Source organism: Botrytis byssoidea (genome assembly GCF_014898295.1).
Source record: "Botrytis byssoidea strain MUCL 94 chromosome Unknown BBYS_003, whole genome shotgun sequence".
NCBI lineage: Eukaryota > Fungi > Ascomycota > Leotiomycetes > Helotiales > Sclerotiniaceae > Botrytis > Botrytis byssoidea.
In genome coordinates, this window is record NW_024065844.1 from 444520 (window position 1) to 878148 (window position 433629).

Consider the following 433629-nt stretch of genomic DNA (forward strand, 5'->3'; position numbering starts at 1 on the left):
GAGTACTTTAATATTTCTAGTGTAGCATTTCACTTTTTACTTGTAGGATTTCCAAGTGATTCTTGATATCATTTTCGGGTATGGGGATTTTGTTAAGAGGGAGATGGTGTTGGATCTGGGGTTCGATATTGGGGATTCGATATTTGATATCTATCTAAGGTCTGTGTTTATTTGGATTGTGTATTGTTATCTAGATTGTGCTTGATATGTGAGATTCGAAATTTGGAATTGGAGAAATGATATCCCCGTATCAATTCTTCGGGTTACTGAAATGAATGAATGAGATGAGATGAGGTGAGGCTTGGAAAGAAAGTCTCTACTATACTCTCAAGGAAAGTGTATTTTTATATCAAAGAGAAGCATCCATTCTTCTACGGAAGAACATTTCAAGAAAAGAATAGAGTTTAGGGATGTGGTAGATATGTATATTCTTACTTCTTGCGCTGAAGAGAAACCTTCGTGATCTGGATGGTAGAATTTGAGGTTTTGGGTAGGACTCTGGTCTTAGGGGGTTGAGATTTAGCGGTAAGGGTTCATTCCTGTATGGATATCCCAACTATCCCATCTTACATAGGATTAAAGTATTGTATTTCTCAGAGGGAGTAGAGTAGATTGCAGGGCAAGTGAGGTAGGGGCGAATGTAAATTATGAGAAGTAGAATGGATGTCTATCAAGTCCACGTCACCCAACTTGCACTGATCACCATGAATATACAGAGAGATTCAAAATGTCAAGACCACACGGGCAAAAAGCACAAAAGAGAACGTGGAAAACATATTTTCAAAACCCTGGTTCTCTCATAGTTCAATACATACCTATCTACCTATCTACCTATCTACCTATCTACCTCCTCTAAACCTGCAAATATAAAAACCACTAAAAAGAATCCAATACTCTCACTCATCTATCCCTCCTCCTTCCCTTCCCCTCCTTTCCCTTCCCTTCTTCCTTTCCCCTTCCCTTCCCCTACCATCCTACAATTCCTCCCTCGCCTTCGCACCGCGGATAAATTCTCCAGACAAATAAGGAAGGAGGGGTAATCATAAACCGAGATTCTTATTACTTACTAGGTACCTAGGTGATGTTGAAGGATTTAAGCTCGGTCTCGGTAAGAAATAAGCTAAACTAGGATATGGTGAGTTAAGCTGAATATATATAGAGAAGGATTAGTTGGATTGAATGTGATTGGATATGATTAGATTTGAAGGAGATGGGGCTGAAGGATTTTATTGTTTTATTATCTTGTTTTTTTTTTGCTTCCATACGAAAGAGTCACGATCTTGGGTTTGGGTTTGTGAGAGAGTGGATGATAGCGATGTAGGGTTGTGGTTAGTGAGAATGTTTGCTGGAATCTACTTGACTTAACTTGAGTCGCTCGATGGTGGAGTGGATTGAATATGATTGTGAATGTGAATGAATGTTATCTATCTATCTATGTACTTTGAATATGGAGTGAGAATATTTATATATGGAATATGAGAAAGTCTCTCTCTCTCACCATACATCCTAGATTGAAAGAATCCCAATATCAAGACCCTCTCAAGAAAAGTTGTAAGTCATCAAAATACCCCAGTCATAAACCTACAAATACCTACTCAAACCTTAATAACATAACTGCAGCCTACTTTTTATCTCCGCTTCATCAATTGAAGCTAGAAATTATATTCCCGTTTCCATCCTATTTACATTTCAATTCCGAAACGTAAGTCTTTATTCTCATCACTAGGAAGGTGTATGTGATTAGTCCCGATTAACTAGTTGTGTTATGTTATCTTATGGATTGGATTGGATTGGATTGGGCGGGGAAGAGGATCGATGTGACTAGGATGTTGGTTGGTGGCTGGAGCTGAAACATAAATTGTGATGGGTCAGGGTGGTGTAAGCAGGGTAGTGAGGGGGTTTGGGGTATGGATTTTACGCTTGGGATGGTGAGATGATGGGTAGGTGAGGGAATGATAAGGTGGTGTTGTGATATGAGGGAATGAGATGGAAGGGAGATGAAGTGGGAGAGTGCGGTTGTGGTTGGGTTGGGTGAAGGTTTGAAGAAGAGGTGGGTGGTATGGGATTTAGTAACTTGTAAGATAGTAGTGAGAGGGTAGGAAGGATAGTGAAAGTCTAAAAGAACGGCTGAAGGAAGGGATCAGATTGGTGAGCGAGGGGTGAGAGGTGAGGGGTAAGATTCTAGTGAGATACGATGAGATGAGTTGTGATTGCACAGGTGAAAATTGATAAGATAGATGACTGAGTGGGGTCGGTGTTGGTAATATATATAATAGTATCTGATAACCGTTCTTGTGATGAGATGTTATGTCGTTGACATGATTGGCCTGACTGTGTTGTGTGATGATATGTAGATAATGCGAACGAGTAGGAAGAGAGTGAGTAGCAGCCGGTTTGAAACACATACGAAAGAGCTTTTGAACGTTTTTGGCTCTTCACGAATTTGAGTCTGATGATGTGATTTATCTTCTTGATTTAGTGATGCGTTGGGATTAGTGAAACAAGCTGTTGAAGTGAAATAGACGTAGAAAGGTAGGCATTAAGCAAGTGAGACATCTCCGGACATCCAGCAGCATCACTATCGCAAGTTTCCAAGTCCGAACTAGATGAATAAAGAAGAGTGTGAGAATTACCCAATAACGAGATATACGACGGTGAGGTGTGCGTATGTGTGTGCGTGTATATGTGCGTGTATAATCATGCCATCGGCTTATGTTGCATAAACTCGGCGCATGTTCCATTCAACCCTAACAACGTAGATCTCAAACAGCAACGTCGACGCCCAAGATGATGATTGATGATTAGAATGGCTTACCTCTCTCACACAGCTTAAATTAGAAATGAAAAGCTTGAAGATAATAAGGGAAGGATTTCAAAGCTTATGCAGTATATGCATACTCATAAGCTTTAGATTCTAACCCCTCCCATAAATTTTCTGGAAAAAGTAATTCCAGTAAGCGCCGTCCGTTTATAAGTCTTGGAAATACATATATTTCAAATATCCTGGTGTTTGGGATCAATTTGTCGAGATGCCGAGACGGTCTGTGAGGAAACAAGTGAGTTGAATGCTATTTATGGATGTCCGGAAGGATTTGCTTTATAAGACAAGCAAAGAAAAAACATGAAATGCGGCCTGGGACTTGTGGAACCATGGAAAAAGAGCTGTAAAGAAAGTTGGATTATAAGGCTGTATGCACGTGTAATTTGCAAGCTATTGTAGGTTTGAGGATGTACGCAATAATTCTAAGCGGTAAGGGAGCTGATTGAGAGTGAGAGTTTGGGAGGTTACAGTGGCATTCATGTGCTACTATTCCTATAATATTGGTATTCACTGAGAGCATTTTCCGAAAGTAAAATTGAATGGTGAAGATCTTGCGAGACTGAACGTGTGTCAATTGGGGGCGATAAACAGACATGATGATGTGGCTTCTTGGGTTGCTCCTCAAGATAATCAGTGTTATGTAGCTTTTGACTATTGGATGACTAGAGAACGAGTAGTTAGTAACTCAAGGTTGTGAGACTTCCATGCAAACCCCTTTCCCAACTATAAAATGCCGATACTCATGTCAATAATGCTTAGTAACATGTGAGTCGTAGAATTGGGATGATCAGAGTACATGGGCATGGGACGTACATCTGCTGAGTTCATTGAGATATGTACTCCCTGGGAGCTGATCTGGTTTATGAAAAGAATGACAGCGAAGTCGGATATGGTTGTCAGTAGTGCAATCCAGAAAACTTCCCAAAACGATCAGAATTGCATCATAGTTGGTCATTGGGCATTATTAGCACCGTTGAGACGAATAAATGGCAGGTTAGTTCTCATCTGTTGAGGATACAATGAATCAAGAACGGGTCATAAGGTCGCTTCCTAGGATTTTCCCTATTCTCTGAGTCTTTCATGCGGTGATTATATAGGAGTGGAGAAAGCCTTCCAGGTCTATTCTCTAGTTTTCGACACTAATGTTTTGTGGCGAAGATGTATTCGTGAAGCAACATGGGAAGGGTTTGACAGCTGAGTCCTCGGCATTAAGCGTTGCATTTTTTCAAGAACAATCCTTTAGTAACTTGAAGTCATAATCCATGTCATCTGCACTTTTCTGCCTTCAAGGTCGCAAACTACCAGAAGTAGCAGGTAGATTCATTCCGCTTAGGTGAGAGTTAATGGTTTTATATTGATAATTGGGCGCGATACTCCATTGTGAGCTTTACAAGGAGTTGGGGTTGGAGGAAAGTAGTGAGAGCTGTCCACTTGGTCTTTAGATGGAACTCCATCTCATCCCAAGGGTAGAAAAGGACTTTGGATGAATCGCCACATCTTACCGATCACACTGTAGATCTAACAACGGCATTTTATGATGACATCAATATAATTGGCTGAATACCCTGGCTATCCGAAGCTTCTTGAGATAAATGGAGTAGTCTTGAAAATGAGATGGAAATAGATGATGACCAGAGAGTAAAACTTTTCACCCGACCAATGAAATACTCCGACTTTTTAGTCCGGACCCAAGTATTGTATAAGTACTATATCTGAAGTGACAGTATGTATGCATTTAGCAAATATATCGAAGGCTTTGTCTGAAAATGATATAATTTGACAAGGAGTGCGTGCTTTCCTCGACATCATAAATTGATTATCTCCAGTTCCGGTTATTGCATTGTACCGTGCTACTGTAAATAACCTTGAGATGACATGACACAACACTTGACGGCATGATTTCGATTTTCAACCGCATTCTAAAGCTACTTATTCCGGTATTCGGAGCATAGAACTTTGAGACATACAGTAAAAAAATGCCTAGGTATTTTCTACCGTGGACTTGAAATAGTTTCACACATAATCGTGATGTTCATGTAGATGTTGTGAGATATTCCAAATGAATTTCGATTGATACCGTTGAAGTATTAGATGTGCACAGGAGGGAAAAGTACACGATACATGGTATCGAATGGTGTAACCTTCCTAACACCTTAAGTTTCCCCTCCTTGTATCGCATGAAAAAGATTCTTACCGGGCGACCAGGGTAGGACATAGTCCGAAGGGATTCAACCAATGGTTTCAAAGTCCACATGCAGATATACCTGAGGAGTGGTTGCATTGCTGTGCTGACAGCAAGCCCCGGAGGCCCACGGGTAGGAGTAGATAATGTGTAGTTAGGTAAACATGTGAAGAATATATCGGATGAAATTTTTGAAGAAAGAATGAACCGATCTGCTTCAGGGTCTGTTGGAAAAAGGTGGAATCTGAATGGGATCTCAACGCCCAATACAGAAGCACGGGCATTTAATCTGTTTGATCTCCTCATTTGTTCCATCTCACGTCAGAGAATATATCATGACCACGAATCAGATGAGGATAGACTTACAATGAATCTGAAGTTTTAAGTTTAGGACATACACAGCCACTTAGCTAACCATTTCAGTAGCTAGATAGCTTCTAGATTTCGTATCAGCTTCAGCAGTAATATTGTTCAGATACAATACAGAAACTGTGTTGCATGAACCGAAGCACCTAGGGACCATCCGTACGGTGTACACGGCGTAGAGTACGGTGGTTAGATGATGTTTATTTTGTCGGATGGCACATTCTGAGCCCAGCGTTCGTGTCTGTGCTGTGCTGTGCTATGCTGCGATGAGGTGTGGTGTGATGTATGTCCTAACCAGGAGAAGTATGAGAAATTCTCGTCCCTATTTTTCCTTCCTTCTTCCTTCTTCTGCTTCTTCTCCTCTCCGACCTCTTCCAATTGTGAACAAACAAAGCCCTGCTCTCCTCCAAGCATCTATTTTAATGAACCCGCAGACGGGAGGAAGGTCTATTCGCTAGATTGTCCGTGAAAGGAAGAAGGCATAGGAATACCTATAAACACTAAACATTGACTTGACATCCATCTAAATACCTAGCCAGGCACTAGGTACTGTCTGAATGAGAAAGATTCGAGATTTCCATATGTGACAGTCATAACCAACGGATATCTCTTACCACATTGGGAAAGATATTGAGACTAATTTGTTATACGCAGTAAATATAAGGTAAACGGGCTCGGAGAATTACCTTGGTGTGAACGGAGCAGAAAGGTATAATGAAGATTAATTTCCCAATATAGTTTAGCGTTTGCTATAAAAAGCAGGCGTCTGTACTAAATTTAAATTTGGGCGATTTGGATAATGCACGCACACAGCACGCGGCAACCATCAATACCTACGAACCTTGTGTAGGTAATCCCAGCAAAACATGAAACGAGAGCTCGGCCACTAATCATGAGTTTTGACCAATTAAAATTAAATTAATGGTAAGATACATTTTTCTCAAGTTTTTTTCTTTTTTCCATCTCTCATCAATATTCACTTCACTTATCTCATACCTCAGTCTAGCCACTCACACACAATCCATGAATGCATACCTACCTAGGTATATTCTCTGGAAGCGATTCCATTCAGACCTCAGGATTTGGTGACGACATGGTACCACTATGTGACGACGCACATTCTTTTTGGTCTCAATGGCAATTACGAAGATGTACGATGTAGTGTACCAAATAAAAAGATCAATAAAGAGCATTGCCATGGACCCCAGCCACCTCCGATACGTATGTATTTATGTATGTATGTATGTGTATGTGTTTGTATGTATGTAATGTACTATATTGTATTCTACTTACTGTACTGTACAGTATACAGAACAAATGCTTTTCTCCATACTCATCATTTGTGTTGATGATGGATGGATGTGTTGGCAAGCAACAACACAAACTATAACCTAGCAGAAGCACGAGCTGAACACAGCGAGAATAAAATCTCCATTTGATTTGAGATAGGATTGGATATACACACGTCTTATGAACATAAGGTAGAAAACCATACCTACTTCCCCTAAGTACCTTTTTGCCATGCAAATAACCCTTCTGCAGCTGTCATCTATCGTTCCACAACATAGTCACGATGGCAAGACAACTTATTCATAGGTCAGCCTCATGTGCATTCTCCCCTTACAGCTCTTTATACGAAGGTACATTTTTGCTTCCGCGTGGCTGCAGGCATCGAACCAAAACTCCATCATCTATCCAGCCCACTATCATCTAGCCTATCAGCACATTGGCAAAGTTTAGAAACGACTTGCTAAAACACTCGCACATACCACACCCGAATTTGGTGTAATTTCATCTTTTGTTGAACGAAAGAACTACCCCCCTCAACAACAAAAATTCCCGTATCGAAGTATCGAAGTATCCCATCTATTTTGAGTATCCTTTTCATCTGCACAAGCTTGCATCAAATTTGAAAGGTCCTTCATAGCCATCACTCACTGCCATTCAATGTTTATCTTCATTAAACTATAGTAGTAAGAGACGATGCACTCGGACTACCGAACTGCATCTGTCCGTGAGCTCACTGGTCAGACACCCAGTCAAATTGAAACGATTATAAGAATTTCCGAAATCGACCATTAGACTTCATATCAAACATGTCATTCTGGAAGTTAGTGAAGTTTGTTTGGTGGCTCTTCAATCTTGAATCATGCAAATCCAACAAATGTATCTTTTGACTGATTTATGGAAACATTGGCCAAGTCAACTCCGTTATTGCCTCTACTCCATATGTTCCACACTTTGATTTTTCGCATCAGCTTCTCAAAGTAGCTTGTGTGGAGAATTGGGGTCAATCGTGTGTTGTGTCAATTGTGATTCACCATAAGCCGGGTGAAGAAGATCCAAGTGTTCAGATGATGATCCCCATCTAAAGGAAATCTCGAAACATGGCGGACCACACTGCCACACGGCCGCTATGCATGGATCTAAAATTTCCCTACCGAGCACAAGGGCCAAGAATTATATGGGTTCACCCATAAACAGGAAAAACTCGACCAAGAGACCCCTGGACTACTATCGACAAGGCTCCGAAGATGGGACCCAGTTTACCTAGCCTACCCAGTCAGCATGGATCAAGTGTATAACAAGAGTATAGAGTGTGGGGAATCTTAACATCAAACACTGGACAAAGTCCCGTTTTGCTAGTGAACTCAATGCACTCAATGCCACTCATGCAAGTTCACCACTTCTAGCCCTCGGATTGGATCTTCACTCCTCACTGACCTTGCTTCATCTCCAGCATCCAATGTCTTTACAGTAACACTTAGGGTTATGTGTGTCGCCGCCAGTTGCCTCTTCTTCTGTTGTTTCTTCATCATTATCCGGTCGCGCATACCCGGAGTAGCCCTACTTCATTCTTAGTAGTGTCCATCATCTTTCTTGGCTTCGTCCTATCTTTCCTGTCCACTCATTCGCTCGACTTCGGAATCAAATTTTGTTTGTCAATTTATCTCGACGTCAGTATATTCCGAACCTTGATAGCCTCGATAAAGTCTCCTAGAAACAACAAATCAACTTATAGATTAAAGGACAGGGTCAGACACTTGGGAGATTCAAAAGTTGTCAATTTCTCGCCTTGCCTGATATATTGAACCTCCAAACGAGCAGCTAGCTATCGTCCAAGCTGGAAAGCCTCAACGTTTCGACAAGACTTGAAGGCATAGAATTATCTCATTGTTTCCTCCGGACTTTAGGAGATCCCGCAAATCAGTTCCATCAGGTTAGATGTTTGGACGATATCAACGATACACCAAAGCTTCATAATAGGTGTTTCGAACGTGTCCGATGAGGTCAATGCATTGTCGGACGTCGATCAGAGAATTAGTTTAGCCTTGTCAATTCGCAAGAGCAATTTGGATCAGCACCACTGTTTTTACACAGTATCACTCTATCGAAGTCAATCTAAACAAGGGATACTCCCTGTTGATCAAGTCCATTAGTTCAGTTGGAACTCTGAAACAACCTGCATCATTCAATATACTTTATTGCCACATATCCTCCTCGACCTTCTTTTGAATTGAAAGATCAGCAATCAACCTTTATATCAAATCGACAAAGACCAATATTGATTATAAACCTTTTCGCAACTTTGCAAGGCATTGGAGAAAGGATTATTCACTGCCAGAAGGCCTATTGGAAAGGCAAAGAAACAATACCCTGCAGCGTGGAGGATCTATCAATTGAAAGTTCATATAACTCTATTCACTTCAAGATGGACGTAACATCGTTATTGAATTCAAATAGCGCTGCTGCTGAGCAGCAAAAGCGTCAAGGAGAGCGATTCGTATTACCATCAAGAAATCGAACACCATGGGACGCAAATGGCTATTCACTACCCATCAATACATCAAATCACACGATTAATATCGGAGAGCTCGGTACGGGAAATGAGTTGAGTACGGTGAACAACGGCAATCCGAGAATTCACTCTTATGATTCACACGGGACGGGTTCGGAAAGATCGAATCATAAATTCTCTGATAGCCGGAGCAGTTTATCTTCTTTCACATCAACAACCAACTCAACAGCCACCTCTTCTTCGAACCATTCTCGATTATCTTCTTTCAGTACGAACAACAGTCATCCTATTAGTTTTTCACACAAGTACTGCAATTCTGCAGTGGAAAACTCTATAGATTTAAATTCTTCTTACTCTATTACCTCCCAAAATAAAGTCGAATCGCATTCAGCACCAACTTCTCCCCATAACACAAGGAAAATTAGCATCATGGTATCTAGTCCAACAGAGAACCTAGATGCTCTAGCTGCCTTAGCAGAACAAGAATCATCTCGATCATCTCCTAAGAACAATGATGCTATTCTAGGAGCTTCAGACCAGATTGATCCTATTAGAGATTCTGAGAGTCGACCTGGTTCACCAAGTGATGCTATGTTGATCAGACGCCCGGATTTGCCACGTTTAAACACAGATCCAGGTGATAATGGTTTTGAGTCAGATCAGTAAGTTTATCCTTCAAGCAATAATTTTTGGTCTGATCATCATTTCAATCTGATGTTACTTTTACCATCAACTTGTGTACTTGACTAATATGATTTGAGTAGTAGCAATTTATATCGCAGCGCTCCGATCGAGCTGAACAATGGTGCTATGAATCCTACATTGCATAAAAGAAATATCTCTGCTCCAATTTTGCGCCGACCAAGTCGTGTTCCAGCATCTGGTGTTGGTCCAATACCCGAGCTCACTCCACCTAATTCAACCCGTCTTGCAAACTTACCATCACCATTAGATGATGATGAAGATGCAGAAGGTGATCCAGTCACACCACCACCAGCAGATGGAACTGATGCAGACACTCCTCCGGAGTGTATGTACATCACAAACTGTGACACTGGATCGCAACCTCGCAAAGCTATCTCGCATATCTTCGGCCGCAATAAGATGTGCACTAGATTGATTCCACAATCTGTTTGGGTTCATTATTGTCGCAAGCATTACCAACGCTCTCGTTATCGTAATCCTAAAGAGTATGCCAAATTGCAATGCGACTTGGTCCAACAACAGATCCGTCGCGTTTACGATTGGTCTGCACAAAATAAGCGTCGTGGAGAGCCTGGTACTATCAAAGATTGGGGTATTGCTATCAGAAAGCGTGAGCAGAAGCGTTTGGATGAACTCAAGGGTTCTGGTCGAAAAAGACGATTCGATGACGAGGATGAGGGTGATGATGATCAAGGTCCGCGTCCACCAACTGCTGTCCCGGATTGGCTCCTCTCTGTCATTGGGTCCGGTTATACGACCGAAGAAATTCTCGAAATCTTCAACCGCCTCCACCAAGAGGTTCTCGATGATCTTCTGCCATGTTTCCCAGACATCGAAATTTTGCCAAACATTACCGTTGACCAAGACGAGCCCAAGTCGCCAAAGGGATATGCTAAGCGCAAGGTCTCTTCCGCAGGTCATAAGCGTTCCCAATCTCTTGGTGTAAGTGCTATGAAGGCTCAAAATTACGGTACTCCTTCGGGACAAGATCGCAGAATGAGTCAACCAGTCCAATTTCAAAGCCCAAACAATGGAGGAGTCCCAACATACAGCACTACCTTGAAGCGTCGTCGTCCTAATTCAAACGATGCTAACGCTCAAAATTTGCAATTCACACCCGTTCCATCGACTTTTGAACGTCGCCGCTCATTCCAGCCCGCCTTCACTAACACAGGCTTTGATCGCATTGATGAGAATCATCAATCTCCTGCTGTTGACAATGATTTTGAGTTTCCAAGAGGTCGTACACATGCTCGTGCTTCCTCTGTCTATCAATCACCATTGGCTGCACCTGTTGCTCGTCCATTGGGAATTCATCAAAACCAAGTCGAAACTCAAATCCATCATATGGAGAATGGCTTCAGTATGAATGGTGGAAGTATGGGCATGAACATGGGTATGCAAGATATGCAAGGTCGTGTTCGTCCTTCACACCAACGTTCCCAATCTGATATGATGGTTGGCCGAAATGCAATGCAACCAAACATGATGGTTCCAAACCTTATGTCTTCCCAAAACTTTAACAGCAATTTTGAGTTCTCTACTCCTCAATACCAACAATCAGGTTTTGCCCAAATGAATGACCCCCGTCAACATGCTATCCGTCAAAGCACTTATAACATGCAACAACAGCAACAACAAAGCCGTCGTCAATTTGGTCAACAACAATTTGGTCGACATCAACAATACCGTCAAGAATCTCCAGCGGGCAGCAGTGTTACCAATAGCCCTATCGCAGGCCCAACTGGTCAAGGCAGTAACTTCTCTGCTCAGCAACGCTCCCAATCAACTGGCAGACGCGCCCAACAGAATCCTCAAATGCGAAGCAATCAGATGTATGAGGACAATACCCCCAGACGTCGTCAATACGAATAAGGCGATTAAGTCTTATAATCTATTTCACCTTGATTTTTGATTTTGATTCCTTTCGGTTTTGGGACGATTGTTTTCGGACGGGCGCATACAAATTGCTTTATGATACCCATCTACACATTTAAGTTTGCTACTTGCTTTATCTTCTCGGTCTTCTTTAATAATGATTCTTTCTACATCGGATCATCGCATTCATTCAAAAGTTTGCTTCGCCTTGCTTCTGCTTGATTTTGCATCATTTCCTTTGCAATGACAACGAAAACTACAATCTGATACTTACGGTCTTTTCTTCACTACTCTCCTCGAAACTCCAATCAGACGATGAATATCAGCCAACTTCTCAAATCACATTGGTACCACATTGGTTGTCACTCAAAGAAATTTTACAAACTTGCAAATTCGGAGGGGATTGGTTCAGATTACGTCTGATTTTCCGAGGAACATGAACACTTGCTTTATTTCATCTGGATGCACTTCGTCAAGAGTCAACATAAAACGTCTCAAGTGCTTTGATGATAGATTTCTGGTGTTCCTCTCCTATTTTCCTTTGTTTTATTTTTCGGCTCTGGAGTGTAGAGTTCAGACAAAGCTTTTTCTTTCTTTCTGCATGGTTTATGGGAGGGTTAGATTGAGCGCATACATGGAATGAGTGGATGGATTATGGGCATGGGCGTCAAAAATGCATGGTGGAGTATGGATTACTTGATGATCAAGAAATGGGGCATATCAATTAGTTCTCTTTAACTCTTAATTTGCTTTTCATGCATGTTATTTCAGCGGGTGGGATTTGGTTCATGGTTCTTTTTTGAGTGGTGGGAATAGCGGCATAACAGCACTTGTGATGAACAGAGGAGTGATAGCATAGCATAGTACATACGAATAAAACCACCATCAGGTATATGATGCGTAATTAATAGATAGGTAGATAGTGGATTTAAGAATTCTTGATTTAATTTTTGGGCTGTTTGATTTAGTGAGTGATTTACATGAGAGTTTGTGATTATGAGGCGCGGACTAGTAAAATGTTGGATGTTTTGGAATGAATAACAGGGTAATAACATACTGGATATCAAGTTTGTAGACAATCCATGAAACCGATTTCGTAGAGGGGAATTGAGAGGGAATAGAGTTTCTGGGCTCACATCATCGGCTTCATTAGCAGTAGCTCGACTAATGCGGAAGAAAATTCACGGCACATGAAACGGGACGATCGAAGTGGACATTTTCCGCCACAACATTCGGCTTGTAAACTCAAAATCAAAACCAAAAATCGGCGGAAGGCGAAAGGATGTTTTCTAGACTAGATATCGTAAATCGAATAGGTTTATGCAGGTCTAAAACCGCGGAAAGCTTCCTGCGCGGTGCTAAACATGTGTGCGGGGAAATATCTCCGGGGTGAAGGAAAGAATGGTGAACTGGGAGGATCTGATATCAAGACACCAAGGGATTACTATTTCTACTGGTGTACCTCGACGGTATCATAACTTCCCAAGGTCTTTAGATCTAGGAAGTGATGATAAATTTCGCAAATCTGAGGTCTAGATCAATCTTTGGGAATTCGGGAGGATTCATCCGCAATGTGTATATGTTGGGCTATACTTTGCGAATGTCCATCGATTCTTCAATAGTTGCTCTTCACAGCATTAGAGTAATGCATCAATGTAGATCTAAACAAACTTGATCAAGAGACTAAAATGAGGAGACAGGATTAGATGAGAAGATCAGAAGATAGATAGCTACCTAGCTTGATAATTCATTCGATCGGCTGATGTTGTGGGGGCGAAAAGGGGACGAGAATGTAGGAGGGTATGTACATGAACACACATGCATCTGATAACGCTTTGTAACTGGCGACTGGATTCTGATTTAAGGAAGTTTACCGGATGCGGATTGGGGATGGGAGATGAGGACTGTAGTGTATCTTAGTTGTATGCATACCTACGCAATGTGATATCCAATCCTATTCTAGACTCCTCCTTGTGTGCTCAGGATATGTAAGTCAATACTTCGCCCCTTCACATCTTCGCTTCGAAGATCTCTGCGAATCTGCCTCGTATAATTTGCGTAGCAGTACAGAATGTAACTTACAGTATACTTCACATGGTGGAAAGCCTTGAGCGACTTTCTTGCTACATAACACCCCACTAGTTACCAACATAAAACCCGATACTCCGAAGATCGGCGTGTAAAGTTTGCTCGCTGATCTGATATTTGATATTGATGATTTGTATATATTGGCAGCCTTGTGATGGTTCGAGATGCTGAGAGGGGCTTGAGTATGCATACTGCGTGCATATCCATGCAGATGCGGGGTTCGGTAGTAATTGCGACTTGAAGTATACGTCGGTTTGTCGGAGTACTTGGTCGTTGTCTCGATGATATGTGATAAATATATGGATAAATGGTTCAACGTTGTGAAGGAAGGAAGGTGTCTTTGCTGGGTACAAGACAAGCTTGGCCTAGTAAGGAAGCCGTTGAACCCGCTATTATTCTCCGACAATCATTCTCAGATGTTTGAGGTTTTTGCTGCTAGTGAGGAGAACAGTACTACACAAACATCGTTCTACCCTGATTTCATCCTTTTATCCTTGATGTCTATCACTTCTTCCCCTCTCGAACCCCTCACTCTTTCATCCCTTCCATTCTCACCAGCCCCAACCTGGAACCCAGAGCAAGCAAGCCACAGTAGCTTGATAAATTACACGTGTATATCACGTGCATCTGTTAGTACGTTCGGCGGCTAAAAGATTCGGAGCGGGGCCAACCAATCGAAAGAATCTCGTCTAAGATCTGAAAACCCATGTTCATGTTTCAAAATGCGTCGAACAATCCTAGTTGTTAATATATCTGACGGATATTATTTCTCCACATTAGATTAACTTTTTTCTGTAGAAATCCTGGGTATGATGATTTGGATGAATGGAAAGGAAAGGAATGGATTCATTTGGATGATTTGAATTATCAATGGAAATATATGAGGGGGATATATGTTGAGATATATGAATTGGTGAAAGGGACATGGACAGGCGGTCCGCCGGCGTGTGTTCTATGTGTTGGGGAGGAGAAGAATAGGAATTGAAGTTGGTGATTAATGGTTGGATGGGGGTATCGACTATACGTTTTCATGGAATGATGTCTGGAAATTGTTGAGGGTCAGACATGAGAAGGGGGATTCAATAAAGCCGCCTCCAAAGCGAAGCGATGACAGGTACCTATCGCTAATCCTTCATCTACCCCTTCATTCAAATATATACAACACACACTTACTCCGTTTCAAAAGAAACAAACATATCCAACATCCAACATCTAGCATCCAGCATCTGAATTCCGAGTTAGTATTCTAGATTCCCCGTTTCGTTTTTTAAATCATCTATCCAATGCCAAGCACGGATAAACGCATCATAAACATAAGCAATAAACCCACTTCATGACCCGAATCAGATGAACTCAAACCAATTATTTTATATGAGACAATGATCATATCCGGACCGTCCTGCCATAAACATCACCAAAACTTCATCTAATTTCATCAGGGATCTTCCGTTCTATACCCCAATTATACAGTATGCATTGTTCATCTGACTTCATTCGGCGTTTACACCTATTTGGAACTTCCTAGTCAGGAATTGCCTAGGTTTGGGCGGTTAACGATTCCATATTTGATGATGGCACTTTAATTTGGGAAATTGGAGGTACAAACAAAAGTTTCCGAATAACGGGTGCTTAATTCGTTTCGTAGTAACTACCTAGGTAGGCTTCACTCGAATCGCCTTGCGAGGAAAATGTATGATTTTCTATAATATCTTCAGATTTCCTCTCTACAATTTTGATCTTTTCTTTGAACTTTGTCCTGTGTGCTATTCAGTTCGTTTCACTCTTTTAAACATTGCTTTCTATTTTCTACATTCTCTTTCTCAAACACAATTTTTACATATCCAGTGGATATTCAACAAGGTACTTGAAGTATCTATATAACAATCAAACACGATGCATTTTTCAAAGAAGGCTCTGGCAGCCCTTATCGGGTCTGCGACTAGCGCAAACGGTGCGATCTTGTGGGATGGACGATTCGATTCTTCTTCTATGGCGGATTTGCAGGCTTGGTCATGGAGTAACGCTGTTGGTGATTACCAAAATTATATCGTAAGTATATTTTGTGAGGAAGTTGAATAGTGCGGATGATATCTAACAAACAAATAGCATGGTACAGGTAACATTAGCAATTATGTTGCTCTCGACAGCACTTACAAGAATCCTGCCGATTCTGGATCAGCCCTCGGTGCCAAAATCACCCTTGATAGTACTTCATACTGGGAAGGTCAAAACATGCGTCGTACAGAATTGATTCCTCAAACCTCCGCGGCTATTGGAAGTGGAAAGGTTTACTATCATTTCAGTATGAAGCGTGAAGATACCAATGCACCAAGTATCTACAGAGAACATCAAATCTGTTTCTTCGAGAGTCATTTCACTGAGATGAAGAGTGGTTGGATTAGTGGAGAGACTGGATCCAGTGATCCTCTTTTGAGATGGGAAGTCAGTGCGACTAGTCAATGGAGTACTAACTGGACGGCTGGTGTTTGGCACAACATTGCTTACGGAATTGTATGTTGAATTCTTTCTATCTTTCTCATCATTTACTAATATACTCTTCAAGGATTTCTCCGCAGGCTCAGTTGAATTTTACCACTCAACCGGATCTGATCCTCTCACTCTTACCGTTCCAGCCGTTTCCGTCTCCGCCTCTTCCAACGGTGCAGATTGGCATTTGGGAGTTCTCGAACTCCCTGTCACTGGTCAAACTGATGGAACCGAAGATTTCTATTTCTCTGGTGTATACATCGAGAGTGGATCGCTTACCACTAATATTGCTGGACCAGGTGGAGCCGCGAGTTCCAGTTCTTCTTCTGCAAGCACGTCAGTAGATTCTTCTTCTGTTCTTTCTAGTTCAGTCGTTTCTTCTTCGATTCCTTCTTCTAGCTCAGTAGTTTCTTCTGTTGCTTCTAGCTTGGTTTCTCCTTCCATTCCTTCTTCTAGTGCCGCTCAAGTATCTTCATCGGTCATTCAATCTTCACCAACGTCTATTGCCGTCGCGATTCAACAATCCTCAGTTATCTCCTCCCCATCAAGCTCGACCAAAAAATCCTGCACAAAAAAGGTCGCCTCTTCTACTCTCATCTCCAGTGTCGCCGCCCAACAGTCATCCACAAAGAAGGCCTCCGCTACTGGATCTCAAGCTAGTGGATCTATCGTAGAATTCACCTCTACTCAAACTGTCACCTCTGTCGATATCGTTCCTACTACCGTCTATATCACCGCCGGAGGATCTACCTTTTTAACTACTTCTTCCGTTTCCTCTACCTATACTTCTGAATCCGCCATTATTACTTCTTCTGTTATTTCCAATGCAGCTCCATCTACTTTTGTCACTTCCAAGAAGTCTTGCACAAAGAAAGCCTCATCAAGTTTGGCAGGAAATGTAAACATAGCTGCTAGTTCTTTAGCGGTTCTAACTTCTGCGGGTGTTAGCTCGAAGCCACATACCACTGTGACCATGACTATCACTCAAACCACTTCTACTACTATCGCTTCGAGTGCGGGTGCTACTAGCACTGGAGGAAGTAGTTCGGGAGCGATTGCTTCGTATATGCAATGTGGAGGAAAGAATTGGACTGGAACTGGTACTTGCGTTAGTGGAAGTACTTGCAAGGTTCAAAATGATTATTATAGTCAATGTGTTCCAGCTTAAAGTAGATAAATGAAAGAGAGATTTAAGGAGGATGAGGAGAGGAGGAAAGTTCTATTCTGTTGTATATAGTTTGAAATGTCTGTACATGTCTGTGTTTCGAAATGAATAGTCAGGATTATATATCTATCAAGTACATACTACATTAAGTTCTTGCCCGTTCCAATCTGATGGTGATTGTTTTCGAATAGTATATTAAGATGGATCACCAGTGTGTGCACGTGTATGGACTGACGAGACACTTCTCGGCTTTCGAGAGTTTTAACAATTTTATTTGCCAACTGTTCGATATCGGAATCTATCTTTTCATTGTCCAATCTCTCAGATTCTCTAGCAATAGGTAAAATGCGATAACATCACTTTTTTGAACATTTCAAACAAGCTCATGTTATATACGCGGACCAGGCCATCTTACTACGCTCGGCACAAATTCGGTCAGATACCTAGCTAGCAAAGTGCATTATTTCCTCTCCAATCTTGAACTACATCACAACGTCCCAAAACTATCTTCAGCATTCTATACTACATTTTTATTCCAGCTTTTGATGTTTGATTGGATTTTTTGCTTTCGACTGAGCTTCCTTCATATCAACGACAAAAATGTTCCTTCTACCACCGAGTTTCATGGGTATGATTTCTTATTCCAATTTCCACCTTTTGTGGCTTCAAACATCCAACTCACAGGTAGGACGCATTCGAGTCCAGAAATTTTAATGATTAGTTTGCCCCGCAAGCTCTGGTCTTCAAATCGAGTAAAAAGCCGCCGAATTTCAGTTGTATCTATGTGCCAATTTGGAAAATGAAGGTTTACTGGGCCGGCAGTTTGCCTTCTGTTCTTTAACCTTCAAATCAAACTCAACAGGTACGTCGCATTTCAATTGTCTATACGCCAAGTTGGGAATCCAAGCTCTATTATCCATGCTTCCATCCTCGAGCTAATTTCAGACTAGCAGCTTGTCTTTCTTTCTTCGACCTTCAAATCGAATCAAACAAGTCTGTTGAATTTCAGTTGTCTATACACCAAACCGAAAAACGGAGGTCCGCTCTACATGCCTCGATTCTTAAGCCCACTCATCACCAACGGTTAGCTCTCTCTCCAAAATTCGACCGTCGAACCATTTCGAAGAAGTCTGCCGCATTTCAACTACATGTTTACACCAAGTTTGAAAACGAAGGTTTCTTGCACCGGCTCTTGTTAGGCAAAAACAAGCAAGCTTTCCTACCCACAATTACCTTTTTACATCAAATTGGAGAATGAAGGCTCTCTGCAACAACTCTTATTAGGCAGAAACAGGCAAGCTTCCTGCTCTTGATTACACTTTTACACCAAGTTGGTGAATGAAGGTTTACTGTACCTCAGCCACACTCAACCAAGACTTACGAAAGTTTGTGCTATGCAGAGAGCACATGAGCACACCCCAATCCTTACCAACAACAAGTTGCTTATTTCTCTCTCTCGACTCTCGACTCTGGATTCATGGTCTTGGTACTTCAGACAAAACTCCCATAGTATTCAGGTTATGATAATTCTGGCAGCTGGAGTTTGGTCGAGTGAAGCTTGATAGGTTTGATTAGCTTCAAGACCCTCCCATAGTATTCAGGTCATGAGCATTCTGGCAGCTGGAGTATGGTTAATTACTGCTTCAAGATTCACAGTGCAGACTGCTGGAAGCTACAATAATATACATTCGGGTCATCATTCACCAGCTGCATTACATCAATCACGATACACATGCAGTTCAACTTCACCACGATCAGCAATTACTGGGGAACTTCGTCAAATCGACTTCAATGTCCGTCAATTTATTCTCAACTATTGGATAACAAAGTCGAGCCTTTTCGTCCTGGCTGTATGACATTAAAAGACACACTCGACAATCATTACTGGCAACCAATTTGCTACTGGAAGTGTTCTGCACGACCTATGAAAAACGTTCCTGGGTTGAGCCAGTAGATTTTACAATTTTCTCATTTTTTTCTCTCACTTTCAAAAGTGAAATTCTTCACATAATTATACTTTCCTGTTTTGTTGAGAAAAATCGTACAATATTCTGCCTGATTCTCGGCCTTACTTCAGGTAGTCGTTGCTAGCTCGTCGTCGCTAGGTGAATGAAGCTGAATTTTTTTCCCACACAAACAATTCAAAAAGTCGCGATCTTGTTTTGATTTCTTTCAATTACAAACCACATCCACAATCCTTCCAACCACAATTACTTCCAATTCATTAATTCCTCACATTGATTTGGATTCCTTTTACCTTATCTATCGAATTCTACTACGTTAAGTAATTTTTTCCTCAAAGATGGATTACGAAAAGGCAGAGACCGCAGCCTTTAAATGTGTTGTCGATACGCTCAACCTTCGCGTTTCTGAAGATGGGCAATTCGGTCTACCACAAACTAGCTTGTCGAAGGCAATTCAAGACGAGCTTGCAGATGTTGAACATGCCGACAAGCCTTTTGGTGCTTTGTTTAACGTCAATCCTCCTCCTCCAGAGTACGACCAGCAAGGAAATGTCACAAACGCGCCAGTCCCTCACACTCTCTCACCTGCACAATTGGAAGCCAGTACGAAGCGCAGCTACCAACCACTTGACCGAGTCAATGCCTCAATCGGATTCTCTACACACGAGACCGAGAGAAACTTCATCTTTTTGCGTGTTGCCATTCCTTTTGATCAGATCCCAGACACGATTGATCCTAGATCATATACTGCTGATGGTTTCATCGTCAAGCTCAAGTTTTACGCAAACAACATGATTCGTCTCGATTCATATCTTTCCTCGCCTGAAGAAGATGAAAAACCAAACAACATCTTTACCAGCGACGCTGTCAAGCTCTTCAGTATCAACGATGAAGATAAAGAGGTTTTCAATGATGTCAATATTGAGCAAATTCCCAAGATCGTACTCAAGACACCTGGTTATGACCGTGTTGGAAAGAATGGCGAGCCCAAGGCCAAATTTGGTGTCTTTCGTTTGGAACTGAATATTAAGGATATTGCGTCTGCCGTTAGTGAGAACTTGATGCACTCAACCACCTGGCCAGCTGCTCCATGGGCTCCTCGTCGTGTAATCAAATTCCTCCAGTTTATCATGTCACAGCACACGTTCTCTCTTCCAATCTACGTCATGGATTCAAAGGACTGTGATTTGAAGCATTCCTTCATCAAGTGTCTTCGTGGTATGCAAAAAGAGCTACGTGATGGCAATCCTTTCCGCGGATACCTGTCTCAAAATTTCGCCATCAATTTTCACACCCCCACCATTGATTCAGGTGCCTCTATCAAGGATTCGAGATCAAGACCTAACATCGTCACGCAGAAGCAATTGCAATACTGTACAAAGGAGGAGATGATCACCCGCCTTGCTGTCGCTACCAAGCAACAACTTGAAGATCGTCGTGCAAAGATTATTGAGTTTTGTGCGTTAAAGCAAACTATTAGATTGATGAAGATCGTTGATGATTCGACGTATTATGCTTTCTTCATGGCACCACAAGAATTGCGCCTTCAACCTGGTGATATTCTGAAGGTTAATTTCCGTCCCGATAACCCCATTCGGAATGAGGACTGGAATCTAGTTGTGTGTGAGCCGTTTGACTGGTCATACCAAGGAGAATCTGTTGGTGTATTGAAGCGTCCCTTGGTTCCTCTCCCAGAAGGTGCTACAGAAGAGGAAAAGCGAGCCTTTAGACCTCTCGTCAGAACTGCTTTACCTGCTGTTAACGGCACCATGGATTCGCCTGATTCGTGCAGAGCTCTTCTTGAAAGTGATCGTCCGGTGTCTGTCATACTCAATTATTACGAGTCCGAGACGGCAGAAGCTAGAGTGTTCAAGGCTCTTAATCACTTCCTCCACTCCACTTATCCCAACTTTCGTAAGCTTGACTTTCAATCCCCGAACAATTTCAAATCAGAAAGCATGGAAGCATGGTCAAAGGTGCTTTTAATGCATGACAATCGGGTCAGATCTCATGTTAACATCTTGGGCGATGATGCTGGTCTCATCATGGAGAGATTTAATGACAAAGATCAACTTGATGCCATCGAATATCTCAAGAAGACACCTGTCAATTCTGAAGGCAAAGCTGTCGGTATCATTGAAGGCTTCCCAGGAGTTGGAAAGACTGCATTCTTGGCCCATGTCGTTGTATGCATGCTGGCTCAACGACCTCAAGCTCCTATCTGTTGTATTTGCGCTGCAAGCCAACCGACCGACGTTCTCGCCAAGGCTATTGAGCGTGCAATCGAAAATACTCGTCACAGACAGCCAGATCTTTCACCTTTCCTCCGTCAACAGGTCGTCATTCGTGCCTATCCCACAGCAACTGAGACCAATTTTCTAATCGGTTTGGCTGATAGAGCTCCAAATGTTTCAATTGATCAAACTGCAAATGTTGTCTCGACAATTCCCCCTCAGACTGGTACAAAAGAGTTCATGTGCCAATTTCGACAACTCCACGCACTCTTAATTCGTGACGCTAGTCTTGCTACACTCGTCGATCTAGTTATGCTTTTTTCTTCCTTTGAGACGGACCGACTTATCTTGTTCGGTGACACCAAGCAGCTTACTCCCCAAACTCCTTTTCTACAAGGTTCTCAAGGATTAACTCGTGAGAAATCTCAAAATGTTATGTCGTACTTTATGGACAATCATTGGCCTAAGGCGCAACTATACATTCAGCGACGAGGTTGTCCTGAAATCATGGAGGTCGCGTCCGAATTATTCTACCGCAAACGAATTCAAGATGCACTTGTACACCGAAGCAGTTTCCACTCCGTGAGGCGGTTGCCAATGCTCTCAGAGTTATGTTCCCAGAAAATTCCATCTCAAAGCCGTATTTGTATATTAATGCAGTACACGAAGGCGAGATCATGGACCATTCCACCAAGTCCTGGATGAACCTTACCAGTGCTGCCGTCAACATCAACTTGATCGAGTACCTTGTCACCAAATGCGACGTTTCCCCAAGCTCAATGATTGTCATTACTCACTACACCGCCCAACTACGTGTATACACAAACGCAATTTCGAAGCTAGCCAGTGATTATCCTATGTTTGCTTTCTCTGAAGTCGCTGTTCATACTATGGATAGCATCAAAGATGGTTCTGCAGACATTACATTATGTGATTCTGTCCGTACCCAAAATACAGGATTCACCAATAACCCTGGTAGAAACTGCGTTGCACTCACTCGAGCACGTTCTTTTGGGATTGTCACTGCAAATACACAACAGTTGAACTCTGGTGGTAGAAACACTCCAGTAATTTGCAAAGCTTTCGACATCGCTCGAAAGGCCAAGGCTTGCGTCAATATCAGCAAGAGTATGAATGAACGCTACTCTAACCTTCTTCTACATCGTCACGTTCAGGGTTTCGCATGAATGGAACTGTCAAGAGTGCACGTGTTTAGGTCACGCGACCATGGATGGAGCGTAGGAGGACAGTAGCCCTTCATAGCTTAATTTTCTTTTCTTCTCTCTTTGTAATTTACAATAATCGATGAAAGTATTCGATCCTACAGCCTTTTAATGTCTTAACTATGTGATATATCATTCTAATCATTCTAATCATTCTAATCATTCTAATCATTCTAATCATTCTAATCATTCTAATCATTCTAATCATTCTAATCATTCTAATCATTCTAATCATTCTAATCATTCTAATCATTCTAATCATTCTAATCATTCTAATCATTCTAATCATTCTAATCATTCTAATCATTCTAATCATTCAAGATTTAGATAATCTAGATAATCCTACAAAAGTCAACAACCTAGCAGATACAACTATAAAAAATAACGCTTCTCAAAGTCTATCTCGTATGAACTCATAGCCCAATCTTTCATACAAATATGTGGCATTAAAGTTCCTCGAAAGACCTCAATTCTTGTCAATTTTCAAGGAGCTGTATGAAGGAAGGAGCGATGCGGGAGCATCACGTGATACCGGGCACCACTCTAGCGTATTCCCCGGAATTCCCCTTTAGATCTTCATAGAATTCTATCTACTGTTACTTGAACCCTAGTTTTCCGTCCACACTCTCGCATCATGACACCATCATTTATTCAAGAAGATCAGTCGCCCCAAAATGGAAACGACCATTCCTTGATAGTGTTTAGTGAGCCGTTGCCAATGGCGAAAACTATGGTGATCAAAGATATATTCAAGTCTGCGCGTCGATAAATCGGGATGAGATGAGGTAGATTATTATGCGTTTTGTCTACTCAGACTTTATTTCGATAACACTCATGCGAGAAACGTTATATTTAAAGACAGACAGATAAATCTCCCAGAGAAGGAGGTCAGACTTTGGATGTGCATAGTTTCAGCGACACAAAAGGCAAATCGGGACATTGCCGCTGCCCAAAAAACGCAAAACAGGCGACCCATTTGAACCCACCGAAAGCTCTCTACTATCCGACCAATTTTCAATTGATATCTTTGGAAATAACACACGAAATATCTTCAATCAACGCGCTGCTTCCGGACATAAATCTCAGAAGAACTCAATTGACAGCTCTCCACGTTCCTCTTCAGAGACTTCAGTGTCATACTATCCAATTGTCCGGGCTACAGTTCAACGATATAGGGTTTAAATGTCTAACAGCAATTGGAAATTTGAAAATATTTCAATGACCCAATCAAATTCAACATCTCAGATAATTTGAATATTCTGATTAAGTTGGGGATTTGATAATCTTCATTGTTGAACTACAGTCTGGACTATTAGACACCCTAGATCACTTCACTATCTTCAATTTCTAATCTGGCGGGAGACATTGCGAACATCACTTCAGCCTTCAATCAACCACCTCCACCTTTTTTAATCTACCCCGCAAATCTACTTCTTCGACCGGTCTTAATTTGGCATGGTGGAAAGCCACCCAAAATCCAAAGAATCCTCTCGGTTTAACGACACCTTTCCGAAAGAATTTAACCATACAGCTAACGTTAAAATGTTTCAACGACAAGATGAAGTTGGAGAAGCTTGTGACTCAAGGCAAGCGCAATGCAGATTTGGATGCCGAAGAGAAGATGGCTAATTACATACTATTAGACAACAAAGTGGTAGATGCTAGTATCTGGAAGCTTGATTCAAGCCAGGTCACCGAAGTATCGGGCCTTGTGTCCGTATTTTGAGTATATGGCTTCGTCGGCGATGATATACTCGAGAAGAACTGCCGAGTTTTCAATGCCGAAGGTCCATGACGATTTCTTAATGTGATCAAGGTGGTAATTACCATGAATCGAGTTTTTCTGTTGGCCATTGGATATCGGATGACGATGTGTGAGCTTTCCGGCAATCTTTTTGTGCGTTCCAGATCTCGACTCGCGCTCGTCACCATGATAGATATATACTTGGAAGTCAGAACTGAGGCTTTTGATCTCTGTTGCCGCTGCTCGATCAGTTCAGGTAAAACGACAAGCATCTTAGGCTTCGGAGGTGCTGACTTAAATGGTCCTTCGGGTACTTGGTACGGATTATCATCTATCATGCTGCGCGCAGATTGTGATTATCTTGATAAGGCTTGTAGCATCTGCGAGGGGGCACTTTTTGACCTTTGGATTCTCCAATTTTCTAAGTAGCTGTCTCGTACCAGTTAAGTGCCAACTCTGGAGGGAAAACGATGGCTTGTTGGCCGAGAAACGAGGTTGATCTGGATCTGAGTTGAAGCTAAAGTACTTGCAATCATCCTCATAATTGCGCAATTGATAATCTGGGTTGTCTAACAAGGCTTCCAGTGTAGCGGCGGACATGAGAGCCGTAGATGTTGGTGGTTGGAAGTAATATGTGATCGTGAGAGGCTCGACGCAATAATTTCCTTGGCCCCCAATGCCTATTGAGGATTTTGCAGGTTACACGAAGTTCATTGAAGTCTGTTAAAGCAGACGAGAACATGTGGAGCCGTGAAAACTTGACTAAATGGGGTTTGATAGACAGAGGCAATTTCAATCCATTCACCTTGGCAGATGACCATCCGGGCGCCGCATTACGCCTAGAAGCTGTAGAACGATGGATTACTGGCGCTAAGCAGGACAATCGAAACTCAGGTCACTATCTATCAAAGATTTGGAAAGAAGTCATGATCAGACGCACTTACGCTTCACCGAATCCTCTTTAACGAAAAAAAATTCAGAGTACTTTCAATATTTTTGAATCTTCTAAGAGATTGGAGAGATTCAAATCACTCGAAACATTGAGATCCTTCCAATTTCTTCAATCTTCTCTCTCTCTCTCTCTCTCTTTCTCTCTCCTTTGACTCTTTCCATCTTCTAGATTCTAAACTTCAAACTTCAAACTTCAAACTTCAAACTCCAAACTCCAAACTCCAAATTGAACTTTAAACCATAGACTTTTGGATTATCGATAAACGTACTCCCTCCCCATTCCCCTCACCCCTCACTCTCTTCACATGTATATATCTTCTCATGTATCGATTCCAAATACATATCACCATCTCCAAGCTTCCATTCAGATACAAACTTTCATACTGATCTCAAACATTTATCTAAACTCAAATTCTCATTCAAATCCAAATCCAAACCCCCATCAACATCCAGATCCAAGGTCCAAGGTCCTCCATCTACCTATTCACCTATCCACCTATCCACCTATCTCCGGTGAAAAAAAGGAAGGACATAGACAACCCCTCACGCTCTCCTTCCTATCGATACGAAAACAGAGAAGAAAGAGAGAAAGCAAGAAAAAGATAAAACAAACCCAAAATCGTATCACATTTGAGAAAGAGACAAATGACTTATGAAATAAAAAATACAACAAATAGAAATAGCGGCTGAGGGAAAGATCAGATGATATTTCATTGAGTGTAGGGAGAAGAAATATTGTGAGTTAATGTGATTTTTTAGACCATGTTCTCTTCCCTGAATTTTGAGGTATTCTAATAGTCATCAAAGGCCTTAGAGGTACATGAAGTCAAATCAGCTAAAGTTTCGTGTCCTTCAAGTGATATGTAAAGAGAAAAACAACAAGTCCCACAGCATCATCATGTCATAAAACAACTAGATACAAACAAAAAGTCTCAAAATTTTATAAAACCACATATCTTATATTTCTAGTTTTCCTAATCTCTGAAAGTGAATCTTCAACCAACCAATAAACTATATACCACGCCAAATGCTAACATATACAAAATTTGAACTTAAAACTCATCTCTCGGGCCATTGCCAAAATATTGGACAACACCTACAACCATCTATACTCTAAGAGTTGCAGCTTCTTAAGAAGAAGCAACACATTGAGAGTAGTAGTCGTTTTGAACGACACAGGTACCCTCAGAGCAGGTCTTTCCACCAGTGCAGTTACCGTACAAAGGAACGGAACCAGTGGATGAAGCAGCTGAAGAGACAGCGGCGGCGGAACTAGCGGCGCTGGTAGCAACAACAGCAGCGGAAGTAGCGGTAGTAGCTGGGACAGCGATGGAAGTCTTAAGAGTGCTGCTAACCTTGCTGCACTTGGACTTGGAAGAAGCGGCAACTGGGGCAGCGGCAGCAGATGAAGAGGCAACGACAGCGGCAGAAGAAACAACTGGTGCGGCAGACGAGGCAACAGCGGCAGAAGAGGCGACAACTGGGGCGGCAGATGAAGCGACAACAGCAACGGAGGTAGCTGCCTTTGATGGAGTGGAAACAACGGCAGCGACGGCAGAGGAAGCGACGACGACTGGTGCAGCAGATGAGGCTGGGGCGACGGAAGCGGAGCTTGAGGCGGCAACTGGAGAGGAGCTATCGGCTGGGGCCTTGAAGGTAGATCCGATTGGGCCGTACTTGATGCTGGAGAAAGTAACATAAGCAGATCCGGAAGCGGCCTCAACTGTAGCTGGAGCTCCAGAGGTAGTGGCACAAGATCCACGGGAAACACCTGGGGTAGAAGCATCCTTGTCGGTTGGGTAGTCAGAGTCGAGCCAGAGCATGTTTACGTTGTAATCATCCCAGATGGAGAGAACAAGAACCATACCATCAGCCATCTTCTTACCCATAGCAGCCATACCACCATTCTTGGTGAAGTAGTCGGTGTCACCGAAAGCAGTCTTTTGGGCAGCGCAGAAGTCGTCGGTGATAGAGTTACCGGAAACACCAGAGATGTCAGAGCTTGGTTGTTCATAGACAACATCACCTTGAACGTAGAAACGCTTAATCTCAGTGAGGGTACCAGTCTCAGTTCCATCATCAGTGATGAATTGAGTAACAACGGAGAAAGGCTTGGTGGTATCAATGGTCATTCCACTTCCATAGAAGGTGGTGTTACCCATTCTGTATGGGTTGAAGTCACATCCATCTCCATCACAGACACCAGTGTTTGAGACACAGTCATTGCCAGTGCAAGCGGTTTGGGAATCGACAGTGCAGACGTGAGGGGTAAGAGCTTGGGCCATGGAGTTGGCTTCCCAGACATCGAACTCGGAGCAGCAGGATCCGATGTTACCGGTTCCAGAGTTAGCACTGTTGCTATCAGGGACCCATCCCTCAACATTGGCAGTACCATTGACGAACTTCATGTCTTGAGGACATTGAGCATCGCAGTAACCGGTACCGTACTTGGCACCTGCTTTGTTGGTGGAGTATTTGGACATTCCTCCGTCAGCGTCCATAGGAACGAAGTAGAGAGCGCCGTTAAGACCGCAAGGAAGCTTAGAAACATCGACGGTGAAGGTGAACTCGTTACCCAAAAGAGCAAACTCTTTGTAGGTAGTCTCAGAGTCCATGAGGTAGGTACGGGAACCAACGTTGCTTCCAGTGACGAAGCTAAGCTTCAAGGAGTCACCACTGGTGGTGATACCGTATGTTCCCTCGTAATCGGCACCGTCAAGGGCACAGTTGGCGGTACAGGTAGCGGCATCTGGGCAAAGAGTGGCATCCCAAGTGTTACCGGTATAACAGTTGGTGGATCCGGAAGTGGAGTGGAGCCATCTCCAGTTAGCATCAAGAACGATGCTATCGGCTTCATCGGTACAAGTTCCACCAGCGGCACATTTTTGAACGGTCAAGGCGGGGTGAGTTTCGGCGGTTGAAGTTCCAACTTGTTGAGCGCCGGCGCCGAGAAGGAAGGAGAAAGTTGCGAGCACAGCTGCGGAATACATCTTGAAGAAATGTAAAGTGAAAATAAGGAATGTGAGTTGCGAAAGAGCGGCAAGAATAAAAGAATGTAGAAAAGTACAAAGACTGTGGTGATGAAAAAAATAATACATCGAGGTACTTCACTACCTTATATACACTTCTTCATTCTTGAAAAGTAAGTATAGGAGTCGAATGGAAGTGGATCTATTCTACCTTATTCAAAATAAACTTTTGAGAAACTGATCAGGGAATTAGATTGAGCAATAGTTTCTAGCTCATTTTGGCCACTTAGCCAACCGCCGAACGTTCAATCAAGGTAGAAACACTATAGAAGAAATCTACCAAAAGGGATGAAAGGAATGACCACTTTTGATCTGGACAAGCAAAAAATCGTAAGCGAACTAATCGTAATGATTGACGAAGTGGATAGAATGTCAACGGAGATGACAAGGCTCGATATTCATGTTTCCAAAGGAGTCGGTTAACTTTATTTGAGTCCACTAGTGTTGAATTATGGAGCAACATTGTGAATTTGACTCCACCGAACAAGATCCTTAATCAATTTTGGAAATGAACTCTGGTTAACCCCGCAGATTTGTTCAAAGATCGGATAGATTGATGCTTGTCGTTTATGCGATCTGGTTGGAGGGAGGCCAATCGGTGTAGTCGATACGCTTTACGGATTTCTGCGGATATCCGAAAAACGTTAGCTTTTTCCCGTTTCATGTATATGGAATGCTACTGTATCCGAAGTTCCAAGCCTACCTTTGACCGATATCCGATCTTAATGAAACAAATCGCTCGCTTCAATTTTTCCTATTGGTACATAGACGCGCTTACATTTCATCCAATTTCGTTTATGATGGGATTTTTGTATTGAATAGAAAGGTTCGGAGAGGCGTAGGTTGGTGATAAGGAGAAGTTCATCGAATAAATGAAAAGCCAAGAACTATTTTCCAAACAGCGCTTTCATGCAAGTGATAAAGGGGAACATGCAGATCCGTCATCGAAAAGAAACAAAATGAAATAGATTAATTGGATATTTCAGTAACCTCATATCAATGTACCATGCCATCTATGTCGGACGAATATGGACGATATGGTGGATTACATGAATGAATTGAGTTGAAGAAAATAAGAGGCTGTGTTCAGTTGAGAAGTGGATGGTAATGTGGGGTACAGCACTAGGAAGCTAGCTTTGCACTAGTCAAAAACACGTGATGTGTTTCGACAAAGCCACATCTCAATCTCCGAATACCTGCAGCTACCTACCTAGGTACGGGCGTACGAGGGTACCTAGTAGGTAGGTACCTGACCCTTAGAATTTCCGTGGGAAGAGTCTGGCCATGGAAATTCACCTAACTTTTCATCGCACACTTTTCTTTTGATATTAAAAAGTCGTCCAAAAATACCAAAATCAATATTTCATTTCATTAAATCTCCATTCGTACACTCAAAACCAATCAAAACCTTTAAATGACCTTAAATTCACAATCAAACGAAAAGCAAATGAGGTTAGTCCTCGAATCCTTTTCGGAAGCTTACTCTAGGATTACAAGAGGCCCTGGTAATCCTACGCCTAATTGTTTGGTTTATAGTGCTACGACTCAAGTATGATGTAAGAAATTTGAGAGGAAAGAGTTAAAGGGGGCATACACGTGGGTTGGGGTAGGTTTTGTACTCGATGAAACAGAGGGAGGTTTGCATGAATGGTGGTGGAGAGCCGGACTCCGTTGAGCCGATGAGCCGTATCGTATGTCTTACTTGTAATCTAATATGAGGTATATAACATGCGGAAGTCGTAACGATGATGGGACTTCAGGATGTACCACTATTATCATGTTCACGTTCAAGAAGAAAGCAAAAGCACCACAGACTTCAGATTGAGGAAAGGGTTTTATCAAGTTTAACCTAACTTTCTCCGTCTGAGTTCTACTCATATTCGTCTACCACGCAATACCTCCCCTGAGAAGAAGTGCCGCTAAGGTCTTACTCGATTTTTGTTTATTCAAATACTTTTGTTGAAAAGAAATAAGATGCGTAGAACTAGAGATATATCCTTGGTGGTGCTTAACCATGGATGATAACGCATATACTTGAATCGACCACATGCATAAGAGAGAAATTTGTGGTATATGGAGATGTGGATTCTGAAGACCGAAAAGAAAAGATGAAAAGCTTGAAATTGAAAGAGTAATGCTGAATGTTCAGATTCGATGAATGTATTGAGCCGACTCGTAACCAAGGTGACCTCCATCCGCGGGTGATAGTCTGAAACTTGTGTTAGCTTCGTATAAAATTTATGTTCGAGAGCCCACGTACGATTCTTTCCGTATAAAACTTGGGATCATATCGACCTCAACCTCACTTCCAATCATTTAACAAAGGATAACTAGCCAGGTACTTTGCGCGTTGTATGTTCGCATGCGCTTAATATTCAACGCATCGATCCTCACTTCGAAAGCTTTTCGCCTTCTGTTAGATTTACAGAAGATACTTGTAAACATTAAACTAAATCTCCTCTAGTACATGTTGAGGTGTAGAAGCAGTGGCTTTACCATTGACCGCATAGTTTGAAGTGGTATTGCCGTGGATGATAGTAATATGGTATTTATGGAACACAGCTGGTATAGTCAAAGTGATATGTGGCTCTGTATGTTGGTTAACTTGAGCTAGTCCCAGTCTGATAGTGCGAAGTCTGAGAGAAACACACCTTTGGAAGTACCAGTAGACATATCTAAGCTCATGGTAATATTTTTCGACGGAGGAGCTGTTCTGGCTACATTTGGAACGTTTTCACCTAGGAAAGAAATATTAGTATTTCCTCGAACTCGTATACGCTATTCATTGACTAAAGATAAGGTTGAACATACCCCTGGCTCCTGTATGTTGGTCTTGGTATTGCGTCTTGCTGCGAGATGCATCTCCCAGAATTGAGTCCAATTTTTCTTTCTCATCGTCGAAGGTCTCTTTAACGTAAGGCTTGCGAGGCTTTCTCTTTCTCTTTGATGCGATTGGAATTTGCATTTCAGCACGTCTTTTACCTTAAAGATGGATGTTAGTACTAAAATTGATGTGTATTGAAAATTGTTAACTATGGCTAACTATGGTTAAGGATACCTTTGCGCTTGCTAGAATGCAAGCGATTATCTGTAACAAAAAGTTCACTCTCACTTTCTGCAGATTCCCCTGGCGTGTCAGGTATATGGTACTCCTCATCCAAGAAAGTTGGCGAGTTTAGTCTTTCCTGCTTGAATATGGGGACAATGTATTCCCTGGATCTCTCGAACCAGACCCTTCGGTGCGAGCGCAAGAGTCGGAGGAATACATGTCGACGGCGTGTGAAATTGATTCTTTCATAGAAGTGATAAAAATCTTTGACAAGTTGCGGAGAGCTTTTAGAGAGAACGGAAATTTTTAAAATAAGGAAGTTGAGAGACCTCGACTTTCGTTCAAAGCTTAAACAAGTTCTCTGAGATTAAGATGCAAGACGTCAATCTATCAAGATTTGAGAAGTGACGGTAAAAGATAATACGTAATTCTTGACGAATTTTAAAGGTTGAAAGAAATCAAAGATAAAGGCAAAGGAAGTTGAGATGATGTCGTCGCGGGGAAGTCGAAAAGCACGCTAACGAAATTTGTTTACCTTCTTAATGTACCTTATTAACTCTCATGGTTAGGTATATTAGCTACCTAGGTATCAAAGCAGATTTTTTGGCATGAAGACTAAGTACCAACGGTCCAGAAATTACAAGTTGTCGTTCCTTGTGTCTAATACCTGAGATGAAAGAAGTGAGCTGATCCCAAAACGAGAAATATGTATGGGGATTTGACATGTCTTTAATTTAAACCCAATGATTGTTCAGGGCGTTTGAAATATTGGTGGATGCCTTTACAATCAAAAGAAGACCGAACATGAGCACATTTAGAAAGGAAGAAACGGTTGGCACAGTGCTTATATCTTAGAAATTTTTTCTCATTCTATTCGGACTATATAATTAACCAGAGAGTGAGACAAGAGAAATATTTCCATGTTCACCTCCCAAGCTCTGGGACTTCGAAACGGATCTAGAGATCAAGACATAAATCTGCGATTTCTATTATCCCACTTGATACAAGTCAGTCGAAATGATCGAAGAAATAGAAAGATGAATGTAATGGCGATTATTCACGTTTCGTAAGTGTATGAATGATATCAATTGACTCTTGATATAAGACAAGCAACGCTCGAAAATGAAGATTCTCTCTATCTTTGATTTACAATTGTGCATGACGAAGAAAATTCTCGGTATTTGTTCACAACAGCATGAGGCTTCCCCTTGGCGTTGATACTGCTTTCAAGTTGCTTTGAGGAAAACTACAGAATCACTAATTGATGCTCAATACTCTTTTCATGAGCTGAAAAGAGGTTGGTTTATTGATTGGGTTTTCTTCTTGTTATCTACATCATAGCTATTCTCGTGATGCCAAGAAGCTTAGGTTTGGGGAGGCCGAATACTGATCCTTGGTTGTTGGCCCTTAGAGCTGCAAATACCTTGACGATTTCCTTGTCATTTTACCCCGAGGCCCAACCGTTCAAGCAATTATGATCCTTAATTGGGGATCTGAAGGTTGATTTTATATTCAGTGTTCGGTCCGTGAATTCGAATTGATGGGGATGATAGAAGTATCATATGTGTTGACGAGAATAGCCCGACAGAAACCGATTCAAGAAAAGACGGGATCTTTGAAAGTGGTTCAAAAGACCAAGGCTATATAATAAAGGGAGGAGACCCATAGTTGGTCCTTTGTAACTGAAGGGAGCTTAATCTGCCCCAATGGCAGCATACCAAAATGGGCGCATTTCCGTCTAAAAAAATTCATCACTTGCTCTTGATGGCTGAGACGAAAGGACCATCAGCTCTAAAGTCTTTGAATTGTGCCTTAAGATGTGTACTTCGACATTGAACATATATCATTTCGAGCTCACGCGTCTCTGGTAAAAGTAATTGCCACACTTCATATCCTGTTTCATAATTGGCAAAAGACACGAAAACAATGTCTCAACTTTCCTTGCACGCAATCGGCCAGATTCAGCTGACCTACGAGAGTATATTCTTATCATAAACATCTGGATTAGACGACCTACCAATTCGTGAACTGTCTTCAACATAACACACACACCTGCCGTCCATGTGCCTCCAAGTTCACTCTCTAACGGCTCCAAGATGAAGATAGATAAAGTCTTGGTATCATCTGGTAACAGATAAAAATCAAAATAGTAATGTCATTTTGTGTCATCATCGAATCTAGATCTATACATTTAAAAATGCTACGAGATATGTCAATCCAGGGTATTTGGGATGACGGCCCACATCTACATTCCATGTCAAGGGGTACATGACGCAAAGATAAAAGGTTAGCGAAGGACATGCTCATGGAACTATATTGACTTGGAAGCTTCAAAACGAAGGGGTCTCATAGCATCTTAAAGTCAATTTCCTGTAGATGACTTATGGTGGTTGATGTGGGGTGAAGGGTGGTATTAAATGTAGTTTTGGTAAGAGCAGTGGAGAGATAAGTAGAGATTGAAGGTCAGGTCGCCGGAGAAGTTGAAACCATCATTGTAGTTTCTGAAGAAAACGTTGGATGTGGGCTTGTTATTGTGAAATCTTAGCTGGAGTGAAACAGATCAAAGTCAATCCAGTTAGAACATAGGGGATGAGGAAATGCTAATTGCGAACTACAATGTCTAAATACTCAATATAAATTTGTCCATCGTCCGTTTCATCTTATTGATATGCTAGACTAGTCCAGATAACAATAACCCGGATACAGTATCGCGCAGAAGGGTATCTTTGATAGGGGATATGACTGTATCGCTAGTAGATGGACTGAAAAAAGATACATACGAAGTATACACAGAATGAATGTATTGCTCTTATGGACTTCATCTAGTAAATAGATTTAGAACTCAAAAGCTACCTAAGCTAACCAGATACACACAAGACATGACTAAGTAAAGCGATGACGATGATTACTACATACAACCTTGGAAGAATGGAACCTTAACCGGCACTACCGTTTTCGGTTCGGGAGCTAGTTCCATTTTCAAGCGTGCAGCACGTGACTCGAAAATACCCAATGGGGAAATTTCTTTCAACAATGGGAATGGGACGAATCAGAACGCAGGAGAAAGCTTGCAGAGCTTGATGAATACCGCGAAAGTATAGCAGAAACTGTTGAAAATGACAAATAATGAACACGTGCGACTTTCAATGCATAACCAGCTAGAATTGTGGCCTCTTTCACAGAAGGAAACATGACACGATACATACCTAGGTATATTAGATCTCAACACTTTCTTCCAACATACCAATCCTCCTCCATGTTATTTCATGCATACTTTGGAAGTTCGACGGTGAACTGCGAATTCGCGCAGTAGGCGTGTTCATGTTGACAACAACGTCTCGTTGTTGGCCTCGCCCAGAATGTTCTAGAGTACCTAGTAGGCATAAATGTGTTGGTTCAAATGCCCGTCTTCATGCTGGACGTGTACGGTCCCATGCTATTGGAGGAGATTTGAGGATGAATCGCGATTCATATACAAGGAGGTGATGCAGGTCTACCGTATGATCGGTTTGAGGATATAACTTTGCTCCTGGGGATAACAACGATATAATATAAATAGTAAAAATTCAAACAAGATAGATATGGTTGGTGGTGATCGTTTCAAAATGATCCATTCATCAATGATCGATCAATGATTGATCAATCATTTCATTGCCCCAGGTTTTTCTTTGGTGGTGATGTGGATGTGGTTCACCGTTCACCATTGTGGTCGAGTGCTTACTAATGTCATGGATTATCGGTCTTCAATCGAATCTTCCACCGAAGAAATCGAAAAGCGCAACTTAACCTTAACCTATCTTGGATTTCAGCCTCTGATAAACTTTAATGCTTAATTCTACACAAGTAAAGAGCTATCAACCACATCATACCTTCTTCTAATCTCAACACATACAATCCCGGTGTGCAGGTTTCGCCTTTTTACAATTCCCTCTACATCAGAACATAGAAGTAGATCCCAGTCGCTATCGCACATAACTTTCTATTGAGCGCGGGCGCTGCATAATACCCCGTTTTGGACGCCACTGCATGATCTGTCACGAATTCTTTCCCTTGACTACTTTCCTAAGATCGCCCATCAACCCGTCAAACCTAGGCCGATACGTTTAATAGCTCTCCGAAATGGGTTCCCGCCAACGCAGAGATTTGGTTGCAAGACGAAGGCGGGTTGAGGACGAAGGCGATGATGAAGGAGCTCAAGATATTGCTGAACTTGATGACTACTCTTTGTCAGAAGGCTCGATAATTAGTGAGGATGAAGATATTCACGAGGGCGACGAACCTATCGATGGCGGCATTGCAAATAATGAGACGTCTGAATCGAACAAGATGAATGGGAATGGATCTAAGCTGAATGGTGGACAAACAAAAGCTAGCAATGGTACTACTGAAGCTTCAAAGTTCATAAATGGTGCCAATGATATGGAAATGATGGTTAACGGACCCAAAAGCTCTGAGCCGGTACAAACAGTACAATTTGAAGACTTTCGAGAAGACGAGACCAAAGACACCCCTTCACCGGCTATTGTCACATCTACTGCTCAAATGGATCGACAACAAGAACAGCCTCATGAAAGACGGAGGAGAGAACATGAAGAATACAAGAAAAAGAGAGATGCGGATCCAGCGTTTGTGCCAAATAGAGGAGCATTCTTTATGCACGACCATCGTCATGCTGGTCCTGCGGCGAATGGTTTTAGGCCATTTGGCAGGGGCAGAGGTGGTCGGGGTCGGCCCGGTATTGGAGGGCCCTATGCACCTATCAAGTATATCATCATCATCTCTTTCGTGGTTTTGCAATTTTGCTAACTTTATATAGTCACATTTCACAACCTTTGGAACCCACCGACGTTCAATGGGCACACGACATGCACGAAGTAATAACTGAACCCGTACCAATATCTACAAATGGAGCTTCGAATGGATCCCAAAGATCAGCTCCAGCTCCAAAATCCGCACCTCTCAATCGATCACTTTCCACTACGAAGCACATTGGAAATGTACAAATCCGTGTGTTCTTTGGAGATATGGAAAACCCTGTATTATTTCCTGGAATTCCAGTGAAGCAATATACGCGTCTACCTGATCATCGACCACCACTTCGTCGAGATAAACCTGTTCGAATATCCTTACCTGACCATCCACCACGTTACATATTCCCTGCTGTCGATAGATCATTCATATTCATCCCAAGAGCTATGCGACCTAATCAACAAGGGTTTGGTGGACGTGGCAGAGGAAGAGCTGGTCTTGGATCCGTCGGGGGTTATTCGAGACGTACGAGCGTTTTTGGTGGTAGCGTTTACGGAAGTACTTATACTCCAAGCGTTGCCATGAGTCGTCGTTCGTCCCTTGCACGAGAGGTCAATCGAGAAGCTCTTGTCTCACCTAGCGGATCGACAATGTCTAGGCCACAAATATCGATGGATTCATCGAGACCCGTGGTAAAATTACCGCCATCAAGCCAAGCTGCACAACCTCAACAATTTCAGGCACCTGAGCCTGGAGTAGCTAATGGATCTTCACAAGTCTCTTCTCTCGAAAATGTTCCACAACCTCAAACCTATCCTCTCCCCCAGAAGCCAACTCTTCGGGAAAACCGTCCGAATACAATTCCAATGCATCAACCTCGGCCTCAGAAGACTGTCTCTCTGGCCGACATTGAATCACCCGCATCAATGTCATTCAATCCTCCCCAGCAAAGCCAACAACCATTTCATCAACAGGTCCCCATCCAAATTAATGGAAATAGTTATTCGCACGATAACGTTCAACATTCCCGCCAACCATCCTATCCAAGTCAAGCTTCAACTGGTACCCCATTATCACAAATTCCAGAAAGAGCTATTCACGCACCGGCTTTCCAACCTAACCCTTATCAACAGCCAGCCTCCAACTACTACCCACAGACTTACCCCGTTTTGCAGCCCCCACAAGGATATTACTACCCTCAAACCTTTAATGCACCCATGGCTTCTACAGTTGGCACGACTCCTTTTGTACCCGCACAACAGCAGCCTCAACAAACATATAATCAACCTGCACCTCAGCCTGCTGAAGCTTCGACATCGCAAGCACCTCAAAATTTGGTAGCTCAAGAAGTCAATGGAATGGTGTATTATTATGACGCAGCGCAAATTCCAGCCGTTCCAAGTTTCCCAGCCGGCTATCAACAACCTCAACAATATCCTATGCAGCAAGTAGGAGGTGTAGTAGGAATGGGCGGTATGATGACACCAAGCCCGGATGGTTTCTATTACCCGCAGCAACAAGGTGTTGTGTATTACACACAATAATGACTTCTATAACTACTCCCGTCAAAGTCTTCATTCACGATTTGCAAGTCACACCTTTATAGTCTCTCTTAATGCCTTCAGCTATTTTATGCGTATTTTCTGAAGCGTTTGCTTTTTATCGTCTCTTGTGGTTACGAATGCGAAAAAAAAAGATATATCACTGTTCATTCTTCAGAAGCAACGGCTTGACTTCTCATATCATGTTTTTGTATCAGGGATGGCAATTCAATTCTTTTGATCTGGTTGGCATGGTTTTTTTTTGGTTGCAAGTTAGAGCTTCTGCTATGCTTTTCGGGTCTACCCTTTTGCATTTCGATCTTCTTGATCATTCAGTCTCTGATTCAATTTTCTCGTCTTGGTACGGTGTATTTTCTCAATGATAATGGCCCCTGATGTTTCGATTGGAACAATGAACGAATGGATATCTCTTTCGGGTGGACGTACGGTTGTGGGATGGCCTTCTGCATTGGATCGAAACTTATGTTTGCTGTTAGCGAGCGGGTGGAGTCATGGATATCGATAGTGATAGCGGGAGCGGGAGTCGTAAAGTTATGAAGTAGTGGTAGTAGTAGTATTTACATAGCAAGAATTATTGTGTGGGGATGAATATGTTGGCGGATTGAACGTGGAATGGATATGTTTCCATGCCGCCTTATGATACATCAATTGAATTACCCTTCTGATGTTTACAGTCTCATGTGTTGTGTAATGAATGTCTAAGATCATTTGTATGGTGCTCGCTTAGTACTGAATTGACCCTGAGAAAGAATCATCGTTGGGAAGAAGCTCCTGTACAACATGTCTGTGTCAAGATATCTAAAACTGTAGGCTGTCGGTTGTTTAAGGGGTAAATGGATCGGATAATAAATACCAGCCTATTCGCAGGAGAAAAAAGAGGCGGAACTTGACCATTTCTATAATACCTTTACAACTCGATTACTTCTCTTGAATAATAAATGAAATAAAACTTTTCAATATTATTTGAAGAATAAAAAACTAATATATCTTTTAATTTTACTGGATTTATATAAATCATTTGTAATCGATTTTAATCTAATTAATTAAGAAGACTTCAATAAAGATTTGGGTAGTCAAATCCCGCCTGTTTTTTCTCATACGTATAGCCAGACCCCCCTTCGTCAGCTCGCTTCTTCAGTCCACTCGGCAGTTATGTGGAAAGGTGACAATATTCATATATTACAATCACTACGTATCCGAATAAAGGAAAATACTCAATGTGACCGACTGTGTTTCTTGTATATCTATAGAAGACTAGTCGCGAGCTCGAGCGGAAGGGGGGCTAAGAGTCGCTCTTCGTGTCTAGCTGGGTATGACAGACCAAAGACAGTTGAAAAAATGTATTAAAGTTGATGATAGGTTTGCTGGCTAGTGTATTGAGCCATTTGAATGATCTCTGATCAAGAAAACGTAAGAATCATTACTGAATGGATGGCCATCTGGGTATTCAAATCACAGTACATACATGGGCGATAACAACAAGGTTTGCAGTCTTGTTAGATAGCTTCTTCAAGGCTTGCCATGATGGTATTATACCGAATCTCATGGTGGTAAGCTTGAAACATCATCAATTCAAGGGCTCTAGTCATTGGGGCCCTACAAATAGTGCTAAACGTTCATTCATTTGTTATTGTATCTTTATAAAATATGCACAGCGAAAACCGTTAAGATATCACTATAAACAAGGATATCTTAATCCATTCATCTTCCCACCCAGGATTCATAATTTCATTTGTCCAAATACCCATTTAACCTGTACTCTTAACTCCGTCCATTTTCCTATAGCAAAGAAAAAAATCTATTCCATGGCGACGTCCTTGTCTCCTGCCGAATCTTCCAAAAGTCCATCAGAAACTGGATCCCAAGACCTCGCATTTCTTGGCCACATTCTCTTGTACAGACTAACTCCCACGGCATCTTGAGGATTAATCTTACCATCGAATGTCGCCTTGAAGTATCCATGGGTACCCAAGCTCTCCTTGATGAAACCACTTCGTCCTCTCTTAGTCCATAATTGGAGTGCCTTGAACCATTCCACATCTTCACGATTGAAGAACATGTAACGGACAGTAACAAGTCTCTTGTGAATTTTGTAAGGGTGACCAGTCAAAATGATACGCTTGGCAATAATTCGAGAAGTAGATGGCGGTAGTGATGTACCAGTACCAATCAAAAGGAGAGGCGCGGAAGAAGGCGCAGATTCGGAAGGTTTTTGGAAGAACAAAGTTGGAATAGAACCCCATGATAGAGGTCCAATGAAAGAAGCGACGGTTGATTGGCCAGGGTGGAGGAAACGATCGAATTTGTGAACGTCATTGGGGGTATTGCCACCTTGAGAGAAAAGTGGGTTGACAACGAAGCGGCGAGGTCCGCATTGCACAATCATCTCGCTCTTTGATTTGATAGGAGAAGGATAATCAGAGCTGAGGGTGAAATTGATGTTCAAGACAGCCTTCTTGTGTTCGTGGCGGAGAAGAGAGAATGCACTCAGAGGTTGAGAAGCATTATATGTCGATTGCAATGAACTAGGTACGTTACGAAGGTGGATATGAACTCTAGTTCCTGCAGCCACTCCACCGACCAATGCCTCACGAGTGACTTGGCTACGAGATGATTTGTAGTCGGGTACTTGGAGTAGGCGTCTCCAATCTTCTGGTTCATATGCTCTGTCTTCAGCTTCCTCCCAAGGACTAGTGCGCAGACTCTTTAGACCACGGAATTTTGCAAGACGCTCACGTGCTAAAACGTTTGGGTGAAGCTCAATCTCATCTGGAAATTCCCGGTCTTCTGCTGCCTCATCAGTTTTACGCCTTCTGAAAGCAGCTAGTTGCTCTGCCTCCGCTTCATCATCTGGATTGGGATCCAAAAACATCTCTGATTGTGGATATTCTGATGGAGCAGCTTCTGTAGGCTCTCTTGGTGCAAGACCTTCAGCTCCATCTTGAGGAAGAGCAGGTGTGTCCATAGTCATTTCTTCGTCATCAAAATCTTCCATATCAGAGCCTGAATCAGAGAAATGATCTCCGAGAAACCATGCTGATTGATAGTTGGATGTACCTTTAGGAAGTCGTTTTGGTGCAGCAGGCAAATGCGTCTCGTCGTCAGAGAAGTAGTGGTGATCATCAAGAAGTACACCACGTTTCTCTGTTGGGGCGACGGACATGGCGGCATCCTCATCGTCCTCCATCATAATCCCTTCAGGCGCAAGTTCCGCGAGATCATCCTGATCTTCACTAGGTGTTTCAAGAACAGTCTCATCGTTAGAATCATCCGTAGCCATTTCATCGGTTCGTCTCTTTTTAGAGGCCAATGGCGCAGCTGTGATCTTCTCAATCTGGAAATCACCCCAGTCTCCAACCGAGATCAATCTATCCGCTTTCAATCCCTTGCCTCTGACAAAACCAGTCAGTATGACATTCTGCTGCTCGTTTGTTGGCCATTGAACTTCATCAACAAGCATCCAACTTCTTTCTTCCCTCCATCGAATTCCTTTCGGGGCTAATGTGCATAATGATCTCATCAAATTGGCGCATTCTTGCCTTGAGTCTAGGTTATGTACTTTCTCTTGATCGGGGTGGAAGTGCTGAACGTATGATTTGAGTGATGAAAGAATTCCAGGTCTTCGTTTGGGTGGCTCAATCGTGTCAAGTCCTTGTACAACAGTCAAAGTAGTCGACAATCCTTGGCTTTCCACACTTCGGATGATAAGTTCACCCAACTCATCAACTTCCTGTTCCGGTGACAAAATAAAGACTACAAAGTCTGCCACTCTACTGGCATTCATGCAGCTAAACAACTCCTTCTTGGTGACAATATATTGAACCTTCTGCTTGAATCTGTCGATATCGGCACGAACAATTCCTTCTTCGGGCACATCAATCTCAACGTCCAGACTTCCGGTCAAGCCCCGGACTGCAGCAGCAGCATTTGCATCATCGCATAGCGGTACGAGAGCTACGATTCTTGGTGCGCCATCACGTCCTTGGAAAACATTCAAGTCTCTCTGATGTTCCTTATGTTTGGTATTCTGCTTCTGACGGGCTTGATTACGACGATCAAATTTCGACATAAGTTGTTGGTGAGGAGATTTTCGGTGACTTAAATCTTGGATCTTGCCTACGAAGATTAATATTTACTCATTCTACGTACGAAGCGGAGCTGACCTTTTGACAATTCCTTCAATGCACCCTTAGAAGCCTTTCTTGACTTGAAAGCTTTATGGGTTGTTTTCGTTGTACTCCGATGGGAGTGTTGTCCAGTAGGTGCTGGAGCCATATTGCCGTTGCCTCCGGCTTTAAATCTGAAAGGAATAGAAGCCAGATTGGAAAATTCAAAATCCAATTTTTCAAATTTTGACTTAGGAGATGGAATTTATGAGAATTTGGGTCATAACGTGGGGCTTGAGATTTTTTTGTGCGATAAGTCAAAGTTCTTATCTCTTTTATCGCTTATCGTTAAGACTACTTTTTTTGCCAGCGGCCGCTTGTTCCGCCTACAGAATATTTTCTACGAACTCATAGTTCACCAATATTTGCGCTCTCTTGGAATAGGTAATCGAAACACAGTCAATTTTACTTCGACCAAGACTCACTTGTCATATAAACATGGCAGATACAATGGAGTTGACAGATAATTCTCATTCGAATGGAGCGGTACCAATTAAACGAGCTAGAACAGAGCTGGCCACCACAGAATCAGAGTCGCAGTCGCAATTACGCCGTCGCAAGGAAGCCAATAAAGCATATGGAAGAGGAGGAAAGATTCCCATACATTCAATTAAGGATAAAAAGCTTAGGGGGAATCTCAAGAAGCTTGAGGCACGAAACAAAACTGCGATACTTAGAGCAAAAGATGCCGAGATTTTACTTGAGAACGAAGACGGATTCTTAGAACCGGAAAATGAATTGGAACGAACATACAAGGTCCGACAGGATGAAATTAAACAGAGTGTGCCTCTCGAGACTGCAAAGAAAGGCTTCGAGCTTAAGTTGGATCAATTAGGACCATATGTATGCGACTATACAAGAAATGGAAAGGACCTTATATTGGCTGGTAGGAAAGGCCATGTCGCAACAATGGACTGGAGGGAAGGACAACTGGGATGTGAATTACAACTTGGAGAAACTGTCAGAGATGCAAAATGGCTACACAATAACCAGCTATTTGCAGTGGCGCAAAAGAAATACGTTTATATATATGACGGAGCAGGAGTTGAATTGCACTGTTTGAAGAAACATATCGAGGTTACGAATATGGAATTCCTTCCTTACCACTACCTTTTGGCTACTGTTGTATGTAAAAAACACTCCTTTCAACTGCGTATATCTGACCTTTTTAGGGAAATGCTGGACATTTAAAATATCAAGATATCTCAACCGGTCAAATGGTAATGGAAATGCCTACAAAACTGGGATCGCCTACCTCTCTCACTCAAAACCCTCGAAATGCAATCCTTCATATGGGTCACCAAAATGGAACAGTCACTTTATGGTCACCTAATTCTACAACTCCCCTGGTCAAATTATTGGCACATCGTGGTCCAGTACGATCATTAGCCGTAGATAGAGAGGGTAGATATATGGTTTCTACTGGACAAGACATGAAGATGTCCGTCTGGGATGTTCGAATGTTCAAAGAAGTCAATAGTTATTTTACACGACAGCCAGCATCTTCAGTTGCTATTTCTGACCGAGGATTAACAGCTGTCGGATGGGGCACTCAAGTTTCAATTTGGCGGGGTCTTTTCACCAAGAACTCTCTAGAACAGGAGAAAATACAAAGTCCGTACATGGCATGGGGTGGCGAGGGTAAACGAATTGAGCGTGTACGTTGGTGTCCATTTGAGGATGTGTTAGGAACTTCACACGATTCCGGGTTCTCGTCGATATTGGTTCCAGGCGCTGGAGAAGCCAACTTTGATGCTTTGGAGGTTAATCCATTCGAGACCACTAAGCAACGACAAGAGGCCGAGGTGAAGTCGTTGCTCAATAAGCTTCAACCAGAAATGATCTCATTGGACCCCAATTATATTGGTAATCTTGATCTGAGATCTGATGAGCAAAGAAAGGCCGAGAAAGACCTAGACAAGAAGCCAGAAGATCCAATGGCTAAGATAAAGAACAGGGGTAGAGGTAAGAACAGTAGTTTGAGAAAGTACCTGAGAAAGAAGAGTTCCAGAGGTATTATCGATGATCAGAGGGACAGAATTGAGGAATTGAGAAAGAGTCAGATGCAAAGGGAGAAGAACAGACTAAAATCTACCGAGGAGGAACTTGGACCTGCACTCGGTCGCTTCGCGAAGAAAAGTGCTTAGATAATTTTGGTGCATTATTGTTGATATCACACACTATGCAAGGCGCTTTAAGGCATAGTGTAGGGATTGGGAAAAGAACTCTGTGGCGCCTGGTGTTTGAAGGTATTATCGAGGCGTCGCATACTACTTGTAGTAGAGCGTGGTGTGGTTTAGCTGTTAAATAATGAGAATCTATGCGGACCACTACAAGGGATTTCTTTCCATTCAAATGAATATCTACGTTTAAATTGAGGTTCTCATCTTCGTTCAGAGTGCATGCAGCCCTATTTACTTTAGCTGTTCCAAACCCTCCGTGGGCTTTGGGCCACCTCTTTCTTTGCTAACCCTCTCCGCCCCACTACCCTTCCATGCGCTCTCAATCAAACCAATAATATGTTCCATTCCAACTCCTCCTTTCACCTGAGCAAAGACAGTCGGGCCTCCTTCTCTCATCTTTCTTGCATCCCTATCCATAACATCCAAATCTGCACCCACGGCTTCGGCCAAATCTGTCTTGTTCACCACCAAAAGATCGCTCTGAGTGATTCCTGGTCCTCCTTTTCTGGGAATCTTGTCACCTCCACTGACATCAATGACGTAGATGATGTAATCCGCCAATTCTCTTGAGTAATTAGCGGCTAAGTTATCACCTCCCGATTCGATGAGTAATATGTCGGAAGTAAATTCACGGTGCAGATCTTCAAGAGCAGCAAGGTTGGCCGAGATATCCTCACGCACGGCTGCATGGGGACATCCACCGGTTTCGATGGCACGAATACGTGATGCAGGCAGGGCTTTATGCTTGGTAAGGAACTCAGCGTCTTCTCGGGTAAAGATATCATTGGTAACGGCTGCGATTGAGTATTTTTCTCTGAGGGCATTGCAGAGTGCTAACATCAATGCTGTTTTGCCGGAACCTACAGGTCTGAACCGTTGTTAGTAAATAAATCACTCACAATGATTCTTCCAGTGACGACTACTCAAAAATAACAAGGGGATATCCATTGAAGTATTTGACAACAAAATTGTAGATAGGCACGTGACTCATTTACCCCTCTGGGTCATGGAGGGGTTCCATGGACAAAACACTTTCACGAATAGGACTCAGGAACACGTACCCTCCAATACCAACGGTAAAAGCTCTCTCAGACCAATTTCTCCCCTCTATGATTGGCATTTCTCTTCCCATATAACTACCAGGTCCATCGAGAATCTCATGAGTATGTCCATGGTCACCAGCTGGATGATCGTGAGAGTGGGATGGACCTCCTTCGTGAGAGTGAGACATGATGAAGTTATGATACGGAAAATTTATGAGAGAACGGAGTGTTAGAGAGATCACAAGCTGTTTAAAAAGTAACAGGTAATAAACAATCCACTTAGGTATGATATTACGATGTATTCCCAACAAATAAGAGGATTTTGTAATGATCTTCGAAATCAGCCTGTTGTAATCTCCTAGTTGCAAAAAAGTTAAACCTAAATAGTCTCATGCAATGCGCCCCTCTTCATTGGCTTGTGTGATTACTTTTATACATACGTACGATGAATGTACTGAGCAAACGAAATATGGATATCAAGTAGATGCTACAATGAGCAAACGAAACACATGCTTTCGTTTACAATTTTCCCATTTTTGATATGTCTTTTAATACTTGATCTAATCTACAATGAATGGGAATGGGTATATCATAAATAAGTGCCAAATGATCATGAGAGACGGGATGAAAAAATGAATTGCTTCATTTCACGTGATTTCACAATGACTCAACGTCACACGCTCGTGCCGAAAAAAATGCCCCGCCAAGTTAGTGCTACAACAGTGATATAAAACCCCCACCATCCCACATCAATTAATTTCTGTTCCCTTAAGGTGCGTTCCGTCTCCACATCACTTAACACACAGAGTGCGGGAAAGGTTTCTAACAGATCACAGGCATACAATTTCATTTCCAGAAAACGAATATTTACTTGTTGCTCTCATCAATTGATCCGATATTTCGACTTGGACGCGATTGTGAGGAATTCTATCATCAGACTATCAAAATAATCAAATTCACCGAATTTCAAGATGGCGACAGTTGTTCTTGGTGCTCAATGGGTACGTGCTTTCTGCGAAGATCTGCGGACATCAAATATTAACGTGCGAGTGTAGGGTGATGAAGGAAAGGTATGGCACATTGGGTTGGGAGGATTCCATGTCTGGGAATTTAACTGAGGGTGGATTAGGGGAAACTTGTCGATGTCCTCTGCAGTGAGGAATTGAGATTGTGCTGTCGTGCACAGGTAATTCTACCTCTTAAGCCTATGACGAATCCTCGAAAAAACATGTGTCTAATATTCGATGAAATATAGGGCGGAAACAACGCAGGGTAAATTGACGCGATGAAAGAAATTGGGGAATCTTCTAACTTACAATGACAGACATACAATTGTGGCCAATGGAGTGACATAGTGAGTCTCCGTGAGAAGCGATTCTCAAAATTCAAGATAATTTCGGACATTCGACTGATACAATACCAAACAGCGACTTTCACATTTTACCTAGTGGTCTCCTCAACCCCGACTGCCAGAACTTGGTAGGAAGTGGATGCGTAGTCCACATTCCTGGTCTTCTCAAAGAACTTGCCGCCATCGATGGCAAGATACCGGTTCCAGCGGGCAAAAAGCCACCTAGAGAGAGATTATTGATCAGTGACCGATGCCAGTAGGGTTTTCAATTTCCGGTATCACTGAGCATATCTGACAATGAGCTATAGTGTCGTTCTTGATCTCCATCAGAAATTAGATGGACTCGAAGAAGCCGAACTTGGAGGTGGTAAAATAGGTACTACCGGAAAAGGTAATTTACTCTTCGGCTCATGTAGAGACACCCTTTTTAACGAGCTAAAGGTATCGGTCCATGTTACTCAACAAAAATGGCCAGAAGCGGTGTCAGAGTTGCTGATATCTTCCGTGAGAGTTATTTCGAGGAAAAAGTTCGAAGCATGGCGGCTGGCGCCAAGAAGAGATTCGGGGACTTGTTGCAGTATGATGTCGAGGAAGAACTTGCTAGATTCAAGGTAAATTCGGTAATCCTGATCAAATGGTTTTTTTTTTCTGACATTTTCCCAGACCTACAGGGCTGAATTGGCAGATATGGTTATTGACCAACTCCCCCTACTCATCGATGCACAGAAATCCGACGCACCTATGCTGATTGAGGGTGCAAATGCTATCATGTTGGATATTGATGCTGGTACATATCCTTTCGTAACGAGCTCAAACACAGGTCTTGGTGGTATCTTCACCGGTCTCAGCGGTTTGAACCCAAGAAAAGTAAAGAACATCTACGGAGTGGTCAAAGCCTATACTACACGTGTGGGCGGTGGCCCATTCCCAACAGAAGATCTAGGAGAGGTCGGCACAACACTGCAAGAAGTTGGCAGAGAGTTTGGTGTGACGACTGGTCGTCGAAGAAGATGTGGGTGGTTGGATCTAGTGGTTGTCAAATACTCGACGGCTATCAACAGCTACACCGCCATCAATCTCACAAAACTCGACATCCTTGATTCTTTCAAAGAAATCAAGGTCGCCGTCTCATATCGCGATCCCGCAACTGGCGAAACATTGGAGTCATTCCCTGCTGATCTCGAAAGACTGGAGACCCTGGAACCACAGTATGTCACATTACCAGGCTGGAATAAACCTACCACTGGTTGCCGTAGCTACTATGATCTTCCACTTGCGTGTCGCCAATATTGCGAGTTCATTGAGAAAGAAGTTGGCGTTCCAATCAAATTCATTGGAGTTGGTGAGTTTTTCTTCAATTATCTTTTAATCATACCGGATCACTAATATGAAAATTACAGGCCCATCGAGAGATGATATGATCACAAAATAGATTACATGTTTTGTTTTCTACGTTTCACCAGTACCCCTGTATATCCCTGGAGATGAAAAATTAGATCTTGGTAGCAATAGATAGACACTGCAATTTAGCTTCCCTTTCAACATATCCGTTTACTGGACCTCCCCGCGTCATATTCTCCGTGTGAAGACCCCGGCGCTTACTTCCAGCAAAATGCAACGGGAAATGTGTTTCGGCCATTGCTACCCATCTCCCACCCCCTTCAAAAGTATTCATTATTCGGGTAAAATGGAAGCTCGATCGGATTTTCATTTGATCTTCGATTTGTTGCTTGTGGGGAGCAAAACTGCCTTCCTTGGTAACAATAGTCGGATCGGCTCAAACAATGGAGCCCCTATCTTTTTACATTTAGACTGGTCCTGTCGGCCCGCATATACATTCGAATGCAAGCATATCAAGAATAGTTTTTTATTATTGAAGATTATCAAGCATTTCCCGTAGGCCCAGACTGTTTGATATCTTTTTGACGCATTCTGAGTCAATCAACCTATCTGACAGCAATTTTGGTCCCATTCTTACTTTCCACGGTCATAGTAACATGTTTGAGGTATTCAAAAACCTCGTCCCTATTCTCGATTAATTCAATTTGTTGTGCAAGCCTAACCAAAAGATATGACAATTGAATCAGAACCTGGTTCTGGGCAGGGCACATTCTGATGCCCCCTAAAAATGGCTCGTATTGCCATTTCGCTTCCCAGAGCGGCCGGTCTACATCTAACCATCGACCTGGTTTAAACTCATCTGCATCGGCTCCCCATATTGCTGGGTCTCGTTGTAATGTGTACAAATCTAGCCCAACCACAGTACCCTTGGGTATGAATATTGGGGATTGACCATCTTCCCCACCACCTTTTGGTAGGATTGTATCTCTTAAAGATAATTTACCAAGTCTCGAGGCAGCTGGGTGTAAGCGTAGAGACTCGTTAATTATAGCCTTGGTTACTTTCAATGAGCGAAGATATTCGAACGTCAATGCCTGGCTTGAATCGATGCTATCAACCTCCATTTTCAATTTCTTCCATTCCCCAGGGTGACGAGCAAGTTAATATAACATCAGCAAAAGCAATAGCAGCTGTGTCTCGAGCCGGAAAGAATACGTTAATGATATGCATGCGGAGATCATACGGATCATGTGTTATCTTGGTCATTTCTTCCAGGAGAACATATCTTTTGGGTTCCATTTTCTTTTTGGGGTTTCGCTGTTTCTTCAAGGCTGATGATGCACGCTTGTCAACGAATGAGTGGACGTTGGTATATGCTTCTTTCCACCAAGGATCAAAATACGGTGGCCATCGAATAGGTTTGAATATGAGAAGTAATGCAAGACCTAATAGAGCACGGTCGAAGGATTTCATGAATATGTCTTTCTCAATGGGTGTATCTTCAGCGAGACATTCTGTTGATTCTCCGAATAGGAATTCGGTTGATGTGTCAAGAAACTTTGAGAGTGTTAGTCGATTGACTTCATGCTAGACACTTTGCCCTTTGAATTACGAACCAATTTTTTCACAAGAGGGAGCATATCAAAGGTCGAACCATCTTTTGGAACGAAAGTTAAGAACCGCGAAACGTGACGTTCAAAATTCTCTAGATCTGCTATCTCGGCTCTACTAAAGGTCGGTCGAACGAGTGATCCTGAATGTTTCCAGAATTCACCATCTTCTGAAATCGCACAAAGATTAACAACTTGAACAATCACTTCCTTCTATTTTTAGGGGGATTAACAATACCTGTGAAAATCCCACATCCGAGAAAGGGAAGTCCGATGGTTCCTCTCATGGGTCCAACACCCCAATCGTTAAAAGAAGAGGTGCAAATCGCTTGGATATTTTCAGCATGAGAAGTTTGGAGTTCCGTGCCTAATGAAATCATCAAAAATGTTGAGCCATGTTGTTGATGAAGTTCTCTGTATGCTTCGGAACGATGTCCTCCGGCATCTGCTTTTTGGATTTTGATAAATTTGTCGAGGCCTAAGATTGGATCGAGGTTTTTGACCTTGGGGATAGGCTTGCAGCCGTAGGTTTGGGCTGCTTGTAAGGCTCTACGGGTGCGGAAGTATGTGGTTAGAAGGTAATAGGGTAGGGTGGTTGCGAGGAGAATGGAAGTAATGATCGTTAGTAGAGATGCCATTTTGGGGGATTGTGGATTTTGCTACAGAATTGGTAGTTTGGTTGTAATACCATTCATTATAGTGCGAGGACAACGCTATATATACTTTTGTTTCTCTCAACAGCGGGGTTTTGAACGAAAGCAAGGTCTTTTGGTCTGTAAAGATGTGCATGCATGAAGCCAACTGTTGGCTTATGGAAGTTATGAGACCAATAGGAAAGGGTTATGTAGACGCGAGATATTAATCGTATGATTGAATAGCTTTTGGTGTCTTGTTTGGGTATGTTGTACATAATCTTCAGTTGTAGACTTTTATTCTATTTGTGGATGGGATTAATGTTTATTGAAGGGCGAGGTGTCGTTTTGAAAAGTTTAGATGGGGATTGACATCATCAATATTATTGATGGAGTAGTTGTATATTTTACAAAGTCGATATGGAATTCCGCAAGAAGAAGTCAAAATGAAATGAAACTTTCGAAGATGAAGGTTCATGAGCAAGGTAGTGTTAGATTGAATGAAGCATGTTTATACGACAACAATAAAGCATATAGAATGAGTGAATTCAACTGATGACGAGAGAATGCAAGAAAATAAGTGCTGCGGGCGGATTGAGAGAGAATGTTAATGTCGTTGAAGTGATCGAATGAGATAATCTGATGGAATGGGAGAATGGGTAGGACTGCATAGACAGTTGGTCATGATACGTTTTCTAGAATATCCCTCACGTTTCGAAGAGTTGACCTTCTCATGAGAGACGATGAAGCGGTGGGAAATGATTTCATTCAGTCTTTATGGTGGAACTTACTTCTTTTTCTTCCTGTGAAATTTGGCTCTTGAAGAGTATTGAAAAACTGAAGAGTTTTCGGTGTCCTAATCGCCATCAACTTGCATATAATCTAGATCTTAGACCCAACATCACCTAGTTTGGTAGACAATCTAATATTGCCAATAAACAATCAAGTGCAACATGTTTCAATAACCGGGAATTCATACCCCTTGTACTTTTGAGGCGATTTCTCCAACTGTTTGATCGTAATGACCTCAACAGTGAGTGACAACAAGGGAACCCGAGTAGCTAAAAACTCCCAACTTGCTATAGATATCTCGTTGCGAGATGTCCTCATACCGCGGGTTGCAATTGTTAGATGAATCGGATTTCTCTAATCATAATCGTCCCAAGTCCCAAATTTCGATCCTTGAATCTGGTTCATCAAACTGTGGGTTTGGAAGTAATGTAAAGTGTTAAAACCTACATCTTTACTCATTGAGAGTAAGTAATAGAACTTCTTGGTGCGAACTCTGTGTAGATACTCGAGACCTGGCTCTGAATATAGAACCATCATTTGCACGTACCGTTGGATCTCGACAGTCTCCCGGTAATACAGTTTGAGATTTACATCTGTCACTTGATAAGTGCAGTATGACGAACAAGCAAAGAACTTAAGATCTAGAGGACTTGAGAGCACCGTTATCATCTATATTCAAGGGTCCATTTGTCAGTCTACTGTTACTGACTCCCGCGGTATATTCTGTATTTTCCCAGAACTTATTGCATAAATCCTGGTTTACATCGCAGCCGCTATGAAACATGTAACTTCACAAATTCCCTCGGTAAATCTGGACAGACTTCTGTCATATATCACATTGACTAACAACTTTTCATGAAAATCCGAAGAATGGCTGTTCAAGAATAGATACAAAGGAGCAGAGACTCGACATAATGATGTAGCATAGTTCATTTTTGGTTGCCAGTCTACTAGTCTTTGGTGTTCACCCTATTCTCGACTTACTGTTTATGGACCAGGTGATTCTAGTCTCTACTCGGCCGAGGTTTTTCTTCACATACTGTTCCTACTCCAATATCCTTGAAATCCCTTTTTGGAGATATCTCCGGCTTGTCCAAAATTAGTTGATACTTGATATGCGGGGTAAATCTAGACTTGTACTACATGAAAGTACCGGGTGAGATAGTAGAAGCATCGAGCATATCCATGGATGAATTACTATTGGTTTTAATTCTTTAGCCTTTCTTTTCTCCAGCTTTGATCCACATGTGTCTCATTCTCTAGATTTAATATATGTTATTTCACCGTCATAACGTGCCAAAACACCTCACGCTCTCGTTCTCCTTAATCCATTTGTACTCGTACTACAACATATCCCTTGCTTATCATTGTGTTATATGCCACAATATAATACCGCGGCTGCAAAATATTTCCCCTTATCAGCCCCTCTCCTCATAGCAAGCCCATTCAGTTCGCCAGACAATACATGAGCCCAATTGAACGGTTCAGCTCCCCGACTGAAGATAGTTTAATATGAACCAACCTATAAATTAGCCTTATTTCTCCTTCCCCAGACTTTATATGCAGCCAAGGATACCAAGATCTCGCCATTGTAAATGGGTAATTTCCGTGCGCTGTGCTAGTGAGAAGAAACCCGAGGTTACACATTTGTGTTGATAGGTATAACTGATAGGTATATATGGACTTAGCTATCTCATCTCATCTTACTAGTACATTAGCCATTTACAATCTGACATCCATTCACTCTTGCATCTACCAATACCCCGCTCTCATATTTCTACAACAAAAGTTTTCAACTCCCATGTCTTTTCTTCCCAAGTAATCAACACCCACGTAAAAACCGATTCTAAAACACTGGGTTAATCATCATGAGTAAATCATCCATTACCCCTCCATCTGATAGTTTCGAAGCCATGGAATCCAAGAAAGTCGAGCATATCGCGACAAATGACAAAGTGCCCGGCCATAGCAACTACTATGAGAAAGACGGACTTCGAACATATGGCGACGATGAAGATCATGATCATGAACCCGAAGTATGTTTTGTCCCAGAGAAAATGTATACAATTGACTGACAGCGCATAGATGTCGATGCGACGCTTCATGAGTCTAGTCGCGATGGCATTTTTGTGGACCGGATCACAAATTCCTGTGTATATTTTTGGTAAGGACTATGGGTATTCTTCATAATATATGTGAGAACTGAGAATATGGATATAGGTGCCATTCCACCTTACATTTATTCTGATATTGGGGGCGTCGATCGGTGAGTACTTTGAATATCTAGATCCGAATCCACGTATTATCCGTTCACAGGAAAAGAAACCTAACAGTATATAGGTGGATATGGCTTGTCCTTGCAAACCTCCTTGCGCTGGCGGGAGTGTGCCCATTTGTTGGAAGTCTTTCTGATATCCTCGGTCGTCGTTATGTCGCACTTTTGGGTGCTCTTTTCATTGTCGTCGGTATGATAGTTTGTTCGACCGCTCAGACTATGAATATATTCATTGGTAAGTCCTAAAGTTCCTTGAGAAGCGATGTTGCACTTAAGCTAACACCTAGGCTAAGGAGGAATGGCAATTGCGGGTATTGGAGCCGGCATCAATGAGTAAGTCTTTAAATCCGTTTGTTTCTGATATTCAAAGGGCCCTTGGAGAACTCAAACTTACCATGATTAGACTTACTGCTTTAGCAGCCACAGCCGAATTAGCCCCTACCTCGAAACGTGGAAAGTATGTGGCCATTCTCGTCTTCACCATCCTCCCATTCTGTCCATCTGTAATGTGGGCCCAGCTCATAGCTTCGCATGGCGGATGGCGTTGGTGCGGATTGCTATGCGGAGTATGGGCATTCATCGGCTTCGCCCTTACTCTCGTGTTCTATTTCCCTCCTCCTCGAGTCAACTCGATAGGTTTATCCAATCGGGAAATCATACAACAAATTGACTTTGTGGGCGGTTTCTTGAGTGTAGCAGGAATGATTCTATTCATGGCTGGTATGCAATGGGGTGGCTATCAATACGACTGGAATTCGGCGCATGTTCTAGTACCTTTAATCTTGGGGGCCGTCTTGCTGATTATTTTCTGTTGTTGGGAAATTTACGGGACGAAGTATCCCATGTTTCCATCTCGTTTGAAGCAAGCACCAAGAATTCTGGCCTTGACACTTGTCATAACATTTATATCCGGTGCCAATTTTGTACGTACGAGTTTTTATTTCCTTCTAACGCGCATTTCGCGAAAGATACTGACAAGTATTAGTTTAGTATCATCATGTTCTGGCCCACTCAGGCTTTCAACGTATATGGACATGATCCGATTGGCGTAGGAGTCAGAGGCATACCAGTCGGCTTCTCGATTTTAGCAGGAGCTTGTATTGTTTTGTGGTTGCTGAGTGTCCTTAAAGGAAGAAACAAGGAATTGATGATCGTGAGCTCAGTGTTCATGACAGCCGGTATTGTAATTCTCGGAACTGGGTAAACCAGAGGCAAATTCCATTTTCATCTCGCTAATTCATATAATTTAGGATGTGGTGCACTAGCATGCGCAAACAGACATAATCTATCAACACTGTGGGCTCTTCTTATAATCGCTGGATTAGGCATAGGTGGTATCGTCGTGCCAGCTTCGATAATAACGACTATAATATGCCCCGATGACTTGATTGCGACCGTTTCTGCTCTTACCCTCTCGATCCGAGTAATTGGTGGTAGTATAGGCTATTGTATCTACTACAATGTTTTTGTGAGCAAGTTTGTTCCTGCTGCCACTTTGCATATCGGAGGTGTTATGGCTCGACAACTCAATATTACAAACAAGACTCTTATAGGAGAAGCTATTCACTATACATCTGCGTCCCTTCTTCCATTGCTCAAGACAATACCAGGAATTTCAGGGAATGAGACCGCTTATCAGATGGTGGTAATTGCAGGGCAGGAAGCATATGCCGAAAGTTATGTTTATGTGTACTATGCTAGCACAACATTTGGAGCCGTGAGCATTCTTGCGGCTTGTTTCCTTGGTGATATTAATGCATATATGGATGACCACGTAGCGGTGATTATGCATTAAGTCTGAGGTTGGAATTGGCTTTTGGTAGATAGAGTTCAGCCTTTAGAAGCGCATGATCGAAATATACATTTGACCCGTGATAAATACAATACAATCAGATTGCATTCAGAAAAACATGAGTATTCCATAATGATTTTGATTTCAGTCATTACAATTGTAGATATTCCAAGTATGGTTTGAATGAGAACATCACTACTTGACGTCTCGGAGATATATAAAGTATATACTTTCATATAAATGCTGGGGTTTGAGAGGGCCCCAATGAAATAGAAGACACTACGAACATACCGAGGCGTGAATGCGTTCGAATAGAATTTGCGAACCTAGATTTGGAATTGCAAGTTCTGGCTCTTCCCTTGCTCCTCGCCACTTCGCAATAACTTTTCCAAGATTTCCAAGTCAGCAAGGGCTTCTTGAGGAGATTGCCTAGAATTAGGCTTTCCATCCACGATACTCTGAGCCCATGCAGCAACTTCCTGCTTCACACCACTACCCTCTTCTGCAAACTCAACCTCTGTAAAGTTCTTTTCGCTTTCTTCGCCCTTACGCACAATCACTTTACTTCTAATAACAGAAACGCTACCATGCTCACAAGCAACTGTGTATTCAGGACCAGAAAGAGTGGTGCCGAAAGAGACACTGAATGTGCCTGATATTCCTGACTTCGTGAGCCATACCGAATTGATCGTATCAACAGGTGGTAAATGTTCCCGAAGAAGTGTGCTAAATGCCACGACACTTGTTGGCTTTGCTTCTTCGCCCAAAAGTAATCTGCCGGCCGCCGTGAAATGAACACCCCCATCGAGTAGAAAGCCACCTTGATAATCTGGCTTCTTGCGCCACTCAGTCTCTGATGAACCTGTTAGCTCATACCATAGCATTGCTGATATGAAAGATGCATACCAAAGTATTTCATTCCTGGCTTGACATTGCCACAAAATTGCATACGAAAACCCAACACTCTCCCCAACTTCTCGATTTCTTTCCTCGCATGAATAAATGAATCTAAAAATCGAAAATTTTCAGCTACGCCCCATGTAGCTCCACCCTTCACCTTGTCACTATTGTAATATTCTAGCAAGCGTTGTGCCTTCTCCAGGTCTCCTGCAATTGGCTTCTCTGACAATACATGCTTGCCCGCTGCGAGAGCTGCTTCAATATATTCGGGTTGAGCGAGAATTGGGAGGGCGATTATGACGGCGTGAACATCAGTACGAAGAAGGAGATCGTAGTATGTATTTCCAACACCCGAATCATCTGAATAGAGAGGGACGTCGACTTTCAGTGACTGTGCGGATTTGAGAGAACGGGAGTAAATAGCTTTGAGGGATAAATGAGGGGTAGCTTGAATAGCTGGCTAAAGCGCGAGATTAATTAGCTATAACCTTAAGACATTGACTGGACTGAGTAAGCTTATACCAGATGCTCAGTCTGAGCAAAGATGCCTGAACCAATAATAGCAACTCCGATTGACATTTTGTATGTATGTTTTGTGTATATCTTGAAAATAGCAATATTTGGACGCTTTTTGTGTTGAAGGAGATATTTATCATTCACGTCATTGCGGAGGACTTTGTGCCAAGCAAGCAGGGAATGGCAAGTTGATGATAAATCGTCAAGCAGAACATAATTTCAATGGATGACTTCATTCGCATTGCTTTCTGCCTGAATAGTAAAGAGTCAGAACCAGCAACTATCTGGGACGCCATATTGACATAACGGCTCGAGAACGATTAGTACCAGTACCTAGTAGCGAAGATGATTGGAGATGCAACCAAATCTGCCACTCACTAGGTACTTAATGACCAGGGGTTTTTACAGGCTCTCCTGCCCCATAGTTCGATGATCACAACACCAAAAATAACTAACTTTGATGACTTACCTTGCTCCTTGATAACTATTGCTAGAGTCGAACAGATCGATACTCATTTTTATCAATTGGATTATAATTCATTGCGGTTCCGAGAATTGTTTTCCGAGGTGATTTCTTCATACTGCAAACCCTTCATTTCCTACTGCTTCTCATCTCATCTCAAATCATCAATCAAAATCAGTCGATACATAGACAGAGAATCATAGAACTCAAGATTTGTATCTCAACTATCGACCTGGAATGATCTGCGATAGCTATAATATCACATGTACTATTGAAGGTTTAACACCACCAGAATGATACTTTTGAAGGTTATTATAGTCCAAGATACCTATCTAAGTAGATGAATATCAGACTGTGAACCCAATATGGAAGTCGAGTACCTTTGAAGACCCTAACGATCTTCAATATTAACATTGATATTGGCCTAGCATGTCTAGACGCTATCTGTTTCTTCTACCACTTATCAATAAATCCTCCATTAATTCCGTTTACAGTCAACCAAATTTCTCATCCGTCTAACTATTCATCCACTCACAACGATCCAAATATCCATCCAGCCATCCAAATATCATAATTTCCAGTATCATGATCGCCAAAGGAAGGAAAAGAGGGTATTCATTGTAAAATGCAAAGATCAGAACTCCAAACTAAACACCAGGATACACGTCCTCCGTTACACTTCTCTTGCCAGATGAGCTAATACAAGGCAGATTATGCAAGAGTTCCTGCAGATTCCTAATGTTATTAGCTCTTCTGTTAGAACGAAAACCACGGATGAATCTTACCAGAATGCACATTGTCTTAATAGCCACTCATACCGCAATTCCGCAATGCAGTTGCATACAAATTTTGCATAATACGCACGAGCCTATCTCCTCAAGTCTGGGTTTACTCGTTCCTAAATTGTGCTTGGAGATCGCCAATCTTTTGTCTGCGAGTGGCGGCGATGTCTTTAATCTCGCTTATACTTCCATAAATACAGGAAATGAACACTCTTTCGGCGACAAGATCTGGTTCTGAGTGTACAGGACTGTCTTCTTGACCCCAAGAAAAGCGAATGATTTGACCACGAGTGATTTCGAGAGGAATTTCTCCCGCAAGCGCGTTCGCCGTCTCTTTTCTCTTTCCGACGTGTTGTTTCATTCCCTGAGTGACCACCTCTGTCTCTTGAAGAACGAGAGTTGTAGGTCCCAACAAGGTAGTGGCGTATCTACAATGTAAGGCGTGATTTGCGTTGGTACATTCTATCATGCGCCCGTCTCTGTGCCAGCGAGGGATAACGAACTCTTCTGACTTCTGCGTCATTCTAACCACTAACCATAAAGCTTCGGGATTGACTTGACAGTCATTTTTGGAGTCCTGAATGGTAATGGCAAGGAACTTGGCAAGTGTTTTCTTCACAGACCATTGGAAAACGCTGCTATTGTCAGATATGAACTTTGTAGCTTCAGCTACAATGACTTCTGGGGAAGTAATGCCGTAATAATGGTAATGCTCGCCCTCGCAGCGAATATTCTTGATCCTCGGAACTTTGAGAATGGGAACGAGTATTAGGAAATTAGCAGGGCGCGCAACTTGAGTTTCGTTCTGGACATATTCACGATCAGCAAAGGTGAGACTTTAAGGTATCACACCAAACAATTTTTGAACTCTATCAAGAACTTACATCAGACTCTACTTCTTGCTTAGCACTTCCAATGGGCTCAATTAAGAGTGTGCCGACGCTGACTGGAGGAGACGATGGGTCTTGAAACTCTCTCTATATCTTGAGATCAGCAAAGGTGATTTTACCTTATCGGTATTTTGCCAGTGGATCAAATTCCTTTTCTGAGGACTTACCTTGACTTTAATGGTTTCGATCAAGCGCGAAAGAAAGTCAAATTGGAGAGAGGATGGCGCATGTTCTTTCTATATTTATCTTAGTATCAGCAGTAATTATTACCATGCCACCAATGCGCCGGGTAATTGTAGTCCTCTTTGATAAACATACCTCCGTTGGAATAATTTCCTTCTTGTCCGTCGCCTTTGCTTGGGGTATATCTTCGTGTGGAGATATGGCACTGGCAAAATTGATCGCGGTGAGATTCTGAGAAACAACTCCCATTGCAAGAGGTGTGGGTTCTAAGTTGATAGGTAAGGAAGGGCAAGTTGTAGCAGATTCATTTCGATTGAGAAGTCGATTCTTCCTCAAAGAAAAGCAGGACGTGGTAAAGAAAGCCATGGCGATTGTTTTTGTTGGATTTGGTTGGTCTTCTCTCAGTTATTCGTTGAGCAAAGTTGTTTGAACAATAAGAGATATCCCAGATTCAATAAAAATAAATAAACAAGAGTTGAAAAAAGCATGACTTGAAATCAACTGCTTAGTCGACCCGCCGACTAAGCAGGTGAGAAAATTGATGGAACATTTTCAAAACTGTTCATTACCATGGTATGGTATCATTTGGTTATAGATAGTCGGACATGTTGCTGTGAGAGTGGTAGTCATATATTATGGCTCGAGAAGTGAAGACTCAGGTCTAGATGAGAACTATAGTTCTAGAAATCAACTTTTCTATGTACGATTGGGGAGTAAGGTGTACTAAAGTGAGTGGTGTGGTTTTAATGGCACTTTAGTTAACAATATTCTCCACTACTGATTCTATTTTGACATTTCAGTATCTACTATGGTGAATTCTAGGTGAGTACACACGCCTCATTCCCTCTCGCCCACCCCCTCTCAGCTCCTTTTACCTCTGGCTTACCTTCAACTCTACATTTTGGTCTACTTTAGATTCTTTAACTTTTTTTGAGGGAAAGGGGCTTGTTGCAAGACTTGTTTGATGACGAATAGGTAACTTTCAGACGTTCGCTCTTCTCTTCTCCCGATTATCTAACCAGTGAAAGGGGGGCAGGGGATGATTGTGGAGTACAATGCTATGAACGGGAATGATCATGAGAATGGAGGAGTAGAACAGTACCTGATTATCTCTTAACCTACATAGATTTCTTTACATAGTTGATCTTGCTTTTATCTCTGATGATTTTACCGAGAAACTCATGTACCAAAGATATAGAAGCTGGTCCCTAGTAGTTGCTTTCTTTTATCAATAAGAAAACTGAAATATGAACTTTGATTGATGTAGGAATAAAACCAGCCTTGAAGGCGATAAAGGTTAGTAAAATTTACATGAAATTTGGCTATCACATTAATAAGCGAGTTAATATTAAATGGCTTTCGTTGCCTTTCTTTACCAAATTATTAATCGCTACACTTGAAGACTAGTAAGTTGAATTTCCCAAGCTCAACACCATCTTCGTCATCATCTTTTCATTCTCAGGTTTCCTTTATCATAGCACGAGTATTGCTACCAATAGATAGTATTTGCTATGGAATTTTAAGGAAATGAGGGGTTTCAAGAGCGGGGGTGTCCATGAATGTTGGAACGCCAACACAAAATACCATGAGCAGGAGAAAGAAAGTGACAAGAAGAAACGCAGTATAGGGAGAGGTGGAATGACAGCGCATCAAGCCAACTCTTTATCGAACTCAAAGATGTGAGCGAAATGAGTGAAAAGTAGCTTCATATCATTACTCAGGATATACAAACTATATTTACATCTGGGATACGCTGAATTTTTGCATGATGTAGAATGGGACTGACACCAAATAGACTTGTAAGAAGGATTGTAACATTCCAGAATAGTGCATATTTCTGTGACTCCAGTTATTGTATGTGTTGAGGCTCTCTTACCAAAGGAATCATGTAATTGATCATTCATCTATTGAACCAGGCAAAGGGAATTAACTTATTGTAGCTGTCTTTAGGCTTCTACCATCCCATCACTTCCATCATTTTCATAGACTTCATATGAAATACACAACATATCGTTTTCTAAATGATGAAATGACAGAAAGCTCGATTTAAAGCAGAGAGCGGGAAGAAGTGGAAGAAGAGAGGAGCAGCAGAAAGTTGCAGTAGGAATCAACAAATAAGAAAGATTGCGTATAAAGATTGAATAAGTATGGTGGAACCCGCTTGGTCAACTTGATTTCTTTCCAGTGATTATCTGTTTGTGATTCATTCCATCTTTGCTTCTCTCCTTTCTCTTTATAAATGAATGATCAGTAGCAAGAATTAAGAATGAGAGAAGAAGTAAAAAAAGAGAAGATTCTCGGCCTTTGGAGGAGAGACGACCAGTCCTGGCTCATGAATGTCAAACGTACTTTTGTTTACCCGTGGCACTATCTTATAATGAAAATTAAAGAAACTCGAGCTTGAAATGAAGCATAAAAAGTATCAAAACGATATGATTAAGTAAATCCAGATCTGATGTAGATTCTAGTATGCTGTCAGATGACATCCCCAAACGGAAAGATCGTGACTTTCACGAGTCCCTGAATGGAACTTTATCCTTTGAGGCACCGACTAACTTTAGCTCAAGTCCTCGCAACTTTTGGCTTTCACCAAATAATTGTTCAGCGTCAAATTGATTTAAGAATTATATAAGGTTATGACATTTTTGAACCTTCAAATAAAGTATAATTGGGTACCTTGTACCGATCACGCAAACTCAGAGCTTAACCTTATGTAAGCGAGTCAGAACGTGAGGCGAACCCGAGATCTTCTGTGTTCCTTTCCAATTCATCACATGCGAACCGTGCTATATGAGTTCGGTCATCACTGCTTTTGTGAGGGGGTTGTAACCTTAAATGGCTGGCTGACTTATAACTTTATATTGACATTGCGCGTGTCTTAATATAAGGAACAATAATCGCATAACATACAGGACAATTCGAGACGTCGATCTTTGGATGATACCTACATATGCGATGCAACATATAAAAGGATCTGGTTCCTTGAATTACGCGCTAACCCCGCACCGGCAGATGGTACATGTTGCATCCCAGGACATTACCACGGGCAAGTTGCCAAGCCCACGATTGGTCAATTTCAACGCCAACTTCCATCAGGGGATAAATCCCCGATGCCAGACCACTTATCTGGGCAGCCGTCACTACCTTACTTGTTATTCCATTGCAAGGTATCCTCAAGGTGTGTGTGTTTACAGATAAAGTCTGTACAACACACACTGAATGTTTGGTCAAGATGACTCGGCCCGATGATCTCCCAAAGGAGACTACAAACCATCCACGACCTATGTGGGGGATCATATGTGAATATGTGCTACCTTGAACATCCATAGCATCTATGTTATAAAGGTGCTGAATATCTCCAGTTTTGATCTTCATACTTCCCTCAACAAGCAAAGATAATCTCCATAAGATGCGTCTCATACTTTTCTATATCGGGATGTGCTTGTCAGTCACCGTGGCACAGCTTTGTAATGGCTATGCCGAGCTCTGTGATCGTAAATGGTCAGAGATATCCCAAATAGGAACACACGATAGCGCGTTCGTGGGAGATTTACCAGCAGAGAATCAGAATCTCGATGTCACAGCTCAACTGAATGCTGGTGTACGATTTCTTCAAGCCCAGACTCATTATTTTCTCGATACATTGACGTTATGTCATACTTCATGCTTTTTACTAGGTCAGTTCTAAATACAACTTCTTTTCCCCATCTTAGCCTCTTGCTTCCAAACCCTTTAAAAAAGATAAATTTGGAATCCAATTGCCTTCCTGATTTTGTACCGTCTTTCCAAGCAGTTTCTTGAGAAATAACTAATAAGCGCCATTTCAAATTCAGATGCTGGGCCAGCTGTTTATTATCTAGAGGATATCAAGAAATGGCTTGATGCGAATCCTAATGAAGTCGTAACTTTACTACTTACGAATGGAGATTATATTCCTGTCGGAAATTTCAGTTCAGCAATGGAAGTGTCTGGTCTCGCAAAATATGCATATACACCACCGCATCAATTAGCCATAAATGAATGGCCTACACTTCAGGAGCTGATCACGAATGGAGATAGACTTGTCATGTTCCTCGGTGAGTAGTTACCCCTACCCCTTTTCACAATTGAAAATTGATCTAACAATATTGAAGACTACGACGCGGATACGAATGTAGCTCCATATATTCTACCCGAGTTTTCCTATTTTTTCGAAACTGCGTATGATGTAACTACCCCTACATTTCCAACATGTACACTCGATCGTCCACCGGGATCAAATGGAGATGGACTTTTGCCGTTAATAAACCATTACTTGGATATTGATGTCTTCGGTATCCTCGTGCCAAATAGACTGGAAGCTAAAAAGACGGTAAGAACTTTACAAGTTACAACGATGACCAATTATTGACTTGGATGTAGAACGCGGCAACAGGTGTAGGTAGTATTGGAGCCCAAGCCGACCTTTGTACTTCAACTTGGGGCCGAAAACCGCGAGTAATGCTCCTAGATTTTTTCGACGTTGGTAAGAGTTCCCCTGCATCCACATAGAACCCAAATACTAACACAAGCCTAGGAAATGCAATAGAAGCACAAAATACATTGAATGGCTTGTAAGAAGGACTTTTAAATGCATCTTATGTTTATTAAAAGTAGTATAGGAACGAGAGCCAGAATAATGAGTCTCAGTCGTTGAAATACTACCATGCTTCTTGATCATATGACTAAAACGTACAAATATGTTATTAACTCTCTCCATATAGGCCAGCAAAAAATTCTGCCAGTTCGAATCACACACTTCCTTCTAAATATACACTGCTTTTTATTACTATCGGCGCCATTTCTTTTTTATATTAACGGTACTTTTATTTTTGCTGGAGTTTCGAAGATTTCATTGCTGGCCGAGGAATAAATGAAAGGCGTTTGGCTAGAATGAGAAGGGCAATAGACGAAGTGTTGGAGTTAAAGTTCACTTTATTCTCAAGTTGACATGCTATCATTTCTGTTTTGAGTTTATCATTCTAGAATTCTGGCAGCGCGGATTAGACTCAGACTTCAGTTTTGTATGTTTTACGACTATCATTGTTTAGATATTGAGGGGCATAGAAGGATAGAATAGGCGTCAGGATTTAGATGCCGCGATTGATACCATTGTAAATGCTTTAGTCAAATTTAAATATACTCTATTATTGTCATTTCTGGATCAATACGATAGGTTTCCAAGTCCATTCACGTTCCGTCTCCCAGCGTGGAACTTGACACCATAGCGCAAATCTTTATATCCGGTGGAGGAAGGGAAAAGACAGCAATATATGAATTTCAATGAGAAAGAAGAGGAGCTTTGGCGAGAATATCCCCAGATTATTTCTAGAACGCTCTTAAATGCATTGGAGATATCTTTCTGTAATCTAGCTTCCTTTGACGGGCTTTCCAGTCTTTGCTTTATAGCAACTGACTTTAAGACTCTATATATTTGGTCTCACTTATAAGTGGATAACATTTACAAGTACAACTTCTGGCTTCCGCAAAAACAGTAAATAACCTCCAAGAGAGCTCTCTCACCAGAATCTTTACGCGGATTCCAGAACTTCTCGTACATATATGCATACATCTAGTTCAACACAACAAACCCGAGAGATCCTTCTTCACATCTTGTGTGTCTGGTGTGTTTTTCCAACTTGCAGGTATTGAGATATGAGATGTGAAATGTATAGTACGTAGAGGAGGAATATTGTTAGCGAGGAAGTTGAGGGAGAAACATGGTGATTGTTATTCGAGGAGAGATTTCTACTAACAGAATACTGCATGTAATCTTTTTTTAATTAAATTTTTGTAGATGCATCAATACAAGTTCATGAAGAAGATGTTAAGAAAATGAATATTATGCATCAATTCTAGATCACAGCCACATCATCCATATCATGAGGTGCAAAACTTCCGATGAAGAGAAAATCAAACCCCGAATGTGGAATTTGAAGGAATGACAGACGGAAGTTCTGTGATATCAAGTGCAAAGAGTAAGACCTGTGATGGATGAAAATTCATGAACAAAAATTGATCATGCATAATGTTCAGCTACTTATATATGTCAATTACCAGTACCTTGGATATGAAAAGATGAGAGCGCTACTTGAAGAAGGGAGAATGAGTTTTTTTCGTGGCGAAGAGAAGGGAAGAGAAGAGAAGAGAGAGGGAACAATATCTCTTTAATTAGGTATCTCCCATTATTTCTTTCGGTACACCTTCGCAATACTTAAGATTCTCGTGCATGTTAATAGAAAATGTAATGAGGTGAATTTACATTTCAGATTTCAGATTTCATATACCTACCTACCTACCTACCTACCTACCTAAGTACACAAAAATCACATATCAGAAATATCGATATGCAAGCACGCATACAGGAAGCTTCCACAACCCAAAATAATCCCAGCTGATATACAGCAAAATATCTCACACATGGAATTTCCACTCAACCAAGCTACAAATTACTTATTCTACAATTGTGATAAAGATCACTAGCTAGCTCCCATTTCTACGCAAAAATTTCTTCCTCTTCCCTCAATTCTCGGAATATCTTCGGTATCAATAATCTACCCAACACTTACTTACATACATACACTTCCATCACTTACTCACCCTACGAACCTACGAACCTACCAATCTACCACTCCAAGAAACCCTTTATTCCTTACCTATTCCTTTTCCCATATCCCATATCCCATAATCCTTATTCCTCATCCCTCATCCCTCATCCCTCATCCCTTATCCCTTATCCCTCAATCCATATATCCCAATTCCCAATTCCCAATTCCCATTCCACTCCAATCCAATCCATTCCATTCCATCTGCAGGTACCACCACATACCCGAGTCATGACCACATCCACCCACCCACCCCCATCCAAAAACCCGTGTGCTATGTTCTTCAAATCCAATCCACAACCCACGGTCCCAGCGTTCCTGTACTAAAACCACATCTTAGCTCCCATCTAACAAAATAAACTTAAAAACCCGCTCCATCTAGCCCACGCACCAACAAATTAGTCCCCGCCGAGTCCGCTTGGCACATTCTCTATTTACTTTTGGCGAAAGGAACTTTCCACGTCAAAGACTCATGTGGTGAAGTGCCGATGAGAAGGGTCGGTACCCTAGATACCCTAAAGGATCTACATCTGGATTTTCAAGCTTGCGAGATTTTTTGACGTGATACGATTTGAGTTTATTTCACAGTTATGTATTGAATTGAATTGATTTCTTGTGATGGATTTTAATTTGATTCGATTGATATCATTATGTCTTAAGCTAAATATTGCTGAAGTGATTGAACAGCAATAATGCGTTATTCATTAGAAAGTATTTTGATAATGGGTCCAGCAACCAAGCTTTTTTCTTCTCCTCTCTCCCCTCTCCCCTACCAAGCAAAGTTGTGTAAAGAATCGAAAGACATTATTTATCTTGATACATCCATAACCTCCATTCCCCATCTCAATGATCCCGTTTCAGTCTAGTTACATGTAGGATTTTGTCGTATCATATATCATGCGAGCCAGACTGCTTACAAAGCGAAAGCGGCCAAGAAACCAGCCCCAACAATGGCTCCAACAGCATTGACTTTACTTCCTGCAGCTGTAGATACTGTAGCAGGAGTAGAAGAAGTAGAAGAAGCGGCAGAAGAAATAGCAGAGGAAGCGGATGATAGAGCTGAAGATATGCTTGAAGAAGCCGCACTAGTGGCGCTAGCAATAGAGCTACCTGCTGAGGAAATGTTGCTAACGACAGATGAAGAAGCTGAACCGCTGGTAGATGAAGATGATGCTTGAGTCGAAGAGGCGGCGGCTGATGAACCTGATGAACCGGCAGCTGCTTGGAGGACACAGATTTCGGTTGTGATTTTTTGAGTGGCTAGTCAAATTGTTAGGATATGTTACGATTATATGAAAATGTTGAAGACTTACTCAAAGTGTCAGAGGCAGAGCATCCAGCTGCGATACAAGGAGTAGCAGCTTTAGTGATAGCATCTTTAGCATCACCGCATTGGCATGCAAAATCGGTAATACTACATCCAGCACCACTGGAAGCTGTTGACAAGCAGGCAAGGGCACAAGATGGGAGTTGTGCCACTTCACTAGCGATACTCTGGGAGTAGGCCACTGAAGCAAGGAGGGCAGAAATGGCAGCGTATGTGAATTGCATGTTTGCGTTGATGGTTGCTTGAAACAAGAAATGTGTTGAAGAAAAGTGGTATGTAGATAAAGATTGAAGTTTTTTAATGTGTAATGTAACTTTACTGTAGAATCGAAAGAGAAGGGGACCAGCTTCATCTTATAGGTTCAACGAGGGTATGTAATTATCTGCAGATGGTTACTTTTTGGTGTTGTAGTCCGAGCGGAGTTCTGTGCACAAATGGCATCGATGAGCACTTACTCGGGAACCAATAATCTGAGTGATTTTATTGATCTTCCTCGGCCTCAATAGAGAAAGGAGGTCTATCACCATTGATAGGTCGGGTGGCGGAAAGCTATTCCCTGCAGCAAAATTTGCCGTGCCTAAGAGGTACTAAGTAGTAAGTACTCGAGTAATAAATAGTGAATTGTAAATTGTAACGTGCAATCTAGCCTTCAAATGGCATCTGGTAGCGTGATAGATCTTTTTAGACATACATCTGATTCCACGCGATTGATAAGAATTTGACTATTAAACGAACTAGGTCAATAGCAATGCATCCACTACCTATCTACCTAGTAATTGCAAATTTGCATCTCCTTGGGTAGACATAGGTACTTGATCTATTTTTTCCCCAACCTTTTCCTTTTCCTTTACCAATTTCAATTACTTTAATATATCGACAATTGAGTAAATGTGTGCTTTAATCACCGGAAAATACTACCCCAATTATTACCCCGGACGGGCTGGAACCCCAGAAAAAGGAATTAAGGTAAAAGGGAACTAGGTTCTCATATCAGAGATAGCATCATAAATCAGTAGATCATCCGAAAGAAATAAAACAATCCTTGGCCAATAAAGCAAGCATGACCGTTTAACCCTTGCTTCCCGATAAAAACATTATCCATATTGATCGTTGAATTGCGAGTCATCTTGACTTGCCCCAATCAGAAGTTGGCTAAATTGTTTGTTCAACTGCAAATACATTGCACATGAAATATTCTTGCATGCCGAGGTGGACATACATACTTGTCAGCCTTGCTTGAAATCGTTAGAATTTGGATAAATCGCTGCATTAGATTGGTGCGTTGTTGCATTGATGCATGAGAGGAAATGAAAGTAACCACGGGAAAAGAATATACTCGCAAGAGAAAGATATTTCCTTGGAAACAACCCGGGCCAAAGAGATAATCGAGATGATTAATATATTGAAGTCGAAAAACAAATTCTGATGAATTACAAAAAGATTCCGAGGTGCAAATGAACATGTGGAGGTATCGACGTTTGAGAATCCCGATGGACAAAAACTCTAAATGATGAGTGAGACATATACAAATTGTCTTTTTGACGTTTGATTGCGGGGTAATTGAAGCCATATCCACCAAGACCTCCACTAAAGCTTCGTGTCTTCACAGTCATGTACGGAGTAGAAGAGAGAAAGAAGACCTTGCTTTATTTTGACAACGGGCGCACTGATGGAATAGCTTCTTGTCAGGGATCATTGTCGGAGTAAATTCCAATCTCAGCAATGTGGATACTGGAAGGATTTGTATACGAACTATCTCATGCGTGACTTATTTGACTCCAATGATGGAAGGAGCATCCGAAGATTGCACACGGCTACAAACCGAGATACTTCCTCGCCCAGTGATCCATCGTTCCCGGGAACATTTTCTTGGTCTGAAAGATCGTGTTCCCACACCAATTCCCCAGAAAATCATCTTGACCTTAAGCACGACAATTAATGGGTAAGTCAAGAAACAGGTCGCGTCCTTCCATCAATGTTTAAGTACAGACTTTTTCGTGTAAGATTTGAAAAGTAAGTATCTACCTTGAGCGGTCCTTAATCTCGCCTCACTCATCTCGACTACTCCGCTTAGCCTGGCAAAGTTTTCTGCTGTCAACTCCTCTCTTCTTCCTCCGGCATGAAAATCGGATCCCTGAAATAACTTCCAGACAATTTGTAACCATATTGCGTCGACATGCACATCAGGAATTGTTGCCCATGGAGACCAGATGACTGCAGGTCTATTGAATGCATCGTGGGCAATCGATATGAGAAATTGAAGTGACTTATTGCAATCCAGCCAATGTGGTATGTGCGAAAATAGAAGGGAGAAGGCAATGATGGAAAAAGTACGGTCGACAAGGCGACACGAGCGAAGTGACGATGTGGGAAGGTAACCAAGTATATGCTTGAGCAGTTCCGGTGCCATGCTATCCATCTTCAATGGTATGGGTAGAACAGGAAGTCGAACGAATCTGAGTGGAAATTGCGAGGAGCCATTGTATTTTGAATATAGACGTTGAATACAGACACCTTGATGGGAAGCAAATCATGCCAATACTAATAAAGCAATGAACTTAAGCTCAGTGTGCTTTAGATCCAATCATTTTCCTTTGCATCGAAGAGTTGTTTTCCAAGTACCCATCAAGGTTAGGATTGAGGTCGCAGTAAACCTTCAGCTTCTTGTTGTTCTTCTTCCCACCAGTCCTTGAACATTGTCAACCTTTTGGTTCTTTCTATCGCCATTCGTTTGCCTGGAGCTGTCTTCATCATTCCTCCTAGTTTCTCCAGTTTGTCTTCGAAATGCTGAATGGTCTCTCCCATATCCCTTGCACCTTTTGCTCCGCCGAATGTGAATGTTCTTCCAATTCCAATTGCGCCTACAGTAAATCAAAAGTTTAGCTTCATCTTCTTGACATTCAATTTCTAAAATGTAGCCTTACCAATAGCATCGAGCCGGTCAGCATCTTGGACTACAGCCAGCTCTGGGTATTTCTCGACCATGCCCCTCACTGATGCCATATCCTTTATCTCGCTCGAATACGAAACTCCAAGAACGATTCTCTGTACTTTGACGGCCAGCTTTTCTTCAGCCCCAAAACTCAATAGTGTTGATAGCACCAAAGTATTTGGATCCTGTCCAGGTAAGAGATACTTCTTGTCGCCTACATCATGCAAAAGTGCCGCCAAAGTGACAACCTGCAGATCTAATTCTGGGCCGCCTATCCTCTCTGCCTTAAGCTCCTTGTATATTCTATGCGCCAACCCAACAACGCGTCGAATATGGTTGAAGTCGTGAGATCCATCATATGCGCTCATATATTTCTCGACAAAAGCTGTGACTTGTACAATTAGACCAGCATTGTGTGCCATCTTTGGTTTGGGATTATTTGGTTTCGGTGTAATTGTGGAAGGTAGGTGAGACGAGGGAGTATTGATAACTGCGGGGCCTTCTGAGTATTCGCGAAATTCCGAATAACGAGACCTTCGTCGCATACCGAGCTTTTGTCGTAAGCGCCCCAGATTCGATCTTTTTATTTCGAACCCTTCGGAAATCAATGCTTGAGTAATTTGGTCATCATTGAGATTTGAATTATAATGATAAGTTAACCGATCTTGGAGAGCTTGAGGGATGGGTCCACGATTTCTCTTGCGAATATTCCATGCTGCCAAACTTCGAGACACTTTACGTTCAGAGACATCTAGACCCAATTCTCGATTGAGCTTTCTTGTAATGTCGATGATAGGAGTATTTTCTTCGGCGAAGAGTTTGACTATAAGATCTTTATATGGTTCCAAACTCACGCCAGGAGGACGACCAGGTTTTCGAGATGTGGAATTGATTTCTGGGGTATCATTGTGTTGTTCTAGAAGTTCCCCAGGACTTAGAGTTGGAGGCATAATGAAAAGGGTTGATTGAATTTTGACGACAAGGTCTTATGAAAATCAAACCTATTTTGGCGGATGATGTGATGATTCTTTTTCGGTCACCGTATTATATCTATCACAGAATAATCGAAACTCCTTTTACAATGCAATGCACACTCTCGAAACGTCTATACAAAGTACAAGCAAGATGAATATTGACATCGTTGCTCCTTCATATAAAATACAGTATCTTTTCAACGATTTATCTTCAGGTTTTCAAGGCACAAATTGGCATCAAAACAAAAGGTTCCTTGATATGTTCCAAATGTCAATGATTTGCTATCTGCTATCTGCTATTACAAATTACTCAAACTACTAAGTTAACCCTATTATCAACTATGACCAGCTTTTGCTGAATACGATCTCAAACTCAAACTTGCCTCGGGATGAGGGGAGCTACTAGGAGGTACTTCCCCGCCCCCGCTCTATCAAGAGACCGGTAAGTTGGAAGCTTGAGGTGTGAACCATCGTGAACTTGAGATCTTCCTTCATTCACAAAAAGGGTTCAAGACCATAATTACTATTTTAAAATGTCAGATATGCAATCCAAAGTTAACAGCCGACTTACTCAAGTCACCGATTTCTTAACCGGCAATAAGACTGCCACGACTATTCCATTCGACCCCAATTCCACCAAGTTTCCTAATAGAAAGGATGTTCCACGAAGAGAGGATGCACCCGAAGGAGCGTGAGTAGTATGTGCGGTTTTCTAGAAGCTCAACTAACGTCTAAAAGTGCGTGGGTTTGGGGACCTGATGATTATGTACGTAATTCTGACATTATAACTTTCAATATCGTTGAACGATTACATAGATTGGAAGATTAAATCTTCTCACGCCAGCTCGAGTCACTGCCGCATCCAATGAAATTCAAAGCGGGGAGATCGTTCCATTGAACCTCCCTTTGAACGTACCAGAAGTACCAGCTTTCAGTCGAGAACCATTCGAGCATAGCATTAAAGAGCTAGCTCCAGGATTGGCTTATGATGATGTATATTCATTAAATACACAATCAGGTACACAATGGGATGGTTTCAGGCATATTGCACACATGCCCACAGGCAACTTTTATAATGGGACTAAAGAGAAGGATATAATTGGAGCTGAGAAGGATGATAACAAATGTGGAATCCATCATTGGGCTGAGCATGGGATAGCCGGTCGCGGTATATTGATTGACTACTGGACGTACGCAAAGGAGAACGGAATTGTCTATGGTAATCAACCACCATCAAATCTGTATCAATTCGTTGTCTGACTTGAATGTATAGATCCATTTGACTACCACACTATATCCTACGCTGAATTGCAAGCTGCCGGAAAAGCCCAAGGTATCGATATCCGCCCCGCATCTCAAGGTGGAAATATTCAAATAGGAGATCTGCTTTTTATTCGTTCGGGGTTTGTATCTACATACCACAGCAAATCACCAGAAGCACGAAAAGCCGCTGCTCTCAGACCACACGGAATTGGACCTGATGATGGTCAGAGGTGGGCCGGTCTCAAACAAGATGAGGACATGCTTGATTGGTTACATGATTGCTACTTTTCGGCTGTAGCAGGTGATGCGCCTGCTTTTGAGGCTTGGCCATCGCAAGAGCATTATATGTTACATGAATATATACTTGCCATGTGGGGTATGCCTCTAGGAGAAATGTTCGACTTGGAGAAGTTGGCAAAGACGTGTAGAGAGAAAGGAAGGTGGAGCTTTTTCGTTACTAGTGCTCCGAATCATTGTCAAGGAGGTGTGTCCAGTCATGGAAACGCAATTGCTATATTTTGAGATTTGGCGCAAGTGTCACTCATCTGTCCTTCGACATTCCTTGTTTGGGACGTTCAATCACATTGTCATAATTGGTCAATATAGTTTTATTCTTCCAGTAAATATATGTATCCCTTGCCCCTGAGCCGAGCAAAATTATCAAATCACATAGCTATCTCATCTCATCTAGTAGTCCTGATGACCATCGAAAATTCAACCTGCAAAATTGACAAGAAAGATGCCCCAACAGAATGTTATGCGCATACCAAGTATATCTCTAAACTACACTCCATCATCTAAATCCATCAACAGTTTAAATATCCCCCCTCTCCCTTCGACAAACATCCTCGCATCAAAATTCCATCTGCTACTTCCTACTTCCTACCTCCTCAACTCAACTCCTCAACTCCACACCTCCACACCTCCACACCTCCACACCTCCACACCTCCAAATCCCCACACCTCCTCATCTCCTCACCTCGAAACAAATACTCACTAACCATCATCTACACACTTACACCATCTAATCTCTATCTCACAGTGTCACTGCATACTCAGAAATCCCAACCCACATCTCCAAGTATCGATAAACATAACATAAAATATGTATTCGAGATTGCGATACCCATATTCATGAATAAATTTTGCCTCTATATATCCCATTCCATATATCTAGCCTCCCTCCTACTTCCCTTTTCTTTCTTTCTGTTTTTCTTGAGAAGGGTGCTGTTTATTTTATTGGATATAGAGAACGGAGCTTGCCATGTTTGGAATTTGGTGACTTTTCAAGATTCAGGCCTGCGCTGAGAAAATTGATAGCGCTACTTTTTTTTCTCATATCATTTGCAAGGGCCCCGTTCTTCTTCTTCTTCTTCTTCTTCTTCTCCTCTTCTTCACTCAAAGTACTCACGATTTTGATATCGTAGCAGGAAAGAAATAAGACGGTGGTGATATATGAGGAAAACGCAGTGCTTAAATTCATAGCTTGCGAAAAGCCATCGACATCTTTGCTCGTATAATTACTAATCACTACTTATTGCAGGATACGAATACACACAGATTATTCACATGTGAACAAACTGCCCCAGTTAGTTAAAGACATCACTTGCTCCGAGGCAAAATTTGAACACTCGTAAGACTATAATCAGTCAGGGCACCACTACAGAAAACTATCTTCGTATACGAATATATTCTATTCTATCTCTCCATCCATTCATCCAAACCAACACCATCTTAGCATCTCATTCCCAATCTTCCCAACCAAAAAAAAAAGAAAAAAAAAACATTTAATCTTCACTCGACTCCGTCTCATCCTCACTCCTCTCCTTCATTTCCTTATTCCAAGCATTTCCCTTCCCCCTCCCACCCTTCTTCCCCTTAATACCCTTTCCTCTCAGTCCAACCGGAACCTCCTTCTTCACCACTCCATTCTCAAACAAGACCCCAATATCTGCTCGTCTCGCAATAACCTTTTTCCACACATTTTTACTAACAACACCTTCATCATTCCCCTCGCTTAATATTCCCCTGTTTCCGTTTTTGTACCATTTAATCTCGGGGTGGGACTCAAGAGTTGATTTGAGAGAGACATAAATAGATATATCTGCATCATCTTTACTAGTGGATGAAGAGGTTCGAGTTTCGGTACCATCAGAGGAGACAAAGATACTAGAGAATGCTAGATGAGCTTGCCCGCCTGCTTTTTTGATACCCCCAGAAGCGAGAATGAGAGGGTAGTTTGCGTACGAGGTTTCGTAGACGATGAGATCAGGTAAATCTACGGTTGAAGTGGTGAGAAGTTGAAGGGAGATGGAAGAAATATTTGTCGAGGTTGTGGTTGTGGGAGTAGAAGAGGTCTCGAGACGAATGATGTAGTTAGAAGGAGATTCTGACTCGTTTTCGGATGAGGAAATCGATCTTATGGTGAACAGGGATTTTGCAGGAGACTGAATGATATTTCGAAGTTCTAAGAGACTGAGATCAAGGGAATTGAGGTCATCGAGCTATGAAATTGTTAGGCGATTTGATACTTGGAAAATAACGTATTTCTTAGACGAGTAGATTCAGACGTCTAGAAAGGCCTAAATCTTAAGTTATTTGTACTGACGACTTTTGCACAATTAAACCAGCCTTCAGAATCTGCAACAAGTTCTGAGTCCTCTCCCTGTTCCTGGTCTTGTTCTACTGAACGTTTGAGAAGCTTGGTAAGGGCTCGAGTGACAGTAGAGTCGCGTTCGGCAATAATGCTGTAGCCTCTCTGACGAGTCTTCTTATTGTTGGAGATACTTCCTCCATGTCTACTTCTACCGTGTCTCGATTGATTGTTGGAGATGGGAGAGGGAGCCATGATCTCTCTATCAAGAGACATGGCTGAAAGTGGTTGCATGACAGCAGCTGCCATTGTACTGTTCTGAACGAAAGACTGGAAAAAGAGTTGGTACGTGTAAGAATTGTACGCACTAAAAAGAACCGAAAGTTGAGAGAATGGTGATACAGCTTTTTCAGACAAGGAAATAGAGTGAGATATAAGAGATGAAGACTCGCGGTAACACAGCTTACATGTCATCAACCAGAAATATCATTATGATCATGTCGTATTGGTTCGCCAAGCACACAACATTTCAGTCGCGGCACATCGGGCCATGGCATCTAACCTCTACATCACTTGTAACGAGCAATTTACGTTATATGGCGGGGGCGGGACTTGCAATAATTCAAAAAACGATTCAAAGGGCAACCGCGGGGTGGTATCTAGCGGTGTGGACCCAATATATGTAACCTTAAAGTGATTGATCACTCGAAGAAGACACCCACCCCGCAATAGAATGCACACAATACCTCATGCGATCATCTGGGTCCAATTGTTCATAAGGCTTGAAGCGGTGTATATCACTGGCGTGCACGTGATCTAGCGGCTGCAGCGCAACTCGAGACTCTTTTGCAATAGCGGAACGTATTGCCTTTTAGAAAGTTGATCCTAGATGTGATAGTCTCTAGGAAGAATGGGAACCCCGGGATATCGAATCACCCAAATAATCATACACCGAAAACACTTGTTTTCCAACTACTTTGTGATGATCTACATATTCATTCAAAATATGAATGATCTAAATTGTTTGTTGGATTTGAAGCTCACGAGTTCGCTTATCCAAATTTCAATCCGAAATAATGATTGCTAGGGTTGATTTTGAATATCGAAATGAGTTTATATGTTCGGTATCCCGCTAGAAATACTATACAAGGCATGCATTTCAGTCACGCCACGGCACTAGCTCAACGGAGAAAGAAGTAGAACGTTCTGTTGTATAACTTAGTACTACTTATGCCACTTTTGAATGTGAAATCAGAGCGTCTCATCAAGAGACTTCATGTTTGGGAACACTACCTGATTAAACCCGGATAATGACGTATAAAGCGGGATGACCACAAGCAAGTAAAAATGTGAATGGTGCTCTCAGTTGGGTATTGTCTGTATTGTTGAATTACAATAAGTGTCCGATATAGCTGCGTAGTTTTATTCACCAGGTCTCTGTTGCGGTGTGAAGTACAGTAGAAAAATAGACTTACTAGCATGAATCTATTAATAATTGGAGCAGAGTAAATCCTGTTTCATGCCCAAGCTATTCATAGACTGGCAGCTGAACTCCTCGCACTTTCCGATCTATCCCATCATGTTCAAAAAACTCCCTTTTTTGTAAATACTCATACAGGTGCACACGAAATGATCATACTTATGACCAAAGCTCGCCATACGAATTTCGAAACTTGCTGAAATGATTCGTAGTTGGCGCACAACCACTTTCGTCTCTCGCGGCCTCCGCTTTGGACATCCATTCTTGCATTTGTGTTATTCGATTGTTATTCTGTTATGGGTCAGTCCTACTATTCTTAACCAAGTATCAAAGCACCTACCGATGGATGAGTTGAAAACCACTCAGGTGGAGCATTCTTCTCTGCGGCTTGCATCCTCTCCCACACACCTATTGCTGCATGAGGATCGTAACAGCTCTTTGCCATGATCATCAGCCCAATATGATCAGCTTCTGTTTCTTGGTTTCTTGATGCCGGTAAATTCATGCCAAATTCGAGTGCGAGAGCCCCCAATATTTCACCTAGACCTCCAGTATATCCTGTAGCGTCCAAGAATCGAAACAATATACGCAAGGGCATATAAAATACCGCGGTTTTACTCATTGTTTCTCCCGAATGATTGGCGATATTATGGGCAATTTCATGACCAAGAATCTGCAAGATTGATAAGTTAATGATTGTCGATAAAAGAAAGATCAGGAGGAAAATTTACTGTAGCAAGGCCATCATCTGTTTTAGCAATCGGCAATATTCCTGTAAAGACAAACACTTTGCCTCCAGGTATAACAAAGGCATTCATTTCTGTGGAAAGTAAGGTAAGCTAATCAATATCTAAAACAAGTATTCAGTTTCCTATTCACCTTGAGACTCTATCACATTTACTTCCCAGTTTACGTTGTCGATGCCACTCGCAGGTATTAGCCGACTCATAACTCTCTGTACCATCCGGGTCCTCTTATCCCAGTCGGGAAGAATATGGTTGTGATATTGCCGTAATATCTGTTCATACATCATCTGCCCTTCTGCTTCCATATCCTGATGACTGTATATATTGAACCGCCTCCTTCCTGAAACCGGCACATCCTCGATATTGCTGGCATAAACCACTATACCACCACCAGCTAATAGGGCTATGAATGAGTGTAAAGCAGGATGCTTGGTGAAGTTTCTGATATGTTGCTCGGTCAAGAGAGGGCGTGCATTCCGAGCTTCATTTGGATCAAACCTGTAGTATCTCTGCCTGCAGTTTTGGTAGCTTCGTGAATGAGATGGATTGATAGATGGATGTGTCCATCTTGGTAACTTATATTGGGTAACAGACGACGGGTGTAAGAGAGGGGTAGTGTTAGGAGAATGTGCGATCGCGTTGCGACGCGATAAACTTCGCAAGATAGATCTGGACATCATCTCTCGTCTTTTATCCTAAGGCAGCGAGATTGAAGAAATTTTGCGTTTGAATGAGCGATGCGAATGTAGGTATTCCTTGTGAGCATTGATTGAATTAGGTAGTCACCCCAAGCGTCATTTCAACCGATAAGGAAAATGATAGCAATTCTGATGTGATGTAGCGAACATGTGCATATACCTAGGTATTTAGAGAGAGGAGTGTTCAATCACTTCAGGAGCCAAAGAAGCTAATAAAGAGCAGAGCTACCCCACCCTAGAGCTCTTTTTACCTTTACCCTTACCCTTCCACCACTGACGTATCCCCCCGTATCCCCCGTATCCCCCGTATCCCCCTCAGATCTCGAACCACTTTCCTTGGCGGATTGTCCCTTTGAATACCGGTGAATGAATATCCTTTTCACGTTCTGTTGCTATCCATTTCAATATCGCAAGTCTTTGGTAATCTCACAAATAATATAAGCCTCAATTCATATTATTCTCTTTTCAATCGTCTTGATCCAAGGTTCCCAATACACTTTACCAAGAGCTACTTGAGATTCTACTTGATCTCAATCTACATTCAAGATGATGGAAATTAGTGCGACAGCTGCAAAAATCACTCACGGTCTCTTTCAGAATACACATCCCCTCAAAGCAAAATGGAATCGCATCAATGGAGTTCAACTTCCAAGATCATCTCATAGTATCTCGGTCGTCGCAGGTCGAGCGTATATATTCGGAGGTGAAATCGATCCACGCGAACCAGTCGACAATGATATGCATGTCATCATCCTTCCTTCTGGCACAGTCACCAGCGCCGACTATCGAGCTATTGCTGCCAAGCCTACACATAATGGTGGTGAGGTTCCAGAAAAGAGAGTAGGACATACAGCAGGAGTCATCGGGGAACGAATTTTTATCTTTGGTGGAAGAGGTGGCCCAGAGATGAAACCTCTTGAAGAAAATGGCAGAGTTTGGGTCTATGATACTAGGACAGATAAATGGTCTTTCTTGGATCCAGCTCCTGGCACACCATTTCCAGCTGCGCGATCTTACCATTCGAGTGTTGCTATCGAAAAACCTGAGCCATCAAATATGAAGAGTGCAGATTTCGATCAGGCTATCGATGAAACTAAAATTGGCACAATTGCAGAAGGTGCCCAGACAGACGAGGAGCAAGGTGGTCATGGAACATTCTTCATCCACGCAGGATGCCCGGTTTCTGGACGAACAAATGATCTCTGGGCATTTGATGTTCGAAGCCGTACATGGAAAGAATTTCCTTCTGCTCCAGGAAAGCCCAGAGGAGGTACATCACTCGCAGTTTCAAAACAGAGAATCTACCGATATGGCGGTTTCAATGGTGAGGGTGAGGAAGGTGGCTATCTTGATATTTTGGAATTGGCCCTCCAAACTTTCAATGACAAATCCGGTTCAGGAGAACTGGGTATCACTCCGAAAGGAGATTGGGAAACTTTGAACTTTGAGGAGGAGAGTATGAAACATCCCGGTAACAGAAGTGTGGCCGGCATGCATACTATCAATACTGGTAAGTTTTTACTTTATTTAATCAGTTCCTGGCTGTATTGGGACGCAGTCTATTTGTACCATTCATAAAATGAAAGCTAACATTTTTTAGGTATGGGTAGAGAATATTTGATTCTCTTACTTGGTGAGAAAGATCCAAGTAGCGAAGGTCATGCTGGGGCTGGCAGGTTCTGGAGTGACGTTTGGGCATTTCAATGTCCTCCCCAAGGCATGACTGCGGCAAGTTTCAAGGATGCTACCTGGCAAGCACTAGGTCGACAAACTGGTGAAGGTCTTTGGAGTCAAATAGTCGTTTCGGACTCTGAGGGCATCGAAGGTGATGACGTCAGAAAGCTTGTTCCTGGCGAGCGTGGATGGTTTGCAAGTTCGTCAATGAGCGATGTTGACTTTAGAGGTATTCTCTTGTGGGGTGGTCTGAATGGAAAGAATGAACGTGAAGACAATGGATGGATCTTAACAATTGAATGAAAGCACAGCGACGAAATAAATTAGGGCGTTTGGAAACGGAGACAGCTTTACTTAAAATACCATGAATAATGAATAAATAAAATGAAACATGTCTAGAAGAAACGAATTCCACTATTGTTCGAGGTAGCTCACATAAAATGTTGTGATAAAATTGTGGGATATTCGAACACTGACATTTCGATCACACACCGACATACCTTGAAGTGATAGGTAATTGATCAGAAATCAATAGTGAAGATCACTTTATTCATAGACTTCAACAAGATGTTCTATTTTACAAGATTGAATAATTATTGGATTTTTAATCATGATATATCATTTGAGCAATCTCATGCGGGCCATCCCATCTTCCCCTTCACGGAGCTCGCCTCGCCTAGCTAAAAATGATAACGACCCCTCGTTGACACCTCTTCTACTAAACCACAGCTATATAACATCAATACTCCTGAACCACCTGCAGCGCATTCTAGAACTTACCCAAGTCTACAACAGCGTTGCAGGTACCAAAACATGCTATCCCATTTCCCTCCCCACTAACCACCCCCAGACCCAAGATGTCCCACGAAGCCGCCCTCACATCTTCGGCCGCGCAAGCCATTGCTCCCGATCTCTTTCCCCCACGCACTCCTCTCAGCACAGCCCAAATCGAAGCCAGCATAACCGCCTGTCTCACCGTACAGCGACGGGCAGTCACCCAAGGAAAACGACCCTTTGCCGCCGTGCTCCTCGGTCCCGACAACGAAACCGTACTCCTCACGCATCAAAGCATTGATCAAGTAAATCACGCCGAGAGCTCTCTAGCCAAACTCGCATACTCGCATTATACGAAAGAGTATTTGTGGAGATGTACGTTGGTTAGTACGTGGGAACCTTGTGCTATGTGTTCGGGTACGTTTGTATTTTCACATTTTCACTTGCGAGTCTTGCTATTTGAGAGAAAGATTGTAGTAACTTACCTGCATGATGATCTAGCGACGATTTACTGGGCGCATATTGGACGAATCGTGTATGCGGCGACGAACGAACAATTGGCGGGTCTAACGGGCCCCGGCAATCGAGAGAATTTCACGTTGAAATGGCATACGAGAGATATTTTGGAGGGGCAACAAAAGGATATTGAGATTATTGGGCCGGTGGAGAAGATGGATTTGGTGGTTGTGGAGGAGAGTGATAAATATTGGTGTACCACTAGAGCTCGTGCGTGATGATTATGGTAGTTGCTATCTTGTGCTATGATGAGATATATGCTATACTCGTCTCAAAGGGTGTCAGATGGATGTGGTTCAATTTTGCGATAAGTTGATACATGATCCATAGGAATATCAGAGATACGAATTATTACCAGTTCTTCAAAGTGGAGAGATACTTCGCGCGTGTCGTATACGCAGTTAGACTGCTGCGAGATATATATATATTAAATTCCAACTGCTTTAAATGTTGGTAGATATCTCTCTCTAGCCAATGGCATAGCTAGCCTAGGTTCCAACGTGCTGTGCCCTTATACCCATGAATTTTTCAATACCGTTGGACATATAAAGGCAGAGAGAGTTATGGATTTTTCTCAATTTCCAATTTCGTTGCATCACAAATTTCTATCTTTCCTATTTTGAGTGTTCAGCATTAAGCGTTATGGCTCCCCTGGCGCTTACACTGGTGGTTCTTCTACCTGTGAGCTTTGCCATCTGGAATCTTGTTTGCCTGTTCAAGAACTATAGGATTGCCCTGAAGATCGGAATTCCCATTAGGATCCTCATTGCAAGTGGTGATAATCCAGTAGTGAGTTACACATGATTTAATCTATCACTAATGTTACGAGCTTTTACGACTAGATAACATTTTATATATATACACATTTACTCCCACTTCCTTGATATCATGGCCATACTGATACATCGTGATTAGTGGATTCTCGCATCAGGTATCGTGCTTCCTATTATAAAGGCTGCATTCGGCGATTGTGATATCGTTCGATATAGCACACCGGGCTGGGAGTTCAAAGACAAGTACACCATGCACCAAAAGCTTGGTAATGCAGTCATTCATGTCTCAGCTGGTCGTAATTGGTTATATCTCTGCGATTCCGATTCAGTCAATGAAGTTTTCAAACGCAAGGATGACTTTGATAGACCTCCTGATTTGCTTGGTGAGTATGATGTCGTATTTGTATATTGTGCTAAGTGCTAATCGACATAGCGGTTTTGTCTGTTTTCGGACCTAATATCTCGACAGTAGGTGATAATGATATTAGATTCTGATATACTGCCGTAGCTGACTTGGTTTTAGGCTGTAGGTCCAGATTGGCAGCGTCAGCGCAAGATTACAAGTGCTCCTTTCAATGACAAAAACAGCCGGCTAGTTTGGATCGAGGGTTTAAGACAAGCAGATGAGATTTTGCAATTCTGGAAATCTCTAAAGGATCCCATTACACGAACAGATAAGGATGCTCGTACATTCTCACTTCATGTGCTATCGGGAGCCGGATTTGGGAAATCCTACTCATTCAAAAGATCTACTGAACAACCCGAAGCAGGACACACTTTCAATTACCGAGACTCCCTCGCACTTGTGCTAGAGAATTGTCTCCTTATCCTTGTTCTTGGTCCTAAACTTGTCTCTAAGTTATCCTGGCCGCCAAAGTGGAAGCGGATTGGACAAGCAACAGTTGATTTTAAATTTCACATGGCAGAGATGCTGAAGGATGAAAAAGATGCCATTGCGCATGGGAAACCCAAAAGCGCGACGTTCACGAGTTCTTTGCTTAGAGCTTCGAAAGAACAATCTCAATTGAGTTCAAATGGCTCTGCTCCAAGTGGCTTTCAGGGGCTCACCGAAGAGGAAATTTATGGGAATCTCTTCGTTTATAATTTTGCTGGCCATGATACGACGGCCGTTGTGCTGAACTGGACAATTTATCTTCTTGCTGCTCATCCAGAGGTTCAAGATTGGGTCTCGGAGGAAATTAACACTGTTATAACCAACGATATGCCATCGACTTGGGATTTCAAAGAAATATATCCGAGATTGAATAGGTGTCTTGCCATAATGGTCAATAGCCCTCCCCCTAGCCCCCTGCTCACATGATGATACAATGATGCTGACAGAAATGATATGAAATAGCTGGAGACTGTGAGACTTTACAATCCACTCATCGGTATCTGCAAATCTACCTTTGAAATACCACAACCGCTTACGGTCGATGGCCGAACCATCACGATTCCGCCCGACACGCGCATTATTGCGAATTCCAACGCCTTACACTCACATCCGCGATACTGGGGTGATAACAGTCTCGAATGGCAGTATGCTTACCCTTATTTCTTGTACATCCTATTAGTTAAAACTACTGACTCCCTATACTTGCAGTCCTCAACGCTGGATCTTAAACAAAGCCGAAAATATACACTCATCACCCGTAGAACGTGAATATATCCGTACACCACCCAAGGGATCATACCAACCATGGTCTGATTCGATCCGAGCATGTCCTGGTAAGAAGTTCAGCCAAGTAGAATTTGTAGCGGCCATGGTTGCGTTGTTCAAGAGAGACCGCGTGGAGATTGTGCGGGAGGAGGGAGAAACAGAAGAGGAAGCAGAGGAGAGGGTTATGAGTGTGGTGAAGGATAATGTTATTGTTTTGTTATTACAGATGAGGAACCCTGAGAAGGTGGGTGTTAGATGGGTTAGTAGAGTGTAGATGGTTTGTCGATAGGTGGGTACGTAGATGGTTGTTGGCTGTTGGAGCTTGGGTTATGGTGGTCTTCTAGAAATTGAAGCAATATTAGAGAATGAATTCTGATCGGCAGTACAATTTGAATTGTTGTTTTTGATGGTCATGGAGGCGTATCTTGTCAATAAACCATGGCCAACAGCGTGATGAAGTGACCCCGAAGTACTTTTCGATTGAAAGAAGCTGGAAGGTAGTATTGCTTTGCCATGAAAGATATCCGAGGGCGTTTAGATTCACCTTTCTTTCAATATCAAATCTCCATTTCTTGATCCGATCGACTCGATCATACACTATGGGGATTGGGCGTTCCAATGGCAGTGAGTTGGAAGAAGAAGCATTAGATTTAGTAAGCAAAGTGAATCCAGGCCATTTGAATACCTAGAGCACATTGACTTTGAGGCTTAGCGATTCAGATATCCAGTTGTATTCACCCCTTCCTACCAACCTCCTCCTACAAGTACGGTGGTATCATGGGCCAATCCTCGAAAATTATCTCTCCAGCCTTGATATTGAAAAGAACCTACGCCGGCAAATACTGTCATTTTCAGAGGAGGGATTAATTAGAAACGTAAGACTAAGGAAGTGGTCATTCGATAAGCCACTACTGAGCCAATATCCGTAGAAGGTGACTGCTGGGCATGAAAAATAGACCTTTTCGGAGAAATATTAAGAGGAGTTTAGACTCTCATCTCTTGCCGTCATTGTTGCTCTCGCTCACAGCTCTGCGCTACCACTCATAGCACTATTGTTGTCACTGCCATTTATATCATAGCAACCTAATCAGACGGAGCTTGTTGATAGCCACTTGGCGTAATTGAATTTCCGGAAAAATGACTATGGTCTCGTTAGACATAGACCATTTCATAACAAGATTCCTGGTAAAATAACCCACTGCTTAGAACATTATTGTCTTAGTAGAATTCAATCGAGTAAGTATAGAATGCAAAGATTTGGATAGAATTGTTGGGTTAAAGAGGATGATGGCGACAGTATAAAGGATTTTGCAGCATGAAAGCTCAAGCTTGACAGGCTTACTTGGAACTGACCAGGAGCAGATATAGCAAATTGGGCATAGGTAGTCGAGCTGTTGGCAAATCTTTACACTTCTCATCCATACGAATGTAATATTTCCCCAACTAGTAAGATACCAAAAACGAATAGTAGGTATCGAATTATCTGCCAGTCCAACGCAGAGACATGGTCTTTTTATAATGTTGCAGTTTGTCTTGTGTACTTGCTATTTCTCAATGTGTGAAGTAAGAAGAACATGCGAGCTCATTGTCTTATTATGGAGTAGGTGGATGATACTCGAGGTGTGAAAATAGAACAACGGACGAGAAGAGCTTGGAAGGTTGAAGTTACTTGGTAGAGAGGAAAATTCTCATAATCTTCAAATGAATCAAAGAATTCATTATCAAATACAACTTGACAAGCCGATGGAACAAAATAGAACAAGACAACAATTTCAGTCGCAAAAGCATATTTCTGCCAAGCAAATCGTACAGCTTCATGCAACTATCCGCACTTGGCAATCTTTTAGTGAGGTACGCCTTCCAACTACGAGTATTTCAATACGATTGATTTCATGAAACTCCACTCGATATTCTCATGTCAAAATTTTGACACAAAGTCGTGATTTTTCTATTATTGTTCTTGAAATTCGCGGCCTCGCCTGAAGATAGAAGGCATATCAATGCTTGCAGGCTGGTAAACTCCACTTTTGCTTGAGAAATAGATTGGGTTTGAAGTTTGGTTTGAGCTTATCGTACCTGAAAATATGCACAGGGCGGGGAATGTTCTATGCTCGTTGTTGCATTTTGTCTCTTGAGATGATTGATAATTTTTCAATTCATGAACAGATCAGAGAGAATGGTGGAGGCAGGGGAGACAGGCTCGAGCCGGATGCCGTAACTTCCTATCTATGTCTTTTTCTCATTCATCTTGATTCATTTACATGATGAGGGAAATATTCATTACTGATATCATCGGGTCTATCAAACCATAACGGTTGACTGGTGAATAAGTATCTAATCACTAAACTCTAACAGGCAGGTGCATAGAGGACCGAGGCGAATCAGAGAACTAAAGCCGGGAAGCGAGCCCATCTTGACTTTTTGATATCTCCAGTTTATCAAAAACGGGGAAAGATGTACTAGCGTCCAATCCATTCCCCTCGTACCTTTCAACACCATGTCAATTCATATCATATCTTGACGATTATAGGTTGAGATTGGGCTACATAGTGTGTAAGGTACGGTGAAAGGATGGTGAATCTTCTACGTCTTAGTTCAAGAACCATGAATCAGGACTAGGGCAGTCCCTCCACATCGTCATAATCATGGAAATTTACATGAGATGACAGCTCCGATAGCTCTAAGCTCTCATTACTTCTTGGATAGCAGCTTTAGAAATACTTAAAGCTCTCCCAGATCCCTCGTATTGACAACTTTCTTCTTCACCCGCAATATTTCACACGATCCGAGTTTTGTTACTTGAGTGATCAGCCAAGATGCGTTTCTCAACCGTAGTTTCGACTCTTGCCATTGCAGGTGGAATCGCCGACGCCACTCTTCATTCTGGAAGAAGTTTGAGGCATGTTGGAAAAAAGGACAAGCAATCCCACAAAGCTAGGGATACGGCTCCAAGAGGAGAGCAGAAACATGAAAAGAGGGATGCTAGTTTTCCATACTTGACAAATTCCACTGCTAGTAAGTATTACGAATGCAATGTTGTAGGAAAGCCACTAATAACTTTGACAGAATTCAGTGTGAATGGTTCCGCTATCCCAGATGTACCTTTCGATGCTGGAGAATCATATGCTGGTTTGTTACCAATTTCCAAAGCCGCGAATGAGACAAGAGAATTATACTTTTGGTTCTACCCATCGACAAATGAATTGGCTTCCGATGAAATTCTCATTTGGCTTAATGGAGGTGTAAGTCACTTCACCAATGGTATATACATATCCATAACATTTAATTAACTATTATCCCAGCCCGGATGTTCATCGCTCGAAGGATTAATTCAAGAAAACGGACCTTGGATCTGGCAATACGGTACCTACGCTCCTGTTCAGAACCCTTGGACCTGGGTAAATCTCACCAATGTTGTTTGGGTCGAACAACCGGTTGGTACTGGTTTCTCCCAAGGTGTACCTTCTGCTACCAGCGAAGAAGAAGCCGCTGCCCAGTTCCTCGGATTTTGGGAGAATTTCGTCGATACTTTCGCTTTGCAAGGGAGAAAGATCTTCATCACTGGTGAATCGTATGCGGGATACTATGTTCCATACATTGCCGATGCTATGTTCAACAAGAACGATACTTCTACTGTGAGTACTCCCATATCATCAATGGAATATGAATCGAAGCTGATGATGAATAGTATTACAACCTCGAAGCAACCATGATATACGACCCTTCTACTTCTTATGATGCCGTTCAAGAACAGATTCCCGCAGTTCAATTCGTTGATTACTGGGGTGGTCTCTTCCCCTTCAATGATTCCTTCGTTGAACGAATTCACAATGTATCTGATTCTTGCGGCTACACTGATTACCTCGCCAAATACCTTACTTACCCACCACCCGGGCCATTCCCATCCGCTCTCCCTGGCACAGGTGACGACGGAATTTCTACCACTGACGAATGCGACGTCTTTGATTTGATCTACAATGAAGTCTTCAGCGTCAACCCTTGTTGGGATATTTACCAGGTGGCCACCACTTGCCCCCAACTCTGGGACGTCCTTGGATTCCCCGGCTCTAACCCTTATCTCCCTGCCGGCGCCTCAGTCTATTTCAACCGCACCGATGTTCAAAAGGCTATCAACGCTCCTGCGATTGAATGGGAATCATGCTCTAGCATTGACGTCTTCGTCAACGGAACAGATAATTCTCTCCCCTCCGGTCTCTCCGTCCTCCCCTCCGTCATCGAACGTTCCAAACGTACCGTTATCGGCCACGGCGCTTTAGACATGGTCCTCATCGCCAACGGCACCCTTCTCATGATTCAAAACATGACCTGGGGTGGAGCTCAAGGTTTCACAAGCAAACCCTCCGATCCCTTCTACGTTCCATACCACACCGAGCTCTCTGATTCCACCCTTGCTGCTTCGGGAGTCTTGGGTACAACACACACAGAGCGAAACCTCACATTTGTGTATATCGATTTGAGCGGTCACATGGTTCCTCAGTATGCTCCTAGTGCGTCGTATAGAACGCTCGAGTATCTTTTGGGAAGAATCGATAGTTTGTCTAGCACAGCGCCATTTACCACACAGGAGGATGTCGTGCAGAGTACAGCTCCCCTTGGAAATGGTACCGGACCCCCAATTAAGAGACAGTATGTTGGAGGTATGCAATTTTAGATGCGATGGGTAATGGGTGTGGAAGTGGAGAGGGAAAATATAGAGAGATATGATGCATGATTATAATGTGTATGATGAAATGAACATATGAATTGATTCTTTAATATCAGAATGAAAACTCATCTCAGTGATTCGAATCTGTTGTGAAAGGGCTCACCGGGGATTGTGCATATTGACGGAGCTCGCCCATATAGACTGTGAACAAAATAAGCCTTGAATCAAAACTAAACAGTCCAAGTTTTACACACAAAATCAAGGCTGAGTGAAGAGAGAACAAATAAGGTTTAGAGTTTGAAACATCTGAAAGTGCCGTTGAGCTAAACTAGAATTTCGATTTCGAGAGGCGATGTTGGCCCGTGGCGAAAGGGAAGAAGGATATCCATAATGTTCCCAAATTTGTTAAGATGCTTTGATATGCCGTAATGATAGATTTTCTCATCTCACACGTCGATCCGACAATATTACATTCTTTGAAAGATCCCCGTTCACTGGATTGATAATGTATAAGGCTGTCGCACAAAAAGTAGATTTGTACATAAAGTAAGACGAAGCAAAGCTATTCAGATTTTGATATATTTTCATACAATGTGATGAAAATCAATGAGAGTGGACTATCTCAAAAACGCCTAACATTTGTCCCCCAGAACTCCTCGCTCCCGTATGTTTACTTGTGTGCTTTAATACAAAGGCTCGCCGCCTAATGAAAGTGTAGAGTGATCACGATCGTGAAAGAGCGTTTTCTCATCTCTTTTCCCACTGCTGTCCTCTCGCCGTAATCCGGTATATGTTCGCCCTCGTACTATCTTCAAATGTAATCCCAGATCTCATATTTCATCATTCAAAATTTTCGCTCCATGCCCGCAAACATCAATTCCCTATCCCGCCTCATCCCATCCAATACCCCCACTAACCCACCATTTCGCATCCTTTCCAATACAACCATCATTCCCTCCTTACTCTTTCCCAATTGATTTTCTGTCTTCCTACTTGCAATGGCCTCGATGCTTCTTTGCACTCCCTTGGTACTCCAATTCGCCAGCCATCCCTTCTTCTCTTCTTCGCCTTCTTCTCCCTTCCTCATCGCCCTCAATCGATCACCAAGTCGGCTGCGAAACATAACCTGCGTCTTTACACCCGTCATTCCCGAGCCTTGGATAAATTCTTCCTCACGCACTTCCTTATCTGCTGCTCTGTGAAAATCTTGTCTTTCCACTACACTCAAGATACCCGTCCAATCCAGGTTTCTACTCTCCGTCTTCATCCATCCTTCTTTGATATCCACTTCCGAAGTCTCTAGAATATAGGACTCGCTTCTATCGCTTCTCACATTGCCAAGTACGCTTTTTGGTAGGAGCTTGAGGACTGCGGATGGTAGACGAGTGGATTTGCGATGGATGCGCAAGGTGCGCAGACGACCTGTTTCGGGACACACGGTGCGCGATATCACATCGGTGGAGAGTACATGTGTACTATACGGATTTGGATAGCGGAGAAAGTAGGCGAATGTAACAGCAGGGAAGGAGTAATCGTAAGAGTAAGAGGATTCGAAGAATTTGACCATGGTTATGGATTTTATTGGGGATTGATTAGTTGTTTAATTGTGTAATTGTCGAATTGTTCGTGATATACATATAACTGCGATGATGGTACAAGAGGTGTCGGAGAGTGAAGACAGGAGGTAGGGAAAAGAATGAAGTGAGAAATGAAAGTCGAATGAGGAATCGAATGCTAGTGGTATGATTGTTGATCTTGATGATTTGGATTGGAAAGCTTCTGGAAGGGATTTGCTCGCCTGATTCCTTTCCCCGGATTTCGATTTTTTTCGGGTTTAGTGTGATGGGGATGGAGATAAAGATGGGCGAATTATTTGTTGCGAATTGCTGTAGGATGACTTTTGATGAATCACAACATTCAAAAGAGGTGAATAGTAATGAAATGAGAATCGAAATAGAAACATCTGAAGGTTCCATTTACTACCATACTCATCAGATCCAAAAAGACACTAGCAAACCCCGCAGAGCTTCAATGGTTCAAAGCTCAACGACAGCTCGAGGACAGTCAGCTGGATCAAAGCATTCCTAATTGGAGATCTTTCAGCACGTGACCTTTCGATCAAATGCTTCACCGCTTACAAATTGGATGATTGGATGGCAATAATTTCCCCTCCATCAATAATAAAGAACAAATAACCCCTCCTTCAATTCCAAAACACTATTCCTCACTCCCTATTCACCACCATGACAGACGCGGAACCCACTCTCGCTGCCAGTCTGGCAAACGATGCTCCTACCAGTAAACAAACCGTCGATCCATACAATGTTGCTGGAGAAATTGGCGCAGACGGAATCGCAAAAGCTATCAATTATTTGACATTGATCGATGAGTTTGGAACCAAGAAAATTGAGGAGGCGGATTTGAAGAGATTCGAGGAGGTAACTGGTCATAAACCTCATAGGTTTATGAGAAGAGGAATTGTCTTCAGTCATCGTGATTTGCATCTTATGTTGGATCGCCATGAGAAGGGAGAACCATTCTTCATGTATACGGGGCGAGGACCAAGTAGTGATAGTATGCATATTGGACATACTGTTCCTTTTGAATTTACAAAGTAAGTTTGGTTTTAGTTCTCAAAAGATTTCAGCTTCGCGCATTCTCCGAGCATTAGAAGCATGTTATAAAATATGCAATTTTTTCGAATCATACTGATGATTCATTCACAGATGGTTACAAGATGTGTTCGATGTTCCATTGATCATCATGCTTACAGATGACGAGAAATATATCTTCTCGGAGAAACGTACAATTGAGGAAGTTCAAAGTTATACCAATAGCAATGCGAAAGATATCATTGCTGTTGGATTCGACCCCAAGAAGACATTCATCTTTAGCGATTATGATTACATGGGGGGAGCATTTTACAAGAACGTTACCCGAATCTCCAAGCACGTTACATTGAACGTTGCACGAGCTGTCTTTGGCTTCAATGATAGGTAAAATATTATAACCCCAAATACCTGGACTTTACTAACAATTCTAGTTCCTGCATAGGCAAAATCCATTTCGGAGCTGTTCAAGGCGCAACATCCTTCGCTAACTCCTTCCCACACATCTTCGGCACTGATGAATCCAAAACTACTCAAATTCCCTCCCTGATTCCTTGCGCCATTGATCAAGATCCTTATTTCCGTATGACCCGCGATGTAGCCGCTCGTCTCCATTATGCCAAACCCGCACTTATTCACGCTCGTTTCCTCGACGCTCTTCAAGGTCCCGGTTCCAAAATGAGCGCTTCGGTCGACACTTCTGCAATTTTTATGTACGATGAACCCAACAAGATTAAGAATAAAATCAACAGATATGCATTCAGTGGTGGACAAGTTAGCGAGCAAGAACAAAGAGAAAAAGGAGGCGATACAGAAAAAGACGTTTCATATCAATATTTGACATTTTTCTTAGAGGATGACGAGGAATTGGAAAGTATCAAGAAAGCATATAGATCTGGAGAAATGCTTACAGGAGAACTAAAAGCAAGATGTATTCAGGAATTACAAAAATATGTCAAGGCATTCCAAGAGAGAAGAGCAAAAATCACAGATGAGGTTGTGGCGGACTTTTTCGCCAGAAAGGAGTTGGTTTGGGGTGGAAACCCAAATGCTAAGAAGGCTACTTCTGCTGCTGGAGAGGAAGCTACAAGCGGAGAAGGTCTTGAGGGAAGTGGAGATGGTACAGGAAAATTGACGAAGAATCAGGAGAAGAAATTAGCCAAGATGAAAGCAATTGAGGAGAAAAAGAAGGCTGCTAAGGCTGCTGGTGGAGTCTAAATCACAGGATTAGAAGTGGCCGGAGAGTGAGTGCTTAATGTCCTTCAGGGACGTTAGTGGAAGAAGTTCGATGAAAATATGATGAGATACGAATGATATACATGATGCGAGCTATGCGAGCTACACAATTCAATACCCAAATCTAGCTTTCTGGTTTCCATCTTCTATCCTCTGTTCTCTATGTTTGCTTCAGGTTGATCTTCTTTTTAATATGATCAATGCAATGAGATTTGACTTGAAAGAAGAAGAACATGGACCAAAAAGTGTACGACATGCGAAAGGAATATGCGAAGATATCTAACGTCTGTCCCTGTGTCCCGAGACGCACCCTGTGACGAGACAAATCTGTAATTTTGGAATCATAACTTTTTTCAAACCGAATCTGTGGAATGGCTATTAATAAAATATTTTATTTAATTATTTCTTTATAGAAAGATTATTTAACAAACAAGAAAAAGAGTATAATTGATTATACTATCAATTATTTCAATTATATTATTGATTGCTATTTTCATTATTTATCTCTATTTAACTACAACTACTAAAATCTTTTTCTAACTCTAAGTATACTATAAAAACTCCTATCCCGAAAAAATATCATTCCAAATTTTGAAGATATATAGAAAGGAAAAGGATGGATTCCAGGAGTTACTCTGATATAGAAAGATACCTATTGTAGTCTTTTGTTTTGTTGCTTAGTAATATATATTAGCCGAGATTAGCTTACTAAATTTACGTCCAGACTCGCTAAAATTCACCCAGCCACGAGATCCTCGTGTGTAGTCACGTGAATGACGCAAGAGTGGGGCGCTGTCCTCAACGGCGAGTCTTTGCGAAAGGCGCACGTTCTGGCCTCAATTATATTTTGCTCTCATAGATTACAACACGATCCTTCATTCTGCATTTTCTCTTGTGCTTATGGATAACGCTCAATAAAGAGAAGGCTTAGAGCCAATATTACCACACCATTATAACAAGCGTGTGAGGGTGCTGGAAATACAATTTTCAAGATTTTGAAGATTTAATCGTCCGAAATCCAGGTAATATAAACCCATGTTTATTTTGAGATTTACCCGGAATCCTTCAGCCATGTATGCAACCTTGTCGCAACTCGAACCTTAGCCTTACAAATAAAGATGTCTACTATCTGCTTTCTTCATCTGCTTTATTGTAATAACAATGGCAGAGGCTCTCGGAATTGTCTCTAGTGTTATTGCAGTTATTGATTCTTCTGTCAAAGTTGCCTCACAGTGCTCCGAATACTATAAAAATGTATGGAATGCTCAAGTCGATATCAAACGTCTCCAAAGTGAGACTCAAGAATTAAAAGCAATACTTGAGAAAGTTCATTCAATATGCAATACCGGTAGTTCAGATGGTGTAAGACTGCAAGATCCGCAGGGCTTGCGTAAGGGAGTCGAAGACTGCCAGGAGCAACTCCGCCAGCTGGAGGCAAAGCTCGAGCCTCGAGGGAAAAACAAATTAATGAGTCGCTGTGGTATACGCGCCTTGAGATGGCCTTTCAAGAGTAACGAGGTGGATAGTATCATAGAGAAACTCGGATATTGCAAGGACAACATATTTTCCAGTCTCCAAGTCGACCAAGAGTTCGTGGTTTCATTTGTATTTCAAATAGCAGAAGCTGACGATGATACTTATAGGGTGCCAATTCTTAACATCCATCAAAAAATCGTACTTGATAAACTGCAATCTGTCAAAAATGCCGCATTTGAATCCCACGATGAAGAACACAATGCCCGATGCTACCAAGGCACACGAGCGGAACTCCTTCGACGCATATACAGCTGGGCTAGCAATCGAAACAGCGATCGCATATTCTGGCTAAATGGAATGGCTGGCACTGGCAAATCTACAATCGCTCGCACCGTGGCCCGAAACTTTTCAGTCAAGGGAGAGCTCGGTGCCAGTTTCTTCTTTAAGAGGGGTGAAGGCGACCGTGGCCACGCAGGAATGTTTTTTGCAACAATTGTCACTCAGCTCGTCAAAAAACTACCTTCCTTAGCACAACATGTCCGAGATGCGATCGAAGCTGACCCAGGAATCTCTAGGAAGGCTCTGAGGCAACAATTCAACGCACTTGTCTCGCGACCGTTATGGAAGTTACAAATCGATCCTCAGAAGTCTTGCCGCATAGTGATTGTGGTTGATGCTCTTGACGAGTGCGATCAAGAAGAGGACGTTGAAACTATCATTAGCCTTTTCTCACAAGTGCTACACACATCAGCACATGTCCTATTCTTTTTGACAAGCAGGTCAGAGAATCCGATTCGCTTGGGCTTTGAGAATATATACTGTCAATATGCAAGATTGAATCTCTATCAAATTTCAGAGTCAATTCTTAAGGCGGATATTTCTTTATTCCTAGAACACGAACTGGCAGTAATCCGAGAAGATTACAACAAATCAGTCACTCAAAGCCGGCAATTACGCGCGAATTGGCCAGGTCACGAAGTTGTTCAAAATTTAGCCGGAATGGCCTTGCCATTATTTATTTTTGCTACAACTGTCTGCCGGTTCGTCAATGACCGAAAATGCGGCCAACCGAAGGATCAGCTTGCCAAGGTTCTGAAATACCAGGATAGAAACCAAGCGTCTAAACTTGATGCAATGTATCTTCCAGTCCTAGATCATTTACTCGTCGGAGTTACTCTTTCAGAGAGAACAGATCTATTAGAAGACTTTAAGCAAGTCGTTGGATCAATCGTCATTCTTGCTAGCCCTCTTTCCGCTACTTCTCTCGATCGACTCCTTGGAGTTCCTGAAGGTACAGTCGACAGCAGAACAGATCTCCTCCACTCCGTTCTAAGCATCCCCTCTCGTTCTGATCACCCTATACGACTGCTCCATTTGTCGTTCCGGGACTTTCTCACTGATACTGAGAAGCGCGAGACGAATCCCTTTTGGGTTGACGAGAAAGATACCCATAAGAAGTTAGCGACCCGATGTATTGAACTCTTATCGACGGGCGAACATCTCAAAAAAGATATTTGCAATCTTCGGACACTAGAAAAACCACGAGCAGATATTGATAAACAAACGATAGATTTTCACCTACCATCCGAAATTCAATATGCTTGCCAGTATTGGGTATACCACTTGAAGGGAAGCGGAAGTAGTATATACGATGGCGATCAGGTCCACAATTTCCTCAAGTGTCATTTTCTTCACTGGCTTGAATCATTAAGCTTGATTGGTAGGCTACGAGAAAGTATTGGTATGGTAGAGAGCTTGATGGCTATAATAGACGTAGGTCACCCGTACTCTCAACTACAAGTATCTACTAAATATAAGTTTTAAGCCAATAAAAGGCAGCGAAATATCTAAGTTCTTCTACGATGCAAAGCCCTTTATCCTCAACTACTACTCTATAATAGACTCGTCGCCCCTCCAACTCTACTCCTCTGCACTTATCTTCGCCCCAAAAGAAAGCATCATTCGAGATACGTTCCATAATTACACTCCTGATTGGATTCTACAAGAACCAAATACAGATCTGGAATGGAATGCAATTATTCAGACACTCAAAGGGCATAGCAATTGGATTCATTCGATCGCTTTCTCAGCCAACTCGAAGCTACTGGCGTCAGCATCGCGTGATTATACAATCAAGATCTGGGATGCAACTACAGGCATGCTACAGCAAACGCTCGAAGGGCATAGTGGTTCGGTTCGCTCGATTGCTTTCTCAGCTGACTCGAAACTACTAGCGTCGGCATCACGCGATCATACAATCAAGATCTGGGATACAATCACAAATACACTGCAGCAGACGCTTAAGGGGCATAGCGATTGGGTTAACTCGGTCACTTTCTCGGCCAACTCGAAGCTACTGGCGTCGACATCACACGATCACACAATCAAGATCTGGGATGTAGCTACAAGCACACTACAGCAGACGCTCGAAGGGCATAGTGGTTCGGTTCGCTCGGTCACTTTCTCAGCCGACTCGAAACTGCTAGCATCGGCATCGCGTGATCACACAATCAAAATCTGGGATACAGCTACAGGCAAATTGCAACAGACGATCGAAAAGTATAGCAATTGGGTTAACTCAATCGCTTTCTCGACCAACACGAAGTTGCTAGCATCAGCATCGGACGATCACACAATCAAGATCTGGGATATAGCTACAGGCACATTGCAGCACACACTCGAAGACCATATTGGCGCAAGAAATCTATCATTTGATATCACAAACTCAATCTTAATTACAGACATTGGCTGCTTTAGGTTAAATATAAACAGCAACATCCCTTTGCCTTCATCTTCTCGAGCAATAAATAGTAGAAGCCGCTGTCAAGGATTAAGTATCAATGAGTCTTGGGTAATATGGAATGGCCAGAACCTTCTTTGGTTACCACCCGACTTCCGGCCTGAAATCTTTACTATCTCGCACACCGGCTCGAAACTCGCCATTGGATGTCAATCTGGGAGAGTTTTTATTATCGGAATAAATGATCCATATAATGATAATCTTTGATAAATTTAGCTTACTTTCAGAAATATTTATTGTATCCATACCTACATAAACATCATCTTCTCCTTAGTATTCATTTTATAACCGAGCCAGAAGAGAGGCGTGGGGAGAGCTACACTTATATACTATTGTGGATTATACCAGATTCTTCTATACCTTTCTAACTTAGATTGTTCTTGGTTAGTCCAGTTGTGTACTACATATTTCAACTTTGTGAGAAGCGACTTACAGACTGTGGCTAGCTGTAGCGGTAATGCGCTAAAATAATAAGGTTAATCACAACCTTGAAAGTCTTTTCCCTATCTGTAAAGGTTTGCTAAGTGTCAGCCATTCCCAGGGTCTTGGCAAACTACTAGTCCGTGCTTTAAGCTACACACTTAGTCATTTAGTACCTAGCCATATATATCATTTCATCGACATTACTATAGCTACACTAATATCAACCACAATCCTTGATCACTTGATTAAAGGAAGTACTCGTACGGCCTGAAAGTATGCAACTCCGATGCTAAATGTATATACTACAAGATGGTAAATTACAAAAGGACTAATCTAGTTTTCATAGTGCTAGAGTTGTATATTTTCTGATTGTACGAGTATTAGTTTTTAGATTTGTGTGACTAGACAGAAAGTATGCAACTCTGATGTTATAAAAACCAGATTAGTTTTTTATATAGTTTATTATCTTGTGGTATATATATCTAGCATCGGAGTTGTATACTTTCTGGCTATACGAGTAATGATGATATATTATATAGCGTACTATAATCATTACAATATTGAGAACAAGTTTTTAGTATTTTAATAAAACTCAGAAATCCTTATCTAATCATTCTATAAGTTTAAAAGGTGAAAAAGGTTTTATAATATTATTGCAAATCGAAATGTTTTAATACAATATAAAAGAAAACTCTTTACAAATGCAAAAGGATAGTCATAATACAATAATAATTTTTGAAAATAATAAGTCAGAAGTCCTCTGAAAAGGCACAAAATACAATTGTAGATAAAACAAATAGAAATTTTAATGGGGTTATAGATTTAAAGTCATTTAAACTCAAAAGTATCTACGATTTGTCTTGTTACAGTGTACATCTCGGGACACCGGGACAGATGTTCCTTTAAAGGTAGACTAAGGAAATACCTAGGGTTCTAGTCATCCATTCTCTGATCTATTCTTCATCCTATCTCCCTAGATATTCTATATTTGGGTAGGTAGGTAGGTATCTGTCAAATCTATTAATACTTACGTCCATATACCCGTGATCTACGCATATCCCTTACCCCCATACCCCATATTTCATATTCACTTTCTTTCTTTCCCCTTGGTCTCTTTTATAGAGAAAAGGTGAAGGTTGAAAATAGATATTTATCAATGTAGGTAGGTAGGTAAGTATCTCGGATACGGTTCTTAGGGGATATAGCTAGGTTGTGTATGTATGTGTTATGTCTTTCTCCATGGTGATGATGGTAATCATCTTGATATTAGGTAGGTAGTCATATCTTTCCATATGTTCATGAGCATGGTTGGAATTACAGTTATAGTTGTAGTCATGCTCATAGATGTCCCTTTCCTTGTGGGTATAATCACTATCATCATTATCGTCTTATAAATAGTAATAGCATAGCAATAGTAATCGACATGTTTTTCCTCGTAGTCATGATCACATCTAGCCATAATCACCATTATAATCGTAACCCCGATCTTGTCTACTTTTCTCTTCTCTTCTCTAGCAATACTCTCCCGGTATCTTTTCATTTTCTTGTCTTTATCCTTCCTCATACCCATCCTCTCACTATCACTCTACCTCCTACCCCAACTCCCACCTCAAAGAAACAGTACAGTATAATAATATAAAATACCATACCATATCACACAATAAACCCAAACAAAACAAACCCGAACCCAGATGAAGGAATCTGAATCACAACCCATCTATCCACCTGCCTAGCTTGCAGATATCATTCACAATATATACACACTTACATCCATCCATCCATTCATAAAATCTACTCATAACCATATCCACATTTCCGTCCATATATTTATCCACCCTGATATTCATTCATATATCGATTCATACATCGATTCATACATCTATTTCCTTTTCGCGAATACATACACTCACTCATACACTCACTCAGACTCACACACTCACACACCCATACTAACATAACACATGATACTGCACCCAAATCTGTGAACGTATCTCCTCTTCTCCCTAAATGATTCAAACATACACTGATTCATACATTCATTCATAAATTCCCATTCCCAACCCGCATTTTCGATTCACACACACCCCCCCCTCCAAAATATTACTCACCCCAAACTACCATACCTTACTTTGCCATGCCGTACCGTACCGTACCATACCTACCAAACTATCATACATACTCCATACACAATTCTGAATCATCAAGTACGCACTCGCACTAACAGTATTACCGTATTACAGTACAGTACAGTATTCCTACATACATACAAATCACGAGATATTTTAATACTTTTACACATTAACTCTCGATTTACCCGTTTGATTCTTAAGGGTTTGATATTTGATATTTGATATTTATAATTAGTACTTGTTTTCCACTTCTTATTTGTTATTGGTTTTGCGCCCGACTTGACTGTGAATGGGATTTCAATAACGATTTGAATAACGATCTGAACAGCTGGTACAAGGGGAATGTGGATGGAACTTTGATTATTATATTATACATACATGCATACATACTTATCAAAGCCGAGTCACTACTATTTTTCGAATACTATTGTTGCGTCGTGGGAATATACACACGTCTTTCTTTATTTATTATCCGTCTATGCACTGAGTGGCATACCTTACTAGACGACTCACAGCTGGCTTTTCTGTGTTCATCTCTTACCTGCTAGGCGACTCACAACTCGCAAAGGCCGTGCTGATATATTTGCTGGAGGTAAAGTTTACTTGCTCTTCGCATCCTACATACGGTACAGAGCGGGAGAACTTTAACAAGTATGGGTAAAAATATCAACGCAAGGATGGCGCCCAAGTCATGGGTTGTATGTACAAAGCCCGAGGGTAAGGTTATGAACAGCAAGACTTCTGTCAAAGCCGATAAGTAAGAGCTTATTCTTTTCTTTTTTTTTCTCATGTTCCCTTAGATCTTCCTGTTTTTAGAGGGTTGGAGATGATGGATATTTGTATGGTTAAGCTTGAGCTTGTAGACCCAGATTAACAATAACCACTCTCAGACGCGATATCACCCTCCTCGTTCTTCTTCTCCGTCACCGCATCACCCCTCCGGTACCATATATCATTATTACCGAAATTATCCTCAGCATGTCACCGGATACTTACCAGGATATGTGCCGTAAGAACTGCAGATTGGAGAATCTGACAGAGGAACAACAATACCATTGGTTCGCTTGGTGGTGTAAAGAAATGGAGAAGAAAGAAATAATGAAAGGTGGTGGGAGATGGGTAGCTGCTGTTAGTGAGTATTTGCAAAATGAGCTTTGTGATGCAAATTACATGTGCTAATGTTATGACTATAGATTGGGAGAATGAAAGAATTAAAGAGATTTGTGGTTGTCTTCGAGACCAACTGCAAGGTCGAGGTCCTGTGTTCGAACTTCTTGACCAAGAAGGTGTCAACAGATTGAAATTACAAGTTGGTCACAAGAAGCAACTCATAAAGCAGAACAAGATCTTGAAGGAGAAAGAAGATTTCATACGAGCGCAGGAGGATCAGAGCACCTTGCAAGCGGACTGGTATCTCAAGAATGATTGTACGTATAACCCCGATAGGGTCCAAATAATGTGAGTGTGTACTGACCAAAATTTTCAGGGAGATATGGTAGTGTCCCTGACCTTACCATCCTCAACCCCAAGTCTGTGGTCGGGCAAGGATATCCGTTGGATGACTTTCTTAGGCCTTTCGGCGACGACTTACGAAACTGGAATTCGACTTTCGAAACGGCCAGTACAATCTCAGCTCCCTCTACTCATTCTTCTTCCACTAGTCTGACCACTTGGTCTAACTCTTCCACAATTACTTCCTCTACTATGCCGCTTGGGTATACAGATGAAGAGGAGAAAATTCTCAAGACAGTCAACGACTACAAAGCAAGAAAGAAATTCGAGAAAATCGTAGACTTCAAGAAAGCAATGCGAAACAAGCTCGACAAATTGGATATGGCAGAGAGAGAGGGTAGATTGGTCAATGATTGGATGATGACTGACGCCATGGTGGAGGTATGTTAAGGGTACGGAAAAACACTTTGGAGAATAATGATCATTGTGAGGTTTTATCACATGTTCTCGTGATATTACGATAGAAACGCATGTGTATTATGCTTAAAGCATGAGCGGAGGACTTCCAACGCAACTTATAATATTAGAATGAATTTAGAAGTTAGAATGAAGGAATATTTACCTACCTCTACCTAGTAAGATGCACTCTCAACGCGATCGGCGCATGTGAGACATAGTCCAGTGAAGTGGGGTATATTCTTCTCGGTACTGGTCGTATATGCAAAGAGAAAAAAAGCCAAAAAGCCAATGGTATGAACAACAGATGATCTCAGGGTAGATGAAACGAAATTGGTCATGAAATTGGTTCAATCAGGCGTCAAATTTTGTAACCCAAAAGAGACTTTTCCCGCTCGGCTGGTATGCGCTCAGATACTGGTTTCCTTGAAGCGCTGTAGGAGAGAGAAGACCAACCAAATGACCGGGTCAAAGAGAGGGTGGAAGATGTATATATTGTGGCTTATTATCTTTATTCATATTCAATAAAGTCTTGGATGATAGAGGAAAAAGAAGAGGGTCGTATATTATATGTTGTGTGTATTATATATAATATTAAAATATATTCGAATATCGTGCAATCTCCTATATTTTGACTGGATTCATGTTGAATGGCGATTGGGGATGAGAGATGGTTGTGTTGGAGTTGGAAGTGAGTGGGATTCGGATAGATAGAGTAGATGAGCAAGCAAAAGGGATGGGAATAAGCTTATTACCTAGTAGGTAAATGGTAAATGGGTAATAAAATAATACGAAAAAGAATAGTTAAAGGAAAAGATATGAAACATTCAGCCTTATCCATTCTCTGTAACTGATCAAATAAAGTAATATCATTGGTTGGATAAACGAGATCAAGGCTTAATTATTACCTAAGCTTCCCCCCACCTCCCGTTTTGATAGCTAATTGATAGTCAGCTAGTTTGGCGTTTCCCCCCTCTTTGTCTGTTGTTGGGAGGAAAAGATCCATTATTGATTGACCCTTTGACTGAACCCTTTGGAGGGAATAGACGGAGGAGTAGGGAGGTGAAGAAACAAAGACAACTTTTTGCAAGAAGGGTCAGAAGGATCAGAAGGGCAATAAGAAAGGACAGAAAGAACTTCTTGTCTTTCAACTTGTGAGTAGATGAGTAGATGAGGAGATGAGTAGATGAGTAGATGAGAGATGAGAGATGAGAAGAGTATTAGTTTAATCTTATCCCAAGGGGAGAGAAACTCATTGCTTACCTAGTATTACTACCTTTTGATCCCTTTCCATTCAATTTTATTAGTATACCAGCCAGTACATATGAATTAGAAATGGTATATAAATTAATTCAATTGGTCCTCTCATTGTTATCATCTTATAACATTATCGGCATTCATTCGATCATTTAATCATTCATCCATCCACCCATCCATTCCTTCCTTCCTTGTTGGAAAGGTAATAAAAATCCCCCCGTCCACTGCCATCCACTGCCACCCACTGCCATCCATCCTCTCTTCTCCCCACCTTGGACCCCAAATTTTCCGTGCTGTGCCTCTTCCCGCAAGACCCATCATAAACTTGAGAAATCCAAAAGCCAACCTCACTTCCTTGTCGGCGGTTAGGGAGATCATATCATACGAACGAAGCAAAACAAACACTTTCTCAATCCTCCTACTTATATTCATTCTCTGACTTATAATTGATTGTTACACATTCGTTTTCAAAAAGCAAAGCGTCTTATTTCTCCCGCCTCAACCAATTTGGACATATCTCATCAATACCATCAAAAACAGTTACGCGTCTACAGATCCAAATTAGAAACCATGGCAGACCTTCAAGGAAGAAAGGTCTTCAAGGTCTTCAATCAAGACTTTATCGTCGACGAGAGATACACAGTCACCAAGGAGCTTGGTCAAGGAGCTTATGGTATTGTTTGGTACGATGTTACTTTCTTTCCGTCCCTACCTGCATATGCGCATGTCCGTATCAAGAACCTTTAACTAACATTCTTCTTTATGCCAGTGCTGCTACGAATTCTCAAACACAAGAAGGTGTCGCAATTAAGAAAGTTACAAATGTCTTCAGCAAGAAGATTTTGGCAAAGCGTGCGCTACGTGAGATAAAGTTGTTACAACATTTCAGAGGTCATCGTAACGTATGCGACTCCTATCCTCGCGATGATAGTGGTGGGGTAGTTCTAACATGGCATAGATTACTTGCCTCTACGATATGGATATTCCTCGACCAGATAATTTCAATGAAACATATCTCTATGAAGGTAAGATGGGGTCTCAGATTCTGCAACTCGTTGTGCCATGCTAATATCTTTTTCGCAGAGCTCATGGAGTGTGATCTCGCTGCTATCGTACGATCCGGTCAACCCCTCACTGATGCACATTTCCAATCTTTCATCTACCAAATCCTTTGTGGTCTTAAATATATTCATTCTGCCAATGTTCTTCATCGCGATTTGAAGCCCGGTAATTTGCTGGTCAATGCCGACTGCGAGTTGAAGATTTGTGATTTTGGTCTTGCTAGAGGTTTCTCTGTCGACCCTGAAGAGAATGCTGGATACATGACCGAATACGTTGCTACAAGATGGTATCGTGCCCCTGAAATTATGTTGAGCTTCCAGAGCTATACAAAAGCTAGTAAGTTACGCATCCATTGGTTGGAAAAGAAGATCAGGCGCTAACGTAAATTAGTCGATGTATGGTCAGTAGGATGTATTCTCGCAGAATTACTAGGCGGCCGTCCTTTCTTTAAAGGTAGAGATTATGTCGATCAACTCAACCAAATTTTACATATTCTTGGTACACCAAATGAAGAAACTCTATCAAGAATTGGATCGCCACGAGCACAGGAATACGTACGAAACCTCCCATATATGGCGAAGCGACCCTTCACAACTTTATTCCCCAACGCCAACCCCGATGCTCTTGACCTCCTTGATCATATGTTAGCATTTGACCCATCTTCCCGTATCGATGTCGAAACTGCTCTCGAACACCCATACCTTCAAATTTGGCATGATGCCTCTGATGAGCCTGGATGCCCAACAACATTTAACTTCGATTTTGAGGTTGTGGAAGATGTAGGCGAGATTAGAAAGTTGATCTTGGAAGAAGTTCACAGATTTAGACAACATGTCCGTGTTCAACCTGGTCAACAAGGTCAAAGCAATGGTCCTCAAGTACCAATACCACAAGAGCAAGCAAGCTGGCGTGCTGAGGATCCAAGACCACAAGAAGCTTATGGACAAGGACCAAATGATCTTGAACAAGATTTACAAGGTGGTTTGGATGCTATGCGATCGTAGAAGATGTGGTTCTCATAAAGGGTGATTTTTGGGGGAGTGAGGGGTTTAACTTCAAACTTGAATAAAGAAGAAAAGATTGATTGGGTTTGATTTTGAGCGTACGATGCAAGATTCCCGAAAGCAAGCATGAAACAATTTCTTGGCGCAGCAAATTTTATCTCTTTCTCTGTCTCTAAAGACTTAACCTAACTACTGGAAAAATGAAAGGGTCTGGTCTAATAAATTACGGAGAAGGTCCCATAGCTATAGCGGGTATTATCATTCTTTTTGTTGCATCGTGTCACTCTCTTGGCGATTTTCTTTCTGTTCTGTGTCTCCTGTATCTGGTTATGCTGTGAGATGTTAAATCGATTATAGTATTTAGGGTGGAAGAGAATGAGTAGATTAAATTCGATGTTTGATACATTTCCAATATTACTTTCCTCACATTCAAGGTTACACTTTAGATAATCCTAGCAAGTCTAGTATATTGATTGTATCGCTTTTTCGTAGAGCTTGGGCATTCCTATCAAGACTAGGTACCTGATTTTCGTTATAATGACGCATGCATCTTGGATATATGTTGGATTGGGAGTTCTATATTTTTTTTCTCTAAATTGATGTATACAGAGTGTGGTATCTATCTATTATGATGTGTTGTGTGGCGGTCTATGGATGGATGGGGGTCTAAGGCGAAAGCTGGATCTTCCCCCATGTAAAACCTCGTACTCCATTGCTGATCCAACATTCTTCTCCTTCGGTTAGGGAGTCCAGGGTGATGGTGCTTTCTTCGCAAATTCTATTGTGGGTGTTAGATTTTCATGGGGTGATTATCCTTAGAGATGAGGATGTTTTCTGTGGGGGAGGGTATATGGAGAGAGTGTTGGAGAGGAGAGAAGAAGAAAAGAAAACGAACCCTTTCTCCAATGCCCATCGTCTAGTCGTTCCAATTTGACCTCCGCTCTTCTCAGACGGCGTAACCCATTTTCCATCTCGGTAGAAGAAAGGAGTTGTGAGGGAACCTTCCATTATCTCATCCGCTTTAGAAGAAATGAGGAGGACTTCTTGGGGTGATGTGAAGGTGGGGATGTGGGCGCGCGAGCGCGCGGTGTCGTATTGGGACCGCGAGGTGGTTTTGAAGCTAGTGTAGGGGGTGGGGATTGTGGGGGAGGGGTCGGGAATGATGATCCATGGGGAAGAGGTGGTAGGGTCGCTGGGGAGGGTGGTGGTAGGGCCGAGAGTGAGAGCCCCGCCTGTGAGGGGGGAGATGTAGGGAGTGGGGGAAGGAGAGATAGAGGATGGAGGTGGGAGACGGGTGGGGAAGAGATTGGATAGCGGGACTGGGGGGACGGGGTTGCTTTCGATGCTTAGGGTTCCTTTGTGATCGAGGACGATGCGCACGCGAAGCGGGGTTGGAGATTGTATGTCAATGGAGGAGGAGAGGACGGAGAGGAGGTTCTCGAATCCGGAATTTCCGGAGATGGCGAGGATGGCAGGGCGGAAGGAGAAGTGGGTTGCGGCTTGGAGGAGGCGGTCGCGGTGGTAGGGGAGCATGTAGAAGGGGGAGGGGGTGGGTGTGGGGAGTGGCCAGGATTCGATGTTTTGTGGGGATTGGAGGAGGAGGGGATCGTAGCGGAGGGAGGTGAAGAGTTGAAAAGTTGGGCTTGGGTTGGGGTCTGGGGAGGGAGACATGCTGGCTGGTTGGTGGTGGAAGGTGGAGGGTGGAGGGTGGAAGAAGGATCTAAGGGGTTGTTTGTTAGATTCTTTCAATCTTGTGCTTTGCAATTTGTAAGTTTGAAATAAAAAAATATGAGATAAGAAGATTACAGATATTAGGCATCGTGGTAATCTTATATATATAAAGCGTTTGACTCTGACTCATGATCCGCTTCGCAAAGCAGAGATTTGTAGAGGAGACTTCTTCACATGTATATATATCCACCATACATTTACTTGATGTATAATCGCATCATGAAAAACTTGAATAGCTTTCCTATCCAATACTCGACATTTTCCCTAGACTCCCTAGCCGGGGTGGCAGCTATACAACTCGTCGAGCCGGAAACAATAATCTCAGACACAGGATGAAATCTTCCGCGCATTCGACAAAATGTAATTCTGAATCACGTAGTGATGTGTAAAGAAAGTTGACATACTGTGCTGTGTGCTATTTGATTGAAGTTCCTCTTTGGAAATGAATCACTGCGGGTTTCTCGAAGAATTGGAATAGGAATAGGAAACTGCGATTTGGGGGGTTGGTGGATATGATAATGTGTGAGTCACGTGATACACGATATCGTGGGAGTTCTTCGGTTGTGGTTTTAATTTCTTAAAGTGTACCAGTACTTTGATGATTTTGTTAGGCTGTAGACGATAAGAACAAAAACGCAGTCTTTAGGTCGAATTCAGCAGTCATCGTTTTGGATAGAGACGCTTGTTGGTATGATTCATGGTTACTAGCGTCTTGGAATCGAGTATTTGGACGATTTAGGGCTTTGTTTAATTTCTCGTTGATAATGTGTCGATGTGTGGGTTCGAAATACAAGTGTTTTCACAACTTTTTATACGAAATACACCTTGAGAAGTATCTCTATCGAAATTATAGGAGGCTCAGGGGTTGAAAATAGACAACATGATGAATACCTATCGGAAAATGATGTATTTCATTTGGTGAGAGGTCAGACGATTTTCGGGGCTGTCAGTGACGTAATAGGTCTCTTTCTCTTCAAGTGTTGGAATGTGCTCTGTCGTATTGCGTTGGCAATAGATTGCTTCTATGTTGAGTACTATATGGTATCTCATCTATTGCTTCTAGAAAAGCTCTTTGCTTCAGCTCCGCATTCCTGAATCCTTGGAATGTGTTCGTCATTAGTCAGCGTTTTAATGCATTCGTTAAGATGGTAATCGACGGTTGCAGCTCATTTATAATGAATTCATTACATAGCATGATGGTAGCAGAATTTTCTCCAAATCAGATATAGACTGCTGTCCAAATACCTCCCAGCTTGCCTTATGGATCGTGGTTCCTGAAAATCTCCACACACCTCTCCAAGTTTCGACCCCAGCCATTTTATCTACCCCTCAAATTGCCAAATAAACTGAGATACCTAGAGTTACTTGGTATAGTTCAATCAACTAGAATATTTACACTGCGCCTTGGGAGAACACAACCTGCTAAGCATTGGCCAGCTCCGGGTGTGAAGCAAAAGCAATGGGTAAGTAACATCACATTCTCCTATGTATTTTAGGTAGGACCTGATCTTTGTGTTTAGATTCTTCTTCTACCGATTCTCCTTCTGTTATAACCGATAATTCTCTCGCAACCTTGAAGTTGAGATTCGAATCATCGAAGCAATTCTGGAGACTCTTTCGAAGAGGCTTTATCCGATGGCTTATCACATTTGTCCTGATATCTCTTCTTTATGTAACAATTCGAGTCGTTTCAAAGGACCAAGATATGACTGAAGGAGAGAAGCAATTTTTCAACGCCGTCTCGCTCTACCTGGTTCTAATGATTGGAATGAGTCTTACTTTTGGATTTGAGGCCATGGCGATTGATCTAAGATGGTGGATTTTAAGTAGAAAGGAAAGGAGTCTAAGAGACGTGAGTTTCATGACAGCACTTATTCAATGCTCCCTGTTGAGTAGACCACAAGATCGATACAATTCTACACGCTGACAGCCTTACCACTGTCTCTAGCCTCCTTGGACGCAAAGTTTGGTACAAGATTAGACATTTCACTTGGGATTGGGATTTGGGCACTATGATCATGTCGTGTTTACTTTGGGTTCTTCTTAATATCGTAAGTTTATCGTACCAACCATGCTTTATACACAGACTAACAGGGATAGGGTGCTCAAGTGGCCATTGCATCTGTTGGGCTTACATATTCAGTTGATACTGCTGAGAAATTGGCTCATATGTCTCGTGGGAACGTTTCTTATCCTAACATGACACAATTCTTTCCCGTAAAGCTTCCAAATGGTAGAGCTTCAATTAACAACTTGGGCGCACAACAATATACAGCAAACAGGTGAGTTATTTCATGAGATTAATTCATAAGCAATATTAATTGTTAGTTTTGGTATGATGGCTTTAAATTTGTGGTCTACTACGCAAACAATTCCTGAGCCAGCAACAATCTATAAATCTGGGTTGACAGCTGATTTGTTTGGGGTTAATAAACGAAGTTGGGTCTTTGTATTCATGGATACTTCTTCTGATGGCTTAACTTCTGCATATTCGGATCGTACGATCGAGTCTACATCGAGCTGTGAGAGTTATCCTGTGTTGGAAGGAGGAAATGGCAATTTTACAAATTTGAACATAAGTAAGAAAGGAAACTCGGAGGGTTTCAAGGTTAAAGTACCAATCGCTGCTGGACCAGATCAAACAACATTCTTCACAAATCCATTTACAACATGCGGCGAAGGTTGTAGCATTGTTGAAGCACTCGAGGCTTCGGCGAACGAACCTTGGTATTATAAATGCAACATTACGGTTGGCCCTGTTATCAACGCCCAAAATGCAAATCAAGAAGTTTCTCTATCACTCCGTCACATGTCATCAGCTGCAATCGCTTTACAAGGCTATGCGGCTAACCCCGAACTAAATGATACTCAGTATCGAATATATGTTTCTGAGTCTACTTGTGGCTATCCGCGAAATGGATCGGCAGTGGATTTTGGATATCAAATATCGTATTTTGCTATTGGTGCCATAGCTGCTGCTGCGAATTCCAACAATCCTTCAATATATGCTATTGGAGATCGGCCGGTTATAGGAACTCAGCTCAAAATTACTCAACATGCACTTCTCTTGGGACTTTTGATTGGTCTCGTTTCTGTACAAGCGATCTGTTTTATAACAACGGCGTTTGTGGCAAATAAAGTGGTGGTTAAAGATGAGAGTATCTTTTCTACAGCGAGTATACTGCGGCCGGTGATGAATTCTTTGGGAGGTCATGGGAATGTTGCGGAGGGCGAACAGATATGTGATGTTCTTAGTCATTTGAGGTTAAGATATACGGCTGTTCAAGACGAGAAGGATAGGTCTGTGTGGAAAGTGGGACTTAGCAACGCTGAACGACTGAAGAGGTTTCCGGATTTGAAAATGTATGATTGATTTGTAGGTTTGCTTCTCTGGTTGGAAAGAGATAGCTGGATCCTAAGAAGGGTGTGTTGTACTCTGGAACATGACATCTAGAAACACATCACTTATTTTCGGTAGACTTACTACAATATCTTGCAAAAATTTCGTAAAATGAACAATTCCCTTCCGTCATACGTTCTGGAAACTAATAACAGATGCCAGTCAACGCGCAAAATATAAATATAGAGGTCTAAAAGTTGCTAGGTGCCAATGTCTATAAATGATGCAAATTTATATTTTGGTCATGTAAAATGAACTGAGTTATGCGTACATCTACGATATGCCCATAGTACCATAGTAAATCTACCCCTCGCCAAAGGCGGCGGGGATTATATGGATTTTCCAAGCGACGAGTGGTGCGAGTCCACAATGACGAAAGAGCGCCGCTTTAGCCGCCATGCGCTAAGGATGGCCAATGCCGTAGCTTTACTTGATGAATAAACTGGTATCACCAAGATTTTTTGAGCTGGTTGTTGAATCCACCTTCAATTTGAACATCAAGATTGTAACCACCACCTATCAGCTATACCACTCATAATCCTCCCCATTACCCTACTGCATCTTCTTTAATTGCCCATTTTATTGCTTTTAAATGTCTGTACCAAGTACAATGCCTCCGGGCAAACCCATGCCAAATTTTGCGGTATCAACACCACAATCATCAGTCTGGGATCGCATAACCACATGGGCTTCTGAGAACAAGGCAGTTGTATATACAATTGCTGGAGTGGCGGTAGTAGTTTCAGGCGCCGGAGTTGCATACTATTTATTAGACTCAGTAAGTTGTATCTTACCACTGGTTTTGGTAGATACATCATCATTGCAGATGTTAATACATACATTAGAAGGACTCCACATCTACCCAAAGCGTGCCAAAGAAGTCAAAGGAAAAGAGGCGAAGGAAGAAGGAAGAAAAGAAGGAAGCCGATTTAGAAAAGGGAACCACGCCACCTGATACCAAACCCAAAACACCAGTCGAGACTATCGATGAACTTCCTGAGGTTGACGAAAACACTGTGGGAAGTCTATCGGATCAACAACGTAAAGATTATGCCGCCAAGTTGAAGGCAGCTGGTAACACCGCATACGGAGCCAAAGACTATCCTCGAGCCATCGATCTTTATGGGAAAGCCATCCTTTGCAAGCCAGATCCTATCTTCTATTCGAACCGTGCTGCATGCTACAACGCTCTCGGCGAATTCGAGAAGGTTATTGAGGATACTACTGCTGCGATCAATCTCGATAGTGGATATGTAAAGGCCTTGAACCGTAGAGCAAATGCTTATGAACATACCGAGAAATACAGTGAGGCTTTACTCGACTTCACAGCCAGCTGTATTATCGATGGTTTCCGTAACGAGCAAAGCGCACAATCTGTTGAGAGACTGCTCAAAAAAGTAGCCGAGTCGAAGGCAAAGGTCATTCTTGAGGCCAAGGATAAGAAGCTTCCAAGCCCAACATTCGTCACCAACTACCTCCAAAGTTTCCGATCGAAACCCGCGCCTGCAGGATTAGAAGATAGCGTTGAGGTATCAGAGGAAACTGGAAAGGGTCAATTACAACTCGGACTTCGAGCTATGGCAAAGAAGACTAATGAAGGATATGAAGATGCTTCAGCTGCATTTGAAAAGGCCTTGGATTTGGGCGATCTCGATGAACATGAAGCTTTTGCTTACAACATGCGTGGAACGTTCAGATATCTTCGTGGTGTACAAATTGATGCTTTAAGTGATTTGAGCAAGAGTATCGAATTGTCGCCCGACTACACACAAAGTTACATCAAGCGTGCAAGCATGCATTTGGAACTTGGTTAGTATTTATAGTCCATTAATTTATGATTAGCTACTAATCAAAAATCAGGTGACAAGGACGCCGCCGCTGCAGATTTCGACAAAGCTATGGAACAACATGACGATGACCCTGATATTTACTACCACCGTGCCCAACTCAACTTTATCCTTGGGGAACTCTCACAAGCCGCAAAGGACTATCAAAAGTCTATTGATCTTGACCGGGACTTTATCTTCTCGCACATTCAACTTGGTGTTACACAATATAAGATGGGCTCAACCGCATCATCTATGGGAACATTCAGACGCACAATTAAGGCATTCGAAGATGTACCTGATGCATACAACTACTACGGAGAGCTTTTGTTGGATCAACAGAAGTATGATGAAGCTATTTCACAATTCGAAAAGGCCGTCGAGTTGGAGAAGCAAACTAAGCCATTAGGCATGAGTGTTCTTCCACTCATCAACAAAGCTCTTGCTCTTTTCCAATGGAAGCAAGATTTCAGTGAGGCTGAGAAGCTTTGTGAAAAGGCTCTTATCAGTACGTAATTATTCGGTAGCCATTTGTTTCCTATACTAATATAATTCTGAATAGTCGACCCTGAGTGTGATATCGCTGTTGCAACCATGGCACAACTTCTTCTTCAACAAGGCAAGGTGACTGAAGCACTTAAGTACTTTGAGCGAGCAGCAGAATTATCCAGAACAGAAGGAGAAATTGTCAATGCTTTGAGTTATGCTGAAGCTACGAGAACACAATTGGAAGTCCAGGAGAAATATCCAGAATTGGCGAGTAGATTAGCGGGTATGAGTGGACTTGGAGGAGCTGGTATGCGTTAATTTTCAAGCATTGAGAGGTTCTGATGAGTTGAGTGGAATGGCAAAGTGATGATTCTGATATCATGAGTGAATTGCTGGGCAAAGTGGTTGGAACATAATCAGCAAAGGAACACGGAGAATGTTGAGGTTGAATGGATGTGTCGACTCCATGATTTGATCTTGAGTAAAAAGAAAGGCAGAACGAAAGCACAATTCAATGTAAAATTATTATTTCTCAACTCGTGGTGAAAGGTTTGGTCCACTCACTCATGAAATTTGGAGGTCTGGGTGAGATGGGGGAGGGAGTTTGTAATGTAATATGAGGGGATGAGTTATGAGATGTATGATTGTGAATGGGGGTATTCGTGGTTGAAATTAGTGAGTGAATGCGTGTGGGTAAGTATGAGTGTTCATATATTTGGTTTTATGGTGATGTAATTTACTGCAAATATCTAGGTACTCAGGATTAGTCGTCTCGTGGGGTGAAAGGATATGTGTGGGTATTGTTTTTTCTTATTTCTATGTTTTATGGATAGGATAGGTATTGAAGAATTGGTATTTGAGAAGGTGTGGGTGGAATGAGATGGAGTTTATGTGTGAGGGAGAGTGGTGGGAAAGATTTGGGAGAGAAGTAGAAAAGACATGAGAGAGAGGTAGAAGAAAGGTAAGAGAGATAGAAGAAAGGTAGGAGAGAAGTAGGAAAAAGGTGTGAGAGAGATAGAAAAAAGGTGGGAAAGAGATGGGAGAGAGATGGGAGAGTGAAAGAATTGGGAATGTTAGAGATATTGTGGTGTTGTGTGGTTTAGGTTTTGAGGGGAGGGGAGGGGAGGGAGGGGGATGTGGGATTGTGAGATGTATGCTATGTTTTGCTGTATATGAGGAGATAGATAGTAGTTAATGTATCTATCCGTCGACTGGGCTTCAGTCGCTTGAAGCATAGATATAGAAGCTTTGGTTGAGTGTTGTGTGCTAGGTATTTATGTGTGTATATATTGGTTGGGTGGCAGGGAGGGGTTTTTGTTTGAATAGTATTGGAAGTTGGATGTTGGAGGATATGTGGATTGTAGATTGAATGGGTGATGTGGGATTCGATGGAGGTTTTGTTGGATGGACATCTCAATATCTATTTCTCATTTTCATTTTCATTTTCATTTTCACATCTATTTTCACATCTATCTATTTAGGTAGGTCTCACAATCTGTATGTATACCCACACTTCCACTCCTACACGGAAATCCCCCTTTTCATTCTTTAATACCATACTCTCATAAAGGTAATGCCATGCCTCACGAAGCATCAATTCAATTACTCGCTTTTATGTCATCGTCAAGAGGACTAGAATGGATGTGTATACAGAGAATACATTTCCATGGTCAGCTACGAGCTAGCTACACGATCGCCATCCGCTCTGAATGATTAACCGAGGGGTCTCGGTTCTACCTGTCCGGTGCTGTGCTATGCTGTTTTGTCAGACGTGTACGAAAACGTGATCGCGTGGATTGGTGAACTGCTTTGGGATTTGGGCGGGGAAGGGGGGTGGGTGTGTGAAGTGAGTAAACCGGTTTTGGAGTGTTACCATATCGCATTCGTTTATTAGTTAGTTTAGATGGGTTTGTGTATGTATAAATGTAGGTAGGTATGTGAGGAGGCGGGGTGCAGAAGTTCTGGAAAGATGCATGTGTGAGTGTGGGCGTGGGTTTTTGGAGGGCTGTGAGATGTGGTGGAATGTGTTAAGATATAGACAGGTTCGCATGCGTGAGATATGAGAGGAGTGAAGATTGATCCCTTCTTGCGTAAGGTGCATAGCATGAATTAAGCTTATAGAGAGCGAGATACTACTACCTAGGTAGGTAGGTGGAAAGTAGGAAAATCGAGAAAAAGTTTGTGTGTACGAAATAGACAATCTTTTTCTCCTATTCTGTACAGCCAGACTTACCTATCTACGAATAAGTCTCGTATCCTCGAGAGCTTTATTTCCCATTCAAAGATGCTCATGTGATTGTCACGTGATATTACTTTTTTTTTTCTCTTCGGTGGATCCAAATATCGTGTGCACAGCAGCAAGCACCACACAAATGATCTTCTTCATGTTTATATCAATCGGGCGTCAAAGGTTTGAGAGTGACAGGATGCACAGGATGAACAGGATGAAGATAATAGTACAGATCAAACGAGTAGCTGAGTAATTTATTAATTTATTAGTAGCACTTACTGGTACGCATACATGATGCCCTGCCCAGCTACTACTGTTGCCTAGTATTGGATTATCCCCCCAGATTCTTTTTCCTTCTTCGCTTGCTCGCCTCACTTCCTCACGACTCACGAGTCACCACCACGCAATCCAATGCAAGCCTCACTCTCACTTTCATTTAGCACAGGATTCACACTTCTCTTTTTTTCATTTCTTAAAATCATTTGTTTCTTATTCTTCTTATTTATTAAACAAGACTTCACTCATTCATTGGTGGTCGTGTCGTGTCGTGTCGTGTCGCAACTCTTTCTACTCCCCTTCCACTGCCCGCGCCCGGAATCCATTTGTTTTAATGCCCGATTCTCTCACCGAAAACCACTCACACACACACACACTCTCACTCTCTCACTCTCTCACTCACTCACTCACTCCTCAACTCTCCCTCACCATATCACATCACATCACATCACATCTAGCACGCGCACCTCGTAAGCATTTCGATCGCTTGCTTTTCCATTCGTGTCGCATACATATACATATATAATCAAACTTTTGTATTTTGCCTCATTACTCTCTTTGGGAATTTGATTCCGCGAACCATTTTCCTTTCCTCGTCTACATACAATACAGTACTCCGAGTTGTCATTTGAACCATGCATGGTTTATGATTAGGCGTACGGGTCATTTGCCCCGCGTATGCGAAGGTCTTCGACTTCTCTCTCTCATTGCTTGCGGCTCTTCTCACATCAAATAACATTTTGCATACTTCCAAGACTTTGATATATTGGTTATATCTCCTACACCTTTTCCCATATTTTTCGTCGGTTTGTTATATCGGGTTGAGTAGATGCGTGTCAGAGTATTGACTGACGGCTAATAGCAATGTCGATGCATCCAAGCTATCCCCGCAATGGGAGTTATCCACGCCATGTATGATCAATTCTTCCCCCCTTTCAACTTCTTCCATGAGCTATGTTCTGATGGAAACTCGTAGTATTACCCCTCACCTCCTTCCATGCATAATACTTCAGATTCCGGATATGGTTCTACACGAGGAGAGATGGGTCCGCCCTCATTAGATTTTCCACCTCAACCTATTGAGATTGATCTGAGTAATTCGAGGACCCTTCCAAGTCCTTCCCCTTCTTCTTCGGTTGCTTGGGAACCAACATTGTTTCCTTCCCCTCATGGATTTCCTGATTTAAATTCCCCATATGGACCAATTTCTAGGATGCAACAATTGCCAATGGATCGTGCGACAGGCCAGGCTCCATTGCTCCAATGGTATGCCGATAATGATGGACCTTGGTACCCCAAGACAATTTCAGATCCCATCCCAGAGGAAAGAACAAATATCAAGGTTCGTTCAAATAATCGTGCACCCGTTGCTTTTGGAGGGCCGTATCGTCAACAAGATTCCTTGGAAAATGGATCCTTTCATTTCGGTGGCCCACCACAATCAGATTCCGGATATGAAACCAGAAGGAGCCATGGAAATGCTTCAATCTTCAGCTCTGACATTAATGATCGCGATCAAGACTGTCAAAGTTTAGCAGGTCATGTCGCAGACTATCAACCTTTTCAGGGGTTGAATGAAGCATTGCAATCTCGCGAGAATAGGACACCCGAAACATGGCCAACACATCTTCCGGCTTCTATCAACTCGCCAGGTCTGTTCTGTCTGACCTGTCACAAATCCGTAAAAACAAAATCTGAGCTAAAGTCCGTTCCCATAATGATCTGCCATGAAGAATCACTACTAATTTTTCATAGGAAGCATGATTTACGACATAATAAGCCTTTTGTGTGTAAATTTCCAGGTTGTGAAAGAACTGAGGGATTTAGCACAACCAATGATCTAGATCGACATACAAAGAGCAAACACCGCTTAGCTACGACCTCGAAGGCGGAGTCAATCAAAAGATACCGGTGTGTTGTACCCGGGTGTAAGTCCAAGGATAAATCATGGCCACGACTCGACAACTTCCGTAGTCACTTGAAACGAGTCCATTCGAACGTCGTTGGGTTGGAAGAGAATTTTGAGAAGATCATACGACAGTAGGTCTGAGAGGACTTCAATAACATTTGGTAGCACTAATATCTTTTAGGGCTGAATTTCTGGAAGAACCCTCAGGTTTGCCTCAAGATGCCCATCTTTCTGCAGAAGCGTCTACCCACAATATCTCGCACAATAGGGAAGTCAACGAATGTTCACCAAAAGCCCAGGATATCAAATCCGATTGGAAGCCCGTCTATCCAAACTTGATCCAGGATTTAGTCACCCCAACGGAAATTCCAATGGAGAAACCTCTTGTCGCGGATGTGAATCCCAGTGGCACTGCTTTACCTGGACCGAACAATCCTCCCGCGGATCCACATACTAGAGATACAATCCAACCATCGGAATTATTTCGGAATCCATCAGAGGTTGTTAACAAAATCTTTTTGGAAAGTGATATCTCAACCCTAGTGGGTACAAAGAGTACATTGGATCGTAATCTTGATCATGTAAGCCGTCCATCGGTGAGGAGAAATCCATTACCACCTGCAGGTAAGACAAATCGACATAGTAGCGTCTCAGCCACCGATGCAACTATTACCGAAGCAATTAGAACCGCATTAGCAGAGGCAAATCATCCATCCAACGTTGGTGCATTGCCGATGGGACGGAAAGTTTTGCCTAATGGAAAATCTCCCCCCGCTGATTCCTGGGGATCCACAACAGATAAACCTGCATGCTTACTAAATGGGTTTAATAAGTCTACTTCTTCTACAACAGATGATTCCCTGGACCAGGAAAAAGCCGTTGAGGTTTACAAAACCCTTCAAAAGTTAGGTTACATTGTTCAAAAGGATCCAAATCATACACCTCGGATACAAAACCCAGGATCTATTGCTAGCAACAAGAGTGAAAACCAAGTTACTTGTGAGGTTTGTAAAAAGTTTAAAGGAAGACCTTGCGAGTTGAAGTAAGCTCGAAATCTACGTCTTGCATCATTGTCACTGATGATAAATAGGAAACACATGAAACGGCACGAGAGGCCTTACGGCTGTACTTTCTTGGCTTGCAACAAAACCTTTGGAAGTAAAAATGACTGGAAACGACACGAGAACTCGCAACATTTCCACCTAGAGACCTGGCGTTGCGACAATGAGAAGCCCGAAGGTGGAGCATGTGCGAAAGTCTCTTATCGTCGTCAAACATTTCAAGAACATCTAAAGAAAGAGCATGCTATCATTGACCAAGATGATGTTAAGATTAAGGTCGATGCTTGTCGTATTGGCCGTAATTGTCAGGCTCGTTTTTGGTGTGGCTTCTGCAAGGCGCTTATTGACCTTAAGAAAAAGGGTCTTGATGCCTGGACAGAAAGGTTTGACCACATAGATGATCATTTCATGGGACGCCGCGAACTTCAAAAACAAAGTATCCAGGATTGGATTCCAGTTGATAGTGACAAACCCAAGGGCGACGTCACCAGTCCAAATCCTTTAGGTGGATCTTCACCTAAAGATGACCGTCATGAATTTTCGACTGATTCTACAGATGACTTTGGTAGAAGCTCGCCCGAATTTGTCGGTAATAAAGGGTCCTCATTTGCTTTGGTGGGTCAAGAGCCTAGGATATCCAAGAAGAGAGAACGCAACGACGATGAAAATGACAGGCCAGCAAAGCATGCAAAGATTGGGGAGATTGTTTACTGTGTACGCGCTCTCATTTTACTGTGCCATATGCAGTTGCTAACGTATTTATAGTGTCATTGTGCAGATGATCTAGGACGTACTCTTGCTCTTAGTCCCAAGTGTACTTCCTGCAGTCATGATTTTTGCAACGAGTGCAAGAGCGATTCGATTGGTAATTGCGAAGGACAAAAAGTCTGACATGTTCATGGATATTGTTTGAAGTTTCTTAACTGGTCTATCGACCACTTTCATTTGAGAAGGGATAATCGTGTAAAACTATTGGGTCTGCGATGTAATTGGGTAGGAATTCTAAAAATACTGGGAAGGAAGATATCCAGGGATATTTTCCTTTGGCGTTTGCAAATTTAACCTTACGATAGAAAGAAAACCTTTTCCATGGAATTTAAAGGTTAGCGAGGGGCACAGTACTCGTAAATTGATTTTTTTGGACATGGTACACCTATGATGGTGGGAGGTATTGGGTGACCGTGTTGAATAACAACTCCAATGGTTGGAATACGATGTTTTCAGCCGCAGTTATAACCGCTTTCCAATCCGGCCCATGAAGGAGTTATCTCGCTCATCACACCGAATTGATTCTAGGTGGTGTATGGCAAATAGTGCTCATAGGATAACTGAAATACCACAGTTGTAAAAAACTACCTAGGGTCAAGGGCAAAGCCACATCATATGCAACTCTCCCTCCACGTGGCGCACCTTTTCTACGACGTGAATACATGTGAAGCTAGACCCCTTTGGTTCACCGAGTTTTAGAGTGGAAGAGGTGTTTGGACATGTAGGTAGGTGAAGGGCGAAGCAAGCGGAGTCAAAAAGTGAGGCTACATATGTGTATGTGTATCCATTGTCTGTATGTGGAAAGAGGGGGTATTCTTAATTCTTTAGGAGATATTCTTCATGGGCGTTGGAGTTTGCTCACAGGGCACTGTTGGGTTTGGTATTACATGCATTCGGAGATCTTGAAGATTACATTCATATGTGAGCAGACACTACTCGGTGGCATGGGAAGTTGTGGAATCTTTGTAAATACTACTTCTTCGTCGTACTCGATCTTCAATGTGGGTAGCCGAGTATGTGTAGCATTTTAATGTAGATTTGGGTTGAATTGATGCGGTAAATGTGGAATGGGGTGAACGGGGTGAAATGGGCAAGAACCAAACCAAACCCGATTGATCTAACCGACCTAGCGAATTCACGAACGAAAATGCATGTTAAACGCTTCATTACACCAATTAGATCGAGATGCATTTAATTGCGACCGCGATACAGATTCAGTCAGATATGTATGTATTTGAAATGGTCTCTGTTATCATTTGGGGGCTGTTTTTAATATCGGCGATCGGGATGTTGGAGCATTGGATGGTGTGGGTGGGGGCTAGAGTGCTGACACCCTTAGAAGTAGAATGAATGAATGAATGAATGGAAAAGAAATTAGAAAAGGGGAAATGGAAAGGAAAAGTAAAAGGAAAAGAAAGGAATTGGATGTTCTTGGCTGTACAATGCATGCTTTGAAGCAGAAACGAGTGCGAATATTGTGCAACCGCAAATTCTGAGAGTCAAAGGCGAAGCAAAGTGCTATCTGTACCGTACTTCGTTCTAAGCGAAGGGAGCGGAAGAAAACAAAGTTTCCCCAGTAAACCCGATCGTATCGAATGAGAAATTTATTTTGTGCCGAGAGAACTTTCTCAATCGACGGAACGGCTTGTGGATTCTGTTCAAATGGCGGATAAAACAATAATACAAATTCTCGGATTTTGAGGAATTGACGTCGAGGTCTGCCTAGCGGTCGCCTTGTCCGCCTTACACCATGTACAAGGATTAGCTCTTTTCCTCATTGGTCCTGATGTGGAACGCATGTTAGGATGGTAGAAAAAGGAAACGAAAGAGCGACGAAGAGAAATGTATGGAGAGCTCCATCTGCACGATTGACTAGCTCGGTCGGGTCTCCACTCGCATCATGATTAAGAATTTCGACATGGGGAAATGTTTGAGGTGTTATGCGGTGCCCTGTCAGAGCTGCTTCAAGCCATCAAGGAACATGAGGAATGATGAGAGGCGCAGCACAGGGAGAGTCATCGATCTCCAATACTTTTATGGGCTCAGGGGTATGCACGCCAAAGTCGACATGCAGAAACGTTCGAATTATGTGAGGAGATCCTTCACCGGGCCTCCTGTGGGGCCTACCCTTCTTCTCTCACAATGCGGCTCTGTGATAAATTGCAAATGAAATATGTCGGTCCCAAATGGTACACATATAAACTTTTTGTGGAGGATATGTTGGGGCTTGGTCCACACATACATTAGAGATTTGTCGTGCCGTTTCTGAGCTCTTTGCTTTCTTGTATCATCTGAATACATCATATCTATTACATACATCACAACTGCGCCTATCGTTCTCGCTACTTTGCCTCAGACTTTCTCCAAGTCTCAATATCTCCCTATCCGACTATCGACCAGTGGATTTCCATGATCTGACATTCTGACATTCTGAAATTCATGAATTTGTAGTGCATAAATAAAACAAAAGGTCGTGTATACAGAGAAAAAAAGATTTATTGTTTGTTTATTATTTGCAAGAAGATTTGTTGGAAGTCGCAGCAAGTGGAGATACTCGAGTTAGGTTTGTGAGTTCTGTTTGTTCTGTTTGTTGTCTCTCCTGTCCTGTCGTTTTAATTCATGAGTTTATTTGGGCTCCACAAGAAACTCATTTCTACAGTAGGATCAATAAGAAAGCAAACAAATATCAGCTCTATTCCTTCCAAGCTTATTGCTTTGTATCTCTTTCTCTTCTAGAAGTTTAGCTCCGCCCCATCTCTCCAGTCTAGAATCGTGGGGGTCAAAAGAAAAAGCAAAGCCGAAGACGCATCTATAGTGGCTATTCGATTACTTCAACTTATATCGTTTGGACATCATGTCTTACGATAATTTACCTTACTCGACGATGGAACCACCTTTCTTCCAGGAGAATAGATCAAAACCTCAATCTTTCCGTCATGAGGATTTGATGGATATTGAAAGTTCTTGGATCCAGAATATCGATCCACTTCTTCGTCAATCTCAAATGGGCTCTCCGGATTTTGATTACCGTCAAGATTTGCCACAGCAACCTTTACAAAGATTCATCACAGAGCCAGGACGAGCTCTCTTTACTACTGTTCCAGCCATGTCTCACTTTGATAGCTTTCCCAGACCGCCTCATAGAGCATTCGAGCCTGTTAGCGTCTATCCTCAAGCTTCCCGAACAAGAATGATATCTCCTTCTCCTTCCCAAGAACTCTCTTCCAACTGCAGTAGTGCTCGAAGTCCAGCTACCGAAACAGATTGGTATCACGATAGATACTATTCTTCTCAGGGCCAAGATGATTACAGCCTACCCAACACCTCTCATACTACTTCGCAAAACTTCTCTGATGTATGGACGTCACCGCAAATTCTATCCGGACAGCCGACTGGATATCCATGTGTCAATCTCAGTGATGTTCAGGCATTTGCCGATCCTCAAGAAATCAAATTCGAGACCGATGAAACATATGTCGATTATGCAATCCAATCATCAGAGTCTGGGAGTCACAAATTGGCTTCTCATATATCACATTATAGAGATGAGGGATTGGGAGCTTCGATTCGAGATGCTGCATCTCCTCAAGCAATTTCTATTCAAGCTTCGAATAATGACAATACATCTACGATTTCTAATGCTGATATTGATGCAGAAGGCGATGATGTTGATGTTAACAATCATGGGGAAATAGACATGGAAACAGAGATTGTTTCCGAATTACTACCCCAAGATGGAGACATCGAAGAAGAAGACGAACCATCAGACACAGAATATACTCCTCGTCCCTCGACCCGCAATCCACGCAAACGCACCAGCACAACTAAATCCTACTCACCCCCCACCCCCAAACGCAACCGCATATCCAAATCCTCCACAAGTACATCGAAATCCTCTTCCAAACCCTCTTCCGGAAGTCTCTCCTGCACACAATGTGTCTCCACCGGCTTTAAAGACACACCGACTCTCCAACGACACATCGCATCCGCGCACACGCGGGCATTCATCTGCGTGTTCAATTTCGCGGGCTGCGATAGCACGTTTGCTTCAAAAAATGAATGGAAACGTCATGTTTCCTCTCAGCACCTCAATCTGCAAGCGTGGGTGTGCACGCTCGGGTCTTGCGGGAAGGTTCCACTGGGTTCGCATTCGCATTCGGGTGCGGCGATGCGGAAGGGCGGGGAGGGGAATACGAATGCGCGTGCTTATGGGGAAGTTAAAGGCGCGGAGTTTAATCGGAAGGATTTGTTTACGCAGCATTTGAGACGTATGCATGCGCCGTTTGAGGTGAAGAGGAAGGGGAAGCGTAATGGGGAGTGGGAGGAGCGGGTGAGGGTTTTGCAGAGGAGTTGTGAGAGGAGTCGACGCGAGGCGCCGGAGAGGTTGGGATGTCCGGTGAGGGGCTGTGCGGAGCGGAAAGAAGGCTTGGGATTGTGGTTTGAGGGGAGAGGGTGCTGGGATGAGAGGATGGAACATTTAGGGAAACATTTGGAGGGTGGCGGAGGGGAGGGAGGAGTCGTAAGACAGCAGGATGATGCGCTTTTTGTGGAGTGGGCGGTAGAGCAGAGAATTATTGAGAAGGGGGGGAGGGGGGAATGGATTCTTTGTGTGGGGAAGGGTGGCAATGGGTGGGCGAGGAAGAGACTGGTGGGGGGGCTGGATAGGAGTGAGAGGAGAGTGAGGGGGAGATATGTGGGAATTAAGGTAGAGGATGGGATGGAGGATGATATGGATGCTGAGGGAGAGGATGAGTAATGAGTGATGATGGGATTTGAGGGAATGGAACTTATCTCTTCCTTTCTTCCTTCCTTCCTTTCTATTTTTCTTTTTGTTGACATGTAGGATTGTGAAGGATATGAATTTGGTTATTTCCTGCCCCGCAGGCTCACGAAGTATGAAGTTATGAATCATGGTTACGGATGATGGATAATGCGGCGTTACATCACATTCCTCCTATATTTTCTTTTCGGTTTAATTTCATATTTCTCGGGCTGGGGTTAAGAGAATTAGATAGTATTTGTCAATATTTTTCTTGTGTTCTATTGTGTTCTCTTGTGTTCTGTTTTGTTCCAACTTAGTGATAGATAACGATGATGTATCCTCTTTCTTCTTCTTATAAACATGGGATTGGGATGATTTGGGGCTACCTAGGGTTAGTTACCTATGTTAGGTTAGATTAGGTTCGATCAATAATGGATTGCTTGGTGCAGATAACTTGATATCCATTTCTTCTAAGCTGGATACTGCAAGATTTGAGTGAATTGTAGAGGCATGACGTGTTGAAATTGCTACTCTGTGCACAGCCATAAGGGAGTTGAATTGGTATATTGGTATGCGAAATGTACTGCTCTTGCAATGTGAGTATCCATATGAAGGAAGTGTTGGAGGGTCCAGATTGAATCTGTGGCAAAAGGCAAAACTCTTGCTACCTCTTAAAGACAATCCATTTTTCCAGAAGAGGCCTCTTCAAACAAACTCAACCCCTATTAACAATCTCCTGTCTACCGACAATCTTCGCCAATCTCTCTTCACTCTGTGCCTCTCCTTCTTTAAACCCCATCGCACTTGCTAAGCTTCTCGCTTCTTCATATCTTCTCCTTGCTTCCTTGATATCCCCATCCATTTCTGCGAATTCTCCTAGATTATGTGTTGCAACAGCACATCCGAGATCACATTCTTCAGTTCTTTCTGGGGGTGCTATCTTGGCACAAATTTCTAGGGACTTGGTAGCCCATGCGCGAGCATTTTTGATTTGTTGCGAGCGGGATATTATGGGTTGACCTAATTCTGGTGGTGGATTTTGTTGGGCCAGTGAGATGGAGAGATTGTTCACTATGGAAGGTGGTTAATGGGTGGCTTTGGGAAAGTGGAGAGAGAACAAACTTAGAACGGCTGTGTGGCAGGTAGCTGGAGTAGAGAGAGCGATAGCTTGGAGAAATAGGGGTGCGGCAAGGTGGTGTTTATCGGTTGCTTCATAGTGATGTGCAAGAGCTAGAAAGAAATTAGCTTAATCTGAATTGACGTCTTGAATGGAAATATAAACCTTCAAAAGTTCCGCCCATCTCTTCGTCCGATAACCAAACCTCTTCCCCAGGTCTGATTCCCTCTTTCTGTCTCCTCATTTGTTCTTTTAATATAGTCTCCACCGCATACACCAAACTTTCCTCAGCTTTATCTGGTTGTAAGACATATTCCCCGTTGTATAAATCAGCAATTTTGACACTGATCTCTACCATTCTCCTAAGAACTCTCGTCCTCTTGCCAATATTCCTCTCCAAACCTCCCAATTGCTCCATCCATTTTCCACAATCATCTCTCATAATTTCGTAAACACCAATCGCCTTATCATAGGCTTGAATTTTCTCCAACAAAACACAAACGGATATTTTGATTCCGAGATACTCGTCCGAAAATGGATCCATACCCATCTCATCTGCAACTCTTAAAGCCTCTTTGTAATATTTAATAGCGTTCTTAGGTTCGAGAGACATATTGGTGTAGTAAAGGGCCTTTCGCAGTTGCTTTGCGACAGGTTCGGGGAAGGCTTTGAAACCGTCGATTATGTATTTGTTATACCACCAATTGATATATCCTAGACAAAAGACTCCGAATCCTATACTGTATTTGCAAATGCTATATTAGCACTGCACATCAAAGCCGTGAAAGCGGTTGGATATGAGGTGTAGGTTACGCTATTGTAGCTCCGGTCATGCTATATGGATGTGCTTTAAAGAGTATTTTGGCATTCCTCGTGAATGAACCTTTGGAGCGGTTAATCTTAGGTTGTGCTCCTCGTGTGGATTGCCATCTCTGCTGTTGTGTTCGACATGGTACGGAGTTTCTAGTAGCAGGTCTACTGGACCTTGTAGCTTGTACTCGTTGTTGACGAAGACATTGTGATGCGCGATTGGAAGCGCCAGCAGACCCAAGTGAGGTGGCGAACCGTGGTGTGAACATTTTGAAAGCTGAATCTGTAAAAACCGCACAATTGAATATGGGGATCTAGGCACAATTGTCTTTGGCGCAGTTAATGAAGCTTTGGTCGTCCGGGAGCTTCATAAAATTAACTATTTCCTTCCTGCAAGACATTTCACCCTAACCCAAACCCCTGTCTCCCGCAATACGCTAACCAATGAATGACGCTACCCCACATCATGGACGAACGTCAGTTTTCTGTTCCATCGCAATATTTCTCTTCAATCAAGCTTCACTTTTTATAATACGTTGTATTCAAAATGGCTGGTAAATTCGAACCTAAGACTCCTGTTACTCTGAACCCACCAAAGTACGATCCTATTTCGGCAGAAGAACTTGCGAAATGCAATGGTAATTACGACCTCTTTACGATCCCCGGAGATGAAGGGCTAATGTGTTGAAAGGCTCTGATAGCGATAAATGCTATGTTGCAATCAAGGTACATTCTCAACTCTGCATGTTCCACACTGCAATACGCAAAACTCATGAGACCTAGGGTAAAGTCTACGATGTAACAGGAAACAAAGCATATCTTCCCGGCGGCGCTTATAGCGGTATCTCTTCCCAATCCCTCTTATTCAATTTCGCGTGTTTTCCTCACTAATCTCTTCTACACTTTCAGTCTTTGCTGGCCACGATGCTTCCCGCGCTTTAGCCAAAACTTCCACTAAAGCTGACGACGTATCCTCGGAATGGTTCGATCTCGATGATAAAGAGAAGGGTGTACTCGATGACTGGAACACATTTTTCTCGAAACGATACAATGTCGTGGGACTCGTAGAGGGAGCACAGAACTTGGATCCAAATGACAAAATAGAGGGCGCCTCGAGTTGAAAGTTAGCGGACGTATTATCTAAGTTATATAGGTTAGAGTGCGATTCAGATATAAAATTGAATTTAGCGAGTTATGATTTGAGCTTAGCAGGCGAATCAAGTTTTCATTCGGTATTGCAGGAAATACTTGTAGAAGTCACCCTGGTATATCTTATCAGGAGGTAGCCGCTCGAGAGTAAATGTCTAGTTTATCATACAATTTCTAATTTCTGGTGCTCTGAGAGCCATTATCACTTCAACTCAATTGCTTCGCTACCCAAGCATTAGGCTGCATACCTCTTCCAAGCCTATGCTTTCCATAAGTGTCCTTCCCTCTATCCTAAAATAGTCTCTCCAAAAAACATAAAACGAAATCACAACCACCATGCTTTTAAAAGATCAACAAGATTAAAGCACACAAAACCCTTGCCGTTCTCTTATACTGGATAGGGAAATGCCCTATCAAAGGAAAACACCATTCAACACTCCTGGTCGCTATGCTACGAGGAGCCGGTATTCATCACTTTCCGACATTGCTTGTTCGTCAACGAAGAAGCCATTATAGTAGTAAAACTATAGAGAAACACAACCCTAATTGCTTAATTTCAGGAGAGCAATGAATCAATTTCCTGTTATTTGTCTGCCTTCTTTCTCTTTCCCACTGTTTCAAATTTGAGTTTCTTTTATTTTGGTTATATGGACATCGAGTATCAGAAAACATGCCCTGTATTTGGAAAGTGCGTGCGATGCTTCGAGTTGCATAAACGTTTTCTCGGTCGATGTGATCTGTTCAAATGAAACATGACTAGTGCGGGAATGACGAGAGGAGGAGGAGTGCTGATGCCGTAAAAGGATCGTGCTGATAACGAAGCGTAGAATGTATGGGTGTTTATGGGTGCTATTGCTTTCAAGAATATATATCATTTCTCAGGTTTAAAACGAGCAATGCATACCAATGGGAAGAGACGAGTTCGATGTTAGCAAATCAAGATCCACCCCACCTCGTGTCCTGAATTAACCGAGTCAGAGATGTAATGATATCAGAAATTTAACATAGTTTTTATATTCTCTAGATATTTCCCCAAACTCATGGCCAGAGTAAACTATCCAACCAATCCCACTACAGCCTTTGCCCATCCAGATTCCCAACAACCCCATAACTCCTCGGATCAAAAAGCAATGCACAAACATAGGTATCCCGAGTCAGCCACGCCTCAAACGCCTTCCCAATGCATCTCAATACTAGAGAAGATTATGTTGGCACGGTCGAGGATAGATGAAATCAAGGAAGCGAGCGAAGACGAATGCAAACCTTCTCCCCAAATAGCTAAACATATGTAACTCAGTCTGTGAACAATTCGCTGGAAACGTGCCGCCGAAATAAATATTCAAAGACGATTGACTGAAAATAGACGTTCCATTCATGCCATGCAGGTTTTCATGTTTTCACTGCTTAAGGCAATCATTTCTTCAAAACGGCATCGTACATGGTAAACAGAATACCAATGCCAGTTCCAACAAGCGTGCTCTGATATCCCCCATAAAGTGCCGAATTAATTCTAGCCACGTGCTCAAGGTCCACGAGCCCACCAAGAGTTGCGCCTTGGCCGTAAACTACGAATGTTATAAGTCCTTTTACGATGTTGAATGTCAATGGATCAAACGAATAATGTTTGCTTCGCGTGCTTGGTTTGCTCGTAAGATTGTAGAAGTATGCCGCAAACAACGGAAGCAAGAGACTGGTGGATAACCATAGAGCAAAGGGGCCCCAGAAGGACGTGGTCAACAAAAGGAAAAGATCCGGAATTTTGACCGCGTATTCGGAGGTATTCAGATAATGGAGTGGGGGAATTGTGAATGCGTGTTTGTTTTGCAAAAGTTCTGGTTGAAGTTGTAGTGCCTCTGATAGTAGCATGATGAATTCAAGGGCCACGACAGTTGATACAGTTTCACGGGCAGTCTCTACAGCTTCGACTATACCCAAGTCCTTATAGTATTCATTTGCTTTCGCGCGTAAAACTGCCGTGCGTCGATCGATAACGTCTGCGACAACGGCAGGAGATGGTGGGATAGGGACGTTTGATGCAAATGTGATCGCGTTCGCGCGAGGAGTTTGAGTGAGAGCAGTACTAGAGCGTGCAATTGCTCTTTCAGATTCCGAATCATCACTACAAAAGTATTAGTTACTCTTCAACAAAGTAACGCGCTTGGCGCGTCGCAACACGTACGTAGTTTGGTTCCCGACCTCCGAAATTTCTGACGCAAGTCTAGTTCTGCGTCTTAATGATCTCTTTGTGTCCATTTCCTCGTGGGCAGAGGATGGCTCTTTCTTCACAGGCGAAGCACCCGATCTTCTATTATAGTATGGTATGAGGCGCGTCTCGTTAGCTAGTTGCGATTCATTTTCAACCAGGTAGTCTTCGAGCGCAAGCTCAAGTTCTGTCTTCTTGATACCATCGATACTGAGAGAATGGTCAGTGACTTCTGTTGCAAAGCTGGTAAGATATGTGAATGTCGCATACTATTTAAGTCCAATTGAATCCGCAAGCTCCATCAAATCCCCCTTCCGTTGCGCCTTGATCCAGTTTGCTACCCCGGACATGATGTTATATGATGGTTGCTTCGCGAAAGAATGCGATCGTGGTAATTATATTCGACGAGTGTTTGTAGAATGGTGCGGGGATATCTGATGTCTGCTTTTCGGGTTATCGTGCGAAGTTTGGGCAGATATTGTGGGGTGCCGAATGAGGAAGGAATCGCGTAGTATGTCAACAAACAAGCGCTAGAGCTTTCACGTGATTGACTTAAATCACTAGCTCGGAGTCGCAGAGTACTGAAGGTATTCTGGTTTGGATCAGTCTTGGTATGCTACAAAGTAACTCTTTTCCAAATGGGTTGATGACCTTTGAATGTTGAGCAACCCTTCTTTATGAAGCTCTGATCCTGTCGTTGTCATGGGAGATTCAAGGAACTCCTTGTAAGAATACTCGAGTCCTGGGAAGGAATGTGCGCAACACTCGCTGCGAACGGATAGACGCGAACATCGGTTTTAAATTTTTTTTTATCTTTGCAATGAAGTATTTCCATCCCGTGACTTGATACATGAAAAGGACAGATGGAAGCGACCTTTTGACAAAATCTCTATACATGTGTTGGGAGTGAAAGTCTTGGAATAGTTTTTATTGTTATCCTTTCCTATTGCATCAGGCAATGACCATCGGGCAGTCTGGTATCATGAGGCTAAAGCACTAATCTATAATATTTACAAAGCGTTCCTCCCCCTTTTTTACCAGTCGTACGGGAATAAAACCAGGGTGCAGTTTCAGAGTGATGAGTGACGTAGCCCCTCTAATCGTCTCTCTTGCCTTCTTTTGCGCCTTACTATACAATTCCCTCTTCTCGTCTACGGACATCCTCAAAACTTCTTCATCTGTAGCCCACTCATCGACTGCAAGCTCCATTGAGTGATTTTGCAAAACTACAGCAAGTACGCCCATGACCTCAACTTGGGCCAATCTTCGACCTAAGCAAGATCGAGCACCATCGGAGAATGGAATGTAAGAACCTCTAACTGGGCGGAATAATCCTTCGGATGTGGTTTTCCCTGTGAATCCACCAAAATCATCATCCTCAGAGGAATCATTGGCGCTGTCATCTTTCCCTAATTGCTTAATGAGCCATCTCTCTGGTTTAAAGTCATCGAGATCGTTATTCTGCGTGGTGATTTTCGAGGGCTCAGTTGGCCAGTACCTAGGGTTTCGATGGAGACCTATTGTATTAAGGTTGATATGTGCCCCAGCGGGGAGAGCTATTTTCTTTCCATCAATGAAAATTGTTTGATCGTGACCTTGACCAACTGATTTAGGAATATTGACCACGGGAGGCATGAGGCGAAGTTGTTCATTGAGAGTGGCTCCGACCATACCACCCATGAGGACGTTGATATTCTTCTCATAATCCCAAGTCTCAGGAGATTCATCGCCAAAGATTTTTTGCACTTCTTCTTGGACTTGTCGCTGCGATCTAGGGCTGATGGCTAGTTCTACGAGGCAGAAGTGGACCGAGTTCGCGGTCGTCTCATGACCCGCGACCATCATGACGAAGGCATTTCCCAAAATTTCCGAGTCCGAGAGAGCGACTTTGTTAGCTTGCCCTTTTTCGACTCGGTCCGGTGACGGTTTAGTAGACCCCGGCGCACTTGAAGGACCGTATGAACTCTTCACTAGGAAGCCCATAATATCCATACCCTCACTTTCCTTACTCTCCATAGCATCCCGAGCCTTTTGGGCAAACAACTCGTTCATGTACTGACCGAAATTTTCAAAAGATTCTAATGCTTTGTGGGCGGAATCAAAAGGCATTAATCCTAGGGAAAAAATAAGTTCTTGTAAAAAACCAAGTTGTTCTTAGTACTTACTCAGGAGCCATTTAGGAAGAAATAGCACCCAGACTAAAGTCTCTAAAAGAGTACTCAAAGATCTCTCGAAGCTCATCGTGTGACCTTCAGGCGCTTCATTACTGCTGTAAACGGATTCTTGCTCCTTGCTCCTCGCTTTCTCTCCTGGCCACAATAGACGAACCCCGAATCCAATCCTGCTTATAATGTGCAATGTAACTCTCATGGTATCAGTAGGAACTTCTTTCAAAGTTACATTTCCTCTCCCGTCAGGACCCAACCATCTTCTCAACATTCCCTGTGCTTGTGCACAAGATTCTGCAAACACTAGCGCATTGTTCCTTTCAGTAAAACTTGGTGAGGATATCTTTCTATGTCCCCTCCATTCAATTCCTTCGGTCGTTACAACATTCCGACCAAATATCTCGAGAATACGGTACGATTCAAGAGGTTTGGGAAAGGCCTCTCGACGACTTGTGATCTGATGCGTCGCTTCTGCATTTGAGATAAATCCAAGGATTGATCCAGGGGAAACGGTTAAGAATGCATCGCCGTTTTTGGCAAATGGGTGGTAAAGTTTCTCCCAGCACCAATCTGGTGTCATATAACTGAATTTTGTTAGAGTTACCCTCAATACTGTTGGTTATCATCGCTTACTCAATCCAACTTTCTGTCCATGTTGTCGGCAGCTTTCTAATGAAAGGTAACCACACACGATGAGTTATTAACCAAAATGGATTATAAAGGCTAATCGCTAGAATTAATTAGCATGTAAGGTTCCAAAGAGATAATGTAACTCACGCGTTACTACATATGTTAAACCTGAACGTTTAGCAGCTGCAATATTCTTTTGTAATCCTACTATGTTCGAATACACCCAATAAATTGGAAGTGTAGCCAAAACGAGAGTGAACAGTGAAATCATTTCAATGATGTGCAGCACGGTCCAATTTATTAATGTAGAACAAGTACACTGGCCAGTGCAAAAAGCAAATAGTTCTACAGTGTATGTGGTAAGATTACCAAAATTCGGAATTAGCAGCGAGCAAGTGTCGATAACATTGGAAATTGAAAGAGAATATCAATCTATTATGATGTAGAGGGAAGGCAACCTCTCCAATATTGAAAGGGGGCAGGCAGCTGGCCATTACTAGATGCCACTTAAATACAACCTATCTAGTGGATAAGGGCCTAACCTCTCGGACGCTGGCTTTGCCGTTCAAACATATGGAAAGAGAAGCCGCATTCACTGATGTTTCAACCAATTAGCGTTTCTAGAATGTAGGTATGATGTTGACTCTGAATCTTGTTCCGATGCCCAAACAATGCAAAACGTCTCGAGTATGGTTTTATGTGCATAGCAACTACTACCTAGTAACTACAGAGGAGTCTCAAAATGCACCAGAACTACTGCGGGAGGAGTTCATATATTGATAACCTCCCACAACCATTGAATAAAAGATTCCGAGAAATTTCTTCAATATCTAAACTAAAATTCTTATTTGATATTTGCGAGATATCTTAGGATTTCCTTTAGATAAATTTGATATTGGTTGTTGAAAACAGTGGGTTTTGATTGATTTTGGTGAGGAAATTCGGTAAATGTCAAACAAAGCTGACCCTCATCGACTACAAGCCTGAGTACATGCTGTAATTGCTAGGAAATTGTAACGTTGTGAAATGATAATTGGCAAGACGAGCCGGACGTTCGTTCTTTGACAGAGAGTACCTCGAGAGTACCTCGAGAGTACTTGGTATGAGAGAAAGTGATAGACATCCCTTTGCCACAAATGTAAAAAAAAAAGATTAATGACGTCCATGGTATTACCCATTCCGTAATTTACTTCGAGTTCGTTTTCGTATTGCAGACGCACCGCCAATGACAAGAATGCCCGGATTTCGCATGCTCTAAGAAACACGGCACATCTCATTGGACGTTGTTCACGTTTCTTGTAGATCTCTGGCTCCCCGATGAAGCGTGCTTCGGATATTGAGTAACCGACTCTTATTAACCCAAGCTTTGTTGTTTTGAAAAACGTGCTCAAGAACTTAATCGTTAAGACGGGTCAATGACACTTGCTTGAATTATCATGTAAACCATGTTATGTTATTGGCATAGCAGAAAGTTGGCTAACGAAACAGATACCGGTATATCTAGCAAAGTATATCAAAAATAGAATGGAAATCTGAACGACAACTCGTATGGAGATCGATTTGCCCAAGCATTTGCGCATTATTGATTTAGAGTCCTGCAGATAGATAGATATATTGTTGGAGCGGAGTAAGTCTTCACCAAAGAAATCGCAAAGCTTTCATGTTCCAATAACACCCCAATTTCAACGCACGAAATAGACGTATCACAAGGCCAACATGTCACGAGAAGGCCGACAATTGTATCTGGGCGATTGAAGCCGATCATATGTCTGCGTTCTCAATGACTTTGGGCTTTCACGGATGACCGCAAATTATCATTCTCGATCTTTTGGGGGCATTTTATTCAATTGTGACTGTCGCGTCCTTTCAATGTCCAAATAAAATTGGCAATCAAACAATCTTTTCGGCTTCGTGCTTGTGTTTTGGTTTTCGTTTTGGTCTTTTGGTTCACGAGAGCCTAAGTCGACATTTACACAAAAGATGTAGTATTTTGATAAGATCCATGGATAGCCCTTTAATAATTTTGCATTTGATCTCCTCATCTCAGTCATGGCACGTGCTTAGAATTTACACGTGATATGATTCATTCCCAAAGCGGCATGGCCTGGTTCGAAGCGAGCCCACCAAACTTCAGTTTCCCAAAATTCCCAGAAATCTGATCAACGACGATACTAACAACAATCTATCCCAGCGACCACCAGATAAATCGCCAAGATGGTACGTTATATTTCAGTTTACTGTGAATTGTTCGTTTCATTTGAAGTTCGGAGGAGAGGCCGCTTGGGGCTGTTGGAAAGCGAAAAACAAGAATTTCGAGAGAAGATTTTGCGACATTTCGATGGAGAGCGATGAACGATGAATGATGGGCTGGAATACGGCATCGGACGCAAATCAAGCTATCATAAAGTTACAGAGTGGACTATCTATCGCTACTTGTTTCCGCAACACGACCACTTCACGCGCGATTCTCAATATATGCTGAATGATGGTCAATCTTGTCGAGGAGGCGGCGGAATTGGTTGAGGGGGCACTAGCAGAATGATTCTATCAAGCTGGATTAAGGCTGACATATTTTTCTTCTCCGTAGGTCAACGTCCCAAAGACCAGACGCACTTACTGCAAAGGCAAGGATTGCCGCAAGCACACCCAACACAAGGTCACCCAATACAAGGCCGGAAAGGTACAATCATCGCCAGAAGTGTCGAAATCGATTAGTTAACAGGTTGGATTAGGCTTCGTTGTTCGCTCAGGGAAAGCGTCGTTATGACCGAAAGCAATCTGGTTATGGTGGTCAGACAAAACCCGTTTTCCACAAGAAGGCAAAGACCACAAAGAAGGTTGTGTTGAGATTGGAGTGCACATCTTGCAAGACGAAGGCACAGTTGGCATTGAAGCGTTGCAAGCACTTCGAGCTTGGGTACGAAATCCCAATTCTATTTGCATTCAGCAAATTGCGCAGTGGATTGAAGGGTAGAGCTAACAATTCGATAGTGGTGACAAGAAGACCAAGGGTGCTGCATTGGTATTCTAGATTTGTGCATGCTACGACAATCCTGTTTTCATCGTGGACAAATGGATGGGTCGAAGGATTTTGCGAGGAACATACACAAAGCACTCAATGGTTGAGTGATGGGGCGTGGGAGAAAATGATGTGGTTGTACTCCTCGTACCTCATCCAAAGTTACCAAATGAAACATAGCAAAGTCTGCTGATGACATACCATTCTGGAAGTTTCTTGCGTGATATAGTGCTTGAAAATATTTGCAGCCATTTGCGTATGCGTGACTGGGCTTTTGCATGGTGTTGAAGTGGACAATATGAACGCTTGTCATAACAAATTTTGTTTGCCATGGCTCATGCTAATGATGGGTGATTTCATTTGACGCATATAATGCACGCATAGGTTTTCCTAATAGCACTGAAATTTAGTCTTGAGTACAGCCTAGACGCGTTGTTGCGATGCCACCTAGCTCCTAAGACTGGAAACACCGCACCTTGAATCGCCATACAAACGTTAGGCCTTTGCATCAAAAGCAACCTTCAGAAGTCCTAATATATGGGATAACAAAAAGATTTTGCAAAAGTCTATCTAGGCACTTTTCACGCGTAGTTCATAGGAGACTAGGTTGCCTGATGTCACTACTTCGAGCTAGAACTTCTATGATATCATTCTGTACTGGGGTCTTACCCGCAATATTGGTTTCCCAAGAGATTCTCATGATAAATTACATCGGGATTATGTTAAAGTTAGTAATGCTTCTTAGTACATAGTCTAGAGTTTCGTAATGCGTCTGGAAACAGCAGACATTGTGTTATCACTTTGTGTCGGCTTTTTCGCTGATGGGAGCACACCTTGGACTACACCTAAAACCCTTTCCCTAACATCACCGTCTCTCCACCACCATACCACAACTGGCCTCTCCTACAATCTAAACCTTTTTCCTGTCCTACTACCCACTCTCCATCCTCATTTCTGTCTACACCCTCACGTGGCCAATACTCCTCTTTGAGCCATACATTGATTTCCTCGATCAAGTCGATCCAGGCCTGTCGCTTTTCGGGCGTATCGTGATCTTCCTGCGTGAGAAATCGTCCAACTGTGATATGTGAACTGGGGACAACGTAACGGGAGTCAACAGAGATACCCGTAGATCGGGCAATTGTGAATAGAGATTGGCGAAGATGGTGGTAGGTGAACGCATCATCTTGAGCAGTTCTAGGATTGCGAGATGATGGCTCAGCATTTGAGGTAAGCGATTCTCCAGCCGCTGGAAGAAAAGACAATGCAACTGCGGCGGCATCATAGGACAGTGTGGGCTTGATGAGGCGTGCACGATGTTGGAGGGGATAGTCGGTCATGGTTGATATGGTGGATGTACCAAGTTGGTTAAGAATTGAGGTTATTTCTGGAGAGGTCAGGGAATGGGTTATCTCAAGTGCAGTGAGATGGCATTTGAGCTGGGGCATAAGCCAGAGCTCTGATATATACGTTAGTGCTAGGGACAATGTGCGTATCTTGAGACCAGAAGACAAGAGTAGGGCGGATATTCACATACTCGGAGCCAAAGCAAGTAGCTTTTGTTGAATTGTCCCGACCACTACATATGGCAAAGTCAGTGTTTCATGTCAAAGAACGACTTTGGGGGATGAGGAGCCAAAGCTGTATTGGGGAGTACATATACAGGTACGTCAAAGTGCATTTTTTTTTTAAATTCAAGAACATAATTAGGGAACAAGGAATTAAGATTTAGTGAACAGATCAAGCTTACATGCTTTAATGTGTTGGGGAGGACGCGCCCAGAACACTAAGCAATGTCTAGGATCCTCAAAACCAGGCTCAATATTAGGATCCTCTAGCTTTTGCAGAACGGTATCCAGTATCATTTCTTGGAAATCAGGAGCCAGTATCTTTGCCTTCTGTTGAGCATTGCGAGTTTCTCGATGAGTTGCATACTTAGCTTGTATTTCTGCCTGAAAGGGGAATTAGTCTAAAATGTGCGAACAGAATATCGTGCAGTATTTCATGTATGTGTTCAAGATTCGTATGTTACACCTGAATATAATTGTATTGTGCTTGATCTGATGGGAAATTGGATGTGAGTAGAAAAGTAAATACCGGGTCATCGTGGCATGCTTCGATCAAAGCATCGTATGGGTTGGCATACTTCGCAGTGTCAATACCTGACAAATCCTCGAATTTGTTCTTAGAGTCCGCTGAGCCAGCGAGGGCTATAGGAGCCATTTCTATATTGGGCAAGGGTAGAGGTCTTTTGTGCAGGAAAGAAGGATAGTTGATAAGTGTAATTGTGGTTAATTCTCAAGTAACAATTGACTCTTGTAGCTATTCAGGATTAGAACTTCCCTTGAAAAATTCATGAGCATCTATAAGTGGGATACATACGATGCATAATCATGTGTTTGATCTGTCATATACTACTGTCCACTGTCCATGAAGTGAAGTAACTGGGGTAGGAATTAGCTTCGGAAAGATCCGAAATGTCCTCTAGAAGCTCGGGCCCCTATCTTTGCTATTTGAATTTTGTCAACCCTATTAACATATTTACAACCTTTTCAATCAAACAACTCGAAGCCAATGCTCTATGCAACAATTATCACCATTTTTATTGCTCCTGTTATATACTGTATAGCATAAAAAATTTCAAACTCTCTCAACATCAGCAACTTGTCTGAAGAGAATCTTTGTCTTTGGCATCCAAGATAAGACCTGTGGATTGAGAAGACAGAGGAGTGGAAGTTCATCAGTGTTTTGACCAGTTTCCCTTGTTGCTGGGATACCAAGGATTGTCCACTTTGAATACATCTTCCGATGGCTCTCTTTGATTCAATTTCAAGGCATTCTTGCAAAATGGGAATGGGGGGTCTTATGCTCATTCACTTACCGTCGGCCTTTTGGATTTTTCTACCCGACCAGGCCCAGTCTTCCTCAAAGCTGCGAAAAAGATGAAGAGTTCACTCTTTTAGTTATGATACTTAGCAGGCATTTGTTTGAAGCTAATTGCTTCTCTTTACCTTGTTGGTTTCAAAGGTTATTATCTCCTTGGGCACTTGTACTTTTGTCTATACCTAGGTAGTACTTCATGCAATTTGTCTCTGAAGATGAAATAGATTACCTTGAGGTGTTGAACCCTAAATGACAGTATCATTCTGCTGGATGGCCAAGGTCAATCACTTCTGGATAATGAGTATTATTTCCCTCACTTCTGTTGTCACATATATTGTCAGAGGCATACTTTCAAGTGTGGGCACATTTTTTTGAAGTGACTTCATCTTACATTAACGAATATCAAGGACACTCACTCCCCTAAGCTTATTTGAATCATTCTTTCTCCTGCTGCAGCTCTGCAACACATCCAAAATTTCTCCCTAAATGGAAGATTCAACTATATAACTGTATCTACCATTCCTCATCATACATCGGACTCTTCCACGATCTGAGTCAAGAGACTTACATAGGTCTATAAACGTCCTCGTCAGCCACGGAATTTCCTTTTCTGGGGCCTTTTATCTGTGGAATTGATCAATCGCCAGTGTGCCAACCCAAAATTTAATCGAACACACGGCTGCGTCTTGGCCGCTAATTGAGAATGCAAAAACTCAGTGTTACTCGCAATATCTACACCTTCACGTTAGCTGGACGGTGTATGCTCCTTAAGTTGTAAAAGCCACGATACCCGGATGCTAAAGCTTTGGGCTTTGTGCAAGGACTAGAACTATGGCAGCTCCTACCCTCGAACTTAGGACAATCGATCAAGGAACCCCGGCAGTTCATATGAGGATCTTGATATGACGAAAACTACGGTGGAAATAATGGATTGGGAACCTCGAACTCGCTTTTCCCCGCACTACCTTGCAGTTGCGAGCACTAGGTGGTAGGAAATCAAAGCTCGACGGAAACACAAGAAAGAACAGACGCCTTAATTTCAAGTTTGGTATCTTTTCTCTTGGCCAGTGAAGCTTTTTGTCACTCGTCAATATGTTATGAAGCCATGGCACAACTGGCATCGTCCTGTCAAATCCTTGACTGTGTAGATCACAGAAGGAAATACAATCCAAGCACTTCGTCAGGTGTCTCTTTGCATGTCACCGCCAGTGTTACTAGCCAAGTGAAAATCCTCTCTGATAGTCTTACATGATTGTGGCACCGCAGTGTATTCATAGTCATACACCTTTCGAGCTGCCACTCGATGGATATCACTGTTACCAATTTCTATCAATGGGAATTGATTGCATGAACGAACTCATGATTTCGAGACTTGCTGTGGCTTGGCGAACTCTATACTTTGGCATATTTGTTCACACAGTAAAAACAGCAAGGTAATGAATACGAGATAATAAAGACCTGCACTTCGCAATTTCTAGGCAAAAAGAGTAGACTCGGGAAAGAGGAGCTTAGTAGCCTTTTATCATCTAGTCGTTTTCCTTATGAGAATAATGGCTCTTCCAGCTGACATGGACAAGTCAGATCCACAAAATGGCAAACTTGAAAGGAATCAGAAGGATGGGCAAACTCCATGGCTATATTGCCCTTCAGCCTCAACCCAACTGGGGATAAATAAAATAAACTTAGGGCAACTACCTAATGCAGCAAGGTTGTAAGAAAGGAAAGGGTTCATTGGCTCATCTATTCAAAGTAGTCAACATTTCCATGTTCATTTACAAGTTATGTGATGGGTTTAGGCAAAGACAATATGTGAAAGGCATCATGCCACTTGTTTTTCCATGCAGACTCCTTTGAGAGTTTGCCTTAGCTATTTGGTGTTGGACACCCACGCCATTATAGACAATGCGGTTTATTTCTCAAAGAGGGAATGGGCAACCACATCACTGGCAGTACAGTGGTGGGGCTTATCCACAAGTATATTTACCAGGCACACTAAAAGTGAGGAGATTGAGAGGCCCTCACAAGAACTGATACACCTGTATAGCCATAAGATAGGGATGCTGCGAATGTCATCGTTGTAAGACCGTGGTCTGAAGGCATAGCTGCCTCGAAGGCTGATGGTGTAATGCCGAAGATTGGTGAGACCTACCTGCAGATCAGGCTAGAGCCCAGGTCGCTCTTCTCGACCGAGATCTGCTGAATCAAGTTGGGCTGAGGATTGTCCATGGCTTCGGTTATAGTGCTGTAGTGAAGGTAGAAGGCAGGCAGCTTGATAAAACTTTGGAGATGGAATTGGTCGCTCGCAGATGCAGAAATTATCGGTCTAGATCTTCCTTTGCCGTCCGTGTTACTGTTTTTTATATTAGTTGTTGGCTCAGCTTCGATCTGCTTCAATTCTCCGGAAGCTCAGCTCAGGGAATTGTTGAAGGTATGCACTCGCATGCGGTACCTATTTCTCAAGCAATACTTTGCTACTTCGAAGTCTGATTCACCTCAATTTATTGTCTGAATACCAGTGGCTGTCTTCGGATGAAGCTAAGTAAGAGAAACATGAGCAGTATCAAACAATGGGCAACAATATCAACCAATTGATAGGTGGGCAAGAAACTTTAGCTAAAGGCGGTCAATGCAAATCGCTGCTGAGCGGGTGCGATCGGGCACATGGTGCGCTTCAGTTGCTAAAAATTCTTCTTCTCATAATTTCAAACACACAAGCACAAACAAATTCCCACCTTCGATATTTCGCTCACAAAAATCCCCTAGAGCTAAAAAAATTCCGCATAATCATCATTGATTTTTTCGATCCTCAGTCAAGTTACGAGAAACGTCAAAGGTATTTATCCTTTGCTTATGGGTTTGTGCGATTATCCCACATAACGCATCGTACTCCAGTCCTTCATTGTGCAAATATTCTCAGCAGTCACTGACCGAGTCTCATCAACAGTATCACAAAATTATCAAGCTTTAGATCTTACGAAATATCATCACAGAAGGTCTAGTTCCTTCTTTAAACAACTGAAGAACAACAAAGCGTAAGTCATTTTTGTCTTTATACATCTTTCTCATTGTGTCTGATTCCGCTCCCACTCTCCTGCTTCGGCATCAATCAATACCTTTTTATTACATTTTTTTATTTAAAAATCAGGTTTCACCCCCACGTCATAAGGAACAACGTTTTATCATATTGTTTACATTTTCTTTGCTTGTTCGCACTTCCAAAACGTTGCATCAATTTTGAGCCCTGCCTCTTCCTTTTCTTAAGCATCCTCATACAGCACCATCACTACCTTCAGTTGATAGGCTCTAGCAGCTTGTTGTAGAAATATACCTTGTGTATTATTTCCTCGACTTTGAGGAGGGTTCTTTTGAAAACTTCACCATTCACCAGTTCTCATTCAATCCATCCTTATCGGATGTGATATTATCTCTACTTCTTAGGGGAAGCAAACGTTGGCTAACCAGCTTTTCATCAGGCAATTTGCTCAACATGGCGAAGGAGCGCAAAAACGTGGCGAAGAAACGCCAGAAGAAACGTCAGAAGAATTCGCCTTTTCCACCATCTGCTGGAGATGGATCCGATCTTGACGAGGGAGATGGCAATGGTGGTATTGAATCAGACGATCAAGCTCCAAATCTTTCTGATGAAGATAAAAAAGGTACAAAGTCAAAAGGTCCGAAGAAGAGAACCGATGAGGGTAAAAGTTGGAACACTCTCGGCTTCGCGGGGGGGACCGATGAGAACCTTCCTCCGCTTACTACTGCCACGGAATTTTTGGAGGGCTTGCTTGACAAATTGTTGAATGGGGGATTCAAAGACGTTATCAAACACCTCAATGGCCGACCTTTACGCGTCGCCACAGCGTGTTCCGGCACTGAAGCACCCATCTTGTTTCTAAAGTCATTTTCCGAAGGTATTATCTCAAAAGATCTTTCCCAAATAAATTCTAACCATGAAATCTAGGGTTAAGGAAAAGAGGCTACCACTTCGAAATTGAGCATGTCTTTTCATGCGAAATTGATCCGGCTAAACAAGCTTACATTCGTCGAAATTTCCCTGGTGTTCCTATTCTCCGTGATCTCACAGAAGTCTTTGAGTGGGCGAATAACCCTGAAAAGATAGGTTTTATGTAGGTTGAACCTTTCGAATTCTTATTTTCGGCTAACATGTGATAGGACTACCGCTTTTGGTACAACTCATGCGCTTCCAGCGCCGGGTACCGTTGACGTTATCATCGTTGGTACTTCTTGCACCAGTTTTTCCAATTTGAATTCCCAAAAGAGTACGGATGTGGAGGAAGACCAAACTGAATCCTCGCGCACTTTCCGCGCATATGCTTTGCTTATTAAGCATCTAAAGGTAAAGATCGCTATCAGCGAAAATGTCATGAGTGGTCCTTTCCTGGCTATGATTCAAATGCTAGCCAATCACGGTTATGTTGGTGGCTCAGCAAACGTCGATAGCAAACATTATGGTATTCCTCAAACCCGCCAACGCGGTTATCTTGTTGCCCTCGATGAATCCTCTCTGGAGGGACCTGATGAAGTATCAAAGCACCAAGATCCAAACACGTGGAAAATATTCTTTGTTGGTATGAAAAACATGTGCGCGCGCTATGCTAGCAGTCACGTTGAAGAGTGGATGGAGCCGTCTGATTCGAAGGCACTCCGGGCTCAGGTTGAATTCCAGGTTGAATCACGTTCGGTCGCAAAGTGGGATACGTGCTATACGAGGCATTATGATTATCGTTCCGGACAGGGCTTCGGTGCTGGTAAGCCTATTACCGATTGGCGCAGTACGGGTAAATTTGATCATCCCGATCATTGGCCCCGTAATCTCAAAGGCTTTGTAGAGCGTGTTCACGACGTTACTGATATCAGCCATTTGCGGGGAATGTGTCGGGGTTATGATGATCGCTACCTCAGGTAAGCCTAATTCTATCAGATTTCTGTTGCAACGTACTGACATTGTGTCCAGTCGAAACATCGATTTGTCACAGAACGTTTATATTCAGCATGATAACGTGAAGTGCGGTCTCATGCCTTGCTTGACACCAAGCGGTGTCATGTGGAATACTGCACGTGGTAGCAAGCTTAGTGGTGAAGAATATCTTCGCCTCCAAGGAATTGATACTGATAGTCTTGAACTTGGTGGCATCACTCAACAAGACTTGAGAAACCTTGCTGGCAATGCGATGACAGTCACAGTGGTTGGAAGTGTGGTGTCGTTTGCGCTCCTCAAATTCTTCTCAATGCTTCCTCCAGGCAACGGCGTCAAAATCTCAGTCCAGGACACAGTGACAAAGATTTTCCGTGGTGGAGAAGACATGCTCAGCTCATACGAAGATATTACAGTTGTTCGACGGCCTTACAATGTTGGGCAATGTATTGATCTCGTTAAGTCTTCTGCGAAATATTGTTATTGCGAAGCACGGACTGATATTTCACGATCGAAAATTGTCAAATGCAAGAACTGTGGGCATGTTTCATGTACTACCTGTGGGATTAAGCCGCGGCATGCCTATGAGCCTTTGGACCAGTATATTGGCCCTCGGGGTACCAAGGGCGTTACTCCTCGTCATTCGCCTTCGTCCGTCGAGTTCAATATTGCTGAACGTCTGCCAATGATAATTTCGATATCGGGATTGTTCGCCTCGGACTGTCAAGTGTTATCGATCCTCGAAGAGACTGCCACAGGTGACATTGATCATGATCAATGGGCTGCCTTGCGCACGTCTTTTCTAAAATGCCTCCAATCCACAGTCAGGTTTCAGACGCGAGTTCGATCTTTTGCTTGGAATTTTACATGGCTTTCGGAGCACGCCAGGTTGGAACTATCTCTTAGCGACAATAAGATTCAATGGGCTCTGTACGGTCACCCACCTCCTTCCACGCCTGTTAACAGTTCGTTGAGAAAATATCTTGCAAAATTTCCTCTCGCAAGGACGGTCCCTATTTACGCATCTGGTGACAGCTCAAGAAGCATGTTCGATTGCACATGGCAGATATGGCAGCCAAAGATTCGCACCGCCCAGGCGAGTATCAAATATGGTGGTGAACTCATTTTTACTTATGAAAACTCAATTGGCCTTCCTGCTTGGAAAGGGGAACTTATATTCTCAAGGATATCCATTCACATCCCAGATGATCAGCCCACGTTCAAGGAAATCAACGGTGTTTATCAAGCACATCCGGAATGCCAGCAGGCTTTTAATAGCTATCATTCTAAGCAGGGTACAGTCGGAGGAGACGATCACATGCATTTTTTCTACGATCACGAAGGAGGCACAGGGGACTGGAACAAGCATGGATTCGTCTTCACTTACGATCAGACACGCAAAGAATGGGGAGTATACAGACAAATCGTCGCTGCGCTTTGCACCTCATGGGAACAACCCATAGCAAAAGAGATCGAGAAGGGTGTTTATAAATGTGGAAACACCATTTACAAAGATCTTCGCTCGCTAAGAAAAGGAATGAGTGAAACTGTCGAGATTACCACGTTTGGAAGCTGGGCCACAATATCCAAAACCATCAGTCCTATGGCTACCAAGATGTCTGACGGGTCTTCTATGGTTTTCTACGAGAAGCTCAACCCTCTTAATCCAAAGCTTCTTCTCGAGACTAATTGCAAAAACATGCTTAGTGCATTTTCTTGCAAAGCATATACGAATGTGATACCTACTTATTGGGAATTAGATCATTGGATCAATGTCACCAAGCAAAACGGTACCCAGTTTTTCAAGGACTGTTACCATCTGCTAGCTCGTGGCTTAGTTACTATAGGAGTTGATGAGGCCGATCCGCCTTGGATCCCGTGCAACAAACAAGGCGAGTCTTCATGTCGGTGCGACGATTGTGCACCACCCAAGCCAGATATGCTATGGTGTCTGAAGAGAAATGGCCAAAGAATTCAACAAACACCATTCGAGAATCCACCAGCAGCTGCGATCTTTGAGACTTTGATAAAGAATGCGCCACCATCAATGCAGCAATGGGTCAGATTCCTCAAAAAAGATAGCTTCTTTCAATTTGAGTATCAATTCCTGATCAACCCCGCGGCTTTGTGTCATCAAGCGGCCGGGCTTCTTAATCTGTTTCCACGTCCAGGGATTCCTGTGCACCTCTCGTGGCGTTTCCTTCCTGGAGCTTGGGGGAGCAGTAAATTGCCAACGCGGATGTTTTCATATATCAACACAGAAACCTTGAAGATGTCAAAGCAGCCACCTACGTTTGTTCCTGGAAAGAAGCTCCGCAATGAGCAACTCAAAACTCTGGCATGGATGGTAAACCAAGAGAGGCATCCACCCTCTTTCAGGGAGAGAGAAGTCGTTGAAGCTTGTCAAAATAACTTAGCATTCAGACTTGAAGGCCGAGCTTCTCGAATGGTTCAACACCGTGCCGGACTAATTGCTGCAGCTGTTGGATATGGTAAGACGATTCTTACCTTCGCTTTAATGAGCAGGCAGCGTAATGTAGATCGTCTATGGGCCAACGCCCCTAATATCAACGGTCAAGTTCAAGTCAAAGCAACACTGGTTCTGGTGCCAACGCATCTAACTTTACAGTGGAAAGATGAAGCATGCTTGTTCTTTGGTTATGGCGAAAAGGATGATGCAAGAATCATAACGCTCAGAGCATACACAGACGTCAGGGCTCTGACTATTGAAGATGTTCGGAGAGCAGAGCTAGTCATTTGCAGCTCTGGCCTTTTGGATAACGAAGGGTACTTGAAACTCATGGCCAAGAACGCTGGAGTTGTTAATTTGGCCAAAGGCGCGACTGACAGAGCCAAGGAAGCTTGGTATCTTAATGCTCAGAAAGAGAGACAGGAGCTCTTGGCGTATCTCTTGGAAAGGCTCCCAATGGAATTAGATGAAAACGACAATGCAGCTTCCGCCCGAAACGCTCAAATCATAAAAAATTTCAACAAGAAGACTTTTCAGAAATACAAGAAGAATGTTGCGGATGCAGGGGTTAACGAGCCACATGTTCCTTCAATGCGGCGCAAGGGCGCAGAACTTGTTAAATATCTCATGGAGGAAGCCAAGAGAAATTTCAAGGGCAAGGGCAAACCCAGAACCAATGTCTTGATTGATGAGGCAGATGCTGAGAAGACGTTTGAGTTCCACTACTTTGAAGAAGATTGTGTTGATGGTCTTACTGGGGTATGTTTGTCAGATTTCGCCTGGTCTCGATGTGTCATTGATGAAGTGGGCTACATAACCCGCAGGAACATGCAGGTGGCTATATATTCACTGAAAGCTCAATCCCGGTGGGCCTTGTCAGCAACACCCGACATCACTGATTTTAAATCAACTTCAAGAATTGCCCGGTGCCTTGGCATTAATCTTGGTGTCGACGACCAGGAAACAATCCGCAATGATAAGAATTTGACTAGTATGGAAAGGTTTTTGTCCTATGGGCCTGACGCGTCGGCAACCTGGCATTCTCAAAGGCTTCAAGTTGCTCAGGAATTCTGCGATACTTTCATCCGCTACGACGCAAAAAAGGGAAATGGCCAATACAATCGTCTTCACCGGTTCATTATTTTGCCATTTGCCACAGCACAATTGGCATCTTACCTCACTATGAGAGCTGATGTTATTAACATGAGTTACATGATGCCAAGAGCTAAAGCCAACACCATCCGAAGTTCAGTCAAGATGGAAATCTCAAAAGTTTACGGCAAGGATACAGACGGTAGATTGAGATTGACCAAAGCCGCATCATTCTTCCCAGAGCATGCTAAAAAGGATCCAAAATATAAACTTAAGACTATCAAAGACTTGAAAGCAGCTGTGCTCAAAGAAATCAATATTTCGAAAGACTATCTGCGCCGACAGATGGAGTTCCTCGACTATCTGGTGACAGAGGAAATGGTCATCCATGAAGAAGAAGGGGTGACTAGATATATAAACTGGGAAAACCAAGTTTTGAGCGGAAAACGTTACCCCGACCCTGACGCCTTTCTCGACATCCTCCAGGTCATCAAAGGGGTTCGAAGGGCAAAGGCTAGTAAGACCAGAGATGACTTTTACTATGAAGCTCCTGATCCTGCTTATGGTCGCCGTGCCTGGCCTTCTCAAATCGACAAAATTCTACACAACGGTCGAAAGACGCTTGGCCTTATTGCCCATTTTAAAACGGGACTCATCGAATTGCACAAAACTTCTATGGACCTTATACAACTCAGAGCGGAATATCGCTACTATAGATCTGTGGGGCAGATTGACCAAGTTGGTAGTATAACACCTATGGGGGATCTCACTTGTAACTTTTGCAACAAAAGCTCACCTTTGAACGAAGCTGTTATTCAAGGTAACTGTGGCCATATCTTATGCTCGAAATGTAACAAAATCTTATCGGAAGGCAATTGTCCAATCCAACTTTGTGGTGGGCAGTCACTAGATGATCAAAAGTACTTGGCGATATCCTTGTATTCTTCAGCCGGAAAATTTCCCGAGCGCAAAGAACCAGGAACTGAACCTGACGAGCTTTCTCAATTCTGGAACAACCCAAGTATTCGAGCCGACAAGCTGACAGCTATGCGGGCGATCTATTGGAAGCACGATGACGGCAAGAACAAATTCATTGTATTCAGTCCCGTACCAGAGATGTTGAGTAAAGCTCAGGAAATGATGGAAGCTGATGGTGTTCCTTGTATCAACCTGAAGGGCAAAAAGAAGGATGTCGCTGATTATCTTGAAAACTTCAAGAAAAATCAAGGCATGCGTTACAGGAATGATAAGAAACAGTTCAAGCCCGAAACACCTGTACAAATCAAAGCAGCAGAGACTAGAGCTGCAAAAGCAAAGATTGTGAAGGCTGCAAAGCTTGCAGAAGCGGCTAGTGCATCAATTGATATTGACGCTATTCAAGCTGATGCTAATGCTATTCAAGTCGATGCTAATGCTATTCAAGCTGATGCAGAACTACTTGATGTTGATGCTATTCCTGGTGATGCGCCACCAGCTTCTATTGAGCTAAGCATTCGGGTTAATCCAAATTCTCAAATCCCCAAAAAGAGAAAGAGGAAAGCTGTAGCTACAAATGGTAAAGCTATCGAAGTTCAAGCAGAATCTCTTGATATTGCACCATTCGATCATGATGCTACTCAAGTCAAATCTACTCCAGCTGATGTTGAGACGATCATTCAGGCCAGTCCAGCCTCTCAAGGCCCCCAGAAGAGAAAAAGAAATCGTTCTGTCGACGACACTCATATGAATCCGGTTTTCAAAGTTCGCCGTGTTGCCTCGCTAGATCCAGTTAATCAAAATCTAGTTTCTTCGGGTTCCGCGTCTATTTCAGATTCTCAAGGTGCTTCAGTCGATCATGGAGATATGATGAGCGGTACAAATCCCGATCTTGATTTTTTCCGTACTGAGTGGGAAGCTGAGCTTAATATTGCTTCTGAGCCCGGTCCTTCTGCGCCAATTGCAACTCAAAGCCCTCACTCAACTCTTCCTGTGCCGATTGTACCAACACAGCCTCCAATTGCAACACGAACCCCTTGCTCGACTTGTCCTATAATGGCACAGCCTCGACTCACCGCTAAAAATTACATGATGACGACTGGATTAGCTTATGAGGTTGATCAGACTGGCGCTATTATTTACGTAGATCAGGATAATCCTATTCAAGCTCATGAACTAGTTGACGATGACAATGTAGTTTATGATGCTCCTCCGCCCTCGTTCCCTGTCTCAAATCACACTCGATCGGCAAAACAGAAGAAAAAGGCCATAAAGGTATGGATGGCTAAAAACGAGAAAGCCGTTAAGTATCCACCACTTGATTTTTCCGAGCTCGAAGACATCAAGGAAGCCGCTGCTCCAGAAGTCCGTATACGTAATGCTCTTGCAGATGATGTTCCTGTGGATTGGGCTCGCGTTGGCAAGGAGGCGTTCGACCCTGAAGACTTTGCTGAGAATCCTGATCCTACCGCTCGTGTCTTGTTCCTCGATATTGCCGATGAGTCTGCTGCCGGATCCAATTTAACTGTCGCCAAGCATATCATCTTCTTGACTCCTTACTATGCCGAAAAGCAAAAGTACAATTCTTCAATGACTCAGGCAATGGGTCGTGCAATTCGTCATGGCCAAGAACTAGGTGGCACTGTGACTGTTCACCATCTACTTATTCAGGACTCTGTCGAGACTGATATTGCTTTCCAACTTATGGACGATCAATTTCCAGGAAGGGTCAATGCAACGAATTTACTTGCTAGGCACAAATCTAACATTGAGCCTGCCTTTTTCAATAGATAAGCTAGGCTGGTTGGCTTGTGTTATTTGTCTATGGTCTCTCTCTTCGTCTACCATGTTCAGATTACAATTTTACTATGTAATACCAACTGGTGCACGCTATAACATGTGTTTACGAGCGCTGTTTACTCAATCTGTACACCTCGGACCTCAACTCTTGCTCGCTCACTTCCTTTGATCGAGCTGTACGAGAGACGCATGGATTTTAGATTGAATAGATCATTCAAAATGATCTGAGAGATTTTCACTGTGGGGTGGCTACTCCAATTCTCATTTATTATGTTCTTGCAATGGATTGGTGGATTGTTTCACGAGTGATAGTAGTGAGGGGGGTGTTAATGACTTCAGTGTTCTTCAAAGATAGGAGTTTGTTTCTTACTTGTGGTGGATGGTATAAAGTCTATGACTTTCTCTACTGGTTCTCGAATTGGGATTAGTTAGTTTTGTCTTCGACACATGTCGTTGACTAGTTTTAGGATGTCTTATTTCTAGACGATGGGAAAGGGTGTAGTTATTTCATTTGTTTTTAGATATCATGAGACTTCTACCAGTCGCATAGAATGATTCTCACCGGAATAGAATAAGAATCATGGAGTTTTCATACCAAGCAGAATCGACTGATTCTAAAAATGTGAACCTTGTGGTTGAAGTGAAGTGAAGTGAGGTGATTTTGCTTGTAATTTAACATATGATGTTGACTTGAAACGACTGACTAGACTGATCCGACAGCATTATGATACTTTCATCGAAGTTTTTCGGTTGGATTGGAGACCGAAGTAACTCGGTATGTTCCAAACAATGTATTCGCAAGGGAAGAGAATACCAAGGGCAATGAATCTCTCTGCAAAGATAAAAAGAAAAGGATACTCGAATAGCCCAAAAAATGCAAACGGACAGAGGTATACATAATGCTTGCCAATTTATATAATCTTAAAATCATCATTATCTCAAGATGACTTCAAGCTCAGGACGTAGGCCGCATACCTAATTGAACCCTGAGATCCTTTACTACACGATTCTACAGAGTGACTACCTTGTTGAGTTCTATAGCATATTGGAAATCATGAAGATCTCGAGATACTTAGGTGTCGATGCCGGATTTAAATTTGCCTTGAACTATGGAGCCGCCTGGTTCTACCTTCATGAAGTTGGTTCTTGAATATGAACAGTCACTTGAGAAGTGAGTGTCAGAAACGAGGAATGCTTCTTCCATCTCTTACTTTTCAGCTGTTTCTTTGATCTACACCCGAAATAATTTTTTCCATGTTCTAAGGACTGTGTGAAACCTTTCTACTACATATCTTCATACTTCAGAGAAGTTCTATTCACGAGACGTTAATGTAAGAGATTAAGCATCAACGTAATTGAAAACAGATGAGCAGATAAATTACGATACATAAAGCTTGCCAATACGCTCCTACGAATGTAAATGGAATACACAGTTCATCAAAAACAAATACTCCATAGGTACAGCAATCAAACACGATACCATCAATCTTCTCTCAACCCACGACCAATAGTTTCATAGGGTGCCTTTTTCCGTACGTAATCCTGTCCTCCTAACCCTCCCTCCTCCATTTCAAAAGTTCCTCCACTTTATCACTACTGACTTTCATTCCAGTTCACAATCTACGAGTTACCTAACAACAATTATTCAAGATGCAATGCATTTTCTGCGAATATTGTAACTTCAGCGGGCATAAGACCTGCCACCAATGCAAAGCCTATATTCCGGCGGATAGGGTCATCACACGTGTGAGGATCACCGAGCAATCTGATAAGAGCGTGAGAATAGAACATGAGGAGAAAGTGGAACTGTGGGAACCCGCTTCCAAGACGGATGCAGAGAAAGCTAGAGAGAAACCATGCATGGTTGTAGAAATCAAGAGTTTCGGATCTCTTGTTTCGGTAATAATGAACAAGGAGTACGTGCGTGTCCCCGCGGCACATGAGGATACTGGCTGCTCGGCGAGGTATGGACCCGTTAAGAAAGCCGAGTTGTGAAACGTCTCTGGAACGACGATGTGAGACATTATGCAACGCTTGTGAGCTGATGCCGCTTGGTTGCCACATGGGTCGGTGGAAGGTATGGAGATATGAGGCGACTTGGAGGGACGAGGGTGAGATGCGAAATGAGGAATCTGTGGGGCAAGGACGAAGGTTTTGGTTGCGGGATGAGAGTTTTCTTTTGACTATTGATAGATAATCAATATTGAATAGTTGATTATGACTCTGACTACTTTCCCCTCTTCAGTTTTTCTCTCTCTTCTACACCTAGCTTATTGAATTCTGCCAAGATTGTCTCATTTTCAGCAAGCTTTCCCTCTGCTACCTTGGCTCTGTCCTTTGCTGTCTTTATTCTATCCTCAATCGCCTTCTTTTCCGCTTCCATTTTCTCTATGCCCTCTCTTTGGAGTTTTGCACTCCATTTAACGTTGTATAAATCTTCTTCTGCCTTATAATGGGGGAGACTTGGATATTCCCAATGAAAACTTTTGTCGTAAAATTTGGCCGATTCATTAAAAATGTCAGGGGTTACGTCTTGAAAAGCGTGGTAGAAACTGTGCCCGAAAGTTTTCGCTGCTTCTGAGGGCACTGCGTTTCTCTTTGCTGATGCATCTCTTAGCGCTTCCGCCCATCGCCCACTTTCAAGGTTTTCCAGCATCTTCAATTCCCACCATTCTGGAAGATAACCCCCATACTCCCAGTCGATGATTCCGCTCACATGCTTATCTTTCACCATAATATTCTGCATGTTTAAATCCCCATGCGTGAGCACAAAAGGTCCTCCTGGCTTGATAAGAAGGGAATATTGTTCCATTAAACGATCCTTGCGAGATTTATCCTGAATGCTCGGTTCCACTCGAGCCCACCATTCGTCCACATCAGACGTACAAAAATACAAGGACCAATAAGGACCGAAAGTTGAGTCTCTTATCGGCGAACCATCTGGAGCTTGTAGTTTATCTGATGTAAATTTTCGTAGTTGTACAAGATAGTCCGCGACTTCGTCAGCAATGACTAATACCTCTTCCCATACAAGTTGTCCCCCCATCTTCAGCAACGATTCACCTGGAACCCTATCCATGAGAAAGAAATTACTTGTACTATCCGACCAATGCTTCATATTCTTTGCTACAGGAATCGTCGAGTTCTCGTCCAAGAAATGAGTCATTGGATATTCAGGGCCTTGGTAGCGATCACCGAATCTACTATTATCAATAGTCTTTTCTTTCAATATGTACTTGTCACCAATTGCCCATAGACCTCCAAAGAGGCTTTGGGAAACCAATTGAATGGTGCTGATGTAACCGCCGTGCAACGCATGAAAGGCAGTGAATCCGCAATTCTTGCATAGCAAGATATCTGGAGATTTTGGACGTTTCGCTTGATGCTCCTCCGCCTCTTCGTCTGTAGTTCCTCAAAAGGGTGTGTATTGTTTTAGCATTTCCCTGTATGTAGATATTGAGGGGCTTGAATTAAATCAGCGCGCGGGCTTCGATGTGAAGATTTGATAGTGATATGCCTGATTACAACAGTATGGATAGATGATGACACTTGATATAGAGTATTGGGAAAGGGCAATCAGAGAAAGTGGTTCTCAAGGATAAAGAAGTATTATTTTACGGACCTAGGTAACCCCACTATGTAGAATAAAGTTGAATAATGAAAAGTTGTTCTTTCACACAAAGGTAGAAATTTTACTATTGGTGTACACGAGAAACTCTCCTCCCAATTGCTGATGATTTTTGTATAACCCTTGTTGTTCTCGAATGATTTTTCTATTGAATGAAAGGAAAGGGATGGAAAAGAACTTATTGCGTTGGATGGGTAGAACAAAGGAGATGGTAAAGATCTCGAATGGAATGAACATCTACCGAAGACGAATGCATCGTTGTATTGGAAGAATAAAAGAGACCTCGGGATATACCATAGAAGAAAGAAACTCGATTTCAATTCGTCCCAATGCATCCCAATGCATCTGTACATGTGAAGGCAAAATTGTGAGGTTTCGAGTTAGGTTGACAATCTTCAACCTGAGAGAAGAACTCATGGTATCCTATCGATAGTAGTAGTGCAATAATAAGATGGGTCTACAGCCCAGAGTATCATCATTTGCGATAGGATAGGTCAATTACATTCTTCTCTTTGTTGTCGATGGATTCCATGACTATGTATGATCTATTAAGAAAATTGTGTAAGGAAGCTTGGTACGATTTTATCAACATTTGAAGCTTGGGCTGTGTTATGTGCGTTCTTCTCCCGAGTAGCTTGGACAGCTTAGACACTACAATGCTTCCTGTAGCTTCTTTATCGCATTTGTAAGACATAGGTATATACATATACTTTGACCTTACTTGAGACATATTCGGGTAGGCAGTATTGGTGTGAAACTGATGCGATATCATAGCAGTGCGTAGTATCTTTGATGAATGGAAGCTATAGCTTTGGAAGTAGAAGATACCGTATGTAGTATCGAGAAAGTAACTTTACTTTGCACACCCACGGCTCTAAGTATTCTGATGGTAAAAAGGGAAACGGAAAAAATCTATTACAGCACTAGCTATCAAGACTTGAAAGAGATAGTAGCAAATAAATCAAAGTTCTGAATGCTCTTAGATGATATCTTCGAGGAAGTCGTGATATAAGGATGCCGTGGAAAAAAGGGATTGGCTAATAACCTTATCATAAGGAAAGAAAGGACGCGTTCCCTACCTTATATAAAATCTTACCTTCAGAAAGTAACAGCGATGAAGCTTCATTGATCCATCTCGAGTACCACTAGTCTCTTGATACTCCCGTTCATCTATAGATCATATACGATATACGATGTATTGATGATATAGACCTTGTTGATAGTAGAACGGACATGGAAAGTACAAAATTCCGGCTTAGAAATATCCGTCCCTCTCGAGAGCCCCTGACCGATTGCGGGTCTCGGCTGCCGGGAACGGTATACAATCTTACCAATCACCTTGATATACTTCCCATTCCTCATTTTCCCTGAATATTCGCGATTTTTCTGATATCAATGAGAGTGTATGAACTTTCATCGACGCAAGTGTCAAAACGTGAATAGCTCCAAGACAAAGAGGTTACGATTTATCGTTGTCGTTGAAAGTAGAATTACCATACGAAATCAAGGTGGTGGCGAGCTGACTCATCAAAAACACCATCCGCCGGATCTCCGCTTGAAGGTAACATAAACAGATAAGGGAACGACGAGATGGGAGGAAATGGAATTGCGGGAAAACGCCACGGGAATGGGATAAGTGATGAGCGAACTTCATTGCTCGGGCATAGAGAGAGAAGTGATCGGGTTGATGGGGATGAAGATACATTGACAGGCGGGCAAAGTGGGGGAGACGATGCTATCAGCAATGATGAAGAAGAGAACGAGGATAAAGCAAATCAACAGGTTGGGAAGTTGAGAGCTATATTGATCAGTATCAGTGTGTTTGGCTTGGTATTTCTCCAAGGTGAATTGCTCTCCTGTAGCTCTGGGATTTTTTGATAGGAGATGAATAATCTCTCTGTCTCTCTCTCTCGGACTGAACTTAATTTACTAACACAATTATACCCACAGCCTCAAACATGTCCGGAATATCAACCACACAATCCAAAATAGCAGAAGATCTCAATTCATTTGCCGAAGCAAGTTGGTTTACATCCACCTACCTCGTAAGTCGTCCTTCCCATCATCAAACGATCACGCCCTTACATCTAGCCTTCAGATCGCCCTATCGTCCATGTCACCCGTGGCCGCTCGTCTGGCGCAGATTTTCTCTCCGAGAAACTGCATCTTAGCCGCTGCACTTCTCTTTTCAATCGGGGGCATCGCCACCTCACAAGCTCCAGATCTCAAGACCTTCCTCATCGGAAGAGCCATAAGTGGGATCGGTGGTGCGGGTATCATGACGATTAGTTTCATCTTGATCTTAGAACTCACCACCAAAAAGCGAAGAGGTATCTTCATCGGACTTGCAAATTCCGGATTCACCGTAGGTGTATCCCTCGGTGCAGTTGTCTGGGGAGCTTTATTGCCCGCTGTAGGCTGGAGAGCTCTATTCCTGTTCCAGTCACCTCTTGCTATCCTTTCGGGAATTGGAATTTATTTCAGTATCCCAAAGACTTTTACTTCTGGACAGAAGAGTATTGATGGTGCATCGATTACTTCCAAACTTGCCAAGATTGATTATCTCGGATCGCTTTTTCTCGTAAGTACCAAGTCCTCCTCACCTCATTATACCTATGAGCATGGGATTAGAACTCATACTCAACCCTCCAGGTAACAACCATAATTCTCTTCCTCTACGGTCTCTCCTCACCACAAATCGAATGGCTACCCATCCTCTGCTCTCTCCTCACCCTCATCCTATTTCTCTACATCGAGCTCAAAATTGCCACCGACCCCATCATACCCATTTCCGTTTTGAAATCGCGCGGCGCCCTCCTCTCCTGCATTTCTCAGCTGGGAACTATGGCTGCGCGATGGACAATCCTATTCTACACGCCCGTCTACGCAATTTCGATCCGCGGCTGGTCGCCCGCTTCTGCAGGCTCCATCCTCATCCCTACCAATCTGGGGTTTGCCCTGGGCGGAATCGCAGCCGGCGCATTCCATATCAATCGCGCAGGGAGTTTCTGGCTGTAAGTTTCCCATCGTTCCTCTATACAAAAAAGAAACCGAAAAATCAAAATCAAAATTCTAACCTCCCACCGCCAGACCCTCCATCCTCACCCTCCTCCTCTTCTCCACCAGCCTCCTCTTCTTTTCCTTCCTCTCCACCCCCACCATCCCCACCCCTCTCTATCTCCTCCTCGCACTCCTCAACGGCCTCACCATCGGCTCCGCCCTAAACTACACTCTCGCGCACCTTCTCCATCTCACGCCCCCCTCCACCCACTTCATCTCCACCTCTCTCCTCACCACCTTCCGGGGCTTCGCCGGCTCCTTCGGCTCTGCCATCGGCGGCGGTGCATTCATCCGAGTCCTGCAATCCCAATTACGCGAAGGGTTTGCACGCAATGGGGGACTGGAAGGAAGAGAAGAGCTGGTGAGGAAGTTACTAGGCAGTCCGGCTCTCGTGGGTCAATTGGAGGGTGTGGAGCGGGAAGTGGTGGTGCGGGCTTATGGAGAGGGATTCCGGGTTTTGTGGTTGGGAGCCGCGGTGTGTGCGTTTTTGATGGTGGGCGTGCAGGCGGCGACGGGGTGGGATAGTCCTGAGGAGAGAGATATCAAGGGAGAGGATCGATTGGAGGTGGGGAATGGCTTGGGGGTTGGGAATGAGGTATGGGAAGAGGGGATGGAGGAGGGTGTTTAGTGGGTTGTTTATTGACTAGTGCGTTGGCTAGTGCGTTGGCTAGTCTGTTTGTGGAATGAGAGTTGTGTTAGAATGGAGTTTGTATATTGATACATAGGTATGTACTTGGTAGTTTAGACGAGAGATCTGTGTAGACATGATAGATCGAACTACATGCACCGTAGAAGTAAGTATATAGATTGTAATCTTACTACGATAAACAGAATATACAAATAGAATCACTAGATTCTCATCTCAGATCCATCATTCCCGTTCAATGCTCAGATTCGTCGCTACCATTCGCATTATAAGAGATCCTACGCCACGCCACTTCATTCTCAATACGTACCTATAATTTAAAACAGATTTTATAACCGAGAGATAATTGACTTCGAAAAATTACTCTCATACCTTAAAACTCACTTGTTTTACTCTTATGCCCCTTGGATTTTATAATAGGAGGAGGATAGATTCCATAGTAGAAGAATAGGTTCTAGCCTTTTTAGACTAGATTCTACAGGTATATTACTTCTTTTCCTTTGAATGTATATATATATATATACATTAATGAAATAGGGTAGATTCTATATAGAATCTAAGGGGCACGAGAGTAATTAAATCACTTTTGGGGGATATGAGAGTAATTTTCCGTAAAAATAATTATAGAGAGCGCTAGCGAGGCCGTTATTATCTTTAGCCATAAAGAGCCGAGAAAAAGCTCGTCTTTCTAAACATATAAGTCCCTATACTGGCTAGCGCTTTTTCGACCATAACCCTAATTCTATCCCAATTCCCAATTCCCAGTTCTATACCCAAACTTGATCATTATTTCGTATCCGGCTCATTAAATGCAAGAAATACTCTTGCAATCCCATCTGCTCCAACACATTCCTCATCGTTCCAAAGTCCATCCATCAAACCAGATCATCCTCCCTTCCCACCGCTACCTTCCCCTTTTCACTTCTTTTTCCTTTATTATCACCTCCATCATCACCCAATTGCATTTCCACCTTTCCACCCATAGATCTTTTCCCGTCAATTGCATCCCTCCATCCCTTCCCCCACCTAACAGCCGCCCAAGTCGCCGCACTACTAACCACCAAAAATGCAGCACTAATCGTTGAAAACCAACCTACCCCAATTTTCTCCACTGCCGGTAGCACCGTCGCACTCCCAGTTGCCGCAAACAAATACCTAATCATATAGTTTCCCGCAATGACCTCCGCGCCATTCCTCTGCATCACATCCAAACAATACGTATTCAGACTTGGAAAACAGAAAAGTTGCGCCACCCCTTGCAAGAACATCATAATAACGGGAAGCGGAATGCCGCCAAAATCTTTTTCCACGGACCAGCCGTAGAGTAGCATGCAAGCGGGGATGACGATGCCCATAAAAGGGAGAGCGGAACGGAGTCGATCTTCTGGGACGCGGGCCCCGCGAATACGGATGTATTTGTTAGTTATGTGATCAGAATAGCGACCGCCGAAGAAGGTGCCGAGGATGTATCCCATGCCTGGGGCGAGATAGAAAAGACCAGATTGAATGGGGGTGGTGAGATGGAAGCGAGGATTAAGAACATAACGAATCTGTAGAGTTCGATTGTTAGTTTTGTCCTTTACTCCGCTTTCATTGCCCAGAAGAAAGAGTGGTGAGGTAACTTGGTAATCTATCATAAAAGTGTGAGGAATAGAAGAACTTACAGGAGTCAAAAGCGAATACATATTCCACACCAAACTACTACTCGCCAAAGCCACCATAATCAAATTCGGATACTTATAAAGTTTGATGACTCTCCAAGGATTCAACATTCCCCATAGTACTCCTGCTCTCCTCTTCCAACTCATGCCAACCAATTCATCCTTCTTCATTCGATGAATAGTTTCGGGTAGCAAGAAATAAGCTCCAATCACGGCACATGCGGCCAATGCAGTTTGCAGCCAGAAAATTACACGCCAAGATTGGAATGTGACAATTATACCCCCAATAAAGGGCCCGAGTGCGGGCCCGATAAGTGTACCGGAAAGAAACCAACCCATTGCAGTTCCACGTTCCGTTGGACGATAGATATCCCCGATACAAGCTGCGCCGATAGTGAGAAACGAGGTTCCTTGAAAGGCCGTCAGGATACGAAAGATAAAGAATGCAGGAAGATTAGGAGCGAGCGCCGTGCCAATTGAGCAGGCTGTAAAGAGGGAGGATGTTATGAGGGAAATCTAAGGTTGTTTAGTATTCTCAAGAACACATTCGAATAAGTGAACTAGAAGCATACCCATCTCCTCCCATAAACTTGACTCAATGGTCCCCACACCAATGGACTCAATCCCATAAATAACATGTACAACGCATTACTCAAATTGATAATGGTACCGGTACTATGATACGTATTCGCCACCTCTGGCACTGCTGCCAATACCGTAGTACTGCTAATCGGAGCCAAGAAACTGCAAAAGGAAAGCAGAGCCACGATAACAAGTTTTCGATTGGGGGGAATACGGTCGTAGATAGCATCGGGTATGGAGATATTAGAATACGTTTGTTGAATTGGGGCATCTTGAGTATTGGAGATGTGCGAAGCGATTGGGGCTAGATTCGAGGGTCGTTGTTGGGAAGGAATGGAACTACTTGTACTGTGAATAGAATAAGTATCGGATGCTTCATGTGAAATGTTCGATTCGTCTTTTTGGTGAGGAGATAGTTGTCCATGTCGAGTCGTTGACGGATCATGGTGGTTCAGACTTGAAGCCATGATTTGATTTGAATGTTAAAGAGAGATGTATAGGTATAATGTTGAAATATACGTCATCCGTCAGAAAGCAAGCGAAGAATATATTAAAAGAACCCTTGCGGATCATAAAAGGCAAATGAATGATTGAAGCAAAGAACTAACAATTGATCCTATTAATGCTGTTGATCCCAAGAACGGTGATTGATTCAATTGAACTGAAAGTCTTCCAATTCGCAATGAATCCAAAAAGAACGAAAGACTCGGGTTACATGTATATATATATATAAAGAGAGAGAGAGAAAGAGAGAAAAAAGATGGAGACACAGCAACAGAAACAGAAACAGGAAAGAAAAAAGAGTTCAATCCCCTCCCCATGCCATGAGCATGAGTCAAAGACCGGTAACCTACCGTACATACTCGAGTACCTACCTACCTACCACACCTACTTTTGCCCTTTGCCCTTCACTTTCCCATTCCCATTCCCATTCCCAATCCCCTCATTCATGCCACGCGTGAGTGATAAGCAATTGCTATCGCACCCGCCATGGCAGACTCGTGCGGCCAAAAGTATGCAACGCCGACGCTAGATGCACATACCACGAGATGGTATACTACAAGAGGATTAACCTGGTTTTCATAGCGCCGGCATTGCATACTTTTTGGCCGCACGAGTACAATAATTGAATGAGTAAGTATTGTAAAACACACCAAAAAGCGGCCATGCTTTTCCTTATATACAAGGGTTCTAATTAATAAAAATATTATGCTCTTTTAAAATTAATATAGTGAACTTTAGTATATTAAAATATTATAAAGAAATATCTAAATATATTTAATTATATTAAAATCTTATATATATTCTATTTATTGTAATTATTATTTTGTAATATTTTCTTATAGATTTTAATAATTTCTTTAAATAGTTTTCTGAAATTGTCTTCCATGCTTTTTTTATAGCTTTTTTCAATATCTCATAACTCAATTTATTTATAAAATAATAATTCCAAATCTATTTTTTTATTTAATTTTATATATTTTTAATAGGATTGAAATTAGGAGAAAAGAAAGGCCAATTTATCTTTTCAATTTCTTTTTCAAAAAGATTTTGAATAGTAATATTCGTAAAGTGTTTTGGTGTATTATTTTGTATAAATATATGATTTGAATTCAATTTTATTTAATTATAAATAATAAATATTATATATATTTGATAAAATTCAATATTAATAATTCCCTAATCCTTTTTCTAAAATATATTTAATTCTTTATTTGATTTGCCTAAAAAACAATTTCAGAATATTCATTCGGTTTTCTTATACTCTCTTTTTAATATATATATAAAATTGAAAGCTTTATCTTTTTGACACATAATATACATTTTTTTATATAATCCTATAATTATTTATATTTTATTTGATTATAAGATAGTATTCTATTATTCTTTAATCCAATAAATATAATCTAATGTGAATTGGAATTGAATTTATTGATTTCTTTTTGATATAAAAGATTTTTGAAAAGTAATATAATATTTATATTTTATTTTATATAAAGCAGATTGAATAGCAAATTCTTCTATTTCTTTTTAAGTTAATATAATAGTAACTTTTTAATATAATATTTACTTATTTGTTTTTAATTTGTTTATAAATTGAATAAATTAATTGATTTGATTAATAGTCAAAATAAAAGGTTGACCAAAACATTTTTGAGGAGTTACTTATATTTTAATAGTATAATAAATCTGTTTATATATTAGATTTACTCCTTTTTTAAGAAAAAAAGATTGAATCTTTTTAGATTTTATATTAATATAATATAAAATGTATGCTTCAATTTATTAATCTCAAGTTATTTTTTGATATTTAGATGTAAAAAACAATAGTTATATAATAAATGGTAGTGTAGATCTAGTATTTGAGAATATCAATAATGAAATAGATAATAATAGATTAACTTTTTCTATTTTAATAAATTCAAATATTATATTTTTTTTAGTATATTCATTTTGGAGAAAATATAAAAAACAAGTTTTTTTTATAATAATTCTTAAAGATATTTTCTAGAACTAATTCGAAACAGATTTTTAAAAGTAATATCAAAATAGATTAAATCAATTAATTAAATCTATTTATTTTGATATCCCAGCTATATATGGGGTCAATTAGCGTTTTACACGACTTACCCATTCAACCATCGTAGGTGACATATCCCATCCTATCCCAATCCATCCCAATCCAGCCCAACCTATTACCCTTCCAACCGTAGACCATTCTCTCTGTCCGATATTCGGCTTCCCTAGACTGCCTATCCAAACCATTCCCACCTACCGCTCGACCTACTGCTCCATCTCCCCAGTAATCTTTCCAACCTTATCGACATTCCAATTTTTCGCACGCACCCTTCTCCAAAAATAGTTTAGTCATCCATACCACGTGACTCAAAAGGCTCCACCTGCATATTCAAGAAGTACACAAGTGATATGATTGGTTCAATTGATTCAATTGATTTTTTCACTACCATTTGACTCGAGTACTCTCCCCACTAAAAATCCCTAGCCACGGCTAATATTGTAGAAAGTGGATATGCCGTTTTTCCGAATCGACTTTTCCGTGTTATTGCCGGATTGATTATCCTCGCCCGTACTCATTGCACTTTCCATCTTAGGACAATGAGTATCTCTATAAAGATCTAGCCCTACAAGAAGTATTTCTGGTCCACGAAAGTGACATTCTGATGCATGTGTGATACAGAGAAGAGTCACACAGTTTCGGAGTGGTCTAGGTAACTGATATTAAGTATTGTATCATTGGTCTTTTCGTATATATGTCCAATTATATTGTATGTAGGTAGGTAGTGAAAATATACACACACATATACACATATACATACACATACATATCCGAGGAAAATCCATAAAGGATGAATGTTGGTGATTTACCTATCTATCTATATATACAATATACAATTGATTTGCATTCATACTACTTGTCTACTAGGTACCTATCTATCTACCTACCATCCATCCATCCATACACATTACAACTTCCATCACAGGTACCTACCTAGTACACTCAACTCTCACCCGATATTTATATAATATAAGAATGAAACAAAACACAATCTCATCAAAGCTCTCAACAGATAGATAATAATAAAATGCTATCATATAACAACAAGAACGACAACAACAATAATAATGCATGCTACTTGCTCGCTTGCTTGTTTCCCCTTGCTTGCTTTCATTTGCTGGCGTGCTTCTACCAAGATGATATCGATGATAATAATAACAACAACATAATACGCCCAATCAATACGCAGTACAATGCACAAAGCACAAACCCTACGCTCTCTCCAAACAAAAACGACGTCTTTTTAAAACCAAATAGCGCCTCCAACTATTTCAAAATGCATGCAGGTACGTATGTATATATGTATGTATGTATGTACGATACTCACTAGCTAGTTGCTAACAGTATTTAACTTATCCCGCGATGTCCATACACACACACACACAATGTTAACGCAAAAGACCTTTCCTTCCCATTCTCCAGACATTCAAGATCCGCTCGAGCCGCCATGATAAGATAGACAAAGATGGATATCAACATGAGATGCAATCAAGACGCTTGCCCATCGCACCATTCGCAACGCAACGCAGCCATATATATGTAAATGCAACGACATGGTTTAACCGCCCATAAATAGCCAAAGTCAAAGTCAATGCCAATTCAATATGACCTGACCGACTTCCCAAACCAAACAATGAATAAAAATGATTTCAACTATGATATACGATATCAGATGCGGTAGGTGTATTAGAGAAGTGAGTAATAGAGTTAGATGTATATGACGTATATAAATTGCGAGTATGCGAGTATATCATTCTCTTCTCGAAAAAGAACAAGATAGTATACGCATTTCCCCTTCTAGATTCTTCATATTTGACATTACAAATATCAATTCGAAGCATCCGAGAAGTTCGACTTCTCCTGCTTCAACTTTAACGGTTTCTTACGCAAACTCTTCGGAAGCTATACCATGAGAGAAAAATTATTAGCTACACTCCACGAGGTAGAAAATTATCAATGATGTCAACGCAAAGATAATTCCACTCTCAGTGGTAGATTTACCACCTGATTCGAATAGGTGTGTAAAGTTAACACGAGAAGGAATTAGAGAAACTAGTAAAACCTGCTGCGAAAGTGGTAACTTGACGTGCCTGATAGTCTTTCTCAAGTAGACCAGTGTATTTTCCTGCATTGACCAGGATTTTCATATCGGTATAGAGAGCCGACGATCGTGTTGCCACGATCCCAAGGAAGCTAAGAGTTCTCTTAAGAAGGTCACTGAGCCCTTGCTTATCGAGAATCCCGTCGAATAATGGTCGGAGGATATTATCGTTCCATGCTGCTTGGAGAGTAAGCACGTTGCCCCATTGTCTAATTTGCTGTGTTAGTAGATAGCTCATCCAATATGAGTGCATACAAACTTACGCATGTGCAGTCCCCCATGGATTCGTAACGAAAAGTCTACCCTCGCCTAAACCATGAAAAGCCCTGGTGCTATTAACAAGTGCTTGGATACCATTTTTTGCATAAGCCAATGCTTTCTCGTCGATTTCTTCTGCTGAGGTCGCGTATTTATTGATACTCGGTACCTCAATACCATTTCTGAAATCATCTGAGGCGCGCTCTACAGAGTTTGAGGTTGAAACCGCATGTGAATGTTCTAAGATCTTCAAAACGAAATTCCTGTACGTGATGACCTGAGCGCCGTAGTACTTGGCTCTCATCCGCGCTGTGAGAATGTCACTCGCTGGAGGGTCATTCTCTTGCCAGGTACTTGTTCCTCCAGCTTCTTTCCATCGATAAAGAAATTCTTCTGCGGTGGCTATCGACTCGAAATGGTTGGGATCATGGCGGGTATATACAGAAGGAAATTGAGAGTCTTCCGGAAAAGATTAGTAGTTTTCAACTAATTTAAGAAATACTAAACATACCATTATCGGGTTTGTAGAACATGTTGTGCAATTGATTGAGATGCTTGCGTAGGTAAAGTTGGCCTTGATAACTCAACAAAACCATCTGATCGAAACCTTCTTTCACGGCTTCAACGATATTTGGACTTGGCATATTTTCTTCGAACGTAAGGATTCCGGAATGCGGGCAAGGTAATTCTGCTACAATATCGCTATCATGTGATGTTAGAATTCCGATTTACCGTTTAGACGAGATAGACATACCTTTCAAGTTGTAAGCACGTCCAAAATGCGAAAATCAGCGGATTATCCTTTGCCAGCACGGGGAGCCCATCTTGCTTTAACTTTTTGAAGCGATCCAGTTTCCTAATGTCTATGTTAGCCGTATTTCATTCAGAACCTGGCGAAGACTTACGGTCTCAAAATAACTTGTAAAGCTCTACAAGCCTGATGAATGTACGAATGACTTTCTAAAACCCTTGCAAGTTGTCCGTGATAAAGACCAGCTAGAATATTCACATGGACATGCTGTAGACTGTTTCCTCCAAGTTGATTTCCAATAATATCTGTCGCCAGTGCGAAATATGCCAAGCCGGGAATAACATCCACATTCCTAGGTCTGAAGCCACTTCTTGCCAAATATGAATCGCCTTCTATTGAAGTTCTTCGACTGCGGGGATAGAATCGATCAACATTTTCCTGAGGTGATGGTAATTCTGAAGACTGGGTTGGAGAGCTTTGAATAGGGGACGGATGACCGTTTCGTACAACTGGAGAATTGATGTGACCCCAAGGATTTTCAATATCTTTGTCGGAAGGAAGCTCGGGAATTTTCTGCCTTTCTTGACAAATCTTGCCGAGCGCTAATACCACCAGCACTAAAGCTGTACTGATTGACCGACTGGGATGTCCTGGCTTCACGAATGTCCCGTAACCGCCGGCAACTGAGATTTCTGGAGGTTCTCCAACTCCCGGTGATCTCTTTCGCTTGCTCCCTGGGCTCTCAGGCGGTTTCATACTCACAAAACCAGCATGACTGGTATGTTGCGAGGCCAAGTTCTGAACCTGCTTTGGTTTCGCGGAATCTGATGGAATGGATTTGAGGAAGGACTCGACCAGAGCATCCAGCCGCCTCGGTATCAAAATTGGATGCATAATATTCATGTGCTCCTTGTAACTTTTGACCAAGTCCAAAACTACACTTTTTCGGAAATCAGGCATCCCATCCGACATAATACTGCCAATAACTGGTGGAGGATAATCTGGCGCACTAGATGGTGGCGTCATACCACCCAGTTGACCCCATTCTTCACCAGCCGGAGAAGAAACGTCAGAGCTTGTATCGACTGTAGAATCAGCGTGATCCGTCATAGGATCTCGATCATAGCCTTGAGCCAAATCAATTCCTTCTCCTCTTCCGAATAACCTTAGAAGTCCGCGTCGTTCCTCTTGCAGCATTGGGTATTTTTCGTCTTTCACGTTCTTGGGTAAGCCCCCTCCGCCATTGATCATTTGCTTTACAGAAGGGACTAGTAAGAGCCTAGCTGCGCCCGTCGTGTGATTGACTGGTATTAATGGTTGCCCGGGCGGCACAGGGTCGCCTTCCTCCTCCTCTTCGAGCGCACCAGGCGTGGATCCTTCGAGTGGCTGTACTGGACCTACCACTGGCGGATCTATGAGCGTGGCATCATGAAGAATGTTCGAATTCGAGCCATAAGATGGTCCGAATTCACCATCAGGTAATTGAACATCGTCTCTCCCTTCTTCTTTCATGTGCCCCTCGATACTTGATAGAGGCCGGCCAGCTCCAACTCTTTCCTGTAATTCGTCCACTCGCTTGTTCAATGATTCAAGACCTGTCTGCAAGACATTGAATAACTCTGCATTGCGGTGTTCCAATCGTATCAAGGCCTCGATGATGTCCGTGGAAGCTTTATCGATTCTACAGTGGTCAGCAGCGTATCATTCCAAATATATTTCTGAACCTACGGTTTGGGTGGTGGATCTCGATAATGGCATTCGAAATTCTTCTCTTTACAACTACCACAAGCCGGTCGCCCTTCGTCGCATTTCGCCTTCAGATTGCGACAGCTATCGCATGCCTGAGCCGCGCGTTGCGCTTTCCGAGGCTTTGCAGGTTGAGAATAAGGTGTGACTGAATACTGTTCCCGAGGTGGAGGATGGGGATGACCTTGTGGTGGACCATACATTGACATAGCTCCATCGAATGTCGGTGTCGTCATGGGACTTGTAGAGGGGGGCGGGGGTTGAGGCTGATACATGGGAGGAGCGGGGTTATTATTGTACATCTGCGGAGTGTGTTGCGGAGTATGCTGCGGAGGTGGAGGTTGATCGAATCTTGGTGGAAAAGGCCTTCCTCTTTCTTCAGCGTAAGGGAGGTTTACATGATGATCTGTGCCATTGGTTGTCGGTGGTGGCCTGTGTTGAGGAGGTTCTTCTGAAGGGTCCGGCTTCACGATGGGTTCTCGAGGGCCATTGTGCCCATTGTGTCCATTGTATGAAGGTATGGGAGGTGGTGGTGGGTGTTGATTATGTATATTGTGGTAGACATGCGCATGTCCTGAGTTAGGGCGATGAGGGTCTTGATGTTCTTGAAAGTTGGGGTGGGGAGGTCGTCTATCGAGGGGGTGGGCATGAGAATCGGGACGAGAGAATGGACCGCTATTATAGGGAGGTTGTAAGGGAGGAAGGGCCCTGGAAGGGTTGGGCTGATTGGGCTGCTCGATCGGCCAAGCAGGACCGGGTCCCAATCTTGGTCGCTTTGGATCTGGTTGACCATTGTCCATCATTGCGATTCATACAAAAAAGTTAAGTGACCACAACAGCTAAGGCCATGGACTGCGGTCGAGCGCGGCGGCTTCTTACAGGTTCGAGGGAGAACACAGAGGCGTAGAAGAGTTCAGTGGAGAATCATCTGCGCAAGTATGTATTACGGACTGACGTGTAGGTAATCATGTGTGTGATGTAACGAATGCCGCGCAACTGAGTAGTGAAGGTTAGATGGTATGGTAAACCGGTCTGCTTGAACAGGGTTTGAGATGATCAGCCATGTTTCCCTCGGAAAGTAAGGTAAGGTAAGGTAAGGTAGAGGAGTAATAAGCTATCTAAGAGCTACCCGGGTACCAAGCAAGTGGTCCCTTGAATACAGTTTTGCGCTGGAGCAAGGCGCGACAGAAGAAGTGATAACCATGAGAAAATTTAAAACATACATTACCTTGGATATTGATTAAACCCTTTCAAGTAGAGTTCAAGATCTGCTCTGCAATGCAACTTTCTAGGTTACTTTCATTTATTTCAATTCTTTCTTGCTTGCTTGCTGAGAAAGATTTTATGAATAATGATTCTTGAGGGGGGTTTTCCTTTAGGTTGAGAGAAAATTGGATAAAATAAATAATAAACGAATAATAAATGGATAAATAAAAGGATAATTGGCAATAATTGAACAATCGAATAATCGAATAAATAATAAGTGGTTATCTAGGTCCTGGGATCTTTTGGGGGGGGGAAGGGGGGTGCGTTCGTAAATTGTAAACTTTAATAGCTGAGGCGGGAGGGAGCTAGGATTCAGGGAGTCAAGGATTCTTCTTCTTCTTCTTCGTCTTCGTCTTCTTCGTTTTCTTCGTTTTCTTCGTTTCTCGTTTCTCTTCAAAACTTTCCCTCTTTTTTCTTTCTTTCGCGTGCGTGAAGGTGGGATGGTATTATGTATCCAGCTAATGTATCCTTTTTAGATTGAGTTTTGAGTTTGAGGTTTTCGGATCTAAGAGTAACCTGGTACGTACTTACACCTTAGTCAAGAGCGGGAGTGGGCACGGTACGTTGAGTAGTGTACGAGTAGTGTGAGAGTAGTGAGGTACAGTAAAATGGTCGAATCAGATTTCAAGATGATTTTTGGGATTGCGTTTGTGTATGTATGTAGGTAGTAAGTAGATAGTAGGTAGGTAGGTGAGTATGTATGTGTATGTGTGTGTGTATGTACGTATTTCTAGGATCTCTTGGCGCTTTTTCTTTTCTTCTGTTGCTATATGGATTGTTAGAAGGAGAAGAGAGGAACGAAGAGAAGAGAGGAGCAGAGAGAGACAAGAGAAAGAAAGAAAGAGAGTGCGGACAAGAAAGACAGACAGAGAGAGAGAGAGAGAGAGTATTGTAAATCAAAGCATCAACTATCGCATTGCGCAAATAACAATAGAAATATAATGGACATATAGGTGAGCGAGCACAATATAATCCAACACAATACAATAAAATTCAACACAATATATAAATGAACAGAAACAAAATGGATTCGATTTGCAAAGGAGGCAAAACAGATCGAGCGAGCAAGCGAGCAACCAAACAAGCAAGCAAGCAATTATCCCGAACCAGTCATTTAATGACCGAGGCGTGAGTTTTGTGCAGCAATGGTGGATGGATGATGTTCTGCTTTCTTGCTTGCTTGCCTTCTTGCTGTGGATTGTTGTTGCCGTCTTTGAATGGAAATGGATCCTGCTGATATAGTAGAGATGATTATGATAATGCTAGAAAAGTTAAAATGTCCCGTTTGTGAGTCTCTCCCCACCACAATCATACAGATCAAATCAATCAATCAAATTGTTCAAAAGAGCAAGAAAAGAAGAAAATGAAGAAAAAAACAACCTTGAACCCGTCAAAAAGTTCAAAATAACTCCACTCCAAACTTATTGTTGCCCCCCTCTCTCGTCTCCTTTTCAATCTCAAAAATTAGAAAGAAAAAAAACTCTTGGACTCTAACCTAATTTTATGCCAGCTTGCTTTGATTTTTATTTTCCTTGATTACCAGTAGAGAATTCAATCTTTCGACTTTCGGAAACGATAGGAAAACGCTTCGAAAATCAAGATATGCCACCACGGGAAATCAATGAACAATCAAGCAAACTTCACAAACTTTGGGTTAAAAAGTCCAAAGAGCACGATAAGGATAGAGGTGATGGCTTGATAGGTGAAGATTCAGGTAAAAGGTAAAAAGAAGGTTCATGCAAGTAGGTATCCCCAAAGAAAATCGACGTACTAACCCGTGTCTTCGTGACTTTGAATTTATGGAAGGGGACAAATGTATAGTGCCTGTGCCGGTGTTACTTGATACGGCGCATTCGAAAGCCGTTGAAGATGAAGAAGATACGATCGAGTTGCAAGGCTCAGGAGGCTAGTAGTATGTTGGTATGCTGGTATGCTGGTTGTTAGATGTTAGATGTTGGTTGCTGTCGTATACCCTTCCAAGACCTGCGTTGTTTGATTCGTCTCTCCGACGTCTCTCTTCCGCGTCGCAGCGCACTTTTCGCGATTCAAGATTCGAGTGGTGTTCAATGTCGGTGCAGTGTTCACTATTCAGTATTCACGAAAGCTTTCGTGCCCAGTTACCCGGTGCCAACCACCCGAGAATAGGCGATATAATGCTTTTGTGGGTAGCTAAGGGTGTGGTGTGTGGTGAAGTTGGAAATAGTTTAGATTGACCAGGGGAAAGAAAGTGTAATGTAATTAATGTAAGGTGGGATAATGGATAATGGATAGTCTGTTGGTGCAATGCGAGTATGCTTAATGGGTTGAGACTAGGATGAATGTGATACCTGAGCCGGCTGGAGCTTGATTTGGGCAGTGAGGCGTGGTAACTTGTAACTTGTAAGAAGTTAAAGTATGGAAAGGTGTGCGAGGGGCAAGAGGAGTGCCGGCTTACGGTTGATTGATTCTACGAGCGAGGTAGGTAGTATTAGGTAGGCTGGCTAGCTGGATGAAGATATCAATCGATCAATTCATGCTATTGGAAAATGATGTGATGTCGTGATTCGTGAATGCCACTCGATCAATTAATGATTTCAATTTTAATATCAACATCAATATCAAACTTCTTTCTCATTGCTGTAGCTTGCCATCCATCCATCTGCCAATTGCTTGCTCTCACCCGTCCACCTTTGCATCCCACTACTGCTGGTATCAAATAATGCGACCCCTACGTGATGTAAGCTTTGCCCAGCAGGGTAATTATTTATTTTGTTTTGTTGAGTTAAGTCTATACGATGTCAACGACTGACGAAGGGATGGACGAGGAAGTGATAGATAAAAGGGTCTAGTTCCAGCCATTGAATTTGAATGTCATCCCAAGTGGGACAACCTAGTAGACGATCCATTTCCATTTCCGATATGTAAAAAACTCTGCGTACGAGACGAGACGAGCGAGATTAATAAATGAGCGAAAATATAACATGTCACTGTCGATGAGAAATACAAACCTTGTGTATATTGTACCAACGTCAAAGTACTTAACATATCAGCGTACCACTACATCGCATCTCTTTCTCTCTTCAAAATATACACAACACCAAACTTCCACCCGACGCATCAGCAAAGTCTAGGTTTCTCACAGTAAACTGTTCTCACTATCCCAACAACAACAACAACAATAACAGCATCATCATCATCATCATCATCATCATCACCCTGATAATTATGTCCGGATCTGTGTACACCAGCATGTCGCATCCCAGGAATGAGAGCCAGTAAGCAGAGGATGTAGCACGTCGTCTCAACCTGCCCAATGATAAATGTGGAGGGACTGATAGTCTCGTCTGGTCCTATCTGTAGAACAATCACATCCAATGCATTTTAGCGACTTTATCCAGTGCAGAACAAGCACATTCTCCTCATTCGAAGCTTTCTCGCTTTCTACTGAGAAGGATGCGGGGGCGTCAGTCACTTTCATGTGTATTTCCCATAGCCAAGCTGGAGGCTTGTCAGGTTGTCAGCCTCGAATGTCGTATGACCTGCTCCTTACAACACTCTAAAACAGTAACTTTGACTTTGATCATGGCATATTCAATGTTGCCTGCATATGTAGAAGTACAGATTCCACACTCTCAACTACATGCATTATGGAGTATGGAGTACGTACATGCCCAGCATCCAAATCATAACGTGAAGGAAGCTCTTCGCCATTTCATCATTCTCACATTTTCCCAGATTCCCAGAAATGCTCAAGAAATTCCCACCAGCTTATGATGGACAACAGGCCTCCTGGTCATGGTACATACCGATGCCTTGGACATGGGAGGCACCACTCTTCAGCACCCATTCTTCTACGCACGATGGTCCTGCATCAGGATCCTTCGCCTCATCAAATCCATGGAAATTAATCGGCAATATCTCCATGCCCCAGTTTACTCCCTGAGCCCTCTGTCATGAAGATGAGTTGTGGATATCGAACCATCATTTCATTTTCTGGAAGGAAGGAATTTGCAAAAACAAGTCCCTGGTTGCCTGGGTATCCTCATCTCCTTCCCTGGCGGCCCCGTTGCTGACTTGCTTTGGCTCGGACTTCCTGTGTCTTGGTAAAACAAGAAAAAAATGGAGGCCATCAATTCACAAGAGATTTCTTTCTGGAAGGGTCAAAGCGTGCTAACAATGTCACAAACTCAGTAATTGAAATGTAACCAAAATGTCCACATTGATGATCATATCAAAATCAAGAACTCTCATCACGCAATGTTTTTGCCTCCTTCACCTCTTTTGCCTCTCCTGCCTTCTTTTCTAAATACAAATGATTTCATTTGTTTCTCAATCATATGATTACAACATCTACAATTCCCCGTATCATTTCTTGAGCAAACAGTATCAATCATCCGACTCGAAGAGATCCCAGGCTCCCAGGAAGTGATAAATGAGATCAGCATGGAGAACTGCGGGGACTCTAGCAACTGATCCAACGGCTTTCGGGTAGAGCCCTTAAAGTGCTTCTTTTCCTTCCATGCTCTCCCCCAATCACAGTGTCGTTCCTGAAAATACTTCCCGAGAACATGACGATAAGTACTGGTACACAAAAAACAAAAGTACACGTTCGGCGGAACGGGCGCGAGGCACGGAGCGATACGTTTACTTATGATTTCTAGCCTCCTTCTAGCTCTACTTACTCAAGAATCCGAAGGGTTTCCGTTCATAAGTGAATGATTAGCTCGGCTATTGTTCAACTCGAGTCAGTATTGTACAGGAAAAAACAAAATCTACTCGGAGTCTCTAGGACGATTCTAATTTGCGCCATCGAATGTCTCAGACTCCATGTAATAATGGAACAGATTCAAAAGAAAATAATGCGCATCATCGAAAGAGAAAGAAAGAAATGTTTGAAGGAGACGGTAAATATGCCCCAATCATGTTTCGTAAGCTCCTCCAAGGAGTCGGGCATGAGTTTCAAAGCCTGTTGGCCATATGTAATCGCGATGCCGTACCGGCGTCTAGAAGATATCTGGGACTGAGATTCACGAAATGGTTAGTTCTTGTGCTCACTGTAGAGACCGCGATGCGATGATCGTTACACAAAGGTTGGGTTGGGCATATATGTATGGTACATCGTCGGCGATCAGCATTCGAGGGATACGGAAGATTAATGAACAATAATAGAAATCCCTTGCAAGCGAACCAAATCATCGAAACCAGTATCCCGATGCAACGGCTCCATTGAACTGATGCCCGAACACTCCGCGGCAAACAAGGATATGCCAAATAAACTTTTTCCACGAAGCTTCCTGTCGAAATTCCGGCACGATCTAAGCTCGTTCGCCATTCTTACCCGGTAATGTACTAAACCACGACTTACATATTATCTTGCATCGTATCATTTGCATACGAAGTAGTATGACTCTTGTAAGAGATAGATTTAGACTACGGGGACTCAGCGACAATCGTTACGACTGGATGCGGATCATCTGACGTTCCTGGCGTTCAAACGGACTGTGTTATCCGTACGTAAAGATGTAACCTCACCGCTTCTTCCAAGCTACAGGATCGATGGTGCTGATGGGAAATGCGATTGATCATTTAGGAGGCTGAGGTTATAGCTCGAGAGACTTAAGATGGCCGATAGGAAGATGATAAGACGGCTAAACACTAATTGAAAAGGCGGTGCTTGTTCCATGTAATGTGACTTGTGCCCTGAGTTGTTGATGTTGCTATGCATGTTGGTTAGGTGAAATGTGCGACGAGGAAATCATGTTGCTCATGGTTGCAGATGGTGGTAATTTGCTTTCAGAACCGGTACTCGTTTTTCCATGGCAGATGATAAACTTCCGATGTGACCAATGAGGGTCTTCGGAGGTTAATATGCAAAATGCGCAAATCTTCAACTTTTTTCTGACTCGTTACTTGCATTACCATGAAGGGTATGCAATCATTGCAATGCTGTTAGCGAAGTAAACATGATGGCGATTCTGGAAATCAAAAATCTCAAGCTAGACCTGCATCATTTCGTTTGTCTCACAAAAACACCAATATTTGATATATACAATCCTGGCCCTTATAGACGAACTGTTGGTTGATGCTATCGCATATGAGTTATATGATACGACCAGTATCTGTATACAGTGATTGTATACGTCCGAAACATTCCTTCGTGAAAGAGGCAAATTGCAATGTACCGAATACATGAACTGATAGATAAGAAAACGGTGAACTTTCTCTCAACCCCTCCAAAGGCAAGAATACAAAGAGACTATTGGTGAAACGGGAAGTGTTAAGGCCAAGATTAACCAGGTCTACCTTGTACCATTGTACGGACCTTTTTCCACGTGTCAGCGTAGACGACTTGAATATTCGGACCCTTCGCCCAACCAAAAGCCAACCTTCATCTAATTACCTTACCTTGTTCAACTCGGTCGTTCAAATCTTTCACGCCTAGTTTGACAGAGCTCATTGATGGAAGATTGCTTTCTACCGGTAACCGAGTCAAATTTTCAAGGATTAATTACATTCATTCATTTCTCTTGAGCAAGATAGCTAAACGCTATCCTGAGCTATCAGAGTCAGCCCAAATGTCGGTGTAACACAAAGCATGCAAGCTTACTCAGATGTGTCAAATGAGAACGTGAGTGCCAATTTTGAGATTTGACCAAGGTCGCACAAGTTTGTTTCGGTGTACACCATCAGCTTTGAACGTCCCAATAAATCGGAAAGCTACGGCGAGACACCATCCGCATTGGTTGCCGAAGATACCGATGTAGATGTCGTATCCGGCTGGTCCCTTAACCGTGAAGGGGCTAACTCGATTAAATGAAAATCTATCACGCCACCAAACCTTCTTGTTTATCTCGATCCTACTCGTATAGCTCCATACCCGTGAAATTGGGCTGGTAAAAAGCAGTCTGATAACGAGCCCGTTCGCCGTTCTGATATCCTGACTGGTCAAATTTTCTTCTTCCGTCAATCATATTGAACCCTTGAGTGTTGGCTGTAGTCCAAAATAGCTCGTCCAAACCCAGTGTGACAGCAACCCCAAATCGCCCGAGATCGTAGTCTAACGCTCTGTGTCGTGGCTGTCTAATATCTACGTATGCTTGATTTCAACCCGATCCATTGGAATGATCATCATGGACGCGCCTTCTCTTAGCGGGCCTTTTAGCTTCTAGGGGTGAGCTGACAATGCTGCCTGTTCGAGAGCGTCGACCGCGTCCAAGAGTATTGGTATTGAATTCCTCTCCCTCCGTAAAAGTCAGGTCACCCGTTTCTCCTAGGATCTCTCGAGATGCTTCTTCCATCAAAATACCCAGTCCTATCAAAGCCGTTTCGTCCATACTGCGCCAATCTATAGACCCTCCCTCTGCAGTTGCACGAGAATAGAAATCTGAAGCATAGGTATGAAGTGACTTTAACAGATCGGAGTCTGGCAACCCCTTCGGAGACTCTCGCTCATTTGCAAAATAGATGTCCGATTCGGCATACCTGGTTGGCGCATTTTTGCTCCGAAACAACACAGCTTCGGGAGGCACAGCGCTTAAAGAGGACGATGTAGTATCCCGCGTTGAGGAGACAACGACACTCCTAGGAATGAAACCTGCTGCGGAAATCCGACCTGGCCCATATGTCAGTACGTAACTTTATCTCCGATGAATGTCGTGTTTGGAACGTTACCTGCAACAGCGTCGTAAACGGATGGTTTTCTTGTTCGTGAAACCTTGTCCCCTTCTATTGATTTTTCTTCAGTATTTGGATTGATAAAAGTATTCTGTGAAAATGCCTTTGAAGTCATAGTGTCCTTCAATTTCCAAATGTTGATGTCTAGAATGTGAAAAATGAATAAGAATCGTGAGAGCTGAGTCTACCCAGCTAGAGCGCTTGAGAAATTTAGCTCAGTATGACGATGATCAAACGACCCCGCGTAATTTGTACCGTCGCGTCGCAATCCTTTCAGACTTTACTCCTACATAAGCAACACTTCTCAGTGCATCATCATACAGGTAGTAGATATTGACATTGAGGTTTATCATTACCACCTACCTATGTCCTCCAATTGATTCTTTTCGAATACAAGATTCTATCGTACACCAAATGTATGAATCAATTGATCTTTGATCGATCAACGGGCAATCTTGGCCCAAATGCCTTTGCTCGCATTCAAACTACTCAATTAATCCATGCGATTTCACCAGCTCCAAAAGTAAAATTCAATGGTGGTGAAAAGCCTCCAGCGACTATAGCTTCAGGTACGGAAGCTCGAGATTACGAGCCAGCGAAGATATGGGCGCACCAAATAGGAGTAAGCGCCCTGTCAATAGATAGATTTGATGGAAAGATGTAAGAGTGAAATGAATAATGGTATTTATTGAAACTTCTGGACTGACGTGAAGATATATAGTCTTCTTTCTGGTGGTGCAGATGCATCAATCAAAGTTTGGAATCTTGATCAAATCCCCACCGGGGCATCAGAATATACATTCCGACCAACCGGAATGATCCCCAGGTATTTTATACATTTCTATCATTGTGCCTAACAGTTGGGAAGCATCCACTAACTCGGGTCTGCAGGAGTGCTTCCGCGCATCAATATGGCATTACACATCTTAGTTTCTATCCTTTCGATTCTGCTGCGTTTCTCTCTTCGTCGTACGATCATCATCTCAAACTATACTCCACGGAGACTCTCCAATTATCCGCAGACTTCGATCTAGACTCTGTGATCTATTCACATGCCGTATCTCCCATTGCACAACACCTTTTGGTGGCTTGCGCGACTCAACATCCAGCTGTCAGGCTCGTAGATCTTCGGTCTGGCGCAAGTACACAGTCATTAGCTGGACATCACGGAGCTATTCTCTCAGTCGCTTGGCATCCAAATGTTGAGCATATACTAGCTAGTGGGTGTGTAGATGGTACGATTCGTGTCTGGGATGTTCGAAAGAGTTCTGGCGCAGTGGGCTTATTGGATTTGGAAGATGCAATTGGGATGTCAACTATACATGGGATGGCGGGTGGTCGATCAAGAGCTTCTGCCAAAGCTCATACTGGAGCTGTCAATGGTCTTACGTGGACGGATAATGGGAACTATATCATATCTGCAGCACAAGATGAACGGATTCGAGTCTGGGATGCAGCTACGGGTGCAAATACTCTCGCAAGCTTTGGTCCAACGATCAAGAATGGACACCTCTCAAATCTACCTATAGTAGTGTCGCCCACAGCACTAACACCCCCCATGAAAGAGCTTCTATTTTTCCCCAATGAAAAAGAAATTCTTGTTTTTGAACTTCATGAAGGTCGTCTTCTCAAGCGACTGAAAGTTCCTGGTCCCACTGTTGCAGCATTGCGATCTCGAACTGGTGAGCGAAATATCCGGAATCGTATCACGGCAATGGCGTGGAGAGAACCGGTTGATGGTATATATTCTGCTCATTCAGATGGACAGATTAGAGCTTGGATACCTAGGACTGCAGAGGATATTCAAATGGATCGTGAGGAAGAGGAGGAAGGCAAGACTCATGGTGAGGATGAAAGGGGGAAGAGGAAGAGAAATGTTCTCGATGATGTGTTTAGAGATCTGACAAGACAGAAGATAACTTTTGGTTAGGCGATTCATGTATCTTAAAAATGCTTCTTCAATGACTCGTTATCACGCTGGCTTGAAAATGTAATGTTCACCTGAATGCGTACTGTAAGGCTTAGTGGCTTCCTAAACTGGACCCTCAGATTGCACCCTCAAACTACACCTTGTTAGAACTTCTTCAACGTATCTCTATTGTCAATTTTTCTTTGAAGCTGCGAGGCTCACCAGCAAAATTTAGTCTTCGCTTGTTATGCTAAATCTGCTTCCGACCAGAACTCGATGCTCATCTGGGAGGATTTCTAAATCTCATCCTGGAGGTTCGTTATACAAACTTCTTCCAGATGCGTTCCGGAGCTCAAAGAGCATTACACATACTTTTGCCACATCATTTTACTCTTAGAACTATCAGCTTTTGTGTTATGACCTGAACACATACTAAATTAATAACTCTCATCTTTCATCACAAGCTATGAGCTAGCTCACTTTGTTTTACGTTTGTGATTATCTATTTCAAGACTAACATTTACAAGTTATAGAGAAAGGGCTTCAACAGCTCGATTGTTATACTAAATCTGTTCCTGCATATCTGAAAGCCTTTTAAAGTAATTCATATTCGAGAAAACTTCCAGTTTGCCATCCCCTGCCTCTCCTCAGTATATGCATGCTCTTTTGATGTTCACAAGGCCTTGCTTATAATTTACTTCAAGTACTGTCTCTTACGACAAGAAACCGAGTTTCAGAGAAGACTTAATTAGGTCTATTACTCAGTGTGTCATCTGCTTATTTGAATTAGACTAATTTCTTAATATCAATGCCTGGCACGGTTAATGAATGTGATATTGGTTTGGTAGTAGGAGTTGGAAATTTTAGGAAAGTATGCATTTACACATTTACGAATGCTCATTGAAATCTATGATATCAAAGCTCACATCTGGAATTTCTCTTGGGTAATAATGCCTCGTTCCTCTAAAAGCCTATTTTCCCAAATGAATTCCCCCATCAATGATAGAGTTTGTGCCAGTGGCACTTTCGCTCTCGGCTAAACAGTATATCTGTCTAGCAACCTCTTCAGCGGTTGCGAGTCTTCCTAGTGTGCTCTTTTTCTTCACTCCTTCTACTTTTGATTCGGGGAATTGGAGACCCCAGTCCTGTGGTAATATAAGTTAGCTTGGTGCCGTGTGATATGGTTGAGGACGGAGGCAATAAATATTTGACATACAGTGAGCATCAATCCCGGTGAAACAGAGTTTACTCGTATTGTTGACGTGAGGGCCAACGACTTGATGAGATGTATCTGTGCAGCTTTTGTCACAGAATACGCCTGGAAAGGGACTCGTCAGCGCTATTGCCTTACTCATGTTTATCGAATTCTTGAGTTATGAACATACCATGGAGCTCCCACCTGGTTTCACACCCCTGATGTAATCTCATTAGCCCTTATGAATCCAGCACATCCAGATCACGAGAATACAAGTAGACGAACAAGAGATTACTCACGCAATACTAGCTGTTGATATGAAACTTCCATCAGTTTTCTCTAGATATAGCTTCACAGCATGGAAAAGCCACAGATGAGACTTCACATTCATGTTGAAACATCGATCCCAATCTGCTTCAACAAGATTGTCATCTAGATCTTGAAAATTGCGAATCTGAGTCCAGCCATGATTGGAGACAACTGTTCTATCAGATTAGTCCTCTTCATTCCCAAATCCAAAATACTAATCGATCGAGAAATCGAGAAGTTTGAGATATAAACACACCAACATCTAATCGTCCCCACTTCTCCACACTCTCCTTGACCAATTTCTCCACTTCATCTTTCTTTGACATATCGGCCTTTATAGCTGTGACTACATCTTTATCTTCACTATCTGGAAGTTTTCTCCGAGCAAGATCTCCCAGTTCACCAGCAAGATCTTGCGCTTTGTCATGACCGGAGTGGTAATTGATGATTACACGAACGCCGTGTGATGCAAACAGTCGAGCAGTAGCAGCGCCGAGCCCGGCTGAAGAAGCGGTTATCAGGGCTACAGATGCTCGCGTTAAAGGTGCCATTTTTGGGGTGAAATTTGGATGGAGGGGCGAAATCAGGATTGAAGTGAAGTGAGGGAGGGGCGGAAATTACCCCACTGTCATGCATGTGCCCCGCACTTTCCGATTCTGTCATGTTTGTGATACTGTTATCTTGGGAAATTTGACATATTAAGTGGCTTTAGATTGTTAGCTTGAATCTCGAACTATCTGAGACCTGATGTGGATTTCATAATATCATAGAGGTCTGCTCATGTTCTCATAAATCATCCTTTCCTTACTTCTTCTTTGCTTTCGAACTCTTAGTCTCATGTAGAGCTTGTTAAATCTTCTTCCAGAAACTAGTTTGGTACTAATCTATTGGTCTAGACTCGTGCAAAACTACAGTTCTATACCTAGGTACTTGTAATTTGATACCTATATGTCTATATTGCGATTCACTCTATATCACTCTAGAGAACCGCCTTTCATAATTGGAAAAGACAAGGTTTAACCCCAGGCCCACCAATATTTTCAAAGACTTCGAGATTGCAAAGCCATTAGTATACATCAGCACTCTTTTTGCAACTAAGCCAAAGTGCTATTCTACAATATCTAGAACTTATCTTAACGATGCCACCCCTCCGTTCAAGTCCGAAATACTCATTCAGAACGCGGTTTTGAACGTGGAACCTCTTGGCAATAGCATTTGCGTCTCCAAAATTTGTTCTGGTGTTACATGTAAGAGTATCTACAGCAAAGATACTACTGTGGGCTGGTTGGGGGTGTAGCGTTTGCGCTGTAGATGTATCTTGTGGTTTGAAGGAAAATCCGTAGACTTCGAATAACGATGGCGAGGTTATGGATGGTGGGAGGATGAAAATGAAATGGGAATTCTGAATGAAGGTCCGTAGAACAGCACGGGAGAGGAAAAGGAAAACGTACAAGAGGAGTGATGTGTGCGATTCATGACTTCATTATAGTACGTCTGATAAGAGAGCGAAGAGTGAAAAACCTATGAGGTGAGAATGGCTCTCTGAAGCATCTTTACCATTGTACGATACGACTGGAAGATTACTTCTTATTCTGCTTTTGTGAGAACAGGACAGGTTTTATACTGTGAGAAAAAAGGATGGAAGTTGTTAGGAAACATTCACATCGATTTGGAAGATAATCTTGCATGGTTTCATTAGGTATGTTTATTCTTTTCCCATATGTGAAAAGAAAAGAAGATCGTGAGTGACATATACAAGATGATGCAGATAGATCTCGCAAAAGCCAGGCCAGCCCATAATATTTTACCCCAAAACCTGTCATATCTTTGTAGAGAGGAGTGAGCTGATTCTTTTGTAATACAGCTTACAGTCATTATGCATTCCAACGCCGTAATTTTGTGTCTGCTCGAGTAGGATGCTCAAGTAGACATAACCGTAGTCCCATTTTTAATTATACACTTTGTACATCATGATTCCTCCGCTGAATTCCGTTCATTACTCCAATATATATACGGAGTAAACTTCTTCATTACTCTATGCGCCGAGCAATGCTAGGTTTGCGTTCCGCAAAATGTAAAACTTGGTTTACAGTATTCAAGTATTCTTGACAACGCCGACCTTGGCAGCTCTCAAGATTCTTCCATTGAGCTTAAATCCCTTCTGTTGGGTGTGGAAAACTGTACCATCCTCCTTTCCTGCCATAGGAGTCATGAAAGTAGCCTCGTGTTCATTTGGGTTGAATTTCTCGGACTCGACTGAAGGATCGAATCTTTCCAAACCATGCTTCTTCAATGTTGACATGAGGATGTTCTCGGTCATCTTCAATCCTTCGTGTAATGTGATCAAGTCTTGTTGGTGCTCATTGCGTTCTTCGGCAGAAACGGAGAGCTTCTCTGCGGGAACAGTTGTAAGAGCTCGATCAAAGTTGTCAACACTGTCAACAAGATCTTTGGCAAATTTTTGAATGGCAAAGTCCTTGGCAGCTTGCATATCTCGTTTTGTGCGCTCTTGGAGGTTGCGGAATTCGGCGATGGAGCGGAGGAGCTTGTCCTGTAACGTGGGGTTAGTCAAATGCTCTTGAACAGGTAATTGCAATTCCTTTGCCACCAGATGAGGGTCGCAAGCTCATATCCCATAAGTCTTAATGCCGAAGTGTTCAGCATAATGAGTGTAAAGCAGTAGTAAGGAAGCAGATCAATAATATTGAATTGGAAACACAAACCTTTAATTCAAGAATCTCCTTATCCTTTGCCTCCAAAGCCTTCTTCGATGGGTCTTCTACTTCAGCATCCTTCTTCTCTGCTGCTGGCTCATCCTTCTTGGCCTCTGGTTCCGTAGCATAGAATCTCCTTTCTTGGAATTGCCTCGACGCAACTTGCGCGGCCAGCGAAGTATTATTGTGGAATTGAGAACGCAAAGGTTGTCTTGCAGCTGAGCTGCGAAGGGAAGAGCTCAAAGCTCGAGATGATTGACGGAGTAATGTTCTTGAGTTCATTGTGTCGTCGTTGTAAGGTAAAGTATGGAGGCAAATCGAGTAAGTGAGCACCAAATTTTTCGATTGATGGGAGACATCGGGATGGAAATTTTTAGTGTGGTTTTGGGCGGTCTGGGGTGGCAGTAAGCGATCATCATCTGACGACATTTGAGTTGCCTCGCTTCACAAATGGAGAGGAAGTTAGTCAACAACAATCAAATCCATCTCAATTGAAAACAGGCATGAAGGTAAAGCCAAAATACTCAAAGAAATATGGAAACATAGCACATATTCCACGAATGTGTCCAACCATTTGACAGAATTGCAATGTTGCTGGGTAATTAGAGATGCAAAGTATGTGTGTGCATTCCTTTCTTGACCTGCCTGCTGCATCAGAATGGTTGAAATGGAGAGTCATATAGGCGCAGGCATATGGATTTCATATGAGCTACTATGCTATCAAGATATGCCATATAGGGTTATGATTATTCTCCCTTGCTGGAATATCTCTAGGAGGTCTATGCAGTTCTCTCCAGGCAATAAAGTCTTATTTTAACCTTCATAATGCTTTCTACCTAGACCATTCTTGGGTCATCTTCATCCAGATACTTTGTGAAAGTCCTCTTTGAAACACAACCATGATCTGGTCAACTTCTTCAGTTCTTGTTATCACGTGCTCAGAGTTTCAAGGGTTTTGAGGTTAAAGTGATGTCAAAGTAGGGAGGGTCAAACGTAGATGGAAACTCCTGAAACTAGTGAGTATCCGATCAGAAAGGTGATACTAAGACTGCAGTGTTTAGATCTGCGACAAAACGAATTAATCAGAGTCCCTATCTGCAGATGGGTTCCATATGCCACCGTTTATCAGACAACACATGAAAACTTCACGCAGTTTTCACAATCGGATTGTCATCTAATCACTTTTGTGTTTCCCATCAACAGGTGTGAACAGCAATTTTCTTCATAATAAGAGATTGTGATTGTTTTGAAAAGCATATACAAACAGACAGCACCCATTATCTAGATGTCTACCACTACAACTACGTCCAGTATCAACCTTCATTTGATCTGGACCTCCACTTTCACCTTCAAAACTTCTCCTTTAAATTACCGAGAGATTGCTAACACAATAGAAGGCCGTTATCGGTGATAATTGTTTCGGAATTGGAAGTCACCGCCTCATTTTAATTTTAGATCATACTGCCTACTTACCTAGGTAGGTACGAATTTTAAGTACAAATTGAATATCAAGTATCCACCCGATTTCTATTCACTCTCTCGGTTACCCAACCTCCAAATACGATACTTGATTTGGTAAATTTGCAAATCTCTTTTTGGAAGAAAAGTCTTTCAACCCCGACCAATATCAGTTCTCTAGAGAGTGTTTATCATCGAGACATCTCTCTTCTCTACTTAGTACCAATCTTTACTGGTTTTCCTGTGAAGAAAACATAGATGGAGCCAAAAGAAAATAAGTTACCATGTACGTTATCGATAGAGAAGAATTCAGCTGACTTTCCACATGGGAGATCGAGATGCTCGAGGATCTGACTGAGTATCAATCTCGGGACAAGAACCCAATGAAACAATATCAAATCGGCATTGATAATAAGCTAGACTCTCGAGCTCCTTACTATTCCATGTGGAGTGATTCTATGTGGATTGGTTCCTGTGAATTTTTTGACTTTGTACTGACCTTTTGTTCTTTGATAGGTGGTAGTCAGACTAGCACTCCTACAAACACAACCTCTCCCAATTCTCCAAAAGATGATTCTGTTGGTAGATTGACTGTAAGTATCCTCCTGTCCTAATCCCATTTTCTTCTCATCTTCCAGACCTCTATTCTGATTTGAATTCAATTTTGTATTCCCAGACTTCACACCTTGAAATTCTGAGCATTGGCACTATTCCAAACCGCGGCCATTTTATTCGTCCTAAACAACCTATTGCTAACTTCTCTTCAAGCGTCAATCATCCATTCGAACACAGACTGATAAGACTATCCCTCTACGTAAGATGAGCCAGGAATTCGACGCGTTTTCTCAGAAAGTTGGTATAACTTCCTTGGAAGAAGCAAAGCATCACCTTCAAAACCTTGGTCCTGTACCTAAACTCCCCAAGTAAGTCTTGAACTTTCCGCAATCTTATCCCTTCACTCGTTTCAGTCGTCATTTTGTTCCTTTGCCAATCAGTGGAGCATGAATATGTTCGTACTTCAATCTGTTTTACTACGGGCGATTACGAGATTATTTTATGTTTTGTCGTTTGCCACGTCTTCTCCTAAGGATGCATTTTATGTATTCGCAGAGCAGCTTTTCTTCTTCATACGGCATAAATACTTTGTTCTAGACGATGCCCTCCCTTGCTGTGTCCCCAATACTTCTGTCTCTTCGATAACCACTCCTACCGGCGTTCTTATAAGCACTCTCGGTTATCAAGCATAGCTGACCACTTCAATTAGTCCCGCGGAAATTGAAATCCGCAAATTGGTAGAGCAAGAGGAGATTAAGATCATCCAAGAGGAGCACAAGTCCATCAGACGTGATTCTGTCAGCTTTTTGAAGCGTCGCACTTCTGAGCGCAAGACTAACCTCGCTACACCAACCCTGACGATCACAACCGAATGTTTCAGAAACTCTCCAGTGCTTTCTCCAGCAGTCTCTCCAGCACGCTCCCCAACGCCACCCGATTCTGCTGTGACACGCATAGAGTTGGCAGCGCCAATCTTGGGTTCGAGTTCCACTGCGAATTTGGTCGCCTCCTCTGATACTCTTCAACTTGATAAAGAGCAGACCGTTCCAGCCCGGGATACACCTATCATAGCGTATACTGGACCTTTTGGCATTAGCAACCTTGTTCTGACTCCAATTGAGCAAGAAAATACCACCAGCCAAGGTCACGCAGATGAGCATGCTACTAAGAACGTTACGTCATCTTCTAGTAGATTAGCTACACCTGTATTCCCTCCTCGTGTCTCCAGCATGGCCCCACCTCCACCAACTGTCGTCGCTGGCTGGGTAAGTGACGGATATACTTCTAATTACGGAACTCCACCAACTTCAGCTGCGCAGACAATGGGAGCACACCCTTGGCAAGATAAAACTGCTAGCTTTACAGTCACTCCTATCGTCTCCTCTTCTGGCCAATCGGACACTCGTAAGTTTTCCCGTTTGATTAATATCGCAATTTGTCTCTCCAGTTACAATATTTCTCTGCTTTGTTTTCTCTCTTTTCTATTTATACCAGGTCAACCCTAACACAGCTACTCAGTAGAGTGGTTTTCTGGTGTCCTATTTAGTTCCTCTCACAGTTCTTTAGCTGGTAGTCGCGAGGCTACCTCAGATCTTATCTCTAGCAGTGATGGCTCTGAGTTTGAGTTTGGCAAGAGAAGAGCTAATAATGGCCTGTGGCAGAAATGGAGCTTGAACACAAGAAAACCAATCCTGATGCCCTTAATGCTGATGGAGTCGAGAGTTCTGATGGTACTAGCGGTGTGTCTCCGCAACAGTAAAAGGACTCGAGAACGTCGATGGCAGATGACTGGATCAGATCAACTTGCAAGCACGGCCAGGATTTTTCAATTACGACTCTTTCTGCCAAGTTTTGCCTACTTCCTCAGTCGTCCCGTCAGCCTATTTGGTCCTTCATACACATAATATTACCGCCACGACTCCTATTTTACACCTGCGGCATGTCTTTTTCAGCAATATACCCCCGGCGTTGGGCGCATTCGATTTTCAAACTTTGAAACCTCCATCTCGCTCTCAGCTTCCTTCCATGGATGATAGATAGAGTTTGGGTGGATGGATATCTGTTTTCTTTTTATGCGATCTTTGGGTTAAGTTCTGACAGGTGGTCTTACTTTCCTCTAATTTCTACTTTCGATGTATTTCCGGCCAGGATAGACAAGATGAGCAGACTAAGGTGCGTGCGCCTTTTGTGCTTAATCTCGCTTGATTCACAGCATGGGATGGATAGAACAAAATCTGCATCATATCGAACCAAAGATTCATAGAGATTGAAGATTCAAGGAAATGAGAATTTTGATATGTTACTTGAAAGTATGGACGTTTAAACCATTTTACTTTGCGTTTGAGTGAGTGACTGTACTGATAGCCGTTCATCATGACAATATGTTTGAAACCCACTAGAATAATATCTCATCAGGACAGGTAATTTCCCTTCTTCCCCTCAAAGAATAGCCCGTATACCTGCATACCCACCTCTCCTTTCTTTGAGCCCCAATACTCAGACTCCCAGTTCTCTTAACCTCAAACTCACCTAACGTTTCAAACTGTGCATCACGTCAGCTTCTCGCCCCCTACCCCCTACCCGCTATCAACTAACCTTCCATAGGTACCTAACTTTCACAACACCATCTCTTTTTTCATCCTCCACACCCCCTCTCTACTATCTAATTCCTACCTATTCAAAAAATCAAAAATCAAAAATCCACACCCCTAGTGTTAAACATCCTCCAAACCACGGCATTTAGCAAGGAAGCAGCGAGGATTCAAGTCAAATGATCAATACTGTTATGTTATGTTAAAATCTATAGCCAATACAGCACGCATTAAAGCCACTCACCATTTGTTCATGATTAGACTGCAAAATTACGGAACTACTACACAGGTATGTAGAAATGTGCTTTGCTATAGAACACTCATCAATGTTAGATGCTACAAACGATGTTCGAACAAAACCGACAATAACAATGTAAGAATAGAATTTTAGTGTCTACAAAACCATATGAACTTACTACTCTTCCATTCAATATGCGGGAAATCGTAATTCAGAGAATTGCTAGGAGTGCAAGGGTTGTAGTTCACAGCTACTCACTTGGATCATCTGAATTTTTTGTCTCTTTGCCTACCTATACATTTACAATCATTCAGGTCATCAAAAGCACAAGGTTAATAGAACAATATGAATTCTTCTATCTACTATGATGAGTTCCACCGCGCAGGTAGAAAGTAACTTCCCAAGAAGCACTCCTACCGGCCTCATGAGTTCACTACAGACGGAAGCCTAAGCTACGCCATCGGTGAATCATGAAGATGCAATGCGAATGTAATCTCTTTTTGTTTTCCGCTGTATCGTATTCATACCACTCAAGTATCACCCATAGCCATTGAAGACTGACACCCTCTCTAATATGTGTGACCTTTCATGTGGCGAATATGAATCAAAACTCCCGAAATCATTATACCTGCTTCCATCTGAGACATCATAAATTTATCCTGGAAAGCAGTTCTCGTCGTATACTTTTTGCAGACATATGCGCTGTATGAAGATCGCAAATTTACCTCCAGTGTATGAATCTCCTCTCTCCCCCAAATCAAAACGAACGTATGTTTAATCGCGACTGAAATATTGATGTTGTGACGGTGAAGGACCTGTAGCAAGATGAGTAGGCAAGATTTTGTACTATGTCTCACGATGTCATTTAATATAATGCCCAACAACCAACATGCTTTTCAAGATATCCAACGTCTTAGCATCCGACATCTAGACCAATTCCTCCGACTCTGATAGACTCAAAAGGTGTTCAATGAGAGACCACTCCGACTCGAAGTCGAATTTTTCAGATCGTGCGCTCTGCATATCAGCGTTAAAACCGAATTCTAGATCATATTGATGTTGGAATTCATGAAATACAGTTGATCGATCTTCTGTGTGTGGAAAGCAATCAAAGGATTCATCGTCAGAAAGCAGATCCTTGATGAGTCTATACAAGAATTCTTTGACAGCGTAGTCATGGTCGTGATTCAATCTGAAGCAAGATTCAAGGCATCGATCGACCGCTTGCACCATAGGATCGTTAGGACGAAACTTGATCGTACAGATGACTGTGCTGTCCAGGTTCATACGATTGTTGTTACTTGTCAAAGCAGATTTGAATACAAAATAACTACCGGTCTTCTTGGTAGACTCAATTGCATCTCGTTCCGGAAGAGTGGGTAGAGTGTTGTTTTGTCGAGCCCATGCTTTATGAACTTGTGGAAATGGTCCGCTACGACAGTACATTGCGAAAACTTTTTGACGGTAGGCATAGATTGACTTCTTGAATGTAGTTCCGAACGTAAGAGGAGCCGCGAGAGTACCAGTGTAATATATTTGATATGCAGATGGACGACTAATTGTAAATGTCTCGAAGTCATCCACAATCTCTTGGCAGACATTGGCATGAGCAAGGCTTTCTGCTAGAAGACATGCGATCGAACAATATTTGATACCACTATTGGGACCGCAGCCATAGCATAGGACCATTGGACTGTCTATTGTAGCGTAGTGGTGGCCATTGCAATAGGTACAGTCGAAGGGTATTCGAGCTGTGTCTGGTTCCGTATGTGTTCGAGGACCTGAATTAATGATGGCACTGCTTAATAGTTGTTGCCGACTCCAACCATTGGAAAATTCAGATGAGTTTTTTCCTACAGCATCACAACTTGCTATACTTGCTTGTCGAGCAGGTGTTTGACTTCTCAGCGTGGCAGCTTCTGTACGACTCAAGTGTAGGGAGTCCAAATTCATCAGAGATTGGCGGAAGCTCCGAGGTCGCGGCTCATGAATAGTCAATGTAGAGCTAGTAGTTATAGCAGGCTCACGGATAAGCATCGGAGCGGTCTCCGGAGATAGCGAGGTGTCTTCATTGCCAGTACAAGCCTCTGAGACGAATGGTTCTGCAGATTCAGATGCGTTATTGACAATGTTGTTCACAGATGCATTATCAGAGACGGATGAGGTAGCGATCGTAAAAGCATTGTCAACAGCACGAAGATCGTGGACTGGTCTGAGTTTATTAACAGCAGAAACCGTTGATAGTGCTAGTGGCAGCATCCGTGGATATACTTCTGAATTGGAGACTTTAGGGGAGCTATTCACTTTAGATTTCGTGATCATATTCTCAGAAACGGACGCAGGTCTTTCAAGAAGGTTAATAGGATCAGAGTTTTCCTCATCATCGTCAGAGTCAGAGGGACCTGCGGTCATCGTGGCGTTAGTTGAACAACTTCGGAATCTCTTTTCGACTTTCTGATCGGGATCATCAAAATTCCCCAGATAAATTGGTGCATCACGACTCAAAGTACGCCCAGGAGGTGTTTGACAAAGAGGTGACGATCTTTCCGGAAAAATCGTAGTGACATTCTCAACTTTAGGCTCTGTTCCCATTGTACTAATAGATCTATCCTTCATGACACCATGGTCGATAGATATTCTTTCCTTAATTTCATCTATCAAGGTCTGAGTGGGTTCAACGTCTGGAGAAGCCCCAACCTTGGCGAATTTAGAGACATCTTCGGCCGAATCTTCAATAGGGAGACTGACTTCTTCTCTCGAAGATACGGGTGACAATATGACTGTTGACGGTTGAATTGAAACCCTTGATTCACCGTGATCATTGTCAGCTTCAATAATGGCTCCGGTATCAAGGTCTGAACTTGGTAGAAAAGGTTCTTTTGGCAGGATTGTAGACTCTCCTTTGGCTGGAATTTCCGAGTCTACCTGTGGCAAGACCTCTTGTACCGTTATGACAGTAGACTTCTTATTGGTCGCTTCAAAGGTTTGTTGTATGTCATTCTTTAAAGGCGAGACCATTTGTGGAAAATCTTCCAAGCTCTGGACCTCAAACTTCTCGCCCCGCTTTGAAGTAGCGGCTGTAGTCTGATTTGGTATTTTTGTGGGTACCTCTATCTTCTTTCGACCAACTTTACAACTGGGTGAGACTTTGGCAGTAATGGAAGTATCTTTGTAAGCTTTGGAAGAATATGCTGCACGAGTCTGTTGAGTAGCTTGTGGGCCCTTTGGCTTACTAGGCTTGGGTTTCACGATCTCCCAATTCGAGTCATCCTCTAGTACGGGATTCGTAGCATCGTCGAAATGGTAATTTAATGGATCAGATGCAATGGAAGGAGTTGCCTTGCTAATGATCTCAGAAGTTTGACTTCTAGTCTCCGCCACTGCAGACTCAGGATCGCTTTCCTGCTTCATAACTTTCTTTGCATTATTTTTACCCTTTGTCTTCTTCTTCTTTCTTGGCGCTGTCTCTTGCTTTGGCTCTGACATATCTGGAATCAACAGCGGCGAAGTAGAACGAGGTGAAAATGAGCCGACTCCATTATTAGGTGTGCCAGAATTAATGGCTTCAACGACTGTAACTTCCTCGGCAGGCTCATCTAACGTCTGAGCGGTACGTATGTGAGTTACAGACCAGGTTTCCGATCCAATTATCGAGTCCAATCCATGGATGTTGATATTTTGAACAAAATCTTCCAAGACACTTCTAGCCGCAGCTTCTCCTGATTCCTCCTTGGTTCTTTCCAAAGTATTGAGTTTATGAAGGCATTTATGATACCTTGAGGAACGTCGAACATCCGTACCCTGGACTTTGGCGACAGTAAAACTTGACTTTTCCATGCGTTTATCCTTCTCTACACGAATGAGCGCATTTTCAATTTCGTTCATTTGGATAAGTTCGATGAGAAAAAGTTCTACAATCGGTTTGAGTTTGGCGGATTCGATGCTCTCAGCATCACCATACAGGTTGCGGTGAAGATTTTGCCTGGATTCACCCATATCGATTGCTGTGATATGAAATAGCTTGGACGCTGAAGCCTTTTCTGCGGAGGTTGTATTCGGCTCCGGCAAATGAGCGTAGTACTCTGCGGGTTGAACCTCTTTTCCAGAGTAAAAATCATTTACTAAAGCCCGAAACTCATAGCAGTTTGGCTTCATTCCACTTTTTGGAAAAATTGTTTCTGATCATCTTTAGCGAATGCAAGATTCGACCTCGAAGAATTGCTCAGACTTACGATATAAGATGTCCCAAGCCAATGTATCTCTATTTGCTTTGTTGAATCCCCTAAACCAATTACCCGGCTCCGTGCTGATCTCGTATGGAACTATGAAAGGAGCACGTACGCCTAGTCGAACTGCGCGTGAAAAGATTGCTGGATTCCAGCCCTGATAAATTGCTTAGTAAAATATTAGAAACCGCGATTGAAGATTTATGACATACCCAATGAAAGAATTCACGGCTTTCAGACTTAATGATCTCTTCCGCCATTTTTTCCTGCGAAGTAAGCCACGAGAGGAGGCCGTTCGTTCCTGCGACTGGATGTGGTTCAAAATATTGATATCTTTGAAGGATAGGTTCGCGCTGATCGAAATGAATAAGTCTTCCTACAAGATCTCCGACTAAACTTATATTTCGAATGTTGAGTAACTGGAAGAGGCCCGGATTGTTGGCATTTAATATGTGAGCTATGGTTGTTGCTGTTGTGCTGTTATCAATCGCTGGAAGCTCCTGCCGATTTTGACTGAGAATATAAGTTAGTATTAGGTGGCAAGAGCGAGAGTTCTCCAGCTTGAAAGAGAACGAGTTTCAGAGAGAGAAACAGAAGGAGTGAAGGGATTATAATGTTTACTAACTCTTCTACTTGCTCAAAGACCTCTTCAACTGAGCCAGAACGAACAGTTGTGGTTTTTGATGTTATACTTCCGTGTTTTATGGGACTTGCGTGTGTTGAATTACTCAAAATTTCGAGATTTTTTGCGGTTAAAGGACTTGAGGCTTGATTCTTAAGATCTGAAGTGTTGGAATTGATCAATTCAGTGTGTGGTACAAGATTTTCCCAAACATTATCTGTTTTAGAGGACTGAAGATCAGCCTCTTCTGGTGTTGAAGAATTATTGGACTATTTGATTTGTTAGAGAGAGAATGGAAGAATTTTGTTGATAAAATTAAAGCTTTGGTTTAAGGTAGGATGGCAACAGTCTCTGTGGGCATGCCGACTAAGCAAGAGGAATTTCTTCGAAGTCACTCTCATGCATTGACCGGCCGACCAGTATGGCCACAGAGTGTGAGAAAGAAAAACAACTTTCTTACCATCATATTTACATTTATCAGTGATTCGGTCATGGAGACTGAGGATTTTGGTCTTGGAAATCTCATGGTTGTGCATCGAGTTTGAACATATTTGTGAGATGGGGGTAAAAAGTTAGTAAGAAGGTGGAAGAGCAAAGTTATCAATAACTTCGCTTCGAGGTATCTAATAGATCAGCTGTGTTGGAACAATACTCACCAATCCCAAAGAGGTATCGCGTGCTTCAGATACTGCTACTGCTGCACGGTATAAAAGAACAAAGCTTCAACAACCAACAGGAATGAAATTAACACAAAATCTATACAGCATATCTTCCTTCACTGGGCTCATCTCTTTGCTAGAAAACTTTTTATTTCATTGGCTCATTCCCATATTGAATATTCTACTTAACAACTCTTCGCCAAACAAACGAGCAATAGACATCAACCAACAGACAAGTGCGGAATTCATTTATGGTTGCCTTTACCTTTGCCGTTGCCTTGCTTTGTTGCAATTGTACTTGAATGCAATATTGCCACCGTGTTCACTATTAATCTTCTTACACAGTAAACAGTGCTCTTACCTATGTATTTGCTAGATCTAGATAATAACCCCATTTGGAACAAAAGGATGTGCAGCAGCAAATAGGATATATTCATGCTTCCCCATTGTCGACTTGGATGAAACTTATAAGCACAACTACCAACCATCTCTTTCAACCCCCTATGTGATTTCTTTTGTCCAACACTTCCGAAAGGTCTTCCATAGCCATATCTCTATTACGTGGACTCTAGACCTGAGGAACATTGTACTTTGCACCATTTAGGGATATCTGTCTTTTGAAAGTACCAAACCTTTATTGCTTGAAAATGCATTGAATCATATGTGTATGTAGCAAGTACTATTTCAATATTCTCGACCTAAGTACAACCAGTGAAAGTAAACTCATATTTACAACAGGTGGGCAAGAAAACAGCAAACTTTATGGTTTGAAATGGGGCCACAATCATTTTGGCATCAAAAGGCTTCATTATATGAAGTGTTGACCACAATCTTTATTAACATCTCTCCCTCTCTCCCTCTCTCCTTTTAGTACACTCGTAATATAGGCATATAAATTCCAAAACATCAAGCTCACCACCAGGTATCCATACTTGATCATAATTGCCGGTGGGAATGAATCAGAGGCTCTGTATATTGTGCTACATTACGGCAACTGCCAATAAATATAACTCATTATGGATCTTTAGATGAGAAGAATCAAAGGGGAATGAAAAGACTTGCTTGTTAAGTGATGGAAGGCATCTTGTTTGCTAAGAAATGGCTTCTGGCTTCTGATACTTGTTATCCTCACAAGACTCACATGTATAACTTTTACAGCAATCGAATATGAAGCAAGCAGATACTACAATTTCAACCCACATAGAAAGCAGTGACACTTTATTGATGTTACATTGTATACGCGATTCATAAATGAAGGGAAATAGTTACTGCTTTCATGGTCTGATATGATTACCCCTTTATAGAGTTTGCCATTCATGCCAGATCATTCCACCTTTCTCTCCTTTCTCCCTCTTCATGTTCTCCTAACCAAAAGGATCCTGTCCTAATATTTGCATGCTGGGACAAAAGGAGTCTTTCATTGACTATTATGTCGGACTATTAGTGGTGTAAGAACTGACATCAAAGATCACACTCGTAGTTTACGCAGCCATTATATGATTAAGATTAAATCAACTGTAGTGAAATTAAGTGAAGTGAGTGAAGTGAAGAAGAAAAGTGAAGTGACGTCGAACTTTCCTAGATGATCCTGCTTATATAATTAGTCATGTGATCTGAACAGAATCTCAGCACTAGCTTGAGACTAATCTCGGACTAGGCTGAACGCAGATCCTCGATTTTTTTTACCATTAGTATGAGCAAGCGCATTCGATTATTCTGAACTTGCATGACCTTATTTGTTCCTTCAAACTCCCCAAAGGATCAACAATCTAACCATCAATTTTCATAACATTTGTCAAAGACACAAACTACCATTTCCTTTGATCTGCTTGTCGTGCATTTCATTAACACAGAAAATCCCTTTTCACGACACAACCTGATCTTCAAAAAGATCTCTACGTTTCCCTCCTCATTTCTGAGTCTAGGAAATCAAAGAAACAATGGCCGATCAACCCAGCATCACATCCATCCTGGCTGCTTTGGGTAAATTTTCTCTCCCAGCTATCAAAGGGGAAAATTGAAAACTAACTTTTTTTCCAGCAGCGCAGCGTCCCAATGCGACCCCTCCGCAGAATCAGCAGCCTGCATACCAGCCTCCTCAACAACAGCCAAATCCATATGCACAAACCGGCGGCTATTCTTTACCCCAACCTACAAACTCGGGCAGTGTTGATCTTAGCGGTATCAAGCCTGTAAGCTCCGGAACTGTTAGTATTCAAGATGCCATCGCAAAGGCGAAGGTCATTGCTGCTGAAAAGGGTGTTGCTTACGATAGAGCTCCGTCTTATGTGGGACAACCCCCCATGCCTTCCGGTAGACCATACAGCCCAAGATCTAGATCCAGATCGCCACAGCCAACACGTCGCGATGCCTTTCGCGATAATTTCAACCCATATCGCGATGAAAGACGAGGTCCACCAGGAAGAGATTATCGTGAACGTTCATTCTCCCCCGGAGTACGAGGCAGAGGCCCATCCGATGCTTTCCAACCGCCACATGGAGGCGCAGGCGGATATGCTCGTGAACGTTCTCCAATACGCGGCGCAGAAGACAATGTTGAATCGATCTCAATCGAGTCGAATCTTGTAGGATTGATCATTGGTAGACAGGGCGAGAATTTAAGAAGAGTGGAATCAGAAACTGGCTGCAGAGTACAATTTATTACTGGCCCTGATGAAACAGGTCCTTTCAGAACCTGCAAAATCACTGGTCCTCGTGCTCGCAGAGCGGATGCCAAGGCTGAAATTACTCGCATTATCGATGACAGTGGTTTGGGCCCACTTTCAGACCGAGCTCCAAGAGAACAGAATGCAACCCGAGATTCATCGCATCAACCCGCATTGAGAGATGGCGAGGATAGTATGCAAATCATGGTTCCGGATAGAACAGTTGGTCTTATTATCGGCCGTGGTGGAGAGACTATTAGAGATCTTCAAGAGCGAAGCGGCTGCCATGTCAATATTGTTGGAGAGCAGAAGAGCGTCAACGGACTTCGACCAGTCAATCTCATTGGTACTCGAGAGGCCGCCGCCATGGCCAAAGATTTGATTATGGAGATTGTCGAGAGTGATAGTAAGAGTGCACCAAAGGAGCGTGCACCCGCCCCCAGAGAGAACAATCGTGACGCAGGCTATGGTGGTGGTTATGCAAGTGGTGGCGCCAGTGGTGGAGGTCAAGGAGATAAGATCAATGATTCAATCTTCGTACCTTCCGAGGCTGTAGGCATGATTATCGGCAAAGGTGGCGAAACGATCAAAGACATGCAGAACACAACCGGTTGCAAGATCAATGTAACCCAGTCTTCGGGACCAGGTGAGGTTGAACGTGAAATTGGCCTTGTAGGTTCCCAGCAAGCTATAACAGCCGCCAAGCGAGCCATTGAAGATAAGGTTGATGCTGTGGTAAGTGAAATTATCATTTCTCGTCTTTGTAGCAATTTCTAACTTCTAGAAGCAACAGAAAAACAATGGCGGTGGTGGTCATCGTAATAATCGTGGACAACAAAGCCAACAGAACGATTATGGAGACCGTGGCTATTCCCAGCAATCATATGCCCAACCGCAAGGACAACAAGGACAGCAGGCTCCCCCAAGTGGTGCCGACGACCCCTATGCAGCTTGTAAGTTTCATTCTTGGTCAACCTTGAACTTTACTGACGAAATTAGATGGTGGATACGCCAACTATGCACAGCTTTGGTATCAGGCATTGGCCGCGCAAGGTCAAGGTGATACAACCAAGCCGCCAGGAACTTCGTAACTTTACGACAGTGATTACCAGCCGTAGGATGATTCGACATTTGACTTGCATGATTCGTATGACTTGCATGACATACGCTGAGACCATGACGTTCGATTCATTTCCATCGATATAGTATGCCTGCATTGCACATGATGACGATGACCGAGAACCTTCGTACTCTTTCATTACTGGCCTGATATTGGTATACTTTTTTCACTGAGTTGATCACGCAGCCCAGGATACTCTAACTTATGGATACACGATATAGTATGCACTACCTACTACGTTTACGATTTTTGATCATGCTCTATCAAACAAAATTCTGGAGAAGAAAACCCCCCAAAAAATGAGACCGACAAACCAGATCTTATCTATTTGTAGATGATGACCAAACGCGTGCCATCTACTTTGCGCTGTGCAATGCAATTGATCTGACAATCTGCTTCTGCTTGACAACCATAATTTGGGCTTTAAGCACTGGGTATGATCTGCTTGCAATCTTGATATTCATGCATGAACGTCTTTTTCAATGGCTCTTATTTACAATTGTTCTTGATGCTCTGGTCAGCACAACCACTATTATCGATTCAAATATCCACCTTGAACTTCTTGATTCAGATGTGAGGCTCACGCGAACAGTTCGGTTTGGCTGGTGAGCATGGTCTGAGTTGGTCTGGAAATTTTTCGATTTAATGCTGCATGCATGACTTGATAGCAACAGATGATACTGATAACTTGCTTGCTTTGCTGAGTAACTTTGAACTTTTGGCTTTTGCTATTGCTTGCTCGCTTCGCGGATGACTGCGCGACCAATGGTCAATCGGATTTTTCATTTACTTTCTTACTTCCGCTTGATGGATACCACTTATCGGATAGGCATTATTTGGATTGGTGTGTGGGATGGATGGTGGGTAATACATAAAAAAGTCATTAATGGGTAGCAGTGGTGGATGGGGTTTATCAATTGGTAATGTTTGTAAGATAGGTACAATAAAAATCGTTTATATGTTTGAAGAGTTTCTATATATCAGATACTGGGTTGGGTTCTGCGTGTAGGCTGGAAAATGTATCTTGACAAAATATGAGTGTTGATGGATATTTGTCTTCATAATGGAAGGCACTCCATCGCTGGGGATTTGAAGTAGGATCGTTCCAAGATCTGTTCCCACTTTTTAAATATTTGATCACCCCACGCGCCTTCTCTCAATCGATCTTTGGTTTTAAGGATTCTAGTTCTAACAATTTGATCCCAATTTGCTCACATTCTCACATCATACTGACTGACGATATATATGTAAGATCTTATATAAACATGAATAGCATTAACTTCTTTCGCTTCCTAATCTTCTATATACATGAAAATTACATCATAACCAACCGAGTTCGTAAAGACGTCCGATTCCAAAATCATTAAACATAACTCATCAAAAAAGCACCCCTTCGCTCATCATTCCTCCCAAACTTCTACCTTTATCCCACCAGGTTAACTAATCAAACTCCTTCCTGATTTAGAAACTAAAGCTTCCCTCGACTCTCAAATCTCTACTCGAGAATCCGACCTTGACACCGAATTCTCCCTCGGGGATTCTCCACTCCTGTAATTCCACATCCCAGAAACTGATATCTCTGCGCATCAACTCGAAAGTGACGGTTTTATTTTCCCCAGCGTTCAAGCCGATCTTTTCGAATCCGCGCAATTGCTTGACGGGGGTTTCGCTGCCCTCGATTTCGGGAATGGTGATGTAGAGTTGGGGGACCGCGGCGCCAGAGTAGTTTCCTATGTTGGAGACGCTGGCGGTGATGGTGTAGACGGGAGTCCAGAGATCGGGATTTCCGCCGGGAATGGAGGCATTGGCGGCCATGGGGGCGGGAATGGAAGAGAGGGTTTCGTTGGAGATAGGAGTGATGCTCAGGGAGGAGAGATCGAAAGTGGTGTAGCTAAGACCGAATCCAAATTCATAGAGGACGGAAATGTTATGGTAGTCAAAGTATCGGTAATCGATCAAAAGACGTTCGGTGAAATCTGATTGCCAGGCACCTGGTGCGGTTGAGTTCACACTGGTGGTGATGGGGGCGAAGTCATAATCAGAAGCATTGTAGGCAATAGTGTAAGGAAGATGTCCAGAGGGATTGTAAGCACCATATAGAACATCGACTAAACTATTTCCGATTTGGTCACCAGAAAGATGGGTAGCGAGAATAGCGGTAACGTTAGGGTGGTCAGCCCATGGCATGAGGTTCAAACCTGTAGCTTGAGAAATAACGATGGTATTACTGCAGTTTGCGGCAACTTGCTCAACGACGGCATCTCCATCCCAGTCAAATGACAAGGAAGTTCTGTCATTACTTTCGGAGGCGTAAGTCTTGATGAATACTAAGCATACGTCTGGGACTGGGTAGATCACGTCCGAAAAACCTCCGTCGGTGGCCAATTGGGTGTTGTTCAAGATAGTTTGAACCATTAAGCCGTCCTTAAGAGCACGAGCTTTGATAGCCTCAAGAGGAGTAACAAGTTGAGAGAAACGTGCAGATCCAGAACCACCACCAATGGGCAAACATCCATATTCATAGTCTTTGTCATGAGGATAAGGACCGTTTGCCAAATCACCTGCAGCATTTCCGAAAACTCCAATACGCTTAGGAGCTTTAAGAGGGAGAGCATTGTTGGTATTCTTGAGAAGAACGGTTCCAGCAGCACCGAGTTCGCGAACCAACCAGCTGTGATTTCCACGGACATCAACATCAGCGGCACCCATTGAAGAGGTCCAGTTTGATGCATAGATAGATGGCTCGTTGAATTGGTTCAACTGTGGGTAAGCACCAGATGAAGGGTCGATGAGAGGAAAATCTTGATCTTGTCCGAGGAAGAAATATGGAGTCATGACTCGAAGAGCCATGTCGTTGAGGCGTTCAAGGGTGACGGACCCATTGCTTACAGCAGTAGTAAGGTTGGAACCAAAGTAGGTTGGGATTCCAGGGGCCATTGGGTCCCACCATTCAGCTCCAGGCATGGTCATATCCAAACCAGCATTGGCAGAGGCAACACCAGCATGTGTTCCCATCCAATCAGATACAACGAATCCTTGGAAACCAAGCTCAGTCTTGAGCAAGCCGTTTAAGAGTTTGGAGTTTTGACAGGCGTAGGATGAGTTAACTCTGTTGTAAGAGCACATGACGTTGGCAACTCCAGCGCGAATGGCATTGTAAAATGGCCACATGTACAACTCGTGGATAGTTCTATCTTCAACATTTGCAGAGACAGAGAGTTGCTGGGTGTCATTTGGGAACCAGTTTGCATCGAAAATACCTGCAGTGTTTCGCTGGGTCTCTTGCTCATATGCAAGGAAATGTTTGGCGCTTGCTTGAACACCTTGTGATTGAACACCGACAATTGTCTCTTCCATTGCAACACCAGTGAGGTATGGATCTGGGGAGAATCCTTCCCAGTTTCTTCCTGCCATGGCACTTCTACCAAGAGGACCAGCTACAGGTCCCAAGAAGATATGAGCACCTTTACCGCGAAATTCAGCACCAAGGTATTCTCCTCTAGTTTTCATGAGACTTCTATCCCAAGATGCAGCTGTAGTAAGACCAGCAGGGAAGACGGTAACATAATCAGCTTGTCTCAAGGAAGCTGGTCCATCTTGGAGACAGAGTCCCTTGAATCCAACTCGTGGGATTGGTGCAATGTTGCTTATGTCAAAATTAGCAAAGAATAGATTGACCGGAATATGCTCTCATCACTCACCCAACACAAGGTCCATTGGCACCAGTCAGAAGTGATGCCTTCTCCTCTGCTGTGAGATTACCGATGAAAGCATTGGCCTTTACGAGAGCAGCCTCCCATCCTGTGCCTTGCAATTCAGCTGGAAGAGATGTTAGTATTGTCTAAGTTCGAGTAGTTCAAGGGATTTTGAGTGCTTCAGAAGGTAGTCTAATCACGTTCCTAGAACGGGTTGCCATCGTGTGAATGTGAAAGGGAGGACAACGTACGAGAAGGATAGACCGGTGGGGAAGTTTCGAACAAAGAAGAATCCCAAGCCTGGCCATTGACAGTAGCAATGCAGCCAGCGAGGACCGAGATGATATCGAGTAAAGGAGCCATTGTAACTTGTCTACTGGAACTGCTTTCTTCACTTCTCTGGACGATCTCTCCGACTTATATAAACTTCATGATGGTAGATCTTCGGGAACTCATTCTCACCCATAATCGGACTCAATACGAAGCATACTGAAGGAATTAGCTGGGGAAAACAATGACCCGGCATAAACGTCATCTATCACTCCCCAATAGTACCTTCCCACGAAAACGGTTCAAGATGATCGGTCTATGGAGGACTTTGATATCTCCACTTGTGGAGAAAACGAGTTCCCCGTGGCGAAAAATGGCCGAAATAGTACCGCAAAGCAATCCCACCGGACTCAATTTGACAATTTCATCCCACTTTCGCCAACATCTGGAGTACCATCGGGGAAACGAAAATATTTGTGTGGGGAATTTGGGGAACTCGTGATGGTCGCGAAATTTAAGTCGTGGGGAATTGGGGATTTTCCATGTAAAAAAAGCGTACTCGTCCTTCATACAGAGTAAATTATGGGGTTCTCAAGTTCCCAACACGAGGGTTACAAGCAAAAAAGAAAAGGTAAAATGAAGATACGAGGGTATCTGGAAGTTCTAATATTCAAGCCACAAGCATTGCCCTGAAGGCTTGAATATTGTTAGAAATATGTCAAATATTCAAAGATGCTCAAACCACCCATTGGCAACTTGGGTAGTATCCTTGCCTCCCAATTGTTCAATTGAAATAGCAAAAAATCATGCTTCCAAAATTGACAAGGAAACAACTCTTGCGGCAAAGCTCCGAACTCAGGTCACCGCTGCCTGGCTATTGACGCCCACATAAATGGGATGAACAGTGAACACATAATAGGAATACAACTTGCAAGTAGTCCCCAGCTTCTTCCCCAGTCCGGGCGGAGTCACTTGATTCCTCTCCTCCGCTACTCTGAATCTATGATCGCGTGTGCCGTGGTACCAAAGTATCAACGGAGAAGGGTAAGCAATTTTTATTCCGAGAAGTCTGAGCTTATATTTCTCCACTGAAAGCACCGTTGACGTTTCCAACTTCCAAGATTATTCGAGAAGATGTTGTGCACGGAAGGATGACATGACAGCAATCACAAGCATGAAAACACATACAGCAAAACTTCCATAAGGGTAAGGGTAATGTTCGGCAATCTTGTTTGGAGGTATACGACTAATTCCAATCTAACGGTAATTTACTTCCCATCAATCCCGAACAGATTATATCTCTGCAATTTCTAACAATCGCCCAAATCATTAAAGGTTCAATATACTATACTAAAATCCTAAAAATACCATTCATCCAATGAGGATATACATGATTCCAAAACTCAAAATCCTAAGTATGTTCCAATGCACAGGTTTTAGGGATATAGGCCCTTTTTGATATAGAGATCAACAGGGGCATCGTTATAAAGAGGACATACTTATATGGAGAATCCTCACAGAGAGATGTTGTTGTGATAGGATGTTAATTTGAAGAGACATAATCGCGAGTCGCGATCCATAAGATTCGTGTAACTATTGCTCGGCTAGCTACTCAATCTTATGGCATTTTTGAATGACCTAGCAGTAGAATGACAGAATAATCTAACAGTAGATTGGTATCATGTGGTTATGTTGGCCATCCCTCCATGGTGATTTAGCATGTATCGTTCCAAGAATCAAGCATTTACTACACGAGTAAGTTCTTCGAGCATGGTTAACTTATCATGACGAGTGACCACAACGTTCAATAGAAAGTGGTTAGTTTGAGTAGAATACCGCTCCTACGGAGTAGCTGCGGGACGTATAACAAACGTGTGAATTACACACGATAATCCCCATCAGGCTGCAGATCTGCAGTAGGTGCCCGCCAAAGCACCGTGGGGCCGCCGCCAACCACTCCTTGGCTTGGACAAAATCCCACCATTACCGACCCGATTACTTCTTATGGAAACTCCGACATTTAACGTCAGCCATCCGATACATGGTAACAGAGAGTGATATGTAACGGGGCTAACTTCGGAAGAGCTAACTAAACTACACCCTGGACGATATAAAATCGTACACTTCGATATCGACAATACTAGCTTTTCCATATCCTATTTCAAATCGATCATTTCACATCGATCAATCCTCATTTTGAGCTGGAATCTGAATGTACCCTATCAAGCTTACATATTGATGACTACCAAGTAGGTAGCCAATCTCATAGTTTATCTAACTCGTCCTCTATGTTGTTGTACGTTTTGTGTTATTAGCCACTAAATGAGGTGTATAATACCGTGCGGTGTGAGCCAAAAGAATAAATCAGTGATGGTCAGATTTCCTGTACGAACATCTTTTGATAGATATCTATCTAATTTTATCTACTGCATATAAAGTCGTTTGCCCCAATCCACTTTCACCTACCCATTCCATCCTTTTTCCATCCTTTTCCATGATAAAGTCTATGTAGGCGTTGATGACTGATCATTATAAACCCCCAAGAATGAACATGAAAGCCCCAAAATACTAGACGCTGAAAAATCCCTTTATCCAAGTATCCCACCCATATTTTATTGTAGCCTTTATGATATCATGCCAATTATACAACGAGACCCATTCCTTCGCTCTCTTCTTTTTCTGTGGTGCCAGCTAAGGCACCGTATACTCTAATAGGAACAGCAACTTCAAAACTTTCACATTCGAGCCCTTGGACTGCTGCATAGACGACCCCCCTTTCATCATTCGTATATTCTTCCAACAATTCAGGGGATAAATCAATAACCTCATTATCCACAGTGGTCAGTCTAGGGGTAACGAACTCAATGCGAATACGCCAATCAAGTGATACTCCACTAGTGATGAATTCAGGGGTTGCGGTGACGGGGATAGTAGGAGAAAAGACTATGCGGCGAGCAAAAAGTGTAGATTCAGAGTGCGAAACGTGAACCCGACGAGTAACGCGAAATATGCTTGCTTCAGAACGTAGCGCGATGGAGTTGTCGACTTTTTCGGATGTCTCCAAAGCGCAGTGTATTGCATAGCAAGGAATTCCAGCATCGGTAAATTCGATAGCTGCAGTGACGGTTTCGCCTAAGCGATATGCCGGCCTAGCTAGCATGACTACCGCAACTCTCTTTCCACCACGAGCAATTTCAAATCTATTTGCACTTTGTTGAGATTCTGTGGCGATATTGCTGCGAAGGATGGCCATATCAATTGCTTCTTTTGCCGTTGCAGGTTCCTCGCTGATAGATTGGCGTCTAGATCCTATAGTCTCTGTGGGCGATAACAAACCAAAGCTAGAGTTCCTTCGTGGTCTCGTGATTAATTCATCAACGTATGCAAGGAACTCGCCCAAATTCGAGTTGGGTCTTTGCGTTTTGTGTGTACTGACTGAAAGCTTCTTAAGTGAAGAACTCAAGCTTTCATCGGACTGCGTGTTAATAGTTTGAATTCGAGCTTGATCTCGAAGTAGTATATATGGTAACATAAGATCATGACCGAGAAGCTCTCCGTGAGAATTCACGCTGCCCAAGAGTCGAAATGGTATCTCAACCGACTTGACTTGTTGCTCCTTGGCACCTCCCGGTCTTTGTGTGCCGATAACTAATTTATAGGATATCTTTATAGCCTTCCCTCGATGGCTGGGGGGTAGTCCTCTAGGTAATTTGAAAGAGTACTTGTAGCTGCGACTTTCCCCAGGAGCCAATTTCAAGTCCACAAACAAAATAGATTGAGGAGTTGACAGTAAAGGTATGGAACGAGAATTTACCATGCCCCGCATATCTTTCATGCTACTTAACTCGCCGCCTCCTAATAGACCACCTATTGATTCGCCTATGCTCCCCCAACCAAATGTTCGCAAAAGACTACTGTCCCTTTTGTTCGTTTCGACTCCAATCACACCACCACCTTGCCCACCGACTGCACCTTTTCGTTTCACTTCTTCGAATGGCGCTTGACTTATTAAGGATGGATCCAGCATGAAAGAACCATGGATTTGAGCATAGCCCATCATGAGCGTTTCTGGTGCCCTATGACTGCTACTGGAAGCTAAATTTGAAGATCGTTTTATATGGTGCCCACTATAAGGTGGCATCCGATTTGATGGTTGTGGTAAATATTCTGAAGCAAGGGTCTCCGTCGAATTGTTGCTTAGAGTGTAAAATTCCCCGCTACTTCGTGGTGTCCCACCCATGCTTGATGGTGAGAGTATTCTTGCAATAGGTGCAGGTGTTATTTGGTCGGGAATACTTAGGACAGTATCTCTAGATCTGGGCGAGAGCAGCCGGCTATCATGAGATTTGTGACTTGCGTTATCATCTTCAATGCGTGAATTGCGTCGACTTTCTATCGAAGGTGAAGCGGTTGCTGGAAATTTAAAGGCTGGAGCAAGTGGAGTGGAGTCTTTCCTCCTTGCTAGATGTGACCCAAGCCCTGATGTTGTTGGCAGATTGCTTGTACCTGTATTTCGCCGCGGAGAATTCGGTACAGATGAATTCGGTGGGAAAGAGGAGCCCATTAACGGCGAAGGGTGAGGCGGTATACGAGAATTAAGTGGTGCTAGAGGATATTAATGACAATCTATTGCCTTGCGACTCGGGAACATTTACCTGTCATGGGCCCTCCATTAACTCCGTTCCTTCGCGGAATTATTTGCAAGCTTGCAGACCGACCATGACCTCTGGCACCTCTACCAAGCCTTTCATTCAAGCTTCCATGGCTGGCGACTTCATCAATATCACTTTCGCTAGCTCCCATTGATATGATAGACACGGACCGCTTGTGACCTTCCCCTCCTCTTCCGGGCCTCGATGTTCCATGACTCCATTGTTCTGATTGTTTTGAATGTACTGATTCGGGTGGTATTGTCATAGAAAGAGATGATCGATGACCATCTCTGCTTGGGACTCCAGACCGCGGGCTCAGGGCTGAATTTTTGATCTGTGACGGAGGTCTCCTGTGTCTTTCGGGTGATTGTAGCGACCCATTGGGTCCGGGTGGATGTAATGATGATTTTGATGACGCTGGTGATGTCGCGACATTTTTGAAAGTGATTTGACACTCTATATCTTCGCCAGCGAATACAGTTTGGTCTTTCCACTGTATGAAAACGCGAATGTTACTATGAAGGGTTGACATTTCGCTGTATGGGCAATTGACACTCCTCCTCTTCGAAGGAGATCTAATCTACCAGTCATGAATGCAATCGCAATACCTTCGATTCAGATGAATCTACCCGCATAGTGAAACAATGGAAAAACTTTCAATTGAGAACCCTATTCTGACTAGCATTTATGAAGCTTTTTGAGGATTGATAAAGTATGAATTATTATTACTAGGTATTTAAGCTTCTGAACACCGAGAAGCATTGGGTGTTTGTGGTGTTAGGTCAGACTATCGGTTACTGTAGTCTATTCTACGTGAAGGCTAGAAGGAAGCGGAGGGAAAGCGCGGCGGGATTGCGATTGGCGATTGGCGATTAGCGATTGGCGATTGTGTAAGGGTAGCTGAGCCAACCAGAATAAACCTCAGCGTGGTGTAAACAATACCATTATCTACTTTACCTACTCCTCCATCTTGCAACGATAACGCTGCAATACGTTCGAAAATCTCTTTGTTGTTCGGCGCAACTACAACACCTCTCGTAATTACAATATACAACCTTCTCCACTCCAACAGCAAAACAGTGAGTGTTTTGATTGTAAAGGCTGCGTAACTACCCCTTCCATCCCTACTTTGTTATTAATTACCCAGCTAACCTGTGGAATGTAGAGAACGCTCCTCATTTTAAAGCAAGATGACTTCCTTCATCACCACCGTGTTAGTGATCCTTATTTCTTCATAATGATGGATTCTTTTCTCGCATATTGGAGCCCCCGAACGAAGGAATCACCACCGACAATTGGACTTACGGGGTCTGATTCTGCAGCAACAGTTTCAGTGAAACTGGAATCTGTAGAGGAAGTCGATGACCCGTTCTTTATAGAATCACCTGAACCTGTGCATGTGCCATCTTACTCACAAGGAGGAAACAATAGGAATCAACGTACACGAAACCAATTTCGACCACGAAATGCGCAAAAAGGCACAACGAGCTACCAATTGCGACAATATGCCGAAGCAACACTTGGGGGTGGTAGTTTGAGGAAGGTGGTCAAATTGCCAGAAGGTGAAGACGAGAATGAGTGGCTTGCAGTCAATAGTAGGGAATCATATGGTACACAAGTAGAAATGAGCTTACGATATAATAGTGGTGGACTTTTATAACCATATAAATCTACTTTACGGTTCAATTACAGAGTTTTGCTCTCCACAATCGTGCCCTGAAATGAAGGCTACGGATGAGTATGTCATTCACTTGTGAACTTTGGAAATCAATGCTAATATGCCACAGGTTCGAATATCTTTGGCAAGATAATGAGAATTTCAAACGACCAACCAAAATGCCTGCGCCAACTTATATTGAACATTTGATGGCCTGGGTTCAAGCCAGTATTGACAATGAAACCGTCTTCCCAAGCAGAATTGGTATGCACTTTAACATTATCTACCAGCTTCATACTATGAGTTTCTAACCTCAAATAGGTGTCCCCTTTCCAAAAGGCTTCTCAACCATGATCAAACAAGTTTTCAAGAGAATGTACCGCGTCTATGCCCATATCTACTGTCATCATTACCCTGTCATTCGTGAGCTTGGGTTAGAGGCCCATCTCAATACAAGCTTCAAACATTATGTTCTCTTCATTGATGAACACGATCTTGCAAGCGGCAAAGACTTTTGGGGACCTCTAGGTGATCTGGTCGACAGTATGCTTAGGACTGATTAGAAGATTGATTGATGATGAGGTCATGATACATGTATTCATTCTATTGGCGTTTAGGGGCATACCCAGGTAATTCTGGAGTCACAGGACGGGGAAGGACTTCTAGGCCGGTTGGTTGGCGGATTGGACCGAAAAGGTATGGGGAATGGGGGATGAAATTATCATCATAGTGTACTTATAGGTTACCAGCGAGCAATCGTCAAATATTGACTTTCAATGATTTCTGTCAATGAGGAGTTGTATTTGTATGAAGAGATGCGTTCTTTGCTTATTGTGTTGAATTTTGACTCGAGAATGAACGTAGGATGCGAATCGCTTTCGTCGGAGTGTTTCGGGAAGGAACTGGAAACTCTTGCACTTTCTTCTCACTAACCTTTAAATATAAATCAGCAAACTAAGATTCAAGCATCTCTGGAAAGTGGTATTTCACAAGGACCAGTCCAATAATTAAAAAATCCAACCCAAGCAGACTCATCCCACCTACAAGTTTCCACCCAAGCTTCGGGCAAAATCGCTTCAGCAAAGCATCTACCACGTGACTTTCGATCGGCTCGAAAATCCAAACTTCCGGGCACCTCTGCACAATCCTGTCATTGAGCTCTCTTACTACCTACCATCTCCCCTCCACCAACGGACCAATTGAGACGATAAAATCCGCAAATATGCTTTCGAGTCGAACTCTTCTCCGCGCCCAAAAGGCAGCTGGCGCCCCAAGGGTCTTGACCCACGCTGTCCGAAATTATGCGGCTCCTGCTGCGGTGGATAGCAAGCCCCCAGTCGCTTTGTATGGTGTTGATGGTACTTATGCTAGTGCTTTGGTATGTGTGATTTCTTTGTTTGGGGCTTGGAAGAGGAAATGCGGGGATTGGGGAGGAGATTCCTAGGGCGGGGAGGGAGAAAGCGGAGGGGGAGGAAGGAGGGGATTGTTGATCATGAAGGGCAACATTGAAATTGGCAATATCACCCACACCAGAAACGTAGCTAACCAAACGATCCCCTACAGTACACCGCAGCCAGCAAGACCTCGACTCTCGACAGCGTCGCCCGCTCCCTTCAAAACCTCCACAATGTTTTCCAAAGAGACGCCAAGCTCGCAACTATCATGCAAGCACCCACTCTCTCCGTAGCCGACAAATCTCAAATCATCCAGGAGCTTCAAAAACACACTGGTGGTCAAGATAAGGGTGATACTGTTAAGAACTTCTTGGAGACTTTGGCCGAGAACAATAGATTGTCGCTTTTGAAGGGTGTCTGTGAGAAGTTTGGAGAGTTGATGGGCGCTGCTAGAGGTGAAATTGAATTGATTATTACCAGTGCTTCGGTGGGTTTTATTTTCTTTATTTCTTGGGATTGCAGGATAGAGCTTGGGAGTGGGAGTGGTAATGCTGGGGAGGGGTGGTCATGTAGTGAAGTTCTGCGGAGGAATATGTCATATCTGAGGAAGAAACAAAGCTAACATAATATTCGCCAAACAGCAATTAGACTCCAAAACCCTCAACCGTCTCGAATCCGCCGTCGCTAAGTCCCAATACGTCGGTCAAGGCAAGAAGCTCAAGGTTACCAACAAGGTTCGTTACATTAATCCATTCCCCACCTACTTCCCCCTCACACAGCCTAACATACGCTTTCCCCTCCCTATACTACCATCAGCACCAGCGCTATTAAAAAGCTATTACTAACACATCTCAAGGTCAACCCCGACGTTCTCGGTGGTCTCATCGTCGAAATCGGCGACCGAACCATCGATCTCAGCGTCTCCAACCGTCTCGCCAAGATGAACAAGTTACTCACTGATGCTTTGTAAACGCATCGCCATCACAAACCACACACAATGTTTCTCATGATTTTCAAAAGTTTCCCGGAATCATCGGTTTCCGGAATGAATGAGATGTTTTCCTTAGGCTATTTGGTCAACGGCTTGGAGGAACAGAGAGGGAGAGAGTGCAGCGGAATGCGTGGAAAAGGGGTGTAGGGGGAGAGAGTCGACATTCACCTAAATCTAACTTTACCTACCTGTACATGAGTAAGAATAGAAATGGAATGGAGTGTTTTCTCACATGATTTATTAAGAAGATATTGTTTAAAACATATTTTGTAATAGCTGAAACAGTCAATATGACAATATGTGAAGCTATGAAACTTGTTTGTATGCTTACCCGATGTCAACAATTTCTCGTATTCTTCTTGGTATTCTTCAAAGTACTGCACGCCTCAAAATGAAACAAATCAACGATGAACGCATTTGCTCTATTTCATAGCTCGCTTAATTACACGCATGCACCTATCTAAAATTTATCTACCAGAATTTTTTGAACCCAATAAGCTCCGCGCTAGCTCTAGCTCTTTATCTATGTGTTTTTTTGCTTTGAGTCTTGATTGTCTCTTATGCATGCACGCCGGTTTTCTACTTCTCTACTTCCTCTAGACTCTAGCCATCCCATCTTCTATCCATCGTCTCCCTCCCCTTGCCTAGTTCTCATCCAGCTGTGCCTCAAACTCATCTCCCACGTTATCAGCCCACGCACTCTCATGACTTCTCACTCTATGCAACTGTTCGCTAACATAATTGGCCACATGCCTATCAGCCTCCTCCCTCTCTCTCAATCTTTGTTCATCCATGGGCGCCACGCTTCCCTCTCTCTCACGTTGTTCTTCATCATCATCATCATGTTCGTGATCCCCGAAATCTGAACGTGCACCAATGGAACGAGCAGTTGAAGTCCGACGGAGATGATATGGCTTAGGAGATTTTTGAGATTTGTTTGCGCCACCTGCAACGTGGCGGGTGAAGATATCGTCAAAGTAGTGGTTCATTCCTGAAGAAGGCGTACGAGGGGTCTGGGGAAGACGGCAGGAGATTCTGGAGTTCACATTAGTATTTTATTCAAAATTGAGACTTAAAAAATCAGGAAGTACTTACCCAGTATCGTGAATCATCCTGGCAATTAAACCAGTCCAACCGCATTGATGCGTAGCACCCAAACCACGACCACTATCACCATCAAAGAATTCATAGAACCACAAGTTATCCTTCCAGTTGGGATCAAAGTCCAGGATATCATTACCATCGTTAATAGCACGACGTCCGTCATCACCACGAGCCATAAGATGTTGAAGACGATGCTGAATCTCTTCGGAAACATGACCAAGATGCATCATATCTCCCGATCCAGTAGGACACTCGACTTGCAATGAAGGCCCGTAGAACATATAGAAACGTTGTAGGGACTCGACGAGCAGGAAGTTGACACACAGCCAAATTGGACCTCTCCAGTTACTGTTGCCACCGAACATACCACTGTCTGAATCTCCTGGTACATATTGAACCCCGAACTTTTGGCCATTTACGTCCATTGAAACTGGGTTCTTTTCGTGGTATTTTGATAACGATCGAATACCATGCTCACTGAAGAATTCATCTTCATCCAACATGCGTTTCAAGATCTTCTCGAGACGATCCTTGCTCACAAGTGATAACAAGATTCGGTTACCCTTTCCTCTCTTCTGGATACTAGCCATATTACGCTCAGCAACATCGTGTCGGTTCTCGACAAACCAATCAACTCTCTTTTTAAAGTTTGGTAATTTGTTAATGAGCTCTGGCTCCAGGGTGAGAGTGGCGTATAATGGAATTAATCCTACCAGAGACCTGACAGGTAACTGTTGGGTCCATGGCCCACCATAGGAGATAGCATCATAGTAGAAACCATCTTCGTCGTTCCACAAAGATTTCTCTCCCGAGCCAGACTTGTAAGTCATGGCATCACTGATGAGCATGAAATGCTCGAAGAACTTGGACGCGATATCTTCGTAGATTCGGCGATGCTTAGCTAACTCCAATGCAATGTTCAACATGCACAGGCAGTAAAAAGCCATCCATCCAGTACTGTCTGCTTGCTCCAAAGTACCTCCAGTTGGCAGAGGCTCAGAACGATTAAAGAGACCGATGTTATCCAGGCCAAGGAAACCACCTTCAAATACGTTCTTTCCGTCGAAATCCTTGCGATTAACCCACCAGGTGAAATTGAGAAGTAATTTCTGGAACACTCGTTCAAGGAAATCGAGATCTTGACGTCCATACAACTTTCTCTCGATTTTGAATGTTCTGAATGTGGCCCAAGCATGTACAGGTGGGTTGACATCTCCAAAGTTCCATTCGTAGGCGGGAAGTTGCCCATTGGGATGCATGTACCATTCTCTGGTGAAAAGATCCAATTGCTTCTTAGCGAAATCTGGATCAATCATGGCAAGTGGAATACAATGGAACGCGGAATCCCATGCTGCGAAGAAAGGATACTCCCAGGAATCTGGCATAGATAAGATATCATCCAGATACATATGTTTCCAATTTAAGTTCCGAACAGCTTTACGGTCGGGTGGAGGTGGAGGTTGCGCTGGGTCACCATTTGCCCACTGGTCCCAGATGAAGTGATAATGTTGTTTACACCACATCATACCAGCAAAAGCCTGTCTTTGAATGTTTCGAAGATCATCAGCCATTGGTAAAGGACTGATGCGGTAGTAAAACTCGTCAGCTTCATCCTTTCTCTTGTCCATAGTGTTATCGAATTCTTCTTCGTCCAAGTAATCTGTGTACTTTTGGGACATTCTGAATCTGACCACGGCACACTCTCCTGGTGCCACTCCACCACCCTCGTTGAAACTATACCAAGCTGCAGACTTGGTTCCGTGTTCCTTAGGGTTGATTGCCTTCTTTTCTCGGTCTACGATATAACGATGGAATGCGTCCTTGACATATGGTTGGGCATTCTTTCCCTTGTATAAGAGGGCGTTGTTTGTGTCGTTCTCCGTGAAAATTAATTCAGGTTGAACATCGACACCACTGGGTCCAACACCAGGAGAAGGAGACAAGATCATGTATCGTTCGCCTAGCTTGTGATGACGAGCGTGGGCAGCATTCTCGCCAATCTTACTGATTTTTGGCTTCTTGTCCTCGGCCTCATGACCCCAAGCCCAAGTATTTCTAAACCAGAGATGGGGAATAATGTGTAATGGTGCTGGCTCGGGGCCCCGATTCCACGCGGTAACTCTGAAAAGGAGCTCGTCTGGATTCTCCTCATCTTTCGCAGTCTCAATGTAGATATCCCAGTATCGGTCGTCATCGAAAATACCGGTGTCCAGAATTTGATATTCCTTTTCGTCTTTCCCTCTTTTGGCGTTCTCTGCAATCAAATCCTCGTACGGAAACTTCTTTTGGGGGTATTTGTACAAGTATTTCATGTAAGAATGCTACATAGATTTGTCAGTCTTCCTCAATGTAGACAAAGCTGCTGGATACTTGACTAACCGTTGGAGTGTTATCAACATGGAAATGTGCTTCCTTGATACTCTCTCCGTGATTTCCTTGTGGGTTCGACAATCCGAAGAGACGTTCCTTTAAAAAGTCACTGTATTCTGGTCAGTTTCCAAGCACTATATTTACAAATGGCAAATGCTACACTCACTCTTCTTCGTTCCAGAAGGCAAAAGCAACGTTTTGTAAACCGTGGGTGTCCGAGACACCGGCAATACCATCTTCTCCCCATCTGAAAGCTCTGGATCTTGCATGTTCGTGAGGGAAATCTGCCGATTGTTAGGATTGCACAAATTGCTGTTTCAAAGTTTGAGAGTAAACTCACGACTCCACGCATCTCCATCGGCGCTGTAATCCTCTCGCACTATTGATCGATATCAGTATTGATAAGCTCACACATACTTTCCGAGAGAAATACCTGTAGCCCACTGCCTCTCAGCAACGTAAGGACCCCATTTCTTCCAATACTTTGTTCTCTCACGGTCCTCCTTCAAGCGTTTCTCTTCCTCGGACAAATACTCATGGGAATCGATTTGTACCATTGTGAAGTTGTGGTGGGGTAAGAGTTGACAATGCCGATCACAGATATTGATTTCACTCGATTCGCAGATAGCGGAATCTCAAACAACCAACCGTCGATTTCTTGAAGACTGGCTGTTGTTGATTTTGAGTGAAGGAGGTTATTTCTTAGGAAGAGATGTCAAGAAAAGTGAAATAATTAGTGTCGGCGCATATGGCAAAGAGTAAAAGGGACGGGGGGGGGAGGGTTAAGGGAAGCTAAAGACTGGCGTGAAAAGGTGTGTGTGGTGTGCGTGCTGCTACTTGAGATATGCACGCAGATAGGAAAAATCGATCTTTTTCTCTTACACGAGTAAGAAAGTAATAGGGTAAGGTTCAAGCAAGGTTATTGAGCATGCAAGCCATCGACGATTTAAGAGGTTGGTTCGTTGGTTAGTTTCTTTCTTGTTAGTTTATCTGTTCGTTCTAGATGTATTTGTTGGTCTTGGTGCAATCATCAATGGTGGGTGTGAATCTTTCATATCAAAAATATCTACTTGGGTCAACAAGGGTGGAGTGAAGGAAGGGAAGGGAAGGGAAGGGTAGGTAGGCACGGTACAGTAGGTACCTACTAGGTAGTTACGAGTAGCTCGTACTAAAGCTTCGGTGTGCATTGTGTGCATTGTGTGCATTGTGCAAGCGGCTATCTAGAGTGACGTATTGAGTGAAGTTTGACTTTTTTGAGTTTGAGCTTGCTTGGTGGGATGTGGGTGGGATGAAATCCGTTTCCGAGTTGGCGCCACCACGTTCATATCTCCGAGAGTGTAGTGCGTGTGTCTCGAGTGTGTGCACTGTCTGTCTGACTGTGTACGGATTGTGTTCCTGGTGGATTGGCGGTTCGAAGAATATCTCTTAGTAGTAGCAAACTTTATTCTCTTTTAATGAATTTTACGGCAATCAAGACCACAATCTATCTATACCCAGGTACCTACCATTGTACTTTGACGACCCTTACAGATGTAAACGATGTAAATGATGTAAACAATGTAAACAATATAAAAACATAAGATCGGTAGCTACCTCTGTGTACAAAATACATCTGGTGAATCCTCGCTAGGCCAGAGTGTACACGGAACGGACCTCGCCCTCTGAGTCTAAACGATATCAAAAGCCATCCATGATCCATCTCATTCATCTCCACTCATCCAGGTTTTTGAAAATTGGAGAAGTTGGAGGAGTTGGAGGAGTTGGATGTCGGATATTGGATCTTTGGAGATATATGAGAGAAAGTGGAGTGCGCAAGGGTGGGAAAAGATCTTTTTAATCTACCTCGTCCTCCGTACTGCTCCGTGTTACTTTGATACTTGGGGTTAGGAAGTTGGTAGTCTCGTAGTATTTACCCCACTGGATTTGTTGGATGGCAAAGCCTCAACAACAAATAACGACAACAACAGACAACACCCAACGCTAAAGAATGAACAATTCATCGTGAATACGAAATGATTCAAATTTGATTACGTTGGGCTTCATTGCATCTTAATAAGGCAGAGAAATGTTCTTTCCATGCCAGTGCCAGTGCCAGTGCCAGTACCATTTTCCTTTTTTCTTCTCTTAACCCTCCATCTTTCTTGGGATCAAACGAACTCGAAGCATGGACTCAATCAGCTTAGCTAAGCATCTTGGTTGACCCACCAGACCTTGACAAGGAGAGAGGATGGTTGGATGGAACTTTTCATCTCTTCCTCAAATACATTTTTGGTTAGGATCACGTGTACCATAAACAGCATCAATCAACCATCGAGATTTATATCGCTCAATCAAGCTGCTTCCAAGGTTTGCACTGGATGAGATACGATGTTGGTCTCTATACCAAGTCAAACTCCAAGCTCAGATTTCATCGTGGGTCTTTGACGTTAACCATATTTTACACATTCTATCTCGGTCGTTGACATGTCACCATATCTATCAGAAGAGTGTCAATCTCCTTGAGAAAATAAGAAACTCGCACTATGGACAGAAAGGCAAAGAAACAAGATAAAGATTCCTTCATATCATGCCTACTTCTAGTGAAGAGCGATTGCGTGCATTGAAGTGCACGTGAAGTGTTGATTAATCAGCCTCAAAACTTCACATCATTTTCACGTCGCGTCCTCATATACTTGGTACCACCTGCAGAAATCTCGAGACAGGACACCATTATTATCATATAAATATTGCTATACCCGAAAGATCGATATCTTGACTCCGATGTTCGATAGAAAGCAACAGATGAAAGCTTAGGTCATATTGCTACCGCTCAGTAGCGCTGAGGTTGAAATTATCGTATACATGCCAAGGATCTCCAATTATCCGAAAATCACTGCTGCCCTCGTTCAACTATTTACATGCCTCATAAAATCAGACGTCAGCACTTGGTACTTTATGCAAATATTCTTACGCAACGATTGATGAATCCTGACACTGATTTTGACTCTCACAGCTAATCATGACAAGACAGCACTGCGGAGGCGCAATACCATACCAATGGATCATCAAATCAATGAATGCTTATCGGCTTCGGTCAAAATTGACGATCTATCAAACTGTCTCGTAGTCTTTAACTTCTTTCCATCTATAATTGAGGTTCATTCTGGGAGGTCACATTCATCATGCGCTTGCAAGATTTTCCCAGATTCTCTCAGGACTTGTTGCCTTTCTCAAGCCTGTTCACAAGTGGACAAAGCGATAACACTGCCGAGGATCGAATAACGTTCTTTTTTGTTTTCGTAGACTACTTCTGGCTTTGTCCAATTTAGGTCAACCTTTGTCGGCTGCTCAATATCAAAGAGGTAATCTAGATATCAGATATTGAAACTATTTCTCAACAGTGCAAAGACAAAGAAGCCATGCGCATTTATAATGCGTGGGCTTTTCATGCTTGAAATCTATATCCTCGAATACAATCAGCTATATCTCTCAAACATCGATACTTCATAACAATTTTCAAAATGTCGGGTAAAAAGACTCTTAGAGAACAATTTGCAGCCATCCGCGCGCGCGAAGCAGGCAAAAGTGGCAAGCCCACTACACCCAACGAAGAAGAAAAGAACATAACCGAAGTTCCCGTGGCCCAACCAGAAGCTGCGAAGCTCAACCCCCATGGAAGTGCGGGCAAGCAGAGTGGTGAACAGATGAGAGCTTCGTTGATGATAGCTCGGATAGAGCAGCGAAACAACGAGAACGAATTGCAAAGCGTCAAAGGAAGAGCCACCGTGTCACACTCCCAACAGAATCGGTCTATCTTCTCGAGACTAGGAAGACAAACGACGATACCCCAGGCTGAAATACGGACAGACCTTGCTCCAGAAATCGAACAATTGAGTTTCAAGCTAGAGACTCAAAACGAGATCCTCAGAAATTTGGGTGAAAATATCGATAAAGAAACCGAGGATAATAGAGTTCTAAGCAGGGCAGTCGACGAAAATATTGCCAAAGTCAAAGAACATCAAGCTAAAGTACACGAGCAAAATTTGCTAATAGCCCGATTGGAAAGCGAACTTGCAACTGTTAAAGCCAAGGCTGGTGCGTTGCAGACAAGCAATGAAACATCTTCTCTAGACAAAATATCCAAAGATGAGATGATCTCAAAACTCTTCAGAGAATTGACCGAAAGCAATCGGAAACTGCGAGAGTCAGAGGAGGCCAGAGCAGCAGCGCCACAGCCTCCAAGTCCCTCCATCGATGCAGCTCACATCCAAAGCATCAGAATCAAGGATAGCGCAGCCGACAAAGAAGAGATCACCATCTTGAATTCGAAAGTCTTAGCGCTTCAAGAAGAGTTACATGCTGCAAAGGTGCAACTCAAAGAATTGACTCTTAAAGCAAGACATATGGCTGAAAATCACGCAAAGGAGATGGCAGAGCTCACAGAGGTGAAAGATGATCTTGGAATCGAAATGGCTTGCATGAAGCAAAGTCTGGTCTCCCAGAAAGAAGCTGCAGAGAGGCAGTTAGAAGAGATGGGAATCCTTGTGAAGAAGCTCAAGCTGGAGCTAATCGAAAGCAAGGGTAATTTCCGATCTTGGTTGCGAATCAGACCTCCGCAAGGCACTCTCGGCAAGCAACCTATCTCTATCATGGGTGGTGATTCTGTCGAAGTCCTTGATCGACATGGCACTGCCAAAACCTTCAAATTCGATCGTGTCTTTGCCCCTGAATCCAACAATGCTGTTGTGTTTGGTGACTTGAGCGAAATTCTGGAAGCTGCACTTCAAGGCTACGATATTACTATCCTTGCATATGGACAAACTGGCTCCGGGAAAACATACACCATGAGTGCTATGCTCGACATGGCAATGGAACAAATTTTCACTCAGCTGGCCAAATCCTACGGATCAGACCACAGCGTCCAGGGCCGTTGCATCGAAGTATACGAACAAAAGGTCTACGATCTTTTCAAGCCAGCAAGAGAACAACTAAAGGTACCGACCGACTGTAGCGGCATGTGGCCCATCCGCGATCAGTTGCTTCAAGTACACACCGCTCCTCTCCACACTCTTGAATCCGTTCAAGAAATGGTCCAAGAAATAAACAAGAATCGTACCTCAGGTCAAACCGCGAAGAACGACACTTCATCCCGATCCCACATGTTTTTATCCTTCCAGGTAAAAGCATCCAAGACCGAACAATCGGGCGCCATCACCACCACCCGCGCCGGAATCACATTCGTCGATCTCGCCGGCTCTGAATCCTTGAAAAATGTCACTGATCGCGTGTCAGAAACTCAGGCTATTAACGCCGAACTTTCTGCACTAAGATCGGTGCTCACATCCATGGGAACAAACCAACCGCGAATCCCCTTCCGCGACACACAACTCACTAGGTTACTCGAAGACGGCTTCACAACCGGCAAAGTCCTCTTCATTCAAGCAGCTAGTCTGGGCGAATTGGAGGAATCGATCCACACGATGGATTTCGGAGGCTTGGTTAGTAAAGTGACACAGAAGAAACCGGCCAAGAATGTGATTACGGCGTTTGCGGGCACGGGACCGACTACAGTAGGAGAAGGAAGAACGACGCCCACGCCGAAGACGCCCACGAAACCTGCGGCGGGTACGCCTAGTACGCCTAGTACGAGAGGTACTCGGGGTGGCTCGAGAGGTGGCGCTTCCGGGAGAGGTACGCCGACTCCGAGAGGGGGCGCGAAGAAACGAGGGGTTTGAGAGGAGATGATGATGATGAGGGGATTTGATTCTTCCGGATAGACTTGCATTTCTTTTCTTTTCTCTTTATGGAGATCTTTCCTTTTTGGAAACTGGTTACGAGGCCTGAAGGTAGAGATTATGATACACATATAAATATAAAGTACAAAATACAAAATACAAAATACAAAATAAACCGATTGATGATACATATGGGATATGGAAAAGAATGTGATTGATGATGACACAAATAGTGATAAACAAGAGCAATTGATGAGAAACCAGCAATCAGTCGGTATTTTAAGATTATATATATCCAAATGTATAAAATCAAAAATCTCTTCATTTCAATTACAATCACAATCACAATCCCATGTTCATAATATCATAAACAGATATACTCGAGTACATAGCATAGATACCCAACCCATTTCGAAACCGTAACCAACACCTCCTTGGAATATTTAGCTCTTTAATTTTGACTAAATTTCGACTAGAATTTGTACTTACCTACGCTCCAAGCCAGCCAGCCAACTACCTACTCTTCTCCTGCATCTCAACCCCCCATCTCCATAACCTCCATCCTCGCGCCCAAAACCTCATAGCAAGATACTTCCTCCAATCTCTTAACCATAGTCTCTATGACATCCCTCCTCTCTTTCTCTTTCTCTTTCTCCTTTCCTTTCTCCCTCTCCCCATCATCATACTCATCATGCAAACGAGCAGGTGCAAGTTCCGGACTCGACATGAAACCTTTAATTTCGCACGGGATCTTGTCGGTATCTTCATGGTCATGGTGATTGACATTGAACGATGAGAATGGGGGTGTGGAGGTTTCTAAAGAGGTAGAAATATATGCTGAAGAGGGAGGAGCAAGGACAGGCGTGTAGTGAATTTTTCCCTGGGGGAGAGATGGAGTTGGAGTTGGCGTTGTAGGGTTAAGTTTGATATCTGTGTCGGAAGAAAGGGTTTCTTCGTATCGCCATGATAGGAGACCTTTTGTTTCTTCTTCGGTTTTTGTATCTTTTTTCTTTTGCTCTCCGTCCTTATCCTTATCCTTCTCTTCTCTAGAAACTGCTACCAGATTTTCCAGCCGCAAATTCACAATCCGCTGGCCCGTTTCCCGACTACAAATGAGGAGTTCATGTGTAGCTATCTCGGCATCATGTTCTTCCTCATCATCACTCTTGATAATTTGCGTCGCAGATCTATACAAAGAAGTAGTCTCAAAAACCATCGGTACGAATGTTCCTTGCAGAGTATTTCCTTCGTCTGTAGTGTACTCCACATTCTCGATGCAAAACCATAGTTGCTCGTATGTCTCTGGAGAGGCATCTAGATTCACATCTGTGGATGTTTCTGGGGTATCGAATACCCAACGAGTCCAGCGCCAAGAAGCGGTTGAGATACATCCTGGATGGATAATGCGAAATTTGTCGGAATCGATGGGGAAGAAGTTTTGGAGGAGTGTGCGTGAGGTGGTGAAGGTTAGTGTTGCTGTGGTTTTTGTGAGGGCGGAATTGAGGTGGGGGTTTAAAATTGATGAGGTTCCAGGTCCTGACGAGGTCTGTTTGGTTGTATATTGATGAGGAAGACCGGGAGAGGGGAGGGGTCCTAAAAGATGGGGCATGATTAAGATGGGCTAGAGATTAGAGTGATAACTTGGTTAGTGAAGACGTACCAAAACTAGCGGGTCTTAAATAGTAAGCAGAAAGATGAGGATTGCGTTTCCACATCCATTTTCGGAGTTCATGGGTAGAATTATCCCATTCGTCATGCTGCAAGTTGTGGTTCACGAATTGGCGAACTAGACAGAAATATTAGTATGAGATGAAGATATACCAAAAAAGAATGATGATGTAAAAAAAACTATAGGGAAAAATGACGCACTATCAATAATAACATCATTTCCCTCCCCAGGATCTCTTCCTAAAACCCTCGAAAATTCCTGAATCCGATGAGCTCTCCCCATTCTGATTTCCTCGTACAATTTCAACCGTTCTTGAATATCTTCTTTTCTCACATCGCCCGAGAGAACCACTGCTAAAGCAGCTGCATCTTCAATAGCGCTGCCGGCCCCCTGACCTTGGTGAGGTAGATATGGATGTGCTGCGTCGCCTAGCAATACAAGATTTTCCTTTGTAAAAGTGGGGAGTGGATGCATGTCAAGAAGACGCCAGACTTTGAGGGCGCCGGTTGCATTTGTATCAGAGGCATCAGACAAAGGAGCCATTCTCAACAGCTCCAACATATCTTCATCCCAACCCTCATAAATCTTCAACAAATTCTTTTTATCACCTCCCTTTCCCCATCCCTCTCCATTATCCGTATTTTCAGACAATGTATCAGGATGTAAACAAACGAAATTAAGTAAGGAATTAGAAGAAGTTGGATAAATTATCACGCGCCGATCGGTCCCAAACCACATGATCAGTTCCCCATCTTTCTGCATGAATTTTGCAGTTTTGGGGTTAGAAAGAACGGAGGAACGAGAGAGAAGAAAACGATAAGCGCTTTTTCCACACGCGAAAGGGGAGATTTTGCTATCTGGGGTTTGGACAAAGGAACGAGTGAGGCTGTGGACGCCATCTGCACCGATGATCAGATCGCCGGTGCAGGATGTACCGTTTGAGAAATACACGGTGGATGTAGTGGGATCGAGAGTGGTTACTTTGTGGGAGGTGAGGAGGGTAATGGGAGGGTGTGGGGGAAATAAAGTGAGGGCTTTGGATTTAAGATGGGAGTGGAGTTGCACGCGGTGGGCTAGGAACCAGGGCTAATGAAAAATCAGTTAGATTTTTGAAGGAATGGAAGCTAAGGGGAGATACATGATGCCATTGCTTGTCTTCCTCAATTAGATCCATAGTCCGGTTCAATGAGCCGGATGATGTGTACTCTGTCATCTAGATTGTACAATTCATATTAGTGAGTGACCAGTATGAATAGGCATGGTCTTCAAAGATAATAAGAAGATTATCAAACAGAAGTCGAAAGCAAAGAATCTCTAAGCTCACCCAATGCAAAGAATTTGCGCCGCTCTCCTCCAGAAATACACCCAATCTTTTCAATATTCCGTTCGCATTCGGTTGAATATGAATCGCAGCACCATATTCCGAGGCAAATTGGGATTGTTCGAAAATCTGTATTATCCTCGTGAGCTTGGAAACCAGTGATCAAGCTTAGCTTCTTGCAACGAAGCATGGCTAATAGGGGTGAGAAATGGGTTGGACAGATGTACAGTAACTTCATGACCCTGTTCCCTTAAAGCAATTGCCGCAGTGAAGCCACCGATGCCAGCTCCTACGATGATGATCTTGAGGGGCATGGTAGGAATTTTGGTAAGAAATACTCAAGTCTATTGCTTTTTCTTTGGATAGAATTAAATTTGCAAGCTTTCGTTGATTACATGAAACTTGAGATAAAGGTGATGAGGCAGTAAAGAAGGAATGCCGTTTCTGTGGTGCCGTACTGGTAATTTTTGAGACCAATGACAACGCAGCTGAATCAACATTCTCGCTTATCGTGTAACAAGCAGCTCCAGCTGTCTTATGCATCCATTCATTAGTGTTGCATGGAGTGGAACCAATCCGATGTATACACGAACATAATCTTAATCATTACTTTTATTGTGATTTGATTCGTTCGTTAACTAATTTAGGGTTTTCCCATATAGTATGTGGACAAATTAAACATTTTCGTTCCACCCTCGGAACCCTCGCCCAACATTCCAAAAAGCTAAAACCTATGATTACAAATTTTGACCACAGATTTTGTGTGGATATTTGAGACTCCTGTGTCGCTTGACTTCACGTTCTGAAATCTAGAACCGACCGAAGTCCTCGATTTCTATAAGCTCAAATTAACTTTGTGCGCGCCTACCGCTCTCAATCATATACAATTTTCAAGCCTCTTATATGAAATTGTCGACTCAATTTCATCACAGTGATCAGGCTCAAAGCTTTCGGAGAACTAAGATCTTTTACCCTTTTGTCCTCTCTCAAGCTTCTACCTTAAGTCGGTGGCAAGTTGCGAATCTGGTAGAATTGCTAGTATGTGAACCATTTACCTTTGGCATGTGGATCCTGGCAAACTTCCTGTACAGGGAAATTACCAGGCACTGACAACAAGAAATTGGTGTCAGTAAGCCTTCAACCATCTGACCTTTTCTCATACGATAGAATTTCGGAGCCTCTCGAACTTTATATATTTACGTCACTCCTGTCCGGTCCCTCACCAGTCCTTACCATCTCCAAAGGCCAAGCCATCAATTCCTGAAACTCAGCTTCGTCCCCTGCTAGGGACAAAGTCTTCTTTACGTCAAAAATGAGGTTTCGTCCCCATTCTCCAATGAACCAGTCACCCCGAGAAGCATGAAGTGCCACTCCAAAATGTGCCAAAATTAATAATGCGAGCGGTCGCATCTCCTTCAGCAGCGTTATAAAGCCCCGTTCTGCATCAAGTAAAAAGGGCCATATTAGGACAACTCCATTGTCGGCTTTACTTGAGTTTAGAAGCACGAAGACATCTCGTAGAGTGCTGATGGCGTTGTTGTAGGCACTCAATTCTTCAGAGGAGAGTGGAGAAGGAGATTTGTGCCGAGATGAATAGGATTGTTGCGCAGACGATGTTGATGGAGATAGGTTTGACCGCGATGACATTGACTCGATGCGTGCCAAAAGAAGCCTAAAGGCCGAGTCCGAAGAGTGGGGACAAACTTTGGCGCTCGACTCGACTTCACAAAACTGGAAGCGATTCTGGAGAAGGGCAGAGATGGCACTATTTTCTAGCCAATGCCAGGAGATTTGAAGTACTGTGAAGGCACCTTGGAGAAGAGTGAAGACACTGGAAGCCAGCTGAATGGGGCTATTTAATTGCTGCTGCTGTTGAAGGTGGGAGTAGTCAGAGGGCATTGATGAAGAGGAATTGTTGCTGCAGATAGGAAACGCGAGAGCACCTATATATATCAATATAGAACAGATGAACATCGCAGAGCAGTTATCTGGTGTAATGCTATGTAATTCAGATCGATACAGCGAGAGGCAAATGTCATGATGTCGGATTGCCGAGGCAAGATATAGGTCTCTTTTGGCGGGATTGTGAAACGCGAGATGAAGGGCGGAGATATTCAGAAGACCGTGCATCATGAACGGGTGATCAGAAGCCATTTTTGGGATCGTGGTTCGCCATAGATTCTGAAATGGATTTTTGCAGGAAAAGGTCAGGCAAGTCTCGGTAACAAAGTGATGCATGAGTTCTAGATCTTCCCAAAGGATTGAAGCACCAGTCTCCGCACGTGAGAGATGCGGAGGAATAGAAATTTGACTTGAAAAAGTAGATTCCGGATCAGAAGCTACGCTGTAGGTTGTAGAAATGTCAGAGACTTCGCGTTCTTGCTCGGAGGCGGTCGAGGTAGTGGGTGGAAGGAGGAAAGGCTTAGATGCCTGACTTTTATCCTTCCGCCGCACTCCATAAGTACAATTCTTTTCTTTCTTCCTACATGACCCACACGTAGGATGACCTTGATCGCACTATAATGTTGTCAAGATTTTATCCAAAAGGACCTCAAACCACGGACTTACCTTGATATGAGAGGCTTTGCACTGTATGCAACCATGTCGACTCTTTGTGTGAGGTCGCCTCGGCCGCATTTTGAGTAAGGTTACAGCAGGTAGCCGAGTACAGGGTAAAAGCGACCTTAGTTTTGGTGTTATGGGAGTGACAACCTAAAATAAGGTAAGTGGACAGATGCTTGAGAACCAATGTAGAGTTGTATCACACTTGCATGCCAATGTTGCCAGCAATGGGATGGGAGTCAATCTTGCAAAGTCATGGCGCAGCACAAGTCCTAAAAGGCTCCGAGGTTATTTCAGGGATTCTGCTGCGGAAGCAACATACATACGAGTATAGGGAGCTGGCAGGCCATACCATATCAGGTTAGGGGAACAAAGGCGGTGAGACAAACTCTAGCTCCATGAATCGTGGCTTAGGTAACTTATGTGGTTCAATGAGTCGGTCGAACATATCCATAGATCAGTGGGCCGGGCACTTTTTTAGCCTGCCAATTCTGAACAGTTGTCCACGGTATGGCAAAGGAGTTGAAGGCTCTGTTACAAGACAGTACCGGTAATAAAGAAGGAACAGAATCCTAGAATGCCTGCCACAAGAGTTCGGGCTGAGCAAAGACCTGAGGCGAGTGACTTTCACGGGACATGCTTTCTAATTGATATCTTCTAGCTCTCTGGTTCGAGCAGGTAGTCGTGGAAATATGGCATGCAAGTAAAACAACAGAAAAAAAGATGGCACTTCCACTGTGTTTATAGATTCGAGGTTTGCTTCTTTCTATAGGGAGCCATATGGAATAAGTTATGTTACACCGCTTTGTTTTACCACTAACAGAATCATTCTGCCCATACAAACTGATCCTGGCGCTCCCTGGAGGCTAATTCACGTGATATAATAATACACACACGACTGACGACAGCAACACCAATAAATCAATCATCCATTTCTTTTCTTGGGCTCAAACTGTACAAGCACGCTTCCAATCTCAGCCTCCTACGGGGGCGTCTTTCCATTCATATACGCACTTAACATTTGCCTCCCTTTCAAGATCCGTTTTCGAGCCGTTGGAAGCCCAATCTCATTAATGCTCTAGTACGAGCCCATGGCCGGGTAGGTCATCAAACCAAAAATTGCTGCCCCTAAAGTCAGCTCAGAGTTCTGACTCGGAGTTATGTCAGGAAGAATAAGAGAGAGGACGGACAATCTTCAGATGAGATCTGAAATACGTACCAGCTCCAGGTTTAGTTCTGAGACCCACGGTCCCCTTAGCAAGACCTTTTGCAAATCCAAGGTTGCCGTCCTTCTTAGCTGTGATATATATGCAGCTCTATAGGATAACTTGACTTAGTAAGCCATCCTGCTCCAAAGCCATACAGCATTTTGGCTTCCAAATAAATCGCATCTCATAGCATCAAGCGGTAGGTTGCGATGGAACGAATTGGCAGTCTCTTTGACCCCGCGTTCATCTTTTATTCGAGCAGCAATCAAGGCGGTTGCTCTAACAGTCTCGGGCGCTTGGCAGATGCGAATGGCGGCAGTTAGTTTTGCACTGTCGAGAGCTTTAAAGTGTATAGGCTGTGGATCGGCGCCAGTGGCGGCTACCATATTTGCCCAGAAAGGTTGACTGAACCTGTCAGTAATCAGAAGACCTCAAATATACACCTAGAACGGGAGGAAATTATGAACTCGCCGAAGAATGGTATGATTGAGGTCGGACGGCCGTTCAACAGCCCACATGCCGTAGTTCCTGCTCCACCATGGTGGATGACGACTGAGACGTTCTTGAAAAGCCATTCTATAGCATAATTAGCGAACACTCACAGGCCAGTGCAGAAATTCTCTTAGCATGCGGACAGTCACCAATAAAAAGAACATTAGGGTCTGAAAGATTCGTTCCGAGCTTACTACAGCCCTTAGAAAAAATAGCCCTCACGCCACACGCTCTATTGGCCTCGAGTATTATCTCAATCATCTTCGCAATATCTTCTATAACAATGCTTCCGAAGCCAATATAAATTGGCAAAGGGCCTGATTTCAGAAACTCTGCTAGCTCTCTATCTGGAGTATATGGAGTTTCCTCGTGGAAGAAAAAGCCGCATACATCTGCCAATCGATTTAGCTCTTCTTCCAGACCAATCTTAGTAGCTTACCAATTTATGATGGCCTGTCTACAGGCTTCGATATCAGCGCTGGAGATCAACAGTATTTAAATGGAATTTTCAGTGCCTCCGCAAGCCCCATACCAGCCATAGCAGAAACGGCCTCTAGATTCAATGCCTTCTTTCTTCACAGATTGATCGCATCAGACAAGCTGCAATAGCAATTAGTAAATTGATTTGATTTCCTCAAAACATACTCACCCTTGCCAAGTCATCATGTCAACTAGACCATACGATAGATAGTTGGCCGTCCTTGGATCTGCATCTCCATTCTATATTTTCGCTAAGGAGTATGGGAATGCTTGTGTCAGACTCCATGGCATAATAAACATAAGATGCAATGGTATACTGAGCGCTTGGGCACAGTGAATGTGCGCAAAGCTTGGTGGGTTCGCGATAATCGCGTCAGCGACGAAAGGTATGCCTGTTGTGAGATGTGGCATGATGCATGATTCCCAGCAACCGTTGAGCATTGCGTAGAATCATCTTGCGCTTGCGTCCAATGTCTCCTGATCGTAGCGTATCGAAAGTGCTTATGATACTCGGATTTTTAACCATGTGCTACGGATGTGAGTTGCCTTAAGTCATAGGAGGGAATGGAGGAACACATGGCCATAAGACCAGCGGGATCGCCGCCGATAGGGAAGAATTCTAGTTTCGGCGACACGATGAAGTCTCTAAGATTTCCATGAGTTGCTATGCGAATGCGGTGTCCACTAACCTTGAGCTCTTGTCCCAACGCAATGAAAGGTTGTACATCGCCTGTAGAGAGTAATCGTGTAAGCAACATACTTGCTTCCGTGCTCCCGCCAGTATACCTCTACTACCGACGATCTGGATGACGATATAAGCGGAGGGTGGACAGAATATGCCGACACCAATGCCGCATGAGGGGTGCTGTTATCCGGAAGTATTGGTGGAAGTAGATCTGAGCTTGTTGCTTTCGTCTTTACGCAAACTTCAAGCCGACCGTCATCTGTCGTCCAGTTGGTTAGAGGGAACGGGCAGAACCTGAATCTTGAAATCATCTATCCGAATTTTGACTTTGTCACTCATATTGCAAGACAATAAGTTTGGTACTGTTGCTGCTTTGGAATTGCAATGAAATGCTAAGTTTTGAAGGAGATTTTGAGTACCAGACGGTTGGAAGGTCTTTGCTGGAAAATTGGGGTGTGACGGTTTATGAAATGCCACTTGACAGATTAGCTTGGATCCCTCAGATTAATTGCCAAGGTGTCTTGCCGCTAAGTCGCCCGATCCCGGCATCATTCGAGCAAGTACGACGATCAGACGGGCGGTATATCTTAAGCGAGTACGGTGATGAGACTAACGGCATATATTAAGCGAGTACGATGGACTTGGATACCGGCAGTATACTCTTAGCGTGCTTCAAATCTATGGCATACATCATCTATTGTCATCCTTGAATTTTTCACCATAATACGAATAATCCACAAATGAACCATGATGTCATAAGACTTTATTTCAATTGATGATTATTGCTTATAGTATAAATCCATTAACTTATGCAAATACTATGTAGATGTAACGAGGACTATTCAAGTGGGCCTACTCCCTTTGGCAATTGGAGGTTTGGGTGGCGTGGTGGATTGTGGCCTATTTTACCCCTAATGAGTGACTGAATCTTCATTCATCATAACGTAGTTTAACACCGAGTGGGCTATATCACCAAGTGGGCCATCATTTTTACATACAAAATTCGTCTGTGTGTAACCGTGCACTTTCTTTATTTATAGAAAGAATTTTCTAAAAATTGAAACTATAAAATTTAGCTATATAAACAATATGAAAATCTAATTATTTATTGGAAATTCAAATTACTATAATAGTTATTATTAAAAAAAATTTTTAATAAAAATCATAACAATTTCCATTTCTTTAGAATATAAAAGAAATTTTTATATCAAGACTAGATTTATAAAGCGTTAAATTTTCATTATTATTTTATATTAATTTTTTTTTCAAAAAATAATAATTGATTATTAAAATACAAATATTAAAAACGCATTAATTTTGGTGTATTTTGAAGTGGCCCATTTGATGATATGGCCTACTCGGTGTTAAATTACGTTATGCCCTTTCTAAATTAGAATGTAAATTAACTCATACATGCAAGGTAAGTTTGTTGCTCATCTGTCAAACCTATATAATCCAGAAGTACTCTCTGTAATATGTAGAAATCTTCTTCTCAACCTTCTCTAATCCTTAGAAGTCTATGATTCAATTATTTTCACGAAACACATCTCTTGCATTTAAACTATGTTCGCAGCCACTGGTCTTGTGCCGACGATAATCCTCCTAGGAAGCGGATGGCTTGTTGCTGCCATTGGTTCTTCATCAACTTGTCAAGCCCAAATTGCTGCAGCTACACTCAATCCTCGACAGCTTGGCGCAAGGAACAACACGCCCACAAGAGGAGCAGGAAGTTTTTGCGAAAGCAAAATTACAATTCAATCTGATGGCATAACCCCAGGCATTGTAATTATCGACCATGGCACGAACGTTGGAGGCCTTCCAACCTTTCAAGTCGTTTCACATTCTGGTAATACATCTATCTTTGAGATGACTTACAGCGAGAGTCGAAAATTGCTGGATGACTACATGGTACGTTGATCTTAATGCTCAACTTCCTATATTCTTTACTACTTTTCATATTATTGATTAATATGCTCATTTAACTACTTTAGAGCGATGGACCTTTGACTCTGGCAGCATCACTCGACACATACAGAGTAAATCGGTACAATATCACCCAAGATACTGCATTTACCAACCGTTTAATTCAAGGAGGTCAACGATATCAGAAGCTTAATCTTTCCACAGCTGGCGAACTTGTTCTTGAAAATGTTGGCATTATCTCATTGACATCCACCACCCCAATAGACCAGTTACCTGGATCTTTCAAGTGTTCAGACGATAGATTGAATCAAATATGGCAGACAGGGGCGCGAACTTTACAATTAACAGGGATTCCAGCAGAAACTATACCTGACTATTATCTGGTCTCAGATCAGGGGCTTTTTGCTGAAAATCAATCCCCACAGCCCTATTCTAGTGACACTTCACCGTCACTGATGCAGTATCAGCTCGATTTCTCAGTTATGCCAATGAAGGGAGGATTTGGCTACACGGTACTCAGCGATACGCTGGGCTCGGGCATCTATATATTCGTAAACTTGGCAAATTCTTCAATTTCGGCGCACCTTGGAAGCACTGAAAGAGACTCACCTGCCTTAGCTTCAGCTCCTCTGTATCCAAACTTTGCCTTTGATGAGTGGCACAAAGTCTCAACATTCGTCAACATGACGCAAATCGAAGTTAGCATTGATGATTACTCATTAATGAATTTCACACAGACTTCAGCATTTGCTGGGTCTTTTGGATTAGGGGCATCATTTGGGCAATCGGCATATTTCCAAAATGTGACATTGCAGGGTCTTCAGGGACAACTCATATACAATGCTAGTCTCACACAATCGTCTGTACTACAAGACTTCCTTTCTGGAACAAATCCGGAGTCTGTGAGTGTTGATGGTGCACGGCGGGATCGTATTTCGTACGCTGGTAAGAAATCAGTTTCCGCATGTTTAGATTGGTGCTAACCAGACGCAGGAGATTTAGACATTACTGTTGGACCGATTTTTGCGTCAATCAATGGTATTGACTTTATCAACGGAACTTTTAATCTACTAGGGGCCTCTCAGCTACTTCCTGGCTTCTTTGTTCCGAACGTTAAGATACAACAAGCTTCTCGCACTTCAATAATCCCTTTCAACCAGACCGGTCTTATCGGCTACTCATTCAATCTGCTCACTGCCATGGCGGAATTCCATCTCATGACTGGCGATGTGGATTTCGCGAAGCGCTGGGCACCAACAATAGTCAGAATGCTGGATTGGTCAGATACGCAACTAGATACATCAGGCTTATTCAGTGTATCTACAATGCTCGGCGGAGATTGGGACTATTACGATCCCGCACAGTCTGGCGCAGTAGCAAAACTCAATGCTTTATATGCATTTTCTCTGCAGCAAGTTTTACCCTTGCTCAATGCCGCAAATATCAGTACAAAAACTTATGCAGATCGACGCGCGGCATTAAAATCCGCAATTAATGCAAAGTTATGGAATCCCACGTTGAACGCGTATCAACTTTCAGATTCCGTTCAAGACACGCTTGCGCAGGATGCAAACGCCTATGCAATCTTAGCAAATGTACCTCAGGGCAACATTACTCCTTCCACCATCCTATCGACCATGTCAAAGGAACTATTCTTACCTGCAGGTGCCTTAGCATTTTCCAACGGCAGTCTTGCACGTGGCTTCAAGCAAAGTGTTAGTCCTTATTCGTCAGGATATCATTTGCGCGCCGCTTTCGCTGCCAACGATGAGGAGAGCGTCAAACATCTCCTGTTCACAATTTGGGGATCTATGGCCAGCACATCCAATGCCAACTACACTGGCTGCTTCTGGGAGACTCTAACTACCACTGGGGAGCCCGGTTTAGGAGCAACTACATCTCTATGCCATGCTTGGTCTTCCGCTCCAACGAGTGAACTGAGCAGAAATGTCCTTGGAATCCAGACCGTTACACCTGGATTTGCGCAGTGGAAAGTTTTGCCGCAAACTCTCGGACTCAGTTGGGCCAATGGTACACACCCCACACCTCATGGTGATTTGGCAGTATCTTGGGCAGTGGGTGCAGAGGGAAAATTCAGTATGAATGTCACTAGTCCCAACGGAACAAACGGAACTGTGAATATTCCTGTGCTTTGGAGCCGTCAAAACGCGAACGCAACATGGATGCTGAATGGGAAGGTGGTGCACGGCTCGAGCTTCTCTGTTAACGGCGGCGAGGTATTCGAGTTGACTCAAACTTAGTCGAAAGTAGCGATTACATTCTAAAGTCCCCATTGTGATGGAACAGCCGGTTCGGTCGATTCCGTACCACGCGACCATCATTAAGTCTCATCGTCCAATATATATCCCGTATATTATCGTAACTTAGAATCTCTTCTAATCTTTTCATCTTAGTATTCTAAGCATATTTTCATCTTAGTATTCTAAGCATATTTTCACCTTACTTTTTGTATCTAATAAATACCAATTAAATCATCTCATGTTATTGTGATATTGAGAAGACTGTCGAAAAATATATCGAGTAGTATGGCACCCACATCTATCTGGAAACAACAGTGCACGAAAGGGGCGGGGGAGAACTTTCAATTAAGCTACTAGGTATCCCATCTTAATAAAACTATCCGAGTATGCCCAACGAAGAGAAACCCCCCCGATATTCATTCATCTATCCATCCTGCCATCATGAAACTGTGACTGATGTCCTCGGTCGGCATATACACTATTCAAAGTATGACTTATGAAGGGCATTGCGTGGTATGGCCATCATCGTTATCGAAATTCATTAGCAAATATTAATACTGCATCCGAATATCCCATTCTTAGAACAAGAAAAAAGAAAGGAGAAGTTCATAATTGAAGAACAAATGAAAGCTAAGGGAAACGAAAGAAAATTGGAAAGAAAACGTATTGAAGTAGGAGGCCTGTGTGTAGAATTCTAGGCATTGTAGTCGAATGGACGAGCGAGAGCAATGGCGATGTGAATTGGGCCCATGATGCGTCATCTCGTGGATCTTCTGATACTCCAATAGCGCAGGATCATAGATTGAGATTAGAGGCACCAATGCCTGCCCAAATACTTGCTGGAAAGACTCAAAATTGGAAATCTGTAGAAGTAGAAGTAGCGAACAGTCCGTATTTGCGCGTCGAAGAATGATCATAAAGCGGGTTTGTTGTATCTAAATCGTAAAGTAAAATTATCGCGAGCATTCCTAAAGAGCGATAGATGCATGGAAGTTGTTCTGCGAAAGTAAAAGTAAAAAGCAATTTTTGAAGACGCAAACTTTGTGGTTCTTTGTATGTCGTAATGAAGAAGCAGCTGTTGATCGAGATATTGACTGCCAAGGCTGGGCACATATATCTTCAAAAGCGAGAGGAACAGCTCGTAATAGCGAAATCGAATGGTAGCGACAGAGCATAATGAGCAACCAAGATATGCGTGAGCCAGAAACCCCACTAAAAGTTGACTCGAGGAGTTCTAGGAGCACTGACAGGAATGAGACTTTCAATGAACTCGTTATTCATACCAGAGGCTGTCATGATTCGCTCGCGCAAGAAATAATATTCGCCAATCTTGATCTCAATCTCGGCTTTGGTAGCACCCCAGACCATGACTTGATTTTGAAGATGAAGAGTAAGGTTATGAGTGTCTTGGTAGATATCATTGATCAAACGCATATAGGTACGGTCTTCGCGACTGAGTCCGATATATGGATCAGCGGTCGTCTTGGGAGCAGGATCATCGTTGCTGATCATAGTGCGTTCAATGCGTCTAAATGGGGTCTCCAAACAAATGGAATCCACCAATCTGCGAGTTTCTTCATTGGCAAATGAAGGATTGTTGTCCAGGAATCGCTTGATGAAGTAGTGCTCCCTCATACAACCTGCCAGACCGCTAAAAGCAATCATCTTCTCTGATTTAAGCTCGTCTCTGTTTCTTGCCATTACTTGACTATGTTGGAAATGTGCTTTTCCCCTTAATGTCATATCAGCCAAGCCTCGTTCGCGTTGCTCATCAGTCAAACCAGGAATATCCCAGGTGATAGCTTTGGCAGCTGCTTTCTGTCCACTTGTCAGTTCCTAGAATGCGCAGAAAGATGAAGACGAATCAAACTCACTGTATTGAAAACAGGAAGTGTTGTTGTATCAGACCATCCACCGTCATCTTTGAAAGCATTGGGGCTGCCATATGCCTCAGCAAGAATTTTCATGTCAGTTTGGGGGTCCATGCGATTGAAGTGTTCGGGTCTTTGAAGGATGTCAACACCTGCGAAGCATCGAGTTAGTCAGATGTTGCCAATGATCACAAGTATTTGCAAATACTAACCAGCTGCCGAGATGAGAAGGCTGGCCGTATCAGAATTATCACCACCGAAACCGGAGTAATAACTGCCAGTATCTCTGTCAATTTGCGGTGGCAACATATCATTTCCATGTTCTGTTTTAGGTTTACGTGGCACGCGTGGTCTATCTGTAAATTTTTCCTGATTCGGACAATATCAGTTACTGACTTTTTTATTGTTAAGAGATTCTTACTTGTGGAGCGACAATTGCTCTAGCCCATGTATCACCTTTTCCCTCACTGGCTGTGCCACGAACCATCTTTGCAAACTCTTCCGGCGACATATGATTATCTCGAGGATCTCCTTCATCGTCGGAGACGTATTCGTTAAAGAAATCATAAAATTTATCAGCCTCAGCTGGACTCATGATTCGAGCATCCTTGGCTCTAGCACCTTGGAGTTCCTCTGGTGATAGAACCGGATATCCCTTAAATGCATGCGCTAAGTCCTTCTCGCTATCGGGATCTACCCACACTCCATTGACTTTGATATAACCAAAATTTCCCCAGACCTCTTTACCCTTGTAGTGGTTGGTGGTTTCGCCTTCGTCACCTTTCAAATCAAGAACAATCTCACATCTTGAAGGCTCCTTAATTGCTAGTCGATTGATGCCTTGCGCAAGGTCTTCGGGAGCTGCAGCGTCTTTGAAATCGGAGTCTGGTCGAATCTTATAATACTTGTAGCCAGATTGTAGATTACTAGAAGATACACGTCAGGGTTGTTGACAAATGATCGAGTGAATGACTTACTCCTCAACATCTGCAGTAGGTCTGTAATCCTCAAAATCTCTAGGAGCATCTCGTGGAGGCGGAAATACAGGTCGTGTGCCGACACCCTTTCCACGCATCATATTGTATGCGAATTCTTGACTTGGCTGCATTTTAAAGGTTTTCCCCTGTGCGACCAATTCAAGAAAATCTGTGTATCAGATTAATTACGAGGAATTTCGATTCTTTGTGACTTGAAACGTACCTTTATGCTCCTCTTCAACTTTGATTCGAATGTCAGACAATCCTGATTTTTGTCAGCAAAGAGATAATTAAATTATTGGTCTTATTCCAGGGACTTTGAGGACAAGATCAAAACATACCAGCAGCCAAATCTATCTTTAGCGCGCCGAGACATCTGCCATCCGAATTGTTTGCTGTTAATTGGACAAATATTAGGAATTTTTGTGAGGCATAGTCTGCATACAGAGTTCACTCACAAGCCAGCAATCTTTCTTGGTTCTCATGGATTTGAGTTACTGATTTGTCCAAAAGGCCTGCTATTATTGTACAGTGTTAGTATTTATGTAAGAGCAAGTGCATAAAGAGCTTACACTTTGAGTCACTCCCTTTGCATCTAGCATCTTTAGGTGATTGATTCATCTTGTCAATGATTCTGCGAATATTAAGATAAAAAGAATATATCTCAAGTGAGAACCAAAACTTGCTGCCCATACATTATTGTCAATATTTTCGCTTCGAGTAAGTGGCCCGATACCTAATTAGGAACTACACAAATACTTAACCATAATTGGTGAGCAAGAGGTGAATGATTTTCGACATGTTGAGGCAAGTGGCTTGACATCATAATTCTAGCCTGATAGTGGTGATTCCTTTTTGAAGTTCTTCAGGCTTCAACCTGTAATTGAAAAGGAATTTTGAGGTAGTGAGTGCAATTTCTCATGTGCTTTATCTTACTATGCATACCTACCATGCGGTATTGAAAAGCAAGCGTAGGGTTTAACCTCACTTCCAACATTGCGGGTGAGGTTCTAGAGAATGGTAACACTCCCGGCATGAAGAAAGGCGCAAGAGCGATTCAAAACATACAATGAGAATGATTATGACAGGTGAAACTTCATCACAGCTGGGTACATTATCTATACATATTACCAGCTTTATTGCGGTAACCTTCGTGACGTGTGGACGATGAGAATTCTAGTGCATACGATATCCAAGTGTTCAATGATCACCAACTCTGATAGTCATCACAACTTGTATTGAAAATACGACTGTAGCCTGTGTATTCAATACTTGCGGGTTTCGAAGAAAAATAGTCGAGTCAGATCCGCTCGTTGCCATGAGTTAACTCCAAGCTTTACCAACACCAGATACTCTACTGGTAGGGTCAGGTAACGATAATTTTGTGAGGGTGATCTCACAATCCCATGAGGTTAAAATAGCCACTTGGTGCTCTTCGCTGCGAAGCAATAGGTGGTGATTAAAAGGAACGCCAAACCTCACGCATAGGACTACTAGAATAGGAGCATGGAGTAGGGAAAAGAAAATCGCCACAGAGCATCGATTTACTGCTGCTGAGGCATAAGCTTTGTGGGGTTCCCAATGATTTCCTGACCAGGAGCAGATGTAAAAGGAACGAAAGAAGGCAGAAGACTGAGCAGCAGCTAACGGGAACATTTCAATTAAAATTCATATGCAATTTACAAGTACAAACCATATATGCTGGAGCAGAGTTTTGGTGAAGTAGATACCACTCCTTCATCTGCTGTAGTTCATCCCGCTTCACCAAAATCTCTGGAAAGTTCAATGCCAACTTAACTTGCACGAATCATCATACTTTTGCTTCCTTTGAAAGCTGTCTTTCATCTCCACCAACTACATCATCGTTATGTGAATTTTGAAGACATCGCTATCAAAGCTGTCATCGAACATTACCGTTGCATAAAGGGATGTCGTCTGATTACGGTCAACATTAAAGCGCTATTGTGACAATACAAGCTTAGTAATTTCAGCGCTTTACCCACCATAATGTAGCGCATAGTCCTGGCACACCACCCCACCTCTTCCTTTCCAAATCATCATCAATCCAGGAACTTTCAAGGAACATGATATACGATTATAAGTAATACCTTTCACCTTCAGCATTCATTTCACAACTGCTACCAAATTCAAATAAGCCCGGTCCATATCGTTGTTCCATTAATCTACACAGCTTGCCCGCCATGGACTCCCCATTTAGTATCTCCGCCAACACTCCCTCCCGCTCCACATCTACCTCCAGGCCTAGTAGCGCAAATAAGAACTCTCGTGCTTCTAATTCGAAATCCAAATCCTCCAGTTACACACTTCTAAAACAAGATCAGCAAGCTAGGAATAAAGAACCTGACGATGACAACTATGATGATGAATCTTCGGATGAGGATTTGACAGGAGCAAGTTATGATTTGTATGTGAATTTCATATTCTTACTATCTTTGGGAGCGCCACTTGATAGTTTTGCTCGATCGGGAGAAAAGAGAATTTGGGTACAAGAGACACGGATACTACGTGGAACGCAAATGATAAGTTGAATAGTCCTAACATGAAACCCGCATTTCAGGTTCGGGAACGAATCGTATATTAGTGTACAAATACGAAGAGAAGCCGTTGCTGTACTTGATAACCCAGAATTGTTGATGATGCACGCAGCAGCTCGTAACGATGTACGTACTCCAACCTCAGTCGATTCTCTCTAGTTCTTAATACATCTAGTCCATCCCCTCCACACGTCTGTACTTTCTTCAGCGCTTGTCTGGTCGACCAGAAACCCCAGCCCAAGAAAAAGAAGCTGCGGAATATCGCCTGGCTCAACTTAAGAAACTAGCTAAAAAGCGTGATCTGGCTGATGCTGAGTCAAGTTCAGGCTCAACTTCGAAGGGTGAGGCTACTGCGAGTGTGATTTTCGACTAAAGATATTTGCACCATATCAGTCGAAGCTATCATTAGTATATAAAGCTGACCTTATTTGATTCAGGACAAAAGAATTGAATTGTATGCATGAGAATCTCAATTAGTACTTCACCTGTAATATAGGGAATCTCGATATCAATGCGAACCCGTATCTTGTCTTCCAAGATGGGCTTCTCGGACGTCAGATGGGACCTGATGACAGCTGGGAAATTCAACTGAAAAACAATTGGATAGCTCACGAGATCACGGAGTTGCTGTTATGAATGCTCTTATATTTCTTAGCGTTTGGCCGCAAATTCAAAGGCAACATTGGCTCACAGGAGTGAGACCGGAATAGGTCTAATGGAAATGTTTACTTGATGGAACGACCAATTGTACAATATCAATCAGGAATGTCTCATAGACACCACTAATATAAACGCCAGAGGTTCCACATGAAACATTACGTTCGGTATGATGAATAATGCCATAAACAACGCTTTCTCCTCTTGACAAGTGTCAAAAGCCTTCAAACATTCGAATCTGACCAAGGGTCTTTCATCAGAATTCCTATCTCCCAGAGAACTTCCACATATCAATCAAGGACGCGACAGTATTCCCTCCCCAATATACTAAAAACAAACTTCTCCATCCGTATAATCATTATTTCTTATCGTTCCTCTCACACTGAGCCCTTTCTTCCACTGTTATCCCTACCCATCTCCACCCAGCCATCCAATGGTTCTTCTCTACCTCAGATAAACTAACTATCCACTACAATCCAAAACCCCAAACCGCATCCATCTCACCCGCACCCGAATATCTACAGCAAAGGCTCTATAAATCACCGATACCCCTACCCAATACTCTTTCCGAGAAGAGTTCAACTCCCAACAAATTCCAATTCCCCTCCGCGAATCTTTACTCCCACATCACAAATCTCAAGACCTTTAACAGTCCTAGAGTTTCCCAACGTATCAAATATCAACAAAAACTAGCCACCAATGCGCCTAATTAATTAGCTTCTAATTCCGCGATCCCCATTTCCCCGATATGCCGAGTTCCCTGCTTTCCTGCCGCCACGTTTATTGGCGAGGTTCCTGGCTCCCCTTTCACTTTGAATTCTATTGGGTTCTTTTCTCTTTAAGAAGGCTGAATAGAGAATGCATAGTTGAAGTTCTGTAGTGATCAAAATGCGCGTCTCTACATCGAACATCCTCCTCATTGAGGATACCGAGGATATTCCCTTTCATATGGTTCTGATATAACGTATGCAGATCAAGCAGTGGGGGTTAAGCCATTCATTCACTATCCCTAACAGAAATCATACTGCAACTTCAATTTCTTCCCTCTCAGAATATACATTTCTTCAATAAACATACACTTATAAATGTCCATGTCTTCAATGGACCGAAAGCAGAACGGGAGGAAAAGTTTGGACGTCATTCATTAAGTGTGCACTTGTGCATTAAATCTAGAATCTATTCTATGAGGAACCATGCGTCTATTTTATCCAACCCGATTTATAAAGCAGTCTATGTGTACGCATATCGCTATCCACCAACGCCGAAAAGGTTGTCCGTGAGTGTCTATTTCTAGGTCGTTATATATACTGAGGAAGGTATGTAGGTTCGGTGGTTATGTATAAAGGAGCTGAAGAAAGAAGAGAACTTTGTCTATCTAGGGGCTTCGTGATGTGAGATTGTGAGGATTAGGTTGATTCTTCAGCCATTTTTCCAAGGGCGGTTTAGTGAGACAGGTCCATATTCAAGACCTTGAGAAGAGTCCCTCAATTACCGCTGCTGTACAAGTTAACGTCCAACATTGGACTAGGCAAATTTGTGGTTGTTCTTCCAGGAAGAACCTCCTGGGAAAGGTTCATTTAGACAATCGCGGCTTCAGGCTCTGCGATTCCTTTTAGAGATCGATATATTTTCTTATGTTGTTCGAGGAAGAGAAATGTTGCGATGGTTTGTGGTCCTACAATTTCTTGATCAGCGCCCACACCTCTTTCCTGTTCCTGATGTCTTTTTCCATTTTTGAAATAAAGTTTTTGGCAGGGAGTAGCAACTAGAACTCACCCAAACGAATAAAACTCGGCACCCAACCTCTAAACATCCATCCAACACCTTCTACCTTATATACATCCGTCAAGAGTCTCGCTAATCCCTTGCTTTCATGACTACTCATGATTCTTGTCTTGATAACATCTACTGGACTGCAAACCGTGGTAGCCACGAAACCCGCCATTAACGAAGCAGTAAAATGTGTCGAGAGCCCATCTTCCATTGGTGTATGCCGAATGAGTAGCTGTTTGAAGCTGTCGTAAGAGGCCAATTGCGAAGCAGTCATTAAGACAGCTCGCATACTGTTCGGCCACACTCCGCGGTACAAACTTTTCCACCCTTCTTCTTTCGTCATGCGTATTAATCCATCCACAGCATTTTTATAGTTTCTTCTCTGCTCGACTGGTAATGCAGCATCGTGCTGCATGCGCACATTCAAAACATCGGCTGGATTTCCTACAATTCCACCAATGAAACCTGAAGTGGAGGCCATGGCGATAAGAATGGGGAAGGAGGGAGGTTTATTCCCTGATGTGAGATTCGTCTTGAGCTTTTCGTAGATGCCAAATCGAGTAGTACTATATGTTATTTGGCGCAAAAGGGAAGCGCTAAGTCCCGAATAAAGTCCAACAACACCATTGTGTTTTAACACATGCACGAATGTGCCAACCATAGTATTGGGCGCATTGCCGGATCGAGTCTGTAATCGGACCTAATAACGGCAATATGTTCAGTATTGGCAACGGGAGAGGAATTGGCCTTCGCGCATTCATGCGATAGGAGTTATACCTTAACTGTATCATAATTAGAACATGTTCGCACATATAGTACGACTTCCCATACCGAGAAAAGAGTTCACATACCAAGATCCAATGGATGAGTAACACAAGCCGCAAAACAACTTGCACTACCTCCAAACCAAAACGGGTACTTTACAGCATTCACTTTAACCTCTGCTTTCACCACCTCTCCCACACTTTGCTTTCTGCTCGACATTGTTCCACTTGTTCCGGATCTTTCGTCTCGAGGTTCATTCCGATTCCGCAGAGGAACACACGGGAATTGAAGAATGAGATATGAGATTGACCGAAATATATGCAATTGGCCCAGGAACCAACGGAAGAAAGAGACCGTAAGGAAAAGTGGATAAACAAAAAAAGGTGAACAGAAAGAAAAATGGGGAAGATCAAAGGCTGATTGCTAATGTTAGGTGTAAGTTAGGATAGGAGTTTTTTTTTTTTTTTTTTTTGGCTTGTAAATATAGCTTAGTAGGTACTTGATGTAATTGGTGATCTTCACCCGTCACTGTTGATGGTAATTGAGGATATATTTTGTGCTTTTGTATTTCTGTAATTCTGTAATTTTATATGTACAAATTGATATGCAGGAGATAAGAGAGAGGGGCGCCCGAAAATTTGTATCCTATCTGATCCATGGATATTTGAATTGAAGTTCCAAGATTCTCCAGATCAAGAAGATCAAGAAGGTCGTGTGCATGGGCTTTTCTCAGTCAGCTCAGCCCTTTCGTCATATCTTCGGGTCGGGACAGGCGGCCGCCTCTTGGTAGATTTGTCAGGGATATTCCGGAAGTTCAGCATTTCATAGCTATTTTACCATACGGAAAAGTTGGTGCATTCGAGGCTCATAACCATGAGACTTCTTACAGCAAATAAGACCTCATTCTCAAGGGGCAATGAGGTCTTGAAAACTTTCATTGGGCTGAGGAATAATGCTACAAGAAATGTGAGAGTCTGCGGACAATGTCGATATAATTCTTCAGTGGCAGGTTCGTTTACATACAACCCTTCAATTTTCGAAGCGCAACTAATACATTTCAAATAGACCTCTCATTTAAGGCTAAGAATGCTTCGGATCCCATTACCTCGAAAGAATATAAGAAAGATGAATGGTATAATGTGCCACAATCGATTACTGATTCCCTCTCTCGAAGTCTACATACAACATTAGATCATCCTATTTCCATAACTCGCTCAATAATCGAATCAAGATTCCCCTCACCTACCTACAAGTACCATAATACATTCTTTCCTGTCGTATCCACTCATCAAAACTTTGATTCTTTAGGGTTTCCATCCGATCATCCTGGGCGAAGTAAGACGGATACATACTATATCAACAAGGAGACGGTGTTACGAACCCATACAAGTGCGCACCAAGCAGATGTATTTCGCAGTAACCAGAGTGAAGGTTTCCTTATCAGTGCAGACGTGTACCGCAGAGATGCAATCGATCGAAGCCATTATCCTATTTTCCACCAAATGGAAGGGGCAAGGATGTGGGACAGAACCAAGGTTCCCAATGGAGATATCGCAGCCGCTGTTTGGAAAGACATCGATGCCCTTCCGAAGCATGATATGAAAGTAGAAGATCCAAACCCACCTTTTCACGCGGAGAGAAATCCATTACAAGGAGAGCATACCGAAGCGGAGGCTGAAGCTATTGCGGCACATCTGAAGAAGAGCCTGGAGCTGATGGTGGTAGAGATATTTTCTCGTGCAAAGCAAGCAGCCATAAAAGCAGATCCCAATTTCATCGATGAGCCGCTAAAAGTACGATGGATAGAAGCTTATTTCCCGTTCACAAGTCCATCCTGGGAGCTGGAAATCTTTTGGCAGGGGGACTGGTTAGAAGTGCTTGGATGTGGTGTTGTTAAACAGGATATCATGCAGAATGCAGGTGTGCCAGATCAATTAGGATGGGCGTTTGGTATAGGTTTGGAAAGAATCGCCATGTTACTTTTTGAAATCCCAGATATCAGACTGTTTTGGTCCAAAGATGAGAGGTTCCTAAGTCAGTTCAAAGGAGTTTCGGAGAACCTAGAAAACCTGAGGAGATATATTCCATTCTCGAAACATCCCGCATGTTACAAAGATGTTTCCTTTTGGTTACGATCATCCTCTTCAGCAGGAGGTGGTAATGCGGTCAATGCGCATGATTTCCATGAGAACGATTTCATGGAGATCGTTAGGGATATAGGAGGAGACAGAGTGGAAGATGTTAAAAAAGTAGATGAATTCACGCATCCGAAAACTGGCCGCAAGAGCATATGCTATAGGATTAATTATAGGAGTTTGTTGAGAACTCTAACAAACGAAGAGACAAATAAAATGCATGAAGAGGTCAAGAAGGAATTGGCTGGGAAGTTGGGTGTAGAGTTAAGATGACCGATGATAGAGAAGGAAGTCTAAAACTTATATAGCTGTTCCTTGTATACTAAGTCTATTACGATACCCAAAAGAAACCTCCTCGACTGGCATTAAGCACATAGACTCGAGCAATCATTGTAATTCATGCTTCAATCTTTATATATCTGAAGTTTATCCGTTGGGATACCACTGTACATACTGTAGGAGCTTTGGTATGATGCCTTACCTTTTTCGGTAAGTGCAAAACTCGGGGCTCACCAGGAACAGCTCAAATCAACTAAAGCGTACCGGGTCCTTCCAAAAAATACCTAAGCCAGATCGCAGATGGAGCTCACCGGGCGTAATTTATACTTTTCGTGAAGGCCAGAGCTCCGATACCCAAGCTTCAACCCCCGCATACGTCATCACTATTGATCAGCATCAATTAATCGACTAGCTAGCAAACAAGCAAAGAGAAAACACAACATCTATATATTTCATTTGAATCAATTCAATTTGTTCAGAATAAGAATCAAGAATATACTCAACCACACGAAGAATAAGAACACTTTAAAACAGAAGAAAGCAAGCAAGCAAACAATTAAAATGACAGAAGCTACGCATACAAAGTTGATGGATACGGAGAGGGGAGGAGAGAATACACAGTAAGTTAATAATTACCTCTTCATATCTTGACTATTGAAGAGAATTGAGCTATTGAGAGATGTTGTGAAGTGATAAGATACTGATGAAATGGATGTAGATACGAATCCCAGAATATATTCACGCGGTCGCCTGCTAAAGACCAGGGGACCTTTGGAGGTAATTATTTCATTTTCGTCTTCCCTCTTTTCAAATTCTCATATCCACCAACTCTCCCCCCTGTCACCTGCCTATCTTCCAAATCTCAAACAGTATCTCACCCCGAGGAACAGACTCGACAGGACCCTCCGAAGCCACACTCCAAAAAGACGCAGAACACAAAGCGCGTGGCGAACGAACGGCGGAGAATATCAGGTATGGAGAGGCGATTAGTGAGCATGGGTTTGGGGGGGAGACGGTGGGGAATAGTATGGGAGTTGGGAGCGGAGAAAATAAGGAGGAGACGAAGGACGCAAGGAGAAAAATGGGTTATGGAGGAGGGAATGGGGTTGGTGGTTGATAGAGAGGGAGGGGTGTAAAAGAAAGAGGAGGAAGTGGAAGGGAAACGGTGTTTACTAGAATTATGGGGATTTCGTTTCAAATTCTATGGTGTTTGGTTGAAATTAGATGAGAATAAAAATGAATGATTTATTTTATCTATGTGTTTATATGATGTACCAATTATCGACCTGTTACCCACTACTGAATGAAATCGATCAGGCATCCTCTCCGAGTCTCCATTAGCGGACCTCTAACTCCGTTTCCTACAGGAGAATAGTGTTCTGATAGTGGCGAGGAAGCGAGAATGCGATCCCATAGCTAGATGGCAATGACGATAGAAAAAAGGTGAACAAAGGTCTCGCTCAAGCCGAAGGATGCGCAGACATGCCTAGTAGTTAGTATATGGACATGGACGAATCTCCTAGTTATCCACGTGGTATGGTGCCAGGATAGACGAAGAAATGGGGGGTCAGGGCCCCATGTTGTGTAACTGGTGAAAGAGATATACGGTCGGAGGGGTGCTTACCCGCCCATTGTAAGAAAAGTGACTGAATTCGATTCAATATCCAGAGTCTCCGATGTGTTGTGGAAACTCTTGGGTTTCTTGGGGTAACGTAAGATTGTCTTAGCAAAATGGGTTTTAGTTTTTAGTCTCCGTGGAACTAGTCGATCCGTTGATCACGGCGTGGTTGCCGTCGTGATTACGGCATTGGCGAGATAGCATGCAAGCTATTTCATTTATATGGATGGTACTATAATTATAATCTTGATGAATCGCAGGATAGCAGAGTAGTATTCGAAAAGACCATATTTGATAAAGCAAGTTGATTCTGGATAGAGAAGCTGTCGTGTATCAACGCAAGGGATCATATATCGAGGTTCCTAATGGGATACTCGAGCCGTTGGTTCTGGAACAGGCTTCTTGGTCAGGTTCTTGGTCAGGTTGGTTAAATTGGGTACCAAGAGTTTGGTAATTCGTGATACAGCATATGTTCAAATGCTACAGTGGACGGTACTATGCAGAAAGCGTCTAATAGTACAGTAAGTGCATGTAGCTCGGTGATGTTGTATCCTTGGATTCGAATCAGAATGCTGACCTTCTCAACCCCCCTGTCGGAATATATGTCTTGGCATTGCGTGGTTGAAGTCGATAGAGAGGGACTGTTTGTATATGATATATGATTTCTGTTGTAGGAGCAGTCGCCAGTCATTTTAATGAGCAGGCTTCAGTTTGTCCGAAGTGACTTTTTTGACTACCTAGGTAATAGACTGGATAACTTCGGTTGTGAGAATTCATAGAACATACTAATTGTGCTACTCAACCGAAGCCGACGCCGGCATCGCAAGTCATAGAGTTCAGACCACCCCTTGAGATTTGGAGGGACCGAGGGGAATATCTTTCTCAATATTGTTCCACTTTTTCAACCCCACTACAAAGCTTGAGAGCTTCCATTCGGAGAGCGCTGAGATTCTCTCCTTTACTAAGCTGGTGATAAGTGGAATTTCCTTTCCGTTGGGAATTGCGGCAACACGGATATCGTTTTCAATTCAATCTAATTGGATACTGGAGACATGAGGCCGGTATAATAGACCTGAGTAAGAAGGATTATGTGGGGATTGATGTTCGATGTTCGATATTCGATGGCACCAGGAACAATGAAATCTATCTGACATGCTAGAACGAAGATGAGTCTCCTCAAGGTAGAGATAGCGAAGGATTTCAAATAAGAGGAAATATTGTATTAGGAGCACTCTAGAAGCATCAACTCCTTCTCGTCCACAACCCCGAGCGATGAAAATAGACACTGAGCAGCCATAATTGTCACAAGATCTGCAATTCTTTGAATTCTTTCCCTACAACAAATGCGAAGCTTATGCACTTAACCCCACACACATCCCTAGCAAGCCATGCCTTGCAAAGGGGAGGGAATCCCGAGAAAATGTTATTTGAATTAGTTCGAAATTGGTATTGGGAGCCGCCGGAGTATATTCGCTTCGCACATAGTAGGCTAGCGACTCGGTGGAAAGGAGTTGTAACTTGTTAAGAGATAATAAGGATTAGGTATATCGTAATAAAGGGCATGAAGAAACCAATCAAAAGTAAGGAAAAAGGGAACAGTATACCAGGACATAAATTCATTAACCGGGGTAAACCAACACCAACTACCTTGGGTGTTGCATGTTGTAGCGACACAAAGTCCATTGCTCCGAATTCTACTACAGCTAAAGACCCAGCTGATTCCTTTCCCATTTTCTTCCATTTTCATTTTCATTATCTTCTTTATACTTCTTCTTCTTCATTATTGTAATCTCACTTGATTGAATCTTCTTCTTATTCACTCTCCTCAAGCATTAAACCTTACGCATTCCGACTGATCACGTATTTGAATTTCGTCACCGACTATTGGCGCACAAAGAAAGGAGAGACACTATACTTCCACGACCCCGCATTGCGGTGACACTAAGTAAAATCCCAAGCTCGTAAATACCAAGCTCGCGGCGTAGACCTTCACTCCATCTTTCACATCTCAATCAATTCACAATACCACGATATCAGAAATATAGCGATGTCTGAAGGAAAGGTAAAGCCATCTACTCCAGTAGTAGCAGAAGCTCATGATGTCGACACTTTCCGTGAGTCAAAACCCCAAGCTATCCGTGCCAAACATGCAGTTACTGACCCATCATCCTAAAGATCCCCCGCAAAAGATGTTTGACAGTAAGCTCTCCATCCTCAGACCCACGAGAGGTCGCATGCCGGTTGATCATTGCAAAATACTAACAATTTTATGTAGAGCATCCAAGCAAACCCCATTTAAGCGGTAAGATTCATAATTCCCTCCCTTTTGGCAGAAATCGTGGAAACTGATAGCAACAGGACTCGACGAATACAAGAAACTGTACGATGAATCGATTAAAGAGCCCAATAAGTTCTGGGGCAGAATGGCCCGTGAACTTCTTACATGGCAAAAAGATTTCGAGACTGTGCACAGCGGATCGTTCGTTGGCGGTGATAATGCTTGGTTTTTGGAGGGTCAACTAAATGCTTCATACAATTGTGTTGATCGTCATGCGATCAAGAACCCAGACAAGCCAGCTATCATCTACGAGGCCGATGAGGCTGGCGATGGTCGCACCCTTACATATGCTGAACTTCTGCGAGAAGTTTGCAAAACCGCGTATGTTCTCAAACAAATGGGTGTCAAGAAGGGAGATACTGTTGCGATTTATTTGCCTATGATTCCAGAAGCTGTTATTGCGTTCTTGGCTTGTTCGCGTATCGGTGCAGTTCACTCTGTAGTCTTTGCTGGTTTCTCATCCGATTCTCTCAGGGATAGAGTCATTGATGCTCAATCGAAAGTTGTCATTACTTCCGATGAAGGAAAGCGTGGTGGAAAACTCATTGGCACAAAGAAGATTGTGGATGATGCACTGAAACAATGTCCTGATGTCACACACTGCTTGGTTTACAGACGTACCGGTGCGGATGTTCCAATGACCAAAGGGCGTGATTGGTGGTGGCATGAGGAGGTCGAGAAATGGCCATCTTACATCGCTCCAGAGCCAATGAACTCCGAGGATCCATTGTTCTTACTTTACACTTCTGGATCAACTGGAAAACCAAAGGGTGTTATGCACTCAACAGCTGGGTATCTTTTAGGTGCGGCAGCTACTGGAAAGTATGTTTTCGATATTCACGACTCAGATAAATTCTTCTGTGGTGGTGATGTCGGATGGATTACTGGTCATACATATGTAGTTTACGCCCCTCTTCTTCTTGGCGTTGCGACTGTTGTGTTCGAAGGAACTCCAGCATATCCAGACTTCTCCAGGTACTGGGATGTCATTGAAAAGCACGAAGTCACACAATTTTATGTTGCGCCTACAGCGCTCAGACTATTGAAGCGCGCCGGTGACCAACATGTCAAGGCACAGATGAAGCACTTGAGAGTATTGGGATCAGTTGGTGAACCAATTGCTGCCGAGGTCTGGAAATGGTATTTCGAGATTGTTGGAAAGGAAGAAGCTCACGTTGTTGACGTAAGACCATCTTGACCTGGTCATTGAAATTAATACTGACATAATTGTAGACTTACTGGCAAACTGAGACCGGTTCACATGTTATTACTCCTCTCGCAGGTGTCACTCCTACCAAGCCTGGCAGTGCCTCACTTCCATTTTTTGGTATCGAGCCTGCGATTATCGACCCTGTCTCCGGAGAAGAAATTCACGGAAATGATGTCGAGGGTGTATTGGCTTTCAAGCAACCATGGCCCAGTATGGCTCGTACCGTTTGGGGTGCACACAAGAGATATATGGACACCTATTTGAACGTCTACAAGGGATACTACGTAGGTTTCATTCTCCAATTCTTCTTTGCAACTTACTAACATGAACAGTTCACCGGTGATGGAGCAGGACGTGACCATGAAGGTTACTACTGGATTCGAGGCCGTGTTGACGATGTTGTCAATGTCAGCGGTCACCGTCTCTCTACTGCTGAAATCGAAGCTGCTTTGATTGAACACCATGCCGTTGCTGAAGCTGCCGTCGTTGGTATCAACGATGAGCTTACCGGACAAGCAGTCAACGCTTTCGTCGCTATTAAGGACGGTCATGAGGTCGATGATCAATTGAAGAAGGATCTCATCTTACAAGTCCGAAAGAGTATCGGTCCATTCGCTGCTCCAAAGGCAGTATTTGTTGTTCCAGATTTGCCAAAGACTAGAAGTGGTAAGATTATGCGCAGAATTTTGAGAAAGATTCTAGCGGGTGAAGAAGATCAATTGGGTGATATTTCTACGGTATGTTTGTCATTTTCCCCTTTGATGAAAATTACCAGCGCTAACATCGATATGTAGCTCTCCGATCCAAGTGTGGTCGAGAAAATCATCGATACAGTTCACAGCGCAAGAAAGAAGTAGAGTAATGAAAAGAGATACATTGGGTATTCTAATGATGGGAGAGAGGAGTTTTATATTGTTTATTGCTTTTAATGCATGCAGATTATGTCATGCTAGTTTATTTTTCCTTACAGTCATTGGACTTGACTCGAAGAAGTCTGTTAGCAATATTGGAGGACTCGTGATGAAGTTCGGTTTCGGTTGGTCTTGAGGGAATATCAGGGGGTTAGGTTGCTTTTATTTGATTGGTATTTAGCTGAGTATGATGAATCAAGAATCTTTCATATGATAGTTCCATTAATACTCTTCTATGCTTTGCTTACTCGAAGTGCTTACATCTATATTCTATATAATCTGTAACATGTATGACATGAAATCCGAATCGGCTTTTGAGATTCGAGATTCGAGAATGGAGATGAGGTGAGATGGATTGGTAAGAGTTGATCAACTGCGGCCGGAACAAATTTGCCGAAACCAAAGGGGACTTGGCATGGTGAACTTGGCGTGTCCACTCTGAGGGGCTTGGCTGGCGATGATTTGATGGGTTGGGACGTGTACCTCCTATCTTCTTTGTTAAGGTGTTGCACAGCCTCTTTGGAGAAGCTGAAGATGATGAATGTGTTGGGGATGGATTGTGGATGGATTGTGGATGTAGATGAACGATGGGAGGGCTGGTGTCTTGGTATGATGGTATGATGGTTGGTGGGGGATGAGGGGGAAGGTTTGTAATGGGTATGTACCGTGTGAGAACGATGGCGCAATGGCGCGATGGGTTTCTTATCTTGGTAGTAGGTATCGTTGGGTTAGGGGGGAGGGGATGTTGGACTCGTCACTTATTGGGGCTGTTTTGGGTGGGATGCGAGACGTGCGAGGAGAAACGTGTGTGCTACGGGATCGTCGGGAATCGGGATAGGTTCGGAGAGGAGGAGATATGGGTTTCGTGGATAGTGTAGTATAGTGTGGTATAGTGTGGCATGGCATAGCATAGCATAGCCTCAAACTGGTGGTGGTGGTGATTCATATGGCGGAGGAGATTGCGTGGATGTGGATGTGGATGTGGATGGGTGAGGGGAGTGAGGTTTGGATGGTGTGATATGGGGGAGTAGGGGATGGGAATGGGAGATAGGGAACGGGAGTTTAGATGGGTAGATAGTTTGATGATTTGATGATTTTGTGTTTGGGGGGATGGGAGCTGGGTAGTTTGTTCGGCCGGTATGTATGTATGTATATATGTCGATTTAGAGCTTATGTCTTTCATTCAACTCGTCTTGTCAGCCATTCCCAGCAAATCTATTGTAGCAGATACATTCCCAGTTCAATAAAGAGTGGCACGTTATTGTGATCGCCAGGAATGTCATATTGATATTGATCGTAATGAGTATAGTTCTATGTAGATTTGACAGCTGGCAAATCATGATGGGTACCTTTGCGGGACTAGGTACAGAGTAGATGAATGAACTCCGAGTTGATCGCCTTGAAAATCCCATGTATGGATCTTCATTAGTCCCGGTTTGTTTGTTTCATGTCATCTCATCTTCTTCCGAGTCCTACCTTTTGATCATATGCAGGAACGTTATTGGTTGAGAGGAAGACGGAGATGGATGGATTGGGATGATGATGCTGGGATTATTGGTCGTGAAGCGATGTTATAGGTTACCCCAGGTTCGTTTGAATCCTTCTTGAAAGAATGTAGGAGAGGAGAGGGGAGGGGAGGGGAGGGGCAACGAATTACCATACAAGAGAACGGTTTTCTTTGATTCGAGTCAAGGTCAAGGTCAAGGTCGGAAAGAGGTCAGAAGAGGTGCATTACTCCGCCACATGGTTGGTATGTAGTGCCACCATCTAGAACTCCCAGAATGCCGATAGAAAAGAATAAAGTTCATCCATCGGTCGAAGATTTCGGGTTTAGAGAAGAAAGCTTCGGAAAGACAAACTGTAGGGCCAAAAGAAGAAGAAGAAGAAGAAGAAGAAGAAGAAGAAGCAGCAGAAGATTATAATGGATGAACTGATTGATTGATGATGAATTGATAATAATGATATTAAGCCAAGAGAAATTAGGTTCAAATTTGGCTGCATCCCAAGACATTTTATTTCCTTAATTCATTATTCTTTTCTTCTGCATCGTCTCGTCTCGTCTCGTATCAATCGTATTAGTTTGCGTTTGCCGGTCTTCCAGTATCCTAAATGTCCATATCCATATGTAAATAAAAGCTCAGCCACGGTGTGATTCCATTCATTCATTGTATTAAGTTTTCCCCAACGACAAGGACGGTCAACCAGTACTTAGAACCAACAATCACTCTCACTCAAACACTTGCAGAGTCGAATTGGATACCGGAAACTCGAGTTACGAGATTGTTATAATACATTTCATTCAATATACAACACGACAACGAGAGAAGGCAAGACGAGAAGGATAAGTCTTTTTGTTTGTGTATTTTCGAGTATTTGAGGGGGCTGAAACGATATTTGAATGGTCCTTTCGTCTCAATCCATCGATTAATTAATACAATCAACAATAAGAAAGGGAAGGAGAGTATTTATTATCATTTACAATTTATCCTACGAGAAGGATTGTATTGAATCCTACCTACTACCTACCTATCTATCTATCTACCTACCTACCAATCTATTACAATCTGACAGAGTAGATCAGTCCAAACGTCCGTCTACCAGTTTAGCCTCTCATTAACTTTTTCTACTTACAAACATTCAAATTTCCATTCAATTTCCATCCACGCGATTCCTACCAAAACCTCATCACATCAACACCGCCGCCTCGTTCTTTAAACTTATTATACGATCATAATTCGAGTCGCTCTTTTTTGTTTAAACCCTGTTCACGATAAAGAAGAAGAATATAATACTTGGGACATTTCCGAGACTTTCCACAACTACGAGTTACGCATGAGATAATCAAAGGGTACAACATTCTTTAACTTCGGTGCTTTGCGATACGAGAGGAGCTGGTGGTGCTCATCAGGCTGTGCCCCAGTCCATTGCAACGAAAGATTGTGAGGACAAACAGATCAACAATTGTACACAACTATAGATCATGTACATATTGAGGAGTATTGTCGTACTGACGGCTTTATTTTCAAATTCAATAAATGGTATGTCAAATCTCTCACATGTAGATATCAGTTGGAATCTTAAATCCAAACAAAAATATGGCAACTTCTCCCGACGAGCCAACAGCCTTAAAATCTGGAGATTATCAAAAGCTAATGAATTAACCTTAAAGCACACTCTAACGAAAGAAACCCTTTAACATATATATCAAAGGTCGAGGCTCCAACCATTAGGACTCCGTCGCATCGAGTCCACGCCTTGTCGAGTTTTGATGTCGAGTTTGGATTGCATGGAGGACAACAACGAGTAAAGCTATCGCTGCAACCCAATCACGATGTTATTGCGGATGGAGCCACGATTACACATTTAGCTGCCGATGGAACTATAAGGACTTCAGAAACTATCGACAGGTCGGCGCATCGGGTATTCAAGGGGTCGACATGGCTACAGCATTATCATGGTGCGGATTGGACGAATGTGGGATGGGCGAGGATAATAGTGAAGAAGGATGGCGATGAACCTCTATTCGAAGGCGCATTTAGATTGGATGGAGATCATCACCATATCCAGACGAAGACGAGCTTTATGTCTACGAGGCATGCATTGGATCCATCGCTACCGGAAGAAGGGAAAGAATATATGGTGGTGTGGAGGGATTCTGATATTGGAACTGGTTATACCGAAGATAACGAAGGACTCATGCACCCGGATTTGAGAAGAAGCGCACGAGAGAGTCCATCATGTTCAGCAGATGGACTTAACTTCAACACGATGAATAACCCAATCAACAACTACGAGCCGATGGCGAGAAGAGAAGAGGGATTCTGGGGATCAATTTCGACTCGAGCCATATTCGGAAGACAACTTGATACACAATCCGGTGGAAATTCCGCAGGAGTTAACCTTGCTACCACTATTGGATCAACAGCCGGATGTCCTTCTACTCGAAAAGTCGCCCTCGTGGGAATAGCTACAGACTGTACGTACACAGCCGCTTTCAATTCTACCGAAACGGCCCGAGAAAACGTCATTCAGGTCCTCAACTCTGCTTCGGTACAGTATGAGGATAGTTTCAACATTACTCTGGGTTTGCAAAATCTTACCATCAGTGACGCTGCTTGTCCCGCTACTGCATCCTCTTCGGCTCCCTGGAATGTGGGATGTAGTGATAGTGTTACGATTCAAGATCGATTGAATTTATTTTCTGCGTGGAGAGGTGAGCGCCAGGACACTAATGCTTATTGGACTTTGCTTAGTACTTGTGGTACTGGAAGTGTAAGTTTTCATGTTTCTTTCACTAGACTGTTATTTGATGACGGAATATTTACGGAAAAGATGAATGAGACACATTGATCATTTGCTAATCTCCTTTTAGGCTGTCGGTTTAGCTTGGCTTGGTCAAGCCTGTGTCACGGACGCACAGGTAGCCTCAACATCATCTGGTAATGAAACTGTCAGTGGTGCCAATGTAGTGGTTAGAACCAGTACCGAATGGCAGGTTCTTGCTCATGAGACTGGGCATACATTTGGAGCTGTCCATGATTGTACATCGTCAACGTGTAATGATGGTCAAACAGTCGCAGCACAACAATGTTGTCCCCTCAGTAGCTCAACTTGTGATGCCGCGGGAGCATACATCATGAATCCCAGCACTTCAAGTGGCATCACCCAATTTTCACCTTGTAGTATTGGAAACATTTGTTCGGCTATCGGTAGAAATGGTGTCAAAACCAGTTGTTTGACTGCAAATAAGGATATCACTATAATTACCGCAAGTCAATGCGGTAATGGAATTGTGGAATCAGGCGAAGATTGTGATTGTGGTGGAACTAGTGGGTGTGGGAGCAATAGTTGTTGTGACCCAACCACTTGCAAATTTACGACAAATTCGGTTTGTGATCCTAGCAATGAGGACTGTTGTACATCGACTTGTCAGTTTGCATCCAATGGTACAGTGTGCCGTTCTAGTACGGGTGTCTGTGATCCACAAGAAGTTTGCAGCGGAACTGCTGCTACTTGTCCTGAAGATGCCACAGCTCCTGATGGTAAGATCTCGTAATATCCTCATTCTCCAAAATTTATACTAATTTGTAACAGGAACTTCTTGTGGCAATTCTTCCTCTTTGTCCTGTGCTTCAGGTCAATGTACTTCGCGTGATCTTCAATGCAAAACCATTATGGGATCATACACCACAGGTAACGATACATATGCCTGTTCCTCCTCTGGTTGTCAAATTTCCTGTGCTTCCCCTGAATTCGGCTCGAACGTTTGCTACTCCATGCAGCAAAACTTCCTCGACGGAACATCTTGTCAAGGTGGTGGTAAATGTTCCAATGGTGATTGCAAGGGTTCGTCAGTTGGCAAAGAGATCACTTCCTGGATACAAGAACATAAAAATCTCGTGATAGGTATCGCTTCTGCAGTTGGCGCTTTGGTCATATTTGCAATACTCAGTTGCTGTATAGGCAGGATGAGAAGAAGAAAGGCAATTAGATTAGCAAAAGAAAGAGCAATCAATAACCCGCAAGGTTGGCCACAAGGACCGAATATGTGGCAAGCTCCTCTGAACGGTCCCAGAGGAGGGAGAGGAGCGGCGGCTCCTAGTGGAGGTACTTGGGTAGATGGAAGGTGGATACAGGAACCACCTGGATGGCAACCAAGTGTTAGGTATGGTTGATTTGAAAGAGTTTGTAGTTTAATTTTGGATATGGGAAAGTGCATGGCATACATTCATTATGCATTATATACATTACATGGTGTTTTGGATTGATTATATGGGGGTCTTGATATAGGTTCAATGGAACGAAATCAGACATGGCGTCTTCGGTTCCTGGGATTCTTGGGTACAAAGAGGGCGGTTGGCTTATGGTTTGGTATATATAAATACCAGCATATAGCGTTACTATGCTCATTTATTATGTCTACTTCTCTACTTATTTTTTTAGTTATTCTTTTTTTTTCTATTAGATGATGGTGTTGAAAAGAAGGGTGGGGGAATAGGAGTGGGAGAGAGAAAGGGGGTGAATGAATGAATTGATTTGTTGGTTGAGCAGATTTTTATCATTGTGCAATGTGAATATGAAAATTGATGTCTAAATCCCGGAGTTGTGATTTCTGTTGGGAGGATTATGGAGCCTAGAGTTTGTGAGCAGAATTGTGGCTAGTCAGTAGTTCTTGGTTACTGGTCACTGGTCAATGGTGGGAATGTATGTTTGGAGCTTGGAGATAGGAATACATATTTGTAATCGAGAATGTTGGAATGCGTGAGGATTGAGATGGGTGTGTGGGTTTGTTTGTATTTGGAGGTAAGTGGGTAGGTATGTAGATAGATGGGTAGGTAGGTCGGTAGGTAGATACCTAGGTGTATATATATATATATGTTTGTGAAAATGTATATGGTATGAAGGGATAGGATTACTTTACTTGGGGAATTGTATTTGGAGTTGGACTTATGATTAGACTTGGATTTGGACTTGGACTTGAACTTGGATTTGGACTTGAACTTGTGATTAGACTTTTAGTTGGACTTGCGATTGCAATTGGACTTGTGATAGTGATGATGATAAATACTATATAGATGTGTATAGTAAGTAGGAGAGTAGGAGAGTATAACAATATAACAATATTACAGATTTCATACTATATTTATAAAACTAAAGAACATTAACTCCTGTCTCCTTTATTTCTTTTCTATTTCCTTTTTTCCTTCTTTTCTTTTCGTTTTCTTCTCTCTTTTATAGTTTTCTCTGCTCTGCTCTGTTTTGCTCTACCCTCCTTTTCTATTTCTATTCTTTTATTTCTACTCTTCTATTCAATTCATCCTACTCTACTCTACTCAATTCCTACTCTTCTACTCCCATCCTACCCAACTCTTCTCTTCTTGGAAAAAAAAAAAAAAAGTATAGAGGGAGAAGAACCGCCGAGAGAGAAAAGATGAGAGAGAAGATGAGCAATGAATGAAACAACTTTAACTAACAAATTCAACAAATGAATCGAATAAACCGAATGAAACGAATATATAAATAGCAGACAAAAACAAAAACAACCCCCGAAAAGAATAGAAATAGGGGGGGTACAAGATATACGATATAAGATGGATGTAAGAGAAGAAAAGGAAAAGGAAAAGGAAAAGGAGAGAGAGTATGAGGAAGAGGGAGAGTATGAGAAACTCAAAGTAAATATCGTGATTACTTACAGTTTACTTCGATGAGAAGAATTTTCATCTAGACGATACCATTCATTCAATGACCACATATTAGCACTCATCCATCCATTGGTAAAGAAGAGAATCTCTCTCTAACCCTATCCAACGTGCAGCACAAACCAAAAGGAAAAGAAGAGGAAAATAGCACAGGTTCGTGGAATTCATTCATTGATAAGGGTCTAAATAGTTTGTATGTATGTATTGATTGATCATTGCAATCCTTTCCTATCCATTTAGATACTGTAGAATCTTAGGAAAACGTCCTGTAAACGCCAATCCGACCCAGATAATGCCCATCCACCTCCACGTTATGCAGTTATTGATTGTACATTTTATCTTATTTTGTGTGTAGTTCTCTTGTTTTTGCTTTTTTTTTTGCTTTGATATTTCCCTGGTCGTTGCCAACCTAGTGTAAGGAACACTTTTCTTTGATCTTCCTTGGGTCAAACTGAATCAAATGTCATCGATATATGTCGCTTGCTCTGGTTCGAGAATCAAAAGACATATCTCTTCAAAAACGAAGAAGGTGGAGAGAGCCCAATTATGTTCATCGTCATGAAAAGTAAACCGGAGACTCATTTCTTCATGACAGACTTCTAATACCCTTTCGTCAACCATGAACGGATACCCTTTACCATCCACTTTGACCATTTTGGCCATATGGAGTAGCACCATAAGGAGTAGCTGCACCACCCGCACCACCCCAAGCATTACCCCCACCATATGGCGTAGCATAGCCCGGGTCTTGCCAACCATGGCCATTCATACCAACGTCTGGACTCTGAGGCGCATCATATCCACCACCATTAGCCTGGCCATCTCCCTCGGTAAGATCCTGAAGGACTGCAGCCAACTTCTGTTGCATGACTTTGATGCCTTGCTGAATAATTGCATCGGGCTCTAGGTTGCCAATTGATTCGACTTCAAAGTAAAAGTTATTTGGAACGGCATCGTAATCAAAGGGAGCGCCTTCTTGGGCTGGCTCTTCCCAATCCGCATATTTACTCTTGGGCCTGTGGTGGCTAAGTAAGCATAATTTCTTGGTCCCACTAAAGGATCAATTACATACCATTCCTTTGCAGCATCATGTTCATACCACAAATCGATATGCTTCAATTTGTTGTGTGGATCATATTCGAAGCCGACAGCAGCTGTAGGTGCCCATTTCGCATGTTCCTTTGCAATACCCTTCAAGGCTATACATTTCATGCGTATCTCTTGTCCCTTTCTCAATTTGGCAATGACTGGTCCAAGTCCATCTGGATCAGTGATGACAGGATTTCCAACCCATTTGTTGGCACGTTGAGGATCAACCACCAAATCGCGCGCATAGACTTTCATGATTTCATCACCCGTACATCTTGCGTGGAGGGTAAGTGTAACACTGCAGAGTTCGCAGTTTCCATCGCAATCGCAATCTCTCGTATAGATAACATCATCACAATTCTTCGAGTTTAGTGGGATAAGACCAAGTCGATGCGCGATGAATTCATCTGCTAGGACTGATGTATTGGCTTCGATTTGGACTCGATCGATAGCGATTGTTGGGACTTCTGAGAGAATGGTTCGGCGGAGCGAGTTTGCAAAGGAGAGGTCTACGTTGGATAATTCAAAGTCGACGTGATGTGAACCAGCCTATGACACAATGCGCATGAGCTTCCAAAGCATTAAATTCAGCTATAGCAATGTGGAATTTACCTCTGTGATCTTGACTTGAGGTCCTGAGGACTCTTGGTCCATTACCATAGGATCGTAATCCATATTGGGCGACTTGACAAAGAAATTTGCTGATGGGCGAATTGCTTGGGCGGGCCTTGCGGTGGACTGAAATCCGGAGAACGCGAGGATAGACAACCTAACCCCTTAGGCTGAACTCAATTCTCACTCCAAAGAATTTCCTGAATAGTCTGAGCCACGGGTGATAATGAATTTGAAATGACTGTGGGTATTCTGCAAGGCTGAAGTATCTGGTTATGAAATTTAGGTTCTGCAATGACAATACGAAAGATACTGCGGTTGATAGAGGCTGAAGGAACATCCATCCCTTGTCTCGGAGAAATGGCAAAAGAGTTTAGCCGAGCCTTGTTAGAATATTGAATGTTGATTACATAATCTCATCTTACAAACAAGCGGTCGTACGCCAAAATGTGGATAGGAGGCTGTGTAGAAGGTAAAAGGGCCAGAACGTGAGATCACCTCGGACAAGACCTTGTGGCAATGGTACGAAAGAAAAGACTGACTATTGAGAATATTATACGATGATGTGTAAATACTAACAGTTAACTACGCCTCGAGAGACCTGCTGAAATACTGAAAACGGTCTTATGGTCTTGGAAATTTCCCATGACGGCTATATGATTCTTTGTCATTTCTCGTCTGCAAGCGGGTGCGTAAGAAGAAGGCTGAGTATTATCTAGAGGGGGGACGGATGGATGTTGGGGGATGTTTGTTGCAAAGAGGCCTACGTGATTCTAACCTGCGATTCATTTCGAACTTGATTGGAGTAGACAGGTGAAACTCTCTACATTTGTAACCTTAATGACAGGATTCAAGTCAGTCTTTGACTGTCATGATGATATGATCAGTGGACCAATAAACTAAAAGCTTATATTATGGAGGAATTATCGCTGCGCCCTCAACGAGAGACATGAAGACGAAACTCTAGGAAGGGATACAGACTGGGCGAGCTGGGCAATCGAGGACCAATCTCACAAGTCACAATCTCGTACATGCTTCAATCTAATCCCCGTCGCCAATCTGGGCTTTGTCGTTGGGCCATCTACAAGATGATGAATGGGATCTAGGCGGTTAAGTTGTGGGCGACGAAGTGGAACCGTTTTCTATTGAAGATTCGAATTTCGTGTACAGAGTACGCAAGAGCCACTAGGGAGAACATGCGAAGGCAGTGTTCTAATACTTCCTAGGTTTAACAGGTCGCCATGGTATGAAGTCCTTCGTACTCGAAGATCCCAAGAAGGACACGACTAAGACCCCACAATATAGAAATCAAAACAATCTTAAGACATGGACAACAAGTAGATCTAAGCTTTCCGTGAGGGCTGTAAGTTGTAACTTGTTTGGTAGTTTCAGTGGGTTTGGTATCTCCTGGCATTGATGGCATGGATGAGTATGGAAGGGTTACTTCTTTGGGTAAATCATTCTTCCCCATTCCCATTCTTCCATTTGCGCAATGTTGAGGCTCAGCATTTGAGCATTCGAGTATTGATCCATGGTCGATCATCCATCGTGTAGCAAATTCATCATGTAGCAAATAACTGTAGAGGATGATAGATATCTGGTACTGTAGGTTAATTACTCTCCAAGTAATTTCTGAATCACTATCACTATCACGTAGCATTACATAGCCGTGACATCCAAGCGACCTAGAAACTTCCTAGATATCTCGTATGTATGTATGCACCTGTGTAAAAACATACATAACAAAATATAACATAACACAACCATGAATATGACACATTGTAATAAGTCTTGGAATTATTTGACAATCTCTCTGCCGTAGGTTCCGCTTTCTCAAGGGTCTATTCTTCACCTCCTTCTCCCATTGCAGACGAAGGAAGAAACACGGATGAAATTCTGGAGACTTGGCTAAATTGGTGAGGATGTTTCGTAGTTGCGTCGGACGCGTTGATGGAAGCGCTTAATGAGTATTCCGTATGAGATATCAAAATCAGACTCGGATCAAGTGGCTGGGAAAGCTGGAATAAGAAAGTCTTGAGTAATGCCATCGTGATTGAATTGATAAAGATTATTGGTTTGTAGAGGTGAATTGAACCGCTTATTCTATTTTCTCTTGTGTGTATGTATCTGTATCAGAGACAACAAACGACAAGACAACTTACAACTTTGATAAGAAACATGGTTACATGCAGGTGGTGCATAGACAAGACATTGCTCATTGCTCATGGCTTTCTCGTGTGAATTTCGTACCTTCGTACCCTCGTACTCCTTCCTCTACTCCGTATCTATCCAGCGAGCCAGATAGTAATCATCACCTGCCGGTACTACGCAAGTAAAAACCTGCTAATCCACACTAAAACTTTGTTTTGCTGCTGCGCCGCTGCGCCATCATTCGCCTCCACGCAAACAAGTCAATATGACCCTTGCCAGGCCGGGACCACCACTTTTAATGTCCGGAAACCACTAGATACAGATTACACATTATCAAAGCTCCAGTTCTTTTACAGCCCAAGTACAAAGACAATTAAAAGCCCTCTTCATTTTCTGGAAAATATCTCTTCTCTATCAAGTTTTCAATCAAGAAACAAATACATCTATCTACCTACCTCTCTCTCTCTCTCTTCATACATACACTCAAAACGTCAAAGTGTAAACTAAACGACATATAAGAAACTCGTCTATCAAAACACTCTTCTTCCTTCACCGAAACTCATATCTTCTTTCATTTAACTACAACCACAACTACAACCACAATACAATTCAATCACAGATCACAACCATGTCATCTCCAACTTCCCCAACTGGAAGTACTCTTTCTTCGCGCAGAGGATCCCACAAATCGCTTTCCCTCGATCTCTCCAATCTCCCCCCTCTCTCACAACCCACACCTCCATCTAACACCCTCCTCATAACGAATCTCAAAGACAGCGAGATCTTCCGCGCAGACAATCTCCAATCTATCAAAGAACTCATCAACACCTCGGCCCCCATCCATTCCTGGGCCCCCTTGAAATCCTTCTCCCGCATCATCGTCTCCTTCTTCTCCGAAGAATCCGCCATCCGCATCCGCCAAATCCTCGACGGCGAAGAAATCATGGGCGAGCGCATGCGCGTCTACTTCGGCCAGCCAACCTCCATCTCCCCAAAAGACACGCATCTCAACCTCCCCGACGCCGGAAAACTCTTCTTCATCTCCCCCCCTCCCTCGCCTCCCCACGGCTGGGAAATGAAAATGGAAGATGCCCCCAACAAGCAAGTGCACGCCGAAGATCTCGCCGAAGCCCTCGCGAAATTGCATCACCGACCCACCACCGATTTGCCCGCGAGCCCCATGAGCGATAATGGCGAGTCGTTGAAAAATGGTCGCGGAAGAAGCGCGAGCACGACTACCATCTATGATCCCCAGGCTCATGGACACAGTCCCAATCTGCCTGCGATAGCCGTGGAGGATACCACGGGAGAGGATTGGGGCGTGTCTCCGCTAGAGATGGAGAAGCCGATCTTGGCGCATACTGCTAGGCCGCCTGTTGAGTTGATGGAGTTTTAGATGCGAGTAGGCATGCGGAGAGATGTGTATATGAATATGATGGTAGTCTAATTTGGAGAATTTTGGAGAGGGCATCTTTTATTTTTGGTCGGCTTCGGGCATTTCATTGGCGTTCGCTTGGGGTTGAAGCAAAAAGATTATTCTCATTGCGTTTGGTTGTCTTCTTAGGTGCATTGCGAGGAGTTGAGAAGCCAGGCGTGGCGTTACATGAGATAGTAAATGCTACGGCATATGGCGCGTTTGTATGATACATGAGAGGAGCGAGGAGAGTTTAGGGTCTAGAGAAGATCCATGATGATAATCATGCGAAACACAAAAATATTCTTCTAAATAAATTTCTCAAAAGTGCTCTTTGATTTGAATGCTAAATTGTAATGCGAAGTTGTAACGCGATGCTTTCCGCTGCTGTGTACAGAGAGAAAGCAATAATGATACAAGATACTACAAAAATACAGTCCATGATTTCCCTTCCTCTGTACTCCTCATCCCCACAGCCAAAGCACTCGCTTTCCCATTCCCACCACGCCCATCACCAAACCCCTCAACACTTTCCACACTACCCAACTTCCCGCTCCCACCCCAACAACCGCCAATCCGACGGCCTTCAAATTTCTCACCTCCACACTCCCCTTATTCTCCCCTTTCACAAACTCCCCCAACTCCGTTTTTGTGGTAAACTCCGGTACATACTGCATTTCGAAGCCCGTTTCCCCTGCAATCCCCACCGTCGGGCTATGGATTACCATTGGCAAGACCCTTCTTAAGAAGACGATTTGTTTGCAATCGAGGTGGTTAATGCTGCGGTAGAGATAGCTGATTGTCATGTGGAAGATGCATTGGCCTGCGACGAGGATGTAGTAGTATATGGGAGGGTTACCGAGGCCAAGAGCATCGGAGAGTAAGTGGCCGTTCAGCCAGCGAGCGTTGGCTTCGAGGAAGGCGCGGGAGGGGTAGGCTGGGGCTTGGTTTTGGAGGGAGAGGATGATGTTTTGGGCGAGAATTTGGGAAGTAGGGGAAGGATTGATTTCGGTTAGCAGGAGAGATTCCATGATGGTTTTTGCCGAGGTAGGAGTTTCGAAGAAGGAAGTTGGGGTGCCGAGATAGTGGGCGACGAGACGCCAGAGAGCAACGTAGTCAGTTATTTCTTGGGGGCGGAGAAAGATGCCTTGACGGGGGAGAGAGAGCCAGACTAGAGTCGTGGAGAAGGTGCCGATGGTTGCTATGCTGTCAAGGTCATTGATGGGGATGCCGTGATCTGTGATTGAGTAGTAGGAGGGCCTTTCTTTGGCTAGAGCTAGAATGCGGCGGCGGACAGCGGCATGGAGCAGACGGACTTTTATGGAGGATATGTGGCCTGTGCCACCGGGTTTGATGGCTTCAAGGGATTGAGTTACTTGAAGGAGGAGCTGGGTCGTTTCGAACATTCTTCTTCTGGCTGACTATTATTGGATTAGATGAGAGGGGAGAAAGTTGGTAAACATAGAGAATATTTGAAAATTTAGGCCCAATGTAGAAAGTATGCTTTTGAAAGGAAGTCCACCAACGGCAATTTACTGAAACTTTTCTAGTAGAAAACATGAAAGTCCAAGCAATGCAATGCAATTTCAATGTATCGTATTTACCTTTGCAGAAAAGCCACCAGTCCTAGCTAAAACCTCTGTAACTCTAGCTGCGCCCATTCCACCGAGTAATGACTGATATGCCAACTTTAGAATATTGAATCAGTATCTGCATTAGATGAACGAGTGTAGGTAACATACTCCAGTCAATACAGCACCTCCATATCTATAAAACACTTCCTGACCTCTTTCGATTTGTTCCCAGTCCTAAATCTAGCTTGAGCAAAGTCACCGATACCAAGGGCACTAAACCACTCACAACCCAATCCGGTATTGTATTAACTTCATTCCATAGTTCCCCGAGTTTTTCATCTTCGGAAGCATGATCTCTCAACAAGACATACAAATCTCTTTTGGGTAGTTCTTTGCCTTCCTTTCCCTTCGGAATCGTACTTTGATTTCTGGGAAGTTCTCCTGATGTGGGTGGCGATAGTTTGTCCAAAAGATTTAAGCATTCTTCAGCTAGAATATCGTATGAAAACTTCATGGGATGCATTTGCTCTTCTGTCAGATGATCAGGGGTCCATTGGAAGGTATATCCCCAGGCGTGGCGAGTATTCTCATCATTTCGACGAAAAGGATTAGGTAAAGCCATGTAAACGACAATGCGAGAAAGAATGAAGAGAGCACCTGAAATTTATTGAACAATGAGAAAAAAGAACGAAGCTATTCTTTTTTTTTATTTTAAAAGAAACACTTGTGAAAGGGTAAGAAAGTCTTTTGGATTTGCCGGAAGCATAAATGAGAATTAGATCCACAAACGCCTCACTCCAATTTATTCACCTACGGGTAAAGTCGACATCAACATCATAGATATTTTGACAAGTACGCTATTTGCGTATCTAAAAGCTAAAGGTAGCGTGCCTACCTAGGTAATCTAAAAAGCAGGAAACCATACCCTGACTGGTGAATATGAAAGAAGATGAGATGGAACATATAAGACGATTACCGATAGATTGTATATCAACAGTCAAGATGTATCAAAATGCATTGATGATCAGTCTTGACGGGAATCAATGATGAGACTCACTTAGGTCGATGAAAGAAGTGAATGCGCGGACACCGTTGATGTTCGGATCAAGTGATGACTGGACTGGCATGGCTGACAGATTGATCGACTCGGATAAGCATCTCGATAAGAAATCCTAGTCAAATTCCTAGGCGAAGATTTTCTTTTCCATGAATTCTGATGTTTCCTATTGCCCGTCTATAAACTCACATTATTTCCATTGAAGAATACAAATAGTCATGTCTTGTTCTTGTACAACCAAAACTCTTCGATTGTTTATTCGCCATGTAGCCCACCTTGATCTGGCTGCATCAAGCACTTCCATCCACCATCGACCGCAAAGAATTAACATTCGAAGGTTTAATGCCCCCTCAGTCTCATATCCATCTTCTTCATACTCGAGAGCATATTCGTCGGTGTATTCATCTCAACATATCAGAAGTAGTGATGAAGATGCCCCTATCGAAAAGCAAGAAGAACTCTCATCTGCGACGGAAGGGCACAAGAATACTACACAAAGTGATATTGATTATCTAGATAACCTGTTCATGGAAATTACGCCAGAATCGATAGATGCCCTTGCTGCGGAGACACGATCTGAGTTGGCAGATTTTCAATCAAAAGAATCAAAGGAATCGAAATTACCGTGGAAAGCCGAGAGGGCAAGTGAATCGACCCAACCAACAGAAATAATGGAGGAGTCGTGGGTCCAGAGAGAACCGATAGACATATTCTCCAAACCGTTGAAGAAGGCAAGGTGGATTACAGATGAGGAAAAAATCAGGTTTAGAAGCATCAAAATCGACAACGCAGTATCACATTCCCCACAAGCCAGCACACCGAATAGAAACATGGTGGATGATGGTTGGGTCCCTCCGAAGCGTCAAACTTGGATGGAACAAAAAGCAGCATTGAAGGAAAAATTCCCTGAAGGTTGGAAGCCGATGAAGAGATTGTCGCCGGAAGCGCAGGCAGGGATTCGAGCATTGCATGCTCAATACCCTGAGCAATATTCAACAGCTGCATTGGCCGATCATTTTGAAGTATCTGCAGAAGCAATTCGGAGAATACTGAGGAGTACATGGGTACCGAAGCCAGAAGAGGAAGCCGATCGTGAGAGAAGATGGTTCCAAAGAGGGAAGAACATATGGGGTAAATATGCTGAATTGGGAGTGAAACCGCCCCGCAAATGGAGAGAGGAGGGTATAGGTAGGGGTAAGCCGGAATGGAAAAGGAAAGCAGCTCCTGTCCTTACAACTAGTCGACCTGGGAATTCGGAACCTCGAAGGCCAGCGACCATCAGTCTCGATGACGAAATGGAGGATAGGATCTTTTGAGCATTAATTATTCTCGAATGTGTATAATGACAATGTAAGAATATGAACAAACCCACTCGTAGGAACGGGACCATATATTGATCGACAAATTTTAATTGCCCTGCTACCATCTTATTGATATTGCATCCAACGTATATCTAGGTAGACTAATATTACTCAATCTTAAAGGTCACGAGGGTCTTTTGGAAGACATTATCAGATAGCATGGCCGTTATTACTTCTCAGACATGCTCACTACTCTCTCGTGTCTATCATTGGTAGGTCATCTGTGTGCCATGTAAGTACGACGGAAATCAATCAACGATACTTGAACACATATGTGACACTGCTTGTTGATCTTTAATAGATGTGAAGTCGGACTCGAGAACGAACAGCTGGAGGCCTGTCTAGCTACCTAGCTACCTAGCTACCCAGCTACATTTGATAGTTTGATAGTTTGATAGTTTGATAGTTTGATAGCTATCAAATTATCTATCAAATTATCAATGTCCATTAAGATATGGTTCAACCAATTTGTTGGCAAATAAACCTAAAATGGACCAATAACATTCTGGAAAGATCCCAATTGGTGGTCGAGTTCCTCGAGTAGATCCATTCCCGAGCCTTCCCCTGATTAACACGACCCTGTAAACAAGGGCAAGGGTTAGACACAGACCTTTACTTTCTGGTTTTGGTCAAATTCCAGTGCATCAAGATTCAAGACGGTCCACGGGTAGACACCGCATATTAACATTCCCCAGTAAATTATGATTCTTTGCATGTCACGATAGGATAGGGCAAAAGAAGAAAAGAAGAAAAAGATAGGGAAAAGAGGTGGTTTGGGCTGCCACTTTTTGGTTGCTAATATTCTAGTTTTCTGTTTCTGATCTTTGATTTCCTTAGGTACTGCTCGTTCTCCTCGTTGTGTCGTCGTACTAAAAATACCGTAACAAAGTTGATCAATGTTTTGAGGACTTCTTATTAAAAGTTCCTTCTTTCTTCCCCTCCCTCCCACTTTCACTCTCACCCTTTTTCCAGATCTGATCTGATCTGATCTAATCGGTGTGTAAAGGAAATCACGATAGGAAAATTCAACGAGCTAATCAACGTCATGATCCCTAGGCACTTTTTGATTTTCTCTTCTTCATGATACCCAAATTTTCTTTCGAGGCGCACAAAACTCAATTCGTTTCCCAAATTTTAGAAAGGTTGAAGCACCAAATCAACATCCATCTACAAGCACTGGACGAAGAAGAGAGCTTCGACCACTGCATTTATATTATCCCGGTGTTTTGTTTCATGAACAGTCGATAATGGCTTCGACACCCATCAATTCAAGGACCTTCGCTGCGAACACAAAACCTGGTTTAAAAGCTAGTCCTTCTCCATTCCCACGAACCCCGCGCCCCTCGAATAAAAACAGGAATCCCTACGAGTTAGGATTATCATTGAAGAAAATAATTGGAACTACAGTATCTTCTCCACCATGTTTCGACTGTCTTTCGACATCTCGGATATTTGCATATACAGCTGGGGCCGCAGTAGTGGTTGTTGACATTGATGATGAGGGGAAACACTCTCAACGTTTTTTTCGGGCTTCTCCAACAGCAGTCGCCGCCAATACATGTAATATAGCTCTAGGTGGACCTTCAACACCTGCCAACAATGCCAATGACGGCAGAAACGGGAAAGGGTTTCGAGATGCTGCAATCCCATATGCTCCATCCACTGCACATACGAGTTTAGAATCAGGTGACTCTTCATCAAAGACATGGTCAAGCAGGGAAAGGATTAAAGCGGCTACATGTGTGTCTATTAGTTCTGATGGTCGCTTTTTGGCTGTGGGCGAGGTAAGCAGGTTTGTACCGATATTTGTGTATTGACTGATAAGGATATAGACAGGATACGCCCCCAGAGTTTTAATATTCTCTTTACAAGACAGTTCTTCAGATACACCGCTCGCTATTCTTACCGAGCATACATATGGTGTCGCCGCCATATCATTCAGTCCTGATGGCAAATATCTTGCCAGCTTAGGTAATGTTAACGATGGATTTCTTCACGTTTGGTCCATAAATCCAAAGAATGGAACAGCGAAGCTACATTCGAGCAACAAATGTACTAGTTTCATCAAGCAGATGTTGTGGTTGGGAGGGAATGTAGTCACTGTGGGAACTCGCCATATAAAAGTATGGAGAGTCGAAGATGGCCGATGTCCCTCACCAAAACAAAAATTTGCACTTGACGGTACACCATTACCACTACCAGTACAACCAGCGCTCAAAACTCTTACTGGCCGGAACTGTTTACTTGGGCCATTAGTGGATGCAACGTTCACTTGTGTAGCTTCTTTGTCTGACCACAGGGCCATTGTCTGCTCGGAAAAAGGAGATGTTTGCCTCCTGGACAGCACAGAAGGCCAAAAACTGATCAAAGTTTTGAGCACCGGATTTCCCGTCACATGTATAGCTATTGAGATGGAAACTCGGCAGGTAAGGATAGGAGGTCGTAATGGCAAAGTGAAAACGGTATCCTTGGACACACTTCTAGCTCCATCTACTCCTCCATTGTCACCCCTTCCATCAGATGAATCTAATGACGAGATTGACCCTGGCCATTTGTGTGCTATGGGCTACGCTGGAGGTAATTTCGTTACGATTGATTCCAGACATACGATTGAGATATGGGGGAAAGACGACGAGGACGCTGATCATGGGTTCCAAAACACACTTCAACCCGCTCACGGCGACGCAGTAATGGGTGTGCAACTCTTACCCGAAATCAATCAGATGGGAGCAGCATTCCTTACCTGGTCGGTCAATGGCAGTCTTGCCTTTTGGGACTTGCATGGTAACAGCAAAGGATCGATCACAATCGGCATAGATCAAGTGTCTATAGAAGAAGAAGCCGCCAACTCATGTCAGGTCGTGAGAATATCAAAGGATGCCTTGTTTCTGGTGTCTGGAGATAAGTACGGAGTTTTGAAAATATTGGATCCATCCACGGGTGCATGCACTTTTGAGACACGTGCTCATTCGATCGAGATTCAAGATATCACCATTTATGAGGATGATACATCAACGATGATAGCGTCATGTAGTAGAGATCGGACCATTCAATTGTTCCGTCTTGTCTCAGATAAGTGGGAGCTGGTACAAACTTTAGATGAACATACTGCTGGCGTATGCGGTTTGTTCTTCGCCGAGAATGGCGAGAAACTCATATCTTGTGGGATGGATAGGACAATCCACATCCGGCAACTTGTAAAAAAAGAAGTAGCAGAAGGAAACGCGCTGGCTGCTGTTCCAGTCCGTATCATCACCTTGAAAGCTGCGCCTGTCTCGATGACGCCCTGTCTCGGTCCTCAAGTAGGTAATATTGTGGTGTCTTTGTTGGATCGCACAGTAGCTACATACGAAATAGCCACTGGACGCCTTGTCAACTCATTTCGAGCAACAGATTATGATGGAGCAGACGCTGTCGCTCTGGACTCTCTTGTAATGGGTGCACCTAGTGTACTTTCTGGCAAGCCTAGTACAATTCTCGCTGGTGTCTCGACTACTGATAAGTCTGTTCGTATCTATGACTGGAGTACTGGATCTTTCCTAGATCGCGAATGGGGGCACACTACTTCCGTATCAGGTGTCACACTTCTGGAGAACATCGATTCGTCGTCTAGAGTGTTGATAAGCACAGGGCTGGATGGCACAATCATGATGTGGGATATTGCTTCTAATGCCACCGCCTACTCACAGAATCAGCCTGAGTCAAACGACGGCACCCAAGATGAGACACCACCAAAGGATCCACCGACCTCGCGCCAGCCATTGAGAAGGGTTCTATCGAAAGCTGAACTTGCTGAGTTTCAACGAGCGTCACCAACAGCTACTCCTCCTGGGTCATCTTCGCCACCTCGGGTAATCAAACGTAAGACCTCGAAATACGGCTTGGCGAATCAGAACCCTACATTATCAATTCCATCTGTGCAAGCTGTGCCATCTAAACACTTCGCATCTGCATCAGATGATACAGGACGTAGATCGTATCCAAGGAACAGATCTCGGAGTCCAAACAGTCCTCAAACAAGAGAGGTCAGACGTCCTTCGACGGCGTCGGTAGACTTACGGGGCCGGGGCAAAAGTTCAAGCACTGGCATAACTGAATCCGGATCACTTAACATGGCGACAGAGCAAGCTTGTCGAACACTTAGAGCGTACCGAAGAAAGCTCTTATCTACTGAAACTATAGATGAAGAGTGTCTAAAGGAGCTAGACCAGGAGTTGCGACTAACCTCGGTAGCACTGGGGGATAGAAGCCAAAAGTCTAGAACTATCAGCGAGACAGTTTTAGCAGGAATACTTGACCAATATTCCGACAGACTGGTTTCCATGTTCGACGAGAAGTTAAGATTGAGTCAATTGGGCCCAAACAGAATGGTAGAATCTCCTACTGAGATGGTCGAACGCCCAAGAACGGCTGACAGATCCAGTGAAGATGGAGAGTTTCTTGATTGTCATTGATTGTGTGTTTCGTTTGTTCTGCTGCATCGATTTTTGGAGGCGTTTGGAATACCTTACTCTTTTTGGAAGTGTTGCAGGCGTTTGAGAGGAAATACACTTTGCATTGGGGTCATCGTTTGCATGGCACGAGGTTCTATTCTACTTTAGGGCGTCTGCATAAGTTTAGGGTGGGATAAAAATTAAGCTGCAACTTATTCCATGACGCATATGGCCGAGGAGTTTTCAAAAAGAAGGGAGAGGATAGGCAATAGAACTATGGAGGAATGGGAAAATGGCCTGTTTGGAGTAGTTAACTTCGTGGAAAACAATATATCAAGGACTGCGAATCAGTCGTTTTGTCCATCATGCACTTTTCACTCGTCGAGATCTAATTATCATACTGTATACTGTAAGCTTGACCGATTACTAAATCCATCAATCAAATGCGAGACTAACGGATAGCCTCATATAATCCTGCAAATAACCGGAGTTCACCAAACACCTGCAGACTTCAAACTCTAGGAGAGGCTGCAGATGGATGATCAATCAATCAGGAGTATCCATCAGCCTTGTGTACATTCACGTGATCTTATTCAATCGGACCCACCGCTTACCTAGTAATTACCAGTCGCGTTTACATGTGCAGCCAGCCTTCCGCGAAATTATTCTCAGAAATTCATCTTGAAGCTTTAAGAATAATTGATTTTGTGCCAATCATCATCGATTTAATTCCACCTTGTAATATTTGAGAAGAAGTTTAATATTCATATTTGATCAAATATTTTACGTATTTGATATCAGTAATTACTACCTATATCTGACTGCAGTTAAATCGCGAATATGGTAAACCTCAGCGATGTTAAGGGAAACTCCCGCGACAATCGAACTTCTACGCATACACATATCAAAGGTCTTGGACTTCGAAATGATGGATCTGCTGAGAAGCAAGCCGGTGGATTTGTTGGTCAAACTGCAGCTCGAGAGGTGGGTTGGTATGCATGATGGATGATAGAGCTTTAACTAATATATCCTGGTTACAGGCTTGTGGTGTGGTTGTCGACTTAATTCGTTCCAAAAAAATGGCTGGCCGAGCTATTTTACTTGCAGGAGGACCTGGAACAGGAAAGACTGCTCTCGCCTTAGCTATCAGTCAGGAACTTGGAACAAAAGTACCATTCTGCCCCATCGTCGCAAGCGAAGTATACTCGACGGAAGTCAAGAAAACAGAGGCGCTCATGGAAAACTTTCGACGAGCCATTGGTCTGAAAGTTCGTGAAACGAAGGAGGTCTACGAGGGCGAGGTTACAGAGTTAACACCAGAGGAAGCTGAAAATCCATTGGGAAGCTATGGAAAGACCATCAGCACATTGTTGATTGGATTGAAGAGCGCCAAGGGCCAAAAGAAGTTAAGATTGGATCCAAGCATCTACGAGGCTATACAGAAAGAAAAGGTTACAGTTGGAGATGTTATTTATATCGAAGCCAATACTGGAGCCTGTAAACGTGTTGGCAGATCGGATGCGTATGCGACCGAATTCGACCTGGAGGCGGAGGAGTATGTGCCAATACCAAAGGGCGAAGTTAACAAGAAGAAGGAGATAGTACAGGACGTTACTTTACATGATCTCGATATCGCGAACGCCAGACCTCAAGGTGGACAAGACATAATGAGTATGATGGGCCAGTTGATGAAACCAAAGATGACAGAAATTACGGAGAAATTAAGAGCGGAGATTAATAAGGTGGTCAACAAATACATTGATCAAGGAGTGGCAGAGCTTGTTCCAGGTGTGCTTTTTATTGATGAGGTATGTGTCAAAGCCTTCAATACGCCTTCCGGTTCTTGATCATTAACAAATTATAGGTTCACATGCTCGATCTCGAATGCTTCACATATTTGAATCGTGCTCTCGAATCAACGATTTCCCCAATCGTGATTCTCGCTTCCAATCGTGGCATGTGTACCATTCGTGGTAGTGAAGATTTGATCTCGGCACATGGAATTCCATCTGATCTTTTGGCTCGTCTTTTGATCATTCCCACAAATGCTTACGAGGCGGATGAAATCAAGAGAATTCTCCGTATTCGAGTTACAGTTGAAGGTTTAGCCATAACTGAAGCTGCATTAGATAAACTCACAGAACATGGTTCAAGAATTAGTTTGAGATACGCATTGCAGCTTCTAACACCATCTAGTATTTTAGCGCGAGTAAGCGGACGCAATCAAATTGATGTCCAGGATGTAGGGGAGTGCGAAGATTTATTCATTGATGCACGGAGGAGTGCAGCTATTATGAACGGTGAAGCTGGTAATGGGTTCATTTCATAATCAATTCGCTGCGGCTGATGCAGTTCATCGACTGGTGTGAGAAGTTGATTGGCATGGTCACATCATTAGTGCATTTGCGGGAGCAGTTCACTGGTGTGACTATCAGTGTAACCTGAGAACAGGGGTTTATCTAGAGCTCGTCGCTTGCTTTTGGCGTCTAAAGGGGGTGTCCAAGGTTTCATGGTTCTGTTTGCGGATATTATGTAGTATCTCCAAAAAAATTTCTAATTGGCATTACATTCCTCATACCTCTCCAAAATTGGCCAAAAAAGCATTCCAATTAGGTTTTATTTAGTAAGCATGAAATTATATACCCGTTACCAAGCATTTTCCTAATTTTGATTTTCTATTTCTTGGGATTTACTGGGAGTGAACATTGGTAACGGAGCTCACTAAAGACAAAGGAAAACGCATGCGAAACTGCAGCTGTGCAGTCTTCCCGAGACAACAAAGACACCAACACTTTGCCATAATGCCTAGAATGCCTAGAATGGACAGAATGTCACAACTAGAAGTTGATTATGGATGAATTGAGTTATGATAGAATTGTCCTTTTCTTTATCCAGTCGCAATGCATACAAAGCATTTCGTCACTGTCAAGAAGGGCATTCTACCCTTCCATTCTTTCCTCTTTATTTTCCTTTCTATCTATTATACTCTGAAGTTCCCACTTGATATCAACTTTCAAAACTTGAGCTTTTTCCTCATCTCGTTTGAAAATCAAAAATCATGTCAATTATGGCAGAAGTACGCAGAACCAACGGCAATGTTGATAGAGATGCTCCTCGGTCTCCCGTTAGTATCTCAACAGATTCTAGTAGGAGGAATTCGTTGAGACCAATTCTCCCAGAGAAACACTCAGAGCCTCCAACTCCAGTTTCACCTCCACCTTTCGACCGTTTGTCAAGAAAACGAGCAGCATCACTCGATATTGAAAGTGCGAGTGCAAGCCAACCACGAATCGGAGATCTTGCATTGAATAGTGCGAGCACAAGCAATAGCATTGGAGGCCCTTCCCCTATTTCTGATACGCCAGCCACAGAACAAGTGTGTCTTTGTCAACCAGACCCAAAGATACCACGACCTCGAAACGGTGCGTGACCTAAAACTTTTCTTTGACAATGATGATTGACAATAATCGTATGATTGGATATTGAGAATGGCTGCGGGAGACCCTATGTTTACCCTAGCCTTTGTTTATTCATATAGGATTCTTTGTCACCACTACAGCATCGAGAAGCTAACAATTTCCCTTTGTAGCATTTATCCTTTACCGTCAACATTATCAGGCACAAGTCGTCGCCCAGCATCCCGGTCTTGCAAACCCCGAAATATCAAAGATTATTGGAGAACAGTGGCGCGAGCAAGCACCCAATGTAAAAGAGGAATGGAAAAGACTCGCTGAAGTAAATAACATAGTAGTCGCCCGTGATCATAGACCATGCTGATTTTGTGGTACCTAGGAAGAAAAACAACGTCATCAAAGACAATATCCTAATTATCGTTACCAGCCGCGCAGAGCAGGGAAAACACTCGGTAATCGTCCACTAACTTCAACATCGGACGATCCCATTCGGTGTCCGAGATGTAACGGACGATACATCTCAACGCCAAGTACACCGTTGACACCCTTCACGCCGGCCTTTGGAGCTGCCGTTCCTCGTAACGATAGACTTCTTCCGCCATTCAGCTCAAACAATCAGGCCCAGAAGTCCCAACAGTCTCAGTATCAACCCCAGCTCGGCGAACTTGAAAGACCCCGCTATCTATCTCAAATTCCCGGCAGCGGTAGAGTAGATTCTCCACGTATAGGTCCACCTCCCCAACAAATGGTTAGGCGACACCCATACCCTCAACCCCTCCATACCCATCATGAACAGGATCAGGATATCGAAATGCAGTCTGCCTCCCCAGATTTTAAGCGTCGACGTTTCACCAATGATCCGAGAGTCTATCCACAACCATCTCCGATGGTTTATTCAACCCCTCAGCAAGGTTTCGCTCGCAACCAACAAATCCCAATGTCAGCGGGTCCCTTCCGGAATCCTCCTCAACCTCTTCCGGGTCCAAGATCGGGTGCAATGGGTCCACCACAATCGGCTCCAATGCGTAGCACACATATGCAACAGAGCATGACACCCACTTACCGCAATCGGACCCCTACATTCGACGAATCTCTCCGTCTGCCTCCCCTCCAAACCCAACTTCCCACCACTGCCACTACATCCACTCATCGTCCTGCCGACCGCGACATCCGGAGCGAAAGTAGAGAGTCCCAAGCTCGTAGTGTTGAGGCCATGGTCATGACAATTCCCTTCTGGAACAAGTTGAATATCCTTTCGAAGATTTCGCCGCCATTAGCGGCGCCAGGTCCAACGAGTCCTGCGCAGGATATTAGAGGCGCGGTGATTGCTGTTGAGGGAATGGAAAAGGGATTGATTAGGGAGGTGGGAGATTTTATCCGTGGACATCTAGAAAAAGATGCCAATTGTATGGTTCGGACTTGGATGACGGGATCCGATGCTCGTCAAGAATCGAGGGATATAGCCGTGGATGAAGATGCGGATACTGAGATGCGGGACGTCTTGGGTGTGCGAGCGACAAGAGAAAAAGGAAAGGAGAGAATAAAAGGAAAAGAAGAAAACAAACATGAGATGGTGATGGATATGAAAGACCTCCAGGAAAAAGAAGAGTCTTCTGATCCTTTCGTCGAATATCTCTCGACGATTTGTCAATGGCATCGAAATTCATTACAGATTACGAAATTCATCACGACGGTTCCTCCTTCTTCTCCTCGCAGAGATAATTCTACTGCTTCTTCGACTCCTCAATCGTCAGAAGCATCACAGTCGTCTACTCCGCATAAAAGAACACCGATAGCTCTTATACCGCATGGATATTCTCTTACCTTGTCAGATGCGTATTCGTTAAAATTACCGATAAATGATAGTTATGCCCCGATCGATCATTGGCAGTGGATGGCTACGCTCTGGAGAGGAATTGTAGGCGCGGATCTTACGGTGTTTGTGAAGGGAGTAGGGAGGGAGGAGATGGAACGATCTGGAGGGGTGGAGTGGCTGGTTGGGAGAGGAATTGTGGTGAGAATATTGGTTTCGGAGAAGGTGGGCAGAGAGGGCAGTTTGCCGGGGGATAGAGAATGTTTGGGGAAAGGCAGTACGAGTACGGTGGGCAGTGGAGGTGGAGAAAGAGAGAAAGAGGGAAGTGGAGGAAAGGAAAAGGAAAAAGAGAAAATTAAAGGGAAGATGGATGAAAAGACACGTCGGCGTTTAGGGTTTGAAGTCGGCGAGTGGGTGAGAGGGATTGATGGGGGTTGGGGACGAAGCTGATGCTTCTTATCCTGCGTGTCGCGGAAGTTTATACCCATTTATTCATAAAAAGAGATGTTTAGAAGTCAGTGAGTGAGTGGATAAGAGTCGATTTCGTCAGTGTGTACAATCAATTCTTCTCTTTGCATAATTTCTTTTCTCTTTCGCATCCATCAGTATCGATATCTGTTTGGGCATTTAGTTCTCTTTCTTTTCTCTCATTACTTTACTTCTATTGTATGTTGATTTTTTCATTCAAAATTTGGGTCGTGAGTCGAAAGATGGATGCTCGGTAATCATGTAACTAGTATTGCTTCTTTGTATCTGTTGGATTGAAGGGTTAGGATTAGATAGATTTCAATAGTCGACTGGAATGAAGAACGCTATTGTTGATATGAATTCTTGATTGTGTTGTGAATTCAAGAGGAAAGTTCTTTGTTGTATTGTTTTTTGTTGGGAGTTGTGGACTTCATTGTGATTCGGATATTTGGGTGCCAGCTAATCGGGTAACTCTTTTTTGTTTAATCTCTATTTCTTTACCTTGCGTCCTCAATTTTAAATCTCTTCTAGAATGCGGCAGCTACGAGACGGGACTTTTATACCTACTAGGTACCTACTAGATATGTATTAAATAATCTGTACATTTCCCTATCGAGAATCCCAACCTTGTCGCTCCTTCCCCATTTTGCTACTGTATTCAAGTGATCAGTCACTTCTTTCCATCTACGTTCCTTTCTGTCAAAATGAAATATCTTCAGATCATGGCTCACTAAATGCGTATGGGCTAAACTTCGATGCCTAGTAGCAACTTCCTTAATCGAAAAAAATCTGGAGGAAAGATGCATCACAATCTGCATCACCCAAACTCAGCTCCTTTGAATTCTTTCGCTCTTACAATAAGACTCGTACATCAAATAATCTCACTGCATTGCTTATACAGTAATTTTGGTATCCTTAGATAACTATTCGCACTTCAAGTTGAAGTGTTATTCTAAAGTCGAAATCTATATCTGTATCTGTATCGATTCATCCATTCATTCAGCATTTCTCCCACGAACATGGCATCTTCCTCCGTCCACCAAGATTCTTGGCTCAGTCCTAACTTTGCCACCCCAATCCCAACCGCCTTCGACAATCACGAGATCCCACGTTCCATCTCTCCTCTCTCATTATCTCATAATTTCTATTCTCCAGCTGCTCTGCAAAGATCTCCTCTCTATCCAAGCCCCAGGCTAGCTACAGGTCTCACGAAAATAAGATACAAAGACAGCAAATACAGCAAAAAGGAAATGGTATATCGAGCTATCGATGACAAGATTGATCTGGTCAGATTTTTGCAGGCGTATGAGAGTATACTTGCTGCTTTTGGCGTAGAGACGAGAGAACTGTACGGCGAAAGAGAGAAAGAGAAGCTGGATGTTGCTGAACGCATTGTTTATAGGTTATTTTGTGAGTTTTTCCTTCAAGACAAAACCCAGCTTGAAACGGGGGGGAATGGTAAAAATGCTAATTATCTGGTCTCGACAGGGAATGATAGGAACTATGCGGGAAATAGAGGAAGTGGAAGCGTGCCTTTAACGCGTGCCAAGGCGGAGAATCAGGTAGTGGATACGCATACAAGTACCTCGCGGCTACTGAGAGTTACGGCATCGGAAGTAGATGCTATAAATGCGATTGTGGATGAAGCATATGAAGGTCTTCGTATGGCCACTGGACCAGTGATTGATAATATACTTAACAAGGGTAAAATTACTTCAACTATTACAGAGGTAAGAGAAGTGAGAGAAGCGGTGGATGGAATGGATCTATTGGTAAATGAAACCGCAAATTCTACGCATGCAATTGTCGAGGATGATCTTTGCGTTGCTGAAAGACTAAAAACTAATACCAGTGCCGAAAAAAGCCTGATCATTCCTCAAGTCACAGAAGTAGTTGAGGCACCCATTGAGATTGATATGCCGTTGGTGGGATTCGTCAAAGATGGAAGTCTGGATGAAGAACCTACTATTTTCGCAAACCATGTAACCAATATCATGGACGAGAAAAACCAGATCTTCTCTACAATTGCAGAAGTCACAGAAGCACCAAGAAGTTTTTCCCTGGCTATAAGGTCCAAGTCGACTAGTGATTATACAGATTCTCCTACAGTTGTTTCCATCAAATCAGAAACCGATGCATCTATGGAAACCCTTTACGAACGATGTATGAAAAGTCCACAGATCCTACTCCTCGGAAGATGGGGCCGCGAGAGATACAATGAATGGAAAAAAGATAATTCTGGAGCTCAAAACGAAATCGCGAAACAAGAAACTTTTCGTCTGATGGAATTGAAACACCAACTCTTGCCGCTCAAATCGGGAAAACGGCCTTACACCTATAGCTTCACATCATTCACTCAAAACCATATAGATTCTTCAGCTCTTCAGCTTTGGAGCTTTAACCCAGTTGAAAGAACCGAAGTACTTCTCAACGTCAAATTGGTGTGGAAATATGAAGCATTCATTCTCAAGAGCATCACTGTGGAACCGCTAAGCCTTGATGACTTTGCTGCGGATGAGACTAAAGGTCGCCAAGCACTGGAGAATGCATATAAGTTCCTTGGATTCTGGGACTGGTCGGTTCGATCTCCTTGCAAGGGAGAGGCGAAAGCAAAACCTATGCATCAAATTTGCTCGCAATGGCTTGATCCTAATGATATGTTCCGCAAAGCTTATTTCCAAAAGAGGTCAGTTTCTAATACGTCGGAAAATATTAGAAGAAATCATGAGGGCAGTGGCAGTAGAAATGTTGGAAGTTGGAGGGGAAAACGTACGGTTAGTGGTGCCAATTATATTGGGGGGAAGAAAAGGTGTGTGAGTGGGAGTTGGTATGGAGGGAAGAGGAGAAAGATTAGTGGGCATAGTGATATTGAGAGGAATTATGGGAGGAGAAAGAACTTGAGTCAAGGACGGCGGATACTCAGAACAAAGACGGCAATAGAGATGTGGGATGCTAGAGAGAATTTCTGAAGTGAAAAGGAGATAAAGGATTGGGTGCTTTTCAAGGTAAATAGGACACAGACAGAAGCGTTGTTGAAAATAAGTTGGATTACCAGTAAGGAGGTGATTATTAGTACTGTCGCTACCGGTATTATCAGAGTATTATCTAATTGGAAGAAAATGTGATGTTGTTGACGTCATCAATCTTTGGCTACAACTATTGTTACGCTGTAGCTATGGTTTGACAAATGCGACAAACATATGTTGTCCATATTATGGAGTCTTCTTGGGACAAATAGTGACAAAATTTAAGCTTTTAGTGCAGACTGCTAGTTTTAAGAGCATATTGTATAATTTTACAATGATCTGCACCTGAAATTAGCAATCTATCCCTAAAACTAGCGATCTGCACTAAAACATTGAATTTTGTTACTATTTGCTATGACTCGTTAAAAACTAACTTTACGAATAGTTGAATTTGGGAAGGAGATAATAACTAGACTCGCATTGATACGTAAAATGAAGTTGTAACGTGTTTTATCAGTATGCGGGTCATTTCGAAAACCACCTAAATCAAGCTTTTTAAAATATTAATATTTTAATAACCAATCATTGTTTTCTTGAATAAAAGATCTTAAAAAAAAATTAAAATCTAGGTTTTCTATTGATCTAATTTTTATAAAATAATTTCATTGTTTTCTAAAAGAAAAAGGAAATTGTTATGATTTTCATTACAAAAAAACTATTTTTATAATAACAATTTTATAAATTCGAATTTCTTAAAATTAACTAGATTTTTAAATTTTTTATATATTCAAATATTTTGTATCAAATTTCAGAAAATTATATCTATAAATAAAGAAAGTGCACGGTTACACACAAACGAATTTTGTATATAAAATAAGTGACCCGTATACTGATAAAACACGTTATATCTTATTCCAAGGTTGTTCTTGATTGGTGGTTTTTGAACAATTTATAGATCTACAAAAAATTCAATCACATATCGGCTCGAATCTGGAAGAACAAAAAGGAACAAAAAATTCTGTTCTCAATTAATAAGAATTGAGATATCACCATAATAGCGAATAGAAGTCAAATCTATAACATAGAATATTTAAAGAAGTCAACAATAATCCCCACATATAACGAATTATCCCGAAGGAATTTCAAGAACCTGAACTGCGATTCGAGCCGCGCCAAGTTTCCGTAAAGAAGATGACGCTTTATCCACTGCGCCATCAAAGTACACAAACATGTTGGCATGTTTGGTTGAGAAAGTGACACTGAAACAGATAATATACATCCTCTTCAGGTGAAATGGTGAATGGAACGGGGCATAAAGAGACCGACCAGCATTGACCCGCCAGACCGTTTGCTGACACCCGGCATATTATGTGGCGCTTGTTCTCTGGCTTCTTCAAAACAATCAAATATCAAGACCTACCTACCTAGGTAGATATCTTAAGAATATCGTCGACGTTACTTAACAGCTACTACTCGCAACCACGTGGAGCAAGGAGATCGGGGTACGAAGGTTCCTCTCATGTTTTTTTTCCTTCTTCTCTCAGTTGACAAGAAAATGGCTATCGCGCATCAGATATCAGAAAAAGGTAATCTCGTGTCGCACAATGCCATATATACTATCACACTTTCTGTATTGGAGATCAGAAGATCCATCATTCTAATAGACTGGAAGTTGAGCCACCTCTGCTCTGGTCATCGGACGACGATTTGGTGACCTAGGTATTGTTAGATTTTGCCCTAAAAATCGGTATGCAGAGCTTCTGGCTCCTAAGAAAAAGGGCAGAATACGATTGATACTGCAGGCCAGCTGACAGTCAAACCACTTTCGTCCAGAATTAACGATCTCTTAAAATTAATATATTGCAGTCAAGTTCAAACACTCCAAGCTTTTGCGCGTCGAAAAGGAACAGAAATTGGCCGGTATAGACCAAGGCTCAAATATTGGGCTCACAAATTCTACATCGCATGCTATCCTCCAAAGAGGAAACGGCTCGTATATGATAAATCGACGTGAGCTGCACCACTAGGGCAGTATAGTCCTCGCTAGAGGGCAAATGACGAACGATCCTCGAGATGTAGATGGGGTATGACTTCAAGGCTTCCTTGGTCAATCTAAAAATGCCTCTATTCTTGATAAATAATCTCTAAAATACCAGAGACATTGCAGGACGATTATCTTCTCCATAAAACAAGGTGGCACCGGCGCTTGCTCGGCTTCAGACTTTCAGAAGATTGAAGACTTATTTGGTGAACCTAAAGACACAAACTTCGATACGAGTCCCCAATGTACTTAGAGCTATCAGATAGCGCAAGTCTCTTGTTCAAGGAGGTACACCCGTACTTGATCCAATTAAAGAAATGGGTTGAAGTAAGTTATTTGACGGATTTTGAGAGAACGCTCAATCTATACATAGCTCATCAATATTACCGTATCTAATGGTGTGTGGTTGGCCTTGCTAGAAGGGATGAAGAACCTTGCCTCCCGGAACAAGGTGCTAGATTGGTCCTTCTTTTCCATTTCCCAGCAAGGTCCACCGAGACACTTGTCACTGCTTGGAATACCGACTTAACATCCAGAGGAAAAGATATGCTTTATCAATTCACACAACGCATTGTTAAATTTAGCTTTTGGACCATGGCTTCAGTATTCTCTTCGCGTGATCCGGCCGTATGCACGCAGTACGTCTGTTCAATAAGAGCTGCGATCAATTACGAAGTAACAGTCAAAAGAAGAGCATCGTCCATCTCGTATCACCCAATATTGAGTCATTCATCTATGAGGCTTCTACTCGAAGATCAGTCTCGCCCCAGATTCATGGACGTACAGATGTCCAGATGTGAGGTATCGAAGAAGCCATCTACTCGTATATCTCAAGGGGACTAGTCGGATACTCATACATGTGTCCCATTTACCAATATTCTCTGTCGACGAAGCTATGAAAACTCCGCTACCAATATAACCGCTCTAAATCTCGAGGGCTATTTGACGTGAAGGGTGCCAGAGCCTGAGAGAACAGAAGCAGAATTTTTTGTCGAAGCGAGCGAGGTTTGACGTGTTGGTATCACATGCAAGTGCTAGTATAAGGCCGATATTTACCCGTGGCACGACGCAAAGCCTGAAACGATACAGCAAAAATATCTAAACATACCTACCTAGGTGCTTGGGACGTCCCCGCCCCTCGCAAATACAAAATTCTCGATGATTTTGCCAGAACTTCCGCCAATTAAAATTGTTCCAATTGCTATTTATTAGAGTGCTTAAGCTTGAGAGATTACAAATGATTTTGGGATTCAGCTAGATTATTGGAAATCGAATGGTTGTGGACTGTTCCCTAAAGCCCTTCCACTACTATGATGCTTACTGTACTTCGTACTGACATTGTAGTTTCAGGTATCCAAAAGGAAGAACCTCCCTTCCCTTCGAAAAGTGTTTCTCCAACATAGAATCATATGATACTAGTGAGATGTTGTCTCCCGCATTTGGCTCATGCAATTTATCCAGAAGTACGTGGATTCAAGCTTTCAATCCAATCACGATATTGAGGGGTTTCTTAGCCATAGTTTGACATTTACGTTGCTTGAGATCTCTTTTATCTCAAAACATTCTATCTCAATAATGAGTGACGAGCTCTTTGAAATCAAGGATCCTACAAAATTCTACCATGCAGTCATCACAATACCACCACGTAGAGGGGAGGAAAAATGGTACACGGTCATGTGATGGATGGCCTACTGACATCAAGTCTCACAACTAGTTGATTGTGTTAAATCATATCTTTTTCTATCTTATTTGGACTACGTAGCCGCATTTTTGTTAAAAAAATTCTGTGCTTCTATGATGAGCAGAGCAATACCGAGCTGGCTTACCATCCACAATAACAATCGAGAGGGATTGATGTTAATGCTCGATTGTATCTTTTTTGACGCGAGTTCACTTTGTCACACGCAACACTGTCGAGGGCGCTTGGTATGTTGAATTACAGGAAGACCATGTGAATTAGCTAGAATCGAAAGATTAGCCTCTCATTCAGAGAGAGTGGGTTGGTGATGAAAGAGGCTTTGAAGTAGGTAAGCGTCACATCTTAGCAGCGAGCAACAAACGAACGCGCGCAGTACTTTAGGTAATCCATTGCTTTCATGTCTAGATGACAAAGGTTGATTGTCTACAATTGATATCCTATAAATTGGACAGAATAGCAAACAATCCGGTACCAATCCGGTAACACCCGGCCAACATACAGCTCACGAGACAAACTTCCTAGCCAACCTTTGTTGGTGGAAACTGGAAACTGCGGTGTGCCTAAAGATGTTCAAAATCGCAGGAATATATGCTTCCATTCCTGCTGAATCTTTGCTTTCTTTTGAACGAATATAGTTTACGATTCAAAACGCTGCAGAGAGTACATATTTGACAATTTAGTCAAAAGCAACATAGAATCTGGCTGTGTAGCTGGCAGCTTCAGCCAAATCCTCATTATGTCGAACAGCCTGGTCCTCTCCATCTCAATATCCCTCCTAACACCTTTCGTCTTCTGGGCTTGCGGCTATTCCTTTATCCGATTCAACTGTCTTCTCGCCCACTCACTCGAGAAGTTCTTCCAGACCATACAACCCTTGATTCCATGGGCTTGGGTCTTTTTTATAATTGGATTTCTGGGATGGATGGAATATCTGTGTATTTTGGTACTTTGGTTTGCTTTGATAGCATTCTGGAGTTGCGTATTTGTACAGACGATAATAAGTGCTTGGGAACGACAGAAGAGGAACAGTGAGGAAAATGGTAGCGGATTGTTTGAGGTGGGAGTGGGAAAAAAGCATCAAGGTTGAGGGAGCAGAGGAGGATGTGGAGAGAATCGTGAAGGAGTGGATTTGATGGGCGACTGGATATCGATGTGGACATGGGAGAATATTGTCCAAAAAAAGAGAAACAAATCCAGAGAATAAAATGGGGGAGTGAAAATACCAAATGAGACGAGGGCGCTGATACTCTTGGTGTCTTCTATACCCAAGTTAGATCAAGGGACTTCAGATCCCCATACATCTTTCAAGCATTCAAGCATTGATGAATGTGATTGTAAGGTAGATGCCCGTTGCATTTCAATAATGAAAGGATTGGCATACAATAATAAATGCACGTTATCCAACCTTGAATTGCCGATATAACAATGTAATTTCAGAGACTTCTTTGCGAGATACAGAATTTCGATATTGTTCGCGGCGGGATCTCATTTTTTATCATGCCCGTTTGCAAATTTGTCTTGATTTTTGAATCCATGCCAAGGACGATGATCAAATGCTATCTTCATTTTCAGATGTCTCACTGACCCCCACACAGCTGTGCATTCGCGAGAAGCTTGTTTTCAACTTGTGTAGCATAGGGATGTAAGCCGTCAGCACAGCATAATAAGCGCCAACAGCGTTGCAATATATGCACAATATCAACCTCATTGATACTGAAGGCGTCACGACGACACCATCTTTTTTCTCAGAGCTCGGTCTTGTCCGTAGGGTTGCAGCAGGATGTATCATTTTGTACGTATACATCGTTCTCGCAGAATATCACTCATTCAGCGATCAAAGTTATGGAAGGGGCCCGTTCCTACTGTCAAAAGGTAGAGGGCTCGAGGAGGGCAAAGAAATCTAAAGAAACAGCGTGTATGTACGTGTACGAGTACCAAAAGACCAATTGCTAAAGCACATGATGAAAGAAGTCTACCTCTACTAAAATCCGCTATTCGCGCACCTCTCATACAAAAGAAGACCTCTCGGACTTCGCTAAATACACACCACAAAAGTTTAAACACACTTCTTGCCCTTAGATTGCAAGAGCCACGAGATAACAGCAGGAACTTTGTTTGGGCAAACTTCTGGGTGCTATGTCCTGAATCGCCATACTCATACCTGTCAGCCGCGCAACGGCACAGGACCCGCTAGATATTTCGCAAACAATATATATCTTGCATATCCCGTGGAGGTGATCATATCAACAAATCAACATGGAAGCCAAATGAAGGGACGTCATTTCTAGGGGCGATGTCTCGAAATAGAGAATAATGAGCCAAAAGCTAAAAATAAGATTCCAATTCTTGATCTTAGGATGGGATCAGCAGCACGACAACGAATTGATACGAAATGAAGCGAATTTCTGGCTTCATGAACGTAGAAGAAACAAGCATCTGGAAAAAGACATTGAAACAGACGAATGAATTGTATGATGGATCGAGGATAGTTCTATGGTGGGGGAATCCCGATACCCGCCACCAAGAGTGGTGCCAAGTGGATTCAAGCTTTTGGTTTGGCTTCTCCTGATAAGGAAGCTCGGAAGGTCATGAAGCTATATCCCATGTGCAACTCCACTAAATTCGCACGATAGGCATCGCCATGTCCGTATCTCGGATTCATGCGAACAGTCTATCAATTTTATACTGTCGGTTTTATGATGAGAAATACTACCGGTACCTTGGTCAGCTTGGTATTGGTATGCTGTATGGTGTCTCCTGTGTCCTGTGTGTTGTGTCCAAATTCTATCGGCGCAATCACCATATCTAGGACCGAGCATTTCCTAATGTGTAATATCTCGTTCAGGTACGACGCAGCTTGTTTGCAGTAGTTGGTAATCAATCAATGCTAATCCATGAAGCACTATAGCCAGCTGTTATTGGTGTCAATGACGTCAAATATCTTCCTTACTTCTTTGGTTGATACCCTTGAAGAAACTGTCAACGCAAATCAATAAACTTTCAGCTTGATACTGTCCGTTTTAATGTTCCAGATGATGTTGTCGCGAGCCAATGTTTGGATAGCATGAGCTTGACAACGACGGACGGCACTATACAACGGCACGGGTGGTTGCTACGCCATCTAATTCGACTTAGCGGATGCTTATTTCTTGTTTTTTGTGGAGTGGTTAGCTTACGCGTAGTATTTCATGTTTATTGGCACAGCCTCTCTTTTCTCTCAACTGTTACTTCTTCAGATCATGTACGACGAGGGGCTGTTGTCTCGAATCAATCCACTTTGGAGGAAGTGCCGAAAGATAAACCTTGTGTACCCTGGATAACATCATCTTCACTGCCCCCTCTCGCAGTGTGTCACTATCTTGACTGAGGGGCGAATTCGATGTTTGGTGCATTCCGTCTCAACTTGTTCACGAGATACAGTACGTTGAAGATTTGGCCAGATTTAGACCTTCACTCATGTCCAAGTGTACATGAATAGCATCGAGATCAAAATTGACTTTTTGATACTCAAATCATATGATCTTGGCATTTTCCAACAGCTGCGTGCTTGAAGGGGTATGCCTCACCAAGTGATTCCTTATCAATACCCACTATGCGCCTTCCCCGGTCGTGCATAGCATGGAAGCTGCCCTGAAACCACGGAACTTAAATTTATGACGCCTTGGCTAGATCATCTGAAAGCTAGGTATCCTAGCGGGGGAAGGCTCTACAGGTGCAAAGGTTACGATGCTCAACAGCATTTAAAGACAGCTTTTCCCTTCGTCAACTTCATCTCTCCTCATACCATCCATCTTTAAATCGCATCTACCTACTACAGAACTATTATTAACTAAATTTCCTATCCACCTTACCCAACATGGCTACTCTCCAAGGTTTGTCAAAGATCAGACTGGTTCCTAACAAGAACTATAAAAGATCCGGTACCAAATCCTATGTTTATCTACTCAACAAATGGGGCTTCGAGCCCACTCAACCTGGACCATATTTTCAAATAAACAAGGTCACCGCAACTTCAGCTAGCTTCCATAAATTTGGCCATAAAGCACAAACTCAACGTGTGTTGGCAAAGAAGACATCTACCGGAGAGAACGGCGAAGTCCCAGCCGAAGACCAACAAAATGATTCTGAGTATCTCTGCCCTGTACAGATTGGTACACCAGCACAAACTCTGATGCTTGACTTTGATACTGGATCATCCGATCTATGGGCAAGTACGCGGACGCATGATTTCCACGGCAAAAGCTAACATGGCGAAATAGGTCTGGTCCACAGAACTACCCAAAGCCACAACTTCCAAGGCAACCGGGCACACGATCTTCGACCCAAAAAAGTCTTCCACCTTCAAAGCTGCCAAGAGTTCCAAGTGGCAAATCTCATACGGCGATTCCTCTTCTGCTTCCGGTACTGTTGGAACAGATACTGTTTCCCTTGGTGGTCTGGCCATCAAAAACCAGGCAGTTGAGCTTGCAACCAAATTGTCTGCTCAATTTGAACAGGGTGCTGGTGATGGATTGCTTGGTCTCGCATGGGGTAGCATCAACACCGTCACACCCGAACCAGTTGCTACACCTGTCGAGAACATGATCAGCCAAGAAGATATCCCATCAAACGCCGAGCTTTTCACTGTAAATCTCGGTAGCTGGCGTGATGCCGACGAAGCCGATAAAGGTGCTAGTTTCTACACATTTGGCTACATCGACCAAGACGTCGTTGGAAGCAAAGAAATCTACTACACTCCCGTCGACAACTCTCAAGGATTCTGGATGTTTGATTCCACTTCTGCTACTGTCAATGGCAAGACTGTTGCTCAGACCGGTAACAAAGCTATTGCCGATACCGGAACTACTCTTGCATTAGTTTCTGATGAAACTTGTCAAGCCATCTACGATGCAATCCCAGGATCTACTTATGATTCGGATCAGCAAGGATACGTATTCCCAAGTAACACCAGCGCTGATGACCTCCCCGTCGTTACTTTTGCTGTAGGTGGCAAGCAATTCACAGTTCAAAAGGAAGATTTGGGATTTGCCGATGCGGGTAATGGTATGGTTTATGGTGGAATCCAATCCAGAGGTTCCATGACGTTTGATATCCTTGGCGACACTTTCCTCAAGGGAATCTATGCTGTAAGCTCCATCCTCCACCCAGTTCTGATTGTATCAGCCACTGACATTTTCTCTAGATCTTTGACCAAGGTAACACTCGATTTGGAGCTGTTCAAAGAACCGAAGCTACACAGAACACTAGCGCTCCACCAGCTTAAATGATTTTCAGACATGGAGTATGGTTTTGGCATTTTTGTTTTTGGGAGGAGCTATGGTTCGGTTGGGAATGCTTGGATCATAGGCGGCAGGGGCACATCTTGTTGTTAGATATGTTGTTTCTTTGGGCTTTGCTATAACTTCTGGTTAGAATTCATTATTCTTGCCCCTTAATTTGTTTATGCAATGTACATTATGAACGTGATTTGGTGAATTGCATACGTCATGATATCAGATCCTATGGATTTTCAACGAGATATCTCAGCTACGTTACCTCGAGTGGGATTGCTAGATTGAATCAGATACAAAATCTGCCTACTGGATTGGATGAATACCTGAGCAAATGAGCAAATAGAGGATCGGACAAAAGAAACGAGAGTCTGGAGACAATTTGAAGAGAGAATTTTTACTCATGAAGTGTACTTCATTCTGCCATCTACTTCGCCTTGCTTGCAGCATCCTCATCAGCAAGCAATCCTAGGGTTTCCTGCTCGGAAAACCATGCTTTGACGCTATCAATAACTTTCTCAAGTTCGTCACCGCCCTCCATAACATCATCTAAATTGTGCACACTCAGCCCACTCCTATGATCCGTAACCCTCTGTTGTCCCCAATTATACGTCCTAATTTTATCGCCTCTTCCCATTTTCGCAACACCAATCACACTTCTCCTCAAACTCATCAATTGTTCTTCTCTGGCCTCCCTTTTTGCAGCCGCTAGTCTCGATCGTAGTACTTGCCATGCTTTCTGTCGATTTTGCAGCTGACTCCGTCCTTCTTGCATACTGACCACTGTATTAGTAGGTACATGCGTCAATCGCACAGCCGAATCAGTTGTATTGACGTGTTGACCACCCGCTCCTCTCGCTCTCATCACATCTGTCCGTACATCCGCTGGATTGACATAATAATCACTATTCGGATCATTCAGATCTGCTTCCCAATATTCCTGTCCTTCCTGTCCCGTCGTGGGGAAACTAGGTAACACCATTACACTCACTGCACTAGTATGTGTTCTTCCCTGTTTCTCAGTTGCAGGAACTCGCTGGACCCGATGAACGCCCGCTTCACCGCGTAATGAATCGTACGATCCGGACGTTTCAATTTCAAGCACAACTTCGGAGATGGGCGCATCGGATCCAGCGCCTTCGCCGTCAGTGGTCTCGTATTTGATGATTGTAGAGCGGAATCGTTTGCGCGCGCAATATGCTCGGTACATGCGTAGAAGATCTGCGGCGAAGATCGCGGCTTCACCTCCTCCAGCTCCAGGTCTAATTTCAAGGAGGCATGGTAACTCGGCGAAAGGGTGTTTGGGAGTCAAACTGGTTGTGAGATTTCTTGATAATTCTTCGAGATGGGCAGTCGTAGTAGCAAGGTCTTCCACTGCCAGTTCTCTCAATTCTTCATCGGTAGATGAATCTTTCAGTAAATCATTTAGCTCTGATAGCGATTTTTTCGTTTCTTCCCATTTTCTCAGTGCTACCGCTACATTTTGTAATTCTCCAATTCGTTTCGCAGTTTTCGCATCGAAGGTCTCGGAAGTTTCATTACTCAATCGATCATGTTCCGCAGCCAAATTACGAGCTCGTGCAAGTAATGCTGGAGAAAAGGTATCGCCATTGTTTGCTGTTCTTCGTGTAAGAGGATGTGAATGGAAGGGTATATTTGAAGACTAACGGACGGTGCTTGAGAATCGTGTGAATGGCGAAGATCGCCTTTTACCAGGCTTCAATGATAAATCTATACATCGTCGACATATCCAAGGAGCTCTAAACATTCTCGTCGGAAAAGGTTTCTTGACAATTTATTAACTTCTATTTCATGTAACTTAATAATCTTATCCATCAACATTTTTGGAGCACGGACAATACTCGGGAAAACTAGCAAGCGGCCGCTTCCATAGTGACGTGAGCGAGCAACTTCCCCGCTATCTGGACCTCGACTTTATCCATTCATTTGAATTTCAGATCAACCACAATGATATTATAAATTTGGAAAATTCAAGCAGAAACTTAGCTTCCATTTACTTCAAATTAAATAAATAGCAAGTATGTTTCATAGAGAATGGAGAAGGGAAAGAAAATTGGACCATAAAAACTATCTGAAAGTGCCTAGTACTCATATCCGGATATCTATCTCGCCTACATACCCAGGAGCTAGGTAGAGTCCGCTGGTTCTTTTGACCCCACGTTCACGTTTTATACCGTAATTGAATTGCCGAAAGCGGGACTAACCTTCCTCTTTCGCCATTCAGATCCTAGATAAGTGAAGTGTGAATGAAATCTTTTGGGAGATTGTTTCTATATCTTTTCTCTCCTATACATCTGTCTAACATATAAGACTTTCACTGTGGTATAGAGACTTATTTGAATATATATTTCGTTATCAACCATACTAGCCGAGGTTTTAGAAAACATCTCCTTCAGCTGCCCACTCTAGAGATACGTTTCGAAAATGCCTGTCAATCTAAACTCAGTCTTTCCCGCCTCCGACCCGGAGTTTGTTACATTTCCTAGCAGAAGAAGTGTTGTTCATAGTACTGATGGTTTGATCGCTTGTACCCAGCCTTTAGCCGCTAGATGTGGTCTCAAGGTTTTGGAGGCAGGTGGAAATGCAGCTGTAAGTTGTCCTTTTCTCAACAATATGCAAGCTAACTCGTCTTAGGATGCAGCGGTTGCAGTTGGTATGTCAATTTGCTTCAATATAATATCATCTAATCTAACAAAAATCCAGCTGCTGGGCTTAACCTGACAGAGCCAACCTCCACCGGCATCGGGGGTGATATGTTCTGTCTTTTTTATGATGCCAAGACAAAGGAAGTTAGTTCTCTAAATGGCTCAGGTCGTGCAGGCAATAAATGCTCTCTTGATAAAATTCGACAAGATCTCGGATTAAAGGATGAAGATCCTGCAAGAATCCCACTCAAAAGTCCACATGCTGTTACTGTACCAGGTGCTGCGGCAGGCTGGGTTGATACTGTTGAGAGATTTGGTAGTGGAAATCTTACTTTGGAGCAAATCTTGGCTCCGGCTATTGAGATGGGTGAAAAGGGGTTCCCCGTCTCCGAATTAGCTTCAACTATGGTATTGCACCCTAAATCTCCCTATTATCACCAAGTCTAATGCAATCAACAGTGGAGAAACAGTGAAGGTCTACTTCAAAAGGCATCCCCTAACTTTTCCGAAATGCTAAAAGAGGATTCAAGTGCTCCAAATGGCTGGCGGGCACCAAGACCAGGAGAAATATTCAAGAATCCAAATCTTGCCGAGACTTTCAGAGCACTCGCAACTGAAGGCAAGAAAGGCTTTTACACCGGAAGAATTGCCGAAGAAATCATCAGAGTCACTCGTAATTTAGGCGGATTTCTTGAACTAGACGATTTGAAGAATCACATGGACATTGGTAGTGAGAAATTCACACCCATCTCCAAAGTTTTCAAAGGTCAAGGATACAACAAAACCCATCATTATGTCGACGGGATATCCGGCCAAGGCATCAGCGAAGACAATCACGGCGTCAAAATCTGGGAACACCCGCCCAACGGCCAAGGACTCGTAGCACTCATGACCCTTGGTATTCTCGAAGAACTCGAAAACACGGGTAAAATCCCGCATTTCCAGGAGGAAGATCACAATTCTGCTGAATACCTTCATGCTGTCATTGAATCTTTGCGTATCGCTTTCGCAGATGCTAGTTGGTTTATTGCCGATCCAGCTTTCACCAAAGTCCCCGTGGAAGAACTGATCTCTCAACCTTATCTCGCCGAACGCGCTAAACTTTTCGACCCTCAGCGTTCTAATCCTGAGATATATGATCATGGCTCACCAGCTCATAATCATAGTGACACTGTATACTTCGCCATAACCGACAAATGGGGCAATGGAATTTCCTTCATAAACTCGAACTTCGAAGGTTTTGGTAGCGGTATCATTCCCAAAGGCTGTGGGTTTGTTCTTCAAAACCGAGGTGGCAATTTCTCACTTGTCAAGGGCCATGCTAACGCCATTGCGCCTGGGAAAAGACCTTATCACACCATCATTCCAGCTATGGTCACCAATGTCCACGATGATTCGCTACATAGTGTATACGGCGTCATGGGTGGCTTTATGCAACCACAAGGACATGTTCAAGTACTACTTAATATGTTAGCTTTCAAACTGAACCCTCAAGCGGCACTTGATGCGCCCAGGTTTTGCATAAGTGCAGATGGAGTTCCGGGAGAGTCAAATAAAGAGAGAAGAGTATTTTTGGAAGAGGGAATCAGCAAAGATGCCTTCGAGAAATTGAAGAGCATGGGTCATCAGGTGAAAATGGTGGAAGGGTACCAAAGGGGTGTCTTTGGTAGAGGGCAGTTGATAAGGGTACATGGAGAAGAGGATGGAGTTTTGATTTTCAGCGGAGGTAGTGATCCTAGGGGGGACGGGGCCGTATATCCTGGGTAGATAGATGATCAACAAAGACGGTTTTTGTCTGATAGAAATGTAAATAGGATAATCATCGTCAAAGTCGAATGTCGTTATTTGACCGACTGCTGAAGGAAGGAGAAGTTGGAGCTGAAATATATGATACTGAATATACTGGTATTTTTGTGTGGTTGCTATTGTTTCATGATGTACGTATTCATCCACTAAAGAACACTTCATTGTACAGCAAGTCATTCTTATACCTTTAAAATCATACTTGTTTTATTCTATTATTCTTCAGGTTCTATAATAGAATCAACCTCAAAGTTATAGATTATAATTTAAAAGATTCAAAAGATTCAAAACATCAATGCAGTAGAAATTTAACCGGAGTGGTACTAAAGCACTATTATATGCGAGTTTTGATCACTGTCCGCCAAAATCTATCCCATGGCAACATCTCCATCCGCGTCAACATCTTCACCAGATTCGCCAACGCTAACACCACCGCTAACACCACCAAGACCTGTTCGCTCCCGACTTTCGCCAAACAAACGAGCTTGCTCGGCCTCATTAGCAGCCTCTTGCTCTGCGGAGACTGTGCCCGTAGCCGTCTGATTTGGAACGACAGCTAAGGCCGAGCCATCGATATGATTGAAATCATCCTGAGTGAAGGCGAGCTGCTCTACGCACCGGGAGATAGTAAATTCGGCATCAATGCTCTAAACACCATATCATTAGCTTTGAATCCACGCATAATATAGGTAGCTGCAACCTACACTTTGCGCAACACTAGGGTCTCCAGCCTCCATAGCTCGCTAAGCTTAGAAACTTTCGATGACAGGCAATTTGCACTAAAGATATCAGAATTCTTCTTCTGCTGAAAATATGCACTCGGCATCACTCACTTGTTCGAAAGCCAAGCGCAAAAGAGCCTCCCTCTCCTCGATAGATTCTGGCGCCTGAGGCCATTCCTTCAGTCTTTTCTCCACCAACCAGAACCAGTATTGTTCGACTGGCGCTCGCTTTACTACAAAATTCGCCTGATTCATTGCGCGTACTTGGCTAGAGAACTGATGGAATTTGTAGATTCTCGTGATCCAATGGAAATTGTGTCTTAGAGTTGGAAAGTGATAGGCGGGTTCGACTTCTTCGATCAAGGAAGGATCGATGCCATCTGCTTCGATAAGTTCTTCGGAATCACTCATTTTCTAGATGATAAAATTAGTGCTCCGACATCTATTTGCATAGAGAAACATTGTGAGGGATGTTTCCAAGCTTACTGAAGTGTGAAGATGTAACTAGGGGTGAAGTTGTAGTGCGAAGTTTCGGGTATGTCGATATTATTTAGGAACAGAAATCTTTGGTGCAAAAGAGGGAATGTGGAAGCCTTTTAAAGAAGCCGAGGAAATTTATGAAATAATGAATTAGACCACCAATAGGTGTAAGGACTGATGGGACGCCACATAAACGGATTTGGAAATATCTCTTGATGTATTGATTGGTATATCTCAGGAATTGTTACAATACCAATATCTCATTAGACCTCGGGAGATTGAACAATCAAAAGATAAATTCTGATATCAAGCAATTGAAAAATGGATTTGATAACAGATTCGAAAGTTGAAAAGTGTCCCGTCAGGCCAACCACCCATGTGAATACACTCATCCGATCGTTGAATTTGAGACCTTGGAGAAGAGTAAGTGACTTGTGTTCAGTGAATCACACACGGATTGTTTAGGACATGGTGATATGCTCAAATGAGAGGCATAAGGCCTGGTGAATTCTCCACGGATGATTGCAGTGAAGAGGAACATGATTAGATGGCAGAAGTGAGACATAGTCGGTATATTGAATATGTGGATCACATTCTGATAATTTTTTGTAAATGTATACTCAGGATATACAGAATAGGCCAACTGAGGTTGTCATATATCCATGAAACAGCACATCTTGATACAGGCTTGGTTGGAGCGTAAAGGGGTAACATATTTCGGTTGTGAAAAATGTTATTTGTGATTGTATAAACGATTATTCTAACATATATATATATATATAGCCCCACTGGATATATATTATTCAAAAGGCTGGATGATTTCAGGTCTATTCTGATCATTATCTCTTTTGACTCATCTTCATTCCTCTATTTCATCCTCGTTATTATCGGAATTTTCCAAAATCTCATCCTCTTCATTTTCCCAAACCCATTTTCTTCTGCTCATCACCCAGCTAGCGGCCCAGACGGCCACCACTGCCAAACCACATATGAAACTCATTGCAAAGAATGGTAGCCCCACCCAAATTCCTTTCAATCTCAATCCTACAATATACAGTTGCGCAAAGCCCGGTGCCGCAATTAGTCTTCCAGTAGTCTCGACCACTGCCACTGCCGCATACAGCTGTCCCTTGTGTTGCCTATCAACTAGCGTCGTGATCAGAGAGCGCATCGTGGAGATAAATCCTGCACCCAAGGTAAAGACTGCGATGCCTAGGATAGCTAATGGAAGGGTCGGGGCCAGGGCGATCAAGAGTGAACCAAATGTGAGAATAAGAATAGAGGCGCGAGCCAGGTGAAGTTCTACCTTTGAGGAGGGAATTTTGAAATAGGTGATCATGATATTTGATAAAAATGGGAGAATGAGGAGGAACAAAATGATTTGCACAGCGGCGCGGAGGGACCAGAGGAAGGAGCTCAAACGAAGGGGGAAGTGGAAGCGGTTGCTTATGTAGCGAAGCGATATGTCTTCAGATTGACTGCTAAAAGGCTTAATGATGAAAGTGATAAGGAGAAGAACTAGAGGTGTAGAGTTGAGAATTGAGAGAGACGATAGGAATGTTCGAAATGTATGTGATATTTTTTGTTTCATCGTGGCGAAGAGAGAGTTTTGTGGTTTGCGATTATGAGGGAAGTCGTTAGTTGAGGTAGCAAGAACCACATGTGATGCTTTAGTTCTTCGATCTTGCATGTGTAGAGTTTCCGGAATCAACAATATGAGACTCCCGAGAGTTGTGAAAGATATCCCCAGTAAAATTGGGATCCATGGAGACTTAGCCATCAATAAAGCAGCTAGAGACGGAGCAATCAACTGTGCGACGAGATCCGTAGCAGCCGCGAGGAAGAAGATATTAGTCCTTGATTTGTTAGTGTAAGCTAAGATAATTCTATCTGGTAGACGAATATTAAAATACCTCCTAGCTTCTGGAGTGATATCACTGGCGATAGCAAAAAATGCCATGCCTCCTACACTTGGTCCTCCCCCTATTACTGTGAAGATAGGACCAAGCCAAGTGAGGCGAAGGGGTAGTGTATGCCAGAACCACATTACGACGATGTTCCATAGATAGCTGAGGATAGTGCCTGTTATCGCTAAAATAAAGATTGGCTTCCTTCCGATTCTGTAGCCTGTCAGTATGGTATTCGTTTAGGGGAGATTGCCTCAAGTGGTCATCCCCGGAATTCCTCGTCTTTGGGCTTTGATGATAGGACTAAAATGAACATATACCTGTCCATCAGCATACCATACGGTACTGTTAGAAAAAGACCTGTGTCGATCAGCTTCCTTTCAGTCATTATGTTTTTAAATCGCATGCTTACCTGGAACAGCACCAAGAAAGTATGTTCCGGCGACTATTATACTCAACTCATTCTGGATATCGTCCTTCTTACACATGCTCTCATCGATATTCCCTCCCAGAATAATGTGACCCTCTCCCAGTAAGCCATCGTAGTAATGGTGACAAATTATATCTTCATAGACTCTTAACACGGGTACAGCCATCAAGTATCCCCCAAACTCAAACCATAATAAAGTCGCGAGTACGATCGCCGTTATTGAGGATGTTGATCGTGCTTGGCAAAAGATTGACCGAGACTGTCGAGAAAGCGAAGAGAAGATGGATTGCTGTGGTGGTGGGGACAGTAGAGGTGTCTCCTCACTGGGAAGTAAGTCTTGGACTGACATCGCGACTTCACTTGAGAAAGATGCTTTTGACAGTTTCTCTTAACACTTGGCAACCTTAAATAATGCAAGGAAAGAGAGAATAAAACAGAGCAGATGGAGTTCGCACCCCGAGCATGGCCGACAAACTTTGATGGCCACGGAATATTGCAACAGTTGGATGCGCAGATATATCCGAATAAAACAACACGACAAACCGTAGCGTTTTTTGTCCATACGAATGGTTAGAGTATTGTCGCATTTATCGTTGATCAAACAGCTTTGATTGGTCTCTCGGAAACATTTATGACGCTCTATCCCCTGTATCTGTCAGTAATCTCCAGGCTTGTCCACGCACCTGCCTAATTCGGCTACTTGAAATTCACCTCACCTGTCATCTTACGCGATCGTCCAATGACAACTATAATCAGGACAGAAACATTGGAGATGATGATAAGGGTTATATACCGTACTCTGGAGAGGAATGGTTGAGCTCCGGATAAGAAGCCGAACTCCAAGATAGTACGGAGTACCTTCAATACTCCGTACTCGAGTAGAAATCCGATAACAAATCAAGAAATCATTGCTTTGTTGAAGCTTTTCTAAAAGATCAATTCCAATTCTCAATATTATATCACGTTGTCTTCACTTTTCCAGAATAATAGGTGGCAACAATTGAATTCTGCATATGCTTTACACTACCCCTTTTCATTTCTAGCGGACTTGGCATTGGGCCTGTCCTGAGTTGACAGGTTATCAACAGTATTTGCTGTGATTATAAGAAATGAAGCCAAAAACAAAACAATGCTGCTCATCAATAAGGCAGTATTCTGGTGGTTGAGAGGTGTTCTGGTCCAGAGAAGAAAAAGGGTTCCAGCACTTGGATATCTTTATCCACTGAATAGGAACGTTCAACTAATCGACTTTTGCTGGAATACGAAATTATTTAGGGACTAGATGAATGTTAGCATCGCATTATATCCTCATATTTTTCATTCGTTTGACCTCGAGCAATCTCCTCATTTTTAAAAATAGTATGTCCACTAGGTCATAGATCTCTTCAGTCATCTAGTATCATCGAGCTACAGAACATCAATCTTGATACGTAGTAGTTTCCTTCGGATCCTTCTACAACTTGCCTCTCGCTTGGCTTAGCTGGTGACCCAAAGCAGACACTAGAGACAAATTGTATTCATCGGTGTACTGCGGCCACGTTTCTCGCACAGCATGGGCTGAATACCATGGACAAAAAACCAGATAAGAATCTAAATCGCCGTCTTCTTCGAACCCCATCGTACCATTTACCCTCCAAACTCATATAGTAATGGATAGCGGCGAAAGCCCTCTAACCTCACACGATTCTGCACGATCGATCTATTTCGCAGCAGCAGCTCCATCAACGACATCGATGTTCCTCCATTTTCCCGCGAAACCGTACGCTCGTGTCCGAACACCATCCCTCGAAAAAAAAATTCCGACAATGGAGATATAAATTTCAAGATTATCTCGATCTGTACAAAATATATAATGATACAGTTTTGATGCATGACTTGAGAGTGGTATCTCTAAAATTCATCATACCGACCCATGGAAGTCTTGATAGCAAAATAGACGCCGATATATCAAAACACGAACGCCAACTTTTCTGCCTTGCGCGAGAGCGTTTGTGAGACCGGCGAGGATCTTGGTTATGGGTAAAGCTACCAGCAAGGAAGTTCCGAATAGCTCATCCGTGTGTATGCTTCTATCATTGCAACCAACGCAAAATGCAACACAAAATGTGCAGTGTACATCATAAAACCGATGCATTGATGCAACGCACCATTCGAGGTGTATTTAAAGATTGCACAATAATAGCTGTGGCACACCGCGTGGCATTGTTTGAGCAGATGGAATTGATGAAGCGTAAAAGTCCAACAAATATACTTGATCGGTCTTCTTTTCCCATTGGATTATGAAATGATCAGCAGCGACCTTGTTGCTTGCGTTTGGAAATGAAATGCCAAAGAATGAGTTTTAATATCGTTTCACACCGCTAACGTATGTTTTCGCTGATGCAAATATCGATGCAGAAGAATTCCATTCAACTAGATGTGAAGTTAGGATTTCCTCGTCAACGCACGTTTTGTGTTATTAGGGGCTCGAAGTGTACGGGAATGAGTACTAGGTAGGTATACGGCGCACATGAGAATGAGGAGGTCGCGCATATCTCAACGTATCAAAACCTTACCTCTTTTTCTTTTCTTTGTCTCTCCGCCACTAAACGGGAAGGTGCAGCTTTTCATTCTAAAGAGAAGTGAAGGGAAGTAATCTATATCACGAAGCGAGCCTTTTCCAAATTATTTGTAAGAGTTGGGGCTATCACTCACTGCACACTAAGCGAAAACACACCAAAAACCATTATATATTTAACTTTTAAAACTCTTGTTGATTCAATAATGTATGAAATTAATATTATTAAATTTTGGTGAAGAATTAGAAAATAATAAAATTATCCAAAAAAAATGATTGAAATATTTTTAATAATTTTTGTTATTAATATATGGAGTTTTAAAGCTAAAATTTCTAAAAATTTCGAAAAAAATTAATATTTTGTATGGTAAAAGTGTTACATATTATAATTTTGTAAAAATTTTGATTTTGGGATTTTATATTTCAATAACAAAAATTACTAAAAATATTTCATTTATTTTTTAAAAATCTAAATTAATCAAATAATACTATATAGAATTTTTGAAATTTTAATATTATAATTGGGAGATTTATTTGATATTTCATTTTATATGATAAAACATCATTTTTGCAGAGATTTTGTTACGAAATCACTTAGTGTGCGGTAAGCGATGGCTCCAACTCTTACATATGAACGTCCAGAATGTAGATCATTCCGTTATCATCAGACAAGTAATCTCCGCAAAGCACTTGACCTGTGGGAATAGAGAGACATCCTCACATTCGATTGTATATAGAAAGAGAACATTTGAATCTAGTGATTCACTAGAGCTCCAAAACAAAATTGAAGAAGAGGGACATAAAAGCTTTATGGTTCGGTCAAACAGGCGAAGTAATTAGATCAGTTTTGTCATTCGATTTGCCGAGGAAGGAATGATTTCACAAAGATAATTTAATGTAATGTAGCTAGCTTGTTTAAATTATAAAACGAGGGTTCTGCAGGCAAGAAAGTAATCTTGTGCTCTGTGAAGAAAAGAAGTGTATGTACATATTAATGCATGCCCTACCAAGGTATTGCATTTTGTGTGCCTTTTAGCTGTTGACCGCTTACCATTTCAAAAGCATATTCTATATATGCATTTGTTCTGTTAGTTTTGCCTTTATCCATCCTTCCATCCATCCATCCAGCCATGTTTCATTGATAATCGTAAAGAAAATGATACACTTTCCTGAGAAGTCGACCCATTACTCATCAGAATTATCACATACGTCATCGTCGTCTGAAGGGTCGGCGGTTTGGTCAGGGAGTCAACTGTAAAACCAGTATTGAGCGGCATACTGAACACTCTGAACGCCTGCTGTTGTGCAAGGGTTGATGGAATTACCACCGGCAGTTTCGACGCGGTAGACTGTTGTGAGACCAACGGATACGTATGTTGATTTGGCAGTTAAGGATAGCCAATCAACCGCACCGGTATTGGCAGGTCCCGGAATGGAATTGATAGGAGGAGAAATGTCACCAGTCTTGGCAGCGTACAAGATCTTGCTGACAAATGAAAGGTCGAATGTTGGAGTTCCACTGGCATCGAAGAAGTGCTTGCCCAGAGGTTTGAGACCCATGAAGCTAGCGCTACTAGTAGAGGGAAGACTGGTATAGACAGCGATCCCTGGGAGATTATTCAATGCGGTACTGGCACACTTGGCGTAGTCGGTTGCATCGTAGAGGCTAGCGACTGCACCAAGAGCCACTGGAGTAGCACCAATGGCGGAGCAGGTATAATTTTGGATACCACGACCGAGAGCAATATAGGCGAGGGTGCCAGTTGGTACTGGGAGAGCAGACGCAGCTGCAAATGAATAATGTTAGCTTGTTTATCCTGAAATGGTGAACTTGAGAAAGTAGAAGCGCACCTCCAGTAGTAGGTAGTAATGGTGTCGCACAAGTATATTTACTTGAAGCAAGGGCTTGAACAGTGCTGATTGGAACAGCTACAACGGCCGAAGCCAAGAGGAGAACGAGACTGCTGATAGAGTGCATAATGTCGTTGGCGTGAAAGATTGTATTCTAGATTGAGGGTTGGATATTGATTCGATATTAAAGTAATGGTCGATACCAGTTTTGTTAAACTGGAGATATAGGTTGAGTTTATTGAGGGAGTTGATAGAGACGAAGGAGAGATCAAGTTGAAGATGGGAAAGGTTCTATTTTATATGTAATCTCCAAATTTGAAGCTGTCGTAGATGTATCGGAAGCACCAATTGAATACTGTTGATTGGAATACGGGTATCAAGGTTGTATATAGTTGTGTTAAGTGAATATTCTTTGATATAAAGATCGAATGGAAGCTGTTGATCCATTGCCAAAAGTGAGGGAGAAAAATGATATCTTATAGAAATCGAGGTAGACTGATGCGATTGAGAATCTGATAAATCCGCAGGGGAGCAATAAACAAGCCCTAGTGAATTTAGCTGGACCCTGAAGATACATACTAGCTCAATGCGGAGGATTAGCTAGTGACTAGGTAGGTAGTACATGGTACCTAGTAACGTAGTTATCAAACAAGAGAAGAGAAAAACAATCGTGAACCTTGTAGAGTGATACAATAGAAACAGATGTGGATCTCTTTCATGCTGGCATCTGTACCTCTTTCCACTTTTTGGCTTGCAGACTTGCATTGCAGACTTGCAGACAAGGGCTTTTCTCTGGCTTTCTTGGTATGTACGATACCTTGCATCTCCATAAGCCAAGACTCGAACCCCTCGAACTTCTTTTTGCATCTTACTCCGTCCATAGTATGTCCTAATTTTCCCTTCCTTCCTCACGTATACCCAGGGGTGTATAGAGACTCAGATGATAGCTTAAAAGTGTGTGAGAATATGGGAACCTAGGTAGGTAGGTAGGTAGATAGCAAAGAACAAGGATTATCTGTCGTTGGCGTTTGAAGTGAAAGCACCTGGCATACTGGTGTACTGGTGCACTCGTATACTCGCTTCTCGGTACCGGCATGTCACTCAGTCAATGTTGAAGAAAAAGAAGAAGTCAAGAATAGAATTGGAATTGAAGCTAGCTAGGGGACTGGAGAAGCTTGAATGCAAAACTAATCAGAATCCGGTCTAGTGTTGCCGGATGGCGTACGTGCCCTCGAACCATCGCTTGCCTCGACCTTACCTCTCACGCCTTTCTCGCCTCTTACCAAGATGAATGCTTGTCACTCTCTTACAATCCTTGATCTCTTCATCTAAAAGTTTCCATTTTAACCACACGATCTATTCTCCACCCTTCTACTTCAATATCTGAGTTGCACAAATTCGTTGTTCGTGCCGGGACCTTACCGTGTAGCTTTTTTTAGCTGTCGATAGGTATCATTCTCCTCTTCTTCGTTGGCCTCTCCATCACGATAATATGCACGAAATGAGAAGTTCCATGTATCTTTTCACTTGTACCACGGTAAGATTGTACAAAAGGAAATAACCTCATTTATCGAATTGCTACACTGCAACACTGCTACGATGCCACACTACCCTACCTGACAAGGCAGGTACCATACGACATATAGGTACCGAGGGTACCTAGGATTCAAGAAACTTCTTCTTCTCGAAAACAATCTTCAATCCAACATCGGGATTCACAAATCTTGGCTGTCGTCGTAAGCGTGCATCTTCCATTTTCCCGCATCCTCCATTTTCCCGCATCCTTATCAGACCTTATTTCACCGTTTTCTTGGTGTAAGCATGTACCGCAATTGTTCATGGACAGAAATTCCCGAGCGGTTAATTCATTTAAACCTAAATGAGCTATTGTATTTGCTTCAATGCTTGAATTGTTGTACAGATACGGCACTCTTGGAGATAATCGCTAAGTTTCCTTGTTAGATGCTGACAATCTTGGTCGGGCTTGTAAAGTTGCAAGCATCTAGATATTTTACTGGGTAGCCCTGTGAACATGAAAATTTTACCGGCATGGCATTGATCAATACCAGGTTGACAAGAACCGTTTTCCCTGATGGCCTACATCTTCCTTGTGGCAGAATCTCGATGGATTAAGGATCTTTTGATTGATGCTCAGAAAGTGAGGGGAAAAGGGCCCAACAACTACGAATTAATCTATTTGGTACGGTAAGCTACTGCTAACTCAAGTCAAATGTTACCTCATATTTGATCGCTAGATGAGACGAACGGGTGGAATTTTGAGGGGAAAGAGGGAAAGATAGAAGTTAGTACAGAACATCAAACGGGGACGGTTGTAGGATTCAGACGAAACAATTATCACAAACACCACAATCAGCCAAAAGAAACAAGAAACAAAAAAGACTAACTCCTTTTTATCCTTCAATTTAATTTTCTTGCTGTACATTTAAAATCCTCCTGAGCATTGACAATTTGCCATGTGTTGGAAACGTGGGAGTGTATTCACATTGTTTCGAGGAGTTGTTTGAATGCTTCAGAATTTTTGGCTGAGCACTTCCACGTTCCGTCGGGGTGTGCTGACTGCAGTTTGAACTCCTTCACCGGAAAAACTATCTTTCGAATTCCTCCATTGTTTCGCCATTTCTTACTTTCAAAGTAGGAGACGAGGCTAAAGAGAATTATCATCTGAACCTGGGGAGTTCTTCACTTTGTTATCGCAGTGGATCCATCAGACGACGAAGTTAGTTGATCACCTGAAGTCTCGTAACATCTTTTTCTAATCTGGTTGTAGCATATGACAACCTTCAGATTGTGCTTTCTAGGTATCCTCGCAATTATTGAATTCCCTTGTTTACAGGTGTATTCCTTCAGATGTAGAAACGCCACCTTCAAACATCCCGCATCTATCTCTACTCTCGTGGCAATCAGAAATTATCCCATACCCGAGCCAGTCCCGACCATTTTTCTAATCAGTCTTATATGCGATGTTTTGAACATCTGTGAATAAGATGAGAGTTGATATCTTATTCGGATCTTTTACCAGCCACTTATTGTACCCCGACCATTTTACCTGGCATGGATAATCTCGTTTTTGCCTCGATAGCAATAAATAACCGCTAATTGATGCAGATTTTATCCACTCGAATTGGTCAGTTGCCGTAATACAACCGAAATGCCAGCTAATTGCTCTCGAAATAGAAAATTATATGCATCTCTACCGAGTAACTTGCTATTTTCGGCACAATTTGCTCAAATGGCGGGGTTACATCTCAACGACCTTCATGTGACATTCAACATTCAAAGCGGTAGAAGTCTTCCCGTATATTATTAAACGGCCTTGTAAAGTTCCGGTCTTTTGTCCAAGTCGTCTTCCTGTCCACTCATTCCATGTGCCCCTTGTCGACCGATTAATACCGCCTTTTAATTCCAGATCTTTTTGCCGAGTGCCGGAACATCGGCTAGATGAAGGCGACTGACATTCGTCTATGCGATCGCGACCTTGTTAATACAGGACTCGAAATTTCCACTTCTTAAAAAACTTTTAATTCATACAAAAATAGAGCATCTAGATCCTTTGACCAGTCACAGTCACCCCAGATATCTCGTCACATATCTACGAAATCGGACTCGCTCAATATTAAGCCATAGATTCGTCGAAGATCTATCATCTTATGATTTAGCTTGGAAATTCTTACCCAAAAAGACAATAAATGTACTGACACGAATGATAGGTGTGCACCGGGCCCTCATTACGCATTCCTTTGCCCGATGTCTGCGATCTTAGATGTTCATGGCACCATTTGATTGGCATACAGCGTACGAATGAGCCGCTGTTGGAAGTGGATTGCATGATAAATATTTGTCGCTTATGAGAAAACTGTTGGATATATTTCGACTAAACGCGTATTTTTCACTTCGTTCGGTCCTGTCAGATACCAGTCTTTCCGTCTTTGTTCCAAGCGGTTCCCCGGCTACCCGGGCGCTTGATAGCTCGGGTCCACAGTAATAAGATACTCCACATGCAACTTAGTTTATCAGACCCGCAATCGGACTATTAATAACCCTCCCCTCATCATCCACCAAGATCTACCTAGCTCGTCTTCAGAATCATAGCATGCAATGCTTCCCAAGCTATCAATCAATCATTCAAGCTTCTCATGTAACATTTCATTGCATATTAGAACACATTCTGGAAGACAAATTCAACTATGATGAGACTAAACTCAAGCGAATGGTGGTAATGCAGGTGCCATAGTATGTGTGCATCTTGTTATTGTCACCTTGAACAAATTGGCCGAATAAGCATGGCCCACTACTCAAAGAGATTAGCATCTTCTTTACTCGGCATGAAGGACCAGACTCGAAAGCTCGAGCGGGGTACATCGATCTATAGATCGAAGAATTTACTCTACTTTCCACTAGTCCAAGATTACATCTACTTCGTCAGGCACTAGATGTTGATGTCTCTACTTCACTCTGAAGTCAGATCGCCGACTTTCTATTCGAAAACAGCAATTCTTAACATCCATACACATTTGAATAGGAAGCTCAGTCTATTTGTAAGAGATCTTCTCGTTGAGGTGATTTATTTTGAGCATCAGAAGCAGATCAGATGATGCCCTTCATCGGAGTAATATTTTGGACTGACAATGTGTACCATTTTCTGAAAATAGCTCTTCTCAATATCCTACCCTAGTTCAGAAGTTTCGGGATTCTATCACATATCACCTCTCTGGGATTAAATACAACTCTTCTATTTACCAGTCTACATTGAGAAATGCCCCTCCCTTGATTGATCATCCGTCTAACGCCTTATTCCACCTTGTTCGTGAATTTGGCAGAGTCTAGCATGCACCCATCTTACCGTTAAATGAAATTCAACGTTTTGGATATTCGATCCTAGGTCATACATCAAAAGGTACTCATCCAAAGATTTCTACATGGGTGGAAAAGCCTGAATAACGATTAGTGGAGTATCGTCTAGTTTGATTCAGATTTTACTCGCAACATGACATTGACCAATATGGCATGACTCTGCACCCAAGCTACCTTGGTTTGAATCACAATGTAACTCGAGTGATAGAGACATTTACATACTCTATCCACCTTCGTTACTATAAGGTTTCCATTGCTCGCACATACATCACTTGCAAATCCATATATCATACGCTATCCACTCGTTTTGTGTAGTCATGAATTACAAATGCGTATCAATTATCAATGCTACAAACTTTTTTCATTACCCAAGTATGCTCCTACTATTTGCTTCACTGACAAGAGTCACCCAATTTCTTATCATCTCCAAATGAATGTTCTGTCCATCTATATTTACATCCTTGTCATCAGTACACATTCAAACTAGCATCCATGAAGCCCAAGTATACGTAGCACCATAAATGACTATAGAGCTAGTCGCAACATGCTACCAATAACTCACTATTGTCATCAACATGTATCATATTATCAACCATCTCATCTGACCCCATGCCATGCCATTTTGCATCGTGTTCCCAAGATACCCTACCAATCATAACAGCGCAATAGCTAGCACCAACTTGAGTACTATACATAGTCGCTGATAAACAGATTAAACACATTTAGTACAATCGAGTTTGCCCCCTCCTTCCCTAGAGTCATTCTTGCAAGATTTTCTCCGTCTACTCGTAATTATACACGTTACTTTGATTCTAAGCTCTTGTATTGCAGTAATTATCCACTAGTCAACAACCTGTCTCTGAATTGAATGCATGTGAGAAGCTAGAAAACGTGAAATTATGTTAGTACAGCTCGATCTTGTGATTCAAAAACATTTTCGAGGGAAGGGAGGTTACAAGGGGCCTCAATTTTGTTTCTACACTCCCAGTCCCGAGTTGTCCTGCAGCGGGTAAATCTCGGACTTATAACAGCACGTGACATTTCTACACGAACCTCGACGAAAATTTTCCGCTTTGGTTCTCGAGCTATGACATCCGTCACTTCAAACAGAACTCAAGATGTCAAATGATTTTTCTGAGATTCAAATAGCGTAAGTCTCCGAGACTACTCGGTAGCTCACATGTATGGCGTACAGTGTACCGCTGCTTTCATCCTTACAAATATATGAACACATACCTAGTAGCTTCATCCCTAATCAAAGCTTACACATCTAAACGTCGGTACGTCCATGCATCTGGAGTGAAACTAATCACCGGGTAGAAGATTCATAGAAAGATATCTCAAAAGCTAAGATCAGCCGGGTTATAGTTGATGACAGCTTTCGTTGAGGGTACGCACCGTCAGATACGGCGGAAATACGTGGAGAGAAACCCGACGCTACGGTCGTACGAAAAGCTTATTTTTGTAATGCATTATGCTTGAATTGACAACATTACTTTGACACTCCGAGCAATGTCAAGCGTCTGAGTAGTTGAGCTTGTGTGGGATGGAAATATGGACCATTGTACCACCATTTCCTGGAGGGCAAGGATCTAACCCCTTCAAGCGAAGCCAACTCCCTACCATGACTTGCAGTTATATTGTTGATCTGCATCAATGAATTTGAAATTCTTGTAGACCTTTCCCAATGATTTGCTTTTGTCTTGTGTTTGCCTAGGAGAAATGATAGTACACAGCTTATTATGAAGTGTAACGAGACCAATGACTTGGAACTTTCCAATGAGATTTCCGTTCTTTTGTTCTTTGTATCTGAGCAAGTGACAGTCCTACTCTTTCGGGAAAAGTCAATAATGCTGCGGTATCTCAGACTTCGTAGACAGCCTCTATCGAAAGGCTCGGTAGTGGCAGACTGGCTAAGGAAACCTTGGAGCGATTCCCCATCTATATAGCCAATGCGAAGAAGGCAGAAGTCAAGTGGCTTGAAAGAAAAGGCTTTATTGAGCTTCAAGACACATAACATTATTACTATTAACCCCCGCTACCCATCTGCACAAGTCTTTTGCTACCCCTATAGACATAAATTCTCAACCCACCAATGCCATAATTCTCTATTTAATGCCAAAAATGTTCTCTGAGCGTGGCGTTCTGTATTTACTCGACTAATCCATACAAATATCCCCGTCGTCATCGCCAAACACATCATTCCTGGAGTCGACATCATCCAACTGCACAACGGACAGTCGCTCTGCTAATCTGCCCTGCTTTTCGGTCATCATCACTCCTGGATCGTTCGCGCCTAAAGATGCAGCAGTTTCTAGTTTGTCAAGAGTCGATTCAACAGCCAGCTTTCCTTGTTGCTCAGTCGTTGATATCTTCGAAATTACCTTATCGTTCGTCTCGCCGGCCTCATCCACCGTTTGTAATTTGGAAAGTGCACCCTATGTTTCTTCAGCTAAGTTTGCTTATATTGTATCATTTACGCCGTACCCTTCCAATAGTCTTTGAGCTGAGAGATAGCCGTATTTTATTCGACCAAGCAAGGTTTTCAGCAGCGTGCTATCGCTCTGTTAACCAGTTTGTACAAATGATTCTTCTTCTGTGCCTTACCTTTTTGCGGATCTTTGTCTTGGAGACCAGGCGTCTTCTATTCGCCCAGAACCGTTCGGCGTTATTCAATCTTGGCTTAAAGAGGTCAGTATTGCATTAAGCCTCTCAAAGGTATCCGCGAGAGTTGGCTCATACCTGGCTCAGTTGTGTCTCAAGATACTTTTGCTTTCGCTCCTCTGACCAATCTTCTGGTGTTGGCCATACTGCAAAAGTGCTTTCGCACAGCGCGCGCCAAGCCTCATCGACTTCTTTCTGTGTCACAAAGTACACTCTTTTGTTTGGTTTATTGCGCTTAGATTTCTTGCTGAGAAGTTCAAATTCATTGAAGTCGCATACGTGAGTGGCGAATGCTAGATAGCCTACTTCATTGACAAGTTTGTGAAAGTTGTTGGTCATGCGAGGAAATCTCAACGCGCTCGCCATCGTCATCATGGACGCAGTGTGTCGTTCCCGGTCTACTTTAACAAGCTGATGTGCGATCTTGTCAGCAATAGTTATCTTCATGCGAAATGGCAGGCAAATAATCGGTGAAGCTTCGTACCTCCATCTTCTCCCGTAAGCTTGCTACAGTTAGTGATCGAATGTGGGGTAGTACTGTTGATGGTATTAAATAAGATATCAGTGTGGGTGGATTTGATTATGTGATGGCAAACAATGGCGGTATACAATATGCCGCATAGTTCAAATTGGTCGGTCTCTATATACTCCGTTCCATTCACCATTCCACACAAAGAAGATGGATATAACCTATTCTGATGTCACTTTCTCAACCAACCATGCCAACATGGTTGTGCACTCCGATGGTGTAGTGGTTAAACATACCATCTCGAATAGAGGCCTGGCGTGGCTCGTTTCGCGCAAGGCTGATGCAAAGTCCTTTCGAGGATAATCTGTCATATGTGGGGACTTTGGCTTTACAGTGGGTTTCGGGGCTGCTTTAAATATTCTATGTTGTAATTTTGACTTCTACCCGCTATCATGGCGGTATCTCAGTCCTTGGCTGCTGATTATACTGAGAACAGAATTTTTTGCTCTTTTTGCCCTTCCAGATTCGAGCCGATATGTGAAATAATTTTTTTGTGGGTCTCTTTGGATTGTTCAATAGCCACCAACCACATAACCAGTAAGAAAACAACTTCAATTTACATATGAATGCGATTCCATCTGTTATCCCCTTCCCAAGTTCAACTGCTTGGATTCTGAAAAAGTTTGTATTTAATGAGCGATGACGCAGGTACGGAGAATACATGTTTGTCGCATTTGTCAAACCATAGCTACAGCGCAACAACAGTGTGACAACAAACAGCAAGTCAATATATTTATTTTGATATTTTTATTCTTCTATCCAAATACACCAGTAATATACAGTATATAAATTCAAAATGCGCGCAAGTCGCGCCACCAGAAGGTCATTTTTACTAGCCAATTCAAACCACCCCAAACTCTTCCCATCTCTCGTATCTCGTGATTCATCTCACCCGAGCAAGACCCGATGCCATCGCCGACCCCGTCACATTTGACATCGCCTGAGTCTGCGCTCCACTAACTCCCGCATTACAATTCATCATTCCGCATTGCGCTTCCAGATTTGGAGGCGGGCTCTCTTGCACCTTACTCGCATTCGTGGCTGCAGCCCAGAGACTCCCGATGTTTGGAAGCACGGTGCAGCATCGGTTGAAATTTACAGCCATGGTGGCATCTTGTGTAGTCATGACTCCTGTATACACGTTTTGGAGATTGGAGACGATGGAGGGAAAATTGGCCATGAGAACCTTGGCAGATTTAATACCGTCTGAGGAGAGATTGGGGGTTTTCATCAAGGTGGCAAGCTGGACGGGCTCGTCTTTGGCAAAGGCGATGGCGGTCTTGAGTTTGGTGGAGTTGTTGGGGTCGTCGACTGTGAATGTGGTTAGACTGGGTAACTAGGTTTCTAAACTGAGAAGGGGAGACCTACGATATTCATTGACAGTATTGACAGATGTGGCCCAGTTATCAAGTGAATTTTTTACATCGTTTGCGGTAGGTGGAGTTGCAGGTTTGAGGACTTTGGGTGTAGCAATTTTAACAGCTGCTGCTTGCGAAGCGGCCTTTGCTGCTGAAGTAGTCGTGGGGGTCGCGGCGAAAGATGTGCTTGCAAAAAGCAAGACCAAGAGAGTAAGTGGCTGCATCTTGAAGGGTTATAGGCCACGAATTGATGAAGAGATGAATTTATTAAGTATATATCATATGAAGCAGTTATACAAGCACGCAGCAACCAGGCTGAACAAATCGATTAAAATTATTAATTGAAAAATAGAAGAGATAGGAAAAGGGGCCTTCTGCCAGAGAATGTAGAAGCAAAATCGTGGCCAAAGCATGGTGGGTATTACTTTCATAAATCATAATGGTCATTCTGCATGCGTCTAGTCCATTCCGAAGTAGAAGTCTTGGAATTGTGCAAAATGACGCCAAAACCGATGCCAAGTTCATTACTGATCGATGGATCTTCAGAACTAACATGTGTACGACGAAGAACGTCGCACTGTACCAACCGTATGGTCGAGGCCGTTAACAATTGGTTGTCGCCAAGAAATATCACGAGGACCATGCACGCGAAAAACTAGTTGACAGTTTCAGGGGAGTTGGGGAACCGTTTCGAAACGGCCTCAAAGCGTTAAAGAGAGGGAAACCCTCTAGTTCATTGATTCGCTAACCTATGGTAATTAATCATGAACTCGCCTGTCAATTCCGTCAAACCGGCTGGGATGTTCCTCCGCGCTTTTTAAGCTCCGTATCGCATGAGCTGTGGAACGGCACTTACTGTGAGACTACTAGTCTTTTTATATCCTTCGCATCGCATAGTCATATTCCTATCCTCGGCTTCTACTTAAATGTCAGTACTTTTTATTATGCTTAATACTAATAAGCATTGATACCTCGAAGGTCCATCCTAGCTTTTTGTCAACAGTTGAGCGGGAACTAAAAGTTTCATTTGCTGATACATCAATACGGCAAGTGAATTCTCTGTAATCCTTGCACGTGCATTTTACGATTGATTTGGAAGTGATGATTTCCTCTGGATTTATAGTATTCTCCGTGGTTTAAGGAGAGGAATTGAGTACTTTGATGTGTATGAAAGAAGAAAAAAGGTGAAGTATAATACCAAAAAGAAATAAAAGAGGTGAACATACAGGAAAAGGGAAACAGTTCTTCAATTCAATAGGAAACCAAATACAACAAGAAATAGAATTTCAATCTCTACATAGATAGTAGGTTTTAAGAGAGCAGGGGGAAGAGAGGAGTGAGAAGGAAGAAGACAAGCGATTCAGAATTTGACATGATATTCTTCAAACCATGACTTCAGATCATCATACCTTTCTCCACAAATGAATCATGTATTTAGTTCGTTTCTGCGCCCGTCAAGGAAGGTGAGGATAAACAGGTCATGTTTCGAAAGGAGTAAAAGGATAGAGTTTTTCCATCTATACAAGAGGAAAGAAGAGCCGGATTTAAAATAGATTGTCAATACCACGTGAGAAGTTCTGAATCGATCAAAAGACGAAACGGAAAGGGGACGCAAAAAGTAGGAAAAGAGATACGCAAATACCAGATTTCACATGATAACTTCGGATTGACTACAAATCATATGATGGATTCTTCCGTCTCTATATCAAGGAGGGAATGAAAAGACTATATTATGAGGCAGGAGCGAGACAAGAAGCGTCCGAAAGTAGATATCATCGAGTGCCTATATTCTCCTTGAGCCTAAGACAAGATTAGGAGGGGAGTGTAAATCCGTTGTGAATGTATTATTGAACACCGAATTTCCTAGTGTCCGCCATTGTGCTTGGGATCCAATGTTAATGATACATTTAAACTACGTTCATGGAGGGAAAACCTGTACGAGTACCATCATCGATAAATCGTTCTATCGCGCACATAATCGATCCATCATCAAAGAAGACGGTAACGTCAAGTCGTGATCTAGTTTATTGCTACAAAATTATGTGTAACATAGCATTTGCCTTCCCAGCTACATATTATACGATGACCGTGACGCCCTATCATGCAATTCGTGAATGCGATACGCACGCCGCCGATGCAAAGCCCCAAATGCGAGCCATATGTACCTCTAACCGCACTTAAATATATGCCCCTTGTATCTACGCCGCCACTGGTGATTTCCTTACTCTTCCCGCCTCGGAATCCTTTTCCGGAACTGTCGTACCACCGAAGCCCAATCCAGCACTCTTCTTCCTCCTTCCCTTCCTATCACCGTATTTCTCGTCAAACTTGCGGATTGCAGAGAGCGTGCTCATATCCTCGCTGATACTTGCGCTAATTTCCTCCATTGCTTTGTCGAAATGTTGCTTGGTGAGGATACGTTTCTCAGGGTATGTGTAAGGGGTATCGCCTTCATGCTTAGTGGCAAGTTCATTTTCTTCTCTGATACATGCCAATGCAGCTGCGACCGAAAGGTTCTTCAAATCCGATCCAGAGTAGAAGGGTGTGTTTTTCGCAAGTTCGGCAAAAGACACTGACGAATCGATAATCTCATCTTTGAGGTGGATCTTGAGAATAGACTCGCGATCCTTTTCGACTGGCAAGTCAACCAGAAGTCTTCGAGGCAGTCGGCGAAGTACAGCTTCATCGAGGTCAAATGGTCGATTGGTAGCGACCATGATGAAGGCAGATAAATCGTTCATACCATCCCATTCTCGTAGAAATTGATTAATCATCTCTCTATGAGCAGTTGAGCGTTTGGTGTCACCACGGGCAGCGAATATAGCATCTGCCTCATCGATAAACACAACACAGGGCGAAAGTTTCTTGGCTAGTGAAAAGATGGCTCGAACATTCTTCTCACCTTCACCAACATACATATCGTTCACTTCAGCACCACTAATTTCAAGAACTGTTGCGCCACTCTCTTTCGCTACTGCTTTAGCCAGTAACGTCTTACCGGTTCCAGGGGGTCCATATAAGAGCAAACCAGGCATTTTATCAGTAGCCAAAACACCATAAGTGAAAGCCTCTGGTCGTATCAATGACAAACTGGTCAATGTTTTTAGTGCCTCTACAGTCTCCTTTGGAGCGTGAACATCTTCGAACTTGGTATGAATATCCGACGGTATGACGACACCCCCGAGCAGCTTCTTCTCATGAGGAGTACACGTTTTTCGAATTTGCTTGAGCTTTTCTTTGATATCTGTCTTTTTCGGCGAGTCGTTGATCTCATCAAGCATCTTGTTCACATCATTGTCTTCCTCCTTCAACTCTGCTGCTCCCCAAGAAAACTTTGCATTGTCACTTTCGGAGAGCAGCTGTTGAGCTTTCCAAAATGTTGGCCCATCTATGATTTTTGGGTTGTTTTCTAATCCTAGGATAGTCGTTGCAAGCCTTTGCACACGGGCGTAATGCCAAACTGCATCGTCTAAACCAGCAGATACTACCCAAGCGACGTCGAGATCTTTTTCTATATCCACACTTACAGGTGTATCCCCCGAGAGTTTTGTAATCATATCCTCAACATGCCGTATGTTCAAAGTTCGGATACGTAACTTGTCGTCAGATTCGAATATTGTATCCTGTTCAGCTCTTCGGTCTGGTGGGACGAATATAGTTCTTTTCTCGCCCTCGACTATATCCGATTGAAGATGTTGAATACCTGCTGATGAGAGCTCGGATTCTCCCTGTTCTAGGGAACTTGTTCCAACCATTATTATATTTCGTCCGGACTGCCAGCGTTTGGTGACCACCGTCCGCAGCTTATCAATAATATTGTAACCATCGTATGTCCTGGTCAAATCCTTGTAATCACGAACTTGTATGATTAAATCTTTGGTATTGGTTGCATCCGCACCTGAAGACTCTGATGCACGTTTTGAATCGGCGGCAGCAACAAATGACTCAAGTAAAGCCGTAGTCTTCAAATCGTTCCACTGTTCAGCGTTAGATTTCACGTTGCCAAAGGTCGAATTGCCATTGCTAGAAGCCGAAAAGTTGGGGTCGGCGAAAGTAGCAAATGGCATCACAACATCTGATGAACGCCTGTTATTCTCCGCTGCGGGGGTAAGGGCCCCCTTTAACCGGCTAAAAATTGCCGAGAGCTTTTTCTGTGCCTCGGAAGAATTTGATGCGGTGAAAGCAATTGCGGGACCAGCCTTCTTACTCATTCCTGTCATTTCTTCCTCCTCAACCCCCTCAATGTCTTCAGGTACCGTGCTTGGATCTTTCTCATAATCCTCCAGCCTGCCTGCCATTCTCGAAGTTTCATAACCCAAAAGAGATGCTTTCGACCCCGTCCAGGCAAGATTCTCGTCGATATATGGCCCTAAAATCTGAGCTATATCGACTGGATCCAAACGTATAAGATCAGCTCCTAGTTTGGTCGAAATGGTTTCCACGACAGAGTCTAGATATAGTGTTCCTCCGTCTTTAGGGCATAGCAAATGGAGAATAGGCCTCATGATATTTTTCCCATCCAAGACAGCTTGTGGAGGACGCAGCTTTAATCCCGCTCTGATGGATGCCAAAATTTCTTTGTAAACATCAACGTGCATGCTATATTTTGCTTTCTCTGTAGGAGGGAGGTCGCATTCAACGATAGATTTGATTGCATGACTCATCTTCTCTGTGGCTTCGGGACCTGGCGAACTTTCAACAAATTCCGGGACGTTACCGCCGTAGTAGACAGCGAGTGAGCCTGTCTGCGGTAGCTCCTCGACCAGCTTGACATTATTCCAAAACCAATCCGGCAGTATTATCGGTGGCAGACCTTCCGGTTGTTTTTGACGATTTGCTCGTAAGGTTCTCCCCGAAAGTCTCCCCCGAGACCTTTGCTCAGGGTCTATATTTTCGACTGGCTGTATAGAATCTTCTGCCACTGGATTCTCTAACTCTGCTTCCGCAGGGTTTTGCGAGACGTCTGCTGAGGTTTCCTGCTCTCCATCTTCAGGTATCTGGGGAATGTCCTCTATGCCTGCTCTTGCCTCTTTATCATTTTCCGGGTTTGCTGGGTCATCGGGTGTACTATAGGAAATTGCTGAACGATGGAAGTTGCGCCGGGGAGGGGGAAACCTGCAGCCTGCGATGATTCGGCATGTTTGTCGCGAGAGAGGGTTTCTATGTGTGCGAAGAGCTCGCAATGCTACGGCGTGCATCCGGTAAGTTTTCGTGCTCTTTATCGAGCGAATAATTCAGGGCGGGAAATCGGGAATCGATCGTAGAAGTGTTTGAAATATTTCTTTGAATCCCATCGAATTAATGATAGGTAATCCTTCCTGATCAGGCACCCATGAAAAGAAATTCAGGCATCAATTTTTGTTAACATTGCGACAATATCTGTGAGGTTTGTGTGTAGATTAAAAGATGGTTATTTAGAATAATGCCAAGGGCTAAGATATTGGCATTGATTTAGCTAATCTGAGTTAGATTAATTTAGTATATACATATAATTAAAAGTATAACAAATACTGTAATTGAGAAAATGCTTTGTTTTAAAACAAAATATATTTAATTTTGATTTTTATTTTCAAATATATATGAATCTATTTATTAAAAGCTTTAATTAACTCTGCTGGGACTTTTTTATTTAATATTTATTGATTCTATTCTATCTTTTTTTTTAAATATTAAACCAAGTACTCACTCATTTCTCCTTCTTCTCTCCTATATAAAATTCGTTTCCATAGAATTCTTTTCAGGATTAACTTAGGATTCTATAGAATCTTTTATATAAAAAAGCAATGAAAGGGATTTTATATAAGATCTGATATAAACTCAAGATATACAATACTAATAACTAAATATATCTTTATAGATTCAGATAACTCAATTCGATAAGCTAAATATCCAATTCTCTTTAGGACTTTGAATAAATCTATAAACTACTATTCAATCTTTATATTTCTGCTTATAATATTAAATATATTATATTCTTAATATAATTATAAAAAAATATAATCCCTAACCTTAAAAAATATAAATTTATATTATTAATTGAAATAATATTTTATAAATATAATTACAAACTTAATTATATTGATTACTTTGATTATTATAGATTTATATTTGGTATTATTTATAGGTTCTATTGGATATATTTCAACTACTTGTTTTACTACAGGTTCAGATTTAGTTTTTCAAGGCAATATCTCCGCCAATTTTATAATTGCTTTTATTGTAATGTTGAATAGCTTTTTAATTCTAAATCTATATATTATTATAATAATAATAATATCTATACCTTAAAATATAAAATTTGATAAAACTATAGATAAATATAATAATATTATTAGCCATTACAAATTATTATTTAGAATATTAAAATAATATTGAAAAGCGATTTTTATTATTTGATTAGTATATTTACTACTCCCATCCATTTATAAATACTAAATTATACTGAATAGTAATTTAATATTTAATAAATCCATAATCCTTTTTTATATCTTGAAAACAAATTTCTTATTTCAATTAAAAATAATTGCATAAGGTATTTCTTATAATACTAAAAGTAAATATTGAATTAGGGAATTTCCCCATTGAACTATAATCTAAATATTTCTTCCAGAAATTAAAATAATTGTTTTGAAAAGTTTATTTATGATTGATAAAGTATAATCAAACAAATTCAATATTAATCTAAATAAAACTAAAATAAAATCAATAAATATTATATAGAAGATATACAGAGAAGTTAGAATAGATTATAGCAATCTGTAAGACTAATATTAGAGAATTGATAATACCCTACATTAATAATAATAATAAAGAAAAGATTAAAGCTTTTTAGATATATTAAAAATGTAAAAACTGGAAGAAATTCTTTTGTAAATACAATTATAGTCTGGATGTTCTAATTGATTATATATATAATTGAACATTTTGCTTTTTAGAGATACAAGCATTATTAATCTTTTTTGTAAATATATTACATCAGATTTTATATATAAAATATCTTATTTCATTTCGAAAGGCAGTTCTATAGTATTAACTTCTAGCTTCTCATTTTTCTCAATTTATTCAATTAGTTTGGTACACTATGGATTTAATATATATATCTATTTAAATTTCTATAACCAAACCTCTCCGATTTGTAGGATTATTATAGGATAGATTATAGTTTCTGATATTCTATAATTATAACTTTATTTCACTTAGATTGATTTCTGCTTATTTGTTTTTTTTTTGGTAATATAAAATTGTAATAAAGTATTTAGTATAATATTGAAATATTTAAACTTGTATTGTATTTCGAAATGAAATTAGAAAAGATATTTGGAATTTTGTAAATAGCAAAGATTCAATCGAATTAAGAAAGATATATTTATAAAAGTCTGAATAGTAATCTAGATATTTATAAAATAATTTGTATATATTATTATTGGAAATTTTGATAATTCGATTAAATATTGAATTCTTGAAATTATTCAATATAAACCTGTGATTTCTAATTTAGTTAATTAATAATTAGATTCGACAGATGTGATAAGTCAAAAAAGAAATATAATTGATATAATAAACTTTTGAATTAATAAATCAATTACAGAATAATAAATTATACCACCAATTCCTTTTTTGAATATATTTATATCAATATATAGTTTTTTTTTAGAATTAAAATAATATAAAATCAAAGATTTTTTAAAAGTGAATTACAATTTATTAAATGAATCCCTTTTTTTAATAATAATATTTTTGAATTTCAAAATTATTACTAAGTTTTTTCTTTTAGTCTTTATAATAGTATTCTTATTATAAATATATAATAAACAATTCAGCTTGCTTTTTCTTTTTTATAATATTATTGATAATTTTGTATAATATGGGATATATTGTTGTAAATAATTAATAAAATCAAGATAATATTCAAACTACTTTAAAAATCAAGGGAAAACTAAAACTTAAATAACAAAAAGTTTGTCTTCTACTAACACAAAACTAAATATATTTATTCTTTAATTAAGTAATATAATAGAAAAATAAATTAAAAAGTATTTTTTAAAATTTAAAAAAATATTTATATTTTTTAATTATAGAAAAATTTATTAAAGATATTTTAAATAATTCTTAAATATATAGTTAAAAATAATAATATTATTGATATAAGTTTTTATAAATTCTTTTTTTAATCTAAGAATAGTATTAATATATCTCTGAATATAAATCAATAAATTTCTGAATTTTATTATTATATAAATAAATATCTTTTAATTGTAATAAAATAATATAATAAGATATTTCTAATAATCCTTTTTGATATATTATTAATAAAAAAAGCTAATATAATTAATAATAAATATAAAAGAATATTCAGTTATAATTGTAATAATGTCAGTCTATATAAAAATTGAATATATATCAGAAATAGTAATCTAATTTAATATATAGATATTTATAACAACCCTACCTTTTCTTGATATAATTCTTTTCTTGTTAATTACCTTCTTTTATATATAGAATACTGAAAAATTAAAAGGAATTAGTTTTATTATTTATTTAAAGCAATTTTGTTTATAAAATTTGTTATAAATTTTATCTATAAGAATCTGATTTTTTTGATTTATAGAATAAATCTTTGCTTTACCCAATCTGAATTTCTCTTTCTAATTTTCATACAAATCGATTTTTATTTTTTTGTTTTTTGATATATTTGTAAAACTTTTTTGATTTTTTTAAATTATGTAATTACTCATCACTAGATTCTCTAATTATTACCTTTATATCTTATTTCCATAAATCATAATTCTATTTAATAAAACAATTTTTTGTTTAATAAATCCTAAATTAATTGCGTTTATATAGCCTAGAATATTACTTGTATTACCAACTATTTATAAGACTATAACTATTACAATTATAAGCAATCCCTTAGCTAAAAGGTATTTTTTTGGTTTAAATATAATAGCTAATATTTGAATAAGATAATAAATATCAATTTCATCTATAACTGTTATTGCCTAAGTATTAGATTTTATAATATTCCTAAGTTTTAGATTTTTGTAAATCATTATCTTTTTGTTTATAGAATTCTTAATTATAATAGAATTGAGCTTATTAGATATTAGATATAAGAAAGATATGAAATTCCCCTATTACAAAGATTTATAAATTATATTATAAATTAAAAAAAACAATTTATTATTTTTTCTATTTATAATCAATATAAATATTTAAAAATAAAATGGAATAATAACTTTGTTTATAATATAGACTGAGATTTTTCTTTTAGTCTTCTTCGATTATATCACAATTTTAGCTTGTAGATCTATATATTGAAGTAGAATTAAAATTCCACTATCTAAATTAATAATTTATTTTTCTGGGATAATAATATTGTTATTTAATAGAACTTTGGTATTCAATATATTCACAATATAGATCTTATAACAAAAATAAGTTATAATACTATTAGTTATTAATAAATAGAAATTCAAATTTATAAATTGGCTTGTATTATATCTTTAAAAATCTAAACCATAAATATTTATAATTTTATTCATAATATAAATCTTTATAATAAGATATATTTTGAATAGAAAAAATTGGTTAATTAAACTCATACTATAATCTATATTAAAGTAGATTATATATACTTCGTTTTGAAGATTACCTAATAATATTTTAATCTTAATATATCTTCAATCTCTGAATATATAATCTAACAATAATTTATTTATTTTAGCTATAAAATGAATTATTTAAAATTAATATTAAATTGAAAATAGTTTTTTAAGTTTAATTAATACAATATTTTACTTAAATTGATTAATAAGTTATAAAAAATAAAATAAAATAATTTTTGAAATATTATTGATTTTGGATTTCGCCAAATATTTTGTTGATTTATATTTTTTATATTAATTTTTAAAGTAAATATATAATTTATTTTTAATATAAAATATTTTTTAATAATTGTAATATTAATATTTAATTTTATTGATTTTAATATTTTGGAATATTATAAGATTATTTAATTTATATTTGAAATCAATATTTAAAGGGATAGGTCTTGATTTCTGATTTCCCTTACCAAATTAAAAACCCTTGATATTGTTTTGATATATACTATTAGATTTTATATTAATTGATATCTTAATTTTTAAAAACTTAAATAATATTAGAATAGAATCTTGAATAAAGTGAATATATTATATATCCATCTTTTTATTATAAATATTAGAATTAGTATTTAACTCCTTATAACTGTTTTTCAATCCTTGATAATAAACTTGATTATATATATAATTATTATAATTTTTTATTATTTCATTTATAATAACAGTTTTCTCTATTTTATCCTCCCTAACATTATAGATTCTTACTTTATTAATTTTCTAATTCTATCTGAAATTCTGCTTTCAATATAATTTCCTATTTAATAAAAATATATCTTGCCTAATATTATTCTTTATCTTATTAGTATTATATTTCTTATAGAAATTAAAGGAATTTTTAGAAGATAGAAAGAAATAAATAGATTTATAATTATTTCAGTATTATAGTTTATTAAAAGAAAAGTATTTACTATTATATTAGCTAAATGAATAACTATTAGTGAAATTAGAGCGGTAGATATCAAACTAGTTATTCTTCTTTTATCCAATTTGTTTTATAAAGATTAATAAACTTATTTCTATTGTTAGAGTAGGTATATAAATACAAAGCTTTACAGTTAGATGTCAATAAGTAATAAGTATTTAAATATATTTAGATTCAACGGTATCCGCATTTCGATCAAAAATCATAATATTCTGAATGAACTCTTCAGGATCTTTGCATCAATATATATCTCCAATAATATATTTGAACTTTTCTAACTTTTCAAATACTACACCTAGTGATATATGGAAACGTATCTTTAATTTGATACACCAATTCTCAATACTAACCTTTAGTTTAGCTTATATTGTATTGGATATTTCGTTAGTATACCAAAACTCTACCTTTTTATACAAATATTAGTTAAGTTGGGAGGTAACAAGGTGAACAGCAAATAATCCCTTAATAATATTTAAAAACTTGATTTTTATATAAGTAATAAATGAGAATATATTATAAAAAACCAAAGTATTATCCACTATTCTAATAAATATATTAACCTTATTATTCAGATCAAAATAATCTAAATCTTGAAAATAGAAATATAAAATAATTATTAATAAAAGATTCTATTATATAAAAGCTTGGATTACTTATAGTAATTATTGAAATTGTTTTATAAAAAAGATTATAGTTAAAGATTTTATTTTGTTTGATAAAAGGCTATTAATAATATTATTTAATAATACAGGTTATATTAAAGAAAATATACTAGATATTACAGAATAATAATCTTACCTTACAGTTTGTAGTGTAGATAAAATATTAATAATATTTTGAGCTGCTTTAACCACCCAATTATAATTATTAAATTAATTAATAAATATATTAAATATTTATTGAGGATTATTTAATAAAAGGAAAGGATTATTTAATAAAGATTTATATAAGGAAATAAATATTATCTGATTATTTATACTTAGATTCAATAAAACCCAAATAATAGTATTCTATTATTGAATTAATAATTTGTTTTAAGCTCTAAGATATTTAGTAAAAAAAAAATCAAGTAATCTTGTTTTTAATACAATCTTTTAAAAAGTTATATCAAATTGAACTTTTAACTTAATAATAAAATTATCTTATATTACTATCTAAAGATATAATATTTTATCAAAATGCATTTAGATCTATAATAGTATTTAAACATAATAAACAAAATATTTTTTTGTGATTTAAAAAAAATATAATAAAAGATTTAATTATAGAATATATAATATAATAAAGAAAACAATCTAATGTAATAACTAATGATCTGTTTTAATATTCAAAATAGAATTTGCTATTATTTGTAAGATTTGTATATGAATTAAAAGATAATTATTTAGAATAGTGCCAAGAGCTAAGATATTAGCACTAGCTTAGCTAATCTGAGCTAGACTAATTTAGTACATACACGTGATTAAAAGTATAACAATATCTAATTCAAACAATCCATTTGCAAAGAGCCAGAGGACTATGATTTTTACAAAGAAACTAACAACCCATGAATTTCTGGAGCGCCTTTTTGCATTAATATTGATGATATTGGTATATATATATCTAATTTCAAAGGTATCCATCCATACATCAAACGACATCTCAGCATCCATTCAGCAAAACTTCAAACATCACCTCTACAATATTGCCACGGCCCGATGCTAACGAATTTCACATTGCTGTATTATCGCATGCAAATTAGCTCTAAGTACTCACTCACAGGAGATTCTTGAGACTAATAATTCAGTAGAGCATCTCAACTATCAAATTTTGATTTGATACAGATTGACTTCGGTTTCCTCTCTTAGAGTATTTCACTCTCTAGGCGGGCAATTTCAGATGACACCAAACACCAAACACGCTAGTCACATTTCATGGATTCATTGGCTTGATGATTGATTTTTGGTCCTTCGGGCTTTGTTGTTAGTCAATTCTGCTGCGATGTGAGCCAGTTGAAAGGTTATTGAGCCAAACAAACCATCTAGCATTAGCAAATGCGCCTCCAAAATCTTCAGGTTCAGCAACATAACTCTCTCCACTTTGACCTCATAGAACTCTTCTTGTTTCATTTTACTCAACAAGTCTATCCTTACCCAAGAGCCACTAGCATCCTTCTTGCTTCAGATCTTTTCCAAACTTCTTCTGGTATTTCTGCATTGTTGACCCTATACATGACTCCATTCTTCCTCTCGACCTGCAATACAATTTTGGAAGGTTTAGATCCCGGATCTGGTGGGTTGTTGTTGGCAATTAGGATAAATTCGTAAGTACCGCCACCACCCTCAGGCTTTTCTATACATGACGTTCCATCTTCCCGCATATTTTCTTCTTCGAAATCACAATATGCTGTTTGCGCAACCACGTTACCATTCGCATCCCTGATATCACGGTGCTTGTAGGTATATCGAGGTTCCCATGGTGTGTTTATTGAAGTCTCGTACTTCATTGTCATGATTTCCGAGACCTCGAACTGAGCGACTTCTGCCCAGAAAAATATGAGTTGGTCATCTGGGGTGTCATCAAGTCTGTCAATTCCCAAGTCTGGATAGTGCTTTGGAATGTCCTTCAATGAAACCACGTTTGGGCTAGATTGTTGTGATTGCAATGGGTGAAAACGAGTTTGTCCTCCAGGGACGTCTGAAGAAATTCTTGGTACCCGAACTAATCGGAGTGGTGAATTTCGAAGTACATAGCATATAATCTCGGGATCCATACTGTATCCGCATATTGCGTTATTTACTTTTCCTATTACATTGTTCGCGGAAGAGAAACCACAGAAACTTACCCTAGATCTCGATACCTTTCCTCCACGCGTATACTAATTGCATTGTGCCAGCCTAGCCAAGACCAGGATGGAAATGGTACTCTTCTATTCAAAGATGTAGTTTTCAACACTGTTAAATCTTTTCTTCTTCTAACGCCGAGTAGTGAGCCAGGTTCCCAACAAAGCCCCATCTCAAAATTTGTTGTAGGTAATCCCCATAGGAAAGTATCGCCGGTCAATTGCTTGACTTGTTCTAGAATGGCATGAATAGCGTCATGCGCATCCCCAGGGTTGGTAAGCTGCCTTTTAGTGAAATCAAGGACTAGCAGTCTAAATCGATACCAAGTTTGTTCAATAACATCATCAGAAGCGAAGAAGCTGCGGAGAGAGGTATCGAGAAAGTATTCTGTTTCTTGGAGCCTAAACCAGCTTGTGTGTGCTAATGAAGTTTCGCAGTAGGTCTCTTCAGTTCTATGGCACTGTTTACAGGCCCATATAAGCTGTTGATCAGTGAAAATGATACTGCGTCTTGACAGTGCTCTTTCTTGTAGTGTCCATCCTCTCCGACTCCATTCAGCGTCGTCCAGCTGGTGTGAGTATGGGAAACCATTATTGTGGGGGTTCAATGTTCTCATTAGCTTCATAGAAAATTGGGTATCGACCCTAGAAATGAGAGTTTGTGTTTGTTTTCCTGTTCGAGGAATTTGGAATCCTGGTAATCCAACTTCGGAATTTCTCCCAGAAGCAGCAATAAGCGTGACTTTTGAATGGGCATATATGCTTCCCATTTTACCAATTTGTATGGCTTTGTCAGAATCGTCGTTTTGAATTATACACAGGGCATCGACCCACAGATGTCGGATTCCTAATTGTTGTGAAAATCCCATCGCGTCCTGGACAGTCTTTGAAACGCGTCCATTGAGAGAGCCTGATTCTTGGAGCACTTTCCAGTTATCTTTTAAGAGAACCGTTTTTTGAGGACCACCCCACATATAGCTCAATGCTGCGTACTGGAAGTATGCAATATTGACATCACGAAACTCCACAATCTCACTCTCCCGCACGTCAATCAGACGAAATATTGGGGTTTCACTGCTCAAAAGATTAGCAAGGTGCCTTTGACCAACAATTCATGAACTTTCCTTGTGTGCGCTTGATCTGCGAGCTTTGAATTGGAACACTCCGCATGGTTATCTTGACATTCTCGAAGCCATTGAGCTGGAAGTTTAACATCAATGATCTCCGGTCTTAACCTTCCAGAAAAAACAGCCGCCTTATGGTTGACATTTCCATTCCCGGTATCGTTATCACATACCTCTACGTCGTAGGTTTGAAACGCATCATTTATGAAATACCACGGGAATGTTTCAGTATCTGTACGAAGTCCTGGTTTATCAATTTCCTCCCCTTCTCCTATCGGATACCAAATCAAGTCGATCCTATACAAATGCATGAATTCGCACTCAGGTCCCCACGCCATCGCCTTGACGGGTACTACACGAGCACATGCTACGATGGAAGCAACACATTCGAAGGAGTCCAGGTCGCGCATACGATTGTCTTTTTGATTAGACAAAACATCGCAAATTGCTGAACAAAAAGGACATTCAGATGAGGATTGGCGTACACGGTATTGAAAGCCAAGACTAAACTTGGGTCTGTCTCTTTTATGAGAAGACGACTTGAAGGGGTAAGAATCTGGAATCACTGATTTGACATTGAGAGATATTAATTCCTCGATAGTTGGACAGCGAAGCATCTCAAATTCGATAGCGCTGCAGTACTCACAGAGAGGCATTTTGACTCGCAGAATTGTTGTATATTAATCTAATGGGCAGTAGGCTCTGGTGCAATGGATGAAAGTCGATGGCACTGCCTCTGCTTACTGTACCGCTCTCCCATTCTCCCACTTTTCGTCACCCCACGTGTCATGCTTGATCTTACATCGAGCCGAAATAGTACCTGTTGCAAGCAATGCGACTGCTTACTTGCCCTTTCGTATTATGCCAGACCGCACTAATACTGATACAAACCATATCGATTTTGATGAATATTATAATTCATGATTGCTGCAAAACTATTATTGTGCCATTTTTGAATGACTACCGCGTAAATATCAAAGATTGAAATAATCGGCTCTCAAGTATCACCTCTCGAGTCAATGAAACAATGCTCTCCGGGTTCTTCTAATGAAGCAGTTCTTCATTCTCGTATTATATATACATGGTGAAATTTTTGCCATCAAGGAACCTGACCCTTCAGACGATTGGTGGTCCAGTACTAGACATGTGATGGTGAGCGCCGGCCAGGTAGTAAGCACTCTATGTTACAGTAGATACCAGACTAAAATCCAGCAGGATTCGAACCCAAAAGAAAACTATCTCAAGACCATTTACAATTACTCTTCTCGAGATCAACACTAATGACATGGCAGATTTGCAAGTCAAATCATGACAGGCTCATGATTTCTTTGCCTCAGTAATCGGTTCTTTTGGTTCCGATTCCAATTTACCATTGGGTTTTGGCTGAGAACTTGTCCAGAATTTGGCAGACTGCCACCAAGAAGTCTCTGGAGTCTCAGATGGGTTTAACAAAGTTTTCGTAGTAGCAGCGCGACTTGCTTCTACCTCTGCCATCCTAGCCACTTCGCTTTCCTTGGTTTGAATTGGGTGTTCAAAGGCAGCCCTATACCGATTTAGTCAATCGGAATACAAACATGTAGCAAATCGATTTTGAAATCTCAACCTTCATTGTACCTACTTTGCCTGCAAGTTGTTTTCTTGTTGCTCTTTTAACGCTGGTCCAAAAACCCAGATGCCTAAAGTTTTCTCAGTAAATAGTTACCGATACAATGTAATGCCACATACCATTTCCAATGCCAAAGGCTGTGGCTAAGAACAAGGGGAATATTCCTTTAACTTTACTCATCGTTGCCTCCAATAACAGTAGTTTGTACTGATGAGATTCCTTTTTGGGCAGTGAAGGTCTCCACATGAGCGAATCATAGGTTACAGAAGCTGACTAAGAACTGCACTAGCAGCTCCCTCGACTGCCGTAAAAAGTTGGTCGCGTAAAGTGGTTCAGTCGCGTCAACCTCAAAAAGCAATGGGTACTAGGTAACCAACCATCCCTTCAGACTCGCGCTTCGAAAAGGACTTACACTTTTCGACTATAACATGTTATTCGACATAAATGGCAAATTGGAAGGAGAAAGGAGTGGTTCCGGATTCTGAGGATGAAGAAGATTTTGATTCCCAAAATACTATAAATCATGAGATACGAGACAATGCCCCAGACAACGAGTTTCATGATATCGACGATGTGCTCGAGAAAATCAACAACGTCAGAAGAGAGGATGAAGAAGCATGTCCCAATACGAGAGGCATGGTTGAGGAGATCGGGATGTCTCAAGCTTCATCCGTTGACATGATTCAATCTTTTGATATAGTCAATGACAAATTTGTTGACAGTCCGATAGAAGTAATTATGAGAGACTCCTCGGGCAGTGTGAAACAAAATCAAGACCAACCTCTCGAAACTGGAGCGACTACATTCTTACCCGAACCCAGTCTAGAAGCACAGGCCGACGAGGTTTCCAGAAGCTGGGTTAAAGCTCTATCCCCAGCATCCAGCATCCTGTCATCGCCTCCAACAAGCCCTATTCGATCGTCTCCAGTGGCACAGCCTCTTTCATCTCCTGTCCAACAACCCATACTTTCAAGGTCTACAGAGCAGATACGTGAGGAGTCTCCAGCACAAGCGCAACCAGGCTTTGATAACCCAGACTACCTTCCGAGAAGGCAATTTAGAGAAAGGAAGCCTGTGCAAATACATCCATTTCTCTTGGAGCAACAACGGTACGAGCGGAGGATGAAGGCTTCTCACATTAAACCTATTCGAATTCCACAAAGCCAAGATGAACCTAGTCGAAAGAAAAGAGTCACACATAATCAAGAATCGTGGGATAAGGATTTTCAAGACCCAGAAGAGGCGGAAGCGGGTGACATTGAAGAAAGCCAGCCCATTACGCTCACCGGAGGCTCTTCATCACAGTCACTATTAGCAGATAGCGTACGCGAAACCATCAAGGAGCCAAATAATCTCACATTGGGGAAAGAAGAAGATACCGACCACGAATTTCCAGACCTTCCAGATTTGTTCAGACAAAAGTCAAATCTAGTAAAGCCCAAGCAAAAGAGATCCTCAAAGAAGTACTCAACTAAAAATCGGCCGAAATTGCCAAACCAAGCCCAAAGTGTGAATAAAGAACCTAGATTAGACATCTACGATTTTCCCAGCTCATCTTCGACTGGTTCTTCCCCCATTCGTTCAAGGGCTGTACGAAGGCCTACGTCTCGTGTGATTTCTGTTACATCCTCACCTGCCTCAGCTCCTGTTTGGTTGGATCAGAGCTCTCCACAATCTCGGCGAATCACAGAAGTGCCCACTCCAATTACGAGTGCTATCAAAGCCTCTTCACACACATCCCCTTCCAAAATGATGTTGGATACAGAGGATCCGTTTGCCGATCCGATAGAAATCCCTTCTTCGGTATCTGGTTCGTCGTCGTTGTCATCTTCGGAAGAGGAGGACGAAATGGTATTCTTGAAGAAAAGGATGAAACACGTACTACCTGCATCCCATCTAAGACTTGATCAGAAAAGGAAAGAGACTCGAGAATTAAAGCTTCAAGCAAAGTTTCATCAAAAGAGTAACGAAAAGCGTGCTGGTGTTGGAGTTGCTCTTCCTGTTGTGCGAGGATCTAATCAAGCAGCTTCCACGCAACCTGCCAATCAACTTGCATTTTTAGAATCTGACGAAAGTGATGAGCCTAATGAGAACAACTTTGAAGGATTTTTCATAGAAGAAGATGAACGAACTGGAGCTCCTAGCCTATTCCAAGAATCGACTTCCGGGTTTGCTATTGAAGATGATCGTGTCGACAGTATGCTGCCAACTCCAAGCCGCAAACGTTTAGCCAAGAGTTCATTGAAGCAGCCCAATGCTAAACGTCTAATGAAGTCTTCATCTCATATTTGGAATCAACAATCACAATCATACCAACCGAGGATAACTTCGCACCTCACGGCTATAGCTCCAGCTATGCGCAAGGCCAGAAAATCAAAACGAAGACGGCTCAAGAAGACGCCGCCCAAGCTTAGTATATTAGACGTTGCTGAGAGTGCCGGTTATTTTGAGCCAGATGCACCAGCATTCCTCAAGGTAGCGGCTCGAAGCGCGAGATCTCGAAAAGAACTTGGACGTCAAAGTCCAACGCGGAAGTTTATCAGGCTTGCGACTCGCGAAGATACTGCTGATGCCCAATCAGTCTTGCAAGATTGGACGAACCGCAAAATTAGGCCTGGGAATGTTTCATACATACCTCGACCCGAAAATGTCAACGCATATCCGCTCACTGAAATCTCTACCAATCATCAAACGAAGCTTCCGTCACCCATTATGAAGCTTCAGACGAGCCTACGAAAGTCTCAGCCGAGTACCGAATACACCAATACAAGGAAAATTCGCGTACCCAGAGCGAGGCAGCTCTCGATGAACGAGTTTGTGGCGAATAGAGATGTGGAAGCAGAAATGCCTCGATCGAAAAATGCTTCAATTGCCACTACCAAGACTAAACAGAGAGCACGCCCAAATTACTATTTTGCAGCACCATCCGCACGATCAGCGCAACTTGAAGCAAAGCAGTTCCCTACCAAAACTCTGGAACCGCGGAAGAAGACCCTCGATGCCCTTTTTCGTATGAGTCGCCAACAGCCTTTACAGCGAGGAAATCTCCAACTCAGCCGTTTCTTGGCCGATGACGATGTCGTACATCCTTCAATAGAATCCAATGTTCCCAGTGGGGACGATGATGTGATATCAAGCAGTCTTACAAGGAAGGTGGCGAAGCAGCCTCGACGTCGGAAGCGGTTACCTCAACGTTTAGATGCAGGTGCAGCTATCTACCGTCAACCGAGTGAGCCACTCATATCGTCCTTATTGATCCCTGCACTGGGTGAAGTAGGCACCGACCAAGGGAAACTTTTTGGTCTAGGAAAATTTGGCACAAGATATCCTCAACATTTTGATGTTTTTCCACTGCAGGCGGGAATATATTTCCATGAGACTACCTTCCTTGGAAGTGGATGCCTTGCAAATACTTTGAACAATATAGAGCCCGATTTATCTGATGACAACAGGCCTGCGATGACAATTGAAGTGGGAGACAATGTTTTCATATGGGGAAAGTGGAATGCCATTGTCTCCGAACAAATGGGCGTTTGCGTTGACTGGCTAGCAGAAAAGCTTGCTGATACATCTGAGGTGCTGAACAAGTCTGACTTGATCGCGACCACCAACGTTATTCTGGATTATGTACAGCATGGTGTGAATTTCTCAAGTTCTGAGCTGATGTCTGAATTTTTGCTACGAATGTTAGATATACTAGAAGACTTTTCATATCGCCTCAATATGTGTCATGTGTCTGGAGTGAACAACCGGCAAGCAATTCAGGTCACTACTAGACTTTTGGTTCTCTCACTTCGATTACTACGCCTTTCACAAAATGGTGCACATGTATCGACTCTCCGCTTCGAAGAACTATTGCAGAAATTGGCAAGTTCTTGTATCGGCCTCTTAATATCGGAAGGCCTAGAATCTGTAAGAAAGTTGTACGAAGACCTGCAGTATCTGTCTGTAAGAGAGGGTGGCATAAGAAACGATCGCTACGTCTCTGAATCTTGGGTCATCATCATTCATGTTTTAAAGGCTGCAAAGATTCCACGAGTATCGTTTTGGGATGTTGCAAACATACAATTGGGCATCAAAAGTATAAGTTCGTTACAGGATGCCAATTCGATGGAAAAGCTATGGCTCTCCATGTTCTCTCTTCTGCCACTTTTCGGTTTTGATGAAAATGGTTACGTTTCGTCGGTTTCATGGCAGGAAAATGTATTCGAAAATTGGTCACTTCCGCAGCAATTGATCAAAAGGGTATTTGCACTTTATGCGTCGAATGTTCGACAATCACCAAGCTTCAACGATTACTGCAGAGCAAATGTGAGCCGATGTCATTACCTGATGTCAAAATGGGGTTGGTGGAAGTGTAGCGGGATGATTGGCACTCTGTTTGATTGCTTTGCCTTACAGAAGCTCGCAAATTTACGAAATGAAGAGGTTTATAAGTCACCTGAATTTCTGGAAGACTTGACTATAGAATCTTCACTAGATATCGAACCAGAAGACCGCTGCTTTCATATTTTTCTCAAATTGGTGGCCATTGCAATCAGGCATCAGCGTGCACTAGGTGATACTAAAGGTATTAGGAATCTGGTTGCGCGGATCTTGCCAAACCACGATCGTCAATTTCCAAAAGAAGAGGCGATTTTTCATCGTGATCTTGCCTCGTTGCGCAACCATCATGACCTTCTGTGCACAGTATATTGGGCTGCCCCACCAGGTTACGGACCGTCCATCACCTTGCTGCAGAAGCTTGTTTCGGCTGCTCACTCACACAACGAAGCCTTTTTAATAAATCTAAGGGCTTGGGAACGGCTTGCTCGGTTCACCTTGTCTAATATTCCTACCAGTTTCACTGTTGAATCATTTGGACCATTTGTCACTTGGCAGGACTCTTTCTTCAATAGTCTGCTCGAAGAATATCTGGAACTAACCCAAGTTCGGCAGCAACTACATATTCAATCCGATGGAACTTTTCAAACAGATGTTGACTGTAATCGAGGCAGCACCATGTCCTGTATACAAGCTGTGGCGAGATCGACCATGGAAACATTGAAATGCACAAATTCAACAACCTTGAAGCATGCCATAAACCTAGGTAAGGTTCTTTGTTGTAGAATTGTTGTTGACGGAGTTATGTGCTGATATATTCTTAGGCATGCTGGCGAAAATGTTATCTATAGGCTCCTCCAAGGATAAAATTGACCAAGAATTAACCTCATCTGCAATCGAAATCCTCAGCTGTCATATGTATCAACTCAATAACGCAGAGCCAGAAAGCAGATCCGAAGCAAGTCCAGATGGAGATGAAGAATTTGACAGCCAGGGTTTGGAGTGTGATCCCGACTGGGCGAAAGAAATGCAGTTCATGGACGATTATCTTCATGTATGCTCTACTCCATTTCGTAATGTTGCTTCGCCAAGCTAACTTTGTCAGCCGCTTGATCGTGCAATCACATCAACTTTCCGGGATTTAGTTCAAAGGATGTTGCATGATGCCCCGGTTTCACTAGAACATACGACGAATTACTCCTTTATAGGGCGCTTGATTAAGTGCTGGGCTCACTTCATCTCCGCTTTTATAAAGTTCGGCATTTATGTATGATCTCTCAAAGGCCGCTGCTCTAATATTATGCTAACGGCAATACTAGTCTCCCAAGGCCTTCTTAACTGTCGGTGCAAACGCAGTCTTTGAACATCGAGAGAAATCGCCTTGTACGCTTTTAGCTTGGCCGCTGTATCTCAGCGAGCTACTTGAGCACACAAAATCATTACACTCTAATGTAAGCACTTCTAGGTGTGCTTAAGTGCCTTCAATTTTACTAACAGCTTTGCAGGTTCCTGGCTTCGACGTTGGATCAGAATGGATGATTGCTGTCTCCAAGCCACAACACGAACTTCGTTGGGAGAATGCTTTGACTTATCAACTATTGAAGAAAGGACACTTTCTCCTTGCAAGCGAGAATATAAACGATGCATCTTCCAAATCTCTCACGGAGGAAGCACCCTCTGCAAAGAGGAATCAATATTTCATCAAAGGTAAGCTTTCACAGATATGATCTGAACTTGCGTTAACCAGTCTAGGCGCTATTATCAGAATCCAGAAGATTTTCTCGGACCAAGTGTTACTTGCTTCCACGTTTAACAATATAACTAGAGAGACTGTCAAGACTAAGTTCTCGGCTTTGTTGAATTCTACCATGATCTCAATGCAACAGCACTTGCAAAAGCTCCAGACCACCAACGCCATTGCTCACAAAGAGTATGTGAGCTTTGTACAAGAAGTTGTCTCGCAAATTCGTTCTCATTGTAGCAATATCTGTCCCCCATTAGAATTCTTCTTCCGCCAATCTCCTGCGTACTGGCCTCCAGAGACGGATCCCACTCTTTACTTGGCGGGTCTAACATCATATACACTTCAACTTTCTTCGGAACGGGAAAAAACACGGAATGGATTGATATATTATCTTTGGAATGGATTCAGAAGTTCACTGTCGGCTACCGATACATTTTATAGCTACATCAACCAGATTTCGAAGGGTGCACGGCATAGGGACATGCTGGAATTCTTGCTGGCTGACATCGTGCCTTCCACACTGGAAGTCGCATTCGAAAACGAAGCTGGCTGGCTCGCATGCGAAGTCTACATGGTAGCAGTATCAAAAGCTTTTGAAAGCCTCGTTCTGAGCGGACAGCAACTCGGACAAGTCATGGCTCACATGAAAACACTGCTACAATATACTTTCAACAGCCTTGGTAGTCACTATGGTAGATTTGGCCATGCCGTTGAAGCCGTGCATCCCAGTCATCGAGGTATTATTGCTGTCATCTTTCGATTTTGGCGTGCGTGCAGGCCGCACCTGTACAACCTAAATGCTGGCTCTGAAAGTGGTCTGGGCGATATATTTGAATGCTTCGATGGCTTTGTAAAGGCATCAATACTATGTTTTACAAATGATCAAGACATTAGCTTCCAATTCAGGCACTTTGATGTAGGGAAGGTGGGCAACGACGTTGCTATAGAAGAGATCGCGCGCGAAGTTCAAAGCAATTGGAGGGTGAACATGGCAGATGGAGGAGTAGATGTACGGATGAATGATGGTACAGTTGTGAATCATTGTTGCAACAACGGTCCTCGAGATCTTCGTGAGGTGCTTCAAGGAATACTTCCGGAATCTGATATGAGAAAGGCTGTAGCTTCATTAGATTGCTACTTTTGAATAGCTAGATATAGCGATAGACGTATATATTGATATCATAATTTTGCTTTTGTGCCTTTGAGCCTTTCTCCCAAACCCGCTAGAGGGTGGAAATGTATACTACAATCGAGTGAAGAAGTCGAAACTATACTTTTGATATATTGAAAATCTCTTTTTTAATGGAAACACACTCGTTCAATCGGAGCATTTGTACACAATGGGCAGAGACGAATGAAAATGAGAATAGTGATTCTCGTCCATTTAGCGATGATTCGATGATTTGGAGAAGAAACCCATGAATCACAACTATTGGCCACAATCCATTACCAGAAGATGATACAATGATTCATCAAGACAAGGACTACAGTCGCTGGCACTCAAATACAACAAAGTAAATCATTTGAACTGATTTTAATTTTTTAATTATCAAATCAACATACCATATTTCCAAAAAGATTCCTACACGATCATTCTTCGCTAAATCAAAACTATCGATTGTAGTGAGAAAAGGTAATATTAGTTGAGATGCTTTATCCTGTCGCATTTGAGTATCAATACCGGGATGTGTCATATCCTGGGTCGTGTCTTGGATCGTATCTTGGGTCGTATCCTGGATTGTGTCTTGGGTCGTGTCCTGTATTGTTTCTTGAGTAAAGCTCTGAGTCATCGTCCACAGGTCCTTCACGTGTACTACGGCCGGCCCTTGGTGTTGTGAGTGGGGGGGCATATCGTTCGTATTGATCAGCTCCACCTATATCCCTACTTCTGGGTTCTCTCGCATCTCGATTCTTAGGCTGACGCACTGTACTCTTCGCTCTTCTCTCTCTCTCACCTCCCGTTCTGTCAACTTTTGATTTTGGGACCCGTTTGGGAATGTTAACAGGCTCATATTCGTATGGTATATAGCTTCTAGGTCGATCACCTTCACTTATATCTGGAGGAGCTCGTCCTTCGCGCGCATGGTCTCTATGGTACCGATCTCCACTCCTGCTTCTCTCTCTGGTCTTTCTATCCCCTTCGTCTCTGTTCACTTTTTTCCTTGCTGTTCTTGGTTTAGATTGCCGAGCAGACTCCTCATTTGCTATATTTTGAGCTACTCTTTCACGCTTCTCTTGGAGATTGTCCCTCCAAGCGCGCTCTAGTTCTTCCTCTTCTTCTCTTTCTCTTCTATATCGCTCATCCTGTTTTTCTTGTTCCCTTTTTCTCTCTCTTTCTTGCTTCTCTTTCTCCTCTTTCTCCTCTCTTCTGCGTCTTTCATGATCTTTTATCTTGCGATCACGTTTAAGCTCTTCTGCCCCCTTTCTATCTATGTAATCTGAGTACAAATCGTCTGCTGGCAATGGATTCTTCCTATGTTTCTGGCGAGGACGCTCGGGAAGAGTCTGCTTATGTGTGTGCCGTTCACTCTCTGGTCGTCCTTGGGGGTCATCATTCCGTACCCGAGATGATCCTCGAGCCCTTCGGTTTGTCGGGATTTCATTGCCATTGTTCCGGAATTTCGCATAATCTTGAAAGTCTCTCGCTGGTCTCGGTGGTTCTACAGTTTTTGTAGATCGTTCTCTAGGTGGAGATTCTTCCCTGTCGACATTGCTTGAACGTTTACGTGGAGGAGGAGGAGTTCCTTCACCCCTTCCTCTATTTTCATATTTTTCTGACTGCTTTGTTTCCAATTTCTCCTGTCTGGCTCTCTCTGCCGCTGCCGCTTCTTCAAGTTTCTTTTTTGCAGGACCGTCAGGAAGTCTCAAATTCAGACGCTCGCTCATAGACTTCTCTTTATTAGACATTATGGTAACACGGTCCTAGGTGACTTGGCAATTCCAGGAAGTTCTTTTTGAAAACAGAATTGGAAGATCCCAAATGGATATGCTTAATTCAAAATTTGAGTATATCTTCGGTTAAATTACAACACGCTGAATTAAAGAATGGGCGGCGAGCATTGTTGATTTATAGATGAATGGTTACAACACAAACACAGCTAGACTTTGTCACCCGTACGTCATATTTTAACAAATAGCACGAATACATGCCACTAAACACGTAAAAAATTGTGGCGGAGCTAGCAAAGATGTATTTTTAACGGTGAAATGTATGTATGCTAGCGGTTCAGGGCCGCGGCCCTTTACCATGTACATTGCTAGCCGAAGTAACCCGTATGTATTCATCTTGACAAAGGACTTGCTTAGCAGTTGGCTGTTCTTTCAATTGCCGAAACTTGATTCCAGATTTTGTCGTTGTTCTAGCTGATATTCTAATGTCCAAAATAATGAGCTTTTTTCTAATGTTTCTCAACAGACTGTTAGATGCACCAAATATGACTGGGTGCCGAGCTCAGTCAAGCTTACCAGCATTTGTCATGGTCTCTGGGCAAAGTGTATTCAAATAAATCATGGCTGCTTCTTTCTTTCTTACACACTATGATTTATTTTGCATTTATCTGTGTGTGATTGTAGTGCGGTAAATACTTTGATACAATATACACGAATCAATACATAACCTAAATTTGACACCATGTTTCTGTCAGAATTCCTGATTCTTTTGCTTGAGCTGAGTTTGGATGATTTTCTATGAGGGTTTCCAAGAGTGTTTTTAACCTCAGGTGTTTATAATTAACGTGAAAATCTCATAAATATCCGAGGATTATTAGCTTGGATTCGGTCGTTGCTCCTTCAGGAAATCGGCCTCAGCAAAGGTTCCAGGCCCGCATTGCGAGTTAAGGAACAGAGTTCGCAGATTAACCTCGACGGGATCAATTGAGAAACCAACTAATAAATCAATTTTGGAAATATTTGAAATCTTATGTGATAATATTACTCCCAACAAAATTCAAAAATTAGAAACCGGAGAAAAATATGCCATTTCCAAAATATCGCAGGTGAAAGACACTTGTCAGGAGGAATACACCTTGAAATTTCTGAAAGGACCAGAAATACTGTCATCAGTTGTTTTGAAGGCCATTGAGCCAGCATCTTGTTATTGAAGGACTTTTATCTTTCCTCTCCTTAATGACAACTCTCCCAAATGATTTGAGAATCGCAAACGCTCTCAATGTAACTAGAACGTCGCTGTATATCGAAAGTCTAGTCAAATACCTAGGTCGTTGATATCATTTTGCACGAGCCGAGAAACTTCTCAAACTTGAGCTAATTTGACTACTTCAACAATTTTCGCAGAGTACTAAAAAATACTATTTTTCTCAATTTCCACGTCGTTTCCTCCATTGTGCACACTATTCCCATGTCCATCGAATTCTACATTGCTCTCTGAAATCTAGACTTCTCACAGGTAATTGATAAAATCTCGAATAGTATGGGGGATGAGGCTTATCGAGGGCCTATATCATTGTAAGATTACCTCATTTTCGGAAGTGTGCTAGTGACACGCTACTTTCTCGGCAATCTATAAAACCACGCTAGCGTATGTTATGAGAACATTTCAAAGTGATCATCGATCCTAGATACACTGGCATGGTATAGCGAGCTGGACATCCGAACAAGAACTAAAAAACGCGATTTCTGTAACCCAGTTGTCTGCTCCTGGTAGCTCTAAACATTCCCTTCAATTGGTCTAGTTACATGCAAACGACCTTCATCCCTCTCAAGATCAGGCATACTTCTTTTCCTCTTCCTCCACAAGAAGTTTCGCTAATGCGCCACTTCCTTGATATTCTTGGAATGTCTGCTCGTCTTCTTCTTTGCCTTTCCCTTCTCATCCTTCCCACTCACCTTTCCTCCCTAGCGATTCCGAGTCGACTGATTACCTCTCCACCTATCTAGCATAGAGGTCATCGGACCCGACCCTTCAAAACCGAGATTAGCTGGCCCCAAATCATGCACTCCAGGCTTTGCTGTTCTGTCACTGCTGCTGCTCGTAGTATTGGGGATGGGAACACGGGGGGTTTTATTTTTATCGGGACCAACTTTGATAGGATCGTCGTCCTTTGGCAAGGCTTTGGCTCTTTTGATCGCTCGTTTGAGAGACAGCGAGTCACCGGGGTTGAGAACACGGGGGGTTTTATTTTCATCGGGATCAACTTTGATAGGATCGCCAACTTTTGGCAAGGATTTGGTTCTTGTGGTCCCATGTTTGGGAGGGTCACCGGAGACTTTGTGACCTTTTCTGGCTGGGGGACTCATGATAGATATATAAAAATGATGAATTGTAAATTGAGGCTTGTATTGGAATACTTTGAATCGTATAATGAGGAAGTGAAGAAGTGAATTTGTATTCTGAATTTCGTGTAGTCGAATTCATCCTTTTATAAGCAGATTTCCATAGGTTGGACTATTTAACTCAGGTTGGTTGGAAATCTTAAGGTTTCTACCTTGAAGCGATATTTTCAATGACCGGAAGTATTTCCTGTGAAGGAAATAAAGTGGTCATGTTAAGAGTCGCTCTGTCAGTGTTCAATTGTTCTACCTCATGAGTAGGCAACAGCTTACTTGATTTGACCACTCAATGGGTCTCAGATTATTTATTGCCACATTATTTATTCATGATAACAATTTCAATACCTGAATAATCGAGTTATGTGACCCAAACACGTTTACGGCCGGCGGAGATAATTATGCGTATACCGTTGTCAATTTTCACAATGGCGCTCGAAAGCTAACAAAAAGCAGTCAAAGGTACGATGATGAGCAACTAAATCAGGTCAATGTCCTGCGATTTCTTTCAAAGTGATTTATCTTATTCAATAAGCTTGTGTGTGGTAACACAGTAACTATATCCAAAGCAACTCAACAGACGCTATAAAGTGAACATTATGCCTGGTCTAGAACCAAAGCTTTTTTCTCAATCTCTCGTCATTGTCGACTTGAGACTAGAAAAGACACCTCCAAATCGAGAGCCATTTCTCTTCCCCGCTGCATCGTCTCCCTTCTTGACGGTATTCTTTCTAGCCTTTTTCGCTGGCTTGTTTAGGTCACCGAGACCACCATTTCGAGAGCTTCCTCGAACATGCGGGTTACTTGTTTTAGAAGCTTTCTTATTGTGTGCAAAATCTATACGATCAATTCGATCTTCGCCCCGAGAGCTGCCACCAGTATCTGCATTACTTGTTTTGGGAGCTTGCTTCTTCTTCGCATTATCCTTACGCTTATTTGTATCTACAGGTCTCTGCTTTACTCCTGTCTCTTTGACAAGAGGTGCTGGCTCACCCGTATAGTTTGCTGGAAAGGTAAATGATTTTTGATCTTTCAGATTCGGAGCTTGGAAAGTAGCAGGGTGATAGCTAGCATCTGATCGTTCTCTCATAATTAGAGCTTTAAACGCTTGACTTGATTGACTGGATAAAATCTTCCAGAGAATCGTCTTATGAGCTTAGTGGGGTTTGTGGACTGAGAATTAATGCAATGAGGTTGTGTGAGCTTATAGAATGTAAATGCAAGAGTCGTCTCATGTTAGAGGTGAGGAAGATATACAAACGAAACCTGTCTATCAGCTTCGGAACCCTTTTCTCGCCCAACATACATGCTGACCATCGCGATGGGAGTGGGCGGCTTTACGGACAACAGGATTTTCTAGCTGTGGACGAAATTCTCAACCAACAATTCCTTCGATTCTAAAATGCAAGCAATATATTGTTTGGCATGCCACCATACAAAAAATGAATTACTAACATTTCCTGAATCACAAGATATCCCATTTCTAGAAATACCAATATTTTACAGAAAACAAGTTTCTATCAAAGTTCATTCCTTGAATCGAGATAAGCTAACAAGAGGTAGGAAATGAAAATGTTCCAAGTCTTTGTATTTAAGCCCTTAAAATAGCTCACTAACATTGTAGTAAGAATTCTACAAATCGACCCAAGCGAAGAGAACTAACATACCCACGATCATGTGAAACTAGAAGAAAAGTATACAGGCAAGGAAAGCACTCTGCCTCTGGGTTTGCATCAGGGATTTGTATGAAAAAGAGAGCAATCAACTCGAGATTCTTAGACGCGCTACATCAAGAATACGGGTCCAGTAGCAATTGCGAAAATGAGAAGATGTATCGTTCACACCGATGCACCTCTCGAACCTCCAGAGATACCACTAAGCAAGCAGTGCTGGAGTTTGATATGTGCAAAGACTAATATTGGCAAATGCTATAGAGAACCACGGTGAGAATTGAAATCCATCGTACAATGAACAATCCAATTCTGAGCTCTTGATCCCAAAGAGATAGACTGACCAAGAATATTAACTGCTGTTGAAGAAGTTCCTCAAGTGTAACGGAGTTACATACCTAGTCGTCAACAATCCGTACGCCCATCAATCATTGCACATTGAGCAAATAGACATTGTCGAGCTGAAGTCGTAAGGGTCATGGCATGCATATGAGAATGAATCAGGTGAGACTTATGACGATCTGAAGCTCAACTAAACCAACCACGTGGACTTATTTGTGCAGCGTAGGCTGAGCGGTATAACCGTATAGTAGCATTGAGTGGTAATGATATCCGAATCTTGAAATCGCATTACACTCAACCCCGGCTGATCAACACACGACTTGATGATCGGGGTAAGATATATGTCGCGACATACCATTCGGGATAGCTTGGAAATCAAGAGCGGTGATAGAAAGCACCAGATTCGTATTCAAATTGAGTTGGGAACATCGATTATCTTGTCGATAACAAATGACAGAATCATTTTCTTCCATTTTCCTTTCTCTTTCCGTGCCCTTTCCGTGCCCTTTCCGTGTCATTTCCTTGCCCTTATTGTCGGGTACTCATAATACTCATAACCATTCATTTCTTGTCTTCTAAATTCATCGAAAGGATGATGCGCTGAACGATACTGACACTGGTTGTCGATGGGCCCACTTAGCGCCTAACAAAGAATCCGGGGTAGCTATATTTTAGTGCTGCAACCTGCGCCACCGATAATCTCAGATCACCAACTCCAACTTCGAGCAAATTCGATTGTTTTTGTAAGAACAACAAAGCTATGAAAGAACGGAAATAGCTATCATGAGTTCTTCGCCATCGGCTTCCGAAGGATCTAGCGCATCGCCTGTAAATAGGGATGCTCAACGGGATAGAAGGTTTGGAAAGAATGGAGCAAAGCGAGGGGTATGTTGCACTACGATCTCGCGCAAGAGAATAGATTGAGGACTAATCAAGTGTCACATCGCAATAGAAGTTACGGAATGGAACATTCGTATTACCTAGTACAGGAGAACGAGTTCGCAGACAAATTACACTACGAAGTCCCTCAGGATTTGACGGACCGGTGCGATCACATCCACATGAAGAGGGCTTGGGTTTGGGTCTAAATTTGACGGGAGAAACCCCAAATATCTTCCAAAGAGGTTGGAAAAATTGTGTTAAATCCTCAAAGGGATTCTCACAATGGATAAAAACACCTACTGGAAAAGGAATTCTGAAATGCTCATTAGCATACACACTTGGGAGTCTGGCGACTTTCTCACCGCACTTGGCCAACTTTTTAGGGCAACAAGATGGGAAACATATGGTTGCTACGATCACGGTATACTTTCACCCTGCGAGATCATCGGGCTCCATGGTTGAAGCCGCAATACTTGGTATATCGGCATTCCTATACGCGGTCTTCATATCAGTGTCGAGCATGGCGGTCTCGGTGTACTGCGAAACTCAATTGGGCCTCATAGAACTTGGTTATAGCCTCATTCTCATAGTGTTTTGTGGGGGTGGTCTAGGATTCATTGGCTGGTTCAAGCAGGCATACAATGCTCCATTGGTTAGTGTTGCTTGTAGTCTGGCAAGTTTGGCGATCATTACGGTCCTCACAAAAGAGAATGCGGTGCAAGTGGGTGTTTTTTCGAATGATAAAATTGTACAGGTTATGAAGATGGTTATTATGGGAATGGTTTCAACTTCAATCGTCAGTTTATTGGTTAGTCATTTTCTTCCTTACAACTGCTGAGGACAATTACTGACTTCTGAAAGGTATGGCCAATATCCGCCCGAGCAGAGCTTCGAGAAAGCATGATCAAGACCACAGACTCATTTGGGGATATGCTTACTATGATTACTCGAGGGTTCCTTAGTGGCTCGGAAACTGATTTGCGCTCGACCTCCTTTGAACGGGCTCAAAAGCAATACAAATCGGTCTTCACTCAGCTCACAAAGAATTTAAAGGAGGCGAAACTGGAACATTACATCCTAGGCACTGAGAACGAATATGCAATTGAAGCGAGGCTTGTTGGTTGCATGCAAACACTTGCTCACTCCATAGGAGGATTACGGAGTGCTGCATTGACACAATTTTCGTTGCTTCAAGAACCTCCATTAGGCAGCGCAACACCAACGGGCTCACATGGATTCCCGCACTCTCAAACAAATTCCCTTAGTCGACCCATTAGCAGTAAATCGGATCGTTTTGCAGTTCTAGGAGCCATTGAGGAAGCATCGGAAGAGGGCAGTGATCTCGATGCCATTTCAGAGAGACCTAAGTTTCTCACTCGTCAAGGTACCGAAACCACTTTGTCGAGTATAGTTATGCCTACGGTTCGATCTCCATCGGAAATTTTTGGACGATTTATTCTTCATCTTGGCCCATCAATGAAGTCGCTCGCATATACACTATCGCAAATTCTAGAAGAGCTACCATTTGCCGAAGGGCCTGAATACCGTATTACTATAAATGAACATTTCCGATCAAGTCTGACAGAAGCATTGTAAGGATAGCCAACTTACATCTACAAGCTCAGAAACTAACAATGTATTTGTAGAAAACTTTACAGCAACGCAAGAGCTCAAGCACTGAAGGAACTTTATAAATCCAAAGAACTTGATAGAACCCGTCCTGAAAGCATTGAAGCTGATTTCGAAGAAGTGGCTGCAAGTTGCGGTCATTTTAGTTTCAATCTACAAGATTTTGCAAGCGAGATGCAAAACTATTTGGCAATCCTAGAAGAATTGAAAGAAGAAGTAGAGACTTCCAAACATCGTTCGTGGAAATGGCTCATATTTTGGCGAAAGTTTAATCGTCAATCCAAAGCAGATGCTATCGACGATGAAGAGCAGGAACAACTTATTACGAGGGATGTGGAAACTGAATTGCCCAAAGATATTCCTGATCCTTTACGTACCAGACTTGGATATAGAAAGGTTGAGATCACTTCTAGAGTCAACTCGGAGACTAAGGGAGGTGTTATACGACGGAAGGCAATGTGTATGGTACGATTCCTGGACCGTGATGATAGTAAGTTTCGTCTAAAGTAAGCCTGCTATACCCCCTCTTACAGACTTCTAGTTCGATTTGCCGTTAAAGTTGGCCTCGGAGCTGCTCTTTATGCTCTATTTGCTTTTATACCCGGCACAAGACCAACATATCAGCATTACCGAGGAGAATGGGGACTTTTATCTTACATGTTAGTGTGTAGTATGACAATTGGAGCATCTAACACCACTGGCTGGGCTCGTTTTATTGGTACTTTCATCGGCGCCGTAATCGCATGTGTGGTTTGGGTCATTTGTGCGGGCAATCCTTACGCATTAGCTTTCTGCGGATGGCTTGTCAGTTTACCGTGTTTCTATATTATTATTGCAAAAGGCAATGGCCCCTTCGGTCGCTTCATTATGCTTACCTACAATCTTTCTTGTTTGTATGCGTATTCTTTGTCAGTTAAGGACTCCGACCACGATGACGACGAAGGTGGTGTTAGACCAATCATCACCGAGATCGCATTTCATAGAGTTGTTGCGGTTCTTGCGGGTTGTATTTGGGGTTTGATCATCACAAGAGTCGTGTGGCCGATTTCCGCAAGACAAAAGTTCAAAGAAGGTTTGTCGCTTCTGTGGTTACGAATGGGTCTTGTCTGGAAAAGGGATCCTTTATCAACGATTGTAGAAGGCGAGTCTCAATATGCATACATGAATTTGAGAGAAGAGTTTGAATTTCAAAGGTACATATTTGTATTAGACAAACTTCGAAGCTCAGCCACAAGCGAATTCGAACTTCGAGGCCCATTCCCATCTGCTACCTATGGGCGCATAGTCGAAGCTACGACTAAAATGCTGGATGCTTTTCATGCTATGAATGTAGTTATCCAAAAGAATGCTGAAGCTAGTGAGGGTGAAGCTTTATTGTTGAAATTCACGGAAGACGAAAGAGCGCAGCTTTGTGCGAGGATTAGCCATTTGTTTCAAGGTTTGTTCTCTTCGCCAATTCAAAGTCATACATGATCAAGGCACTAATAATGAATAGTCATGGCTTCCTCGATGAAACTCGAGTACCCTCTCCTAACAGACGGTCTTCCAAGCACGGCTCATTCCCGCGACCGCCTCTTAGCAAAGATTTTCCAATATAGAAAAAACATGTCGATCAGTAACCGTCGCAGTAACGAGGATGAGTCCACGCAAGTAAATGATGATGATGATGATGATGGATTGTCAAACTCTGGCGGATTGGAGTTGCAAGGGACTGGGGTGCAGAGAAGGTCAAGCCAGGGAGTCACAGTGAAAGATGAGGATTATGAAATCTTGTATGCTTTCATCTTGGTAACGGGACAATTGGCAGAGGAAATTGGAAAGGTGCAAAGGGAAGTAGAGGTGTTGTTTGGCGTATTGGATGAGGGGGTATTAGAGTTGAGGTAGAAGTGAAAGTGATTAATGAGAGACAGTAAACTTCGGAAATAAATTCCGGAGTCAGATGAGATGCGAGAAAAGATGAAAAGATGAGGTTTCATTTAACCACAACCGAGCAGATGAAGGTCAGAATTGGGTAGTAGTAGTATTATCGTCGTTGTCTTCTGGGGTTGCTCAACGGTAATATCAGTTATAGCATGGAGTTTGGCGATTAATTTTCAAAGAACCTCAACGGCTGGGAATGAATGGGATGGAATGGGATGGGATGGAACGGATGGAGGGATGGAATGAAAATACGAAGGATCAGTAAATAAAAATCAAGTACTCGTATTCATGGATCGTAGCTTCTCTTAATAGGTCCATGGATAGTTACAATATATAGTCTTCATTGAATGCCATGAACTTTCACCCCTATTCATGATTTCGTTGTTTGAGATTGTGATAGGGAATGAAGGATTGAAGAAACTTGGTAATTGATATGTGGGTATTTGGGATTGAATCTTTCGACTGCTAATACTACAGTTCATTGGAGAGGATCGCATGCTTTTTTACAGTTCATTTATTCAGTATACGTTCCCGGTTAGTTATGTGTGGAAGCTCACCGGGAGTAACAATTTATTAACTTTTATTGGATCTGGTAATTTTGACCTTTTTCGATATCCCATTCACACCTTTTACAGTATTCCTCTCTCTCGCTCATTGTTCAAACAGGAGGATATTTGCGATCCCAATTCAGATTCTCGACTTCATTCATGTATCGTAATTGAGACCATATTCATCATTCATCGTACATACACAGTGTATCGAAATGATCACTGGAAATAATCCATAGTATCCTATGTGATTTCATATAGACGCCAACCTAACACCAGTCATTTTATTACAAACTCGTCTTGCTTCCACCGTTGGATCCAATTGTTCCCCTTTCGTTAAAGATCCCCTTGGTTTTTATCCCCACCTGAATCCACTCAGGAAGACCAACTAAGCAGTCTTCTCAGCAGTTTCCTCTACACTAGCAACCTTGGCTTTCTTCTCTTTTCCTCCATCACTGCTTTCGCCCTCAACTTCTGGCTCTTCTTCTGCCTTTCTCTTCGAACCTGATTGTATCGGTAAATCCTTAGTTTCCTTTTTCTTATGTCTAACTAAACCTGTCAGATCCGTAGCTGTCTTTTTGGCTTCTTCAACACGTGCAGCGGTATCAGATGCAGATTCACCGAGGACGCTTCCTAAAACGCCACTCATAGCATTGGATTGGGTTGCGCCAGCTGGAGCGAGGGCTGAAGCCAAAGCCTGGTTGATGTCCACAGGTGGAGCGCGGAGTTCTTTGAGCTGTGGGATAAGGGTGTTAATATATTACGACCGATGTAAAAGTTTGGGAGAGTTTTTATGAAAAGGAGAGGGGATAACGTACACGAAGTTCCATATCCGCAACGATACTTTTAACATCGGCGATTCTGTGTCTTGTAACATCATTATCTTCTGATACGGCCGACTCTGCCAATTCAACTTCTTGATTGTGTAGCTTGAGTTTGGTGCTCTTGATCGCCAATTCCAATTCTTTGACAGCTTCAGCTCTCATTTCCTCGTCAACATTGTCAGCTCCTGCGTTGGGCTTCTTGTCGTCGGTTTCCGTTTGTGTAATTGATGCAAATTCGAGGGCAAGGGATAATTTATAATGCGCTTCGGCAATTTGTTCATCTTCTTCTGGGAAAAGACTTTGTTTCAAGGCGAGGGATTCTTTGAAATCTGCAACTGCAGCTGGAAATCTATGTAAATGTTAGCAATTGATGGAAATCTTATTGCATAGACCGCATGCACCTTTCATTCTCAAGAGAAATCTCTCCCAAAAGATCACGTGTATCCGCGAGTCTCTCTTTGATATGGGTAGTCATAGGATTATCGCCAGTTTCTTTACCCTTGCCCTCTCCCTCATCCGCCTGTAACCTCTTCTCGAATAATACACGGGTCAAATCCAGAATATCGAAAGCAATATTGAGAGGATCGTCTTCTTCATCTTCTTCCTCTGCTTCCTCTTCCTCTGCATCTGAATCTTCGAAATTCTCATCTCCCGTGAACGTGAACAGAGGCTTATTTGGAGTTGTGCTAGAACTCTCCTCTTTCTTGGCAGCACCTCCATTTGCAATTATTGCAACCTCTTCCTCGGCCACTTTATCTGCCTTTTCTTCTGCTTCTGTCTTTCCAGCCTCATCCTTTTTCTCATCTTCCATCTTAACGGTCTCATCTTCTTCTGCAATGGCATCTACTTTCTTTGCGCCATTCTTCTTCTTAGGCTTTTGTTTCTCACCTCCAGCTCTACCACCCAATACATCACTTTGTTGCTGCGCAACTTTGAAGAGGGCTCTTCCATACAGGAACAGAATCTCTGCATTCTCTGGGGACATTTCTCCGTTGATTTCAGCCTGCAATTCGGCGGCTTGCGCATAGTGATCTACGGCATCGTCGTAACGCTTTTGTGCATATTCGGCAGTTCCTTTCGCACAGTATTCAGCGAGCGATACTTTGGCCGAATTGTATGCCTCCAAATCTGCGGATGCTTGCGTGGATAAGGTGATGGGTGGCTCAATTGGTTCCGCCATTATCGCTTTGTGAGTGAGCAGGTGGAATTTAAGGTGTGCGAATGATGTAATTGGTAGAGCTTTAGGAAAGGCCAATCTTGTTGTTCAATTGTAACTGTAGAACATTAACAATCGATAAATGATGGAGTTAGGAAGTGGTTTAGAAATGAATTTACGATAAGTGAATAAGTCAATAACTTGTTTTTGAAGCTCAGAGCCGTAAGTTGCTGAAGGACTAGATGTGCAGGGATTAGCTGAGCTTTACGCGAAACTCGAAAGCACTTTAACTTTTACGCGTCAACAACGCGTCTCACAAGCCTTGATCAAAATATTGAACAATTGTATGAAGCATATATGAATCTACGAATTTCATGATTGAGAACGATTAAAACAACAACCTCTATGGAAGCTTGGAAATCGAACTGAAATTATGGCACGCCTAAATCCTACAACAAAATCAGAAGCCCCTCCGCTCTTCAGACCTCCTGCTACCCCCGCTACAAATTCGAATCCTATCCCCTCATCGTCGCCTGCATTTGCAACACCAGTACATCCTATACGACCCTTCAATCTCACCGGAGCTCCTATACCAAAAGCGAGTATCCTACCAATTCTCCTTCCACCTGCGACTTTAAGACCATTGGCTTTTCGCACTTTCACAAAGAAGCATAGTTTAACATTGACGTCGTCGGCATTACAAGTGTTGGCTACTTTTATTGGAAAGCATTGTGGGACAGGATGGAGGGAAGAAGGACTGGCAGAGAGAGTCTTAGAGGAGGTTGCAAAGAGTTGGAAAAATAGGAGTGGTGGTGTTATTGTCGATGGAGAGGGGACGGAATTGAAGGAGATTCTGAAAGCTTTAGAAGGGAATATGAGTAGTGGGAGGATAGCTGTAGGAAGAGAATTAAGCCGGCAGAACAGTTTGGTGTTGGGATCATCACAATATGGAGAGGTCAACCATACTAGACTTGGACTACGGCCAGGGAATATACCCAGAGAGGATAGTCAGTCAAGCTTGGGATTGTCAACGTTGGAGGTTAATGACGAGGAAGATGAGGATAGCCTAATGGATCCAAGGAAGTGGTTAAAGGTCATTGATGCTTTTGAGCAACCTCGACTAGTGTATAATGTTGCTAAAAAGCACTTTGATAGGTATGTTTCAATGATAAACTTTCATCTGAATCGACTAATGCAGAACAGAGATACCTCCAAACCTTCATTGTTCCCGCCAGCGTCCCACAAAACACTCCTCTTCCAAAACCGCTATAATGTTATACATCAACGTCTACTCCGCAATGAATCTTTCCAAACGCCCGCTTTTCAAGGTGGCAAAGCTTCCCTTCAACGTAGCACATCCGCCATTACCACCCAACAACAATCATACAAATTAACGCCGATAGCTAATCTTCTTGGCCGCAATCGCAGCACCCATATGCTTCTCGGGCTCCTTAGCATTTCACCCACTGGTACACTCGCCATTAATGACCTAACAGGCAGCATTGCTCTCGATCTTACACACGCAACAGCCATCCCCAAAGATAGCGCCTGGTTTGCCCCTGGAATGATGGTACTCGTAGACGGCACATACGAGGAAGATGAAACTGGAACATCATCCCGTCTTGGTGGAAATGGGGGCGTAGGAGGTACTATTTCTGGAAAATTCGTCGGCTTCTTCATCGGTCATCCTCCTCCCGAACGCCGTCATGTGACTCTAGGCACTGCCGGTGAGGGAGATACCACAGCCGGCGGTGGTTTTGGCTGGGTAGATTTTCTAGGCGTGGGTAGTTCTCGTGCCCTAGGCACCAAAATGCAACGACTGGAACAAAAGCTTCTCCGGCCAACTTCCCCTGACACAGATGCAGATGATCCCCCGCCTCCATCCAGAGGCCGTGTAGTCATTCTCGGTGATGTACACCTCGACGTCCCTCAAACTCTTCAAGCCCTCAAAAAGATCCTCTCTCTATACTCGTCTGAACCAGAAGGTTGCACACCTATGACCTTTATTCTCCTCGGCTCTTTCGTCTCTCATGCCGTACTCGCTCGGGGCGGATCGGGAGGCTCTATAGAATATAAAGAATATTTTGATTCCCTCGCCGCCGTTCTCTCCGAATACCCTACCCTCCTAAGTACAGCAACATTCATCTTCATTCCTGGCCCCAACGACGCATGGGTTTCAGCCTTCTCATCCGGGTCTACTGTTCCTCTACCCAGAAAACCTGTACCGGAAATGTTCACTTCACGCATAAAACGTGCCTTTGCAAACGCAAATAGTGAAATGGAAAAAGAAAACGGGAAGAAAGGAGATGGAGAAGCCATTTGGACAAGCAGTCCAGCAAGAGTCAGCTTATTTGGCATGAGTTGCGAACTGGTAGTATTTCGCGACGACGTCAGCGGACGATTACGTCGTACAGCCGTTACTCTCAAATCATCTCAAAAGTCAAACCCCGAAAACGACGAAGATGAAGATATAGATATGTCGCCACCTCCCTCCTCCATTCCCTCTTCCACACCTCCTCCTGAAATCGACCCCGATATCCACACCGCGCGTCGTCTTACCAGGACACTCCTCGATCAGGGACATCTATCACCCTTTCCTCTAAATATCGCACCCCAGCATTGGGATTTCTCAAATGCGCTGAGTATCTACCCATTACCTACAGCAATTGTTTTGTGTGATGTAGATAGTCCGGCATTTTGCTTGACATACGAGGGGTGCCATGTTATGAATCCAGCGGGTGTGGTAGCAAAGGGAAGAAGGGGCGTAGCGAGGTGGATAGAGTATGATGTTTGGGGACGGGCTGGGAAGGTTAGGGAGGTGGGATTTTAGGGCTATGATGAAAATAAATGATGTGGGTTCAATGGGATTTGAATTTAAAATGCTAATACTGTATTTTCCTCCACGAATCGTTCTTGTATATCTTTTTGAATGGACCTCTTGTCCAATAGGCAAACTCAGCGTTGGAAAGTCAATTTCTACATTGTCTAGAGTTAGGCGTTGGGAGTTAGATACGAAAGAGATGGGTGTCAATGAGCAGCATTATAGAATCATGTACAATATTCAATCGACGTAAATATGTCAAATGGTATCGAGGGCTTGTTGCTAGACACAACTCTCGGTAGAATATAATATCGAATCTTCTTAATATTCAAACAGTAATGCGATGATCAGCAAAGTTATACTTTGTGCAGAGTGGATTCTGAAATACTGAAGATGAACTCTTGATTTTCCACTGAGGATATCGTCAAGTATGATAATTGTTATCAACCCATCGTTACATTCCTACATTAAAGTGACGAGGCGTAATAAAGTGTCCTACTATATCATCCACAGCATTGTTATCTAATTCACATGATTAAACACAACAGAAGACGTGGACATGAATCAACACACGTTTATATCTCAGAACTCGTCTTCTATTAACCTGCCTAGTTTAAGAAGTGCATATAAATGCAACCCGAGCAGCTTAGACACCGGACGCTGAAGTTCAAAATCCTCCTAAAAGACGAACGACTTGGCCAAATCCGAGTCCTAGTCTTAAATCTCGTGATATCAAAAGCTCAACACGCACGATTATTCCTCTGCAAATCCACACATCTTTGTGGCTCTGTCATTGTATACACTGGACTTATGGGTCTCTCATGTCCTGCTCGCCGATAACGCCATAACCTATAACCTGAATCCCAATCATTCGCTCACAATATTGAATAGTATTGATATTTGATATAATGCTTCTACCCAAACCTTATTCAATAAGGGGCACTCGAGGGTGTAGTACTACTGCTGCCACGTAAATGTGATGAAGAGCCCTTGAAAAGGGATTGCCACACGAATGCTTCTCCCAGAAGCATGTTAATATCAGTTTCTGTCCAATTGCGTGTTGGTAGCGCTTGAAGAAACATCATAATTTCTTGGAAGTCCATCTTTAGTAATTTAGAGGACCATTTTACAAGAAATGCGAGGCACACATATAAGTGAAACTCTGAAAATCCTTGCTCTTCGGCCTAATAGCTTGTGTTAGTAGTTGGAAAGAAAGTAAGTATTTATTACTAACCAAGTAAGTGTCCCACATTCTGATAGTATTCTGAACACTAATCTCCCGCATCAAAAGACAGTTCATCCATCGGAAACTAAATTGTATAAATTCAACGCCTTCTGCTTGGAGATGCTTGGCTAATGGTTCATCGATTCTTGCGGTTAGATCTCGAAGTGACGCTACTTGACGTTGAATCCCTGGCTGCGCAAAAATATAGTTATCCTGAATGCCATCCAAAAGTTTTGTTAAACACCAAAATGAATCTGCTTCAACTGCATCTAACACTGGTTTTGGGAGTTGCCCTGGATCCATGCCACTTTCTACATCTGAATCTGCGATATAGGTAGCGAGGAATACCTGCCAGAATGGCGTGACAAGGTCATTAATGCCTTGAACATAACCACTTGCAGGATGGCGAATCGCCCAAACATATAGTATCCTTTCTAAAGATCGCTGTGTAGCTTCATAGCTGTAAAGCTCTAAGTGAGGATTAGTTCGTGGAACGTCGATACTGATCTGGTGCCAAATCGCTTCATCAAGTCCTCTGGCTTTGCCAGTGGGAGCAGAACTAGTGCCGCCTTTTTCGAAAGCTTGTCGTACCCCATCAAGATATTCCTTTCGTTTACGTTCTAGTGTGCCTACGCGTCTTTCGCTGCTAGTCGGGAGATAACCAAGTAGGAGTTGCCATGACATCGCACGAACTTCTTCTGGTATTCCATTCCAAGAGGCATCTCTGAGTTCGGTCAAAGGTATCGAGGTAGCTTGTAATATCTTTTTAAATTTGTTTATTCGCGTTATCCGGGCTCCGTGTGCTTCTACTTCTTTCGGTGTGGCATTAGGTGGTACTGGAGGGTGATCTATTAGATGTAGAGAATTTGCCGGATCCCGGAGTATTTCTTTATATTGAGGCCGGAGTATCTTCCCTTCGCTCTTTTTCGCGACTGGGTAACTTGGCGCCGGTCTTTCGATCGCGATATCTGCACTGTTTGACATTCTTCGAGACCCTAAGCCCATTGCACTCGCCCCAAAACTAGAGCGCCACGGAGTAGTAGTGCCTTCTTCGACTGCGGTACCAGCTGATGCACTTTTTAGACGGCTCTGATTCTTGCGCTTCTTGCTGGAGATACTTGGAAGGCCAAAATCATCTCCATCATCATCCTCATATCCATACTCGTCTTCTTCATCCTCTTCATCATCTGCAGCCCAATCGTTATTGGTATGCGATATGAAATCTGTATAGGTTCTACGAGGTGGCGGGGACAATGCTGCCGGACCTCGCTGTGGTGGTGTATTACTTCGATGCTTGTGCGAGGGATTGGATGGAGGCGTTCTGGGGCGTGAGGTGTTGGATAATGATCTAGACTCTAGGTTAGTTGGTATTCTTCAACACGACGACATTGTGAAACGTGCAGGTTATCAAACTTCAGTATGTCGGCATGAGAGTATCCAGCTCCCACAACAAGTCCGGGTCCCGAATCGCTACTTTGCTTTTTAGGCGATGCATCACGGCGACCACTTGCTGTTCGGGCACGCCAAAAAGGAGATGATGATCTGTTCATGTCAGTCCCTGGGATTCATATCTCAAAACTGCAACCCAAAGCTTCTGCCAAGCGGGGCGCAAAGAGATCTCGATTGGAAACGTACTCAGCACGCTCTATAATGCGAGGTCAGTTATCAGTTAGACATAGAGAACGCATCGCGCATAGTATAACATGCAAAAATCTGCGCATTCTTCAAGACAGAGGGTACGGGGGGGTGTAAACTGACCAACCTGAACCATCTCCTACAATAGTGGCTCGAGTCAGCTGGATAATACAGGTAACTTGGACAATGGCATTGCATACCTGTTGGACTGGTTTTTTGCTACCATTGGAAGAAGAGAACATCTTCACAACGCCTCATAGACTGGATAACCTAGTTGCAATACTTTATTTCTCATTCCTTTCGTAGTCTTTCTATATTTCGAAGTTCATTACTGTTCCTTTTGTTTGAATGTGGTATGGTACGGGTACATTGCGCAGGCTCAGGCGGGGAAAGCCCCGCTAGCTCAAAATTGGTACACTAAAATCATACTAAGGCGGAACGGACCAGGGCGCGCCATGCTATCGATTCAAATGTTATTATTTGGTTTAAAGCCTTTCCTCCTTAGCAGCAGGCTTTCAATTTAGATATTGATCCTCTTGAATTGGAATATCTATATCAATCTTTTTCTCTCCTTTTACATCACTTCCAATTTCCTCTACATTCCGTTCCATTCTCAACCTCAATAACTCTCCCAACACACTTCTTGACTCTTCTAAATACTTCTAGTAACTCGCGATCAAGACTGCAGCCCTTTCGCAAAGCTTCTTCATCGAGAAGCACACGAAACGGCAGTCGCGCATCAGTCTACAAATTTAGCTCGAATTGAATTAGATCAACTTATCTCACAGGAAACAGACAGATTCATCATGGCCGAAGCCGAGAATTTCGAGGAAGATCTCTTCGCTGACTTGTATGTACTATCCACCTAACACCTACTTTCCAAAATCTCTTTGGTCGCACCTCTATCAACACGTCGCAAAACATTCAGCTGATACATTGCATTAAGGTACACCGAAGATGATAACGCCGCAAATCCATCAGAGACAGTGGCTGAACCCACTGCCCAACCATCAGCCCCAACTACAGAAATCAAAGCTGAAATACAAGCCGAACAAGATATTGAACAAAATCCACAAAATGGAGATGGAGATGAAGATCAACAAATGTACAATGGTGAACAAGATGTGGATGAGGACATAGATTTCAATCTGGGAAGCGGGAATGGCAATGGGGGTGGTTATGATGCTTCTTCGAACAGAGATGAAGCACAAGGCCCAGGTATCAAGGAAGACGGGTAAGATTACAGATTTTTTACTTTGCACTTTATCATTGCTATTCTACACCTTTGCAATATGACTGTAGTCATGGAGCTCCGGGCTCAACTCACATCAAGCATGGTATATGGAGATCATGGATATGATGGGTTGGGATTGATGCAGAGATCAGGATATGAGCTAGCAGCATATCTGGACTTGGAGGTGTAATCAGGAATGGAATCAAACGAGATGGGGACGGGTAAACTTGGATGGGAGCTTTCGGGGGGGTATGTGGCTATGTGAAGGGGTCTTGGGAGCTTGATCCAATATTATATCCTGCTTCGGCATTGGGTATATACTTTGGACTTGATTCAAGGCTAAGGGAGCATGGAGAGGGAATGGCGTTGGAATAAACTCAGAGTCATTTGATTTGAGATAATTGGGTATACACACCACATGCATTCGCCATCCACAACGGCAATAGTCAAACCTGCTACTACTACTACTACTACATAGCCTATTGTCGATATAATCTTCATAGAGCCACAGACACAGATAGGCCATAGCCCATAGCTTCGACGCCAGTACCTAGCATCACGATAGCAAAAAAACGCGATTTTTTTTTGGATATCTTATGGTGCCATCTGTTCTATCGTTATTGCATGATTTGCAGGCAATGTTAGACGGTTATTGCTTGGGTGTGTACCTGGCCTTAACATCATGCTGGATATGTCGAAAGCCTCATCAAATGCCAGATGTGGTCCCTTAAACCCCAACCCACCCTTGCTCCTTCGCCTGCAGCCCAGATACAAATTATTTCTCCAGTCAACAATCGAGAAAGGATATCATCTCGTCCCTGAGATGTGAAACAGCCCAGGAGAAAGCACTGTTGCACTGATTGTCTTGAAGATAACTAATACGGAACGACTTCTTCGCCTGTTCTCATTGTCGCCATATGAATTGATAAGTATAGCCAGAATGCTAACTTTTCCTGCTTAGTAAAATGTTCATTGGTGGATTGAATTGGGAAACGACAGATGGTGAGATGGCCAGATTTCAATGTTACGCTAAACCCCTGTATGACCACTAACTTTAGATTATAGAATCATTGAAGGATTACTTCTCACAATTTGGTGAAGTGCTTGAATGTACTGTTATGAGAGATGGTGCCTCTGGTCGATCTCGAGGATTTGGGTTTCTGACATTCAAAGATGCCCGGACTGTCAATATTGTCATGGTTAAAGAACATTACCTTGACGGCAAAATAGTAAGACCCGATCTCAAAACTTTTAACAATTCTTTACGCTCTTATCCTTCCAAACTTCTCCCACTGGCTTCAAAAGGCACTCACTCACATTCAACTTTCAAGATTGATCCCAAACGCGCTATTCCCAGAGATGAGCAAGAACGTACAAGCAAGATTTTCGTTGGTGGTGTCAGTCAAGATGCTTCCGAACAAGATTTCAAAGAGTATTTTACACAATTCGGACGAGTTGTAGATGCTACTCTCATGATGGACAAAGACACTGGTAGACCACGAGGATTTGGATTCGTCACTTTCGATAGTGAAGCCGCTGTGGAAGCATGCTTGGAGGGTCCACTCGAAATTCACGGAAAGCCAATCGAGGTCAAGAAAGCTCAGCCTCGAGGCAACATACGAGAAGAGGAAGAAACCAGAGGGCCACGAGGCAGTCGATTCAAGAAAGGAGGAAACGCCAATGACGAATTTCAGAATTCTAATCAACAGCAACAAGGTGGCCAGATGAATGTCCCAGGTGGTATGACTCCTCAATTAATGGCTCAATATTGGCAGCGAATGCAACAGTATTTTGCACTAATGCAACAACAAATGGCCATGGGCGGAGGGCGAGGACAAATGTCAGGCGGAATGCCCGGTGGTATGAATCCTGCCATGATGGCCCAAATGGCTCAGATGCAGCAAATGCAACAAATGCAGCAACAAATGCAAGGTGGAGGAGGTGCTGGCGCGCGTAGTCAAAGTCCTCAAAGTCCAACGGCTGGAATGGCGGCAATGGCTAGTATGAATCCAGCCATGATGCAGCAAATGCAGCAAATGCAACAAATGCAGATGCAACAGGCCATGGGTGGACAAGGAGGAGGTAACTTTCCGGCAGGGGGTGGTAGTAATCCTGGTGGTCGAATGGGTACACCTGGCTACAATGCTTATGAGCAAGGTCTTTTCGAGCAACAAAAGTACGAACAACAACAAATGAGACGTGCTCAACGCGAACAATCTCAATATGGAGGTGGCGGTAGTGGGGGTGGATATGGAATGGGTGGAGGTGGTGGTGGACCAACTTCTTGGGAGGGTATGTATGACGATGTTCCTCAACCAGGTGGTGGTGGAGGAGGCGCTGGACGTGGTGGATTTGGTGGTGGAAGAGGTCGTGGAGGTGGAGGTGGAGGAAGTGATAGAGGATCTGCTCCTCCTGCCGCCGCACCGAATGCTCCTGCCGGTGCTCCGACAGGTCCAAAGAACGCTGGAAAGCCTGGTGCGAATTACAGGGGTGGTGGAAGGGGTGGAAATAGAGGCTTTCATCCTTATGCTAGGGGATGATTGTGACGCTCAATTTCCTTGAGTTTTCTGGCCAAGGAGCGTCTCTACCAAGAAAGTCACTTGATACAATATTCTAGTGGTCATCTAGCCATCGATGATCTCATACTCCTCGGCACAGTCACATCGTCTCACATACATTCAAAAATCGCATCTTTGCTTAGCTTTCGTATCACTTTCGACGACTGCTTCCTCATTTACTTCTTTTCTTGTTATATTCTGACCTTTCAACCGGGGCCGCGGTGTTAAGGCTGAACAATTTATGAGGAGCTTCAAATTCTGATAATTTTTCCACTGCAAAATCGCCGGCATGGAAAAGATTGAGATGGGGCCAGTAATCCAATATCAAACTTCCGTTGTTGTATAAAAAATCCAGAACATAACAAATGACTGGGAATGAAAATAAGAATAGTCGCCATATGATTGTTGATTCATTCTTGCATGTGAGACTCTTAATTTTAATTTAATCAACAGTAACTCCTCATTATTGTCTTCGACTTTGTTAAACTGTTATTCGTCTGCTCTGTTTAACCTATTTCCCTATCTTGAAAGGCTACCTAAGTAGGCAGGCTTACTGTTGGCATTCTCCTCCACGTTTGGGTTGATTTCTTAATTCAATTATAGAGCTATTTTTCTCATGCAAAGTTGCAGAATTCACTATTGTGTAAATACTCAATTTTGTTCAAAAAACTGGAGAATAATGAAAAAGTGTGGTGTTAGGTCTAGTTCTTACATGCTGAGTCAGAATTGAACTCTTCCTGCTACGCCTACATAAACCCTAAAATCGCTTTCATCAATAACACAAGTAATTCCATTAAAATTACCAACACAATGTCTCTATCTCCAAGACCAGAGATCAAATCGGCGTTGTTCCCTCACTTTAACGATTTTCCCCCGGACATCCGCCAAATCGTATGGGAATACTGTATTCCCCCACCAAGGGTGGTTGTTTTAACTCACGAACCTATCAAGACACTTGTAAATTCTGTGGACGACATTTGGGCGTTCAGGTCACAAACTCCAGTTGCTGACATCTTGTTTGTCAATCGAGAATCTTATAATATCGCAACAAGATTTTATGAGCGCACCTTTATGAATGGGTATCGCGAAGGCACTCATACTCTTCCCGAAACTTGGTTTGACTTGAAAAGGGATATTCTATACCTGCCTCAGCAACATATAGCCGCTGAGCTCAGCGATTCTCTCTCTTCCCTTCCAAGGTCAGCTCATGGCAACCAAGATACAGGAGGCTTCAATCGAGTGGAGAACCTTGCATTACCAATCAGGTGGTTGCCTAATTTTGCCCGGAATTCGGACAACAGCATGTGTAGACCCTTGACTAGATTACTAGGCACATTCGGTGGTGTAAAAAAAGTCTATTTTATAGCTGGTCAAGATCCCCCTCACCCTTGCACAGAGAGCGACGTTGTTTTTCAGGATGGGTGGTATCTTCCTTACAGGTGTATTGAGATGTTTGAGTTGTCAAAAGCGCGGGATACACCCCTTCTAGCTCCAGAACCATTTCCACCTTACTCTGTTGCAAGGCACATAGCGGAAAGCGAAAGTTTTGTCGTGGATAGAAAACTACTGGATATTGAGAGGGAGAAATGGAATGAAGATGTCGCAAGTCTCTCAAAGGGCTTCACGACTAACATTACAGATGAACGAGATGGAGCTGACAGAAGACAATGGGAGATGCCTAGTTTTGAGACTAAAATATTGGTCAGTCGGGACTACCAGGAAAAGTTTGAGGCTCAAAAGCTAGAATATCTCAACATGATTGAGGAAAACGTGAAGAGGCATAAGAATCACAAGGAAAATGAGTGCAATTGCGGACCTGTTAGCTCCTCAAACAGGATATTCCAGGGACAGCGATAGAGACTTAGAGGGTTATACGGTTATTGAGTCCGTGTCTTCGAGTGCTTGTCTCAACCTGCTTTTAGAGTAACATCACTCCACCATTGTTATCCGGCGTCTGCACCTTCACTCTTGCTAGCTTCTTACTTTCCACATCGCCCACCGTCAAATCCTTTATAGGTGTGCTTTCCTATAGTGTTGCACTTCGTGCAACCTGGCGACCACAACATTTATCAAATGAGGAAAGTGGTATAGACAATACGGCCAATAATCACAAAGCAAAGACCCGAAGATAATGCACCAGATATCTAGGTACTGAACCTGATCAAATTAGAGTTACAAAATCGGAATATGAAGATTATATCCGTTCAAGTCAAGGAAAGAGCGCGATGCAAGTATTGATTATATTAATCTGAAAAAAATCCAAGTAGGGCGTTTGAATACCATCGACCACATCTCCCTATTACTCCTCATACACGATCGAGATCAACGTCGAACCGTGCTAAAATACTATGAGCAATAATGTCAACACAATATGACGCGATCGGTGCCAAATATGACCTTTTTTGCGATCTTCCGATTCAGCAGATGAATCACGCAGCTATGATGAAACATCTTGGCCCCATTGTTCATTCCAAACGAATCCTTGAACTTGCGTGTGGAACAGGCTTCTATACTTCTAAAATGTTGCACATGGGCGCTTCTCATGTGACTGCGGTTGATATCTCATCCGCCATGGTATCTGCTGCTCAAGCCAAGATTCCAGTTGAGATGAAAGATAATATCACTTTTTGCACTGCAGATTGTGCACAATCATCCATGTGGAATGAGGTCCAGCTTCGTGGTCAAGAAGGAACTTTTGATATGGTTGTCGCAGCTTGGCTCTTAAATTATGCAGAAACACGAGAGATGCGGAGAATGCTTGAAAACATATATTTGGCCCTGAAGCCTGGAGGAATTTTGATCGCATTGACTGTTAACGCGCCAATCATCGACAGTTTTCAACCAAATGACCAGCTCAACCCTAGAGAGGCACATCTTGGTTCAGTCTATGATGTTATTGGGACTGTCGAGGGAGGATATAAGATCCTTCTTTCTAGTGTGGGATTGGGGGAGAACGACATCAAGTTCGAATTCTACTTCTTGCGAGAGGAGGTTTATCGTCAGGCAGCAGCGGAAGCAGGCATGGGTCAGCTCGAATGGAACGTGGTATTGCTAGGCGAAGAGCATCTTCAAATGCAGGTAAGCAAAGTTTTGTCTTTTATCCACCGGGTTCCTCTGGCTAACATATGGATTGGAGGGCCCGAAATTTTGGCAGCTATATTTAGATCGTCCTAGAAGTGCCATTTGCGTTTCGAGAAAGCCAAAGGTGGAGCTTCGAGAACAATCTTCCATTAACATTAGTTCGGGTTCGGAACTGCTAACAAAGACTGAGTAATCATCAATTTGTTTGATGAGCTCTGGCTCTCCCTCAGTAGTTCTCTGATCCCTAGGTAGTGAATCTGATCGATAGTATAAATATAAGGAGACCACATTTCGGAAAAAGCTTGTCTGAATACCATCGTTTCAGTTGTACCAAACTGTTGTGAGAGCATCCTCTCTTTCATATAAAATTAGCAATAGCATCTCATCAATCGCTTGAAGAAATGAATTAGAGGTTTCATAAGGCTGTTGGAATTATTCTTTATTTGACAGAATAATTCAAGTCACTAGAAGACCAACTAGATATGGACATATTGGACTCCTAAGTTCGGATTCCTTACATGGGCAACATTAAGGAAATTTCTGACCACTTAGAGGGAGAATACAATATAATGGAGAAACATGTAGTTTCCATTTACAGTGCCATCAATAAGCCCTGAACTTATAAGCCAATGCCACTATCACCCCCAACTGTTGTTCTTTGTCTTTTCCAGCCATATCTTTGGTTGCCTTGCCAAACAATCTCCATACCTCAATAAACTAAATGTCGCTATCTGGGCTAGTACCAATAGTCCTAAGAGCAGCTTTCATATTTTCATGATTTTTGACATGTCGAAGATCATCAAGGGTCAAAGAGCTTGGTGCATCTGGATGACCCTTTTGCCGGGACATTTGCGTATGTATTGAAGCTAGTTGCACGCAGCAAATTACAAGAGTAGCAAGGCCAGCACCTAGAGCAGTTGCAACGGAGGATCCGGTCTGTGGCTGAAAGTGCTGGCTGGAGTCATTATCGAGTGAAGCATTTTCTGCGACTTCGTATCCGGGAATAATAAAGTCCAAGTGTCTTATGTTCGGCACCCAGTCCCAAACGTTGCCGTTAGGTTTTGCAGCGCCTATCTTAAACATTTTCGTGGGATTAGACGCCGCGGGATAGTCGTTGTCTTGATGTAGTCCTTTGTCGGCTGCAGAACAGAACAGAAGAATCCCTGCTTTGACAGCGCGGCGCACTGCCGAGTCAAACTTTTCTTTCTCCTCGCTGTTGCTATCGGGTTGCTTGATCGTCCATGACATTGAAATTATTTGCACTTTACGATCTACTGCCGCATCAATTGCCTGCATTAAACCATGAATCAGCACGCGTATTTAAGTTTGATTGCAGTGATAGGAGCACATAGTTGATCTCACCTCTGCCGCGCTTCTTGTCCCAATCCTGGCCTTCTGCTCTTTATGGTCGAAATGCGTTTCAAGCTTGATCACATAGATCTTGGCCATTGGGCATATGCGGACGATGTTCTTGGCCATCACAGTGCCATGACCTCTTTCCGAGATCCAATGCGACCGTATGCGGTTAGCACCCTTGTCTCCATAATCGAAGCTTTTGCCGTCAGATATTTTGCCACGAAGCCGAGACTGAAGAACATCTACGCCGTCATCTATTAGTGCGATTTCTACGGGCTGCATGAGAGCTTCCTGTTGCTGAAGTTTTTGTTTCATCGACCACGACCAGACGTTTTGGAACACATCTTTAAATTCATCCATACAGTTGAGCCATCTATGGGGTTGTAGAATGTGTTCTTGCTTCATCTCGGAAGCTGCGAAAGTCATGGTGAGCAGCCGTCTATTTTGGCCATCTTCATCACTACGCTTCACGATGATCCTAGGCCGAATAGAGAGTGGCACTGGCTGTTCAATAGGTATTGAAAAATTTCTCTGATACTCGACGTGCCACTATTAAGTCGATCGCAGAAGCTATCAATCTTCTTTTGCATGCGACTGTGGCTTTCTAGATCCTACACACATGCAGCTTAACGATCTTGTGATTCGAGAAAGTAGGATAAGGGAAGACTAACCTGTTTGACATGAAGATAGACCTTTGTCAAATCCTCCAGCCTTCTCAGTCCTTCTGGCTCGCTCCAGCCTCTAAGCACAGCGTTATTTCCACTCCATTGGAGATGAACCTTTCTTAATTTCCTATTCGATGTCCATATTGTCTCTGGGCAAAGGTCCACCTTGCGCCAATCCAAAATTTCGACATCAAATCCTTGAAGAGCCTTTTCGATCGCTTCGTCGCTATGGGCGGGTGTGTTAGAGTCGTCAACAATGACCTTTAGGATACGTTTCACTCCTTTATCTTTCAACCATTGAAAGAAAAGCATCATATCACAGCGTCCATTTCCATCCTCAGTAGATTTATCCAAAGCATATGGGTAATCTGGGGCCGGATGTACTCGGATATTTGGAAAAGCAACATATTGTAATACTGTATCCAGCTTTACATGCTCAAAACTCTCAATGAATTCTTCGGGGTCAATTTTCAACGGAGCCCCTAGATAATCGAAGCAAATGTGTCTTGCTGTTACCTACATCAGTTTCATGTAACACAAGTGATGTATTCTCATGGTGGACTAGCCGATCAAACAGAAGTCTACAATATTAGGAAAACTAAAAATCTCTGAAGACCTTTTTTCTTTCCAAAAGACTAAGAGAATAAAACTATATGGTTTTGTTTCATCTTAGATGAATGGAGGAGTTACTTGAGCGAAAATTGATTGGGAAATAAGAAATTCAAGACTATAAATACCTTTCGTACTTTTTCTATAGAGACGACTAGCTGCGGTTTCCGGACTCCTTGTTCGCAAGTAGTGTAAGTGCAACATCTCCAGAATCTTTTCAGCACTTTCTTCTGTGACGGCTTGCTCTTCCACCTTCCCAGACCTCATTTTGGAGCTCTCCCTGGACACCTTAGTATTCGAAATATGCGCAGGCGTAATAGGTGAAACTTTCAAGTCAGCTGATACAGTTACATTCGGGACCTGATTTGTTTGTAACAGTGTATTTTGCATCTGAGACGGTTTTCCATTTAATTCGGCATTTAAATTTGTGCCACGCCATTTTTAGGCAAGATCTTCTCTGGTCCTTCTCTCGTTTGGCAACTGAGTCATCTGTTTCGGGTCATCATATTCCTTGGGAATTTTCGGCTGTGGCAGAACCGTCTCTTTCGTTGGCGGCGTCCATTCTGCTAGCCGCTCGTCATTAATTTTCCCGCCCTTTTTGGAAGAGACATATTTTTCCCGGGTACTCTCATGATATCCATAGACTGAGAAATAGTCGGGCTTGTTGCCTAGCTTATCCAAAGCAGAATCGCCACACTCAATCAGCTTACGAACAATCTCAAACTGGGAATGCGTGCAACGCTCGTATTCAACTGCATAATGGAGAGGAGTGAACCCTTTTGAGTCTTGTGCTTTCAGCGTATTTTCCGTCGTTTTCTCGATCAGATTTGTAATAATGTTCACTGGTAACTTATGTCGAATGGCTGCGATCAAACAGTTTTCTGAGCGCTCGCTACATTGCATCCCCAGTGCGATTACAAGGGCATCTTGGACTATGGGTGATTGATCTTTGTTTTCGCACATGTATGCTACGAGTTTAGCATCCTTTCTCGAAATAGCTGCGTACAGTGGATTGCTCTCGCTCCCAGTTTCATCCTTACTTATCAGAAGCCTCGAGTACGCTTCAGGATACTTTGTCGTCAATTTCGAGATGAGCGACTTCGTAGAGCTGTTAGAAGGTCCATCCCAATATGCTAGAACATGTAAGAGATTTCTGTATTCCTCGACTCGTTCTTCTATATACCTGTCGTACTTGTCGAAAAACTTCTTGCGCTCCTCGCTCTTGCCTAATTTGAGCTTCCCAATTCTGATAAGTTGTAGAATCTCATCGAAGGCAGTCTTTACTGGATCTTGCGCGATGGCAATCTCAACTTCGTCATCATCTTCCGCCTCTTCCTCGTCTTCAGAGTCGTCTGAATTGTCAACATTCAGGATACGACGCCCATTACCCCCGGTTGACTTTCGTGTCAATGGACGCTCTTTTTCCGCCGATTCAGAAAGTTCTGCAGTCATATTGTAGGTCGTCGAATGCATAGATTTGGAATATCTTCCTGTCCAGGTACATTGTTGAGGGCCCGAGAAGGCCTGCTGAGATCGATATCCCCAGCCTTATGTTCCCGCCCTCAACTCATTGCCTCTTTCAAGCCAGGGTCACTCTGGACTGCATGAAAACCCCTGGGCTATCGATGCCGGCCATAAGCAAGAACTACAACATCCTTTTCTGATTCGTTACACCTTTTGTCAGGTGCAAGAGAAAATTCCTGATTATGCACAAAGTTCATAGAGTAATCTTCCCTCGTTCATACTCGTTCGTAAGCTGTAATCAAAACCATGGCATATTATATGGAGTAAGCGCAGCAGGATGATAGAGCACACGTGGAAAATATTGTACCATTTCAACATCAACTGGGGACGAAGATTATTATTGTTCATCCATTCTTATTCTATTCATTCTAACACGAGACGTCGGGAAATAAGAAATTGGAAAATTTCAATTTCTCGTATACAGATGTCAATATTCTGTGACGAGAAAAGCACCCTTGAGTAAAACTCTGGAACAATCATAACAACGGCATTAGTCGCAAGTTTTGCGACACTACCCCGTGGATATTATTGATCACGTGACTGTTCCGCATTCTGGACTGACTTGGGCACCATCAGAATGCACACCACTGTGTTCGATTATACATAGATGTCTTGTTCAGCCACACCTTCATGTTTTACTTCTCCTCCCTAAATACCTAAAATTCGTTGACATTCACCTCTGTTTGACTACACCTTCCTGTTTCAATTGAGTCACAAATGTGACGTCGGTGACTAGATCTAGGTCGAAATCGCAAAGTCTCTCTATCGCCCTCTCGTAATCCATCAATGTGTTTGTAGACTTCAATTTTGGATCAAAGAATACAGGATCGTCCTTTGCCTTTGCGCCGAAGACCCTTTCTAGCCCACTCATAAAGTCCACCTCGGCCTTGATTTCCACGATGCACTTGAAAGGATCATTATGCTTCCGCTTCAGCAAGATCCCGACTTGCATGGAAGATGGTACACCAGTCTTACGAGTGCCATTCTCTATCAAGCTCCAAGAAGCACAGTTATCGGGCCCATAATCAAATCCTATCAGATCGATAGAGCCAACAATAGTCGTGGAATCAGTTATATCAGCACTTGTTTTCTTCTCCCACATAAATTCCGCATTTGCTTCTAAACTCAAAGCGCCTCCTCCTGCGTTTATCTTGTTTCCTTTACTGGTTTCCTCATTGTGAGTCGTTTCTACCATTTCAAATCGTCCATCTAATGATATAGCCACAATCTCTGGTCGAGCTCCACCTGGCTTCATGCCTGTGAACTTAAGTGAGATATTGGCGCTAGCTACTCGACGTGAACGTTTTCGAGGGTCAATTCGTAAGAGAAGAACGAGAAGGGTACCATAAGTATTGTTATTCTGCTCGAAATTCCCATGCACAATGTCAACACATGTGCATTTGATATCAATGGCCCCTTTTCGATTGATAATGTTCTTCCTTTGCCATGGATCGGAAGGATCATTTTTGGTGTGAAAGCCGCTGTTCTCGTCACCTGTTGTAAGCATCTCGATATCAAAAGATGGGAGCTCAGGCTTGTCGAGACTAGAGCCTCCGATTTCCGACGTCATTCTATTAATCATGAAATGATTTTTGCTGCGAGTAGCCACTTTGATATAGTTTTTGAATGAAAAATGAAAATAAAAGCTGAAAAATCTCGAGGCTGAGAAGGGAAAGCTTATCTTCTATCATCTTATGATTCGCGAAGCAAAGGTTGCTTTCAATGCCTCCCAGTTTCTGAAGGACCCCCGCCATTCATCTGCACGAGTCTTCGATGCCTCAAGATCTCCCAATTAGGCAAGCCTAACATAATCTCTAGTCACCATCCACAAAGACGCTCCATCATCCAAAGTTCTTCGCCTCTTCCATCTTCGAATCTCTTTATCTAGTTATACTGAATAGCGGAGAAGTCTGTTTCTACCATTAATAATGTCAGAGACGACTTTCGCTGTTCAGCGCCCAGGTGATAGTGTGGCTGACACAGGGGTAGCCGCATCACCAAAAACGTTTGGCTTGGCAATCAGTGAAGCATCCACTAGTACACTGGCGAGATATGAGTACGTTTTTGAAGTATCTGCTTCACCGTTGTCATTTGCTTACCATATATCTGACAAGTATTGTCGCGGTGCACGGTCTTGGCGGCGATTCTAAATACACATGGGGAAAGCCCTCTGGTGAGGGCTTGTGGCTCAAAGAGGCATTGTTTCCAAACATCGATGTGCGGATTATGACATATGATTATGATCTAGATGGCATTGCAGAAACCATTTACACCAGGAAAGGGATTCTTGACGAGGCATCAAAGCTTTTGGAAAGTCTTCTAGATTTGAGGAAATCGGAAGTGTCAGAAAATGTTTGTCTAAGAGATTGATACATCTGTAAAATTCGTTCTCACGCATCTAGGCTGTTATCGAAGGCGGCTCAGATGGTGCTCCTGAATTGGAGGCCACCAGACGTCCTCTTATTTTTGTTGGACATAACTTAGGTATCATTATCATCAAACAGGTAGGACCAGATACTTTTTCTCCAGCTTGATTCTTGATGAGCGCTGTTAGCATCGGTAATTAAAGAACCTGACACCGTGCTATCAAATGAATTGAGTTTCTTCAATATAATTCAATCTGACATCTGTACTAGGCCCTCGTTCTTGCTGGCTTTGATCTTTCAGATGATGAAAGTATTAAAACATCGACTGTAACCGTGGTAGGTAGCTGAGGTTGTGGCTCTCACCAGATCAAAGAATGCTGATCAATTTTAGATCTCTTTTAGTGCACCACATCGGCATCAATCCTTTGAGGATATGGAAAAATCTATTGCTAAACTGCTCTTGGAGAATCGCGGGTCGCATCTAAAGAACTTCATGGCCGCTGTCAACGGACTTTCCCGAGCAATTGTTGATATTAACAGCTTGTTTATCTATTCTAAAGTACTCATTCATGTCCGAATGATAAACGTCTTCTCCTCGTCCACGGATCATGTATTGCAAGTAAGTTAGGCTCTATATCAGTTTTGTTATCCAAGAACTCCACTCAGCAGTTGGCTAATCATATAGGTATTTGACGAGTTTATGTCAACGATGGATGTTCCCTTTGAACGACGAATAGGGATTGATTGTCCTGAAAAAGAGCTTCCTTGTAGCCCAAAGGATCACAGCCAGATTTCTGAAGGTGTTCTTGATTTCATTTCGTATTCTTCGGATTTTGATTCTCCTCTTTCTCGTTGTCTGAAAATTATGCTATCACAAGCTTCTCCTGTATACTCTCCCAGTGTGACCGGCGATCTCTCGAACTCTGAGGACCTAGCCTGGATTGCTGGAAACACAAACTTCCAAGAATGGTTGAGGGCCAAAAATACGAACATTCTCCATATGCATGGAAATTTTGATGTTTCTCGGTTTACGAAGTTCGTTACAAAGCAACTTGAATCCTGGAAAGATGCACCAACCGACACGTCTGTTCTTTATTTTGAATTCAGGAAGCATGACTCACGGTACAACACTTTAAAGTCTATGTTCTACACGTTCTTGGCACAATTAATTAGTCACTATCGCGAGTGCGGCAAGGGCCTTAACAACAATCTTGAAAGATTCCTGAATTACCATAGCTGGACCAATCAACACCTACTAAATTTCATATACTTTCTGCCCATCACAGATTCGATAGACAATGTGAGGTTCATTATCAACGGAATAGACGGGTGCGGAGAAGATTGTGGGTGGTTTTTGGCCAATCTCGCATTTATTTCCAAAACTTCTGAAACTCCATTCAAGGTTATTGTCACGAGCAAAAACCACCAGCCAATTCTGTCCAAATGTTTAACTATAAATATGGATCAACACAATTCCAATCTCACTCCTCAGCTGAAAGCACCATCTGCAGTAGCATATGCATTATTACGATTATTTCAGGAGCGCCCACAGTATTGTGGCCTCGAAGCTTCGCTAAGAGAGATACTTAGTCAAGCTGATGAAGACTATGTGTGTCATTTAATTTTAGACTGGCTTAGGTTCAAGCCTCATTCAACAACAAAAACATGCTTGAAAGAACTTTTGCGAAATCTGTCGGTTGTCACTCCAGAACATATCCTCACAGTAATCCTGCATTCAGTGCCTGCATGGAGACAACCTTGGGCTCAAAAGATCCTCCAATGGGTAACCTACTTCCACCATCCTCTGACAATTTGGGAGCTTCGGGGGGTTAACGTTAATCTTGATGCGGAAGTTTCAGATCAGGAGGAATGCACGGTGGAAGAACTTATGGAAAAGCTTCATGAGACTTTTGGCGGCATATTAGTCGTAGAGAACAACGAAGTCTCATATCATCACCCATTCATAAGACACTTCTTTACGACTTTGGCTCCCATAAACGCATTGTTTTATAGCGGGAGCCGAGTAAGATCTCATAAGAATATTGCAATATTCTGCCTTGGTTACTTGTCTTTAATCGAATCTCAAAAACGCGCAGCAACGTTCTACCGTATCGATCTTCATGGAGGTCCGCACGTATGTCCAGTATCTGATTTCAGACATGATCTTATTTCATACGCCACGATTCAATGGCCAAATCATTGCAAGGTTGCTATCTCAGAAGAATTAGAACCAAGTGATCTACTTGTTGCGGTTGAGACCTTTCTGGGCCAAACAGAGATCAGGGATATTTGGGCGGAGACCTACCACATTCTGTCACATCCTATCATAAGGCCCAAAGCCCCCCTATCAACAGCTTTCGTGATTCTGAGCTTACTAGGACTCAATACACTTATTGCTCCGATGATTCATAAAAGCAAATATCCACAAGATCTACATAATGAATACGATGCGGCCTTGGTCGAAGCAGCGCGTCATGGTCATCGGGATACCCTAGAAACCCTTTTAAACAGCTTCAGCCCAACCAAGCGTACACTTGAACTGTCAATTCGTTCAGCGGACTACCGCGTCTTATTCACTCTTCTTAAATGTGCCTCTAGTCTATCTGACAAATACGATTATTCTACCGAACTTTCGTGCAGAGCGGCTTGGCTCGGGCTAGACGATGCTGTAGAATTTCTCATCGGAAAAAGTGTCGCAGTTGATTTCGAACCACTTCCTAGAATGTCCCCCTATCTCTTGCTGTACGAATGACTCACGGGCGGGTTGTCAATTTGCTAATCTCCGCAAATGTAGATCTCAATTGGTCATCAAAAGGAACCCCTCCATTAGATATAGCGTGTTCCATTGGAAGCCTCGAGTCGGTGAAGTTACTTTTAGAGGCTAATGCAGATATCGACTGTAGAGACGATCTTGGCTGGTCTGTGCTCCAAACCGCAGCCTACTTTGGCCATCATGAAATTGTCCGGGAGTAAGTAGTGAGATTTCTCAGAGGACAAGCAGTTGTGCTAATTCTCATGTTAGGCTTTCGAGTATGGGGGCTGACAAAAGTTACACGGGTGACGAAGAGCAGCCCTTAAGCATAGCATTGAAACACGACTTTTCCAATTGCTGTCGTGCGCTTGTGGAAGCTGGGGCTCCTACCACAGCTTCAGAAGGCTCTCGCCCTCCATTGTGGTTTAGCGTTGACTATTTAAATAAAGAAATATGTGAGCTCTTGCTCAAACATGGAGCAGATCCGAATTGGAAAGCTGGGTCGGATCATGCACCAATTTTGACTAGAGCTGTTCAGCGTGGTGGGAATGTTGAGTTGGTGAAATTGCTCTTGGACAACGGGGCCGATATCAATGTGATAGACGAGTCCTCCGAGTTGAAGAACTCTGTCATTTCAACGGCTGCAGAGTTTGGTTGGACCGAAGTCGTAAAGCTCCTTGCTGAAAGAAATGCGGACGTCAACGTTTCAGGAGACGAGGGCGTCACCCCAATTTATTTCGCAGCCCGCCACAACAAGCCGGAAACTGTTCAACTACTGATGGATTTAGGGGCAAACCTTGAAATGAATGAAAAGTTGAATGACGGGTGGGGCCCCTTGCACATCGCATTCGACTTTGTTGAAGTTGTGCGTATTCTCCTACAAAATGGTGCTGACATTACTCGAACTTCCTCTGGTGGAAACATACTTTTCCTCGCCAGCAGAAACAATCACATTGATGTCGTAAGAGTTTGTCTGCAATATAAGCCGGACGTGAATATCGGATATCATCAAACTGCAGCCAGATCCCACGAGGGCGCTACAGCTTTGACGGCTGCAATTTGCGGAGGACACACCGAAATTGTAAGGCTATTACTTGAGGCTGGCGCAAATCTCAATCAGCGAGGTTACTTGAATAAATACCCTTTGCAATATGCATTTACGAACGAGGCTTCCTCTGACGGGCCTTTGCGAGCTTTACTTGAATATCGTCCTGACCTGGATCTCGTTGACGATGATGGGAATACTGCGCTGCATTATTTAAGAGGAAGAACTCCCTTGGCCTGAGTCAAACTTTTGGTGAATGCGGGAGCCAGTATAGAAATCCAAAACAAAGATCTCATGACCCCTTTGGGCATCGCAATTCAGTGCCGCAATACCGAAATCGTTGAATATCTCCTGTCCAAAAATGCACAAGTCAATCTTACGGGTGGAAAATATGGCGCACCGCTTATTATTGCTTGCTTGACTCGCGATCTACCCCTCATAAAACTTGTGGTAAAGAAAGGGTCTGGAATTAATGTGGACTTAGCAAGTCCAAATTGGTATGGTACAGCTCTACAGACTGCCTGTCGCAGCCCAAAATGTCCAAATAGTAATGAATTTCCCTTGGTATCATATCTCATCGATGATGCTAAGGCGAACATTAACGCATACGGTGGAAGAATAGGATATGCAATCAATGCAGCCTGTCTTTACAACGATTCTTCACTTGTCAAATTTCTATTGGACAGAGGAGCGGATTCAGATGTCGCAGATTGGATGGGCCGCAAACCGATTCACCTGGCAGCTCTCCGAACAGTCGACCATTTCAATTTTCTCGCCGATGACAAGTTTATCAAGGCAGAAGACAAACTAGAAAGGATACCCTTGCACTACTCTGTACTTAGTGGCGAAATTGGTTTGGTCGCAATGGTACTTGAGCACTCGATAGCTTGTCTAGGTTCAGAAGTTGTCAATTACCCTGACTGTGACAATTGGACACCGCTCATGTGGGCCGCTAGAATTGGTGTGAGATGGAAGGCAGGAAGAGACAGTCAACCTGAAGTCATTAGGCTCTTATTATCGAGTGGTGCAAATCTTTGGGTGAGGGGGGAGGGACTTGATCGCGTATGGTCCCCCTTGAAGGTCGCTCGATATTACGGAGCGAGCGAGGAAGTTTTAGGACTTCTGACACCAAAAGCCGATGCTCAATCTCCACATGGTGAGAAATGGGTCAGAAAATTTCATATTTCAAAGAAAGCGTCCGTGCAACCTTCTAAAGTTTGTGACGGATGTGAGCTCGTACGTAAGCTTCAGAATTTCAGTCATTTCAACTCACTTGAGACAATGATCTTGCATCTACTGATACAAAAATCATAGGGAATTGTGGGGACATGGTTTGAATGCCAAAGCTGTTGGGATTTTGATCTATGTTTCAAATGCTACCGATCAAGGGACACTTTACAGCCTGATTGTTCGTTCGAGGAGCGCGGTACTGAATATGACCCTGAGCCTGAATCCGAGCCCGAGATTAGAGAAAAGCCTCTCGAGTATGAGGACAACGCAACTGTTGCCGAAAGTGAGACTTCTGACGAGGAAAGTGAGGACGAAATATCAAGTAATGGTCTTAAGGGAAGCAAAGACGATAGCAATGTGGTTGATTTAAAAGATGATGATGACGATGAGGAAGAAGAAGAAGAAGATTCTGACGACAGCGACTGGTTGATAGGTTTGTGGCGTATTTCACGTCAAGTTTCAGGCCATTTAAATATTCTACTCATGTACTTGATGTCATCATAGAACAGTCTCTTCCCTTTGAAGTTCAAGGCTTTGACATACATGGAGGAAATGCAATAAGGAAAGCCAGTCTAAGTTAGGGTCGCGAAAAGACCGTCTTTTGAAGTTGCACTTCTGTTTCATACCACATTAGTATGGTATCTCAATTTCGATAATCTTCTCGAGATCTGGAGTTTCGATATTGATTGAATATAAGACTATCATCCAAAACCACATTTGCTATTATATAATCGAACTGATTATGAGAAGTCTCATAGAATCATTGATCATGTAGAATCTCTCATATCTTTTCAACTGACACTTCCATCAAGTTTACATCCCCAGGCCGGCACTTCAAGCAGGCTCTAGCGAAACATCTGTATTGAACAGACAGCCAGCCAGCATGAACTCAACGTAACGGAACAAAGCCCCATGCGTAATCTTTGTCAATCTTATCATCGAAAAAGATTTCACTTCATTCTTTATGCTCGCGGGTCATCAAGTGCCATAGGATATTTCTACTGTGTTCTTTCTCCACATTCGTCGTAAGTCCACAGGTGCCCTTTATAATGCCATGAAGCAGTGAAACCATGAACTTGCTTGTCTTGAGTATCTGCGCTTCTCGTTACTTTACTGCCATGAAGCTTGAATAATGGGGCAAGTTTCTGAACCGTCTTTAGTACTGATTAAAGTCCTTATTATCTTAGGGCCCGTTTGGCTCGAGGCTCGCATTAATATTGACAAAGTGCATATAAGTAAATTTTTGTATTATATAAGAAAAAAGATGAATTTATTAATAGTTTGGCTTACATTATAAAAATATAATTTAAAAATAAGTATAGATCTAATTAAAAGTAAAACCTCTTCAATAATCCCATTTTTATAATCCTAAACTTTATTATTATTATATCTAAATTTAATAGTATATTAATATTTATTAAAAAGATTTATAATCCTAATATTTATATATTGAATATAGAAAGTGATATAGAAAGCGATGAAGGGGAAGGAAGTTATATATGTGAAGGGTCTATTATATAACAAATTAGCCCACTTTTCATTTTGGTAGTGTATTCAAGAATGCAAACGAAAATATGCATTTCTTTCGCATTTTCAAATTGATTCAAACGAAACAGCTCCAAAATGTACATTTTGACTTATAAAGTGCAAAGAAATCTATGTGCATTTTTTTTTATATAACACATTATTTACGCGAGCCTCGAGCCAAACGGGCCCTTAGCTACTCGAGCATTCAAAAAATATGATACAAAGATTGTGGACGTTGTAAGATCTTACATCCGTGCATAACAGGGCGTATTATAGCGGCATAGCCACAGTGTAATCAGCGGGCGTCAGGATTAAGGCCACAGCCACAGATATTGTAGCCGTCTCCAAGGAGAACCTTGCACTCGTTCGGCATTGCAAATACATACACCATTCATTATTTTATGTTCATATTTATTCATTGATTCACGTCCCCGTCCCCCAGAGTCCCAAATCCGTTTTATCTACGAACAACTATCTCCATTCATGTACCGGTGCTTCGGATTCTTCTCGTTCCGTTTTAAGCTCCGCAATGCTTTTTATCTCTAACAAGCAACGCTAGCTAAGGCCCTAAATCAACTCAATTCCTGTGAGCCTCGGCAAGACGCCATTCGTAAGCCTCTTGGATGCAGAACACTACACCTCGTGGATAGTTGTCCTCTTTCTTGCCTGGTTCTCCTGTCTAAAGCATGATGGCTTGCCAGGTTGAGATTTAAGCTACCAGAAGATTGGGGAATCACCGATAATTTCCCATTTTCAACGCGAGTGACGTTGCAACACTTGGCCGTCGTATCTTTCAGTATTCACAAAGCGAAAGTTCAAGCTGGCGGATACTGAAGGTACAGAAATCAAGAGCTTTACACACCTGAAGATTTCACATCTGTAAGAATGGTGAAAGCACCGAAGACGGCTGCACAAGCTTTGCGATTGATCAGGAGAATCTCGTGGGGCGGCGGTGTCATGGAATTCGGAACACATCTGAAAAATAAACAAGCTGGCAAAATCAAAGGTTGATTTCATTTCCCGATACGAAGCAAGACGTTTCTTGAGGTGCGAATGCCTTGGTAGTCCCTGTTTCATGCTGTATAACGAAAGGCACTTTTTGCACCTCACTGTTAGCACGAATTTTTGGGATCGTTCTTAATATACCCCTAAATTTCTATAGAGTGGTTAGACGTACCCCAAGGGTTAGTCAATCAAAGTTGGTCAAGCTCTTGATCTAAGGTCCTTGCTCGACGACCTCTTGCTCATATGCTGCAATTCTCTTTGACTTGGGCATCTAAAGCTCGCAACGCCGCTTCTCACTGAGACGAATAGAGATATTCAAATTTTTGCAGCTATTATTTTAGAAGTTAAGATCCAAGAACGGGAGCAGGCGCGGGTTTTAGTCTGGTTTTGATATTCGGGGCCGGGAGTCTTCACAGTTTGAACAAGTGTAAACACATGATCTCGACCCTTTCCATCAACCCCACTCTCCTAATATCCTAAAGAGTGTGGCATATTTCTGAAGCGCAATATAATAAAGCTTAGATCTTGAGTTCAGCTGAGGTATCACTCACCACAATACTTGGGGTAGGACTGACTTCGATCTCTACCAAAGGTTTACTTAATTCTACTGCGAAGAACGTAGGCCAAATAAGCTAATGGCAGTAACCACGAAATCATCAAATGTCATGTATAAGCATTGGTTTTCCCGTAACTCTAAGATTTAGCTACGACAACCAGTGTTATTCTGCGTATCTCCGTTGCTCATCTTGTGGCGAACGGTGAGGGAATAGCAAGGCTTCCCATTCACCCCAACCAATACAAGCGATATAGAAGCAGCTTAGCAGTAAGATGGGTAACCAGCAACCAATTTTCGCCATTGGAAAGCTTTGAACGTTCTCTCGATCTAACACTATTATCTAATTTCAACCCTCGTTACAATGTCTTGTTCTATTACAATTTGATCCTAATCCTCAGATTGCACACTCGGCAGCCAATATATACTTCAATGTTCATCCGGGCCTCGATGCACCAGGTCCAATGCCTCAGAGAGATCCTTTGTACTGTACGGGCCTGCTCTGCCCTCGATCCCTGCATCTACGTAGTGGGCCATGATTGCATTACGTCGACTGCTCCGAAGTCCATGAAAGCCTTCCACAATTCCTTTCAAAACATCGCCAAAGCTGAGTACATGGACAAGCGCTTGCCACCAGGGTAGTGGAAAAGAGGTTTGTTGGCAAGAGAAATGCATCATGTTCTCGGAACTGGGACTTTCCGACGTCCGAGTCATATTGCCGCCATATTCTTGCCACGGATATGCCCAAAGATGGAGGACCGCTACACCTGCCATCTCAACGCATAGAAGAGTGTTCGGAATGCCTACAGATAACGAAGGATATGACAATTTTTCTGTGGGCTGTAGTTTGCCGTCTTCGGTGGTAAGTCGTCCGAAGATGAACTAGTGATGTTAACGTTAGGGACCACATGTAAGAATCTACACAAGCTTACCGACTGGACGTGAAACAGGAACACAACCAACTTGATGGCCACGAACTTGAGAAGAGGATTCCGTTCCGCGAGGACTACCTTAGTCCAGCTATAGAATTGAAGCAGACAGAACATGGCGATGACCAAAGAAATAATCTCAATGATCTGAATCTGCTTGCGGCACTTAGTCTGTGAGGCCTCTCTCTTCATTTTCAAGACAGTTTATTCACGTACCCAAATCCTGCCATGTTTAAAACTGCTGGATTCTTCGCAGTAGACACCTGCAGCTTCTGTAATGCATTTCACCAGAGCTCCAAGGAATTTTACTACACAGAACTGAAACACGGCAGCCCAGATGATCTGTAAAGAGCCTTCATTAGCAACGCTTTCAAGTTCTTCTGGACTGAAAGCTGCTGAGGGAATAGACTCACCCCAAACCACTTTAGCCCATCTTCTGTATAAGTGGTTTTCTTGCGCCAGATTTTCATTCGCAGGAATCGGACTGGAGATAACCAGGGCTTGGGTTGTACAAGAGCAAAAACTCTGCGGAGCGAGTGCATTTCTATATGCAGATATCTGCAGAGCAGTAGAAAGAACGAAGCGATGACAATTGACTCGTAAAACTCGTATATGGCACCAATGTAAACATTCTCCCTATAATATTGGGTACTGAATATACAACAGGTGTGTATACAGGGACCATGAAAAGAATTCGAATAATTCTAGCGAGTTCCGTCAGAGAAATTTCTAGAATCTAGCCAAAAGCTGGTTGACTTACAATTTTTGCGTTTTGGGGTGGACGTAATTACTGAGATGACGCCAGATCAGGTAAAACGATAGACTGCATGCAATTATGCTGCATACAAATGAGATGATCAACAGAATAACATGGGCCTGTAAGCTCCCTGAGATGTTTTCTTCAACGACTAGTGGCAGTTAGTTATCGACGTCGGTAATACGATGATACAACTCACTAGGAACATTCAGAGGATGACTCTTGCACTTTGCCATGACTGCAGACTTTTGATTGTATTCAATGCACTGCTATTCAGTCACATCGATGCAGAGGAAAGACATGATATTTGAGCAGGTTGAGAGGTCTCCAGTCGAGACAGATACACTATGCGCATGCCACGCTCCAACTCCTATCCACAGGCGAGAGCAGGGCTGAAAGTACCGACTTGCCGCACATGTGATTCTTGGCAAGAAGGCTGTACGAAGTTTAAAAGAGTGATTGTAGCAATACAAATCCTACAAAATCAGCCCAATGCGATGAAAAAAAGCAAATAGAAATTAGGAGAAGCGGAACCAAAGATGAGGTCCGCCGAGAAACTTTCTTTTTACTTTCATAATCCTACTTCCGATTCTCCTTCATTTATACTCATGTTCATTAAGCTATTGTGCAATCCTATAACAACTTCGGAGTGATATTCATCCGATTATCCGTCTTCAAACTCTATAGTTCTCGGTCCCGAGATCTACACTAATGGATTCGCTTATTTTTTTCGCAGATCCATTTGTACCTAGCCTAGGTAATTATATTAAGGTTTCAATATTCACTTGCGAAAACATGTCTGAACGGCAGCTTGATGCTTGGTTTTGACGAGTGTCAAAGTATGCTGATCGGAAGCTATCATAAGGGATAACTTGCTCCTCACTATCTAGAATGAGTATACTTGAACTAGCACGAGCATGCTTGAACGAACTTTTAAATAATATGAAAACTTCATTTACCTCACACTATGCACTACATTTATATACTCTGCTCCATTCTACATATGTATGTTTCAGTTTATGCTCAGATTTTCCTTTCATCTTTTTCTTCATTTCTCACTCAACCTAAGTGGTGTTCCAACACTACTCACAATAACCACATGAACTAATTACATTTCATACCTTAAAACAATTTCCCTTCTTGGAAGTTTGAGAAGTCAAAAAATATCAGATACTGAACCTTTCACCCCAAACAGATAACCTGAAGGAAAAAGATATTTCTGGAAGGTATTAGAAATAGCTGATGAACACTCGACCCTCTGTTCTCTCCTTTTGCATGATATTTTTCAAAGCTACGTTTCTTTATAATTTTTTTGTATATCTAGCATCCACACCTTTGATTCCTGTCAAATTTACAAAGCTCAACAGATAGTACGTCTTCAGCCCTGCTAGTCTAGCCAATCATTCCATATCTTCACCATTCCACTATATCTCCAGTGTCTTCCATCCAGGGTTAAAGCCGAAAAGAGAAGACAGACAGAATCAGAGATATACACCCCTCACCTAACCGATCCAATATCACCACAAACATCAAACCCAAATAAGACACTCGCACCTCTCCAGTACCTATCGCATCTGCAGCGCCCACCTAGCAGAAAACCAAACACGCAATACAGAACTCACTTCAACGGGCGACAAAGAAAATCAAGTAGAAGTACTCATTCTTCTACTTCGAAGAAAGCGATATTCCTCTACAAATATATACTCTTTGCTAGTCATTACATACTGACATACTTACATATCCTTCAGCAATGCAGTATCCGACCATCCCATTACCGCAATAAATCCGATTTCTCAGAGGCCGCTCTAATAGCAAAACCAGCATTTAGCCGTACTCTTCAAAGTGACTTCTAGGTAGGTACTTAGTTATTCTTCATATATTCTATCCTGAATACTGAATATAGAATACAGCTCGAGAGATACATGTATTCAAGCGAATGTACTCGAGTATATATCATATCATCAACTAGAAATAGGAAATATGAAATGATTCCCAAAGTCCACACCAAAAACAAATTCTTTCAACAAAACTCTCTCAAAAACTAAAAAAAAGCACCTAAATTGTATGCAACCCGAAAATTTCTTACATTCCCTACCAATGGCTCTATAGAATACCACTAAAGTCAAGAATATATCCTTATACCAGAATTTTCTCTCTTTTTTATTTTTATTTTTTATAAATATTCACATATATATACATACCTACCTACACATAAATAGCCATACATCTACCATACATACACATACATACACACACCTCTCCAATTCATTCCACCTCATCACCCATTCCATAAAACCCCAAACCCGAAACTTGATTCATCACCAACTCATCCATACATACATACATCCACACCCCAAATCCCCCGCTTCTCACTCCCTACGTATCACACCTACCTGAATATCCACCTTCTCTCACTCAACCACTCAGCTAGCATAGCATAGCGAATCCCAAGTTCTATATGGTTGGTTCCTAGCTCCACCTCACTTCCACATTCATATCATCTCATCTCATCTCATCTCATCATATCTCATCTCAGCTGATATTCACCACTTGGTGTCCAGACGTTCAGATCTTATACTACTATGCTGACGATCTTCTATATCCAGGATCTTCTATATTTCTCAAGCAGATGAAATAGAACGAAATAGAAACAAGAAGGATCATTGCAATCATCAAATGAAGGGAGCTTTTGTGAAATGCTATTTATTAATATGTTGCATAGGTAAAGAGTTTCGACAGGGGTGGACACCCGTTTCTTGAATTCCTTTATCCTCCCTTTGTTCATCTTACGATGTAAATTTAGATCTTGGGGAGACATTGTTTTGACTTCAAAACTACTTTCCAAGTTCACTTCAATTTAACCCTTCTATCTACCTGGTCCTCAATCATAAACACAATAGTCAAGATAACAGGATACATATTACAAACAACAAATAGCACAGCATGGTATTTCAAATCGTAAATATTTATTAAAAGCTGATTAATTAACCATTGAATGTAAGATGTAAAAGTAAACCAAATGCTGATGAAAATGCAAATTATGCTGGTATCATGTTCGTAAAATCCATCCTTCCTTGCTTCCTTGCTTCCTTGCTTCACTAAAACGCCATTTCATACCCTACTATGCAACTCCAAACTCTCATCATCATCAAGTTGTCTCATACTTTCAAGACATCTGAAGTACCTTAGACGATATGCGCAGCATCTCCATTAAAGTGGCCTGTACCTGCACCGACAGGTTTGCGTCCAATGCCCGATGTACCAGTTCCATTATGGTACTCCTTATTTCGGATATCTCCACCTTGAGTCATGCCATGTCCATGTCCATATCCACGACCATAAGCACCGAATCCACTATCACTGTAGCCTTCGGTGCCCCATCCAGCTTTTCTCGTGAAGGTTGCATCCTCAAGATCCGCTCCAGTACCAGGGAAAGGAGTTGAGCGGTTCAATGGGATGTGGTTGGTTCTCCAGTCCCAGATCGACGCATATACCATTCTGTAAGATGAGAATGCCATAACTGTTCCGATAATAGCTCCTGCGAGACAATCATACCAATTGTGGTATTCGTCAATGGTGAGTGCACCTGCGATGAGAGTGGCGCCGAGAACAGGTGCATATGTAACGATGAGTTTCCACATGGCGGGGTGGTAGTTTGACCAAACCTTCAGCTTTGCGTTCAAGTACAAGTACAAGAAGATGAAACCGGCAAAAGCAGCAGTGGAATGACCAGATGGGAAGGATTCGAGAGAGTCATCGATTTCATCTTCGTCACCTGTACAGATTTTTCGATCGTACATGATGAAGTTGAGACCATTTCCTGTTTCTTGTGCCGCGGTGACTGGAATGTTGGGTTTGCATACGGTGAGGAAGTGAGGACGGAGACCACCAATGAGCCATTTGAGAAAAACTTGGAAGACGGCAGCTGTAATGAGGGAGTAGAGGAGACCAATTACGGCATTGTTCATATCCCAGAAAGATCGAACGCGGATTTGAACAATGAAGAATGCAGCAATGGGGACGAGAGATGCGAGGAGTGCAGCTTCCCAAATTGGAACGATTTCGTTACGGAGAGGCTAGATGAAGGTATGTTAGATATTGTTTGAATGTATTTATTAGATAATCATCAGGATAGATGGATGGTATACTTACGTATGCGAATTGAGGATAAACAATCTCTCCATCTTGGAAGTAGACTGGGAAAGATCGAGAGGGAGCTGGATGAGCTTCATAAACACCCAGTCCAACCGCACCCATAGCAGCCATGGTGAGGATATCGAGCCAAGTGACTTTAAGCCATTGACCGAAACTTGGACGCTTGTTCATGGGAAGAACCAATGGTCCTTCGCCATGATGTTTACTCTCATGAGTCGCTACATTTGCTCCAGGTCCAGCAGTAGCAGGTGCCTGCTGTTTGCGTGAGAACATGCCCATTTTTTAGATGGTACCTTCGTGAGTAGGTGGGATGAAACTGAGTAATGAATAACTCAATCACTTGAAGAGCAACGAATACTCTGATGAAGTCGAGTGAGGTCAACAAGAATAGAGATTGAAATGAAGATATCACTAAGGAATCCAAGACATTTAGTAGAAGGAAAGTTCAAACTTTAATACCCTTTCCTTTCTACCTGACCTACCTGCTTGAGACTTCGTACCTTGATTTTCTTTTTTTCTTCTAACATTCAATAAAGGAATGACCACACCACGAATCCCGCCAATACCAACCAGTTATCAATGTTTACCAAAATGTACGTTAATACTCCTGTGGTTACGCCAGAATAATTCCCTAGTTCCCGCTAGTAGAAATAACATGGAGAAGCTTAGAGGATATCCGCGAAAATTGAATCATCTAAATCGTGTGATTGGTTCATTGAGCTGCACGGATGATGACGTCAGCTTCCCTTAGCCACACTTTCAGCAAGAACAGTCTTCTAGGCGCCTCCACGTAATCAAAAATCAAGGAAATAGTAATATTTGGACCTGCTCGAGCCACTTTCGCATAAAAATGAAAAATGAAATGCCATATTACATACGCCAAGATGGTCTAAGGAGATTCTAATTTGCGTGTTTCTGATTTTCATCACATTTCTAGATTCCGTCCGGTTGTTTGTTTGCCTTGTTCCTTCAATTTGCGTACGACAAGTTACAACATTTGGATCAGTCTCTTGTTTTTACCTCTGGTCTAATATTCTTAACTTCTTGGCGGCGACGGGAGCTTGATTGTGTTGGCAAAAGCTTGTTGTATTTACTAAACCTTGTGATAAAGGTGCGTTTGCTCCGGTCTCGTACTAGGTAATCTAATTCTTATTTGCACGACTCGTTTGAACTTGACATGTCAGGCGTAATTCCTGTGGCTAGGATCCACGTCACTGATACAATTGTTCTGATCGAGATCCTTCGAAACTCATTGCACATCTTTCGTCTGAGTGTTGCTTTTTGGGCAATTGGATAGTTCACCAACCTTTCTCAATTTCTTTATGAATAAAATCTCTACTGATATTTAGTGGATATTTAGTGCTCCCAAAACTGCTTTCATTTGATATCTTACTACTCTAACATCTGCAACATTGCGAGAGAACATGCATCAATACGTCGCTACCACGCGCTCAATAAAAACATGTTTCGCTTTAAGCTAACCCAGCAACATCCCAAACCTTCAAAGAAGCATCTCCACCTACAGAAGCGACTTTCTTTCCACCATCAACCCAACGAACACCGGTAACACCATCTTTATGCGCATTGGGAGCTTTGACTCTCTTTCCTGGCGACGCAAGACTCCAAACGAAAACATTCGTATCAAGACTGCCACTCACGGCATGGGTTCCAGCTTCATTCCAATCTGCGAAGAAATGTTAGTTGTGCGACATCGAAAAAAAAAATTGGAATAGAGCTTTGGGTATAAGATTTAAGGCATCTTGTGAAAGAGAAAGAAAAAAAAGGGCCCACCAATGCTGGTTATTCTTGCCGTGTGGCCACCCCATCTATCCGTCTTGATCTCCCAATTTGATGTATCATAAACATGAATCTTGCCTGATGAATTTCCTACCGCAAGAAGATCTCCACTAGGTGAAAATTCCAATGCGGAGATTACAGCTAGAGATTTTGTAAGTTCTGTTTTGGGAGATAAATTGTTTCCATCAACGTTGTATACATGTACAACATTGCGATCATCTCCTACCGCTACAATGTCTCCGTTTGCTGTAATAGATGTTGGTGTGAAGTCCTTGGTTGCCACGGTATTCACGAGGCTACCTCCAGAGAAGATATCGATGCCGTTTGTAGTAGCAACATACAATTTGTCGTCCACAGCTGCTACTCCTTTAGGTTGACCATTCAACTTAGCTGCCTCACCAACGAAAGTGTTTTGAGGAACGTCAATAGTTCGTAAAGTATCATCCCAGGCAACACTATAAGATTTATCTCCAGCGCTGGCCCAACTAGATACTTGATTGGTATGCGAAGAACCTTCAGTAGCCGAGCCAACACCAGTGCCGACATCCCAGGAGACGACTCGACCATCGAAACTACCTGTCCACAATGTTTGACCTTTCTCCGTGTGTGCTGAGCCAATAGCTGTAATAGCTTTGCCATGTCCTTGGACAATCTTTGTTGGTTTATCCGTTCCTTCAGATAAATAATTTAGATCTCCAGCCAAGTTCAAACTGATGATCATTCCGTCGCTGCGAGAAGGCCAGACAACACCAACCTGGTGATCAGGAATGCTTACATTTCCTTCCCCACCAAATCTCCAAGTTTGAACAGCCTTACCAGCTTCGACATCCCATAGCTTGACAGTCTGGTCAGCGCTGGCTGTAACCAATCTCTTCGAGTCTTTCGCCCATGAGACACTGAATATACTTCCTGTATGCTCTCCTTCTCCAAAGCTTGCCTTGGTATCACCAGTCTTTCCGTCATATAATTGAATTTTGCGATCCGCTCCGACACTTACGAGGTGGTTTCCGTCCGGCGAAAACCCTACTCCGTAAATGTAACCTTTATGTAGCTCTCCTAACTTGGCATTGAATTTGAAAGGAGCTCCATGGAGGAACACCATGCTCATATCATCAGACCCAGTAGCTGCCCTGAGTGGTCTTTGCTGACGAATTGCAACTGAATTGATAACCGAAGTATGTCCAACAATTTCTCCCACAGTGTTTCCACTATCCGCAGTTATACAAGCTCCAAATCGTTCTCGACCATCTCCCACTGCAATGATACGTTGAGAATCTCCATCCCAAGCAATATCATTAATTCTGCCATTTATAATATGATAATCTCCCTTGACGTTGACTCCTTCTATCGAGTCCCAGACCTTGACGCTTCCAGAGACATCACCACTAGCAATATAGTAACCGGAAGGAGAGAATCGAGCAACGGTGGTTTGAGTTGTGTGATTTGTGAATTGTTTACTTAATGAAGGATCATCGATATTACGAACGAAAACTGATTTACCAGACTAGAAATAAGAGTCAGCACTTGTGTATTAATACTTCGAGATGTACACGTACGGCATAAGCAATACGCTCCCCCTTTGGATCACAACTTAGCTGTGTCGGACGACCACGTTGAGTGTCTGGGGAAGCAGCAAGGATTTTGTCAATAGTGATAGACATCTTTCTTTAGCTCGACGTCAGTATCAAAAGGGTTGGGAAGCTTCTGGAATTGTCAATAGTGTTTGTAAAATCAAGGTATTCTACAAGGGAGGTTATGGTTTATTTAATGGTTTCAAGAACCTTGAGGTCCACGATGAAGTAAGGCTGAGGGGCAGACATTAGTGGGGTTGCCCTTGCCGTTTTGGCTATCGTAGATCTCAGCCACAATTAAATCTAGCAGGCTCCAGCCTTATGCACTCATCTGGGTTTCACGAATGAATGTCATCAATAACGTCAAATGTTAGGCAACAGAGAATTGGATTTATATAAAATGATGATACTATTCAATTTCTCATCCCAAGTGGATAGTCATCACTTCTGGCTGAGTTTATGAAGGAATATACATTTTAATCATCTCAAGCCCATTCTAATCTCCTGACCTACTTTCATCTAAAAAAAATCTTGCCAAACTCAAGATACAAGAGTAGCAATTTAGATCTATACTCAGATAGATATCAAGCAAGATGTTTGTGACGTATGATCCGGACGGAGATCTGGTCCTACTTCTCACCCGAGTGGTAGAGCTGGGAGACACAAATGAAGGAGAGAACCTGGGAGATTCAGCAAAGACAACAACAGAATCACGAGACTACTCGGAGGAGAACGATTCAACGGATGAACCAAGCGCTAGCAACGAAGATGTACAGATGTTAGTCTCATCCAAGCACATGTGTCTTGCTTCTCCTGTATTCAAAGCCATGCTTCAACACAGCAACTTCAAAGAAGGCCGGGAACTAGCTTCTGCTGGCAAAATTGAGATTTCCTTGCCTGACGATGACCCTGACGCTTTTGCAATATTGATGTGCATTATTCATGGTCGGACAAGGAACGTTCCTCGTGAAATCGATTTAGATCTCTTATCGAGAATCTCTACCCTGGTCGATAAGTATCAATTACATGAGGTAGTTGAAATTATGTCTGATAGATGGATATCATTGCTTGAAGCCGAGTTGCCAGAGGAATTTACCGACGATTTACTTCCATGGCTTAGTATCTCTTGGGTATTTGAAAAGCCAAGTATCTTTAAAGAAGTTACTCGAATTGCAGAACGACAAAGTAATGGTAAGATTGGTGAAGAAAGAGATGATATTCCAATACCAAATCGAGTTCTTGGTAAGATAGATTTTGCCCTTTTCCCTGAAGTTTTGAAGACATGACATGACTAACACTAGTGAAGATGCAATCCAGGAACGAAGATTGACTGCAATAACCGACGCCTATTTGATAGTCGAAACAATAGTCAATACCGGTAAACATCATTGCACCGCACCCCGTAAAGATTCCTTCGAATGTAGTGGCATGGTCCTTGGAACGCTCCTCCAGAGCTCTACCAAACTAGGCATATTTCCCGTGCCAGATCTCACTGACACCGATCTCACGTTCAACTATGTTGTTAACCAAATCCGCAAAGTGGAAGTGGTTGCTCTTTGCGATAAAATATCTCCATTCAAAGACTTTGAGTATCATCATTGGTCTACTCATGGTGTCAAACAGGCTATCGATACTGCACTGGCGAATCTTGAGAAGAGGCTATCTGGATTAGATATGGAGGATTTCAAGAAGGGGAAGAAAGTGCGGCCAGAGATTGAGCTATCAGCGAGAGCGAAGGCGAATAATTTGGACATGACACAGTTGTCGCTTACGCCTTCTTGATATCATAAATTTAGGAGTTCTCTGAAGAAAGCTTCTAGGAACGAGAAGATATACTTAATTACTAATCATTTGCCCACACTTCACTTTCGTTGTCACTCTCTTGCTCTCACTTCTTAACGAATACAGCCTACCAAATACTCAAATTAAAACCAATTATCAGAAGTTCAAAGAATAGGACTATACTTCTTCCTCGACTTTGCAATTCGATATCAGTTATCTCACTCGACGTTTACAAGTAACGATATCATATACACCACAACATCCTCGACTTTAGCTTTCTCGAAACTTATTTCTCTTTCGTATTACATCTACAGCTTTGCCGTCTTCGAAGACCCACAGAAGTCTTCATCTTAACAATTTTTTCGAATCTCTTGTCCTCTTTTCCATCAACAATCTCCGATCGACATCGAATAGCAATCCCAGTACGATGGCATCAGACACCGCCGACGTTTCAGAGAAGCTTGTCTTTGATACCAAAGGCAATGTCCTTCTTATCTTTACACGGAATTCTGAGGATAAAGAAGAAGGCAAAAACTCACTAAATGAGTCAACTTCGTTGAAGAGGAAAACGTATTCTTTCCTTTAAACTCTCTCTCATTGATTAAAGCTGACAGTACTGTCAGTCCCGATGATACCCCCAACAGCATCGCTATGCTTGTTTCCTCGAAACATTTAATACTTGCATCGCCTGTCTTCGACGCAATGATTGGCGATGCTAGATTTAAAGAAGGGGCAGCGTTACTCGCGTGTGGAAAGGTTGAAGTTAAGCTGCCTGATGACGATCCTGATGCATTCGCAATCGTAGCCAATGTTATCCACCATCGCAACAAAATGGTTCCCGAAAAAATCAGCTTTCAATTGTTCGTAAAAGTAGCAATCATTACAGAGAAATATCAAATATCTGGTGCGATGCGGTGGGTTTCAAAAGAATGGTTCGATAATTTGCCTTGCTCCATTCACAATAAACTCGGTAATCTATATGCGCTCATCTTCACGTCATTGGTCTTTGGCAACGCCTGCGTGTTCGAGAGGCACACGCGGAGGGCAATCTTGCACTCTAAAGGTAATTTTGGTGCTAATATAAAGGATGACTTCTACTTTCGTCCCTCAATCGTTGGTAAGTTTAGCAAGATTTAACTAACGCACCATCGACTAACTTGATACCAGATGCAATCAAGGCAGCCCGTACGCAAGCTTTGTCTGATATATTTGATGCGCTCAACAGTTTCATCAAGCGAGGAACTGAGCCTCTGGCATGTTGCGACGACCGACACGATATATGCGGTATCATGACTACTGGCTCTTTTCTAAGAAGTATTCATATTGATATAGGTTGGCCACTTCCTCCTGCGCCATATACCGGAACCAATCTCTTCAACCTTCACAAATGCGTCTCCAAACTCAGTATTCGAACTTTGTGTGCAGAAAGAACGAAACTCGGTGAACATGGAGGAACTTTAGTGCCTGGTCTAGGGTGCAAAAATCAGCAGATGTTCACAAAGATGATCGAGGTGCAGATCAAGGAGCTCGAAAGAAAAATTGTTGGTTTGGATATCGAAAAGTTCCAACGGAAAGTCCCAGCGAAAGGGGATTTGACATTTTGTGACTAGCTCTTGACATCAATAAACCGTGGCAAGGAGGTAGTGAAAAGAGCATTTACATGGTAGAATTCGATATGATATGGGTCTTCCTCTCGGTTCAACGAAATCCTGGTATCACATACACGGCATCCATCGCATGGGAACGAGTTGAGAGAAACATACAGCATCAGTTTACATCTATATTCACAGATAAAAGCTTGATCTATAGCGCCATGTCACTACTAGAACAGGATCAGCACATTGCATGGAAGGGAAGGAGAGTAGAATTCAAAACACACCGGGTATCAACTTTACAAATACGGCCTTGAGAATCATCACTTCTACCTCACGAATCTTCGTAGCTCTACCGTGGAACAACATTGCTGGGAACCATCATTGCACATTATTCATCCGGAAAACAATTTCACGCACAACACATCTTTACCAAAAGTCTTTACATCTCTCCATATTTTCTCCACTTCATACGCCAGATTAGAAAACGCAGCATATCTCTAAACACTGGGAGAATAATCTGAATCAGATTCGTCTCATATGAACTTGATCTGGAACATTTTCAATATCCTTACATAATTGCTTTCTATGCACCTGACTATATCTTTCTGGTAGCTTCGCGATGCTTTGCTCAACTAGTTATCAAGTATGTGATAGTAATACAACATCTTAATCTCAATTTTCTCTCCTCCTGTATCTTGAGGGCCTGAAATTTTATGATGTCGCCGTGATCGCCCATTTCTTATTGTTCTAATCCCTCATACTAACTTGGCTACTCATTTAGTATTCTGAAATGCATACACATGTAGTTTCATATGTGACTTCATCAATGTTCTAGTATCCAGTCCAGGAGTAGACGCCCATGAGACGACCAAATTCACACACAGATCTCAATCACCATGAAGCGACATTCCAGGCTATTGCATTTTCATTTTCAACTCGTAATCTACAGCCTAGTAAAACCCTCCTCAGGTGGTTGCAACCAATTCCTCTCATCATACACATTCTCCCCCTCAATAACATGAAACGTGTAAATAATTCTCCCCTTTTCGCTCGTATTCCTCTCACTCTTATGCAACAAATTTCCATGAATAAGCACCAAATCTCCCGCCTTAACTTCACCCATTACATAACTGCCATTCTTTTCATCTCCCTCTTTCTCTCTCTTCTCTGAACCTCTCGGGAAAATCTCCCCCTCATTCTCCACAAACTCCGTCCCCGCACCATCTTTCCTCCTCACAAACCTCTTCCCCACCCCCTCCCACTTATGACTCCCAGGCCAAAAACTCAAACATCCATTTTCCCTCGTCGCATCTTCGAGCGCGTACCAAAATCCTACTGCACTCGGTGGGTCGGTATATAAAAATGTGGAATCTTGATGAGGAGGGACTGCGCCGCCAATTTCGGGATTCTTGCAAATTATCATTGATTGCAAACATTTGGGTTGTTTGAAACCGAGGGACTGCGCGATGAGAGAGGGAGAGTGAGTGGCATTTGGAGAGAGAAGCGCGGCGAAAGAGGGCGAGAGTGAATGGAGGGCGTGCCCGATTTTGTTTATGGAGAGGTGTTTGGGTTTTAGGAGTTCGCCTTTTGGGGAGAGTGCGTCTATTTTCTCCGGTGTTAGTAATTTATAGCGAAGATTCAATTGAATCCAACAAGGTTGTATGAATCAAAAAAAGTACATAAAGTGAACAATTCATGATCCAAAATACGAGCAAACATACCTTCTTCAAAGAAAAATCGTATCTTATCACCACTCTCTAAGAAATAGCTATCGCCAACATGTTCAACGTCATCTCCTTCTCCAGTACTAAACTTCGTCATAGGATGATCGTCCAGCGAGAAATTGTTCAACATAGAATGAGTTTCGGATAGTAAGGAGGAAACTGTTTCTTGGGAGAGAGCTCTTGGGATTATCAGATAGCCATCTTTGTTAAAGGTGTCGAGCTGCTCCTTGGTGAGGCCTTTAGAAGCAGTAGGAGGCGACGATGTACGAGAGGGAGACATTTTTGCTTTGAATTGAGGGAATTCCTATTATTGAGAGAGTTGAAGGTATAAAAGTAAAGCTAGTTGTGGAGTTTAAGGAAATGGATTCTCTTATCGAATGACCCCTCACTCGATAAGCCTACCTGGATCGAATTATTTCGGAATTGCCCGAATGGCTCGTTTGCTAGAGTATACTTTCCAATTGTCGAGAGCAGCAATCTGGTCTGGTATCTGCATCCTGCAAGATCTACAGCACCGGTAGCTGGTGATATGAGGGCATCTTTTGTATGGAAAAATAGAAAACCCGCGGGATGTATCAACCAAGTCCCAAAAGGAATAACGTTTACAGAAAATGACCACAATACATTCTAACTCGCATTGGAAAATTAAGAGCACCTGGAGGCAATCACAAAATACCATCATGTTTCAACATCATATACCGTTTTTCTCTTCTAACGATAACAAACACGTTTGTAATACAAATCCCGATGTCTCGAGTGATGTTGGCTTGAATAGTGAGTGCGTGGCAAAACGAGATCGTGAGCAAATCATCTTTCCGGCCTCCTGAGAAGGAGAAAAATAACTTATGATGCACAGGATTCAAAAAAAAACAGTTGGTCGCTGAGGGGTTCGAACCCTCGCATCTCTCGATAATGGTGTTTTCAGCCTCCTAGAAGGTGTCTTAAAACCATCGCCTTAGACCACTCGGCCAAACGACCTATGTTGTGGTGAATTCAGATTTAAATCTGTTATTTAAACTAACAAAATCACATGACAGAACTTTTCCACGCTTAACCTCATTCGAAAAAAATAATTAATCTTAGTGATGATAGCTATCCCACTTAAAGATTCCTGCCCCTCCAAAAATCTGCTTTTCATCCATTGAATCTTTCACGGATTCTCAACTTTTGCGAAAGCTCGAGCGAAATGTTTTGATGCGGGGCAAAAAAGGGACTAGTATTGAAGCACCCCGTTGATATTACAATCATTGATACTATCCCAATCTTAAGGTCGAGGATTTTCCTGTCCTGTGTGAGCCAGATAGAACTTCGATATTTAAATTGTTCCTATCTTCATTGCTTCTATCCACCCACTTATGGGCACCTCACTGAGGATACCATCTCTCAAAAGTACATCGTTGTGGCTCTCAACCAACGTTCTTGATTCTATGGTGCGTTATTCGAACTATCGAAATGAGTGAACACATATACTTGTGACTATCTAGTGTTTCAAGAAGAGCCATATATGCGTGTACTTCAACTTAATGGATGATATAGTTGCCATTTGGAAATCACATCCAATCTCTCGGAACTAATTTGATTCCCTAGATCGGTACAGTAGCATTTACCGAACTGGAAAGACATTCTTCCAAAGGCTCGAAGATCCATTAAGACAATCCTCAAGGCAAATTGGCCATCAATTAGTCCTGAAGCTACCTGGGGTCGTCAAACAAGATTGCTGAAATCGAGCTATCATCTGGAGTCTCACAGCACACTTGCTTGATCTTCTTGTATGTTTCCTCGTACACTCTACTTTGTGTTTTGTATGCGCCAATGTGAATCACACCACGCCTTTCTTAGTTGCTTACGTGCCTTTCCTCAGAATATGATTCTCCTTGAGAGATGAAGCCGTTCATGAAGTCATAAATTATTCTTCCTGTATTCTTTGAAAGATCTGAATTTTGGGCTCGCTATATTTCTTTGGTCGTTGGAACTTTGCACTCCGCTGTTCAAGCTAGCATGATCGCGAAGTCGGAGCAGCTCAAGACAAAGAGAAAGTTTTTTGAGAAAAATGTAGAAGAATCACTTTCTAGAATATCACTAGTCGGTGATATTTTTAAATATCAGTAAGTTTCTGATTGGTTTGATCTTGAATGGTGTTTGGTATTGAAGCAATGCTACACTCGAGACGATCGTTGACTCTTCCTCAGTGGGTTAACTTTTAAATGAGTAATGCCTGATTGTTGGGTGTATGTTATTGCGTAGTCATCATGTTTCCTTGCTATAATGCATAAGAAGAGGCTTCTCTAACCCAGGTCGCTTTGGGATTGGAATATAAAATACCTCATGGGTACAAATATCGCATAAATATAAACTGCGATCTCCATTTACTTAAGCTGTGGTGTTTACCGGATTTGCTAAGCCCAAGTCCTTCCGAATTTCCAACATTTTAGTTCATGGAGTGCCTCATATCTGCGATTGTTCATCATGGCACTGATTGCATTGTGTACCCTATGGCGGTCTTTGCTTTGATATTTCGTGGTATTGGCGAAACATGCCATTGCGGTGCTATCCGTTGCTGAATCAAAATAGCTTTTCGATGTCTGATTTCTTCAAAGAACTCGATTTTGGTGAGAGTTCATACGTATATACATACTGGACTGACTTACCTACAAATTTTTTGATTATAATATTCTGTGAATCAATGACTGAATAGGTCTAATTCTCAGCTAATCTGTCCAAATTTTGATTTGAAAGATGGCCGTTACTCCAATCCAGTCCCTCGTCTCAAGTCTACCCCCAGAGGTTCTTGCAAAGATCCCAGCTATCGCTGCTCCCCTCGGTGTCACCTCAAACTTGGTCAATCCAACAAGTAGAGGGTAGGTACTTGCCATTGTCAGTTCTGTATTGGCTGGCATTATGATAATATGTTACACTATTCGAGTTTATACACGATTGGCAATTCAGCGAAAAGTGACATGGTGTGATTGTTAGTCGCTCGTTGTCATTTCAAACATGCATTCAAACTAACTATATGTTAGTCACTCTACTTATAGGTTTCGTACGTATTATTCCTTTGGTCGTTTGGGTCCGGTATTGATTTACTAGTAGCCTAGCGCTTTGGTGGTCTATATCGATGTTCTAATATGTACGTATACCTACAATTATTACGCATGTATCAAGCATCAATTGATTATCCAAAAGCTGGCACTGGAGATTGTATTGTTGGTATTCATTCGTGGGATATCTCCTTATTGCGTCTATTCAGTCGGCGAAATTTGATAGTATGTATTCTTCTCCCCTTATCTACAACCCTTATGCTTTAAGATCAGTCCTCACATCAACCAGGCTCTTTACATAGGTACTTGGATGGTCTATTTTGCTCTAGGCTTCGTAAAGCTTTCTCTCTTTCTTATGTATCTTGAAATATTTGTAGGATTACAATGGATGAAAACTTGTGTATATATTGGTGCTATGCTTTCTTCCCTATTTTATCTCGCTATTACGGTCGGTCACTTTTGTCTGGCGACGCCTTTTAATGGCGAAACATGGAAATCACATATAGTCTCAGCCCGCACACTCAAAGCGATTACCTTTTCCGTTCCCACGGCCGCTGTGGGGTTGGCGATTGATGTTTATCTCTTCATCTTGCCGTTCATTGCTGTTATCAGATTGCATCTGCCAATGCGGAAGCGAATACCTGCTATGATGATGTTTAGTGTGGGATTACTGTGAGTGCAGCCCTACTATTCTAGATTCCATACCTGACATGTGAGTAATAACAGCGCCTGCATGGGATCTGCGTTGGGCATATATTACCGGGTGCGGTTTAATCGAACTGACGATATGGGTTAGAATCTTCTCAATTGCAATTGAGTATTGTGGGTATCTTCTTTCTATCCGAATAATCCGCTATAGAAGACGAAGCTAACAGGGAAAAAGTAATGTCGACCTAGATATCGGTATTATGTTATGCTGCTTTCTGGCCATGCGACTATTTCTCCGCACATACCGACACACGTTTTCAAGTGTAGCTGTCGCTCTCGCATCTTTTCTACGCTGTAGATTAGAACTATCAAAATCAAGCGCTCATATCACGATTTTTAAAGATGAATCAACCCAAGAATCTGCTATTACTAGACCAGCACCGATAAAAGCTCTGGGTCGTAATCTTTATCCAAATCTTGATGTGACGAGCCCTTCGGATTTTGAAGGTAGTGCCTTGAGCAGTAAATGTTGTAATGGCTTGAGCACAAAATCGGCTGGCGAAAATGCTTTTCCCATCGCTACTCATGAGCTTCGCCACTAGGCCTAAAATTGATGTTCGAATGAGCAAAGAGGAGAGTTAGCATTTACGGAGGAAGATAGTTAGTTAGATGAATATCAATCCTGTTTTGAATGGCCAGGATGAGGTTATACACCAGAAGAGGAAAAAAAAACAGATGGCATGTTCATTTAAAATATGGTTTCCAGAAGTTATCATGCAAGAGCAGAGTGGACTTACTAGAACGTGAAGTTTTGGCCTTAGAAGAAAAAGCACGTTCGACTTGGAAATTTAGAGGCACAGAAGTATTGTGATATATAATATTTGAAGAGAGTAATAGAGAATGTTGAACAGCCATGTAATAATATGAAGAAACAAAGCTGACTGCCTACTATGACTGTTTCCCACTGATGTTGAAGTGACTATTCTTCCGCCTGGTACCGACACGAATAAAGCAGGTTTCCTCAACGAAAGCCTTTTGCACATCATCACATCTCTTTGAGATCTGCTCTCATACAACCAGAATCCCTCAACATGACACCAATGGGTAATTGAGACAATAAGGACATCTGAGAAGAATCAAAGACACCAGGCTTTTCCTCTACTATTTGATACCCACAAGCCTACTTTCTCCTGACAAAGACACATTGTCATTCAACGAGACAACCAGAAAACCTTAAACAGAGCGAATGAAGCAAAGAGATCATAGCTGTGAAAGAGAGCGGTGATTTGCAAAAGTACCGGGCTCAAAAGGAGCCGTGTTGCGAAGTGTGATGCAATGAATGGGCAGGCAGTCCTTTTTTCAAGATTCGTAAAAGCTAGGGAGCACGAAGAAGTTTATGAGGGTGGGATTGCTGTAAAAAGGATGCTGCTGTGAGATAAGGACAGGAACACAATCCAATGTTTTGACCTGATGTGGGTGAGATGATAAATCGTGATATTGCGCTCTTTCCAATAATTTGTTGTTGTGCAAGAGATGTCCTCAGTCTATGGCTCATTCTCAGTGGAATCGAATAGAGAATGAGTAATCTCATACTACCTGCTAGAGACTCACTTAGTCACCCGCTCTTCTCCAAAAATCGCTATCGTTATCAATGTCATAATTATCGACGCTATAATTATCATCAAAATCATCATCGTCCTGAGGAGGATCAAGCCATTGATAAATGTCGTTGGGATCGTCATCCGATTTTGGGTTTTCCGTAGTTTTGATAGTCCATCCGTGATTCATCATTTCCCTCCTGATATAATCACTCGGTCCCTCCTCATACAAGTTGACAGTAATATTTTGTAGGGACGGAATGGCTCTGAAGTGAGAATCAACTAAAGCCAAAGCCTCCGCAACAACATTGAGATTATCAAGCTCATCGAGCCTAGTTTGCCAAGCATTGGTGCTTTCTAAATCGGTTTCAAGCGTAATCAAACTGGTACAGTCGTTTTGGATTTTCAACAAGCCCTGAGAGTCGTTAACTTCAAGCTCAACATTTGAGGGTTCCAGATCGTAGAATGCGGGAAAGGTGATAGCAATACGTCGTAAAGAGCTGGCATTAATAGGACCAATCTTGTTGAGAAAACCTTGAGCATTCCAAAGGTCGAATTCGAAAATATTCTGCGCGTAAAATACTGATGTGGCTTCGCCGTGGATAGTCCTACATGTGAAAAGTAGGCCCTGAGTCAGGTTCCTGGGTAGGAATCGCAGCTGGGAGTCTATATCGATAGAGGATTCACACACCAAGAGCTCCTCATATATCTTGTTGCGAAGCTCCCTGGGGAGGCTGAGAATGTTGGCCGTCATTTCAGAAGCGGTAGCGGTGTGTGTTTGAGGCCTCCTGCGCTCACTGTGACACGCAATCGAGATTCTTTTTCTCACGAGCTGTCAATTGCAGACACGATGTAGAGTCGACTGATGCCAAATATTTTGTTGGGAAGTTGATTGCCAGGTCAGAGTTGAGGAGAAAACCACTCCATTACCTTTCCACCGCTTAAGAAAACAAACAAGCAGTCAGCGTTGCATCAGCCACAAGCCTCACTTCTTGTACGACCTCATCCTGTACAACCAACCCGACTTGTCTGAATTCATTAGCTTATCTATCCTAATGGCCTGTCCGTCCTTGTATCATCACACAACTTTGCGGTTACTATTCAAGGCACACGTTAACAAGCACCAAGTAACACTTTCCATGCATTAACCCGTAACCTCGGGATCTTTCATTACCTCCTTTCTCTATCTGCCCCAAGTTATCGTGATCGCAAGCCCGCAAGCCAGGAAAAGAAAACTTATATCCCATTCCGTGGCTGTGAAGTTGTCTAACCTACCTAGCCTATGTGCACATTTCTTAGAGACGATTGAAGAGAGCCGAGGAGCAATACTTGTGCTAATTCGTAAAAATATAAGAGATGCTAATTACTAAAAGGAAAGGCCGAGGCTATCTGCCCATCAAGCCAGATGTTCCAATGATTGGCCTTCCATCTCTTGAAAATCTCAGTATGGTAACCTTATATGATGAGCGACGAGTAACTGCATATGTCAACGAGCCTCTAGATAAGCTTCGGCGCTATCATGGATTCAAGGCATGAGCTAATGCAAGGAACTGAGATATAATTAAGATGAGAAGCATGCTTTCATTGACCTAACTCCTAATTTGTAACCATCAATTCATATTAATCCAACCAAATTCAGTCCATCAATCGTATACGCATAGATTCATACAGCCGCTCTCAAAATGCTCAAATGCGATCCACCCAAATCAAGAGCCCTTGGGAAGTCTTTTTTACAGACATTCCATGTTGTTGCCAAAAGTATAGATACCGAGAGAATTAAATTCGAAACGTCATGGCCATGTCAATGTATCACGACTTTGTTGCAGATTTGCCCGGTTTAAAATTATGCGGAGATTCCTCCGGAGCGCTCACTTGGGATGAGTTCGTAGCCATCTTCAGGGGCGAGGGCAAATGCAGAGATAGCAATACCTGCAGCGGACGCGATCGAGAGACACCAACTAATAGTGCAGAAAATCCATCCTTTGTCCAGCTTCCAGCCTGGGAAGAATTGCTCATCATGGTCATATAGATATGCCTACTAACGGTCAGTATCATCTCGCCTCTCGTCCATCAATTTCCAAAACAAGCACAACATACCACAATACTCATACTAGCTGCTTCAACTATACCCACCAAGACCAGCAAGAAAGCTAGTATTTTCCAGCCCGTTTCTCTCTTCTGCTTGCCACCGAATAAGACAACTACATATGCCACCAATGTAACCAATTCTACCACAGCCGCAAAAGACATGAGAAATCCTACGGATCGCCACATGGAACAGAATCCCCTGTCTGGACCTGCACAATCTTCCGATGTAGGGAAATGAGAAGAGTGGCCTGTGAGCGAACTATAGCTGCGATGAAGTCCTATCGATTTCGTTACATGATTACCGTTAGGTGTCGTTACATCCCACGTAATCCAATCAGGTATGAAGATCGATACAAAAGTCATTGTTGTCGCTATACAACTCAAATGATCAGCTATTGTACTATGATGCTTTGGCAGAAGATGGCGAAATCAACTCAGAGGTTAGATTCTGGTCAAGATAACTGCCATGATACCGACAAATATAAATGATGCAGAGAATAACATACCAGCGATAAACACTGCGAGAGCGACACTGTAAACATAAACTCTCGTCATGGTGCTGTAAATATACCCAAGATTACTTTCGCAAACTTCCTAAATTCCCACCTCTCCTTCGATCCAAATATTTGTTCCCGTCTCGCCTTCAGGTACTTGATATCGAAGGATCAGTTTTGCTCTTGAAGAAATGTAAAGATAAGAGACGACGAAAGTCTCTAAAGAAAAGAGATTGGGAATGAGGGGTTCGAGTCGTTGTAATTGAATCAATATGGGTCTTCGAAGGAAGGTTGCGTAGTAGACCTATGCATGCAAAGCACAAACCTGTTGGCCTGGCCTGCCTGCCCTGCCTAATCGAGTGATTCGCTGATATTAAATAAAGCTTCCTCCAAGTCATCTATCGCCCAAACGTTCAACAAATGGCGGTGAACGACTGTTTCGGAGAGAGATCCGATTCCTTCAATTATAATTACCTATATCACGTCTCAAAATTTCAAGTAGATAGATAGATGGTCTCTGTGTATGTTTGAAGTGATGAGATTCTTTAACTTTAGGAGAGGTGGGAGGAAATGTCCAAACATGTCATAATGATTAACTTTATTAGTTAGACTCTAAAGAGTGGAGTGGAATGTCGATATGACGTTGGAGATTTAACGAGTTCGTCCTAATGGGGGGCTCCGGAAAATTCGACAGATTTTAATCACGAGGACTGATATTTAGATATGGCTGCATACAATTGCATACAATTGCATACAAGGTACAGTAATTAGTATCACATTATTACTACCTAGGTAAGTACTGATAAGAAGCAATTTTGTATGAGAATTGTTAAATTATTGGTGATAAAAGAACAATTGGCATTTGATGCCATGTCTTTTATTTGGGTATCTCAATTAACAATATCAAGGCTGATTTGGATATCGGAGAAAGTGTAACTACTGAACAGCCATCGCCATGTATTATTTGCTCAGCCATCCCTGATTGGCCATCCGAAAAGAAATCACGAAACCGACTTGGACGTTTTTATGTCCTCCAACTGGGTTATCGAATATGCAGTTGATATTTGTAGTTTGTAGGCAAGAAACATTGAAACGATTTGTAAGTCTTGCACCCACATCAGTTCTCAAACCATCCTTTTGGACAACCATCATAATGAGAGGTAAAATGTGATCAATACCACTGACTCAATATTGGATCCCGTCCTCACTCACTGTCCTCACTTTCGCTGCTGCTCGACCCGTCTTCACTGGATGAATCCTCATCATCACTTCCCGAACTAGATGAGCTGCTTGATGAACTGGAAGATGTATCATCTTTGTTCTTACCGCCTACCATTGACTCATCATCTGAGCTGCTATCATCAGAATCACTACTTGAATCTGAGTCAGAAGAGCTTGAATCATCAGCGGCAAGTGTCCGTTGCTTTCTTTTCCTCCCGATCTTCTGCGGGGTGCCGTCATTCAATCGCAACCTCTTTTCTCCGTCCGTTGCTACAGATTCTGTTTCTGTGGCTTGCGTATCCGTCGTTTCTTCGGAAGACGAAGAGCCCAATTCAGCAAGAATTTGTTCGGCTCTCATTCTTTTGGCCATTCTGGGAGCCATTGCTGCGTCCGACAATCCCATAATTACACCTTCTTCATACCCCATTCGCGACGATGCCCCACCGGCAGTCATTGATGCAACATATTCGTTGATCGCAAGATCGTACTCTCGTTGTCTTTTGCTACTGTCTGCCATGGTTGCTGGAAATCCAGAAGTGTCAGACTCTCGATCTTTCACCTTAATAGCTAATGCTTCGTCTCGAAGTCTTTTTCTGACGCCTCCCTGCAAACCTCTGACGTACTCGTAGAGAAGATGGACGTGATCGGAAGGGACGACCTCAACGTTGAAAGCGTGCTTCAATAGGTGATTTTGGTGATTTTTGTTGAACTTCCACGTCTCCTTCGATTCGTGATACTGTCTTAAATACGCTAAGAATGGACGTGGGGCGGCATTTGGTTTGGAGACTTTCGACTTCTTCACAGACTTCTGGGGCTTCAAATCCTTCTCAGTGGTACCATTTTCGGGTTTGGCTTCCGAGTTTGTCTTCTTGACTCTTTTCACTCTTCGTTCCTTTTCTGGGAGTGTAGTATCAAACTGTTCCTCGACTATAGGTGGTGCGGGTGTTGCAAAAGCTTGACTCGTAGAAGGGCCGTAGAAAAAGTCGTCTTGTGCTTTTTGATCGGCCACCCAACCTAAGTATAACTGTTTTATACTATCGCCATCTTGTGATTTTGTTTCTGGTGTGAATGTTACTGATTTTTTTAGTGCAGATTTTCTGGGTGTAGTAATGATTGAATCGGGAACGACCGATCGTTGTGGTTCAGAAGCAGGAGGATGAGAGTCGAGATTCTTCGGCTTTTTCGCAGACGTTTCGTGCTCAGACTCGATGTCTTCTCTTGGTCTTTTCTTATTTGCTATCTCGATTTCTCTAAGAGGTTCGGTAATTGAGGCTTGAATATTTGAATCCGAGGAATTTGGGGCCGATTTCAACTTTAAGCCTAATCGTTTCCATGAGGGAATTCGTGGCGCCCCTCCACTCGCGGAAGCTGAAGGTATCATGGCAAAGAACTCAAGAAATATAAGAATCTACCAGCTTACAGACACATGAGCTTAATCTATGCTTCGTAAGGCAAGCCTTGATGTTTGACAGAAAGTACAAAAAATTGACTCTCAGATTGATGTTGATGTGCAGGACCGCAAAGTAACTTTTTTTCTCTTGATAAGAATTCCCGCCGCTTTAATACCCGGCGCTAAACTATTTTGAACGATAGTCCAGGCTTCAAGCTTCCGCGTGTAAAGGTTAGATACCAATAGCTACTGTACATGACAACTTTGAAGCATCATAATTTCTTCCACGTCTTTATTTCCCACCTAAACAACCACGATACCTGTTGATTCCAATTTACAAGTAGCCATTGTCTTGAAATACCCCATCCTTCAAATTCAAATACCAAGTCGACTTCTCCAAAATGTCGGGTATGTTTGTTCTCGCGCGCCCACCTCTTGACAAGCTCCTCAAGAAGCTCAAGAAGCTTGAACTAACAATCCACTATAGGTAGCGCAGGTTACGACAGACATATCACGATCTTCTCTGATCAAGGAAGATTATACCAAGTCGGTACGCAGATCCAGACGCAAATAGAACCGTTAAAGCCATGGGATTCGTAGGATCTCAGCTTTATTGATCTATCACGACCCCAATCCAACATAACAGCATGCAATAACTTTATACTAACTGCTCTTGCGAGAATAGAGTATGCCTTTAAAGCTATCACCGCTGCGAACATTATGTCTGTAGGCATTCGAGGAAAGGATTGTGCCGTTGTTCTGTCTCAGAAGAAGGTTCCCGTACGACACACTGATCCAGATTCTATTTCAAGTTCAATACTAATACAATGGTGCTCCACATAGGATAAGCTCATTGATCCATCATCCGTCTCCCACATCTTCCAATTGTCACCATCCGTAGGATGCGTTATGACAGGTTCTATCGCAGATGCCAGAGCCTCTGTTCAAAGAGCTATTGGCGAGGCTGCCGAATTCAGATACAAGTTTGGATACGAGATGCCGTGTGATGCCCTGGCAAAGAGGATCGCCAATATCAGCCAAGTCTATACCCAAAGAGTAAGCTTACTTAATGAAACCTTTGTTGAATTGTTGGATGATACTGTATCTCTATTCATCTTGCTAACTTGATATTGTTTTTTTAGGCATACATGAGACCGTATGGTGTTGCAACCACGTTAATATCGTTGGATTCTGAATTTGGTCCTCAACTGTACAAATGTGACCCAGCTGGCTACTACACTGGTTACAAAGGAACAGCTTCGGGTCCAAAGCAACAGGAGGCGTTCAATCACCTGGAGAAAAAGCTCAAGAACAAGGATTGTGCAGAAGGTAGCTGGGAAGATGTAGTAGAATTAGGCATCACAACTTTGAGCACAGTTCTCAGCGTCGATTTCAAGAAAGGAGAATTGGAGATTGGTATTGTTGGGGGGCCAAGAAAGGATGGAAAGGAGGGTACAGATCCGGGCTTCAGGGCTTTGACTGAAGAGGAGATCGATGAGAGGTTACAGGCAATCGCAGAAAAAGATTAGTTGCCGATCATGAGTAAAGAGATGAGGCAACTATGAAATACGTTCGGTAAATCCGGCGAATGACTGATCAAGAAATACTATTGCTATGAAATTCAATTTATGATACCAATCTGCAGTTGATACCGAGCAATGGTATGTAGGCGAGAAAGCCACATATCTTTTGTCGTCTCGTTAATTTTGGTGCAACATGTGTACACCGCAGGGAAAAAAGAAACGAAACGGAAACATAGCCATATTGTGGCTTGACCACTGCTGGACTGAATAATAGACGACCCATGCCTTCGGTGACAGTGTCATGACAGTCTCGGATGATCTGACTAGATCCAGGAGAACATCACTTTACTGCAGCATCAATGATCTAGCATTACGCAGCCCTATCCGGAAATATAGTTTTGGGATTGATCGAATCATCAATCACCTCGCATCTCAAACAAAATACAAGACAGGGAATAGAAATTATTGAGTATTGAGGATCCCAAAAGAGTAGTGGGGTGGAGTCCCCAAATGGGTCTATTGGAGTTTTCCAGTTACGGATATGGAATATTGAGATGCGGTGATAGGAGTATCTCCCAAAGAAATCACATCTTGGTACTGGGTTAAGATCGTATGGCCCCCAGATGATCTGCTGTAGTCTGTGTTCAGGAGCTAGGAGATTCTCCTGGGTATGTGTATAGAATAGTATGGTGTGGTATGTAATAATACATATGCGTCGATATGGTTGGTACCTGGCGCAGTCACCGCTTGTCCAATGTGAGTGAGATGCTTTCTACAACTTCAGCTATAACGATATTATGATCTGGATCCAAGGTCTCCCATTGGTTGAAAAATTCGATGGCAATACACATTTGAGCCTTGAACTGACATGGTTTTTGCTCTGATGGCTTTTTTGTAAGATTATGAGTGGATTAGATGATTTGACGGGTCAAAACCTAGTGAAGGCTGAATATTTTATCCTTGTTCCCACGCGAGCGAACAGGTACCGAGGTGTAGCATCAATCTTTTTAGCTCATTTTTGACTTTGATTCCTTTACCAAGCAAACCCAAAAGGAATCCCAAATCATTATCCACATACCACGCACGCATACGGAAGTCACATAGATAGATTTGATTGCACATCACACAGGGGACCCATATCAATTACCCACAATCTACCTCTCATCTAATCCTCCCATCATCCTCCACCACTCGTTCCCACGTTTCAATCCCTACGCTCTTCCTCTAAGAATCTAAGATACACCCATTACACAATACTATTCCAAAACCTCTCTCAAACCATCTAATCTGAACCCTTGGACATATCGCAAATCGCTGCTGTCATGCATATCCTGAGAAGTACCACAATAGCTTAGTACCCTTGCATCCTTACATCCTTACAGCTCTGTAGGGTTTAAACTAGCTTTGAGCTCGTCACTCCCGTATCATTAGCATCGGACTTGGTTGTGGAGCACAAATGGCTTTCTATACAGTGAGAGTAACTCAATGGTATCTAATATTTCCAATGGAATCAAAGAACTGGCTTTGTCTGGCTGAGGTATCCTCCCGTTAGCCAGCCACGTTGAGACTCAAAGTGGATGATCAATTTTCAGAGTCAACGTCTTATCTAGTCATCTGTGATTTGAAAAGCTTCATAAACGGCCGAGATGGCTTCATCTTTCCAAGACATCAACGGCACAGTCTTTCATTCAGTTCCTCATTGTCTCCCGTCTCCACTTCATACCAGTTAGCAAGCCATTCTAGTGTCCATTCTCCCGTTATTTGAAGTTGCAGCAGTTTCAAACACTCAAACCTACATACACAATGGCCGATGGATGTAAGTCATTCATGTTCCTACCACACAAGACCGTTACTTGTGCTCGTCCTTACAGTGCATTCGGGACGGATGAGACTCAATTGATTTCAATCACTTACACATTCACTAGTGAACGATCAAAGAACTGCCCGGGTGGCAGATCTTCTCTCCGACTTCCGCACTCTTCAATACTACATCGCTGCTGCTCCTACCGACCCGTCAAACATGGATGATTACTACACTGAAGGATATGCCGCTCTTCGTCAATGCTCCTTAGATGGCCAGCATATCCTAAACTGTGCTGCTGAAACTCGAGTCCCACGAGTTCGCGGTGGTGCAGATGAGCAATCTAAAGCAGAATTGCAACAGTATGTCTCTCCCTACCATCAAACGACACGCTTGGGTCTTTCATGATTTTTCCAATACTAACAGTGAGAAGGGTACTCCTGGATGCGTTTTCTCGCCGTCACGAGGCTCAAAAGATCTACCTTCGCCAAGGTGCGGCACAGCGCTGGATCAGTTATAGAGATCAAGTGTTACAGGGCCAGAGACCTCATACCGGGCACACGGATCAATTGAACGCATGCGATGTGCAGCTGCGAGCAGTAAGTCAAAGGGGTTTTTTTTTCATTCCATTCTCCACTCCGAGCCTCCGAGCCGCTCCCCACTTCCGGTTCTTGTGCGAACGAGCAAGGATGCTGCCAACTTTTGATCATTTGGGATTATCGAATTTTACGCGTACTGATTTGGGAAATAGGAATTGGTATCAATCACAGATGAGGCTATCTACTCGGATCTCAGGTCGTCCGATTATGGCATGGGGCGCTGGACGCAAGAAGATCCGAGCTTGAGACATGTACAGAGATGGGTTAGGGCTAGACGTTAAGCTGTCAGTGTTCGGAATTGAAACACGTGGACGGGAAGAAGAGATGTGACTGCCGAGGTTGAGTCGGGAGAGGAGGGACAGCGCGAATCGGAGGAAAGGAGGGTTGTAATACTATTGTACACGAAGTTGGATTTGGTAATGTTTGATGGCTCTTATCGAATTGGGATTGTTTGGGCGACTGGACTGGACTGGATTGGCATGGTTTGGAATTTCTTTACACTTAAAACGGTTGGCGGTGGGCATGGAATGGCGCACACATCAGTTTTCCCCTGGCCCTGGCGGTTAGGTTTTCTTTGGCTACTTCCTTACTCATTATACGAGATTAGACGAGAGGTGGTTCGGGCTTAGAGCATAGAGCTGTGCTAGTGTGTCTAAAGTTAACTTATAAATCTCGAATCAAGGAATTGAGGCATTTCGAATCTTTATGTGACATTAGTGACATTTGCCTATTCAAACTCGCTAGTATCCAATATAATGGATCCTACTACGCTTTTTACATTAGTTTGTAAGCAGAAAGAATATACCAGCCTCGTACGGCGGCAAAATCAAATATGTATACAACTTCCAGAAACCTCACATGATCGATTCCTTCTTCCATACGATCCTTCCTCGATATCATTTATCGAATATCCAATCCCTCACTCCCGAGCATGTGATCCAAAAATAACTCCCAAGGACGGCTCATCCCGTCTTACTATGGACACAGAGCGCAATGCCACATAACGACAAGATCATACCAATCCAGGTATCTATCAATATATTAGCTCTCGTACTCGGGGTCCAAGCCACATTTCTTGACTATTTGCTCCGATCAACAGTATTGATGGGGAAGGGATGTAAGGGAAAGGGACGAGGGGAATTACCGCGACTGATTACTTTTCTCTCCACCCACCACTCTCCTAATACTGTGAAGAGGAAAGCCAGAGAATTTGTGATGGGGACTGTTAGGGAGAGTTCTACATATATCGTTAGCTTTATCTACGTCATCACGATAGGTACTCATATCACGCTTCTCCCCATCTTTTCTCCTTAGAGATCGACATGAACAAAAGAAGGAAAAACAAAACTCACCAGCCTGGCCGATTAATAAGAAAAACCAAATACTCCCCGTCAAATTGATCACCAAAGGAATGGCATATCTAGGGTTTCTCAAAAGATCCACGACTCCGAAGAAAGCGCCATATAGCTTAGATTTGACGAAAGATTTGGTAACCGAGGGGGACGAGAGAATGGGGTGAGACGGCGGTTGGTGAGTTCGCGCGGCGGCTCGGATGAATGGGGTTGTAAAGCCCCAGGCGACACCGATGAGTAGGAAGCCGATGATGTAGCGGAAGATTGATGGAGCGGAAGTGTCTGGTGGGGTGGAGGTCACTGGGTCGGACAAAAGTGTGGGGATGGGAGAGGGCGCGATGGAATACATGATGTGTTGATGTGTGATATGTGATGTGTGATGGGTTGAGGTAAGGGTGGAGTGGAGGTAGGTGGGCGATTGGTAGGGAGTGAAGAGTGGAAAGGTTGGTCAGGGGATTTTTAGGTTGTAATTGAAAGAGTGATGAAAGAGTGTTGTATAGATCTGTAGTAGATTTATTATTTCTTGATGATGTATGAGATATAGAGAGGATAAGATAAGAAAGGTAAAACCTAGTAGATCCCTAGATGGGTAACGCCCTGGTCGGTATTCGGGGATTAGGTAACCGAAGAATGCGGCGGTTAATTACCAATTACGAGTAACAGCCTTGCCGCAAGTTGCCGAATGGATAAGATTGCAGATGTTGATCAATGACAAGCAAACAAACAACGTGAACCCTTGATACGTACGATGAAAAATTATTCGGCCTCATCATTTTATAATTAAGACGAGACCATTATTGGGTGGTATAGATCTGAGAATAGAGCTAGAATCTCGGTACCTGCATCACCAGACTCCACCATCTCGAATGATTTTCCGATCGATAACACCATCATTTCGCCATCATCGGACATTTGGGTAGGTAGAGTTTGAGTGATAGTCACTCCAGCCACTCTCATTAGCCACTTGTGATGAGAATGTTCGTGACGCCCGCTGCCCAGGTGGCCACACATGAAGGGCCACACATGAAGGAAGGATGATAACCTTGGAAGGTTTCTATTTTTGTTCCTATTTTTGTTCCTTTTTTTCTTCTCTCGGCCGATGGATGGATTAGATACCTGGATCGTAAGGGAACAAGGGAAAGCTTCGAACAGGGATTATATTTTATACATCCATCGTACAAAGAAAGGGCATCCTCCGTAGCAGAGGTGATTCTCAACAGGGATTGGAATTATGTACATACAAACATTATTAAACCTAGGTAGGTAAGGTCCCGATTTTCGTCATCAGCGTAAAATCAAATGTACGATAATACGATACGATACGATATGATATGTGTACCTGTATCTGTATCTGTATCTGTATCTGTATCTGTATCTGTATTTGGTTCCTGGGTAAATGGGAATGGGAATGGGAGAAGAGGGAGAATGGCAGAGTGTGATGTCAAAACTACCATAATAGCTATAGCTACCTACTTATTAGCTAATCAACCAATGTAAACAAAAACATGTCAAATGTCATTCATTAGCTAGCTAGCTACGAGTAGGTAGACATATACATACACATCCACATACATCCACATACATCCAATGGAATACATTCAAAACGCGTAATTCAATACACCGGCATCATATGTATTCAATTCGACTCAATGACTAATAAATTCAAATCTCTTTCTTTCTTTCTTTCTTTCTTTCTTAAAAAATCAATCCCTTGGTACACAAAGTAACGAGGGTAGCTGGAGGTATCCATTACAAGGATAACACCAGCCTTCACCATTCTTTCTCCACGATTTCAGCCACTCCCTTTAACACTTTCTCACGCCTGGCACACAGATGAAAGGTAACATTTTGAACAACTTTCGAATTAATCCACCCTAGACCCGCTTCATTGCAATCAAAACGGATCCGATTTCTCTTCTCTCAAATCAATTCTTGAATATTTCTGGAGTGTCAGCCCTTTTATGATTTATGCTGCATGGAACGGTCTGAGATGCGAGGGTTCTAACGCGATTTCGTACCTACTCGGCGTTCGACTTTAGAATATCAGTTGAGGATTTCCCAAATACAATGCTCAGCGAGAGCTGGTGAGGGAAGAAAGAAAGAAAGATAGAACGAAAGAAAGATAGAACGAAAGAAAGAATTTGGAAGTTATTATACACACTCGAGACCGAGATCAACTTTACATCTAGGAGAACACAACCTCAACCACGACCTCGACCTCGAGAATTATCACATAATAAATCATCATTGGATTATAATATAGTCTTACTCTCTTTTAAGCATTAATAATACCTTACTCTCTTTCTTCATCATGGCGACGAAACTCAAAATGGCGGGCATGCATACCGCTGGAATCTTCTCGGATATGACGGTTGATGGTCCAGTAATTGGTACTCTGGTTGTTATCGTTGATCGAGCCAAGAATTTACCAAACAGAAAGACAATTGGAAAACAAGATCCGTATTGTGCAGCTCGTCTGGGAAAGGAAGCAAAAAAAACGGAGACAGATAAGAGAGGTGGACAAACCCCTCGATGGTAAGTGCTCAATGAGGAGCTTATGTCTGTCTACTTCATTACTGACGAGGCTATCTAGGGATCAAGAGCTACGATTTACTGTTCACGATTCGCCGGATTACTATCAATTGAAGGTCTCAGTATTTAATGACGATAAGAGAACAGATTTGATAGGAGAGACCTGGGTAAACCTACAAGATGTCATTGTTGCAGGAGGGGGACAAAGTGATATATGGCATAACTTAAACTTCAAGGGGAAATATGCCGGAGAGATTAGAGTCGAGATCACATATTATGATAAAAGACCCAAACCAGAGAAACCAGAGAAGAAGGAACCCAAACAGAATTCATCGACAATTACTCCATCTACATCTGTGCAATCGATAACGGATTTCGGAAGTGTGGGTGGAAGCGGAAGTGGAAGTGGGAGTTTGAGAGAAGGAGTTGGTGGGCCAAGACAACTAGGGGTGAAACCAATTGTTAAGAGGCGGCCTCTACCAACCGATCCAATCACTGGAGCTCCTGCGCAACCTCCTGTGGCAGCACCCGCGCCAGCCCCGATCCCTGCTACGGTACCACATCCTGCGGAACTTGTTCATACTCCTCCACGAGGATATCAGGTCCCATCCACAGTAGATCATGTGCAAATGACCCCTACGCGTGGCTATAGAGACTCTCCTTCTGCGATACCAGATCATGTCCAAACTCCACCTCGAGGCTACCAAAACCCATCGACTGGAATACCAGATCACATTCAGACACTGCCGCAAGGATATAAGATGTCTCCGAATGGTATGCCAGATCATGTCCCTCGAGGATATGCCAATCCACCAGTAATTCAGGATCAACCTTCGCCTCGTGGATATCCAAGTTCTGGTGTCATGTCTGATCCAATGCAAGCGCAGCGTGGTTATCATTCTCCTGTTATTGGACAGGAGCACGCGCAAACGCCACCGCGTGGATATCAGAACGGATTTGCTCAGGATCAATCGCCTGGGCAAAGAGTGGAATACAACGCACCCTCAGCTCGATATAACCAAGTCCAAGGATATGATATTAGTCCAGGGGGGACCCCATACGGAGCACCTCAAGACATGATGGTTGCAGCACCACCAAGTTCCCAGTCAATGCGGAATAACGATAGATATGAGGTTCACGATCCAATGTTGAGAAACGATTATGAAAACGGTCATGATATGAATCAATATGCGGCCCATGAAGCGGATCGATATGGAGGCTCTCGTATGCTAACATATGAACCTCAGCAGCCAGGTCCATACGAACTTCCGATGAGCCCTGGTCCTCCGCCACCTCCCCCGGCTCATGCAAGCAGGCACGTGAGCTCGGTGCCAACTCTCGCGCAACCTAAGGCTGTTCATGGCCGTCCAGTCAGTCGAGGAAATTCTAATCCATACAACGCTTCCATGGATGATATGCACCGCCACTCATTGCCTGCTCATACACAGTCCACTTCACCATACCAGGCCTATAGCCCACCAAAGAACGATGATCAATTCCGAAGGTCTGGAAATGGCAACCCTTACCCACTCCGAAAGAACTCTTATGATTCGAGAGATTTGAGGTATAATGCCAGTTATGATGACATGCAGCCAACTGTCGAGGATGCCCCACCCACACCGGCTCCAGGACCAGGACCAAACAGTTATCAAACTGCTATACCGCATCGAGGAAGTGCACCAGGTGCTATGCAACACCCAGCTGAAGGGATGTATGACCAAGTACCGGCACCATTAAATTTACGGCATCGCCCTAGTCGCAATAGTATTGCAACAACTGCCCCGAGTCATCAATATTCGAATAGCTCAGGTGGCTATCCGACATCCAGTTCTATGTCTTCTGTCAGAGATGGCGCTTCTGTGACCTCAAGAAACTCTTATGGCCAGCTCCCATCATCCCGCCAAGACAGAAGCCAGTCCCTAGGTGTGCAGAATACTAATGGAGACTATGGTTTGCCTGAGATGCCACCAACTTTGGTGCCGGGAATGGATCCAATCATTGCAAAGGAAATCTCGGATCGGATTTATAACGAAAAACGAGCAAGTCATAGCCAAAACCCTGCATCTTCGCAGCGAGGAAGATATCAAGAGATTCCAAGACATCAGCCACAACAGATTCAACAGCCAATACCCCTTCCCTATCATGATAATTCGGCTGTTGTCCCATACTCACCACAGGCAGCATATGACGATCGCCAAAGTCGATATGCTGCATCTACGGCTATGGTTCCAGTAAAACCTAGGGGTACGTCGCCTAATCCTGCAATGGATAGACGAGGAAATTCGCCTAACCCTATGGATCGAAGAGGCGTATCTCCCAATCCAATGGATAGAAGAGGTGCATCTCCCAATCCACCCATGGATAGAAGAGGTGCTTCACCAAATCCTATCAACAGAAGAGGTACCTCTCCTAACCCAGCAGTCATGCGAAAACCGGTCAGTCCTGCTCCAGAGCCTCGAAGGTTATCAGGTATTGCATTCGGGCCAGATTCGTATGATGTTTTCAATCCAAGTCTGACAGGATCGAAATCTGCAACGTCTCTCAGCGCTGCTTATGATCCCAAAGATGATCCCGATGCCAAAATCATTACTTATGATGGTAGGGAGATTGATCCAAGTGATCACATTCCTGAATCTAATTATGCGCCACTCCTTGAACAAAAGGGACCGAAATACGCTTCACAAATGCCAGATCGCAATTATCGACCTCCACCAGCAGAACATCCAATGCCATCGAATGGCCGTAAGCAATTACGTCAAGCTGGAAGGCCTCAGTCAATGGCCGTCTCTTCCCCAATTTACTTCAGCGGCGGCATTCCTGATAACCCTCCAGCTACGGCTCATAGAAAACTCCAGAAGAAGTCAAACCGCATGTCGGCACAACCTGCATACCATTCATCCCCAAATGTACCGATCTACAAAGAACCAGCTTACGCATCTAGTAGAACGTCAATGCAGAGACCCTCAACGGCTGAATATTCTCATGACAGTTATCAGTCAAATGGTTATCAGTATGGAAGTAGCGCTGGAGGTGGATATAGAGGGGCAGTTGGGCCAGTCGTACCAGCAAAAATTCCAATGGCATTACCGGCTCCGGCTAGTAGTGGCGCAGGGAGAGGAGGTGGAGGCGGGGATGCGTGGGCGCTGTTAGAGGAAATGAAGAACATTGACTTAGGGGCCCCAAGTTCCAGAAGGAGAAGACATTGATAAGCAAATCTAAGCTCGAGAAGAGTATAGGCGACGATAGGTGGTGCGCAGGAAAGGGAGAAAACATAATGTGTTATATTTTTTTGTACGATTAAGATAGGATATATCCGGTGGCTGCTTGATTTCATATACCTTTTGCATTTTCTTGCATTCTTGATTATCGCACTCATCTTCTGCGTTGGATTTAGACTCTGGTATCTCAAGGGTCTTTTATCAAGGCTTTTATGGGTGTATAGCAGGCATGGCGTTTTTCTTTCGGCAATTGTGCTCTGTTAACATAGGTAAATGGAATGATGATGGGTAGAGAGCAGTGGGAGGGATAATGGGGAATTCAAAAGGCATTGGTTGGGAAAGGATGATGGAATGGGAACAGATGAGCCCTGCTCGGGTTTGGTGGGATAGGATGAATTGAGAAGGAATGGAGCTTTGGAGGATACATCAAAAATTGGGAGGTTAGGAAGGAAATAGGTGGAGGGGTAGAGGGAAGAAGGCAAGGACAAATGAAAACGCAAATGAATATGAATATGATATCAAATGTATACACAGCACCGGTCCGTGAATAATGTATGTGTAACAAGTGAGCAAGTCTAGGAATACATACATAAAATGGATCAGAGGATAGATATTTCAACGCTGGAAAGCTCTCATTTACTAGATACACAGGGGAATCTGGATAGATGGGCGTTTGGTGAGATGGGCTTTTGGGTGTCGTTGGGGGGTTTGAAGACTGGGGAGAGGGGGAGGGAAGGGGATGAGACAATGTGGGAGAAAGAGAAGGTGGAAAAAACCAGAGCCATAATTTAGGTACCTATGATGAAGTACACGCATGCACATTGAGAGTAAGGGGTGGGAAGAGAAAAACACAAATCAGACAAGTGTAAAAAAAGAATTGCATATTCATCATCCTATATCAACAGACCAACGCCACAAGCAGCCAATCTGCATTCCACCCATCCATCATTCATTGGTATCCTTATCGAGCCGTCCTAATATGACATACTATGCTACGCGAAAAGAGTCCATGGAAATACAATACGCCCCTCCTCTCTACGCATCTCTACTCGTTCTTCCAATACCGAGTACTGAAAACAACACAATTATCTTTCCCTGGCACTCGACTCGCCAGATCTCCCTTCTCTAGCTTTGCCCTTCCCCTTGTCTCTTTCTCGCTCCCTTTCTCGGGCACTCTTCCGCCTGACTCCCGTATATACATCATTAAAATTCATTACCACACCCAAGAACCTCATGTCTGTGTCTGGCTGATAAGCCAAATCGCCGAGCAATAGCGAAATCCTCGTTTTAAATTGCGTTCCCAACCCACTCAATCTCTCTGCTAGTAAGGGAAATTCTTCTTCTTCGCCTTGAATATTTGAAAGATTGAGATTTAGAAGTGCAGGATTAGGGTTCTCGAATGGAGATTTAGATGAAGGATAATCATCGAAGCGAGTTCCGGGTCGAGAGGAGGTAGATGTGCCTGGACGCGGGATGGATGGAGAATTGGCGTTTTGACGTTTTGAGTATTCGGTTACGCTGAAGGAATAAAGACCGTCAACTGCGTCGCGGTATGAGAGCATTAATCTAAGAATTTCGCCCAATTGAACCATGAACGTATTATCATCAAGATCATTTGAATGCTTTTTCTTGGCGCCTAGCAGACCTTTGTGTGTGATGGCATTGAGATATTTAGTATGCGCTTTGATAAGATCGTCAAGTGTGCAACCATCTTTGTGGATAGCGGATTGGAGCTCATCCCAAGAAGACTCGATAACTTCAAAGAGGATATAGTATTGTAGTTGTGCGATAAAATGAATCATCTCTGCAAGGACGCCGCGAGTTTGTTTCCATGATTGATGAAAGGCGGGATCAGGAGATCCAAGTAAGACGCCACGGGCGCCAGTCATGCATTTACGCCAAGTAGTCGACAAGGCAAATTCAACACGCTTGATGCGCCATAGGAAGTTGAATACTTTTAAGTATTGTCGATTACCCCATTCCGTTACAACGACATCGACAGGAGCATCAATTTTGTATTCAAGGGTGAAACAATCCCAACCTATATCACCGTGTGAAAGTTGTAACATACGAGCGTCGAGACGGCGGAGAACCTCGGGCGAATCGTATTGCGCATTAGAACCACGAATAGCGTGCTCAAGTTGAGCGGTGAGAGTATGACGATATTGAGCGCCTGCCGGACGATCAAGATTTGATGCAAGAGATTCCATGAGTAGAGCGATGAAATCTCCTTGCCCTAGGAGGATATAATTTTTAAGAGCCTTGAGGTGTTCGAACAGATGGAACTTCTCTGACATCAAGTGGATTAGTCGGGCCATGGTCGTCTTATAAGCCTCATCGATCCATGTCTCTAAAGTCGCAGTATCACCGTATCGTAGTTCTTTCGAAGCGTCTTTTGAGTACTCTTCCACCCATTGAGAATCCCCGCAACCATAACGGATAAAGTTCAGGGATTTACCAATTAGGAAGACCTTTTGAGCAAAGTCCTGGGTGATGATACTTGGTACCATATCTTCATTAAGTTTGTATTTGTCCTCCCATACACTGCTAGCACCTCCTCTACTTCTGCCATCTTGGGCTTCCTGAATCGCATTGGGATCCTGTTCCGAAACAAAAAATTCATGGTATGGATCGGATAATTCTCCATCATATATCCAATGTCGAAGCATGTCATAAAACGGCCGAGTGACATGACTCAACAATCGTTCGGCGAAAGCTCCTACCATTGGATCCCCATGCGATGATGAAAATCCATGGATCAACGTGATGAGCTGGCCACCCTTTTTGCTTTTTGATTCCTCACTAATCAGACTCATCAACCTCAAGCCCATCGTCGCTTCTCGGGTCCACACTACGCATCTTTTAAGAGTAACCCCTGCCTTTCCAACACCTCCTCTTGGCTCATTCTCGTCTAACGACGAAAGTGCTCGTCGGATTTGACCTTCTAGCGTTGCTACTAGTCCAAGATATGACCTAAGCTCTCCTGCAATAGCGGCTCGTAAACTCTGTCCTAGGAGGCCGCCATCGCTTGTCTGCACAAACCCAGATAAACTTCTGTATAATAGCGATGGCTCAGCTAATGTATGGAGAATGGAGATTATTGGCACAGGTAAAGTATCGGGGAGTCTGAGGCTTGATTGGGCATCAAATGGTAAATTCGAGGACGACAGGCCTTGTAATGTGAATGGCAAGTCCCTAAGTAGTGCGATTTCCGGGGGATCAATTTCGACGTAATTTTCTGCTAGTAGAGCCGTCTTCAATGCGACGCCCTCCCGCTGGCTACCTGGTGTCTTCGCAAATACCTGCTCTTCCTCCCTTCTATCTCGCTGGCCACCTTCTCGTTCCGGTAACTTCCTCAACCCAGAAGGCGCAAAAGCATCGTCGAATTCTCTCTCTTCTCGCGATGTTTGGCTTTGAGTGTCAAAATTCCCATCTGTTTGAATGTTTCGACGGATATCTCGAAGAGGAGCAGCGCTGGCAGTATCTTGGTCCTCGGCAGGTCTCTTAGGTTTCTTCTTGTTTACTGGACTCATAAAAGGGCTCGTCAGTCCAGAAGGTCTGAGTTTCTCTTGGTCGCCTAGTTGATACAGGAAGTAAAGCACTGCCCATTTTTGTGTAATGACCGGTATGGAGAGGAGCCGGCTATATAGGGTTGTAAATCGTAAAGCTTCATTAGGACTTGGGTTTGTTTGTATTAATCGTTTCTTTATCAAATCCGAAGCTTGATTTACATCTGCGACAACAGCAGTTGCTTTTGAGCTATATAAATTGCAAAATCAGCATTCCATAATACTGCGCACAGTTTCCAAAGTCAATACCTACCTTCCCAGAATTTCCCGTACAAAGTCGGTAGCATTGCTTTCTCTTTCTTCCGCGTCCGCAGGATCTTCTCCAGGAATATCTACTTGAAATCGGCGCACTAAGCTATCAATAGCAGTGGAGATACGAGTACTTCGTGAGGACATAATTGCATCGTTGCGATAATTGAATATCTGCGACTTTATCTTAATCGTCAGAAAAACATATATTCGTTAACCTTCATGAGAATTGATCAAAAGAGTGGACGCGTTGATAAGGATTATACGCGATGATTTATTTACTTCAATTTTGAGGGGTTTGGCTTGGTTTAGTGACAGTACAAGGGAGGAAGGCTCGTAGGTTACCCTAGAACTCCAGATTTCTTACATAAGGCTACAAGGCCAACTGACTCTCCCAACGTCACCTCTATGTTATGCCCCAAGTCGACCATCATTCAATCATCAACCACGCTATCAAATCAACAGTTTTTATTTTGGATTTGTGTGATCAAATTCTTCTGCTACTGCTCTATTTATGGGCGATAGAAAATTGAAGGTTTTCGCGCCTTGAGAGCGTGGTCGCGCGAGCCTGAATCGCTCCTATAGTCATCATGCCCGACATTGATCCAGCGGCCTTGAGTCGCTCCAGTGTGACAAACAAGAGTCCAACTCCTGTTCTACCTAACAAGTCACTTACTGCGACAACACCGGTACAAAAATCTGCAAAATTTAATCATGTCCCGCCGCGCATCGACCTTGAACCGTTGTATACGGCAGTCAAGTCTGCCATTGGCGAGAATTTTGGGATATACAAAGATTCAATTGGCTTATTCCTCATGGGTATGTGTTGAAAGGTATCGTCTCTTATGAGGGGCGATAATTACGCGCGTTGGCATTATGTTAATCCTTTGTTTCAGGGCAAATGAACCAAATTGAACTTTCGTCCCGAATAGATCATTTTCTTATAACAAATACCGGCGAAATCGAGCATCTTCACAATCAACTGATATCTGCCATTTATGCGAACACAACTCGTGAAATGCCTGACCAGGGCGTGGCAAGCTGGGTCAGTGCAAATGATAAACCTACAACAGGAGCTGGGAGCAAGCCGGTTAGCGGTGATGCAGCGGAACAAAGACTTAAGACAGAAGTTATGCAATTACCTAGTCGTGATAGAAGAAGATTGAAGGATCTTGCTCAAAATGATGTGAGATTTATTTTGCTTATATGGAGTTATTATGAAACTGTGCTAAATGGATTTGTAGTTCGATCCGTTCGATGCATTTGCGACAATGCTAACCGAGCATCGCCGACCGAAGCCTGCACGACAGCCCGAGATTGTACCTGCTAGTGCTGGGGGTCTGAATAAAACTAGTAAGTTATGCATAATCACCGAACCTGGTAAATTTGATAGTACTTACATGTTATTCAAGATTGGGATCTGGAAATTCGAAAAAGATATGCTTTACCTCTAGCCTCGGAATCAGGAGAGTTTCCTGACATGACAACTATCGAATCTCGAATGCTTCCTATATGCTACGAAACAGGATTAGTCAATGGCCATGTCCAAGATGCAGCTCAATTTATGTCTGTGGCAACAGAAACCTTTATTAAAGAGGTCTTATCATCGATATTCAGCAAAACGAGAAGTAATGGACCTGGGTCTACGGGTAGTGCTGGAACAGGCGGGGGTTCCTCCTGGGTGCAAACGCATAAGTATCGCAGGCAGCTAGAAAGAGAGGAAGAGTCCTCGTTGCGCAACGAAGTCCTTCGAGACAAAAACGGCTTATTACCCACCGAGGCCCGCGCAGCAAGTGAACGAGGCCCCCTAGGTATGGCTGATGTACGAACCGCACTTGAAATTTCCGATTGTGGTTTAGGACAAATGCCAGTCGTTGTACAGCAAATTATGTTCGGATACCAAGAAGGCGAGCTAGAAGATTGGAACGCATTCACACGGCTTGGGCCTCAAGGAAGAATCCTTACTGAGGATGAAGATGGCGACATCGAGATGGGTGGTCTCGAGGTCAACGGATTAACTAATGGCGTCAACGGGCACGCGATAGACGAACCGCTGAGTGATATCGAAGATTGGGGATGGGAAGGGGCCGAATATCAAGATCGAGCTGCATTGGATATGGTACTAGATTCATGTCTAGCAATTGGAGCTTAATGCGTAATGTTACCTGCGGCTGGGTATGGAGTTTGCATTGGGGGTTTCAAAGGCGTTATTAACTCACTTGGTGGCAGTGGTGTAGCATTGGCGCAACGGATATTGGGTGTGTTTATGTACCAGAATACTGTATAAAATGATCATAAAAGGGTAGAGACGAAGGGCGCTTTGGGCACGGTTGGGTATAGGGGAACTCTGTACACGATGATACCCATGAACTGGCCAGATAGGCCACTTATTCATAGTACTTGAATGAAGAAAAGCGCTAAACGATAGAGTGTAAAAATTCATTTATACTACAGCAAATAATCTCATTTATCGTTATCAATCATGCTAAGAATAATCCCTTCATGTCGTTTGTAGAATATTGTTTCAGATTTGGCTTCGGCTAATTGCGCCAAGGCTTTGACCAGTCTTTATCAACCTTGAAAGCTTGAGACATTGATGCCGAATACTTTGATTGACAATAATCAATCTAGATACAATTTTATTTTTTCGATGGATGACGCTACACATTATGATTCTATTTCAACGATCGAGTCTCATATAAACCACTTTTTAACATCACGCCAACCACCCAAAACTTTCTGTCCTTCTGAAGTCGCTCGAGCACTTACTCATCCGGAGCTTCAATCATTGGGCTATTCTAGCTGGCGCGAAGCCATGCCGGATATTCGATCTATTCTGTCCACGATGCGAGAGAATAACGACGTTGAAATCTTGCAGAAAGGCGTTGTGCTTGAAGGAGATCTTGGAGCCGGATTAACAAATGTGGTTGGACCTATCAGGGTACGAAAGCCTCTGGCCTGATTTGCATCTATTTTCCAGGGCAGACATTATGCAATTAGCACCTGGAAGTTTGTGATCACGTCCAGTAATCTTCACTCAAAATCATCAAAATCTTCAGCTGTTTATTGGAACGATGTGTCGTGCTGGGAAATCGTACTGTGCAAGCCCATCAATAACCTTGGCAGTCTACGGATACTTTTTTTTCTTTCTGTCAAGCCATATCAAGCATTCACCTCTTTCTCCCTTTGAGTTGAGGCAAAGCGCTTTTACTCCTCGTCTCATCTTTCAACTTTATCATGGGCTGATTTTAACACCGTGAATTGTCCTTGGCTCGTTCTACTCTACTTTTGTCGCAACGGCCATGCTGTAACATTTCAATCTTCCTATTTTGGGCTGCCATCCGGTATTGAACCATTTCATATCAAACTTCTGGGTCGCTTGTGGGAAGAAATGCAGAATTTTATTGTCTAAGGGGTTAAAAAATGTCGAGGCAGATCTTTTGATGAACAGGATAACTTGAGCAAGGAGGTGGCATTCGGGGGACTTGTTGGAGAGTTTGTTGCTTAGGGCAACTACTATCTTGGTTTGAAGAAGTTTATCGATCAGGCCATGGGGGGTTCCATTGGAAGAAAATTCCCCGTCTCTTTTGAATATCACATCATGATGAAAGCTCTTATCTCGCCATTCTATCGTTGATTGACTTTATAGCGAATGGCATAAACTCTCAACTATTACCCTTGAGTATACTTAAATAGTGTTGATATCTCAATGGAAAATCTTTAAATTTTATAGCACTCTTCTCATTCTTTGGCACTTGAATGAATGAACATCCACGTAGCCAACAAATCATTCGAGACTTTGCATACAGGAACCTTCGCCTTGATGTATTCAGCTCAAATATCAGCCATCATTCGTCTTCGTACGATCCGTCAATAATGGCCCCTGAATAGCTTTTGGCCCGTGTGGCTGCATATCCTGAATCTTGCAGTTCATGAATCCTAGTGACTCCAACCTTGAGCTGTCCCACATTACATAACCCCACGACCTTAAACAATCTCTTCTATCGCGACGGGAAACATAAGTCTCTCCATCTAAGGCGGGATCCCATTGTTGAATAGACCAAAACCATGCCTGATTTGGTCTCTCATTTCCTGTAGGTTGTGACTCTAGTACAGTTTCTCGAAACTCTATATCCTGCATGATTCGCATGTCACGCGAGTGAAAGAATCCGTCCAAGGTATCCGAGAGGAAGTCGACGGGGGAGCGAAAACCCCCATACTCGGCAGCCTCTTCTAACAGAAGGACTTGATTATATTCCGAGTTTTCGTTCATCACCTCGTGGAGGAATTCGAAGCCAAAACTCAACAATTTTTCGGTCATCTCTCGGTATTGACTGTAAGCTGAGTTTATTTAATTAGCTTTCGAATTTCTCATGGAAAACGAGACTTACTCTTATCTTTGGTCCTTGCAGCAGCCTTCTCCATACTATCATTTGGATCTAGGTCGTGGTATTCTTGCCAGACAAACAGCTTACGAAGTTCGGTCGAACTTTCTCTAAATATCGTATTGTATTGCCTGTAGAAGAAATCACGCATGCACTTAATTTCCTCTACCTCCCAAAGCTCAAATCTAGAGAAGAAGAGGTTGTTGAGTGCTTCAAGGGGAGACGACCAGCTTGGACGATAAGAAGGACGGCATTCTCTTTCAGAGAAAAGTATACTGAATGTTTCCATTCTCAAAATGCTACGCTGAACTCTACACATCTCAGCCTGAGTAGGTAAAGGCGGATTCATTTTGTCTCGAGTAAGCGGATGATGTGATAGCGTCGATCGAAAAAAAGCCATAGATACATCGCGGAGAGCAGGCAGAAATCTCGATATATAGATAGTTTCGGTCAGAGTAATATTGAGAGGAAACGAATCATCGATGCCTTTGTCATAGTCTGCAAGGAGCTGCTTCACGTCATTGAACCATGTCGACCCACGCTCTATACTTGTGGCGCGCGCTACAAACCGTGCTTCGTGGAGGATGTCCGGCGGAATTTCTGTTGACAGGACAGTCAAGAATATATCCTCACGTCGGTTTACATAGGCACCATGGAAAAGTGGGGATGAATGTGCGAGACATTCAAGGGTGGCAATGTCAGGAGCGGCGCAGAGAATAAGTTCCTTCAACTCTTGTGGTAGATCATCGAGCTTTGCCATATTTTAACTCACTTTTTGTTATGCACGAGTTGATAGATGGCAGTCGCTGTGAAAGAGGGTGTCGCTGATGTAAATATATCACAGATAAGTAATGGGCTCACTGTGCACTTGTGACCTGGCCTCGTGTGATCCATTACGTTTGTCACAAGCCTATCTTTTCTTGACAATTATGACTCAATCAATGTACTACAGTGACTTGACTCGATTTCTCAAATAAAATATAGAGTTTATATGAAATATGAGTCCGTTATCAAAGGCAACTACTTCCAAAATATTTGCTTATATCCACGCAGGTCTCCTAATTCTAAAGCTATCAATACAAAATGCGTTGGATATAATACCTGTGTCCAATCAATAACATTGACGTCTTGGTGTTGAGGCTGATTCCACAGCCATATTTATCCTTGCATTCTGTTATCTTGCACGATCAAAACCTCGATATTGCGTCTTCGTTTGATGGTAAGGACTTGGATTGCCGTCATTCAACTGGTCTTGAGTGGATGACATGGATTTATGTACCTTCAAGATTTTTGTTTTTCGGTTCACTGTTTGTTCATCGTCTAGGTATACTTTTCCGTCCATACACCATGATTTCAGGTCTTAAAACAACACCTTCGTGATCAACACTATTGAATGTTTACGCGATGTATTCAGGACACTAACATGGAGTGCTATGTGTATTATTCAGCAAGTATATGGAGTGGAAGGAAAAAGACTAATGCACCGAAGTAAACCTTTTTGAGGGCATTCCTTTTGGCAGCCTAGAGGATTGTTTTAGAAAGTGGCAGAAATTCATGGTTTCCCGATGGAACAAATTTATACAGAACTGAATATTGGGACTTAAAATGGGAACATGGAAACACTAATCCAGGCGTACAATACTGCATATCTCTCAAAAAAAGGAGACCAGGGGAGATGTGATCAGAACCAGACTTTTAGAGAATTCGTCCATATGTTGCGGCAACCACTAAAACTGCTATTGATTCTTGTATCTCCAGATGGAGGAAGATGAAATATGAGAAAGAGGAAATCTTTGTTGTGAGAAATGGGGTTGCAGTGTCTTATTTGAGGATGAGAAAGGGGAATCTTGGAGTTGTTACGGGCACGTCGAATGCTTTGCTGGCGAGAATGGTTGATGTTCAAGAAAGAGCATCGAAGTTCATTGTGCTCAAGCCTCAAGCACCTCGCTATCTGGAATACACAAGAGATTAAAGCGAATCGCAAATACCAAATAACAATATGGAAACCAGAAGACTTGAACCTCAGTTTTATGCCGTAGCATTCCTAACTTTAGGAACTTGGGCGCTGTATCGTTGTCCTCGCTACAGTACAAGTCCTTCATTTTGTTCAAGTACTCGAGCAAATGATTATTACGTAAGAATTATCTTCAACACAGCGGCATTACCGGAATGTCCCGATGCCGATAGTTCCCGCCAAGACGATTTTTATGGCGGGTGAAACTTTTGGAGTCCATAGTTTTTTGACTTGCTATGATATCCACCCTCCGTGCCCACTACTGACTCTTAGCAACTCTTGACTGCAATTGATTTAAGTACGGGTGTCCCCAAGATTTCAATTGAGTGAAATTGAACGAATTTGCAATTTTGTAAGATTTTGTAGTTTTTTTGAACAGTCACAATGCTCCGGACATCCACACTTCGAGCTCCGTTGCCTCGGGCAATAGCTCGCACATTCACCACCTCCACCTGCCCCGCGAATGCCGTCAACATCACGAGCAAATCTGCCACTCGGGTCCTCAATTGTTCTCCTTCATCATATAAGTTTAAGAGCTTGCAATCTTCGTTTCCTCGACTGCAAAGAAATTTCCACGCAACTGCATACAATATGTCACAAACAAGAACCGAATCCGATGCCTTTGGAAACGTCGAGGTCCCCTCGGACAAATATTGGGGAGCGCAGACTGAGCGTTCGTTGGAGAACTTCAAGATAAACCAGCCTCAAGATCGCATGCCTCCTCCAATTATCAAGGCTTTTGGTATTTTGAAGGGTGCGGCTGCAACTGTCAACATGAAATTTGGTCTAGGTACGCCTACATGAAAAGAGAGACACGTTAGGACAGAGCTGACGAAATTTCGACAGACCCAAAGCTCGGAAAGGCTATTCAAGAAGCTGCCAAGGAAGTCACGGATCTTAAGTTGCTCGATCATTTCCCTCTTGTCGTCTGGCAAACCGGCTCTGGAACACAGTCAAATATGAATGCTAATGAGGTTATCTCGAACCGGGCTATTGAGATTTTGGGCGGAACCATGGGAAGCAAGAAACCAGTTCACCCTAACGATCACGTTAACATGTCAGCTTCTTCAAACGATACTTTCCCTACTGTTATGCACATTGCTGCAGTCCTCGAGATCGAGAATGAGCTTCTTCCTGCGACTAAGTCATTACGAGATGCTCTCCAAGCTAAAGTGGATGAATTTGAGGCAAAGAATATTATCAAGATTGGACGAACTCATTTGCAGGATGCAACTCCGCTTACCCTCGCTCAGGAGTTTTCCGGATATGTCGCACAACTTGATTATGGTATCGAGCGTGTCGAATCATCCCTACCCCACCTTAGACTCTTAGCGCAAGGAGGAACTGCTGTAGGTACTGGTATCAACACTTTTAAGGGATTCGCAGAAGCTATCGCAGAAGAAGTTACTAAGATGACCGGAACGCAATTCACCACTGCACCCAACAAATTCGAAGCTCTTGCAGCTCATGATGCAATTGTTCAAGCTTCTGGATCCCTCACCACCCTCGCCTCATCCCTCTTCAAGATTGCCCAAGATATCCGATATCTTGGATCCGGTCCTCGATGTGGCCTCGGCGAGCTTGCCCTTCCAGAAAACGAGCCTGGAAGTTCGATCATGCCTGGTAAAGTCAACCCAACCCAATGCGAAGCCATTACTATGGTTTGCGCCCAGGTCATTGGAAACGGTACTGCTACAACCATTGGTGGTATGAACGGCCAGTTTGAGTTGAACGTTTTCAAGCCATTGGTTATTAGAAATTTGTTGCACAGCATTAGAATCTTGAGTGACGGAATGAGAAGCTTTGAGAAGAATTTAGTGGTTGGACTACAAGCCAATGAGGAGAAGATTCAAAGTATCTTGAAAGAATCGTGCGTATACCGATTTCACTTATTAATTCCATCTCCCCCTTCGTTCAAACCTGAAAATAACAAGTATTAACAAAATTCTCAATAGTCTCATGTTAGTCACATGTCTGAACCCAAAGATTGGTTACGATATGGCCAGCAAAGTGGCCAAGAATGCCCACAAGAAGGGATTGACCTTGAAGGAATCAGCCATGGAGTTGAAGGCTTTGAGTGAAGAGGATTTCGATAAGTTGGTTAGACCGGAGTTGATGGTTGGACCAGAGGATTACAAGAAATAAGCAACAAAAAGAGAAAATAGTTGCAAGGACAGTGATGAAGAATGCATTGATACCATACATGAGCTATATTGATGGTTAGCGTCATTGTTATTTGTATGTAGCGATGTACTCATAAATGGGCTGGAGCGGATTGAGCAATTTGCAGCATTAGCATTGCCGTGCGTATATATATAAATGTAGATATACACATAGGTTTGTTTGAGGAAGTTGTAAAACAGGAGAAAGACGATGATTAAATTAAATATGATTATATCCCCTTACCGACAACCTCTCAAGACATGAACTTGCAGGTCAATTCGTATAGGCTTGTCAATTGGTATAAAGCAAATAGTATTATCAATTAATAATTCGTAGTAGGTGACATTTATTTAGGAAACTTCTCTCCTTTTTCCTTCATTTCCATGATCCCTCCCTACGAGTACCTCGAGGAGTACCAAATACATAATTGCCCCGCCGGATTTTCGGATAAATTCGCCCTATTCAGTTTTAGGAGTTCCGGAAGGAAGTATGCCACTATCACTCGAGTGTGCCTTACTAAGCATGGTACGTTACGTTTCACAGCTTCTATCCTTATCCATATCGGTATCCATAGCTGTGATAGCTCGGCAGTCTTTCTACAGTATCCATTCTCGAGCTATTGTTTCAATTCTTCTTATGTTTTGCACCAAACAGATTACAATCGAGTTTTGGAATGGGAGTCCACTTCTTTGGAGGATTCTCTACAAAGTTGCCACCGCAAATCTCTGCCTAGGTACAGAGCGGTCAAAGTATGTTGTTTATGGATGATACCACTAATTATGATGGATTGGTGATTGACCAGGAAAATGACAACCAATAACATTCATCTAAATAGCATCAAGCTTACCTGCAAACAGCTGTTGCCATAAGGATGGAAGCTTCCAAGCCATAGATCTTATGATTATTTACAGGTTTACATCTTCTACAATCCTTCCTCATCCATTTTCGGTCATAAACTCCACCAAAACATCGACTTCACGTGCATATACGCATATAAAGGGGCTCCCGGTCTAGATGAAGCAATAATAGAAACCGCGCGGTATGGGTGATAATAGGTATGGTTTAGACCCTGATCTTCTCACGGTGGGTCTTCGTAGAGAATCAAGGGTATTTGCGATTTTCAGAATACTAGGTAGGTGAATCTGCTAGTTCAATCGCAAAATTATGGTCCCAAAGAGATCCCTTTTAATACAAATATTCATTCATATCCTTCTATCCCAAATAATTTTGGTTAACAACCAATTCTCTACAACATCATGGATCTCCAAGCCATGAATCCCAACTTAACTCAACCCGATAGAAGAGTGCTTGAGTTACTACTAAAAGATGTGCAAAAAAGTAACAAAGCCAATCCCTCGGACACTCCTGCAAGTCAAGAAAGCCAAGCTCAAATCGACGAGCAAATCTCGATTTTAGAAGCACTCAACGATGAGAGCAACGAAAAATTTCAACCTACAGTATTTACAAGTTGGGATCAAGAAGATCTTGAACGCCTCCCTCGTCCTTTATACCAATACATACTTGAGCCATACGTACAATGGGCGAAAGGAGTAGTACGTCGACCAACAGATGTTGTCTTCCTCACACATATCATCCTTTACCTCTGCACGTCGGTCCCGAGCGCTATAATTTTATACAACAGGTTCTCATTGATACATGGCTTCTGCCATTGGATCATGCAGGCACTTTACTGCGGACCTTTCACCCTTATGCTTCACAACCATATTCATAACAACGGAGTTTTGGTAAAGAAATACGCATGGCTCGACCAAACGTTTCCATACCTCCTTGAACCCCTCATGGGTCATACATTACATTCTTATTACTACCACCATATCAAATGTCATCATGTTGAGGGCAATGGACCAGACGATATTTCTTCGACTTTGCGGTATCAACGGGATGATATAATTGATTTTCTGAAGTACTGGGGTCGCTTTATGTTCTTCATCTGGCTTGAGCTTCCATTGTACTTTTTCCGGACTAATAAAATAAGATTAGCGTGCGAGGTGCTTTTCTGGGAGATTGGCTCATACGTAGGCATGTATGTGATGGCTAGATTGAACTTCTGGCCAACCCTCTTTGTATTGTTGATACCCTTCATGCAAATGCGAATTGGATTGATGGTAGGGAACTGGGGTCAGCATGCACTGGTTGATGAAATTGATCCCGATTCGGATTACAGATCATCCATTGTTCTGATTGATGTGGCGGTAAGAGACCATTTCTTGAATTCATGGACTGTTCAGATTCATAGCTAATTTCTTGTTTTGCAGAGCAACCGAAACTGCTTCAACGACGGTTGGCATACGGCCCATCATCTCAATCCACTTCGACATTGGCGCGATCAACCACTCAGTTACCTGAAAGGAAAACAAAAGTACGATTCTGGCAAAGCTCTCGTCTTCCAAAATATCGATTACATTATGATGTTCATCAAACTGATGCAGAAGGATTATGAACATCTTGCTGGATGTCTCGTTCCGACAGGGGAAAATATTGGGAAGAGCAAAGAGGAGCTGGCAGCTATGCTGAGGACGAAGACCCGCAAGTTTACGGAGGAGGATATTCAAAAGAAATTCCGAATTAAAAAGGCTTCCTAGAGTTTCCCTGGAACAACAGGTCTACTATCCAAGAGCACTATAGATCATAGGGGTGATTATCTGTGCCTGTGACCAAGCCGGCAATTCCTGGGAAATCCGTTCTCTCTTGAAGTCCACGGCCACGGTCAGTCGCAGCAGGAATGAATGGAAGAGTCATAACAGCCGTTCTTGATCCGCCATCTTTTCAGGGCATTCCGGTGCTTTCATATACGTACAGATCAAGCATAAACGATGTATGAAGCTACAACATCATGGTGAAACAGGCTTACATACATTACCAAAGTTAGCCATTCCGATACAACATCTAACACTAGCGTGGAGTGTCTGATATATCCTGAACATACCTCAAGTGCATATATGTGAATTATATGGAATATATCCTAACATCGGAGGAGAGTAAATTGTAGATTGGCTAGCATGGTATAATAATATAATGTTGAATTTATTTTGATTTTTACCACTCTTTTTCCTGGTTCGATGGGTTAGCAAATACACATTGACTCCAGTGCTTCAATACAAAAGTTTGACGGTGCAATCTGATAGCGGACATAAATCAGAAGGTCCGTTTCCGATCGAGGATTACAGGACATATGGCTTGAAGGGCTGTCTGCATGAACAATGTAGCTAATTCCCTTATATTACACAAAATCATATTCAGCCATCTGCCCCTAAAATCTCAAATCAAAGTCTCTACTAGCTACTCTCACGGGTAAAAATCCATATTATTGAACCCGCCTGTGTTGACGACTAATATCTTAGTCGTTGTGTCTCCTTTCAAAGCAGGTGCTTGGTCCCACAATCTCGTCAGTCCATCCCTTCTACTTCCTGGATTGACATATGTCTCCCAGTAATCCTCCTCGAGCTCCACCGTACGTGCATATGCAATGGTTTGAGAAAATGTCGACATCCATACCCCGAGAAAAAGTGCTGCCTCAACCAACACAGCATAGTCAATGATAGCTATGATGTCGAATTCCATCTCTTCTAACGTCAACGACGGATCGGTGAGAGATGATGCCAAATTCCACTTGTCATACACCCGATACCCGAGTGCCGAAAGGGGCTCACGAAACGCTGAGATGGCTGCCTCATCCCCGCAGCTCATATATATGGTCTTAATACCCTCGGTAGCCCCTTGGGCAGTAGATGCAAGCTCGATTTCCTGTGTGAAAAAATTTATTTGATCTTCCCGTGAACCAAAACTTTGGGGCCAATCGCTTTCACCCCGGAAGTGAATTCCGATATATCCATCACGTAATTCGGGACTATATCGAAGCCTCGATCCGAGATCGAGTAACTTCCGATTGTATCTTAGGGTACGGAAGAGCTCTTTTTGCAGGGCTTGTTCCGAGTCATATGTATAATTATATGCATATATTGTATCGCCAAAGCCACTTGCAACTGGATTGTCGGCTGAAATGGATGAGAGGGAAAGAGATTCCAAATGCTCATTTACTATTGCTTTGAACGTGCCGATGTGGTGACTGGCATCTCCGTGTTCTCTCTTCTCCATCTGTATAATTCTATCCTCGTCTATTCCAGAAACATCCCCACATTGTCGTATTTCTAGCTCTGGGCAAGCAGATCCCATCTCCTGGAGAAGAAATTCGATATTCCAATATACGTCTGGACATAGAGTATTATCAGTGGTATCGCCGTATTCAACGAGGTTCTCAGCGTTGCGATGCGATTGCACTGTGGGAAGGATGATTCCGGAACCGAGGTCTAAGGCCAACCGAAGACAGGTTTGTATACGATTACGGGCATTGTTTAGACCACCGCAGATGGACGTAGAGTTAGGACCACACGAAGAGTGACACTGGAGGTAGAGTCCAGGTTGAAATACGGTGGTTTCGCAGAGGGAACGGAGAGCGAGGAGCTCAGATTCGCCGTTCACTTCTTCCACTTCTTTATTGTTCGTATCCGCATGATTGATGTCTTCCTCCTCGATCATTTCAACCTCCATTTCTTCCTCCCTATTCGAATTTTCCTCCGCGTCTTCATCTTCTTCGTTCTCTTTTCTTTCTTGCTCCTCTTTTGCTTTTCTCTCCTGTTCTTCCTTTTCCTCCTGAATCCTTTTGTCGTCCGCTTTCTTCTCCTCACTTAATCTTTTCTTCTCCTTCTCCTCTTTCAACAATTTCTCCTCATGCGGACTGGCATCACCGGGTGCAATTCTCCCCCTTCCCATTCCAATTTCTTCCAGTCTTCCTAATTTACTCTCCTCTGATTCTTTATTTCCTGCTCCAACGCTTCCACCACCCCCACGCCAACCTACTCTTTTGACACCCCCTTCATCCTCACCACCAATCATTGACGGTGGGAACTTCACACTTCCCCTGTCCTTTCTTTCCCCACCATTGATTCCTTTGCTATCATTCAAATGTACTTTTCCCGATATCGACTTTCCATAATACATCACCCAAACAAACAACAAAAATGCAATAATGAAATTGTGGTATCTAGTCACCATGATTGCAGGGTCAAAAATGGCGATAGGTCAAGCAGGATCTCCGGAAATCAGATTTGAGATTCCTGATGAGCAGGAGAGAATCATTATAGCAGAGCATTCTAGATTATAAAACATTTTGGTATTTTCTACAAATCCAGCACGATAATTACACAATACCTGTTCCCAGAAACAAAATCATTGTGACTTGAAATCGACAAATGCGTCGAGCACAAGAGTAGTTGTTTAGAGAAAATAAAACTTCGAATGACTGCAAACACAATTTGTATGATGCATTACAAAAAGATTGAGCTTTTTGCGAGAAGGTGGTAGTTTGATGTGTGAGTATACGCTCTGTTCTCGGAAAACATCACTGGGTTGCGAAATTGACGAAAATGACGAAAACGACGAAAACTGCGAAAGATTTCAAACAGGACGAAAATTAAAGCCAAATGCGAGATAGCATATCGATTACCAAACTGATGTCTGAAAAGCATACTGAGAGAAGCTTTTGAAAGTCTCGTCTAGTTCGTGCGAAAAGGAAAGAGAGAAGAGAGAAGAAATCTGACATTTGGAAAATGTCAGTCTTTCTTATTCGAGACAATGTTCATGTGTGATTTTTCTTTTGAAAATATGATGCGCCTCAAAGGAGAAGGAGAGAGCCATCACAAGAGCTACTTATTCCTAATAACAGTAAGGAGTTTAAATCCATGTATATCATTATCATTATCATTATCATATTTACTGAAAGCCTCGCATGAAATTGTCTCAGATACACATATTTCCGAATTTGGAGAAGAAGCAAACACTGAATGCGGCATGGCGTATTTCAAGCACATCATCCCTAGTATAGGGGAAATAAATTTTGATTTATACATTTACGAATCTCAGGAACTGCTTAGATCTTTTATCTCCATTTACATACTTCGGGATAGCTATGTTGGGTAACTACAACATCAGCACGGCCAAAGAAAACTTCCTCAAGGCCAAACCTCGAAAACTGCTCTTTCCAGTCATCTATCTCACGATTTTCATCTTGTTTGTACGAACTGCAATCGAGCACTCGAGAAATGATGGAAATTCATGGAGTGTCAGCTTTGGGACCGATAACTCAACTCATGTAGCTCACCACGATCTCACACCAACACTCTCATCAGAAGATCTCGAAGCAAAGCCCCAGCCCCCTACCGCAAATCTAACAAGCAGCAACAAGGTAGCCGTGATAATCGAGACCCGACGCTCCGGCAACATCATTCCTCTCATTCTCCATTTCAGCGCCGTCCTCGGACCGACCTGGCCGCTCATCATCTACACGTCCGCGGAGAACTTCGGATCCTTCTCCACCTCAGCCGCGCTGCTCCGTCACCAGCACGCGGGCCGCATCATCGTGCGCTCGCTTGCGGCCGGCACCTGGTTCTACAACTGGGATTCCGTGTCTGCGTTTCTGACGACGCGCTGGCTGTGGGAGGATCTGGCGCCCGCCGAACACATTCTGCTGTTTCAGTCGGATAGCATGTTGTGTGCGAATGCCGCGAGGAGTGTAGATGATTTTATGGAGTATGATTTGATTGGTGCGCCTATCGAACCAAAGTTCGGGCAGGGATATAATGGCGGCTTGAGTATGAGGAGTAGGAAGACTATCTTGAGGGTGTTGGATGAGTGGAAGTATAGTGATGATCCGCATCCGGCGGAGGATCAGTGGTTTTACGCTAGGTGAATTTTGGTGGTGTTGGACTGGAGAGATGATCTTTATGGTGCTAATAAATGTGTGATGGTCTTAGGTTCAAGGATTTACAAGATCGAGAGATTGAGGAGGGTATTGAGGATGGAATTAATTTACCTAGTATGGAGATTGCAAGAACATTCGCAGTGGAGACAATTGATCATCCTCATCCTCTAGGTACTGATCCCCCTTTTCTTCTTTCGCTTTTTGTTTTCTCTATTTCTTCTCTTTTGGATATGAGAACAAGTGTAGAAACTAATACTCGAGCCAAACAGGCCTCCATCAACCTACAAGATACATTCAGCAACACATGATGAGCTTGGATGAATGGTGTCCGGAATATAAATTGGCTACTACAGATCGGATATCTTGAATTGACTTGGTGAAAGGGAACCCATAATTGTGCGACTAAATGGGACGGAATGAAATGGATGAGATATACTTCTTGACTTTTCGGGTTTAGATGAAGATAAAATTTGTGTTGTGTAGGATAGATGGATATAACTTGGAAGTCCCTTTGAGAATGGGAAGGATTCAACGAATCTGTATTTCGGCATCGTTCAAGATTCAGCCTATATGGAGGATGAGATTGATAGATAAAGAATTTTTTTTCACAAACAACTATTTCCTTCTAATGCCAGATAGGCTCATTGGCCGAGCACCAGTATTTCCCCCATTTGTGCTTCATTAAATGTCTCCTTACAAAGTAATCATTCAATCGCCATATTTGACCTCTCCAAAAGTCCAGGCGTGATTTCGTAAACTTTCCTGTTGTAAAACCTCAAGACAGTCTATACATCAAGTAACGACAATTACCTCGAATGTTAATCATACTTCGACAAGCGAAACATACCGAATTTCATCGTCACTTCCCTCTCGCTCCCTTCTTTCCGTTTAGTGCCGAGAAACGATACAAAATAAGAAGGGTTTGATATCCTATTGTTTTCTACCAACTGCACTTGTAGGATCTTGACCATTCCAATCCCACCATCCAGAAGCTAGACACAACCTACCCCGCGCAGAAAGTGCAGGAATCCGAGTCTAAAAGACGGTCGATAGTTGAAGCAAGATGGATAATACAAAGTGTGAGTATTTACATGCACACTTTTGATTGGAATATGGTTGTGAGGCGTGCTACATGGTGACTATCGATCCCAGGACTTTTGAAAATGATGAGTTTCTCCGCAATCGAGGTCAAAAAGCATTCATCCCTCTACTGAGCATCTTAACATTCCTGCAAGAAGTAGTTGCCTAGTAGCTCTTCGACAAAGACCTAGAAGGATATACATAGTCGGGCCATGATTGCCGGATGTCCTGTAAAGAGAGACTCGCGGAACTTTCCCCGACAATCTTTTTGTGAAACACAAACGAGCCCTCGATCTCATAGTCACCAAATCTTCACATTGCATCTGGTATATTCTAGTTCTTTATCGAAAGATATGTAACTTTTTGATGCCTACTTGCTCCGAACTCCTTTCTTATATGGTTGACTGAAATTCCGGAACCTCAAAGCACCCAGATTCGATGATTATGATTAAAGTCACCTCGGCTTTAAAACAGAACAGAATCTTGCTTGTTCCTATACTCGACCTGAGAAGGCTCTTCATTGTATAACCTTCAAGCGGGCGGAGAAGTCCAAGATGTTGAGAGAGAGAGAGAGAGAGATCTTAAAGTGCCATTTCTAAGACAATAAATTCCTTCTTCGATTGTTTGATATCAAAACTTATGATTTGATTGTTTCAAGTTTAATGAATGATTGTAACAACTCTCAAGATATTTGAATCGATGCAGCAGGGAATATTTACAAGTCAATTTTTGTAGTGTCCCGTCAATCCGTACACCTACTGGTGGACATCCAGACAGTGCTAAATAAGAAAAGAAATCCGTCGCGCATTCATAAAAATATCATTTTCAAACAGAAGTCAGGAATGCGATTTGAAAGAAATGATGAGAACTGTGTGGATCTGATCGATATTGGCAGCTCAGCGCTAAATTGATTGCTATTGATATAAATCATTCAGTGCTGCAATTCCTTCAAGAAGACTTTGTGAATTTGATGAGCCTGAAGATGATAAAGATCGATTCAGGATGTGATGGGGTGTAGATATATTTCTGTGGGTGTGACATTAGCTTCTTCTGCATGCCCACTTTCTTGTTATTAGGTGATGCTTGGGGTGTGAGAATAGCTCGAGGATTGAGGCGAGAATGAAGAGAAAATGGAATCGATGTCAAATAATGAAAGTTACAGGTCAGTATAATAGGAGGCAGAGATGGAATGGAAATGCAGCAAAACAAATTAATATCAATCTGTTCAATACTTTTAAAATCTGTTTAGGGAGACAGGAAGGAAGGAATACAACAACATCAATCGAACAATTTTACTTTCTTCAAGTCCATCGAAACACCGAACCATTGAACTGAGTGAGTATCTTGGAGTGAGAACAACGACTCCAGTTTGAACGCACAATGTTCACAGCCCATCCGCATCCGCACCCTAATTTTTCTTCCATACATTTGAATGATACTAGAACGACGCTTAAGTTAACTATATACAAATGACAAAACAAGAAATTCAATTGTTGAACAATTAGTAATCATTGCTTATCATCTCGTATCGGGGACAAATAGCGACAAAGTATTCCCCTCACGAGTGACTATTGATTGCACAGCCTCAGACTGCCCAGTGACACGCTACCTAGATATGTATATCAGTTCCCAGCAGTCTGGCTACGGTTAGCGTATGTGCGTGCGTTCAGACTCTTCCCATCGGCCGTCATGTACTAGAAACAAGAACACTAATAGGTAGGTTAACCCTAAAATTCACGCACCACGCGGTGCGCGCTTGTCAATTCAAATACTTTTGGGCATTTAGCTTCGACTGGGATTACCTAGATATGTTAAGTCTATCTAGCTTGAGACTTTACCACCGACTGTTCAAGTGCAGGCACTGAAATGTTGATTGATAACGACGCTAGCTCCGGAGGCGACCGTAATAAGAAGAAAAAAAGAAGATGGATACAAATCCAACCTGGTGGTTCGATGATCTAGATCTCACCACGTTGACAATGGATTTGTGAGGAAAATCCATGCACAAGTGACCAGGGGAGGCGAAGTCCCGACGCTGAATCAGAGCTGCCGATGGATCTACTGAGATCTAGACTCGGACTATCCGCACGGTGCATGCATGAAATTTAGTTTCGAAAGTGTAAATACTAAATACCAGGTAAATAGTGAGGAAAAGGGGAGCGACAGCCTACACTAGTAAGCTCGGGCTTTCTCCAGATTGTGTCTTGTTCGGGGGTTTTCTGGTGTGTTCGGCGTTTTCGTTTGACTTTAGTTGGCAACGCTATCGCGAGACTAAGTGCAAATACTCACAAGCGTGCATATAGACACCGCACAGGCAGTGCAGGGACATAGCAGAATTTCCAAGTGAAGAAAGTGGACGTGGGTGGGAAATATTGGGGTAATGACAAGTTGATGCATGCTTAATACTATATCCTTCCTAGCTAGCGGCCACGCCGAAAGCCTTCTAATGCCAAAAACAGCCATCTACCGGTTAATAGGCTTTTTGTTCCTGTGCTAGTCAATAGTATGAGTACCAGACTGGTGGATTGTTGAAGACACGAGGCAAGCTGACTGGGGGAGTCGAGGTGAAATCACATGGGTGGATGGTATGTGACATATCTAGACCGGATCGTTCCATGCTTTGCAGCAAAACGGTTCGGAGATATATCGTTTTGGGAGTCAGTATCGGTCTTGTTGATAATTCTTCGATACTTGATGAAAGCTGCTAGTTGAGCATGATGATACGATTCCGAAACTTCCGTGTTAGCATGACAGTTTGGCACGTCAAGAAGCGCTTGGATACTGACCAACAAATACACTTATTTCAAACATATGGGAATTTTCCGTTTGTCGTTCCCAGTGACCAATCAATGGCAAGAATCCCCTCTCACGTTCCGACAATCTGGTCGAAGCGGTAGTTTCCGCACTGTCTATTCCAGTCTTGTCTGGCGGTTTCGGTAGGTATTGAGGTAGCGTGGCCGAAAGGAAAACCCTTCACTATGAAGCGGCAGACAGTCCGAGCTGAGGAATGGATGCGTAGCGTGATGTGATCGATGGCATCATTGAATATTTGGAAAACGTCGAAAAATTCTTCAACCGAGTGTCTTTTCGGCATAACCAGAATAACAAGTGTTGACATCTTCCTTGCAAATTGTTAGTCTCGAGTGCTGGAATGGTTGTTTTGAGCTCACTTGCCGTATGAGCAATATCAAATTTAATTACACGAGAATAAGCAACCTGCGGCTCAATGGGCACATTGATTGCATTCCAATTCTCCCCTTCAGGTAGCTGCTAGCAGGATCACAAGTCGATCCGTTGAAAGAAATGGTTTGTCGCATCTCCCACCCTACTATTCTGGGTTCAATCACTGAACTGGTCTGGCGTAATATCATCGACAAGTTTCCGCATATTCTCTAGTAGGCATTCAAAGAATTGTGTAGCCACAAATTCGAGGCCATCCTATATGTCACAGGGCGTTTCATGAAGGGATGCATGATCATTCCACCCGTCAAACTCACGGGGCCCGTTAAGTAGCAAGCCCAGACGTGTGGACTTTGCACCTGCGCTTTCAAACCAAATTCCCAATTCTAATCAATAGTAAGGAGTGAATGAGTTGGAGTCTTGGAATCATGTCGGATGAAGATTTCAATTTTCGATTTCTCCTTGAAGCAAGTAGCATATTACACCCACCATCAGGTATACTTCACCGTTACCAGCCCATCCCACCACTGTCAGGTGTTCCGGAAGGCTTCCCACCGCTCTCTGCAAGTATACACGGTGCGGCTGACTTTTGGTGTTCCATTTGAAATATGAGACCGGCATTTTCCTTTGAATGCATGACCCATTTGGAATGTGCTACTTCATGTTGGCACAGTGTCATAGGATGGATTTCATGATTTTACAAGACACTGCTAGCGTATCTTGAACATATTGAAATAGAAGCGTAGTATGATTTCGGAAACATAGAATACAGCAACGATGAACCTTGAAGTGTCACAGTGACCATGTGCATCTGTCAGTGTCTCGTCCTTTCAGCTTTTCCCCCGCAATGAAGCTGTCAATCCAATTCATCTCATGATTTCCATCCGTACCAAGAACGTGGGTTTCTCTACATTGACATGCCAGTGAATGGTGGCTTTCCTTCTCGCTTTCGCTCCCCCTTCCTTCTTTCACGCTGAAGGCGTACAAAGGTATGCTTCAGCGAAAGAGTGTGACAGTAACATCGGGATATTGATTACATAGGTAAACTAATCACCTAATTCACAAGTTCAGAACTAGTTCAGTGGTACCAGTCCAATACTATTTGCAGCCGCAAATGTCATTTCATAAGTACCAGGTACCTTTGTAACCAACGCAGCGGCTATATTCTGTGTCCAATCTACTTAGGAAATGTATCTATTTCTAGTAAATTCTTCAATAATCTCCGATGTATTCGACGCCCTAATTAGGTAACCAAGCAAATCAAAAATTTGTGCTAAAGACTAAAGATGCCAAATAAATCAACCGACACAAGTCTTATATTGAAGGAGATTATTGGGGGCGAAGAAAAGCGGTATGTAATTAGACCCCTCCATCTGCATCTAGGCTTATTTGCCCCGGATATATCCACAAGATTGCAGCCTAGAAGCCATAGACATTCAGTACACATGGCATTCCAGGATCCATCTATGACATCTTGCCATCAAAGCGATTCTACGGTGTCAGAAAAAATCCCCAATCTTGTACTACCATCGTGTGAATCCTAACCTGTAGTTAGCAAATCATTTGGAGTCTAGTGCCAAGACCTGTTCTTGTTTATTTTTATAGGGAAATGTACGCGGCTCCTCAAGTAATGTCGAAAAAGTCTGCAGCACTAGCAGGGAATCATAGACGAGATTCATGTAAGTCTTCGGAGCTCAAAGTTTGAAGGGTGGTGTAAGCAGACACTCGCAACAAACCATCCTGAAGGAGGTTAATTGTAATGTATTCAGCAGGATTCCGAAATGCAGTGGTACATGACGGGCACTCCCACGATTTTTTCCTTGTCAATCTTCTGGAAGGTCCATGGGTATAATTTAGAGTATCTGTAGAAAAGCCATCGATAGAAAAGGTGGAAAGCCACCAGATGTGGGAAAATTCAAAAACCACATCTGCCACACCCGCTTTGCTGGGAAGGGCTGCTGAGAGAAAGCATGATGAATGGCATCGCTTATGTCTCCATCAGACCCTTCTATCTACCATGCATACATAGAGTATGTAAAGCATGCAGTGAGAACCTGCAATGCAACAGCCGGGTACCGAATGTGTATAGGAGAAGCGTGTTGCAGTTACGAATGTAAGCTGAAAATTCCTAGGGATGTCGACGTTGTATATTATAGCGGATCTATAGTAGCTAGATAGGTATGGTCAAAGGATTTTCGCTCCGAGTAGGATTAAGATAGGGTTAGTAAGTATTGATGTACGATCATCAGAATAAGGGAAATGGCAATTAATCATCCTACTCGTATCATCCTCCTATTGGTATTTAGTCATTCAGTAGAAATTTATTACTGTTCATCGATAGCATCATTTGCTCCAGGAATTGATTTTATTGGCATTTCCCCTCCCCAAGCAAAAAGAAGTGATAATCGGGAGTGGGATATAATGCACGTAGAGTCGATCAATCGGATCAATTCAGGCATTGATTACCTCGAATCTCGAGAATGTTGGTGATACGAGGAAACGGGAAGTTTCCCCCTCCTGCGCTTTTACGTTAGGCATCAGTATTCCAGGGTATGATTCCGGTTCAAATGGAGAAAGCCAAAGCCGTCTTACTGTTTTGATACTTCAGTACTTACTTACATCGTGAGTCCCTACCAAAAGAATGAGACGAAGGAAGAGCAAAGAGAAGTATCCAACGGTCAAATGGTAACTCCCGTCCAAATTGGAGATTTCCCGTTTTTCTATTCCTAGTAAGATGAGAATGTATGCTTGTTCGCTCTAGGATTAATAAGGTAGGATGATCAATACTGGATTTTACTTAGCTTTCTCATTTACCCCTTCATTCACCCCGGAATTGAACGACCACTGTGCCTGTTGGAACCACTGTAAGGGTAATGATAGGGATGAGCCGTAAGCCGCGATGTGTAGCGACCGTACCCCAAAATTAAACCTGAAGCCCCCATACTATTACATCCTATCGATCGTCCGGTCGGTCGCCTCTACCGTCGGATGATGATTGTGGAAGTGGATAGCGAGAAATACTACCCAACTCATATGTGCACATGCGAGTGATGGAGAATACTGGGCGTATACCAGTGTTGTAGATATTCAGGTACTGTGCTTCAAAATGTGGTACAGAAGAACCCAAGAACCATTGGAGAATTCCACAAATCTATCTTCTCTTGATGAGAATAGCCTTATTGGTATTTTGGAGGGGGTTACTGTGGTACCTGCCTTGTATGGATTTTCTTGCGAGTTGGTGTGTACACCTTTACTTGGGCAGGGTACCATTTCCACTTGATTGGCACCGTACTGCACCTTCATAAATAAGGACACTTCGGTCTTTTCCGTGCTCACACCTCACACAGTACTCATATACATACTTCACATAATTACATGCTTCTCTTTTCCTATTCCAATCAACCAAGGTATGTGAACATCTACAAAGTAAAAGATCTCATTCTCATATCACATCGAAGCTCAGACTCATGTAAGATAGTATCGAAATCGAGTTGTAAACATTTTGAACACAGATTCAAACACGCGGTCTAGACCCCCATCTATCGCATCACAAACTCACCAAACCCCAATCAGGCAAAATAAACGATTCAGCCAATGAAACATTTCAAAGGTCACCGAGCGAACATCGCTGAACACCGATCCTGTATATCCATTATTTTGTATTTTTGGAGTTGTCTACGATGTAGCATCTTTACGTGCTCTCGCTAAGCTCAGATTTCCTCGTCTGAAAGAGTATGTCTAGCGGGTAGAGCTGAAGTTCAAAATCACGAATTAGATTGTGGGATAGTATAACAGTTTCAGGGTTATTTATTTGTGTTTACTCGGTATGCCAAGTCTTTTCGATAGACTTGGTTGATGGGTATATGGATGTTCGACAGAACAGCAGCTGAAATGTATTTCAGGATCATTAAATGCTGCCTGATCATGTAAAGGTCATCTGAGTACTTTCAGGAGATATGGAGAAGGGAAAAGGCGATTTTGTTCATTGATTTGGAGAGAAGGATGTTTTGTCGTTGTTGAGTTAGATCAAAGAAATGGATAAGAATAGGATGTATGTCATCAAGTCACCATAGATAGATATCAAGTCAGATACTAAAATACGTAGCAGCGACGATCTACACTTAGAGGATTACCACAATGTCTGACCCCAAAATTTAGAAAATACTCATCATCAGCTTGATGACTACTCATTATTCAGGAATCCTATCGTCTAATGAGATCCAAACCCATAACCAAATCCACATCCAAACCCGTTTCCATTTTACTTTGCTCTTTCAAACACCATGGCCTCCAACCCTTCTCCCCTCCCCCTCCCCCTACCCTAATCCCAGTAGTGAGTAAGCCATAAAAAACAAGCTTACATGGAAACGAGGATCAATGTGGGTGGTCCCCGAAGCTTAAAGACGCCAATCAATTAGACCCCTGGTCAGTGCATCCCAAAATTCCAGATTGGTCCTTTTCTTTTCTTTTCTTTTCTTTTTTGTCTCGAGGGAATATTTTTATCTTCTTAGATTTGAGATTTTTGAGTCCTGACTAAGATGTATTGTTTTGTATTGTATACCTATGTTTTAGACCATAAATACCTAACTACTTACCTAGGTGGGTAAGTTCCTTGTCAAGCGTTGCTAGACAGGAACAAATACAAATACTTATAGTAACTCAACACAAGTACCGTGAATGCGAGTAAAAAAAGAAGGAAATATAACGATGGTGATAAGTATAATGATACGATCGATGAACATCGAAAATGAACACGAACACGACACTATCCTAATGAAGTACAAGCTTCAAGTATCTCGGATGTTTTCTTTTGTCACTCACCACACATGTCTTTGACAACTACCCAAATTGTCTTGGTATTATCCCAAGAAAACAATATTCGAGGGCGCCACCTATGTTTTTTATTCGTTCAAGAAGCGCTTGGGAAATGACAGAATCTAGAGTATACGTATGATCATACTCATACTCATACTTATACGACAATTCCCAAATATGACAGAAAACATCCCAGATCATCGCAATCGATACTGACATACATGGCCCTGGTCTTGTAACTACAGGCTGCATATTTTCTCGAGTCCGATGGTCATGCCCAGATCTTTTCCCATTCTCCGAATGCTGTACAGGATGAAGCAAGAGCGACGCACGACGGGAAAATTGGTGTACAACGTGAACAATGAGACGTAGGAGAATAAATGTTACGACTCGAAGGGTCTAGTCTATTGACTTTCCGTACACCCAAGCTTATTACTTACTATTCATTCTTGTAAGATTCTAGGATTTTAGGATAGGCTAATCGCTAGATACCTAAAAATATATGGCAATCATTTCGAATGAGAATACCCAAATAACAAGTATTTTTTCGTATCATATGCATCGTAAAAAAAAAGAAGCTATAGCCAATTTG

The 433629-nt window shown here is 42.5% G+C and overlaps 131 protein-coding genes across 131 annotated transcripts; 69 read left to right on the top strand and 62 right to left on the bottom strand.

Moving 5' to 3' along the window:
* Positions 1-8932: 8932 nt before the first annotated feature.
* EAE97_001587 (uncharacterized protein) lies at positions 8933-12667 on the top strand. The gene is made up of 2 exons (XM_038872098.1): positions 8933-9830; positions 9933-12667. Exons 1-2 carry the CDS (start codon positions 8935-8937, stop codon positions 11746-11748), a joined length of 2712 nt encoding a protein of 903 aa, XP_038736656.1. The 5' UTR covers positions 8933-8934; the 3' UTR covers positions 11749-12667.
* A 3065-nt stretch (positions 12668-15732) lies between these two features.
* EAE97_001588 (uncharacterized protein) lies at positions 15733-17494 on the top strand (the record flags this gene model as incomplete). The annotated part of the gene is made up of 3 exons (XM_038872099.1): positions 15733-15888; positions 15946-16350; positions 16403-17494. 3 exons carry the CDS (start codon positions 15733-15735, stop codon positions 17492-17494), a joined length of 1653 nt encoding a protein of 550 aa, XP_038736657.1.
* A 2299-nt stretch (positions 17495-19793) lies between these two features.
* On the top strand, positions 19794-22876 carry EAE97_001589 (uncharacterized protein; the record flags this gene model as incomplete). Its single annotated transcript, XM_038872100.1, has 2 exons — positions 19794-22271; positions 22328-22876. The coding sequence occupies 2 exons, from the start codon at positions 19794-19796 to the stop codon at positions 22874-22876; spliced, it is 3027 nt and encodes a 1008-aa protein (XP_038736658.1).
* A 2520-nt stretch (positions 22877-25396) lies between these two features.
* EAE97_001590 (uncharacterized protein) lies at positions 25397-25621 on the top strand (the record flags this gene model as incomplete). The annotated part of the gene is made up of 1 exon (XM_038872101.1): positions 25397-25621. The coding sequence occupies one exon, from the start codon at positions 25397-25399 to the stop codon at positions 25619-25621; it is 225 nt and encodes a 74-aa protein (XP_038736659.1).
* A 1116-nt stretch (positions 25622-26737) lies between these two features.
* On the bottom strand, positions 26738-28597 carry EAE97_001591 (uncharacterized protein; the record flags this gene model as incomplete). Its single annotated transcript, XM_038872102.1, has 1 exon — positions 26738-28597. One exon carries the CDS (start codon positions 28595-28597, stop codon positions 26738-26740), a length of 1860 nt encoding a protein of 619 aa, XP_038736660.1.
* Positions 28598-31085: 2488 nt separating this feature from the next.
* On the bottom strand, positions 31086-32055 carry EAE97_001592 (uncharacterized protein; the record flags this gene model as incomplete). The annotated part of the gene is made up of 4 exons (XM_038872103.1): positions 31695-32055; positions 31448-31618; positions 31288-31374; positions 31086-31225 (listed from the first exon to the last, which is right to left on the bottom strand). The coding sequence occupies exons 2-4, from the start codon at positions 31599-31601 to the stop codon at positions 31086-31088; spliced, it is 381 nt and encodes a 126-aa protein (XP_038736661.1). The 5' UTR covers positions 31602-31618; positions 31695-32055.
* Positions 32056-35478: 3423 nt separating this feature from the next.
* Positions 35479-38664, top strand: EAE97_001593 (uncharacterized protein). The gene is made up of 2 exons (XM_038872104.1): positions 35479-36448; positions 36502-38664. The coding sequence occupies exons 1-2, from the start codon at positions 35805-35807 to the stop codon at positions 37976-37978; spliced, it is 2121 nt and encodes a 706-aa protein (XP_038736662.1). The 5' UTR covers positions 35479-35804; the 3' UTR covers positions 37979-38664.
* Positions 38665-39599: 935 nt separating this feature from the next.
* EAE97_001594 (uncharacterized protein) lies at positions 39600-42404 on the bottom strand. The gene is made up of 2 exons (XM_038872105.1): positions 42160-42404; positions 39600-42112 (listed from the first exon to the last, which is right to left on the bottom strand). The coding sequence occupies exons 1-2, from the start codon at positions 42269-42271 to the stop codon at positions 39795-39797; spliced, it is 2430 nt and encodes an 809-aa protein (XP_038736663.1). The 5' UTR covers positions 42272-42404; the 3' UTR covers positions 39600-39794.
* A 196-nt stretch (positions 42405-42600) lies between these two features.
* On the top strand, positions 42601-44309 carry EAE97_001595 (uncharacterized protein; the record flags this gene model as incomplete). The annotated part of the gene is made up of 2 exons (XM_038872106.1): positions 42601-43287; positions 43335-44309. 2 exons carry the CDS (start codon positions 42601-42603, stop codon positions 44307-44309), a joined length of 1662 nt encoding a protein of 553 aa, XP_038736664.1.
* A 267-nt stretch (positions 44310-44576) lies between these two features.
* EAE97_001596 (uncharacterized protein) lies at positions 44577-45576 on the bottom strand (the record flags this gene model as incomplete). The annotated part of the gene is made up of 2 exons (XM_038872107.1): positions 44577-45213; positions 45407-45576. The coding sequence occupies 2 exons, from the start codon at positions 45574-45576 to the stop codon at positions 44577-44579; spliced, it is 807 nt and encodes a 268-aa protein (XP_038736665.1).
* Positions 45577-46182: 606 nt separating this feature from the next.
* Positions 46183-48292, top strand: EAE97_001597 (uncharacterized protein). The gene is made up of 10 exons (XM_038872108.1): positions 46183-46389; positions 46444-46458; positions 46518-46574; positions 46644-46660; positions 46713-46742; positions 46816-46995; positions 47048-47130; positions 47181-47350; positions 47403-48081; positions 48140-48292. The coding sequence occupies exons 1-10, from the start codon at positions 46360-46362 to the stop codon at positions 48169-48171; spliced, it is 1293 nt and encodes a 430-aa protein (XP_038736666.1). The 5' UTR covers positions 46183-46359; the 3' UTR covers positions 48172-48292.
* Positions 48293-48685: 393 nt separating this feature from the next.
* EAE97_001598 (uncharacterized protein) lies at positions 48686-50328 on the bottom strand (the record flags this gene model as incomplete). Its single annotated transcript, XM_038872109.1, has 4 exons — positions 48686-49174; positions 49251-49637; positions 49697-49860; positions 49929-50328. 4 exons carry the CDS (start codon positions 50326-50328, stop codon positions 48686-48688), a joined length of 1440 nt encoding a protein of 479 aa, XP_038736667.1.
* A 2654-nt stretch (positions 50329-52982) lies between these two features.
* EAE97_001599 (uncharacterized protein) lies at positions 52983-55184 on the top strand (the record flags this gene model as incomplete). Its single annotated transcript, XM_038872110.1, has 8 exons — positions 52983-53150; positions 53200-53278; positions 53335-53380; positions 53455-53624; positions 53683-53722; positions 53793-54312; positions 54375-54567; positions 54640-55184. The coding sequence occupies 8 exons, from the start codon at positions 52983-52985 to the stop codon at positions 55182-55184; spliced, it is 1761 nt and encodes a 586-aa protein (XP_038736668.1).
* Positions 55185-55507: 323 nt separating this feature from the next.
* On the bottom strand, positions 55508-56660 carry EAE97_001600 (uncharacterized protein; the record flags this gene model as incomplete). Its single annotated transcript, XM_038872111.1, has 3 exons — positions 55508-56034; positions 56088-56541; positions 56604-56660. 3 exons carry the CDS (start codon positions 56658-56660, stop codon positions 55508-55510), a joined length of 1038 nt encoding a protein of 345 aa, XP_038736669.1.
* A 1288-nt stretch (positions 56661-57948) lies between these two features.
* EAE97_001601 (uncharacterized protein) lies at positions 57949-59281 on the bottom strand (the record flags this gene model as incomplete). Its single annotated transcript, XM_038872112.1, has 4 exons — positions 57949-58647; positions 58727-58819; positions 58900-58968; positions 59051-59281. The coding sequence occupies 4 exons, from the start codon at positions 59279-59281 to the stop codon at positions 57949-57951; spliced, it is 1092 nt and encodes a 363-aa protein (XP_038736670.1).
* A 2440-nt stretch (positions 59282-61721) lies between these two features.
* EAE97_001602 (uncharacterized protein) lies at positions 61722-63654 on the top strand. Its single transcript, XM_038872113.1, has 5 exons — positions 61722-62592; positions 62749-62991; positions 63049-63266; positions 63317-63419; positions 63471-63654. Exons 1-5 carry the CDS (start codon positions 62325-62327, stop codon positions 63509-63511), a joined length of 873 nt encoding a protein of 290 aa, XP_038736671.1. The 5' UTR covers positions 61722-62324; the 3' UTR covers positions 63512-63654.
* Positions 63655-66147: 2493 nt separating this feature from the next.
* On the bottom strand, positions 66148-67089 carry EAE97_001603 (uncharacterized protein; the record flags this gene model as incomplete). The annotated part of the gene is made up of 2 exons (XM_038872114.1): positions 66148-66798; positions 66852-67089. The coding sequence occupies 2 exons, from the start codon at positions 67087-67089 to the stop codon at positions 66452-66454; spliced, it is 585 nt and encodes a 194-aa protein (XP_038736672.1). The 3' UTR covers positions 66148-66451.
* A 1698-nt stretch (positions 67090-68787) lies between these two features.
* EAE97_001604 (uncharacterized protein) lies at positions 68788-69284 on the bottom strand (the record flags this gene model as incomplete). The annotated part of the gene is made up of 2 exons (XM_038872115.1): positions 68788-68831; positions 68891-69284. The coding sequence occupies 2 exons, from the start codon at positions 69282-69284 to the stop codon at positions 68788-68790; spliced, it is 438 nt and encodes a 145-aa protein (XP_038736673.1).
* A 212-nt stretch (positions 69285-69496) lies between these two features.
* Positions 69497-70747, bottom strand: EAE97_001605 (uncharacterized protein; the record flags this gene model as incomplete). Its single annotated transcript, XM_038872116.1, has 2 exons — positions 69497-69726; positions 69790-70747. The coding sequence occupies 2 exons, from the start codon at positions 70745-70747 to the stop codon at positions 69497-69499; spliced, it is 1188 nt and encodes a 395-aa protein (XP_038736674.1).
* A 182-nt stretch (positions 70748-70929) lies between these two features.
* Positions 70930-72744, top strand: EAE97_001606 (uncharacterized protein). Its single transcript, XM_038872117.1, has 4 exons — positions 70930-71462; positions 71510-71537; positions 71588-71990; positions 72045-72744. The coding sequence occupies exons 1-4, from the start codon at positions 71305-71307 to the stop codon at positions 72554-72556; spliced, it is 1101 nt and encodes a 366-aa protein (XP_038736675.1). The 5' UTR covers positions 70930-71304; the 3' UTR covers positions 72557-72744.
* A 1077-nt stretch (positions 72745-73821) lies between these two features.
* On the bottom strand, positions 73822-74936 carry EAE97_001607 (uncharacterized protein; the record flags this gene model as incomplete). Its single annotated transcript, XM_038872118.1, has 2 exons — positions 73822-74538; positions 74643-74936. 2 exons carry the CDS (start codon positions 74934-74936, stop codon positions 73822-73824), a joined length of 1011 nt encoding a protein of 336 aa, XP_038736676.1.
* Positions 74937-76192: 1256 nt separating this feature from the next.
* On the bottom strand, positions 76193-77716 carry EAE97_001608 (uncharacterized protein). The gene is made up of 4 exons (XM_038872119.1): positions 76987-77716; positions 76839-76927; positions 76448-76780; positions 76193-76398 (listed from the first exon to the last, which is right to left on the bottom strand). Exons 1-4 carry the CDS (start codon positions 77531-77533, stop codon positions 76267-76269), a joined length of 1101 nt encoding a protein of 366 aa, XP_038736677.1. The 5' UTR covers positions 77534-77716; the 3' UTR covers positions 76193-76266.
* A 381-nt stretch (positions 77717-78097) lies between these two features.
* EAE97_001609 (uncharacterized protein) lies at positions 78098-79528 on the top strand (the record flags this gene model as incomplete). Its single annotated transcript, XM_038872120.1, has 2 exons — positions 78098-79061; positions 79152-79528. The coding sequence occupies 2 exons, from the start codon at positions 78098-78100 to the stop codon at positions 79526-79528; spliced, it is 1341 nt and encodes a 446-aa protein (XP_038736678.1).
* Positions 79529-80082: 554 nt separating this feature from the next.
* On the top strand, positions 80083-80733 carry EAE97_001610 (uncharacterized protein; the record flags this gene model as incomplete). The annotated part of the gene is made up of 2 exons (XM_038872121.1): positions 80083-80416; positions 80501-80733. 2 exons carry the CDS (start codon positions 80083-80085, stop codon positions 80731-80733), a joined length of 567 nt encoding a protein of 188 aa, XP_038736679.1.
* A 424-nt stretch (positions 80734-81157) lies between these two features.
* Positions 81158-83356, top strand: EAE97_001611 (uncharacterized protein; the record flags this gene model as incomplete). Its single annotated transcript, XM_038872122.1, has 6 exons — positions 81158-81304; positions 81431-81671; positions 81722-81756; positions 81812-82573; positions 82646-82827; positions 82892-83356. The coding sequence occupies 6 exons, from the start codon at positions 81158-81160 to the stop codon at positions 83220-83222; spliced, it is 1698 nt and encodes a 565-aa protein (XP_038736680.1). The 3' UTR covers positions 83223-83356.
* A 2408-nt stretch (positions 83357-85764) lies between these two features.
* On the top strand, positions 85765-87620 carry EAE97_001612 (uncharacterized protein; the record flags this gene model as incomplete). Its single annotated transcript, XM_038872123.1, has 4 exons — positions 85765-85963; positions 86015-86190; positions 86251-86583; positions 86637-87620. 4 exons carry the CDS (start codon positions 85765-85767, stop codon positions 87618-87620), a joined length of 1692 nt encoding a protein of 563 aa, XP_038736681.1.
* An 838-nt stretch (positions 87621-88458) lies between these two features.
* EAE97_001613 (uncharacterized protein) lies at positions 88459-89181 on the bottom strand (the record flags this gene model as incomplete). The annotated part of the gene is made up of 1 exon (XM_038872124.1): positions 88459-89181. One exon carries the CDS (start codon positions 89179-89181, stop codon positions 88459-88461), a length of 723 nt encoding a protein of 240 aa, XP_038736682.1.
* A 676-nt stretch (positions 89182-89857) lies between these two features.
* EAE97_001614 (uncharacterized protein) lies at positions 89858-91441 on the top strand (the record flags this gene model as incomplete). Its single annotated transcript, XM_038872125.1, has 3 exons — positions 89858-90228; positions 90341-90610; positions 90658-91441. The coding sequence occupies 3 exons, from the start codon at positions 89858-89860 to the stop codon at positions 91439-91441; spliced, it is 1425 nt and encodes a 474-aa protein (XP_038736683.1).
* Positions 91442-92620: 1179 nt separating this feature from the next.
* Positions 92621-95942, top strand: EAE97_001615 (uncharacterized protein; the record flags this gene model as incomplete). The annotated part of the gene is made up of 3 exons (XM_038872126.1): positions 92621-93048; positions 93103-94708; positions 94761-95942. The coding sequence occupies 3 exons, from the start codon at positions 92621-92623 to the stop codon at positions 95940-95942; spliced, it is 3216 nt and encodes a 1071-aa protein (XP_038736684.1).
* Positions 95943-98940: 2998 nt separating this feature from the next.
* On the top strand, positions 98941-100189 carry EAE97_001616 (uncharacterized protein; the record flags this gene model as incomplete). The annotated part of the gene is made up of 4 exons (XM_038872127.1): positions 98941-99044; positions 99178-99419; positions 99481-99714; positions 99774-100189. The coding sequence occupies 4 exons, from the start codon at positions 98941-98943 to the stop codon at positions 100187-100189; spliced, it is 996 nt and encodes a 331-aa protein (XP_038736685.1).
* Positions 100190-102022: 1833 nt separating this feature from the next.
* EAE97_001617 (uncharacterized protein) lies at positions 102023-103518 on the top strand (the record flags this gene model as incomplete). The annotated part of the gene is made up of 5 exons (XM_038872128.1): positions 102023-102135; positions 102222-102354; positions 102411-102477; positions 102536-102850; positions 102905-103518. 5 exons carry the CDS (start codon positions 102023-102025, stop codon positions 103516-103518), a joined length of 1242 nt encoding a protein of 413 aa, XP_038736686.1.
* A 666-nt stretch (positions 103519-104184) lies between these two features.
* Positions 104185-105189, bottom strand: EAE97_001618 (uncharacterized protein; the record flags this gene model as incomplete). The annotated part of the gene is made up of 2 exons (XM_038872129.1): positions 104185-104296; positions 104414-105189. The coding sequence occupies 2 exons, from the start codon at positions 105187-105189 to the stop codon at positions 104185-104187; spliced, it is 888 nt and encodes a 295-aa protein (XP_038736687.1).
* A 1519-nt stretch (positions 105190-106708) lies between these two features.
* EAE97_001619 (uncharacterized protein) lies at positions 106709-108622 on the top strand (the record flags this gene model as incomplete). The annotated part of the gene is made up of 5 exons (XM_038872130.1): positions 106709-106712; positions 106770-107101; positions 107154-107300; positions 107350-107531; positions 107578-108622. 5 exons carry the CDS (start codon positions 106709-106711, stop codon positions 108620-108622), a joined length of 1710 nt encoding a protein of 569 aa, XP_038736688.1.
* A 504-nt stretch (positions 108623-109126) lies between these two features.
* Positions 109127-112006, top strand: EAE97_001620 (uncharacterized protein). Its single transcript, XM_038872131.1, has 4 exons — positions 109127-109427; positions 109495-110458; positions 110510-110983; positions 111038-112006. The coding sequence occupies exons 1-4, from the start codon at positions 109242-109244 to the stop codon at positions 111280-111282; spliced, it is 1869 nt and encodes a 622-aa protein (XP_038736689.1). The 5' UTR covers positions 109127-109241; the 3' UTR covers positions 111283-112006.
* A 1587-nt stretch (positions 112007-113593) lies between these two features.
* Positions 113594-119438, top strand: EAE97_001621 (uncharacterized protein). The gene is made up of 7 exons (XM_038872132.1): positions 113594-114276; positions 114333-114382; positions 114447-115174; positions 115226-115510; positions 115561-116421; positions 116470-117154; positions 117206-119438. Exons 2-7 carry the CDS (start codon positions 114335-114337, stop codon positions 117329-117331), a joined length of 2733 nt encoding a protein of 910 aa, XP_038736690.1. The 5' UTR covers positions 113594-114276; positions 114333-114334; the 3' UTR covers positions 117332-119438.
* A 624-nt stretch (positions 119439-120062) lies between these two features.
* EAE97_001622 (uncharacterized protein) lies at positions 120063-121964 on the top strand (the record flags this gene model as incomplete). Its single annotated transcript, XM_038872133.1, has 1 exon — positions 120063-121964. One exon carries the CDS (start codon positions 120063-120065, stop codon positions 121962-121964), a length of 1902 nt encoding a protein of 633 aa, XP_038736691.1.
* Positions 121965-122685: 721 nt separating this feature from the next.
* On the bottom strand, positions 122686-124166 carry EAE97_001623 (uncharacterized protein; the record flags this gene model as incomplete). The annotated part of the gene is made up of 4 exons (XM_038872134.1): positions 122686-123041; positions 123093-123200; positions 123253-123827; positions 123901-124166. 4 exons carry the CDS (start codon positions 124164-124166, stop codon positions 122686-122688), a joined length of 1305 nt encoding a protein of 434 aa, XP_038736692.1.
* A 278-nt stretch (positions 124167-124444) lies between these two features.
* Positions 124445-125018, top strand: EAE97_001624 (uncharacterized protein; the record flags this gene model as incomplete). Its single annotated transcript, XM_038872135.1, has 4 exons — positions 124445-124535; positions 124589-124623; positions 124681-124738; positions 124807-125018. 4 exons carry the CDS (start codon positions 124445-124447, stop codon positions 125016-125018), a joined length of 396 nt encoding a protein of 131 aa, XP_038736693.1.
* Positions 125019-126459: 1441 nt separating this feature from the next.
* EAE97_001625 (uncharacterized protein) lies at positions 126460-127599 on the bottom strand (the record flags this gene model as incomplete). The annotated part of the gene is made up of 3 exons (XM_038872136.1): positions 126460-127165; positions 127226-127459; positions 127520-127599. The coding sequence occupies 3 exons, from the start codon at positions 127597-127599 to the stop codon at positions 126460-126462; spliced, it is 1020 nt and encodes a 339-aa protein (XP_038736694.1).
* A 646-nt stretch (positions 127600-128245) lies between these two features.
* EAE97_001626 (uncharacterized protein) lies at positions 128246-130318 on the bottom strand (the record flags this gene model as incomplete). Its single annotated transcript, XM_038872137.1, has 4 exons — positions 128246-129363; positions 129415-130001; positions 130051-130147; positions 130195-130318. The coding sequence occupies 4 exons, from the start codon at positions 130316-130318 to the stop codon at positions 128246-128248; spliced, it is 1926 nt and encodes a 641-aa protein (XP_038736695.1).
* Positions 130319-132261: 1943 nt separating this feature from the next.
* On the top strand, positions 132262-133078 carry EAE97_001627 (uncharacterized protein; the record flags this gene model as incomplete). The annotated part of the gene is made up of 4 exons (XM_038872138.1): positions 132262-132264; positions 132635-132727; positions 132780-132964; positions 133039-133078. The coding sequence occupies 4 exons, from the start codon at positions 132262-132264 to the stop codon at positions 133076-133078; spliced, it is 321 nt and encodes a 106-aa protein (XP_038736696.1).
* Positions 133079-133911: 833 nt separating this feature from the next.
* EAE97_001628 (uncharacterized protein) lies at positions 133912-135289 on the bottom strand (the record flags this gene model as incomplete). Its single annotated transcript, XM_038872139.1, has 4 exons — positions 133912-134525; positions 134604-134645; positions 134817-135018; positions 135164-135289. 4 exons carry the CDS (start codon positions 135287-135289, stop codon positions 133912-133914), a joined length of 984 nt encoding a protein of 327 aa, XP_038736697.1.
* Positions 135290-139436: 4147 nt separating this feature from the next.
* Positions 139437-147216, top strand: EAE97_001629 (uncharacterized protein; the record flags this gene model as incomplete). The annotated part of the gene is made up of 4 exons (XM_038872140.1): positions 139437-139860; positions 139911-140076; positions 140123-140872; positions 140925-147216. 4 exons carry the CDS (start codon positions 139437-139439, stop codon positions 147214-147216), a joined length of 7632 nt encoding a protein of 2543 aa, XP_038736698.1.
* A 2233-nt stretch (positions 147217-149449) lies between these two features.
* On the bottom strand, positions 149450-150388 carry EAE97_001630 (uncharacterized protein; the record flags this gene model as incomplete). Its single annotated transcript, XM_038872141.1, has 1 exon — positions 149450-150388. The coding sequence occupies one exon, from the start codon at positions 150386-150388 to the stop codon at positions 149450-149452; it is 939 nt and encodes a 312-aa protein (XP_038736699.1).
* Positions 150389-152440: 2052 nt separating this feature from the next.
* EAE97_001631 (uncharacterized protein) lies at positions 152441-154538 on the top strand (the record flags this gene model as incomplete). The annotated part of the gene is made up of 5 exons (XM_038872142.1): positions 152441-152693; positions 152801-152895; positions 152949-153431; positions 153503-153864; positions 153941-154538. 5 exons carry the CDS (start codon positions 152441-152443, stop codon positions 154536-154538), a joined length of 1791 nt encoding a protein of 596 aa, XP_038736700.1.
* An 893-nt stretch (positions 154539-155431) lies between these two features.
* On the bottom strand, positions 155432-157266 carry EAE97_001632 (uncharacterized protein; the record flags this gene model as incomplete). The annotated part of the gene is made up of 3 exons (XM_038872143.1): positions 155432-156106; positions 156221-156733; positions 156790-157266. 3 exons carry the CDS (start codon positions 157264-157266, stop codon positions 155432-155434), a joined length of 1665 nt encoding a protein of 554 aa, XP_038736701.1.
* A 3938-nt stretch (positions 157267-161204) lies between these two features.
* EAE97_001633 (uncharacterized protein) lies at positions 161205-165036 on the bottom strand (the record flags this gene model as incomplete). The annotated part of the gene is made up of 7 exons (XM_038872144.1): positions 161205-161279; positions 161468-161687; positions 161742-162195; positions 162248-162438; positions 162491-162592; positions 162642-164168; positions 164216-165036. 7 exons carry the CDS (start codon positions 165034-165036, stop codon positions 161205-161207), a joined length of 3390 nt encoding a protein of 1129 aa, XP_038736702.1.
* Positions 165037-167101: 2065 nt separating this feature from the next.
* On the top strand, positions 167102-167409 carry EAE97_001634 (uncharacterized protein; the record flags this gene model as incomplete). Its single annotated transcript, XM_038872145.1, has 2 exons — positions 167102-167213; positions 167321-167409. 2 exons carry the CDS (start codon positions 167102-167104, stop codon positions 167407-167409), a joined length of 201 nt encoding a protein of 66 aa, XP_038736703.1.
* A 1651-nt stretch (positions 167410-169060) lies between these two features.
* EAE97_001635 (uncharacterized protein) lies at positions 169061-169421 on the top strand (the record flags this gene model as incomplete). Its single annotated transcript, XM_038872146.1, has 2 exons — positions 169061-169137; positions 169214-169421. 2 exons carry the CDS (start codon positions 169061-169063, stop codon positions 169419-169421), a joined length of 285 nt encoding a protein of 94 aa, XP_038736704.1.
* Positions 169422-170313: 892 nt separating this feature from the next.
* Positions 170314-170555, top strand: EAE97_001636 (uncharacterized protein; the record flags this gene model as incomplete). Its single annotated transcript, XM_038872147.1, has 2 exons — positions 170314-170382; positions 170412-170555. 2 exons carry the CDS (start codon positions 170314-170316, stop codon positions 170553-170555), a joined length of 213 nt encoding a protein of 70 aa, XP_038736705.1.
* Positions 170556-172581: 2026 nt separating this feature from the next.
* EAE97_001637 (uncharacterized protein) lies at positions 172582-173267 on the bottom strand (the record flags this gene model as incomplete). Its single annotated transcript, XM_038872148.1, has 2 exons — positions 172582-173090; positions 173150-173267. The coding sequence occupies 2 exons, from the start codon at positions 173265-173267 to the stop codon at positions 172582-172584; spliced, it is 627 nt and encodes a 208-aa protein (XP_038736706.1).
* A 303-nt stretch (positions 173268-173570) lies between these two features.
* On the top strand, positions 173571-175082 carry EAE97_001638 (uncharacterized protein; the record flags this gene model as incomplete). Its single annotated transcript, XM_038872149.1, has 3 exons — positions 173571-173812; positions 173874-173978; positions 174044-175082. The coding sequence occupies 3 exons, from the start codon at positions 173571-173573 to the stop codon at positions 175080-175082; spliced, it is 1386 nt and encodes a 461-aa protein (XP_038736707.1).
* Positions 175083-175928: 846 nt separating this feature from the next.
* Positions 175929-177116, bottom strand: EAE97_001639 (uncharacterized protein; the record flags this gene model as incomplete). Its single annotated transcript, XM_038872150.1, has 5 exons — positions 175929-176206; positions 176278-176379; positions 176447-176474; positions 176556-176736; positions 176822-177116. 5 exons carry the CDS (start codon positions 177114-177116, stop codon positions 176033-176035), a joined length of 780 nt encoding a protein of 259 aa, XP_038736708.1. The 3' UTR covers positions 175929-176032.
* Positions 177117-178660: 1544 nt separating this feature from the next.
* EAE97_001640 (uncharacterized protein) lies at positions 178661-179561 on the bottom strand (the record flags this gene model as incomplete). The annotated part of the gene is made up of 2 exons (XM_038872151.1): positions 178661-179116; positions 179289-179561. The coding sequence occupies 2 exons, from the start codon at positions 179559-179561 to the stop codon at positions 178661-178663; spliced, it is 729 nt and encodes a 242-aa protein (XP_038736709.1).
* Positions 179562-180995: 1434 nt separating this feature from the next.
* Positions 180996-183051, top strand: EAE97_001641 (uncharacterized protein; the record flags this gene model as incomplete). The annotated part of the gene is made up of 5 exons (XM_038872152.1): positions 180996-181023; positions 181254-181330; positions 181506-181660; positions 182002-182696; positions 182954-183051. The coding sequence occupies 5 exons, from the start codon at positions 180996-180998 to the stop codon at positions 183049-183051; spliced, it is 1053 nt and encodes a 350-aa protein (XP_038736710.1).
* A 1997-nt stretch (positions 183052-185048) lies between these two features.
* On the bottom strand, positions 185049-189495 carry EAE97_001642 (uncharacterized protein; the record flags this gene model as incomplete). Its single annotated transcript, XM_038872153.1, has 5 exons — positions 185049-188299; positions 188354-188504; positions 188560-188860; positions 188973-189238; positions 189430-189495. 5 exons carry the CDS (start codon positions 189493-189495, stop codon positions 185049-185051), a joined length of 4035 nt encoding a protein of 1344 aa, XP_038736711.1.
* A 2073-nt stretch (positions 189496-191568) lies between these two features.
* Positions 191569-193385, top strand: EAE97_001643 (uncharacterized protein; the record flags this gene model as incomplete). Its single annotated transcript, XM_038872154.1, has 4 exons — positions 191569-191611; positions 191669-193029; positions 193082-193247; positions 193294-193385. The coding sequence occupies 4 exons, from the start codon at positions 191569-191571 to the stop codon at positions 193383-193385; spliced, it is 1662 nt and encodes a 553-aa protein (XP_038736712.1).
* A 1193-nt stretch (positions 193386-194578) lies between these two features.
* EAE97_001644 (uncharacterized protein) lies at positions 194579-197931 on the bottom strand. Its single transcript, XM_038872155.1, has 3 exons — positions 197361-197931; positions 197116-197233; positions 194579-197060 (listed from the first exon to the last, which is right to left on the bottom strand). Exons 1-3 carry the CDS (start codon positions 197470-197472, stop codon positions 194876-194878), a joined length of 2415 nt encoding a protein of 804 aa, XP_038736713.1. The 5' UTR covers positions 197473-197931; the 3' UTR covers positions 194579-194875.
* Positions 197932-200020: 2089 nt separating this feature from the next.
* On the bottom strand, positions 200021-202563 carry EAE97_001645 (uncharacterized protein; the record flags this gene model as incomplete). The annotated part of the gene is made up of 2 exons (XM_038872156.1): positions 200021-201984; positions 202035-202563. 2 exons carry the CDS (start codon positions 202561-202563, stop codon positions 200021-200023), a joined length of 2493 nt encoding a protein of 830 aa, XP_038736714.1.
* A 658-nt stretch (positions 202564-203221) lies between these two features.
* EAE97_001646 (uncharacterized protein) lies at positions 203222-204251 on the top strand (the record flags this gene model as incomplete). The annotated part of the gene is made up of 5 exons (XM_038872157.1): positions 203222-203244; positions 203463-203626; positions 203676-203769; positions 203819-203952; positions 204010-204251. 5 exons carry the CDS (start codon positions 203222-203224, stop codon positions 204249-204251), a joined length of 657 nt encoding a protein of 218 aa, XP_038736715.1.
* A 659-nt stretch (positions 204252-204910) lies between these two features.
* On the top strand, positions 204911-206052 carry EAE97_001647 (uncharacterized protein; the record flags this gene model as incomplete). Its single annotated transcript, XM_038872158.1, has 4 exons — positions 204911-205066; positions 205252-205569; positions 205724-205816; positions 205939-206052. 4 exons carry the CDS (start codon positions 204911-204913, stop codon positions 206050-206052), a joined length of 681 nt encoding a protein of 226 aa, XP_038736716.1.
* Positions 206053-206717: 665 nt separating this feature from the next.
* EAE97_001648 (uncharacterized protein) lies at positions 206718-210104 on the bottom strand (the record flags this gene model as incomplete). Its single annotated transcript, XM_038872159.1, has 6 exons — positions 206718-207108; positions 207169-209498; positions 209557-209656; positions 209714-209831; positions 209888-209926; positions 209981-210104. 6 exons carry the CDS (start codon positions 210102-210104, stop codon positions 206718-206720), a joined length of 3102 nt encoding a protein of 1033 aa, XP_038736717.1.
* A 2943-nt stretch (positions 210105-213047) lies between these two features.
* On the top strand, positions 213048-215261 carry EAE97_001649 (uncharacterized protein; the record flags this gene model as incomplete). The annotated part of the gene is made up of 1 exon (XM_038872160.1): positions 213048-215261. The coding sequence occupies one exon, from the start codon at positions 213048-213050 to the stop codon at positions 215259-215261; it is 2214 nt and encodes a 737-aa protein (XP_038736718.1).
* Positions 215262-215796: 535 nt separating this feature from the next.
* Positions 215797-218565, bottom strand: EAE97_001650 (uncharacterized protein; the record flags this gene model as incomplete). Its single annotated transcript, XM_038872161.1, has 6 exons — positions 215797-216854; positions 216922-217047; positions 217131-218016; positions 218069-218143; positions 218255-218380; positions 218479-218565. 6 exons carry the CDS (start codon positions 218563-218565, stop codon positions 215797-215799), a joined length of 2358 nt encoding a protein of 785 aa, XP_038736719.1.
* An 874-nt stretch (positions 218566-219439) lies between these two features.
* Positions 219440-220888, bottom strand: EAE97_001651 (uncharacterized protein; the record flags this gene model as incomplete). Its single annotated transcript, XM_038872162.1, has 2 exons — positions 219440-220768; positions 220820-220888. 2 exons carry the CDS (start codon positions 220886-220888, stop codon positions 219440-219442), a joined length of 1398 nt encoding a protein of 465 aa, XP_038736720.1.
* An 899-nt stretch (positions 220889-221787) lies between these two features.
* EAE97_001652 (uncharacterized protein) lies at positions 221788-223179 on the bottom strand (the record flags this gene model as incomplete). Its single annotated transcript, XM_038872163.1, has 7 exons — positions 221788-221879; positions 222033-222129; positions 222177-222426; positions 222489-222573; positions 222624-222905; positions 223004-223086; positions 223163-223179. 7 exons carry the CDS (start codon positions 223177-223179, stop codon positions 221788-221790), a joined length of 906 nt encoding a protein of 301 aa, XP_038736721.1.
* Positions 223180-225241: 2062 nt separating this feature from the next.
* EAE97_001653 (uncharacterized protein) lies at positions 225242-227862 on the top strand (the record flags this gene model as incomplete). Its single annotated transcript, XM_038872164.1, has 3 exons — positions 225242-225586; positions 225670-226546; positions 226595-227862. 3 exons carry the CDS (start codon positions 225242-225244, stop codon positions 227860-227862), a joined length of 2490 nt encoding a protein of 829 aa, XP_038736722.1.
* A 1005-nt stretch (positions 227863-228867) lies between these two features.
* On the bottom strand, positions 228868-231331 carry EAE97_001654 (uncharacterized protein; the record flags this gene model as incomplete). Its single annotated transcript, XM_038872165.1, has 9 exons — positions 228868-229680; positions 229737-229885; positions 229946-230102; positions 230155-230659; positions 230711-230879; positions 230934-230975; positions 231052-231105; positions 231169-231228; positions 231283-231331. The coding sequence occupies 9 exons, from the start codon at positions 231329-231331 to the stop codon at positions 229075-229077; spliced, it is 1791 nt and encodes a 596-aa protein (XP_038736723.1). The 3' UTR covers positions 228868-229074.
* A 1580-nt stretch (positions 231332-232911) lies between these two features.
* EAE97_001655 (uncharacterized protein) lies at positions 232912-233716 on the top strand (the record flags this gene model as incomplete). Its single annotated transcript, XM_038872166.1, has 4 exons — positions 232912-233135; positions 233289-233391; positions 233441-233606; positions 233703-233716. The coding sequence occupies 4 exons, from the start codon at positions 232912-232914 to the stop codon at positions 233714-233716; spliced, it is 507 nt and encodes a 168-aa protein (XP_038736724.1).
* Positions 233717-235499: 1783 nt separating this feature from the next.
* On the bottom strand, positions 235500-236679 carry EAE97_001656 (uncharacterized protein; the record flags this gene model as incomplete). The annotated part of the gene is made up of 3 exons (XM_038872167.1): positions 235500-235597; positions 235699-236395; positions 236620-236679. 3 exons carry the CDS (start codon positions 236677-236679, stop codon positions 235500-235502), a joined length of 855 nt encoding a protein of 284 aa, XP_038736725.1.
* A 654-nt stretch (positions 236680-237333) lies between these two features.
* Positions 237334-238868, top strand: EAE97_001657 (uncharacterized protein; the record flags this gene model as incomplete). The annotated part of the gene is made up of 2 exons (XM_038872168.1): positions 237334-237469; positions 237526-238868. The coding sequence occupies 2 exons, from the start codon at positions 237334-237336 to the stop codon at positions 238866-238868; spliced, it is 1479 nt and encodes a 492-aa protein (XP_038736726.1).
* A 567-nt stretch (positions 238869-239435) lies between these two features.
* On the top strand, positions 239436-239991 carry EAE97_001658 (uncharacterized protein; the record flags this gene model as incomplete). The annotated part of the gene is made up of 3 exons (XM_038872169.1): positions 239436-239494; positions 239593-239651; positions 239765-239991. The coding sequence occupies 3 exons, from the start codon at positions 239436-239438 to the stop codon at positions 239989-239991; spliced, it is 345 nt and encodes a 114-aa protein (XP_038736727.1).
* Positions 239992-242539: 2548 nt separating this feature from the next.
* EAE97_001659 (uncharacterized protein) lies at positions 242540-245211 on the top strand (the record flags this gene model as incomplete). The annotated part of the gene is made up of 7 exons (XM_038872170.1): positions 242540-242606; positions 242668-242691; positions 242768-242794; positions 242851-244013; positions 244064-244324; positions 244373-244777; positions 244835-245211. 7 exons carry the CDS (start codon positions 242540-242542, stop codon positions 244895-244897), a joined length of 2010 nt encoding a protein of 669 aa, XP_038736728.1. The 3' UTR covers positions 244898-245211.
* A 1227-nt stretch (positions 245212-246438) lies between these two features.
* Positions 246439-246880, top strand: EAE97_001660 (uncharacterized protein; the record flags this gene model as incomplete). The annotated part of the gene is made up of 3 exons (XM_038872171.1): positions 246439-246511; positions 246570-246701; positions 246816-246880. 3 exons carry the CDS (start codon positions 246439-246441, stop codon positions 246878-246880), a joined length of 270 nt encoding a protein of 89 aa, XP_038736729.1.
* A 1051-nt stretch (positions 246881-247931) lies between these two features.
* EAE97_001661 (uncharacterized protein) lies at positions 247932-250626 on the top strand (the record flags this gene model as incomplete). Its single annotated transcript, XM_038872172.1, has 4 exons — positions 247932-247989; positions 248121-249223; positions 249324-249993; positions 250046-250626. The coding sequence occupies 4 exons, from the start codon at positions 247932-247934 to the stop codon at positions 250624-250626; spliced, it is 2412 nt and encodes an 803-aa protein (XP_038736730.1).
* A 1672-nt stretch (positions 250627-252298) lies between these two features.
* EAE97_001662 (uncharacterized protein) lies at positions 252299-254203 on the bottom strand. Its single transcript, XM_038872173.1, has 3 exons — positions 253852-254203; positions 253223-253788; positions 252299-253166 (listed from the first exon to the last, which is right to left on the bottom strand). The coding sequence occupies exons 1-3, from the start codon at positions 253912-253914 to the stop codon at positions 252785-252787; spliced, it is 1011 nt and encodes a 336-aa protein (XP_038736731.1). The 5' UTR covers positions 253915-254203; the 3' UTR covers positions 252299-252784.
* A 2427-nt stretch (positions 254204-256630) lies between these two features.
* On the top strand, positions 256631-257398 carry EAE97_001663 (uncharacterized protein; the record flags this gene model as incomplete). The annotated part of the gene is made up of 1 exon (XM_038872174.1): positions 256631-257398. One exon carries the CDS (start codon positions 256631-256633, stop codon positions 257396-257398), a length of 768 nt encoding a protein of 255 aa, XP_038736732.1.
* Positions 257399-257880: 482 nt separating this feature from the next.
* EAE97_001664 (uncharacterized protein) lies at positions 257881-259612 on the bottom strand (the record flags this gene model as incomplete). The annotated part of the gene is made up of 4 exons (XM_038872175.1): positions 257881-258837; positions 259021-259104; positions 259159-259224; positions 259277-259612. 4 exons carry the CDS (start codon positions 259610-259612, stop codon positions 257881-257883), a joined length of 1443 nt encoding a protein of 480 aa, XP_038736733.1.
* Positions 259613-260265: 653 nt separating this feature from the next.
* On the top strand, positions 260266-261363 carry EAE97_001665 (uncharacterized protein; the record flags this gene model as incomplete). Its single annotated transcript, XM_038872176.1, has 1 exon — positions 260266-261363. One exon carries the CDS (start codon positions 260266-260268, stop codon positions 261361-261363), a length of 1098 nt encoding a protein of 365 aa, XP_038736734.1.
* Positions 261364-262174: 811 nt separating this feature from the next.
* On the top strand, positions 262175-266318 carry EAE97_001666 (uncharacterized protein). The gene is made up of 4 exons (XM_038872177.1): positions 262175-262404; positions 262465-263192; positions 263241-266250; positions 266304-266318. The coding sequence occupies exons 2-3, from the start codon at positions 262656-262658 to the stop codon at positions 265860-265862; spliced, it is 3159 nt and encodes a 1052-aa protein (XP_038736735.1). The 5' UTR covers positions 262175-262404; positions 262465-262655; the 3' UTR covers positions 265863-266250; positions 266304-266318.
* A 363-nt stretch (positions 266319-266681) lies between these two features.
* EAE97_001667 (uncharacterized protein) lies at positions 266682-268170 on the top strand (the record flags this gene model as incomplete). The annotated part of the gene is made up of 3 exons (XM_038872178.1): positions 266682-266825; positions 266882-267649; positions 267706-268170. 3 exons carry the CDS (start codon positions 266682-266684, stop codon positions 268168-268170), a joined length of 1377 nt encoding a protein of 458 aa, XP_038736736.1.
* Positions 268171-268899: 729 nt separating this feature from the next.
* EAE97_001668 (uncharacterized protein) lies at positions 268900-271517 on the top strand (the record flags this gene model as incomplete). Its single annotated transcript, XM_038872179.1, has 3 exons — positions 268900-269263; positions 269431-269576; positions 269634-271517. The coding sequence occupies 3 exons, from the start codon at positions 268900-268902 to the stop codon at positions 271515-271517; spliced, it is 2394 nt and encodes a 797-aa protein (XP_038736737.1).
* Positions 271518-272554: 1037 nt separating this feature from the next.
* On the top strand, positions 272555-274504 carry EAE97_001669 (uncharacterized protein; the record flags this gene model as incomplete). Its single annotated transcript, XM_038872180.1, has 1 exon — positions 272555-274504. The coding sequence occupies one exon, from the start codon at positions 272555-272557 to the stop codon at positions 274502-274504; it is 1950 nt and encodes a 649-aa protein (XP_038736738.1).
* A 7593-nt stretch (positions 274505-282097) lies between these two features.
* EAE97_001670 (uncharacterized protein) lies at positions 282098-283504 on the top strand (the record flags this gene model as incomplete). The annotated part of the gene is made up of 3 exons (XM_038872181.1): positions 282098-282448; positions 282501-283367; positions 283424-283504. 3 exons carry the CDS (start codon positions 282098-282100, stop codon positions 283502-283504), a joined length of 1299 nt encoding a protein of 432 aa, XP_038736739.1.
* A 434-nt stretch (positions 283505-283938) lies between these two features.
* EAE97_001671 (uncharacterized protein) lies at positions 283939-285279 on the bottom strand (the record flags this gene model as incomplete). The annotated part of the gene is made up of 2 exons (XM_038872182.1): positions 283939-285128; positions 285180-285279. The coding sequence occupies 2 exons, from the start codon at positions 285277-285279 to the stop codon at positions 283939-283941; spliced, it is 1290 nt and encodes a 429-aa protein (XP_038736740.1).
* Positions 285280-285956: 677 nt separating this feature from the next.
* Positions 285957-287944, top strand: EAE97_001672 (uncharacterized protein; the record flags this gene model as incomplete). The annotated part of the gene is made up of 4 exons (XM_038872183.1): positions 285957-286121; positions 286167-286185; positions 286236-286585; positions 286637-287944. 4 exons carry the CDS (start codon positions 285957-285959, stop codon positions 287942-287944), a joined length of 1842 nt encoding a protein of 613 aa, XP_038736741.1.
* Positions 287945-288348: 404 nt separating this feature from the next.
* Positions 288349-289113, bottom strand: EAE97_001673 (uncharacterized protein; the record flags this gene model as incomplete). The annotated part of the gene is made up of 3 exons (XM_038872184.1): positions 288349-288627; positions 288685-288723; positions 288814-289113. 3 exons carry the CDS (start codon positions 289111-289113, stop codon positions 288349-288351), a joined length of 618 nt encoding a protein of 205 aa, XP_038736742.1.
* A 928-nt stretch (positions 289114-290041) lies between these two features.
* Positions 290042-291868, bottom strand: EAE97_001674 (uncharacterized protein; the record flags this gene model as incomplete). Its single annotated transcript, XM_038872185.1, has 4 exons — positions 290042-291038; positions 291096-291302; positions 291410-291449; positions 291502-291868. 4 exons carry the CDS (start codon positions 291866-291868, stop codon positions 290042-290044), a joined length of 1611 nt encoding a protein of 536 aa, XP_038736743.1.
* Positions 291869-295324: 3456 nt separating this feature from the next.
* Positions 295325-296054, bottom strand: EAE97_001675 (uncharacterized protein; the record flags this gene model as incomplete). Its single annotated transcript, XM_038872186.1, has 2 exons — positions 295325-295863; positions 295928-296054. 2 exons carry the CDS (start codon positions 296052-296054, stop codon positions 295325-295327), a joined length of 666 nt encoding a protein of 221 aa, XP_038736744.1.
* A 6904-nt stretch (positions 296055-302958) lies between these two features.
* EAE97_001676 (uncharacterized protein) lies at positions 302959-303953 on the bottom strand (the record flags this gene model as incomplete). Its single annotated transcript, XM_038872187.1, has 5 exons — positions 302959-303237; positions 303287-303355; positions 303407-303481; positions 303542-303874; positions 303948-303953. 5 exons carry the CDS (start codon positions 303951-303953, stop codon positions 302959-302961), a joined length of 762 nt encoding a protein of 253 aa, XP_038736745.1.
* A 922-nt stretch (positions 303954-304875) lies between these two features.
* Positions 304876-305574, bottom strand: EAE97_001677 (uncharacterized protein; the record flags this gene model as incomplete). Its single annotated transcript, XM_038872188.1, has 2 exons — positions 304876-305303; positions 305361-305574. The coding sequence occupies 2 exons, from the start codon at positions 305572-305574 to the stop codon at positions 304876-304878; spliced, it is 642 nt and encodes a 213-aa protein (XP_038736746.1).
* A 1974-nt stretch (positions 305575-307548) lies between these two features.
* EAE97_001678 (uncharacterized protein) lies at positions 307549-310548 on the bottom strand (the record flags this gene model as incomplete). The annotated part of the gene is made up of 1 exon (XM_038872189.1): positions 307549-310548. One exon carries the CDS (start codon positions 310546-310548, stop codon positions 307549-307551), a length of 3000 nt encoding a protein of 999 aa, XP_038736747.1.
* Positions 310549-318059: 7511 nt separating this feature from the next.
* EAE97_001679 (uncharacterized protein) lies at positions 318060-320532 on the bottom strand (the record flags this gene model as incomplete). The annotated part of the gene is made up of 3 exons (XM_038872190.1): positions 318060-318684; positions 318756-319826; positions 319862-320532. The coding sequence occupies 3 exons, from the start codon at positions 320530-320532 to the stop codon at positions 318060-318062; spliced, it is 2367 nt and encodes a 788-aa protein (XP_038736748.1).
* A 661-nt stretch (positions 320533-321193) lies between these two features.
* On the bottom strand, positions 321194-321662 carry EAE97_001680 (uncharacterized protein; the record flags this gene model as incomplete). The annotated part of the gene is made up of 3 exons (XM_038872191.1): positions 321194-321419; positions 321495-321552; positions 321602-321662. The coding sequence occupies 3 exons, from the start codon at positions 321660-321662 to the stop codon at positions 321194-321196; spliced, it is 345 nt and encodes a 114-aa protein (XP_038736749.1).
* Positions 321663-321926: 264 nt separating this feature from the next.
* EAE97_001681 (uncharacterized protein) lies at positions 321927-328693 on the top strand (the record flags this gene model as incomplete). Its single annotated transcript, XM_038872192.1, has 6 exons — positions 321927-326571; positions 326630-326859; positions 326911-327072; positions 327125-327256; positions 327311-327512; positions 327558-328693. 6 exons carry the CDS (start codon positions 321927-321929, stop codon positions 328691-328693), a joined length of 6507 nt encoding a protein of 2168 aa, XP_038736750.1.
* A 530-nt stretch (positions 328694-329223) lies between these two features.
* EAE97_001682 (uncharacterized protein) lies at positions 329224-330456 on the bottom strand (the record flags this gene model as incomplete). The annotated part of the gene is made up of 1 exon (XM_038872193.1): positions 329224-330456. The coding sequence occupies one exon, from the start codon at positions 330454-330456 to the stop codon at positions 329224-329226; it is 1233 nt and encodes a 410-aa protein (XP_038736751.1).
* Positions 330457-333463: 3007 nt separating this feature from the next.
* On the bottom strand, positions 333464-333925 carry EAE97_001683 (uncharacterized protein; the record flags this gene model as incomplete). Its single annotated transcript, XM_038872194.1, has 1 exon — positions 333464-333925. One exon carries the CDS (start codon positions 333923-333925, stop codon positions 333464-333466), a length of 462 nt encoding a protein of 153 aa, XP_038736752.1.
* Positions 333926-335630: 1705 nt separating this feature from the next.
* EAE97_001684 (uncharacterized protein) lies at positions 335631-339242 on the top strand (the record flags this gene model as incomplete). Its single annotated transcript, XM_038872195.1, has 6 exons — positions 335631-335732; positions 335800-336537; positions 336591-337321; positions 337376-337848; positions 337900-338796; positions 338854-339242. The coding sequence occupies 6 exons, from the start codon at positions 335631-335633 to the stop codon at positions 339240-339242; spliced, it is 3330 nt and encodes a 1109-aa protein (XP_038736753.1).
* Positions 339243-340214: 972 nt separating this feature from the next.
* Positions 340215-341830, bottom strand: EAE97_001685 (uncharacterized protein; the record flags this gene model as incomplete). Its single annotated transcript, XM_038872196.1, has 3 exons — positions 340215-340562; positions 340645-340999; positions 341052-341830. The coding sequence occupies 3 exons, from the start codon at positions 341828-341830 to the stop codon at positions 340215-340217; spliced, it is 1482 nt and encodes a 493-aa protein (XP_038736754.1).
* A 322-nt stretch (positions 341831-342152) lies between these two features.
* EAE97_001686 (uncharacterized protein) lies at positions 342153-344900 on the top strand. The gene is made up of 2 exons (XM_038872197.1): positions 342153-342961; positions 343010-344900. Exons 1-2 carry the CDS (start codon positions 342240-342242, stop codon positions 344634-344636), a joined length of 2349 nt encoding a protein of 782 aa, XP_038736755.1. The 5' UTR covers positions 342153-342239; the 3' UTR covers positions 344637-344900.
* Positions 344901-345556: 656 nt separating this feature from the next.
* On the bottom strand, positions 345557-347729 carry EAE97_001687 (uncharacterized protein; the record flags this gene model as incomplete). Its single annotated transcript, XM_038872198.1, has 6 exons — positions 345557-345811; positions 345862-347200; positions 347254-347394; positions 347488-347497; positions 347611-347626; positions 347688-347729. The coding sequence occupies 6 exons, from the start codon at positions 347727-347729 to the stop codon at positions 345557-345559; spliced, it is 1803 nt and encodes a 600-aa protein (XP_038736756.1).
* Positions 347730-348293: 564 nt separating this feature from the next.
* Positions 348294-351261, top strand: EAE97_001688 (uncharacterized protein; the record flags this gene model as incomplete). The annotated part of the gene is made up of 4 exons (XM_038872199.1): positions 348294-348337; positions 348434-348721; positions 349683-349723; positions 349787-351261. 4 exons carry the CDS (start codon positions 348294-348296, stop codon positions 351259-351261), a joined length of 1848 nt encoding a protein of 615 aa, XP_038736757.1.
* An 828-nt stretch (positions 351262-352089) lies between these two features.
* On the top strand, positions 352090-353136 carry EAE97_001689 (uncharacterized protein; the record flags this gene model as incomplete). Its single annotated transcript, XM_038872200.1, has 1 exon — positions 352090-353136. One exon carries the CDS (start codon positions 352090-352092, stop codon positions 353134-353136), a length of 1047 nt encoding a protein of 348 aa, XP_038736758.1.
* A 501-nt stretch (positions 353137-353637) lies between these two features.
* Positions 353638-354553, top strand: EAE97_001690 (uncharacterized protein; the record flags this gene model as incomplete). The annotated part of the gene is made up of 2 exons (XM_038872201.1): positions 353638-354357; positions 354416-354553. 2 exons carry the CDS (start codon positions 353638-353640, stop codon positions 354551-354553), a joined length of 858 nt encoding a protein of 285 aa, XP_038736759.1.
* Positions 354554-355077: 524 nt separating this feature from the next.
* Positions 355078-357257, bottom strand: EAE97_001691 (uncharacterized protein; the record flags this gene model as incomplete). The annotated part of the gene is made up of 4 exons (XM_038872202.1): positions 355078-355650; positions 355723-356220; positions 356388-356890; positions 357119-357257. The coding sequence occupies 4 exons, from the start codon at positions 357255-357257 to the stop codon at positions 355078-355080; spliced, it is 1713 nt and encodes a 570-aa protein (XP_038736760.1).
* Positions 357258-357431: 174 nt separating this feature from the next.
* On the bottom strand, positions 357432-358442 carry EAE97_001692 (uncharacterized protein; the record flags this gene model as incomplete). The annotated part of the gene is made up of 1 exon (XM_038872203.1): positions 357432-358442. The coding sequence occupies one exon, from the start codon at positions 358440-358442 to the stop codon at positions 357432-357434; it is 1011 nt and encodes a 336-aa protein (XP_038736761.1).
* A 745-nt stretch (positions 358443-359187) lies between these two features.
* On the bottom strand, positions 359188-360084 carry EAE97_001693 (uncharacterized protein; the record flags this gene model as incomplete). The annotated part of the gene is made up of 1 exon (XM_038872204.1): positions 359188-360084. The coding sequence occupies one exon, from the start codon at positions 360082-360084 to the stop codon at positions 359188-359190; it is 897 nt and encodes a 298-aa protein (XP_038736762.1).
* Positions 360085-360442: 358 nt separating this feature from the next.
* Positions 360443-364917, top strand: EAE97_001694 (uncharacterized protein; the record flags this gene model as incomplete). Its single annotated transcript, XM_038872205.1, has 8 exons — positions 360443-360570; positions 360629-360866; positions 360917-361018; positions 361151-361216; positions 361272-361499; positions 361566-363570; positions 363675-363849; positions 363903-364917. 8 exons carry the CDS (start codon positions 360443-360445, stop codon positions 364915-364917), a joined length of 3957 nt encoding a protein of 1318 aa, XP_038736763.1.
* A 54-nt stretch (positions 364918-364971) lies between these two features.
* On the top strand, positions 364972-366411 carry EAE97_001695 (uncharacterized protein; the record flags this gene model as incomplete). Its single annotated transcript, XM_038872206.1, has 2 exons — positions 364972-365913; positions 365992-366411. 2 exons carry the CDS (start codon positions 364972-364974, stop codon positions 366409-366411), a joined length of 1362 nt encoding a protein of 453 aa, XP_038736764.1.
* Positions 366412-369421: 3010 nt separating this feature from the next.
* Positions 369422-370463, bottom strand: EAE97_001696 (uncharacterized protein; the record flags this gene model as incomplete). Its single annotated transcript, XM_038872207.1, has 4 exons — positions 369422-369874; positions 369925-370074; positions 370138-370263; positions 370335-370463. The coding sequence occupies 4 exons, from the start codon at positions 370461-370463 to the stop codon at positions 369422-369424; spliced, it is 858 nt and encodes a 285-aa protein (XP_038736765.1).
* A 3400-nt stretch (positions 370464-373863) lies between these two features.
* EAE97_001697 (uncharacterized protein) lies at positions 373864-375112 on the bottom strand (the record flags this gene model as incomplete). The annotated part of the gene is made up of 2 exons (XM_038872208.1): positions 373864-374754; positions 374831-375112. 2 exons carry the CDS (start codon positions 375110-375112, stop codon positions 373864-373866), a joined length of 1173 nt encoding a protein of 390 aa, XP_038736766.1.
* Positions 375113-376305: 1193 nt separating this feature from the next.
* On the bottom strand, positions 376306-378291 carry EAE97_001698 (uncharacterized protein; the record flags this gene model as incomplete). The annotated part of the gene is made up of 3 exons (XM_038872209.1): positions 376306-376517; positions 376625-378134; positions 378187-378291. 3 exons carry the CDS (start codon positions 378289-378291, stop codon positions 376306-376308), a joined length of 1827 nt encoding a protein of 608 aa, XP_038736767.1.
* A 503-nt stretch (positions 378292-378794) lies between these two features.
* Positions 378795-379983, top strand: EAE97_001699 (uncharacterized protein; the record flags this gene model as incomplete). Its single annotated transcript, XM_038872210.1, has 2 exons — positions 378795-379443; positions 379508-379983. The coding sequence occupies 2 exons, from the start codon at positions 378795-378797 to the stop codon at positions 379981-379983; spliced, it is 1125 nt and encodes a 374-aa protein (XP_038736768.1).
* A 427-nt stretch (positions 379984-380410) lies between these two features.
* Positions 380411-381593, top strand: EAE97_001700 (uncharacterized protein; the record flags this gene model as incomplete). Its single annotated transcript, XM_038872211.1, has 3 exons — positions 380411-380553; positions 380607-381100; positions 381151-381593. The coding sequence occupies 3 exons, from the start codon at positions 380411-380413 to the stop codon at positions 381591-381593; spliced, it is 1080 nt and encodes a 359-aa protein (XP_038736769.1).
* A 928-nt stretch (positions 381594-382521) lies between these two features.
* On the bottom strand, positions 382522-384102 carry EAE97_001701 (uncharacterized protein; the record flags this gene model as incomplete). Its single annotated transcript, XM_038872212.1, has 2 exons — positions 383300-384102; positions 382522-383180 (listed from the first exon to the last, which is right to left on the bottom strand). The coding sequence occupies exons 1-2, from the start codon at positions 383580-383582 to the stop codon at positions 382522-382524; spliced, it is 942 nt and encodes a 313-aa protein (XP_038736770.1). The 5' UTR covers positions 383583-384102.
* A 1936-nt stretch (positions 384103-386038) lies between these two features.
* Positions 386039-387590, top strand: EAE97_001702 (uncharacterized protein; the record flags this gene model as incomplete). Its single annotated transcript, XM_038872213.1, has 7 exons — positions 386039-386160; positions 386182-386270; positions 386323-386342; positions 386398-386565; positions 386630-387012; positions 387067-387131; positions 387238-387590. The coding sequence occupies 7 exons, from the start codon at positions 386039-386041 to the stop codon at positions 387588-387590; spliced, it is 1200 nt and encodes a 399-aa protein (XP_038736771.1).
* Positions 387591-388599: 1009 nt separating this feature from the next.
* On the bottom strand, positions 388600-389340 carry EAE97_001703 (uncharacterized protein; the record flags this gene model as incomplete). Its single annotated transcript, XM_038872214.1, has 1 exon — positions 388600-389340. The coding sequence occupies one exon, from the start codon at positions 389338-389340 to the stop codon at positions 388600-388602; it is 741 nt and encodes a 246-aa protein (XP_038736772.1).
* A 1089-nt stretch (positions 389341-390429) lies between these two features.
* On the bottom strand, positions 390430-391229 carry EAE97_001704 (uncharacterized protein; the record flags this gene model as incomplete). The annotated part of the gene is made up of 3 exons (XM_038872215.1): positions 390430-390621; positions 390684-391045; positions 391181-391229. The coding sequence occupies 3 exons, from the start codon at positions 391227-391229 to the stop codon at positions 390430-390432; spliced, it is 603 nt and encodes a 200-aa protein (XP_038736773.1).
* Positions 391230-392372: 1143 nt separating this feature from the next.
* Positions 392373-393770, bottom strand: EAE97_001705 (uncharacterized protein; the record flags this gene model as incomplete). Its single annotated transcript, XM_038872216.1, has 1 exon — positions 392373-393770. One exon carries the CDS (start codon positions 393768-393770, stop codon positions 392373-392375), a length of 1398 nt encoding a protein of 465 aa, XP_038736774.1.
* Positions 393771-394180: 410 nt separating this feature from the next.
* EAE97_001706 (uncharacterized protein) lies at positions 394181-395308 on the top strand (the record flags this gene model as incomplete). The annotated part of the gene is made up of 5 exons (XM_038872217.1): positions 394181-394187; positions 394267-394329; positions 394465-394559; positions 394623-394835; positions 394922-395308. 5 exons carry the CDS (start codon positions 394181-394183, stop codon positions 395306-395308), a joined length of 765 nt encoding a protein of 254 aa, XP_038736775.1.
* Positions 395309-397105: 1797 nt separating this feature from the next.
* EAE97_001707 (uncharacterized protein) lies at positions 397106-397983 on the top strand (the record flags this gene model as incomplete). Its single annotated transcript, XM_038872218.1, has 4 exons — positions 397106-397118; positions 397228-397465; positions 397537-397702; positions 397855-397983. The coding sequence occupies 4 exons, from the start codon at positions 397106-397108 to the stop codon at positions 397981-397983; spliced, it is 546 nt and encodes a 181-aa protein (XP_038736776.1).
* Positions 397984-398664: 681 nt separating this feature from the next.
* EAE97_001708 (uncharacterized protein) lies at positions 398665-399859 on the bottom strand (the record flags this gene model as incomplete). Its single annotated transcript, XM_038872219.1, is given in 3 exon segments — positions 398665-398781; positions 398800-398924; positions 399055-399859. The coding sequence occupies 3 exon segments, from the start codon at positions 399401-399403 to the stop codon at positions 398665-398667; spliced, it is 591 nt and encodes a 196-aa protein (XP_038736777.1). The 5' UTR covers positions 399404-399859.
* A 1506-nt stretch (positions 399860-401365) lies between these two features.
* Positions 401366-404792, top strand: EAE97_001709 (uncharacterized protein; the record flags this gene model as incomplete). Its single annotated transcript, XM_038872220.1, has 2 exons — positions 401366-401589; positions 401648-404792. 2 exons carry the CDS (start codon positions 401366-401368, stop codon positions 404790-404792), a joined length of 3369 nt encoding a protein of 1122 aa, XP_038736778.1.
* Positions 404793-405889: 1097 nt separating this feature from the next.
* Positions 405890-408769, bottom strand: EAE97_001710 (uncharacterized protein; the record flags this gene model as incomplete). The annotated part of the gene is made up of 2 exons (XM_038872221.1): positions 405890-408563; positions 408627-408769. 2 exons carry the CDS (start codon positions 408767-408769, stop codon positions 405890-405892), a joined length of 2817 nt encoding a protein of 938 aa, XP_038736779.1.
* Positions 408770-409212: 443 nt separating this feature from the next.
* On the top strand, positions 409213-410774 carry EAE97_001711 (uncharacterized protein; the record flags this gene model as incomplete). The annotated part of the gene is made up of 4 exons (XM_038872222.1): positions 409213-409441; positions 409519-409808; positions 409867-409975; positions 410035-410774. 4 exons carry the CDS (start codon positions 409213-409215, stop codon positions 410772-410774), a joined length of 1368 nt encoding a protein of 455 aa, XP_038736780.1.
* Positions 410775-411258: 484 nt separating this feature from the next.
* On the bottom strand, positions 411259-413889 carry EAE97_001712 (uncharacterized protein). The gene is made up of 2 exons (XM_038872223.1): positions 413014-413889; positions 411259-412963 (listed from the first exon to the last, which is right to left on the bottom strand). The coding sequence occupies exons 1-2, from the start codon at positions 413765-413767 to the stop codon at positions 412464-412466; spliced, it is 1254 nt and encodes a 417-aa protein (XP_038736781.1). The 5' UTR covers positions 413768-413889; the 3' UTR covers positions 411259-412463.
* On the top strand, positions 411273-411584 carry EAE97_001713 (uncharacterized protein; the record flags this gene model as incomplete). The annotated part of the gene is made up of 1 exon (XM_038872224.1): positions 411273-411584. The coding sequence occupies one exon, from the start codon at positions 411273-411275 to the stop codon at positions 411582-411584; it is 312 nt and encodes a 103-aa protein (XP_038736782.1).
* Positions 413890-415273: 1384 nt separating the features above from the next.
* On the top strand, positions 415274-417444 carry EAE97_001714 (uncharacterized protein). The gene is made up of 3 exons (XM_038872225.1): positions 415274-415811; positions 415868-416891; positions 416977-417444. Exons 1-3 carry the CDS (start codon positions 415406-415408, stop codon positions 417164-417166), a joined length of 1620 nt encoding a protein of 539 aa, XP_038736783.1. The 5' UTR covers positions 415274-415405; the 3' UTR covers positions 417167-417444.
* Positions 417445-418440: 996 nt separating this feature from the next.
* EAE97_001715 (uncharacterized protein) lies at positions 418441-419787 on the top strand (the record flags this gene model as incomplete). Its single annotated transcript, XM_038872226.1, has 2 exons — positions 418441-419397; positions 419461-419787. 2 exons carry the CDS (start codon positions 418441-418443, stop codon positions 419785-419787), a joined length of 1284 nt encoding a protein of 427 aa, XP_038736784.1.
* Positions 419788-420490: 703 nt separating this feature from the next.
* On the bottom strand, positions 420491-422257 carry EAE97_001716 (uncharacterized protein; the record flags this gene model as incomplete). The annotated part of the gene is made up of 1 exon (XM_038872227.1): positions 420491-422257. One exon carries the CDS (start codon positions 422255-422257, stop codon positions 420491-420493), a length of 1767 nt encoding a protein of 588 aa, XP_038736785.1.
* A 913-nt stretch (positions 422258-423170) lies between these two features.
* On the top strand, positions 423171-424329 carry EAE97_001717 (uncharacterized protein; the record flags this gene model as incomplete). The annotated part of the gene is made up of 3 exons (XM_038872228.1): positions 423171-423946; positions 424015-424133; positions 424232-424329. The coding sequence occupies 3 exons, from the start codon at positions 423171-423173 to the stop codon at positions 424327-424329; spliced, it is 993 nt and encodes a 330-aa protein (XP_038736786.1).
* Between the last annotated feature and the right edge of the window lie 9300 nt (positions 424330-433629).

Coding starts and splice junctions, on each gene's coding strand:
- EAE97_001593 (XM_038872104.1), top strand. CDS start 35,805: ATGGGTTCCCGCCAACGCAGAGATTTGGTTGCAAGACGAAGGCGGGTT. Junction 36,449..36,501: donor GGGCCCTATGCACCTATCAA/GTATATCATCAT, acceptor AACTTTATATAG/TCACATTTCACAACCTTTGG.
- EAE97_001594 (XM_038872105.1), bottom strand. CDS start 42,271: ATGGCTCCAGCACCTACTGGACAACACTCCCATCGGAGTACAACGAAA. Junction 42,113..42,159: donor ATTGAAGGAATTGTCAAAAG/GTCAGCTCCGCT, acceptor TAATCTTCGTAG/GCAAGATCCAAGATTTAAGT.
- EAE97_001597 (XM_038872108.1), top strand. CDS start 46,360: ATGGCGACAGTTGTTCTTGGTGCTCAATGG. Junction 46,743..46,815: donor GTGGCCAATGGAGTGACATA/GTGAGTCTCCGT, acceptor AATACCAAACAG/CGACTTTCACATTTTACCTA. Junction 48,082..48,139: donor AATCAAATTCATTGGAGTTG/GTGAGTTTTTCT, acceptor TGAAAATTACAG/GCCCATCGAGAGATGATATG.
- EAE97_001602 (XM_038872113.1), top strand. CDS start 62,325: ATGCGTCTCATACTTTTCTATATCGGGATGTGCTTGTCAGTCACCGTG. Junction 62,593..62,748: donor TACTTCATGCTTTTTACTAG/GTCAGTTCTAAA, acceptor TTTCAAATTCAG/ATGCTGGGCCAGCTGTTTAT. Junction 62,992..63,048: donor TAGACTTGTCATGTTCCTCG/GTGAGTAGTTAC, acceptor ACAATATTGAAG/ACTACGACGCGGATACGAAT.
- EAE97_001606 (XM_038872117.1), top strand. CDS start 71,305: ATGTCAGATATGCAATCCAAAGTTAACAGCCGACTTACTCAAGTCACC. Junction 71,463..71,509: donor GAGGATGCACCCGAAGGAGC/GTGAGTAGTATG, acceptor AACGTCTAAAAG/TGCGTGGGTTTGGGGACCTG. Junction 71,538..71,587: donor TTTGGGGACCTGATGATTAT/GTACGTAATTCT, acceptor ACGATTACATAG/ATTGGAAGATTAAATCTTCT.
- EAE97_001608 (XM_038872119.1), bottom strand. CDS start 77,533: ATGATGTCCAGATCTATCTTGCGAAGTTTATCGCGTCGCAACGCGATC. Junction 76,781..76,838: donor CAGATGATGGCCTTGCTACA/GTAAATTTTCCT, acceptor TCAATCTTGCAG/ATTCTTGGTCATGAAATTGC. Junction 76,399..76,447: donor GGTTTTCAACTCATCCATCG/GTAGGTGCTTTG, acceptor GACCCATAACAG/AATAACAATCGAATAACACA.
- EAE97_001620 (XM_038872131.1), top strand. CDS start 109,242: ATGTCTGTACCAAGTACAATGCCTCCGGGCAAACCCATGCCAAATTTT. Junction 110,459..110,509: donor AAGCATGCATTTGGAACTTG/GTTAGTATTTAT, acceptor ATCAAAAATCAG/GTGACAAGGACGCCGCCGCT. Junction 110,984..111,037: donor TTGTGAAAAGGCTCTTATCA/GTACGTAATTAT, acceptor AATTCTGAATAG/TCGACCCTGAGTGTGATATC.
- EAE97_001621 (XM_038872132.1), top strand. CDS start 114,335: ATGTCGATGCATCCAAGCTATCCCCGCAATGGGAGTTATCCACGCCAT. Junction 115,511..115,560: donor TTTGAGAAGATCATACGACA/GTAGGTCTGAGA, acceptor AATATCTTTTAG/GGCTGAATTTCTGGAAGAAC. Junction 117,155..117,205: donor TTGGGGAGATTGTTTACTGT/GTACGCGCTCTC, acceptor ACGTATTTATAG/TGTCATTGTGCAGATGATCT.
- EAE97_001644 (XM_038872155.1), bottom strand. CDS start 197,472: ATGGCTCCTTTACTCGATATCATCTCGGTCCTCGCTGGCTGCATTGCT. Junction 197,234..197,360: donor CCCACCGGTCTATCCTTCTC/GTACGTTGTCCT, acceptor CATCTCTTCCAG/CTGAATTGCAAGGCACAGGA. Junction 197,061..197,115: donor GCCAATGGACCTTGTGTTGG/GTGAGTGATGAG, acceptor TTTTGACATAAG/CAACATTGCACCAATCCCAC.
- EAE97_001662 (XM_038872173.1), bottom strand. CDS start 253,914: ATGGATTACGATCCTATGGTAATGGACCAAGAGTCCTCAGGACCTCAA. Junction 253,789..253,851: donor CTCAAGTCAAGATCACAGAG/GTAAATTCCACA, acceptor ATTGTGTCATAG/GCTGGTTCACATCACGTCGA. Junction 253,167..253,222: donor CATGATGCTGCAAAGGAATG/GTATGTAATTGA, acceptor TAGCCACCACAG/GCCCAAGAGTAAATATGCGG.
- EAE97_001666 (XM_038872177.1), top strand. CDS start 262,656: ATGGCTTCGACACCCATCAATTCAAGGACCTTCGCTGCGAACACAAAA. Junction 263,193..263,240: donor GCTTTTTGGCTGTGGGCGAG/GTAAGCAGGTTT, acceptor ATAAGGATATAG/ACAGGATACGCCCCCAGAGT.
- EAE97_001686 (XM_038872197.1), top strand. CDS start 342,240: ATGGCACGCCTAAATCCTACAACAAAATCAGAAGCCCCTCCGCTCTTC. Junction 342,962..343,009: donor GCTAAAAAGCACTTTGATAG/GTATGTTTCAAT, acceptor AATGCAGAACAG/AGATACCTCCAAACCTTCAT.
- EAE97_001712 (XM_038872223.1), bottom strand. CDS start 413,767: ATGGCAAAGCTCGATGATCTACCACAAGAGTTGAAGGAACTTATTCTC. Junction 412,964..413,013: donor TGCAAGGACCAAAGATAAGA/GTAAGTCTCGTT, acceptor AAATAAACTCAG/CTTACAGTCAATACCGAGAG.
- EAE97_001714 (XM_038872225.1), top strand. CDS start 415,406: ATGCTCCGGACATCCACACTTCGAGCTCCGTTGCCTCGGGCAATAGCT. Junction 415,812..415,867: donor CAACATGAAATTTGGTCTAG/GTACGCCTACAT, acceptor AAATTTCGACAG/ACCCAAAGCTCGGAAAGGCT. Junction 416,892..416,976: donor CAAAGTATCTTGAAAGAATC/GTGCGTATACCG, acceptor AATTCTCAATAG/TCTCATGTTAGTCACATGTC.